This window comes from Camarhynchus parvulus, chromosome 2 (genome assembly GCF_901933205.1).
Source record: "Camarhynchus parvulus chromosome 2, STF_HiC, whole genome shotgun sequence".
Classification (NCBI taxonomy): domain Eukaryota; kingdom Metazoa; phylum Chordata; class Aves; order Passeriformes; family Thraupidae; genus Camarhynchus; species Camarhynchus parvulus.
The window spans coordinates 5,360,372-5,856,779 of record NC_044572.1 but is presented as its reverse complement, the minus strand read 5'-3'; the positions used below and the strand labels follow the sequence as shown (position 1 = coordinate 5,856,779).

At 41.3% G+C, this 496,408-nt stretch overlaps 5 protein-coding genes across 5 annotated transcripts; 1 reads left to right on the top strand and 4 right to left on the bottom strand.

The window, feature by feature from the left end:
• Positions 1-104,350: 104,350 nt before the first annotated feature.
• LOC115917405 (sodium channel protein type 5 subunit alpha-like) lies at positions 104,351-319,845 on the bottom strand. Its single transcript, XM_030971429.1, has 28 exons — positions 319,714-319,845; positions 278,943-279,261; positions 277,146-277,264; positions 271,785-271,874; positions 268,148-268,276; positions 263,253-263,344; positions 254,784-255,014; positions 240,305-240,368; positions 227,259-227,400; positions 225,418-225,615; positions 221,592-221,765; positions 218,765-219,169; positions 209,582-209,714; positions 205,799-206,037; positions 200,748-200,921; positions 198,982-199,338; positions 176,848-177,315; positions 160,639-160,785; positions 153,735-153,855; positions 144,539-144,693; positions 140,483-140,656; positions 123,767-123,889; positions 117,159-117,440; positions 110,942-110,995; positions 109,277-109,418; positions 108,714-108,814; positions 107,973-108,243; positions 104,351-106,286 (listed from the first exon to the last, which is right to left on the bottom strand). Exons 2-28 carry the CDS (start codon positions 279,207-279,209, stop codon positions 105,049-105,051), a joined length of 6,090 nt encoding a protein of 2,029 aa, XP_030827289.1. The 5' UTR covers positions 279,210-279,261; positions 319,714-319,845; the 3' UTR covers positions 104,351-105,048.
• Positions 319,846-337,413: 17,568 nt separating this feature from the next.
• LOC115917272 (sodium channel protein type 5 subunit alpha-like) lies at positions 337,414-379,626 on the bottom strand. The gene is made up of 28 exons (XM_030971094.1): positions 379,545-379,626; positions 371,042-371,325; positions 369,907-370,025; positions 367,737-367,841; positions 366,043-366,171; positions 365,186-365,277; positions 364,255-364,458; positions 361,623-361,680; positions 360,812-360,953; positions 359,545-359,742; positions 358,060-358,242; positions 356,905-357,285; positions 356,035-356,164; positions 354,013-354,251; positions 353,531-353,731; positions 352,419-352,772; positions 350,303-350,713; positions 349,288-349,434; positions 348,056-348,176; positions 346,402-346,556; positions 345,567-345,740; positions 345,235-345,342; positions 343,544-343,822; positions 342,908-342,961; positions 341,879-342,020; positions 341,209-341,309; positions 340,519-340,789; positions 337,414-339,135 (listed from the first exon to the last, which is right to left on the bottom strand). Exons 2-28 carry the CDS (start codon positions 371,294-371,296, stop codon positions 337,937-337,939), a joined length of 5,952 nt encoding a protein of 1,983 aa, XP_030826954.1. The 5' UTR covers positions 371,297-371,325; positions 379,545-379,626; the 3' UTR covers positions 337,414-337,936.
• Positions 379,627-397,562: 17,936 nt separating this feature from the next.
• On the bottom strand, positions 397,563-435,411 carry LOC115917317 (sodium channel protein type 5 subunit alpha-like). The gene is made up of 27 exons (XM_030971225.1): positions 435,278-435,411; positions 429,989-430,308; positions 428,465-428,585; positions 427,861-427,957; positions 426,659-426,787; positions 424,521-424,612; positions 423,473-423,679; positions 422,811-422,835; positions 422,035-422,179; positions 420,646-420,840; positions 419,397-419,588; positions 415,722-415,829; positions 415,136-415,372; positions 414,860-415,012; positions 414,209-414,562; positions 412,975-413,427; positions 411,222-411,341; positions 410,655-410,769; positions 409,827-409,981; positions 407,201-407,374; positions 405,511-405,648; positions 405,117-405,371; positions 404,185-404,238; positions 403,145-403,286; positions 401,106-401,206; positions 400,056-400,320; positions 397,563-398,764 (listed from the first exon to the last, which is right to left on the bottom strand). Exons 2-27 carry the CDS (start codon positions 430,268-430,270, stop codon positions 397,620-397,622), a joined length of 5,454 nt encoding a protein of 1,817 aa, XP_030827085.1. The 5' UTR covers positions 430,271-430,308; positions 435,278-435,411; the 3' UTR covers positions 397,563-397,619.
• Positions 435,412-447,332: 11,921 nt separating this feature from the next.
• On the top strand, positions 447,333-473,618 carry WDR48 (WD repeat domain 48). The gene is made up of 19 exons (XM_030943350.1): positions 447,333-447,416; positions 455,911-456,051; positions 456,375-456,453; positions 456,731-456,813; positions 456,929-457,058; positions 458,811-458,899; positions 459,765-459,866; positions 460,199-460,423; positions 461,792-461,866; positions 462,166-462,268; positions 462,568-462,665; positions 464,264-464,371; positions 464,732-464,828; positions 465,332-465,427; positions 467,501-467,606; positions 468,955-469,042; positions 469,605-469,681; positions 470,388-470,580; positions 471,598-473,618. Exons 1-19 carry the CDS (start codon positions 447,369-447,371, stop codon positions 471,691-471,693), a joined length of 2,034 nt encoding a protein of 677 aa, XP_030799210.1. The 5' UTR covers positions 447,333-447,368; the 3' UTR covers positions 471,694-473,618.
• A 3,068-nt stretch (positions 473,619-476,686) lies between these two features.
• GORASP1 (golgi reassembly stacking protein 1) lies at positions 476,687-485,453 on the bottom strand. Its single transcript, XM_030943750.1, has 9 exons — positions 485,230-485,453; positions 483,269-483,349; positions 482,066-482,269; positions 481,315-481,401; positions 480,854-480,984; positions 480,164-480,305; positions 479,536-479,680; positions 479,086-479,241; positions 476,687-478,811 (listed from the first exon to the last, which is right to left on the bottom strand). The coding sequence occupies exons 1-9, from the start codon at positions 485,290-485,292 to the stop codon at positions 478,528-478,530; spliced, it is 1,293 nt and encodes a 430-aa protein (XP_030799610.1). The 5' UTR covers positions 485,293-485,453; the 3' UTR covers positions 476,687-478,527.
• Positions 485,454-496,408: the final 10,955 nt, after the last annotated feature.

Below are 496,408 nucleotides of genomic sequence, written 5' to 3'. Positions count from 1 at the left end.
ATAAAAGCCTGCTGCTCACATGAATTAGAGAGAAGTTGTGTGAAATCCTGACAAAATGTTTGCTCATTTTTATTTTAGCTCAGAATTGTGGTTGTGAATCCCATCAGATGTAACAAAAGTAGTAAATTGCAAAACAAGAAGCCACATTTCCCTTTGCAGATGTGGGAGGTGTTGCCTGGAATAACAAAATGCCAAATTCTTCATGTGGTCCAGTGAGTGCTTCACTGAAGTCCAGGCAGCCTTTGGGCACTGCCCTTTGCATTCTCTTTTTCCACATTATTTGAATTATTTACATTTTTTAATTCAGCTTTCCACCTTCCTGCTCACCCTTCAGCTGAGAGGTTACAGATCTCAGGTCTCCCCTGTGGTGCTCACTCACCCATGGATGGCTGAAGGAGAACTCAGTGCTACAGATCTGGGTCCATCCATAGCAAAACCTGCCTTGGGACAGTGCCAGGTGTGCACAAGGAGCTCCAAGTGTGTCTCAGGAGCTCCAGGTGTGTCTCAGGAGCTCCAGATGTGCATTGGAGCTCTAGGTGTGTGTGAGGAGCTCCAGGTGTGTGTGAGCTGCTCAGGTGTGTGTGAGGAGCTCCAGATGTGCACGAGGAGCTCCAGGTGTGTGTGAGGAGCTCCAGATATGTGTGAGGAGTTCCAGGTGTGCTTGAAGAGCTTCAGTGTGTGTGAGGAGCTCCAGGTGTATGTGAAGAGTTCCAGATGTGTGTGAGGAGTTCCAGGTGTGTGTGAGGAGCTCCAGGTGTGCACGAGGAGCTCCAGGTGAGTGTGAGGAGCTCCAGGTGTGCATGAGGAGCTCCAGGTGAGTGTGAGGAGCTCTAGGTGTGCATGAGGAGCTCCAGGTGTGCATGAGGTGCTCCAGGTGTGTGTCAGGAGCTCCAGGTGTGTGTGAGGAGCTCCAGGTGTATGTGAGGAGCTCCAGGTGCGTGTCAGGAGCTCCAGATGTGTCTGAAGATCTTCAGGTGCATGTGAGGAGCTCCAGATGTGCATGAGGAGCTCCAGATGTGTGTGAGGAACTGCACGTGAGTCTGACAAACTCCAGGTGTGTGTGAGAAGCTCCAGGTACCATCCTGTGCTGCTGACAGCTCACCACTGTGACAGCAGCAGAAGCACTGAGTGCATTCCTGTGGAGTCCTGCTATGGAGACAGCTGCTCCCTAAGAGAACCTCTTCAGGCCTTACATGCCCCCTTGGATTCCTGGGAGCCCCAGTTACCATAATTTCCATGCCTTGTGGCTTACAGCATGGCCTGGGATCATTTGCAGCCCTGTTTGAGCACGGCTGGTGTTCCTCAGCTCCCCTCAGAGGGCAGCAGCAGGTGGTGAACCATGAAACCACTTCCAGAGCTGCTCTGTGCCAAAGAGAACATTCACCTGCTCCCCTCCTGCTGCTTTCCTGATCCCAATTAACTGTGGAGTCTGGCATGGAGCAGAAAAAATGTGCTTTCTTTACAGTAGGAAACACAAGATGAGTAATAGCAAAGGAGTGAGGCTTTACACACTTGTTTGAGCCACCTCTGTGAGTAATTGATTCAAGGTCCGTGGGAACTGTGCTGGTGTCTGTGTCCATCTGTCATTCCTGTGGCACAATTCATCACCTGCATCTGGAGTGACAGTGGGAAAAAACCTCTGTTCTGCAGCTAAACAGCAGCAGTCCTGGAAGTGGAGAAATTTTATTTTTTATACTTCCACTGTTCTTCTGTGTTTGTTTTAGAAGATAAATCACCAAATCACAGGAGAAGGTTGACAGCTAGGCTGTCCACAGACTGATACAGTGATTTTCTGGTGTTCTCCTGGCTGGCTGCTCTTGATTGTTTCTGCTGGGCTGGAATTGGGGTGAAAGTGGTGGGAGACAAGAGGCAGATGGGAAGGCAATGAGCTGGCCAGGGCGAGCTGCTGCTGAGCTCATGGACTTGGGGCTGTGCTCTGTGCACTTTAGTGTTTGGCCTTTTGAGGGCAGACTCCTTCCACAGTGTCAGCCCCGGCAGACAAAAATGATGGGGGACATGGCTCGAGTGTCTCTGGCCCATAATAACTGTATTTCTCTTTGTGATACTGAAATACCCGTTTAAAATGAGCTGTTTCAAGCATTATATTGAAGCATTATATCAAGTGCAGTATGAAGCTAATGATTTTTCCTAGATAAGGGTTTTGACAGTAATGTCTGGAAGTGCATTCACATTGACCACCCAAGTTGTGTATCTGCTGCAAAGACAATTTTGTCTCCAGCTTCTTCATGAATTTCATTCTAGGTGAGGATTTAACTGAGGATTTAACCCTGCACTGATGTCTTGCAGTGCTGTTGATTTACATCTATAAAGACAATTGGGTGGGGAGAGAGGGGTGGAATTAAAAGTTCTCCTTTTTTTTTTTTTGTGAGGTTGGTTTATTTCAGAGCAATTTTCAATTTGTCCTGTAGTTTTAAAGATGGATCTTTGCTAGTTGTGTCGAGTGCTGCACTAAACTATGGAGAAATAGTTTCCTGCTTGATAAGGTGATGTATATTGGATACACCAGGCAACAACTGGAAGGGCAGAAGATACAAGATAACCAGAAATCTGAGGATTTCTTTCCTCAACAATTCTATGATTCCATGCTTCTTCCAGTACACCCCCTGGTTTAGTGATGTGTCCAAGCAGATGTGCTTTTACAGCTCTGTTTTATTTGGTTCATGGACTGGAATCCCCTGACCTTTCTGGGTGGAAACTCCCAGTTTGTACAATTCCTGCCAAACTGGGTAGCTGGAGCCATGCTGTCCTGTTGCTTTGATTTTTTAAAGATTTTCTAACCTTTCTGATGTTTACATTTTTGTAATGAACTTTCTCACACACTTTCTGTAAATAACATTGTTTTGCACTCCTTTATAGAAGAAGAAAAATTTGATAGACTGTTGGTTTGTCCAGTTTCATTGGAGAGGTGGCACTTTCACCCTCCAATCCACTGTCACTTTTAAAAAACTATAAATGTTAGAGTCAGAAAATTAACTTCCCTTTTTTCACCTTGAGAGCAGCAGTGTGTGTGCATTCGTGTTGTTTCGTGTCCTATATTGACACTGTCCCTGGGGCTGCTCACTGGGGACACAGCCCTGTCAGCCCCAGAGGATTTGAAAGTCTCCTGCCCGCCAGGTGCCTTTGTCACCTGTGCTGGTGGGCGCAGTGGGCTTGTGGAAGCGCAGCAACCTTGCTTTGTCTGGTTTTGGTGGGAGGTCTCCACGGTGAAGCTGCTCTAAAGATGCTTCCCCAGGTAGGGCCAGCCAGGTGGGTAAAGCAGAGGACAGCAGAGGAACAGGTGGAGGGGCTTTTTTTGGGGGGCATTTTGCAGAACAGTGGCACCTCTGGCATCACCTGGGTCTCTTTATGAGTTTAACCTTTGCCAGCCTGGTGAAGGAAACCTCCTGTGCCCATCCTGGCGCCCATGGGTTTGTTTCCCAGCAGTGAGGCTGGGGAGGGATTGCATATAACTCAGCTCAGTGGGGAGGTGAAGAGCAATTTTGCTGTTATTTTTGAATTGTCTTCTGCAGTCACATGGGAAAAGCTTTTCTCGCCATGCGGCAAAGGAGATGTAGGAAATGTTTCAATGTTTCTTTTTTTCTTTTCTTTTTTTTTTTTTTTTTTGTTATTTTTTGATACAGGTCCATCTAATCAGCTCCACCCACACAGTGGTGGTGCAGCCAGATCTCACACACTTCCTAATAACCATCTGCCCGTGCAATTAATGGCTTTTGGAAGAAAAGACTGAACCAGAGCTTTGAGTGCTTGCTTAAAATAACTGAAGTGTGTGTGTGTGGATGCTCTGGGATGGATTTTGGTGCTGAACACCCCCGCACTTGACCATGTTGTAAATTACAATGGAGCAACTGGCCTTTCCCATGGTGCCATTCAAACAGGGCAGGTTCCCCCACCTGCTGTGTGAAAAATGAACAGCTGTGGCAATGTAGTATTCCCAAAATACTCACTCCCAAGAGCAGAACACGAGGCTGATAATGTTGGTTTGAGGAGTACCATGGCTGCCATCCTGGTGTCTCCATCAGTGGGTGGGGAGAGAGGCAGGAAACAGGTCTGGAAGGAAATGCTTCCAACTCTGCTTAAGAAACAGAGCAGAGATATTTAGCAGATCACAAAGTAAATTTCACTTGTGTCAAGAATAAATATTTCCCAAGACAACAAATAAAAGCCCATGCACGTTTTCCCTAGAAGCTCTCTGATGGGGCAGGGGAGGGAATCACATGCAGAGCTGCTGCTGTTCACAGCCCTCAGTCCTGTCCCATCTTGGATACACCCACATGGAGAAAGGCCATCCCATCTCTCTGCCTGCCTCCTTTTTCTACCCCATATTAGGAAAAATAGTATTCCTGTCCACATGACTGTCTGTTCTGCAGTGCCTCCAAAAGCAGGAGGCCATGGCCACCTCCTGGGGAGCCACAGTGGCACACAGGATTAGGCAGCCTGGCTGTAAAACTGGGCTTAAGCTTGGATTTGGTACAGGGTGTTGTAAAGGTGCAAGGTAAGCCCAAACTGGGAGATTTGAAAGTGGTGAAAGAGCTGACCTAACTGATGCCATTGCTAGAAGGGAGGATGCCAAACTGTGCCCCTCAGCAGGTCCCTTGGACTGAACCTGAGCTGCTTCAGTGGGAACTGCAGGACTGCAGAGCATCACCCTGACATCAGGCATCAGCTCACCTCAAGCTCTGGTGTGCTGGAGCTCCAGAGAAAGGTTTATCTGCACCTTGAAGACATCTGTACTGCTACTCCTACTGCTACCTGCCCTGTGCCATTCACATTTTCTGGAAAAATCCCTCTGCCCGGGATTTTTCTCCTGGGAAGCTGAGAAGTCTCAGAGAAAAAGGAAAGCAATAATTATCTCATTTGCTTCTCCTGTGTTGTGCTCCTTTGGAATGTGTTTGGAGATTGTTTACCCACAGGCAATTGTTTCATTGGATTGTGGTGTGAGTTGTTCTCACTCTTTGGCCAACCAGTGCCAAACTGTTGCAGAACTCTGGAAAGAGTCAGGAGTTTTCATTATTATCTTTTTAGCCTTCTGTGAGTATCCTTTCTGTATCTGAGTATAGTTTAGTATAGTATTCTTTAATGTAATATAATATAATATCTTAAAATAATAAATTAGCCTTCTGAGAACCATGGAGTCAGATGCATCATTCCTTCCTGCCACGAGGGACCCCACAAATACAACACTACCCTCGTATTTTTGTTTTATTAATACATCAGACTGACTTTCCAGCTGAGGGAAATCTAGTCACAGAATCCAGTGGTGCTCACTGAGAGTTCAGGACTTCACTGGTAAGAGGCATGCTGGTGACAGGGCTGCCTTTCCCCACTGCCTGTGGGGGTCTTTGGAGCCCTGCAAATTCTGCCAGGGTTAAAGAGCAAATGCAGAGATTGTTTGGTGTGTTTTATCCCAGGAGATAACACCTTACACCTTTCCTTGTCCTGTGTTACAGGCATCCCAGATTGTCAAGCAAGTTTAAAGGGAAAAAGCTGCACAGGAGCAGCAAAAAACTGCATGGAAATTTCCCCATCCTCTCTTGTCTCTGCTCCAGTCTTCAGGTGTTTTAAAGTGCGGGGAGATACCTGTGGGTGGGAATGTAAAATGTGTGTTTGTGTGGAGCTGGGATTGGTGTGTGGCTGTGTGGGAGAGGAGTTTTGGCTCCAGGGTTGTGTTTTTGTTATGTGAGATCTGTACTGTGGCGTGTGGGAGATTTCAGGAAAGAAATTGCTGTTGCTGCCATCAGGGTAAGTCCTATTGGGAGCAGAGCAACATTTTCACTTCTTCTGGGCTTGTCCTGAGCCTTTGCCAGGTGTTTAGTGTCCAGGGCAGACTGGAGGCCAATATTCAACCACCCTTGTGCCTGATTTGCACTGGGGATTTGAACTCCATATTACCAGTTTCAGGGGGTCACATCCTTAGTGAGGGTGTAGGAAAAAGAGGGATGGGAACTCTCCTGCTAAAGTGCATCTACTGTCCCTAAACTGCTCAGAATGTTTGGCTGCCACTGGGCCAACAAGGGAGGATGCAGTATTCTCTGTAGAGCTTATGGGTGCTGCAAGGGATGAGTCTGTGCCCCACAGAGTGATGGGAGGAGGTGGGTGAGGCTGTGCAGGACCATTTTTGGGGTCTCCCTCACAGCAGCACCCCCAGTGCTGCACACATGAACAGGAGAAGCCTGGGAGATCCGGGATTTCCCACGTCCTTAGGAGTCCTAAGTTAGGGACATTCCTGTTACATGTGCTGAGATTTTAGGGACTTGAGGATTAAGCCAGGTGAATATTTTTTAATGCAACATGTGACAAGCGCAGAAGATGTGAACTCCAGGCATTTGCACGCTCTTTTTCATGCTGAACTCTACTGGAGCATGACCTTCCTCACCCCCATGGTCCTCCTCACCCCCTCACCCCCACATCCCCAGGTACAAAGCACAATTTCGCTTTTCTCTCACCCCTTTGTCGTCCTCCTCTGTCGGAAGCTGCCATCACCAAAGCCAGCGTGTTGCTCTTACTAATAGCAAGGTAATCAATTTGAGTCACTGTATACATTAGTAATGGCCGTGTAATTCTAGTGCAAATTAGGTTTGGGCAGGCTGTGAAGCCTGAGATGTCTCGTCTTCCTGAGCAGAGCTTGGATTTACTGTCCTCTGGGGAAGGCCACAGTGAAACACCCCTCTGCCCCCCTCTCAAATCCTCCCTTGATTGGATACAGTATGGTCGTCTGATTAAAATTGTGCAGTGGTTCAGAAAATGATTTTCAGCCAGTGCTTCACAGTAAATTACATTTTTTTTTTCCTTTCTGCCAAGACAACAAATTTTTACCTCAAGTACAGCTGTACTGTAATACTGAAATTACAAGTATCAAGAAAAGCAAGATGCCAGTGAGGCAAAGATGTAGAGGGGCTGGGAAGCACCTGGCAGTGGTGGCACCCTGCCAAGGGACATCCCTTGAGCCCAAAGCTTGGCACCTGCTCCAGGATGATGCTGCCACTCACACCCAGATCCCTCTTCCCACTGAGTCAGGTTTGCCTGTGCCATGGTCAGTGTCCTGTGGGCAAATATCTGATGCCTTAGGATTTTAGCTTTCATATTTTCATTTCTTTGTAGTCCTGTAATTCTTTAGCGTATAACTCTCTCTCCATATCCAGTGTTAGCTGCTGCTTTCCCATTTTGGTCAGACACAACAATTCCTCTCCAGGCCTGGGAATCAAGGACACCTCCCTGTTTCAGGCCCCAAGAGATGTAAAAAAAGTGAATTGGAGGGGAGCAAACTTTGGGTAAATAACTTTATTATCTGAAGCTGTAATTGGAAGATTAACCTCCAATATGCAAATGGACCAAACTTATAAAAATATGAAAACCTGTGACCTGTTGTCCATTTTGGGTGTAGCCCCTGGTGGGGGGGCTTCAAAATGTACCTGAAGGCTCTTCAATAAATATAACCACTTTTCATTCTCTTAATTTTGTCTGGCCTCTGTTTTTAGGTAGCCCAAGTACTGTATGTGCTGGGACACCTGTGGCAGGAAGGAAGGAATGATGAATCTGACTCCATGATCTCAGAAGGCTAATTTATTATTTTATGATACTATATTATATTAAAGAATATTATCTATAATATACTACAGAATACAGAAAGGATACTTACAGAAGGCTAAAAAGATAATAATGAAACCTCCTGACTCTCTCAAGTGCCGACAAATCTTGGCACTGGTTGGCCATTAAGTGAAAACAACTCACCAGAAAATAATGAAACAATCACCCGTTGGATAAATAATCTCCAAACACATTCCACATGAGCACAACACAGGAGAAGCAAATGAGATAAAAATTGTTTTCCTTTTCTCTGAGGCTTCTCAGCTTCCCAGGAGAAAAATCCTGGGCGAAGGGATTTTTCAGAAAATGTGAATGTGATCCCCAAGAAGGCATCATATCCCAGTACTCACCTCTGTGTCCCTGTGTGGGATGCCCCCTATCTTGTCCATACCTGACACCAAACTGCCAGCTGTCACCAAAGTGTCACCAAGTGGGAGGTAGATGGGAGGAGCACAGTGCCTGTCCCTCCTGACACTGTCCCCTCCACCCTGATGGCCATGGCTACCACTGGGGCAAGGAGAGCCCCAGGACAAGGTGCCCACCAGTGCCATGAAACATTTCCCAGCTCTGGGTGTTAAACCATCTACTTCACTCTGAGCTGTCCCTGAAGGAAATGCTCAGTTTTTCCTCAATGCATGGAATGGTGTCTCCTGTTTTCCATGTGAGCATCCCAATGATGCCTGGAGGTCCATCTGTCCCTGATGCCTGATCCTGCACAGCTTGCTCATTGAAAACACTGCTGATGTTTCTCCTGCATGGAGAGAGCCTCCCCAAGGGGATAGTCCTCCTCTCCTTTATGTGATGAGCCAAGGCCTTGGCGAGGAAGGATGAAATTTATGAATCCAAGACGAATCTCACCTTTCTTGCACTGCCCAAAGGAGGGTCAGGAGGTGCACCAGCCCGAAAAACTTTCTAAAAAGCATCTTGTCTGCAGGAAGGTGTCTTTGGTGATGGCAACACTGTCCCAGTTTTGGCACGTTCAAGCCTCAAGGAGTCTGAGTTAAACAAGCAGCAATCAGCTCTTCTTGGTGGCCTCTCATGGACCTTGTGCCCACCTCACCAGTGCTGAGCCTGTGCTGGGTCTCCAGGCACTGGGCACCCTGGCCTGAGCCTTGTTCCCAGCACCTCCCACCCCATGGCAGAGCCTGGGCCTGTGAAAGGAGGCAGAAAAAGGAAGAAAAACAGAAAAAAATAACCCATGCAGCAAATGTGTGCCTGAGAGGGAGGGGTTGATGGTGAGGAAAGGAGAGATGAGATTTTTTTTTAATTAGAGATGGATAATTTATTATCTGTGTGCTCATGTGTCAATGTGTCATTTGAAGTACCTTTCAACTAGTGGTATTCCGCTGCCTTTATGTGGGTTGACACTGAGGTGAAGGTCTGAATCTACCATAATTTTTTGGCTTTCCTGAAGGAGTTGTGACAGCCTGGGGGAGTGGACAGCAACAGGCAGTAAAGCAGCTTTATGTGTGGTGTATTTGAGATATATGTTTGCATTCAAATAAATGTGAAACAGATTTCCTCCCTCTTCAGATAAAAAAGAATTAAATGAGAATTGCAAGTCTGTCAGTGGCAATGAACCACTTGCCTCATTAACAGCCTGGAATCAGGAGATAATCTGCACATGGCACAAACAAGAGGAGCAACTTTCTCACAGCCAGAACCAGCTTCCTGTCGGAACTCAGCACATCCCTCCGGGTGTCCAGAGTTGTCAAGGACCCCACCGGGGGGCTCGGAGACCCTGGCATGCAGCCCAAAACACCTGAGGATTTGATTTTGACCCTTGGAGCAAGTTGCCAGCTTTGTATGAGGACATGAAAGTCACACAGGTTTGAGTAGTGTAATAACAAAATTATCACAGGGCGAAAATGTAGATTTTAGGATTTTTGGTATGGGGGTTACGGGGACAAGATGGAGGAATCTGGGCGTGTCCAGCCTTTCTCCTTCTTCTTCTTGTTCTCCATTTTCTGCAGTGATGTTGGCACTTTGGGATTGGTCTAGAGTAGAAGTGCACTGTCTAACATAGGTGACAGGTATTGGGAATTAAGTGTAAATACGTTATACTTAGTTTGTAGTATAAAAAGACAACACCACTTTGGGAGCGGTCAGAGTACTCGTGGCTGCCCTGCAGAGCAGACCTCCGCTAGGCAGAAAGAAAATTTTTTGGATAAGAATTAATAAACAACCTCAAGACCGAAAAGTGAAGAGTCCAGACTCCTTCTTCAGTTGCGTGAGACAAAGCAGAGACATCTTACATTGCATCTCGAGGCAGCAATTATCAACAGCAACCCGAGAGCTTCCCACCTTTGCTGCAGCACAGGCTCTCCCCACTTTGGATTTGCTTCCTGAGCAGTGGGTAGTGTGAGGGAGGGAAGGCCTGTTAATTAAATTAAGAAAATATGCTCCACAGCACGTTGGCACTGAGCTGGAAAGGAGCAGCTCCATTTCCCACTCCCTCTCCTGATCCCCTCAGGACTATTCCTCACCAGGGATGATTTGTGCCTTCATCCATTCAGTTTGAAATGTCACATTTCCTGCTGCAATTAGAAGCATCTTTTACCCACAGGATATATGTGTGTGCATCTTATGGAGGGGGTGTTTGTGTGCCCTGCAGGTAAATGTTTTATTGAGCAGTGTCCAACACATAGCACAAGTAGAAAAGAGACCTATTGCCAAAGACTGTTATTGCAGCTTTCACGACCTTTCAGAGATCTCTGGGATGTGGAAAGAAAAAGTGGGCTTACAAAAGGAAGTGTGGTATTGCTTTTAAGCTGAGGGACAGGGGACATGTGGTTTCAGAGTGCTCAGACTCCAAAAGGATTTGCTTTCACCCTGGCGGGGCTTGCAACACGAGTCTGCTGGGACGCAGCAGAGGCAGCTGCCCAGTCCCTCCTGAGGCCACCTGTGGGCAGCTGGCAGCAAAAGTCCACTGCATTTTGGTGGAGACAGGAGAAAAAATGCCAGAGTTCACCTGGTGCAGGTGAAATCCCCCATGGTGACACCCCCTGCCCAAGGGTGCCCAGCATCCCTGGAGGGGGTTGTGCCCAGGCAGTGGGGCTGCCTGAGCTGGAGAACCTGATTTTGGGAGCTCCAAGGCAGCAGGGAGCATGCTGGTACCATGCAAAGTGGCAGCACAGTTTCTATCACAAGCTTGGCCCATGCCATCTGCCACTCTTCTGTGGGACACCTGGGCATAGGTGGGGTGGTGGCAAGGGCTGGGGGCTTTGCTTCCTGAGAAATCTGGATAAAAGCAGCCAGTCTGGGGGGAAGGAAGAGACACAGTAATTAATGCAAGCCATTCTGTGTTCACACTATTTACTAGTACAGGCATACCTGACCATGCCTTAAAGCCACCAAAGCACAGGCCTGCTTGAGGAGTTCATCCTAAACATGGGGTCCCTCTGATTCTGACATTGTATCTGCAAAACCAGGGTGAGGTTTTCAGTTCCTGTAGCTGTTGAGTAGATCCACTCATTTTAATGGAGCACAGAACAGATCCAACATGGTCTTGTCTATGACATATAATTCAACAGGAATTATGTGTTTATTTCCTGCACCTGTGTATGCATAAGATGAAGTTCCTACCAAATGGCTTAAAGGTTTCCAGGTGTGGTCCTACAACCCTTATTCACACAAGTATTATCAATTACTTCTAAGGGGGCTCTTCATAAAAAGGGATTTTTCTCTTTGGAGGTAGAGCTGTGCTGCCATTTCATTTTTGGGGTGACTTTGCACAGCTACTGGAAAATGGCCCAAGGTGTTTGTGGCTTGCAGGTAGTCCCTCACTCATTTTTCAATCTATCTTGCTGTTTTCATGTACTTTTTTTCCCTTTTTGTGTGTTTTATTTTTGTTTGTTTGTTGTTTTGTTTTTATTTCACTGGTTCTTCCCTAGTTCCTTGGGGTTCTGGCACTGCCTTCACCATGCAGTTCACAAGGTGTTGCCCACTTCAGACAGGGCTGATCAGCAGGGAAAAAAATTACCAGATTTCAAATATACAAAAGGAAAAGCATGAAGCCAAACCTTAGTATGGGGAAGTTTTAATTACCCAGCCATGATTGCATTACTCCAGCCCAGAGGAAATATGACTAATGCCATGTCTGTGCTTCTGGCATATGACTGCTGTCGCATCCAGTGAGGACTTATTAAATATTACAGAGGTGTGACTAAAGAAAATGGTGAGCAGAAAGTGGAAATGAGCAGAAACAGTGTGCCAGGAATTTCTAATTTGGGATGGTGGGAAATCTCTATGTAGGAAGAGCAGGAATAAATTGCCATATTTTGTCATCAAAGAAAATCAAAGTTAGGCTTCAGGGAAAGCCATCCTAAGTATAAAGTGATGTGTGACACTGGCTCAAGTGATCCTTAGGTGCTGATGAGTCTTCTCTGAGGGTGCTGATCCCTGCTTTAAGCATGGCTTATACCCTTTGGAGGAGACAGACTGACTGAAAACGTCAGTCAATGAGTTTTTCAATGAGAAGACCGGCCAAAGAGCAGCTCTGTCCTCCTGTGTGTGGCCTGCTCCATGGGGTGATGGTCTAATTTTCCATCTCTCTGGCCTGGCAGTGGTCCATCTTGGCCATTCCAACTCCAGAGCTGCATGTGGATAAAGCCTGAGTCTTGGCACAGCCACAGCCTGTGGGAGGAGGGAATTGAGGGGCTGCAGGTTTGACCCTGTCCTTGCTGCTTAGAAACTCAACCTCCCATGTGACAACCCTTCAGGATACACAGAGCTTGCACATCCTGCCCAGGCTGGGTTCTGGCTCCCTCACTGGTGTGTTTTGGAGAGCAGGAGCTCTCATTTGATTTCACAAGGGAGTTCAAAGTGGCTGAAGATATTTGATGGGAGACCCAAGCTCCAGGAAAGGCAGGAATTCAGGAACCTGTCTCTGCCTTGTGCCTCCTACTCTGCTGGTTCAGCTTCTTGGCTTCAACCTTCAGAGATCTCCTCCTGCTGAAGGCAAGAGGGATTTAGGCAGTCAGGATCATCCCAATGTAGCAAGACATGATTTAGGCAATCAGGATCATCCCAATGTAGCAAGACATGATTTAGGCAGGATCATCCCAATGTAGCAAGACATGATTTAGGCAGTCTGGATCATCCCAATGTAGCAAAACAGGACTTAGGCAGTCTGGATCATCCCAATGTGGTATGCACACAGTATTTCTGCTGTCCCTGTGCACACATCAGTCCCCTCAGCAGATCACCCAAATGGTGCTGTCAGCCTCTGGTGTCAAACCCTCCTGAGATGCACTTTTATTTAGGAGTCAGCATCAAGGACTGCTCTGCCTGCCATGAAACGTGCAATTATCTTCTCGGAGAGGTGTAATTGTGGAGCCAGAATTGCTGCTGATGGGAAGGAAAGCTGTGAGGTGACCCTGATGGGTCAATGCCAGCCCCTGCCAGTGCCCGTGTGCCCCTTCCTCCCCAGTGTGTGCCCTCTCAATATGGGCTCTGTCTTTAAAACAAAGACAGAGATGACAACCTCGGCCCATTTTCCTGCATTAAACAATTAGAACAGAGGCTTTCCATCACTTCTCCTCTCAATACCCACCGTCAGTGTCTTCCTCCCAAATGAGTTTTTAACAGCTGTGTTGTTTCCAAACGCGGTGCAGCACCATTAGCAGCTTCCCATAACAAGTGTATTACCTTTGAGCAGAGCATTACAGGGCTGAGCACCATTTCTTTCAGGGATGCAATTAGGCAGCTGATGGGGCGTGATGCCTGCTCAGGTAATTGATCAAGGGCTGCTCGGCTGCTGCCCCCGTACCAGCAGAACAATCAATGGTGATGAGAAAAGTTTACTAAAAGAAATAGAAAGGAGGGAACAGCAAGTGCTTGTGTCGTTTCACAGGCACTGCTCCCCTGTCTCTGGTGACAGGATTTCCCTGCCAGCTGTGCTGCAAACTCAATTTGTGTAGGGCACCGAGGTGCCACTCGTCACCTGCTCCTTGAGGTCTTCCTAGGCAGGACTGGAAGCTTGCAGCACGTCGGTAATGCAGGTTATCATTTTTGTTAGGAAAATTAATCCACAAACACCAGAGGTTTATGTCCAAAAAGGAGACAGAGGAGTCCTTTCTGGCTTTATTCAAATAAAGGGAGAGGCCATGGGGCATTCCCCTGGGATTTCTTGAATTTTTGGAGGATGCAGCCTCCTTTTTATCCCAATTTCCCAGCTGCTTTTCCCTTCTCTCTTTCCCCATTGGCTGAGGTACTTGAGAGGTACAGACTTCCTGATACACCTGATACCGAAGATTTCCCAAAGATTTCCCTCTAATATTTATATAGCCCTCTAATATATATGTATAACCCTCCTTGAGGTCTCCCTAGGCAGGACTGGAAGCTTGCAGCATGTCCGTAATGCAGGTTATCATTTTTGTTAGGAAAATTAATCCACAAACACCAGAGGTTTATGTCCAAAAAGGAGACAGAGGAGTCCTTTCTGGTTTCATTCAAATAAAGGGAGAGGCCATGGGGCATTCCCCTGGGATCTCTCGAATTTTTGGAGGATTTAGCCTCCTTTTTATCCCAATTTCCCAGCTGCTTTTCCCTTCTCTTTCCCCATTGGCTGAGGTACTTGAGAGGTTCAGACTTTCTGATACACCTGATACCGAAGATTTCCCTCTAATATTTATATAGCCCTCTAATATATATGTATAACCCTCCCTTTTAATTCTTAATTCTTACAGAATTTAGAGGTTTTTCTTCCCCATTGTTTCTTTTATCACTCAGAAAAACATCAGCAAACCTAAAGTTTATTTGTAAAAGCAAATATCTTTTTCTATTCATCAATCAGTGGAATCCTTCCCACTGTTTTTTTTTTATCTCCCAGTGCTGGTTTTATCTACCATCAGACCCACAGCTTGTTTGTAAAGACAAATCCACTATTCTTCTCATTTTGAAGATAGACAGGGCTGTCTCAAGGTCAAACCTGGAGTCAGTGAAACCCAGAAGCCCTTGCCCCGTTTTGCAGGCTGAGCCTCTTGATTGAATTACTGCACTGATTTTTTCCCTTCTTTTCCTGTTGTAATGCTATTATCGCCTGCTTAATAAACTGCACGTATTAATGGCCCATTACAACATTCTGGAGAAGTAAAATTAATTGGGAATTTCAATCTCTTGAAACTTTAACTGAAAAACTAAAAGAGAAACATTAAAGACAGTCATTTTGGCATAAGCCAAACTCTAAAAGCCGCAGCTCAGCTGCTCTCTTATTTGTAGGTGCCCCAAGGGCCTAAGTTGCTTTTGGTCTACATTTATTCCCTCATTTTGAGTTTATATTAAACAAGATATATTCCTGTACCCTGGAGAGAAACCCAACCAACCAACAAAAAATACCCAACCAAATAAAACCTCAAAACAAACTATGTATCAGAATATTTTATTTCACAGGGTTTTATGCACAGTAACACAATTGATTTGGAACTGCTCTCATCAACATAAGGATGACTGAGGTGTGAAGAAACCCATCATGTCACACTTTGACTGTATCATCAGTCCTGATCAGTGATCAGTGACAGTTCACATCAAAAGAGCCCAGTGGTGGGCTGTAAAGATATTGAAAACTATCAAATGATCAGAAAAAAAAAGGGCAAAATTTAAATTAAAACTAGGTAATGCATTACACCCTTCTAAAGGATTAAGGGCATTGGTTGAATCATTAACATCACAGTGTCCACTGTGGGATTCTGATGTTAGATATTGAACTTTTCTGCCAACCATAATGTGTAAGCATGTAGGAGAAAGGGAGAACAAGAACAAAAACCTCAGCTCTGGAAAGTATTTCCTTGCTTGGCAGCAACAGGGTTTCTGTGACATTGCATGTATTTAGCTGAATTTTATTTTATTGGGCTTGATCTTGGAAGTCTTTTCCAACCTTAATGATTCTATGATTCTGTTAAAAGAGGTGAATCAGGCACACGTAGCAGGAGGAAAAAGAGGCCTGTATTAAACCATGCCTGGAATTTGTGGCTGAGTCATGGGAACAGTTTTACAGATCAGCAAGGCAAATTTCAGAGGTACAGGAAGCATTCATCCAAATCCTGTGCTTCCCTCTTGAAGTGTCTTGCTCACAACCATTATAAATTGAATTATTCCTGGTCAGGAAAAAAATGGGATGACCTCTTCCCATCTTATCAATCCTGTCCAATTTGTGAGACATTTGAGCCTAACTCCTGTTCGTGATTGTCTTGTGCTTCTTGTGTGGAACCAACCACAGCTTCCCACCCTGAAATGTTGTGGTCTCTGGGGGATTTTGGCAACGCTTTTGCAGGAACATTCCCACAACAGAGCAAAGGACAAAGATGTGCTGGGCTCTGCCAGCTTGGGCCTGGCTCAGTGCTCGAGTATGGGTGTCACTGTCATATTTTCAGGAAAAATCCCTTTGCCAGGATTTCTTCTCCTGGGAAGCTGAGACGCCTCAGAGAAAAAGGAAAACAATACTATCTCATTTGCTTCTCCTGTGTTTTGTTGCTTTGGAATGTGGTTGGAGATTGTTTATCCAACACGTGAATTGTTTTGACTTAATGACCAATCATGGTCCAGCTGTTTTGGGATTCTGGAAGAAGTCGTGAGTTTTTCATTAGTATCTTGTTAAGCCTTCTACAAGTATCCTTTCTCTATTCTTTAGTATAGTTTTAGTATAGCATAATATAATATAATATGATATAACATAACATAACATAACATAACATAACATAACATAGCATATAACATAACATAACATAACATAACATAACATAACATAACATAACATAACATAACATAACATAACATAACGTAACATATAACATAACATAACATAATAATAATAAATTAGCCTTCTAAGAACCTGGAGTCAGATTCATCATTTCCTTCCTGCCACAGGGAACCCCAAAAATACCACATATGGGGGCAGCCTTTTTCTTTCTACTTTTCTTTCTCTTGCTTTTTGCCTCTGTTTTCCAGAGTTTTTTATGCTTATCTACATGTTTGTGAGCACAGTCACTTGCCAAGCAAAGGGACTCTTGCTGTGTAGTTTTTAGGGACTTTTTTTTGGTGTCCCCTTGGATGATGCTTGGGAAAACTACCAGTCCAAACCCCTCCCAGTGAAATGTGAGGTGAAAGGGTCAGAACCCTGCATTTTTCCAGCTCACAAATACCCCCTGCAAAGCCACTTTCTGGGCTGACTCCCCCCCTTCAGACATCAGTTGATTGTCCTCCTCCTGCCTTGAGGAGCAGCCTGAGAAGGGAAGAGAGATTTCTGAAGTGAAAAGTGCCCTGTGATGAGATAGGGGAGCCAAAGAGACACAAACTGCTCCTGGACTCCCAGCCTGTGGATAAGAAACTCTGGCTGACACTTATGAGTGAGAGGGGAAAAAATGCCTTAAACCCATGTGACACTTATGTAACTTCAGGCCTGGGATGTTTTTCTCACAAAGGAAGGACGAGTGTTGCCAGGGGCAGCTTTCATGATAAGAGCAAGCCAGTAACCTCTGAAAACAGAGAGTTCCCAAAAACAGGCCTTCAGGAGAAGACAGAATGTTCAACATCAGGCTTGTGCCCCTCTTGACTGCAGCAGGGTACAGAGGCTGCTGGTGGCTCCCAAAACTGGTGTAAGTCACACAACTGACACAAATGAGTTCTTGAGTGGAGCAAGGAGGATTTTTGATGTGGAGGATGCTGAAGAGTGGGAACATATAAGAAGAGGAGGGAAGTGTTGGGAATGGGGTCACTTAAGAGCCCAGGAGATCTGACTTTGCTTGGTGAGGTGGGCCCAAGGAAGTCTTTTTTCTGGGAACTTCCTAAACCCAACAGCTCCTCCTTATCCCTTAAAAGCCTTTAATTTTCCTCCAAGAAACAGAGTGAGAGAGCACAGGAGGACTGAAGCAGGTCCTGTCCAACCTGAGTTTCCCTCTGAACCATTTGGGATGGTGTAGAGATGTAGGTGCTTAAGAGAAACCATTTAATACTGCAGCTTTGTAGACACAAAATATGTGACACAGGCAGGGAAGGGAGGTGTGAAGGGTGGTCACCATGGGTTAAATGTAGACCTGGACTATACAAGTCTTTGCCCAGGGCATCCTCAAAAATCTGCTGTTTAGTGGCCCATTGGCTGGTGATGGTGAGAGTGACATGCTGCACTCAGGAGGGGACTGCCAGGCTGAGCCCAACCTTGTGCAACCACATTTTGGCAATTTTGGACAAATATTGACAACAGAGAGGGTTCAGACTGACTGACCACCTACGTTAGATGTTTGCTCCCTTGCTGGTTTTGTGAGAGCAGGAGATGCCTCCAGAGGGTGGATTGGCAAATCTTACCCAGGTGTCAGCGGGTTCCTGCTCTGGTGCTTGTCTCCCCTCAGAGCTTTGCCTTCCCCCTCTCTCAAAGCACAAAAATCACCCCCACATTGGATTTCTGCATCCTTCAAACCGTGTTCTGCAGCTCCTTCTGCTTCCCCAGCAGTGATGGGTTCACAGCCCCTCTGCAAGTATCCTGCACATGGACTGGTCTTCAAAATCCCCTCCCCTGAGTGCTAAATCACTATTTCTGTGCACTAGAGAGGTGTCTGGAGGCAACACAGGTAGCTGGCAGGAGGTATCAGAGAAGTTGAAAAGGGGTGGACCTTTGTCCTTCCAGAGAATTTGGTGTGTCCCCCATAAATACTTCTCCATGCTCCCTTCTACTGATATTTAATCTTAGTGTGTCCCAGCTTGTCCCAAGCAAAACAGACACCCCAGGGCAAGGAGGCTCACCAGGGTAAATCTCATACAAGGGGTAGGTCTCACCTCACAGACGCATTTCAGTCTCAGTGCTCTTGTTCTGCCTTGCAGTGCCCTATCCCTGTCCATGCTAGTGGATCCAAGGCAGCAGGAAATCAGGAACTGGGGGTATCTGTGCAGTGACAGCCCTTCCTCTGTGAGCTGCACCTTGTCAAGCCAAAGTCTCCTGACCCTGGTGTGTGTGCTTGAATCACTCTCCTGTTCCTCCTCTACATCTCTCTCCTGTTCCTCCACCTGAGGTCAAGCTTTGAAAGAAAGGTCACATCCATTTGAAGGCTGTCCAGAGAGGGCAATCACTCAATCATGAGTCACTGAAAATTAAATTGATGCAAATGTTCATCTGACAACCTGTAAGTCTGGGGAGAGTTCCAGCCTGACCACAGGCTTTGTGCCAATGCAGCTGGGCTTCCCCTGGCTTGGAGGAGGTTTTTGCAGCAGGTAAACAAGGGGTGGGAGAGTCCTCAGAACACCAGAATTATCTTTTCTTCCCAAAGCCTGACTCATGGCAGGAGGGGAATCTCTGCAGAGAGCCTGTGTCATCGCTGTGTCACTGCCTGGCAGCACTCCTGATTAGTGACCCTGATTCTGGGCTGTTGGATTTTCTGTTATCAGCATCAGAGGTGCTGGGCACAGCGAGGCTGGCTGACTTGAAGAGCAGCTGGACATTCCCAGCTCTCCTAATAAATCATTAACTGCTCCAGAACCATCACTGAAGTGTGCAAGGAAATAAGCAATTACCTCGTGCCCTAGAGGAGCAGATCCTGTCCAGAACTAGAAAGTGTCTGGGGATAACAATGTAACCAAAATAATTAGATGCTCTTTTGTGTTTGTTAAATTCAGGATTATATTCATAATTTTGTTCCTCCTTCCCAAAAGTAGGGGATAATTAACTTTGAGGCAGCATTACTGGCTTTGACTGACCTTCCACGAGCACAGTTGTGACATTTTGCACTGACCTTTGCATGGCCAGAGCAAAAATAAGGAAAAGAAGAAATAGGATCTGTATTTCACAGAATTACAGAATCATTAAGTTGGAAAAGATCATCAAGCCCAACCTTTGACTGATCACCACTGTGTCAACAGGACCAAAACCCAAAGTGCTGAGTCAAATCATTCCCTGGACACCTCAAGGGATGGGGACTCCATCACCTCCCTCCCCATTCAGTGCCTGACCACCCCTTCTGTGAAGAAATTTTTTTGTGGTGTCCAACCTGAATCTCCCCTGGCTCAGTTTGAGGCTCTGTCATCTCATCCTGTCACTGTTTCCCAGGAGAAGAGCCTGACCCTCACCTGGCTGCACCCTCCTGGCAGGAGCTGTAGGGAGTGAGAAGGTCTCCCCTGAGCCTCATTTTCTCCACGCTGAGCCCCCCTGAGCTCCTGTGGGAACCCAGAACATCCCTCTGGCTGTCCAGGATGGCCAAGACCCCTGCCAGGCGGCTCAGAGACCCTGGCACAGAGCCCAAAACACCTGTGGATTTGATTATGATCTGTGGAGCAAATTATCAACCTTAGATGAAGATCAGCAAGCCACAACAGTTTAGGTAGAATGATAGTGAAGTTATCACGGAGTGGAAAAGTAGATTTTTGGGGTTTTTGGTATGGGGGTTCAGGGGGCAAGATGGAGGGAACTGGGCATGTCCAGCCTTTCTCCTTCTTCTTCTTGGCCTCCATCTTCTGCTGTGATGTTGGCACTTTTGGATTGGTTTAGAGTAGAAGCTCACTGTCTAACATAGGTGATAGGTATTGGGAAGTAATTGTAAACATTGTACACGTAGTTTTTAGTATAAAGACATAACACCACCCTGGGGGCAGGCAGTGTGCCTCTGTCTGTCCTGCTGAACAGACCTCAGCAGGGCAGGAGAAAATTTTTTATAGATAAGATACAATAAACAACCTTGAGACCAAGAAATGAAGAACTCTGACTCCTTCTTCGAGCACCAGGCTGGGAAAAGAGACTTTCAAACTTTTCTTGGGGTCACTGTGACAAGCTAGAGATCCCAACAAGCTCCCTCAGCTGCTGCTCACAGAATTCACTCTCCAGACCTTTCTCCAGCTCTGTTGCCCTTCTCTGGACGTGCTCCAGCCCCTCAATGTCCTTCTTGGAGTGAATATTGCCACATACAGACAATGGGTTTAAGGCTGGGCAGCCCAGCCCAGACAAATGGAAAAAGGCCAGAATTGAGGTTATCTCTGTGGTGCTGCAGCAGAACATCAAAAGGATGCTGAGTCCTGTACAAACTTTAAAGAGAAATCTAGCTGAAGATAAGTTTCTTAGCAAAATACAGCCATGTCAGAGAGCTACATCACTGTGACATTTGAAATGCCCTTTATTTTCAGGTTATGATTTAATGCAGACATAGGATGACTTGTTTTGTCAAAGGTAGAGCCCACTCAGAAAGCCTGAACTTCTCCTTTCTTTAGGAGTGACCACTAAGCCTTGGGACATTTATTTGCCCTTTATCTAAAGAACAATTCTGGCCTGATGCATTTTGAGTTGCATTTTTCATTGCTTTTTAATTTTTAATTGCCTCCCAGCTCAGGAGGCAGTCAGAACATACTTTCAAATGAGATTTATTGTATTACTTGTATACCTAATCAGACAATTGCTATGTTTATCTTAATCATGTATATTACTTCATTTATTTCAATACAGGTTCCCTTTGAATATCATTTCAAAGCATCATGACAGGCCTCCAGTTAGTAAACAAGAGCTTAAAAGAACTTTTATGGGTGATATTTGTAATTAAATATTAAATGAAACACAGACCTCTCTTCTTTAAAGATGGTAAACCCATACCTTCTTTATATTTGTAAAATTTGTCTTTTTACATATAAATAAATAAATAAATAAATAAATGTAGAGGCTTCATAAAAGCTCTGTGGGTTTCTTATTCCCATGTTTTCCACATTTTCTGTCAGCTTTGGACTGTATCTGACTGTGTGGTTATTTCATTTGGGAACTGATAAATTACTGCAAGTCAAACAGAAGCAATTCTAAACTTTGGCCCAAGAGGTGAATGATATTTTAGAGGGAAGACTTTCCTGCCACTTTTCCTTGTGCAAGCTGATTTATATGCTTTGGAACAGGCTGCACTCACAGCATTTCCTGGCTGGAGTGGAAGTCCTGGGATTCCCATAGGGGAGACTGAACTCAACAAGTTTTCAAGACAAAAATTGTTCAAGACAAATAATTTGGACAAAGCTGGGAAGAAGTACTAAATAGAACTGAAATCTCTGATAATCAGCCAAGAGTAGGGGAAGTGTAAAATACCAAGGGATGAGTTGTGCTCTTTTATTCAGCATCATTTCTCTGCAAATAGCACAAGTAACATTCCTGCAGGGCAGGCATGCTGGAGATGACTAAAATTTAAAGTGTTTAGTTTGCTTAGGCAGGAAAACAGGAAAGAACAAAGTTTCTCAGTGTAAACAGAAATTTCATGTCTGTCACACTGATTTTGTCCCAGAGGAAAAAACTCGATCAGACAAACAGAACCTATGGGATAAAATGTGAAAGCCAGAGAAGTAAAAATTTCCAGGCTCAGCCAGTTTATTGATTTTCTTTCAGCAACACAGAGATAATTTGCCACATTACCAGCTACTGCAGATTTACCTTACATTGCAAAATAACTTGATGATTGACTTGGGGCTCCGAGCACCAGCAGCAAGGCAGAGCTGAGTCTGACTTTCCTTGCAAGGTCTCACCCCAGATAAAGCAGAAGTGAAATATGCACGAGTCCAGCTCTCCTGAAACCTAAATTCTCATCAACAAAAGAACAAAAAAACCCAAAAAAACCAAAAAAAAAAAAACCAAAACAAAAAACAACCCAAAAAACTAAAGAGAAATTCCAAAAGGAAAAATAAATGCAGTGCACACAGGCTCAGCCATGAGATCTTGGTTCTTCAGGGTGCTCCTCAGTGAGGATGGGGTGGACATTGGGAGCATCAGGCCTTGGAAGGGGATTGAGGGAATGTATGAGTGCTAAGAGCAGCCTGCATCACCCCAAATTTACCTGGCAGTGAGCTGACATCCCCTTGGGTCTCTGATTTGTTCATACAGGTGAAGGCTTGGCTGGCTTGTGCAGGCTGAGGATGAGGATGAAGGAAAGGTCAGTGGCAGTGGGCAGCACTGCCACCCTCCCAAGACTCCTGTGGTCCTTGGAGTGGCTTGGGAGGAATCACAGCCCCACAGGGATGCAGCACAGTCAGAGCCATGCAAAGCATCCAGCATCCAGCTCTGCCCTCACTTGTTTGTTTGTTATTGTCATTGCCATTTCCCTCTTTTTAAAAAGGAGGGGAGGTTTTTATTTTATTTTATTTTATTTTATTTTATTTTATTTTATTTTATTTTATTTTATTTTATTTTATTTTATTTTTATTTTATATTTTATATTTTATATTTTATATTTTATATTTTATTTTATTTTATTTTATTTTTAGATCTCGCTGAGCCTTTGGAAGGGAAGGGAAATGTCTTTTGGAGGAGAGAGGGGGAGGTCCTGGCATGGCTGTTACTAGAGCCAGGGCTAATGGCTGGGACATTTGATAAATAATTCTGTTTAATTTAAGCCTCAGGAGCTTCTAATCAAATTGCATCACCTGTGGCTCTGCTGCTTTTCCCCAGGCTGGAGAGAGGGAAGGAAAAAAAGCTGACAGAAAACCCTGACCTTTGCTACAGCCAGCTGTGAATGGAGAATTTCCAAGCCTGAGTGAGCCAGGGGAAGTTGAAGGGAAGCATGTTCTCTCTAAAAGCCCTTTTCCTGGAGAGCCCAGGGGATGGATGCTGAGCCAAGGCACTGTCTGAAGGAGCCTGGGCAGCTGCTGGGGTTATCAGGGGTACCAAGCCAGCCAAGCACCAGAGGGGACGTGGACAGACAGCTTTGCCTTGCTCAGTGGCAAGGCAAGAGGCACACGGTCCCCCAAAACCTCACCCCAAAGTCAAACCCCAGCTTTTGCATTTCCCTCCATCAGCTCATGGGTAGCACAAGCCTGGAGGTGAAAGGGAAAAAAATTGCCTTGGTGGTGCTGAGGTTGGTGTGCTGTAACATGGGGAGGGCAATAATAGCCCATCCTAGAGCTGTGAGGACTACAGAATATCTGATTTTAATAGTTGCTGCTCTCTTAAAGAGAAAAGCAGAGTTTTCAACTGGAAAATAAAAGAAAATAATTTTCTTTTATTAAAAATAGAGAAATAAAGAAAATATTTTCTTTTATTTAAAAATTAAGTGATTTTTTAAAGGTTTTCTTCATTATATTGGTTAAACTAGCATCAATGTCCCAGAAACTGCAACTGCCTTACTGCAATATTTTGAAAATATCTGAAAACTCAGGTTGGGAAAAAAAAAAACTTGGAAAGCATTCTTGGAGATGACCTGGAAAGTGACTGATGTCCATCCTCGCTGAATTGGCAGTAAATCTGAAAGGGATAACTGCATTTTGACCTTGGTATGAATTCCTTAGTTTCCAGCTCCACAAGCACAGGGTTTGATTTCTGCTGTGCAGACAGAACTGGGCACAGGCCTTTGTTAGCTCTGAGTCATCCCTGCAAGCTCTGCTCAGGTGAGAAGGGGCAGGGGAGATGTGGAGTGGCCCCAGAAGCAGATGCTGCTGCACAGCAGCCCTTGTCTCTCCTGCTCACACTGCATAGAATTCTTCTCTCTCTGTTACTACTGGGAAGTGGCTGGGATGTAGCTGGGAGCAAAGAGGGATGCAGACATTATGAGTTAACCAGAAAAAGACATCCTTATTTTGGGTAAAAAGGAAAAAAAAAATAAAAGGGAAGTCTGGAGAGGGATTTAACTCTAGAGTGCTCACACAGCTTAAAAATGTCCCTGTTTGAGGCAGAGCTTCAAAATTTGGTAAGTCTGGACACAGTGAAGGGAATGATGTGGGGAAAGCAAAGGGGATGAAGGAAAAGGGGAAAGATTTGCAGAGGTGCATCAGAGGGGCCAGAAAATCCAGCAAAGGGCCAAGAGCATGCATGGCAAAGCAAATTCAGTTTTGGCTGGGGGAACAATGTGATGTGTCCCTTTTGGGGCACAGGAAAGAAAATCAGCAGGAATTACAGCACACAGTGCACGCTCAGAATCAAACCTGAGGCCCAAGGCAGCGCACAGGGAATTACTGAGAAGGGGCAGATAGAAGGGTCATGGGTTGTGAGCATGGGAAAGGGCAGAAAGATGCAGGAACAGAGCCCTGTAGCTGCAAATGCCGCTATGAACCACCTGCAGAAGCTGATCTGGGAATACCCATCCCATCCATGGAGGGGAGATGGAGCAGAAGCATTTCTGGTGGGTCATCCAAGTTATGCTGGGACCCCACAACCATGAACCTACTGCTCAGGCCACCCGTCCTGCTAGGGAGGGCTGAGACTGGGAGACAAAGGGTGCCTGGAGCCGAGTCTGAGGCACAGCTCTGTTTGTGGATGGGTGAAGCTTGCTCCGAACCAGCCGAGGGCTCACATCGAGTCCCAGCCCTTCAAACTCATTTTGAGGGATATTTTTTCCTCTGTTTAGACCAAAGACCAGGCCAGCCCTTAAAGACAGCCCCATCCCAAGCAGATCCACAGCCAGCTGTCTCCTGCAATCAGATCAGGGCAGGCAAAAGCCCATCCAAAATGCAGTACATGGATTTTTGGAGGAGCCATGTGAGAGCCAGCCCTTGCCTTTGGGAACCAACCACGGGGTGAGGAACAGGGTGACTTTTATTTTAGCAAGGACACAAACAAGAAGACACCACAGTGATCATCTGATTTGCCTTTCTGCATGGTGAGGGGAGGTCATGAGGACGTGCCCAGCGATTCCTGCAGCATTCCCAGGCTTTTTGGGTGAGGTGATGGGCAACATTTCTAATTCCCTGCCTGCTCTCCAAGTGTGTGCCTACCCATAGCCCAAAAAAGAGAGCTGAATGCAGATTTCAGAAGAATGTTATGATAAGGATAATTACACTAGATGCTCACATGGATGTGTTTGGGGGGTGCATGCCATAATATGGGAGGATGGAGCACTGACCCTGTCATTTCCATGCCATTGATTTTTTAAAGGAAACATTCAATAATAAGCCCATTTAGTCTGCCTAAGCAGAGGCCTGTATTATTCAACTGATAAACAGAAGATAAGGCTTCAGGAGCTTCACACTTGTTACAGGACAAACTGCTGAAGTTTGGGCTAGGACATAAATCCTCCTGGAAACCTGGGTTAAACGCTGCAATATTCATCCTGAATTTTTATTTCCCTGACATCTGCAGCCTTGAGCTGGGCACGAGGGATCTGCACACAGAATCTGGAGAGGTTTGGTGCCTTAGTGTAGGACCAGGAAGGCTGAATGGCAGAAAGCTCCCTAGGCTGTCTTACAGGAGCATGAAAAAAGTGCCAACGTCTTCAATTCTGCCCTTTGCCAAAAAATTACAGGTCTTCCAGTGGGAGTTCCTGCACACTCAGGCTTTGTAAACTGTAATTAAGGAACTGCTGAATAGCAATTTTAAATAGGCACATTTTCAATGTAGCTCTTGGAAGTTGGAATTAGTGATAATTCCTGTGTAGATTTAAGCATTTATAAAAATGCCATGACTTCTGTGTAAGGAAGCCCTGGATCTGAGTTTTTTCAAGTGCTTGGGCCTACATTTTTAGAGGATCTTCAAGATGGACTACCACAAGCACTGACCATTTATTTTGGTGTCTGTACACAATCTCTTTAAAATGCAATCCCAGTCATACCTGCATAAATTTTCCCCAAAATAATCTGCTGATAAATATCCCCTGAAGTCAAAAATGCCAAATTTACATAGCCTTCAATTTGAAGCTGAATTTACTTTCTTTTCTTGTATGTCAGACTACTTGAATTACTGAAACCATAGTGGAGCCGGATTCTTGCAATATTTACATTCGTATTTTAGCTGCAATTAAACTTTCCAAAGCAAAGCCCCCAGTTTATTTAATGAAACCAAACACTTTGTTTCCAAAAGAAAAAAAAAAAAAGACTGAGCAAATACAATCATTATAATCCAATTCCAGAAGAACCAAGAAAAAGATCAATCCAGAATTCATTAAATACCTTATGTGTCAAGATGACCTTTAAGGTTTGCTGGTAATCTACATTTTCAAATTTTTAGGCCTTTTTTTTTTGCAGACTCTCTGAGTGAACAAAGCAGCACTGATTATATTTATTGCTTAGCAAATGGGGGATTTTCTGATCATTTTACATCTACAAATTATTTTATGCATCAACATAACAGTTCTGGGCTTCAGACTACAAGAGACATAAGGTGCCCTGGAAATGCAGGTTTTGCGAGCTCTTTTTCCACCAGAGTGGAGGAGAAAGAGTTGCTTCAAAGAAAGTATCAGGGATGCATCTGCCACCCAACCCCTTGAAGGAACACACACCACATCTTTCTCATCCTTACACCCAGAGAGAAAGAATTTTTCTGACCAGAGAACTAACTTGTCACAAATCTGGAATCATCCTCAGGGGTTTTCCAAAATCTGGCATCATCCTCAGGGCTGCTCCTGGATGGAGTTTGGTCCCATGTCCTCTTTCACCTGAAAGCTAAATAATTTTGAAAACAGTTTGTGTTTTACTGAGGAGAATTCTGCACCAATCTGTTACATTCTGGTGTCTCCCAGGATAGAAAATCATTGTAAAATTGGATATTTCAGGTAACTGAATTCTAGATTAAATACAGAACCCAAATTAGGGAAGCAAACCAAGTACAGGATTGGCAGAAACAAGGCTGTTTCATGGGAAGTCAGCCATCCAGAGAGAGAAAATGGCCTTGCTCCTGCCTTGGTTTGGATGAAAGCTCTGAAACTCCTGATACTGGTGACTGTCACAGACACATTTTATGAAAAATCCTTTCCTTAGGATTTTTTCTCCTGAGAAGCTGAGAGGCCTCAGGAACAAAATGTAAACAATGGTTATCTGCTGCTGTGGAATGCAACAGGTGCATCTGGGATTGGTCTCATGTGGTTGTTTCTAATTAATGGCCAATCACAATCCAGCTTCCGGACTGTCTCAGTCAGTCACAAGCTTTTGTTATCATTCTTTTCCTATTCCTTTCAAGCCTTCTGATGCAATCCTTTCTTCTATTCTTTTAGTATAGTTTTAATATAATATATACCATAAAATAATAAATCAAGCCTTCTGAAACATGGAGTCAGATCCTCATCTCTTCCCTCATCCTAAGACCCTTGCAAATACCTCTGCAGGTGACCAGAATGCTGGTTTGTGACCTGGTGTCTCCTGTGATGTGTGACACCCGGCCCAAAGCAGAAGCAGCTGCTGGATTTCATGCCTGCTGGAAGAAGTGAAAGTCCTGTTCTTCAGGGAAGATCCTCTTGACCCCAAGGCATCTCCCATACGTGCATTTTTAGGGGTAAGAAAATAAGATTTTGCCCATACAGCTGAGAAGTCGTGAGGCAGGGCATTGAGCACGACCCAAGGCTCCAGGGCTTCTTTGAAAACCATCTCTCTCAGGATTCCCATGTGCCTCATCAGTCCAATGCTTGGCCACAAGAGAAAGAGAGAAAATAATCAATAATCATTTATGGAATTTGTAGTCAACCCCCTACGAGGGGAGAGGATGATGAGGAGAACTCCATTGATATCAGAAGGCTAACTAATTACTTTATTATATATATATTACTCTATACTATATTACATTACATCTAAACAGAACCTGCCAAGCACTCAGCTCTGCACACCCTGCACAGAATTGCCTGACTGTCAGTGACAGTCCCTGACTCACACACACACACCTGGCCCTGACAGGCCAAGGAAACAAAACACCATCACTGTGGGTAAACAATCTCCATGTTGCATTCTACTTTGGCACAAACACAGGCACAGCAAATGAGATAAGAGTTGTGCTTTCTTTTCTCTGAGGTTCAGAGAACGTGAAACCCAGAAATATTCTTGGGAAGAATTGTGCCTTGCTTTTCTCTGTGAAGAGAAATGTGGCAACAATAATTTGCTTATGTGGGATGGGAAATGGGGTGGCATGGGGAGGCTTTGCCCATGGTTTCACATAAAGCCTGGGGCAGAGCAGGACACACATCCAACCACTACCATTGTGTTTTTCCTGCAGCAGAGACCTTTCCTGCCAGAGAGAAAGGGCCTGATTGACAGCACCAAGGGGCAAGACCTCTCTTTCCCCTGCAAACAGGTACATCCCTCTTGTGAAAAACCACCTGCCAAGTCCTCAGCTCTCTGCTATGCCTATTAATAATCACTTCCTGTGGTTTCCACAGCTTTCTGATGCAGATACTTGACCTCTTGTGATTGTGTCCGGATGCCCCACTCATGTTACAGGGGATATCCAGCCCCGTGGTGCTGGGGCTGGGCTGGTGCTCTCTGCTCCTCGCTGTCCCTCCCCGGGGCCCGTGTGCCGCTGGCCCCGCTTTCATCTCGGCTGCCACCCGACGCCGTTCCTCTCCTCGCTGCCCTGGCAGCTCTCCACGGGCCCTGAGCAGATTTAAACACCAGGCTGCACCTGTTGGTTGAGCTGTTGATTGGGAGGAACCCCAGCGGAAAGTGAGCCCGCGTGTCCGGCTGAGCCGTCGCTCCGCGCTAATGGAAAAGCGCTAAAGCCACCAGCGTGCTCCTCCAGGCTATTTGTATCCCGTGTTCCTGCCTTATTGACTGCCTCCTTGGAGAGGAATTCTGCTGCTTAGCTGATTGTAATCCTTCTTTCTTTCTTTTTTTTTTTCCCCTTCCCTTTTCTGCCAGTCCAGCAGCCTCAGGACTTGATTTCTCACATTTATTTGGTCACTGCTGTGCAGCAGGAGGTGATTTTAGGACAGTAGGCTGCACATCCTCGTTCCTCCACACCATGTGTTGATGTTGTCCCAGCAGTGTTTTTCTTCAATGAAAAATAAGTGGGGTTTATTCAACTCTGGCTTTCCAGGACCACTCTATTCACCTCCATACTCTGTTTTGCACAGAGACTTGCATTTTACCAAGTAGCGTCCTAATTTTTTAGTTTCATATATGTTTATGGGTGGGCCCCAGGAATGGGGGCTTCACAAGGGAAGGATGTGAAAGAAACATTGGCTGGGGACCTTCACTCAAGGAGCAGAATCACAGAATAAGCTGAACTGAAAGGGACCCACAAGGATCATTGAGTCCAACTCCTGGCCCTGACTGGGCACCCCAAGATTCACACCCTGTGCCTTGAGAGCATTTTTCAAATGCTTCTTGAGCTCTGTCAGGTTTTGTGCTGTGACCACTGTCCTGGGGAGCCTGTTCAGTGCCCAACCATCCTCTGAATGAAGAACCTTTTCCTAATATCCAACCTAAACTCCCCCTGACACAACTTTGTGCTGTTCCCTTGGGTCCCCTCACTGGTCATAGAGAGCAGAGATCTGTGCCTGGCCCTCTGCTTCCCCACATGAGGAAGCTGCATATAACAGACCATGACGAGATCTCCCCTCAGTTTCTCCTTCTCCAGGCTGAGCAAACCTGCCTGCAGGAGTCCCTAAAAACTCCATATCCACACAGCAAGCTGAGTTCTCCCTGGTGAGAATATCCATCAACCAGGAGAACCACACATCTGGGACCTTATGGCAGCCCAGAAGTCACTCTGGGGAGAAGAAGGGACCATGCATTTTCCTTTCTGCTGTTAAAAACTCACATATTAAACACAGTCTCAGTCACCCTGTGGCAGCCTGTATCTAGATACCTCACAACAGGTCATAAGGAGCTTTCAGAAGTCCCTCAAACAAGCCTCTTCCTATCTCTCATCAGCCAGCACCTTCTCAGGGTGGCTCAGCTCTGATAAGAGATGTCCTCATTCTCTTCAGGTTCACAGTGTGACAAACGTGTTCGTCCCAGTGCTGCTGAGGAGGGATGATACCATGGGTATTAGGCAACAAGGAGGGCGGAGAGGGAGGGCAAAACAGCCTGACAGCTCCTTCTCAAGTAGACCATCAACATCTATCTGCTAGGAAATTTAAAATAAATCAAGGACTAGTTCTTTTCAACAACTTTCCTTCATTTTTCCACTGGCTAGCAGGCAGGCTTTTGCATCCAGCAAAAATAACAGGCATTTCCATGAGCTGTTTATTTGACAGGGTATTAGAGGAAGGTGAATGATTAGGTCTTGTGGGGTGTTAATGGGGCCATTTCATGCTGTGGTGATTGGTGGACTGATAGAATGGATTATGTGCCTGTAATGATCATTTTTTGCTGCTGGGTGGTCACAATTTCCCACTGAAAATCTGCTTGTCAGGGCACCAAGACATTTTTCCGTGGGCGTTCCTTATTGTTATTTAAAGGTAAAAAAATACTTTCAAAAGCACAAATTAAGCTTGGTTGCCAACAGGAAACAGATAAAGTTGGGGGGGGGGGGAACCCAACAAAAAAAGAAAAGCCATTGGGAATCTGACAGCCCTCCCCACATGCAGCCACACTCCTGCGGGATGGGGGGATGCGTGGGCTGTCACCGGCCCCCACACTCTGCTTTGACGTGGAGAGCTGGGAATCAATCACTTTGATGTCTTATCTTATCCCTGAAGAGAGATAGCAGGGCTTGCTCGGTGGCGGCAGCAGTGCCTCTCCAAGAGCCCCTTTTGAAGTGCTGGAGCAGCACTCGAGCGACTGCTGCGGGAGCAGAGGAGCTGACACCAGCACTGAGCAAACTGCCTGCAAGAGTCCCTAAAAACACCACACCAACACAGGCCACCGGGGAGCTGGGGGGGGGGATATCTTTGTGCTGGGGAGGCACCTCTCCTTGTTACCCGTGGGTGTCACAGTGAGTGCTGGCAGTGGGTGGTGTTGGGTGAACATCTCCCACCCACGGGTGCCTCTGCCCCGGGCATGTTGGCGGCTCTGCTGGGTTTGGTTCCACAGAGATGCACTTGCTGAGTGTGGAGATGGCAGAAAAAGGCAGGGAGGTGTTCAAATGTGTTCCTCTGAGTCCCAGGGCTGAGCTATCTCACTGGCATTTGGGCATCCAAACTCAGCTGCTGACTCCATCCCTGGCAAATCTCAGTGGATGGCATGAACTGGGCTCCTATCAATGCTCTTAATAAGAATCTTATTCTACCCCTCCAATCTCTCCCTACACAGGTTGTTTCTTGTTCTTTCTGGTTTGTTCTTCCTACCATCCAGCAGACACAACCTCTCCTATGCTCCCACAGACCTAAAAGGCTAAAGTTTTTCTCCAAATTTACATTATGCAAATTTGCAGCAGTATTTTCCTGGCCTTTGGCAAGCAGAGTCCTACTCTGTATTTCACCATCCCTTTGTGTTGGCTGGCACACCTCTCTGCTTCTGTCTTCCTTTTCCTTCAGGTAGAGCAACCAGACTGTGTTTTCAAGACCTCTCTCTGTTTCTTTCTGCCTCTAATTCCCAGCTCTAACCCGCCCCACACCTTCTCCTTGTCACTCATGGAATTTTTGAACAAGCAATTTTGTGTTTTTCTATAGGCACCTAGAAATATCTGTGAAGTGCCCTCATTGCCCTCCTTTGAACTTGCCTTGCTGCAAGAGAGCCCTGGGTAGTAATTAAGTCTTTGATGGACGAGTATCATGGCCACGATGCTGACAGATACCACTTCATCATTTCCCAGTAATCCATTGCACCTGTTATTAAATGTTTTCTTTCCTTCAGCCTGGAAACCCTTGCGAGGGTTTTTTATTTGACATTTTTAGACCCTGGAACAAAGATATCCCAGACTTTCTCAAGTGCTATAGGAACTTAAGCGCCAAATAAAAGAATAGTCATTTAGAGCTGACCTCTTCTATGTAGTTCAGAGCTGAGGATAAAAATTGGTTGAGCTGCTTTCAAAATTTTCTCCTTTATGCGTCATTTGAATGGAATCCAAAGGCTCTTTGTCAGTTTGGCTAGTTTGTTTGCAGTGCCACTGTGAAAATTCCTTCCTTCTGGTGGGTTTTTTGGTTGTTTTTGTTTGTTTCTTTGTTTCTTTGCTTTGTTGTCATTGTTTTTGCTTGATTGCTTTTGTTGGTTTTGTTTCCTTTTTTTTTCAAAGAATTGAAGCCTTGAGGTTTTAACAAAAATCTTTTCCCTGCCTGCCCCCCACATCACTGCTGTAGTACATCTCAGTCCCTGTGTTACCATGCAGATCCTGAAAACAGCATATTGATACATGACCAGCCTGATTCACAAAGTATAAACTGCTGCCATCCATCACCAGAAACCTCCTGAGTAACATTTTTTCCCTTGCTTTAAATAATCATTCCAAATGGAAAGCACAAAGCAATGGAAAGCAGACCCTCCTTGGTTTAAAGAGAATGAAGTGCTGGGTCAAACCCCTGACAGACAATTGCTGAATGAATTTCACAGAATGAATTTCACAGAATGAATTTCACAAAGAATTTCCCCCATCAGCCTGACACCCAGATGAGATTCCAGCTGCTTTTTGCAGAGCTGATCCGTGGGTGTGTCTTGGTGCTGACGCAAAATCCTTGCACCAGGAGGAGCCATTCCTAGGTCTTGTCCTATTTCATAGAATAATAAAGTTGGAAAAGACCTCTGAGATCATCAAGTCCAACCATTAAACCAGCCCAGCTGGGTTCACCACTAAACCATGTCCCCAGGCATCACACCTGCACATTTTCTGAACATTTCCAGGGATGATGATTCCACCATTTCCTGGCAGCCTGTTCCAATGCCTGGACACCCTTTCAGTGAAGCAAGACTTCAACATCCTCCTTCCTCGTCCACAAACCCCAACATTTCTTGCACACCCTGATGGATCACATTGCCCATTTATCCAGCCCAGGCCTCCTTTATGAGCTTCATCTCTGGTGACCAGCAGAAATAACTGTCCAAGTGACATGAGGAATTAAATGTCTGCCTCCAGAAGTATGGCAGTATGAAGTCCAAATTATAAATCTGAAGGCAATATCAGGGTAGTGTCTCCTCAAAGCATTCTCTGTTGGCCCGGCTACACCTCATTTTCTCTTCATCAGTCTGAGTCGTTTTAAAATGTCACATTTTCCTGGCCTTAAATGAGAACATTCATGGCATTTTATTCTGTATTTTTTCAATTTTGAATCCTATGGATTCTGAAAGTGAAATTGTTTAATTAAAGGAGTCCAGTTCTGCTTCAATTTATATAGCCAAATATTAGAATATAATGCTGTGAGATGAAGTCACCCAGATCCCAATTTTCGCCTGGCAAGAGTATTTGCTAGTAAATCATGGCTGAAAGTTGTTGTTTTATTTATTATTACACTGTGGAGAAAAAGTGACTTGGTGGCAGGATTCCTTCAGGGGCCTGGGCAAAACTGATTGTATTTTTTACTAAATTACTGTTTAGCAATCCAAAGATGTTCTTTGCTATTTCCTGGCATGTGAAAAGACACACTAAATGGCACTTGGGGGTTAATTTTCATGACCCTGACTCTACCTCTCAACAAGATAGATTACATTTTCAATTCTATTCCTTGGTGTATAAGAGAGAATCATTTTGTAGAAAATGAGAATTGATCCAAATCTTCACCCTAAAGTCAAAATGCAGTTTTATTGACCAGAAAGGAGGGGGGAAAAAAAAAAAAAAAAAAAAAAAAAAAAAAGAAAAAAAAGAAAAAAAAATGATGCATTCTTTAGAGGAGAGTTGCCTGTGATATCCTCCATGACAAAACATAATAAAATGGAAGCAGAGCTGCCCCCTCAGTGGAGAAACCAAAGGCTGGGGAAGGACAGGCCGTGCCTGGGACATCCAGCTCCTCTTATGGGCTGGTTTGGGAGTTGTTTGTGTGCAACCTCCAGGCATTTTCTTCTCTTCACGGGATCTGCTTTGCTGCCCCTCTGCCCTCTGTGCCTCCTCTCCCAGCCTGACACTATCAGGGGCCATACATGGTGCAGATAAAAAGCCAACCAAAAGGAAACCCCAAAATGTGAAACTTCCCTTCTGCTGGAAGCCCCTGGGAGGTTCTGTGTGTGCTGCCCTTCCTGGGGTGAAGGGAAGAGATGACTTTTGGGTGATTTGTGGGCACTCCACAAGAGGTCCAGGGGCATCAACAATGGGACATAGCTCATGTACCGTCCTGGGGCCAGAGAGAACAGCCTGCAAGCCAAGCAGGCTTGGGGGCTTCCTCTGTGCTCCAGACAGAAGCACAGATTTGACTCCTGGACATGCCCTGGGCCAGCTGTCACTTTGGGAAACATCATTTCATTGCTCTGCTCCCACATCCCCCTGCTCAACTTTGGCTTTGCTGTGCTTATCTACACTGCTGGTCCTCCAGGAATGCTCTGGGAACCAGAGCCAGGTGTCTCTGGTTGAGTATTTAGCTCTGATGGTATTTTATTTTCCCCTTCCCTTGAGAGATTCAACTTAGTTAAAACTACCAAAAACATTCCTAACCTTTCCCCTAGGAGAAAAATGCTGGAAAATATAAGGCTAAAGGGTGAGACAAGCCCAAATTTCTCCCTTTCACAAGACACATAAGAAAACCTCCAGGTTTTCCTTATTGTAGGGCTGAAGAATTGTACAGCCCACTCACCACATGGCTCTGAGTATTTGGGCTGGCACTCCCAGTGCCAGGCTGGGCACGCCAGCATTTTGCTCTCAACATTTTGTGTGCTGGCGTGCAGCCAGGCTGGAGGAATCTCTGTAATCATAGGAGATGAAAATTAAAAACCCATCCAATCCCCAGCCCAACAACAAAGCCTCTCTGCAGGAGGCAGAGGGCAGTGTTTGCACACACATAGTCATTAGCAGCACCAGCAGGTCAAGTTCATCCCTGGTGTTCTCCCCAGGATTCTCTTTGGGATGATGGTGATGGGGTTCTCTTGGGGGTGAGGGTCGTTGGGTTCTCTTTATGGTGATGGTGGTGGGGTTCTCTTTGGGGTGATGGGGATCTCTTTGGGGTGATGGTGGTGGGGTTCCTTTGGGATGATGGTGGTGGGGTTCTCTTTAGGGCCAGGGTGGTGAGGTTCTCTTTGGGGTGAGGGTTTTGGGGTTCTCTTTGGGGTGAGGGTTTTGGGGTTCTCTTTGGGGTGATGGTGATGGGATTCTCTTTAGGGTGAGGGTGGTGGGATTCTCTTTGGGGTGAGGGTGGTGGGGTTCTCTTTGGTGTGAAGGTGGTGAGGTTCTCTTTGGGATGATGGTGGTGGTCCCACTGTGGATTCAGTGAGATAAAGGTCAGTTTGGACGTGTCTGGGGAATGCTGTGGGGGTGGCTGTAGTGCTCACCTGGTCTGAAAAACTGCCACAAGTCCCCATGGAGCCCCTTGGGACTGACAGTCACAGCTCCTCCCGTGGGACACCGGCATCAGGGAGACCCAGCGGGTTTTTTCCCCAGCTGGGGGAATTGCCCTGCCCTGAGCAGTCAGAAGCTGAGTCAGAAATGTTGCAGGCTTCACAGGAGGCAGCTGCTCACAGGTTCAGCTCTTTGGTGCTGTCCCTGGGGCACTCCTGGGTCTGGAGAGGGGAAAAGCGCCCACTGCGTTCTCCCGCTGGTCGCATTTACTGAGGCTGTCTTAATGTGAGCCCAATGCAGGCAGCTGGTCCTGGAGAGGCAGGAGGGGGGCAATGTGCCTGTGTGCATGCCTAGGAAGGATAATTTGATCTCCTCCCTGACTCCCCCCTGCCCGCCACCTCAAAACAAACCTACAGCGTGGCAATGTGCCTTGCGGATTAGCGAGGGGAGCCCACGGCACGGCCTCGCTTCTGGGAAATGACAGCGGCTCATGGCATGGCAGGGCACTCCCAGCTCCCTTTGGCAGGAGTCTGCAAGTCTGAAATCAATACCCCTGTGCTTCCTGTGCCCCCTGCTCCTGCTGGTCCCCTCCTGAGCTGAGCTTTGCCAGGGTCAGATCCGCCTCATCCGGATGCTCCCTCTGACAAAACGCTCTCCAAGGCTAAACGTGCTGCCAAATGCAAGGAGAGCTTTTCCCAGGGTAAAACTCTGTGTTTACAAACAGGGCTGCTTTAGGAAACCAGTGAACGTCACACTTTCCTGCTGGTAGCCTCAGGGGAAAAATATCACAGCTCTGAAGCGCTGTTCCTACAAAAGGAGTTGGTGTGTGCCTACAGAGGCCACTGCAGTTTGTGCCCATCTGAACAGGGAGTACATAAATGTTTCCCAGGCATCTTTTTGGAGTTACCTGCAAGAGGCAGCTTCCCCTCTCCAGCACATTTCACATTATGGCAAAGACAGCAAAGGGAGATCCTTCTGCCACTCCATACTATCCATCCTGTGATTAAATCCATCCTTGCTTTAGCCTCACTGTGCCACTGGGGCTGAGTCAAGGTTTAATTTATCCCACAAAGTTTAGGGGGTCCTCTTGAGCTTTCAGCAGAGGAGAAATGCCCTCCCTGCCCTTGGTGTGCTCAAAGAGCTGATTGAACATCCCAGCTCTGAGCTGAGCAGGATCTGGGAGGAGAACCCTGCAGCAGGTGGTGTGTAAAGGGATCTGTGACACAGCCACAGGCCTGAGAAATGCAAAATTATCTCTGAGACAGCCTTTCTGCCCATCAGAGTCATGGCACTGCTCTCACTGAAGGATAGGCATTGCTGTTCCCCAGTTTGAGCCAAGAAGTTACTGAATGCTGAGGGTCCATAGGCTGCTTCCAGGAGGGATGCACATGTTTGGTGCCTCAGTGCTTCAGGAACCAAATAAGATCACACGTCTCCTCTTCCAGGTTCTCTCCTCCAGTCGGTGCCTCAACATTTCTCCATGATTTTTCCTAAGTTTTTTCTAAATATTTTAATAAATAAATAAATAAATAAATATTACAACACATACTTGCATATTATATACCAATATGCAAGTCTAATTAACCATATATTATAATCATGATAGATTATAATTAATATTTAATTCTATATAATATACAATAAATAATAAATTTCATAATAATTCTTTCCCTCCTGATTTTCCCTAAACACACAGCACTCTTTCAGCACCAGTGCACAGGTTTCTGCTCTGGATCCAGTCCTAAAGCCAGATTCTTCTTGCCTGGTATCATTCTCATCACCCTCACATGTTCCTCTGATCAGTCTTGCAACTCAGCTCTTTTCATTGTAAAAAGCTTATTTTCCACCTCCATCTCCCCTGAATAAAGAATGACCATCCCACCTTCATGGAGCACAGCTGGGATGAGGTCCCAAACTTCTTAAACACTCAGGTGTCCCCACAGGGAGAGAACGATGCACTCTTATGTTCACTCCACATAGGATGTGTTGTGTTAGAGATTGAAAGAGTTAGAGGAAAGCAATTATTTTTATAGAGCATCTCTCTTGGAACATTTTGCCACTGATTTTGGTCCTATCCAAATGTCATCAGCCACTCCATGTCCCTGCACAGGCCCACTGCTGCCCTAGTGCTGGATGATGGATTCCTGGAGCTCCAGCCTTGTTCAAGAGGAACCTTGCCCTTGTATGGAAAAGCCCACTTTGAAAAGTCACTGTTCACAAAGGAGACAGAGGACTCCTGCTACTTTATTTGAATAAAGAGAGACATTGTTCACCGAGTTTTCTCTCTCAGAGGTTTTCTCACCCTCTTTCAGAAGGTGCAGCCTCCTTTCATCCCAAACTCCTGGCCACACATTGCCCTTTTCCTTTCCCCATTGCTGAGGCACCAGGAAGGTACAGCCTACCACATATTCCCCCCTTTAAACATATTCTTTTCCCCCAGAGTTCAGGAACTTAGGCTTATACAGACCTTTTGTCAAACTGTCTGGGTTCTGTAACAACCCCGTGGCTTGAAGTTGGTGGAGACCAAAGATTAGGACCCATTTCAAAGTCAACACCCATCCCCTCACCCATGGAATTGTTTGTAAAGACATCAGCACACATCTTCCCCATCACCTCACACCCACCCCAGCCTTTCCCATCCTAATTACCTTCATAGTTTTGGAGGTTTCCACATGAAATCCTGTCCAAATCCTTGCCCCCTTCAAGCCTCTTTGGGTTTTCTTTGCAGGGAAAACTTCAAAGGCAGATCTGAGCCCAGCGGCCTCCATACAGAAATTATCTTTTCAGTGAATCCATCTCAGGATTTCTAGTTTGCCTTCCTTCAGTGTTGTGGAAGTAAAAGCAGTCTCGGGTTTTAAGCATTTCACAATTTAAACTCATTCCCTCTAGAAAATGAACTAAACCCTTTTGCCTATGGAGTTATTTTAGCAAAACTTCTATTTTTCAAAATCCCTGGAGTAGTAAGAATGAATTTTAGACAGTGATGATGGTTGGGAGAGATTTGTGGGCTTGGATGCAGGGTAGGGAGGGGGTCAGTGGTACTTTCATGGGGCAAATTGTTTTCCCTTCCATGGGGAAAACACAGGGACAGTGGGAACATGGAGGCCAGAGGGAAGTGAAGATGGTGAACGACTGCACAGGCAGGGCCCAAGCAAAGAACAAGTCCCAGACTCCTCTGACAAGCCCAGGGACAAAGCCACTTGCCAGTGAAGTGCTTACTTTAATTAGGCCACCATTTGTGGTCAGCCAAGCTTCCACTTCAGGTGTTCTTCAAAAATTCAGCAAAGCTGCAGGCAGGAGAACTCTGACATTTGTAGCACAACCTCTGTGGTGCTGGGGCTGCCATGGTTGCTTACAGCAGCTCACAGTGCTGGACACTGCTGGTTACACCTGTGGGGAGTGCTCCAGGGGTGCTCAAATCACCTCAGGACAGCACCTTGGAAAACACAGCATTTTCAAGGATAAGATGTTTCTTGCTTCTATGTGTTGGTGAAAAAAAAAAGAAAATATCTCCACTGGAATGACTTTACCCAATCTGATATTCAGAGCTGGAGATAAACTCAGGGGAGTGGTGGGGCCCATGGCTGAGGAGGTGTGGGAGCTCACAAGAGCTGCCTGCCCAGAAATGCCTCAGCAGCACTTTGGGCACCAGCCTGGCAAGAGAGATGCTTCACTGTCACCATGATATCTTCTGAAAAATCCTCTTTTCCCAGTGTTTTCTCCTGGGAAGCTGAGAAGCCTCAGAGAGGAATGAAAACAATAATTATCTCATTGCTGCTCCTGTGTTTGCTGCTTTGGGATGTGGCTTGGACATTGTTTACCAACAGGTGAATGTTTGATTGGTTCCATGTGAATTGTTTTTAATTAATGACCAATCACCTTCAGCTGTGTTGGACTCTCTGAGTCAGTCATGGGTTTTTATGATTCATTCTTGTTAAGCCTTCTGATGTATCCTTTCTCTTTCTTTAGTATAGTTTTAGTATAGCAAATTAAATTAATATAATATAATATAATATAATATAATATAATATAATATAATATAATATAATATAATATAATATAATATAATATAATATAATATAATATAATATAATATAATATAATATAATATAATATAATATATCAGCCTTCTGAGAACATGGAGTCAAATTCTCATCTCTCACCTCATCCTGGGGACCTCACAAGCACCACACTTCACCAATGTGTGGGTTTCAGAAAAGCTGGATCCCCTTCAGTTCAAGGAGGAGAATACCATCAGAGCTCCCAAATCCACTTTTTAAAAATTTATTTTTCTTTTTCTTTTCCCTCCAAGAGAGGCTCCTGCTCTGCTGTCAGCACTCCAACCCTAGCTCGGCGTGGATCTCCTTCATGGGACACTGGGAAAGGAGGGCTCTGCAGCCCTGGGATGTGACAGCCTGGTGGCAGAGCCTGGGGACAGGACCAGGCTAAACGTCCTATGTGGCAGGAGACACCTCTGCCTATGTGCTCTGGGACTCCAGGCAGCGTGCTGCCCTCGGGCACTGAGCAGCAGGAGCAGCAAGAGTGGTTATGGCATGTTGCTGCTGTGGAGATTGAAGTTTACACTGCATTTATCTCCTCACAGCAAAAGCCTCTGTTAGTGCACACTCAGAGCTTGTATACAGAGGTTTGTTTCTTAGGGGAAAAAAAAACCCCAAAAAACTAAAAAGCAACTGGTAAGAATCTGTTTGTTCCCAAAAGTTCCAAAGGAGAACCCTTGTTTGTTTAGGAGGTGTCTCTCTGTCTAAGAGCGCTCTTCAGCTAGCAGGAGTGGCGCTGGAGTTATCACAAAAAAGCTTTGTGGGAAGTCAGATCTGGGAAGAACACAATCCCCTATTCTTGCCCAAGTTCTCAACATCTGTCTCTGTTCAAACCAGGCCACATCCCCTTTGAATTGCTCTGCCTCCAAAGATGGTGCTGCAGTACCCTGGCACGCCTGACCCCTGAGCCTCCAGGGATGCTCCACGCCAACCTACGCATTGCATAGATTGGGATATTCTCAACCAGGACAATGGATTTAATCCTTGGTGACAGTGTGTAAATAAAACAGATTTTAACATCTGCTCTTCTGTTTTTAAAGCACAATGGCACTTCGTAAATAATACAACACTGTAACTCCCAGAAGGCTCTTACAAGTATTTTATTAGGTGTCACGTCAGTGCCCCATTTTGCAGCAACTGCCCAGAGCTAGACGTGCTATAATTCAGTTACACTCTAAGTAGCTACTAATGAGGCACATTATTATAAAGAGCCAATGCCGTGCAGCTAGACCACAGTAAATCTGGAGTAATTCCAGTGAAATCAGTGCTAAAGCATGGATATGCCCTTATGACATGAAAAACAAAGGCTTGCTCAAAAAAAAAAAAAAAAAAGGAGGAAAGTTCTGAAGAACTGTGACATTTTGAGGAGGGGTTTGTGGAAAGCTCCTAATTCTTATTTTTTTGCCCTTCCCTGTTTTCCACTCCGTTCTCATCTGTCACTCATGTATTGAGTATCCTGACAAGTCTGCCTGATGATTAATGCTCCTGTTTTGTGGGTTTGCATAGTGCCTCCTGAGTACTTAGCAGGTCTTAGTGAGTTCAGTTCACTAAGCTCTCAGCTTGTCTGGCAGTCCCAACGGCTTAATAATGCAAAATCATAAACCAGTCTGCAACTGATTCAACTTTTCCTGTCTATTCTTTTATCGGGAGCTGCTTTGTGGGATCTGGAAGACAGCAGCATAATTAGATGTGTGCTGACTGGGATTTCCCTCCAGCAAGCACAATTCCGACCTCCAGCTCCTCATATAAGCAGGGATTTTGGGGAGGTGGATTTTCTGGGGATAATAATGCTTTCTTTGCTGTAGATTGGAGAAGTTCATAAAGCAGCTTTTTGGGCATAGAAAGATTTCTGTCCTCTTTCCTGAGATTGCTCACTCAAATATGGTCTCAGAGCAGAGCTGAAATTGCTATATGCTCTCGTAGTATATCAAATGGGATGCAACACAGCTGCATGATGTAACCCAAAAAATTACCTCACCCTCCTTAAAACCAGTCCTATTCATCCAGTTTCCAGCTGATAGATTTATTTTTAGCCCCTGAATGGCATTACCTCCCATAGCAGACGAAGAGGCTCGTTTCTGATCTCTGCCTAATGAACAGGGAGTGTGTTTGCAGAGCCCAGCCCTGGAGTGTGTGTGAGGACAGGTCACCCCGTGTGCGTGTGCTGGCTGACAGCACACCCATCACACCCGTCCTGCCAGGGGGTCACAATCCAATTTGCTGCTTCCTCTCCATCCCAACAGCGTCATTACCTCCGGCTAATGTGGTTAGGAGGGAGCAGGAGATGCTCTGGGATGCTGGCTGGAGGTGGTGAAGCAGCACCAGAGCACGTGTGCAAACCCTGGGCTGTGGGGGCAGTTGCAGCTTGCAGGGCACAGGGATGCTGGCCATAAATTCAGGGATCCTGACCATAAAATTGGAGCTGGGACACTGAAGCACATCTTGGGATGAGATTGCTCTGAGCAGCATTAGGCAGCAGTGTGACACCTGTGTAAAATTACTTTTCTGTTGTGATTTCTGCTGTTTAAGACAAATCAACTCTGATTCAGCAAAAAATAAAGCTGTGTGAAGCTTGAGCTGGGCTTCCCTAGGACTGTCCATGAGCTCCTGATGGGCAGATGCTCCACAGACCCTCCAGAGACAGGAGTGGTAAGCATCCATTGGTCTTGTAATTCTTCTGTTCTCCCATGCTGGGACACCAAACTCACAGCAAACCTGGACAAAACAAAACTTTTTCTTTATTAAGCCCTAAATATTAGGTGGACTGGAAGTCTGCTACTCTTCTTCCTAGGGGAGCACCCTAATCATAAAGCTGTAGGATCACACTTCTCCTTTCCTGCCAGCCCAGCCCAGCTGTAATGTAATTATTTCAAAGACCAGCACTGCATCATCACCAGGGAATGTAGCACACATCAGCCCTCAGCATCCTCTACTATTCTGTGGCCATGGAGCCCAGGAAATTGGTTCTTACGTAATGGTTTGGGTTAGGAAGGACCTTAAAGATCATTTAGTTCTGACCCCTTTCACTGTTGGAGGTTCCTCTCCTATTGTTGGAGGGAGAACCATTATTTAGTCTTCCATAAAGTAATCAACTTCCTCAGCTGTGGACCTTCAGGAGGAGCATGAGGAGCTGTTGAATTTTGGGGAAAGCAAAGCATGATCTTACAAGCATCTTCAAAGCACATCTGCAGCCCAAACTGCACCTGGCAGCTCCTAATTCTGCTGTATGATCAGCTTGAGGAATGAGCAAGGTTTAATAAACCTTTTTAAATCTTCAAAGCGAGCAGTTGTTTCTCACAGTGCTGGGATATTTGGTTCTCCCAAGATGGGTGCATTGGGAAGTGTTATTGTCAGACCCTGCAGTAGCTGGAAATGCTAATTTAAAAAGACATTAGCAGCTTTGAGCTTGAGAGCCTCCTGCAGAACAAGGGGTTTGCACCTTGCAGCCCCAAGCAGCTGTGGAGGCCATGGGGACCTCAGTGCAGAGGATGAGCACTTTTATCTGCAAAAGGGGTGTGAGCAGGTGAAAAACCCTGTGAGTGTGAAGGGCTTGGCTCTTTTCACAGTAGGAGCAAGCAAATAATGCAGACAAGCAGAAATACAAAAAGTCTTTGCACTGTGCTCCAGCCACAGAGTAAGAATAAGAAACCAAATATCTCCTGTCCCAGTCCCTGAGTCTGGGTATAAAATCATCATGGATAATCATGGATATATAAATCTTTGCACCCTTTGGTGCAAAGGTGGACTCAATTTCCACTTGCTCTACATAAGGGTTTGCTACACTTGTGTTTTAAAAGCCCCACCATATTTTCTCATGTATCTTTGTTACACAGCTGATTTTTACTCTTTTTTTTTTTTTTATAGCTTTTTTTTTTCTCAGCTATCTCATGCAAGGTCTATTTTTTACCCATTTCCTCTGGCTTGGCACAGTAGTGAATCACTGTTCACACAATGCTGAATGAAGCCACTAATTAAAGATGTGATTTTTATTAGACTGTAGACAGGCTATACTTACAAGATGGTGAGGTAAATGACTTGTTTGTACTATTCTTTAGCTTATCTCCTGCCCCTACCCAACTGCTTTGAGTGCAAACATGTCTACACTCACAAGGTATGATGGCAAATTCTCTCTGGATTCATGTTTTTGTACACAGATCCACATCCTTAAGTTAGGAAGCCTGGAAGAGTAATTACATGGCTGCTTGCGACTCATTTGGTTACCCTGAAGTAGCTCTGAGGCTTGAAAGGGCTCCCTGTGCTCATGCTGAGCTGTTTGCTGACTTTGCAAAGAGTTCATTGAAGGGAATTCCTGCTCTGGCACTCACATGGGTCAGTCAGAAAAAAATCAGGGTGGAAATGTGCCCAGGGGCACAGTCTTATGCAGGTCTGAACCACAGAAACCCAGAATGGGTTGGGTTGGAAGGGGCTTTACAGATTATCTGATTCCAACTCCCCTTCCATGGGCAGGGCACCTTCCACTATCCCAGGTTGCTTCAAGCCCCTTCCAACCTGGCTTTGGACACTTTCAGGGATGGGACAGTCACAGCTTCCCTGGATAACCTGTTCCAGTGCCTCACCACCCTCACTTTAAGCATTTCTTCCTAATTTTTCATCTAAATGTTCCCTCTTTCCATTTAAAGCCATTCCCCTAGTCCCATCACTCTGTGCCCTCATCCAAACTCCCTCCCCAGCTCTCCTGGGGCCCCTTCAGGCATTGGAAAGGGCTCCAAGGTCTCCCTGGAGCCTTCTCTTCTCCAGGGTGAACAACTCCTGCTCTCTCAAGCCTTTCCTCATAGGAGAGTGCCCCAGTCCTCTTTCCTGCTTCATGCCCCTCCTCTGGACACACAGATGAGGTTCTCAGCATCACTTTTGCTTAAGCAGGAGCAAGGTGGCAGATTTCTGGCAAAGCTCTGGTTAATAATAAATCACATTTCTCTGCTGGCCCTGCTCACATCTGAGACAGCCCAGCTGCCTCCCCTTTGTGCTCTGCACTGCCAATGTCTCACTTCAGACATGGAGCTGGGCAGTAGCTCGGGGCACCCAGTGTTTTATCTACTGTGGTAAAAATTCATTTATCATGACACCTCAAGGGGTCTGTGCAGCAGGTGAAAAATGGGGGGAAGTAGGCAAAGAAATACATCACTTCACAGTCAATCTTTCTGTGATGGAGCAGATTAAAAGCAGCTATGCAAGAAAATAGCATCCCAAATCCCAGCAAAAAACAAAAAATAGAGCCTTAAAAAGATAAGAAATATGATGTTTGGGGGAAAAAAAGAAGCTTCCCTTCTGTTTCTCAGACAAACAATCTTTTGTAGTGAGGATGTGTGCTATTTTCTTATGGCTTTTAAATTGGTTTCTTGATTTGTTTCTTTATCTGTTCCCCGAGACTTTCCTGATTAGCCTGAGATTTCTGCACTCACTAGTTGATTAAATAATGAATACATTTGTTTGATTTGCAGTTGCTTACTTAATTAAAATTTCTTTTCAGTGCCCCAATTTCCATTATGATTTCAATTTTGCATTTAATCACTCTGCTGTTCTTTGCTGCCACCTCTCTTAATAGAGGTCTACTCTCCTCTCAGCCTTATTGCAAAGCCTGTCTCAGCTGCTCGTGGGCAGAGAGAAAACTCCATTTCTGCAGTTGATTTAGACAGGAACTTGAAGCCTGGAGGGAGAAGGGCGGAGGTTGAATTTGCAGGAATTTCCAAAGAGTATAGATGTGGTTTAGTCTAGGAAATTATTGAAAACTATTTCTATCATTGTCTGGTCAAGGAGCATCATGTTTGCCTGTGGAAAAAGATCAGATTTTACATTTAACATCCTGGCTAAAGGCTAAAGGAAAGTGTCTCCATCTCATATTGCAGACAGAGTAATCACCACTGTTGGCCAGTGGTTAGTAGCAGTGGGAGAATGTGTCCTTCACCAGAAAATGTGTGGTAAGACATGAGCTCAAGGTTTTTGCGTCAATCCATTTTGAGGATACTGCATTTTCTTGCCTTCTTTATTCTCCTTTCTCTTTATTCTCGCTTTCCCCCTCACCTGGATCTGCTCCTTCTTCTATATTTGCTTTCTTGCAGCAGACACAAAATTTCTGCCCTGAGCTTGCTTCTCAGTCTGAACCTTTTTCTATTCACTGTTGGGATCACACATGAACTGGTTAATGCTGTGCCATCACCAAAGTTTAATGCCAATATCACAACCTGACTATTAAGAGGGGAATCCCACTTTTGATGGTGGTGGGGGCTACAGACATGGGCACATTCCTCTGCATCAGTTCACAGCCCAAGGGGAGCCTGAGTCAGGAATGTAATATTGGTATTTCAGAAGAAAAGGCATCTGTCATCCCATGCTCAGCAAGCTCAGCATTTTTTTTAACAGCCAGGCAAGGCAGAAACACTGCATGGCAAAGCCCTCCCTGGGCACATGATAATGCTCTTATGATGGGGCTCTTGGAGAATAAAATATTTATTCTATATTTTGCCATCTGCACAAGTATTGCAGTAAGAGCCATCAAAATGTGTAGCTGGAAAAGCTGATCAGAGATGAAGAGGGGGAAAACAACACAGAGGGGTTCAAGGAGACAGGCACTGAGGACAACTGATACTTTGGGAAGCTGGGAGGAGGGAATGACCAGGGTTAATGGCTTAAATCCTTATCCAGCCAGGAAATCCCTTTAACTCCACTGAAGTGAATATATGTCAGCTTAGAAATCACAAGAACATCTGGTTTATGTATTTGCAGAAGTAGGATTGGTTAAGGACTCAAATTTTTCTGTGCTTCCACATCTGCAGCTATTAATTCAACAAGAAATACAAACGTATCCTTTAAAGCCGCCCACAAATAACTGACTCTTCTGGAGCCAGGAATTATTTTTGCCAACACACACCAAAAGCAGTAGGAATGGACCTTGTAATCTTGACAACTGTGTGTGATAAGTCTATGACAAATGTGCTTTTTCATAGAAAGTAGAAGTCAGCTATTCATAAAAAAAAAAAAAAAAACCAAAACAAACAAACAAAAAAACCCCAGAGCTGAAAGAAACCTTGAAAATTTATCTTTCCTGAGCATAAGACTTCTGGGAGCCAGAATCAGAGCAAAAGCTTTCCTTCCCCTAAAAGCTGACTTGTTTTTAGAGACACAGACCCAGAATAAATGAGTGAAAGAAAATATCCATCACCTGTTTGAGGAGGGACTAAAGTGTACTGAGGGAAGCAACCCCATGAAGATGTTTTCAGAAGGGATGTAGTGGACCTTAAAAATAAATATGTGGCATTAAGTGCATTAATCTAATTCAAACACTTATCCTGGACATTTCATCAGCTCTCTTGCTCAAGGAGCAGCCACCCAAACCTTTCCTGCTCTGGTCTGGGATTTAGATCCATCCCAGTCACCAGTGGTAATGAAAGTGGGTCACATGTGATTAAACATCTGACACTGCTGGAAACACCCATTTATGAATTATTTATATGCTTTTCTTATATACAGTGGAGATTGGGAGTTAGAAGAGTGCATGGGTTTGGAAGCACAATCCACCTTGTCCTCTGAAGCTGGTCAGGTGAATCATGTCCACTGCCTGATGACATGCAGGAGCCTGGATGGCAAATGCCTGAAGTTGAAGTGAATTAATCTTACATGTCGTGTGCCTCTGTAGTTTTTCTGTTCTCTGCATTGATGGACCAGACAATATACACCCAGGTGTTATCACTGGGAGGAGAATACACACATGTGCAGCAGGGAAAACAGGAGCAAGGGCTGGTCACACAAACTGAACAAGAGGTTTTCCCCTCTTCCATTCCAAGCAACATTTCCTTTAACATAATTTCTCCCAAGGTTAGGTACGAAAAGGTCCATTTGAAGTCTCTGATGAGACACAGGTGCCTCACAAAGGACAATTATGCCTCTCTTAAATTAGATATCTCAGGTAAGAGGGATGAATCAGACTCTGGAGGAATTTATCCCTCTCCACCAACTATTTATTACATTCAATTAATAATGTAGAGTTTGGCATTTGCTGAGCAGTAGCAATAACAGCAAACTTGTTCTTGCTATTTAAATCTTCAAGCTAAGTTGCATGTAGGCACCTCGTTAAAACTGCCTCCATAAATTTGAGAGCAAAAATGTAAAGAAAGAAAATCAGCCTGATGCAGGATTTTATTGTTTTTCTTAATTCTCTCACAATTCAACAACTTTCCTATTGTAACCTTTTGCAGGTCATACTGGTTTAACTTGTGGATTAACCACCTCTAAAAAGATAAATCCCATTTTGCCAATGAAAGGTTTGTCCCACTATAAAACATGTCTGTGGATCTGTTGAACATCTCTTGATGCCAACATCCCTGGGGAAGGCTTTTGACTTGGTCTTAATCACAGTCTGAAGCACCATCAGCCTTAACATTTCAAATTCAATTAGCTCTTCCTCACACAGTTCATAATTCAGAGGGTTTTGTTGTAAATCAACCACAACATAATAACCTGAGTCACTTTTAAGCACTCAGTGGACAAGTGTGTGTTCAGTTCTTCAATAAGTATTGATAGCAGGTTCAAGTCACAGAACAAAGATTCAATTATACCCAGGACTAGCAACGTCTCGAGTATTTCTGATCAAGGAATTCATTACAGAGCGAGCGCTGGAGAAGTTCATAATTGAATCATTTAAATGAAAAGGGGATGCTGTCATCCTCTAGGCTGATGAGTGAAAATAAAAAGGGGGATTTTGGCATGGAAGCACCCCTGGATCACATGGAAGGGCCATGGCCCAAACCTCCCTAAGGCACAACCTATTCACACAACTGTTTGGGTTAACCTGGAATTAGGGGAAATACTGGGGAATGTGGTGATGATGTTGAACTGATGTAATTTGGACCCTTGACTGTACAGACTGTCTTGAAACTCTTAGGAAAATTAATCCACAAACACCAGAGGTTTATGTCCAAAAAGGAGACAGAGGAGTCCTTTTACTTTATTGGAATAAGGGGAGAGGCCATGGGGCATTCCCCTGGGATCTCTTGAATTTTTGGAGGATGCAGCCTCCCTTTTTATCCCAATTTCCCAGTCACATTTCCCTTCTCTCTTTCCCTATGGCTGAGGAACTTGAGAGGTACAGACCTCCCAAAATGACTGATACCAAAGATTCCCCTCTAAGGTATAACCCTCCCTTTTAATTTTTAATTCTTATGGAATTTTGGCATTTTTCCTCCCCATTGTTTCTTCTGTCTTTCAATGTCTAATTTTGTTTATCAGCAGACCTAAAGTTTGTTTGTAAAAGCAAATATCTTTTTCCTTTCATCAATCAGTGGAATCCTTCCCTTTGCTTCTTTTATGTCCCATGCTAGTTTTATCTACCACAGCTTGTTTGTAAAGACAAATTCACTATTCCTCTCAAAACCCTCTTGTTTCAGCCTGTTCCTTGTATGGAGAGCATCCTCTGGGAGGAAGCTGATGGCTTCTGGTGGTGGTTAGTGAGGGGGTGGGCTGAAAAATGAAGTATTTTCAGAGAAAGGCTGTTAAGGAGTTCCACAGTCTGAGATGTGGAGCAATATGGAGGGAAAGCCCAAACGCTGGGAAGGAGAGAAAAAAACAGCTCGTGGCAAGAACAGACATCTAGGAAGTGCTTGAAAATTACGTGTGGCTGAGCATTAAAATCCTTTAAATGAACATTTGGGCTTGTGTTTACCCACGAAGGTTAACAATAAAGGAAACAGAGACAAGCACTCTAATGAGCTCTCATTCCCTGAGGCATGTGCTGCCTTTTTTTTCAGGTAACAGCACCCTTTCCCCTTTCCAGTGCTAATGATTTTCTTCTGTGTTGCAAGGCAGATTTTCTTTTGCCATTTGCCCTCCACCTATTCACGACAGATGGTGTGATGTGCAGTTTTGGGAGCTAGTCTAGGGTGCATGAACTGATATGCATTAGGCTCACAAATTCAATTGTGTCTTACCTGTCTGACCGAGGAATCCATCTACTAGAATAAGTAAAGAGCCAGAGAAAGGCAGCAGCTTATGTTTGTTTATTGTGGTTTTCTAGGAGGGAAAAAAAAGAAAAGAAAAAAAGAAGTAGTTTTGCCTTTCTGCCAGAACTTTAAATCACATTTCAACAGAATATGTCGGGGGCTTAAGGTCATCCTCTTATGAAAGCACAGGCAGAGGGTCTGGGGAGTCTCAAGCTGAAATAAAGGTTTCTGGTCTAGATAAATTCAAGGCATGCAGCAAGATGCTTTGCTGTCATGGATTTAGGCCCAACGCCTGCAAACTCTGAACTATTTAACTCACATGAGTAGATCAGCTGAAGCCTTTGTATCCATTTCCGGGAGACAGCATAAGCATGTGCATAAATAGCAATAAATCAGGTAAAAATCAATGTTTTCCACCCTCTTAGGAGGGCTGTGCCTGCTCATTCAGTCATGATAATGACAATTCTAGTGGGTGCTCATCCTCCCCGGTCTTACCTCTGTTGTAAGAGGCATGGCTGAGGCTCAGGACAATTTGTGTTCACCCACATATGACCTAGAGACTGATTAAAGACCCACAACTGACCTAGAGACTGATTAAAGTAGCATTGTGGGTCTCAGTATAATGTGATCATTAAAAGGCACAAATATGGTAAAATAAGGGTATTCATCACCAGAAGAGGATTTGACACATGAAAAAGGTTTTTCCCTCAGATCACACATGGCTGTATGGACAAGAAGTTCACATTGGACAGACCTGAGCTACAGAGCTGTGCTCCTGGGGGATTTTTCCTTCCCTCTTGCTGGACTGGAAGAAGAGTGTGTAGGGGCAGTGTTGGGATGAGGTGGGTCCCTAAAGAGCAGACTGTAACAACCTGAGCCATCACCCAGGACTAAGCCAGACCATTTTGCCAAAGCAGGGAGCCAGGTGAGGACAGTCTGACCTCTCAGGCCAGCAAAATATTGCACAATTATTTGCACTGGGTTAAGAGAAATTGCATTATTGCTGTTTACACCCTCAGTAATACTGCCACAAATTTATGGGGGGGTCAGACCTAGAGCATCTGTTGAGCAGCTCACAAATTCCCTTTTAGGACAGATTTCCCCTGTAAGCAAAAGATTGAAAAACATCTCTGGCACAGCAGCCTGGGTGGAGGAAGGCTCATAAATTGATGTATGTATTGTAAATACTCAACATTAGTGACTGTTTTCAATGAGCAATGAGATCTGGCAAGGAAAAACAGGTTAGCAGTGTTGTTATATTTATTTATCTATTTAAATTATCTGTTTATATATATATATATGTTATATTTATTTATCTGTTCAAACTATAAACTGTTTTTTGACCCTATTCACCTCTTCCTAGCTGTCAAAATCTGTGGTCTGTGTTAAGACTTAAGCTCTAACTCAGATACTCACATGTTCCCCCCTTCCTTCTCTGTTCACAGAATATGCTGGGATGGAAGGGATCCATCAGCATCGTGGAGCCCAACCCCTGGCCCTGCACAGGACACCCCAAAAATCCCACCATGTCCCTGAGAGTGTTGCCCAAATGTTTCTTGAGCTCTGTCAGGCTTGGTGCTGTGAGCACTGCCCTGGGTTCCAGTTCACAATCATTATCAAGAAAAACATTTTCTTGATCATTACCAAGAAAAACTTTTTCTTGATAATTAACCTAAACCTCCCCAACTCTGCTTTGTGCGATTTCCTCGAGTCCTGTCACTGGTCACAAGACTGAAGAATTCATCTGGATCTTTGCAGTGTGTCACCTACACCAGCTTTGGCAGTTCTTGGTAGGTGTTTGACATCAGCAAATACTGGGTCAGAAGTGTGCATGGAAGGTTCACCTGCAGAAGGAGGAGTGTTAAGTGGGAATGCAATGGAAATACAAAAGGTAAAAAGCCCTGAACTGAGGCTTTGCAATCTCAAGCTGCACTGTTTGTAAGGTATCCTTTTCACTTTGACCCAATGAAAGTCTGGGATGTTCTTTTCTGCAGTATAAAATACAGAGCAAAAAAATAAAGTCACCTTGTTCCTCCTGCTACCTCTCCCCTCTACCTTGCAACAAGTTTCTCAACATGTTCTACCCAGAGACTCCGTCCTCAATGAGTGATAGGACAACGAAGGAAAAATTCTAACAAATATTTTCTTAAGGAAAAAATGGCAAAAGTTGTTAAAGTAGCATAATTTTAGATGGAATTTTCAAATTAAGCTGTCCGGTTAATTTTCCTTGATAGCAATACAAGAAAGATTTCTCTTTCTCCTAATCTCCTTCAGCTCAGGGAAGCACAGGCACCATTCCAAAGGCACCATTTTTTCCTTGTTTTTAAAATTATGTTGCCAACATAAAGAAAGGAAAAAAAAAAAAGGAAGAAGAAAAAAGAAAAAAGAAAAAAGAAAAAAGAAACAGGAAAAAAATAAAAAAGAAACAGGAAAAAAAAAAAAAAAAAAAAAAAAAAAAAAAAGAAAAAAAAAAAGAAAAAGAAAAAAGAAAAAAGAAAAAAGAAAAAAGAAGAAGAAAAAAGTTAGCTGAATAAAAATTTCTTATGGAGAGTTTTGGCCAAAAGCCAGAGGGGAATTACCAGTTATCCATTCAAATGCTTCTGTGCCAGACCAATCAGCATAAGAGATGAGGACCAAGCCCTGGCTTTTGAAGACATTAAACAATCTGAAGCTATTGAAGTGTGACTTCATTTAAAGCTTTCTACTGGGCCACCATTTTCCCTGGTGATTAATGGTGTTCCTGTGACTCAAACCCTTGGTGATGCCAAGACTTGCCCATGTCCATCCCAGTTACCAGAAGTGTAATGCAAAAGGAGGGTTAAGCCCAGAATTTAATGGAAAAGGGCTGAGTACAAAGTTTAATGTATTAATCACAACAGTGTAAAGGATTCAGGTTGTGTGGAACAGAAATTTGTCTTAAGAAAGGGGCACCACAGTGATGTCCAGATGATTTCTCCTCCTTGATCTTTTGAAGGAATCTCATGCCCTAATCTAGAGACCAGAACACACAAATTAATACTTTCCTGATCAACACTTGCATTGGGGTCATTCTGCATACAGCCTTTTTTCAATTTCCTTCTCAAATCTGTGCCAAAATGAATGGAAAGGTTTGGTACCCCGTGAAGGTGTCCCTTTGAACGTGGCTGAGCTTGCACTTGGACCATGCCTTCCTCAGTGCTAGTGCGGGACTCAGCACCCCCCCAATCCTTTTATCTTATCACAGTGGAGAGGGTGGCACTACCAAGAGTTCACCAGAGGGAATGCACTGTTGAAATAATAAATATTCTGACTTTTTCTGCCTTCCTTGATCTGATATGACAGCAGAGGTCTAAGATGGACAACCTTTTACATTTTCCCCCCATCCTTCAGTATTTTGATATTCTTTTTCTTTGGGAACATGAAGCTCTTTATTTGCTTTCACCCACATAAAAAGCACCACAATGGAATTAGGTGCCGGAATTTGGGCTGGGGAGGTGAAATTTGGCCTTTTAGCAGATGTGGCTCCCCACTGCAGGATGACGGGGACCAGGCGCTGGATGGAGGTGCAGCTCTTTTCATCCCCTTTGCATGGAATGGTGATGGAGAGACCCTGGCTCAGAGGGAGAGGGATGAGCACAAGAAAACCAGGCCAATGCCAATTCTGGGAAAGTGGATTCTCTACAACATCTACTTTTCCTTGTTGCACATCTTAACTCGTTTACTTATCACATGGTCTTGTGGGAACAGGCCTGTAATTCAAGCCATATTTGTTTTAATTGCCTCTGGCTTTCCTTGCCACTTGGCACATGTACAAAATGAGGAAAGAAAAGCTTTCATGGGAGTAAAATTCTATAAAGAATCACTCATATACAAAACACACCACATACTCATGGGGGGGATGTGAAAGTTGCTTTGACCATGGGTTGTTTTGTGCCATTAACTTATTATTATGTATCCCAGGAATGGGTGGAAAACCTTTTTGTTTCTTATTTGCTGTTCTACATCAATCTTACCTAAAGCTACTGCATCTTAGTACTTACAAAGGAGATTAGACGATGCATTTGCCACAAATAAAATGGATCTTAGCAGTTTCATGGCAACAAAACTGACCACACTTTCCCGGATGTTGACTTCTCCCATGGATGACACGTTCCAGAGCTGATTTCACACCCTGCACCAGCATTTGGGCATCACCTACCCAGCACTAAAGACCATTATCTAACCAAACTACCCAATTTCTGAAGAGCTTTCACAGGGAAGGTCTGGAGGGTGGCAAACCACAGGGAGAGCAAGCTCCCATCCCATGCCAACTGCTCCAGGCCTGTCAGCATGGGGGGGTCTGGGGCTGGAGCCAAGCCCTTGCAGGCACACAGTCCTTTCACCACTCCAAGGCACGAGCAGATGGAGGAGCACAGCCCTTTCCCAGCCCCTTATATGGAACAGATTTCAGTAAAGGAGATAATCCAGCCCGAAGGGGTTATACAGATAATACCCAACAGGCATGATGGAGACACGCTCTGGGAAATCCCTTATATGGCAGAGCTGGATGGGCTCAGATCTCCCAAATATCTGGTGCATAAGGCAGCTCTGTAAGGGCTCAGAGAGCAGGCAGAAAGCCCCAGTGCAGAGACAGAGCTCATCTTCCAACCACTCCCTGTAAAAGCTGATCCCAGAGCAGTGCAGCCTCTCTGCCTTCTGTAACCACCTTTGGGAGGGGATAAATCTCATTTCAGTTAAGGTGTCTGCCATGCAGACACGTGCAGAAATGCTGCAAACTCCCACTGAGGTCACTGTAGAGACAGGAGCACTTCTAGCACTGTTTTTCTGCCCTGGTTGGAGCCACACCATGGAGATCATGAAGTGTTTTACTCCTCTCTGGCTGTACTAGTTTATGCCCCCACCAGACCCAGACATTGTCCCTTAGACAAACAAACCCATCAGTTGCATGTGAAACCCGGCATATCTTTAGATATTTTTTTCCCACCCCCACTTCAAAAACAATTACCCAGCCTTATTTTTTTTGTTTGTCTTAATAAATGCGTTCTTTCATCTTCAAATAGATGAAAAGCACTTCATGTAAGTACTCCAGAACAAAATGACATGTTGTTAAGGCAGTTCATGATTATTGTTTGTATCTAGAAAACTAAGCTTCTTGAAAGATTTTTTAATAAATATGAACTATTCTTTCCAAGTCAAGAACTTGTAAATTTGTGACAAAATTCCAGCCTTGTCAGACTCAACTCAAAACAGCTATTTTGCATTTGAAAGCAAAAAAAAAAAAAAAAAAGTGACTGGTTGCTACATTTTTTGACATACATCTCCTTTTGAACTTTATTGTAGTCACTGTGCAGCTGAAGAACAGCTCTGGATATATCCAGCTTCATAAAGCCCATGGTGCTCCACCAAAGGATGCAGACTCAGAGGGCTCAGTGTGAATTTCCCAGTGGGGAAATTCTCCTCTTCCCAGGAGAGGAATGCACCTGGGATTTCTCCGTGATCCCTGTTCCTTCATGACTATAACCTCTACCTGGTTGCTCATGTACCAACATGAAATATGTCAGAGGGTGCTGAAGAAGGATATCTTAGCCACTAGTAATTTTTGGAGTGGAATCAGGATTTATATGGTCAGTTTTGCAAAAAAGAAGGTGTCAGAATATTAGGCTGGGATATTGATAAATCAAAGTTTCTTCTGACAGTGTTCTCTTGAGCCTCTGGAAAGATTATGCCAGTATGAAATATTTTACTTTTTTTCCCCCTCTTTAATTGATAATTACAACTATGGTGCTCTTTGTAAAATGAAAAACCTGAACTGCTCTGAAGTTTCTGAAATTCCCAGGCTGAATTTTTCTCCTGGAGAGTATCCTATAATAGAAAAGGAGCCAGTCCCTTGTGTCTCTGCTCCATAGGGGAGAGTAGGAGGGAATCTAGATACTGACTTGCTCCTGCCTGAAATTTCTGAAAGGGAAAAAATTCTGACAAGTTTCAGAGCAGCTTCACAAGCAGTTTGTCTTATTCCTCTCCTAATTACATAATTTTCTGCTCACAAAATGTGTAGTTTGCACACTCTTGCAGGGGTAGGGTCTACCCTGCTGCTGCTCGTGTTCCTTGAGCTGTTTGTTTGTCCTTGCTCACCGCTCTGCCATGGCTGCCTAGCAACTCCGTGGGATGAACCAGCTCCCTTTCATTTAGGTGTTAAATAATCTGAAGTGCAGTGATTTTTTTTTCCTTGCACAAACATCAGAGGACTTAATAACAACAGCAGCCAAACACAGCGCTGGAGTAATGATGATGATGTTCTAATATAATGGAACAAACTGATACTTGGTGTTTTTGAAACTCCTGTTTCAGTGATTTCTTAAAAAGCGCATATCCACAAAAATGAGAAAATTGTTTTATGAGCCTTGCATTGGTAAGTGTGGGTGGGTAAAGTAGTGATCTGTTCACTGCACACAATCCAGGTGTGTTCATCTAGGGCTTCATGAACTACCCAAATAAATGTAAACATTCAAGTTTGGCAGATCTGAAGTTTCCCCTTACTGTTGTGTCCCCACCCCTGTGTGGAAGGGAAAACCCGAGAATGGCAGATGTTTGTGGCTGAAAAAGAATGGCAAAGCCAAAATGGTCCCAAAACAAAGCTCACAGAGTTTTATCAGCAAACTGCAAACTCAGCATGGAAAGTAGTAAATTTTGCCCCTATCCTCTAATAATAAGAGGAATAAAAGTATAAAAGAAAAGAGGGAAGAAAAAGTGAAAGGGAGATCAGGTAGGAGAGGGAAGGAGATCACAAGTCCTGGCTCCAGCACTGATCCAGCCAACAGGATGTCCAGGGTCCTGTGAGCACTGCCCAGGTTTCATGGGGGCACCTTTTCACAGGTAAGGTTTCCCTGCTCAGGGATTAGTTTCTCACTTCTCATGAAAATACAAATGAAAATGCAAATGCAAATGCAAATTCAGTCCATTTCCCTGGATCCTTCTGGAAATGGGTCAGACAGTTTTGAGGGTCTTTGAAAGCTTTAATGCCCCTCTACTTGTCTTTCCCCCTCCTCAATCCCATTCCTGTGCTCGTGCAGTTCTGTGCTGGGTGGCCTCCATGGATCAGCAAAAGGAAGTTGGTCCCAAGGGCAATGCTGTCCTATCTCCTCACAGGCCCCTTCTCCAGCTCCTAGAGTTTCAGACATGGCTGTGCATTCACTCCTTGTTCCCCAGGTTTCTACACTTAAACCAGAAATTCTTGCTGCAAAGTATTTGGCTTTAACTTGTGAAAATTTGCTTTGAGATTGTTAATCTTAATTTGCTATCAGAATAAAAACAGACTTTGGGGAAGAAACAATAAAGAAAATACCCAACATTGTTCCTGCAGGGAAGGTGTTTGTGCTGCAGAGTCCTACCTGGGATGGACAGAGTCTGTCAGGTAGAGATGAGGGACAGGAATGAATGAAAATGGAATAGAAAGACCAAATCCACTGTGGTGCACGAGCATTTCACACTCCTGAATAGTGCAGTAATGCTGATGGTTCAGGGGGTGCAGGGAAGCAATCAAGACTGAACTCTTCTGTAATATATTGTGATGAAGACAGGGAACTCTCATCTTGTGAGGCTCGTGGGTGGCTGCTTCTGCTCACACTGAGAAGAGCAACAATTTGCTTAAAGGTCACGGCTGTGCCAGGCAGTGGGAATGCAGGCTAAGGTGGATGCTATCCTGGGACCTAATCAGCTCAATTCAGCTTGAAATTAATGAAGTTGCTACAGCAACCTGAGATGGAGAGTGTGTTCAGGTGGATTGTAATGGGCAAGTTATTCCAGAGGTGTGGAGAACCAGGAGTGCTGTGGGAGAAATGGCAGTTCCCAGTGTCTCAGTTCAACCCCACACAGTTCATCCTTCATCCACTGTTTGGTTACAGGTATAGTGCATCCAAGTGACTCCTCCCCAAGAAATGCACAATTATTAACAGAGCTGTTCACTTTTCCAATGAATTTGCAGTGGACTAACACTGATGAGATAATAGAACTAAAAGCACATCATGGCTTTGAGTTGGAAGAAGCATGAAAAATAGTTTTTATTTAATATTCTGCTTCCCCCTCTAAGTTTTCTCCTCTGTCAGCACAGAGCAAAACCATTGTTGGAAATCAATAGTAAAGTCAAGCACATCTGTATCATTTAATAATGAGGCATTTAAACAGTTCTTCCAGAGGCAGAATTTACCTTAGAGTAGCAGTGCAGATCTCAGACTCTGCTCATCATGGAAAGAAAAAAGCAAACATTTTACAGGTCAGCATCTGTATGAGAGATGGATTTTTCCACAGTAGTTTTAGACTACTCACATAAATGTTTTCTTCTCAAAGAGCGGTCCTCCTGAAAAACTGCTCTGTAGATGGAGGTCTGTGTGCCAAACTCCTTGTTAATCCTTTTTCCTTGTAAATATGTTGGCAGAGAATGCAAGTCCATTAAGACTCAATTTAATATTTACAAATCCCTATTTATCTATAAATGCCCTTCCATCCCTTTATCCATTGTTCTGTCATTGCCTGCTTTTCTGCTCCTTGCATAACATGTCGTGGTGGAATATGGTTTGATTTGGGAGAACCTGCTGCTCTGGCTTTTTGCAGAGCTTCTACAACAGCTTTTATTACTTGAAAAGCGTGTTAAAAGAGTTGTCTCAGTTAAGCTTCTGCTTTTCCAAAGGAAATCCATTTATCTTTAACATATTTCCTGCCAAATAGAAACCCGAATTGTGCAGCCTGAGCAGGGCTTCCCTTTCCTTCCCACTTGCTACTGAAATGACAGCAAAATCTGCTGGCCAGCCCCCCTCCCTTTTATCAGAGGCAAAATTAACTTGTCCCTCATGTGTTTTGGATTCCAGTCTAAATCTGGACACGGGGAGTGTTGTAGTTGGTGCTGACCTTGAAGCAGGACATGTGGGCGTCCCTGAGCACACCTGGGTCCCAGCAGCTGAAAGGTCTCCAGGAGCAGAAGGGTTAACTACAGCCACCCCCAGCCTGCTTTACTTCCATTTGTCTCACCCAGCAGGTCCTTGTTCCTTTTGGCTGAGATGTCTTTCTGTTCTGGTTTGTAATTAAATTACAAATAAAATAAAATTCTGTTTTTAAAATTCTCTGAGCACACCTGGCTGCAGGGTCTGAGCAGCTGAAAGGCCTCTAGGAGCAGAAGGGTTAACTACAGCCACCCCCAGCCTGCTTTACTTCCATTTGTCTCACCCAGCAGGTCCCTGCTCCTTTTTGCTGAAAGATCTTTCTGTTCTGGTTCCTATCCCAATAAAATCCAAATCAGAGGTTTGGGACCCCATCAGGGCTGTTTTGGGGGGAATTCAGTTCAAGGTGACTTCAGGTTGACTTCACCCCTGCCCTGGGCACCTGTTGTAGGTACAGATCCTCCACTGAGCATTTTGCAGGCTGTATTTATAAGGCCTGGTACAAGGGCACCCTGCTGTTGGGTAGGCAGGAGACTGGTTGCCACTCAGGTGATGGTTTTTTTTTAATAATATCACTCACAAGTGGTGAGATAGGCAGCAAATCCATACAGGGAGCAAGGGAGAGGTGAGGACCACGTCTGTGTGCAGCCATAAATTCTGGTTGGCAATGTCTGTCCTGCCTGGCTCCAACTAAAATTTTTTCCCCTTCCTTTTACCTCTTTTTCTGTCCTCTCTAACAGCCCATAAATTATCTTCTGGAAAAAAAAAGAAAAAAAGAATTTTTTTTTTTCCTGCAGTGCTTTGTCTCCTCCTCAAATTCCTGCCACATGTTGGGACTCTTACCCTTTCTGCAGTGCTGGTGATATCAGAGGCAGAGGACTGTGACCTTTAAGTGTGAAAAAGTCAGAGGAGGAGATAAGTTATAAGAAGGTTCCTGCATGAAATAATTCAGTGACAAGGTGTTTTGAGGGACAAAATAACTACTTATGTAATGTACAGGCTGTAATTCCACAGCTGAGGGGAAACCCTAGGTTATCTCCAAATAAAATGATAAACTAAAAAAATGGCTTTAAGACCCAAAGATTTATTTTGTTATCTGAGCCCTGTGTACACAGGGATGTAAGGGCCTGGAATCATCCTGAATTAGAAGCAGTGATGATACTGTAATATTTGAAAGGCCTGTTCTATGGGGAAGTGAAAATACAGCCAGTGAAGGAGAGAGGATCGATGGTATACAGCAATAAAATATCGTAAATAAGACTGAAATAATTTGTTGAGTTGTTGCATTTTGCCTAGGCTAAAAGCAGTGCATTGTATCTCTCCAAATTTCACTACCACCGAAGAAACACGTGGAGCTGCACATGACCAGGTCTCCAGCGAGCCAGAAGACAAAGACAGTCCTGTGGATAACTTTGGGGTTGGAATTCTATCAGCTCTTCTGGCTACATCCTCTGTCCAGACCTCAGAGCCAGATTCTTCAGGCTGGCAACCTGGATCAAAGGCAGAGGGAATGTTTCAGATTTACATGGGCTTAGGTGGGAGGAAGATCAGAGCAGACTCGTGACATGGCCACTGATAGGATGTGAGGGAATGGAATGAAGCTGTGCCAGGATGAGTTCAGCTTGGACATTAGGACAAGGTTCTTCACTGAGAACATGGTCGGGGCAGTGGTCACAGCACCAAACCTGCCAGAGTTCACAGAATGGTGCCCTTAGACATGGGGTTAATTTTAGGTGGTCCTGCAGGGAGCAGGGAGTTGGGATTAGTGATCCTTATGGATCCCTTCCAGCTTGAGGTGTTCCATGATTCTACATTTTAGAAGTCCATCAAAATGGGAATTGTAGCTGAACAAGGAGAGAAGGTAGTGCTGTCTGATCACCACAAAGGGGAGTGGTGTCCTCTGGTGTCACACATATTCTCTGAAAAATCCTTTCGCTAGGATTTTTCTCCTGAGAAGCTGAGAGGCCTCAGAAATGAATTGTAAACAATAATTATCTGATTGCTTGGAATGTGGTCTGGAGGTTGCTTACCAACAGGTGCATCTTTGATTGGTCTCATGTGGATTGTTTGATTTGACAACCAATCACAGGTCCAGCTGTGTTGGGACTCTGCTCAGTCATGAGTTTTTTATTATCATTCTTTTCTAGCCTTCTGATGTCTCCTTTCTCTCTATTCTTTCAGTAGAGTTTCAGTATACCATTTTCTTTTAATATAATATGTATCATAAAATAATGAATCAACCTTCTGAAACATGGAGTCAAGATTCTCATCTCTTCCCTTGTTGGGGTTGCCTGCAAATTCCACACTCTGGTTTTGGGGGTTATTTCAGAAGGTGCAGAGTCAGGAAGCACCTGATCAGTAAGGATTTTGTAATGTCCCCATAATGATGAAGGATGAGCATTGATTTAATCACAGAATCAAAAGGAGGAAGAACCTTTTTTGTTTAGGAGGAAATAGGAAGGGAAAAGAAATCAGTGTTGAGCTCCTGTATTTGCTCAGGTTTTGTAGCTAAACCTCTTTTCAGGAACCCTTGAGGAGAAAATATGGAAATTACATTGGCTGGTCATGCGCTGGAGGCCCCTGACATGTCTGGGTGAGAACCATCACAGAGAAGGTTCTCCAGAGCAGGCAGATCTCACCCTCAATTCTGTGTCTTGGGCTCAGTCCTGGTGTGTTAAAACAGAGCTGTTGTCTGCAGATGCTAACAGGAAACTGCTCATTTTTGACAAATTAATGTCACATAAGAGAAAACCAGAAATACCTGTGCTGTGCCAAGCCAGAGCTCAGTCCTGCTCAGTGTCCCACTGTCACTGTGAGCAAGGGCAGGGTGGGCACACAGGAGCAGTGCCCTGTGACATCCCAGCACAACCTCCGTGCTTGGCAATCCCTGGGGGATCTTTCATTCATTGCTTTGCACTGTCACACTTTGAAACCACCAAAAAACCCCAGAATATCCAGAGCATCCCTTGGTCCAAGCTCCAAAGCTGCAGTGCACAGACACTGCAGAATATCTTATTTTATTTCTATCCCACATGCCAATTTGCTGGTTTATTTGACACCTCCCTAGTCCTTGGATCAGAGGAGCCAGAGTCTCCTTCTCTATCCATGTTTTTCCAGGCCAGTCATGATTTTATACCCCTCTATCACATCCTCCTTCACTTTATCTGCCCTCTATTAAATCCATCTCCACACAAGAGCTGTTCCATGCCTTTGATCCTGCCTGTCACCCTTCTCTGCACCAACTCAGCAGCATCTTTTGGGCAAGGAGGAGATGGAAAACTGGTGAAGACTCACCCCACATTTATGGAGCAGCATGCTGGTATCTCTCCCTAAAAGTTTTTTTTTTGCTGCTCAAGACCACCCATTCAGCTGACATTTGCTTAGAAAACCTGTTTCACCTCCCAGATTTCTTTCCTGCAATGCAGCTATTTCTCCAAAGTAGAGGGGGTTTGCCCACCTCTGTGTGGAATTGGCTGTGTGGTGGTGGCACAAGCCAGATTCCCAGCTCAGCTGGGGAGAAGATTAGAGACTTCAAAACTTGAAGTCACACAAACAAAGCAGCACACATGGGGGGAAATCAATGTCTCTGTGTTTGCTCTGGATACAAAAAGCACGTAAATCACTGATTAAAACCACTCTGCTGGCAGACATCAGCGGTGTGGATGAGAAGAAAGCAAATAACTCCATGTAGACCTTAACTCCAGAGCTGTGTAGGTGGGAACTGGGCATGATGGGCCCTGGTTGCTGTCCCCCTGCCAAAAATCTTGGGGCATTTATTGTTATTTTTAGCTTTTCTGATGAGGAGGACTCCCAGAAATAGTGCCTAACTCCTCCAGAGTTTTCACAGGGTTTCTCTAGTGCAACTACTGCCTGGAATTCAAATTGTGGGGGGAACCCCCAGTGCCAAACATGTTTCACCAACCTGCAGATATGCAGGATTGGAAAAAACCCCAACTTCTCAGAGAAAATGCTTTCCCTTCCCACAGGACACAGGTTACCAGAAACCTCCAGGACTGTCAGCAGTTGGGAGCTAGAGCAGCTGAAGCCTTCTCTGAGCTTTTTGCAAGCTCTGTAAGAATTATAAAATTCTTAAGTTATGTAAATAAATCCCTTCCCTATATGTTGCTTGAACTTAATTGGGTGATGAAAATATTGTAAGTTTGTGCTTCTACAGCATCTTTCATGCAAAGATATCAGAAGTGCTTCATAAACATTCCCTAATTAAGCCATTAAACCATACAACACCCCACTGAGTCTGGAAGGATTTATAGGGATGTGTACAGTAAGAAGATTAAGTTTTACTCCTAGTAGTTTGGGAGGGGTTTTGGCTGAAAAATGGAAAAATAAATCCAGAAACTATTTTTCTATAGAAATGACTTAAACATCTAATATATTGGGATAACATCAGCAAATCAGAGACAGGCAGGTTGTGGGTGGGTAGTCTTGGGACCACATCAGTGAGCACCACACTGGGAGGTTTCCCCACATTTCCCCTACCCTGCACATCCAAGGAAAGTAGGCACAGCTTGATGTCAATCCCCTCAAGTTTAAAACAGCCCCTGCCCACTGGCACTGCAAAGAAGAAAAACACAGGTGCCCACACACAGGGCCTCTGGCACCTTTCCCACATCCCTCACATTAAACACATCTGTGCTGGAGGAATATATATAGATTTATATATTTATATGTGCTCATAAGCTGCTGGTGATGCACATATTCACCCCTAACTTGGGTCTGACAGCCTGGAGGGGAGCAGAAGGGAGGATGGGGCTGTCACCTCCTGACTACCAGCTCTGGCAGGATGAGGAGTGCACCAGGTCTGAGGAGGGGACAGATCCCACACTTTCCCACAGGATGCCACAAGAGCAGCAGTGCTGGGTATCAGCAGCCACCAGGGTGTCAGCAGACCCCACTCAACAGCTCAGGCTGAGCTTTTGGGTTCTCAGCCACTTCTGTATCACCCCGTGGCACAAAAGCTGCTGGGTATCGCCTCTGCCTGTCATCTGCTCTGAGCCAGGGTGTCGGGGCTGATGGCTGGGGGACTTTGGAAAGTTTTTCAGCTCACAGATAAACAGCAGCAAATGTTCTCAGGACAACACATTCTGGAGCCCCAATCTTATCAGGGCACTTAGGACGCAGCCTGTACACACGTTTCAGGCCAGACAGAGCGCACAAACAGCCGTGAGGAACACATTGGAGGCTGCAGGATTTTCTTGCTGCTTCTTTCTTTGTCTTGCTATCCTGCTCTAACAGGGAGTGCTCTGCAGGGCTGTCAGAAGAGTGCTGAATAAAGCTTTGCAACCTCGTGCAAAGCCAAACCTCGTATTGCTGAGTGCTTTTACAGCAAAAAAGCTCAGCCAGTTGTCCTACGGGGGTGGTGGCAGAGAAAAGCAACTCAGGTCATCCACTCAAATTGTGAGGGGGGAATGTGAGACAGTTTTGAGTCCTGTGCTTCCTGCACACAGCTTAAAGGGTGCATGGCATGGCATTTGGGGAAGTTTGAGTTTGTTGTGCAGCCCCCATTCACTTTGCATTGCACAGAAGAGGCTAAACCAGGCTGGCAGTGCAAGTGTGGGCTGTCAAAGCCAGCTCAAACCTGCCTGCACTGAGTGTTATAAACTTAGCCCAAGTCCTTGCTGTACATTCATGAGTGCTTCCGTAGTTTGCAAAAAATCATCCCACTGCTGTGACTTGGAGAGCTCAAAAACACCAGAGACAGAAATAAGCTCTTATATTTCAACAAGTCTCTTATAGCTTTTGTTTGAGTACAGTCAGGGAGCTCAAACTGAAATACAAGGCATTGCAATTTGGGTTTGGGAGAACCAATATGTTTCACACCTACGTGTATGGTGTTACCTAAAACTCCTCCTCCTCCTCCTTCCTGTCTCTGCCTGGAGTCTTTGCTGCTGCTCAGTTCCTGCTGGCAGATCCCTGTGATCTTCCTCCACCAAAACAAGCTCCCCCACTGAAATCCCCCCAGCCAGGGGATGTGATGGATATGAGCCCACGCATCAGCTCCAGCTCCAGGGTGAAGTCAGATGTGAACTCCAGGTGAACTCCCACATATGGTGAGAGATTCTGCCTGACTGTCAGAGCCCAGGACATTCCTCTGACTGCCATGGATGGCTCCAGACCCTGGCAGGGGGCTCAGAGACCTTGGCACGGAGTCAAAAACACCTGTGCCTTTGATTTTAACCCATGGAAACAATTACCATCTTTGTGTGAGGATTTACAAGCTGCGAGGGTTTGAGTGGAATGATAGCGAATTTGTCACAGGGTGAAAAAGTAGAAGTTTAGGGATTTAGAATGGAGGTTCAAGAGGCAAGATACAGGAAACTGGGTGTGTCCTGTCCTTCTTCTTGTTCTTCTTCCCCTCCATCTTCTGCTGTGATGGTGACACCTCTGGGTTGGTTTAGTATAGAGACAGACTGTCTAACATAGGTGATGGGTATTGGAAAATTATTGTAAATAAAGTACATGTAGTTTTTAGTATAAAAAGCCAACACTGCCCCAAGGGCAGTCAGTGTGCCACAACCCGACCTGCTGGAGAGATCTCAGCAGGTCAGAGAAAGAATGGAATGGATAAGAGAAAATAAACAGCCTTGAAAAGCGGAACCAACGAATCTCGACTTCTTCGGCCACAGGGCGGGGAAAAAAGACTCTTTATTACCTTGGATTACCTTGGATACCTTTAATACCATTTCAGCCACACAAAACCCAAGACCTGACATCATATTCCTGTTTTCTACACTCTCTTCTGCAGCTTGGACAAGTCAGGTCTGTTCAATTATGTCCCCACCTCCTCTGCTGGTTCAAGACAGAGCTGTGGTCAAGATCAGACTGAGCAAGGAACATTGCTGGCCTTTGACAGCAACCAACCTTTAAAATAGGCTAAGAATACTTGTTTGCAAGCAGAAGGGACAAGATTGTGAGGGATAAAGGGTTCATCTTCCCATTGCTTCTCAAACCTTCTTCCCAGCATTGTTTCCTCTAAAGGCAGATGTAATTTTTGGTGAATATTTGTAATTTTGGTGCTGCAAACATTTTGTCTGAGCCTGCTTTGCTGCTCCTTGCAACCAAGCTCCTCTTGGGGCCCCTGTGTGATATGGTAAAGGACCCAGTGGCTGAATGAAAGCTGAAAAATGAATGGTCTGAAGAGTCATCTGAGCTAAAATATTGCACTTTGGGCTGATTTTTCTGTTATTCTGCTTGATTTGGAGTTGGACATGATGGCACAGTCCCTCCAGCAGTGCTGTGATGTTCCTGGGTATCAAAGGTTTTGCTGGGGATGTGTGTCTGTAACCAGAAAACCAAGCATAAAGCACCATTAATTTTGTCATCAGTTTAGTTTAGCTATGATTTTCTCGTTCCTTTCCTTCATCACTTATGGTATCTTAAAATTTCCAAGGTCCTTTTATCCTAGCTGAAGCAATCTCCATTCCTACCAGCCACTACAAGCTAAGAATCACATTCTGCCAAAAAATGTTCCTCAGTACCTAACAGGAGGTTAGATATGGGTACAAAAGAACATAACATAACATAACACAACATAACAAAACATAACATAACATAACTCACTTTTCCTTACACTTGCCTCTTCACAGCACACCTGTATAAACCTATATTGTTATCTTACATAAATCAATTTAATTTTATCTTACATAATCAATTTCAATCCTAGTGTATTTTTAGCCCTTCTGTCTCCTACTTTTTCATACTTCCCGGTCCATCACCTACTCTCTCTCCTGCCTGTTGAATGTTTGCAGAAATTCATACGTACCAGGGAATCTCCAAAGTCACAAGGGCTCTCTTTTGTCATGGCCAAGGACGCTTCTGGGGCTCTTGTGGCCAACAGGCTCCTCTGATTGGGGGTGGAAGGGCAACCTGAGGCTTATCTGGGCTCAGGTTTTGTTCACAGACAGAAAGAGAAGAATACAGGGATTTAAAACTTTTCCTTCTGTTCAAAATTTGTTTAAACAAGCAGTTGCTGAGGGAGATGGGGTTACTTGGCCTGGAGAAAAAGGGGCTCAGGGGTTTAGGGCTCATGCCCTAAACCTCCCTGAAAGGAGCTGTAGTGAGATGGTTATGTGTCTCTTCCCTCAACCAGTTAATGAGTGGCAGGATGAGAGGAAACAACTTCAAATTGCACCAGGGGAGGATTAGATTAGACATTAGGAATTTTTTTTTTCACAGAAAGAATTGTAAAGTATTGGAACAGATTCTCAGGGGAGTGCTGGAGTCACCATCCCTGGAAGTGCTCAAAAATGTGTAGATACATCATTTGAGGACATGGTTTAATGGTGAACTTGATGGTTGGACTTGATGGCCTCAAAGGTAGTTTCCAACATTAACAATTCTAATATTCTATGGTTCTAAGAAGTCACAATTTCCTTTCATCACCAGAGAGATGGATATGCTCTTGCAGTGGGTTTTCACATCATTTTGTATTACTTATTTTTGATTTTTATCTTACCAAAGATCTTGCACCAGGATCAGAGAGCTGAACACCCACACTGAGGCTTTTTTTAGAAGGTCACTTGACATCTTCATTCCAAGCCTCTGGTATTATCTTGTATGAGAATGCACTTAAGATAAACATCTGTCTGAGGCTTATCTGGACTCAGATTATGTTCACAGACAGCAAGAGAAGAATACAGGGGATTTAAAACTTTTCCTTCTGTTCAAAATTTGTTTAAACTTTACATAATCTGAAAAAGCAGAATGACAAACTTAATTCAACATCCAATGAAGTTGTTTAAAAAATTTCTTCCTAGGGTATGAGGCGACCTTTTCCCAAATAACAGAATGCCAGTGGCTTCTGTCACAGGCCCTCTTGAAAATGCCAGGTAGGTGTTCTTCTGCCATCTCTCCCCACAAATCCTATAGGAGCTGTTTTCTCGAGGCCTGACTCTGCTTGTCCTTGCAAAAACCCTGAAGGGAGCAGAGATTAAATCATTCCTACTTTACTGCTGGGACCTGAGACCTGGAAGAATAAATCTGGAATTTTGAAGCCCCAATGGAGCAATTTAGCTGGGCAGATAACAAACTCTGGGCATGAAGCACACAGGTGTAGACCCTCCTGTGTTTGGACATGACCACATGGACAGGCTGCTCTCGTGGTGACTGTGGTGAATTGTCACTTTGAGGACAAAGAGCAGACACTGGGTCTGTGTCTGTGGCCTCTCTAAGAGCACAACAGGGTGGGCAGAGCCAGGGTGAGGCTCTGCTGCCAAGGGACCTCGCCTGAACTATTGCTCCAGGCTGTCTTTAAGTTAATGGAGAGAAATGGGTGTCTCAGGAGAGTGATCCATCTTCTCCTGATGTGGCTGTCCATGGGGAATTGCTCTCTGAAATTGCCTGTTTCTACTGAGTTCCAGTGGAGCTGAGAGATTCTGTCTCTGAGTGAAACCTCATTTTAGGTGAGAAAGTCAGAGAGAGGAACTGACCTGGATTCTGCCAGTGACAGCCACACCCTGGAGCAGCCTTTCCCATGGCTTTGCAACACCCAGGGCACATCACCCCATACCTCAAAGCAGCTGGTTGAAATTGAGTATTCTACAAAGCAACTCTATGGCTAAACCAAATTATGTTCCACAGGGGAGACGCTGAGCAGATCTACAAAAGGTTTACCTGCCTTCCAGAGGGTTTCCTCCTACCATTACTCCTTGTTGCCAAGCAAACTGGCAGAGTTAGAGGCAAAGCTGTCCCATATCAAATATTCTGGGTTTACATTCACATGAATCTCAATCACAAATAAACCACCAAAGGAGAAGAGGCTACATTGCAGTGACATAACCCATGAGCCATGAGCATCCCTGAAGGCAAACACTCATCTATTCAGCCTTAAAAAGAGCAGTAAAGAGAAACAAGACCCATGTGTGAATTCTCTAATTCCTTTAAAATTTTCCACAACTTAATTTCATGAAGGCAGTTAAGGGCTTTCCAGCAGGCATTGTAACAAGAGGGTAAAAAAAATTCCAGATTACAAATACTGGCACAAAGTTTAATAGTAGGATTAAATGAAAAAAATGTCCCATACTCAATGAGCACAGCTTCACTCCCTGTTCTGCATCCAGGATCCAGCATTATTACATTGGCAGAACTTATTTCACCCTGTACCTGTTCAGTAGCCCTGTACATCACAAACACAACCAAAGCAAGAGCTGGCCTCACTCAGGTGGCTCCACTTGCATAGTTGACACTTCCCTCAGGAAACCCCAGCTGGAGAATGGACAGCTGTGTGCAGCTGCTGCACAGAGCACCAGCTCTTGCCTGGCTGCATCTGCAAGAGAGATGTCACAGATGAGCTGCTGGGTCAGCCTGTGCCACCTCTCCCTGCTGAGAGCAGCCTGTCCTGGCACCAAGAGCATCTCTGGGCTGGAAAGGCTCAATTTCCCTGGCTCAGGGGTGAGAGGGGCAGTGCCCCTGGGAGCTGGGACCACATCCCTGGGTGTTGCAGTGTGATGTAATAGCCTGTTTCAGCTATCCCAGTCCTTTCTCAGGTGTGCCAGTACCTTCTCCCTTCCCCTCCCCTTGCCTTCTGCTGAGAGCTGTCCGTCACCCTCGGTGTGCCAGTGAGGGCTTAGTGTGATTGGTGAAGTTCAAGATGCCTCTCAGCCCTGGGGGACATTGGGCCCTACAGGTGTCATTTGTCCCCTGAGACTTCCCCCCTCCCACCCGGTTGGTGGGATCCCTACCCCTTCCCTCCCCCTCTCCCCGGGCTTAAAAGACACGGCGACCACGTGGTTTGAGGTTCTGTTGGAGCTGTTGCGGCATTCAGAGGTCTGTGTGCTAGGAATAAAGCTCTGGATCAAACCCTCCAGCAGGACCCGTCTCCTTTTCCTCTTCACCTGGCCTAAAGCCTTTCCACCAGAGGTAAACCTGGCTTGCCTGGACTTGTCCCAAGTGCCAGCTGCAACATCCAGCTAGCCAAAGGTGTCTCTGAGGTGAAACCACCACAGCTGCCACCCTTGGTCAAGCAGCAAGGGCCAGACGAGCCCAGGCACGTTCCATCCGGCAATACTGGGACATAACTCCAATACCTGGGGCTGGGGAAGGGAGGATGGGAAGTTCTGGCAACCCACACAGGAATGAGCCCTGCCTTGGCAGCTGTCATCTAGCCAGGCTCCTCCAGAACAAACGGCACTCAGAGATACCGTGCCCCCTTCTCCTCAGCAGCCAGTGGGTGTTTGTGATGCTTGCTCATGCTAATTAGGATCTATATCACTGTTCCCATAATTATGGGTTCTGCAAGAGGCAATTTTCGTGTCTTGTGAGGTGGTCTGAATTCCAGACGCCCTGTTTCATCCACATGAATTTAAATGGTTCTCTGAAGACAGGATATGGAGAGGGCACCCAAGAGGTTTTTACCTGTGTCTATTTTTCTATTACCAACATAGAAAAGATATATATATAGCAATATATATAACAATATATATATATATTGTTATAACAGTCCCAAATAGCAGCTTTTTGAGTACACATAACTGTCCAAGTAATATTACTCTGAAGTACCTTTTTTATGCTATCACCTCTGTTCTCTTAATTATTCTTAGCTGTAAAAATAGACATGCATTTGAAATGGGCCAGAGCACCCTGTCTGTGTGACAGCCCAAATACTAGAACAAGCAGGCAGTGGTCATGAGAGGGGTGACATGAATGGGATGGGAAATCTTTCACCTCTTTTGATTGAAAAGATATATATACCAATATATATATTGTTATAATAGTCCCAAATAGCAGGTCGTTTGAGTACACATAGCTGTCCAAGTAATATTACTCTGAAGTACCTTTTTCTTGTGCTATCACCTCTGTTCTCTTAATTATTCTTAGAATTCTTAGAATTCTTAGAATAGAATTATTTCTATTCTGTAAAAATAGGCGTGCATTTGAAGTGAGCCAGCCAGAACAGCCTGTCTGTGTGACAGCCCAAATACTAGAACAAGAAGCCAGTGGTCACGAGAGAGATGACATGAATGGGATGGGAAATCTTTCACCTTTTTGATTGGAGTACAAGGAATGTTTCCAGATGGAGAAAGCCTGCCTTGCAGCCATGCAGTGAAGTTTGTCCCACTGAGTGGCTAACAGCTTCCTCATGTCTGCTGGGCAGGACACCTTCCCTCACCCCACGACCTTTCATCCTGCCAAACACAACAAATATGGGTCAATGGCTTTTGGAGAGGGAAAAACTCCAGAGCAATCCTCTCCTGACGCTGAAATAATTCCAGTGCTTGAAAAGTGAGAGCAGCTGTGGCTGCTTCCACATCCACAAGCAATGCAGCTTGCTCATTGCCAGCAATCCTTAATCCTCTTTGAACTCCTGACTTTACATATCAGATGGTTGCTCCATGGAGTAATATCTGTGTATTACTGCCCATTCACTGTAAGTATTTTACAGGGTGATACAGAGATGAGAAATGTATTCTCAGGAGGCTCAGGCACAAAGGTTACTGGATGCAAATCATATTTGTGTCGGCCCTGGCACATGTTTGCAAAACCAGGAGCAGGGTATCGAGTGTTAAAATGGGAAAAATTCCCTCTGCATCCTGTGAAAATGCTGGCAGCCCAAGGGCAGAGAGTGCCTGAGGGTGTGGTCATGCTGTACTGGCACTGCATGCTAAAAGTAATCATTTCAGGCACCAAATAAAGGGATAAAACTATTTCAGTGAGCAAAAAGAGGTTTGTCCTAGTTTGGGGAGAGGTGATAAAAACCTTTAGGTCTGTGTGAGAGCCACAGATGGAGAACACCCTATTAGGGCTTGCTCCTAAATTTACTTATTTTGCTGTAGCCTGTGTTTTCCTTAAACTCCTGGCTTTGGGAATGTAGTGATGAGCCGTTTAAAACAATTTCCTCTGGAAGGATTTTGAAAAAGAAAGTATTTTGTCTTACAGGGGAGAAAAACGCCATTCATCTTGTAGCCTTAAAATGTGACCTGCAAATGCTGAAATGTCAGAAACAAAAAAAAAAAACCAGAATTTGAACTTTTTCTCTCTCTCTTTTTTTTTTTTTTTTTTTTCCATTTAAGACTGTTTCCTTCTCCCACCCTGCTGCTGGGGGCAGGAAAGAAGAGAAAAACGGAAGCCAGTCATGATTTAGGAGCATTTGTGTTTGAAATTCCAGCAGCCAAGGGGAATGGGATCCCATGGAGATGGATGCTCCCCCAGACTGGAGTCACTCATGGCTGGGCAGAAGGGCATTCCCAAACATATGGATTATACACAAGTTAAGAATAATTATGAATTTTCCCCAAAAGATATTTACTAGTTTTTTTTTTTTTCCTTTTCAAAAAGTTGGTTTGATTTCTGGTGTTTGGTTTGTTTTGTTTGGTTTTGTTTTAATAAAATGATTTGGTTTCCTCACAAGACTGAAACTTGTTAATCGCAAGCAAGCGCTTCTCAGAACAGATGGCTTCATTGCAGAGTCAATTTCTCAGTGAAAGGAGATTTTGATGGACAGACAGTGCTTAAAAGGAAAGTGTTTCCTTTTCCCCAAATTCTCCCTTTTGTACAGGGCCACTGGCATGAGGGTTACATGATCAGAAATGTTTCAGCTGTGTGAGCTGCATCCCGAGGCAAACCAGCCCTGGGGTGGACACTAGGCTGAGTGCAAGCTGATTTTAGTCCTTTGAATGTATCTATAGCAAAATTCATGCTCATCCTTTAGGCTGCGAGTGCTTCCAGGAGTGCTGAGCTGTAGGGTCCTTGCCAGGCTCAGGTCTCTGAGCCTTCCTTCACACCTGCCTGCAGTGCTCTGCAGCTTTGGCTGCACAAGGAAGGTCATTGAGCAACAGCTTTTTGTGGAAAGACATTTACCCAGTTATTAATATTTCATAGAATCATCACAGACTCACAGAATGGTTTGGGCTTGGAAGGGACCTTAAAGATCACCTATTTCCAACCCCCACCTTCCGCTAGACCAGGTTGCTCCAAGCCTCATCCAAACTATCCTTGACCACTTCCAGGGATGGGGAATCCACAGCTTCCTTGTCTGTGTTTGGGTCAGCCTGAAGAGCAACATCAAGGTTGAGTCTTACATACCTATCCTGTCATGCCTGTCCTAGGGAAAAGACTGGAAAGAAAGAAGAAAAACTGTCATATTTCCTGAAAAATCCCTTTACCAGGATTTCTTCTCCTGGGAAGCTGAGAAGCCTCAGAGAAAAATGAAAACAATAATTATCTGATCTGCTTCTCCTGTGTTTGCTGCTTTGGAATGTGGTTTGGACATTGTTTACCAACAGGTGAACGTTTGATTGGTTTCATGTGAATTGTTTTTACTTAATGACCAATCATCATCAACTGTGTCGAGGCTCTGAGGAGTCACAAGTTTTTATTATTCATTCTTGTTAAGCCTTCTGTGTGTATCCTTCTCTTTCTTTAGTATAGTTTTAGTATAGCATATATAATATAATATAATATAATATAATATAATATAATATAATATAATATAATATAATATAATATAATATAATATAATATAATATAATATAATATAATATAATATAATATAATATAATATAATATAATATAATATAATATAATATAATATAATATAATATAATATAATATAATATATCAGCCTTCTGAGAACATGGAGTCAGATTCTCAATTCCTCCTTCGTCCTGGGGACCTCACAAACTCAACAAGTCTGTTGCTGCCCAAATCTGCTGCAGAAAGCAAAACCTGAAACAAGTATGAAGAAGGGCCAGGAGATCTGAGACCCTCTCCTGCCATCTGAGCAATTTCTCACTGTCAAATTCTTCCCACAGCCCTGCTGCTAATGGCTCTTGGATGAGGTGCATGCACCCTTAGCATCCAAAAGTCTTCTCTGGGCTGAGCCCATTTTTGGGAGGCCTGGCCACAGATCAGACCAAGGAGCAGCTCCACATCCCCATCCCACAGAGGGATTGTCTCTAACAAGCCTAAAGGGGCATGTGGGGACAGGGCTGTGTCCTGCAGCCCTCCCACTGCAGCTGGGTTTTCACTGGAATGGAGATCACCCCAGGACCAAGAGGCAGAACAAGCTTTGCCCTCAGCTGCATGTGTAGAAATCCAAAATAGGACATTCTCTTGAGTTTCTGCCCAGAAATCTGAGTCCTTTACATAAAATACTGGCAGTGCTGTGGAGCAGGCAACCTGAAGGACTTGGACAAATTTTACTGATGGATGGCAAATGACAGGGATTTCACTAGCTTGGTACCAAGAATATGCCAGAAGAACGTAATCCTTGTACTGCAACACAGATTTAGAAATACTGTTTTGCTCTGAACTTCACTGCCTCACATTTTTCCTGAATAATATGAAAATGTAAGGTTTACAAAGGAATAAGGCAGTTTTCCAGAATACATCAGCCCCTGTCCTCATTTTCTATGCAGCCATGGTGTCAGTCACTGAACATAATCTGAAGGCAGGTGTGATCACAACAGCAAGAAAAATTATAATTTTTTTCAAAGTTCATTTCTGAAGCTTACAATCCATACTGAGGTAAAAGGCAAAATAACATCTGAATTTACTATTCAGATCTAGGGATATTCCTTCAGCTCAACACAAGTTAAATATTGAGGGGGCGCAATAAAGGGATCCAAAACCAGAAGCAGTGAAACTGTAACTCATTACCATCATTATTCACTAACAGCTTATCTGATATCCTTGCAGAGTAGGTCACACACACAGTAGAAGGATTTCTTTGATTAATGAAACGTGCTAAAAAGTGAAAAGATGCAGGAACTGTCAGGGCAAAGGTAAATTGAGGCTGCCTCACGCTGTGATACACCCCAGGGATACTCATGATTGTGAAACAGGATGTTCCTTTCTGTCCTTGTAAGAGCTTGTGCATGTCTTACCACAGGACAGTGGCAGGAAAAAGCATTAATATTAACATATATGGAGAAGGAACTCACTTGGAAGACATAGAAACACAGAATCATCAAATGGTTTGGGTTGGAAGGGACTTCAAGATCATCTTGTTCCAACCCCTCTGCCATGGGCTGGGACACCTTTCCCTAGTCAGGATGCTTGGCACCCCATCCAGCCTGGCCTTGGGCACTTCCAGGGATGGGGCAGCCACAGCTGCTCTGGGCAACCTGTTCCAATGCCTCACTTCCCTCAAAGTTAAAAAAAGGAAAATATTCTTCCTTATATGTAACATAAACCATATGTTTATGGTTAAAGGTTCAGGTTAAAGGATAAATAATGGGTTTGGGCATCTCCTTCTATGTGGCTTCTCTGACAGGGCTGATATTTAATTATGGCCTGTGCTGTGGGGTAGCTCTTCCCAGTCATTCCTAATGTGCTGGGCTGGAAGGGTAGGGAGAAGCTGTCAGTGGTGATGTGCAGCAGCATAACCCAGATCCCTGGCTGCCAGCCAGTGTGGATAATGGACATTCACTCAGGGTGTTCCTCTGACAGACCCCAGAGAACCTTCCCACAGCCTTTGTGGCCCTGGAGTTTGCACTGCGTCCACTGTACACAGGTACTGCCAATCTCTCTTGCAACCCTGCTGCCACCTCACTCTGGAGGACAAAATTCCAGGTGTCTTACAGAGTGCAGTGAAGTTCTCCTCTCCTCCAGCATCCACTGGCTTATGTGGCCTTTGTTTGAAGGTGTGGATCCAGCCAGAGCACAGATGAGTTTCCCTGGAACTGTGGATTTACTGCTTGAACTCCTTGTATGCCAAACCCTGTTCCTGTTGCAGTTCAGAGACATTGTGCAAAAGGATTAAATTTGTCTTTTTGGTGAGTTTCACCTGGAAAATTTAGCAGGTAGTAGGTTATAGCACATTTCTCCTGCACAGGGGAAAATCCCTCTTGCCCAGCATCCCTAGGGAGCAACAAATCACACCAAGCTCTCAGTCCTTATCTCCAAGACACCAGCAGGTCCCTCCTCTCCTCAGAAGTCCAAGGGCTGGTATTGTATTTTTGGGGTCCCCTGTGGCAGGAAGGAAGGATGAATCTGACTCCATGCTCTCAGAAGGCTAATTTATTATTTTATGATACTATATTATATTAAAGAATGCTATACTAAACTATACTAAAGAATACAGAAAGAATATTTACAGAAGGCTAAAAAGATAATAATGAAAAATCGTGACCCTTTCTAGAGCCTTGACACAGCTTGGCCCTGATTGGCCAAAGAGTGAAAACAACTCACAGCAGAATCCAATGAAACAATCACCTGTGGGTAAACAATCTCCAAACACATTCCACATGAGCACAACACGGGAGAAGCAAATGAGATAAGAATTTGTTTTCCTTTTTTTCTGAGGCTTCTCAGCTTCCCAGGAGAAGAATCCTGGGTGAAGGGACTTTTCAGAAAATTTGAATGCCACAGGCTGGATGTTGACAGCCTGTGCTCTGGAGACATTGCAGAGCTGTCTGTGATAAGGGTGATGCTCACAAGAGCACAAGGAAAAGCTGCAGCAGAGGCCAAGCCCAAGTTCAGCAGGGATGTAACACAGGAGCTGATCCAACCTCAAATCTCAATGCCTTCTGCTCAGAGCAGAACATGCTCCCTTCTCCTTGCTCATCCACGGCAGCAGGTGCCCAAACCTGTCACTGACACATTTTATGAAAAATCCTTTCGTTAAGATCTTTTTCTCCTGAGAAGCTGAGAGGCCTCAGAAATGAAATGTAAACAATAATTATCTGCTGCTGTGGAATGCAACAGGTGGATCTGTGATTGGTCTCATGTGGTTGTTTTTAATTAATGGCCAATCACAGTCAGCTGGCTTGGACTCTCTGGTCAGTCACAAGATTTTATTATTCCATTCCTTTCTATTCCTTTCAAGCCTTCTGGTGAAATCTTTTCTTCTATTCTTTTAGTATAGTTTTATTATATCATTTTCTTTTAATATAATATATATAATAAAATAATAAATCAGCCTTCTGAAACATGGAGTCAAGATTCTCATCTCTTCCCTCGTCCTGGGACCCCTGCGAACACCAGCACACAAACCCACATTTGGTGTCCTCAAAACACAGCTGAGAAAACCCGGTGCCGGTGTTGTTGTGGTGCTGCTGTGCTGATAGGGGACCATGAGTTTGCAGAGCATCCTCAGTGTGACAGCAGCGTGTGCAGTCCATCCCAGAGACATTCCTCAGCCACCAGAGTTGGCAGAATTGTTAATCCTGAGCCATGAGTGATCTGAGAAGGAAACTGGAAGAGACACAGGTTGATGCTTGGACAGAATTGTGAGGGGTGTCTCCCATTCCCACCCTCAACATAAAACTCAAAAAGAGGAGCCATGGAGGCTCTACGTGCAGCAAACTTGAGTGGAGTGACTACAAACACTGTACTTGCTGCATAGGCAGGTCTAAGAGAAGGTTTCATGAAGCAAAGGACTGGTCCAGGGAGGAGGTCTTAGCTTTTATATTTTTCAGATTCTGTGCTGCTTTAGTGTGTGGGTCTGGGCTTCATATCAGGGGATGGTGAGCTCTGTGCACAGAGCAGGGAGACAAAACAATTCCTGCTCCAGCTGGGCACCAAGGACAAATGATCCAAATCTCAGCCCCAAGAGCACAAACACCGTGGGCTGGAGAGAGAAAAACAAGCAGGATGGGACTGCATGGGCTAAAGCTGGAATTGGACAATGAACGGCAAGATGCAAATGGACCAGAATTTATAAAAGTGGGAGACCCTGTGACCAGTTGTCCATTTTTTGTGGCCATTTTGGGTTGTGCTGCCAAAGGTGGATCCATTGAGGCCTCTTAATAAATCCCTACTTTATTCTTTAGCTCCATCTAGTCTCTGTTCTAGGTCAGCCTTCACAAGCATCAGGATGTCCAGGGAATGCCCAGACATGCCCAGACCCAAAGGTTAGGGAAGGCAGATTTGGATGTTGATCATGTTCGGCATCTTGACCACAGGTCTTGATACCTTCTGCTGCTGCCAGCCACTGCCTGCAGTTCCAAAAGCAGCTGAAATGCCAACATTAAAATGCCCAACCTCTCCTCCAACACCCACAGCTCTGTTTCTACATATTGGTGATTGCACTAGACACCACCAACAAGTTTTGAATTCTTCTTCAACTCTTTCCTTTCAGGGAGCTCTACATGTGGAGATGTCAGATGTGCGTTCCCACAGGTCATTCCACTGAAACATGGAAACATGTTGCTGAAACAGCCTCATCCTGAGCCAGTCCAGCTGGTGCCCTATTGAGTAGTGTCATGTTCCAGAGCTGAGACAGATGAGGGCCCAGCCAGCACCTAATATTCAAACTAATGGATTTGATCTTCAAGACACCTTTAGTAGCCCATGGTGCAAAGCTCTGTGATGCTGTAGCCTTTGCTGAAATCCAAAATATCCTCAGGGTACTCCTTAGGTAAAGCCTAACACTTTAGGGGATGCCTGCATGGTGTGGCTCTACCACAGCTTTCACTTTCCCCAGGTGTGACACCTCTTTGACAATTTATTTTCTGAAAAGCCTCAATCATTTCGAAATAACTAGGCTTTTTATTTCTCTTTTTCTTTTCTATGGATAATTAAACTTTGCCCTATTGAAAGGCTTTCAAAGAACAGCTGGCAGAAAATAAACCCTCAAACTCCAAGAAAAGAAGGAAGGGTTGCTTTTACTGAGTAATCTAAATTACCCACACTTCAAAAGCAGAGCACAAAGGAGGTATTTAAATAAAAGTCCTTTGTTCTGTAGTTGCTGTTGCTGGACAGTGCTGCAAAGCACTTTTTTAACTCAATATAAACAGCCTTTTAAAATCCAAAGAAGTCTTTAAAAGGCCATCAGATTAGGGTTGAAGAAAAATTGTTGCCAGATTACATTGAAACTTGCTCTACAAGCCAGGGGGGGTGTTCCATGGGTTTGAGTCTGTTTGCTTTTATGATCCTCACTCTTCATTTCTGCTTTGCAGTCAGTCACAGAGGGTTTGCTGTTCCTTCCAGGCTTCTTTCTGCAAAGAAACAAATGGGAAGATCTTCCCCTCCAGCACAGTGCCTTGGGGATACCTTGCCATCCTGCTCTGTAAAAGGCAGCATCACCATTTTCATCCTATTCCTACATTTTTTAAAACCCTGCCTGTGTTCACATCAAGCTGGAGGAACAGGAGGAGGATTACACACAGGTTTTTGTTTGTAGAAAGGATTCCCCAACCTCTGACCCTTTCAATAGTTGTGTCCCCCACAGGACTCATTGCAGCAGGTGAGGAGCAGGGAATGCATGTACAGCCACACAGCCCAGCTTGATTGAATTAGAGAGGCTTTTAATTAAATTTTATCATTGAAGCTGTAGCAGGAGCATGCTTAGATAAAAATATAATGAAGATTTCCTTGGCATCAAAGAAGAAAGGTGTGACTCCAGCTTAATTACTTAGGCCAGCAGAGGTAGAACTTGGTTGTATCTGAGAATTGGTACCAAATGAAGGCTGCAAACAAAGGCATTTGCTGTACATCCTGCAGCTGTCCTGCAGCCTTTACTGGCATGGTGCCTGTGCAGTTTCATGACAGCTGAGGTACAGCCCTTGTTTAGGTGGAACAATTGATCAGACCTACAATTACACTGTGATAATTGCTAAGAAAAGAGGCCTCTGCTGTAGGCAGGCAGGTAATAAATAGGATGTACTTTAGTATTAGGTTCCCTTGAAATTCTCAGACCAAGAGGCAGATTTAGGAGATCCCTGAATCTTGCTCAAATGGAGCTGGGAAATTTGAATCTCATGGATCCTGGATGGCTGAAGTCCTTAATCTCTATTGGACACTGTTGCAGGAAAGGAGGTGTTGATAAATTTCTCCCCTTCCTGTCTTTCCTTCCAGAAAGGGAACACTTCTCTGATTTGTGAGTCATTGAATGCTTGGGAGAAATGTCTAATTTGCCTCCTCATTGCCAGACACATCCCAAGCTCATCATCTTCTACCAGGAGGCAGAGAGAACGGCCATTAAACCCAGCAGTGAAAGAAGAAAATCACATGCACAATTTGCTGCCTGTGCCTCTCCCCTGGTACTCCAGGGTTTTAATGCAATTTGGTGTATCCCAGCCAGTGGTGCTTGGTTGCTTTTAATTAAAAAAAAAATTAAAGGATTTATGTTGGGATTAAATGGGATAATTATTGATTGATCTCTGCCTTCTAAATTGAAAAGCATTTGGATTAATCAGCTTTTAAATAGGAAATCACTCGGCTCTGGACAGGAAGCCAACCTCAGGCCCTGCACTCTAGCAGGGCTTTATTTTGCCCTCTTCCTTCAAACCTGCTGGGAAATATTTTCCTTTCTTTTCTTCTTGCTTCATACCCAGAAGAAAAATGCTTTCATTGAGACAGGCTCTGGGTCACAAGTGCTAAGATCACCCTGCCTTGCACTACCTGCAGAGAACACCTGCCAGGCTCTGCAGCATCCTGATGGAGCCGACCAGGAGTTCTGACTCCTTCTGAGAGCCTTGTGCTCCCTGACAGGTCCATTCTGGAATGAGATATTCCGCGGAAGAAGGAGCAGCTTTGTACCAGCAGAGATGTGGGGAGCTCCATCCTGCAGGCCAAGCAAAGCAGACACCCAAAGAGCCAGCTCAGCAGCCAGGAGAGGCTGGTAAATAAAGCAGTGTAGAGCTGGCTTTTTCTCACTTCTGGGACTGTGTGCATCACCCCATTTGTAAAAGCAGCTGGAAATCAGATTAAGCAGGTGAGGAAGGTGGCCAGGCAATGTGAACTAAAAATAATAATGGCACACTCAAAATAATAATATCCTCCATCCCCAGCTGCAGAAGTAGGCTGCTGACCTAAGCACTGTGAGTTCAGGTTTCTACATTTATCCTGGGGTAGAGATTGTGTAGCTCTGTGACTCTCATCTATACTTGGAGTATTCCACCTGCATGGAAACAAAAATCTTCTTAACTCTCATGAAACCCCAAATGGAGAATTTGGAAGAGAAGATTTGCTATTTTAGGGACTTCCAACAGATTTTTCAGCCTCTGAATTAAAGAGTTAGGATTAAAATTAAATAAAATCTTCAGTTCCAATTAGTCATATTTCCAGCATTAGAACTTGAAAGCAGATTTTAACTTCACCCTTTGTGAATGAGGAGAACAATGTGAAAGCAATGTCTACATCACAACCTTGGTCTTGTACCAAAATTTCCCCATTTTGTTTTTAAAATTTCTCCCTTCAAGACATGTTTTTAAGGATTCCCCACATGGAGAGAGCAGAATACCCATCCAGAGAGCCTGCATTTTCCGGGAAGCTTTTCTGCTGAAGTACTTCAATCAGTGGGATGCTGGTCCGGCAGTGACTCATGCAGACCTCCCCCACAGTTTCACCCACCAGAGGGAGGTGACCTGGCAGCAGAATACACCCCTCTGCAGATGGAAGGTAATTCACACTTGAAAGGATGATTTGAGTTTTTCAGCTCCTTAATAATTGGAACAAAAGACCTTTCTCCAGCTGAGTGAAAGCCTCTCTTCCACAAACAACCAAACCTGGAGAGAAAAGCACACACATTGTGTCAGTCCCACTCTCCCTGAAATTCTCACCACCTGGCCACAACTCCTGAATGTTCCCTCCTGTAAATCTTCCTTAGGAAGAGCATACTCAGAGCTCAGCCTCTCTCACAAGTGTGTCAAGAGCTGCTGATGTGATTGTGGGAGACTCTTACTCCCTACAAATCCCTGAAAGGAGTTGGTAGCCAGGTGGGGGTTGGTGTCTTTTTCCAGGTAAAAAGGGAGAGGGCAAGAAGAAAAAGGATAATGTTGCACCAGGGGAGGTTTAGATTGGATATAGGAAAAATTTCTTCATTGAAAAGGTTGTCAAGCACTGGAATAGGCTTACCAGTGTAGTGGTGGAGTCACCATCTCTGGAGGAATTTCAGAGCTCTGTAGATGTGGTCCTGAGGGATGTGGATCAGTGATGGACTTGGCAGTGTTGGGTTAATGATTGGGGTCTGTGTTCTTAGAGATCCAGCGTAAGTGATTCTGTGGTTAGATAATGATGATATAAAAATGGATGAAGCATTATTTAAACTGCAAAGTCACTTTTCCCATCTCAGGGTGACCATCTGGTGCATTTTCTAGAGTGGCCTGGTCCTCAGACTGACTTCACATGCCTTGGGTAGAGGACTTCTAATGGACATCAGGAAAAGAATGAGTTCCACCAAATGCTGGCCAACCCGGTTGAGCCATTCAAGCTTTCCTGCATCACACTCTGGGTCTGCTTTTGGAGATGAGCACAAGGAAGATGAGTTATTTCCTACCTGTGTATGCAAACATGTATGTACAAGCTATTTTCTGCTTACCCCAGCCCTACAAGATGGTGTAAAACAAATGGAGTTTTGTCATCCTTTTAAGAAGAGACTAAGCAAAAAAATTGAGGCACAATAAAATGAATCAATTAGAGAAGATAACAGACAGTGCTTTTATGCCTAAGATTCATTACATTCAGAATATGTAAGAGACAGTGATATAAAAACCCAAAGGGTAGATTTCCTGCTTTGAATGCAAGCAGGGAGGAGTACAATTCACTCCTGTTGCTCCCTTTTCCAAAGTAAACAAGCTGAGCAAGACTAAGGAAAGGGAAATATTCAGAGTACAGAACAAACATCACCATCTTCTTAAGCTTAATCTTGCTAAGACCTTTTCAGCAAACTGATCTGTGCCATTGCCCATGGTGACAGCTAGACCCACCTCAGGTCTGTCAGTCAAAACCAGCAGTCCTGACTGAGCACCTGCTAACACCACACTGCTGTTTTCACCTGCCTGATGCGGGATTAATGGCAATATAGAGCCATATTTTTCCCAAGGATCACAGCAAAACATTAAGAGGCAATGGCACAATTTGTGGCAAAATTACATGTAAAAAGAGAAAAAATCCCCAGAAGGGTGATGCAGCCTGGAACAGGGTCTAAGGGAGCCTGTGCCATCCCTGTCCTTGCTGAAATTTGAAATTGAGTAGACAGGACTCTGACCCACCTGATTTAACATCAAATGCTTGGAGTGAACCCTGCTTGAGCAGGGCATTGGACCTCCCAAGGTCCTGAATGGTTTTATGATCTCATGGCACATTACTGACCAGCAGCGATCAAAGTTATAAACCAGGAATTTTACTTTTGCCAGAGGCAATTTTTCAGATAATTTTGGTCCATAATCCATATGCTTTGCAAGGTAGGGACTAAGGACTGTGAATTTGATCTGATAGTCCCTGGGCAGCCCAGGAAGCACAGGAGTCCTAATGCCTGAGCAGGAGCTGATACCACCAGGGATGGCCTCAGCTCGCTGCTGTCTGGGGTTTCCCATGCCAGGCATGTTACACTGTGCTACCTGAAAGGTAACAAGAAGGATTAACAGTTTCTCTGGTCAGCAGAAAAGGATATTTAGGCAGGAGAGAATAGAAAGACTGAATTTCTGGGTGATGCTCATGCCTTTATCAGGTGTTACTCATGATAGGACACTGCCTCATGCCTGAGGAACCTCTAAGGCACCAACACATTTGTCCCTCCAAGAGGCTGAAGCATTGAAAACCTCTCACCAGCTCTTTGCAGGCAGAAATTGGGGCAGGCAGCAGCTACTAACAGCTCTCCTGCCCACATCACTGTGACCTGCTTGAGCAGCTACCTCTGCATTCTAGGACAGCCCTGGTACAGGATGACTACACAAAGGTAACCTTCACCCATCTCCTACGAGCCTCAGCGTGCAGCTCTTTCTTCTCCTACCCTATCACTTTGCCACGACCTCAAACTCCCCCAGCAGGCTGTCAGAGTTTTGAATGCTTTATTCCAGTAATGGCAAAAGCCCCGCAGAGTCCAACCTCTTCTCCTCAGTAGCTGCTGCTGTCTGGGACAGCTCAGGTCACCAGAGGGTGCTGCTGGTGCCCTCCAAGAGCCAACGTGGCAGCTGGAAGCCAGAGGTGCTCTTTTCCCCTGGCTCCTTTTTCCTGAGCAGCGGCCTGTGTGTTTTCAGGCAGATTGGCCTTTTCTCCTGTGCACTCCCCCTTCCTGTGGTGGTAGCCTGTGTAAAACCATCTTTCTTTGCAGTCTCAGGCTTGAAGCATCCTGGAGAGAGATGATGTGTGAAATCCTGAGATTTTGTTCACTCTCCTTCGCAAAGCGCTGGGTGCAGGAGCAGGAGGTGGGTAAGGCTGAGGGGCTGACCATGGTTACACACTGAGAGGGTTTTCCACCACCCCAAGGAGGAAAGGAGAGGTTGTGTGCATATCTGTGCATGCGTGCTGTGCACAGGCACACAGAGAACCACTTAAAACCAGTGCATCAGTTCCATAGCACAGCAGAAAATTCCATCTGGACCTTTTGGCGTCTCGTGCCTAAAGCTGTTGTTGTGGTGGATTATCCCCACAGTTTCTGAGGCACCCTTGAATTTAGTCTTACATGTTTCTGTGCTATGTTTGCTTTCAGCCAAGATAATCTTGGCTGCCACTTGGGTACAGTTAATGATGTTCTACTCAGAGATTTGTGCATAATGGGGCTGGAGTCCCTCCCTGGGCTTTTCACTCTGCTTTCAGAGACCTTCCTTCGGGTGCACAGGAGTCACTGAGCATTTTGCAAAGGAGTGCATGAAAATGAATGCTGCAGTCCTAAATGAGCTGCTGTATAATCCCTCTATCTGCCTCAGAGTGTCTCAGATTAATTCTACTTGCCAGTCACTTTCCCCTCTCTCTAAAAAAGGAACACATTTTTAGCCTCTCAACAAATCTGACGCAGTGGAGTTTCCCTCGTGTGTGTCCTCACTGTCACCATGTCTAAGTGTTTTTTTAAAACTCTTCTTAATTTCTTGTAGCCCAGACTGGGAATTTAGGATTTATAACACTTGCAAGAGACACAGCCCCCAAATTCCACCAGGATAAAAAACCATCAGTGTGAATTTGTAGAGTCACAGAGATGCTCTTACTAAAGACAAGCTCTGTGGTGGAGCCAGTGGCTCTCTCTTGCCCGTGGCTTTAACATGCCCTGGACAGGCCAATTGTGGTTATATAATCCTGTCTCTGGAGCAGATGCTGCTGTGTTCAGGCTGGGAGATTACAGCTGGCATGCAGGACTAATGGGAGCTTTCTGACAAATGCAGCCGCCTCTGCCGGGCAGGGATTGCAGCGAGGCAGCTCCGGGTGCCCCTTCCCTGCAATCCCGTGCACCTGGGATGGACACAGGGACTGGAGGCTGTAGCAGGAGCAAACAGCCTTGAAAACAACAATAACAACAAAAAAACACCCCAGCAAATTCAGCAAATCTTGCTAAACCCACACGTGGCTAGAGGAGCACTGCAGGCTGTGACTGAAGGCTGTCAGACATGGGTGTCTGGGAGAGATGATCTTCTACTGCACCCAGGATGGTTGAGGTGTTCCTGTGGCTGAGTGTCTGATTGAGCATTTCTTCATGCTCTGCTGTGATTCACTGTAAGAGCCTGAATGAGAGATGTGGGACTCCAGGCAGCTCTTCCAAATGCAGTTTATTACATCCAAGATGTTACAGAAGTCCAGGGTCATGGGTGACAGAGCTGTCCCTACAGCTGTCAGCTCCAGCTGCAGGCAGGCCTGGAGACCCTTTGGTTTTGGTTACAATGCATTCTAGACTTTCCTTTGCTGAGCATCAATACAGAAGAACCAATCTATACCTTAACTTTTACCTGTAGCCTGTCATAACTACTATAATTACCATATTCATGTTACTATTCTCCAGTCACTAAAAGTTAGTACACTACAGTTTAAGCTACAAGTTGTTTTTCAGTTTTCTTGCAGTGGAAAATTCTGAGACCTTTTTTCTACTTGCAATGTCTGCTGACTCCTTTGCCTGTGCTTTCTGCTTGGTAAAAACATCTTCTTGTTTGAGGTGGGTTTATCCTTTGCTCTAAACCATAAAAACCCCTTCTAACTAACACACCCTTTGCCTCCTTGGTTAGCCAGTGAGACTGGCTCAGCAATTCTTTTCTTCTATATCAAAACTTGCTTCCATCTCTATTCCTTCTTCAGGTTGTACATTTAAAAATCTTTCTGCCAAGCACACATATCTGTGAGACTTTCTTGTCAAACTTTCATCCTTCCCAACAATTCACCACATGTTTGGCCTATCGAGTGTCCCATCACCTTTTCCAGGGCTGTGACTCGGTGCTGTGGCATGTGCAGCAGGATGCCACCAAGGGGATGGGACAGCGGGCCCTTATCAGCCGGCTGGGGACAGCACTGAGAGAGGCTCTCACACCTCTCACTATCAAAAGGCTACCTAAACAACCCCAATCTGCTCTGATTCCCATCCAGGAAATCTCATGAGCCATCTCTGGGCGAGCTTTTACCAGGCAGGTAGATGGGAGGGAAGCAGAAGGAGAATCTCCAGCTGCTGCCCACAACAGCGCAGCTCCCCGTCCCCACCCTCGAGAGCCTTTCTATGTCTGACTGATCAATGCCAGTCCCTGCCATCCCCAGGGGGCTACAAACACATCCTCCCAAGTGTTCTGCAGTTTGACAGACACAGCTATTGCTGGCTGCTGACTCCCAGCACTTCCCTCCAAAATCCTGGGCTGCTACATCGTGTTAAAGTGATGGATGAGGAAGAGCTGTACCCAGCGGATTCAAACCTCTCCTTGTTAGTGCTTAAAGGTGGCTTCACATCTGGATCCCATTAGAAAAAAACCTATCCAGTTTGGTTGCTAAATAAAGCTCATCCAGGTGTAAGACTAAATGAACAAACATTTCTAGTAACACTGGTATTGTCTGGTTTATGTGCCATCAGTGGTGACCTTGTGCTACCTTTACAGAAAAGGCTAAGCCATACCAGGGATAGGATCAAACTGGATCCTTTTCCTCATTAAATAAAATAATCATCAGACCACCTCCTACTCATCCCCATTTGGCCATTTCCAGCTTCACACCTTCTATTTTTTATTGACATCTAGCAAAACCAGCCTTTTGCTATTTCCACCTGCCCTTGGGACAGGCAGGGAGATGAGAGGGAGAGCTGCACTCTCATGTTTTACACCATGGGACATCCCATCTCTCTGTGTGGAGATGTGGGAGAATTCCCAATTTACCTCATTCATTTCCTAAACCTGCTCTGAGATGAGGCATTTCTGAGAAAGGAGCTAAAAGGAGATCTGAAAGGTGTTCAAGTGCCTTAGACTTCACAGGATTGATACATAGAGTCCTTCAGGTTGGAAGGGACCTTAAAGATTATCTCATTCCTACTCCCCTGCCATGGGCAGGGAACCCTCCACTCCACCAGGCTGATCAAAGCCCCACATAACCCAGCTTGAACACCTCCAGGGGTAGGGTATCCACCACTTCTCTGGGAAAAATTTGTGTCATAATGTCCTTTGGGAAGGTCTACCCAGGAGATTCTTCCTACTTTCCAGTCTCATCTGAGTAACAACCTCTCCTGTCACAGTCCTGAACAGTGACAGGTCAGATGGACCCTCAACCAAAGGAGGATTGGACCTTGCTGGGCTGCAAATGTGTTATTTTCTAATTAACACTGTAATTATTCCTTTTTTTGCCCTTCCACCTCATGTACACACACTCCATCCATTCACCCACATCACAAAGGGCAGAGGATGCTGACAGATCCTTCAAAGGTCTATTCTGCATTGTCACCCTGTGGATGCATTTGGGGCTGGGTACAACCTGAGTTCATTTTAAACCTGTTAGAACAGCATGGGGGTCAGCATGGGCTGAAACATGTCCCCAAGCCAGCAGATGAATCAGTGCTCAGAGGGCTCTGCCTCGTGCCTGTGGTGACACTGCCATCAGTACCTGAGCTGTGCAATACCCATTTCCCAAGGCATGTCTGCACAGTGCTGCAGCTCCCAGCAGGGTTGTCACCAGAATAAAATCTTGGGCTCCAGCCACTGTCCAAACCACAAAGCCTCCCTTCTCCTGGTAAACAGCAGCTGCTTCGCTTCCCAGAAGTGAACACACTTCAACAATGGCTGTCGCAATGTAAATATTTTCTAACCCACCAGAGACACGTGGGCAGGCCATCCTTAGGGTTTTATGTCCTTAAAGTGAGACATGCAAGTGTGGAGCTGGGTGGTCACACAGGGTTTGTTCCTTCATACAGAGTGCAAGAGCAGGTGATCATGGATGTGCTGTTTAAGAGCAGCTGCCAGCTGGATCCCACCACAAATGGTTCAGTAGTTCTTGGTGGTCTCTGTGGTCAGGATGACCCCGAGATGTCCCAGAGAGTCTCTTTTCCCAGCCTGGCAACAGAAGGAGGAGACAGGATTCTTCTGTTCTGGTTTTCAAGGTTGTTTATTTGCTGTTGTCTGTAACACTCTGTCCCTGACCTGCTAAGGTCCATTCAGCAGGTCTGTCAGTGGCATACTGCCCACCCCAGATGTGGTGTTATCTTTTTATACTAAAAACTACGTGTACATTATTTACAATAATTTCCCAATACCTATCACTTATGTTAGACAGTGTGTTCCTACCTTAAACCAATCCAAAAGTGCCACCATCACCCAGAAGATGGAGGCTAGGAAGAAGGAGAAAGAAGGACAAAACATGCCCAAATTCCTCCATCTTGAGACTCCAAGCCTCCATTCTAAAAACCCCAAAATTCTACTTTTCACCCTGTGACAAACTAACTATCATTTTACTTAAACTTTTGTGGCTTGTAAATCCTCATATAAGGGTTGGTAATTTTTTCCATGGGTTAAAATCAAAGGCACAGGGGTCCTGGGCTCTGTGCCAAGGTCTCTCAACCCCCTGGCAGGGGCTGGAGCCATCCAGAGCAGCCAGAGGGATGTCCTGGGTTCCAACAAGTAGTCATCTAATCAAGGATATTAGAGGTGCTGAACCACAGAAGGAGGAACAGTGACCTTTTAATGAGCCTGATTGTAGCAGAAGAGTGGCAGCCCCATGGTGCCATGGCATTGCTGGCACTGGGCAGTCCATACCATGTGTCTTCAGCCCAGCTCCTGTAGGAAAGCAACAAGAGATGGGATTGCAAGTCATCATGACTCCTCAGGCTGAGTCCCACATACCCAGCAATACCCAGAGAGGCAATATTTCACTGTGTGGGTGAAAGGATGCTGTGCAAGTCATTATAGAGATTATTGACATCACCATTGCCACCAAAATCCTCTAGGACAGTGATAATTTCCTTAGGCTGTTTCAGGGAAAGATAACATGGCAGAGGAGCCAAAAAAAGTTACAGCAGATCAAGCAGGCTTCAGGTAACAGCTTTTAGTTGCTGATGCACAGCAGGATACTTCTCAACCCCTTTTTCAAATATGCATGAGGCTGGACATCGTTCAGTTTTCAATAGCATATTAAGAATATATACCTTGAAGAGATATTAGGTGACCTTGGTTCTTTGCAGCATCAGCCACCTGAGACAAAGGCTGGTTTTGCTGAAGGCTTGGGCTGGGCTTGACATGGTTTTTTAGGGAAGCAGGCTGGATCTGGGCAGATCTGGGGCAGCTTTCCTGCCTCTGCAATCACAGTGCTGTGCTGCAGCAGCTCCCAGCTCTGCTCACTGCTGCATTAACCATGGAGAGGCATTTCCAGGTGCTGCAAAAACCCCGGTGGGAAATGGAGACTCCCACTTCCAGGACATGCTATAGCTATTAGAGAGGAACTAAATTCTGTCAGCAGTGCCAGAGACATCTGGTGTGAGCCGGATGGCCAAGCTTGACCAAAGCTTGAAGTTGTAGCCTGAATCTTAATGGAACAAAAGGCAGATAAAGGAGCAGCACATTCAGAAAGAAAACTGAGGAGCCAAATGCTTGAGCACGATATTTCAATGTAGTGTCTTCAGCCAAAACTGCCCTTAATGAATATAAACATAGTTTTGGTTCAGTCAAAATGTTTAACATAAAGTTGCCCAAACGATCTGAATTTGGGACTTTGTTCAGCTATTGAAAGTAAACCATCTGCTGGCTTCACTACTCTCACTGAAAGTTAGGAAAAATCCTGGCCAAGAATTAACCAGTGAGGAGCTGCATTTGGAACCCAGGACATTCCTCTGACAGCCCTGGGTGATTGGAGACCCTGGTAGGGGGATCAGAGACCTTGGCACAGAGTCAAAAACACCTGTGCCTTTGATTTTAACCCATGGAAACAATTACCAACTTTGTGTGAAGATTTACAAGCCACAAGGATTTGAATAGAATGTTAGTGAATTTATCACAGGGTGAAAATATAGAATTTTGGGGATTTGGAATGGGGGTTCAAGAGGCAAGATGGAGGGATTTGGACATGTCCTGTCTTCCTCCTCCTCCTTCTTCTTGCCCTCCATCTTCTGCTGTGATGGTGACACTTCTGGATTGGTTTAGAGACAGATTGTCTAACATAGGTGATAGGTATTGGAAAATTATTGTAAATAAAGTACATGTAGTTTTTAGTATAAAAAGATAACACTGCCCCAAGGGCAGTCAGTGTGCTACAACCTGACCTGCTGGAGAGATCTCAGCGGGTCAGAGAAATAATGTATTAGATAACAGAAAATAAACAACCTTGAGAACAAGACCCAAAGAATTCTGTCTTCTTCTTCGGTCGCAGGGCGGGGAAAAAGAGACTTTCCAACACCTCGGGGTCATCTTGACACCAGAGACCTCGTCAGCTGCAGTCCTCCATGCCTGAGGGAGGGAAAGGGGTGAGGAGCTGTGGTGTTTCTGGAGAGTTCCTTGGCATGCCTGATACTCCCATGAAGCATCCCATGGCCTCTGAGCTTCAAACACAGCCATGGACAGACTGAGTCTGCCCCAAGGCTGGAGGACATTCTTCAGAAAGCATCTCGAGAGCAAAAGGGGAATCCTTGACTTGTTTTCCCCTCTCAGAGGTCTGAGCATGAAATCTTTATAAAGATTCCGAGTGTCAGCAGAAAGCTCACTCCTGGAACTTGCCCACTGCTTCTCTGTGGCAGAAACTACATTTTCTCTGCATAAAAGCCTCTGCTTGCTCACAGCTGAGTGATCACCAGCTTTTAATGCGCTATGACAAGGACGGCTGGGTGTTGAACCTCTTGGCTCTGCTGCAAGATCACTTTTAGCCTGCAGTGCAGTTTGAGCCTTCCTGCTGAGCGTGGCAGGAGACATACCAAGATTTCTTAGATGCCTCTTTGCTGGGCACAGAGGGACAGCTGCTGTTGGGAGAGCTGCCCAGAGCACCCTTTGTGGCTCAGCAGCATTCATGCTGCACACAGGGAGAGGAGGAAAGTGGATTTACTGCTGAGTCAGGTGCATTTGTCCCGCTCTGGCCTTGGGTCCTGGGGTGATGTTGCTGTCACAGCAAAGTGAGCTGTCTCTGGCACAAGAAATATCACTGATAAACATAAAGTAAAGAGATTTAACAAGGAGGAATTAACAGGAGCACCAAACTACACTCACACCTTACGTCATTGTCTGCTTGGGATGGCATTTTGGCCCAGCAGGTTTTCTCCCCAGGAGTGGAGACAGCACTACCCAGCTCATGCTTTGCATTCTCTGTGGTCATCTTCTTGCAAGCCAGCAGATATTTGAACCCCACCACCATTAGATTTTGTGGTTACTTTGTAATGCAAGTGTAATTGAGCCCTTCTGTGGGTTTGGCTTCATTAATGTAGCACTCATTTTTAGAGTATGAAATAGCCTACCTTTTCCATCCTCAGAAAATGCAGAACAGGCTTTGGCCCAGCAAAATGTCCTCAAAAGCCCAGGATGGAGATGAGGAGTCCTCTCCAGGTGACTTGCTTTCAGAAATTCCTACAGAAACCATGTATTTCATGTATACTGTATATTTTCCATGTATACACACGCACGAATGCAGAGCTCTGCTTTTCTGGTTTTATTTTTTAAAATATTTTGAGACTGGTTAGACTTAGGGAGAAAAAAAAATCAGCATACATCCTTTCCCCAAAGCCCCCAGTTTCTAGGAGCCTACCAAGGAGAGCTCTCAAACCAGCATCTATCACACTTTTTGGTGGCTTGATTAGCCGGCCAGGTTTCTCACTGGGACTGAACAGATGGAGAAGCAGCCTGTCCTAGGGAACTTCCCAGGCTTCTCCCTGGCTGGAAGAGCCCTTTGTCAAAATGATTATTCCTATGCCACTGAACACGACCAGACACAGAATTCAGCGCTGCCACACCAAAGCTGCTCTGAGCACTGCAGCACTTTGTGTGCTTCCTGGTCATGTTAACAGCTTTGTGCTGTCCCCATGTCATCCCATGCCACCCCTATTTCATCCTTCTGCACCCTCATACCCTTCCCAATTTCTGATTGTCTCCCATTTCCAGCTGCTTGTTCTACCAACATTGCTGTTTCCAGCAGCCATTTCCCCTCCAGGAAGGTTTGGAGGTTTTGGGAGGCGCTGGTCTAGCAGCATGCACTGACAGGAAAACAGGGAAAGAGCCCTGGGACAGCTCTGATTTGGATCTGTTGCAGTGTGTTGCACTATCCTCTTTCAGCATCAGTCTCCCAGACCTGATTTTCAGGGTTCAGACTGACTAAGGACTGCTATCAGCTAAGCAGGTTGGAAGGTGAGACCCCACTCAGAAGGACTGAATTTAGTCCTGCCACCCTATTAAGCTTCTGAGCACGAAAATCAACTGTGGCATTCACATTTTCTGGAAAAATCCCTTCACCCAGGATTTTTCTCCTGGGAAGCTGAAAGGCCTCAGAGAAAAAGGAAAACAATAATTATCTGATTTGCTTCTCCTTTGTTCTACCCCTTTGGAATGTGATCGGAGATTGTTTACCCACAGGTGATTGTTTCATTGGATTCTGGTGTGAGTTGTTTTCACTCTTTGGCCAATCAGGGCCAAGCTGTGTCGAGACTCTGGAAAGAGTCAGGAGTTTTCATTATTATCTTTTTAGCATTCAGTAAGTATCCCTTCTGTATGCTTTAGTATAGTTTAGCATAGCATTCTTTAATATAATATAGTATCATAAAATAATAAATCAGCCTTCTGAGAACACAGAGTCAGATTCATCATTCCTTCCTTCCTACGTCTGGAGCAACCCAGATACAATAATCAACCTGTGATTGATTTTGGTATCCAGCAGGAATGTAACCTATATGAGCTGGAAACACAGCCCAAGATGTGGTCCATGCAGGTTAACAAGCCTGACTGTCTCACCGCCCCAAAACTACTGATGACCGAGTTTACGCAGGGCAGGCTTTTATTTGGCTCACCTAAAAGCTAAAGACAGAGTAAAAAAAACCCAAACTCAATAGTTGGAAGTTCATGCATATCCTTACAAAGAGGAAAATTAGCAGAAAACTAGTGTTTGGAACCAGCATAGGGCATCTCAAGCACTTTGGATGTGGGAGGGAATGCAGCATGTCTCGTGCTGGATGTGAGGTGTGCCTTGTGCCCAGGTTTATAGACAGACCTGAAGCCAGGGAATATTTTATTCACATTGAAGGAACCACCTTCTCTTCCCTTTTGTCAGCAACATGATGCCCTTAAGGAAATCTGAGCCTTGCAGACAGACCTGTCTGGCCCCATTAGCTTGGGAGGGAGATGAGTGTTTGGAATGGAAACTCTCATCATGGATCTTTCATAGACCAATGAGACAGAGCACCAAGGTGCAAACATGGGAGTGAGTCACAGCAAGCTGAGATGATATCAAAGCATTAATAACAGCATCTTCACAGTGCTAGGAAAACCAGTTTTGGTGATCCCAAGGCAGGGGGGAAAACAGACTTACAGAGTAAAGAAGCTGTTTGTGGCCTGATGGAGAGCAGGAATTCTCCCTCCTTCAATAAAGGGATTTATTTGCTGAGTAGGTGATAACATCAAGCTGACACTCCTGGAGGGAGAGCATCCCAATTTAGGGCAGCATCACGAGTATGTTTTGCCAGTCACTATGAAGGTATTTACATGCATTTAATCCACACAGTCAGCTGGTGTGAGAGTCAAAGCTCTCAAATTAGAGCTGGGTAAGGACCTTAAGCTTCAGGCTTCAGGGATTTGGACACAGCTCTGAGACCAGAACTGTGATACTTGCAAGCATCAACTGCCTACACCAAGAATGGAGAGGATTAAAAAAGCTCAGATTGATAATTGCAGACATCATCAGATAAAAAGATTGCTGCAGGATCATGTTTCATCTCATTCTTTGCTCTGGGAAGGTTCTTTTAACTTCATTTGGAGTTTACTTCAGGACAGAACACTGAGATGACATGTCCTGCTTGCCTACATGGGGGTGACAACATAATTTTGCTGAAAATCCCCCACCTCCCCACCAGTTCTGAGCACTTGAACTAAATTCCTTTCGGAGGGAACTAAGGAGGGGAGTCCAGTGTGAGCATGAAGGAGTGTGCTTTGTCCACTCTTCTCAATACAGGTTGCAATACTGAACTGACATGACAGGGGTAAAACTCTCGGGTTTCTGTGGTTGAAATGGCTCCCAGGGTATTAAAGTCTTTTTTCCCAGCCCTGCGACCAAAGAAGAACTTGAGATTCGTCACTTTTGCTTTTCAAGGTTGTTTATTTTCTCTTATCTAATACATTCTTTCTCTGACCTGCTGAGATCTCTCCAGCAGGTTGGGTTGTGGCACAGTGACTGCCCTTGGGGCAGTGTTGGCTTTTTATACTAAGAACTATGTGTACTTTATTTACAATAATTTTCCAATACCTATCACCTACGTTAGACAGTCTGTCTCTACTCTAAACCAATCCAGAGGTGTCGCCATCACAGCAGAAGATGGAGGGCAAGAAGAAGAAGAAAGACAGGACATGCACAGATCCCTCTATCTTGCCTCTTGAACCCCCATTCTAAATCCCCTAAAATTCTACTTTTCCACCCTGTGACAAATTCACTATCATTCTACTCAAACCCTTGTGGTTTGTAAATCCTCACACAAAGTTGGTAATTGTTTCCATGGGCTAAAATCAAAGGTACAGGTGTTTTTGACTGTGTGCCAAGGTCTCTGAGCCCCCTACCAGGGTCTTGAGCCATCCATGGCAGTCAGAGGAATGTCCTGGGTTCCAACATAAAGCAGCAAGTCATCCCTTCCTGTGTCTCTGCATCCTTATAAAGCAACAGCCTTACCAGCCCTGTTAGGTTTGGACTGGGGCCACATTTACCACCTTCTGGGGCCTGGGTAGCTCTCCACCTTCCCCCTGTCAGTGTCCAGGAGTGTTTCTATGCCAAACACTCCAAGAATGTGAAGGCTGACTAATCTTCAGGCTGATCTCCCCATCCTTCCCGGAGAGGCTGAGGTGAGAGGGGATCACAGCTGCTGGGTGGCAGGCTCACACTCTGCCTCCTGAAGCTGTTAAGTCCTCAAGACCCTGCCTAAAAGTGATCTTTGCAGCCTCTGTGGGTTTAAGGCTCCTGGTATATGCATACCACATGTGAAAGGCAAGATTTTCTTATGGTGCAATAGGATAGGACAAGAGTGGGTTGAAAAACTGGGGTTTTATCCTTGGTGGTCACACCTGACCTGTGCACCCCTGACCTCGAGGGGGACAATGTATCTTTGGCTGCACTAAGGCAGTCCAATGTCTCAGAACAGGGTCAAAAACATTATTTCAGATGATTTCCCTTACTGGAAGGGAAGATATCCTCCCTGAAGCCTAGAAAGCCTCTGTGGGTGAGAAGTTAGGTTTTTTCTGGCCTCTGCTGTTTTCTCAGTGGACAGTAGGATAATTCATTCAGCTCAGCTCTACTGCAAATGCCATTGCAAGGAGACACTTTATTCCCAGGCAGCCACTCCTGGCAAAAATATTCCACCATGGCTTGAATGGCAAAAATCTTTGGCCTTAAACCAGGACATTTTAGTTGTGGTTTGGGGTTTGGTTTTTTTTTTTTTTGGTATCCTATACTAACATCCAGCTCTGCAGTGTGCCTTCCTGTAAGGAAAGGAGGGAAACAGCTTGGCTAATAATTGCTCATAGGAGCAGCATCACTGGGGTTGAATATTACAGAGTTCCATAGGGGCTTTCCTCTGACAGTGAGGAGAAAGAGGATTTGAGTCCAAGTTCCCAACACAGCCATGAGTTTTAAAAAGCAAATAACGAAATTTTATTTCCAGTGGATGTATTTTTTAGCCCACCACATCTTTTGTTTTGACTTACTGTATCACAGTGCTTTGTGATGAACTTTCTGGGAGGTGAATCCAAGCACTGGAGCCCCACTGACAGGAGCACATGGAAATTGCTGCCCCCTGCACCTTCTCACTGCCTGCAGAGGATTGTGCAGTGAAACCCTGGTGCTGCAGAGTTTGCCCAGCTCAGCCCTGCAGCATTTCTGTGGAGATAAATTATTCCTGGAGCAGCAGGCCTGCAGATAAGCAGTTATCAGCGCTGTGCACACACAGAGGTGTCTGTCATGGCAGTGCACACAAGCTGCATCACTGCTGATGCTACCCAGGTGACTGTCACCTACTGTGAGAGTTTTATGCCAGCGTCATCACCACTGAGCTTCCCCCCTTCACCTGCCCACCACACTATTCAGCAGCTGCTCCTACCAAAGCAGATCAAGGTACTTGCAAACTTCTAATCCCCACCTTGTCACTGTCATATTTTCTGAAAAATTCCTTCGCCAGGATTTTCTCCTGGGAAGCTGAGAAGCCTCAGAGAAAAAGGAAAACAAATTCTTATCTCATTTGCTTCTCCTGTGTTTTGCTGCTTTGGGATGTGTTTCAACGTCGTTTACCATCAAGTGATTGTTTCATTGGTTTCATGTGAATTGTTTTGACTTACTGGCTAATTACGGCCAAGCTGTGTCAAGGCTCTGAAGAAAGTCACGAGTTTTTCATTATTATCTTTTAGCCTTCTGTTTGTATCCTTTCTGTATTCTTTAGTATGGTTTTAGTATAGCATTCCTTAATATAATATAAATAATAAAATAATAAATTAGCCTTCTAAGAACATGGAGTCAGATTCATCATTTCCTTCCTTCATCTGGGAACCCCACAAATACAAGACCACCTTGCTTTTTCCATTTTTTTCTCCAAACTTTTCTGAGAAGCTCTTCACATCTGTACAACTGTGGAGAGAGGTACAGGGAGGATCTTAGCTCTAAGGTGCATAACTGTCCTCCCAGCTCCTCCTGGAAAACACAAAGTAAAATGCTTCTGTGGTGGTTGTGAGGTCCCCAGGACAAAGTGAGAGATGAGAATCTGACTCCATGTTCTCAGAAGGCTGATATATTATATTATATTATATTATATCATATTATATTATATTATATTATATTATATTATATTATATTATATTATATTATATTATATTATATTATATTATATTATATTATATTATATTATATTATATTATATTATATTATATTATATTATATTATATTATATTATATTATATTATATTATATTATATTATATTATATTATATTATATCATATTATATCATATTATATCATATTATATCATATATATATTATATTATATTATATATATTATATTATATTATATTATATTATATTATATTATATTATATTATATTATATTATATTATATTTATATTATATTATATTATATTATATTATATTATATTATATTATATTATATTATATTTATATATATTATATTAATATTATATTATATTATTATATTATTATATAATATCTAATATTATTATAATATAATATTATATATGTATATATGTATCATATCGTATCATATCTAATATTATATTATATTATATCATATCATATCATATCATATCATATCATATCATATCATATCATATTATTATGGTATACTAGAACTATACTAAAGAAAGAGAAAGGATACATCAGAAGGTTTAACAAGAATTATAATAAAAACCCCTGACTCCTCAGAGCCTCGACACAGCTGGACTGTGATTGGTCATTAAATTAAAACAATTCACATGGAACAAATCAAACATTCACCTGTTGGTAAACAATGTCCAGGCTACATTCCAAAGCAGCAAACACAGGAGCTGCAATGAGATAATTATTGTTTTCATTCCTCTCTGAGGCTTCTCAGCTTCCCAGGAGAAAATATTGGGCAAAGAGGATTTTTCAGAAAATATCACGGTGACAACTTTCCATCTTAAGTACCTTCCCATTGGATAATGGAGGCAATCCAAACAAAGCTCAGAACTAGAACCATCTGTTTTCCTATGTTTTGTGCCATGGAGTTGCTGGTCCTTGGTGGCAAAGCAAATGCAAATTAATTGTTCCCCCTACCACACAAGTCATTTATGTGACCTGCCTCTGTGAAGCATATATATGGCCCACCTGTGCCTCTGTGTGAAAATGTTTTATCTTTCCTTAGGACTTGACCTCTTTTTACAACCTTTCCTGCTTGCCAGATTTTCACATCCTCCTCAGTTGATTATTTTTGAAAAACTCATAGGAATTCATTTATCTCTGAGACTTCCATCCCTCAACCAAACCAGACTGAAATAGGCCAAGGGAGAGACACAGGCAGAGATGCATGGACCCTGTGACTATTATTGTTACAGCAGTAGCCAGGTAGGTCCTGAGAGGCACCTGCCCTCCTTTGAGGGCTGGCATCTTCCCTGCCTGGGTAAGAAGCTCCTTCTCCTACTGCACAGGAGAAACAGCTCTCTCTACCCCTTTTAAATTATCTTTACCCCATTTCAACTATCTTTACCCCATTTCAATTATCTTTTCCCCACTGTAACCACAGGCTTTAGAGAAGACCCTGCGCGTGTGCAGCACAGTTCTGCTGGCACAGCCACAAAGCTACTCCTGCAACATCCAGAGCAACCCATCTCAAACCACAGCATCCCACTTCCTCACAAGGAGGATCTTCTCTTCTGCCTCCCTCTAAGGTTTTCCAGCAAACCTGCCAGAAAATCCAGATTCCAACAGACCCAGCCAAGTCCTAGAGGATCCCTTCAATCCCCACTCCTGTAGTAAAGAAAGGAATTTGGTTGAAGCTCCCTCTGGCTCTTTCTCTGCCTTGTCTGACCTGTGGGGTAAGGCAAGGACAGGGAGAGGTAATGTCCTCTCCTATTTAAGGTTTAGCATGGCTGAGGCTGCAAGTGATGGTTTTTTTTATGACTTAAAGGGAACCTATAAGGAAGATGGGGATAAATGTTTTAGGGGAGTTCTGTTGCGATAGGACAAGGAATAATGCTTCTAAACTAAAAGATAGGAGATTCAGACTAGTATAGGGAAAAGTATTTTACAATGAATGTGGTGAGGCACTGGAACAAGAGGAGCTGGAGCTGCCCAATCCTTGGAAGTGTTCAAAGCCAGGTTGAAAGGGGCTCTGAACAACCTGGTCTAGTGGAAGGTGTCCCTGCTCACTGCAGGGCAGTGGGATTGGGTGGCTTTTAAAGGTCCTTTCAAACCCAACCCAAAGATGCAAGAGTAAATGAGTCTGTGTCATCAAGACTGCCACCAAGAGCTGAACTGTTCCATATTGCATTGAGCCCTGTCACTCCAGGTTTGTATCCTCTGTAGCAATTCTTATAATGAACACAGCATGTCCCTGAGCTAAAAATGAAAATTATTTCATTTTTGCTTGGTCTGCAAGTTTTGCAAGAGAATTAAGACAAACTTGTGAAATCATGACTGTCTATCTAGATGAAAAAAAAAAGTGATAAAAACCTGATTTCCCTATGGGAATTCCTAAATTCCCTTTAGCTTTAGAGAAACTGAGATTCCACAGAAGCCACAGGGGTCCTAAAGCAGAGGTAGGTTCAGGTCACCTTTAAACTTCTTTTAGAACCATGCATGGTTTTATCATAATTGTCTGTGTCCTTTGTTTTTTTTCTCTTGAAGCCCCATTTTTTTGACTAAAATAAAAACCAGAAAGTTTGAAAATATGACCAGATCATATAAACTTGAAGTTTTGGTGTATTAAAAATAAAGTAGTGGCACTAGTAATAATAATAATAATAATGAGAAGTAGAAGAAAATGAGACAATTTTTGAATTAAAATCTCATTATTAAAGCCACTCTGCTGATGTTTGAACACTGCTTAGAGGTTTCTAGGACTGCAGTTATTTTCTAGAGAAAAAACCTCTAATGCTCTGACCTGTCTGGGACAATCCAACACAAAGCAATGAAATTCCAGGGACAAAACAACAGCAGCAGCAGTCTCAGAAACTTTGCCATGGCAAAGGCACGTGGGCCAGGAGCTGCCCAAAGCCCTGTTTGTCAGCTGGCTAAAATAGCTCAGGCGGAGGTGCTGACAAACCCATGCCTGTGCTGCAGCCCAACACCTCCAGCCCTCGCGGGGTTATCGGTGACGTTTGACCGCGAAGCATTTTTTTGCTGGCTGCCAATAGCTATTCCCCCAGGACTATTTGCTTTCACATGCTTTCCCTTTGACACGGCTGCTATTTCTTTGCAATATGTAAACACTCAGAAGGATTTCCATGTTTGTTCTTCACCCAGCCTGGACGGTGTTTCGCGGCTCGACGGGAGAATTGACACGGAGGAGCAGCCGCTCCGCGGGCGTCCGACACTTTCTCTCCTTGTGCCCTGCTCCCGTTTTCTCCAGTTATAAACCCAGCTCTGCTCCAGTCTCCACACCCCTGGCACACAGCAGGAAAAAGCATTCCTGGTGTCAGAAACACAACACTGCCATCCTACATGGGCGTCCTTTAGAACCCAGTGTAGGCTTTGCACTGCAGAGCATTTATTCTATACTTCTCCCCTTCCTACAGCAATGTTTTCTGTCTTTAAAAAAAAAGCCTCTTTCAATCTCAAGCAAATTACTAATATGTGATTTTTCCTGAGAAAACTTACTGGGTTGCCTGTGCTGCTGTTAGCTCTCTCTCTCTTAATGCTGACTTTTTTCCAAAGGGATCTTGATGTATAATAAGACAATTTGCATCAAAAGTAAAAAGGAACAGAAACCACTAAAGAAAAAAAATCTCAAAATGAATCCAGAAATTGCAGGCCCTGACTCCAACCTCATGGATTGCACCTAGGCTTGATTTAATAGATCTGCTGCTTTGTAAAATCAACTTTATTTTACTTACTAATGTAGTTAAGCTACAAGAGAGTAGCTACAAGAGATCTAAATTGGATATTAGGAAGAAATTATTCACTGTGAGGGTGATGAGACACCAGAACAGGTTTTCCAGAGAAGTTACTACTGCCCTATCCTGGAAGAGTTCAAGACCAGATTGCACTGGGCTTGGAGCAACCTGGTCCAATGGAAGGTGTCCCTGCCCATTTCAGGGGGGATTTGAAACTAGGTGATGTTTTAGGCTCAATCCAACCCAAATAATTCCATGTTTAAAAAAAACAAGTATAAAAATCCAGATTTTCAGAGGAGACAGTCCTCCAAGTTCCTTGCTAGGGCTGGAAAACAAGAAATCCAGTTGGCAAATTTTGTGGTTTTTTAAGTTTCATCCTGAAAATTAAAAACATCTGAAATCCTTCAGAAACTTTCTCAAGACCTGCATGGAAACAAGGAGAGTTCTGTAACCCAAAGCAGCCCCAAGCATAGTGATGGGACTAGATCTATAGAAGTTAGGCAATTATAGTAAAAATCTAGATGTCAAAATCTTCCTAGTGGGGATCATGACACTGAATTTCCTCTACATGGGAATTTTGACCACAAATTCTAACCAAGAATTTCCTTAACTAATCTGACATGTCTCCATGGAGAATTCTAATGTCAGCAAACTGCTCCTTCCAAACCAAAAAGATCTTCCTGAATTTCAGACAGATTCATTCTATGCACATTGACTCAGAAGTCAAATTATTGTATGACATATTTTAGCAAATGCTTATTAAAAAAACCTCTTCTCCACAAGTCAGACTGCCCCAGGTTAATTTAAAACATAATTTTAAACTGATTTTTACTAAACTAATTCAAAGGTCTGACTGAATTTTTTCATTGCAGCTCAAACTAGTTTTCCTCCTCCAGCTAATTCTACTGGGCAGGATGGGTTGAAATATCAATGATAGGTTCATCCTCTAAATGATTCTGTTTGAAGAGAGACTTTTGAATCTGCTTTGAATTAATCTGATGTAGCCAGAAATTCTCCACTGATTTCAAGAAGATTTTAATTCTCTGTAGGTTCCCTTCCAATGTAAGTTGAACAGGAGGGCTTTTCATCAACAAGCCTCCTAGCAAAAGTCACTATGCATTCCACAAACTAATATGTAGAAAAGAGTCAGAGAAATAATAACATAAATGTTGACAACATAACAAAAAAAAAGCAGAGGAAATATTTGTTATCCTTATTTATTTAATAAAGAAACATAATAAACTTGAATTTTTTCCAGGTACAAACAGCTTAATATGTCCTATGATATTGGCTGATATTTTCCTTGCTCTTTTTGTAGCTTGAGTGATTCATGTGGTAGCCTTTATTGAACAAATCAACAGAAAAAAATGGTAGCACTCACCATGCTTATAGACAGTGTGGGCCAACTATTGAGTTTGTGCCTTAAACTAAGTCACTGCACTGGGAGGTTGTATCATGGCTCGATTCGGATTGGCATCTCCAGTAACAAAGATCTACAAGTGAGGTTATTTGACATTTTTGAGGGGGGTTCTGCATACCATACAAAGATACCATTCCCTCTTCATCCCTAAAGAAACACACCACAGAACAATAGAAAACCCAATAGAAAACTGACCTTCCAGTTACAAAGGTTTTTGAAAGCAATTTACAATTCAGTTTTAGAAAGTTGCACTGTAAACATCTGGAGTTAAGACCCTCTTTCAGATTTTTTTGCATCACTTTTTTTTTTTTTTTTTTAATAGAGGTTTTGGGTAAAAGAACCATTTGTAATTGCATCAGTACTATAGGGTCTCACAGCAATGATACTCAAATGTTCAACTCAAGGGTGAAATGACCAAAGGAAGGGCTCTTCTCTAATAAAATCAGTGACCAGCTAATTGTCTCTTTACATTCCGTTCATTACTGGGCCTGACTCTTAATAAAAACAGCTGTTGAATATTTTCTAATATAAGTTGCAAATAACTAAAATATTTTTAAAGCAGTGTAACCAACAACTCACTTCTGAGTGCAGGCTGGCGTTTTCCTTGGGTTTCAGACAGTTTACATCATACATGAAAGAAAATCACATGAGAAATGCTCCTTTTTCCTTAGCATTTTTCCCTCTTTTTTTTTTTAATTCTAAAGCTTTGAAAGGAAAATAATTTTGCTACTTGTCAGCCAATAAATGCTTGTTCAGCAAGTAATGAATGTACTATTCTCTAATTAAACAGTTTCATTATAGGCAGCAGCTTGTTGCTAATGATCGATAAATCCCATTGAGAAGAAAACATTTTAATCAGTAAGTCGTGTCCTCCGAGTGTCAGCCACTCTATAAACTCACAAGATACATATATATGTATAGATATACGTATGTGTGTGTGTGTATGTGTATATATATATATATGCATATAAATATAAAAATCGCATACTCTTTCTGGGTGATATGTACAGTCAGAATAACATTACAGCATAAATACACAGGGAATATAAAGTTTCTCTAATTTGAGAAGCCTTGAGCAATTCTGAGTTTTTGGGGGAGGTGAGGAGTGGGGAAGGGGGAAGGAATAAAGAATGTTTTTACTTCAAGGAACGACGAGTAGTCCCCTTAAGTTAGAATCTAATTACATACAAGATTTAAAGGCAACAAAACGCCCAGAGGAACAGCCCTATGTTATACACCATAGACATGGGGTTAAAAGGGCAAGAGAGCATGATTATAATAATACTTATATAGTATGGTTCATTCCCTTATAGCACTTTGCAATCAGAAAGTCTTACAACACCCCTGTGAGGTAGGTAAGTATTATTATTCCCATTTTACAGATGGGTAAACTGAGGCACAGATAGGTTAAATTATTTGCCTAAAAATCATGTAGTAAGAATCAGGAATAGACCCCAGGAATCCTGATGGCAAATCCTCTGAATTAACCGATAGACCACTCTCAAGTGAATGCCTGAGACACCTCTCAATGAATGGAGAGAATATATTAGCCCATATTTACACAGACACATTGTCATCCTTTTGACATGTTGTCGTACGTATTCTGACTTGTTTAGAGGACAGATAACGATGGCCATAGATAAACTTGACTGTAACGTGTTGCTTTAATTCTTGTTGCCAACCCCATGTGGTTTTTTGACTCCTTCACAACCTGGGATGTAACTAAATGTTAATGACAATACACCTTAAATACATTCTTGATATCTTTGCTTCTCCAAGGTGAAAAAGCACAATTACTCTTCCTTTAAAGTGCAATGGCTCATTACAGAAATCTCAAGATTTTCCATGAAGTCCAACCAAACCCAAGTACAATCAGTCTGAAGGTGAAAAAGAAAGAACTTGTCTGTAATGACTGACATGTCTCTATATTCCATAAATAATTTCTCACATTCTATCAAGGCTGAAAGATAATAAATAATAACCTATGTTAGCATGTAAAACCTCTAATACTTTTCTACAGCCACACATCCACCTTTCACCACATTGTCATTTCTTTGGCCTGAAGCTGAAGGACACATCAACTGTAAATATTATTTTGCCTACAGGAATGAGGATATAGCTATTATCTAGTAGATTTTTTTTATCAGTTCCTGTATTTCTTGTCCTTCCCCAGAAATCTAACCGTACTATCTGATAAAATGAAAGATGGACCTTGAGTAAAAAGGATTCAAACCCTCAAAATTTGTGTACAGATCCAGAGGTAATTCCCCTCCCACCTTCTTGATCACACTGTCACAGCCGTTCTGCACGGCCCAGTTGGCATTGATTTATTACTACTAGTAGTATTTGCAATTTATTTTTTTTAGAGTAATATTGATGCACAGAGTTCCAAATAAGGCTGCTTAGCTCAGTGTTCCTGGGGAAAATGTAACCTATCCCACTACCTTAACAGAAACTTTGCCAGCCTAGATGGTGCTTTGGATCACTACACACAAACGTGATGCGCTACTTCTATGGCGAGTTTGATTGCAGATTTCAAAGCAGATTCTTGAAACATACTAAAAAATTAGTGCTTTTATTAACAGTTTTACAAACAGAATCCATTATTGTCTAGTTTCCTGAAGGATAGAACAAGCCATTTCTCTCATTATTTTGACATCATTTGCTTCTCTGTTTTTTTTTTTTTTTGTGTGTGTGTTTCTGCTGATGTGCAGTTGCAAGTCCCAAGAGGGAGGGCTTAGTGTAATCAACAGTTTAAATGTTGCTAATTTGATACTTCAATTATCAACAACTTTCCTCTTCAAGTGATGGGGATCCCACAAGTTTCTACCTTGACTCAGAGTTCATCATGAAGAGTGTAAGGATCATTAATCTCCATGGAAAAAGAGACTTCATTTTTTTTTTAAGTAAAAAAATATCAAATATAATAAATTTATGAAAGACCATTCACAACATATACAGTAAGTGTTACATTTTGCTACAGCAGCTGTGATTTTTTTTTTCTTTTTAGAATGCAAGGTCATACATCGCCATAAGTAAACACACTAATATGAGTAAGACCTTAAATGAATGTATACAGCCAGGCTTTATCTGTGGATAGATATACACTGTGTTTACTGTTTTACAGTCTAGCCTATTCCTATTCACACCATTGATATAACAGCTATGACCCTGCAGAGAATCTTCCTGTGCATATATAAATATAAATATTGAGCCAAGTCAAAAAGAGCAGGGTCAAATGTTATACGACTTATTAGGCTCCTGTAGTTAAGGGTAAAAACTCCACTTTGTTTCTTTTGCAACTAATTTTTAATAAGAAGGCTGCTTCAATCGTTGTGTAGTTACAGCATTACATTCTGTAAACAATGTTTTAAAGCATTCTAAACAAACACTTAAACAATTGATTCTTTATCCTTGTCGGGTGAGAGAAGACAATCTATAGCCTCATCGCTTTTGCTCACGTCCGTTATCTTCAGCTGGAGGTTTTCACTCGTGCCTCGGGTGACGCTGTCGTAGGACGGAGGGAAGGAGGTGGAGGACAGAGTTTCTGATTTGTCTATGGGCCTGCCGTAGTTTTCATTCATCATGAACGCAATGAGACCCTCCTTCTCGGGCGCATCGTCCTCCAGGATGCTGCTGCTCTCCAAAGTTCTGTGCCGGTACAGGTAGGATGCCTGCTTCATGGAGCGCCGGAACAAATGTCTCCTGTAGGCCCTCTGGATGACGATGGCGGATACTTCTTCTTGTTTCCGCCTGAGCGTCGTTGTTATCGGCTCATAGGAGATCTTGGAGGGGTTGGCTGCCATGAACTTCTCTTCCATCTGTATTTTAAGGGCATCCATCTCCCCAGATTCTCCTAGCACCCTTTTTGTAAAAGCAAACAAAATATCCAAGCAATGGATCCTGTCTCCGCTGACCATGGGCAGGTCCATCGCTATGAGTTTGATTTTGTTTGGTTTCGCTATGCGCAAAGGTTCTGACAGCGCGTCTGCAAAGTCTGAAAGTGCAGAATACTCAATAAACTGAGTGGCTTCGGGGTCAAACTTCTCCCAGATTTCATAGAACATATCAAAATCATCCTCGCTTAGAGGCTCTGTACTTTCCTCAGTGGCTACACTGAAGTTCTCTAAAATAATGGCTATATACATGTTTACAACAATGAGAAATGATATAATGATATATGTGACAAAGAATAAAATCCCTACAGCAGGGCTCCCGCAGTCTCCCTTTGAACCATTTGCATTGGGAAGGTTTGGGTCACAATATGGTGGTCCAGTGTTTAAAATGGGGTTGAGAAGACCATCCCAGCCAGCTGATGTGGTGATTTGGAAGAGACAGAGCATGCTGTTAGCAAAGGTTTGGAAGTTGAACATGTCATCAATCCCATACTCCTTCTTCACATAGGCAAAGTTAGCCATGCCAAAAATGGCATAAATGAACATGACCAGAAACAGCAAGAGGCCAATGTTGAACAGAGCAGGAAGGGACATCATTAAGGCAAACAGGAGAGTTCGAATTCCTTTGGCTCCCCGGATGAGTCTCAGGATCCGGCCAATCCGAGCCAAACGAATGACTCTGAAGAGTGTGGGAGAGAAGAAATATTTCTGGATGATGTCAGAAAGTACGGTGCCTTGAAAAGAAAAGAGATAGACAGCAAGTTAGTACATGGGAAATAATCCTAGGCTTTCCTTTTAAAGCAATCAGTCAGGATTATTGAGAAAATAAATGGAAAGTTGCCCAGAGTGGAAGGCTCACAATGAAGGGAAAGGCATTGTTGGTTTTTCATGCCCACTTAATCCATAAGAACTTTTGAGGCTGTAACCAAAGAATGGTAGTGGCAGTTTTATTAAGAGAAAGCTTTTCTGTTGATAATGAGAAACCAAGATCAAGTCAAGACACAGATAACTCCAGCTTTTTGACCATGACCCACCCGAGAAATTTGTCTTGAGTGCAGATGTCAGAATTTTTCTGATAGGACAACATTTTTGTCTGTAAAATAATGAGTCAGAAATGCTGGTGTGCTTGGCCTAGTTTTTTGAGTTACACCAGAACAGCGCAGGTTTTTACTGTGTATCCACTTAGTTGGTTGTTTGCTTGTAAATTTTTCCAGTTTCCCTGATAGGCTGGGAGGGAACTAAGGGCTAAGGCTGTGCTAGCAAGGAAATGAGCTTGCACCCCTGCATTAAACATCCTGCAGGAGCAGAGCACTTGTTCCAGAATGTCTAATGCCAAGTCCCTGGCTGCACTGAGCCCTGCTGAGCTCCTGTCTCCCACAGGAAATGGGCTCACTGGCATGGCCCAAGGCCTCTGACACTGACACAACCTGGCTGGTCATGGCACAGCACTGTGAGCAGCATGACAGCTCTGGCTCACTGTGTGCTATGGGCATATCCAGAGCTTCTGACATCAAGGTTCTGGTGACAGCTGTGTGGCAGTAACATTCCCTGGGTAACCCAAACCTGTGAAATCCAAGCTGTTCAATGTCCCCAAAGTACAAGTGAGTGTCTGAGCACCAGAGATCTGCACTGGGATCTTGCAGCTTCCCCAGTCCACTACAGGGTGTTCAGAGCAGCAGGAGCATCAGCTGATGTTTTCCTAACACAACACTTTTTCATTCACCCATTCTATTCCCTCCCTCAAAATGGAAACTTTTTTCCAGAAAAGTTGAATTTCTGAGCTCCTTCTGCTCACTGGATCAGTTGATCACCTTCCAGTTGCTGGTACTGCCAACTTCAGTAAAAACTCTTGGTAGGATTTTGGATTCATATGACCTGCACCTCTTTAGCATCTAAATACATCTCCAGAACAGCAAATGGCACAAGTTAACAATAAAACTGTGTCTTTTCTGTTTCATCTCCTGAATGTATCAGGGTGTGAAGCTCGAGTAACAAGGCTGAGAAAAGTCAGATTCACTGCACTGCCCAAACCTGCCCTGAAGGACTATTTCAAACTTTTGTAATAAAAAGCAAATAGCAAAGCAATAGCAATCCACGTGTGCCACTTTCATGTAGCTTTTTTATTTCTCTGTCATTGGTTATGCAGAACTGGTGTTAAGTGTATGTAGCAGCCAGTTCATGTTTTATCACCATGAATCATAAGTGTAGAGTTTGATAAACCTCCTAATTTTGTTCATCAAGCCAGTCTTTGTTAGGCAGTGGTATGCTAGTTATAATTACATATTAAAACTGTGTTTAGGATTCAATTCTCTGAAAGAGAAGTTGAAAGCATATATTATTGCGCAAAATTAATTTTGCCAATTAATTTTACGTCTGCCTTTCTAACCTTGGAGTCTGGGTGAAAATCCAGGGTCACCTACCTACAATGGACAGAATCACAACCACAAAGTCAAAAATGTTCCAGCCGTTGGTGAAGTAGTAGTGTCGCAGAGCCAGCATTTTGAAGATGCACTCCCCAGTGAAGATGGCAACAAAAAGCATGTTGATTTTGTGGAGGATGTTCACTTTTTCTTGACTTTGGTCATCTGTTTCCACCATCATGGTAACCATGTTAAGGCAGATGAGAATCATGATGGAGACATCGAAGGCTTGTTTTGAGACGACATCGAAAATAAAACCTTGGTATTTGTTCTGGGGGAAAGGAAAAAGGTTTAGTTGGGAAATTTGAGCCATACAAAAATTGTCTCCTGATTGATCAGAAAGTAGAGGAAAACAGAGATTATATTGCATCTGATTGGAACTTCATAAACTTAGAAGTGATGATGGAGTTTTCAAACCCATTTGCTCCTAAAGCTTTTTGAAACTGCTGTAAACAAGACACTGGACTGTGGCCATGAATTTATTCAGCGCAGGCAGGTGGCCACTGGCATATGTAAATGGCACATGTAAATTGCAATGTTAGTCAATGCTGCAGAAGAGGGAATTTTGTACCACAGGCCACTGGACTTGTAAATACCATCCAAAATCAAAACATATAATTATTAAGTGCCTTTCATCTGGGAGCAATAAATCTTCCTATGCTGGAGAGTGGAATGGTGCTTATTCTAGTAAATAAACATTCAACTATTACACAAAGTTCAACTGAATTATGCTTTTCTTACCAGTGGCCTTGGGATTGGCTTTTGAGGTTTCTTAGATCCCAGCTTTTTCATTGCATTATAATATTTTTTCTGTTCTTCTGTCATGAAGATGTCCTGGCCACCTAAGTATAGGGTGAGAACATCACTATTACTTTTGATGAAGAGAGCTTGCCTCTGCCCCCTTCCAAAGTTCAGGGATGAATCCTCTCCTATTTAATTTCCTTTTTAATGTAGCTTCCATCAGGTTGGACTGCTCAGAGGGACAGTAGCGTTGGTGCACAGAGGACACCAGGCCAGTCTGTGCTCCTGTGTCAAATTTTGGGCCAGAGATCCCCTCTGCCTGAGCTGTTTTGCTGCATTCTGTGAGGAATAGAGTCCCCCACCCCATATTTTCAGGATGCTCATGCTCTAGGGACACCAGGGACTGCTACATCTGTGCCTTTGTAGAAGTCCTGATGGTGCTTTCTGCAGATGCTCTGCCACTGCTGATCTCAAGGCTGCTGTGGCAAAGCCATTGCTGATAAATCTGCTCCTGGCCTCGGTCCCTGCAGCAGTCACAGGATGATGTGTAGCATATGCACTACTTATCTTTTTCTTTTGTTGGTTAAAATTGTCAATGATGACACCAATGAAGAGGTTCAGTGTGAAGAAAGAGCCGAAGATGATGAAAATCACAAAGTAAAGGTACATGTATAAATTACATTCCCATTCAGGCTGCTCCTCGCACTGCAAAGGGAAAAGGGAGAGTGTGAAAATGACACCACCTCTGCACACATCAAAATATTGATGCAGTCAAAACAAAGCTGTCCATTGGAAATAAAAGTTATGAAACATGAGAAAAGTACTGTAACTCCTGTGAGCAGTCAGCTCTCCTCTGAAGTTTACCACTGGTACCTGCAATGCCACAGTCATTTCAGCAACACTTCACAACAATGTCACAGCAATCACACTGCTCCAGAAAGTGCAACTCCAGAATAAATCCTACCTAATGCTCTCAATCTGAGCCTAGAAGGGGAAAATAATCCATTTTTTGATTATCCTAATGCCTGCATGAACTGATGGTACTTACAATAAAACAGAAGTATGATTGCAGTATAATTGAATCCTAATGAAAAACACTGCATTTTTAAATGCAATTATTTTTTTTTTTTTTTAGTGAGGGGTGGAATGGAATAAGGTCTATTGCTGAAGAAGTGAGAAAGAGGTGACTTGAGTCTGATAACCCCAAGCCACCTCTGCCATGTTTGGTGACAATGCTCAGATTTGCCCCATCAGCTCCTGGTATCTAGACAAGGATCATTCCCTAAATGCCATATTTTCTTGTGGGTAATCCATGAGTTTCATTCAGCAGCAGGGAGGACATGTGCACATGTCCACCATGAGCTATGTTATGTAAAGGTACTTCTCTGCTCCTGTGGTGCCATGAAGTTTTTCCACCCATTATTCCTCCCTTTAGGCCTCGACTTTTGCCCTAAATGCAGCTTTTTAAATTCCTAGTACCAGATAGCTGCCTCAAAAATTAACAGTAACTGTAAACTTGTTCCTCTAATACAATTAAAAGAAGGAGAGAAAACTGTAGATCCTTCAATAAAAAGAAAAACAAACCACACATGGTGTAGCAAGGGAAATGCTTTTTTTGTTCGTTCGCTTTTATGGAAACCTGAAAGCTGAACAGGATGCAGGTGAGAACTGAGCTGTCACCAGTGACCAGCACATCCCAGTCAGAGCTGGAAGTTCACACCACCCTCTCTGTCTGCCAGGAACTTCTCCACACTCCTCCAGTGGAGCTGCTGGCTGCAGAAAAGACACTTGCTCAAAGTGAAGGTGTAGATAGGGTTAAACACTTGTCTCACAGGGCAATTCAACCTAAACCCAGCACTTTTAAAGACATGTTATCAACAGAAGTTGGAAAATAAGGCAATAAACAGGCAGAGGGGAAGAGATATAGAGAGCAATTTAGGTCTTTGATGGACTCAGACTAATTCTTGAGGTGCCTCTGTGTGCTGGGAGTTCTGCAGCAGGAATAGATAAATCAGTTTTGTAGGAGTAAGGGCCACATTTACTTTAATTTCAGGGTCATCATGCTCCAGTACAGCTACCAACAATGAGGGTCTGCAGTGTCCCAGCCAGAGTAAGGCAGGGACTGGCACCCTGCATGTATTTAATTTTGTTGTGTTTGCTGTTAAGCACCATCAGTGCCGCAAAAGGCAATGGAACAGGAAATTACTAATTTCCTTGCAGAGACTTACCTCTCTTGAATCCACTGCTGCATACATAATATCCATCCAGCCTTTAAATGTGGCCTGAAAAAAAATCCCACATAAGACATAAGCATATTAAACAAGTACACCCTGAAATGATATAATCTCCATGATGAACTTTCAAAATGCAATGTTGAGCATGTACTTCACAATTAATACATTGCCTGCCTTGCAATCTAACATGTGTCCTTGACTTTATGCTCATTTAGGTATTCAAATTAATTCCAGCATGGTTTTCTCCTGGATTTTCTCATTTCTGTTTTTTGACTTTCTGCACTTGCAGGGATAAAGGAGAGGTTTTTAGTAGAGATTTTAAGAAGGAAAGAAAACAAAACAATTAAATCTTTGGAAGTTCTGACCTGAAAAATTTCAAGTAATGAAGAGATATGGCTACACATAACATTAAAGAATGTTGTCTTGCACAAGCCTTGCACAAGTGAGATGGATCCCATCCATATCCTGCTTGGATTCTGCCCTCTTCTAAACCAGGGCAAATCACAACAATATTAAACCCCAGGGAGTTGCATAAATCACAGCTGACTTGAAAGAAGCAAAGGCAATCAACACCTGCTGTGAGCCTAGCCCTGGAAAATCAATCTGCTTTACTGTTCAGATTTTCTTTTTATTAAGCTTTATGAAGTCGGTAGTTTTAATTTTTTTTTTTAATAATTGTTTAAAGAAGAAATGATTCCTCAGAAGTCAGTGTCTCTTATTGGAATGTTCAGTGCAGTGACAGCACTCCTAGGAGGAACACAGGGAAGTGATTTTTTACTACTCTGTAGCAAACCCACGACTCTTTGATCCCAATATTTGCCTCTTATTAGGCACATCCTGATGCCAAGCACACCTGGCATTAGTTCTGACTCTGGCCTAAGCCCCACTGCCTTTATTTGGGTTCTCCAGAGTTGTTTCTCATTTCACTTCTGACCTATTTAGACCTACCCTGACCTAAGTCAGAGTGAGAAGGTGATGAGGCATTTTTAGATTTATTCATTTCATCAGATTTACATGTCATACATGTAAGATCCACACCCAGTATTTCTTTACATCCTACTGACACTTAAGTTGAATTTTGTCCTGTTGGGTAGGCATACAATTCCAGAAAATTCCAGTAGGAATTTGGCCAGAGGTTACCAAGAGAAACTCAGGCAGTTGGGCTGAGGTGGGTACAGTCAGTGGCTTTAGAACTCTCTAGTATTATATTAAATCCTGCCTTCGCAATTCCTTCTGAATGCTGCTTAGCCAAAGGAAAATGTACAAGAGAGCAATGATATTTCTCAAAAAGTATACATAAAATAGTGTTTGAAAGGTTGCACATATTCTTATCTACTGCCTGAAAGAGATTAACCCAGTCACCCAAATCAGAACCCTTTGGAAAATCTCTTCCATGGTGCTGTGTGTTAAAAATCACTTTAGATGAAATATCTACAGGAACAATCAGCATTTTTATCAAAACAAATAATTATTTGAACCTGTCATGCTGATACTCCTTAAATACCCTAATATTTTCCTTTTTTTGCCATTCTCTCTCTAATCTGATGAAAGATTTTCTGCTGCCATTAGAGCTTTCAGCTCCAAGTGCTGCTCAGGAAGGGTGGCTGGGATGAAACATGAAATCCTTTCCCTGTGGCACAAAATGATTGGATCTTAGCCTGTACTTTTCTCCCACTTGGGAGGAAATCTTTTCTCTTGAGCAGCTATTTTACCCCTCAGTGTGTACCAGAGACTCCAGCAGCTCTCCTGCAAGGCACAGGGGTTTGTAGTGATAAAGGATGATGAAGTGATCTGACAAAAATAAATATTAAGAGAATGAAGTGCTGTGATTTTCTGTTTCCCCCAGCTGTCAAGAAGCAAGAGATTTAAAAATCTGTGGGACATCTGGAAAGCTTCCCTGGACACTTCACCTGCAGAGGGTGAAAGATACTGAGAATGAAAGAAATATAACACTGAGAAAAGAAATTATTTATCTGGAATTAGTAACCACTTACACTCTGCATAAGGAAGTGACAAAATCTGTGTTTGAGTGTTTGTGATATTATCCTGCCTGGAAGCTATCCAGAGAAGCACCATTTTCTACTGAAACTGTCATGTGATGAGATTATCTACTGATAAACTCATCCTGGGATGGGATTACATTTCGTTATTTCACTGCTGGTTAGAGCTGCAATGCAGCAAATTAGTGGGGAGGAGGAAAGGTGGGATGGCACTGGCTGCCCTCAAACCAAATGGTGCCTTGAAGGAAAGCAAGTCTTGAAATCTGTAAACTTCTGGAATTTACTTTTTTCTTTTTCCTTTTCCTTTTCCTTTTCTTTTTTTTTCTTTTTCTTTTTCTTTTTCTTTTTCTTTTTCTTTTTCTTTTTCTTTTTCTTTTTCTTTTTCTTTTTCTTTTTCTTTTTCTTTTTCTTTTTCTTTTTCTTTTCTTTTTCTTTTCTTTCTTTCTCATTTTTTTCCCCCAGGAAAGGAAATTGTTCAATAAAAATGTCTGCTTTTCATGGCTGAAACACTGATCTTCACACTGCTGAAATGTTTCCTTGGGCATTACTGTTGATGAGAGAAATTTCTGAAAGCTACACCAGAGATTTTTTTTTGCACATTCTGCATCCACAGTGACAGTAAAATCAGGCATTGCAGTCCACAGAAGTGCAAGAGATGGTGTAATGCAGTAACTTTAGACACACAACTCTGCCTCATGACCATTTTGTGTCTGATTTATGGGCTCAGTCAGGACTTCAAACCTGGCATGAGGGATTGCTTTAACTCTGCAGCTCCTGCTTGCTGTGCTGGACTAGAAGTGCTTCTTTTATCTCCCCACTCCTCATCTGGAGTCCCAAAGTGACAGAGTTAATGGGACAAATTCAAATATTAGTAGGATATAGTCAATCTAACTCAATTCTAAGAAGAACTTTTCCAAACAAGCCAGATGCTGCATGAAAGACCACTTATTTCCTGGATATTCTGCAACAGATTGCTGAAATTTCAAAATACATTGCAAAAAGTATGCAGAGGTGATCACAGTGTGGAACCATGGGATTATGCAAGGGAAGTGCAAAACTGCTACTGGAAATTTAAGATATTTCTTTGATCAGTTCAAATACGATCTATAGAACACAGGTGCTGTGATACTTTAAGGAAATTTGGAATACAGAAAAACTATTCCTGAAGCACTGGGTTGCAGCAAGACCTTTTTCCTGTTAGATTAGAGTTTTAGGAGTGTTAAATGACCAGGAAAGTGAATCATCCTTCTTGCAAGTCAAAAAGTTGTGATGACAAAGATCTTTCCCTCCCCATGAATGAGGCATTCCTCTTGCTTGCAGGCCTAGCAGAGCAGTTACCTCTGTTATTTTATTAACCTGGTTTGGGACAGCCTGCTTTTAGTTGGAGGAGCTTGATACTTTGCATGAATTTTCTCAGACTCATTAACCCAAAGTGGCAACTTCAGGATAGCACAGTGGATCCCAGTCAAGGCAGGGAAAGAGCAGAAGATATTTGGGGCAATTTCAGGCAGAAAACTTTCCTCTGGGTAGACTCATGTCCTAAAATTTCCACATTAGCAACTTTCATTTCTTTCGAATACACTGCTGAAGAAGACAGAACACCAAGCAGATTTGTTTTACCCATTTCCATTTGGATTTGCAGGCATTCCAAAGGAACTTCAGAGCCACTCAGATCCGTGCTGTGGCAGCTGAAAATGTCACCAGCCAAAAGCCAAGTCGCACTTGAACGCTCATGTTTGGGATCCTGGCAGGCTGTAACCCAAATGCTGATCTCCTCCTTGCCCTGCTGTGCACAGGGATGCACAGAGGTGTCTGACTGTCCAGGAGAGCTGGGCTGTCAGCTGAGCCCCTGCATTCCCCACAGGGGTTTGCCCATGAAATGTGACCCCTTATGGGGAATATTTGGCAAGGGGCACCGGTAACCGACACTCCTGGCAAAGGAGATCCAGATGTTTGGGCCCCTTCTCTGTGTGTGTCACCTTTTCACTTTATTGCCTGTGGTCAGCAGCAGACATAAAAGCTCCAGGTGCAGGATTAAAGCCAAAATCAATCCCCTAATGGAAACTGGCTCCTGCTCTTCCTCTGTGAAGAAGGAGCTGCCACCTGTCATAGAAATCCTACCTGACTTCCTGCTAAAACCAGTTTGTTCAGCCTGACCAGGCCTAGGTTTATAAGACTTCTTTTGCAACTAAAAGATCTATTTCTCTCCTACCCAATATAGATTCACAGGTTTGAAAGAAACCATTTTCCCATTTTCAACTGGAAAAGAGCAGTATTAGCCCATTCTCTTCAAATGTGTGCTGAGATCCACCTTACAACCAGTTCTGTTTCTTCTACCACCACTGATCCCAACAGGAGCAACTACTTCAGGATATTCCTTAGGAAATGCCAACTTATGAACAGCTAAAGATTTTCAGAAAACTGGAGCTTGATTTTTATAAAAGAAATAGGAAGGAATAACTACCTCTCTGATGGAGCTTTTCCCCCAAAAAGTAGGCAATTGTTATGTAATCAGAGGAATTAAGAAACTTCTGGTAAGGCACAATATTTTAAACCTGGAAATTCTTGCTCATCGACATTGGGTGTTTAAATGAAAGACAAAGAAAACACTACTTAGAACAGAAAATCTAATTAAAGGCTTTCAAAGTGAAATAATCTACCTTGCATGGCTGAGCTGAATATCATAATTATGTGCAACAGATAAAAGCTCTCACTCTCAGCAAGTTTATGTCATGGAAAGAATCAAAAGTGGTAGTGCCCATTCCAAAGTTTCTGCTTTTCAGAGGGTGTGAAAGAAAAACTCAATGGACACTGATCAGAAGATCTCAAATTCAAGTGTTTGTGTACCAAGAACTACACACATAAGAACAGGGATTTCTACCAGAAAGGAAAATTGCTTCATGGAGCTGTTCCATGCATCTGTGACAGAGAAAACCAGATCTGGGAAAAACAAACTTGCTTCCTTGGAAGGAGAAGGGCTGGCAGACCTGATGGGGACCTGTGCCCCTTTGGAAGGGCAGGAGGGGGCTGAAGGCAGTGCCCTGCTGCATTGCAAAGGATGGGTTCTATAGGTGACAAATTAATTGATCTCCCAGAACACATTTTTTTATCCCAGAATTGAGGGATGCCATCACAGGTGTTTCAAGAAATAAACCTCCCTGCCCAAAGATGTGGCAAGGAGCTTATTTAACTCTGCGTGCAAAAATTGCAACGAGCAAACACTCCAAGTGCACATCCAGCCCCTGCCATCATTTGGCTCCAGAACAGGAACAATGGAAATAAGCATCATAACCACTACTTTATGTGAGGGCCCTGTGGAATTGAAACACAAAACAATTTGTCTGAAATCACCCAGCAGTCCAGCAGCAGGGCCTGGACAAAGTGGAGTCTCCTGTGGTTCTTTCTCTTAGGTTGTCCTGTGTCAAAACACAGTGAATCTCAGTGCATACAACCCATTTATCTATATTTTACATTTGATGGTGGGAAAGGTTGTAGAAGTGGCTTCCTTCTGCCCTTTCAGCTCAAACATTGCCATCATCTTTGAACCTCAGGAGTCTCTTTTCTGCTATGCTCCTGCCACCTTCCCAGCGAGGCTGGGCTGGGGGTGGTGTCAGCAGCCTGATCCCCACCATGACGCAGAGTTAGATTCAATCTGAATCATTACTTTAGCAGGTGGACACAAGGTGAGGAACCAGAATGAGAGGCACCAGTGTCCTTCTCAAAAATGGAAAGTCAGCAGAGGGACATAAATTAAGACTTCAGATTCATGCAGTAACTTCAGCTGGGAAACTGAAGGCACTAGAACTTCATTTTTTCCCCAGCAGGATACAGTGAAATGCCAGGCTGTTGAAGAGGGCCAGTGCACTCTGTCTGCATGGACAGTCCTTCCTCTATCACAGGTTCCTTTACTGGAAGTGAAATTTGCTCTGGATTACAATATTGACAAAATGGTCTTTAATTTACCTCAATAGCCCAATCACCTCCCAGAGAGCTGTATTAGTGACACAGCAGCAGAAACCCAAATTAAAACCATAAACTGCCATAATATCTCTAGGCCAAGTTAATATGCAAAATGTGATTTATTTACACTTGAGAAAAGTTATTGTCCTGAGAAACCCAGAAAAGCCCAGAGGTGAACCTGAGCTTTTGAAGTGATGGTTTCAGTGAGAACCAGCAACATCTGCCCATGAGTTTCTGGGGGTCACACTTACCACTTGCAGCAGAGCCAGGTACCCAGCACCAACATTATCAAAGTTAACTTTAACTTTTGTCCAGTAAAACGTGCCCGACACGTTGTAAAGGATGCAGTCACTCATGTTGTTAATAATTTTAGAGTCCAAAGGCATATCTCCTTCTGTCTTATTAATGCACTTCCCAAACTTCCCAGCAAAGAGGTTCACTCCCATGATGCTGAAGATGAGCCAGAAGATGAGGCAGACGAGCAGAACATTCATGATGGAGGGGATGGCTCCCACAAGGGCATTGACCACCACCTAAGGGGAAACAGGAAAGGGAAAACAGAATTAATGTCAGCACTTGTATGGACACTTCATTACCAAGCTGCTGTGCACCCTTGATTAATGAGTCTGAACCCTCAGATGGTGACAGGTGGATAAGCACTGACACTACCTAAGGAGCCAGACCACCTCCAAAGGCTTCAAACATCACTATTTTTTTCCTTTTGGTAATCAAAGAAGGAATCTGTTGGCATCCCACCCAAGGGTTGATGCTTTTTCAAGAGGAATCTCTGAATTCAGAAGTCATCTTGACCTCTCAAATCTTTCTGGATAGTACACTTCAGTCAAACTAAAATAATAATGTGATTAATTGGAAATGGCTGGGGTGCACTACAGTGACTCAAAATAGAGAAAAAAAGATTTCTGAAATCTTTGAATCCACTCAGGCCTCTGTAGCCAGTGGGTTGTGAACTATAGCTGTGATAAATTTTGATTAATTAAATAATAACAGATTGAGACATACTGTTCTAAGCCAGCTTCCTCTATCTGATCAGTATGCATGATTAAATGAGCAAAATCATTCTAATTTAACAAAATTTTTTTTCCTGTATCATGCTGTAAAATTCCTACACATTAACCCAGGCAGGGCTGTAAACCCCTGCATAAAATCATACACTAAAACAAAAAGCAGAAGGAGCTTTTAAGGTGTGTGAATGATGGAAATGGACACTATGCTGAAGTCAAGCAAAAAAAAAAAAAAACAACCCAAATTTCAGAGCATCTACAGACCCTCCACAGCTGCCAGGTTTGAATACAGTGCTGTGATACCACCACATCACCCAGGCAAGGTGCACATCATTTGCTGCTTTGAGCACTGCTGGGGTTTAAGGTGGTTTAGGCATCTGTGCACATGAAACCTTACACTGGAGAATCAGAGAAGATCACTAAAGAATCAATCTCAATCACAGAATATCCTGAGCTGGAAGGGTCCCAATTCCCAGTCCTGAGCAGGACATTCCAACAGTCACAACATGCAAGACATTTTCTGAGGGAAGGACTCGGTCACAAAATGCAGTTGTCCCTTTCCTATGCCACCCAGGTCTCTCCATGCTCACAGCCTTTGGAGATGCTGCCTTTGCATGGTCCAGGCAATGCTGCCTCCCGGATGGCTGGAGGCACCAGCCCCACATCATGAATTCCTCTCCATCCCTGTCTCATGCTTTGGAGATTAAAATCTGATAGGAGGGCCACTCAGCTCTTCCTCATCTCCATCTACATTTCTGAAACTGAGACAAGGTGATATTGATCCATAAAAATTAAACTTTATTCAATTGGTGGATGTGATCATGGGAAATGTCAGTTCTTCTTTTCTCTTGTGTTAGTGTCCAATTTTCTGACAAGCTAATAACATAACATTCCCTTCTCCATCATTTTTGCATTGCTGTGGAAGAAAAATACCCAGAGGAGTGAAATGGTTTTCATGCATGTATAGCAGCAGCTTCCTCTACAGCACACAATACAAAATTATGTAGATCTTCCAAAACTCAGATTTATATTTTGTGCATTTATGAATGAAGCTGATTTTCACACAGGAAAAGCTGTTTGACCAATTGTTTTGTTTTGTTTTTCTGTATAGGCCCATTCCTGATGACTTTTCTTGGTTTTTTTTGTTTTGTTTGTTTGCTAATTTTATCTTTTAGTTTTGGATGTCAATCAATTTCTACCCTCATCATTTTTAGACCAAATTTACCGTGTTAACCAAAATGCCAAATAATTTCCAAATCAAGCGCTTGTTTGGATATAGCCTTGGCTCTTGTCAAAGCAGTTTTCATTTGCTTCTCTGCACACCAATATTTTTCTTCAGTTTTAACCCACGCCAGCAAAAACCACATGCATTTGTGTTGCATTGCTGCTGAACCCAGGTTTCAGCAGAACAAGTGATGGCCATGCCCACATCCTGCTTTTTCCCTTCTGCTGAGTTATGTTCAATGGCCTGTAGATAACAAAACAAGGCACGATGCTGGAGCAAATCCTGCAGCACATCTCTGAATGAATTATTAACAGGGGGGTTCATTCTTCCCTCACTTCTTCTGCTCTAACACCATTGTGATGCCATTTGTTCTGGTGGAAGCATTCTTGCTTTGCCCTGAGACAAGTGAGAGGAAGACCTGGATGCATAAAGGCCGGTCATTATCATAAATTCATATTAAAACTTCAGCTGCACCATCTTGCCATGGAAAGGGAGGAATTTCTGCTGCACTTTGAAATAGCAGCACATATATCCATGTGTAAGAAAAGGTTTCATATTTGTTGGTTTCCATCAGTATCTTTTACAGGTGAAACCACCTTCCAGGTGACTTCTTTAGGGACAGCTAGAAACAGAGCCACCCTCTGCCCTAACTCAGAGTGGTGAAACCTATAACCTGAGCTTGGTCCCCAGATCCCCTGATCTCACAGGCCACCTCCTCAACCAAAGCGGATTCAGATTTTAAATCCAGAAATAGACTTGCATGATAAGTTAATCCTCCCTTTGCTCTGATAGATTCCCCACAGTGATTTCAGGCCCAGACTATAACTCCCAGTGAAGCTCAGGCACAGCTTTTGCAAAGACATCTAATTTTCAGTGTCATGATGTCAAATAATAGAGGAAAAAAATGTATTATTAGATAATCTGTTCCTGGTGCCCTTTGTCCTCAGTTTTAGAAACAGTTGCTGCATTTTTACGTGGAATTTCTTGAATTTGAAGGATCTGCTCTTAGATGTCTTCTCCTATCATTCCTATCTTCACTGGGGGGGAGTTACCACTGCACATTGCTCTGGGTAATTAAAAAAAATCAGAGCTTCCTTGTAGCTATCATGTTTCTTTCAGATTTTTAATCACACTCATATTTCCCTGCAGAGACTTTCCCATTTTTAATTCCCCTTTCCAGCACTTTCATGGAATTCCAGTGTTGAAGCACTGCACTCTCCCTCTGTTTCCTGAAGGGTTATTCCCTGGGTTATTCCCCTGCATATTCAGGGATTCTAACAGTCACCTCATTTGCCAGACTGGCCCCAAAGCCTGTGTCCTGCTGAACAGTCAGATCCCTGTGTCATTCTCAGCTGCTGTTTTCCAAGAAACATCCCCCAGAGTGACCTACATTCCTCCTCCTGAGGTAGCCAATGTATGTGGGTTTATTAAAATGTGTTTTGTACAACAGATCCATTTTTCACTGTGATCCAGATCAGCCAGCATAATTCCCTTATCTGTAATTTCACTTACATTGATTTGGAGTGCTGTCAGCAAATATTTTATATTTTCTTCCGAATGCTGTTAAAGTACAGATTAAAGACAGTTCTCATTCTGAACAATCCCTCACCCTGAGATGCTCATGACCAAATTTACAGTGTGGTCACTGCTTACAATTACTTTTTGAGATCCATCACCCATTTTAAAATGTGTTTACTTGTCTTGGTACAAAGCTTATGTTTGCATCACAATATCTCATGGATCAGATTCCTGTCTGAAATCCAAGGATTCTGTATCAGCACACTTACTGTCATCAGCATAATTTGTAATCAAATCAAAGGCCCATATCAGTTTTACAAGAACTATTCCCATGAAATCATGCTAACTAGCATTAATTATGCTGTTTCTTTCCTGCATACATCTTGTAACAGTCTCACCATGACTTCGCCCAGTATCATTTTCACATTAAATGGTTTCTCATCATCCCCTTCATCCTTCTAAAATACTGCCTTAAATACTGTAAATACATCCTTCTAAAATAACCTCCCTTGCAGGGAAGTGCCACCTCTGAAACAATTCCCTGATGGACAGCAAATGGGGTGACATGAGAGATGTCATTATTTGGGACAGGCAGATCTAAGGTATTTTATTCTTGGGCTCATGAGTGTAAAGCCTCTGGGTCAACAGTCCTGTCAGGTGGGATCTTGGTCTCTCTGGAGTCTTTTTCTGAGGACTGAGGGGCAGGATGGCACCAGTTCATCCTTATTTTGCAGACCTCTCATGGCACAAGAGCTGCTGAGGCTTGTGTCAAACTTGCAGAGCTCCCAGACTGTTTGAAGACAGGGAGAGAACTGAGGTCTGATGGCAGCAGGTCCTCTTGGCCACCCAAGTGCTCCTCTGTGCCTCTGCCTCAGGGAAAATTCCATCCAAAATTTAGGCACAACATGGATGAAATAAGTCTCTTACTGCAGTAAATGAAAACTTTCTTGCTCCTGTTCTAGCCCTTCAGAGATGTTTCAGTTATTCAAGAAAGAGGCATTATAATAGAACAAACTATTATTATTTTCTCACTGCCAGTGTTTGCTTCTCAACATTATCATTATTTAATCCATCCCTGCGCTGGCAATTTTCCTGTGCATTTTGGAGCATATGAACTCCTAATAACGAAAGGTCTAACTGTCCCTAGTCTTGTTAAGTGTGGTTAGACAAACTAAAACTAAAATGATTTGCTTTTCCAATAGCACGTATTCTCAATTATACTTTATCATGGTTTACAAGCTAATTCACCACCTCTGATAGCTCAGAATGACTGAATATATTTCAGCTGCAGCCATGGTACAGGAAAGAAAAGGGGATATTGAGTCAGGGAAGGAAATTTGCTGGGCTGATCCACGTTAAGATCTTCACCAAGCCAGCCTCTTGCTATTCTCAGGGAAAAATGAGGAGCTTTTCATGTTAGTTTTTCTCTATTCTACTAATGCTTTTCTGATGTTTTTGGCTCATTTCCCCACTGCTACTCAGGTTTGAATCCAATTTAGTTAAACTGATGTGAAATCATGAGCAAAAAATTGTATGTCAGCTTAGAACACACTGAGTTTTGCTTGGGCTTGTAAATCCACCAGTGAAAGCGAAGCCTTCATAAGCCAAGTCTAAACTGGTTTGAGAGAATCTGTGCACAAATAATTCTGGTAGTTACACTACTGCTTTTGCTAATACTGAATGCTGAAATAGTTCCATCTGTGAATGTTTAATAAAGACTTAGAGTAAGGTCATCAAATGACAGGAGTGAGAGCTTTAATTATTATCAGTAGTGCAACCTCACTTTGAGCCTTTGCACTTTGGTTTTGTGCAATTTGGTCAATCACCTGCAAAATATTGCCTGACTGCTGGAAAAACTGTGGTGACCAAAGCAATTCAGGTTTGGGCACCTGGATAAACAGAGCCTTTTGAATCTTTTTGTCTTAGTACCAACACAGGGGTGGTCTGCAACAATACTTGCCTCACCTTCATCCACAAAAATAATACAATATAGCTAATCACAAAATCTTCGGAGCAAAGCGTTTTATTGCCAGATCTGGTCATCCACAGAAAAGGAAAAGAATGGATGTGGGGTTTTCCTGCACTGCTGTATGGTGATATTTCCTGGCTCATCTCATTTGTTAGGTCCTCCAGCCTTCAGTCTCTTGCTGTGAGAGCATTGCAATGCAAATAATTCATTGCTGGGAGATCAGTGCATGAAATACACATTTAGTCACTGATGATTCAGACCAAAATTTTGTCTGCAGGAAAGCCTTACCCTGAATATACACCACTTTGAAATATGTAGCATTTTCCTTGGCCTAGCAGAGGGATTTGGGATCATTGATATAATTTGACACAGAATTTTGTCACAGATTTGCTTTACCTTGCTGTGCAATCTGCAAGGTTAGCAGTAAGAACACAGCTGTCACCACCTGCATGTCATGCATGGGGTAAGGAATTAAATAAAGTGCTTATCTAAACAATAATTGATTCTTGTTAGCAGGTAGGCTTAACAAATTAACAGGTATGCTGTGGGAATATAGGCACCGTGGCAAAGGAATGTAGAAAAGAAAGAGATGGATGCACAAGATGGAGCAACAAGCACAAGCTGCATGATTTTAATGTTAATCCCAACATTCCTCATTAAAACTGCAATCTGTTCAAAGGCAAAAAAAAAATCATTCATTCATTTGCTTCCCCTATCTTTAGCATTTCTAATTTTTGCTTTAATTATTAGTGAAAACATCCTTAAGAACTTTCTGATCGCTCTCATTTTAACACGTGTCAAAACAGGGAGCAAACTTTAGCTTGGCTGCTCCCCTGATACACCTTATAATGGAGAGGTAGTTGATAACCAGATGCTTCCTCATCCAAAAACCTGTTTTTTTTAAGGTGTAGTGTGACAAGTTAGGCACCAGGATTAGTTTATCACTAAATCCACCCAAGGATAAAGATGCAATGATACAACCAAGACCCAGGAGGGATTTCTTTGTTGCCATGACAAAGCACTATCATCCATTTGCTTTGGCGGACAAAGCCATGTGCAGCAATCCCCTGTTGCACTTTGATCCACACCAAGGTGAGCTCTGAGGGATGCTCTGTGTCCTCTTACCCTCATCCCCTCAAAGCGTGACAGGGCTCTCAGTGGCCGCAGGGCACGCAGGGTCCGCAGGGATTTGATGGGACCCATCTCAGAGTATCCAAGAGTGCTGGCAACCAGACTGATTAAAGAGACCTGGATGGAGACAAAAAAGGGAAAATTCAACCTGTTAGAACGCTCCTGACATTTTTCTGTCGCCACATTTCTCTTCGCAGAGAAAAGCAAGGCACAATTCTTCCCAAGAATATTTCTGGGTTTTGCATTCTCTGAACCTCAGAGAAAGGAAAAACACAATTATTATTTGCTGTGCCTGTGTTTGTGCCAAAGTAGAATGCAATATGGAGATTGTTTACTCACAGTGATGGTGTTTTGTTCCTTGGCCTATCAGGGCCAGGTGTGTGTGTGAGTCAGGACTGTCACTGACAGTCACGAGATTCTGTGCAGGGTGTGCAGAGCTGAGTGCTTGGCAGGTTCAGTTTAGATGTAATGTAATATAGAAAAATATAGTATAATAAAGTAATTAATTAGCCTTCTGATAAGATGGAGTCAGATGCATCATTCTCTCCCCCACATCAGGGGCAAAAATATCCACTATATTTTCCTTCTCTTCTGGCTTTCCTCCCTGGGAAGAAACAGCTGGTTAGAGGGACAGTGGGGAAAAAATCTTAAATGGGAGCCATTACATTGAATCCACACAGAAGGATGATCCTTCACAAAGCGAATGAGAAGAAGATCACCATAACAGACCCAGCACTCTGTGCTATTTTCTGTCCACTCCCTGAGGTGTGTGTAAGTTCCACTACCCAAAAACGAGTCAGGTAAGTGCTACAATTGAGAGCTTTTTGGAAGAAAGCACATCTAACCCTTTCCAGCACAGAAAAAAGATTTTGATATTTACATTTAATCCCTAGTCTTCAACTAAGTGATTAGAAACAAGTCTTCTGCATTGCTGGCAGACATGACTATACCACAGACCTTAAAAGAATGATGAGCAGGGCTCCTCCATTTTGCTCCTATTCACTTTTTCTGGTTTCTGTACAGTCTCTAAAGGAGATGGAAATTTGACAGGTGCTCAGTGTTGAGGTTCACACCTTTCAAAGACTCTTTCTTTGAAATGAACTTCCTGAATCTGGGAGTAGCATGGCAGGGTTCCCATGCTCTTCATGTTCTCGGAGCTTTTGTAGTGCCCTAGCTGGTCCAAAATGTGGGTGGTATCGGGCACAGGACTGTATTCTGGATAAACTGAGTGGCAGTGGAGATTGTGAACATATGGAGCAATAGGGTTCTGCATGCTCAAATCAGTGTTCACAGCCTGAAATCTTACTGAGCAAAGAGTGAAAACAAACAAAGCTCTCCAACACTCTAGGTATCATGCCAATTTGCATGTATCAAAAAACCCAAAACAACCAAAAAACCCAACCAGAATCAATCACCACATACTATAAAACACTATCTTTCTAGAAGGATAAACCTGTGTATATTACTTATCTTCCTTTTAATTTGTTTGGGTTTTTTTCTTTCTCTTACCATTCTCACAGCCCCAATTATCACAGTATTGGATATCTCATGGTCACCAATGGGAGTGTGCAAAGCTCATCTGTGAGGAGTGGGTGCTGTTGCCATTTTCAAGATAGTAGCTAAGCCTAAAAGCAGGGATTCCTCTGCATTATAAAAAATTGCTGCTAGGAAACTCCAGCACCTCCTTAAACACTGACAGCTCTGGAGGGAAACCTTCCTTTTAATTTTAGGGTGGGATGATTTTAACTCTGAAGCCCACTGCTGGCTGACCAGCCCAGCATCACGCATGAGGTCTGGGATAAATCAGGGCAAGGTCAGCCTGGTCCCTAAATCCCAAGACAGTGTCCCCTGTGGAGCAGCCTTTGTCCTGAATATGCATTTATTTACATACCAGTGCTGTCTGCACAGCTAGGCACTTTGTAAAAACTCGCTCGATTTGTTAAATTATTTACCTGCTGATGGCTTTTTTGTGCCATGTGGGGGACTAAGGGCAGGAGGTCCCAGAGCAACCCAAGCCTGAGCTGGGGTTTCTGCCAGGAGAAGTCAGCCCCCCGTCCTGCAGATGGCTAAGTGGCACAGAGGCTGGCTGTCACCCTGTCACTTGTCACTCTTTAACAAGGTGTGACACAGACTCACCTCCTGTGCACAGACCCAGCAGCTGGGGCAGAACAAAGGGCTCAATAAACACTGCTGCCTGTTGGTGCTGAGTGCCCTGTAAGAACATCACACTAGACGGGCAGACTGGGTTCAAGGTCTGATGTCTTGGGCCTCATAGACACTGAGGAGGTAAAAATCACCAGCAATCCTTGGCTTCCATCTCTGGGACAGCAGGTCTGAACCTGTGACTTGAGCATGATGCTTCCATCATTTTAGAGTAAGCAATGCCACAGGTTTGACATGCTCCTTCCACCTGGAGGAGTGATGGGATTTCAGTCCTGCTCACCCAAAGCTCACAGTTGAAGAAGAAAATCTGGGTTTAACTTAAAACCATCTTCAGCTCACCAATCTACCCATTTTCTGCCTTCCCTGTTTCTCACCAACCTGGTTTACATCCTGTACTCTGAAGCTGCATTGACACAGAGTTCAAATCCTCCTTTTATTCACTCTTCCCACTAATTTAATGTTGCCTAAATAATGGTAAAGGGCTGAGGATTTGTCTAACAGCACTAAGCAAGAGTGCACCACAGTTATATACTAAAGCCATTCGATTAAGTTATCTTAAAAGTCTAAAAAATAACTGGCATGAAGGAGAATACATGACAGGAGTAGCACTGTGGCACATATTTTTGTCTTTGCTGTAAAGTTTAGTGCAGAAAATATTCTCAACCTCACAAAGCCTTGGTGGTTCCTATCCAGAAAGGCTGAAGGTATGAGATGAACAGCTCAATGATTGTATGCTCAGAGACAGAAACCAAGATCTATACACTCACACATCAAGGGAAGCTCACTAATTTGTAAAATTGATCTGTAAAATGAATGTAGATATTTAAATGAAAATTAATCAAGTACAGGGTACCCAACACCCTTCTTTGCTAGTTTCACCCATGATGACTGAAAGTCAGATCTTATCAAGGATTTCAAACTGCTTTGGTTGGAGCATCTGCACAATTCCTCCCTCATCCTGGATTTGTGTCCCATAGCTGCCCTTTCTGCAAAGGCAGAAGGTTTTTGGTTCAAATCCTTCATCAAATCCTTTGGATCTGAGTGGGTTCTCATTTCCTTTGGAGTGGATCTGAGAGGGTTCCCATTTTCTTTTGAGAGCCACCAATGTCACCCTGAAACACATCACAGGTGGTGTTGCCCTCCTGACACAGATTTACACAGCATTAGATATCTCTGCAGAGGATTAGGTCATGAAGCTGTGTGATATTTGGCAATGATTTACAAGGCTGGAGTCAGAACAGAGTTGGAGACAACTTGTTTAAATGCTTGGATATTGGTTTTGAAGGTATCCCTGTCAAATTTTATTTATAGGAGAATTACCAACGCAGGGACTTGGATATTTGGACTTGATTAAAAGTGACCCAGAAGGTTATTTTTAGGAAAAAAATCAAGCAGTTTTCAAAATTGGTGCTGACTGCCCCACATAATCCCAACAAAGGGTGAAGTCAGCTATTTCTGGGGTTTTTTGGGGTTTTTTTTTTTTTTTACTGTTGCAAGGCTGTGCAGCCCAGAGCTGCTCTAAAGTTCTGCTTTGTGCTATGCTCAGAATCAAAAATGTGCTGGCACCCAGAAAACACCTCTGGGGTCAATGTAACCTCCAGATTCAGAATAAGTCACATACACATTTCTAATCTTTTCAGTACCTGTTTGCAAAGGGTTTTGTAGATTTTTTTGTAAAAACCTACCCCTGAAGCAGCCCTGTAATGTGGTGGAGACAAAGTGAATCCTAAGGATTCACTATTGCTTGGAACCATTTCCCATAAAACACCAAATTTGTTGACCTTGAGTTTTTCACCTCAACTTCACCTTTTTCACAGCAGGTTAGGTAAGCTGTGGAATCCCTCATCCTCATGTGCACTTCTGAGCCAAGCAGATTTATCACAGCTCCCATTTCCCTCCAGCATTTCCTGGAGGTCTTTCCAGAGCTTTTCATTTAACTTAATCAGGGAAGAGTTTCCCTGTGATGGGTCTAGACTGTTCCTGATCCCCTCGGCTTGCTGCTCATTTGGTGTCCCTGAAGTCTCCAGCAGAGTTCTGTCACTGGAATTTTCTGCCTAACTTGAAGTCCAGTGCACAACCTGGCCATCACTGAGGGTCCCTGAAGGGCAGAGATGTCCTCATAAATCAGTGTGGGCAATCCTGCCTCCAGAGACTTCAGCCTGTGGCACACAGGTCTCACTAACCCCATGGACTAGGATGTCATTCAGTTCATTTCCAACATTAACTCTTCCCTTCTGCATTCCCTGGATCATCTCAGCACAGCCAAGAGCCCAGCCTCAGCACTGTCAGACACTTCCCAAAATTTATTCCAACCCAAAAGAGTGCAAACCTTGAAAGAGTCAGCATTTACTGCCCAGCTCAATGGCAAAGCTCAGGCTCCTGGCAAAGCCTTGTGGATTCTACCTAAAAAATTCATCTTCTTGCTATCACAGACAGGCAGAGAGGGTGGAGCTCTTTCTGATCCTGGAATTCAGGGAAGATTTTTGCCCCTATTCCCAACTTTCTTTGCCCAGAGATAGTTTTATCTTTATCTGGTGATTTTTAACTTTTATCTGGTGATCTTTAAAGATCTGGTGATCTTTATCTTTTATCTTTATCTGTTTATAAGAATATTGTGTCAATAAATATCGACCTGTATTTCTATATTCTCACATATTTCTACTTTCCCACATTATTTCTATATTCTCACATATTTCTATATCCCCACATATATCTACACACAAGTTTATCTACATAAATTTTACAATAATTTGCATGACAGATGCCTAGAGCTGGGTGAAGGGAGAGATAAATGAACCCCCACAGCTTTTATGGTTGCCATTTTCAGTCTCGTGATCAAGGGAAAAATGAGACCTTTTAATTCTGGTGCACTGGGCACTGGAAACACCAGCCCTGGGGGTCAACAAACCTGTGGCTGGTGTTTTGAAAGCCAAACTCCTGGTATCTTTGTGCCTTGGTGGCACAAATTTGAGGTCTGGAGTGTCCCATTGTATGACATCAATATGTGTTTCCAGGCAAAATCAAGAAGAATCAATGAATTTAGAGGGCTAGAACACAGGGAAGGATCTCTGATGAAAGGTTAGCCTCACTGGTAGCTGTATAAATTGTATAAATACATACATAATATAACTCTAATGAGAGTAATTTCTGAATACCTTAATAATTTTGACAATCCACTTCAAAGTCTTGTCTAGAAAGCAGGACATTTTTTCAGTAATTTCCAATTTCTTGTCATAATTTCACTATTTTGCAGAATTTCTGTCATTCTTAAGGTAAGAAATATGACTTGTGTGTGTGTCCAGGTGGTACCTGGAGTAGTGTTAAATTCCCAGTGTGCTCATGCTGGTCTCAAGAGTCATTCACCAGTTGCAGATGTGCAGCATTGTCTCACAATTTAAATTATTCACCATGAACACACAGAGATAAAATTCTACAATAATTTTATGTGCCTTCATTATCTGACAATGGCCTAAGCAATCAGAGTTGTAAACCAATGTAAACCCGGTAAAGCCACCAGAACACAATTTTAAGGTGGCAGAAAAACAATTACAAAGTAGGGAGTGTGATAATGCAGCACAAGGAGGGAAAAAAGCCTTTAATTAGAAGATCACAGAGGGTTTTTTTTTCCCAAGGATTGATTGCATTTAGAACAGCAGTGGGCTCCTCCCTACATGAACCCATTTTAATATCATATTCGCAGCCTCCACAGACTCCCATCCACGGGGGGTGACGGAGTCAAGGGCACAGAGTTTGGGAGCAGTGCTTCACCCAGGGCTGGTGAGGTGCCTACAGCAAAGGAGAAACTGGAATAAACTCTCTGAGCTGGAATAAAGGCTGCTTCTCTCCTTTATTTTATTTTATTTTTTTTTCCCATTACTAAAAGCACATGATTTCAGATAACCTGGGAGCATCCACTGGACCAGGCTGGAAGCAGGCAGACCTGAGCAGCACCATTCCAAGGCAGGCATGTTTTAATTAACTCCTGATCACCCCTGAGGTGAATTAATAGCAGAGCCCTGAAAACAAGGAATTCTGCCTAAACAACAGCAAAAATCATCCTTGGATAATCACATAAATCCTAAAACCGACCAGAATCTCCAGCCTTCTGCACACATCTGAGACCCTGTGATTCTCTGTCTCAGGGAAAAGAGGAGACCTCCTTCCTGGTATGGGCAACAGCATATGCTTTATGCAGCCAGGGATTTCATCAAATTAACCTGCTTGTTCAAATTAGAGGGGAGGGAACAGCAGGAAAAAAAAAAAAGACATCTGAATGGAAGCACAGCAGCTGAGCTGAAAGCTCTGGCCACTTATTTAAATAAGCAGTTCCAGCTAATGTAGGCCCCTGGTGCTTTCAAATAGCTTTTTGTGTGCCCCAGAAACACCTGTCTCTCCCTCTCTAATTGTGCCTTTTATAAAAAATAAAAATAGAAGAAATAGTGCTTGGATTGCTGTGGGTGCCTCTTTTCTTTTCAATCCAGCCTGGCCTCTCCTGTCTTTTTCTGCCAAGGATAGGATCACTTAAGGACCTCTTCACTGTCCAGCATCTTTCACAGCCAGGACTGAAGTTACAAGTTTCTCCCCTTGATTTGAAAAGGAACAAAATTCAGTCTTTACCCCAGATACAAGCTGGAAAAGCTACAGGGAAACAGGATTTAGCAAATAAACTGAAATACATGGAAATACTTTTTTTGGCTCTCTGAAATATGGTTGGGGAAAGGGAGCTTGTAATGAGGCTGGTATTCCTTTCAGCACCCACCCTTTCTGAGCAGACTTTTATTGTCATTTTATTTTTTCAAAATATCCCTCTGTCCTTTCATTCTGACACTGCATTTTCTGCCATACAGATGCCAAACTCTATGATTGCACCTGCCAATCCAGAAATTGCACATTATGAAAGAAAGGCAGAAAGTTAAAGGAAAGTCTTTAAAAATAGGACACTAGAGAGACACTAAGGTGACCTGAATTCCCATCTCTGCTCCCTGTTTCCTTGAATCACAGCCCTCATGTTCAGGTAAAGACTAAAAACTCCTTAAGGCTGCTCTGGGGTTGCTCCATGGCCTGGAGGTGAAAAATGTGTCTGGAAATGAGCTATCAAAGGGCTTCCCTCACTGCAGCAGTTCATTACTGCTCCTGGAGTGCTCTCATGTATTATAACATGATGGGCTACACGAGTGCCTAGATTAGTTATAAACAAAAATTATCTCCTGGAAAGCCCAGTGCTAATTCCTGTTACTCAGGTTTAAAAACTCATTTACTTCATCCACTTTTTTTTGTTTTGTTTTGTTTTTTGGGGGGTTTTTGAGTTTTTTTTTTTTTTATTTCTCCAGGACTTTTCCACCTTTTAAATTTTTTTTTCCCTCCATCTACTACTCAGACTAAGGCTATAAAATTCTGTTAATATTCCATGCTCTCAGCTTGTCTCCAGGTCCTCATGTCCAAGCTTTTCAAGGCAATGTTTCCTTTTCAGAGGGCAGCCTTGTTGCAAACAGCATGTGCCACTCTTGTTGGGTTAAATGCTTTTAAATAAATCATTCCTGCATCCTAATTGCTTCCTGGCGGTTTCCTGAAGAACCTCTTTATGTCTTGCTGTTCTCTTAATCTGTCACCTCCCCTACACCTGCTCAGGCTTTTCTAACAGCTCCAGTCAATTCCCAGGGCAGATGGCTGAGAATCAAGAATTAAACCTCAGCTAATTTCCGAGGGCGAGTCGACTGTGAGCTTTCATCCAGCAAGGCAGAAAACTGACTTATTGATCTGCACTTTTCTCCCCCATCGCCATTTACAAATGGATTTTCAGCTTGTCTCAATTCACCTTTTTACTGCAAACAGGCACCTTTGCTACACCTTGACATCCAGATTATTAGCACTGGCTAGGGATCACAGGGTGACAGGATCTGCTGAGCTGGAAGGGATGCACAAAGATCATGGAGTCCAACTCCTGGACCTGCACAGAACAGCCAAAAAGTCACACCTTGCACCTCAGAGCATTGTCTAAACTCTGTCAAGCTTGGTGCCACTTCCCTAGGCAGGCTGCTAGGGATTCCTGTGAATTTTGGGGATCACATGGTGTAACTTGATCAGACAAAGCTTGGCCAAGTCCCAGGGGCTCCCTCTGCAGTGGCTGTGCAGGTGCAGATGTCCTGAAAAGTCTGGTGTTTCTGTTATGATTTAGAGCAAAACAATTTCTTCATCAGCAACTGTGTTCTCCTTCTCATCCAGAAGCTGTGTGGAGACAGCCTGGATTTAGGGCAGCTGGAGAGAAAAGACTTTCTCCACTAAAAAAGATCTCCAAAGCCAGCTCCTGTTCCATCCCAGGGAGCCTTCCTGATGCTGGATGCTGCAGTCAGGAGTGGACTTGGTTATTATTTCTTAGGTGAAGGCAGTGTTACCAAGCCAGGGGTGGACACAGTGATTCCTGACAGAACATTTCCCTGGGGCTCAGCCCCATAGACTCTGCAGCATTTCCATCCCAGCTGGAGGGAGTTGAGGTGCTAAAGTGAAGGCAAGTTTCTTTCTGGACAGGATTAGGATCAACCCTACTTTAATCTGACACAATGACAACAACAACAAAAGCAAACAAAAAATGCCAACAAAAGCCCCAAACCTAAAGAAAACCAAAACCCCAAAACCAACCAAACCAAACCAGCAAGCCAAACCAAAAGAGAAAAATCTGTTTGTGTTGCCTCCTCAAGGTGCTGTTCTGGATTTGCTTGTTTCCCTAAAGCATTTATTTAATCAGATGTTTCAAATCAATATGAAAAAATACCAAATTGTTGTGGGAAACAGGAAAGTCTTGGCTTGAAAATCAGCTCAATTTAGTTGGGTTCTTGAACCTGATTGATCCTGAATTGTACTGAAAAATGTCCACACTGTATTAAATATGCCAGAATGGAGAGGGACTCTGAAGATTGTAGGATCCCTGCCTTTTGCTAGGAGGGATAATGGTTCAAGTAGGAGTACATATCAAAAATAGGAATGTTACTCTTCATTTGCCTTAGCACAAACGTCCCAAAGTCAGCCATACCAGGGTAGGAGGTCTGCACAAATCCTCTACTCCACCAAGTCGCAGCTTTCAAGTTTCATCCCAATTCCTCTCATCTCTCCCTCACTAATAAAGAATCCCTGTCCCTCTGCAGGCTGCTTCTACCCCTTCATTTCTCCCTTTTCCCTCCTCCTCAGGAGGAGTCTCTTGAGCTCCTGACCACCCTGGATGGTGGGAAGATGTTTTTTTGGTCTGCAAGTTGGGGTTTCAAAGGTGCTGGTCATCAGGCAGAGGAACTGTGGGACAATTCCCCATCCTCCTCTGTCCCTGGAGAGTTTGTGAGACTCTGGACTGGTAAACACAGCCAATGAGTCTCTCCCAGCTCAGCTCTTCCATGCAAGGGAGAACAACCCTGTGTATGGGATTTGGCAGCTCAACTCCCAGTGATGGAAAGGGCCAAGCAAGCTGCATGCAAGAACTTCAGAATTTAATTAATTATTTTGTTTTAAGCATAGTCTTCTAAAAAAGGACATTGAAAAGTGCTCCATCTTTAAATAACTTTGAGAAATTAAAATGTTTGGTAAATCTAGCTCAGCAAGATCTGAGTGGAGATGGGTTTTTTACAGCACTTTTGAAAGTTGAAAATCTGCTTCAGTAATTGAAATTCTTCAGCATTTGCAGTAATTATTCATCTCCCAGCCACTTTGCAAGGTGCAGGCAGATGGTGAACTAGGCTTACAGTGGACTTTTCCCCTCACCTCTGTTTTCCAGCCCTTTTCCTGCAGCTGCAGCATGTTTTGTCCTGCTGTGCCTTGTCTGAAACTCAGCTTGTGCTTCCTCTTGGCAAAGCTTGGGTTCTCCCCTTTTAGCATCCATGTGGTAATGAACATGAGGTGCGGACCAAGATAAGACCAGACATTTGGATGTTTTTGCATGTACTGTGTTGAGATAAAGTGTGGGGTGGCAGAAGGGAGATTTACAGTCTCGACTGACTTGCTAACACACATTAAAACCACATTTCTTCATGCAGATTTTTTTTCTTGTCATTTATCCTCAATTAGCCAATACGAGCTAAAAGAGCATCTTTCTTTCTTTTCTTTCTTTCTTTCTTTCTTTCTTTCTTTCTTTCTTTCTTTCTTTCTTTCTTTCTTTCTTTCTTTCTTTCTTTCTTTCTTTCTTTCTTTCTTTCTTTCTTTCTTTCTTTCTTTCTTTCTTTCTTTCTTTCCTTCTTTCCTTCTTCCTTCTTTCCTTCTTTCCTTCTTTCTTTCCTTTCTTTCTTTCTTTCTTTCTTTCTTTCTTCTTTTCTTTCTTTTCTTTCTTTCTTTCTTTCTTTCTTTCTTTCTTTCTTTCTTTCTTTCTTTCTTTCTTTCTTTCTTTCTCTCTCTCTCTCTCTCTCTTCCTTCCTTCCTTCCTTCCTTCCTTCCTTCCTTTTCTTTCTTTTCTTTTCTTTCTTTCTTTTCTTTCTTTTTCTTTTTTTATTTTTCTCTTCAAAACTGAGCTCCCTGGCTTCTGGAGAGGGAATCTCACTCCTACTGGTTATCTGGGAGGTTTATGCCATCAGGGAGGCTCAGAAGAATGCGCACTGAGACAACTTCAAAAGTCCCACATAAGCATTTGCTGTGAGTAACTGGGGAGAAGCTAGTAAAAAACTCAACTCTGAAGTTATAATACCCTGCTGTACCCATGGACTTTTGACAACTCACAGAGAACACTAATAAGTTCTCTCTTAAGATGCTGCTCCAAGTGACAAGACATATTATCTTTAATTTGCCTTGGCTGTGCTTTTGTCATTCTGCTCCTCTGTGCTTTTCTGAACAGAAACTAGACAAAATTCACATGCTCTTAGGGTAATGTCCCAAGAATACAAATTGGATTTCAGTGCTGTTTGGGAACGACTCATTACAGCAGATTGTGTAATTACTGGTACAGCAAACAGAAATCACCTTGTTAATCAACAGGGAATACAGATGGAAAAAAACAATTAAAGCAATCATAAGCCATCAATATTTACTTCACACAGCAAGTTTTTAATTGTCACTTAAAGACAATCCGACACAAGGGCATAATTTAATTCAATTCAATTTTAACTAGGGAGAGAAAGACTGTTTCAAAATGTTCATCTCAGATTCAAGGATTGTTAGCTGCTTTTTAACTTGTCTGACAGTGAAGTATTTAAAGCAGAAATCTTAGAGCAAGTGCTTTCCAGGAACTATCTTGGAAAACATAATACCTTTATTTTTGTTTAAGTGTTCAGGGAAAGTGATGGTGCATATAATGCCTGAACACCCATGAGTAGATCTCAAACAAGCAAAAAGGAAATTTGGCAGCAAACAGGAAATTTGGAAAGCTGCTCAGTGGGGAACACAAATCTCCAGTTACCAACTGAGCAGCTCCAGGCAAACACCAGAAACATGCTGTGTTAGAACCACTCACAAAAGTTATTGAGGAGAGTGAAAAATACATATAATTTCATTTCCATAAAAGCATCTACAAAATCCTGCCTAGTGGACTTTTTGAGATGCCTGACCTTCAAATCCATTGCTGAGCCATGCTTGAGCTATTTTGCAGACAGATTCACTACCCAAAACTCTTGTCAGCCCCTCCCTCTAAGGCAGAGGAGCTGGAAAAGGGATGGAAAGAGCAATCTTCATCCCTGGTGAAGAGAAACTAGTGGGGCATCAGGGCAAAAACTGAGAATTAGAGATGTTCTTCCCTCCTTGCTGCAGGACAGTGCAAGGATCACCCATTGCTGGGGATGGTTGGAGGGGAAAGACGCTGCCAGCATCCCTAACAAAGCAATTGTTTAAGAAAATAGCTTTCTCTGCATGTGAAGACTTGAAAGACAGGATAATCTTAGAAAGAATTGGTGGAGAAACCCTCATCTCTGAAATCAGAACGGGACAATCAGGCTGGCTTTTTGTAAGCCTGGATTGAGACTAATTTGGTCAATTAAACTGAATACAAAAGCTGCAATGGAGATGATGGATTTGTGATAATGGACTTTTGTGGAGTGATGACATTAGTCCAGGTTTAAGAGGATTTCTCTGTGAATGCCACAGGCAATGAAACTTGGCTGTGACTTTTTTTCCTGAGAGCTCTCATTAATGAGTTGGGAGTTCACACCTCTTTCCCATGTGACAGCTTCTCTGGGGTTCCAGCCTCTCACCTCTGCCTTCAGTGCATGAGCAGTGAGTGAAGAAGCTGTTGACTGCAACACCTCCTGACTCTGAATGATGCTAAGCCCAGACTGATGTCTTTCCCAAACTGACCATGCAATGGAATAATCCGCCCGCTGTCGGCAGAGACTGGGACATAGCTCAGAATTAATTGGCTGAAGCTCAAGCTAGATAAGCTCAAGATAATATTTATAGGTCAGAGGAAACAATTGAAAGGAACATCAAGCATGACACCAGCCTGCACAGCTGGTGGAATCACTCTGCTCCTTGTTTCAAAGCCCAGCTCTGTCTGCTTTTGCAGGATAGGTTTGGTGGAGAGCAGTTCTCACAAACACTTTGGAAGGCACTTGCCTCCAGCCCTGGCCAAGTTCAGGCTCCTCACTTAATCTGCTTTGTTCAAAGAGGTTTCGATTGCATGGATGCTTGGAAAATATCTGTTCTTTGTAGAAATACTTGCCCATGCATCCAAGGAAAGAGGATTGTGCATAAATGCCATTCCTGATGGTGATGTTGATGTCTGTCTACACTTCTATCTGTCTGCACAGATATACTTCAATCTGCCTTTCCCTCATGTGGAAAGAGCTGTGGATTGAGGGCTCGCCACTGCAGTTCATGAGCACAGAGAGCAGATATTTGTAGTGTAGAAGGGTGTTACTTTCAGCAGAACACCTCTTTTTCACAGGGTAACTTGTATGGACGTGCATTGATGTTTGTTCAGCATGCCCAACTTCCAGCAGACATCTAAAGCATCTTCCCCAGCTGCCTGAGCTGAAATGAGCCTGCATTTTGTGGTTTGATTAACCCTTTGTCTTCCCTCCCAAAGAAATCTGTAGCAGGGCTGTTGATAGGGCATTATTGTATTGCAATGTATGTGAAACCCTCTCTGCTACCCTAGCACACTTCTTTGAGATGCTGAGAAGCCCATTACCAGAGATCATCCTTTAGGGATTCTACATCCAGCAAGAATAGCTCAGTTTGTGGATTACTCTGTATTTTGATGTTTAGGCACTGCAAAACAGAATTCTCTTTAGTAATCCACAACTGGCAGATTCTGCTGTTCCATTGGCCCAAATCAGTGTCAAAGGTCTTTCACAATTCAGGATATATAGAAAAAAAAATAAAATTCAGCAGCAATATGCTTATAACCCCTCTGGGTTCAAATCCTATTTAGAAATAGTGAATACATGCAAATTTTGAGCCGGTTTTATGAATTATTCAAAACAGAAAATAGATTCAGAGTTGCATTTGTACAATGAGAAAACGCAGATGAGAGATGGTTTCACATGTCCAATCAAAAATCGACCACTGCAGCTTGAATTTTGAATACTGATACCAAACCACTAATGAATAATTTGCAGATCAGGAATTTTTAAGTGAATAATTTTAAACAAATAAATTTGAGAAAATCAGACAAGTGGTTCATCTGCTTCTTTTGGAGCAGCTAATTCACCCATTCACTGCCTTCTGCAGCTCAGTTGCAGTGATTTGGTTCTCAAAGCACCAAAAAGAAAATGTAAATTGAAATAAAAAGTGTGCTGGAAAAATTATAGGATATTACTGTGCCAATTCAGAGTGGCAGGGTTAGCAACCGGGTAGGAGAAAAGCATCTGTTAAACCTGCTAAAAATATAACATCAGGTTCTCATAATCTGCGCTGGGAAAACATTTTTAAGTAAAGAATAGTGCAGGGGCAAAAGATTTATTCACTGAGAACCTTAAAGAGGAAGTGATGGCCTAGAGTCAATCAACAACCAAAACAACTCAAGGGTGGGACAACTTTTTGGTTGGACTGGGAGCTTGCAAAATGAACATTTAAATGTGGGTGGAACATTTAAATGTGGGTTGAGAAAGTAAAACATTCTGAGCCACTAAGAAGGCTCTGGGGTTTATTTTCTGGGGACAAGGGGAGTCCCAGGGCTGGTGCCCCCTCTATTTTATGCCACAGGATGTGTGAGAGGGGATGGTGAAGCCCCTTTCCCAGGCCAACTGTGGCTGCTTCTCCAATCTGTCTTTATAAACTCCACCATTAAAAGACAAACGTGCACCTAATTTATATTTGGACTTTGTGTTCTTGTGTGGCTCCTGTTCCAAGGGGGGTTTGCCCACAGAGGACAGAATTTAGCTTAGTTTGTGGTTTATTCTCTTGGTTGTTAATGAGATGTTATTCTACAGGTGTGTAACTAATTTCAAACTGCAACAGATTTCCAAACTGCCTCAGTGAATTGATCCTGCACAGGGTTGCTCCCATCAGGAAGACCTCTGCTTATGGTTGTGCCAATATTCATCCCTCATCCAGCCCTTCTAGTCTTCATAAGCTCACTGAACAAAAAATTCCTGGAAGCCCATCCAGTACTTTAGGTGAGTCCTATTAGTCCCGTTTTGGAGATGGAGGAACAAGAAAAGAAAAGCTATGTCACCTAAATTGCAGTAAAAACAGTTTTCAGAGCTGGGCTATAACTTAGGAACAGGTAGATTCCAATTTTGTGGTTAAATAATTAAACCAGGCCTTCCTCTTCTGGTGGAGCTAATCTGAGAAAAATGAGTGCATTCCCTTTAAAAGGTTTCTAAGCATATATGCAAAGAAGAATTTATGACCTACAATTTATGTAAAGAATTTCCTTTTCATAAATTAATTTATTAAAGCTTTGGAGAAGCTTCCAAAGGCTCTGATCCAGCAGTGCACTTAAATATGACCATAACTTCAAACAAGCAAATTGTCCCATTGAAGTGCTCTCCTGGGCTGGGGCCAAAGAAAGTGCAGTTCTTCCCTGGAATCAAGGTTCAGATGTAAAATGGGGAAAAATAATTTCTCTGAAGTTTAATAAATTACATAATCATGGCAAAGCTCTGCCAGCCTCCCACATTAATACCTGAAGCTAATAAGAGGTGGCCTCAGGGAGATTATTGCCTCCTCATTGATACACTGAGATGAAATGTTAGACTTCATCTAGAGAACGTGGTGTTGCTCACTTTTCCCAGATTGGACAGATCCCACATCACTTCAGAGTGAATCTTTGAAGGAGCCAAATCTGGTACTAGCAACACTCCTGGGGCATGAGCTCCCTTTTGTTCAGACTTCTGAGGATTACCCTTAAATCAGTAGAAGTAAGCGTGGCGGTATTTCACGGATTTGGAGTATTTTGCAACGTTTTGTAGTAGTGAAGACACTTTGCCAAAAGGACTTTTCACACCTTCTCCTGGACTCCTGCACTGGTAAATATTTGGGAGCCAGAACTGAACATGCTGTGACACACTGCTGGCAGCCTGGCCAGGAGCTGCGCCAAGGACAGCTCCTCTAATCTGCTCAAAACTGCTGTGCCCAGGTCACGTGCAGAGCAGGCTGAGGTAGCTGGGAATGTGGAATGTGGGAATCCTTAAATGTCATTTAATGTGGCAAAAAGTGGTCCAGTTAATCCTTAAAAGCAAGCTCACCTCTCCACAGCAAAAAAGATCCTTTGAGCAAGTAATAAACAGATATACTATAGTAAAGCTATGAAACTCAAGGTAGCTCATAAATGACACAGTTATGAAAGTTTCTCGTTAGTTGTACCAAGAGAGAGAATCCTTAAAATCAGAGGGTTTGGGGAAAGCTGCAAAAGGCAGGCCTCAGAAACAGCAGAACTGCAATTAGAGCTATAAAAGTTGTATGAGAAGTAGAAAGTATGGACAAATAGAACAATGGTCTGTGTATTAACACTTGGCTAGAATAACTCCCTAAACTACCGAAAAGCATATCTAGTAAGATATTAGGAAGTTCTAAGCTTGATAATGGAGCTCTGTGCATTGTGTTTTAAGGCTTACAAGCAGGTATTGTATTCTAAATAAGCAAGCATTGTTTTAACTAAAGGTATGTGTGCTTATAGTGGTTGGATAAATCTACTGTCAATGTGCTTCTGCTTTGTGTGATTGGTCAAAAACCTTTTAAAGTAAGTTATAACATTAGTTCTTTGTCTGCTGCCAGAGGCATGAGCTGCTGGCATCTTCCCATTGTCATAAGCATGTAATGAGACTGATGGAAAATAAACAGCAGCTCCTCAGCAGTCCCATCCTGTTTGTGATTTTTACATAAACCCATGGTCAGCAATAGAATGAGATGTTAAATGCTGAAGGAAAGGGAGAATTCCTGGGGATGGGAAGGAGATGGATGTGCCTCAGATTAGCAGGGTGACACATCCACGTCACCAATGACGGCATTCCTGTTTGCTTTGGGTCCTGGGGATGCTCAGTTACACATCCAAACCTCCTTTGAGCTCTGCCTAGGGTTGATGCTCAGAATCAGAGTGACAGCTGTCATTTCACAGATGCAAAGCTGCCAAGCTTAACAGCCCTTTCCCACCCACTGCAAAACCCAACACGAGAAACGTTGTAGTTCCAAAATGATACTCACATCTACAATGAGGAAGTCCAGCCAGCACCAGGCATTGGTGAAATACTTCTTGAAGCCATAAGCCACCCACTTCAGGAGCATCTCCAGGACAAAGATGTAAGTGAATACTTTGTCAGCATATTCCAGCATGGTTTTTATGTTTTTTCGATCTTCAAGGTAAATATCTTCAAAGGCCTGGAAGTACAAAGGATTGCTTAATAACTGCTCCTGAGCCCTGTTGGAAAGCATGGGTGTTGCACTACAGGTCTGTATTTGATAAATTATCACGTACAATCTGTGATTTCTGATGTATTTTAACATTGCAATTAAAAAGAGTGTTCAGGCACAAACAGGACTGGCCCTGACCTCAGAGATCTGTTCAGCTTTCCCCTACAATGGACACAGGCTTGGCTGTCTCTCTCCAGGCTCTCCTGGCTGTACTGGCTGGACATCCTTTGAGTGTAGGAAAAGCTTCTGCACCCTGAGTTTGGGATGTGAACCCATGAGCAGAGTGCCACCCCAAAATGCCCAGATTTCTCCTGCCTCATCTCCTGTTGGCCGTGCCAATGCTACCCAGGTACCTCAGATGTCCCAGGGCACAGGATGTCTATATTTAGGAGGCAGAATATGACCCTCACATTTAGCCAAATAGATCTTATTGCTAATGATGACAAATTGGGTTATTAACCTGCCTGTGCTATGGAGTACTGGAGTTCCCTGGCTTCTGTTCAGCCATCACATTTCGGGTGGCTGCAGCTCTCTGCCTCAAGAAATGCTCATTATTATTCACTTAGCAGAACAATAATGTTTTAAAGGTCAAGGTATCTATCTCCCCATCTCATCTGTCTCTCCAACTAATCTCATGCAGAGCATTATGAAAAGAGTTTCAGTGTCTGTATCAAATACGAGCAACTGAATAACCCCTTAAAATATTTAAGATCTAAACCAATATGTTTCCCAAAAGAAAGAAAATAAAGATGTCTCATAATTTAGCCTTCACTTTATAACATAAGTCAAATAAAAGGCAGGATCCTGGTGTCAGGTTTGCCAATATGCAGCCTGTTTTGGGGATTCTAAGTCAAATTATGCTCTGCTTCCCCAGCTACTTTTGCTGTTATACAAGCTGCTCCCCAGTCCCTGTAACCTGGATAACCCAAGCTGTGACATATTACTCTCATCCCATCGTGTGACCCAGAGCACTTGGCAGCAAGAAACACAATTTGAGATGGTCTGTGCTAATCATCTGAATTATCTGCATTTACATATTTCCAGATCTGTAGCTACTTTCTGAGAAGCTTCAAAAAGTTAGCAAACACCCAGCGCCTGGAGATACAAGAAGTGTGGTACTTGTCACTCAGGCAGTCACACTGCTCTTCTGCCTGCCAGGGAACAGTAATTAAACTGACAAGAAAGCTTTGGCAGCCCATGCCAAGCTTGTCCATTTGTCCCCACACTTTGGGGTGACGTTTTCACTGCAACCCTGTCTCCTATCTTGCCTTCAAAAATGATATTTCAAGGGTGTGAAAGAGCTGTTGGAGAAAGCCTGAAAACAATGCACAGATTGGAGTTTATCACTTCTCGTAGGGGCTCACTCACTTTGTCAGATGACTTGCTGTACTTTGCAATTACTGCAAAAATAACAACAAACCATTTAAAGTGATTTCCTCCTCTCCCTCTTTTGCTCTCCCTACTTTCTACTAACTTGTCCAAAAGTACATTGTGTTTTGTCTACTAAAAGCACACTGTCAGTCAGGAAGCAGCTTATTAAGGGATGAAAAATGTGCTACCTGGACACTTCTGTACTTCTGGACAAGCTATGGATATTAGCCAAATGACAAAATTCTGGTGCTTTGCATTTTTTCACTGTGACAATGGATGAAACCTCTGCCATATAAAATATCAAGAAGTTTTTTTTTTTTTTCTTTCTGCTTTGCTTTGTGTGTTAAAAAAGATTTAAGCAGGATACCTGCAGTGTTATCCAAAATTACTATTAGAAAGTAGGCTTCCAGTTTGGGTGTTTATGGCTTAAAAATCTTAAGAAAGGTTTTTGGATCTTCTGCAGTAAGTTAACGATATATTTTGATGGTTTAACCACATACATATTGGCTTAAAGGTATATATAGTTCTTCTCCCTTAAGAACGTAGGGTGTCCCAGAGATGCAGCCAGATGAATTCAGTTTTTTGGAAGAGAGCAACCCAGAACACCAGGAAAAAAATTTTGTGTGTTGCCTCCAACATCTCCAGTCCAAATACTGAAGCACGGTGCTGATATGTGAGAAAATGCAGGATAGTTTGCCCTGATACAGAACTGCACTGGCTAAATTGAAAGCTGCAAAAACTAAACGAATGCATGCAATTTAAATTAAATGAGCTTTATATTGCAGTCTTCAGTTATCTAAGGCACTTTTAATTACATATGTAAGGAAGTGTTTTCATCTAAAGCATATTATAGCAAGCGACATTCCCCCTCTAAAATGTATTCAAAAATTAACATTCTGATGCTCAAGCTGGTGCAAAAACTGTCAGAGTCCATTCATTTCAGCAAAGCTGTGACAATTTTCAGAAGCCTACTATTTACCCAAGGTTTTCAGCCTCTTATTTTTCATAATAAAAGAAAACCCCCTGGGTGACACTTCAGCCCATCTCTGGTGAACCAGGAGAACAGTAAATCCATTTCTTTTCTTTTTTGCATCAACATTTATGTATTTCCACCTTTCCCTCTCCCTTCAGAGACTTTGAGCTGCATAAACTCAGTACTTCTGTGGTTTTTCCTCTTTTTTTAGGCCACTGATAATTTGTGTTGCTCTTCTCTGGAGTTTCTTCATTTAGCCCATGTCTTTCCCAAAGTGCAGTGCCCAGAGCTGAAGCCAGTGCTCCAGCTGAGGCCTCCTTGATGCCAACTGGAGTGGAAGAACAGCATAATTTATACAGCCCAGTGGGGTGGTGGGCTTTTGTGCAGGGTTGTGATGGAGTTTATTCTGGTTTTTTCCTGCTCTCTCTCCAGTTCTTTTTAGTAAATCTGCTTCCTTACAGCCATCCTTCATCACACCTTCCCATTGTGGTTATTCCAGGTGAGGGGAAGCAGGCAGATTTCTAAGATGATGTTTGCCTTACTGCTTAAGGCAGATTCACCCACTTGGTGACTTGGCTGGAGTCAATCCTGACCTCTGGAAATGCATGGATAACCCGTCCAAACATGGAACTGCCTGCAAATTTAATGAGTGTGTGTCTTACTCCATGACAAAGGAGATGACTGGTGACCACCAGACTAAAGCCTGGAGAACTCTGGATACACATCTCTGCTCTAGGTCAGGATAAAAACCTGGGAGAAATCCCACAAATTCCAGGGATATTCCTGAGAAATGCAAAAGAGAAATATAAATGCATCCCTGTGAAGAGCCCAGGGCTGAAAATGCACAGAGGATAATTGCAGAATGCAGTGGGATCTCAGGAGGAGAGGATCCCCTATCAGAGTCCTGGGCAATTACAAACCAGTGCCCATAGACACATTCACCTGTGCACAAACAGGACCTGTGCAGAGAAGGTACTGAGTGTTAACCTAAAGTGCTTTCAAAACAGGAATACAGGCACTCACTAGCTCCATGGATAGCACTGATTCACTGCCCTCTGTGTCTTTTATAATTTTAATTTGCTGGTTACAGAATGTACTAATAAAAAAAAAAAAAAAAAAAGAAGGGAGAGAAGAAAAGGAAAAAAACAAAGCCACCCCTGGAGCAAAATAAATGCAAGCCTCCAGATGGGAACTCTCATGGAGAAGCAGCTATGGGATGTTGAAGCAGCAGTGCTGGCAAACTTCCTCACACAGACTTCCTCAAGGATTTTCTTTTCAAAACATGTGCAAGTCAGAATTTTATGTCACAGCAGAAGAAATTTCCCCACCATATGGTAATGGCAGGTGAAATCAGAAAAGCTGTCAACCTGTTTTAGCCCCAGACTAAATGCTTTGCTTTGAGAAATGACCACTAAGGGTTCATAAGACCTTAGAGACAGCTAAACTGGAGAGCACTGGAGACCCATGTCCACTTTTAAACAGTTAGGAAATGCTGTCACATTTACCAGGGCTCCACTGCTCAGCAGGATCATGAAGATGATGAATGTTTCAAACCAGTTGTGCTCCACGATTCTGTAGCAGGTCTTTCGCAGCCTCCACCAAATTTTGCCCGGAAATTTTGTGATGTCCACTGAACAGCATGGGAAGAATCGCACACAGACTGTAAGAAATCAAACAAAAACAAAGGAATTGTTAAAAAAAAAAGCCCATTTAGTTCTTAAAGCTTCTAAGGAAAGTAAAATAAATAAGAAGCTGCTAAGGAAAATTTCTTTTAGCAATAGACTGCTGCACAGTGTCTTTCCTTCCTCTTGCTTCTCACAAAACCTCTCTGCTCTGCCTTCCATTTTTCCCTCTCTCACTCCTCTATTAAAAAACATTCAAAATCACTTAAAATGTGTCCCAGGGAGTTCTCCCAATGATTTTTGTGATTCTGAATATATTGGCCATGAGTCACCAGTGCCCTAGGTCATTCAAAAAGTGTTAACTGAGCTCAGGCAGCACTTCTGATCAGGACTAATAACTCTGGGAGGTTATTAGTGATAGCTTCCACATCCTTTTGAATGGAGGAAGGTTATTTTCTTGCTAGTACAATGCCACTGGAATTACTGATTAAAAGTGGCAATCTGATGAAAGAGAGATGATGAGAGGAGGTGCTACAGTGCAGATGGGACCAGTGTGCTGAAGAGACTCAGGCAGCAAAAGCAGGAGCAGATTTTGATCTCTTGGACTTTCATTAGCTTAAATAAGGCATTAGAACAATCTTGGAATTATACTGAGGCAGTTAAATCCCCTTTGATGTCACAGAAATTTAGCTATCTGCTCCATAGCAGGATCCCCAGTGATGCTTCGTAGCACTTTCTGACCTCAGTGACAAATAGTGTGTGATAGCTAAGTGCTGTGCTGGTAATGGGGCCACACAAGGATTTCTGATAGGCAAGACCATGGCCATTTTTAGTTTCCTTAGCAACCCTCATTTGTTGTAGCAAAAAGATATTGTCATTGGTAACAGACAGATCCATCTCTCCCACTTCAAAAACATCAATGTGCATTTCCTTGTGCTGGGCAAAAACTTAAAATGGTGTGAGAGGACCCTGGGAGCCAGGAATTGTCCGGGCCAGTCAGTCTTACATCAGGTAATCTGACTCAAATGTCACATTTGCTGATGATAATGACCATCAAAAACTATTTTATTTTCAAAAAGCATGCTTCTTACCCTACATTTATTCCATGTGTTGTATAGAAGAGACTTAACTATGCAGGTTTATTGGCCTATCAGAAAAAAAAGCCACAAGCCAACTGCTTCTATAGCTGCAATGTGGCCAAAGTCACCAACGTGTCTTGAAACACACAGCCAGTGGTGAGAAGTGACAAGGGAGGATGTCTTACCATGGTGATGCAATGCAGTGTTTCTGTGAGTAGGAATAATATTTAGGGGAGGCAGTTTGGGGAGGAAAGAGGGTGAGTGCCAAGGTTACAGAGAGAGCAGATGCTGCTAATTCGAGGTGGCCCAGCTGAGGCACCTGAGCTGCTGTGATATGGGAGGAGATCAAGTGCAGCTCCTGGGATTTTGGGATTCCCAAGCAGCTGGAAGTGGGGCTGTGCTGCCACAGGGCTCTGCCAGGAGGAAGAGAGCTGCTAAGTCTGCTGTGGTGCTCCTGGCATTTTCTGTGAGTTTTTATTGTCCCAGATCCCTCCTATACAGTAGCAGAAATGTAGGAGGACTGAGTTCATAGAGGAACTACCCCCAGAACTTTTCCCCTCACATTTCTGAGATGTTGGTTAAGTGTGGGCTCTTGGCTGTGCTAGGTTTTGGTGTGGGACTAAAAGGACAGTAAAGCATTCATGTAAAGGTAATCATAGCACATAACTACTTGTTCTCTAAATGCCTGCATCACACAGACCCACAGCATCGCCCAGTTTACCTCTGTATTCTGGAACTCAGAGAAATTCTGGGCTCAGTTGAAATACACTAAATTTTTAAAATTTTTTTAGAAAGGCGTAATACTGGGAGAAGATGGAAATGTAAGAAGCAGCTCTCCATCCCTTTGTAGGTCAGGTACCACTTCAGCAAAGGCAAGAATTATCCTTCTAAGCACTTCAATCCCAAACACTAAAGAATCAAGGCAAGCGATAAAAGGACATCATATTAGTCACTACTTTTTGTTAAAACCAGTACAATGCTCACAGCTGGCGGTGCATGTGGGTTTGGGTGTATTTTAGGAAGTAGGTACACAGAAGAGACTTCACAAAGCAGATTCTCCACTGAGAGAGGCCCACCAGGAGAATCCCACCAGCACAACATGACTGAGGGCACCATCAGCTGCACCTCAGCAGTGCTGCCAGAAAACTCTTGCACTGCTTCTCACCCCACAGCCCACATGGTCATCACCACCCTTCAGGTGTCTGGTTCACTCTCTGGGTTTATAATTCAGGGAGATTGCCCACCTTATTGTCACCCCAGCTTTGAATCAGGAAGATCAAAGGCTTGGGCTGAAATCCCTCACCTATCAAATGAACGGTTTAATGAGCAGGTTGCTCACTCTGTAAGCGTGGATTTTTTGTGCTAAGCAAAAATCCCCCCTTGTACTGGAAGTAGCCACTGCTTGCATCTATTCTTGCATCTATCTCCTTCTTAAAACTAATTTCAATTTGGAAAAAAAATCAGCTTTTTTTCTTACTTGAAACATTTACACAGAAACATTTTGCTCTTTTCTCATAAGTTTCTCCCTAGATGGTTACTTGGCTTTTTCATCTCATAGACAAATGCTTAAGCCCAGCCAATAACAGGCATGACATGCTCTGCCATGCTCCTACAGCATATAAATGCTCAGGAAATACTGTTGGAAAAGGTTAGAATCTCCCAGGAAGTGGTTTTCCCCACTGTAAGAAAATTGGATGAATCATTCCCTGGAGGAGTTCCACTACACAGGGAGCTCACATGATTACCTGAGCCCAGGCACAGCTAAAATTAGGGATCACCTTCATATTAGACACTAATGAGCAGGGCACTGTGGGTTCCAGAGTCCCTTCATTTGTGATGGGAAATACTTACAACACAGTTAAACCAGGTTATTACTGATTCAGTTGGCTTCCATCTGATAGTCTACAAGTACAAAGAGGTATTTTTAAAGACAGAAAGCCAGGTAGCACCACTAATTTTTTTTTAATGCTCTTTGATTGCTTTCATGCAATTTCAATCTGAAAAAAGAGTCCTAGTTACTGACAGTAATACCTTGAAAAATCCAAAATAGCTTATCAGATGAGTCAGCCTAAAATCACAGTGCTATTAAATCCCATGCTTTTGATTGGGCCCAATTCAGAAATGTTTAGACCAGATTCTGCTACAATTGTTAATGTCAGGCAGTACTTCCGTGAATAATTGTGCTGTCTGCAATTCAGATGAAATGCTGCTTTTAACTATTCACAAAGAGAAAAAGGAAAGAAGAAAAAAAATCCTGACCCCAAACAGGTCTTTTAATGAATTAACAGAAACCTGTTTCTATTTAAATTTCGTGATTTTCCTTTCTGGCTGTTCTTTCATGCCTTCTGGACTCTTTCTAACGCTGGTAGCCTACTGCTCTGGTCATCTTGACCTAAGCTTACTGTTGAGTTGGAAACTTCACTTAACCAAACAGAAAAAGTTTACTTGACCTTGGTCTGTAGCCTAATGCTTTGTTGGTTTATTTTTTCTCCAATTTCTGTGAAATCAAAATATCAAAATAATTTTGATGCATCTAAGGCATGACCTGGAGAGGATCTGAGCAATCCTAACTCCAGCTGTTCCTATAATAAGGCAGCTGGTCAGCAAAGCCCAGCTTTGGTGCACTTAATCCACATGAAGGAGAACATTCATTAACACCTTTTATCACAGCAAGTGTCAAGGCAGGAATAAAACCTCTGGCATTTCTTATGACAGTTACTCATCTTGCCTGGTCCAGCAGATTTGTGCTATCCCACTGAAATTGGTGCTGGGAGGGCATTGGTTGTGCAGAAGACTCTGACCACCTTGTGATGTTGCCAGGGCTTGGTTTGCCACTGAAATTCATGTTGGGCTGCATCGTTTTTGAGAGCAAACTGACTCATTTCCACCATGGTCTTTTGGTTGGTAGATCACTGCTCATCAGAACACAGAACAGGGGAAGAAGTCCTCCCAAAGGGTTGAATTATTTACTGGTAAATCTGTGAAGTTGTTCTGAGCTGCATCTGTGGCCAAGTTGTCCAAGAACAATGTCTGTTTTCAATTGACATTTGGATATTTCATCCCATTTCTCATAAAACAGAGGCCTATTTACCAAGAAACCTTTCCAAATGCATTAATACACCATGATATTGTTTACATTTCAGTCATATTTCATAACAAGGGAAATAGTCCCTTAAGTCATTAGGGTGTCCTATAGCACAAACTGAAGATTAAACTATATCTTAAAAAAAAAAAAAGGAGAAGGAATTTAATTTGCAATGCATTTGTGTAAATATTCCTTTTGTTCCATATTCACATTTTCTAGCCTGGTGCACTTTAATCATGGAGCTCTTGGATTTGATTGCATTACCTTGCTGCATTGGGAAAAAAAATCTCTTTGTAAATGTGGGAGTTATACTGCAAAACCTTCCTCCTCAATGCCTGACAGCCAAGCCTACTGATTTTAGGCTCATGGGCAAAGAATTTACAAATCCACTGCTTGTTCACACCAATATATATACTTAAATTTTCATAAAATCATTATTTTTGCCTTGGATGGATTGGGCTGCTGGTTCTCTCAATAAACCAGGAACACCAATTCATTTTTCCCATTCTGTTGTCCAGCAAATGTGGTACCTTGTGTTCAAACCACAGCAATTTTGTGAGTGCCTTTACACAAGGGTTCTCAATTACTGGGACATTCATTTTTAGAACAAAACAGTATTTTTCTTAGCTTTGAGTGCTGGTTACAGCATTGCTTGGTTTGACACAAATACAGCTTCCTAAGCATGAACTCAAGCAGGCAGTTATTCATACCACGGGTTTTATTTATATATATATATATATAGTGTATACATATATATATGCCAAGCTGGCTTTCTAATGACCAGTCTGGCTACCTGGATATGCACAAATAAGACAGCAAACCCAACTGTACCCCCTTTGAAAGACCCCAACACTCTCCCCATGCTGGAGGGAACATGATCTCAGCAGACTCTTCTCATTTAACCCTTTCCTCACCTTCTGGCCGCACTACTAACTCACTCAGGGGGGTCAGAATGGGATGACTTTAAGGTCCCTTGCAACCTGAAGCATTGCATGATTTTGTGACTGCACAGCTGGGTTTTATAGTATGAAAGAGAGATTAACAGTCACTGTCTCCAGTATTTGAGTACCTGAGACACATCAGGAGAGCTGAGACTTTACTTGTGTGCTACAACTGGGGGCTGCCAAGGGGGCATCTGACAAAACCACAGCTTGGTGTTATTACCCTTCCAAGGGCTTAACAAAGGCTCATTTCTTGTTTATCTTCTGCTACTCTCCTCAAAACACATCATCAAGGAGTGTGATGTCTTGGAGCAAAGGCAGTGGGCAGCCTGGCCTACCACTGATGTCATCTGTGCCTTGAGTGAGGGGGTGGATGAGTTTTAAATCTAGAGGTCCTGTCCAACCTGTATTAATTTAATTCTGAAAGCGTAATAGGGCTCTAAGAGTCTCATGATGCCTGAAAATTGTGTACAACACAATGCCAGCACGCTGTTCCTGGTGGAAAAACACAGAGTATCTCAGGTATTATAGCCAGAGGGAAGCAATACTTTAAAACTTGGGTTTGTTCCGTGATTTTTTCCTAGGATGCCAATAAGCACATTTTGTTGAGTTTGGCTTGGTTTCACTCAGCCTTTAAAACTCATCTAGTGGCAGTCCCTGTAACTCTGTTCAGAATTATTCCGTTTAATGGTCTATATTTTTCTTCTCTTCCTTTTTTTGCTTCTAAACAGCCGCTATCCGCGGTTGGGAAGGGCAGGACACAGATCCCACCACTTCAGCTTGGGCACACGGCATTTTCCAGCTGACATTTGGGCGTTTTAGGAGCGATAATGGCTCCTACCCCGTGGTCACATGGAAATATGTGACCACGGAAAGGTTCTGGGCGTCCTGGGTGTCACGAGCTGCGACCAACCACGCGTTGAGCGAGGTTGCTCATTCCCTCATGACCCTCTGGAGATATTCCCTTGAAACCTCTGCCAACGGGGAATTACGCTTGAGGACTTGGTGGAATCTTTCTCCTATTAGGGTCTGGGAGAGAGGAGCGCCCTGTGGGCTGAGGGCTCTCTTTGGATGACCTTCTGTGAGACACAGAAGATAATGTCCAAAGAGGGAATAAATTTTGCTGCAGAGAACACATACCGATGGAGGTAAGAGGACTGGAGTGTTGCAAGGCATCTGGAGGAAAAAGTACCCAAATAGCTGGCATTGAATAAATGTTCCTTTCCCATCAACCAGAAATGGTCTCTCCATTTCTGTCAGGTTCTTCCCAGCAATACTTGCTCGCTGCCAGGGCTGTGACCCTACCTTGCCTTCACATTTCCTGACCCAAGAATGTTCCCTGTTGACCCTAATCAAAGCTATTTTGAGATGATAACATATTAACAAGTCTCCCCAAGAAAAATGACCTATGGCTTATCTGGGTCACCCAACTCCCGGAAAACTGTGACCTCAGCAAACTTTCAGCAACTATTTCAAGAACATGCATTATCTTTGTTGCCTTTGTTATCTGAAAAAAAGGGGCCTGAATCTGGAACATATTTGTCCAGGACATAACCTATGCTGGATGCGTTGAGAAATGTCATAGTTTGAATTTAGACATCTAAAGAAGTTAAGAAATTAACCCTTCCCCTCTCCCTCTTCTTTTTCACATAATCTCCTTCTTTCACAAATATTAACTTTCATACTCCCAAATGTACCAAATATTGTTGTATCTCTTTATAAAAAGTCAGTAAAGGCAGCACTAGATGAACCTGCCCAGTGCATGTCCTTCAATATTTTCACTTTTGTAGTTTAAAGTCTTGTCATCTCAGCTAATTAGACTTCTGTTAGTCGGCTTACTTGGTTTTTAACTAGACTGAAGTGACAGCTGCATGAGGTGTAATTGCAATAGTAAGTTTGGGCAAAAATATTGGAAATATTTAACAGCAGTTGATTACAGGAAAACACTTTGTTTCCCTGCATAAATTAAACCCAATGTTAATGTCATTGCTGTAAGAATCATTTGGACTTCCAGTTTATGCAATTTCACTGGAAATTTTATGAGCAAATAATCACACAGTGTTTGTGCACTTTTGCCAAATTCATAAGCAATGTGATCACATTTAGCCAAAACAGTAAAGTCTGAAAAATGTGCATAGCTAAGCTGCGCTGCACAGGAAAGGAGAGAAGATGTCTTGAGGAGGATGTCACCTGCACCTCCAGGTGCCACTGGATAGGAGAGCAGGCTCTCCTTCAATCCCCATTTAGAGCTCAAGGCTCAGCTGGCTGCATCCTGGGACAAGAGAAAAACACCTTGACTTGCACAGGCACTGGTGAGGAACTAAGAAAGATTAGGAGCAAAAACAAAATGCAGGAGCAGGGGCGCTCAGGAGGAAGGGTGCAGGAGCCAGAACCTGGGTGGAAGTAACGCAACAGTGCCTTTGCTTCTGCATTTCTCTGCTGCCAGGTTGATCAGCAGGCTTCAAAGCTGGTTAAAAACTTCCTGTGATCTATCTAGAAGAGCCCTGCTTGCTACCCTGCATCCCACAGACAGCACTGGGGGAGATCTGACAAACTGGGTTGGTTCCATTGTGGTCTTGCACTGTGGAATTTCAGGTAGGTCTCATTATTTTAAGAGAGATCAAATTACAGAGTGTTGTGTCCTTGTTTCTTTTAAAAAACTGGATGGTGGTCATGGCCAAACACAGTTTCAGAATTTGTAAATTGGCATCTGAACAGCACTGATCTCACAGCACTGGCTTATTTAAGCGCCTATAACATAATCATTTTGCAGGGCACAAACAGAGATTGCTGCTCACTAGCCCCATTAAGAAATGTATTGTGAAAGAATGAAAACACCAGATCTAATTTCGAAATGTTATTGCATGGGTCTGAATAGTTACACCATGCTCTCTTCCGTCAACTGCATTAATTTTTGGCTACTGCTTTTAAGCACAGCTGCCAAAAAAATGTTTCGATCCAAGGGGCATTTGTAAACCCTGCAGGGCTCCCTTACCTCATTCAATCATCTTTCTCACAGATATAGAGATGCACATTTTTGCTGACTTCAGGGGCATTCATATACCCAGCAAATCATCTCTGTCTGATCCCATCTGAGCTGCTCTGTTTTTGTTTATAATAATGCTTGAATTTTCAAGGGACTATTCTTACATTCAGCTAACTCTGTTTTTTCCAACCCAGATTTATAGGAAAACAAAAAATTTGACGGAGATAATATTTGGAATAGAACTCACTCTGAGAAGAAATAACTTAGGAAGCTGTTTACTTTATATATTTATTTTAACATAGATCTTCTGATGTAGCTGGGTTTTACATCTGTGTTTTGGAGCAGGCTGGTGTTAAAATATTAATAAAATGATGGTGAATTTCAGTATTAAAAGAGATATGTAAATGTGGTCTGTTGTTATCTAAGATAATTATGTTAAATCCCCTTTACACAGCAGTTCTCTGACTAGATGAAAGTTACTGGATCTTGACACCCTTTAAAATAAATGGAAGAGTCCCTGAGACTCGTGAACCCTGCAGACAGGATCTAAGAACTGCCTGGATACATTTAAGCAATGGAAACATTCTGATATGGTCAGTTCTTTACCAAATTTGATCATGCACACATATTGGAAGGCAAAAATCTTCACTGGCCAAATAACAAAAATCAGCATTTAAAAAACAACAAAGAAACAAACAAACCACTCTTTATGGTACAAATTGAGATTTTAAAAGCCTAAGACTTTAGAAGCTGCAGAGCATTTTAGAGCATGTTCTTGGTTTATCTCAGCTTGGAAATCCAAAGATTAATGGTAACAAGGGAGTTTGAGTGTGTGTTTGGAGCATTATAGTGCCTAAGAAACGAAGTGCATCCAGTGAAATACTACTGCAAGCAGCCAGAGCAACATGGTGAGAAGGCTGGGAGATGTTCAGTAAGAGAAAAGAAGGTTTCTTGCCCCAGCATTGCAGTGAAACATGCAGGCTCTTACCTTCAGGGAAGCAATCCTCAGGCTCCATCAGCTCCTCAGCAAACTCGGGGATCTGCTCCAGCAGTTCTGCAGGATTTGTCAAATCCACTGTGCTGCCTTCAGAAAGACTGATTTCATCAAGCTTGTTGTCAACAAGAGCAAAGATGTGGAAAACAAATTGATCAGTTGCCCTGAAGGAAGTAGCTGAGTTGTCATTCCACCAACCAGCACCCCAGCTGAAGCCACCACAACAGAGACATTGCCATGCACTTCCTAAGGTGCCACTCCTTGGTGACAGCTCTGCCTACCCTGAGACCGGGGACTGACCCATCAACAACAAGAACTTAACACACAGAACTTACTTTTTGAAACAACAGAGAAGCAAAGCACAGAAAGAGAGTGAACAGCCATTGAACATTAATCACAGAATCTTAAAATTATTTGGGCTGGAAGGGATCTTCAAGATCATCCAGTTCCAGTCCCCCTGCCATGGGCAGGGACACCTTCCACCAGACCAGGTTGCTCTGGTTTATGGTAGATGGAACCTTGGAATGATGGACTTCATCTGCTTGACATCCTGAAGGCTCCTACCTTTGGGTGGGGGGGTACCAGAAGTGGGATCTATCTCCCGAAATGCTGAAGGATTAATTGGATGACCTGCCTTGGGTTCCTGTCTTTTGGGCCTCATTCCTGAGGTTCCTCACCCACAGCTGGTGGGTGAAATCTGCACCTGCTCACTCAGGACCATGCTCTGCTCCTGCTGACAGCCTCTCCTCCAGCATCCAGCCACAGGAAGCTAAAGTACAAATATGTTGAGAGGGCTCTTCCTCCTGTCTCATCCCAAGCCTAACTTGTTCTCAGCACATGACATGGCCCCTTGCCTTTCTGTCACACCATTCTGATCTCCAGATGATGTAGGAGGAGGAGCACATGGCTTTTGGAAGTGTCTCAAGGGCTCTACTACTTGCCTGAAATATTTGACACCATCATCTTACGTGCATTGTTTAAATTCAGCGTTTCTCAGATCCTCCTCTGCAAAATGGGGCAGGAATTTCCCACTCCCTGAAGCATTGGTTGTCTCATCTATTTAGAGCAGGAACTCTCAAGCAAATGTGGGTAAAAAAAATTCCGGGGAATATATTATTTTCAAAATCTGTTTTGAAGGCTGAACTCATGATTAAAAGACATATGATACAAGATTCAGTAAGTCACCAAAATATGAAATAGAAATTTCATTTCAGGTTAAACTTTCCTTTAACAGAATCAAGACACTGTTTTTAGAATAAAAGAGGAAATGTCTTCCCCCTATTTTATTTTGCTATCTAAAATAAAGGGTTTCTATTTTGTGTTAATCCAAAATTAAATTTTACTTGATTTACCTTTAAATTTTACAAGCTAAATAGCTTGGCCATTAAAGTGAAAGACCTGATATTTGCCCAGTCCGGCTCACAGTTTGTTTCTGGATATAATCTGATGTAAATGGGTAATACCAAAGCTGGTATCTTCTATGGATCATGGCAATGACAAATAGCTCCAAGCAGGAGAGGCGTGTCATTTGTGAATTGGTTTGCTCTGGTCTCTGAGTTCCCACTTAAAAGTTTTTGTGCTTTATCTTGCAATACTATTGCCTTCATTTTAAAAAATGAGGGCAATAATACTTACCCATGCTTTTAAACAGCCTGTGAGATAGTTATATGAGAGATGGCACGTACAGATAAAGTATTATTTTCATAAGCATGATGGTGATGGAGTAAGAGACTAGGCACAGCTTTATATATTTATTATTAATGTGAAAATGGGTCCTCGGTTTTCCAGCATACACAGTCAATGCAAAATTTATAGCTGAATTCAGAGAAATGCTGAACCTGGGGTAAAATGGGCAAGACTGAACATTCCAGCAGCGTTTGCAAGCCGGGGTGGAAGCTACTTGTTTGCAATTAGCTGCAGCATCCAGAAGGTCATAGTCTTGGCTAGGGTTTATAATGCTGCACGCAAAAGATCTGCAAACAATTGAGAAGAGACCTTTTAAAAAGAGAGAACAGAAAGAACAGAACAGGTCCAAGATACGGATAAAGCTTCTGAAAAGCCATATTCAGAATGCAGCTGTCGTATAGAGCCCATTTCCTCACAGCAGTGTATGATGGTGGGAAAAAATGTCATAGCAAGTTCTAGCACAGTCAGAACTTTATGATGCTGTTCATTAGGGAATGCATTTAGTCATTATGTGTTCTGTTATGTGGATGTCAAAACAGAGATCACTGAAATAGTCCTAAATCATATGCAGCTGTAGGATGTAGAAAATAGGGGTTCCAAAGAGAAGAGAAGCTTTGTTGGGTATAATTCTTACCAATAGCCAGAAATCAAAGAAAATTGTGAGAGCAATGTCAGCTTGATAACATTTTCAACTAGAAAGCTGGATTTAGCAGAGACAGGTTAGGAAATTCACAGAACAAAATACAATGAAATTATCATAGACTATTTAGTTATTTATCAGGAGGATTTTCCAGGAAATATTAGAATCCACCAGTGTAAAAGGGAAGTGGGGAACATGCACGGCAAACAGACAGGTTTTCTTCTGAAAAGCCTCCAAAAAGAAGAGGCAACGAACATGGATTCAGAAAACAGTAGATTAAGGTTTGAGGGTCTAAACAGGGACCAGAAAAAGGAACCAGACATATGAGAGAGAAGGAAAAGATTAGGGATGATTCTGGGAAGGAAGCAAAGGTTACTCTTTGCCAGAAAGGTTAAAGGATTAAGGTTTTCATGAACTCAGGGAAGAGTCAGGGACACAAGAGCAATTGATGAGGGGAATCAAATAGCTAATCAAAATTCAGTTGTCTAAGAAAATAAACACTTCTTAAAATCATCCAACAAGGGGATCAATAACAAGAAAGGGGAGAGCCTGTTAGAATTAATATAAATGTAAGTAGAGAAATAGCCAGAAAGCCTAAATATACACATATACAAACCAGCAGATCCAGGCAAGGCACGCTGCAGAGAATAAAGGGATCCAATACACCCAGTTAACACATCATTAGCAATCAATAGTGAATGCTCATGGAAAACTGGAAACGGCCCAGGAGAGCAGCAATAAGTAAACACAACACTGAGCTGAGAGAGGAGGAAAAGGGAATAATCATGGGAATCACAGATCACTAAACACTTGCTGCAGCCTGTGATTAAAGTAAATTAAATAAAGACAGAGAAAAGGAGGCAGCTTAATCAGAGTGAAAAGTCATAGACATAAAGGCAGTGAGGTGGTTCTCCTGTGTGCTAAAAGAACTCTGCACAAACAGGGTGAAAAGAGCTCAAAAGAAGGCAAAAAGGACAAATACAGAATCTCCTCCTTCTTTCTTGGAATAGATGAGTAGAGAAAGTGTGCCAGGCAGAGGCAAGGGATCTGTCAGAGACCCCTTTGGAAGATCTTCCCCTGGTGCATAAATTCGTGCTGCAGAAGGCAGTTTTTAAAGTGTTTGTTGATGGAGTGACTGTTTTAAGTCCCTGGACAGGGCTTCCACACCCACTGCTTGTGCCTGTAATAGCAGCAAATTGATCTGAAAGTGTTTTTCAAAAAGCCTTTAGCAGTGAGACGCTGAAATCTCATCGAAAGTTGAAGTTTGCTCAAGGCTTAGCCCTCTTACCTCCCTTCTTCTCTGCCTCACCTCTGAAAATCAGACCCTTAATCTATCAAATTGACATATGATATATAAACCTTAAGAAAACAGTTGGATGTCTGTTACAGAAAAGCCTACTTTTAAAATAAATTGGAATTGGCTCGGGTTCACCCATTGCTGTGTGGAGAAAAGCCATTCTAAGGACCCAAATACAGCACAAACTTTCTCTTCAGAGGAGGAAATCTGCAGGGATTAGGGTCAGCATTATCTTCACTAAAGATACAGAAGAGGTCCTGACCGATATAATCCTCATGTTAGCTGATAATATTAAATTGGAGAGAGTATTGAAATCGAGGAAGCAGAAGGGAAAAGAGAAGGGAAACGTGGAGAGAATACAGCAAAATGGGACATGATTTAAAAAAGTACAAATGGGCAAGTTACAGGAAAATTTCAATGGACATTTTGGAAACCTGGAGTAATATTAAAAAGAAATATATATGTGATTTTGCAGTGGGATATAATGATGTAGAAAACCATATGAAAGCATCATGTCTAGATAATGGGATATTATTTCTTCTTTTAGAGTTCTGTAGAAATTGTATTTGGAATATTGCACTTCCTCCTTGGCAAAAGAACTAGGAAAATGAGCAGTTGAGGGAGTTGCAAAGAAAGAGGCAAAAAACGTCAGATAAGTGGCTCAGAGATATTAATTTACAAAAATAATGAAATTAAAGAACAATGGTGCATGACTTCAGGGGGTAAACCCCAGACAATAGGAAGCAAGCAACAGTCTATTAAAGTGAGTGATATTAATTCATACAAAGAGACTGATGGGTAAAACTGGTAAAAGACTGTAATGAAATGGCATTTTAAAAGGGGAAAAAATGGTGAGAAAAGGCTGGTATTTAAGGAAATATACCCAGGCATGAGTTATTTCTTTTTAGCAAGTGAATTATTCCTTTTGGTAAATGAAGAAATCTCAGTTGAAAGCCAGAAATCCATTTAAAGCCAGACTCCACAAAGTTGTGTGAATATTTTATGGGTCAGCATTTTGGCAGAGAAAGCAACCAGTCTGTACTCCGAAGTCTTCTCCACCCGTGACACCAATGATTTTACTTCTACAGTGCCTTTCTGATGATTGATACAGAATGAATTTTTAATCATATAATGGACCCTTTACTGACACCAACAGGGTTTTACTCGGAACACATCCAGTGTTTCCTGTTACTGACAATCACTGGAAGCCCTGCCTCTTGGCCATACCAAATCTGTTACTCCCTTGCAGTTGCTGGCTTTATTTGGCCACTTGCAACTTCTTGGGACATTCATCAAAAAATATGACGAGCGTGTCCTGGCGTGCTGGCACCAAGATTGCTTCTGCACAGGGGGACCGTGGGTATGTCATGTCCACACGAGACCTTCCAAAATAGCATCCTTTGGGCTTTGCTCTTTTGTGTTGGCATTCATGGCCTCGCGTGAACTTCCGCTCGATTTCAAGTCATCCCTGGATTATTGCCATGTTCCTCCACCTCTTTCTAAGCAGCTGCAAATAGAATCAATTATACTCTGCTATAGAGAGGTGGCATTTGTGTCTCAGGACCCTTTGAAAGCTGAGGGAGGAAATGGGGATTATTTCTTTATCACGATGTTGCTGAATATATCGAGGCTAGAATGTTCCTGACTTATCATGACATTTTGTTATAGCACTAAAAAAGGACATAGTTTTCTGGCCTCCCTGTCTAGGATCACAGGGTCCATTTGTCTTGAAAAAATATTTTAACATGAAGGATACCTAATCCCCTGAGAGAAAAATGCCTGATGTGGTCTTCTAATTCCTCCTAGTTATAACGCTTCTTTACATTGTTTGTATTTCTTTGCTAAATATACATACTTTTATTTTTTTTTCCCTGAGACCAGGATATCAAATATTTGAGTCTTCTTCCTCTAAATTCAGGATGTTTTCTTTCTGAATATGAATATGCCAAGATGTACTCTGGCAAGGATTGCCCTTTAAAGAAAGGCTTCACGGCTGGAGGATTTCTGGATCCTGTGAGTGGAATTTATCTCACCTAAATGTGCAACCTAAGTGCTCCCTTTATAGTTAATGGAGAGAAATGGGCACTTTTATGAGATCTGACCTAATGTAAATGCTGATTTCAGCTGGAGACACATTTACCTGCCTACATTGTCTAAACAGAGGCCTCAGATGACAAGTTCAGATGCAGATTGTCTACATTTAATTCCACCCATATGACAACATGAATCAGCAGGCTTGGAGAAGGGGAGCCCTGGCTCTGGGATGGGTCTGTTTCCTGTTGTCCTGTCAAAATTTCTTCATGGGATTGATCCTGCTGGGCACAAACTTGCCAGCAGTTTTACAGTAGAACTGGGAAAGGTGTGATGTGTGTGAGTGCTGTGCCATCCTTTCCCTCTCATCAATTTTCATCCCACACAACAATCCCTGGTTCCAGTCTCAAGCACCTGTGGAGTTCTCCAAATTCCCAGGACATTCCAAACCTCTATTTCCTGATTTCAAAGGGAGGAATCCATCACTCTCTAATAATAAAGGCAATGTTACATCAATAAAATACTAAATCTGAAGGGGAAGAACCCCCAACAAGTCAGCAAGGAGAATACAGGCAATTACACAGCCTGGAGTCACTCAGTGTACAGTACAAACACATTATTTTTGATATTTATGGTTATAAGGACAACATCATCCTACAACTTGAAAACAAATGTCAATGTGTACACATCAAGAAACAATTAATGAGTTGCATTTTGGCCAAATCAACTAAATAATACCAAGGTTTGCTCTTTAGTTAGTACCTTCACATCAGCTACTTAAATTGCAGCACCTTTCTTGGGTGTGTGTTAACAGGCAAAGAAATGTTAATCTGTGACAGAGAGCAGATGCCCTCCAGTGAACTCAACATTCAGGTCTGCCAAGTCAGCAGATGCCATTCCTAGAGATGCTTTTCAGTGGGAAATCACACACATATTTTCTCCTAAAATGAGACAGTAACATTATAGATGATTTTGTGGTTTGATTTTTTTTCCCCAAAAGCCTCTTACAATTCCATCTTAATTTATAATGCATGTTCTCCAAGCTTTCCAATTATTTTTATAATGACAAAATCCTCTCTCCTCTTCACTAAGACTGTAATACCTATTACACACTATTGCTTTCCTACCCCTTGACAAACATGTATTTTTACAAGCCACAAACCCCACACAAACCAGTGGCATGCACTACAGAGCTGGTGCAATGAATTTCATGCAGTATCAGGTAGGAAAGTTGTTTGTGTTACCTCTTTTTGCCCTACTGGAGGTGGTGGCTCAGCCTTCAACTGCTTATCCACGTGCAACTCACTTAACTCTTCATAAATCTCAGAGTTCTGACTCCGGACTCCTGGGCTTTGGCATCGCTGCCCCCTCAGCTGCAGCTGCTTTTCCTGCTGGAAATAATCCTAGATGGGTTTATTTTCTTTCTCTTTGATAGCATGCTTATTTCTTAAGGAAAACTCTCCAGCTAAAAGAGAAAACATCCTGGACTATTCTTGTCAGGGGACGACATCTTAAAGAAAATGGCAAGAAATGAGATAACACAAGCCTATGTTGCAAATTTTGAGCTTTAGCAACTTGGATATGCCAAGATATCTGGCTGCAGAAAATGGACATACAAATAGACAACTTTCTTTCTGAGCTTTTGTTGCTGAGGTGGGATGAAATTCCCTTGCCATCTCCATTCTGAGCCTGGTTTTGAGACACAAACTTCCTCCAGGGACCTGAGGTGCAGAGCGAGGCGGCTGCCAAATAACCAAGGAGTGTACTCTGAAAATTCACAATCAGGTGGTGACACTCAATGTTTTGAGTAAAAGCTGGAGAAAGGCGCGAGGGCAAAACCCAATATTGTTCTATGAGTCTGCTTGGAACAGTGTGAAAAATCCCCGCACCCAGAGAAGAAAAGACGCGCATTGCAGGGGAAGAAAATGCAAAGTTCACTGGAAAAGATAAAAGATATCTGAAAATAGATATGGAAAAGCTGCAGGTAAACACACAAATGTATGAGACTCCTATTCAGCAAAACACTTAAGGCCACTTTGCACCCACTGAAGCACAGGGGGCTCAACCACAAGCTGAAAGGAAAGCACACTCTGAAGCACTTCCCTGAAAGGGGATGGACTCTGGAAGCACAGCAATAATTTTTTTCTCTCAGTAAACACATTTGACTAGACCTTGCGCTCGCTCGTATGCGTGGTGCCATTAAACCCAGCCACTTCTTCCTGGGGTGGTGATTATTGCTGCTGAGCTCTCAAGAACTTCTCCAGGACTAATGGCAGAGGAAAGGATGTTTGCAGGGTTGGTCCCTCACTCTGGAGGCCCAGGTGCTCTGTTTGTGTGGCTTTATTGACCACCTAAGGCAGGGATTTCACTGAAAACTCCACAGCTCATCACAGCACTTCCACTGTTCGTGCCATTACTAACGCAGCTACTGAAATATTAATAAAACTCCAGCAGGATTCAAAGGGCTGTGCTGAATTGCTTACAGAGGGACTTCCATGCTGAGAACAAAATTACAAGCATAACCAGATTTCAATAGTAATTATTTAAACCTATTTATCTTTCACTTGTCCAGCTTTTTTTTTTTTTCCTTTCCCTTGGCTTGACTGACATTCAGTGTTATTCAGGTATTAAGCAAATTTCCCTTCCCCAGGGAGCCCCAGACTACCTGCCTCAGTTTTAAAGCCACATCACTGCAGGAAGTCCCTCAAGAGGTACCCAGAGCAGAAAAACACTTTATTTCAAATGTAACTATCTGAAACACCAAATGACACCAAGGAGGCAGTTGGTTAAGCAAATTGCTCTCTGTATAAATACTTTTGGACTGTCAGGTTTGTAGCAGTCTTTTCAAATGTTGTTGTGTGTTTCTGGGAAATTAATTTAAAATCAAATTACTTGTTTCCTGCTTCGGAGGGCATGTGGTCTAAAATATATTCTAACTTTAATAAATCAAATTATGCATGTCCAAACCTATACCCTCTGCATAGGAAGGTACTACACACAATTTCTAGTCACACATTAGCACTGATCTTCATAGGCCAATAACCACAGAGCTACAGGTATGTCTCTGACAAAAAGTAACACTTTTTGAGGCTTTTCTGCAGTCTTTATCTTTGGAAATAGTTTAATATGCAGGAGAGAAGTTGATGTGGAAGGCACAGTACACACAACTAAGGCACTCAGCCATAAAATGTCTTTTTTTTTTAATGCAATGTGCATACAACTTAGTACCAAGTAATCTTAATGGCATGATATTGGTTATAGCAGTGGAACAACAGAAACAATTGTTTCATGCTGAAAGTGCAACACAATCTGAGGTGACATCTCAAGTTCATTTATGCAGAAAGGTTGTGCACTCAGATTCACCAGAAACTGTGTGCTGTAAGAGGACAGACCCTGTAACTCAGCTGGTCTGATGAATATTCTAATTGTTAAGCAAATTATTGCATTAAGCTAGAGTCAAATGTCAAACTTACACCAATTCTCTATTTACTAATCCCTCTGTGTGGTACCAGGATTTAGCAACTCTTTCATAGTGATTCAACTCCAGGAAATGTGGTCCTGGCTTCTTCCCAGAAATCACACTTGCACCAAGTATCCAATGAGTTAATGTTAATTAAAACTGATTAATATATCCTGGCAAAATATTCAATGGGGGCATCACACACATGTGTTCAGACAACGATTTGGTTCATCAACGTGGGTTTTCAGGCTTGTCCTCTAAATTTATAAGCTGGGGGGAAATGAGTAAGAGAAACAGACTGTTCCAAAGAACCTGGTTGTGCAGGCTGATCCCAAAAGGAGTGTTAGGGAATCAACTGAGTTTTTGCAAGCAACCAATGACAGCGCTGGTGAACCATTCTCTTGAGATGTGACAGTTTCACTTCCAGCACACAGCACCTGAAAATCAGCAGAGACCTGTCTGGGGAAAGGTGCCTTTGGTTTATGTTGTTTAACTTCAGGCTGTTTGCTTTTGTCCTTATTCCAGATGATTTGTTCTTCTGGTGGCAACGGCAGCAGGTCTATCTCCTGTACAGCTTCCCACTGTGGGTGGTTTACATAATTTATGTTTAATTTTTGTATCAAGTGCCACGTTGCCAAGGCAATACACATTATGTTAATATTTATCAATTCAGTCGCTTTCTTCATTTGTAAAGTAAAAACATTGAATGGTACTAAAACTTTGTGCATGCAAAGGGAGGGCTGGAGAGCCCAGGACTGACCTGAGCATGAACCAAAAGTTTGCTCACCTCTGCTCTGACATGGGGCCTAAAAAGAGGTGATGTGCCAACACCATACCAATGATTAGCACATGGAGGGGGGTGGACAGTGCTGTGTCCCCTCTCACACTCAGCCAAGTTGCAGCACCAGGAAAACAGCTACCAGATTGGAAACGGCATAATCTGGGTGACATCTCAAGAGTGCTGGTGCGCAGACCCACATAGTTGTTTGCTGACACAAATAAATGCAAAGGCTCCACACTGTGTCGTGTCTCTGAAAAGCACAGATTGGCTAATTGTTCCAGGCTCAAAGGGGGATTAGTGCAAATGCCACTCCTCTGGAAAGAGGACTTGCTGCTGGCAAAACAAGGCAAATACCTGTCATCGGCGTGGATTCACTTTATTCCTTCCCCATGGAAATATCATTTTTTCCATTCTGTGCAAACAAATTTAGAAAGAGGATCCTAGGACTTGTCTTTCGGGTGGTGATTGGTTCAAATGGGTTCTCCTGATGCTACTCTCACTCCCTAGATCATGACCCTATCTTGTGACATTTGTTCCCTGATTCTCTGGCTGTGGCTGTTGTGAGAAAGATGTGCAAATCCTTTGATAGCAGGAAGCTTCCTGTCCCAAGCAGGTGGGGAGGAAAGAAATGGGAATTGGCTCTGGGGCCCTCCTCCCTTGCCGTTATTACTACAGAGCCAGTGAGCAAAAAATGATGTGGATGGATGAAGTTAATTGTTTTACTATTTTATGAAAAGGTTTCCCCTTTCTCTGGTGAGACAGTGCAAACGCAAACTGCCTTTTACTCAGTCACAATGCATTGGGAAGCTTTGATGCCATGTATCCACTCCCCACCATACTCATGCATCCAGCTGCCTCTTTGAAGCCCACTTTTGAGACACTAATAGGAATTCAGGGGTGTCTGAGTTCTGCAGTCACATTCCAGGAATGGGCTGGTCAGGACATTTCCAGGTACAGACTCAGGAGTGGAGGCTTGCCCTGGTCCCTCACATACATGCCTGCACACACTGGGCCATGCCAGGGGGATCCTCCTTCACCTTGGGATGGTGCCCGTCAGAGGAGCAGCAGGATTCTGACAGCAGAAGAATCTTCTTTAGCCATTCATTAATGAGTGACACTATGACATTGACTCTCCTCAAGAAATCCAGCTCCTTTAGCAGACAACAACACATTTTAACCTGCAAAATTTCCCATACCCAAATTTTGGATGCCATAAGGGGAGTCTGCAGAGCTTTTCATGTGTAGTAAACCCTGTTCAGCAGTGTGACAGGGATTGTTACAAGAGGGCTGTTTACTCTGCAAAGTGGTTGTTGATGTTTGTGGTTCTCCTTGCAGACAACTATGGATTTCACAAAATTGCCGTGCCTGGTAGCAATTGGCAGCCTTTCTCAGCAACAGTTTGCATCTAGTAACTGGCACCCTTCCTCTGCAAAGGAGCCAACAAGTAAATGATGGTGAAAACTGAACTGTTTATATGCTACCTCCACATAAGTGGAGAAGCAAGCAGATTGCAGAGCTGCTGAAAGACGGTGAGCTTGCATTGCTGCCTTGGTGGCACTTGTTCTGTGTGTAAAGTAAACAGGAGACTGCAGTCTGCAGAGCTGACAACTCTCAGATATGCTGAATTCAGTCTTTCTGAAAAGCCTTGAAAAATCTGAGCTGAAATGGGAGAGAAGTAAATAACCACAAAGCTGAGAAACTAATCATTGGTTCTTATTACCAGAACAGATCATTTATGATCCTGGTTCTTCTCTTTCACAAATAAATGTAAATCCTTGTGGCACCAACAAAATCAGTGCATTTATCTTTCTGCATGAAGAAAGATCACCAAATATATCAGGAAAATTCCCTTACTTCCATAATATGAGAAGGGGAAGATTTGTATCACTTATTCTGCTAGGAATAAAAAGAAGGCTGGAGAGCAGCTGTCACTTTTAAATGTGCACATTTAAGAGTCTCTCTAACCTGCTTTGAAGATTTGCTTCTGTAATGCAGAGTTGCCACTACTCAGTTTAGTGGGCTATCACAGGAAAACCTGGAGCAATACCACACCACAGCACAAGGATTATAGCTGAGACACAAAAAGGACTTGTGCTACACTGTGTTCATTTCTAAGAGCATTTTGTTGGCAGACTACAACATCTGCAATACCAATGCAAAGTGTGTCAAGCCCTACCTTAAGGCTGACACACACATGTATCATTTAAGACTGGCAAATTTCTCATAGAGGGGACAAAGCCAAGTCTAAACCTGATTATTAGAGACTGGTGATGTCCCCTCTCCATCCAATGCCACTTGGTCCATCGTTCCACTTCAGCAGGAACAGCCAGACACCACAGCTTAGTACACTGATTTTGTTCCATTTTGCAGCATTTATCCACCCCTCCCTGTCATTTCTCTTGTCATTCATCTGTGCAAAAGCCAGAAACAAAATGGTGCAAGGGAGTAGTAAAACATCAAAATTAGAAGGTGCCGCTTACATTTGCTCTGTGAATTCATATGCAATTTTTTTCACTTTCTTGATGACTCAGCCTTTATAGGAACCATGCTTATAAAAATCCAAATCACTAACACATGCATAGGAGCCACGTGGGCCAAACAGATTAAACACAATAGTCTCTGAGTTCAGAAAGAGAAGAGTTTGTTGCCCAGCCCCTGGGCAGATGATGCCCCCAACCTGGATGTCTGTAGGTGCCAGGTGATTTTTGTGTGTGCTGTCACCTGTCAGAGTTAAGGGCATGGAAGTCTGAAGTTAAACTTATGTAAGAAAAACACTGATCTTATCCTCCTGCTTGACCTAAGAAAACATATTTTTTCCCAAAAAAAGTCACAGGGCATTTGTAAGAAAACTCCAGCAGCTGCTCTAGAAAAATAACGCACCTGTGAGTACTTAGCTGGATAAAATTATCTGGCCATTTCAATTCAGGATGTCCAAGGCTAGGGCTGGCCAGAAACCACAGCTGCTCAGCAGAAGATGTTAACAGCAAAACCTCCCTGGAACCAGCCTGACCTGGTATTTTCTTCTATTTTGAATAAAGGTGAACTAAAACTTTGCCAGACAAACCTCATCACAGCCACTAACTGCTGGTCTCTGCCTGCGTGTTGGATGCTTTGCAAAATGTCATCCCTCAGAAGCAGCAGTTCAGAAGCGTTCCTTCTTGGATTAATCCAGAATATTTTAAGCCTTTGATTTCTGGCTGCAGAGTAAGGCACGTTTTTTCTAATGGCTTCTGTCTTCCTGGCCCTAGATCTTTTACCACACTGAGCAACACACAGCCCATAATAAAACAGAAATTCATTATTCCAAGGGTGCACTCTTAAAAGTTGTCTGAGAGGAAGAACTTGGCAAAAAGATGGACTGCCAAAGTTAATTTATACTGTTATCAATTCAATAGGCTTAAATAGGCAGTGAAAGCGTTTCATAAGTGTTCATTGTTCAGAGTTCAAGCTAATACCTTCTGCTAAATTGCATTTTGAAGTTTAATCACAATCTACTTTATGTTTCTTTCGGTAATTGGGATTTCTCCACAGTATAATATGAAAAACTCAAACTAATGGGCTTCTCTGATGGAAGTTTAAATTTTGGAAATTTGCCTTGGAGTGCAGTCAGTGCGAGTGCCTGAAATAACCCAGAACCTTTCACCCAATTAAGATGTTAATATTTTGATCATTAAGACAGTTTCATATTATTACAGGCAACAGCAACAAAATAATAATTATTTGAAATGTTATTTTGGAGTGTAATTAATGGGAGCCCTTTTACCCACCAACACACACACTGCCTCACATGGCACGGGAGCTGTTGGGGAACTGGCTGCTGCTCTTTTTGTCCAAAATGCTAAATGTCAGCGTTTTCTTTATCAAAGGGAGGAACAGTGAGAAATGCTCATTTCTGGTCAGCCTTTTGCTCCAGGGAGGGACATGGATCCTGGGAAATGGCATCCAGCAAGCTGTGACTGACTGACGCGCAGTCCCGGGGCCGGGCACTTGTCCAAACGCATGTTGTCAACTCTGCTGCTCCTGATATCAGCTCTTTCAATGCCAGCCTGGCTTTTTTCCCCCTCCTTTCTTTCTCTCCTCCATCAGCTCCCTGTATTTCCTGCACCTTAGGCGTTATGCTGTGGAAAAATATGTTTGCCTGGCACTGAGAACTGAATGGGCACCCTAAAACCTCTGTTTGTGGTGTGAGTGCTCCACTCATGTCAGCAGAGATCTGACACAGGCGTTTCTGCCCCACTCTACTGCCACAAAATAAACAGAACCACCTTTCTACATGTAGAAGGACATAGGTGCTTTAAATCTGCTGCTGGGATTTACAGTCCTGTTTTCTTTTTTTTTTAATGCCCTTGTTGCTATTCTTCTGAAGACAATAAAACCAGAAATGTTCTCTTTTATTGCCAAAAATAATTAGCCAATAATTGAGTTCTACACAGTTTTCAAGAAACATGGAGCAAAAGATACGGCTTAAAAAGTGATAAATCCAGGCAAACCATGTACAGAATAATAATGACACCCCCCTGTTATCTTACTTAATGATCAGAAAAAATATTGGCCCAAATAAAGCTGACAAGAAGGATGCTGTAAGATTTATTGTGTGCAGCAAGCATGTACACACGTGGGCTCACTCTCCTCCCAGTGAGAACTGGGGAGTCATCAGCAGGACTTAATGGTATTTTATTTAGTTATACTCAGAGAGAACATGTCCCACAGACTGGAACTGCAAACAGACAGAAAATAAATACTATTTGAAAAGGGCATTAGGGTTCCTGACAGCAAAGTATATTTCCTGCAGTAAAAGGCTGAAATTAATGTACCCTGTCAAATAAACACATGGCTTCATGGTATCTCTGATTTATAGGTGTTAGAATTACTAGGAGCATAAGATATTGTCACAAACAATTCTATACCAAAATCTTTGTGCACTGGCATTTTTATAGCAATTTTCAATAATTTCAGCTGCACTTGCATCAACCTGGAATAATTCCACTGACTTTTGCAGAAGCCCTTCAGGTTTAGAAGCAGGTTTGTAATGAACAGGAATTGTACAATAAAATTTCCACTGTGTACAAAGGAAACAGATGTGGGTCCACATGCAGATGGTGAACTTTCTGTTACCTGAGAATTTTTTTTTTTCCCATATTACAAATGATGCATCATAGCTAAAATAAACTTACAGGCTCCCTGCAGAAATTAGCTGTAGTCCTTGACTCAGTGCTATAAGAAAGCAAAATTATCATACTTTATTGGTCCTTTCTGACCTCAAAATTATGAATCTCTTACTGGTAGAAACTTGTAAGAAAAGCCATCAGAAACAGTTTTACCTTGTCAAATGAAATGAGTTAGGAATTCTGAAATATATAAGGGGAAGAAGAGAATAAAAGTTTGGGGTTTTGATCTATTTCAGGGCAGTAGAGAGGCTGAACCAATAGAATAGGGACCAAGGGCAGCCAGCTCTATCTTTGATGTGTACAGAGGCAGTTACTCATCTACAGCTGTGTTCCAGATTGCAAGGCAAAATGTGTTCTATTACCATCTGTATGGCAGTTGTCTTTTGTCAAGTGGGCAGTTTTCCTTATCTCTGAGTGATCACAATTACTCCTCCCTTGGGAGGGGACATCTGCTGATAACAGCTATTGAATGTCACTGCATGGCTGATAAGAACTACAGCATCCCATTGGGAGATGTGAGCCCAGAGGGAGGAGCCAAGCATTCCTACCCGGATATAATCTGGAGGTTTTGGAATAACAGCACGGCTTCTTCACTGGATTTCCCAGAGGAACAGCAGCTGCCTCTTCTTCCACTGGATCTTCAGAGGAAGAATGCACCCTTTTCTACAGGATCCCTGCTCCAGCAGAACCACCCCTGACACTCCAGGAGGGCTGCAGCCACAATTCCAATTGGACTGCTGCCAGCACCCTGACCCACAGGGTGTCAGGTTGTGTTCTGACTCTGTCAGTGTTGTTTTAGTTTACTGCATTGTTTATTTTATCCTTTTATTTTCTTCCCTATTAAAGAACTGTTATTTCCTACTCACTTTTTTCAAAAAATTTAAAATTTATAGAGAACACTCATAAACTGCCTTCTTAGAAATTAAATTTTGAGAATCAACCCATCAGAAAAAAAACCCATATACTAAAGAAAGTGTGTTATAGCAAAAATACCCAATGAAAAGTTCTGGGCCTCTGCACCAAACATCCCAAAAATGGCAGTAGAGCGCTGCTGCTCGCCCAGAGTGGTCTGGGAAAACCCCACTGCAAAGTGGAGCTGGAAAGCCTGAGAGGCAGTGAAAAACACAGTCCTGCAGGCAATATTCCCTGCCAGGTCAGGAAAAGGTGAGGCCCAGGAGACACAGCAGCAACTCTCTGTAGTTTCTGCAGTTCCTGGAGCCAGAGGTGATCCTGAGGCAGAAGAATGGGCCATTCCTCCTCAGGATGGCACAAAGTGGCTCTGGGGGAACTGGGAGCACAGCAAGACCAGCCAGGGCTCGGGGGGTGTGCGTGCCTGGAGCCCAGGCTGGGCTGGGCAGTGCTGGGTCCCGGCAGCAGGCAGGCAGCACTTTGTGTGTGACCCAATTAGCCACTGCCTCGGAACAAATCAATAATGGCATCTCCTGGAGACAAGCAGGCCAGTGCTGCTGGCTCGGCAGGGAAGGCACAAAGGTGTGATCTCTGTGGAAAATTGGCATCCAGGCGGGTTCTGTCACTGCAGAGGGGCTCAGTGTGAGATGTGGCCACGAGCCACAGAGCCACTGCAGCGTGGTGTTTTGTGGCACTCACATTTTCTGGAAAATCCCTTCACTCAGGATTTTTCTCTCTCGGGGGTCTCTGTGGTCAGGATGACCCTGAGATGTGTCAGAGAGTCTCTTTTCCCAGCCCAGTAACTAAAGAAGGAGTCAGGATTCTTCTGTTCTCGTTCTCAAGGTTGTTTATTTGCTGTTATCTATAACATTCTTTCCCTGACCCACTGAGGTCTGTCTGGCAGGTCAGGTTGAGGCACACTGCCCACCTCAGAGGCGGTGTCATCTTTTTACACTAAAAACTACATGTACATTATTTACAATAACTTCCCAATACCTATCACCTATGTTAGACAGTCTGTCTCTACCCTAAACCAATCCAAAATTGCCACCATCACCCAGAAGACAGAGGCTAGGAAGAAGGAGAAAGAAGGACAAGGCACGCCCAAATCCCTCCATCTTGGGACATTGAGCCCCCATTCTAAAAACTCAAAATTCTACTTTTCTATCTTGTAACAAACTAATTATCATTCTACTTAAACTTTCATGGCTTGTAAATCCTCATATAAGGTTGGTAATTTTTTCCATGGGTCACAATCAAAGGCACAGGGGTCTTGGGCTCTGTGCCAGGGTCTCTGAGCCCCCTGGCAGGGGCTGGAGCCATCCAGGGCAGACAGAGGAATTTCTTGGGTTCTGACATTTCTCCTGGGAAGCAGAGAGGCCTCAGAGAAAAAGGAAAACAATTCTGATCTTGTTTGTTTCTCCTGTGTTGTGCTCACATGAGGAATATGTTTGGAGATTGGTTACCCACAGGTGATTGTTTCATTGGATTCTGCTGTGAGTTTTTTTGACTCATTGGCCAATCAGGGCCAAGCTGTGTTGGGACTCTGGAAAGAGTCCCAAGTTTTCATTATTATCCTTTTAGCCTTCTGTAAGTATCCTTTCTGTATTCTTTAATATAGTTTAGTTTAGTATTCTTTAATATAATATAGTATCATAAAATAATAAATTAGCCTTCTGAGAACATGGAGTCAGATTCATAATTCCTTCCTTTGTCTGGGGACCCAGCAAAAACAATAGGTTTTCTCCTCAGTGGTATTCTGAGGAGATTTGAGTAAGGCAACATGTGTAGTAACTCAATTTAAAGAAGGGCAGAAAGATGTAACAACCCTGCTGGACTGACTCAAACGCGAAGGAAAGAGTAGAACCTTTTCTTTAGGTGGTACTACTAAAATTTCCTGGCTGTAGGAACTCATGGATGAACAGAAGAATCCAGACAGTGAGCCCAAAAACCTGAATCTCACTGGGACTGTGGCAATAGGTACAAGATAGAGTTAATTGTAAGTGCAGGATGTCATGTTTTGGGGGCTGATTTAGGACACCCAGCATTACTCATCTGGAACCTCCTTTAGGTCCATTTATCACAGGATTCCTCTGAACCAAAAAACGATGTCACTGTGAAAAAAGCACAGACTGTTCTGGGCTACAGCTCTGGGCCACTTGAAAGGGAAGCACAACTAAAGCAGAAGTTTTTGAAGATAAAAGCTTTGCACTTAGATAGCTAATGTAAATGGTACAAACCCCTCTGATGTCTGAAACCTTCAATGTAGCTAAATTGCAGGTAAGTTGTTGTAGAATCCATTGCATTAGTTGGACTGGACTGTATCCACTTAATTATCTCATCACCTTGCTGTCCCCATAATCTATTTATTTCTTTTTCAGGGCATTGAAAAGTGGTGCCATGTATGAAAAATGGTCATAAAGCAATTACAAGACACTCTGTGGAGGCTCAAGATGGTAACTTCCACATTTTAATCATCTAGGAAGCCAAAATGGGAAACCAAAAGAACCTCAAGAAGATGCAGCCTGTACATTACTCTGGTTGCTGCTGAGCTCTTAGGAGCTGTTTTCCTGCTGGGAAAACCCATATTTTACATGTCAAAGACAGGGAAAGAATTGAAAGAGAGTTATTCTTTTTTCTCATTATGAGGCTAAAAACCATTAAATTATTAAGAAATCTTGTGGACTGAGAGGGAGAGACTTCCCCAGCACTATGAACAGGTCAAAGAGAAGGGGTTAGATAAAGACACAAACTAAAATGCTGCAGTGACCAGCAGCAACACACATATCACACAGCAGTGACAAATTAATTTAGCCCAAGGCAGCTCTTTCTCAGCCTCACTCCCCATTTCTTGTGCCTGTGCTGACTTTCATTGCTCTGTTTTCCTTTTGGATCCTTTCACTGTAGGATGTGTGGGCTACAGGTACAGGTACATGTCCCCTAGCTCTCTGAGCTGGCAGAGCATCTCACTTGCATCTCAGTAATCAAAGGAGATTTGGGAGCCATCAGATGGGCTCACTCCTTCAAAACCCTCTCAAAGACAGTGCCACAAATTGGCAGCTTTCAGGAGCATGGCTGCTGCCAGTGCAAGCTTTGATAATAGAAATGGCAGCTGAAATTTAAACTTAGACATTTCCATTACTCAGGAATGGAAAATGTGCAGTCACAGAAGGTTTTCTCATCATCTGAAATTTCAGGCTGCTGTGTGCAATGCTCTGGGACCCATTTTTCATAGCCACAATGGCTTATTTTAGAGTAGTTTTGTGACTTTCTGGGAAGAACCTGGGAAGTACTCTTTTTGGTACAGGAGCTGTAAGCTGAGATGATCCTCACCCTAAAACACCCCACTGAGATCAATAACTTTGTGGTTCTGCCTAAGACCAGCATCCCTTTAGCCTCTCTCTTTTAGATTGGACAAGTCTTTTAGACTGGACAAGTCAGACTGATGGAAGCACAGGATATCTGGGCTGGGATCTTCAACTGACAGAGAATGTGTAAAGAGTGTGTAAGGGTTGTGTAGGTTTACTAACTGTGCACCGGAGAGGCATTCATCCACATTATCCCTTTTTATGCATCTTCTGTCACCTTCTTTTCCATCCTCTTGCACCAAAATCCACTTGCAGGAGGAGGAAAACACATTCTGGCAACGCTGCCACAGGGCTGCTCAATTCCAGGTCAGCCAACAACTTTAAAGGGAAGCAGGGTACTTTGTCTTCTCCTCAGAAGTGAATGTACATACACAATCCCTTTGTACATACTAAAATATTGAAATATGTAAAAATATGGATTGTAATTAGGGGAAAGTTGGAATAGATTTGAATGTTTAGCATACCCTTGGTATTTCTTGTTTGGTTTCTGTGTGATGCCCTCTGCACAAAGTGATACTTCACCCTAATTGTGCCCTCTCAGTGCAATCATGTAAATTTTGCTCTTGTTCATGTTGTTCTTCCTTTGGGAGCTCTAATCTGGTTATCCTGGACATCCTGGAGGGGAGGAGGTAAGGACACCCATGGAGTTGGGGCTTGCAGGATTAAAGTTTCTGGCTGTGAGTGAGGAAATTTATTCCCCACAGTCCCACAGGGATGTCCTTGGTAAAAGGGTCAGCCCACTGCAAGGTCCCACAACTCAATATCCAGGGAATTGGGATTTCATATCAGCCTTCAGATACAATAATTTCTCCTGCAGTAACCCACATGTTGATCAAGAGAATTTTCTTCTGAGTCCAGAGATCATACATCTTTGGAATGGGCATCAGTAAAAATGACAGATCTTTCAATTTGTCGGCATCTGCTTTCTCATGGCTCTGCTCCTTTTAGGGATATTTACAGCTGTGCAAAATTTATTAGGGTTTTGCAGAAAAGCAAATGCAAAGCTCATCACCCAATTATAATTTCTGCTTCTAAGCTTCTTCCTATTTTTGTTTATTTATTATGCCAATGTATTTTGAGTTTTTGAGTTGGAACAGCCTTGTACACACACAGTTTCCCCTCTAGAAATTTGTTTAAATTGCTTTCTGGATATATGAATTCTCTGCTCATTTGGACCTTTTCTGCAGTGGACCTCTCAGACCTGCAGATAAAAACTGCAAACCATTGATCAGGTCTCTGCACAGGGGAACAGCAGTGACCTGCAGCAGCTGTTTGTCCAAGCCTGGAAAGCACCAGTGACAAAGCTAATTAATTCATTTCTCAACTCCATGCCTTCTGTTTAATGCACATGCCAGCAGTGAACCACATTATTTCACTGCAATCCAAATATCTCGTGGTAAGGTGACAATGTTCCTCTAATGTTTGTTGAGAATTTCATTAAAAGATACAGTGGGAAAGCAGAATCTTGGTTTGCTTCTCCTACTGGGTTTTGCTTCCCCCTATTTTGTTTCACTCTGAATCCCCAATGTTTCTATTACAAGTGATGACGTTTCAATATTATTGAAACTATTAGGAGTTTTCTTAATATTTCCAAATCAACTTTTATCCATAATATTGGTTCAGTGAAATGCCTCTTTTTCCACATCAGCTCTTTCTCTCATGACTCTAATAGATCTTACTAAAACTCTAATTCTACATTTATGGTATAAAATAATAATAACCTGTTTCTTCCACTAATTTACACACATAGTGCAGCAAAAGAGAAATCTGCATTTCCACACTTTTAAAGCACATTAAGACATAAAAATCCCAAGCCCTCCATGCCCTATTATTGGATTTATCTTGCAATTGTGAATGTTACTATTTATCTTGAGAGAGGAATGATACAGTGGTGCAACACCCACCCCTGAGCATGCACAGGCACACACTTCCAGAGTTCAAAATTTCATCAAGCTCTTGCTTTCAGTGTGAAGGAAAAAAAATCTGAGTGCTTGAGATTGTTACCACCTGCCAGACACAGCAGAAAGGTGTGGGCATCTTTAAAGACCAAAAAGAAAAAAAAATCACCAAACCCAGAATTCCATAATTAAACATATTTATACACTACTATCCACATACACACTAGGAAATATTTACAGATCACTTGATACTAAGGAACAGTCCTGGTTTAAGCTGAGATAAGGTTAATTTCTTCCCAGTAGCTGGTACAGGGCCATGTTTTGGATTGAGAATGAGAATAAATGCTCAGTGTATAAACTGGGGGGGAAAGCTGGCCAGGGGCCACTGCTTGGGAACTGCCTGGGCATTGATCAACAAGTGGTGAGCAAATGCCTTGAGCATCACTTGTTTTGCATATTGTAGTTCCACTATTATTATTATTATTATTATATCTTTATTTTAAGAAAGAAATATCTTTTCTATTAAACTCTCTTTATCTCAATTCATTAAGTTTACTTCTTTTTTTACCAATTCTCTTCTTCATCTACTGCATTCCTATTTTACTTTTCAAATGCTCTCTGCTTGTTGGTTCAAATACAGCCAGGGAATAGAGAAGGACTTCAAAGAGAAAAGCTAGATATTATTCATACTACCACACTGATCCACAGATCATTTCAATAAAATAGACACAAAAAACCCACACTAAATGTGTTTACCAAAAATTGCAGACTTGTCTTTTTGTTACCTAGGTTTCTATTTGGACAGTGGAGCTTGTGATTAAGTTTTCTGACCTCTTGCTGTTCCACTCCCCAGTGAGACGATCACTGTGAAAGACTTTTTGGTGATGCACTGACACTGAAGACATTTCCACAACACAGCAGCAGAAATTAACCTTAAGCAGCTGATTTGTGCCCAGCTCCTGACACAGAATCCTTCCTTGGAGCTTTTTTACGCCAGTCCTTCCTTCTCTAACAACTATTTTGTTTTCAAACTTTCTTCCCCTTGACCATGAGATGGAGGATCCCTCCTGACTGCTGGATGTGAAGCAGGAGCTTTGATCCAGTACCTGCTGAACTCCATTGGTTTCAGACAGTGTCAGAAGGTGCTGGATCAAGGCTGGAGGTTCTTGAAAACATTAACTAGATATGGTGTGTGGAGCTGAGAGATAAAGCTGGTAAAAAATGGAGAGGGGGAGAAGGAGACAAAGAAAAGCATTACCCTGAAGATGTTTCTTCATTTCATACAACACTTCAGACTGCACAGACTTTTTCAGACTTTACTACTGAGTGCTCTGGGAAAAAAAATGGAAATCTGCCATGTCGCACCAAAGAGGAGGCGAGTAACTTTCTCTTGTCAGAATACAAATGATAACACATCTTCTCTTTTTCTCTGGTGCCTTGTCATATCATCCTCTGTCTTATTGTGTTTTAAAGAGAACTACCTGGCCTTCCATTCTTGTTGCACAAATCAAACCAAGACAGAGCCCATTTTGAGAAAAATCCCCCACTAACCTAAGATTTATTCTGCAGCATTCCCATGATTCAGCTGAAAGGCAAAAGAACCAGTCTGCTGTGTGAGAAAGGATTTAATTGCTCTGGTTAGAAGAATTAATCTAGACAAGTGCAAAGAATACAAAGAAAGGAAATTTCTCTTGTTGGAAACTGAATTTTGCTCTTGGATATGCATCTGTAGCTTCTTCTGAAGTTAGCAGCATATCAAAGGCAGGATTAGGCCATAGGACATTTGCATCACTAGCCATGGATCCAGACCAAGGGTGGGAACAAAGGGCATTTAATAAGCCAAAATTAACAAATACTTTAATTGCCTACCTGCTCCATTTCCGTAAAGGTGCTCTGCTCCTCATCCTCCTCCTCGATATCCGACTCACCCACAGCAATGGGAACACAAATGGACAGGTCAGGATTGGTCATAAAATCATCATCTGTAATTGCTGGGTGTTTCTCTCCATTTTTATTGACCCCATCCTCAGCACGGTTCTCCTTGTGGTTCTCCATGTCTTTGCCGAGCTCGGCGGTGGCGTGGCTGTTCACGCAGTTGTTGAGGGCTCCGGGGTTCTGGGCAGCGAGTTTCATCATGGCCTTCTTCTCAGCTGTGGTCTTGGGGTGCCTGAGGACGTGGCAGCAGAAGTTCCAGGCGGCTTTTTTGGCGTACTGCAGGCCCCTGTTGATGCGGGCAAAAGCGAGCTGCAGGTTGTTCATCTCGCCGTCCTCGTCCGGGGCCGAGAGGTTGTCGGCGCTGAAGGAGCTCAGCAGCAAGGCAAGGAACAGGTTGAGCACCTGGAAGGAGTGAAGTTGAAAGGAAGTTGATGAATTTTAAATGTGGGGGGGGGGATGTGTGTGTGTGTAAGAGGTTTTACAGTTGTTAGAACCCAGGAAATTCCTCTGGCTGCCCTGGAGGACTCAAGACCCTGTCCAGGGGGCTCGGAGACCTTGGCACAGAGCCCAAGACCCCTGTGCCTTTGATTTAGCCCTTGGAAAAAACAATTACCAACCTTAGATGAAGAATTACAAACCACAAAGGTTTAAGTAGAATGATAGTGAATTTATCAGGATGAAAAGTAGATTTTTGGGGGTTTTTAGAATGGGGGTTCAGGGGCCAAGATGGAGGAATCTGGGCATGTCCAGCCTTTCTCCTTCTTCTTCTTGGCCTCCATCTTCTGGGTGATGCTGGCACTTTTAGATTGGTTTAGAGTAGAAGCTCACTGTCTAACATAAGTGATAGGTATTGGAAATGATTGTAAACATTGTATATGCAGTTTTTAGTATAAAGACATAACACTGCCCAGGGGGCAGGCAGAGTGCCTCAGACTGTCTTGCTGAGCAGACCTCAGCAGGCCAGGAGAAAGAATTTTATAGATAAGGAACAATAAACAACCTTGAGACCAAGAACTGAAGAGCTCTGACTCCTTCTTTGACCGCTGGGCTGGGTAAAGAGACTTTCTAACATTTCTTGGGGTCACTCTGACCAGCTAGAGATTCCGATATACAGTGACTTCTGTGAGCCAGAGAGAAGTATGGTAAGAAGATCCATGTTTAGCCCTGAAAGAATTTTCTACCAAGGTCATTGACATAGAAAACATGAAAGAAAGGAGGATAAATAAGAGAAACCTGCAACTGCCTATTCCAATGAGCACTTTGTCTTTTGTGACCAATGAGTAAAGTGCAAACTTGTGAGTTTTGTAAGAATGTATAAAAAGCATGCATGCTGTAATAAAAACAGGTTTGAAGCCTCCTGAAAATGGAGTGTACTGCTTTGTGCTGTGACCATCTCAACTATGACATGTTTGGTCCTGGAAACAGGAGGGTCTGAGTTTCATCTCATCTGTGGCACTATAGCCCCATCATGGAAATCCCTCTAATTACTAAAGGTTTCTAATTTCTAAGGTGGTTTCAGCAGGAAAAGGAGTCTGCAGGCATTTTCAAACACATTGACCTCAGGTGCAAAAGTTTAGCATGGACAATAACACACACTGACATTCCCTTCCTCCCTCTCCACCTCCAACACCCCAAAACATGGAAAATCAAATGTAAAGCTCAGAAATAGAATACAAAAAAAGCCCCCAGAAAAGCTCTGGGAAGACCTCACTGTGGCCTTTCAGTGCTGAAACAGGGTCTATAGGAAAATGGGGACAAACCTTCTTGTAGGATTATTGTAATAGAACGAAGGGAAACGGCTTAAACTAAAAGAGGGGAGTCTCAGATTAGATTTAGGGAAGAAATTTTTGAAGATGAGGATGGTGAGGTTCCCATCACTGGAAGCACTCAAAGTCAGGTTGGATGGGGCTCTGAACAATCAGATCTAGTTAAAAATGTCCCTGCCCACTGCACTAAGTGCCCTTTAAAGGTCCCTTCCAACCCAAATTCTTCTATGATTCTGTGACAATGATGTACATAGGCAAGGCACTTCAACCACACTGTACATTTGGAAACATTTCTAAACATTTGTATGCATTTTCACAGACAGTCTTGTTTTAAATATCCTCTGGGTCATGAAGGAAATCTATTGTGACTGTGAATAAACTCCTCTGAGGTCATATAGCTTCAAAAACTTCCTCCTCCAGGCTAAAACAAGCCATCACAACCAGATTACTGTGGCCAAATCTGAGCAAGACTCATTCCCAAAGCAGGCTTCGTCCTGAAAATGCTGTTACTAGTCAGAAAAAAAACCCAACTATTTGAAGATTTTCACAGGTCTATGAGAAGATCCAAACTGAACTTGAGATTGTGTGTTACCTTCCTCTTGTTCTTGCCACTTCAGAACTCTCTGCTTTTGCTGGCAGTGTGTGGCAAGATTAGACACAACTAGGCATTTAAGGGATATTTTTGATGGTTTAAACCTCTTTTTACACCCCTGCCCCGAATAAATACCATTATATCCAATAAATAAAACCAACTTCTTCTCAAAGGCCATCCCCAGTAATATATCTCACAGGCTGGTCACCAGTTGCTGTATATTGAACATTACATCTGCTCACGGTCTGAGAAGAAATAAATTACAGCTTTTGTGCTGGATTTATCAGGGCAAAAAGTTCACACTGGAGGTGGATGCTTGGGATGACAGGAACAGGGCAAAGGTGACTCAAACCAATATCTGCTAAAATATATTTACCCCAAAACAAACCAATCCCAGATTGCCTGGTATCAACTCAACTGCTGCCTATACCAAGTGGGTGGGTGACAGCTCTGGGTGCTGGCAAGGAGAGGTCAGTGCTGCAGCACTCCTGCCATTTACAGCAATAAAATGGACTTTGTGCAGGTATTTTCTCTGTGATCTCTTAATACTACCAGAAATACCCGTAAGCCTCCTAACTTCTCTCTTTCTGATAGTACTTTAAGTTGATAACACCTTCTAGACCAACACAAACAGCATAAAAAGTACTTGTCTTTAACTGGGCCTTACCAAAGAGCCACAATCTTTTTGCTATCATTCCCTTACCCTGTTCCCTCTTATTCCAAATATTCAGAATATATGGGACAGAATTTTGAAAACCTGGTCCTAATCACTCTGATGGCACAGTGTTTGGAGTGCCCTGTCAGTGCTGTTTAGTAAAGGACCCTTTGCAATCACTGTGACTGAAAACAAAAGCAGTTGGTGGCACAGCAGATGCTCTTGTCCACCGTGAACCAGTGAATAAACCATTGCTGCCCCAGCACTGCCCTGCTCTGAAGTAAATTGAGATTAAAGCTAATTGTTTCTTAGCTGGCCCACCATACTGAGAGCTCGTGTGGGTCTCCTCATCACTGTGGTGGCGTGGTGGGAATCAACTTTTCCTTTCCCACCCCACTCACAAGTGATGCTGTGTGAAACCAGAGCAGTGGATGTGCAGCCAAGCAGGTGGGAGCCCATCAGGGAAGGAGGCACTGACAGATCCCCTTTAGCCACTTTCAACCCAGTTTGACAGCAGGGTGAGGGCTCAGAGATAACCACACTGCTACAAGTGGCCTGAAAATAATCATGTGTGTATGTGAGAGGGAGCAGCTGGAGGAAGGGAGGGGATAAAGGAATCCAGAATAAAAATCTTCTGGACTCTACAGGTACAATTCAATTACCTTAACAGAGGTGTCTGCTGATGCTGGAGGGTGTCTGAGATACCTCACAGGAGGTCTGTGACCTCCCAAAGCTCCAACTGCCATCCAACCAGGGCATCCCATGTGTTGCAGGAAGAGACAGACTGGCCAAATTTAGGGGACTGAATTGATCATCAAGGATGGTAGCTGCCTCCAGCCTCAAACACCAAACCCTGAGAGTCCAATGGTGCACCTAAGCCTCATTTCAATCAGAAATTCATCTTGTGGACAACAGAGACTGACCAAGCACAGGTGACCATGCCAGGGCTATGTGCATCTACCAGTATGTCTTGTGCCAACTGACCCTTCCATGCCCAAGTCACCCTCAGGCAATTCCCCAGAAGGACAAAAAAATAGCAAAAAGCTGTTCTGGGAGATCTGTGTCCAGCTGGAGGCCAGGATGGATAGCTTGCAGTATCCCCAGAGGTCCTCAGGCAAAACTGAGTCAAGCCCTAGACCTCTGCAGAGTAGTGGTAGCCCAGGCATCTCCATACATGAAAATCTCCTTGTACACACAGGAATTTCATTGTCTGAAGCTGAATTTCATCCTGTACTTCATTAACTCTGCTGTTCACTAAAGGTTTGAAACACCTTGATTCACTTTTCTGTATTCTTTTCAGACATCAAGCTACATATATACTTTAGATATGCTTGTCTAATACACCTGCAGGTACATGTAGTATCCTCAGTGTTGTTATTTACCATGGATTATTAAAGCAATCTTATTTTCTTCCCAGAAATGCAGCTGACATTTTGCACAAAGAACCATTTGCACTTCATGCTTTTAGCCAAAAATAAATCTCAAATATCATTCCCTGCTTCCTTCATGAGCAGGTAACCTCAGAGTTGCATGGCTGGGCATTCAAACAGAATGAACTGCTGAATAAGCACTTTATGTTTACTTGTTCCCACATTTCACTGCACACTGCATCTTCCAAAAAAAAAAAATATATGCCTAACCCATGACACACCACATTTCCTGTAAAAGGTTACTAATAATACCCAGTCCTCCTGGCTGCTAACACAATGCTTTCAGTTTAAGTAAAAGCAAACTAAAGATTACCAGAGTTTCCAAAAGCAATGGCAGATTTCTATGTCCATATGGATCCCCTTGAAAAGAAATCTGCTTTCCAGTGACACTGAGCAGCCAGACTGCGAAAGCAGGTCACTTTTTTGGTCTTTGAGGTTGGGAATCAAATGACAGATGCACTCAAAAGAACCCCAAATTCTTTTAGTATAATTATATTAAGCTTTTAGCCTAATGACAATCCAGTGTGCTTTTGTTGACCTTCTTACTTCCAATGCCTTTTCCAAAGCTCATGACTCTGGTTGTGCCAGTATAAGGCACAAATGATCAGATTAATGGCAGGTGCCTCCCTGAGGTGCTTAGGCTGCAGTTTTCCCAGGATGTCTGCAGACAATGGAGACAATCTGGCATCCCAGGGGATGTTGAGGAGCTCAGCAGTGCCCACCGAAGACTAAGCAAGCTTGGATTTTGTATCTCAGAGCTGGATTAAAGGCAGATGCAGGTCAAATAAACCACACAGAATCAGAGAATATCTCAAGCTGGAAGGACCCATAGAATCATCAAGTCCAGCTCCCTGCAGGTCTATCTAAAATGAAATCATATGAGAAACAACACTGTCCATTGTCATACCCAGCAGCCCATCCTGGTGACAACCACACTCCAGGACAGTGGTGACAGCCTTCCCCAGGGCAGAGGGGAGCTCAGGGTGTTCCAGCCCCACCCTGAGCATCAGCACAGGGTAACAAGCCAGACACTGTGCTAAGTGCTGCACCAATTCTGTGCTGGCAGAAAGTGAAAAGCACAGGGGCCTGGAGCTGTGAGGCTGATTCCAAGCTCCCCATCCATGGGGGAAACCCATCCTCCCCAAAAAGCTCCAGGCAGGGAGACACATATGCTGCTGTGGTAGGCTGCAGTTTGAATATCTCGGCTCCATCCTCTCCTTTTGTGTCAACACAGGGCAAAATCAGACAATTTCTATTCAGATGACACCTTCTCATCAAATCCTGTTTGAAGATATATCTGCAAGCTCTGCTGCTGAAGTTAGAACACTTTTGGAACAAAAGCATGAGACTGCTTTTTCCTTTCACTTCCACCTTTTTGTTTGCCTTGATTTGGCAAAATGGAGCAATATAAATTTTCATGTATTTACCCTTCCATCTGTCATTCAGTCAGACAGTGTGCAGCCTCCTGAGCTCCTGTGAATTAACTCAGCACTGCATTCACTGCCCTGGACCCTCACTGGTGTCACCCAGGAGGAGGGAAAGGGGTTTTACACCTTGCTTCCCTGGGGAGAGAAATCTCCTAGGAGCCAGCCAAGCAGGTTTTGCTGTAACAACAGGAAAATACCCCTATCAGTGAAATCTACCGTGCAAAAAGGAAGCCATTAATCCAAATTGTAACCCTGTGGCAGCTCATTGTCACTTCTGCCACTCAGCTGCCCAGGAAAGGCCAGACAGTGCATGTGAAGTACCTGCCAGGATCACCAGCTACTCATTGAATACTTTTTTCTGCTACTCATTTAGTAGTTTTTTGTTGTGGATAAAACAGGGCCCATCTACCTGCAGTGCCTGGCAGATACAGACCAGCAAGAAGCTCTTCAGGCACTCTCTGACCAGTGAAAATATCTGATTTTCTTCCTTCCTGTTCATGGATGGCATTGGATATCTGCACTGTTCTTTGGCTAGCACAGATGGGAGAGATGCAGTTTGTTCTTTGGAGACCTTCTAGCAAGCCGAACAAAATAGGTGCCAATTATTATATTTTGTTTACTGCAGCAGAATCCACTAAGCTGCAAAGAAAAACCGCTCAGAGAGGGGATTTCATTGCACTAAGTGTGAGATCTAAGTTCAAGATCTGCAGTAATAGGTCAGTAATGTAGTCAGTCTCTCTGGAGGATTATTTCCTTCCTTGGAAGGGTATTTTCCAATCCTCTGTACATTTTCATCACAGGGCAAAGTCTACTAAGAGAGTGTATTCCTGCAAAAAGCAATTTACATGATCACTTATTTTCTATATTCCCTTCCTTATTCTTTCAGCTATTTGTGCTTGGATAAGAAGCTTATATCCTCCCAGCCCAGTTTCCCTTTATCCTGCAGTCAATCTCATAATCCCATTCTTCTGATATCTTAGTTTCTTGCTGTCAAAATGATCATGGTAACACGAGATTGGCAAGAGGTCCCTGTGGCCTGGGGCGAGTGAGGGAGAGCACAGGTTGGACACCATCAATCTCCTTCATTTTTCTTGCCCAGGACCAGCTAGGAAAGTACATGGAAATGGGGATATGAATTTCTTGCTTTGGAAAGTGTTTGAACCCACAAGCAGCTGCAGGTGGGAGGGTTGTGAGGCACTGTAGTACCACTGTAATACCAATTCTTCCAACAGGAACTTTTTCTCATCAACTCTGTATTAGCCTCTTAGGTGAAATAACTGGTTTATCTGTTTAAATAGAAGAAAATGAATTTTAATAAGAACTACACAGCAAATACAGTCTATTTCCTAAGTAAAATCTCTGAACTATTTCATGATGGTAATGAGAGTGGATGTTCTCCTTAGGAAAGAAAAAAAATGTAAGTAATATGGTAAGAATAATTATTTCATATGCAAAAAGTGGCTGTAATTTCAGAGATTTTATGTGAATGATTTCTATTTACCCAGAAAAAGGAGAGAACAATGCTTAATTTTAACACTGGCCTATGAAGAACAAACAGGGAGGCTGATGCAGCTTCAGCTATCTTCAGGAATGGGGTGAGTTTAGGGTGTTCCCCCTACCCTGAATGTTTTAGTGGTATTTACAATAAGCTGGGGGTTTTACTGACCATTCTTCTCTACAGGTATAGAATTTTATGTTTCCCTGCAGTTTTGGTGTGCCTGGTGCAGCTGTTTGAGCAGTGCAGGGCAGAGAAGTGATGCTGGGGGGCAGCTGCGCTCACCTGTGTTTGATGGGGTGGGGAACAATCACTCAATTTCTCACTTCAGGGTTTAAAGGGGTATCTGTAATTAAGGGGGCAGATTCCTCAGTCCTGTTCTCCTCACTTTGCACAGGAGGGACCAACCTCTGCCTCTCCTCATCCCCAGGTCCTGCAGCACCCCACAGGCTGGAAGAGCAAGGTGCCTGTGTCCTTGTCACTTGAAACACAGTCCTGGGAACATCAATCTGAGGCAACCTGTGACACTTCTTACCACAACCTGGTGGCTGCCTCATGTTTCCAAGACTTTTTCATTTGTTATTCACCTACGTGCACACAACTGTGCAGACAAATTGTACCACTCCAAATCTGGTCAAGAACTATTGAATTTGGATTTCTTTTGTAGCTGATGACTTTCAGTGTTTTTTTTTTTTCCCTAAGTATGTTCCTTAGAAGTATTAGATGATGAGTCTTTGGAAACCAAGTGTTTTCTCGAAATTTCTGAAATTCCAAGTCTCCAAATGTTATATGTGAGGAGGAAGAGAGGGTGAGTGGAGTCAGATAAATTCTTCCCACTACTGGAGCCACGGCATAAAAACAAACATGTTCCTGCAGGTTTTTCATCAGATATCAAAACAACATTAATTCACCAGAGTAGCAAGGGCTCCATCAGAGCTGCTGTGGACTTCTCAAGCCACTGTCTAGACAGAAAAAATGTGCTGTGAGACAAGTCCAGCTGAAAATTTCTCCCAGCAAAACCAGCTGTGTTTGTGATGCTAAAGGCTCAAGGTACCCCAAAAACATCAGGGAAACCATGGAAAGTTTATTGTTTGCAAACCAAGAGACAATTACCCTTCTGCTAAGTCAACAAAAGTGTTTGGCTGTCCTGCTGAGGGGAGTGTCAGGACAATCAGAGAGCAAGACAGTCTGGGGAGTCTTTGCTGTTGCTGCTCCCTGCAAGGAGTGATGATCAATGAGAAACACCTGCCTTACCCTGGAATATTTTCACTGGCTGCATGCAAACAACAGCTGCTCTACCAATTATACAACGAAAAAAACCCTCTAATTTTGGATGCTTAAGCTCTGCAAATTCTACCTGAACACCAAACCTAACCCTAGGGGGCTCATGTGGAGGACACTGCCCAGTCCAGGCAGGGTGGGATCCCTGGAATCATCTTTTCACAATTTAGATCCTACACCTCCACAGATCCTCATCCTCTTACAATTCAGATCCTACACCTCCACTCAGCTGTGACCAAGGACTGTGATAGGTTTTGCCCTCAGTCATCTCAAGGCCATTGTGTCCCTTGGGCAGTCAGGACTGGAGATCAAGAGAAAGAGGTAATTCTCATTCACACATGGCAGAAATCAGCTAGGGAAAGGTAAGCCACAAAGAACCAAAAGGAGAAAAAATCCCACAGGGAAACAGAGTAAAATCGAAAGAAAACCAATGATAATGGGCACAGTAATGGCTCCCTGTGGCCAAATATATTACAACAAAGAAAAATCAGCATGAAGGTAGGCCCAGAGACTCAAAAATTAAATCAGAGAGTCAAGAAATAATTAATATTATCTTCCCCCCACTCCCCCTTTTTTTTATTTCAGGGAGAACATGGTTTCCTTTAAAAATCTTACTTTCTAAACAATTTCCCAGATTTAATATTATAATTTGGATTCCCTCACAAAATCACACTTTCCTATTAAAAAATAGGAAATGTGAAAAGGATATTGAAATGTGGAAAGGATACCTCTACAGTGAATTTGGGAGGTGTAAGGAGGTTCTGATTTTGTGCTTTTTCCAAGTGCAGATTCCTGGAAGGGCAGAACAAAGTGACAGAGCTGCCTGCCAGCCAGGAGGCCTTCTTTCAGAAGAGCTCCAAAATTTCAAAAAAGCTCCAAAAAGATTTCTACCAGTAATTTTGCACAGTGTGAAATCTACTGCCTTCACAGCACATGGCTGGGCTTGTGGCTTTCACAGATTTCTCTTGGAGAAGCCCCATGACTCAGAAGTGGGACAAACCCCCACATTTCATTAAAGAAATGGGAGGATTTAGCAGCAGTGGGGCCAGTTACATCTCCAAAATGAAAGCCATGCCCTGCAAGGTGGGAGGTGCTGACACACACTGCTGTCCTAAAAAGTGACCCATTTCATTTGCCAGGACCTGCTCCTGGGTCCCAGAGTGTCCTCAAAGGACAGCCCATCCCCTTGGCTCTCTGGCTCAGCTGTGGCTAATTCTGCACATTTCTTAATGTTTCCTAAATTCCCATGGAGATATCCATGAGCAAGAAGGGAAAGAGGTGAGTGCCCTTATCCACAGGAGAAAGCTGGCTCTGAGCTGTGCTTTTCAGAGAAAACTTACTAGAAATCCAAGGAGGACTGGCTACCAGCATCCTTCAATCCAAATCTGTGCTCCACCACATGATCAAAGCAAACTCATCTTTCCAGGCAAGATGGCCTCATCTCTGATTCCCTTTTTATATCAGAAAACACAAAGGCATTTTGCTGCTGTGGAAATTTGAAATTTGTTTCATTTATTAATTGTATCTTGGGTGCCTGGCAGAAATCCTAGCAACTGGGGTTACTAAAAACTTTTAGTGCAAGATGGGTAAGCAAAGGAGAAATTTGATGGTGTCATTTGTCCTTAAGAACATTTCTATGGGTTTATTCTCACTGACAGTCTGTTAGAGAGAAAGCAGGAACTGAGAGACAGGCAGATGGGCCATGTTATGACCTAAAAATTGCATCTCAGTAGCAAACAAAGACCAGCCAAGGTTGTTCCCCATCCCTGAGGGCAAGAAGGTGACTTCTCTTCCCCCAGGCAGGATGGATTTGTGGCTGCTCTCCCCAGCCAGGGCTGTTCCCTGAATGCCCAGGCACCAGCTGGGTGGGGTGGCCAGGGAATGTGCTAACCAAGACAGGGGAAGGATGCTCATAATATTTGTTTTCATGCCTCAATTTCTAGAGGAAGCCACCTGCCCGTGTTTTCAAACAGAGATCCCTCAGCAGGGGCTTTGCACTTGCTGAATCTCCTAGAAATGGGATGGAACAACATCCAAATGCGGGGACAAGAGAACTACCGGAGGGGAGAAGGGACATGGAAGATATGAAGAAATCTTCCTGGAAGAAACATCTGTACAAAAGAGTTTGTAACACAAGGAGTGCTCTTAGCTGTGCATTTTCAATGAATGAGTCTGTGTGAGGGGGGCTAGAAAAAGAGGGGAACTTGTGGTGGGGAGGAAGCGACAAACAGAGGAAAAAAGGCATAAATTGCAAGTAGACCTGCCTGAAAACCTTCCATCCTCAAAGATTTTGCAACTTTCCATGAGCATTCAGCACGGAAAACATCAGCTATATTTCAATCCAAATGCTAAGGTCAGTTGGCATGTACCTTTTCCAAGAAAAAAAGTGACTATGACCTGCAGATGGCAAAGTTTGGTCAGAACATAAAACCCTTTTTGCATTGAATTGATGACAAGAATTTCAAATGGCTTCAGGACAGCATCTTGGAACTTGCTTGTGTATTGGGAAGGGTGAAGTCAAGACACACAGTGAGATGGAGCTCGGAGAAGATGTCATGGAAAGCAGAACCCCAAAGCAACGTGGAAACAGGAGGAGGTTTGTTCTAAGGGTAAGATGAGGAAGATTACAGCAGAGATGTGAGGCAATATGAAAAAGGGAATTATAACCACCTCTGCTGTGGAGATAGGCTGAGAGAGTTGAGGGACTTCAGCCTTGAGAAGGCTCTGGGAAGACTTTAGAGCACCTTCCAGTGCCTAAAGGGGTCACAAGAGAGCTGGAAAGGGACTTGGGACAAGGGCATGGAGTGATAGGACAAGGGATAATGGCTTCAAACTGAAAAAGGAGAGATTTAGATTGGATACAAGAAAGAAATTTTACACTGTGAGGGTGGTGAGACACTGGAAGAGGTTTCCCAGAGAAGTTGTGACTGTTCCATCGCTGGAAGAATTCAAGGCCAGGTTGGAAGGGCCTTGGAGCAACCTGGGATAGTGAAGGTGTCCCTGCCATGGCAGGGAGGTTGGAATGACATGAGCTTTAAGGTCCCTTCCAACATAAACCACTCTTTGATTCTAGGACAACGAAGGCCAGAACTGACCAAAATGGAAGAAAATACATTTTAGGTAGATGATAGTTAAAGGAATGGAAAATTTGGTTCATATTCAATTAGAATTAATTTAAACAAAATTCTGGCTAAGAATGACCCAAAAAAAAACAGGAAAAAAAATTAACACATTAATCTGGAGTTAAGGAAATAGAACAAAAGGGACTTAAACAGTAGCAAAGACACAAATATTATAAGAGAGACAAAAAATCAATAGCTTTGGTTCTCCTTTCCCTTGTATTGTTTGCAATAACATAAAATTGATGGAATAGATCTATGTCTGTTGGAGACTCTCCTCAGTAAGTGTGGGTCAGTCAGTTGACTGAATTTAAAGAAGTTTAACACAGTAAGACACAGATGAGTGGAATTTCAGAAAGATGGAGAAATGTGGAATGGTAGCAGGAGACCAAAGGCAGGACCCCTTTGCAGGAATTTCTTACTGTTCAATAAGACCCCAAAAGGCAGGAAATTGGCATCTGATCCTGTGTACTAAATTTATTTTCCAAATGTGTTATTGAGCATTTTTCCTTGGGAAGCCACAGACTGTGTTGCCACACATGTGCTGGGTGGAGAACTCCAGATATGAATGTGCACTGTACATGAAAAGATAAATTCCAGTGTCTCTTAAATATCATACACCTGCTAAGAAGGTTAAGTCTGTCATGACTCACTGGTTGTTTCACATATTCTTTTTAACAAGATATTTCTAGAGGCAACTGTAAGAATGAACAGCTCACTGCTTATTTTTGGTGAAGGAAAAAAATATTTGTAACAGGTTTTTTTTTTTTTTTAAGTGTAAGATGTTTAGGAGTAGTGAATAATGTATTAATTTTGTACCACCTGGTCTATTTTAACGTTAAAACCTTGCCTTTCCCTCAGCACATGTTAGGAATAATTCTGTTGTCATTACCCTTTCAGTGACATCCAGACAACTCGCACTGTGACATTAATAAAAAGAGACACATTTAGTTGTACCTACCTTTGCACACTCTTGCCCAATTAAATTTGACTCAGTGCCTTCTGGATTTTAATAACTACCCAGTTATTAGCAAAAACTTAACCACTGACAAACCCCTACTTACACTATTAATCAAGGACACATGTAGTACAAAAAGTGGGCAGGGTTTACCCTACTGATGCCTGCTATACCAACAGGGCTGCACTTTTCCAAATAATAACTTAGCTCCCCTTTGACCCCCTGGAATAAAACCAAATCTCAGCAAGGACTCCACTATAGAATCTTCCAAGTAAAATATCTATGAGAACATAAAACATACATATGGTGTATCTTATTAAAAATATTTCATCTTGTCAGTAGTTCATATAATGGAGTCAATGCTTAAACAATGTTTTTAGAGAAATATCTTTGATTTGAAAACACAATTAGAACAAAAGTCATGAAGATGGCTTCCAAGGGGTTGGGTCAATTGAATTAATGTATTCTCATATTTCCAAGACACCTCACACCCATAAATGTTAATGGAAGATAGTTTTGTGTTCCCTTATAGACAAGACTACAGAAGAGCACTAGCATTGTTAAGAGATTTTATTTCTCTCTGATATATCCCAGTGACTCATTTATAGATCAAGAAGCAATATTTATAATTCTACTGATGAAAATCTGCACCAAATGCCAAAATCTGTCACAGTCCACTAATGAATCTGCTTTGGATTATTGCTTTGGGAATTCCTTATGTCACCAATAAATTAAAAAAAAAAAAAAGCTTTAGTGCACTTTTTGTTTTCAGCCTCCTTTGAGCTTCATCAGAAGCAAAAGCTCCCTCCTCTTCTGTGTGCCAACTCCTACTGGGATTTGAGCTAGCTGTGTTTTCAAATATCTACCTTTCTGTGGATGAATATTGCAGGGAAAAATTGGCAGATTTTAGTATATATTCAACACAAACACCATGTAATACCTTCAAAACACACTTGTCCCCCTAAGATGCTAGATCAGATTTAGTCACCAAGTGCCAAGACTCAACTCTTCAGAAGAAACAACTGAGCCTGTAGCAGATACAGACTCTCATAAATCTGAAGTGACAGAAAGAAGCAGATTACTTTTTAGAAGAAGGTTTTGAAAGTAGTCACTCCTCCTATTTATTTTCAGGTGCATTTCCCTCACATATCTGGGGGGAAGCAGCCCTAAACCTCCCAGATTTGAATAGACTCCACTCAATCTACCATAGAACGGCATTTTTGAAACCCATCAGTCTTTGATGGCTCACCATAAATACAGTGAGATTAATTTCCCCAGACTTTTTAGCACCAGCATCTGGTGTTACACATGGGGGTGGGATATATCCGCCCAATAAAATAAATTATAGTTATTTATGTGGGTACTGATAAACCATACAGCTTTTAAGGGCTGGAGGGTCAGGCAAAAGCTTTGTATTTCAAGTAACCCACAAGAGGATGGAGGCTTTCCATCTCAACTAGGAGCCATCAGAGGCAACTGGACTGATTGATGGTTGGTGTCAGGATTTATTTTTTTGAAGCATCAGATGATGCCATCTGTTTCTGGTGGACATTTCTTTAACCCTGAGGATGTTTAATACTTAAGCAGACATAGCCAGATGCTTGCCCAAAAGCATCGACTACCTGAGTGCTCTGCTTCCCAGGCACTTCTCAAGAAAGGCTGGATCATGGGGAATACAAATAGCTAAAATTGCTTTGGGACACACAGAGTGTTCAGGTAGCTGGCAAGGAAATGATGGAGGGAGTAGCTGGGAATGTGCTGGGGTTTATCTGCCTCCCTCGGAGGTTTGAGCTCTGCAGCATCACACCAAATATTCCCACTGCCAGATGAGTAGGAGCAAGAAGGACAGCAGTGACATGCTGACAGTTGTTCTGACACCACTTTCTCTGTATCCCCAGCTGAGCTTATTGATGGATTCTGGGCTGCTCTCCTGCAGAGCCACATGTGACTCGGGAAAGGAGACTCGCCTCCCTTACATAAGTGCCCGAGCTGATGAGACAGACTCAAACGACACTTCCACTTCTCACTAATGATCCCTTGGGCTCCCTGGCTTCTTCTGGACCCTCAAACTCTCCAGCCCTTGTTGCCAGTATTTCCCAGCTCTCATTATGGCTCCTGCAGCTTTCTGATCAATCCTCCTCCTCCCTGGTGCCCCATGTGCCCTTCGCTCGCTGCTTTGCAGATTTTGTCTGTCCTGACGATGACTGCTCCTGACGTGCCTATTCCTGCCCTGTTTATCTGCTGGCACTCTCAGCTGATGCAACCAAAACACAAATACATATTTCCAGAATGTTGGGAGCTGCTGAAAGAGCAGCTAAGGTGAACAGCAGCATCCAGGACGTGAGCAATGGGGTACAGATAGAGGGGAGGGAAGGGAGTGTTCCTGTGAGACTTGGGACAACCTGACCTCTCTTCAAATCTCCTGTGGCTTCCCTGCTCCTTGCAAAAAGCTGTTTTTCCACAGGTTTCACATAGTTGCACCGTATCCTCTCTTCCTTCCATTGTGCAAGAAGTGGAACCTATGAACCCCAAGGAGAGTATGTGCCTAGAGGCAGAAGTACAACATGTAAAGCTTGAGGACTCTGCCAACCTCTACTGTGATTCAAAAATTAAAAATCTAAACCATAAATGTTGTAATTTGGGCTGTCATACCTTCTTCCCAAACCTGCTTTAATTTCCAGCAAGCAGATCTAACCTAGTTAGATTTGCAATTAGAAGGCACACAATATTTTAAAATTCCACTTCATTTATATTAATAATTAGATGCAATACAAATACTACATATTCCTCCAAGGAGATTAACCTTTATTCACACAGTGGATGTCTTCAGTGGCCCCCATGAGTAAGTCATGTTTGTCATTAAATGCAAAAATAATTACTTGATTCAGGGCAGCAAGTCTTGCTGGAACCCTTGAGTTAAACATTTCTCTACGGATAGACAGTGAAACCCACAAAAATGGGGCTTTGGTACTCTATATTTGTATATAATTTGAAAAGAAAAGAAGGATATAGCTGGAAAAGTGCTATCATATGTCATCAGAGTTCCATTTGCATTCATTTCTTGACAAAGGTTGTCTGAATTAAAGAGGCCTTGTTCTTTTTGGGGTAAAACAACCCTTCATCACCCTTTAAAAAGTTTTATAGTCTTTAAATTCCCTGGTTTAATGCTTCCTGTCTTTTAAAAGTGTTGGGGTTTTGATGTATCTTCCCTCAGTGACAGCCCTATCATGCCAGGCAGAAATACAAATCTCCATCTGAAGACCACCTTTGACCATCCTAATATGCTTTGGTTGTCTGAGCTCTTGAAATGTAAAATTGTAATCCACTTTTACCTAGGCCTGTAAGATGCTATTTTGCTATTACTTCTGGTTTTACCACAAGGGATAATGATAGTTCTCTGTGCCCATTTCATTTAAACAAAGAGAAAATCTGACATTACCATAAGCCTCTTTCAAGCCCAGACGTGATCTGCTGAGAAATTTGCAGTGATGGAGAAGCATCAGCATTGAGTGAGACAGGACTTTATGGATACCCCTACACTAATCAATTAAATGTGTTCAGGGATATTTTCTGGCGCTGAGGGCAAATGCAAAAGAACATCTCAATCTGTGTTATTAAACTTCTTCATACTCTGCACTGATCACAATATTCCAGCTGGGATAGACCTGTGCAGCTCCCAGCCAGCTGATGGAGTCCCATGGGGTGGGCTACCAGTTCTCCTTCACAGGTGGCCACACAGACTCAATTATGTTCCTCAATTAGAGATTGTGGTGCTCAATTAGTGAAACTCAGTAATTAATTATAGAAAAGAGTTTATACAGAAGCAAAGCCCCTGTGTTGATGACCATGCAATCCAAATATCAGCCCTGTCTCACACATTTAAGCACTACACATTACAGCTGCCTCTTTTGTGGATTTTTATCTGTTTTCTTCACTCTAAACATTGAACTAAAGGCAACTTTAGCAAACAAAACAAAACAAAACAAAAGTATTAGATAGACACATGAGACCCAGTGACACCTTATATTGCTTAGGGTCTCTTATTTAGGAAAGTGACTCAGGGCAGGGAATTGCTGTGAATTTCTTCTCATAGATTAAGCTTCACATAAAGCTGTAGACATTTCTCTTCTCCACCCAAACAATCCTCACAATCCCAAATCTCTCTCTTGCACATCTGTCAGGCCAGGATCTGTGCTAAATGATCCTTCATCTTTCCTGCCTTTCTCCTCCTTCTAGGCCATTATTCCCATCCAGGTTGCATTGGTGGTGGACAATGTTCTCATGGTCACAAGGGAGACATCCTCTTCTTGTAAAAGAACAGGATGAAGTGGAAGCACCCAGAAGTTCTGCATTGCTCCCATTCATAGAATCATCTTCTGCTTTGGATTTGAAGGGACCTTAAAAATCACTTATTTTCAACCCCTCTGCCATGGGCACAGAACCTTCCACTAGACCAGGCTGCTCAAAACCCTGTAACTTGATTTTTCTTTCTTGCCCAGCTGCAGAACTGTGTGTCTGTCAGAACAGCTCTGGTAACACATTTTATCAACAGATTTTGTCTGTTCAAGGGGGAAATGGTGGTGAATGACTGATAATGAGGTTCTGTTGGTGTCTGACCAGTTTGAAAATCCACTGATTTTAACCTGATGGAGATTTAGTGGGACTTTCCCAGAACACTTCTTCAAGGATCTGTCCTACATGGAATTGTAGGAAAGGCATGTAGGCAGGCACAAACCTCTTCCACCCAAGAATGTGACTTTTCCATATTTCTGTCTGTCTCAGGGGCCAAATTATAACAGAAAAAAACATCCATAAATGCTTCCTGAGATGCGGAAGCCGAATAGAAAGACAGGTTTCAGGCCCATTTGACAGAGAAAAGTTTCCACTGAGTTTAACCAAAGTGATCACTTCAAATCTCATCCAAACCCTGCTGAGCAGCTCTGCTGCCAGGCACTGAAATTACCATAGGAAAAAACAGGACCAGAAGGTCCTCTTGGGTCAACATATCAAGCCACACAGGGGTTTCTACAGCTGTTTGCCTCCTAGGATGGCAGGGACAGAAATAGGTAGTTTTAGGGGCTATTTAGCCCATTATATTTAGATTTTTTTGGGTGGTAAGATATTTTATGACTTCACAGACTCCATTAACCAGATCTGACTATAAAGGCACCTCCATGTAATTATTTCAGATGTAGATGTTCAGAGTGACTGATACATATACTCTCAAACATTTTCTGTTGGTAAGCTACTGGATCAAAACATAAATATTTAAACAGGGCTGAGTGCATGACCTTACACTTTGTATTTCATAATTCCATGCATCATGCATTAATTCAATAATGGTTATGCAATCCTGCCTACAGGATAGTGTGATACCCTAGAAATTGGTGGTGCTTTCTACCTTAGTGTTCTCAGAAAATGTCATCAATATTTTCCTGAGTGAATGGACAGCAGGGGAAAAAAAAAAAAGCTAGGACTGATCCTAAAGGAAGAATTCCATTCTTATATTCTGCTTTTAAGGAAAATTCTTAAGGTATCACTTTCCTGGTTACAGACCCTACATGTTCACATGCTTGTGACTCCAGCAATGCAAGATCCACCACAGAAATGCAGCAGTGATTTGCCAGCTTGTGGTGGGTTAGGGAACAGGGCTGGATGTGCCATGGATGAATTGAGACATGTGAATGGGACAGAGGTGAGACAACGGCAGCCTAGAACTCAGCCCTGAGGGCCAGTTAATGCACTGCAGCTCTGTGGATTGAACACTAAGAGATGCTTTTTGGCTCATGCAGCCCAGCTGGAGCAGGAGCAGAGACAGCGAGTGCATTTCAGGCTGTCCCTCCCTTAGCGGCACCTCAGGAGAGGCTGGCAGGATCCATCCTTCATCCTGGTGGCCACCAGAGGGTAAAAGTGTGGCTTGGCCAGCGTGTGCCACACACACCCAGTGAGCCTGGGAGGTTGTCCTGCCTGTGATGGAAGCGTCACTTTTATTCATGCACATTGTTAGCATCCTGTCACAGACATATTTTCTGAAAAATCCTTTTGCTAGGATTTTTCTCCTGAGAAGCTGAGAGGCCTCAGAAATGAAGTGTAAACAATAATTATCTGATGGCTGTGGAATGTGGTCTGGATGTTCCTTGCCAACAAGTGCATCCTTGATTGGTTCCATGTGGTTGTTTCCACTTAATGACCAATCACAGGTCCAGCTGTGTCAGGCTCTGTTCAGTCACAAGATTTTTTTATTCATTCCTTTGCTAGCCTTCTGATGTCTCCTTTCTCTTTTCCTTAGTATAGTTCTAATATAGCATTCTCTTTTAATAAAACATATCTCATAAAATAATAAATCAGCCTTCAGAAACATGGAGTCAAGATTCTCATCTCTTCCCTCATCCTGGGGACCCACAAACTCCACCACAGCACCCAGTACACACAGTTGTCCCCTGAGAAGTGGTTGGTGTCACATTGACTCTGGCCAGAGCAGGGGGCACCAGGACCTGCCTCCTGACCCTAATTCTCCTACATCATCTCAATAATTCCTGTCTTGGTGATTTTCCTTGTTCACCTCAGTAGCATAAATATACATTAAAATCACATTAAGCCCTTTTGAAAACTTAACAAAAAGTGTAATTATTCACTTAGTTATTTCAGAAGCTCTCTCTTACAAATGAGGAAGAAATTCTTATGATCTGTCTGGTTTGGCTTTACCTTCTAAAGCAGCTTCAGTGACTCTAAAATGCCATCTGGCAGTAGCAGCACAGCTTTATTGTGCAAAAGGCAGTTACACTGCACATAGTTTTCCAACTATATTGTAAAGTTTACCTCCTTGAAGATGATTCACTCACCAGCTGACCACCCTTAAATATAGTTTTGTGTGGCATTGCACACAAATTGTCCCAGACATTTTCAGGATATATGAATACAACCCAAAGACTAAGGATATACTAAAATTCCTTTCAACAACTGGACTGCTCTATAACACAATGTTGCCCAGGGCACTTACTAAGTTCCCTGGCTCTTCACCATTCCTTTGAATTTTCATGTTAGTGAGGCTGGGTAAGACCTGCAAACCAATCACTGAACACACCACAGAATTGCAGTGGTTGCAACAATTTCAGCACCAGCTTGCAGACTTTACAGGAGTTCAGGTGCAAGTTTGCTCCATAATCCTCAGCCTTGTAGTTGGGAAAGCAACCCCAGACATCACCATAAGGCAGATGTGACAGACAAAAGTATTTAATTTAGATGCATGTACAGATATACTACACCAAGGTTTTCTCCAAGCCTCCAGATACCATGGAAGAATTTAGAGTCCAAATGAGACACAGCCTCAGGATAATATTCTTTATCAGGACTGACTCTTGAAACTCAGAGAAGGAAAAAGGATCTCAGCAAGTTAAAAGAGAGACTTTGTTGGCGCAGATGGCAATGGAGTTGCAGGTTAAAGTTTTTGCACATGAGTATTTCTATTTGAAAGGGCTCATGGTGCTTTTAAGCTACCAGAACTTTTGTGTCTGATGATGTTATGAGAGAGAGTTGGTGAGTTCAATCCACTCATACTGAAGAAAGCAACAATTTTGCTGGTGCCAGAGGTTAAGATGACTTCCTCTCTGCCTGCTAATCAACATGGTTGGTACTGGATGAGTCTGCAACATGAAATCTCCTTGTTGGCACTGGATGAGTCTCATGATTCACAATCTGCTGTTCTTTCACCTATAAATAATTTCCTTCTTTTTTTTTTTCTATGAGAGACCCAAACACAAGAATTATTCCTCTTTATCAGTCTTTGCCACATCCTTACAGAACTGTTGGCTGGAAAGACCAAAGCTAGCAATTTTCTCTTTCAGCTGACCAATAACTTCAGCTTCTCCATGCAGACAGAATTTTTCAATATCTGGCTTTACATCTGGGACAGTCTTTCTTTTTTTTGAGCACTGAAGGTTAAATATAGGTAGATAATGTTAATGCAGTCTCTGCTGAGACAGATTTCATACTTAGCAGAATTTGGGCACACTAATGAGTGTTAATATCTAAGGGTATCAGATGTTGCTAATTCACATCTTTTAATAATCCATGAATATTTCAAATGTTAACATTTTCCCCAGAATTTAACACATATTATTTCCAGCTTTCATCATCATACACAGAACACATTGCTTAATGGCAGGGGGAAATTAACTTTCTAGATCTCAGGCTAAACTCTCTTAAAAGATGTAATAAATCATGTTTTTTTCATAAATAAAGTAATATTCTGCCCCTGTTCTTCTAATCAAATTTCATTAAAAAAAATTATAGAAATGGTAAGTCATAGAAAAAAACATAAATAATTTCTCACTTGCTGAGTAATTACAGTTTAGTCTTTTGACCTTTATTTTAAAAAACCCTCAAAAATGTACTTTGCTCTTGCAATCAACACTTTCATGTGAAAATAACTGTTAAAATTTAAGTTAATGTAAACAAAGCAACACACTTTGTTTTTCTACAAGCTCTTTCAAAAACTTTTCTACCCCACCAGCCGAGAACCAAAACATTGGGTGCTTTAAAGCAAAACAACCACTAAAAGCAATTGGTAGCAAAAAAACCATTTTTTTTTTTTACAGCAGCATCTACTATTAAATAACTCACTACATAAACAGTAAGGCCATTAGAGCCACAATGTCAAAGATGCTCTGCAAGCTGAACAGGCAAAACATTTCCACAATGACTGAAAGCCAGCAAAGCGCTCCTTAAGATGTCAACAGGGAAATATAATTCAGTCTTAATAGGTTCAGAGCTTATGTAAGCCATGCTTATGGGATAGTCTATTAAAAAACCAGCAAGTGAGCCAGTGACATTACTGTAAACAAAACCTGCAGCTTCCTAAAACATGCAGGCTAAAGATGTTCAAATCTCCCCTCAAAGACACTGTGCTGTGGTAAGGTTTGTGTGTTCTGGGCCAGAAGTGAAGGGAAATATAAATATGGATATATAAAAGTGAAAGGAAAAATAAATATTCCAAAACAGGAATAAGTGAGGTGATACTCACACCTGTACAGAAAAGAGATGAGGAAAGCCTTCACGCCCATGAACGGCATAAAATATAAAATCACTGTGATCAACCCATGTGCCTTTCTTCTAGAGTAAAACATCTGCTCTTCTGAAAAAACCCATCAAGTCCTCATTTCCAACCAGCCAACTAGCAAAGCAACTTTGGGATAGAAGCAAATTTGTCTCGGTGACAACCAGGTTCATTGAATTAAAATTGTAGAGCAACATGAGATTTTCCATTTCTGGATTAAAAAATGGTACGTTTGCATGTGCCCACCAGGAAAGGAAGAAAAAAATAACCAAAACATCTTGAGAACTCACCACCAGGTTTCCTATCACCATGACCAACAAGAAGACGAGAAGGCACAGTGGCTGCCCAGCTACTTCCATGCAGTCCCACATGGTCTCGATCCACTCTCCACACAAAATTCGGAAGATGATGAGGAACGAGTGGAAGAAGTCATTCATGTGCCACCGTGGCAGGTTGCCAGTGGTGCTTATCTTCTTCACATTGTCCAGGTAGCTTTTCCCAAAAAGCTGCATTCCTACCACGGCAAAGATGAAGACAATGATGGCCAGCACGAGAGTGAGGTTACCGAGGGCACCCACTGAGTTTCCAATTATTTTAATGAGCGTGTTTAAGGTCGGCCAGGACTTTGCCAACTTGAAGACTCTCAGCTGTGAACAGAACATAAACAACAGTGTCAGCTCACAGGAGCATCAGCCATTTCAGCCAATGAATTATTCAAGTGAGTAAAACGTGAAAGATGTTAAATGCCGCAGTGTGTGCGGTACAAGGCGATTTTAGCCATACTTCCTGTTAACCTCATTACTTCTATTAATAAAACATCACTTGGGCTTCTCAGATGAGAATTAAGTTTTCCTGAGCTATGCTCTGCCTGGTTAGATAGACATGGTTTTAATGGCACATTCCCCCACTGGTGGGGAAAGGATGGAAGAATGACATCTATTTCTTAGTATTTTCTTTTGTGCTGCTTTTCCTCCTCAAAATAAACATCCTGGCAGGCATCTGGAGGGAGGGATTTCAGGTTTGGTCCCACAATGAGAGAAGGAATTCCTCTGTGCTTCAGAGCAAGTCTCAGTCAGATGTTATTAGCTGTTAGCTCCCAGGGTGAAAATCAGCTCTGTGCCGAGGATCCCGCAGTCTGTGCACAGCCCACGGCCCACTTAAGACCTATTTTAAGGATGTAAATGGTGCCTAGCCCTTGTGCTGTGTTTTCAGCTGAAGGTCTAAATTAAGCCCTATTCAAGCAGGATTGCTCCAAAAACTGGAGGGAGACACTTAGGACAGTGATGGAAAATTTACGCTTTTGAGCAATACAGAGAATTTTGGGGGGAAAAAAATAAATTTCTTCTGATAAATGTAACCATAAGGGCTTATTTTCCTGATCTTAAAAATGTTGAAACCATATCATGGCCAGAATAATTAGCATGGACATCCTGGTACATGAAGTGCAACACAAATGTCAAGCTGGCAAGGAAAGTACTTTTCTGTTCCAGAATGTTGCCAGTCTCTCACTAATAGAACACCACTGTCCCCTGCTTAACAAAGGAGCTGACAGCTAAGGAGTTCCCGTGAAAGACAGATGCTATGTTATGCTGATCAGTTCTAGAAAAAAAAAAAATCTCTCTCTGAATAATTCAAAGACATTTTCTTTTGACAACATCTAAAAGAACAGTGGCATGTTTATAACATAATTTAGGAATAACAGCTCCTAAAACAACAAGTTATCAGCTCTTGCATTTCTTGGGATATCAATTTTCTACTGTCTGTGCTAACAGGTGCACAGGTATAAAATGGCAGATCTTTATTACAAATTGGAATTCAAATATTTTAAGTGTGCTACAAGTACCTGGCACAGCTAGAAGGAATCAAATTATGTTCTCATTTACCCTGATGTAAATCTGGAACAATTCCATTTATCCCACAGTAATTAGTGTCACATACTGTTCACCAGCTTGCAGCAATTATAGGCAGATGCATTTTTAAGAAAATACGCTGCATTCATGTCAGAGTTTATATGTAATTAAAAAAAAGATGATTAAGAACAGAATAAGATCATTACCAGTCGAAAGGAGCGTAAAACAGAGAGGTTTCCCATGCTGGACAAACCCAGTTCCATCAGGCTTAGAATAACAATTATGCTGTCAAAAATATTCCAGCCCTGTTGGAAATAGTAGTAGGGGTCAAGGGCAATTACTTTGAAGATCATTTCTGCTGTAAAAATCCCAGTGAAGACCTGCAGAAAGAAAATATGAAGTCAAACTAACCTTTTAAGCACAACTCCTTGGTTGTGGAGTTTCCATTCTCACAGGCGAACCCAGCAGAAAGTCACACAAATTCAAACAAATATTTGGTTTTTTTTGTGTCTGACTCTTTATCTCTATTATAAATTTGTCTAGTCTTTTCACAATAATACCTGATACTGCTGTAAATATATAATGACATCTGACTTCAGGATCTGGATTGGAACATACATTTCTATCTGCTTCTATCATCTGAATAATCACAGTGGCAAAAAGAAAAAGGGGGAAAAAGGTGTAAAGGTGTCTTTTATAAAGGTTAAATCTATATATTTCAGTGGAGAAAGCTAAGTGAATGGAGAGTGTTAAGGGCTATTTGTGTTGCAGTGTATCTGGTGTATAATCCCTTTTTATTTTGTTCTTATTATCAATAGAAGGGCAATGAATGCCTCCAGTTATTCTGAGGTTATTGCTGGCAGCAAAGACTATTAGAAACTCTAATTTGAGTCTTGGTGGGTTTGTTTTTTTTTTATTTTTACAAATAGTCACAGCAATTTTCTTCTCATTGCATCTTGGGAACACATTGGTTATTTATGACCCAGTTCAAATGTCATATGTTGGAGCGTCTAATTGGAACATTTTTCTTTAAAACAACATATAAATATTACCTATGAGGCAGAGGGAGCAGAGAAAGGAAGGCTGCTGACAGCAAATTCACTTTTAATAGATTCCTGTAAAGCATCCTAGAGAATCAGATTTTGTACTTTTGCATGTCCTGCTTAAGTAATGTTTTAAATGCATAGTGCAATGCTACAATCAACTTAAAATGACAAAATGTGGGCACCAAGTTTGCCATATAATGTTTTATTTTAATGTCACATCCTAGTACAAGCTGCCCAGAGCTTTGTGTTTCTGGAAAATTCTGGAATTTCTGAAATAGAGATGGATACAATTGCAGAAATAGAAACATATACATTTGCAGAAATGGATATCTGTAAAATGAAAATGCATGGTTTTCTGTGAAACAATCAACATTAATGCACTTTGTTGGTCAAAATAGAGGAGGAAATCCAGAGGTCATGTATCACTAATATACAGCCAAGGAGAAATGTTTTTCTTCCAAGAAGTTGAATATTTGCAACATTAACCCAGCTAAACTGGTCAACTCTGAGCAACAGAGATGAGACACCCACTAAGACATGAAAGGGAAGGAGTAAAATCATACAATTATGATATTAAAAATTAAAACCAAATTATCATAGCCTGAATTTGAGGAGTGCTTGGCTTTGCTTTGTAATGCTTCAGGAATTAATTGTTCCAAGTGGCCATTTTACACAATTCCTTATAGAAAATACCTTCTGTTTCCCCTCAGGAAAATGATATCTTGGATTGCAGCACCTTGGGATGGAGCAACTTCCCATCACCACCTCATACCAAGAACACAACAAACAACCTGTCTCATATTTCTAATTAGCAAAGAACTTCTGAGTCACGGGGGTTAGAGGTACCAAAGATTCCCACCATAATGCTCAAATTTTTCCTGGGACGGAGAGCAAGACAAAACTGGATGTCTGTGAAATTCTATCCAGGGGACTGCCTTAAAAAAAAAACTATGAGACCACGCTGCACACATTATGCAACCCTCTTGCTGAGAAAATGACTCAGGAGGATCACTTTCTTTGCCTGAATCATTTTAATCAATAGCCTTCTGAGAAGGAAATGTCACAGCAAGGCAGCAAAATGTCTGAGCCTTCCTGAAGGCATCAGGAATTGTGTGTGTTATGTACCAGCCACAAATTCCACACAGCACCTGCTCCACTGCACCTGCACAAGGGGCTGGGTGTTTCTTGTGATAAAGGCTGGAAGGAAAACAAGTAGCTTAACATCCCTCTGCTGCTAAATATGACACTGCTGATGTGGAGCACTTTGTCTTAAAAAAAAACCCAACAAACCCAAACCCTTTTATCTGTCGTTTCAGCCATTTAGGCTTTAATGTTGCATAATGGTAGCTCAGCTTCTAAAGGAAAACAGAAATTGAGGGAGTTCTTGCTCTCTCCACTCATTTTTTAAGTGGTGGCACTGCGTGGGCAGATGAACTCTGTACGCGTGCTCGGCTGGCCTTCTGATCACGTTTGAAAATGTTCATTCCTGTAAGGGATGAGCTAAAGGGGCCTGAAAGCAGCAGATGCTGAATGAAGTAGATGGACAATCACAGCAGGAGAGCCCCAATGACTGGCAGATCCAGAGGAAGAAAATCCATATTCCATTTTTATTCTTTCATTTCTCTCAGAAACATTTGCTCAGAGTAAAAAAAAAAAAAAAAAAAAAAAGCCAAAGACCTGCCCTGTTTAATATTTCCCCTGTTTAATGCTAGCATAATCACTCAAAGAGGGTTAGATGTAACGGGAAGACAGCCAGCCAGCCAGTGTGGGGGCAGAGGGGGGGCTGCCAGTCTGCAGCTCAGGGGATGCAGTCACCTGGCAGCCTGCCCTGGAGCTGGGACTCCCTTCCCTTTCACAGGGAATTGCAAAAAATGTCAATTTTCATTACAAATGACTTTGCAAAATCTTCCACGAAATGGAGTTACCTTTCTCTGACCTGCTCTGCTCACAATTAATCCAGTTCTGCGGGGGTTTAGTAAAGCTGGTGAGGGTGAGCTGAGGCAGGCTGGGCTCTCACAGACCCAGACTCCTGGGATCTCAGGAGAGGGGGAGCCCTGAGCCATCAGCCTGCTACAAAAACATGCAGGCAGGCTGTTTTGCTTACTTTACACTTTAGCACATGGAAGAGAAATAGCTCTAGGCAGAGCTAAGAAACACACAGTGAGATTTTTCTTCTCTTTTTTTTTCTGTCAAAACTTTGCAAAATTTGCTTTGTAAAATTTCCCTCTCTGGAAAAGGAAAAAAAAAAAAAAAAAGCATCTCTCTGCAAAATATCCCTGTTTGCAAAAATTCCTGTCTCTACTGAGTGTCTAATTTCCTGATGGCACCTGGCACAGCCCTGCTCAGCCCTGGCAGGTCTACAGGAGCTGTGTTGGCAGGAGGGGAGCCAAGGGCTAAAGTTTCACTGCCTGTGGTCTGCAAAGGGGGAAGCTGATCTGCCAAAAGCAGAGTGAGGAGCAGACACCTTGACTATCCCAAGTGCCAGAGAGGGAAGTGGAGGCTTTGCCACCTGCTTTGATGGACGCAGAGGAATTTTTTCAAGTCATCTTAGAAGGCCACAAATTGTTGAGCAACAAGAAGGAATGTTGGCTGCAAAGTGAAGCTGGGTACAGTCCTGTAAGATGATTTCCAAGCTATCCTTATCTACTGCTTTCTGCAGAGGGCAAGAGCACGGCTTTGGAGCAAGAGAGACCCAAACGGATTTCTGCTTAGCACAACAACAGAGGGAGATTTGCCAAGGCACATCAGCTGAAAAGCTGGAGGCAGGTCCCACAGCCTAGAGGTGTAACCTCAAACTCAACCCATGGAAGGCCAGAGCTGGAAATAACAAGGACCAGGGTAAAGAAAAAAAAATCTATATGTTATATCCCATATTCTAGGACTGATAAAAAATGCCTGGTTATTGCTGCTACCCACTCAAACCTGCTAGCATGAGAAGCTTCTCAGTAAAGTCAGGTCCCACACCTGCAGTGTCTCTCTGTGATCCCACTGTGGTCACTGGCTACTGCAGTCACAGCCCTACAGGCCACTGCTCACCTCATCCAAAAGTAAATGTCACTACAACATCACATTAATGGGGCTTGAAACTCTCCATTACTTTCCACTGACTTTAAAAGGAGACAAAGACAACTGGCACAGACTCCTACACTGTAAATACCTAAAATTAGGTGACATTAATCCAGCTTTGAGATACTGCAGCCTCTGTTTTCACACAAAAAAGGGCTTTTTGACCTCTGCTGTGAGCTCCTCAAATGCAAACTTAGCTGCATCCACTTTCCAGATTCTCCAGAGCACTTATGTTCCTATAGGATATCTCTGCTGCTGCCACTACATTTTAGGGGCAATCCCACCATGCCAGAGCTAGATGGCCTGTCCCGTCTCTAATTCAGACTCTTCTACAATTAAAAGGATTCTAAACATTAAGTTTGAAAGCAGTAACACATGGCAACTTTTAAATATAACTCAGAGAAAGATGATTAAAGAGAAAGACTCCATTTTGTTGTAACTGCAGAATTTTAGTGGCCCTCTGGGTCACAAATTGTATCACATTGCCCTTGGAAAGGCTTTTCTGCTGTCCCTGCAGCTTGACTGTGGACTGTCCCTCTGCTTTTCTTTGGACAAGTGTGGTCTCTGCTTGCTTTGCATCCCTACACCCACCTGCTCTGGTTTGCACATTAAATTTCCCTTCAAAGCATTGGCCATGCTTTGCTCCCTGTCCCCTCTGCCCTGGGGTTTTCATAGGACTCAGCACATGTAGAAGATGCACTACAGGCATCTTCCAGCATAGATATCAACCCATGATCAAACACAACTCCACTTCCCTCCAAGATCTTGCCTTGCTTTTTTTTCTGTATTTTTGTGTTTTAACATAAAAGTCACTATTAGTCACCAAGAACTTCTGCCTTATGGGTGCTTTACCAGAAAACCTGAATAGAGCTCATTAACCTTTCTCTTATCTCATTTCCTTAAACAGATATCTATCAGGAACAGCCCAAAACCATGGCTTTAATGGTTACTAATAACACCAGAATATGTTAGCTTGATTAAAAATAGACACTTGTTCCTCATTCAGTTCTCTTCAGAAGGAGAGACTTGCTTCACAAAGGCAAAACAACGCTGGCAGTTATCAAAGTGGGACATTCCCATGGCCAAAACTTTAAAAAGCAGGAAATTCACCCCTCAGGTGGTACTTCAAGTTCAGGCTGACTTACCAAATTGCCTATGTAGAGCATGTGCTCAAACTCCTTGGTCATCTTGTAGTGCTCCAGGGCCATGAAGAGCGTGTTCAGCACAATGCACAGGGTGATGGTGAGGTCAGTAAACGGGTCCATGACCACAAACTTGACAAATTTCTTGATTAAAAGCCAAAGTGGGCAGCAATCCCAAATGAGGAATTTAACAGCAAAGTGGTTCCAGCAGGGAGGACATTTCTGGTGTGATTCCTCAAGCTCTAAGTCACAAGCAGCAAAGTCACAGTCAATTCACACTGAGTTATACGACAAGAGAACACTTAAAATTACTCATTACACAAACGAAGGCCCACAAATTACCCCAAACTTTTTTCAAAGATAAAAATATTCCTGTCCTAACAGGCTGGCAAATTACACACTTTGGGGTTTTAGCCAGTTGACCTGCACTTAGCAGACAGTGACCTGTTCTGAAAGCAAAAACCTTTTAGAAGTGTCACAGGCAAAAAGTGAGAATCACACTAAAAATGTGAAGTCTAGTATTATATGTAGGCTTGGATTCTTGCTCTATTTTCCATTTTGCCAATTTCGAATGGATAAAAACACACTATCTTCATTTAACTTCGATTGGAATATCTAATTTTCATTCCCTGCTCACATTTTCAAAGTATCTTAAGTAATACCTTTTAAAGCAGATAAGAGATGAAAGAGCTTAAATCCAATATTTAAAGCTGATTTAAGTAGTTGAGGACCAGAGTATCACTGGTTGTCAACAGAGTTTCTGTCCTTGATGTGCAATCCAAAAAAGCATTAAATATCTGATTTTTCTGAAAAGTCCAAAACAAAATCAGGGAGCACATAAGCCAGTTTCAAAACACTACTAAAAATGTGCTTTTTAAAGGTGCTCTTAAAATATTGCCTGTAATACCACTTTTACATGCTCATTTTACCTATGCACAAAAGAACTGAAATAGCTTCATAAGTATAATTTGTGTTAAATGGTGAAAAAAAGAAAAGTCCAAAAAGAGACAGTTAATGGCTAAATGACAATGATCAGCAGAATTGCTTAATGCCTTCCTTTTCTGATTCCTTTATGGCCATGGAATGCTGTATTATGGTTTTAGTCTATATAATTAGAAGCTGCACTGATAACAGGAAAACTTCAGCCAAGGCTGTTATTTCAATCAGTTCATAAACAGCCTCCTCTCCCAAGGCAGGAAGCATTTGGGACAAGGGGAAATGGCCCCAATCTGTGCCAGGGGAGCTTCAGATTGGATATTGGGAAAAAAATCTCTTCACTGAAACAGTGGTTAAGCACAGATGGAGTCACCATCCCTGGAAGTGTTCAAAACCTGAGTGGACATGGCACTTTGCAATATGGTTTGGTGGCATGGGGGTATTCAGTCAAAGGTTGGACCTGCTGATCTTGGAGAATTTTCCCTCAGATTCTCTGATCCACTTTTTTTCAAAGGACAACAGAACTGTGGTATTAGGTGTCTTCCATCAAGCTTTCAAAATACTCTATGGTGTCCTATCTGCACAGGTTTTGCACACACATCTACACTGCTCTGAGATCTTTGGGAAATCAAATTTCTCCCAAGAAATTTCTCTTTCCAGCCTCCAAAGAGAGGGTTTACAGGCAAACCCTAAAATTATTTGAGAACCATGCATTTCAATGCATTTTTTCCTTTTTTTTTTTTTTTTTGAAACTTGCATTTGAAAACAATAAAGTGTTTAGGGCAGTCAATAAGGAGCTAATTTTCCAGGTGAATCTAGACCGTATTCTTCACAACATAAGCCCCTTTAAGTCCAGGTTGCTGCTAAAAGGTTTGGTTTCACCCTCTTCAGCCTCAGCCACATGTTATTTCTCTCTCCTTTTGCCAGCTTTTGTGCTCCTGGACCTTCTGGGTGAGCTGGTTCTGCTTGTTGCTCCAGCTGAAAACCAATCACACAAAGTGCAGGAACACAGGGAAGGAGGAGGGAATGACTGTTGCCTTTTGGCAGTGATGTGGCATTAAAATGGTTTAAATCAATTAATAATCCACATCCTTTCCCAGTAAATATGATATTTGGAAAACACAAGATATTTAAATTTTTTTCTAATATCTGCAAAAGGAAAAGTAAAATTAGCCTCTGTTTTTTCTGCTACTGTTAAAAATGATCAGAAAAAATACAACCAGCATTGTGATGCCTTTCCTCTTATTTTTAAATTTAAACAGAAATAGGTTCTTTCTTGTCTGCAAGGCTTTGTAATGTCTGGAAAAACAGACAGTTGTTGACTGCCCAAGAGCTAAGAGCAAAAACCAAATAAGTAAAGGGGAAGGGATTTCTGGTCTGGCTGTTTCAAGGTTTTGCACAAATCTTACAGCCATGAATATGGTTAAATGCTGTGATATATTTTATTCTGATCTGATATTCCCTGTTAATAAGTATTCAACTTCAATGATAATCAAAGTCTGGGAGTTAGGAAATCTTTAATAGGGATTCTTCTACATAGAATCATAGAATCATTTAGGTTGGAAGAGACATTTAAGATCGCTGATTCCAGTTGTTATCCCTTGACTGCCAAGTTCACCACAAAACCATATTCCTGAGTGCCATGTCCTCTGAGTTATCCTAGCCTGGATGGCCCCTATCTCTGTGGTATAAAGGAATAGAAGAATACCGTTAAATAAACAAGAACTCCACAAGTCCAGGCCTTTTAGGCATTCTTAATACATTACAAGAGAGCAAATCAGTCACAAAACTAATTGCTAAAAACCCCACAGAAAACAAATAAAACCTTTGCAGAGTACATTAAACACTGGAATACACCAAAGCAATTATTGCCCTATTAAGAACACAGCTCTTTATTCATTCAAACACAAATATATCTTCTGGCCACAATGCTGCTGAATATAACCATGGGGAGGGTAAAAAGCTGAGGAAGAGGAAGGGCTTTGTGGTTTCACACTGGCAATGTCCAGGTCCTGTTTTTAAGGTGAGTCCCTGTCCATCAGTCACACAGAGAATTAGACTGCAGGAGAATCCACAATTTCCCTTGCTACTGTGCTCCTGACTGACATTTGCTGTGCTCTTTGGTGCTACCTCCTCTCTCATCCCTGTTTGAAGCATAGGACACACAAGAAATTGTAGGAAGCCCTTTCATGCTACAAGTCAAAAGATTGGGAATGTGGGGGTCTTGCTCTGAGTTGTCCTGCTGTCAATAAATTTGCAAGAGGAACATGCAAAGTTCCTGCCTATGAAAACCCAGAGGAGGAAAATCCTCCTGCAGTTCATGAGAAGAACAGTGGAAAAAGTCGTTGAGAAATATTTGTGTGGTTAAAGCATCCTTCGAGCATCCTCAAATTTCGTGGTGGGACTCAAACACAGACCACACTGCAGTGTCCCTGTTGTGAGAGACTTAGAGACTTTGAGAGTTTCCTCTCCTCTAATTTGGAGGTTCTGCACATGCCAGGTTTCCCATCAGCCCCAGAGAGATGAGGCAGCAGCACACGTACAGTCAGTCGCCCAAAACCAGGCTGGTGCTCTGCTACCCCGCACTCCAGCGAGCCCTTGCACATCTAACACCACGACAGCACAAAATCTTAAATCTTACAGCTCCAATTCTGATTATATGGCATTTTTCTCTGGATTTTTACAAGTCCTTGGGTAAGATAAGGATTGTGCTGCCTCTGTTATATAGGGGTTGCAATAACTACCCTTAGTGCCTTCTTTCAAAACGATATTAGGGCATTTTGTGTCACTTTTTCCCTGCCTTTTAACACAGATGTGACTTTGAGCTGGGAAACTGAGGATGTCTCTTACCTTCCAGGGCACTGGTGATGATGCTGACAGCACTCACTGCCCTCTGCCTCTGAAAGGGCTCCTCTGAGTGGTCCACTGAGGGCCGGTGGGGCATTAAAAGCTGTTTCTTGCTTGCCTCGTCCGAGGGGGAAGTCTGTTCAAAGGAACACAATGGATCAGCACAGTAAATCCAAGGCAGATACTGGGTAGAAATTTCAAAACTGCCTAAGCATTAATTTTGTCATCTGAAGAGTCTAAAGCTCACTGACTTCTGAGTTAAAGGCATGCTGGTGGGGCACAGCTTTTGAAAATGGCACTTTGAGCAATTTTGGAGAATTTGTTCTGCCCTTCACCTTCATGTAAGCTGTGGGTGAAAATAAAGGAAGATTTACAATGCCAGAGGAACAGCAGTGCTGCTTTCCCATGCTCTTTGCTTGTGAAAGAAGGCCTGCTTAATTACATCAATTAATCCATTATTTCTGAAATGTGTTAAGTATTTAATTATACAGCTAGAAAAGGAAAAGGGCGTGGGTAACAGCTCCATTGCAGACCTCTGATATCATACCAAGCAAACTGACTCCCCAACACATGCTTTTCCTTGTTCTGAAACACTGCCAAATCTCAGGAACATATTGTCATTGTGGTGATCTTTGGTGTTATGGATTCTGAAGCTCCATAATTAGGGGAGAGACTTAGCTTTCTTTTTCTCAGGAAAAAATAACCTAACCCTTGTTCTCATGTTTCTCAAGAAAAAAAAAATCCCAAAGAAATCAAATACCAGAAAAACAGAACTCCCAAACTGTCTTTGTTTAATGTCTCATTTTAAATTGGTTTTCTGCTTTTTGTAGGCTTGGGTTTCTGAAGTCAGACAGAAATACAGTATAGCTGAAGACACACACTGCATGAAACACTTTATATTGTCAGCTCACAAGAGCAAGATGTTAAGGCTTTTATTATTACAAGCTCTCAATTCATATAGAGAACAAATCCCACTTGGTTTACTCCTCCAGATCCCACACAAGTAGAAAGAAAAGTGGTTGAGGTGCAAGAATCTGGGAAAGCCAGGTTTAACATCATTCTCTGTCAAAGACCTCCTGGTTGAGACCCTCAGTTTCCCAAAATAAATGTTTAAGAGCCCCTGCCCTGGTCCTCAATCATCCAGACACTGTGTAACAAGACAGGTGTAGAAGGATGGATCCTGATGGCTCTTGTGTTACAGCTCAAGGAAACAGGAAATGAGAAGAAATCCCTACAAAGATGAGAACCTCTGGTTTATTCAGATATCAGAGTAGCTGCTTTAGTTTCTCCATAGACAAATGAGCTACAGGAATAAAATTCAGTCTTCTGGATCTTCTCATCACTTGGGTCTGAAATGGCCCTGACCCCCCTGATCAGCACCTGGAATGCCAACTGAGATGTGCCAAAAGTAGAAGCTCTGCTGTTCGTGCCCAGGGACCCAGGATCTCTCATTTTCACCATTTCTCTACCAAAAATGCTCTTCAAGAAAGGCAATTCCATGAGAAAAGCAAGAAAGAAAGGTGCTGAAGCTCTATGAGCTGACTTTCTGGACTGTGACCTCTTCAGGGCAGGAGATATCCCCAGCAAAGGGCAAAGATGTTTGGCCACTGGTTGACCATGACAATGATAACCAGGATGCTGGTCCCAGGTCACTTCAAGTACAACAGTAAAAACACCAACCACTGCAAGGCCAGAGAAGAGTAAGAACTTTGAAAGAATGAATTTAAAACATTAGCTGGGTCAGAAACAGTGATGCTCCAAAATGGCCTTTATTTCCCCTCTAAAATGTCCTTTTAAAGAAAAACTCAACTGAATCTGCTCATTGCCCATTGAGTTACAGACTAAGTCATCTCAAAGGGAAAGTTATAACCAGAAACTCTTCAAAGAGAGTCATGCACAACTAGAAAACTCTCTCCTTGGCTTAGGAGCCAGGGAATACCAGGAATGGTGTTTCAGATGCATTAGTTTGCTTGATTTCCTTCACCTCAAAAACATCCAATAAAAACCAATGAAACAACAAATGTTTTATTAATGAAGAAAGCATCTACAAAATTGCATAATCATTCACAGCAGTTTGGAATACATAACAAATACATGGTACCAAAAAGAAATAGCTAGACAGAAAAACAGGAGGGAGGCAATTTTTTAAGTAGAATAAATTTAAACAAAAAAGAAAGGAAAAGCAAAAAAAAAAAAAAGAACCCCAAAGCACAAGTTTGCCTCTGCAAAATGAACCATAAGAAAACCTCACATTTCAAACCTCTGTGGATTATTTCAGTCTTTTTAAGCTCTAATATCTCGCCATCCTATCTGACCTAAAGCATAGGATGTACCAGTAACATGTCATCAGACAACCTCATTCCCAAGAGTCCTTTATCTGAGAGCCACCTTTTATTCACAAGTGCAAAGCGGTAGAAACCCAAAAGAAAAACAGTCACAGGTTCATTATTCCTATTTTTAAAAAAATTATTTAACTGAACCAAGCCCCTGTTCCCTGCCAGCCCCCTGGCACCAGCACACAGCAGAGACACAGCAGTGTGTGGCAGCCTCTGCCACTGGGCAAAGATTTGCCAACAGAGCAGTAAATCCAGCACGTAGCCACTCTGTCACTTACTAGGAAGAATTTTTCCAGGAAAGAAAGTTTCCATCCAGGTGAATTGCTTAAAATTACTAAAGCTGCTTAAGGAAGGTCATAAGCTTTTACCATATGTAAGGAATATGTGTGGGTTTGGGTTTATACTATTTTTATTTATTTTAGAACAGAGATGGTTGATAGTCACACAAGGAACTGGCAGCTTTTGCGCTGTGAGACAGAAACAATTCCAGGAACTGGACAAGCAGGCAGCATAAAGGCTATTATCATCTCTGAGAGAACACACACAGGCACAGTTTCTCATTGTACTTATATTGCTATAGAAATTAAGCATAAAATAACAGCAGTCCCCACAGTTATGCAAGGAGGGTCCCTAGGATCCAGATGAGAAATCACAATAGAGTTAAACATAGGCACCTCCAGCAGGAAAAGATTATTTCTGTTGCCCCCTGATGAACTGAAACAGTTCCTCCTTTGGATTAGCTAAATTCTATAGAGACAAATATACTTTCCAGTAATTTAGATGTAAATGAGGATGCATAACAGAGAATTTTCTTCTCACTGCCTACAGTTTTGAACTATGTCAAAACAATTATGTGAAGATGGGCTTAAGCATAGCAGCATTTTTAAAGACCATTTTTGGGAACCAGGAGAGGTTTAATTTTCCTTGTACACTTCAAAATTTTTCAAGCAGAAAAAGGTGGGCAAGCCATACCATGAGCAATGGACCCAGAAAGGCACCAGCACAAATATTTAATGAAATTGGAGGTGGCCATAATAGAGCACAGCATTAAAAACAACCACCTAATTTTGGGGATGCCTGACTATTTAAAGACATGCACCTTAAACTAAATCAGTTTGAAATATTTGTACCAAACCAGAGTGATTTACACTTAGAATGTACAAAAGCAAAGTTTGAAATGAGCAGAAACAGAGCTGTGGTGACAACTCTGTGTGACAGCATCAGAGGGAGCTTTTATCCACATAACTTATTGGAGGATTTTTGGATGACTTATTCTGTTGACCTTTATTTCTGAACATGGAAACTGCTAACACTTTCCCTTTTCACCAGTCCTGTGCCAAAGCAAAAAGTGAAAGAGAGAAATTTTACCCCAGGGTGATTTTAGGATGAACATGAAAACCTCAAACCAATGTGGTCAGCAAAAGCCTTTTATGCTTAGCTGAAACAAAAAGCAAGGTCTTTTTTTGTTTGTTTGTTTGTTTTTCTTTTTGAAATAATATCATCTAAAGATAAATTCCTAAATCTTTATTTCAGTCCCTTGATAAACAGCTTGGTCCCTCTCCAGGTGTTTTCCCTCCTGCCAATCTAGCAATGCTCAGCAATTCAAGTTTCCTAGAAAAGAAAGCATTAGGGCGACCAAGAAGAAATTCGGGAAAGGCTGTGTGTGCAAGAGGGTGTCCCCAGGTTACTCCAGCCTTGTTGTCCACCCCAAAACCATGTCACAGGCTGCCCTGCCCTACTCCTGGACTGATGGGAAGCTCTGGTTAGGAGGTGCCCCAGGACAGCAAAGCAGTGGGGATGACTCTCGGAATCTCTAGCTGGTCAGAGTGACTCCAAGATATGTTAGAAAGTCTCTTTTTCCAGCCCAGCAGTCAAAGAAGGAGTCAGAGCTCTTCAGTTCTCATTCTCAAGGTTGTTTATTGTTTCTTATCTATAAAATTCTTTCTCCTGGCCTGCTGAGGTCCATTCAGCAGGACAGACAGAGGCACTCTGCCTGCCCTGGGGCATTGTTATCTTTTTATACTAAAACTACATGTACAATATTTACAATTACTTTCCAATACCTATCACCTATGTTAGACAGTGAGCTTCTACTCTAAACCAATCTAAAAGTGCCAACATCACCCAGAAGATGAAAGCCAAGAAGAAGAAGGAGAAAGGCTGGACATGCCCAGATTCCTCCATCTTGCCCCCTGAACCCCCATTCTAAAAATTCAAAAAATCTATTTTTCACCCCATGATAAATTCACTATCATTCCACTTAAACTTTCGTGGCTTGTAATTCTTCATATAAGGTTGGCAATTGTTTTTTCCAAGGGTTAAATCAAAGGCACAGAAGTCTTGGGCTCTGTGCCAAAGTCTCTGAGCCCCCTGGACAGGGTCTTGAGTCCTCCAGGGCAGCCAGAGGAATTTCCTGGGCTCCCACAGATCACCACCTAACAGCCAGTGCCCACTTGGAAACCACCACTCTTTCAGTCCTGCATCCATTCCTCTTCCACTCCCAACCTCTGGAACAGTTGTAAAGTCAGGTTAAATTAAAAATCTTGTGATTTCCCTGGATTGTCACAGGAATGGCTCCAGTTGGATTTAGGAGGCAAGAAGGGATGGTGTTTTGTGTGTTCCTTAACCCTCTAGAAGTTCTTGACAGCCACAGGTGAGATCTCACTCAGCCTCATCAGAATCCATGGATAAATTGAGCTCCAGGTAAGAGCTCATTAACTAAATCAAATTCTGCCCAAGCATATCAATACCTTGTGAAGGGAGGTGTTATTCTCACCTCTTAACTAAGAAACACCAAGACACAACAGAGCAGTGCAAAGCCACAAATAAATACTGCAGGAAGGTGCAGAACCTTTAGGTTGTTGTGTGCCCTGAAGTTACATAATATATAGAATTTCTCTAAATAAGGCAAAACCCAAAATGTCACCCAGGCATCAGCAGGAGCATAAGAATGTGTAATTTTTCAAAACTCTCACTTTCAGGTCAAGACAAAAACAATTAGGACTTCTAGCATAATCACCAGGTCCTGCTTATGTCTTATTTACACTGGGGTAAGTTTGATAAAATCAGCAGCTGCACCACTTGAAGAAAGCTGGTGGGAGAACAGGACAGCCCTGACTGAATCCCCTGCATTTCCAGAAGAGTGACCAGGACTTGCCATGGGTTTACTGGGACAAGCTCCCTGCACCCCTCAGACTTGACCACCTGTTGCTCTTCCCCTTCAGATGATGACTGCCAGACCCAGACCTGATTTTGTGAAGGGTTTTTGCAGACCACACTTTCACATTGCACTACTTTGCTCTCCCTATCGCCTCTGCATGGTCTCTGGGTGGAACCCTCACAGCTCTGAACCCTCCATGCTCCCCATGAGCTCCCCAGGCTCTTTCTAACTAAAAACAACTCCTTGGGGGAACTCTCTTGTGGCATGGGGACACCCAAAGTGTGCAGAGATTCCTGGGCTCCCTGTAGAGGGTAGGATGTCCTCCTCTTGTGACCCCCTGGTGACTTTCAGGACTGCTTTGATGCAGATGAGCTCATGGGCAGGTGGCTGCTCAGCACGGACCATGCTGACCATGGTCAGCACACCTGATGGCCATCAAAATTGCCCCAGCTGATGAGACTGATGGGCTCTAGCACCATCCATTGAGATAACCTAAAATCCTCCCTTCTTCCTCAGCTGGATTTAGGAATTAGGGAGAGGAGATGGACAGTGCAAACACACTTGTTTTCTCATGGACACTCACTCATCCATCCGTGCCAAGCAGCCAAGGCCATCTGAAGAGCATTTGAAACTGGGCTTTTTTATCTTACATGCTTTCCTGCAGCCAAGTGCCAGGATGTCACTCCTCTGAGTCACCAGCCTGAACAGTGGGATAAACTGCTGCAGCCACTTCTCTCTTGGGAGAGAGGGCAGCTGAACCGCACAGATGTTTTCATGTCAGCTCAGCTGCCACCTGCAGCCATTCCTGTGGGGAAATGGTCCCTGGCTGGGACAGGGAGTAGCAGTTACAATGGCACAAAGGCATAGAAGTCGTTCATTGTGGTCCCAACCCAACCATTTTGCTGTTCAGAGTGAATATTGCTGAAGTTGATCAGGCTAAAATGCTCAGAAGTGGTTAGTGACGGTTTGTGCTTTCCTGGAGAAACCTGAGGGGGACCCACTTTGGGATAATTTGTGACAGCTATAGCCTAAGTCAGTGTTTGTGACTGAAGGCCTACAGGTTGAAAATGCAAAACCAGAGATGGTCAGATCTTGTTTGATGTTTGCTCTGTCTTTTAAATCAGAAGTGCTCCTTCAAGCTTTCCCCAAATCAGAATTCAGTGAACCCCCCCTTAGTAGCAGTCTGATGGGTGTGTGTTGTGTTCATCTGATATTACTCAGCATCACAGAGTGACTTAAAAAGGTGCATCTTCAAAAATCTAATGCTCTAAATTGTGGTTTTTTTCCACCTCCATCTACCCAGGAGTTCCATTTGCATGAGCAAAGCCAGAGTTACACCTCAGGAAGCTGCAAGTCAGGCCTTAAGCCATGTTACAGTGATGCATTTTCATGGACCGGCCCTTCATTTCTTGCTCATGAAAGATACAACAGATAGCCCAAGTGGGTCCTTTTCTATGGGCTCACACTTGCTCAAAATAAATAACAGCAGAAGGGTCAGTGAGGTTAATGAGGTAACTGCAACATCTTTCTTTCTACCTTCCCCAAACATATCAAGAGATCGTAAAAAGAAGCCAGAGCTGCTAACAAAGAATAAATTCACCTATGAATTTTAACATGAAAAAGGTGAAAATCATGAAATGCAAAGCCAAGAAACATGCTGATTTATCTCCAAGCAGGCTGAGGGGTCAGATTTGCTATTTCCTCATGCCTGAGCCACAGCTGAGGCTGCAGGTTTGTGCCCAGTGCTTGTGACTCCTGCAGTGAATACATCTGTACAGCAACAGGCCCCTTGCCAATTAGCCCTTAACTCCAGCTCACATCTTCTGGATAGATTAGATACCAAACCTGTTTTGCAAAAGACACAACATTCTTCACATTGCATCACTGGATGAGCATCTGTTACTGTAGAGCCTGGGTGTTGTTTCCTAGATGGGCAGGGAAGTGCCAAGTGAGCTCCCCCACCCCGGCCATTCCATTTCCAACATCTATTTATCCAAAAGGCAGGAAGCCGACAAATGAAAATAAATGCCAGCAGAGCTCAGAGCCTCCTTGTCACCTCAGGACCCAATCCTGTAAAATACTGATATTCCCTGTGAAGGGTTGAGTGCTCTTGTGCTTTGCTAAGCTTTTTCTGACAGCTGGGACAGCCTCAGCAGCCTGCAGAGCTGCTTTCCTTACAGAGAAAAGGGGACATCCTCTACTCACATACTGAGATCTTATAACTTTGGTTCTGAATTTTTTCTAAACAGATGAACAAATTTTCTTCCCCAGCTCCTTTAATACACACTTTTCTTTTTTTTTTCTTTTTTTTTTTCCCCACAAAGCTAAATCCAGTAAAACTTCTCTATCTACAGCATTTCTGTTGGGTACAGAATTGTCTCAGGACTGGTCATCCTTGTCCACAGAGAGTAAAAGTGGAATTACCAAAGTCCTAAATGAAGGAAGATGTGAACATCAGAAAAAGCAGCAACAGTCTCAAAACTGTCAACAAAACAGATAATTCTCACACCAACCAGTTTCCCACACGTAGCCTGGCCCCTTCTCTCATGGGTGGTGTGAGAGTCTATTTGCAGAACTACAGGGAATGCCCAGATAGGTGAGGAAAAAAATTCAGTCCAAACCTTGAAAGGAATAAAGCTGCTTGGCTCCAGAGACAAAAACTGCTTCTCAATTTACTGATAATCTGACACCACAGCTGGGATCCATCACACTCACCTTTCTCTTTAGGAGATACCTTGGCTAATACATGTTAAAATCACATTTGCTTTTTTTTCCCCCCACCAACATAACCCAGTTTTGGCACATTGTTACTCTGAGTGGGCTTTATCTCACCTAATGTAAGACTTGTGGTTAAAGTGAACGGAAAAAGGCACTTCCAAGGAGAGAGATTATTCTGGTCTGGTTTTGATCCCTAAAATGAAATTAATCCTGCCCACACTAAGTGTAGTAGTGACCTCCATCATTTTAAAGACTGTTGAAAGTGATGAGCTTCAATGCAGATTATCTACATGAGAAAAGATAAATTCCCACTATCTCAAACTAGCAACCTGTCCAGATTGCTCTGCCTGTGTAGCAGCTAAAACACCATCTCATGGTGTTTCTCTGCAACAAAGATGCTGGCAATCTGCAAAAGGGCTGAAATCTGTTGATCATCTGGTCATATTTCCTGGGTGTTATTTGAACTGGATGCTAAACCCTTCTGGGAACTACCTTTGGACTGAAGGAACAGCCCTCCTCAAGTAACCCAAGAGAAGAGCAGAGGTCAGATGAAAATAAGGACCAACCAGCAAGAGAAAACACAGTTTCAAGATGGCAAGATTCATGGAATAATTTCAAAACCATAATTTTCTATCCACCAGACAATGTCAGGTATTCAAAAGTCAAAAGAAATCAAGTTTAAAACTGTCCTTTCAAGAAAAGAAAGTCTCTGTCAAACTCAAGATTTAGGTATTTGGCTCCTGACAGCTCTGAAGAGAAAATCTCACCAGAAGGCACAAACCTCCCTGATGAGGCACTAGGCACACATTTCTCAGTGAATTTTAAGTTGTTGTCTTCCCACCCTGTCTGGAATGGTGGGTCTGGGTTTCTCACCATAGACTCCACGTGGTGTAAATAAATTACAGCAATCTCCAACAACATTTAGAAGGAAACGAGAGCGCGAATCACATACAAAAGTTATAAAGTACTCACCAGGTCGCCTGTCCCAGGTTTTTCCATAATAACTGGGGGGAGCAGTAACCCTGCAGGAGAAGTAGGGTCTGGGTGGAGTGCCCCGGTGCCTCCTCCTCCTATCAGGGAAACCACACCATTGCAATCCACTGAGCTGTTCCTTTTGCCCGTCTGGGTGTAGTTGGGAGTAGTAGGGTGAGAACTATGGCTCACTTGACTTTGCACGCTTGGACGCCTCCCAGATCTTGGAATTAAGAGGGAGCCCCGGTGGCTTTCATTTTCCCCAGCGATGCTGATCTCATCATCGGCAAAATCTGTCTCGGAGCAAGTGTCTCTGCCACGGAGTCGGAAACTGAAAACGCTTCCGTGGCTCGTTCTGCGCTTCACCAAGTTTGCACTGGGACCATAACTAATGCCAAGGAGAGTCTGGAAACCCCCAGAAAGGAAAAAGGGGAAAGAGAAACAACATTTTGCAACACGTTTTTCAGGAGCGAGGAAGTTCTGGGGGAGAGCAGTGAGTTCCATTTTAAACCAAGCGCTTCAGAGAAAGAGAGACTTAATTACAGGTACTCAGGCTCCTCAAAGTTAAGAGGTTGGACAGCCATTCCTAGCCTTTAGGTATTTGTCTGACACTTGGCAATTAAAGATGTACTGAAATAGGAAGGGTCAAGGTGGCATTCAGCTCACAGCGTGATACTTCCTTTGCTTCTACTCCCCCCCATGGGACAAGTGCCAGAGGACCTGGGAAGGCAGCACAAGGAGTGGAACACAGGAGCAGGGAAGGGGGATCCAGCTCCAATCTACTCCATTATCACACATCTTCATAACAGCCAGGGAAGGAACAGTGCAGTGGGAGAAGAATAGATAAAGAAATAGGGCAGGAAATGAACTGCAGGGAAAATGAGAAGAAGAGGGAAGAAGAAGAAGCAGAATACGACGGAAGAAGGTGATAAAAGAAAAAGAAAAAAAAAACAAACAAAAAAACAAACCAAGAGCAAGAAGAGGGATATGGTTTATTAGTTTGTAAAATGATTATCTCAGTGCACATGGCTGCTTAAGGGCTAGGTAACCTCAGTACACAGCAATCTCCCTCACTTAAATATCAGCCTTGACGATCCACTCTGACGTCAGTTAGTGAGACTGCAACTCTGCCAGAGCATCAGCAAGATGTAGCCAAGGACTAAACACACCTAAAATCCGGCAGAGCAAAAAGGATCTTCAGAAAACGTGTGAGGAATTCAAGTCTATCCCTTTCTCTTCTCTCTAAAGAGGAAATTACTGGAGTAAGAGCATTTAGGCAGAACATATTTTTGAATTTATGCCTGCACAGAATTTCCAGCTTCTTCAGAACTTTCCCATGAGCCAAGTATCTTTGAAGAGAGGTCAGATTGCCACAGCACCCACAAACCAGACAAATCAAATGAAGCCTGATTTCATTCTGTGCTGTAGCTTATACCACTGAGTTATGTAATGATGCTATTTAGTGACACTGGTACATGGAGGAGTACAAAACCCAGGCTCTTTCTCACTAAAAACAACCCTTTTGGATTGCTACCAAATTTCAGCTGGTCAGAAATCCATGCCTGGGTTTCCATGGCACGGTCATTGAGACTGATTTCTGATGGCAACACACTTCCAGTTGCTAAGATAGCATCTGAATGATGACTCAGCCTTATTCCCTCCAACCATGCCAGACACAGCCTTGCAGAGAAGATTTACTATAAGCTTTGAAATGTGTCTCCCATGCTTCTCATGCATATATGACATCCAGGGGCGAAAAGTGAAAACAAGGAATATTAATCTGAGAAATAAACTGAAAATGCACAGCTCCAATCCACGGTGCTTCTGGCACGTGGTGTCCTGAAACCCATCCAGAATGAAGCTAAAGAGCAATTCTGGGTTTAGAAAAGGTGCAATTTGTTACACAACCCTCTTGACCAATGAGACACCAACACAAACAATTGGATTAAAAATGCATATCATCTACAGAAATCCAGCTCTGGGTAAATTTTTTGAGCTGGGGAGTCATTAATTGGTCACATTTACTTACACCACTTACATGTTTTTTATGAGCTTTTTATGGCTGCCAAGTATCCCTAAATTCACTGACAACAAAATAGAAAAGGACTTAGCCCATTACATGGCTATTCAAAACAACAAAACAAACTGATTTAAACTTTGCCCTCAGTTAAACAAAGACAAATTATCTGGAGCTATTTATGATCCCTTGATACATACAGCATGGGCAGATTCATATTCATGCATGTCAGGAACATTTACATAAAACCTTATTTAATAACACTGTCACTCTGTTTTTCTTCCCTGCAATAGAAAGTAGAAACAAGTGCCACAAAGTTTTGACTTGGAGGCAACTAGCAAAAGAATATAAAAATGTTAATAATATCTTTGTATAATATTTAAAAAGCCCTCAGAGACAAGTTTCCTCCTTTTCTCCTCCTCTCTTTTATTTTTAAGCCTTGTAGGTTTCCACTAAGATATTTTTTTATCTCTAGTAGGCATAGGAGAGATATAATCAGATGAATGAAAGAAAATAAACCAGATTGAGGGTAATCTTGAGGCAAAAAAAAAAAAAAGGAAACAAATTGAAAAAAACAGGTTTATAAAAATGTTTAATGGGCATTTTAAATTCATTTAAAAAATAAAGTGGTAATACGTTTCCTTCCACCGTTCTAGCACAGACTGTATGCTGTATCTGCTATGTTAATATCAGTTAAGATATTAAATACCTGCTTCTTCTAAAAGTTTCAGTTTAAATTGCCTTGCTCAGAGCCTGGCCTGTCCAGGAAAGTACAGTGTGGAACAAGTGATGTTTCAGACCATGGCTTACCATCCTCCTTTGACCATCATCATAGTCACACTTGGGATTCCTTTGGTCTTCCCCATATTCATCTCCCCCCAAAGATTTCTTTTTCTTCCTCTTATTTCTTCTCTCTTTTGTACTTTTAGGTGACATTTCCAATGAACTGAGTGACATTGAATCAATTCCTTTAGCTGCTAGTGCCTAAAACAGAAGATTGTAGAAGGTATAAATATTGTTATTTCAGGATTTCAGTGAAAACTACTACAGCTCAGAAATTACTTTTCATTTTAAATTTTAAGGTTGTATAGGAGAGATATTAAAAATTTTGGGAGATAAGTAATCAAAAAACTTAGCAATGGCTGCATAAAAGGATGGTTTTTATGTGGAGCTCCCACACAAGACTGTTTGACATATCATGAAGGAACAGCCTGTGTGCACACACCACGCACACATCTCTGGACTAACACTTCTGGTGCCCGGCAAAGAAAAATCTCAAGCTGGGGAAGCTCAGATTAAAGCCCCCCTGGACCTCAGCCCCTTGAAGGGCTGGACAGGGGGGCAGCCCAGCTGGCTGCTGGGATTTTCCCTCCCTGCACAGAGGGATGCCAGGAGCAGCAGGCAGCTCAGCTGGCACGTTTCTGTAAACACTTATCCCCATCACAGCGCAGGCAGCTGCGACCAGAGATGCAAAGAAAGAGCCATGGGCTTAACTGGAGATAAGGTGGCCTTCGCTGTGCCATGCACTTGCATGCTGTGCTGGCTATCAGCTGGGATCTCTGCAGGAACAGGCTGATAACACACCAGCTGCTGAGAGCCCTGCAGAAGCCCAATTTTGAAGCCTGAGCACCAAAACCACAGCCCTGGGAGCAAATGAGCAGCCAGGAGGGAGGATCAATAGGAGCTGGGGAGCTGGAGCCCTGTCCCCAGCACAGGCAGGAGGAGTGAGGGGACTCTGGGAACAAGGATCAGGTTTGGAAGTGTTGGACGACCAGTGGTGCTCACATCAGTGGCCTGGAGACCAGCCCAATGCAGAGCCCCCAGCTGAAACACCTGAAGAGAGAGAAATGTTAAGAAAAAGCCTCTCCCGGTTCCCCAGAACAGGAGAAACAGATGAATCCTCAGTGCTATTGTCTGTAAGCCACTAGAATCAAACAGGCAATCATCTCTCCACTGCAAAATACTCCCTTCCTCCCACAGGCATCAGTCCAAGGAAAGTGAAGGCACTTAACAGCCGTGTAAAGAATCAATCATGTATTTCAAGGAGTAGCGGTGGCTCTATCAAGCTGAGAGCACAACAAAACTTAATTCCTGTGGGAAATATCTTTCATAAGCAAGCTGCTTAGAGCAGAGAGGAGGAGGGCTCAGACACTGGTCTAGGTTGTTTTGGTTGGTTTGTTGTTTGGTTTTTTTTTGAGTCAATTGATTTAATTGCTATGCTGAAGTGCTTTCTCTTCATAAAGATTTGGCAAGTCTTTTGGTGTTAAGCTCAGATTTAGGAATGTGTTAGACCAATTGTATAAATTGACTGATAGTCCCCAAGCAGGTCTATCAATTATATTTCTTCTCCCTTTACACTGCACATTATAAAAGCTGGCCTGAACAGTTTTGGTTTTCCTTTTTGATTGCTGTCATATTTTGTTGATATAGAAAATATTGCAGGTTTTGCTACTAAGCATGCTGCACTCATACTGCAAAATAAGCTAATTTTTAGTTTCTTATAATTTTCTTACCTATTGCTTGAATTGTTTCTGTGCTCAATACCTCCCTCAGATATTGAAAAAGGATTTGGACTGAATTGTTCCTCATGGCATGGAGGGCCATAAAATCACAGTACAGCTTGTGTTGGAAGGGACCTTAGAGTCCATCCAACCTCCCTGCCATGGGCAGGGACACTTTACCAGTTTCCTCAGTCCAGCCTGGGCTTGAGGATGTCCCCATGTCCTGCCTATCTACCTGTTCTGTTGGGGTTCCTGTGGCTGGACCATGTCTCTTGAGGCAAGAACTTACCGGTACAGTGAGAAAGTCAAAACTGAAATCTTGATTGAGGTTTGGAGAACCAGATTAAAATCGAGTAGCTCTGAGGTGAGATATCTCAGCAGGACATCTGAAAGCTCCATGGTGCAGCCACCCAATTCATTTTCCTGAGCCTCTCCTTCCAAATGTCTACTTTGAGATGCCAAGTGTTGATTTGCAGAATTACTGGACTTCATTAGTGAACATCATGGACTGAAATCACTCCACTCCTGAACTTCCTTCCCATAAAACTAGGATAATACTCCAGGAATATTGCAAATACAAAGGAACATTTTTGAAGCACATGGAGTCTGAGCAGTGGCAAGAGGCCCTGAAAAACCTTGGAGGATATTAGTCACATCCTCTTCCAAGCAGGCTTTGACTGCCTGAGCTGGGAAGTCTGCTCAAGCTGCCTTAAGGCAACACAACAAATGATGAGAAAGCAAAGAGCTGCTCTCGAGTCATGTGCTGTCCACCCTTTGCACTGAACAGGGCACAGGGAAGATGAAAAATGGTTGGCTGAAGAAAGGACTCTATTATAAAGCATATAAACAAATGGGAAAAATTCAGATTTTCAGGGGCAACTTTGTTTTTTAACACACTATGCTTTCTGGGCTTAATGTTCCTTTTCTTTGTGTACACACAGGCTTAATTGAAATCAAAGCCTTCAAAATGAAATTCTTAAATATCTTTAATTATAGTTGGGGCTACCAAAGTTGACTGTTATTAGGAAGAGCTCAGCTGGAGTCAATACACATGAAAATTTGTACAAAATAGGTACGAGCTGGAGCTCAGCTTGTTCCCTTAGGTTATGGCAGAGTTACTCTGTTCAAAGTGGCTGTATATGGACTAAATTGCATTTACCTATTACTTAAACTATCAAAGAGGATCTTTAAAAGGACTTAAATGATTCATAAGCCACTACTAGCACTTTGTCAAGAGTGAATTGCATTTTCTATTTTCTTTCCAAGGATTTAAATGGGCTTTGGATTAGGCCCTGAAGCCATATGTACCCAAAAGAAAATTATGTATATTAGTTTATATTGTGTTTCAAGGATTTATTTCTCTGAACTACAGTGCTACGTGTTATTTCAGACTAATTTTCTTATTGTCTTCTTGTTCACAGCACCCAAAATGTTCTTTTCTGCTGTTTAATAAAAGCTTTCTACCCCACACAAACCACATGCAAATTAAATACTGTTATTAAGGCTATAAGGCTGCATCCACCATTTGGCCTCCCTGGTTTGTTTAAATTTATGACATAACATTAAATCCATACCTTTTGCGTAATTTGGAGATCTTAACCTCAAGATCTGCCTGTTTTCTTTTCCAGGAATGAAGCTGTATGTGCTTCAAAGAGGTTTATCTACACCTTTACCTTCCTGATCAAAAAATTGGATATTTACAGCAGGTGGAGCAAGACAGTGAGGCAAACAATGTGTGCTAAAGGGCTGGTGGAAGGACGTCCAGCTGGGGCTCTGGCTGAGCTACCAACACAGCTGGGTTGTGCTCAAATGCAGATGTAGTTTTGCCATCATTAAAACATCTCACATGCCAAACTATATTAATGTTCTCTGCTAGCATATGTGGCAGGGTTAAACCAGTACAGTTCTGGATATGTAAACCCCAAATGGTCCCACTCCTAACAGGGAGAACTATAATTTTTCTTTCACAAAAAAAAAAAATTGCAATAACTTCGTCCAGTACAATAAACATTAAGTTGCTTTCATGAAAACTCTTACTTTGGTTATCACACAAACGTAAAATAAAGAGGATATGAATCCCAAGGTAACATTTGTTCAAGTCACCACAGGCTAATCATGTCACATAGTTCACTGACCTCCTGCTCTTTCTTCAACATCTCCATGGCTTCCCGAAACTTTCTTTCCTTCTCCTCTGTTTCAGCAATAGTGGCTTGGTTCTGCTCCTCATATGCCATGGCCACAACAGCCAGAATCAGGTTGATCAGGTAAAACGAGCCCAGGAAGATGACCAGCATGAAAAAAAGCATGTAGATCTTCCCAGCAGATCTGAGAGTCTGTACATGCAAAAGTAAAATTAACTCTGCTTTATCATGTTTTTAAAAAGAAAAAAAAAACAAATAAAGAAAAGAAGGGGTTTCTTTCAAAATTAGATTTATATTATAATTGAGTTCAGCCTTTGTTAATAGTTCAAACAGAAAGCCTTTGATGAGAAATGACAACCACATACAAGGAAATAATCTCCTCACCAATAAATTTTTATACCTTAATCAAAAATTGTGTGCTTTGCAGTGAATTAATTTCTAAAAGAATAATGTTTTCAATGCTTTCCTCCTGTATCAAATATCTCTGCTGGTTTTCTTTTAGAATAGATATTAGAGTCAGTTGCAGTGAAAAATTCCCCCACAGTTCAATCTGGTTTTACCTAGTGTGTAGAAAGAAACCATCCAAGTGGGATTCATGTTGGATCCCTACAGATGTCTACAACCCAGGTCCTTTTTCAGGGGAAAAAATACATGTTTAGGGTGCAACTCAACCAAATATCATTGAGACATCTGTGTCAAGATGAGAAAAACCAAACCTTGGGCTTGGTTGAATGTATCCCCTGGTTCTTCACCAGATTTATTGGCATAACTGGAATTTAGGGGGACAGTTTATGTGTAACAGATATGTAACAGATATGTCCCATGCTCAGAGAGATGATACTACTGACAGAAAACACTGTGTGATAGTATAAGGTCAAATAATGAAATGGAGTGATGTTCATCCTTATTTGCCATGACAGTTTCTGTCCTCCAGAGTTGTACACGTAGCTCTTTGCCAAGCAAGTGAATACAGCTGTTTAAAGAATCTTCAGTTTCGTTGTTTTACATTTTCCTGAAGTGAAATTGCATAACTGGCTGTATGTGAAGCTGAAATCCCCCAAATCTTCAGTGATATTTACCTCAGTACCTTCAGAGTGGTTCTGTTAAAGTTAGCCCCTATTTCCATATCATCACCTTCCAGTTTTGGCAGGTTTGAGATGCAGCAGCAAATCGTCAGTGGCTTCATGGACAGAGAATGTAATTCAGTACCAAACTGGCATGTGTAGTTCTTTGGGGTTTGCACACATTTCAGGAAGTGCATGCTGAAATGAGCGTTCACTCAGAGACCACCCTGCATGTGACTGTGAGCTGAGTGTCCATAATGAAGAGCTTGCAGCAGAGAGAACTGAAATGCATCATGTAGTTTTGCCATTTTCAATGAAATTTTGAATTTGTGCTCGTCACCACGCCTTGCAAAACCAGAGATCACAAGAACACAAGTGCTTCTCTGGCCTTTTCTTGAGCTGGACTCAAAATATTAACTTCTGTTACACCATCCACCGAAAAATCACCAAGTGGTGATGTGGTGATCTTCCTTAAGTGATGAACTTCATTTAGACCCAGGTGAATTAGGGTCTTTCTCTCAGTACTACTTTTTCTCAATTTCCTTAAACACCTGGCCTAATGTCATTGGACAACATCACCCTTCAGAAAATAAATTAATTATTAGAACTGATTGTCCTTCTCCAGAACATCTGATTATCCTTCTCTAGAACATACACAAAGCACAGCTTACCTAACAACCAGCAACTCTTTCTTTCTTTAACTATTGTATATGCCACTGTAAGATGATGTCTTTATTTTTATTTTTTAACAGTAATAAAATGACCTCATACCTGTTGGTAAAGACGTTCCCAGTAATCTTGAGTCATAAGACGGAACAAGGAGAGAAAGGCCCAGCCAAAAGTATCAAAGCTTGTGTAACCATGGTCAGGATTTTCCCCAGCCTTCAGACATATATATCCCTCAGGGCACGTGCTGCAAAACATCAAATACAATCTGTGAGATGCATCTTAGATGGCTCCAACATGGAGAAACTGATTTCCAGGGAAACACATCCAGTGCCCTTGGTTAAGAGCACAGGTCATCCATGGTAAACTCCTTCACTGTGTAAAACCAGGTGATGCTACTTCACAATATCCAAGGTCTTGGCAACCTTATTTTTTCTTTGAAAGGATAAACAGGAAAATAAAAACCATAGCACGAGCTGCAATGGCAAATAATCACCTAGCATTTCACAAATTTTGAATAGACTGGAATTAGGTGCTTATAAATGATTTCTCCCAGCACTTATTCCTAATTAAGATTCAAAAACCTGGTGTCTCCTGTTACAGTAGCAGGTAACACTGTGATGGTGAACCTGCTCTTTTCGTTACACAGTCTGACACTGGCTGGGCATCACAGCCTGTGCTATTGGAGCACCTTCCTGATTGCTTCCTCTGCCTGACCTCACTCACCCCCAAAAGGATTAAATGTTTAATCTAAGAAACCCAGCCCTTTGTTCCACTCACCGCCACAGTCTGGGGTCATGACATTTTTTCTATTTCTGCCAGGAAATGCTTTCCTTGTGTGTCTTGTGGATTACTGTATTAAATGGCATGCAGATAGCATGAATTTCACTGGCTCTCATTAACCTTTGAGGCTCCTTACAAGTAATTTTCAAGCCCCATATGCCAGAAGAGATAAAAAGTGCTCTCAGTGGTACTGTGTAAGCACTGAACTGCATCATCAAGTGAAACACAAGGTGGAAGAGATCCTGGGTTGTTCCAGCCTCTCTCTCAGAACAGATTAATCAAAAATCCCCACAGCTCTTGCACATCAGAAGCCACTTTCCCAAAAAAATAAGGTATGACCCATTAGAAACTGAAGACATAGAAATATGCAAAAGCTTTATTCTGCATGTATCCTAGGAAGAGAATATGAGATCAAGTGCCCTGGAGCCTTATGGTATTTGGGAATTTTTTAGGTGAGAACTATATAATATCTGGAGAAGCAGATCTCAGCAGAATGTGCTCTCCCTGTTCTCCTAATCCTTCAGATAGAGATGAACAATTCCCTGCAAATTCCAGCTGCCACAAGTGGGGACGGCTGGAACATCAGGGATTTTGGACATGTCACCAGTCATGTAGATTGTATAGCTTTAAGCTCCATTTTCTCCCAGAAAAATATCTTAGAGTTTCTCAATCACTGCTACTTTCTTACAAAAGCAGAATATTGCCAGAAATTGAAATGCAAAGCAGAAATACAAATAAAGTAAACAAATTTTTAGGATTCCAGAAAAAAAAAAAGATCCCCAAGAAAGCAGAGTGTGTGTCAGTGTGAAAACCAATGTTCTTTTTCTTTAAAAACTATAATTTTTTTACAGATAGAAAATAAATTTTACAGTACAGGAAAACAACCTCTATTGCATGTCAAAATGAGAATATGTTTTTACAAATCTATGTTGTCTGCCACCACCATTAGACATTCAACAGCACTTTTAGAATCTTAATTTAATATCAGTAGTGAATCACAAATTTTAAAGTAAGTCTGCTTTGAATGCTGATAAAAGGAGTGCTGAAGCATTGCAAAATTGTGCAGATCCTTGTTTACAGTAGTTTTCAGAAAAAGCAATAAAAAATGAACAGCTGATGTTTAGTGAATTAAATGTTACACAAAAGTGGGGGTATAATAAGTGATTCTGTCACCTTAGGTAGAGCCAAGTTAGCTTATACCAGTTGAGAATGCAGATAATAACAATTATATCTCACAAAGAAAGAAAAATAGTCACTCCTAATTTTTTCCCTTCTAGTCTAGAAATGCCTCCTTCTAGATCTGTCCTATTTTGACTACCTATTTTTCTCCTAATAAGAGCCACATTCCAATAAAAAATCCAGTAACATTACTGAGTTAGGACATAATAAAATGCAGAAGTCTTGTATTTTTCCCCTAAAATATGTAGATGCACAATGAATGTCTCTTGTATACCCATGTCCTTTTTTGAGGCAGAATTTTCACTAAACCTCCTCTCTCCCAAAGGCAGCATCTGCTGTCACTCTGCTGCAGAGATGTGAGATTTCTGCCTCTGATCTGCTGCAGCAAAGAGCCTTCACTGCCTGTGATGTGACACTCAGCTGCTCAGGAGCTCTGAGAAATGGATTCTCCAGGCTCCTGAGAAGGAAATTCCCTCTGCTGGCTGCAAGACATCCTGTCTACACAAGACACGAACATTTCTGTAAGGCTGATTGTTTCTGCAAGGCTGATTATTTCTGCCACGGGAAAATGACTTCTCTCACACACTGGGTGTGGTTGGAAACTTTGGGATCATGTCCAGAGGTGCAGAGTCCTTTCCTTCATCTTTCCCTAAAGAGACATTCTGAGTGGCTCCATTGATCTGGTCTCCTTGTTCTTATTTTAACATTATTGCTGATGGCTAAACAACCCAATGCAGCTGAGAGAAACTTTGCTGGTGGTTACTTTAAAGGTGGACTTCAGCCTAGGCAGGGCAGTCATTTGGAAATCAGGCTTCTTCTAGAATAAGTTGCCTAAAATCTTAGGCAAAATGGAAATTTTGCCATTAATATAAATTTTTGAGAAGGGTGAGATTTTCCTCTGAATCGCAATTAGTAGGGAGAATTTCCTCTTAATCTCTTCACCCTTTTGAGCAAGAATCTGGGAGAAAGGGGACATTAGGAGGGTTGGGATGCATTTTCATAGGAATTTCTTAGCATGTATTAGAGGATAAAAAGTCACTCAGGTTCACTGCCAATGCTGCTCTCTAGGGAAATTTGTGATGAAGAAGAATTTTTGAGCAAGTGCTCAAAGCACTTTACTTTGCTTGGGAATCTGTAGGACATAGAGATGTAACCCCTCTGACTGTGAAAGTGAGCAGTAGTACCTCAGAGGAACATTTTATATATTTATATTTATATATTTTTACACTAACAATACAGTTAGTATTATACACATATAATACAATTTTTAAATTTTTCATTCTGTTCTTATGGGTCATTTTCCACTGTCTGACCCCACAGTGAAGGGTTTAACCCCAGCTGGCAGCCAAACCCCACAGAGCTGCTCACTCAGCCCAGCCCCAGTGGGATGGGAGACAAAACTGGATGAGTAACAACGAGAAATCTCATATGCTGAGATAAAGACAGCTTAATAGGACAGAAAAGAAAGAAAATAATCACAATATGAATAATTACAATAATAAAAGAATTGAACTACACAAGTGATGCTCAGTGCAACTGTTCACCCCTTGCTGACCACTGCCCAGCCAGTTCCCAAGCAGTGTCCCCCAGCCAGCTTTCCCCCACTGTTTATATACTGAATGTATGGTCTGGAATGTCCCTCTGGCCAGCTGGGCTCAGCTGTCCTGGCTGTGTCCCCTCCCAGCTCCTTGTGCCCCCCAGCCTCCTCACTGGCAGAGCACGAGGAGCTGAGAAGTCTTTCACTTAGTGGAAGCACTTCTTAGCAACAAGTGAAAACATCAGTGTGTTACCAACATCATTCTGATCCTAAACCCAAAACACAGCACTGTAGCAGCCATGAGAAAGAAAATTAACTCCATCCCAGCTGAAACCTGGAAAACACACTTCTCTAATATTTTTTTTCAGCTTTAAGAGCATTCAAACAAGGTGCTGCAGCATGAAAAGCACGAACCCCAGCCCAAAAATGTTGTTAATGTTAGCTTACACCCTTATTATGGCAACCAGACCCTTGAGACAGAATTTCCTACTTGTCAACTCCTTATTCCTACTCACCCTCTTTCGTGGCCAACAGAGAGATAACCCACAGGGTATGGGAACGTGTTAAAAACACTGAGAGGAAAACAAAAAGCTGCTTCCCAGAAAAACACTACAGAAATTTAGGTGTAAGGCTCTCACATGAGAATATTACTCTGCAACTGACACCATTTCCTCTGAGGATTTTTTTAAGGAGCCTCAAGATTTTACTGAACCGTCCTCCATGTATGACATTAAGCTTACCCCCTCTGAATTTTTTAGCAAACTCTTCAGCTTCTTTTACCTCAGGGAAGCATTTGAGAGGATTGTACTCTCCTCTGATGTGCAACAAAAACAACCTCCATAAATATACCATCCTCCACAGGAGTGTCACAGGATGCTGTTCAATTGATCACAATAAAATTAGTGTCATTGATTCAGAAAAGTTAAAAGCAGCAGCCTACCTACCTATCCATCAGGCTGTAATCACCACTGCAAGCTGGCATTGGTACAGGAAATTAAAGGACATAAGAAACAGCTTTGGTTTAAATAACACAGGCTGGGAATGCCAGAGAGCTGTAGCTGAGGGGCATAATTACAAAATGCTCTGTCTCAAGAGTTTAATCTAGGCAAGCCAAGCAACCTGCTGATCCAGGATACAGTGGCCAATAGGGTTGGGCAATAAAGGAAGATTTGTAAAACATCCGTGCACTGGATTGTAACATCCAGATCCTGAAAATACAGGGAGGGTTTTCTACGTGCTACCAGGAGGCAACATCAGTGACATCTGTGAGGTGGGGGCTGCACTTTCCTTGGGTTCAGGTTGCAAAGGGACACTCTGGGACACTACAGAAGCAGTGAAGCACATACCACAGACACAGCAAAAATTAAATAAACAAACCCCTATTTTGGTAAGAGTCCCTTAGTGTCCCTGCTTAGGTCACACCTTAAGCCTAAGAATGCAGAAATCAAGCTGAAAAGTTTATAGCTGATGTCTTTGACATGTGGATAGCTCCTGGGGAGTGGGAATCACCCTGGTGGATGAAAATGGAACCCCCAAGGTGGGGTTTGAAAGCCTGGCAGCCTTTGAAGGACAGACAATGTCCATGGCCTCCATGGCTGGTTGAGGTGCACAGTAGAGTCTTCCTCAACCTGCCTCATCCTGCTGAAGTCCAGAGACCACAAAAGAGAGGCTTAGATTTCCTTTAGACCACAGGCCTGAGTATTTTCCCTGCACTTTCCAAATTTTCTCCTTTCCCTGGACTCTAAGGGAGGAGACAGCAGTCAAAGTAGAAGATCATACTGTGGCTTAGAGATCCTTAGAATAACATTTGCTCTTACCCCAAAAAAATTAAACTACCCATTCTAAAACAGGAAAATATTTTAAAAAATGAATGTTGTAAGGGTAACTGGGCATGTAGGACAAAGGGGCCAAAAGCCAGCAGCACTTCAGCCAAAGCCATTGATGTCAGTGGGTGCTTGATGTGCTTGAAAGTCACAGATTTTTCTCCTTCCCCTGCTCTTTCTTGTCTTGTAATATTAAAGACTAATCACAGTTAGAGTGTCTGACTTACAATTCCTCACTAATTACCATCTAAAAGCCAAAATCTGACTTGAAGTGCCATGGTTTGTCTTGGATAGATCTGACCAGGAGCTCCCAGCAGCTCTCGCTCCAAGCATCCAAATGGACAGAGAGAATTTGAATGACATTTTTAAAAGCAAGGGAAGGGGTGCCAATTGTCTGAAACGATGGAAGTGCAAGCAAATTGAACCATATGCTGCACGGAAATGGAGAAAAAAAAAAGTGATGATGACAAAGACGAGAAGAAATGCTCAGAGTAAAGAGCAGTATCAACCAAGAGTTGAAACTGCAGCAGAAAAGAGAAGGAGGTGCCCATGAGCAGGCTTGCTCACAGGCTCAGAGCTGACCTGTGCATGCTGCTGACTGGAATCCAGGAAAGGTTTCAGCCTCCCCCACTGGCTGCTGGCTCAGGCAGATGGAGAAGCCCTGGGTTCAGCCTGCAACATGTGAGCGCAGAGGGACACAACTCCCTCTCCTGCCTTCCTCAGGCTCCACGCTGCTGCCAGGCAAGCAAGATCTTATTTCTTCTGACTCAATCCAGTGGCCAGACAGTGGAGCTTCTGTCTAACCCACCAAACAAAATGTAGGGCAATAATTTATCATCATAAACATAACAGTGGATTAGTGCCTAATGAAGGCTGTAGCCTCTAGTAAGTCTGCTCCTCTCATGTGGCTGATGAGCTTATTACAGCTTGGACTAAGAGGTAATATTACCCCTCCTTAAGAATTGAATGGATTTGGGTTTAATCCCTACTGGTGCTGTTTGACCAGAGACATGATCTTCCAAACACACCACTGATCCCTAGGAATGGGGACTGTTATTGTTCCTGAACCTGTATCATTCTCAAGTCATGCCCATGGCCCCTGTAGCACTTTTCAGATGTCACACTTGCTTTCTGTTTGTTGAGGTTTTCTCACCATGAGCAGACCATCCTCACTCTCCTGTCACTGTAACCAGCTCAGAGTAAATGGAAAAGCTTATGAGATTTACATCAGTATCTAGGTAAATACATTTAAGGTGTGCTGCATAGCCTGAAGGTTTGAAACAAATTCACTAATATTGCTCGATAATCTGGGATGTAATTACCTTTTTAGCTCTAGTAGTTTAAGCAACACAGTTCTTGCCAAAATACCCTTGCTTTGGTGACATTTGAAGAGGACACACTCGGAAATTGTGTTCCCTTCTTCACTTTACAGGTTCTTCCACCTGTGAGCCCAGCTGTACCACATCAGGCTGCATTTGGTGAGGGTAGTGCACACACCAATCCCATAAAGCACATGACAAAGCTCCCAGTATCCCATTTCCTGGAATGGACCCATCCTGCAGCAAGTTAAACACTGGCAGACCATCACCTGCCTGATGAAGCTGGGTAGTCCTGACAGGACTTGCAACCAGGACTTTCTCCTGAGCTGAAGATTTTCTCTCTTCTCCAAAAGTTACTTCTTATTTCTATTGTACTGTGTTCCTTGTAAGCACAAAACAAATTCTTGCAGTACATCAACGGGGAAAATGCAGTCAAATAAACAAAATGAAAAGCAACAAAAAAGTTCTGTCTGATTAAATGAAGAAAATTCAAACTTCAGGTATTGCTGTTGCTCCCCAGGGGTGTCTATGTGCAACACCTCTGCCCCACTCATCCATGGACTGCACCTCTGAAATGCCAAACCTCCAAGTCAAGAGAGTTCTTCTCAACCTATTTGTCCAGCATCCAGCACAATATGGCCTGAACCTAGGACTTTCTTGTAGAAAACAATAACAACAACAACAGCAATAATAATAATAACACAGATATGAGTTAAGGCAACTTAGAGCTGCAATGGTCCTAATTGCCAGCGGCAGAAAAACAGTCAGCTGTGTGCACCTTGCCCTGGTGCAGCTCCCCAGTTTCTGGTGCAGCTGGGGCTGTGTTGCTGGATGCTGTTTGACCTGTTCTGGCTCTTTGACATTTTTCCAGGCTCTCCCCTGCCAAGTTCTGGGTGAGAGCTGCAGTAGCACTGGTGGAAGCAGCCGATAGCAGCTCTCCTCCTCAGCACGGAGCATGTTTCTTCTCTACCCTTCAGGGCTGTGATAAGCCTTTACAAGGGACTTTAAATCACTGCCTGGAGGATGCATAAAGGCAAAGGAATGTTATACTACAGCTCAGAGAGATCAAAGTGCTGCATGGCTGTACGCGTAGTGAGCGTGCTGACGGGAGGGTGATGGGGAGAAACTGCCACAAAAACTCTGCTTTTGGTGTTCATGGAAACTATGCAAACAGGCATCTGATGCAATTTTACATGAGGGTATTAATTACCTTAGTAAAAGGCCACAACACAGAAGAAAACAAATGTTTGTTTTGTTGGGTTTTTTTTTTTTTTTTTTCTGATAATGCCTTAGAAAGAGTTAGGACTGACACAAAGACTTTGAGGAGCACTACAACACATGGCCATTCCTTCATCCCTGATATGCAATGAGCTCAGTGACAGAATTCACCAAACCACAGAGAATCTTGCCCCACAGTGTACATGATTTTAATGTATCCTGTTAAGAAAAATCAAGGTCATAGTAAGAATAAAGGTAGCTAAAGTTTCTATAGCAACAATTACTAGGATGCAGTTGCCAAAGGTGCTTTCTTGTTGTTCCTGAAGTAGATTTACTGGCTGCTTTTTCCTTTTTGTTCACTAGTTTATTTGGTAATATCAGTACAGACATGATGCAAATGTGCTTTCATTGTCAGGATGATTTTGTAGACTATTCCTGCCCATGAGCTGAATACACAGGACATATCATGTGTAAGGGAAAAAAAAATTAGGCAGTCTGATCCAAAGGGGGTACAACTAACTTAAAATATCCACACTTTTCTGAAAAGCTAGCTCCTTGTTGTAATTGCAAATGAAAAAGTGAAAAGAAAGAATGTAAGTTTCTCTTTTGTGCCTGTTTGTTTACTTTGTACATTGACAGCATCTTGTCTCTTTCTCCTAATGGACAAATTTCCTTGCTGTTTCTATTGCTCAACCAAACCTTCAGGCAGGAGGGGAAATAAAAACAGCAGCCAAAGTACAGCAGACAAATATCCCTGTGAAATTCCAGCAGGATGAAAGTGAAAATGCTTTAGAGCTGAAATGCATCTTCCTTTCTCACAGACAGATAATTCCACACTGCTGCAGCCCCATAAAAAGTCTTTACTCTGTGGAAAAGCAGAGGACTCTGCAGTGCTGTCACTCACCAGAGTGAGTGGGTAAATGCCACCAGGAAGCTGGAATTGCATGGGAGGGTTGGTGGGGCCTGACAGGGATGTGTTCCACACTGGGAACCTGCTCTGGTAGTGGTGTGCTTCAGCAGGATGCCTCCTTGGATCTGGAGGTGGGACCAGGAGGGCAGACATATAGGATGTGTGTGTGTGTGTATATATATATATACACACATATATGTGTATGTATGTATATATATGTATAGATATATAGATATAGATGTGTATATATATAGATATAGATAGATTTTTTTTAAATAGGAATGATGTGGTGGTGCCTACTGTTACCTGCTGCTCTGCAGCCCTCACAAATCATGCTCCACTTGATGCCAGGACTTGATTTCACTAAGGAAATGGCATTTTCCACCTTCTGCTTCCATCTAAGATCTCCCAGTTATTTGACCATTGTACTGGATCTTTACTGTACCTTCCTTGAGGCTGAAACAAGGTGTTCAACATTGGATAAGATATGCACTGAGGATTAAATTGAAAAGCAAATTTATAGAATTTGTAATCCCTTTTCTTAAAATCAGACCATCTGAGCTTTCTCCATCTATTTCAAACAAATAAAATAGAAGATGCTGAAATTGCAAAGAGAAACAATTGATGTATATCCCAGTGCAGCAACATCCAAAAGTACTACTAAATTTAACCTCCAAATGTATCTAAAACCATCAACAACTGCAAATGCACTGCTTTTTTGTTATTGTTGTTTTTTTTTCTTAAGAGAGTCTTACTGTTAGCACTGCTTCCAGTCTGACCAATCTGTCACACAGAGCAAATAATTTTTCTATCAGTGTAGTTTTCTGAATGTGCTTGTTGTGAAACACCAAGCAAGGTGTCATTTTGAGCCAAAGAATATCTTTGATCACAATCATTTGATTTTCTCTCTCCTCCAAAAGTTACTTCTTGTTTCTATTGTACTCTGTTCCTTGTAAGCACAAAACAAATTCTTGCAGTACATCAAGGGGGGAAATGCAGTTGGATAAACAAAACGAAAAGTAACAAAAAAGTTCTGTTTGATTAAAGGAAGAAAAGTCAGATTTCAAGAAGGTTTCTGAGGCATCACATGGGAAAAAACCCCACAGACAGATTAGTCCTTGTGCACCTAAGAAATTTGCCATCTTCCTGACATTCCTACCATGTCTCTGCAGCATGGTTTTTAAAGTAGATTCTTGAGGTTGCTTGAGCATAGCTAGAAATGCAAATAAATGGGGTTTTTTCCTGCCTCCCCGCCAGGTCAAGTACTAGAGACATGTTTGCTGCAGCTGAGTGACATACATCTATTCAAATCCCTTCTGAACTGGAATCAACATTACCTAGATCCATTACCTCCTGCTCTATTGGCAGCTTGGGTGCTTGTTCAGAAAACAGTCCCTCCTAGTAATGTAATAAAGCCCCCACCTTGGAGATAATTAGATTGCCTGTGATATAGAATCCACTGATGATCATTTCCCTGCTGATTTTGGCTTGCTACTCCAGCTCAGGTTGCAGTCTCCATCACTACATGTTCTTGCATTAGACCACTTGAGTCTCATCACCTAACAATTGCCAGAGCAGATTTATTTGGATTTTTTTTTAACTCTTCCATAATAACAGCAACCAGACAAACCTCAGAGTGTCATTAACATGCTTTTAAAAATGCGCTGAAATGGCTTCTTCAATTACCTCAAGATTTAATATCCTGGCCACAACACAGATATCCCTCACTCTAACAACAAATCCTTCCAGGAGAGAACACATGACACCACCTTTCCCTGAATTTCCTTTGGGTCCTCAGTGTGTCCCAGAGGCTGATGAACTCAAACCGTGAGCAAAAGCACATTCCACAAATGCTGAGAACACTCAGACATGGCCTTGCCAGCTCTCTTTCCTTACCACACCTTCCTGATGCCTTGATGGGTTCCCAACCCAAGAGTCATGAATTTCATTACTAATAAATGAGGGAACCACAACCTCATGCATCTACTTCCTCTGAAGTCCCCTCCCTTGCTCCTGAGGTGCAGAAGGTCCCAAGCATGCAGATTTTGGTTTACTGTTGACCACTCTTGCTCTTGGCTTCAATTGTTGAAGGGTGAGAGAAAACAAATCCAGATAGGTACGTCAGCCTGTAAATGATGCTCTCCCTGTCCCAACAGGTGGGAATACATGACTTTGCACATCCCCTGGGGCCTGAGGATCATCTTTCTAATTATCTTCATGCCTTTAAACAACAGCAGTGGATGACTGGCAGCAACTCTGTGCAATGTGTAGCAGATGAGACAACACTTGGTAATTCTGAGCTAAAAAAACCCAGTGTAAGTAGGAATATTTATTACCTATTTTTAGGCATTTAAACCTTACCCAGTGGTATTAAATACTTAACTAAAACAGCAAAAGGCTGAAGAAGAAGGAAACGAGGCATAAAGGGAGAGTTGGTTTCCCTTGATGTCACAAACATTGACAGTTTTGATGCATTTATCAAAAGAAGTACAAGACTCAGTTTGAAGGTGTCATTTTGTTCTCTTATACTCAGGAACTGCAAGTTCTCCCCTGGCTGTTTCAGGCTGTAGCTCTCTTGTGGGCGCAGTGCCTCCACCAGAGGTTTTCTCCAATCATGGCTTTTTGCTGACACCCAAATTTATTAACTTTAACAGGAAGGAAAGAGGGTGGGTTTGCTCATTTGCCTTGCTACAAACTAACCCTTAAATCCACACAGGCTGCCAATACAGAAATACTCCACGGATATTGGATTGGTATTTAACTTCCCACCAGCTGAACAATTCCAAAGCAGTAGCAAACAACCCTTTCAGCACTGCCCATGAGCAGCAGCTTTCCACCACCACAGCTCAGGTCACCAGTGAGAACAATGAATATTCCGTGACACACAAAATATTGTTGCTGTGCAGAGCACCTGTTTCTCCCAATATTGGTTTGCAAAGGCTGAGGTTCACCAGCACAATGGAGATTGCCAGATCCTGGGATTCCCGGGAAACATCCCAATAGCCTTGGAGTTCTGCCTGAGCCTGGATAAACACAATGTATTACAATCAACAAAGGCCCTAATTAATGGATGCTGACATTGTACCTCCCGAGGAACAAACAAAGGGGAAAGCATGGCCCTCTGCCCAAGCATCTTGGAGTCTAACTCAGGCTGGCAATACTCATCAGACACACCAGGCCTGCAGAGGGAAGGCTAACACTGAGCTTTCCCTTTGTCTCATGTCAATACAGATACAGGCAGTGGCAGCAGAAAGCAAAACATCTCTCCCCAGGACTTGAGGGCTTTTCTTGCCTTTTTGTCCACATGCAAGTTCAGATTTCATCTTCCCTTCATCTCCCTGCACACACGTGCCTTTTTTTTTTCCTCATTAAATTCCTCCTAAATGAAACTTTTTTGCATTTTTCCACATTTGGTTCTACCAGCTCAGATTTTCCTCCAGAAGTAGATCATCTCACCTCCTCCCCTCTCTTGGCTTAAGACACCCACCTTGCTGGTTCAAATGCTCTCACATATTTGGCTCAAAAGCTCCTCTGTCTTACTACTCCAAGGTATTTTCCACCTCTTTATACAACTCCTAACAGCCTGCAATCTTTGCATGGCTCATAATTTCCTCTGACCACAGAAGATCTCATCTCCTTCCATTCCGTCTGAACTCTTCCACTTCCATCAAGATCATGAGAAGCTGTCAAATAAAATCACCAGATCTGACAGTGCACTTGGACTCTGGGGATGGGATGCAGGAGGAACCACGGGCATCTAAAGATGGCAGGGATATGAATAAAGCCCTTTATGTAGAGGTTGTTAGTACACCCCTGGATCTCTTCATTCTCTATACAATGAGAAAATGAAATACATGTAGTCCATAAGCAAATCAAGTGCAAATGTAGAACACAATTCAACCCCGAGTACCTTCCCACTTCCAAAACATGATATTTTTTGGACATTTGTTGATTTGTTCATCTTCCTTTGCCAAAAGCCAGAAAGTCATCATCAGTTTCAATCCCTCCAGGTGTTCTGTTTCATTTCCATTAAATACTCTCCACTCAGCCAAAATTTTACTTAGTTTTCACTATTTTTTACTGAGAAGTTCAAATGTATTGGAAAAGAACTGTAATAAGGCCCCTAAAGATTTTAAATCTGAGTAAGTGACACATAGAAACTTCTCCTCCCTGCAGTTGAGAAAATTGTATTACTATGCACAATATTGCCATTATCCTCTCTACTATTATGCCTAGACCTAAGGAAGTTGAAATAGCTACTTCATGCTGGTGAAAAGTGGACAGAACTAGAGGAAAATGTAGTAATAATAATAATAATAATAATAATAATAATGAAGGCAACAAAACCAGACCAGAATTGAAGATATTTTTAAAGTACTTACCCAGCATCACTGCTGTTGCCACACAGTAACACATCTTCTGTACCATTTTTTATGAAATAGTTCACTGCAACAGAAATAGAAAATGGCTTTTTAATAAACACATTCTGGGAATGATAACATTCAAAAATATCATCCACCAACCAGCATATTCAATTGGGACAGCAACTGAGAGATGAATGGCATGCTTTTGCTTTGTTTTGCTACTTTTAACTTCTATGAATTGAAAAAATAAATATATGTTTTCAAATCTCTGCAAGCACTTGCTGTTTGTGTTCCAAATCAGACCTGTTGAATAAGGTGATGATGGGCTGTGGGCAATGTTTTTAGGAAATTCTATTCAGCCATGTCTCTCTGCTCAAACCAAGAACATTGTTACTAAATTCTGTAAATGTAATGAAACCAAACCATATGCTAGCCTGTAACTTTTAGTCTCTACACTGATGAGACACATATTAATCGAAGTTTGTGGCAGAAATTACTGACTCATAGGTTAAAAACATAACCAGCTATAACTCAGAATGTAACAATATTAACAAAGCAGCCCACTCCCTCAGTCTGGAGGATTCTGCTCAGCATAGGAAACACACAGTATAAAGCAAAAGAAACAAAAATGCACCCTGTAAAAGATCAAACAAATAAGGAAGCATTCACAAAGACAAATATTTATCACTGTAGTCATCTGTAATGGCAATAAAGAGAGACAGAAACTTCTCAAGGGAGCCTCAGAAGAGCAAGCTAAATTTAAGTGCTGTGGATCATTCCCAGGTTGACTCTCAATAAGGCTTAAGGAAATTAGCATCTCCAGGCTAATGAGAGACTTTGCATATACACTTCTTCTCTCCCCAGCCAACCAAGTCTAACAAGCAGACTAACAGAACAGGAGGCCAATTTCTTCTCAAAAGGATAAGCAAAGTCAGTGCTCCAGACGGAGTGTGAAGAAAAGGTGTTCCAAGGAGTATTTCTAAAGCCTGGCTGGTGGCAGGGAAGAACAGATAAAAGCATTGCTCTAGAAACATAAAAAATGCAAAACAGAGGTGTGCAGCTCACTGAGGAGGGGTAAATAATCTGGTGTGCTTTGCTGCAGCAGAGAGGACGTGATTCCCTCTTGGCCAAGGGATGATGGTGGCAGCCTTGCCTGGTGAGGCTCTGTGAGCAGAGGGGCCTCTGCAGATGCTGCTCACAAGAGGTTCCCCAGTCCAGGCTAACCCTCTGCTGTGAAATGTTTTAAAAATCAAGAGTGACAGCTTATCCAGGCAGGCTATGCAGAGAATGCTCAGTGGCTCAAGCGCTGAACAGATGTGCTGTGGCTTTCTCAGTAAGCTGCGAGCAGTGGAAAAGCCCAGCTCTGCTGCATGCCAAGAGGGAATTACTGCCCAGGAGCTTGTGGTTACAGGGGCATGTGATGGTGTTCACAAGTTATCAGAGCACAGATCCTGCTCACACTGGATGCTTTTCCACTTTGTCTGGTCATGTGGGATTTTTACAGAAACACCTTGTGTGACAGCAGCACTTGGGACTGGGTATGGTTGAGGATTGGTGATCAATCACCACAAAACAGAGAAAGATGCCACATCTGCATCACCTTTCACCCTCCAGTTCTGCTGGGCAAGGACTTGTGCTTTTCTCAGGACAGGTGGCATTTTATTTGGGACACACAGAGTCAGTGACACAAATACACCAGACTACTTTCTCTCTAAGTTAGATGGTCATCAAGGTTCTATCCAACACAAACCATTCTATGATTCCAGGTTTGATTGAAATCCTGGAGCACAGCGTTGGTTGAAACCAAAATAACACCTCCTGGTCAGTCAAATCAGAAGATGAGAAAAGAGTGTGGGCACAGAATTAAGGAGGACAAGGATTCTCTGTGTGCAAACAAGAAATCTGAAATCTCAAATACTGTTGTCTGCTGTTGACTTGAGCATTTACACTCCTAAAACAAGCAGCAAGGCAGGTGCCAAAGAGCCCCATGAGATGCAGGCTGAGGAACTGGTGAGTAGGTGCTGCTGGGAGGGCACACCTTCACCATGGGGTCTGCGCAGGGAGTGCCACAGCCACTGCGACAAACCTCGGGCTGAGGAAGAGGAGAGCTCCCGATTCCCCACTGATAAATGAAAGGGGGATTAGAGCTCTACACCCAAGGAGACAAATTGCTGTATTATCAAAAATGTGCACAACAATCAATCTTTGCTTCAAAGCCCGTTGGTTTGGGTTTCAATCAAGCCTGCTGGGCAATCAGAGAGCTGCAAGAAGCAAACAGGCATCACTCTTGCTTTAAAGAATGAACACCCTTGGTACCACATTAAACCATGCCTCAGCTTCCCATCAGTTCCCAACTCTAACCTGGGCAGAGAACTAGGAACTCCTTTTTCATGCAGAGCAGGATTTTCTCTCTGAAAACTGCTCAAACTGAGCAACACCACATGAAAACACGATGATTTTTCATTGCCTTGGAAGATTGCAATTAATTTTTGGTTTGTTTTTCACTGAAAAATATCAGCTTGTGACTGGGAGAAAAAATAGGAAAACAAATATGGAAAGTAAAGCTGAAAACCTCTATTTTAGGTGCTTCCTTTTGGGTTTTTTTCTTAATTTTTGAAGTAAAATTAAGCCAAAACCATTATATTTGTAGTACCTTTGTGTGTGTACATAAACTTTATGCAACACGCCATTCTTTCCAAAGGTAATGCTAATTATTTATTTTTTTTTTTACCAGCGTTAATAAAATGTTGGTGCCACAGTCATAGGGTACATGTTGCTTTTTAGGAATTTTTCTACAGGAATTTCCAGAGTAAGGTAACTACCTGGTCATATTAAAAGAAGTAAAAATGGTCTGAATAACAAAGTTTCCTTCAAGTCCATGCTCTGCCTCCTACATTTCTCAAAGTAAAAAACAATGGCCATAAATTTAAAGTCACTAAATGCAAGTGGGTAAAACCACAAATTTTCCATGTCTATTCTTGCAATATCTTCCTCCCAAAGTCAGTTCCTCATCATTTTGTCTGTTTCTTTCTACACTTTTTCAGATTTCTCAATATCTTCCAGATTTCTGCATTGCTCCCTCCCACACTAGGTGATTCTAACAGAGTAAATATTCACAGTGTCTCCACATGTCAAATCAAAATGAAGGGAAAAAAAGCAAACTTCCTCAAAAAAAAAATCCAATTAAAAATATGCTCCAGCTTGTGCTTTCCACACCTTTATCACACAACTGAGCAGAAAGCCAGTAGGGTACATAGACTGCAGGGTAGAATGAAGAGTAGAAACCTTCCTCATTTCTGTGTGAAGGAAAGGAAATTCTTCTCATTCAGAAAACTGAAATAGGTTTGGAGTCGGCTTAGAAAATATATGTTCTGCCTCCAATTTCTGCTCCCCCTTGGAGGCCCTCCTGAAACATTATTTTGACTCATCTTACAGCAAATTAATTCCAATTAAAAATAAAACCACCACAACAAGCCTATATATTATCACACTTGCATAAAGAGCAACATTCAAATATCATTAGTCACTGCCCAGAGAAGAGTCCTCTGGCTGACTTTCTAACAAAAACTTCAGAGAGGTGTTTGTTATCTCAGACTATTTATTGCAGCCACACGGGCACTCGCTGGTTGGAGACCTTCTCCCAGCGCTGGGGCTGGCAGAGAGCACTGCCAGCCACCCAACGTGCCCATTCCAAATTTAAAATGCATTTCAGAAAGCTCCATCTCCTTACAGCTGTGATATGTGGCATGGAGAGGAAATAGACAACACCCCCTCCTCGCCCTTTCGCCCACCGGCGCAAACGCGCTCTGCCTCCTGGTAATTCGCGATAATTAAAACGAATCCTTGCTGCACTTGCTGTGTGCACACTGTGTCACACACGGAGAAGCCTCTAATAAATGAAATTGAGTTTGAAGATGAAAAACATGCCTCACAAAAGCCATGGACCAGGCTGTATTAAGGGTGTTATTAGGGGAGAATGCTTGGGGAAAAAATTGAACTGCCGGTTAGTTCTTCCCGGCTAAAAGGGTTTGTAAATAATTATAATAATCAGTTGCTCTCCTGTTGCTCAGCCCCTGACAGGACATCTGGGTGTTCTTTGCTGTCCCCTGGTATTTGCTGCTGCTGACCCTTCTGCTGAGTTTCAGAGGCTCTTAGGTGCTCTCTTCTCCTTGCTTGCCATCCTCCCTCTTTCCCTGGGAAATCACTTCTAGCCCAGCTCTCTGATGCCTCCATACCCTGTAACCACATGGAAGGACATTTCCTAAACTACAGTTCAAAGAAGAACAGGAGGACTTATGGCCAAGAAGGTTGCGTGGGTAGAGGGAGCAGAGATCAAGGGGACAATTTTATGTACAGCACAGGCAACTGCATGACTTTGTGGTAAACACAGCCGGGAATTCTGGGCATGAGTTGTCCTGCAGGAGATATGGAGGGGCTTGGAAGAGGTTGTAGAAAATCATACAACCAGGTGGTGAGAGGAAAGTGGTCTCCTTCAGTTTGAGTCTCTCTGGTAGGCTCCTCTTAGTGCTTCTCCCCACTCTCCAGACAAGTCAGAGAAACAATTTCCCTGCCAGGCTCAGCAGTCGCCACAGCACAGAAAATGTCTCCAATTTTGACAGTACAGCTTTTTCCCCCTTTGTGAAAAAGCCACTAAAAATATCAATCAAGCCCTCTTGAGCTAGATGGCTCCCGTGCACTAGGAAGAGGCTCTGAAAGCCTCAGAGATCCACAGTACCTGGTTTGTGCTGTTCACATGACCTGAGGGAACAAAAAGCACATCAGGAAGGGAGGAAAAGCACATCAGGAGCTTTTGGAGGTGTGCGCTAGAGGAGATCAGAGAATTTAGATGCTCTCAAATTGGCTTGGAGATCTTGCCAAGCCCAGGAGCATCCCCAGGAAGACAAGACAAGAGAATGACTAGCAATAAATGCACATGCTGGCTTTTAAACATCTTCAGACAACCTCCTTCTATGCTTCTGTTCCTCACCAGTCACTCAGACCCCCACTCTTAGGGCTTTAGGGTGCATAGTAACTAAAAGCACATTTAGTACCACTTGTTTAGACATATGGTCCATATGAATAGGCAGCAAAGTGCTGAAGTGTGCTCTCTGGAAGTTTTGTAGAGGTTTTTCTGTTTTGTGGAATTTTTTTCATATGTTTCACACAAAAGAATTAAAATCAAAAGCTGCCACAATGGTCAAATGCATTTGTGATTACAGGCAGATGATGGAAAAATTGAAAAAAACCAAAAAAACAACTTCTGCACTTACTGTGATAAAGAAAACAAACGAATTGGATCAAAAATGGCTGGGAGACAGAAAACATGGGTTAAGATGAAAAGTCAGTGTGCAGGATCTCTGTAGGCTTGCAGAGGGCTGCACCTGCACTTCTTTGTTACATTTATAAGAACAAGGGAAAGAGAAGGTGAGCAGAGAGGCAACAACATCTCCTATACATAGTATTTTCTCCTATACATAGTATTTTCCAGGTAAATAAAGTCTGAGGCATGGACTGAATGAGGAGCACTAGAGACACCTACTCCACTTAAAAAAAATAGAGCAGAGAAATGCAAAATGGAATATTAAGCTGTCAGAAAGTGAAGTAAAGCAGAGAAGGAGAAAATCTCACCTATTCATAACCTTGTCAGCCCTTAAATTTCCTGTAAAAGTTCAGATAAGAGAGATGGATTCTTTTTTTTTGGTAGGGTTTCTTAGTCAACACTTTTATGTAATACGAAGCTGTGATCAGAGGAAAGTGTAATATTGATATACGGGAGGGCAAGGATGGAGCAATATGGACAAGAGGATCAAGTGCAGCCTCAGCCAGTTTGCAGATGACACCAAGCTGGGTGGGAATGTTGATCTCCTGGAGGGCAGGAAAGGCTTCTCACTCTCTACAACTCCCTGACAAGAGAGTGCAGCCAGGTCAGGGTCACTCTTCTCCCAGGGAACCAGTGATGACAGGACTGGGAGAAATGACCTCAGGTTGCACATGAGAAGGTTTGGATTGGATATTATGAAATATTTCCTCATGGGAAGGGTTATCAGGCATTGGAATAGGCTGCCCAGGCAGGTGGTGGAGTCACCACCCCTGCAGGTGTTTAAAAGATGTGTGGACGTGACACTTGGGGACAGGGTTTATTGGTGACCTTGGCAGTGATGGAAGAATGGTTGGTCTTGATGATCTTAAGAAAGACCACTTTCAATGCTTTCAATAGGGTACCTGCCAGACTGGAAAGTATTGAGAAGTAATGAGAATGACTGGTAAAATTTAGGAAGAGCAGCAATTGAAAAAATGGGCATCTTTTATCCTAGGAAAAAAAGTGACTATCATAGTAAAAAAATAGCATGTATTCTGGAAAAAGAGAACAGGGAGCTTTGTGTGCTCCTAGTGACAAGAACATGATAACAATGTTTTTTGCCTTAAGAAAATGGAAGGGGGAAAAGAAAAGAAGAATTTTCAAAACTAAAGATAAAGGAAATATTTTTCACTGTATTTCCCATTTGAACTGCTGAAGTTGCTGCTGCAGGCTGCCCCTGTGGACAAAACATTCAAAGAAAGATTTGTTGCCTGTGTAGATAAGGATATCCTGAGTTACAACAGTTATTGTTAATAGAAAATGAGAAAAATATCTATACTTTGAGCTCTACTAATCATTTGCTGGAGCAAATGGGACTGTTCAGTTGCACAGAGAGATGCTGCTCTAGGTATGCCAAGGCCAGGTTGAGCCTGGGAATTCCCATATTTTATCTCTACCACACTTGGGGAGTTCAGCCCTGATGGAAATTATCAGTAGAAAATATATCTTAACTTACTCCTTAAAACCAGTGCAAAAGGAGCAAGCAGCAATGCAAGTTATTCTGTGCTCAGGGTGCACCTGGGTGTTGTGCTCAGAGGTAAAAGCAGAAGATGCTCTTGCCTTAGCAATGCACTTTATTGTTAAACCTGGAGCATGGAGCAGTCCATGGACAGGCCTTAACAGGCACATAGAAATTCCTTTTAAATGCACATCACTGTTCAAGCCAGGTGGTGTTTTAACTCTGTAGTTTATTAACAATTTGAAGGTGCAGGAAAACTGAAAATATTTAGTCTGAATTTTCCATGACAGATCTTTCCTCAAGTAGATATCTCCTTTCTATTAGCAGTGATGAGAACAAAAGGTGTAACTGAGGTAGAAATGCTCCTGTTTCACAAAACATTTGAAATATTTGTAATATAAGAACATCATCTGTCACCACAAGGCTGAAAAACGTCTTACTGGATGGTCAGGAAAAGACTGTATTGGGTTCAGCATTATCAATTCCTATGTTTTTCTGATCCTTGCACTTCTGTTGGGGGTTTTCTTTTTCTATTTAGCTAAAAAAATCAAAGTGCACAGGTACAATACCCATGTTAATAACACACCAGAGCATTAAGTTTTGAACATTGATGAAGCTATTTATCAAAAGACCCACAGTACTTGAACAAAGCCACAGTATTTACAGTTAGAGTAACGTCAATAGATTCCATGCGGACAAGCACCATCTGAAAGCCCAGAGAGGTTCCTTGTTTTAATCACTGGTTCATTCACAATCATACATAAAAAAACACCTATTCCAGTCCCAACTTGATTTATTGCTTCTCTCTTTCCTCCCACCTCCATAATTATTCATCAAACACTCACTGTCTTCTATTACCACCTCAGACAACTCCTCAAACACTTCAGCTCTCCCAAAATTGGCCATATTTATTATCTGACTTGGACAAAATTTTTTTCTCTACAGTTCCCATACAGATTCAGAGTATCTGTTCATAGAGCTCCATTTCAGTGGTTCTGGAAACTAAAATGATTCCATCAGGCAGAGATAAGAATCAGGCACAGAGCTTAGAGAAGATACCCACAGCCTTATCTACATGCAGATGTACATTTCTATATATTCACACCTCTATGCCTCAGCATCTCTTCCCCACAAGCCTTTGATCCCTTCTCAAGTGCCCAATACCATGATTTGGAAGGGTATCCCCAAAACTTCACATACCCTGTACATCTTTCTAAATACAGAACCTGAAGCAACCCTAAGTCTTCCTGGTCTAAATGGTGTTGACAAAAAATATTATATTAATCTTGATCTGGATTTTTTCTTTTAAAAGTTGTTTTGTTTTTTTCCCCCAGATCACTGTTACCCACACAATTTGACTCCAGAAGAGAAAAATAACTGCCATGAAATGAATGCCAGAAACTACTCTAGAAGAAAAAAATAACAACCCTGAAATACCTGTTTTAATCTATAAAAATAGTAGTTGATTCCTCCCATTTAAAGGCTCATAAAGCTTGAACGTTCATTTATTTTACTTGTTAATTTTTTTTAATGTCAATTGCTTGGACAAGACTAACAGAAATTACAGGGTTGCTCTTTTTTACCTTAAAAGATTCTGATTTTGAGAGCAAAAAGTATATAGAACAATTTGAAAACAAGAGTCTTTCAGAGTGTCTTAAACAAGGTATTTAGTCTAAAGAAAAAGAAAATGCTGGGGTTTAAGACTATCATTCCATAAGTGACTTTATATAATTTAATTATAGTTTTAAGGTTCTACTCTAAAGCTTTTTTTCTTATGCTTTCAGCCCTTACATTAAACCCTGCTCAACAAAAGGACTCAGATTTCTACTTACTGACTAGTCAATAATCCATTTTCATAATGGAATACATAAATGACATTAAAGATTCTAAAATCACCAGCTTCATGAACCAACTACACCCAGTCCATTGGTACTTCTTTAAGCCAGTGACACATCTGACATCCCATAGCTTTTAATCCATTCTAACTCGCATGTTCATGAAGCTTCACTTCATCAAAAATGTCTTTAATTTAAACACCACAACCCAAGACAGGCTTTCCAGGTGTTATTTGGAGCTGCTTTCCTAGAAATCTTTACAAGTATTGAAATTAGGCTTTATAGGTTTTTTAGTCAGCTGGTGTTTCTAAACTATTAACTCTCTTAATGATAACCAACAGCACAATGACTTCGACATTGATCTATTGATCTCATAATTTTCATAATGCTGTGGATGTAAACTATCATTATTTTCAACCTTTTTCCCCCTTTATTTCATTTTTTATGTACAATCACTGCTGCATCTAAAACTCCAATCTTCCAGGTTTGTTATTATTAATATCTAAAAATAATCCTCCTTGGGCTTATTGATCGCAATCTCTCACCAAATCTAGAACAGCAGGTAGGAAAATAATTACCTATCAGTAGTCACCATTTCCCCAGATGAATGATTGTAATTTTACCACTGGCACTTGACATGAAGAATTTTTTAGCCTGATTTTATCTGATGCTCAGCTGTCTCTCATCCCACAATCCATTCATTCAAAGAGTAGTCGCACAGAGGGAACTGGGAGACCTGATGAGGCTACTTCTCCCTTAATCTTCACTTTTCCCCCTCTCTAGGTTTGCAGTGGTAAGCATTACTCATTGGAGACAAAGCCAGAATGGAATAATTTTTCTGATAAGCCTTCCTCTAAGAAGTTCTGTGGTGGTGTTCACAGGGGTCCCAGGACGAGGGAAGAGATGAGAATCTTGACTCCATGTTTCAGAAGGCTGATTTATTATGATATATATTATATTAAAAGAAAATTATAGATTAAAACTATACTAAAAGAATAGAAGAAAGGATTTCATCAGAAGGCTAGCAAGGAATGGAAAGGAATGATAATAAAATCTTGTGACTGACCAGAGAGTCTGAGCCAGCTGACTGTGATTGGCCATTAATTAAAAACAACCACATGAGACCAATCAAAGATGTACCTATTGCATTCCACAGCAGCAGATAATTATTATTTACATTTTGTTTCTGAGGCCTCTCAGCTTCTCAGGAGAAAAGATCCTAACAAAAGGATTTTTCATAAAATATGTCCGTGACAGAAGTGCCTGTTTAAATTTTGAGCCATTTAAATGGGTAGAAAGAGTATAAAAGTTCTCTTGTTCATCCTGAAGAGGGGTGCCCAGCAAAAGGCAGATTTTAGACCTGAATCTCCACTGTGAGTGGAGGAAAGACTAAAAATTTGTCTCATCTTACCATGACTGCTGTGCCCAGTAATTAAGCTGAGACACCAGAAGCACCCACAGTAATTTAGCAGAAGTTTCTTCCACAGAGTTAAGCTTTTAATGACAGTGCCTGGACACTTCCCTTCTTGGTAGCCTAATCAGGAATATTTGCTCACACTTTTATATTCTAGGACTTTGTAGTCTAGTGTTTAGTGAACCTAAATAGGAGCCAGTTTGAATCTTCCCACTGGGTCTCCATGCTTACAATTTTGCCTCTTTCTTCCCAAGTTACCTGGCACTTCCTCCAGCTGCAGAAGCCACTGAAATGATGCCAAGAGCAAGCAAAATGTTGGTTGGACAGGTAGGAATTCCTTATGGGATTTAGTGTGTGATCATCTCATGGGAGATGAAAATCCAATTCTCAACAACATTAGCAACCTTGCAATGCAGGATTGACAAGATTTATAGAAAAAAGACTTTTCTTGAACACACTGGTAGAACAGGAATGTACCCATGGGTCTTGAGTATGGAGTTAAGGAAAGGAGCTCCAGAAATCTGGGGTTGTGGTGGTTATTGCCTCAGGGATAAACCAAAAAGCAAGAGCTACCACATAACTGTGGTTAAGCCAGTGCTGACACAAAGTTTATAAACTGACTTTTTTCCCCGTATATAAAACCAAAATGAGAGGATCTAGAAGACAGATGAGAAAAAGAATTTCCTGCCTGGAGGTTGAAAGCAGATAAGGAAAGATTACAGAACTTTGTCCAGATATGAAGTTTCGAATAAAAAAGCAGACCTGGAGCTATCCTGGGCCATCCCAGAGACACAACCAAAATGTCCCCTGTAGCAAATGCCCACAGTACACAATTATCTCAAACTAAAAAGGGCTTTGAAAGACTCAAACGCAAGTTCTTATCTTCCTTCACACCTCATGACTAAATCTCTCAACTATTTCCTCTGCAGCACCAAACAATCCTTTCCTCAATTACCCTTTCAAGGGGTTTTACTGATTTCTGTTTTTTCATTCACGCAAAAAATGGTTATAAGGCACAGGAGGAGGCTGATGCCATTTCAGAGGATCCCTGCTGCCCTTTAAAATATTAAAATGTTCTTAAAGAATCCAAAGCAAATTTTTGTTCTTCAAGAAAAGCAGAACTGTCACATCACCCCATTTTAATTCTCTATTTTGGTGTCCTGATGAACAGAATTAAGAATTTCTCCAATTTAATTTTCAGTGGTTTGGACTCCTTTATATCTTTACATTCCTCTTTTTCTATAAAGTATTAATATGGATCCCTGACAGTACTTCAGGTTTCTGTTTTCTGCATTTTTTAGATTAGTATCCCTGCTCCAAACTAAATGACTCAGCCACATTGGTTTTGAAATCTCCAAAGAGCTCTTGTAATTTTCTGTGCTCCCTTCGAGTGAACTCTACTATCTCAACATGCTGGCCAATTTTCTTCTCTAGTTCTTCTTCAGAACAAACACTGACATGATTCTGTTTCTTAATAGATTCCTCTTTTTATCTAATTTGGTCTGCCTACACTTTAATCTAACTGTATGTATTGCTTAATTCCCTGCAGTACTTGAAATTCGGACTGTTATTAAATTGTGGTCAGTGCCTCTCCCTTAAACGGTCACTTCATTTCACCATAATACTTATGCAAAATGAAATACAAAGCACTATCCCATGTAGTCACAAAATGAGCCAGTCCTTCCATTTCTGAATCACTTTAGTGCAACAGGAGATATTTAAATGAAAATCCTGCTTAATATTGTTCTCTCTTGCCTGATAGCTAAGCCTCCTTCTTCAGTGTTTTGAGGAAGGCTTCATTGTTCTTATTCAGAGGTCACTACTTTTTTCTTATAAAGCTGCTATTCTTCTAGGTCTTCAGGGGCCTGCTGTATTGCCTCAACACTTTCACAATTTTAGTGATTTCTGTCTATCCAAAGTAAGTGACAACTGTTTGTCATAATGCACCATGTCTTTATTTTCAGACATTATGAAAATACTAATTAATATTATTATTGTTACTTCCTAGTAATAAAAAGTGGTCAAAATTTAATTCACTTTAATCTATTATCTCATCAAGCTGGTTATCTTTCTAATAAGCAAATCTCCTCTAGTGATAGCAAGTGTATTTTCATGACCCTATTAACTATTGCAGGATTTCCTATATGGATTTCTGGGAGTGTCTGCCCTCCTCCCCATAACAGGACTACATAAATAAACTTGCTCATGCTATGCTGGAGCAGCTGTACAATTCCCCACTTTTAAAGCAATGCTGCAGCTGGCCCTGACATTATCTGTATTTTAACAGACTATCCTGTATCACATTTACCCTATTTCCATTTCCAGAGAGCCAGACTATCTTCACAGGCCCATTTCTCCCTTTCACCTTTCTTGCAGGGCTTTATGCTTCCAGCCATCACTGTTTTATCCCTCAATGCCTTTTTGAGACAGGGAAAGCAGCTCCTCACACAGGTCTCATTTATCTGTGGGTAGAGGAGCCCTGAAGTGCCTTAATCCAGCACAGGTGCACAAATATCTTTACAGGTTCCTCACTGGAAGCAGGGATGGGATAACACTTCAGCAGGTTCCACACCATCCAGCAGAATTAAAAGAGCTCTTTCCCCTTTCAGCTGATAAGGCTCTGATAGAAGGGCATGGAGAGGACACATAAGCTGGTGGTCAGGGCCAGTTCCAAAAACAACCCTCACTCAGGCAGAGCATTGTGACCTGTCCCTCCTTAACGCTGCATCCACCACATCATGCCCTAAGGACTCCCATGGTGAGCTTTCTATTCCTTGAAGGAATCTGCTGGGGTTCCTGTTGCTGATTCCCCAACTTCTGGGACTCTGGCTGGGCCCTCCCAGGGCGCTCTCCTGTTGGGGGAGAACCTCCTGGGGTGGTCTTGTGTCAGGAAAGAGAGACACACTGGATGTTTTTGGTCTCCAGGTTCTTGTTTATTGTGATCTTATCTAGAGTTTTGCACACTATCCACACAAGGCTCAGCACACTGGAAAAGCACTGCAAAAATGGCCAACAATCTCTTGGTACAAGGTCTTTTAAAGCTAAACTATCCAATTAAGAACTGACATCTAGATTTTTTCCCTTTTTAACCCAATAACTGCTCCCCAAAAGCCTGCAATGTAGACTTTTCCACCCAATCACAAATACCACCCAAACCCATGAAGAAGGAGGAAGAAGCAGCATGAAGAAGAAACCCAGGATGACACCCTGTGACCTCCATCTTGCTTCCATCCACAACATCCTAAAAATTCCAAACCCAAAGTTTCTCACAATGTGATACACCTACACTACTCTCTATAATCTATTCCACACCTTAGTGGATTCTGGTCTATTCTGGAGTTTAGGGAACTTTCTCCATGAATGAAGGTCAAAGTCAGTGCTCCCCTGGGGGTCAGGGCACCCCAGAGCAGACAGGGAAATATTCCCAGTACCCTGGGTTTCCACAGGAAACCTTCTTAATACCACTCCTTCCAGGATTCTCAGACCAGAGGGAGAGGAACTGAGCAGAAATGCCAGAAGTCACCCATGGGGAATGGAGGGACTGCCCTTGGACAAACCCCTGGCTCAACAGAGCCCTGGGTCAAGCCAGCCAACTCCCACGAGTCAGATTTGGGGGTTTTATAGTGCAGGTGGCTGGAGATGTAGGACTGCAGGGTCCACAGAGTCAGAGCAGAGTTACCCTACAACAGAATGACACTGCCTCTCAACCAAAACTCCAGTTAATGGATTGATTATGTGGTTCATTTTTCTCCTTAAAATAAATAAAATACAAAAGGTCATGAGTTTGTACAGGATGGCCCAACCCAAACAATGACTTGGGTCCAAACAGCAAAAGATTTCCTTAAAAAAAAAATCTCTTGGGATTTTTCAGATTAATAATTGAATTGATTTGTTTTACTTTTTGAAATTTTTTAAGGCCATTAACTCAAATGTTGAAGTTTTCCTAGGAAATGCAAGAGCTACAAATTGTCTTCAGAGAAACAACATGCAAACCAGATCCCCACAGAAAGAGCTGAAATTTTCATGTTATTGCTCAATTCCAGAAAACAGAGCTTTAAAAATATACAAGGCCCCCTAAAACTGTGAAAATCATCTGTGAGGACTTCACAGGAAAGCAGCAAAAGTATTTTCAGCATGAACTGTGAAGGCACCATAGAGATTCAGAGAAAGGTAGCCAGGTCTTTCAAAACCACATTGACATCATGATGAGGCAGTAGTCACATTTTGCTGATTCACGTACAGATCTTCACCAAAATAATTTAAAAAAACCAAAAAAACAAAAAACAAAACCACACAAAAAACACCAAAAAAAATCCCACAAACCAAAAAACCCAACCAAACCAAAAACACCACCCCAGAATGCACAAACAAACAAAAATCCCCAAACCTCAAATGATCAGAAACCAGTTACAGGGTAAAGAGGAGCTTACCTGGATCACTAAGAAATTCCTCTGAGTTGTTCCACGTCCTACCATCCAAGTACAAGGAGCCATTGGTGAAGTTAAACATGGTGTAATCCCTGACACATTTGTGTCTCAGGTTGCCCATGAAGAGCTGGAGGCCTATGAGGGCAAAGACACTCAAGCAGAAAACGGTCAGGATCATCACATCAGCAAGTTTCTTAACAGACTGGATAAGTGCCCCTACAATGGTCTTCAGCCCTAGGGAGATAAAAGCCAAGAGTTTATAGACTGAGAGACTGAAATGTGTCCGCAGAGAGCTGCTTGTCATGATGAAAATCTCCATGGAAAGGGAAATCTCGAGGGCTTTGAGTACGTGTTTGCAACTGGACGTCAGAAATGAGAGACAAGTGATCGCTATGAATGTCTGGTTTGGCCTGCTTTTGGACAAAAGTCCTGGAATTGCACAAACACTGGTTTAAAAATGGAGGGGAAGAACTGGATGGAGGGACAGTGAGATGTGAAACTGTCCATGGATAAAGAAAATATGGAATGTTTTACATTTTCATGAAGCTGCAGTAATGGCGGTAAAGCCTAAATCCCATTGAATTTTGAGAACGTGAATTGCTTTTAAATCTCTCAGGTGATTCTGATAACTTTATCCCTAATATAAACAGATGAAGAGGTATGGAAATGCTGTTTATTCCCTGATTATTTTACATATTTTAGTGCCAAATCCAACATGCTGTCCTCATATGAATAATTCCTCTGCCTTCAATTCATTTGCTTAAGACAACAAGAATTTGGGATTAGAAAAAAAGCCAAATACAGGCAATCAAATAAATACAGTGGAAATTATTTGAGTAAAACAACCTGAGGCTCCAAAACTACCTGGGCAAAGTTAATCATTTTATAGTATGCTGCCAAAGTAGATAAATAATCCCATTGCATAACACCAAAGGCTTGGGTCACACAAATTAGCTTCTCTTTTATTATTTCACCCTTTAACACTAGCTTCACTTTATTCTTCCATAAATATTCAGATAAAAATAATTATACAGTTTTCTCAAGTGATAGTTATTGCTTTTGAAGTGTTCTTGGAGATAAGCACTGTTTGAGCTGATTGAATATTACATGACTACAACAGAAAATCCCATTCCTTTTTTTAAAAAAGACCCTTCTCCTCTAAACTGGTGTGTTGCAGCTGGACATTAATATCAGCTGCACATTGGTGGCAATTTTGTTGTTTCTTTCCTATTTATATTTAATTAATACTGGCAAGCAGTAATAAGTGCTTCTGATAATCTGTGTCACCAGTATGGCAGCAATAAGAAAAATTGATTTAAATAGAAAAAAAAAGAAAATGCAAAGAGGAAACAGGAGGGATTCTCCTGGGCAATATTCAGAAGCACATTGATTTGCTCACTGAATATGAACACACACATTAAATCTCAGTTCCTTGGAATTCCACCCCAAGAGTTTGGCAGCCACAAAGGCTGAGCTAGTGCTGCATAATTGGAAATAATACGAAAATGTACTTCAGGACTCATAGGAAAGCAAAATTAGCTTTTGGCTTTGCTTAAAAATCTCTGGTTAAAGTGAGTGGAAACCAAGGTTTCTCAGATGAGGATGAGCTGCTGGAATGGCCAACAGGTGCAGCAGTCCCTGCATCCAGCAGCCTAAAATACTCCACTCCTGCATGGGATATTGCTAATCTGCGAATGATATTAACATCTGTAAAATGGCCCATGTAACCAAAACGCACTGATCCACCAGGTGTGGGGAGCTCACAGAATTCCCAGAATGTCTGGATTGGAAGAGACCTTAAAGATCATCCAGTCCAACCCAGCCCCAACCCCTCAACTCAACCCTGGCACCCAGAGCCACATCCAGGCTTTGTTAAACACACCCAGGGGTGGTGACTCCACCACCTCCCCGGGCAGAACATTCCAGAACTTTATCACTCTTTCTGTGAAAAACCTTTTCCTGATATCCAACCCATATTTCCCTTGGTGCAGCTTGAGGCTGTGTGCTCTGGTTCTGTCAGTTGCTGCTCTTCCCACTAAATTCTCTGTTTGCCTCCCCAAAATTAGTTTGCGGCATGGTAAAGAGGGTGAGGTTAGACAGCTCCCTGCTCTGCTCAAAACTAAGGTATAAATTGTTGCAGGGCAAACATCAGGCAAAACCTGGATTTTCATGCTACTTCTCCTCCTCACCAGAAAAAGGTTTTACAAATGAGGTCAGTTCTACTCAGATACTTAGAAAAAGGCTGATTTGAATTTTTGAACCCATCTGTAGGCTTGGCTGCCTATTTTCATGCCAAAATAAAATAAAACCTTTTCTGCTAATCTAGACTTGAGTAAATTTTTTACTTGAACAGAAAGTAATTTTAGATGTAGCCCAACTCTGAAAGGACTCCTGGGCGTCACCCTTGTCCAGAATTATAAAACATTTAAGACAGTCATGTCTTATACAAGTAGTGAGGCAAGGAAAAAATTTGCAAATAAACTAGAATTCTAAATTTTTTTAATCTAATATTCTGAAACATTTTCAGTGATTCTTATTGTTGGTTGTCCTTTGAATGCACAGATGTTGCTTTACTGAAGTTGGTTAAACTTGGGAAATCCAAATGTAAATTGAGTCTTAAGGAAAAAATACTACAAATCCTTTTACTGCCACACTTGCTGTGAAATCCCTGCAGAACATTTTTTTGTTTGTAATACAAATACAAACTTGGAGTCTGTATTTGTACCATCTAAGTGCACTAATTATTCTTACTCATAAGGGCAAGGACAATGGGAATCCTAATATGAATAGGGATAATATTAGAGAAAAACCCTACAAAATTCTAGTCACCAATAAAGACACTCTGTTTTCAAAATCAGGCCTCAGTATTGCCAATTTCAAGGTCATTTCATGAAACATGTTTTTCCCAGATTACTTACTGGAGTTTTAAATAGAATAGCAATTCTATACTCTTCATTTTACAAGTTCATTCCTTGCAGGTATCAAATAATTTCTTTATGAGAGGGTTTTCTGCTTTACTTCCTTTTTAACTTTTTTTTGTTTTGTTTTCATAGCTTACAAGCTTGTGAACAATTTAAGATGATTCTTCAGTACTACAATTTCTGTAAATAAAGACCATTTAAAAATAACTTGTACTCTGCCTCCTGGACCTTTGTTAAAACTTTCCAGGAAAACCATTTGGAGAGTGTTATACTTACAGCTGAATTGTTTTTTCTCACCCTTTAAAACCAAAATTTTCTTGGAAAATTAAGTAGCATCCATCAAGGTGGTTGACACAACTAAGTGCCAAGGCTATGGAAAATATTTAATTCATTGCTCATTTAAACTATCTGTGCCTCTAAAACAGAAGGGCTGAGGGGAATTAAGGACACTCAGGACTTCTTGCAGGTGCTCTGCATCTCTCTGAATCAATCCCATGTTTTGTAAAAGCAATGCTAGATGTATTCAAATTTAGAGCACAGTTAAATCTTCTGGAGAAATAATCCTCCTTTGAAATAGTGCCAATGAGAGCACTGCAATATAGCTTAATAGAAGATATTATTTATGGGGCATTAAAGGCATTTACTTAATTCTTGCAAGTCAAACATCAAACCAGGCAGCATGCAGGAAAAAACTGAGGATCTGATCCAAAGCTGAGTAACATCTACAGCTGTTAGTAACAATGGGTCTATAGATTACTCCCTGTGGAGTAAATCAATAACAGGCTTTTTCTGAATCACTGACTTCTTTCCACACCTCTGGGCCAAATCCTGCTTGCATGACATGAAAAAAACACGAGATCCAAAATCAGTGGAATGAGGGCTGTGTAGGCAGCCTGACATCCGCAGAGAGCAAAAAGAATTTGGCCCAAATGTTCCTGTTAAGGCAGGTAGAAATTATCACATTCAGAGGTTAATCAAATAATCATTTTTCAAATGCAAATCAGAAACCATAGAAAATGCAAGCAACACCAAACAATGAGAAATGGCAGGATCCCAAAACACCATCCATTCCTTATGTGAGATGTGAGGAAGTATTAGCATAATTCAGTATGACATCCATACCAGATGTTGGCAATCACCTACAGAACATCAGACACGTTCGTGCACAGTCTGGAAACAAGCGGGAAGGAGAAGAAAAATAAAAAAACACCAAAAAAAAGAAAAAAAGAGTGTGACTTGCAGCAGGGTTGTCCTCATCGAGCCCATTCCTTTCCCTGAGGATACACCTGTGTCCTGTAAATGTCTGCATGAGTCACAGGCATGTAGGGACACAGAGCTCACCCTTGATGAGTGTATTTTGTCATTACTTACTGAGACATGGGGCAGCAGAGAGTTTAACAACGTGCTGGCAAACTTGAATTGGTGTCAGCATTCCTGCAGGCTGGCTTAGCGTGGAAAAGTGACTGACAGGCCAGTCTCCAAGGAAAACACAAATATGCCATATGTTTCTCACCTCTGGGGTAGTTACTTCTTGAGTTAAGTGATTTACCCACCAAAAGGGTGACATTTATCTCCCTGCAGCAGGATTTCAGTGCAGTGAACGAGGGTCAGTCTCCTCCACACAGTCTTATTTCTTGTTCTCCGAGCTCTGTTCTGGCTATCACAGAGGCACTGGATAACATTCACAGCACTATTTATAGCCTTTAGTCTCACACTAACTTAAAGGGGAGCTGGATCAGGCCCCAAAGTGCCTTGGCCCAATTTTCTATGAGGTCACCTTTCCCCGGTACCCTGTCGTTTCGTGTGAGATGTCCGTGGTGTACACGCCTGCTCCAGAAAGAGCAGGGGAGCTTCTCTGGATACAGCTGCACACAGGTAGTTTTCAAAATCCTGGGGATGATGATGATGATGATGATGATGGCCTGCTTTTTTGGCCTTTTGATGGAGAGGGTGTACCTCAGGGTTTATATTATCTCAATTAGTACTTATCAAAAACATCGGTGATTTCCATGAGGGTAAAATATGATTCAAGACCCTCTGTTGTTGTTCCTATTGAGCCCACTGGGATTTGGATGCTCTGGTAATGGGATGCTAATGGGAGACAAATGAATGGCTTCAGTGGGTTGTTCTGCTGCTGACCATGGTTCCTCTCTGGCTAGAAAAACAAATGAATCCAGTTGTCATGGGAACACGCAAGACGCCAATTAGTAAATCAAATCACTGAGAGTTAAAGGTTTTAAAATGCTTCCATAGAGAAAATGTTACCTATTTCTAAGCACCTGAACTTGTACAAAGCTTGTTTTCCTCTCAATATCATGGGCAACTGGAAAACAGGAAGAAATGGGTGTGTTCAGGGCAGAAAATGGAGAATTGAGGGGTTCCATGGAGATCTTCTGCCACAGGAGATTAGGCACTGACATGATGTCTTACACAGCTCCAGGGGAAACAAGAAAGATCTGATGAAGCAAAAGAGGGAGAGGCTGCATCCAGAGACAGGACCTGCAGGTCCATGGACATTTGGAGCAGGAAATATTAGCATTCCGGCACCCAAACTTAGCCCCAGCTCTCCAGTGAGAGAGAAACTGGCTGGCTGGTAGATGCCAATATTTGTGTTGTTGGGTCTGGATCTGAACCATCCACCTGGGACAAATCGTCTAATAACAAAAACAATGAGTCACCGGAACAGTTCCTGGACTTCCCAGGACCTGGGACCTCCTGGGACCTCCAGGTCCTGGGACCTCCACCTTTGAAGGGCTTCTCAAAGAAATCAGGCAATAAATACCATGCCATGCTCGAGCTGTGCTAAATGCAGCCTTAGGCCAGGAGAATGGACTCTGAATTTGGGAGATCTTTTTCAGCCCTGAGAACCCGTGTCCCTCTAAAGATCCCTGTGCCTGCTTGAGCACTTAGAGCCAGACATTAAAGGTAGGTGAGATTTTTAAAAGCACCAATTGTCAGCTTTACTGACTCCCCCTGGAGTCAATAGAGAAACTCATTGATTCCAAGTGAAGCAGAATGCCTTTGAAAAGCAGCCTCTAAGTGCTTTGCTGGACAGAAGCCTCACACCACTGAGGGCTTGGCCTGTGGCTTTCTGTAAACAATTTCACTGAGCACGAGAAGCCCGTGCATGTTTGTGCAAATAGAAGTACCTGATGGAAAAGTGATCAATTTTATTGAGGGAAAGCTCAGATATTTCCAAAGGAAAATACAACTTGGTGTTTTTCACCTGAGACGTGAAAGAGGAAGCAAAAATAACAACCACCTTCTTCTCTCTATGGCAATTAACCCCAAAAATCTCATGAAAGATGTTAATGCTCATCATCTTTTCATTTTTAAGGCTGCTGGGGGAAAATACTTCACCTCAGCATAAGCCTATGTTATCATTAAAAACTCAGACTGATCTCCAGAGAAACCACAGCATCATGTCCAATATGTCTTTTAAAATATATATGCCTAACTGTAAGATGAACTGACCCCTCTGAAATTATCTGCTAATATTAGAAAAAAACCCACCTTGTCTGTTTTTCACTGGCAGCTATGGCAATTTGTAGCTCTCCACATTTGTAATTTAATACTCAGGACACAGGTAATCTTGATGATAAAATCAAAGGCCAGACATTCTATTAGCATGTTACATGCAGTTATGTCACCAAATAATTCAGGAACTTGTACATAAAAATGCAGTTATCAAAAAAACTAATCAAATATTCAGTCAGAATGAAAAAGGAGAATGTGAGTTATTATACATTACCTTAATAAATAACACTCCTTTTTTTTTTCCTATTAACTAACAAATGGAACAACTCAGTGTTTAATATCACTGAAGGGTTTTGGTGTATTTGAATCTGGATATTTTGAATCTCAGCACTCAATTTTTCCCCCACTAAGTCATATCTTATCATCTGATGTAAAACAAGCTTCAGCTCCTCCTCTGATATAGGACAGCAGAAAATTGTTATATATATAACTCAGAAAAATGGACATGCTCTGCTCTGAAGGGGCTCAAGCCTGAGACAAGATCTAAGGTGAAAGGTGTCCCCTGGAGATGGATGTCCCTCCAAGTTAAGTCTTCAAATTGCTATCAGAGGAAGCTAGGAAACAAACTCTGCCTTTCTCTCTGAGTAGCCACTGTCATCTCACAGGATCTGTAAAGCTATGCTCAGCTCTATTTCCACAGGAAAATAAAAATCCTTTCTCAATGGAAATCCTGTTAGAGAAAACTTAAAAATCCCCACAAATCTCTCTGCTAATAGATTGTTCTTTAAAACTTAAAGACAAAAATTAAGACAGGTACTATCAAGGACCTAATGAATCTTTAAAACCTGTATTTGGACACACACTTCCAATGAAAAGTACCTTGCTTTCCCAGTAATTTCCCTGATTTCCATTACTGTGGTATTGGAACGAGGAACCAAACTTTTAGACCCAGATATATATTTTTTTCTTAACACTTCCATTCCTGAATTATCATTTCTAGCTCCATGTGGTGATGAGTTTTAATACATATCCCTGCAAGTTTACTACACAATTTGTTTAGATTGATACTATAGTGTATAAGAGAGTGGGTGGAAAAGCCTTTCTAACCTTAAAGATCTGTGAGTGAGAATCTGAGCAGTTCTCTCAAAGTTCTGAATATTTTTAACATGTAATTGCCAACATCTGTTCAGGATTATCACAGATAGGATCTACCATGCATGGTTTTTGCTATCTTCTCTACCTTGTCATGCAGGTTGGAGATGTTAAACACTGAGGCTGAATGAGACCTGTCCATAGATAATGCTCAGCAAGAAAGTTTCGTTGCATGGTTAGTCCTCAGTGGACTCAACTGTGCATAAATTATTTAATAATATTCTTGTTTTAATAATAAGAGATTATCTAAAGAGCTTATATCACTAGCAGATGTGTAGTAAAAGTGATTTTTCTTCTTTTTTTTGAGGGGGTGAGGAGGGGAGAAATCATATGTTGAAAATACGAAAAAATATGAGTTGAGGAAATGCCAAACCTACCGAAATAAACACTGAAATGTTTTCTAATCTCTTCAAGGCCCAAAATTTCAGCAGTGTTTCTATCACATGCAAATGGATAAACACCATGACAAATTAGGCTATCTGTGCCTGCAGTCTTGAAACCTCAGCTCATAGCACAGATTTAGATTCCTCTATCGATGTGCTCTTAAACATGAATATGCATTTTGAGGTCATTAACCTTCCATTTCTAAAAATCAATATATGAAGGTTTTAAAAGGTTTTCATTGCCATCTTCTTGGGGTTCACAGATGAGCACTTTATGTGTGTGATTCACGAGCCACTGTTCTTACTGCAGCACTTGTGAGCTCTGCAATTTTGGAGGCACTCTCATTCCTTCTGCCCACAAAAACCATTTTGGAAAAAAACATGTGAAAAATAGTGTATTCTATTGACAGGTCACATTCCCTACATTCCTCCATTTCCTGATCAGTATCTATGGTTCAGTCTTTGGTAATTACAGTGTTTACTACTGGAAATGGCATGTAGGCTTTAACTGCAGCCCGAGTGTTTAACCTGATTTTCACCTGAAATGACTGAGATTGTTTTCAGCGCCCGCAGCACTCTGAACGTTCGTAAGGCTGAGACATTGCCCAGGTCCACAAATTCAGTTATGTATCTGTAACAAGGGAAAGTCACACACAGACAATGACAAAACACCAGCCAAAAAAACAACAATCAAAGGGACAAAGAGAGACAGAGAAAGAATCACTTGTAGCTGAGAGCCAAAACGTAAGGATCAGGGCGTCTTACCTGGGATTACTGAAATAGTTTTTAAAGCTCTCAATACCCTGAAAGTCCGAAGAGGTGAAACACTGCCTACATTCACAAATTCTCCTACATACCTGTAGAATTAAGTCACAGTTATTTGGAATTACACAATAGAGTATGAGACTTGTCTGAATGTAGAAAGCATTCATACACAGTGGGAGTGAACGCAGCCAAATGAGAGGTGCATCCACTTTTCAGGCTGCTCTTTGATGCCATTTGCCCCAGGTTTTTATTAGTGCGCATCATTTCAAATGCCACTTGAACTATTAAACCTTTTTATTAGGCATCCATCCTTTAAAACTACTGGGTGAACTCTGTTATTGTGCTGTTCAGCCATAAATACTTTAAAGATTTTACCATCATGTAGTTGAACAAAAAAATAAAATTCTTTACATTATTGGAAATACTAAGAGTTATTTTGCTGCTTCAAATACTCAAGCAATTTTCACATAATAGCTTCTGAAAACTACATATAGGACAACATAGCAAAATAGTTCAAACATTTCAACTGGGTTATTTAGTTTAAGATGCTGTAGTTCTGTGGTAAAGCAAATTTTGGTTTCAAGAGATGCTTTAAATTGTATTTTGTTTTATATTTCAATTTCATGCCCTTTGGCTGTGGGAAGATGGAGTCTAAATGAATATAACTGCCATCCTACGAAAAATTCTTTATTTTTAAAATACCAGTCCCAGCTGTTCCCTGCCATGCCTCTCTTGGTCATCCTGGAGACTCATCACATCCGAGCTAAATGCTCCCAGGAGGGAGCATTCCAGTCATGGAATGAGCTTCATTTAATCAGTGGGGTACAAAATTATTTCCTCCCAGTCAGTATGCAGAAAAACCATAGTCACCACTGCATCTTCAGAACAAAAGAGATATCGGACCCTTGAATTTCACTTCTAAAATTCTACCAAATTTCATTCAACTGCCCTACTTCTTTGGGGCCTCTGTTTCTGAACGTTAGGGAAAAAAACTCACCTGGTTATTCCAAAAAGCCTGCTTAAGTGGCCTTTGTCCAAAGGCCCCTGGGGAGGACAAAGCATCCTCTCCATATCTACTAATCCAGATTATAGCCTGGAAGAACAACATTGCTTCTCTTCATAATCTCACAGGGGAGCCTGGGCAATGATTTACCTGTTTCCTCCCTGGTTTTACCCTGTGCTTCTCTCCCAAATTCTTCTTCAGCATGAAAGGTGGAGGAAAAAAATAATTTGGGGAGAAGCACTAGGACAGGAATATGGTTTTGCTGACCAGAGATTTTTAAAGACACATTATTAATATGTGAACAAGCATATGAAGCAGATAATACTGCTGCTTGTAATAGTCAATTAGGATTTATTTCAGTCTTTTTTTGATTAAAATGCTGCGGACCGGTTCTTGTGTACCAGGGAGTGAGAAGTAGCTGGAATTCCTATCCTGAATTTTCCCATTGGCCAGGGAATTGCTTATTGTCTTTAAGATTTTGACAGGGCACTTCCCAACCCAGAGCTATGGCTGCCTCTCCTTCATCTGCCCTGGAAAGAGGAACTCACTAGTCTGGGAGAGAGGGATCTAAACAAGGGCAGTTTCATAATTTCCTTTGAACCCATCCCTGACCCCAGAGAGGGTCACAAGCCATGGCTGTGTCTGCTGGCACAGGACAGGAGAAAAGCCCTGGAGACCTGCAGCATGTCTTATTCTCCAGTGTGCTATTTAAAACAACTCTCTGTGGCCCAATCTGTGCTGTTTCAGCCCAAAGAGAAGACAAGAAGCTATTTTGCAACAACTCTAAAGCAAGTGATGCTCTTCCCACTGCAGCACCCATCAGTGAAAAAATTGCATTTCCTGTTAGCTCAAAACCCTCGGTCCATCTGAATCTCATGGCCCCTTATCAGGCTCCTCCATTTTTGAATTCCCAGCCCATCTTTGTTTGCAGATACAGAAATACCTCTGGCAGCACACAGGCCACAAGCAAAGACAACACCAGAGTTACCTGTGTGATCCATCTTACTTTAAATTACTTGCAAATTGGATTTGTATGAAGGCTAAATCGTATCAGAATAGATTCCATTATCCAAGTCCCTGTACTATCTGCTGCTTGCATACTTGGGAAGGAGGTTTCATTGTACATATGAAGATCATATTGCAGCCACTTTTAACTCTCTCACTGCTGCCCGTGAGCTCAAGGAAACACTTTTCCATTTCTTTTTTTATTCCAGAATTCCATTTATTTTTTTCATTCTTAAAAGCTTGGTATAATATGCCTTAAAGTAAGAAACAATAGGAATGGATTCTGGTTCTGAAAAGATAGTTTGGTATTAAGAAAATAGTTTGATATTAAGAAGTTTGATAGTTCACAGTTGTAGATCCCCCTGTTTTAAGGATGTTCTAACTAAGATGTGAAATATCATTTGGAAAGAAAATCAAAAGGTAGTTAGGAGAGAAAGCCCAGAATCCCAAGCCTCTCATAAGAAAAGGATTTAAGGATTTTTCATGATCCTTGGGCTGGAGCACTGAGTGGCCACTGAAGTCTAGAATTAGAAAATAAAAAAGAGGGGTAAACCCACAACCTGTGGGCATCAAATCCTGGTTCCTACCAAGAGGAAGTGAATAATTCCCCTGTGGGTTACTGTCCACCTCAAGGTCTGTGCAAACCTTCTCATCTTTCCTGCTCCCTACATCCCAAACATCCAGAGATGATGTAGAGACAATTTAAGGGGTATTCAGACCGTGTCCCCCACTGAGTGTTCAGATCTGAATTTCAGCCTGAGATGCCCCCAGAGCTGGGAGAGATGCCTCAACCTGTGCCCAAGCTGACAAGAAAAGAACGAGCAGATTCATGATGAAAACTGGGAGCTGTGGCTCCTCTTGTCCTTTTCTCTGCTCCTTTCTACCCTACTGTCAGAAACCTCCTTCCTTCTAGAAAAGTGAGAACCCATGCACTGAAATTCTCCACGTTGTGCTGAATTCTGACACCTACAAATAAACTCACATCCTAACTCACAAACAGATGGATGATTATACCCTGCTTTTACCACCTGCCTGCTGGACAGGAGACAGGAGAGCAGGATGGGGACTCTGTGGTGTTGTCCTGCCACTAAAAGTTGCAGGAGAATTGCACTTAGCAGTGCTTGAGGAAAAGTTTAGCTGTGAAAAATACTACACTGTGTGCTGACCTCCAAAAGATTCTCCCCATCTGCACTGATTTGTTTTTTTAAAGGCTTATCACAGTGGCCAGATGTCAGTTCAGCCAAATCCATAGGAATGCAGCAATAGATACCAGGACCTGGCCTAGGGCTGGCTTAGATCCAAAGCCTACTGAAATAACCGGGAGTGCTCCTGAGCAAGTTCACTTAGGTTTTACACACCTTCATGCTGTTCTGCTGCTAAGAACCACAGAATTATAAAATATCTCAAGCTATGGGAAGGGACCCATAAGGATCAAGAGGGCAATTCCCTGCTCCTCACTGGACTTCCAAAAACTAAACCATAAGACCAAGAGCATCACCCAGTCTCCTTGAATACTGGTCTTGATCCTTGTGCCCTAACAGAGTTATGCTTTCCACTTCAGTGGCCCTCACTGGTGTTTTAGCAAACTTTGGTTGAATATTCTTTCCTGATTTTGGTTCCATTCAAATTTCACAGCCTCTGGAGTTCAGCTCAGATGTTGGTGTTAACACACTTGAATCTCACTTAATGCTGTGAATTATGGGGGTTAAAGATGGCAGAAAGAACTAACCTAAACCCAGAAGTGAATACAGGTATCATTAAACAGAAAAAAGCCAGGGAGATCAGATCAGATCCTTTTGTGTTTAGGAAGTGGAGCCTTTCAGGCATCCCTACCAGCTCTCAGTTCAAGATGGCACTCATTCTTTCCACAAATTTCTCTTTTGTGTCTATGAAGAAATCTGGATTTCTCTCATAGCTGGAGTACTGATAGTGTCAGACCTCTGCCTTTGGCTGGAACTTGGGCTGACCCTGAGTCCCCTGTGAGTGCTGGCTGACTGCTTCTCTACCCCTGTGTATTTTTAGCTGTCGGGATGTTGCAAATCCACCTTCTTCACAGCACCAGAACCCCACATGTCCTCAATGAACTCTAACAATCTAGGCAGAAGCATACAGCTGAAGGGGAATATAATGGTGGGGTCCAAATTTCTATTTCCAAGGTATATAACAAGTTTCAGAGGACTACAAATTAATTCTCTGTAGTAAAATAGTAATTACTTTCCAGGTGAAAAGGGTTTGTGTAAACAGGGACGTGAAAACAGCTCTGATGATGTGATGGATAGATAGAGTATAAATAGGGATTGAAATACGTGGGTATTCAGTCACACTTACAACGCTTTCTATTCAGGGGTCTGGAGCTTCCCAAAACTACATTAGATAGGCAGATATTATTACAGATATTTTACAAACAGTTCTCTCTGTGGAGCATAGGGAGAGTAAATAATTTCTCCAAAATTGTGTAGTGAATTCAGAGAACAGAACTGAGAATTCCTCTGACTTCTTCCTCTGAAACCACTCAGGATAAAAATCTTTCTTCCTAATACACTTCAGCCTTTTCTCATTTTCAGTAAAATTTGAGTGAAGGAAAAAAAAAACATCCAGGCAACCATTTAAAAAGTTCTACTGCAAATAACTCTCTTGAAAATATAAAGGAGTGCTACTTACGCCATAACAATAACACTGAAATCCAGCCAGTTCCATGGATCCCGAAGGAAGGTGAATTCTGTCATGCAAAATCCTCTTGCCAATATTTTTATCAATGACTCAAAAGTGTAAATGCCAGTGAAAGTGTACCTGGGGAACAGAGTGGCCAAAGAAGAAAGAGAATTAGCAAGCAGCAGACAGCTGAAACTGCAGAGGCACAACTCTGGGGTTGCTCGTGTGAGTCACAGCTGCAGCACTGGGCTGTGCATGAACAGCCTTGTGTGTGGACCAAGGAGCAGGTAAGGAATAGCAAAATACTCAGGACAGTCTCAGAATAAAGATAATTTCCAGCATGGGGTGTCCCTTGATGAATCCTCGCTCATTAAGTCAAGCATGGACATCACACTGCTGAGCTGGGCTGTGGGACTTCTGAAACTCTGCCATCTCCAGTGGACCAAGAGTGGATTAGGGAATCATGGAATGGTTTGGGTGGGAAGAGATCTTAAAAATCATCTCCTTCCAACCCCCTTGCCATGAGCAGGAAACCTTCCACTAGACCAGGCTGATCAGAGACCCAGCCAACCTGGTCTTGAGCACTCCCAGGGATGGGAAATCCACAACCTCTCTGGGCAGCATTATGCCACACCTTGTTTCTCCAATTGGAAGGAGGGTGGTTGTTCATTCATACCTCTCATCTCTTCCTGCCCAAGACATTTTGGAGATTAAAAAAATGCTACCACTTGTTTTTATCAGCTAGAAAGGGTAATTCTCCTTCAACTTCCCTTGTGTTTCACTATCTCTGGCAAATCCCATCAGCCTTGAGAATTAAACAACAAAATGCCCTCACTGAAAAAGAATTGAAAAACTCCCACCTGACTATCGTATGTAGTAATTTTTACCTGCCTGACAGTAAAGGAGACACAAGGCTAGTTTTTTTCCCCTGGTAAATTAAGTTATTACCAAAAGTCTCTTGACTGTGATGATCTGGGCTAGAACATAGATCTTACCTTTCATAATAAAGATGACACTTGTAATAAAATTTAGCCAAATCTCTGTGGAGGACGGTAATGCCTCTGATCTATAGTTCTCAGATCTGTACTCACCCAGGGCTCTACCTGCCATCAGAGACAGAGTTCAGGGCATACAACAGCTCTTTTTCAATGTTGCTGCCTGAGACACCTAGCCCAATGGACTGGGTATTCTGGGCCATATCTTAACAAAATAAATAAATGTTTGGTGTCTACCATGGGCATTCCCTACCCCTTTTCTTCTAATGAAGATGCAGATGATACCAAAGCCTATTAAAAACCTCAAACACCTCAAATCCACTAAAACACAAATCTCATCAGTCATGCTGTGAAGGGCTGTCACTGGAAACACTCGTTTGTGTTTTCTGTTCAGTGCCTAAACATCAATTGGTGCCATCACACATTAAAAAAATTGTAACAGTTCAGATTCCTGTTTGGTAGAAAAAAGGTGTGAACAATTGAAGGTGGCAATATAAGGAAGAACATTATGTATAAAATATATTTAGCTGTATTACACTGAACTGCAACTGGTCAAACACACAGATACCATGCCCTCTGCCATCGTGTCACACTGTAGTGCTACTCACATGTTATAAAATCTCAGTGTGTTTCATCTTAAAATGGGGATTAGCCTGACAGTTTGGGTGCAGCAGTGGGCATTAAATGTGTCTCACAGCTCCTCTTTGACCATATACCTGAGCATTATCTTGTGCCCAATTTTTTCACAGCTCCTACTTAGCTTTGCTCTGGTATTTCAAATATAGGTCACCCATGTGACAGTCTCTTTAAGCATGTGTATTCAGTAATACACACAGAAAACACATGCAAAGAACTAAAAAAAAATACTTAACAGTACATAAGCTCATTAAAATGATAAAGCACTTGTATTTATTCAGCATGTCAGATGGGTTTAATTGATTGTATAATCATTGTCTAATTCTAAATGGATCGGGGAAAGTCCTCCAGCAACTGAACAGCTTCTTTAACAGCAGAAGTCAGGGTTCTTAAAAAAATTTTTAGTGGGGGAAAGATGCATTGATTCTTTTTTTTTCAAAATGGTAAGAAAAATGCTTTAAAAGAAGATCTAGGACAAATATTTGCACAAGGTTATTCTTCTATCCCCTGTGAGTCTCTGAAACAGCAGAACAAAATGGATTAAATGTATCTCTTCCAAATCCAATATTAATCAATTTGAATTACAGTTCATTGGGTTATTTTGCTCCTCCAAAGTACTTGACTTGATTTCATTCCATGCACTTGAGGAGGAAAAGCTGAGAGATATGAGGGGACAAGGGAGAAGAGGAAACATGGAAGGATTCACCCCATGCTGCATGAGTCCATCTGCATTTCTGCTCTATGTTTTCTGCATGCTCTGCTTGATGCACTGATAAATCATCCAAATTCTCCTGCTTGCAGAAGGCACAATATTATCATTTATGGTATTTCCCTCCAGAATGTTTGAATTTCCAGCTGTACACCAACTGGCCAAATTTTGATGAGATCATCTCGTGGATGAGATTCAGCAGAAAACATCATGGCAATGGTTATGAAAGTTTCCAATAGGAGAAGGACAACATCAGGGAAAAGGACAGCCACAGACATACTTGAGGGTACTACACTACACAAGAGACATCCTGGGATTAGGATGTTATTGTGATGGGATGAAATATTTGGTTCAGTGCTGCCTATAATTAGTAATTTATGGCCTAGAAGATGTGTCCTGCATGATTTTATGGAACCTAAATAAGGGCATTTTACTGTCTTTTCTTACAGCCCTGAGTAGACCAACCACCAGGCTATGAAACAGCAGATGGCATTTATCATATGTCAGTCAAAAATAAAAAGTGTGTTCTGATTGGTTCAATGAGCCAAAATAATTGTTTAATGCACTGTAGGTTGATTACCTTGTGCATCTGGTATCTGTTTCTGAAAGGAATATTTTAAGCAACTTAAAGAAATGAAATGGGTTTTCATTCCACTGAAGTCCCTTAACCTCTTTAAAAATTAATTTTAAAACCCACGACAACAAAAAATAACCCCCTTTAAGCAGCACCTCTGCTATTTTTCCTGAAGGCTTGTCAAGCTAAAAAGACAGGAATTCTCATAGAGGTGTTCCCAGATAATTTGATGCTTATAAAGTATTCTTGCCAGTGATTACAGGGGAACACTTCTCATGCTGTGCTCAGTCCAAAAGAAACTTTTGCTTCCATTAAGTTTCAGATCAATGATAGAAGTAAGTCAGTTCAGGAACTATTCGCTGAAATAATTCAACTTAAGCTCCATCAGCCTATTCTGATGTGTCCAGCCATCAAATCTGTTGCATGGGAACTGTGGAAGGCTGACAAGTTTCGAACAGGTTTGTCCTCAACATTTGATTTCATCCAGATGTGGCATAAAAGGTGCCTTTGGCAATAAGAATGAGATTCATGGACTAAAAATGTTTACTTTGCTTACTAAGGGAGTTTTCACAGGCTGAAACAACTACCTGGAAAAACATTTTGTGAGGGCAGACACCACAGTCAGTACTGCTGGAAAGAAATTAGACAATAGCAAACAAGATGCAAACAAGAACACAACAAGAGGAAGAGGAAGGCAGAGGTGAGGATGGGGCAGCTGTAAAGGATACTTACTCAACATATTTATTCCATGACGGAGTCTCTGATTGTGCCATGAACACACAATTAGTTAAAATAGTGCACATAATAAACATACTGAACAATGTAAAGAGGCAAATTAAGGAAAACAACGCATTTGATACAAGACTTCATAAATTTTTGTCTTTTCACACAATTTGTGACAGCTCAATCACAATTTGCAAGTTGCTTCAAGAACTATAAGCATTTGTTTGCAAGTACATTGGGAGACAAATCATTATATAAACATAGAAAAATAAGGGAACATTCCCTGCTTTTCTTTTTCTTTTCCTATATCTTCTAAACATACCTTTTACAGTAAACAAATGTACTGACTCTGTAGTCCTTTGAAAGTACAATTCCCCAAATTTACAGCTGTGTTGGTCAGATGACAATGTGCATAGGTGCACAACTTTGTATGAAAAGAGGGATTAGTCTCATTTAAGTATCCACAGAAAAACCTGTGTCTGCAAATTCTCACTTCATTTTTTATCCTGAAACATTTCTCAGGCAGTAGGGGAAAGTTACAAATCTGGTCTTTCTAATCTCTTTAAAGGGCTTGAGGTCTCGCTTTCAGTATAAAGTTTCACCAAAAGCAAGTATGAGTTTCAGAGCACTAATTTTAAGGCTTGGTCTGCAAATCCGCTGGGCAAATAGGCAGCCTTGGTCTGCAGGGCTCTCTGCCTCTGCTGAGGGATCAGATTCCCTACTTGGAGGCTCAAACAAACCTCCCAGTGCACAGTTCACACACTTTGCTGCTAAGCTGAAACCATAAACATAAAAAGCACCCTAAATCAAATTCCTGAAATTGAAAACACAATTCACTGGATGGCTCTCCTAAAAGCACGTGCCACTTTCTGTAAAAAAATTACAAAATACGATGGGATTCTCCTGCATCAATAACTGGTCTCATGCAACCAGGAAAATCTAACTACAGAAGATAAGGCAAAGGAAAACAGCCTGCAACCCAATCAGCAGGCAGGGACCCTTCCCTGGGAATAGAAGTAAAACCCAAAAATAAATTTCTTTTGCCTTTTTGTGAAAAAGATTTTTTAAAAAAGAAATTTGGTTTTGTTTGGGTTGGGTTTTTTTAATCTCTGTAGTCGATTCTGCTTGTGTTATTTTTTGTTTGAGAATAGTGATTGAAGGATTTGGTTTCAAACCTACCTCCTGAAATATTTGCATTAAATTTATCCTCTTGCAGAGCCAAAATCTCTGCTGAATACAAAGTGGAACGTTTTCCAATGGGCCACATAAGCAACTGCAAGGTTAAATTGGTAGTAACCAACCTGAGGATTCCCCAGGGCCACCACAGAAGGCAGTAATTGAACTCACAGGGACTGCTCATCTCACAAACATCTTCCACTTCTGGCCCAACACCTCCTGCTGAAAGACTGGCAAGGATGTCTGATATCCACTCACATTTGCTCATATCAGCTTCAGATATATTTCTGTAAGTTTTTTCATTCGTGTTAATATAATTATTAAGTTCCAGCTAGCCTAGAAAACACTGGATTACTTTTTCAACTCCAGTGAACTGCTGTGGATGAAGCATAGGAAACCAGAGTGCTATCTTCAGACCACGTCAGACAAATAGCATGTTTCAATTCCAAGAAAATAAACTCCTCTATTGGAATTTAGGGTCACTGGTTTGATCTCTATATGCCTGTTTCCTTGTGATACAAACTGAATCTAACAGCTTTCCCAAATGCTCACTTGCAGGCAGGTGTCATCATCTCCTTATTCAAGCACCAAAGAGAACAAACCAGAAAACACAGGTTGAAAATGTAAGGGTCAGCTCTGGGACAAGAAACACACTACAAATTCAATCTGGATTTCATCACCAAACTGAAAACTACAAAGAACAGGAGAGAATGAAACATTTCAGTTGGTTATGCACCAAAATTAGTCGCTGGTGTTAAATTAGAAAGAGAAAACAGAAATCCCCACAGAATGAAAATTAGCATTCCTACCTGAAATCAAATGCAATTGTTTGAATTAGAAAAAGTCCATGATGATGATCTACTCAGAAAGGACAAAGCAAAGAAGATAAAAACTGAGATAAGCTGTATTAGCAGCATTGTCCATTCCCTATCTTAGAACTGCTATTAAATCAAATTTTCCAAAGCCTACAAACTAAATATACTAAGCTACTCATCAGGATCCTTTCTGCAATAAATTAAGCCTATTATTTCCAATTTGAAGTTACAGAATAGCCTTTGCACAAACCCATTCTAAAAGTTATAAATTTTATCTCCTAGCACAAAGATATCGAGTCAAATGCAGCACACTTCTATTCTAGACTTCATTATGATGGATAATTGTTAATTAGCAGACTGAATACTAGAGGCTCTTTAGGTGATCATTGCCAAATTACATATAATATGTGCAAGCAAAGGTTAGTCCCAATGAACAGAATGTATAATTGGTGCTTCACAAGATCTCATTTTGCCTTATGGAAAGTGTGCAAAATAGGATGGGAGGAAAGCTGCAAGCAGAAAATATGGACAAAGATTGGAAATTCTGTAAAAAGATTATTTTTCTTTTTCTGATGCACCAGAATCCATAATTCTAGCACCAAGGAAGGTCATTTTTACCAAAACTCCAGCCTGGATCAGTGGTAAAGTGAGAAAAACTAGCTATAAAATCTAGAAAAACTAGAAATTAGAATTGCTACAGATTTTGTACAGGCTACCAAACTGCTAGGAGAAACTAAGGACGCCACAAAATGATCCTTGGCTTGCAGGCAAGAAGAGGAGTCTTTTAAACACAAGGCATCAAGGAAATGTTACCAGCAATTTAATCTCATTAAAAGGTGGAGATAATTGATAAAGATGTTAATAACAGCTAATAATGATGCAGAAGACAAAAAGTGTTCATCCCATTGGAGATTCAACCCTGTACTCCCCATGTCCTCTGGGACAGGAATGGAGCAGGGACACCTTCTGGGCAGCCATGTGGGCCCTGGACCACCCATGAGACCTCACAGACCCTGAATTAGAGGAGAAATACCTAGAAGGGGTTTAAAGACACATTATTAGTTGTAATAAACATTAATAGGAGGCTGTGGGAGCTTTTCCCCTTGGAAGGGTGTATTTTTGAAAGACTGTATCTCTCCGTTTTGGCTGGATGAGCAGTGAACACATAGCATCCATCCTGCCAGACATCTCAGAGGAAGAACTCCACATACAGCCACTTAAAACCAGGAAATGTGACCCCCACAGCTTCTTTGTGGGGTGATTTTATTCTGTCCTCTCTATTCTGTTCCACTGTTGGCCTTCATGGTGCACTCAATGGCTGGAAATTGAAATATGGCATCCACTAAAGAAGCTGCTACGGATATTTACGTGACAGGGCAGCATTTGCTAATGCTCCTTTTAGGCTTTTGCCCTGGGGAAAATAAAGATTGCTTGATTACAGTCACGCAAGAGGATAGCTCTGGGTCCCAGGTCCATGTCTGGGATATTATCTGCTTCAGTACCTGCGGGTTCGGGCTCCTTTCTGCCTGGGATATTGACTGCCTGCTCAGCCACTTGGCCTTGGTATTTCAGGTTGATACAAAAGGTCTTTATTGACAGAAAACAAATCAGTGCCTAATGCAGGATCTTACTTGTCTCACTGGGACTGGAATTTTTGTCTCCTGCCTGTGCCTGCCAAAGACTGGGCTATTGGATCTCTCAAAATTATCAACACAGGTGATAATTTCTGTCTTTCTGAAGCTAAACTTATGTTTGCATTGAGACCTGCCATTCCCAAAATCTCACACACCTTATCTGACCATATTACTTTCCTGACAGATATCTTAAATGCTCTCCTCTGTGGTCTTTATCCTTGGAAGTGATGTGGTAAGGATTTCTTGCTTATTTATCTTCTATTCAGCTGCTACCAAGGGCATGTAGCTCCTATGCTACACATTCCTGTGACCTCTTGGCTTCACCAAACAAGAAAACTTGTTTGGTGAAGCCTCCAAGAAAAAAAGGGAGGAGAAGACAGAACAAACTTCCAAAGCTGGAGGCAATACTCTCAACTTCCTGAGAAGCTCAGTTATCAGATTCTTACTTTATGCATACCTGGGCAAATGCATTGACCTTGATTAACTTCAGCAAGGCTGTGCTGAGGTGACTGTGCCTAAAAAACTTGGTTGGGCTCTGGGTATGCAGCAGCATGTGCTGCATTGTGTGCACACATAATCTGATCCACCAGCTCATCTCTCTGCAGAATTCTACAGTGTATTCTTAGTAACCATAATAATATCTTGGCTGATAACACATATTCATTTTTGCATAGAATTATTGCAATCAGAAGCTTCACCTGTTTTTCCTTTTGATAGAATATCTATAGTATCGCCTTTTTTTTCTCCTCCCTGTAAGGAGTGGGAATCTAATTTATTTCCCTATTTGTTTTCCCTGAAATTTGATAATTAACCAGTCTTTTTAAGATGCTAACTACTTAGTATTCATTTATTCTCTGTGGTGGACATGAGCATTGCAGATGAGGGACTTCCATCACTAAAACATCACAGAATGATCAGAGCAGCATGTGAAGTCTTTGAATTATCACTGCCTGGTCTCCCATGTGCACCCCAGAGAAAGCAGCCAAGTCATGAAAAAAGGTGTGTTTTTAGTAATGTTCACACAAAGCTGAACATTTGGGTCAGTTTGGCCTTCCAGAGAGATGTGACTATGTGAGAATATAATGTTTCTGGGGTTGTGTGTAAAAAACAAGCCAAAACCAACCACTGCAGCCTGTCTTGCACGACTTCAGAACCAGAGCTACAGGAAATCAGGCATTGCCCTTCAATTGAAAAGTCCAGCAGGACAGCCTGTGCCTTTTTTTTGGACAACATATCCAAATAAACAAATTAGAAAAGAATCAACAGAACAATTTTTGAAATATTCCGTTTCAGGAGAAAAAAAAATTCTGAACTGAAGCAGTTCAAAATTAAATTGTGTCTGCAGATTTTGTGGACAACATATCCTGTGGGAGAATAAACAAACTTGGTAAAAGAATCCATCAGAACAATTTCCTGGTTGACATCATTCTGAGGTACTACACCCACTTTCCCTTCAGTAAAGATGATCAGTCCCTTCCCATCTTTTAATCCTGAGTAAAGTCACCAGAGTCTCCAGTGCAGTTCACATTATCTGATGCCAGCAGTATGATACAGTCATTTTTATAGCTCACATAACAATATAAAATGAAACAAACCGAAAATCCAAGTGCATTTCTGCTTGTGCAGGCAAATTCAGCCAGAAGATTTAAAACAGCTTAATGAAATAAAATGGTTTCTGACTTCCATCCATCTGTGTTTAAAACCCATATAAAATACATGAGGAGGAAAATCAACAGAAAGGATATGAATGTACCAAAATTTTAATTGCTGCTCTTCTGATTGGATGGAAAGGACTAAGTATGTACAAGGCAGGAGTGGCACTAAATCGAAAGATTGTCTTCCCTTTGTTCAGTACTATAAATGTCTGGAAAACAAAACAGAAAATGAGAACATTCATCATTTTCATTTATGCTCAGCTTTTCCAGCTCACATCCCACTAGGAAATTCCTGCCAGCATCCCATACTTTTCCCCCCTTCCAAGACCCCCAAAATTCTTCTCACTTGGTGAAAAGTTTTGTCCAAGGCCTTCCCTACAGAACTGACTGTCCTGTTGTAATATCCCAAGTATTTTTTCTTTCTTCAACCCTTAGTGGGTCCTGTGTCATCACCTCCACCACGGGGCTGGGAAGAGAGCAGAATCACCTTCAAAAATAAAAAATTACCTGGAGACTGAAATGTGGTGGAAGATATTATGTGATGCTCTTCTTCCCAGGTGCTCCAGATCTCACTATGTTGTTGACCCAACTTCTCTACTTTGAACACTTTATTGCTCTCAATTTTGTCTCACCAAGCAAAAAGTTGTAGGAGGCACAGTTCCACACTAGGATCTGACCTGGGCACTGAAGCACTCTCATTGTGCTCAGATGAATATGGCCAGAGAAAAACAATTCTCTGAGTTATCTTAAACCAAAAACAAAAGTGAATTGATGCTGACCCAATTTGCAGAGCTCTGAAGATGCCCCACCAGGCATAGATAAACTAATATTCATTCAGAGACAGAATTGAGACACCCAATATATAAAATCTAAGCAATTCACACACCTTGAGTCTAAAAACTTCATGGCACTAAAATTGCAAATCTATATCCTGTTGCTTATGCCCAGGGATAGCAGGCAAATTAAAAGGTAAATTAATTCTGCCCCTTCCAGGTAAGTAATCTGTTTGTCTTTATCCATTTAACTTTTGTTCTGTAGCTCTAGCACCTACCTCTACACTGTTTAAATAGAAGTACCATTATGGTCACATTAATTCATTGTTTACAGGAAATAGCACAGCCCAAAACCAGGAACAGCAGGACCTGAAAAAACTGGAAGCTGCCTAAAAAAACAAAGGGCTTCCAAGCTTTATTTTGTCCTCTGTTTTGTGAAATGCTTGGAAAGGGGAATGAACTGTAGTAAGCAACCAACCCAGCTCTGCTGTCAACAGCCTTTTGACAGAAGCTGTTTGCACTGCTGTGGCTTTGGTCCAGCCTGCACGTGATCCCTCATCAGGTGATGCTCGCTTTGGGACAAAGTTCACCATTCTGCAAAGTGCCAGCACTGCACATGCTGCTCACACCTCCCTCCTGCTCTGGTTTGGTCATCTCACATGGAGTTTTGCTCTTCCTGAGCAGGAGCAGAGCTGCTGCTCTCCAGGAACGGTTGTGAAGGTGCCTCCTGCTCTTGTGCAGAGTGCTCGCACAAGGCTCAAGTCACCCAGAAGCCCTTAACATTAAGGGGCTTAAGTGATAAACAACCGACCTGTGAAGCTACAGCTCATGCAGAAGGCAAGATAGGGCAGATATCTGGCTTAAATTAACTCAGCTACTGCTCTGCTCATTACAGATATTGTATATTCATTCTCAGGGTTATCTGAAAACACACAAGTTTAAATTATGCTTTTTATCCCTCTTTGCCCTCCTGCTTAGATGTTTTCTGGGAGCCCTGCTCATGACAACATTCTGATCCTTAATCTGGGAAAGAATAATTTTTACTTTTTGTAGAAAGATAACAAGCAGAGCACCCAAAGCAGAGGTCATGCTTTAGCTTTAGGTTGGTGCTCACCTTGCGATCATTGTAGAAAGGGTCGATGTCCTCCAAGGGCTCCCCAATGAGCTCTGGAGAAACAGTCCCATAGATATCAGGCAGCTTCTTGCAAGCTTGCAAGTCAAACTGAGGCTGAGGCTTCTCTTCCTCGCCCAGCTGCTCTCTGTATTCCTGCTTGGCATTCCTGGCCAGCTTCTCTGCAATTCGCTTCTCAATGGCAGCCAAGGACTCGGGCGTGAACCGGTGGAAGCTGTTAGTACCCGGTGGTAACAAGAAGTCAGCCATCTTTTCATCCTGCTTTGTCTTTACTGGTCTTTACTCCTAGTAGTGGAAACAGCTGGAATTAAAAAAGTTATCAAAAGTTAGCGGCGTGAGGAAAGAGAGAACAAAGCCAGCAGAATTAAAAAAAATCCCACCAAACTCAACCCCCAGGGAACTCGTTATATATTATCAGGAAGTTCTTCATCTGTTTTTATGTGGTTAATAGAACATCAAGGAAAACAAAAATGACTGAAATTGTAATTTCAATAAGAAATCACACATGATCAAATCTAAACAGACTTTATAGATAGACTGTGGAATATTCTTCAGTTCTTCAGTCATTTGGGATCCTAAATCCAAAGAAGTAACTTAGATTCGCACAAGCTTAAGTTTCATTGAAAGCCACAGAGATTTAGATTCTTAACTCATTTTTGAAAATGCAGCTCTGGGAGTGGATGAACAATGTTCCTAAGATGACTGCAAGGCAGATCTAAATCAGCCAATGTCTGGCCACATGATGCAAAATCTAAAAATGCCCCAGCTGTTCTATTCCAAATTTAAAGAGTGAAGGGTCAAGTTTAGATTTTTAAATCCCATAAAAAAAAAATCTTCATAATCTCTGTCTTAGGCTTCTGTAACATAATTTTAATTCTCCTTTGGGATAGGAAATACCATCTTCAAGATATCTCCTCAGGACTTTTGAGCATTTTCTTTTCCTCCACACCCTGAAATCTGAAGGATGATGGAAGCTCAAATGTGCCTGGAAAAGCTCTGGGACCTTCATGAAAGCACACCAAGCTTCCAAGATGCTGAACAGCCACTGCTGCCAGCTTGTCATATCTGAACACCAGGCTCCTTTAATCCAAGACCAATTTGAATATCCTGGAGTTGGACTCAATGATCCTTGTGCTTTCCAGCTCAGGATATTCTTTTATTCTATGATTCTAACCCAAACCTGTAAAGTCTGATCATCCTGTCCTGATGGTACTTCAATGTTAACACTTCCAGTCTCTGCCTGAATGAAAACAAGTACGAATTTTCCCATCTCTTCAACTTACATGAATAAAACCAAGCGTGAAAAGCACAGCCGAACAAAAAGCCTTCTTGTATCTGCCCTAAACAACATGGATAGCTGTGAAAATTAATGTAAAACTACTGTTTGAAAAAGGATGAAGCTTATCCCTGTTCTAGCAGCCTGCACAAATCCATCCAAGTTCACTGAAGCCGCATTTTGCAATTTAAAGTCACTTTAGAGGCATGTTTTTCCAGCGAGAGAAGCCCTCACTCCGCAACAATTAAAACTCATTTCACAGAAGAAACACAGACCTTGTATTTTTGCCACCACCAGGCCATTCATACTCCATCAGAATACACTCTGGTGACAAACAAACTAGTAGATTTTGAGGTGGGCTACCCTCTTTCATTCAGCAACGTGGGCAGGATCCCACTCTTTTTCGGGCACAACGTTTGTTTTCTGCTTTCAGATGGAATTTGTCTATTTACAATGGATAGTTCCAGATAGTTTGCGTCTATTAGGCTCTGTGATGACAGCATTTTTGTTAGCAAACAAGACTCTAACTGGACTCTGCATGACAAATAGCATATTTATTGACTCAATTTCTCTGAGTAAAGGACGCTTTCAAATAACTACTGTCTCTCCTATTCTGACTTCATTTTAAAATGAATTCATTAAATTGTCATTGATCACAGTCTATCACACAGGAATGATTTACTGAAGCTTGTACATTATGCTCTGAATTATAGCTGGTTTGAACAAGCAGGGCTAAAATGAATTATCCTTCCTCGAGTTTGGGGTATTCTGAGATTCTTCTTTTGTTAAATTTATTCTCCTTTGTCCTTTCCCCTCTCCCCTCCATGTAATTTGTTTTATCCCCTTCCTCTTGAAAAACAGGAAATTAGAAGCTTTCCCACAAATTGTGTTTCCTACACCCAACACTATGTGACTCAGCAAATAGAATTTCACTTTCCATAAATGACATCAATACAGGTGGCCAGAGAATTCTCTGAGATTTTTTTGTCCTTTCCATTTTTGTTTCTCCAGAATGAAACCTGTCTCAGTGCTGAAGGGGGACAACAAAAGCCAGTGGTTGATCAGGGCTGCTGGAAGGGCAGAGAGGAGGTCTCTAAACTGGAGATGAGAACGTTGTGGGCTTTAGCTGAGGTCCAGATGATCATGAGCTCTGTCAAGGCAGTGAATGGGGAATGATTGTTTGCTTTTTCTAATAATATGAGACTGGAAAAAACTTCTAATGAAATCACAGAGCAGTGGCAAAAGGTCCATAAATGATTTTAAACAGAAGTTGCTGCCTCTGACTCAGGAACCTCGGTGCAAGCAGGAAAAGCTACTTATGCTGGTCCTACCTTAACACTCTTCCCAGTCTAAGGAAACCTAAATGTGTGCTTTGTCCACACAGTCTCAGACTTCCCTAAAGACTTCCAGGAGAAGCCATTCTGGCAACAGAACCACTCAATTTTTTTCCTCAAAAGAGAAACAAACAGATAGGGGATGGTGAGGGAGATAAAATAGCCCAAAAAACCTAATCAGCATCAGAAGTTTTAATTATATTTTTCTAAACTGAATTATTTTTGCTTAAAGCTCTCTCTCATTAGAAAACTGAATCAAATTCAAACTGGTCAAATCCAGATCTTTTCAGTTTTATCTACAATTTCCAGAAAGGTAGCTGCCTAGAAAGAACTGGAAAATCCTACACAAACTTCATTAGCATTTTTGCTAGTCGTCTATTTAATTTTTCTTTTTTAAAAAGTACGTTTCAGCACCCTTACAATTGAAAATTTGTGACACGTCTTGTCTTCATATTGTATATAAGCTAAAGTTCCACATTTTAATATATATATATTTAGCACAATTCTTTTTCAATTTCACATGCTTTCAGGAAATGGACAAGATAATTTCATGGGTCCTCTCTATGTCTAATTTCTTTTAATCTGTGAATTGCAAACATTTCTACAAATAGCCAGGGTTAGGCCAGATGTTTCTTAAAAGGGTAAGAAAGCACCACAAGTTAAAAAGGGAAATCATCAATGACTGAACCAAAGGGCTGGAATGCCATTTCTTAAGAGATAATAGCTGTTGTGACTCACGTGTTTACAATATGAGCCTGGATTTTTCCATTCCTCACAGGCATATTTTTGAAGTACAAGGCTTCAAACACATTGTTTCTGTGATATCACCAGGCACAGAATGAAAATTTCCCTCTTGCTTGGTCAGTTAGCATCGGTTGTTGCTGATAAAATGCACTGGTTATGTAAACAAAACATGCATATGAAAATAAAGCCCCAAGAAGAATTCTTTCTTTGGTGTGGCCAGAAGTGAGAGCAAACAACTTAGGTATTTATTCAGAAAGATAAATGCTGTTTTGCATTGCAGTTTTAACCTTAGTGTCACAGGCTTCAGCCACTCCAGTTCAAAATATCTTTCAGGATCTCAGAACATCACCTGCGTGCCCTTCTGCAACTCCTTCTGTTGTATCAAGGACTCATGAGATTATATTTCAGGCCCTTGGCAATGGTAATAAAGGAACCAAACTGGAAGATCAAGGTCGTGAAAGTGTCTTTTACAGACAGGATCATTTTGAGTAGGATTGTCCTCATTTCTGATTTCCACGATGCCACTCAGGAGGCTACTGCAGACCACGGGCTGGGGAGAGAGATGTTTGCACTGCAGTTCTGCTAATCCAAACTCTTACAAAATACTAATCTCAGCCCTAAATTCTCCTTTTGTTGAAGAAATGTTTGTGATTAAATAATGATTTTGCATTGCTAACTGCTGTGGTAATAAGAATAGTCATGTGGATGGGTTTTCTTTCTGTCTGAGACTACAAGGAGTACAGTCATCTTTTCCCCCCACACACTCCTTTTCCATATAATCTCTTCGGCATTTTTCTTTGACCTGCAGAGCACAGCAAAACATGAGAATAGTAGGCTAGGGAAATAAAGAACAGAGCAATGACACATCTAATTTAATGTCACTGGTCTAGATTAATAAATTCATATGCATAAATTTACACATAAACACAAACACCTAATCAGATTTAAAAAGACTACAAGTTGATATGGGATCACATGGAAGTTTTATTCCAGCCATTAAGTAATGGCTTCATGGAGAACTGTTTTTAATTCAGATCAAATAAAGAAGTTTTGCAAAAAGATCAGGAAGCTAAAGGAGTCTAGGTGACTGAGACACACTTCATAATTTTACTGACAACAAAAAAACAAACAAACAACCTTTTGAGACTTAATTCACTTATATTTATACCACGGTTCACATTCCACAGTGAGGAGGTGTCATGGGAAATTCTCTTTTAAGTGAAAAATTTCACTTGCTGTTAGCACACACTTTGAGGGCTTGTGTGCTCACATCAAGGCAGTCCTCAAAAATTTACACAGCACACTCGTTACTTCTGCTTAAGCTGATATTTGGTTTGTTTCTTTTTCCTCCAACAGGCATAATTTTTTTCAAGACCACAAACAATGCTTGTTTTTGCAGCACATGTTCTTAACACACATAATCAGCCACATCTCCAGCTGGCATAAATCAGCACAGCTCTGCCCAGGGAAGCCACACCTGGGAAATTGATCTCTTAGGACCCAGAATATTTGGCTAGAAATGTTTCCTTTAAAAAGAGCACCTTCACACCAGAGCATGAACACCAGATAGAGTGTAATTGAGGTATTAAACTAATGGCCTAGAAGGTAACCAGGCTTGCAGGGAGCTGCAAAACCCTGAGCTTTTTGCACCCTGTGAAGGCAATCTGCAAATGCTTGTCCAACCAGAAACATCCTGTTGGGTGAGGTCCAAGGTGGAGGTGCAAAAAGGGCAGCTGGAGAATCCAGTGCCTGGTGGCGACCAGGCAGGCTCCCATGGCTGATCCATAGGGGAAAACAATGGTATTCCACAAAAATCTGATGGAAATGGCTGAAATGTTCAGCTCCTGGAGCTCTCCTAGGCAAAGCACAGTGTTGAAACCTGCCCAAGCTGACACAGCAGGAGATCTGAGCCAGAGTTCCTCTTGCTGCCCGTGTCACAAGGCCAACCTGCAGGTTGATATGACATTGCATAACACATTTCCCAAAACAAGCCCTCTTGCTCACCACGAATGCTGACCAGGGGAAGAAATAAATATGTAAGAGAACTCATTGCATTCGAATTGTTGGGGAAAACAAAACCAAAACAGCACAAAATGTCCAAAACAAAACTTCAGATTCACAGACCCACAGGCCTTTTGTCACGACCAGCTCTGCCTAGGCAGTATCTTCTTTTAAATCCAGTTTAATGGGTTTTGCTGGCTGCTCACTCATCAGAATCATGGCATTCTGACATTGCCAATGACTTACTGAAAAAATAAAGTCTGCAGAAAGCCACCATGTGCTAAAGGAAATGAATTCAGAATATTTCATCCTGATATTGGAAGGGTATTTGGGAATGATAAAATTTTTGCCAAGAATTAAATGCTGGCACTAAGTCTTCTCTTATGATAAAATAAATATTTTTAGTGAGCTAAAAATATTCTGCTTTCTTTGCAGGTGTCTTTATTTCAAATTACTCTGCAACCAAATGACATAAATAAGCAAGAGGGAAACAGCACATTATAGTTACCAATGCAGATCTCTATATTTTGCTGAGAATTATAATTCATTGCACCCAATAGGTTTTCATGTCTATTGTAATTAACTAGAAATTGGCCTCAGAGTTATTTTACTATAAACTACACAGAAAGATTTCTCCTTTGCTACTCTGAACCAACAGAGCTTGGAAAGAGCTACCAAGAAAGAGGGATGTTTTCAGCTCAGGATGCAGTCACTAGCTTTTGAACAAGAAATAAGAAATCTACAGGAGAACTCCATGTTGCGCCAAACATAATACACAATGCTCACACCACTAGGTGCTTTGAATGCTCACATGAATAAAATATATCAAATCTGGTCCATTTTATTCACAGAGTGTTTTGTAAAGACATAAAGACGGATAAAGGAAGCTGTAAAACAGCTATTAAAATATATTCTGGTGCCATTATGGGATGGTTATGCCAGAGAAAGAAGGCAGCTTTAGGCTAGACAGCAAAATCTTGGCTGCATGCTTCTAGGGAAGAAGGAGCCTTGTCTGGAGAGCTGTCTGATGTATTACCACAGTTATAGGTAAGGCTTTCCTGATCCCTCCCATCTAAGTTATGGAGACACATTTCATCAGCAGAAAACAAACAGACTCATAAAAGCCAATCATCAGAACTGACATGTTTACATTAAGAGAGATGGATGAAACTCTGTAAGCAAAGCCAGGGCCTCTTTCACAATGGTAGCACTGAATTAAGAGACAAACATGACATAACAACTAAACTTCATTTTTAATAGTGAATAGAGCAATTTAGGTTTTCCTTCATTCAAGTGACAGCAACAAAAAGGGACTGAGGTGAAGGGTCAAGAAAAAATTGGATGTGAAAGGCTGGCGGAGACAGACCCAAATATATATAACATATATATATAAAGTTAAGCTGTTGGAGGGTGGTCCCCCTCCTGCATCTGGCTGATATGAGGTGAAACAGCAGGTCCTGCAAGTCTGCAACAGCACTTTGCTCCAAAACCACTTCCTTCACTAAGCTCCACCCTATCCATACACCTCCAACATACCCAGCTTCCCATCCTTCTCTACCTCTATCCTTTTCCTATGCCTTAGCCAAGAAAATTCTCTCCTCCTCCCACCTGCTTTATTCCAGGCAAACATAACCTTTTCACAAACCTGTCCTTGCCCACAGCAATAACTCTCAAGTGACATTCACACCAGTTCTGTGAGATTTTGTCACTACTACTTTATTCTTCTCTTTGTTCCAAGCAAAGCATCTCTGTCTATGATGGTGGGTGACCCTGGACAAGGATACAGAGTCTCTGTGGATTTTGGATAATTTTTGTTGTTAATGGAGCCCCAGCTACTGGCAAATATTTTCACTGCTTTGGCCACAAAATTCAAAAGAGAAAAAAATAAAAAGGCACAGATTTAGAAGTGCACTGGCAAAATTATCTTTTCAGGTAATGGTGATGGAGACTCAGGAAGGATAACGGAACCTATCAGGGAGGTGATGCTTGCTGGAATATATTGAAGATTTGCTTCATTATTCAGTGCACTGTAAATTTGGCAACACTATTTGGATAAAGCTGGTGGCTCTTCTACTCTGATGGAAGAGATTTCAACCCCCTCCCCCACCGAGAGACAGAGAGGGATTATTGCTGTCCAGAGGGGAGGGATATTCTGCCTGTTTGCGATTGAAAACCGCCTGGGTTTGTTTGCCAAGTTTAGGAATCAGAGTTAAGAGCTTACATAGGTTCTGGGGGTGCAATCCTCAGCTCGTGTCAGTCAAGGGGAATATTTTGTGTGACTGCAATAGGCAGTGGGTCAGACCCCTGGCGCTGGAGAGACTGAGTTATTTGTCTTCTGCTGTTCCTTTCAAAGAAGTTTGCTTCAGCCACTGAGCGTAGCTCCATGGAAAAGATGCAATGGATGCTGGTGCTGACTGACAGTGATTTGATTTGAATTACATAATGTTCTAAATCATTATGTAAATTAGTCTGACAGAAACATGGAGGCAGAGCAGCCAGGGATTTTTTATTGTTTTTTTTTTAAATATCTAGTAGCCTTTTAATGTTATCACCAAGATTGCCGCCTTCCATCTACTACATTTTGCTGGTAGGTTAGCTGAATTAAACTTTATTTCTCCTGACACTAACTAAAACCCAAAGTGCATCTGAGCAAATGATGAGGAGCATTTAAAGAGTGGTAAATGTGGATGATTTTAGAGGTAGATGAGTGAGTCACATTACCAGGAGTGGTTTTGGCTATGTCCCACTGATGCCAATGAGACTCACGCTTCCGAGAACCCCGTGGCAATCCCAAGCATCCCTCCCATTCTCCCCTGTACAATTTCTTCATCTTTTCACATGGGAGGATTTTTCAGAGTGAATAACTCATTGCACAAGCAATTCTATTCCAAAAGTCATGACATTTTCTGTTAATTAGCAATAATACAATCATCCAAACAAAACTGCTGGGGACATTGCATTTACTAACAGGCTACATCCAAACATGCATTTATGTGTCACCGGTGCATGCTCGAGTGGTTGGTAATTCTCAGCTGGGCCTGAGGCACAATGCACTGGAAGGATACAATAGAGGCCCAGCATTGCAAACCCTGCTGTGGCTCCTTGCTTAATTTAGCTTATGGGACCAAACAGTCAATGAGCAAACCAGAAAATAATACATCAAGTGGCCTGTGAAAGGGAAATATCTAATGATGGTATCAATGCTCAGTGTTTTCTAAATGGAAAATGCACTAGCTCCATATTTTGGGAACTTGCTTGCACTTCCTGTAAGAAAAAAAAAATCGAAATAACCCAAAGAACATTATTCCTAAAAATAACTTTTTCATTACTTGGTTGGCCCAGAAAGCCAACCATGTCCTGGGTTGCATCACAAGAAGTGTGACCAGCAAGTGGAAAAAGGTTCTCAGGTCTGAGACCACACCTGGAGTGCTGCAGCCACATATGGGACCCCCAACCCAGGAAAAGCTTGGACCTGTTGGAGCAGGTCCAAAGGAGGCCACAAAGATGGTCAGAGAACTGAAGCACTTCTCTTATGAAGACAGGCTGCAATAGCTGGCTAAAAGAAGAGAAGGCTCCAGGGAGAACTGACAGAATTTCCCAGTGCCTAAAGCTGCTCCAAGAGAGCTGGAGAGTGGCTTTAGACAAGCACATGTAGAGTTAGAACAGGGAGGATTTGATTTAAAGTGAAAATGAGTAGGTTTAGATTTGGTATTAGGAAGAAATCCTTCCCTGTGAGGGTGGGGAGGCCCTGGCACAGGTTGCCCAGAGAAGCTGTGGACACCCCATCCCTGGAAGTGTCCAAAGCCAGGTTGGGATTTGAACAACCTGATCTAGTGGAAGATGTCATGGCCATGGCAGGGGGCTGGAAAAAATCATCGATAAGGTCCCTTCCAAATCAAGCCATTCTGTGGTGTGATTGTGTGGTTACTAATAGCAGTGATAAACAGCAATTCCAGAGAGAGATCATCCAATATTTTGACCTAATCTCTTCCTATATACATACAAATACTGGGGTTAAGAGTCCCCAGATGAAATTTTGTCTATGAGTTATCACCTACCCTAACAGGGTCCTAAAATGATGCAGAATGTACTGCTTGAACATTCAGATTTTCTTTTTGTTTTTTCAATATAATTCCAACTAAAAATACAAACTTGACAAGGCAATGGAAGATTTTGATCAGATTTGTTAATTTTTAATCTGCCATGTACAAGTCTCATGATTCAAGTACTGCCTGCCCCTCTCTACATCCACCTGCTTCTTTATCCATCCCAAAGTGTAGTTCCTAAGCTTAGACAGGGCAAATGTATTCTAGATAATTTTGACTAAAAATATATATATTGGACATGCAATTCTTGTGAAATAGCCTCATATTCTCAGAATAGAATGAATCCACTAAAATGTAGCTTCTCTGATGGATTGGAATAGATTAGCCAAACCAAAGAAGCGCAGGATGTTACACATTCAGGGATAAATAGGCACTGCTAGGGCATGAGTCATCTCTCCTGTTTTCAATGTCTACTTCAGAGAGCTAAACTATGCTTTAGACCCTTGCAAAGCTTCTGATGATTCAATTTGTTTATTGTGACGCCAAAATTCTGGTATTGATATGTGCCTGTAGGTACCTGGGGACTCTGTGTCTACATTTGCCTGTTTGCTTCTCTCTGGCAGGGCAGGGGCATCTGGACTGAGAGATGTCCCTCCCCAAAATTCAGACCACCGTGGAATATGATGCAAAGTGTGTGAGGTGTGGTAGTTGTAATTCTGCCTTGACTCTTTTCAAAAATAGAGATCAGCCACCTCCAACCCTATGATGGCAAAGGAATGGACCAAGGGGCTGTTCCATTCCAGTGTGTGGCAAACCCCAGCACTTCTATAACAACTTTCCAGGGCACACAATTACTTTAGAACACAATATAGATCTTCAATTTTAACAAATGAGATACATTTAATTAGTCAATGACAACCATGTTGTTCCCAGAAACGAGGTCACACAGGTTATCCTGATACTCTCAGACTCACAAATCTAGAAAATATTTAATGCTTTACATTGTGTTTCTACAAATTAAAGGGGTATTTGAGGTCTGGATTGTGCAGTTACATGGGCAGAAGTGGTTTTGAGGTAATATTTTTAAAAGTAGAGTGAAATGTGGCCTAGTGGCATCCATGACTCTTGGAGATCATGACAAAACAATCCAAAACAGAGTTGAAAGTGCACATCTGTCCTAGCGCACAGCCACTTTCCTATTCCTGTCTTGGGCTTGTCTTGCAGATTGTAACAAAGCAAATGTTTTAAAGGCAGAAAAAGCAGGATCACACTGTTCCTCTTTTCCCACATAAATGTTTAGCCTGGCTCCAAAATACTCTTCCCTGTCTCTACTTTCCTTCCAAAATTATTCCCAAAACTTCTAACTCCAGAACAGCTGTCTTAGATGCCAGCTCTCTCCAGCCTATCTCTGCTGTCAGACAAAGAGAGAAATGAAGTGGAGGAAAGAAAAAAAGAAATTTGGATGGCATTTCACAGATTCCCCTTGTCCCTGTCCCCAGGATATATTTCACACCCTCCAAAGGCCTATTAACCATCTTTTGTTTATTAGATTGCTTAATAGCCATCCATGGTGGGTTAATCCAGTCTGAGGAGGATGGAGTTAGAGAGCAGCTTGGTGGGCACCTGGCAGCCAGACAAGGTTAATCCACACCATCCTTTATGGAAATTGTGCCTCTCCCTTTTCTCCAAGCCACTGAGCTGCAAAGAAGTTGAAGGATGTCCTGGAAGACACAGTCACAGCAGAGCAGATTGGAGCTTTGCACTGCAGCCTTGGCCTTCAGCATGGCTTAGAATCACAGAATCATTTAGGCTGGAAAAGACCCCTAAGGTCCTTGAGTTCTGACTTCTGCCTCACCTTTTTGTCCCCTGAAGGGATGTTGCTGGCAAAGGGAGCTGTGCAAAACACCATCACAAAACCCCCAGGAGAGCCTGCAAGCCAGCCCTGAGGCCCAAGCAAGAAGAACATCAAGCCTGAAAGATCAGACCATTAAAAGCATTACTGATCCTCTCAATTCTTACCATTTATGATTCTCCCAGATGAACTGAAATTAAATTGAATACTCACATTAACAAAGTAATGGGGAATCCCAGTCCACATGCTTCACATTTAGCCTCACAGTGGCTAAAAAATAGAGTTCTGCTGATTTATCTTAACGCCTTTCTCCTTACATACCCAAAGCACATCTCAGTGCCTGGCCTACTTGTATCTGTTATTTAGGTATTGCCTGCATAGGGCAGACATCACTGCCTCTGTTTTACCCAATGCCCACAGAATGATCCCAGATCTGATGGTTTCAGTGTGCTCTGCTTCTGGTGGCTCAGATGGAGAGCAGAGACACAGGCCCTGCTCTCCCAGACTTTCTGACATGACTGGAGCACCAACCAGCTCAAATCTCACATTTAATCTCACACAATCTGGGTTCATCTTCACACAACTCCCTCCAAACCCAGGGCCAGGGCTGTTCACCCCACCAGCCCTGCTTGTTCTCACATCCCCATCTTTATTTGGAGGTCCTGGCTTAAACTGGCTTTGCTACAAACAAAATAGAAAAGTTTTACTGTGCATGTCTGAAAATAGAATTGCAATCATCTATGCTTCCGTTACTTTAAAACTAAATTTATCAAGAGATTATTCTTCCATGAGGTTTAGCACATAAGATGCCTTATGTTTTAAAGTTCAGTCATTTCACAGTTATTTATGAGCAGAAAATCTTATGGATTAATATTATAAAGAAGCACAATGAGTTTGGGGATCAGAACTCCTTTTGGTGTAAAGAATCCCAATAACTCTGCAGTCCATCAAGACAGTTTTCAGCTATTTTTGTAATATTGTTTGTTGTGTTCACAGATAATGTGCAGCTGAGCACCAATAAGGTGAAATATAAAAGGTTATAGTTTAGTGACAGAAAAATCTTACAAGTAACAAGTAAGAGCCTGATGACTGAATAAGGAGAGAGAAAAAAGCCATATAATCCTCTGGGGGTTTTTATTTGTTTAGTTTCTGCATTAGACAGTTCTTTGAGTGCAATTGATTTTGTAGTTTCCTCTGTAGTTTCCAATTAATCATCCTCCCTCTTTGTGAGGATGTTTTACACAAAAACAGGAGACAGGAAAACATTTCAAAATAGGGAAATGTGTTTATAAAACCACAGCACTGGTATGGATCTGCAGAAGTGCAGGTTCTGTATGAAACCACCCTTTGGAGGGGAAGGGGGAGCAGCATTGCCTGTCATGGGGAACAGCTGACAGCAAATTTCCTATTGAAACTCTATTTCTATGGAAAAATGCTTTTCCAATAGAGAAGCATTTAAGTAAAGAGCATCTACTTTGAGTTACAAATTTCCTTCTGCAACAAAGAAGCCTCCAAACTGAAAAGAGAACAGAGTTATCAGAGAAAATCACCATTTTTCATAGGGGGAAAAAATATTTTCTCTCCAAGAATGATGGGAAACAGGCCAGAAATCACCCTAATCACATCCCATTGCTGCTTCTCCCACTGGCTTGACATTCCTGTGTTTGTGTTTTTAAAATAAATAAAAAAAATTGGAATTTTATATGGTCTTCTTAATCCAAATATAAAAGCCAATTTTAAAATTACTTGCTTTTGACCAAACACATTGTATCTCTTTAAATCACAAAGCAAAGAAAATGACAGTACCTATTCAAAGCCAGGAAAGCATGCTTTTCTTCTAGAAGTCATCATTACAGCCTCATCCAAACACGAAACTTTTGATTGAGGACAAGGATCTTTTGGAGCTTTGAATGAGTAACAACGGGATTATTACAAAAATAAATAAAAGATGAGCAAGCTGCCACTTAAGCTATGGATTTCCCACTGCAACAGCTTCAAAACTTTCTTGAAACACAACAAATTAATAAAAAAAAAAAGGGAGGCAGACGATATGGCTCTGTCTAACTGATAGCATGAAAACATCAAGCACTTTGATTCAGATGAATAAATAATGACGGCGTGTTATCCAGGAAACAGCGCAATGCCAAGTCTGTTTGATCTCAGACCAACTGTTGGGTAAAAGTATTCTGAAATGCTCTCCTGGGCACATGGGCCAGCTGCATCTCAGCTCTGGGACTTTGGTTATTTCAATGGGGGTCTTATTAAGAGAAGGAATTTTGTCCTAGAAGAAATTTTATACCATGTCACCTTCCTGAGGGGAAACTCCAGCGTTACTCTGCTTATTCAGGAGGCTGGGGCTGTGAGAGTGGGGATTCCAAGCATCCTCTCTCATTGCTGTCCTGCATCCTAAATTGAGATGGAAGGAATGGGAAAAGAAGAAATGAGGGAGGCTTGTGTATATTGTCTCTTGCATTTCAGGGCTGCCCCAGAAAAGCCTGGAAATCATCCTCCCTGCAGGTTCCAAAGCCCACTCCAAGGGCTGTGAAGCCCCAGGAGCATCTCCTCCCCCTCATCACTGCACAGCAAGGAGCACTGTCCTCATTTCATGGCTGGGAGCACATGCCAGCCTGACTTAGGTGAACAGGAGTGCTGAACACTCAGTGCACAGGGGATGGAGAACAGGACTGGAGAGGGATATACTTCCTTCAGAACTTCTGGAGCCTTCTCCTAAAGTATCCATGTGGCTGAGATAGCATGTGGTACAAGGAAATGTTGTGGATGAACCAGCTAGATTCTCTCCCCTGACTGCAGCTGCCCTATGATTTGCTCTGTTTCAAATTGTGCTTCCAAGCCTCAATGCAACCCCTAAATGTCTGAGAGATTATTTAATTGCAGTCCACTTCAGACAGCAGAAAGTGCTGCCTTCTCCCAGGTCAGTCTGACACAACTCGCCTTCTCTCTAAGTGAAAGTCCAACATCTCTCAGATTATCCCCAAAACTCCATACCCAGCTCTTCTGCAGGAAAAGTTATCTCCCTGCCCTTTTCAAAACATCTAAAAACCCTCTAAATTTACAAGCATGCACTGCTCAGGCAGGTGCTCCTGGATTTGCTCACCTTTTTTCAGTATAGTCACTCCTTCCATGAAAAACTCCACTGGACACATGGTTCCTTCCCTAATAAACAGAGCTTTGGGACCCTGAGAGCTCAGCTGAGGAAAAAAAAAATCCCAAGCACTGAAACAGGAAGTGTAAAGACATCTGAAAAATGCTCCAAAGCTTCAGCTTCCAATAAACATATGAACTATAGCAACTGCCAAGAATTATGACTGCATGACATTACAACCAGCTCCTTGCTCTTATTAAAAAGTGAGCCCGGGCATCCGATGGGCAGATGGGCAGCACCACACAATCTGCTCTCATCCACCATCTGAGCTTTTATGGATGCTCAAAGGTTGCCACAAAGCAAAAGTTTTCATCTTCAGGAAACACATGAGCTCTACAAACAGCTGGATGCTAGGGTTTGGTGGTGTGTGTAGACTGAAGTGAGGAAATTTGGAATTTCAGACGGTTTTCTGTATGGTCTGGAATGTGGTGCCTTTCAGTCTTTCTGCTACAGGGAATATAATGGGTCCCGATTGCTGGTTTTAAATAGAGGAAGGTATTTTGCACATTTTTTCTAAGTGAAAGTTAATAGTCTTGGAAAATGTTAAACTGATGAACTTCTTTTTTCCTGATGAGTATGAGAAGTGACAAAGTGAGATCCTTGTAAGCATAGCAATATCACAAGGATACTCCATGCAAATCTTGAGAGATCACCTCTAGCAAGATGAGGATTATTTTATATTCACAGTCCCTGATTTTACAAAATGCCAGCTATCTCAGTTGGGATTGGGTGCTGAGATCTTTGTGTGACCACACCAATAGCCCTTGCTGTCAGTGCTCATAGATAATAACAAAAAGTTGATGTTTTGGAGACTGTGAACATTAAGCTGATGCTAGTCAATCAAAAACTCTTTGCACTATTAGCTGCAGCCCTGAGCCATAAGAATAATATCCTGTGTCTTTTCAACACTATTTCTGAGCTATATATCCTCAAATTCCCAAAGCTATATCTGACCTAAGGTGGGATAGATGGGCAGAAGAATGTGGACAGGAAGAAACGCCATGAGCCTTGCTGTGCTGTGGGGTCTAAAATAAAGATGCAGCACTGGCATCCAATTTGCATTTCCCAAATTTCCCCTCTGGAAATGCACTTCAATCATGTTGGCTCTTACCCTGAGTAGTGCTTCTATGAGTCTTTGTTGGGACTGCTCAGATTTTCCCCCTGCTTTTATAGATGTTGTTCCTTGCTGTGCTTCTTAGCAGAAAGAGAGAAGCATAATTTATTAGAAGTGATGGTATTTTGATCTGTGACCATCAATAAGTCTGTGGCCTTCAGATCAAACACCATTATCAAGACATCCATTGAACTGGAAACAGCATTAGAGGGAAGACAGCTAACTCAGCATTAATCAAGATTTTTTTTTTCTTGCAGTATCTGAATATTTCTGATAGCACCAAACCTCTGGCAATTCCAGGCAAACCCATACTGATTTATTAAGGGGGGCACACAGGCAAGTGAGTTGTGACACTGCACTACAAGCATTACACACCAGACTGATAGAATAATCATTTCTAGGGTCCAGTATTTTCTTGCCAAGATCCAGAAACCTGTGAAAAAATCATCAAGTCACAAAAGTGTCTTGCGCTACCAGGATCAGAATTTAGACAAGGTTACAATATACATTTAGAGACTGGACAAACCCAGTAGAAGTCTAGTAAAACTTTCCAGTATAACTTGCTTCTCTGCCTGACCACAAGCTGGTTAACCCCAGTTAAATCTTTTAAATTTTTAAATTTTAAATTTTAACCAGCATCTAAAGCCTTCTAAACCTGGAGCTCAGACTGCAGTTGTGCTGGTCAGCTGTAAGAAGAGCATCCTCACCACTGCTCTGCACAAAGAAATTGCAGGTCTGGCTCTTTCCGCTTTCTTAATATTTATGCATCTGGTCTGGCAGCATCCATCATCAGGGTAGCCTTAGCTGGTGCCCCAGAGGGATGAAATAATGGCAATTTCCAAATGAGCCACAAGACGAACAGGAATGAGGAGGGTGGGAGAGAGCTGCTATCAGGAGTCTGTCAGGGTTAGGTTATGTCAGGCAGTACCTCTTGCGGCACAGGAAGAAAAATAAACCACCACAAATGAGCAGCAAAGGAAAACAACGGGTGTGAGCTTGTTCCAGCAGGGGGTTGGGGTGGGAGAAGCACTTGGCAGAACCTTGAAAAGGATAAACATTGCCAAGGGATCAGGGCCTGGGTAGAAGCATGCTTTGTAAGGAACTGTGCAATCCTCAGGCGTGGGGAGTGAGCCACTCCTGGAGCATGGAGCATGCACCCAAATCTCTCATAACCAGCACAGGCAGGGGCAGAAAGTCTCTCTCCTCAGCCTCTGGAGAGCAAGTCACCAAAAGGCAGCAGCTCTGCAGTCCCCAGGAGCAGAGGGAATGCCAGATTTTAGCTGGGAAGCTGCTCTTTGTCACAGAGCTGCTTTTCCTGGCTGCGCGGGGGACAGGGGGTTCCCCCCAGCTGCACACCGGATGGAGCAGGGTAAGGGCAGCTTGGTGACAGAAAATGGCCCTTTTTAACACAAAGCTTTGTTTCACACACCACATAAATTCCCTCCTCCCAAACTCCTCCAAGGAGGAACTTGGCTGAAGTTCTGCTGCATCGTCAGAGGCTTTAGATTAACAGAGACAACAAAGTAAATTACTAATCCCAAGGACTAGGCAGGGTATCACGCATTCCTTCACCATGTTAAGTGCCCAGCTGAGGGGGAAGGGCAAGGCAGGATTTCCAACTCTGCACAAACATTTTGAGCCTCTAAATTGAAGCCCAGCCCCAAAAATTCCTGTTGCTATTTTTTGTTCTTTGACAGTACCACCAGATGAAATTATTTTGCACTGGACAAACACCCTGTGGATTGACAAAAGGCAGAAAAGTGTGAGGTTATTTACCTCTTCCACCAGCAAGATGAAGGCATCCCATCTTTCCAAAGCCTTTTCCCTGCAGCCCATCATCCTCTGCCTCCCCATATATAAAGTGCAGCTGCACCATGAGCTGGGGTGGGACACTCTCAGAAGGTCTGAAAGCCCAAACAGCACCAGGTGAAATCTTTTCCTTGGCAGGTGTGAACTTTAATCTGCTGTCCATCACCTCAGGCAACCCCTTCATCCACCACCTCATCCAGATTCCTCTAAATAAGAGTTCACAGCACTGATTCTGAGCCATCAAACCTCCTGTCCTTGAGAATGCTCAGAAAATACCAGAACCCCAGCCCTGCTGGTGCAGGGGGACAGGACAGTCTCTCCAGGCTGTCAGCTGGAGGTCATTCCCAATCCTGCTCTTCAAAGCCACCTCGTGGGCCCCAGCAATGCTTTGAAGGATGTCCCAGGACAACAGGGATGTCACAGGAGCAGGAAAGGGGGGAGGAACATTACAGCCCAGCTGCCTCATTGGACCTGTCTATGGGGGTGGCAGGTTCACTGACAGCTATTCCTTTTATTTCTGGATTTCTGTGTCTGTTTGAAGAGCTGTACCAGCTATGCTACATAATCAGGAACATAGAAGATAGGGCTAGAAATGCCAAAATAACCAGGACCCCAAATTCTAACTTCATACCAACCATCCTAACTTCATTCAACCATTTTCTTCACATTTTAAGATCCATCTCCAGGAACATACCTATCTCTAGCTTGAAATTAAATTCCAAGTCTTAATACCTGCACAGGCTTTAACTCCATCTGATGCTAAATATTTTCCCAGCCCTCTTCTCTCAGATTAAAGCCTCCATCAAATCCAACCCCTTCCCAGCACTCTGGGATCATGGGATCACGATCAACTGACTTTGCTCTGAGATGTGCACAGGAATCAAAGGTGATCATATTTGCTGTGCATGCAGAGTGGCATCCTCTTCCCCAGAGCCCAAGCACCTCATGGGCTTTCCCACCTCCCAAGGTCTGCAACCACTGGCAGATTCTAGACTGAGAAATGTTGTCCATTGTGAAAGGTGCCAGTCAAGGGTGTATTTGAGGCTGAGATAGGCACAGCCTACTTTACCCACTCAACTGAAATATTTCCACGTTCACACCTTGACCGAGAAGAAGCAGCAGAGTCTTCGTCACCTGCTCAAGGTTAAAAAATTACTTGGCTTATCTCACAGCCCCTCAACAAACAGGGACAAATCCATGGGGCTTGTCTCCTGGAAGGTCAATCCTGTTATGGGCAGGGAGGGTTCAGATGTGGGTAACTCCAAGCCACTCCTCATACACACCAGATTTCAGCTGCTGAGACAGGGGACTTGGTGGGAGGGTTCATATCAGTGGGCTGATGGCATTCAGTATTGCAGGTGTAATGTAAATAAACAGTCAGAGGAAAGGGGAGCACCATTTCTTTTTATGCCGCACCAATCCTCTGTAAATACTCAGAGCTTTTAATATTAACTACCCCAGACAGTGAAAAAAACAGGATGAAGAGAGGACATCACAGGAGTCCTTGCACTAGTTGGTTTTTTTTTTCCCTTTTTAGCCTAGTTTCCTGAGGAAAAAAGGCTTATCTGGTCATGCTGTCTGTCTTTTAATCCCCTCTAATAACTTTTGAATCCATTGGCCAATTTCAACCACACTTGAGACAGATGTAGGTATTTCAGACATACTAAACTCATGTATAGAAATGGAGAGCTAAGTAATATAAGTCAGTGGGAGTCTGTGCCTCCTCTGTGGTGTGCCTCCAACCCCTTATCCATTTTGAGAGCTGGAAGTCAGCATGTCCATAGTTTAGGGATGCAAAGGAATCTTCAAAAGCCATTGCACACATTGCCATTTAGCCCCACAAGTGGTCAGGAAGAAACCATGGGTTTGGAAGGGTGAGTTGAAGGTAAATGAACCAGACCCATAGGAAATCACATTGAATTTGTTTCGCCACTCTCAAAGCAATGGGAGCTTTATTTTTCCTATTTAAGGATAATAACCTCAGAAAAGCAGAATCAGTGTGTCTGTGCAGGTATTAATATTGTGGCTTCCTCTCTCATCCTTTTCTGCCTTGAAAGAGTAAAGTCTAAAACTTAACTCCTGAAGGAAGAGGAGGAAACCAACACTGATAATATGAATCAATCCCTTAAAGCAGGGCCACGTAGAATAAGGAGACCATTAAAGCCACTCAGCTCTGCTTTTGGTTCAGGGGCAATAACTTCCAGCAAAACTTCTGTCCAGGGCAGCAAAGCAGCACTGAAACACTCCCACAGGAGCCTGATGGTCGGGCTGAAATCCTGCTCTCCTGAGAGCAGCATATGGTGCACGAGAGCTGCAGAAGCAGCCTCTGAATTTACACACACTTTTAGTTTTATTTCCCTGCCTACACACTGAGGATCTGCAGCTAGAAACAGGACCTTGGTGTCTCACCAGGAGGTTTTGTGCATGCAGGCACGATGTGATGAGAGCAAGCTTTAAGCCAGGAGCAGAACTATGCTCCCAAACTCTTGTACCCTTGCCTCAATTGGTGCACGAGAGCTGCAGGAGCAGCCTCTGAATTTACACACACTTTTAAAGTTTTATTTCCCTGCCTACACACTGAGGATCTGCAGCTACAAACAGGACCTTGGTGTCTCACCAGGAGGTTTTGTGCGTGCAGGCACGATGTGATGAGAGCAAGTTTTAAGACAGGAGCAGAAATATGGTCCCAAACTCTTGTGCCCTTGCCACAATTGGCTGCAGGCAAGCACGGGACTAACAGAACTTTTTCCCACATGGCAAGCTCAACGTGCTTCAAAGCTTACACACACACACCAAAAAAAAAAAAAAAATCTAGCTCAGCTGCTCTATATCATGAGAAATGGCTGATGTGCCCAGCACACTGGCAGACTGCCTGGCTACCAGCTGTGGTCTGACTCCTAACCCTGCTAAAAACAGAGGTCTGCCAGTGGACACAGTGCCACAGGAGCTGCAGAAAACAATGCCTGCCTTTGGATGAGCCTGAGAAACCACAATCAGGGCCAAGGAGACAAACACAGAGCTGGGGGTGAGACTTTAGGCAGCTGGGCTCTCTCCACTGGGCATAGCAATGACCTGACATCCTGGAATTAGTAGGAAAACTCAACCCTGGGTTTTGCCTGGAGGGCAAGAAGTTCAAAGGACTCTAACCTGGCCTGTGGCCAGACTGAGAGGAGTGTTTAACTGGGTGCCTGTAAGATGCATTTCAAACATTCCCCTAAAAATGCCATTTCCATGTAAGTCCCACCGAGGCAGGCTTGCTCCACTCCTCTCCCAGTGAAGGAATGCAGCAATTATGCCCACAATGGGAGATCATCTCCCTGCTCCACAGCCAAGCTGCTTTCCCATCAGTCAGCTCTGACTCTGGAGGCAGCTCTCACCTCAAAATCCCCACCTGACAGGCAAACTCAAGCTGCTGGCTTTGCAAATTGGAAGGACAAGGCTTCATGTGTCAGGAAGGCCAAATCACACTTGGAATTGCGTTTTCTGGGCTGGTCAGTGCAGATCTGAAAGGTCTCCGTGATCCCTAGGAACCTTGTGCTCTATTTCTCTCTCCTGCCCTCATGAGCACTTCCCATGCAGCCTGTATACACAACAAACTAAAACTCCATAATTATTAACCAGCTGTGATTTTCAGCACCACATATGCTCACCCATCTCTAGAATTCAGGATTTACTGTCTGCATCTCCTGCAAGTCTTGTCTTGAAGGCAGCCCCAGGGCTGCTGTCAGGAGGCAAGTTAATACAAACTTTTTCCCCACAGGAGAGTTCATCTATTTGCTCTTCCCTCATTACTGTCACTTCTGTATTCCTTCATCCTGTGAACAGATCTGTTCAGGTCAAGATGCTGAGAAAAATCTGGATTGCAAAGTCCAGTGTGGTTGCTTATATAGTTCCACCATGAAAGCCAATGACTCTACTTTGCAATCCTTTTCCAGAAGGTGCAGCTTGCTTGTCTCTCCTGGAACTGACAGGAACCTTGAGGAAAGTCAGATGATTTTACCTCCAATAAGATAAAACAGACTGAAGTCCAGCACAGAGCTACCTCCATGTGATTTAAACAAAATTTTGAGGGCTTTTTTCTTTGTCACCTTATCTGGCATGTGTCCTGAGGGTCAGCTGTGACCTGGAGGATTATTTCTTCCTGTAGAGGATTTTCTTTCAGGTATACAGAAGATATGAAATGGAGATCACACCAAGTTCATTCAGGCCCCTGGCACTGCAAGGCTGCATTATTGCAACACACTCAACAGAGCTCCAACTTTCAAGACTCTTTTGTCAAGAATGTAGTGAGGCAATCTGCCCTCTGAACAAATCACACCACTTGAGCATATTACACATGAAATACACATCTCACTGCTGATTCACTCCTGTGCATCATTCAGCAGGAAAGGCTTTAGCAACCAACTTCAAGAAAGATTTTAGCCTCAGCTCTACCAGTACTGATGCAGCTCTCTGTGATGGAGCTGAGCTGTGCCCATAAGACAGACCCTGCCTCTGGAATTCACACATACTGTGAAAAATATCTCCCCTCAATCTTGGCTGAATTCAGAGCAGGATAATTGATGTCTCTCTATTCAGTTACAGCTGGATGCAGATTTCTCCTTAGCTCAACTTTTGAGCTGCCATTTGGGATCTGGAGACAGCTGCTCCTGTGTCCTCCCCTGCCAAAGAACAAAAACTGGTCCTGTCTTAGCCACAGCAAAACAAACCTCAGCTGTAGGGTGATAGGTGCCTTTTAAGTCCTCCTCACAAAACAGCAGATAACACTTGAGGCTTGACTTTGCACTTGGGCTTGATCAACACCCAGTTCGGAGGATGTGGAAAACACAGCACGACCCCAATGGCATCTTCACCTTCTCCTCTCCTGTCCAAGCAGCAGCAGCAGCACCTGCACAGGCAGGAGCTGGCGCCTGGCCTATGTGCCAAGAGGAGCTGCAGCTCCCTGCACGCTCTGGTTCATTGCTAATGCAACAAACAGCCCTGGGTGTGCAGGACTGGTTGTGACAAGCTGGAAGAGTTCCATGCGTCGGATGATGAAGTTGTTCTTGCTACCAGCAGGTACAATTGTCTTTTCTGCTGAACTAGCAGCACGCTTTCTTCTCCATTTACTCTTCACTTTTCCCCCTCTTTGACTACTTTTTAAATATTTCAGATGCACTCTGGTGGCTAAGTTCTCCAGCACATTTTCAGTCGTTTTGCTGAGCGTGCATTTTCAGAGCCTGTAGGGGGGTAGGACCACGGTCAGAACCACTCATGCCAACATGCTTTGAATGCTCTCCTGTTCCTGCTGCACAGTCTTGACATGCACAGCAAACTCCATGAAGAGAAAATGCTGGGCAGACCCCAGGAGAGGTACATTCTGAGGGCTGGAGGGCAGCACAGACCTTGGAAGACAAAAGCTTTTCTGTATTTTATCACCTAAGCAGCACATTTTAGCCATCCTGCCTCAGCAAAGCACATGGAGAGAGCACAGATGCTCCAAGTTCACACAGCACCAATGCAGAGGCACCTCCTGGCAATGTCTGGGGTCACACAAGGCCACACACACACTGTGCTCGGTCTCTACACCTGATTAACCATGTAAGGAATGCTCACACTGCTCCTGACCATGAAAACACTGAATCCAGTAGTGTCCCTTGGGGTGGGAGGTGCTTCTGCTTGGAAGGAAGCAAAAGCAAGGCAATGGGAATGGGGAATGTTCACCTAAGCAGAATCGAGGCAGGAGTGGGAAGGATTTGGGGAAAATAAATGACTGGTGGTGGAGAGAGAAGTTCTGGAAAGACATGTGAAAAAGATCCTTCATTGGGTGGAAAGATCCTTCATTGGGTCCCTGGGGCTGGAAGGAGCTCTCCATGGAGGTTTGAAGAAATGGACAAAAAATTTATTTACCAGGATATGGCGCAGGGGCAACCCTCAGGCTGTGTCATTCCAACAACACTTTGGGCATACAATTTGCCCTCAGTTTTACCTCTGTAAAGTAAGAAAAACTGTGCTCTGTGTGGTGAAAGGATGCTTAAATTATTTCTTTCCAATTAAGTACCTTTTGGTGAAGGTTTTTTGTTGGTTTGTTTGTTTTGTTTTGCTTGATTGGTTTGGATTTTCTCTTTCCAGCTATCTCATTTTCTCTTCTTTGAAATCCAGTGCCCGTTTTTCCAGCCCAGTTTGGCAGTGTCATCAAACTCACTCAGACAACTCAAGAGTACCCAAGGCAAACACAACTCTCAGGGTGATCTCCCATTCTCAGGAAGACACAGGCTCTCCTCCCTGGATTGCTATTCCTCTCCTCCAAAATTATAATTCCCTTTGCCTCAGCTGCTGCAGCCCTTCCTTTGGAGGTTATCTCAGGCCAGCCCAAGCTTCCTCAAGGCTGGTTGAACTGGGAGCAACTGCAGTGTGATCAGTCCAAGTGGATCAGTCTCCAAGGGGCTCTGTCTGACCCTCACTCCAGCCCTGTGATCACTCTGCTGTGACTTCACCCATTCTTTTCTCCTAGAGAAACAAGTGAAGTCTTATGAACAATAAAACCCAGGAGCAGTGTCTGGACAATCAATGCCCTGCCCCTAAAAATAACACTTAAAAATCATGGCAAATACCACAAGGTGTGACCCTCTCCTTTATCCTAAATCTAAGGACATGTGCTGTTGGTCACAGCACCCAACAGTAAAATCACATTGTCATCCAAAGATTTCACCTCTGTGATACAATTTTTTTTTGTATAAAAATATAAAATACTTATATATTCCAATATAAAATTGCTACTTCGGTAACAAAGGAGAGACATTCAGATTTTCAAAATACAGACTAGGTCCCTACAAGTTATTCAGGCATAGAAGTCACTGCTCATCAAAATAAGGTTTTCTCAGTCTGTATTTAAGCATTTCAGAAAGAAACTGGCCTTGCAGCCAAGATGTTATTGCCTGGATCAGCATTATATACATGGAGGGGGAAAAAAAGTAGAAAGCTGTACCAAATGTAAAATGCTGATAGCTGTCAAGAAACCTTGTAAAGCACAACAAACAGCACACAATCACTTCAGCAATTTGAGGCTGTGGAGTGGGAAGGAAGGCCAAAACTAGGAGCACCAAACACACACAAAACATAATTTATGTTGCTAAATATACCACTGAGGGAAATGCCTATAGGGCTAAGGGGATAATGTTAAGACTCATTATTTTGGCTGCAAGACTCCCAGGCTCAGCAGCGCAGGGAAAGGTGAATCCCAAAAGCCATTTTTTGTCCATTTCTAACTTGGAATCTGTTGAGTTTCTCATTAGGAGCAGTGGGGGATGATTCACAGCTCACCACATCCCCACATCCCAGTGCTTGGACTGAAGTGCTCTGTGTGCACAAAGCAAATCCACAACAGAGCATTAAGAAACCCATGGCCTGAGTGGTGATGGGGACAACAGGGGTGTCCCTGCTTCCATCTCCCAGCACTCCACAGGATCCAAACTCCAGCACAAGGCAGAGCATGCTGCTGGCCCAATTTCCCAGTCCTCCCAGTCCTCAGCAGTGTGATAAACCAGCTCTCCCAGTGCAGGGGATGGTGTCATGCTGAGTACACCTAGGTCATGCAGTGCACAGCCCCATTAGAGATCCCTGGACCAGCTCCAAATGAGTAAAAGCATCCACAGCAGCACATAACGATAGTAGGTCAGGTCCTAGAAGCAATAAAACCACATTAGCAGCATGTAAAACTATGCTAAGTAGCCTCTCTGGTTTTGCCCTGAAAAAAAAATAGCCTCCTCCAGTAGCTCTTTGCTGCAACCATTTACAGGAGCACCCAGGATTCTTTTTCAGGTGCACAGCAAAAGCTTTCAGGGTTTGGGCTGCCCCTTGGGAAGGATGATGTGGACCCTCAACAGGTCATGAAATCAGCCAGAGAGAGATACTGCTGCTCTGGAGTGGAGTTTCCTCATGCTTGGGTTGTGTTGCCTGCAAGGTGCATGGGGCAAGAGGATTTGGGCTGCTGGAAGAAGTGATGCCTCCCTGGGGTTAAGGGCACTCCTGTGTCTGAGAGCCCTGAACTGTTGTTGAACTGAAGAACAGACACTTGAATGCAAGAGTAAAAGCTAGAAAATCTCCAAACTATAAACACTCAACTTCCCCAAAAAAAGACAGTGAAGCCCAGCTTCCCCACCAAGCCACGTTTATCACTATTATTAATATTTATCACTGCTGTGATAAATGAGATAAATAAGCACACAAGAAAGGTAGATGGTCTCTGCAACAGGACTGTTACAAAGAGTCTAAATTATTTTGCACACAATCCCTATTTCTTCCAAGGGACATAACCCTACAGCTGATACTGGGATGAAAGGGAACCCAGCAGAGATTGCACTTTTATTACATATTTCTCCATCAAGCAACTGATTAAAGTTTGCATTCCAAGTACAGCTATGCTCTAGGCTTAAGAAAAATCTTCTCATTTGAAAGTCATTTCCCTCCTCTGCATCTGGGACAATCAGCAGCACGAAATAGAAAATATTAATAAATAAATATGCATCAGCCCAGAGTTCATGTTCAGTCACAGCCAAGACTTGTGTGCCTTGCTAATGGACCCCAGCATCAGGAGGTCTGAAAGGCTGCATTCTGATACTTCCAGCAAATTAAAGAAAACCTCACTGCTCTGCAGGGATGCAAATGTGATTTGGGAAGTTATCCTTCCTCGTCACAGACCTTGGTGGTCAGCTCAGTGGTCCAGGGCTGTAACTCACTTCCAAGCCTAGGTTTTCCCACAGAGCAGAGAACTTCTCCTAAAGTCCTGAGTGTTTCAGCCCAGCAAGAGTGTGCTGAGGACAGACTGTCCCAGTGGTGCTGTTTTGTTGCAGTCTCCAGCTAAGGATGAAGTCAAACAGGAGCACTTCACTGCTCAGCTGCAGGACAGTGGCTGTGGGATGATGATTCTGGTTTTAACCCTGGCATCACTTTTCTAAGCCCCAGTTATGTGTGGGCTGCCAGCAGAAACACAGAAGAAGGTGGCATGATATCACAACCATATTTTGTGGGAGAAAAAGAGGGTTTTTGTAGTTGCCATCATATGACGTGATGTGGGAACTTGTACCAGACTGCCACATATCAATATCTGGAGGCTTATAACCCCCTTAGTCTGTCCCTTAATATGCTGTGATGCTTTGGTGATGTGAAGCAGATCTGTTTTGCTGAGGCTTTCTGCAAAGAAAGAATTTCACCCTTAATGAGATGTAGGAGAATTTTCCCTTTCCTATTTCCCCAGCTCTCTTCAAATATCAGCTTCATCCTTCCAATCCAGTGTTGGCCATGTCGTGCACAGCCTGTGTAGTCCCTTTTCTTGGACCCTGAAAGAGCTCAAAAAAGTTTTTACCTCCTATCCTATGACAACCAAAATGCTGCACACACTCCAGAGTGCAAAATGCTTTCTTAAAAAAAGAAAAAAGAAAGGAAGTCAAGAATAACATGATGACATGTTATACAGGTGCTTGTGTTAGAATAGAAAGAATCACTGACAAAACTGTAGCTAGGGAAATTGCTGGCCTTTTTAAGGGCAAAAAGGAACTTTTCACACCCATAAGGAACAAAACGTATCCTTTAAGTACCGTCAGACACAACAGCACAGAAAGGGCAGAAATGTTCAATAACTATTTCTGTTCTGTACTGGGGAAAAATCCATGCAATGGAGCAATAATATGCTGAGAATGACATTTCACATTTAAGAGTGATAAAGATGTACCAAATGAGTCTAAAATACCCTGGTTTCTTTAGCTAGACTTTCTATATCAACAAGTTATGATAATTGAACCCAGGAGTTCCAGCAGATTTGGCCAACATGTACTCTGAATGTCAGTGCTGCTTTCCAGAGTACTGGGACACTGTGGTGAAGCACCAGAAGAAAACCACAATTGTGGCAGTGTTTTATGTGGATAAACAGAAAGATGTGAGGGACTGAAAACGCTTCTGCTTTCTGGGGGAAAGAGCAGAAAAGCTGATGCAGGGTTTGGTTAATCAGGGCTCAGGAGGCAGTGATAGAAACTGATGGGAACATTACCCCATTTTGGTTCTGATGTCCAAAGCACAAGGGTTGTGCTGATAAATTAGAAAGGTTTAGGGAAGTATCATTAAAGACAATTATGGGCTGGAAATCAGGCTTATAGTAAACGCTGCAAAGAGCTCGGTCACACCAAAGGAAATGGAAAGGGATTAATTAATCACAGTACCAGCACCCTTGGACAAACACAGCTAAAACATTACTACTCCTTATTACAGTGTACTTTGCACTCTGTCAGAATAATATAGGAGAAATCCAGTGGTCAAGAACTGGAACAAAAGAAATATTAATTAGTCATAATGTGCACACTTTAAAGAAAATCATTTAACCATGCTTTACCAGAGACTAATAACCTACCAAAGACTGAAGGATGAAAAAGCCATCCTGCTCAATTCCTCTTTTCTTGACAGTACATGCTGTAGCTGAAAAAATACTAATTATGAGAAGCCCTCTGCTATTCTGGAGACAGAGTAGATGATCACAGTTTTATTTCATGGCTTTATAATCTCTAAATTATGGAGTTGAGCCTAAATTTTCCAGTCTTTTCTTTCTTATCCCACTGCAAAAGGAACAGAAAGGCACAAGCCAAAGTCATTTACTTGGGCTTCACGACACGGTGTGCACGGAGCTCTGTTATAAACTGTGATGGGAGGGAGGAGGAAGCTATCCAGATAAAAATGAGCAGATGCAACAGCACAAAATAAACATTACTACAAAAAACTAGACAGGCTCGGGGTCCCTTGGTACAGGAAGATGTCTCCAAGGCCTGCTCCCTTTCTGCCAGAGGGCTGCATTACAGACAGGCGAGTGTCACCCTGCCACACCACCTAACTGGCACCCGGCCTTCCAGGGAGTGGGAGATAGGCAGCCTAAAAATAGGCTGTCCTCTGTTTTGGCTCCCCCCTCCCTCCATCCCCCCTCCAAGGCACAAGGCTGGCAGTCCAGGGAAAACCATCCAGAAGAGCATCAGCCCCAATAGAGCAAGCTGGGAGGTGCCTGTGGAGAAGGAGGTGAGGATGGGGAGCTGTGGGGTGATGCCAAGCACAGCACAGGGGGCTGGTCCCTGCCTGCCCTCCTGCTTCTGGGAAAGAGTGATTTCAGCACCTCTAGCACTGGAGATGCAACCCAAGCCCCTGGTCCCACTGGAGGTGTGGGGACAGAGCCACACAGACTGTCCCTGCCCTCCAGGATGGTGTCCCCAGCTGAGTCACTGCAGGAGCAAAGCAGCTGAGCTTGGCTCTTGTGGCAGATCCCACAGCAGCTCCTTCATTGTTCCCGGCTCAGAAACTCTCTTCAGCCACCCCTTTACCCTGTGAAGGCCTTTTCTTCAACAATCCATGCAACTTTTGTTTCAAGAAATCAGCATTTGCAGGCAGCAAAGCCTCACAGGACAGTTTTTAATAGGAATTTCATTGACATTGGAGATCCTCACAGGACTTTGATGAACCCTTGAACTTTAGTCTGACATTTACGTGCCTAAAACTCTGTATGAAGCCCAAATTAAGAGATCTTACACTCTGCTATTGATGTATTCTCTCATATGCAGCTTTACAAAGCTCCAGAACATCAGTAACATTTCAGAAAGCATTGGTTCTGCTTTTAACTGGATATGACAGGTCAAAATCAATTAGCGATTGATCTCAATACTGGTTTGGTTTTTTTAAAATTTATTTTTAGCCTGCCATTCAGTAACCAAAGTGAAGAAATGCAATCAATGAAGCAAACTTGCTTTGCAGGAAAGCTTTTTCCTGAATTATAAGACATTTTGGGAAGTTTCTCAAGCTCCTAAAGACAACAGAGTAAATAACATTGTTTATTGAATTCTGCAGAGTGCTCTAACAGCAAGACTGATGGGCAGCCTAATACATTGTGTAGTTGCTATAAGCAATGATCTCCCATGCAAATCACAACTTTCACATTCATTAAAGTTGTAGGAGCCTCCTGGAAGAAATCATGTACCAGGGAACCACTGCAACATTTGCAATGCTAGCTGTGACTATAAAACTAGCTCTCAAACTGGCATTGGGAAGAAAATATTCAACATATTTGACATCCCACAGACCCAAATGTGTGAGATGTTGCTTTTTGAGTCCTGTCACATGGTCCTGCAAACCAACATGCATGTTCAGCTGGCACAATTTAAAATGAGCATGGAGTGATCATGCTCTGCGTTCAGGGTGGGACTCTGGACCACTGAAGCAAGAGGAGAAAATTCCCTTGCAAAGCCATTCCTCCAGGTGTTGCTCAGGTTGTTTCCTGCCTGAGCAGACTTTGGGTTACTGTTGGGAAGGGGTAACACAACAGGTGCACAGAAGTTAAGGCAGGGTTGATCCCCGGCCACCGCCAGGGACCATCACACCATAAAAACAGAGCAGCTGGCACCAGCCCCACCTTGGAAAACAAACCTCTCAAGCCAGGGCTGGTTGTTGGCAGCTGTGTGGCTGTGCAGTGCTGCTCGGCACAGAGCTGCTATCAGCCCAGGGATGAGAAGCTGAAAATCAAGGTGTCCAAAGGGAGTGCATGGGATGAGGGACCTCCCTGAAAGGGCTCTGTGTTTTGGGGCATGAGGGCTGCTGCAACTGATGGGGACAACACTGATAATTCCCCCAAAATATGTTTTTAACCACCTTCCTCCTGATCTTGGCAAACAATCAACCCTCAAAAATAACCTCTCTAACAGAAATAAAGCTTCTTTCTTAGACCACCCACTGCAAACCAAATCAAGACACCAGCTTGCCACTCAAATACCCCATTTTCAGTGCTGTGATGCCAATTTCTGTGCTTTCCCTGGTTCCTTGTGACCTTTGAAACTCTAAAATAATATTGCAAAAGTTCTCTCCTGCTCCCTTCCTCCTAGAGGCAGCTGAGCTGGCAGGGACGCTGCAGAGAACTGGGCAGAGCTCATTATGTGCTTCTGCACTGGGTCTGCCTGTGATATCCTCATGATGGTTCCAAGCCTCTGCATTGGGCCTGCCTGTGACATCCTCATGATGGATGAACCCAAGAAATCCCTCTGGCTGCCCTGGAAGACTTGAGCCCCTGCCCAGGGGGCTCAGAGACCTTGGCACAGAGCCCAAGACCCCTGTGCCTTTGATTTAGCCCTTGGAAAAAACAATTACCAACCTTATATGAAGATCTGCAAGCCACAGAAGTTTAAGTAGAATAATAATTAGTTTGTCACAAGGTAAAAAAATAGATTTTTTGAGGTTTTTAGAGTGAGAGTTCAAGAAGCAAGATAGAAGAATCTAGGCATGTCGAGCCTTTCTCCTTCTTCTTCTTAGCCTCCATCTTCTGCTGTGATGTTGGCACTTTTAGATTGGTTTAGAGTAGAAGCTCACTGTCTAACATAGGTGATAGGTATTAGAAAATTATTGTAAATAATGTATATGTGGTTTTAAGTACAGAAAGATAACACCATCTCTGAGGCAGCCAGTGTGCCTCTACCCAACCTGCCAGACAGACTTTGGCAAGTCAGAGAAAGAATTTTAGAACTAAGAAACAATAAACAACCTTGAGAACAAGAACAGAAAAGTCCTAACTCCTTCTTCGACTGCCAGGTTGGGAAAAAGAAGCTTGTATGCGTCTCAGAGTCACTCTGAGCAGCAGAGATTCTGAGAGATGGTTCCCAGCCTCTGCACTGGCTCTGCCTGTGACATCCTCACGATGGTTCCCAGCTTTGCGCCACCATCCTTTATCCTTTGGGGTCACAACACCCTGTTTCTGCCCATCAACAAAAAAGGGCAGCCAGCACATATCCATGCCACTCCCCAAGCAAGATGCTGAAGACTTTATCCAATTGTGAGCTCTGGAAGCACACCTTGGACACCAACACCCTGCGCAGGGCACAGGGAAAGAAGCACTTTGATCTGAGAGGGTGGGTTTGATTTAGCAGGGAAGGCAAAGGCTGCAGCAGAGCGAGGCGAGGAGGAGGGGCCCCAAGGTGGCTCTCAGCCACCTCCATGCTCCTTTGATCCCAGGGCCATGCTGGCTGCAGGCCAGTCCCTGCTGTGGGCTGTGTTAATCTGTGTTGGCCACGGGTGCCTCCCGGGAGGCTCGGTGGCAGCTGGAGATTACCGGGGTCAGGGACACCCTCCATTTTCCCTTCCTCGCAGCGATGGGCAGGGCAAGGCCTGGGGGAGAAACAGCCACAGCCTCGCTGCATGGGTGCACACGAGGCAGGGGATCCTCAGAGAGATCCCTGCTGCCTCTCAGCCTGGTTTGCACCAGCTTCTTGCAATAGCTGGGCACACATGTCCCATCTGACACCACAACAGACAGGCCAGTTCCCACCAAAATGGACCTGTAAATTGCATTTTCAATATCCTTGCTTTATTCCTGTTTTTTTTAATAAATATACAATTTTATATTATATTTTTATAATATAAAAGACAAATAAAAGTTGTCTTTTACATATAGCCATTAATCCCTATCTGATGCACATAAATGGGCAGCAGTGCCAATACAGTCAAACATCCCCCTTGCACAGAGGGAGACAGCTGCAAAGTCGTGGGGCAGGATTAAAGAAGGAGGGGACATCATCTTTGTCCCTCTGTCACCTCCTCCAGTCTTTCAACACGACCAGGCTCTCTCACAGCTCAAGGCACCCTTGGTACCCGACCCCTGACACCCACTCCTCCTCAGACACAAAGACCTATCCACAACCTCCTGAAGCCAATGAGGGTCTTCAGCAGGCTTGGGTCCAGTGCTGAATCCACATGAGGGAGCCTTTTCAGATTATTTCAAAATGCACTGAGACCCTGGGGCTTTGTTTGCAAGCTCCCTTTAAAACAATGCAATTACAACCTGCACCTGGCATTACCTGATCTCACGGACCTGGGTGGTGGAGGTGAAGCAGTCACTGGCCTAACAATGGGACACTAAACATAAAATAGACTATAATATGGAATAACACAATAAAAATTCTGTAATTTATGTGGCTGGGTCACCACACAGTCACTTTCTTGCATATGATGCTCTTTTGAGCCTCTCTGCTCTCAATCCAGCAACATCCTTCAACAGCACTTGCAAAAGCCAAACCTCCCTTAGTCCTGAACCTCTGAATCAAGTTGTCCAGGGGGTTCAAAAGCTACAGAATAAGACAGATGCACACTGGTAAACCAATGGACAAGGCAAGCAACAAAAGATGAGTTTCAATGCCTTGTGCAACTAATGACTACACAGAAAATCAGAATTTCCTGTGCAACAAAGGCATTATACCATTATTTCTTATACTTAACAAATCCAAGTACTAAAGGGATACAAAAGACATTACATCTGGCATAATAGTTAATTAAAAACCACCTAGGAGACAGCCTTAGAGTATTCCAGAGAGGGAATAATGTTTTGAAATATAACATCAGATCTGAAGAAGTCAAAAAGAGCTTTACCTTTGGCTTCATCAGGCTCTGGATCAGGCCCTTAAAATAGTTCTGGAAATGCTCCAGAAGACTTATTTCAGCTACATTTAAGCTCTGTGCTTTGCAGCTATTCAGTAATTTTCTCTGTTAGTGTTTAACTGTCCAGGGGACTTTTCTGCTCGTAAACAAATCCTCCATCTCCCTTCTGTCGCTTTTACATCGACACTGCATCACTGACTTCAATAAACAGTCTCCTGATTCACCCTGTTATGAGACACTGAGCAGAATTAGGCACCAGAGATGTGTCTAAAAGCCTTGGTTTCAGTTCTGAACATCACTTAGACTAATTAATAAAAGAAAACCACAGCCCAGAATGTTTCAATGTTTTTGGATCACAGCCTCAAAGGCAGCCACTTGCTTTGTTCTCAGGAGTCTACAACCATCATTTTGGGGTGTCTTTTTAGTATTGTTATTATTATTTTAGAGGGTCTTTTATGCCATTCTTCATACCTGAGTAAAAAAAGGCAATGTGTGACCAAGTGCAGTGTTCCCAGGTTTATTCTGGCCTGTCCTAAACAGCTAAAAAGCTTTACTGGGTCCTGACTATTGAGCACACAATGCTCAGAGCAAGACCCATCAGCCCAGCACCGCTCAGGTTTCACAAGACAAGCAAAACCCCAAGAAAGTTTTAAGCAAAAGAACAATTTTTCCAGATGTAAAAGCACTTGGGGAGCAGAACTGTGTTTCACAACTGCCAGAAAAAGCAAGGTGTTCACGCCAGGACATCTGTACACCTTGCAGGTGCTTGCTCAGGCGTCGTGCGGGTGCAACAAAACTTTTGGAGGTTGTCAAGTTGAGCAAATTCATAGAAAAGGAAACTTTGTAATAACTCAAGCAAAATTTCCACCAAGGGCAAGGGAGCTCAAGAACCCAGGGATTTTCCTAGGAAAGTTTCTACCCCAATTTCATCTTCCCATGAAGGATCCAGAGCCTCAGTTCAAAACTGCCTGAATCCAGCAGGAACAGGAACATGATGGACCTACAGGAAATTTGTTCTAGAAGCACTTAAGTACTTCTTTAGCTAAAATACTACTACAGAGGTGTCATAAAATGATGGGGCAAGGGGATGAAGCACAGAAAGGATTTGTTTAGTCTTTATCTTCCCTTATAATTATGATAATTCCTTTTTCTTAATTATTCCTTGTAGCTATGACGTATGGTTTCATAACAACTATTTACTTTTCTCCCTTTATCTAACAGCTGTCTGCTGAGAAAGATGGAAAAAGAAACCAAACATGTTAAAACCAAGAGAAACTATTCATATGACATGTATAATTGCAGGCTATATTTAAGTCTTTGTACATTATCTTTCAAATTATATTTAGTTTCAACAGGAGGGGGAAAAATCCCCCTTACTTTCTAAAATTAGCCACAGAATTTGTATATTGTTTTCAAATCCAACTGCTCTTCCTCAGAAACTTTTGCCAGGGAATAAGTAATATCTGTAGACAGGGAATCTGCCTAGATCAGATGTATTTTGACATTGGCCCACTGACGGTCACCCAGAGCGAAAAACGGGGAAAGTCCTCGGGGAAAGGGCTGTGTAAATCTGGATTAGCTCTGCTGAAGTCGAACAAATCGATCTGGATTTACGCCGGCAGAGCCGAGGAGAGGACTCATCCCTCCGTTTGACGGACGAGGGGAAGGGAAGAGCTGCGGGAAACCTCGGCAAACCCAGGGAACTTGGGGCGATCTCCCAAGGGACCCCGAGCTCACCACGGAGCGGCTGAATGGGAACTACACGCGCGCATCGAGCCGGACCAGCCCTCCCGACGTGAGACGCTGTTGAAAAGAGATAAAGAGAGGGGGAGGAAAAAAAAATAAATGTAAAAAGTCGTTGAGATACTTGCAGTGCTTTGCAGACCCTCTCGCTGCAGACACGGCTGGGCAGCACGGGAGCTGCGGGGCACAGCGCGGTGCCGGAGCCTGGGGACGCGGCTGGGGACGCGCCGGAGGCGATGCGCGGTGCCGGAGCCTGGGGACAGGGCTGGGGACCGGGCTGGGGACGCAGCGGAGGCGATGTGCCGTGTCGGAGGCTGGGGACAGGGCTAGGCAATGCACCGGAGGCGATGTGCTCGGCCCCGGGGAGGGAGAGAGGGCGGCCGCGTCACGCCGCGCTGGCTGGACTAATATGGGGAGCAGCGACAGCCAGAAATGCGTCCGGAAGGAAAGGACGAGCCCTGTAACACGAGAGCGAAACGGGGCACAGGCACACACCCGAGGGGCTTTGGGAGGGTCTGGGGCTGCCAAGGGGATGGCACCGGGGTGGAAGGCACAGGAGCAAGTTCGGTGCAGGGGGGTCCCTTCCCCGCAGCACTCAGCTCTATTAAACGCGGCATAATTACCCTGTTATAATCAGGCAGGTATTTTAAAGAGGCTTTAGTGTGATTTTATAATTGTGCATTATGTAACGTGCTAGCAGCGTGTCAGGCCTCAGACAACACTAAGTGCCTGTCTACAGGTCAGGCTGTAACACTTCAATGATGCTCCTTTCTCCTCTGCCCAAAAGCCTTCCGCTAACATCGCTCTCCCTAAACCTCTGCCCACTTCTGGTGGCTGCATGACAGGTGAAAACAAAAACTTCTTGACAGAGTTGCTCCACTTTATGAGCCTTACACCATGGGGAGGGGGGCTTTTTTTTTTATTTTCCTTATCATCACTTTCTTTAAAGTTTGTTTCCCAGGGCAGTGTCTGACCTTGCAGCAGGGGTGCTCCTTGGAGGGCTGGAATGAGCTGGCAGTGGGGCACAAAATCTGAGCTGGCTCCTACAGGGGGGGAATTTTTCTCTGGAAATTACCAGAAATGATCCCTCTGTGCTGTCCTGTTCTGGTGTCCCAAGACAAAGTTCCATTAAACCTGAAGCACAGCTTGTTAGACCCAACTTGCTGCAAGCCAGCCAGGAGCACCAGTGGCGTATTTAGCCTCTAACAAAACTGTCCATTTTAGGGGGTAAAAGTTTCCATTTCATTATGATAAGGGAAAGAAACACAGACAAACCACTTTAGAACTAATACAGTCTTTAAGAATGGATTTTGGCTTAAAAAGTTAGTCTCTAATCTATCTTTAGCTAATGGGTCTTAAAAAAAATTGCTCATGGACAAGTTTTTCTATAACTTTGTATGACACAGATTATTTTGTTTACTCTTAAGATTTAAAATCAGCAGGGAAAAAAACCTCAGGCACAACTCCCACCTCCCAAGACCCCTTGAAAACCCTAAAACCTGGCCTAGTGTTCACAGTCAGCCTTCAAGTACCACGGATATTGAAAACGACTCATTTCTTCCAACACACCTTAATTATGCCCATGGTCTGCATTCAGCCACCTAACTTTTATACACTTGAAAATAAAATCAGTAAAACTTTTTTAGACATTTAATACCAGAGTTGGATTAAAAACTAATAAAGTGCAAGTTGCAGATGTCTTTCAAACAATAACTTGGATGCAGAGAAGTTTTAGTGCCTTAGAGATCCAAAAAGCTTTAAAAAGAATCTACAACCTGTTGGTAGGGCTCTCAGCACTGCAGTAAAAAGCAAAAGTTTAGCAAACTGGGAAAACTCAATTCAAGATGAGAGATGAAATAAATAGTCCAATAAAGTATGGACTTATTTTTTCCACAACATAAAAGTAAACTTCTACTTTTATAATTAAACAAAAAAGGTTAAAGGGAAAACTTGGAGCTTAGCAGAATTTTTATTTTTTTTCTGCATGTTTTGGTACAACAGTATTATTTGATGTGTCAAATCTCTACATACAAAAAGCTCTTGCAATATGATGATAAAAATAAAACTCAGGCCATTCTTGTTATGCAGAACAGTGATTAACAAAGGCTTTGTTCCATACAAAGAGCAGTGAGGCATGTTTTTGCCATGAAAGATAAGGGATCTTTTGACAAAATTTTGCACTTTAATGACTCACAAGGTGACCTCCTGGTGGGAGCCCAAGCTACACCTCCTCAAAAGTGGGAGTGTGAAAAGAGAGGGAATTTTTGTGGTCTTTTTGCCATCTTTCCTGGGAAGTTGCCTCTGTGAACTCAGACTGATTAGAAACCAGAAAAGAAGGGATACAAACAATGGTCGTGACAGCAGGTACTGCATGAATTTAACAAAATCACTCTGTCCTGAGCCTGCTGAGGGATTGGGACAGGGGATAACTATAATAAATGTGTTCTTTTTCTTCTCCCAAGCTGAAATCTCGGATCTCACTCACTACAAATGGACAGCCCGGAGCTAGTACCACCAGCTCCAGAATTATTGGGAAATAAATAAGGAAACACAATTCTAAGGGAAAGAAGATACATTTATAAAGGTGAGCAGATCACCTGCAGCTGCATTGAAAGGAAGACACCGTGTATGTAACAGAGCAGAAGGATCCTACACAACAAAGTTTCTGAACTACCTGGGTCTCTTCAGTGACACAAAAACTGCCAGAAGGAGAGAGGAGTTAGGGACATTCCAGTTCTGCAAAAGTTTTCTTTTCCTCATTATTAGCAACTCTAATTACTTTGAAAGAAGAGCAAGGAGATAAATCCTGTAGAGCCAGAAATGTGACCTGATTTCCTTCCTGATTTAGAAACTGTCACTTTGCAAGAGAAACCCAAAGAGACGGAGCCAGGTCAAAGTGGGCTCCTCAGTTTGTCTGCAGAGTAAATAAGAAACCAAGATCAATAGAAACATAACCAGGGTTTCCTTTTGGTAGGTGTTCATAAGGATGATCCTTTTTAAAGGATAAGTAAACACATGTTTATCTGAACTGATTGCAATCATCCATGACACCATGGAAGAGATATTCACTACAAGCAAACAGAAATATACCCAACAGACTTCGTGTGTTTTGCTCTAGGTTAGATGGTGAAAGGAGGGAAAAGCAATGACAGAACTCCAACTATAAATTGCTTTATACCATGATTAAGGCCCTACCTCGAGACAATGTGTAAACACAAAGCAGAAATTCAAGTGGATATTTAAGAGTGATACTGCTTCTGAGTTACCAAGGTTCTATTTAAGAGAACTGAGAAATTAGTTGTTGTCACCTTTTAACAATCAGGGCTATAATTTTCCAGAGTAAATCATCAGAGGCAAGTTATGAGGCAGCAGTTTTCAGGAAGAATTGAGCATCCACCCTCTGAAAACAACAAGTCCCTTCTATGTTTTTCAAGTTGAGCTTTCAAAAACTAAGACACTAAAGGTGATAACAGATGACAACAAGTTCCTTCTGAAAAGCAGGACTAGGATTTCCAAATGACCACCAGCATGGTTTAATATGCAACCCAAAATGTTCTTTACTCTCATACACCTTCAAGATACTAAACAGAAAAAGGTAATGACAAGTTAAACCAATCCCTATCCAACATAAATAGGATATTTAAAGAAATTAAAAGTAGCTATATTTCATTAATCTCCCAGTCAGGAGGACATTTCCCATCAGCAAATTTTTAAACATAATTTTGACAACGTGTTTAGATCAAGAACACTGCAACTACTCAACCTTTTCCTGTCACATGTAAAGGTCCTGGGAGGCAGTAGCTGGTGCCACAGGTGTTAGTCCATCACAGCGAGAACCGAGGCCACTTTCTGGTTCAAGCCAGGAATAAAATGCTCTCAACTCTGTTGCAGTTTTAAAGTCTGTACCCATGAGCTGTCATTCAGAGTCACTAAGTCTCGTGGTCTACATACCCCCTTCATGGTCAAGGTATTTGGGCTACATACCCAGTGATGCAACTGAATACCTTTATGACCTCTGACGAATGATTGAGGGCATGAAACAGGATCCATTCTGCCACACTGTACAGAGCCCTGGCATGCTTTAAATCTGCAGGGCTCCTTGCAGCACAAACCACTTCTGTGTGAGAACTCAGGCTTTAGAAGCTGACCCTTCATGCTTGTAAAACCCTCAGAGCCTCAGACAGAAGAGCAAAGCTGCTCTATGGATGATTCAGAGTGAGCAGCAAGAGCTGAGAAAAACCATGTTACAACATCCAACTCCAATCATGAGCAAGTTCAGTAAAATATTAATCTGTGATTATTTCTGGCAATATTGTGATCTGCCCCCCTACCAAAGTTACATAAACTCCCCTACTCAAAGCTGAGAGCTTTTGGCACATTAATCTAAAAATACCACAACTTCCATTGCTTACATGTTGAGACATCTACCCCAAAAAAGACATGGTATTTTTTATTAAGGACCCTCTCTCTCTGAAGCTTTTTATCAACCACATTTGCCGCTTGAAAAGGCTACACAAGATTAAAAAAATATTTAAAAAAACAGTGGACATCACTCCAAATCCAGCTGTATCATTCGCATCCCATCCTGACACTGGGCTCCCCTCAACTTTTTTGGAACAGCATCTCATCAAGGCAATGCACCCAAACCAGCAGAAGCAACACATTCAAAATCGCCACTTTCTTGGTCCATTCAAATAAGAGGGTTTCACTCCTCACTGCCTCACAGCTCTGACCTTTCCAATTCTCTGCCACCACAAGCTTATGGGATCGGCCGGATCCATCTGCGTCTCCACCTGGTCTGCTTCCCCACGCCAAAAGCACGGATCAAATATACGTGTCTGAAAACACATCCCTGCTTTTTCTTCATGCCACCCGGGGGGGAACCCCCTCGCCGGTTTAAGACAACAGGAAGCCTCCAAGACCGCTTCTGCCAAACCCCGAAATCCTGGGAAATTGCAGCAAAATGAACTTCAGCACCTTGGACAGGACACACAGACGGAAAATCGCCTAAATCGGCTCATTGGCCCCGAAAATGCCGTGCCTGGACATGACCCTCTAGGACACATCTGCGGGCCTGTTTATTTTTAGTATTGACAAATCCTCTTTGAATCACCGTGTTTATTCCACCATCCACCCTGTGTTTTGGGGAGAGCTGCTCACCAGCCCGGCAGGGGCAGAAATCGGGGCCACCAACCCCGGATCCAAGGCTCGTCTGCAGGAGCAGCCACTGCCCCGGCTGAGACTGGAAAAGCTCGGCTCAAGCACTCACAAGGCTCAGCTCACCCTTTGCATGGCAAAACGGGACCTGTTGCCATAGATGTGCCCGGCTCGTGTGCTTAGTCACTTTTTAGAAGCTCATCCCCACCTCCTCTCCAAGAAAAATAGAATTGAAAGGTCTGATTTATTCCCATTGCAGCCACACTTCGGTTGCATAAGTTTTGCTTTAATTTAGCTTTTGTTCTCCCTCACGGTGCTCCCAGTATGTCACTGGTCCCCTCAGGGGTGCCTTGATAAAATCATGATCACCTTGCTGGAGTGCAGCAGAACTCTCCCCGATTTGCTTTTATTTACATGAGCCAAGTCAAGTTTTTAATTTGTGCCAGGTAAAGCTCCAAATTTTTTAAGCCAAGGTGTTCTACAAACAGCTTTGAGGCGCTTGGTGCCATCAAGAAATACATTTAAAACATGTCAGTTCTTACAACAAGTAATACCAGTAACACCCTTGCCATACGGAAGAACGATACATTTCCCCTGCCGCCACAGAAATGACCATTCCAGCTCATTTCTTCCCTTCAACACCTGCCGCTGCCTTTCCACTCACACACATCTGACTCCAGACAACATCAACTGAACAATTGCAGAGTATTTTCTGCCTTGCTTGTTCTTCCCGGCACTTCTGGGTGCGGAAGCAAGATGGAAACTAAACAGAATCTCTGTCAGAATTACCTTTAAATAGCAGTATGCATTTCCATCTATATGATTCTATATCCTCTGCTTCCACAGCCCAGCTCAGCTTCCCTCCGCTCCAGCCCCCGGTCCCTCTCTCTGCCCTGCTCGGACGGGACGGTGCGGTGCCGCTCCTCCCGCCTCCAGGGAAACTTTGGGGAAGGGAAAACCCCGGCACTGCTCATTCCTCCTCCGCAACACGCTCGGAACCGGACATCCTTTCCGTTTCTTTCTTTTTCTTTTTATTATCATTTTATTACCAAGCAAACCAACAAACGGAACAAAATAAAAAGAGAGAAACTTACATTGGTTTATTTAATTTTTCCTGCTAAACCAAGAGTCCCAGAGCCACTTCATTGTATCCACAGAGTTTTAGTCCGCGAGCGGTCCCGTCCCGCGGCGAGGAAGGGCCCGGCTGCCGTGCGCGGAGCGCGCTGCCCGCCCGCCGCCGAACGCGCATGGCTCGGAGCCGCCGCGCCGTCTGTGCGGCTGCCGCGGGAGCGGAGCGGAGCCAGCGCAGCCCCGGCCGGGCGGGCGGGCGGCGGGGGGGAGTGGGGAGGGATGGAGGGAGGGATAGAGGGAAGGAAGGAGGGAGGGATGGAGGGACGGAGGGAAGGGAGGCGCCGCCCGCCCCGCCGAGCGCGGCCGGGGCGGGCCCGCAGCGCCCCCTGCCGCCGGTGGGGCACGGCGTGAGGGGAAATGGCGGGGAGGCGGCGGGAGCGGGCCGGGAGCGGGGCAAGGCGGAGGGACAGGCTGGGCTGAGCGGCGGGCAAGGAGAAATTATGACAAAGAAGTGGTGGGGAGGAAGGAAGGAAGGATGAGAAGGGCTGAGAAGAAGGGGATGAAAAACGGCCCCGTGAAACGGGATGATGGACTGCTAGCGTCATAGGCTTGTTTAGTTTGGCAGCGGGAAGCGAGGTGAGGGAGCGATACTGACATAGAATCGAAAATACCTCCAAAAGCATCAAGTCCAACTCTTAAACCAGCATGGCCAAGCCCACCACTAAGCCCTGTCCCCAGGTGTCACATCTGGTGCCATGGTCTAGGGAATGAGGTGGAATGAACACAACTGGGGAGAAGAAAGGTGGGGAAGCCGCAGTGGAAGCTGCGGTGCCATGGGGACCTTGGAGACAGAAGGTTTAATCAGGGCTGAGGGGATGGAGGAGAGGCACTGGCAGCAGGACACAGCAAGGGGTCCCTCAGGAGACACAGATAGGTGTGAACAGTGCCAAAGCTGGACACTCTGATCAACCCCAACCAAACCCTGATCCTCCCAAAACCTAATAAATGTGCTTGTCAGGTGGGAGTGAGCACCTGCAGCTGCCTGACCCAGAGTTCCCCACCTCAAGGAGCAGCTCCCTGGATCATGCTTACAGCACAGCAATTCTGGTGAGTGAGAACAGCAGCTTTCACCCAAAATAAGCTGCCCAGCAGTGACTGGGAAGATCATAGATGGATGGATGTAGGTGAAGAGAGCAGTAGGATTTCCCAGCCATGTGAAGTACTCAAGGTAGTAAAACTGAAAGAAACTTCTGAAAAATTGAAAAGGTAAAACAAAAGAGAGGCTGGTATTGCTTTACTGCCTCAGTGATGTGTTGGAAAGTGTCTGCTGCCACTCTGGAGAGAGTGTGGAGCTGTAACAAATTCTCAGGTGACAGCAGCTCAGGGTGGGGAAAGGTGCTGGGAAAAGAGGAGATAATTGAGGGGAAAAAACTGAGGGGCTGCAGTGGCTCTGGGAAGGCAGCTGTTCACTCAAGAAGAGTGGACAGCTGAGGAAGAGCAGGTGTCCACTCAAGGACAAGCTCATGCTCAAGGGAGTTATTGACTGAGGGATTCAAAATGTGCAAAGATTCTGGAAATGCAGGAAATGATGGAGTGTATCATAGAGAAGAGCTGGGTGAGGAAGAAGAGAGAAGGAGCTGAGAAGAGGGAGTGGAGGTCAGAGACTGGAAAAAGATGACAAACAATGGGAGATGGAGGGGAATGAAGACCAAAAAAGGCAGAAAAAGATGGACCTGAGGAACAGAGCCTGTGAAAGCTTAGAGCAGCACAGAAAGATGTGAGAGGCAGAAGACAAAGGAAGACAGATCCTCAAATGTGAACCTCTCAACATGAGGCTGAAGGGTGGCTGCTCAAAGGGAAGCAGGTTCTCATGAGGACACAAAGAGATTATGGGGTGGGCGCATCTTCAACCCCATAAAGGCAAATGGTGAGTCCTTGGCATCTCAGCCACTGTGCCAACACATGTCTGCAGGACACCTCTAAATTACAAGAGCAACAACATCTTTTCAGTGATACTTAGTGGATTTCCAACATCTTTAAGTTCAACCAAAAAAAAGAATTCACACCAGAGAGAGAAAGCTGTGCAAGGATGGCTGCTGGGTTCCCACTGCTCATCCCAGCTGCAGAGCTCTGCTGGAAATCCTCCGCACTGGGATGGTCGCAGTGTGGTCCCACCCTAACAGTGCTCTCTGCACCCAGAAACACTCCCAGTTCTTGGGCAGCAGAGCCAGCATCCCTGGTGGGCAGTATTCAGACCTTCAGAAACTCCTGTCATGGAGCCACAACATCAAAAAATGGCATTTCTTGCCCCACACATCTAAAAAATATTATTGTGAGGTAGTTAGGCTTATACAGAGAGAAGACACATGAACCTACTGCTGCTTCCTATGAAGGAGGAGTAAATTTAATGGTTGGACTCAATGATTTTGGAAGTCTTTTCCAGCCTCAGTGATTCTGTGATTCACAGACTGCAGCACAGTGCTCTGTGCTGGTGACACAACAGGTGTTGGTGTGTGTTTTGGGGCTGAATAGCAAGTTTGAGGGAATTTTTATTTTATATTGAAATATATAAAATATATATTAAAAATATACATTTATGTAAACATTGATATCTTTACATTAAATACATTTTATATGAAATAAAAATCGTATACTTTTATATATGAAGTTACTTTTATATTCTCTTCCATTCCATTCTTACTCCTCTCACAAATGATGAATGTAAATCCTCTTTCCTCCCTTCTTCCTTCAGAGCTGCAATAGCAGTGATCTCAAGGTGAAGAGCAAGCAGCATCCCAATGTCACAGATTTAGTAACACAGCCAGGAAAAGGAGGGAAAAGCCACAAAATTTCACCTAATGTCCCATACACCCATCCTGAATAATTTCTTGTCTTTCTTTTGCAGTCCATAAGAGGATTCTTCTGAAAATTTTTAACCCTACTTCTTTTTTTACGGAGGGAGGAAACGCCGTTAAACCCTCATTGAAGCACCAGGATGACCCATCTGTTTCATGTGTCTTTACAAATACAGAAATTACTCATAATACTAGAAAATCCTCAATCCTGTGATAATGAAATCAGCTCAGTCTGAACTCAGCTTATAGGAAAAAAAAACCCAGCAATATTTACAAAGGGAATAAATCAGATTAATAAAAGGTAGGAAGAAGTACAAGAGAAGGAAAGCCACCTCTGAAATCTCTTCCATGCCAGGAGGAGGACTCCTATGGTTCCCCCATTTTCCACCCCCTTAAAAAAGAATCCTTTCCCCCACTTTTCAAGCATTTACGTGCTCTGTGGGTTCCTTTTTTTAAAATTGCCTCCCTTCAGAAGACACAGAAATGTAAGCCAGGAGCACACAATGAAGGCAGCATCTCCAAATCCCCCAGCAAGTGGGGAATACCCTTGGCACAGGAGACCTCCTAGTGCAAACATTACTTATCAAGTAGCAATGCTAATTGGAGCCCCATAGACAGGCTGATCAGAGAGAAAAAAAATTATTAAACCTGTGCTGCCCTGCCAAAATCTTCCTCTCTGCAAGAAGCAGTCAGGTAATGCTGGCTTACTGAATGTCTGAAAAAGTTCAGGCAAGTCAGCAGAAACCTAATAAAGGTGCATGTCAGGTGGGAGTAAGTACCAGCAGAAAAAAAAAATATTATGGGAGATCAGTTGGTGTCATCTTTCTCTTCTCTCCAAAAAAAAAATGCCTCTTTTCCCCACAAAGTGAGCACTGCTTTCTTAAAGGGGTTATAGACAGCAGTGCTGGTTGCAAAAATCCAGTTGTTCTCACAAAGATGCTCATAGAAACTTTCTTTTATCCCAGTGACATTTGTCACTGCCTTTTTAAGGAAATAAAGAGTCTGAAAAACATGCAGTTCATGAAAGCCTGAGCTTGGAAAAAATTTTTAGTTTAAAATGTATTGTGTAATTTTTTTAATTGAAACAAGTAAAAAAAGGGGTTTTTTCTTGCAAAATTCAATTTGGAAAAAAAAAAGTAGTGCTTTCCTTTACAATTTGAAAGGTTTCTCCATGCCCTCCCACCTTGCTAGCACTCAGTGAAGTGCTTTTGCTTTCCACAGACCTCGACTTTTTATAAACCCTTTTACTACCTGGGATAAGTGCTGTGAGAAGCTCCTTTAGCACGAGGTGCCATGAGGCTGTAGTGCATCAAATTCAGTTTAGCCAACACTTCCCTCTACTGGGAAAAAAAATACTGTCATTTGTTTTAATTCCCTTTGAAATAAAGGGAGAGGCCAGCGTGTCAAGGGGGCTTCCTGCCCAAAGATGGGAGATTTGGGGGCATGTGGGATGAAAAAAGGGCAATCGCCAATACCTTGCTCTTTTATTACCCGAGCAAAAGAGATTTGGGCACCCCATATTGATTTCCTTTCAAGGAGCACACCCACAAATTCCCTTCACTGATGGTTTCCCAGCCCCACTGAGAGGGAATAACCAAACCAGCAGGGCTGGGACCCCGCCACACCATTCTAAGGAATAAATAAGGTCAACCCACTGTGCCAAACACCCTGTTTGGATCCCACACTGAGTCACAGCAGGGAATGATGTTGAAACTTCATTGTATAACACGCTGCGGGATCTGGGCTTATTCCTCCCTCTAATGAGAGCCCTGATTCCTCCTCATCCCCCCCACTTCACTTCCAATAAGCAAAGAGACCCTGACACAAACCCAGCTGCTGTGTCAGGATACATCTGTATCAGTCTTCAGCTTCTGCCTTTTAATTAAGTGTATCATCCTCATGGAGCAGCTCTCATCAAGCATCCACGGGGAAATCCTGTAACGCCTGGATAAATTGCTACATTTGCTCAATCAGACTCAAAGATAAAACCCTAAAGTGAGCTTATCTAATTTAATGGGGGAGAAAAAAAATTTACAGGCTGGCAGTGCCTCTGTCAACGACTGTGTCCAAGTGTAAAGAAAGCATTCAATGCTCTGATAGACATAACAGCTCACATCATTAAAGTAAAATTAATTTTCGTCTCACTGAAATGGCTCACCTCTCAATCCCTCCAAAATTAGGCCACTTTATGTCTAACCAGAAGACAGCTGCATTTTAATTTATAGGGGAAAGAAGGTTATGTTGGGCTGGGCTGAATTATGACCCATTACCATGCTTTTGCCACCTGTGGCCAGTACAAATATTTGGTTATTAGGCAGTTCAGAGAGCAGAGGAACACAGCTTCATTAATAGGGGAAAAGCATTTACATAGGGTTTCCTGATTAGCTTGAGTTTCCAGAAGAGCTTTCTGTGCTTTTTGGAGGAAGCAAAGATATCCAAGCAACCCCTTTTCCTACATCAGATAAAGCCTCCTAAAAGGGGATGTCACGCTCTGAGCCTTTGCAAAGTGTAAAGTCAAAATTTATTCCTTCCTTTTTGTGCCAAAAGCATGACTTCAAGACACAAAAATCTTTTTACCCCTTCCACCTCTCTAAGACAACATCAGAACTAAAAACATCTGACAGAGTCAGAATAAACTGGTTGATTGATTGGTTTCAAACACCTGCAACCTGTAGTTAGAAACAAGCCTTGAGAAGCATCTTTGAGGCACAGCTAACAAGAGAATCCCCACAAGGATTGCAGGGAAATTCCAAGTGATAATTTTCTGTATTTAATGCCCTGAACCCTCTTTTTTTCACTGCAGTCTATCATGCCCTCCCTGCTCCATTTTAACACTAATTAAAGGCAAACTTCCTTCCACTACATTTACTTAATATTTTACATGAGTCATGAACTATTTCCTTTTTATTCCTTAATTTGAATCTCCTTATTAATTTCAATGCCTATTAGTTTGTATTCGGACTCCACCATTTCAGCTTCTGGGAAGTGCTTAGGGTACAAAGACCTAAGCAATAATGACCACAATGTTTTTCAGCACAGAAACAGGCCTGGGGACTTCCTTGGCACTGCTCTAGGCTGTTGATGCTCACATAGGTCAGATCTCGGGCAAATTTTGGTCACAAATGGTTAAGTGACTCAGAATTTCTGAAGAAACCTGACCAATCTGAGGCAAATTAAACTGTGCTCTTCTGTTCCTTTTCTTGTAGTTTCCTGTAAGGGCACTGAAGGACGAATATGATGTAGAAACCTTTGTCTGGTGCTTCTCATTGATCCCTTCATCCTTAAATTAAGTTTTAAATCCAGGGTTTGTAGTCTACTCAGCTCTCGCTATCCATGTTATTTTATTTGCAAAAGTGCCCACAGAGCATAAAGATGTGACAATATTTTCTTCTGAAAAGAAGACAGCGTGAGGACAGCCAGGGAAATGACCATGGGTCAGTTGGACTCCATGATCTTGGAAGGCTTTTCCAACATCAATGATTCTGTAATTCTGTGACTGAATTCAGGGATTATCATTATTATTTTTTCAGCTTCTTCAAGCTGATCAGCCTAAGGAGCCCCAGGTGGACACGACACCTGCCCTCAAGCTCCTTTTAGCTCTGAAACTCTTACCCTGATACTGCAAAGAATCATTTAGGTAGGAAAAGACCTCCAGGATCATCAAGCCCCTTAGCCATTAACCTGGTACTGTCAGGTCCACCACTAAATCCTGTCCCTACATGCCATATCCACGTATTTTTCAAATCCTTCCAAATGATGGTGACTTCACCCCTTCTCTGGGCAATGTGTTCCAACCTCTGAATGCCTCTTTTGTGAAGGAATTTCTCCAAATATCCAATCTAACCCTACCCTGATGAAAGTTGAGGCCATTTGCTCTTGTCCTTATGCTTGTTATCAGGGAGAGGAGAGGGAGGGAGCAAGTAAGCATCACACGGCCACTTGTTCACTCCCCTACCACTGGCATCAGGGAGAGAATCGGAAGAACAAAAGCGAGAAAGTTCATGGGTTGAGATAAAGACCGTTTAAGAGAAAAAACAAGAGCCACGCACACAAGCACAGCAAAACAAGGAATTAATTCTGCACTCCCCATGGGCAGGCAGGTGTTCAGTGATCCCCAGGAAAGCAGGGCTCCATCACACACAATTCACTTGGGAAGACAAAAGCCATCCCACTCACTATCCCCCTCTCCCCCCATTATTCTTTATTCCCTCCCACTTTATACACTGAGCATGATGTCTTATGGTCTGGAACCCCTTGGTTAGTTAGGGTCAACTGTCCTGGCTGTGTCACCTCCCAGTTTTCCCACTCCCCTCACCAGTAAGGCACTGTGAGAAGCAGAAAAGGCCTTGGGTCTGTGCAAGCCCTGCTCAGCAATAACAAAAACACCTCCATATTACAAAACCAGTTACCAGCACAAATCCAAATAGTCCCACAGTAGTTATCATGAAGAAAATGTACCCTGGGCAAACGCAGCACATTCCATCCCTTGTTCCATATCATTGGCATCATGTTCAGGTGATAAAATATCCAGCACAACTTAATTAACCATGACTTCCCACCCTTTAAAGCAATAAACAGATGAAGTATCTGAATGACCAGAGCCCAAGAAAAGAGGCCGTGAATGTCCAATCCTTCACACAAAGGGCATGAAATCTGATCTGAATACATGTGAGAAGGGTGTGTAGGGAGCCAAGCAAAGTCCCCATTATATCACTGGAACCCTCTGCTGTGAAGAGGCCTCAGTCCCAGCAGTAAAAGCCTCTGGTGGTGGGAATGTGGACCAGAGAGTCTCCGAAATGGTCAGAGTAGTTTCCTTAACAAGGTCTGCACCAAAAGGTGTTTTGTGTTCATTTTGTCCATGACTTTGGGCTCCATCAGTCGCAGTGGCCACTCAGGACAGGAGGAATGGTGTATTGTGCTGAGTTACTGGGCACCAAACACATCTCAGGCCAGGTCACTCTGCTCTTCCACTGCTTGTTTTAATGCTTTTCCTCCACTGGTCCTTGTGGCTCCGGGGAAACAGCTCCCCTCAAACTCCTCCAGCAGAGATCCTTCCCACAGGCTGAGGTTCTTCACAGGTGTGATGATCTCCACAGGATCACAGCCTCCTCCAGTCATTAACCTACTCCAGCAAGGACTCATCCACAGTTCACAGTCCCTTTGGTTGGAGTTCACACTTGGAGTCCCAGCCTGTGCAGCTCAGCAGCACCGATACACCAGAGATGCCCTGGCCATCTGCCAGCCCAGGCAGGGCTGTTATCATCACCAGGGCTCTTATCAATATGTGCCCAGGCCCAGCAGAGTACCTTGACCAGCAATTGTAAAAAGGAGCCACTAATGAGGCTCTAATGCACAGCCAGACAAGTGAGCCCCACGGCAAGCACAGGAGCCTGCCAATTAATAGCTAAATGGCAATAACAGCTATTAAATCAATCTAGCATATTTCAATCAAATCTCTCATTGTCTCTAACCATTCAAGCTGCACACTGAGCATGACAAAAAGTCTGTTGTGGTTTAATCCCAGGCAGCCACTCAGTCACTCCCCTGCCCGCAGGATCAGAGAGAGACTCAGAAGAGAAAAAGTGAGAAAACTCAGGGGTGGAGATAAAGACAGTTTAAAAGATAAAGCCACACACATAAACAGAGCAAAACAAGGAATTCATTCAACACTTCCACAGGCAGGCAGGTGTTCAGCCATCTTCAGGAGAGCAGGGCCCAATCACACATAGTGGTGACTCGGGAAGACAAATGCCATCACCCCAAACATCCCCCCATTTTATTTAGTGAGCATAATATCACGTGGTGTGGAATATCTCTTTGGTCAGTGGGGGTCAGATGCCCCAGCTGTGTCTCCTCCCAGCTTGTCATGCACCCCCAGGCCCCTCAGTAGTGTGGCAGTACAAGAAGCAGAGAAGGCCTTGGTGCTGTGCAGGTGCTGCTCAGCAATATCCAAAACATCTCTAGATAGCCAACACTGTGCTCAGCACATCTAAAACTAAATCTAAAACTTAGTCCCATACTAGTTACTGTGAAGAAAATTAACTCTCCCCAAGCAAAAATCAGCACAATTCACCAGGTACATCTTCTGTCTGAGAGTTGAAGAGTCAAGAATTAACCATCACATCTTTGGGCTTTCTGCTTCTCTTTTTGGTCTGTTTGCCAGCAGCCTGCAAACTCCTCACCCTCTCCTACTTACTCCCAAACTCTTATTTTTATATTTCCACCACATCCCACCACCAATTTCCTCCTCATCTCTATTTAGGCAGAAAGTAGTTTTAGACCAGGCTAATGCAGCAGGCAGGCCCAGTTACCTCCTGAGAAAAATTACATTGAAGTCACCAGGTTCTCCAATCAACCAGAAATTCAACCTGTTAAAAATGGGGGAGTCTTTCAAATATTTGTTTTAGCTCTTTGGAGAAGATTTTATACAAGCCTATAACCACTCAAGGCTATCAGCTCTTTGTATTTCATCTTTAATGCCATATCCTTCCTCTGACAAACAGAGCCCTTAAGAACCAAATGCCCTTGACTGGAAATGTCCCATCAAAGCTCATCAATGCCACACTGAGCCACCACATCTTGCTTTTCCAAGCTGATCCTTCTGAGCGCAGGGTCAGACCCTGACTGAGTATTGAATATGCTCCTCAGCATCAAGCAAAGTCCAATTTTTTTCCTCCTCTGCAATATTTGAGTGCTCTCTCAGAGAGCGAGATTATTTTATTTACTCTTTTGTCTATTTTCAAGCATTGATTTGGGAGTGGCTGCAAATGGGATAGGACTGCGGCTTCTGCCAGATTTTTGGGGGGGACTGCTCTACTCAGCACAAACACAGCCATGCACAGAAAATAGCACAAAATGCTAACATTTGACTCTGGTTTCCAAAAGAGTTGGGACACTGCAGCAGCCCCCTCTTTTCAGAGCATTGTGAAGTCCAACAGCAAGAATGGAAGCCAGAAAAGGACTTCCCACCACCTTTTAGTTCTCACATACTGCTTTTCCTACCTGATTTTCACTCCTTAGCCCTTTCTATACTCATGTTCATATAGAAAAAAACAAAGAGGACAAACAGAAGCTAATTTCCAGATTGTTTAAAGTAAAAGAAAAGTTGAAAAGCAAACATAGGTGAGACAAGAACTTCTGAATGCAGTGACAATGGGCCCCATTTTCTTTTACACATAGGATAACTATTTAACTCCTTTTCTAGTAAAAATGGAAAGAGGTAAATCACTCCTGTCAATCCCACCCCAAAAGCATATCACAACTCCAAATGTAGTCTCCTTTCACATCTCCAACAGAATACTAAAGACAAAAGTACAACAAAACCCATCCCATAAAACAGACAGGCAAACAAATGCAGTCATTTCTTTAGAAAAAAAAAAAAAAAGGATAAACTCTCTGAGTCCACAGACACAGAAAGCCTGGCTGGAACAACAGTCACAGCAAAAACTTCTCTAAAAATAAATAAATATTCCTATATCTGCACTGCTACCTTGTTAGATATGAATGCCACTACTGGTTTAGAGGACAGGTACCAACAAACTCTAATCCCTTCTCCAACAACAAGAACCAACCAAACAAACAAAATACACCAACCTTTTCTCCCCAAAAAATTTAAAAACAAGCAAACATCAAGAAAAAAACCCCAAAAAACAAACCAAACAACCAGCCCAATAACAAAACATCAAAAACCCCTAAAACACCCCACAAAAGCACTCTAAAAATCCCACCAACCCCTCAAAAACAAAAACCCAACATACCCCTCCTGCCCCCCAAAAAAACCCAACTGAAAGATAAAACAAATCACCACTCAAATACACCCAACCTACTGCCTCCTCTCCTGCCTTATAAATAGTTTGTTTCCTGATTGTTTATCCCTTTCAACTGTTGCCTGATGGGGTGAGCATGTTAACCCTTTCCTTGGCACATCCAATTAAGCTCCCAGCTGTTGGATCCTGTTCTTCAGCTCCACCCAAGGAGGTGAATATTGGCTGCATACTATCCTGGCTATAACAACCATGCCAAACTCAGTTGTGTTATTAGTTTGTCAGATTAGGAAGATGTTGACAAGAGCCAAAATGTTGCTTGATTGTTGAGGAAAATGCCTGTGTGAGTGGTTTTACGAGCTCCTTCCATTCACTTGAAAATAATGAATACAGAGGTGATAGTGAGTAACATTTTCATTGAAGGTATTAAATAAAATTTTATTGTAGCATTAAAGGTGTATCAAGAACCAGTGACTAAAGTCAAGCTAATTCAAATGAAGAGGTAAGTTTTAACTGTGAGGCTGATTAACTGAGAAACAAATTATCAGGTGGAAAACATTCTCCTTGATGTCCTCAGGTCAAGAGCTGGAACCCTAGCAGAACAAATGTCTTCAGTAAAATAAAGCCAGACTCACCTTTAAGATATTTGTCAGCACTGACCTGTCTTTCCAGTTCCTTTCTGTGATAACATGGAAAATAACCTTTCCACTTTCTGGTGTTACTCTCCCAAAACATATATATATTTAAAATCTCAGGGACCATCTCAATCAACTTGACGGGATAAGAAAACACATATTGGAGTATTGGATCTTGCTGTTGTGGGGAAACTTGTGCTTTACAACCAGCAGGGTACAAATGACAAATTTTCCATGTGCATCTTCCTGTGTGCAAGAGGCCTGGTCCATAGCCATGGGACCATGGCAAGCTTCCACAGGGAAAACTCACCACAGGAAAACTGCAAACTGCACCCTCTTATAGACTTTGGAGGGAGGGTGGTTGATGCAGACTGTTCAAAATTAATCTTGCTCAATACTCTGCTTTAACCCTCACATTTTTTCCTCTTACAGGAACAATCACATTTCTCGACTTTCGTTTTGCAGGATTGAAGAAACCAGGATTCCAATTTTCTTTCCACAGGCTCTCTAATTTCCTGTCTGTTGTAGAAACCCTTTAAATCTTGTTTGGTTCATATGAATCTTCCTTGAGCATCTTATACCAGCGTGTGCAGAGGCGCAGCCTCACCAGTGCCTCCTCTTTGCTTCAGCACCACCTGCCCCCCATGTGTCTGAGCTGACAGAGCTTCACTTCATTTCTGTATTTCAGAATTGCACCACATTACACATCCCAGCCCTTCTGTCACAGTAGCTGACCCAGGTCTCCACCGGTGTGGAAACCAGGAGTATTTCTCTGTCTGTTCTGTGGTTCCCTGGCCCCCAGGGGAGCACTGACTTTGACCCTCATTCATGGAGAAAGTTTTCCAGACTTCAAGATAGACTGGAATCCACAAAAGTGTGAAATAGATTATAGATAGTAGTGTAGGTGCATCACTTGGTGAGAAATTGAGGTTTTGGAATTTTGCGTTGTGGATGGAAGCAAGATGGAGGGCACAGGGTGTCATCCTGGGTTTCTTCTTCATGCTTCTTCTTCCTCCTTCTTCTCCATGGGTTTGGGTGGCATTTTGTAATTGGGCAGAAAAGCCTGCATTATGGGCTCTTTGGGATCAGTTATTGGGTTAAAAGGGAAAATAATCCAGTTGTCAGTTCTTAATTGGATAGTTTAGTCTTAAAAGACCTTGGAACAAGAGGTTGTTGGCCATTTTGTGCCTTCTAATGAAAAGCTGCTGAACTCCCAGCAGTGAGACTGTTTTACTGATAAGAAATAATAAACACCTGAGTCCAAACATGAATTACTGTCTCAAGTGCCTTCAGTCCTGACCCAGAGAAACCCACAACTGGAACCCCCACACACAGGGATCTGCTGTTCCCTTCCCCTGAAAGCAAATGTCCCCCATTTGGCCCCCAGTAGAGCCCTTCATGTTCTGCTCCCTTACATTCTCTCAGGATATCAGGGGATAAGATTTGCTACATTCCTATTTCTTAGAAAATACATTTCAAACCTTTTTTAATTCAATTTTCCACTTTCCTTCAAATCTTTGATTGTTTCCTCTCCAAAATGTGCCCCACAGCCCTGCAATATACATAGTTCACATCAGCAAGTCTCTGCTTGAGGTGTATGTTACCTCCTTTTCTAATGCAAGTTGTTACATTTAGGTTGGATTTTGTGGATTTTTTTCTCTCCTGCAACCTTTCCTGATTTGACAGATTCTCACAAATCCTTAGAGAAAGACCTGCAGGTTTATGTGGCAGTTCTCAACAGGATTTTTGCCAAGGGGTTGTTCTGGACTCCAGCTCCATTGTTTTAATTCCCTTCTGTGTCCATCCATGGATTTACTCACATTTCCATTCAAACACTTCTTGTTTGCCAAGGAAAATATAATCCCATATTGACAACAGTCTTCACCAAAATTTAAGGAGTTTATGTACCTGATATTTATAGTATATATAGATAGACAAACTTTAAAGCTATCCAAACCCTCACCCCTGACCCATTTTAAACCAAACTCACATCATCTTTACTTTTTCTTCTTTCTTATCTAGCCAATGATTTACTTATTACTGTTTCAGCTTCCTATTCATGGTCTCATTCTCTTTTACACTGGAAAGTCTCACTCATTTTGTTTTCTGACCTTTAAACTGCAGCTTTCTTTAAGCAAACCTCTCCTCCCCCTCCCTCTAAGCTCTCTGTTTCCTGCTAATACCTTTTCAGTATTAACAGTTATTTATCTGTTCAGGTTTCACTCTCTATACTTGAGACAGAGGTCCCACTTTCTTTTTTTTTTTTTTTTACATTGAAAATGTCATTTTGATCGAAAACCACTAGGAGGAAGCATTCAACAAGTTTCCCTGTCCAGATGTAGATCCCAGTCTTAATTTTATTAAATTCAGATCATTTTGAGCAGGAACTAAGGGACCTGCTGGATTACAGATCCCCTTGAAAGTGCTGTGGCACATAACACTTTGAAAACACCTTGTAACTATTTACTTTCCAGTCAAACTGGCTTCTCTGCTTCTGCTAAAATCAGTTTTTTGCTAAAATCATCAATCCTCCAAAGAACAGAAACCACCTCAAATTTACCAGTTAATTTTCCCCTGACTATTCTGTCTTTTAAACATTTTTCTCCCTTCCTCATATTTTCCCACCTGCTTTATTTACTGACAGTTACAATGCATCCTCTCAGCTGTTATTTCTAGGCTGAAAACACTAAACTTTTCATATCACACATTATTATTCATCCTAGCATTGCTTCCCAGCACATGATATAGTTTTAATTCACAACTGTTGAATTGCAAAGATCTCTGGTAAACAGGAGGAAAATATGTTGCTTTTCTTTCAAGCACAAATGGAGTTTCATGCAGCTCCATCAATTTGCCCAAGAGCTGAGAAACCCTGAACTGTATCATTCACGTGGTTCAATTAATGAGAGTCTCAATGCTAAAGTCAGTTTAGCCTTTGCTACAGGTCCTGAAGAAAATAATGCTGAAGAAAATAGCTTTTTATTAATTAGTTTCTTTTTTTCCCCACCCTTTTAACACTGTTGACTGGTTTGCAATTATTCAAGGATTTTCCATTACTTTGATTTCTTATGAAAAATATGTGTGATTTAGGTAGTAAAATGAAGCCCACTACAGAGAGGTACAGATGTTCTTGAGTTCTCAGGTCGTTCATTCATATATTTCTTGTTCCACATCACTATCAAAGGAACAAACTGATACATCATGTTGTTGAGCTTGTGTTTCTCGTGGGCTGTCAAAGGGAAAAGTTCTCAGGCCTCAATTTTTTTTTGTCTCTATTAATAACCTCCTTAAAAATGTAATAATTTGGAGTAAAATTTTAAGTGATTTATAGTTTATGGAAGATGTAACTGTGTAAGAGACCAGGCTGTTAATGTAGCCTGGATTAAATGACTAAAATCACATGAAATATTGCTATGAATGACCAAAAAAGGAAAGCAATTCATCTAGAAATAAGGCTGTATATCACACTAGGAACACAATAGGAAAGCATGATGTTTGTAAGAATATTGCAGAAACCAAAATTAAGAGGCTCAGAGGTGAACCAGAAGGATTTGGAAGATTATTTATTTCTAAGGGCACATTTTCGAACTGCCATGTTTATATTCAGAATTTTATCTCCCAAATGATTGGGGCCTCCTTGTGGCTTAGAAGATTTTCTTGTGGCCTTTCATTACATAAAGAGGGTTTATAAGAAAGATTGAGGGAGACTTTTTATCGGGGATTTTAGACTGAAAGAGGGTAGGTTAATCTTTGACATACGATATTTTTCTAAAAGGATGGTGAGGCCCTGGCACAGGGTGCCCAGAGCAGCTGTGGCTGCCCCTGGATCCCTGGAAATATCCAAGGCCAGGGTGGAAGGGGCATGGAGCACCCTGGGATAGTGGAAGGTGTCCCTGCCATGGCAGGGGGTAGAACTGGATGGTCTTTAATATCCCTTGCAACCCAAACCATTCTTTGATTCTGTGACTAAAGAACATGGCAAGCAAACAGTCTTCCCTAAAATAGTATCACCTTTACTCAGAGTTTCTGCAGAAGGTAAAATTCACCCTAGATGGTATTTATCATTTCTTACACCAACAAACAATTCACTTAGGGTACCAAATGAACTTTGGCATCTGCTCTCCTACGTTGGTGGAGCTCTGGCTTGGTTTCAGGGTGGCCTTTCCTGAGAGTACATCGGTGATGCTTGTATATATTCTGACCAACAATTAACTGCTCTTACAATAAAAAAATACTTCTTCCTGGCACACAAACTGGCAAAGATGAGTCACACCACATTTAGGTATGGATATGTTTAATGCAATCTCCTGGGAGGATGTGATACCAGGGCTGTTCAGTGTCACAGACATCTTTTATGAAAAATCCTTTCCTTAGGATTTTTCCTCCTGAGAAGCTGAGAGGCCTCAGGAACAAAATGTAAACAATGGTTATCTGCTGCTGTGGAATGCAACAGGTGCATCTTTGATTGGTCTCATGCAGTTGTTTCTAATTAATGGCCAATCACAGAGAGCTGGTTCGGACTCTCTGTCCGAGACACAAGCCTTTGTTATCATTCTTTCTTTTTCTATTCTTAGCTAGCCTTCTGATGAAATCCTTTCTGTTCTTTTCGTATAGTTTTAATATAATATATATCATAAAATAATAAATCAAGCCTTCTAAAACACAGAGTCAGATTGTCTCTTCCCTCATCCTAAGACCCTTGTGAACACAGTCACAGTTCAGTGCACCCCCAAATCCATGAGAATGACGCATGTGGCTCATTACTGCTCCTCAATGCATCCTGCACATCTTGGGAAGCTCACACTGAACAGGCTGGAGCTGGGAAACACCATCCCACCAGTGCCATGTAGTCAGCTCCTCAGCTGGGGTTGTTCATATGCTGTGAAAGTGGTTAAAAATAATTTTAGCCAAATGAATCCATTTATTTTCATTAATTCTTTTACATTTCTTAGATTTATTTTTTTATTTGAAAGAATAGAGCCTCTAGGTTCTAAAGGCACAGAGCTGTTGACTTTTCTGGTATAACACAGATTCACTGTGCCTCTACATTAAAATCTGAGGGAGTGTTAGTCAAAACTAATTAAAGGTGCTACCATTTCAGGAATGGCTAGGGAGAAGTTAAGGGAATACCACAGATGAAACTAAAAGGTACTATAAATATTATTTATTTGCATCAGTCTTCAGACAATATTAACTGAAAACAAAGTCTCGTTATCAGGTGTAATTTATCATCCATAGTAAAAGAGAATTTCTGTCCAAAAAGCTCACAATCTGAAGAGGTGGAAAAGACAGGAGAAGAAAGCAACATAAGACATAAGAATATAACTGCTACCAGGGAGAAGGGGCATTCAAGAGACAAGAAAACTTGCTGCAGGTTGCAAACAAGTGCACAGCAGGTCCCGCTCAATCACTGGGTTCTTTTCTGGCTGAAATCACTGTGGAGGGAAAAGCTCACCTGAGCCTTGCCAGAGCCTGCCAAACCCAACAGTGATCACAGATCTGCAACCTTGCAACTAAAAAAATTAAAAGCATCTTAAAGATGTTAGTGTACATAAGAAATTAAAATATCTGGGGTAATTTGTGACTACACCTAGTACGGGACAAAGGGGAACACAACAGTCCTTAGACAGCAAAGTGCATCAGCTGGATGCATCTCCAAAGTAAATGTACACAGGACAAAAAAGTAGTGTTTGGGCATGTGTTTTTCTGAGAAGTATAAGGACATGAAGATAAAGGACTTCATAAGTAAAATGTGGTGACGTGAGAAACCACGACAGCCCATCTGCACATGTAGCTCTATGAGAAGTAGAATTTTAGAATTTGTATTTCATCCTCAGGTTTATGTTAACCCCAAACCCAAGTATTTCAACACAGATTTCCTAATTGCCTACATTACCCATAATTTGGTTTCTTCTAACCTTTGCAGGAGAGAGAAGGCTGGTTCTCCCATCAGAGAAACACAGCGAGGTGGGAGAAAGGCTCCTACCTCCAAAGAGATACATCCATGGCCATGGATGATGTTCATCACCACAACCAAGCATACCTCTGATGAGTCCCATGTGGAGCTCCCTGGCCTTGGTTTCTGCTGTCTAAGGGAGTGGCTGAAGTGATATTACCAATTTCCAGCCAGTGTTATTTGTGTTTCTCTTCTCTGCCACATTGTCAAGAATGAACTTGAACACAAAACTCAACTGTTAGAAGTTTGAGGAAAGTATGCAATAAACACAAAATTTTATGGAGTGATTGATGGTACAGCTGCCTTCACCTCACTGCCAGAGGAAACAGGGTAAAAAAATAATCCTCACAGGCAAAACATAAACAAGGTTTTTCTCTGCTCAGTATGACTTCTGTAAGATTAAGAGTTGTATTTATTATTTCATTAAACTTCAGTAACACAACTATGATAACGTACATGCCATGGTTTATTCTGTAAATTGATCATATGGGAAGAAGTCCACTACACTGTGGAATACCTGTGGATCATGCAGGGTCTATGTTTGTGGCACATCTGTCCCCAAACATTAAAAAAAAAAATTCAAAAAATCATCAGTGATTTGCTAAACAGGTTTATAATGATAGTAGCAATTAGGAATGGAATAAATTTTAGCTCCTTTCCATTCCTCAATTTATACTCATATTGACATTCATTTTCTGTTCTCCAGTAGATCCACTAGTGCTTGGACTTTTCTCTGCTTCCTGTACAGGGCAAATATCAGCTGAGGTTGCCTGTCACTGCTGTGAACATGTCACAGCACCCAGGTACTGTGGGACCCGCTTTGCAGTGAGATGCCATCGATCAAACAGATCCAAAACTTTTCTCTGAACAGGAAAATATTGAAGAAAACTGAACACAACAGAGCCAGAGGCCACGATTCTCAGCTGCCATAACCAACAGACCTGGTTTCATAGGGAGGCTGCCTCTGCTGACAAGTATTTACAATATCATCTTCTGTGAAAATTTAAAAATATCCTTACAGCTTTGTCACCAATTAACTACTTAAAGTCTGGAGATTGTTGATTGCCCATTATTTCTCCATCCTCAACCACGAGATTGCCACTACTCTCTCTTGTGACACTGTCATACGACGGAGGGATGGACACTGAGGACGACGTTTCAGACCTGTTAGGACTCCTACCATAATTTGCACGCAGCATACATGCAACGAGTCCTTCTTTTTCTGGAGCAGCATCTCCCAGAGTGTCAGAGCTGCCAGTTCTGTGCTGGTACAGGTAGGAAGCCTGTTTGAGGGAGCGCTGGAGCAGGTGGCTCCTGTAGGCACGCTGGATGACCGTGGCCGACGCTTCCTCTTGCCTGTGGCTGAGTGTAGTGGATATTGGCTCATAGGATTGTTTTGATGGATTGGCAGCCATGAATTTCTCCTCCATATGTACTTTCAGAGTATCCAGCTCTCCAGAATCTCCCAACACCCTCTTGGTGAAAGCAAACAAGATATCCAAGCAGTGTATCTTGTCCCCACTGACCACAGGCAGGTCCATTGCTGTGAGCTCAACTTTGTTTGGTTTTGGTACACACAAGGGCTTGGGCAGAGCATCTGCAAAGTCTGAAAGTGCCGAGAAAGTTATGAACTGAGTTGCCTCAGGATCAAACTTCTCCCAGATTTCATAAAAGATATCAAAGTCATCTTCCCCTAAAGGCTCTGCACTTTCCTCAGTGGCAGCATTGAAGTTCTCCATAATAACAGCTATGTACATGTTTACAACAATGAGAAATGATATAATGATGTAACTCACAAAATAAATAATACCTATGGCAGGTTTACCACATTCACCCACTTCACCATTTATGGTTGGATCACAGTATGGTGGCCCAGTGTTTAAAATGGGGTTGAGAAGACCATCCCAGCCAGCTGACGTGGTGATTTGGAAGAGACAGAGCATGCTGTTAGCAAAGGTTTGGAAGTTGAACATATCATCAATGCCACCTTCCATCTTCACATAGGCAAAGTTAGCCATGCCAAAAATGGCATAAATGAACATGACCAGGAACAGCAAGAGGCCGATGTTGAACAGAGCAGGAAGGGACATCATTAAGGCAAAGAGCAGAGTTCGAATTCCTTTGGCTCCCCGGATGAGTCTCAGGATCCGGCCAATCCGGACCAAGCGAATGACTCTGAAGAGTGTGGGTGGTAAGAAATGTTCAAAGGCTTTGCCAATGTTGGAAAGCAGTAAGGCTGAAAAGGAGAAGATAACAACTCATTAGAATATAATATTTTCCCTTAACTTGTAAAGAGGCTGGAATGATAATATATTCACAGCTCAAAAATATCTGATGTGTGGTTGCTAAGCTCCACCAGAATAACTTTTAGGAGAAGCTGAATTGAAATAATAGATGTTGAAATCAGCAATTATGAGCTACATTCTTCAGCCATCAGAGAACAGTCTCTGTTGCACAGAAGATGACAAGAAACTTTCTGTGCACAACTTCAAATATCTCTATCAGTTGACACTTGACGAGTGATGGTTTTCTTTGACTCTGGTTGCATGAATATTTCAGCAGATTCAAGTTACCTTCTCCATTTGTCTTCAAATACTGACACCACAAAGCTAAACTAAGAAAACAAGATATAATGCAATGTCAAAATCATTTAGATAATATAGGCATGATATGTGGAAGCAAACAGAGCGATGAACACAGAAGATGTGCATGCCACTCTACAACGGCTTTTGGTTTATTCAGGGACAGAGCTACACATGGATGTTATTTTTTCTTTGTTTGAATGAAATAAATGACACCTGGTAGCATTAGAAGAGGCTTGTCTCTTCTAAGTGCAGCTGTTTGGGATAATTTTTTCTGTATTTACAATCCAGAAACTTAATTTCTCAAGGAAGAGCCATAGTCTTACTGGAATCTTACTTACCCTAGACACAAGTGATAGTAAAGAACTGAAATATCCTTCTTGCCCTAAATGTCTCTTGCTAGGGCAGTACTAGCCCTGGGAATAGTTAAATTGGCAAGAAGCAAAAATTTGCAACAGAGCTCTTTACCCCAGTTCTTCCATTGCAATCCCTTCAAGTAAAAACTAATACATTTTTGGTGATCTTTTCTATTGTGTTACAAAGTGAGAACCCTTATTGTCAGTCAGCAATGCCTGAATTCTACAGGCTATAATCTAATTCCAGTCTTCCCACTCTATACATATTCCAGTATTCCTATTTTTCTATATATTTCAGTCACCTGTCAAAAAATACAGATGACAAACCCCAATAATTGATCTCATTGAATATTTCTTAGTTGGTACTAAATCTGTGACAATGGAAATTATCATGTAATGTGATACTGCTATGATGAGTTATTAATTCTGTACTTCAGATAAGAAAAAAACAAACCTGACGAACTATTATAAATATATACACACTTTTACTAAAGGAATTGTTTTGAATCTCATTTCATATAATCTTGAGGGGGCTTGTTTATTTTTTCCTTAAGACCTTGTAGTATTATGACTTACATTTCAATGATTATTTGCAGTTAATAAATTTTAACTAATTTTCTTTTCTTTCTAAAAAGAATAATAATTTATATAGTAAAGAATTTTCAAGACAGCTTTACTTACCAACAAGTGACATAATAACAACAACTAAATCAAATATGTTCCAGGCATTTGAGAAATAGTACTGCCTCAGAGCCAGCAATTTCAGCACACATTCTGCAGTGAAGATGGTAACAAAGAGTATATTGATTTTGCTGAGGATGGTTGTCTTTGTTTCACTTTGCTCATACGTTTCCACCATCATTGTGACCATATTGAGGCAGATGAGACCCATGATGACAACATCAAACATCTGGGATGTTACAATGTTGAAAAGGAAACCTTGGTATCTGTTCTAGAAGGGAAAAAGAATACTTCTGACATCAGTTATGAAAATAAGGAGTACCCATCTTATACACGTTTTCAACATTTCCAATTTTTATGTCACAAAGTCACTCAGCTGCAACGAAGTTGGAGAAATTGGAGAAAGGCAGAGCACAACAATGACATTAAAAATCCCTTCCCATCCTGAAGTTTTATCAGTTCCAAGAAGAATGTAAAACCCAATAATATTTATGCAGAGAACTTAATAAATATTTAACCTGTAAAATAATTCAGTCCACTTTTTAGTGTGGAACTGACTTTAGAGAACTGTGCGAGTATCAATGTAAAGACAATAAGAATATTTTATATGCAATATATCAATTTATGCACTTTCCAGAGAATTAAATTGCATTTTTGCAATGCATTTTCCCAGTGAAGAATTCTGTTTACCAAGGGCCTTGGAATGGGTTTTTGAGGTTTCTTAGATCCCAGTTTTTTCATTGCATTGTAGTATTTTTTCTGTTCTTCTGTCATAAAGATATCTTCCCCACCTAAGTATACAAAGAAATGTCACTGTTATCTGGTGAAGAGCAAAACTACTGTACTTAAAATGTCTAAAATTCTGGAAACTGACATTCATTCCTTTTTTACATCTTGCTGTTACTGGCTCTTATTTCATGTCATGTAACTGTGTCCAAAAAATCAGCAGCACAAACCAGCCATTCCCAGAGTAGAAGTCTTGGTGTGAAACTCAGCTCACCCAAAAGGCATGCAAACAAAAAACATGGACAGGATCAAATCTTTCCCTGGGCTTGCTGAATATCCAAATTTTTCCCTGGGCTTTCATGCTGGGCTTGCTGAATATCCAAATCACTCCTCAGAGTATCTGTAGCAGACCACTTTCTAAATAATGAGTCTCTGGTCATGTAGAGTTCCCCAAAAGGAGTGAAATTTTAAGAGGCTTTGAAATGTTTGGGGAAGATCTAGGTGTTCAGGTTACAGGGAAAAAGAAAGGAGAAAGTTATTTCTTGTACTTTAATTATTAATGCTCTGATAAATGCCAATAGAAGTTTTAGATTCCATGTATAGGACCTTGTTCTGTAAAGCACAACCAAAACACTTATCTTTTTCTTTTGCTGGTTGAAGTTGTCAATGATTACACCAACAAAGAGGTTCAGGGTGAAAAAAGACCCAAAGATGATGAAGTTCACAAAGTAGAGATACATATAGAGACTGTACTCCATTTCTGGCTGATCATCTTTCTGCAAGAATGAGAAATAACAATACAGCAACATGGGCCCAATTGAGAATAATCTTCATATTGAAGCTCCTCTCAAAAATTGATTCCAGGAGAAACTAAGATTTACAGACTTTCTGCTAATTGTGACAAAAGTGGTATAATTTAAAAATACCAATAATGCATAACACAAAATTTTGTTTGAATATTCTTGACATGATTTTCACAGGCATTGCAGAAGCACCATTTCAGTTCCTTCCAATAAGAACAGGAGCTGTAAATTTTTCAGTACATGAAAAATCAAACAAACTATTTAGAAGTCAAATTCCAAGCTCTTGCCATTAAAATTCTTGGCCTAGATATGTTGTTGCTCTTTTTTATCTTCTTAGCAAAAAAACTTCTGTGATGGCTATTATTAATAAAAACAAAATTGGGAGAAGAAAAAATAACTTTTCAAATTGAAGAACAAAGAAGAAAAACATTTAAACACATAAAAACTTATCAATATATGAAAATATTTATAGTAGTAATTTCATATTTTATATATTACTTTATATTTTCATATATAATATTGCTAATATTATAATATGAAAATGCTTTAAAAATTCTTTCATTCCTTTGAACTCCTGATGAAATTAAGGCATCCTCTACATTTCAATTTCTTTCCTTACTAAGTCATACCACTTTGTGGTATGGGTGGATCTAGAGCTGAAACCCTTTCCCCGTTGCAACAGAGGAGCTTTAGGATATGATGAGTCATTTGCTGATTAAATGTTTACATCACCTGACAAAAAATAATTACTGGTAGTATTTAGCACTGACAAACAGCAGATGTGGAAGTGCAAAATGAATATTGCATTTGCAGAGAGCAGCAACATTCTCAAAAAACATGGTTTGAGTGAAATGACTGACCTCTCGTGAATCTACTGCTGCATACATGATCTCCATCCAACCCTTAAATGTTGCCTGGAATGAGAGATTATGGAAAATGTGTTGAACTTTGACCTTGAAACTCTTCACATAATTTGCAATATCAGAATGACACTGACTGGAGCAAGAGCCTTTGCTATGTTCACAGGCACAAAACACCCAGCTCTGGCTGCTGCTGTGAGTGGCATTCTCAGCCTCACAGGATATGAAAGCTCTCAGTGGGGAGACAGAACACTTTATCCTAGGATTCTGACAGAGGAAACCTTCATCAGCATGGCACTAAAGGCCATGCAACCCTCATGGCTGAATAAATACACATTTTGACAGAAAAGATCACTATTTCCCCCAGAATTCCTTCTGAGATGGACTCCAGGATCATGAAACTGCTGGAGGCTGCAACAGCACTTGCCCACCAGATGTTCCTTTATCACCTGGAAAGTCAGGGCAGGGTCTTATCTGTCCCCCTTTTCCCATTTGTGTGCATGAACTGCCAGCTACAAGGGGGAGCAAGCTGCAGGATATTCCACTCCCTGCATCACCATCAGAGATAAATTAGGAATTAACAAAAGGTCAAGCCCATCTGACAAGGGCTGGCTACTGAGGACAAGCAGCACTTACCACCTGAAGAAGAGCCAGGTAGCCAGAGCCAACATTATCAAAATTGACTTTAACATTGACCCAGAATATTTTCCCAGTGTTGTTATACATCTCACAGTCTGTTTTGTTCGCGATGTTGCCCTCTAATGTGGAATTTTCATCTGTCATATTGACACATTTCCCAAACTTCCCAGCAAAGAGGTTCACTCCCATGATGCTGAAGATGAGCCAGAAGATGAGGCAGACAAGCAGAACATTCATGATGGAAGGGATGGCTCCCAGGAGGGCATTGACCACAACCTTGGATGAAAAGGGAGAGGAAAAATACGCTTCAGTAGAAAGGATGAGCCCAGGTATCAATAAGCAGTCACTTAGTCATCTCTGCAAACAGAAACCTGAATGTTTTCTATGTAAATAGTCACAGTCACACTGGTCACAGCTGTCAGGGGGACCTTGAACAATATCTTTAGTATCTATTAGGTTTTCAAAGCAATAGTTGATATTTCTTGGTTTGCTGTGAGGTCTTACCACTACTAAAATGTAAGTCCATCCTTTTTTTTCCCCCTTATTTTTGGAATAGGCGGAAAACTTAGGGGAAAATAGGGGAAAACTTCTGAAGTATTCATCCATGAGCACTTGTGCAGAGGACTACATTTAAGACTGTCCAAAGTAGTTCCTAAAAGGGCCAGTAATAATTCTCCACTAGTAATTTGCTTCATTTATTTTTAGTGGATTACGCTTGTTTTTGGGGTTTATAAGCATAAGCCAGGTACATTTCCTGTGCTAGGTGCTGTACAGCCACAGAAAAGTGTCCATGCAGATTTTAAATGTATGCTAAGACATAATAGATTGCTTTGAAAAAATTGGGTAAGGGAATGGTGGGAACATTTCTTTGAGTTTCACAGTGACGGCAGTTAACTCATCTGTGAGGTAGCAAAGAAAGACTTGATGGACCAGCAGAAAAATTCAAAGGCTTTGTGAAGGTTTTTTGGAGACTGTGCCACACACATTCTTCATGGCAAGACATAAAGTATGACGCTACCTGTTTCAATACCAAAATTTACTCCAGGCATGGAAATTTGGATACATTCTGCTAATTAATTTAATGACATTTCTCTCTGTCTTCACAGTGTCAAGATTGCAACCACAGAGTTTTCCGTTTTATTCTTCCCATATAAAAAAAAAAAATAAATGTGCTCTTTTGATGGGAAAAGAAAATCTAATGTTCTACAGGAAAACACTTTTGTTTTCTGAAAGAACTATATTTGAAACAATAATTTGAGCAAAGTACTTTTTAATAGGCTACAGTTTTTGTAAATCAATCCAGTAAAATCTTTCAAAATTGAAGTGACTCCTCTGAGTTAGCTTGCTATCAGATTTCAAAAATTATAATTGTGCTCACAGTTCTTATTCTCTATTTTATTTTTGCCTATCTCAGTAAGACAGAACACAATAATGTCTGAGCAGCAATGGAACAAAGTTCCACCTAGGCCAGTTTTAATTTCAACAGCACTTGGATCAATCACTCCAGGAAAGTCTATAAGGAATGCCCAAGTACAGAACACAACCAAGGGTCTCTTAAAAAATGTATTTTATAGCTCCTAAGCTGAGCTCAGGGTGAGCATGTGAACTTGACAAAGACACAGTGATGAGTCACAAACCTGTTATGTGCTCATCAGTTCTGACAAGCTTTGGTTTGCAATCAGTCTTACCCTCATTCCCTCAAACCGGGACAGTGCTCTCAGGGGTCTCAGAGCTCGCAGAGTCCTGAGAGATTTCATGGGCCCAAAGGTACTGCCAAAGAGGTTTATCAAAGAGACCTGAGTGGGAAGACAAAGGAAATGCATTAACAACATCCTGTCATCTGTTTCCTTTATTTCTGTTAAAAAAAAACCCAACCAACAAACAAAACCATGCTTTCGGTGCCCGGAGTACAATATCCTGACACCATTGCTACAGGGCTTAAGGTCTGAAATTTACATCCAGAAAATAATCAGGGATTCTGCTGCTAATGCCGTGTAGGAACAGTAAGGGCAGAACTCACATCTACAATAAGGAAATCCAGCCAGCACCAGGCATTGGTGAAATATTTCTTGAAGCCGTAAGCCACCCACTTCAGGAGCATCTCCAGAATGAAGATGAAAGTGAACATTTTGTCAAGAAATCCCAGTATCTCTTGAATTCTTTCTCTCTTATGTATATGGATGTCTTCAAATGCCTGAAATCATAATATATATAGATAAATGGCAAAAATCAGAAAGTAACCTTGTACATTTAAAGCCAAGCAACACTGAGACACTTTCATCATTCGGTTTGTTTTAATACAGATCTGAACACCATTTGTTACTCAAATCCCTGCCAGCTGATAAAAGTGTAATTGTGCCCGTGTCTTCTCTTTCTTTTTCTCTATATAAAACAGCCCTGTGGATGCATCCCTCCTGCACAATGAAATCCTGGCAGGACAGGATAAAAATATATACATATTTTTAGAAATTTATATAATAAAATTTATATATTGAAGAGAACTAAGCCTTTTTTTCCCCAAGTATTAAAAGTCACTTGTTTGTTTTAATGGTATAAAATCTCCTTAATATTTCACAAATATGACATAACTTCCTGAAAAAAATCCAGTATACAGCCAGAAGAGAAACAGCTTTTGAGATTCATGTATTCTTAGCTTAGCTCATGCTCTCTTATAATTTTTAATAACATCAATAATAGATTTGCAATAATTAAAATGATGAATAAATGACTTTGAAGACTCTTCCCTCTTTATGAGTTCAAAGAAATTCAGTTTGTTTGTTGGTAAAAACAACTTCTCTGGGTGCAAATTAAAGCAAAGAACCCTTCATGAATACATGAGACTGTGCTACACCAACCAGGGCTCCACTGCTTAGAAGAATCATGAACACGATAAAGGACTCAAACCAAGAATGTTCCACAATCTGGTAGCAAGTTTTTCTCAGATTCCACCAGGTTTCTCCTCCAAATTTTGCAGCACTACCCAGGCAACAATGGAAGTACCGAGCACAACCTGAAAGTGAGAGACAGCAATGAGTGCATGGAAGGAGGGCACGTGAATGTGAAGGCATGGCCAGGAAACTTCTGGGGATAGGACAAATGCAATGGTCACAGTTACTGCATCCTTGTTGTTGGTTTTCCCTGTTTTACCAAGAGAAAAAAAATTGGGATACGTCTAGTTTAATTTGCCTTGTAGCTCCTATATAGTAGGTAGAGTCCCTTTGGACAACTTTTCATTATTTCAATATTGTATTTGCAGGGAATGCCCCGACAAAGGCAGGAATTATGCATCTGACTCCATGTTCTCAGAAGGCTAATTTATTACTTTTTGACACTATATTATATTAAAGAATGCTATACTAAATTATACTAAAGGATACAGAAAAGATACTAAATGCTAAAAAGATAATAATGAAAACTTGTGACTCTTTCCAGAGTCCCGACACAGCTTGGCCCTGATTGGCCAATGAGTGAAAACAATTCACACCAGAATCCAATGAAACAATCACCTGTGGATAAACAATCTCCAAACACGTTCCAGATGAGCACAACACAGGAGAAGCAAATGAGATAAGAATTGTTTTCCTTTTCTCTGAGGCTTCTCAGCTCCCCAGGAGAAAAATCCTGGGTGAAGGAATTTTTTCAGAGAATGTGAATGCCACGTTTCAAGACATTTCTGAGACACTGGACAGGCTCTCACTGACCTGCTGTTGGGGCACACAAAATTTCAAGGCCATGGGAAAAGTCTTGATGTTACAAAAGTCCTTCTCAGTTTCTGCACACTCTTTGGAAAGCAGAGATGAGATGCTGCAACCCCAGCACAGAAAGCCACCAAATTTGTAAGGATTGATGTGAAAGCCAGCATTGTTACATATTAGGGTAGAAAAAAATCATAAAAGCACTGAACACATCCTAGAACAACTTGCAAAGCTAGGTATTGTCTGATGATTTGAAAAGAATCCTCTGATTATTGGATCATATTTAAGGTCCTTTCCAACCCAAGCCATTCTATGATTCTATAATCATCACCCCACAGAAATTCAATTCATCTTAGCAGCTTCTTTTGCTTATTTCACTCCTTTGTTTGAGATTGCTCATGAAATGTTATTCAAGGAATACTTTTACTGCTGCAATGCATTAATAAACCTGATGTGCTGGGTGACCATTGCCACGTGAGACCCAACCCCCCACACTTCTCTTATGTTAAACCCCCAGAGTGACTTGGTTGTGTCGAACTGAGTGAAATGCATCTCACCTCACAATCCTTTTTTTCAAAATGGGGTCTATGCCATTCCCCATGTCCCACTTGGAAGCAATTGGCTTTTAGAGGAAAGGGTTTTGCTTTTCAGGTGTCTCAGTCTCTGTGTTGACTAGATAGGGACACCTATTTAGCTTTTTTCCAGATAACTAAAATTAACTGAAAATAATCCGACCCTATTGGCTCAGCAATAGAGAAACAAGTTGAATTTTCACTCTTCTCACTTCCCAGCAGTGAAACCATGAGAGTCTTACCTTCTGGAAAGCATTGTTCTGGAGTCTTGAAGTCTTCAGAAAATTCTGGAATCTGTTTTAAAAGATCTTCAGGATTTGTCAAATCCACTGTGCTGACCTCAGAAGAGCTGACACTGTCCAACTACCAAGCACAGTAATATCAGTTATTAATTCTTTCTAATTTGGGTCCAAATGAGTAAATTAATTCATGAACAAATAAAACTCAAAATAAAAGTTTGGTATGTACTAATATTACAAGTATTGTTGGTAATGGAAAAAACTTTTTCATTTTAAAAGATATAAGCTTAGAAGTACCAACAGGTGCATTCAAATAGAAGCCCAAGCTCTATAATTACAATATCTATCTGTATGAATCAGATGTAATTGCCTAATCAGCTGGGAAACTGAAGAGCTTTTAAATTGCATATTAGTGAACGTAGTTCTCAAAAGAGGAGAAATTACCTGGTTTAAAAACCATGAAATCATGGAAAGATGCATTCACACAGGAGACCCAGATAAATCAGTTATCATGCCAGGAACTGAGCACTCATGATAATATTTAGAAAGCAGAAATTGGAATCACACCCTGTATTCTTCAGTAGGCTTTTTACCATCCCATTAAACCAAAGACAACATTATGAGTCAGCAGTTTGTTAGCAATTGTTTACTTTATGTTTTTGTTCTTTCATGTTTCCATAATGCTGGTTTTTACTTCTTTGAATGTATTCTACATTCAAAATTATTTTAAAATCACTGGAAACTGGTAACAGTGGTCTTTAATGACACAGAGAGAAACTCATTTCAAGCATTATGTTTCTTGAATCCAAGATACTTAGGACATAGGCAGATTTGATGGAATTTCCCACATGAAAACTTCTCTCTCTTTAATTCTCCTTTTTTTTTAATCCTCCTTTTTTGTGGAGTCAGAATTTAATGAATGGAAGGTATCAGAGAGTATTTTATAAATTATTCATAATTACTACCAAAGTTACACTATAGTTTTCCCATTTCTACACGCTCTCTTTCCTATACTATATATATTTTTTTCCTTTAAAATAAAGACCTAGAAAACCTTTGATTTTGCTCACAGAATTCCAGCTCCAGTATTGGTTCTTGTCCTGCCAGACCAGGTACTGCAAGTTCAGAGGTGCTTCTGGCACTAAACTTCTCTCTGGTAAATCCCTGAACTGAAATATGCCTGTGTTTGGCCAATATTGGAAAATTAACATCACTGAAAAAAAAAAAATTGTTACCTCTTTTTCTTCTGGTGATGAGAGTTCACTCTTCCGGTCCTTTTCTAGATAAAGCACACTGAATTCTTCAGAGGAAAATCCTGATCCTTTACTTGAGCTGCCTGAATTTTTTGCTCTGTCTCCCCTTTGCCTCAGGTGATTTTCATCCTGAAATTAATCTGTGGATTAGAGGGGCTTTCTTTTGCCTTTTTAGGGAGTGTACAAGTCAGAGGGGAAAAACCAATAAGCTATAAATTTCATTTAAAGTGGGAATCTCCAGACAAGAGTTATAAGAAAAGATCCTTTTGATTCTCTGATTTTACCTAAGGATAGAACTTTCCCCCAGCAGAGCAAATGAAGGCATTTTAGTGATCTATTCAAAACTTAAATGAGCATTCTTACATAGAAATTAAGAGGGAAATTTAATATAGGAAATTGTGATACCAGAATGGCAACTGTGATTGAAACAGGACTGAAAAATTCATAGACCACAAAGAAATAGGGTAAATATAGGATGCAGTATCAGAAATATGTCCTTGGTAGAGCCACTCCATACTTAATCCCATCCACTTCTAATAATTACTACATATTACACACAGGAAGGAAAAATACAAAGGAAGGATCAGAGCTATCAATTCATATTCTGAATCCACGTTCTGTACACAGAACATGTATTTTTGCTCTTTTGTGCAAATAATACCAAAACAGTTGACATCATGCATAAATATTTACATTAAAAAATACAAGTTCACCAAGGACTGCCATAATTATCTGTGTGCACCACAGCACGTCAGCTAGAATTCCTGCAAAAAGTTTATTGAAAACCATGAAAGAATCTTGATTTTTAAAGGCTCCAAGTGATGATTTACCCTTGTTGTAAATATTTTAACTTTTGGCTCTAGTTCAGAACTTTCTGTAATTCTCTGGAAATGGATCAACATCTCCCACCCTGTTCTGCTAGAGACTCTTCTCCCGCCCATCCCTGCCTTCATCTCTGTCATTCTACTGCTCCAACCGAAATGAAGACATCCATTACCTGCTTGCTGCATTCTGTGTCAGTAAATGTGCTCAGTTTATCATCATCTTCAAAACCCTCACTTGTATTCTCTGCCTCAGCAATAGGGACACAGACAAATACGTTGGGGTTTCTGTCTCCGTTTTTCTCAATCCATTCATTATTGTAATTCTCTTGACAACTCTTTGGCTCTTTCCTCTTGAACCCAAGTGAGTTCTGTGCAGTCAATTTGATTTTCTTCTTGTGCACTTTCTTTATGTGCCTGAGCTTCCTGCAGCAGGCATCCCACGTCACGCTCTTGAAAAAGTGGAATGTCTTGCGGATCCGAGCGAAGGCAATCCGAAGGTTGTTCATCTCTCCATCATCCTCTGTTGTCTGGAGACTGTCAGCACTGAAAGAGCTCAGCAGCAGTGCAATGAAAAGGTTGAGAACCTGAAAGAAATTGAAATAATAACAATAATAATAAAAAAATTAAAGTCTGGAGATTAGCATTGGAAAATCTGAATTTTAACTTTGAAGAACACAGACGCTACCAAAGTTCTGTCTCTCCTGAGCAAACCAAAACAAGGTGATAAGGAAATGGCAGCAAATGATCACATTGTGATTGATGAAATCAACTTCTCTATCGGAAATTTGAATGTTCCCATTCCTCTGTTCTCAAAAAAATGTAATTTAAACTACAAGAGAAAACAGATCTGTGTGCCAAATGCATTATTTGGTGAAAGCAACTTTTCAAAGGTTAAAGCAGTAACATTGACTCATGTCCTGTCAGTTTAATAATTGTCTCTTCATTCTTCAAATTAGAATTAAATCAGGCCTCGTTGGAGTTACTTCCAAAATTCTGTAAGATCAGATTCAGGCCCAGAAATTTCCTCAAATCTGCCACATCATCACAAAAATCAAAACCAAGAGAAGCTCGAATTTTTAAGTACCTTCATATAAAGGAATTTTTAAACCTCCATTTGTTTTGGTTTTTTTGTTTTTGTTTTTGTTGTTGTTGTTGTTTTCTTTTAAGGGAATGTGAGAATTTCATTTTTTCACTAGTATTTTGGTTACTAATGGGATCTTTGTATCTTAATTTTTGTCATGGCAGAACTGGGCAGATAACACCCCCGAGCCATCCAAGGACCACAGGCAGTGGAGAATATCAGCTCTCCAGAGATCAGTTTGTCTCATCTGTCTTACTTATTGACTTTAGGCTGGAATAAATCTCAGTCCCAGATACCTCTCTCTGCTTCCTTGGACCATAAGAAAGCCTGGACAAAAAGTGGGGGCTAAACACTTCATTGCTTGACAGTTAACATTAAATTGTGATATAAATCTCACTCACAGCATTTCATCACTGGCATCAATCCTTGCAGTGTGGAACGGACAGGACATTAAATACATATTTAGGATTCAGCCACAGAGCAGAGATTTTCCACAAAGGTCTGCCTAGAGTTAAATATGTTCAGAATTCTTTTTACAATTAAGAGAGGCTTGGCATATGAATGAAGGATATGAGGAACAAAGTTACTAAAAGAAGATATTTATGATTTGGGCATCAAGAAAGGACAGCTCAGGACCGAGGAAGGCAGGCTGTCCCTTGTGTCCCAGCATAGTGTGTTGAGGCTGTGTAGGTTATGCCATTGAAAGATCTAGCTCTTGGATATAAATGTATCTTGAGATGCCTAAAAATGATCCTGATTTCTGTGGTAGCACTGTAGATTCTGCCATTTGCTGATAAAGAATTCAGTACTTGCATGAGGTCTTAATAAAATAAATAAAATTGATTTAGAGAGGGACTTAAGCACTTGGCCTAATTAATTCAAGCAGGTGAATTCAAGCCTCACTGATTATTTACATCCAAATCCCAAGACAGAGAGGAACTTAGCTGCCTGTGGTGTATTTACTGCAAAGGTGTTTCTTGTCAATTGCCACATGGAAAGGTCAAGTGGTGCTGTGAGCAAAGCTCACAAAATGGAAAAATACAGACAATGGCCCAAAGGTAAAAGGAAAAAGAGGATTTCACAGACTATAACATACATAAGTAACTTTTCCACCTGTTTTTAGGGAAGCTACCTTTTGCTGTCAGAACAGGCATTAACTGGAGTCCACCACAGACAGGATGAAGAGAGGAACACATTGCGAAACTTACCACTAAATTTCCTATCACCATGACCAGCAGAAAGACAACAAGACACATTGATGGTTCAGCAACCACCATGCAGTCCCACATGGTCTCAATCCATTCTCCACACAGAATTCGGAAAACGACGAGGAATGAATGGAAAAAGTCCATCATGTGCCAGCGTGGCTTGCCGTCTTTGCTGATTTTGTTGCAGTTGAGCGCATAACTTCTCCCAAAAAGTTGCACCCCTACTACAGCAAAAATGAAAATGATGATTCCCAGGACGAGGGTCAGATTACTCAGTGCTCCCAGGGAGTTACAAATTATTTTAATTAGAGTGTTTAAAGTTGGCCAGGACTTTGCCAGTTTGAAGACCCTCAGCTGCGTAGCAACATAAAACATAGAGTTAGACATTGGTAGAGATAAATCATCTTTGCACCATGCAAATCCTACAACAACCAAATTACTGATATTCTGAACTATTCCAGCAATGCAACATTTGTGGTACATTAATACTTTTAAAAAAGTATTTATAGATATTTTTTTCTCGCTTGGCTGGGCAACACTGCAAACATAAACTAATCGCCTCATAAAGGACCAAACTAACTTGAGACCCTGATAAATGCAGGCAGGTGTCCATGCAATTCTCTTGATGTAGATTATGGTGCTTAATTTACATTTAAAGCAAAGGACCAAAAGCTCAGGGACTGCTGCTGTAGCACTTTGAAAAGAGTCTATATTTTGATAAAGCAATTTAAATCAGTCCCAGGTATATGAAGTGGATACCTTAACATAATTTCACATCTCTCTTTAAATATTATTTATTTTTGTTTGTACTCGGACACTTTTTTTCCTAATATCCTGTGCTAGTTTTTAATTATTTGTTTCATTTTTATAACATGTCCATTCTGGAATATTTTTCCCTTTGAATATTTCTCAGTGAACACAAAAGAAATATACTTTTTAAACTCTGACTCTAACGTCACAAGGAGTTTGAGTGTGTTTCCTAAAGCCAAGTTAAGGAAGTAAAAATAATTGAGATTAAAAAAAAATAATTTCTTGCCTCCTAACTGCAGAAGTATTCTGTATTAAATTCACAAGATAAAGTTTCATACAACTGAGCATGCATGAAGCATTACCAGTCTGAAGGATCGTAAAACTGACAGGGTTCCTCCTTTTCCCCTTTCTTTCTTGCTTTTGTGTCTGGGGAAACTCAGTTCAATTAAACTTAGTGTGACAATGACACTGTCAAAAATATTCCAGGGCTGCTGAAAATAGTAATAGGGATCTAGAGCGATGATTTTTAAGATCATTTCTGCAGTGAAGATTCCTGTAAAAACCTGCGACAAGGAAACAGTAGCATCAGCCTGAAAGTAGCCATGAATTACCTCATCTCTAGGTCACCTTCCCTCAAATAACATTCATGGACAGGTTAATAAAACCCATGTTTATGAAGTCTAATGCACTTTTAATTAAAATGGGAGGATTGTTTTCTGCCTTCTCAGGAGCACAACAAACTGTATAAAAAATCTGGGAATTGTCTGTATTAGAAACAAGTGAAAACACACATCAGCCAATTAATTAATTCTATAAAAAGCCACATAGCTGAGAATTTGCTTACCAAGTTTCCTATTTTAAGCATGTATTTAAAAGTAGGTGACATGTTATTGTGCTCCAGTGCCATGAACAAAGTGTTCATCACAATGCAAACTGTGATGGTGAGATCAAAAAAAGGATCCTTTATGAAAGCAGACACTTTTTCCTTGATTCTCAACCAAAGTGGGCAACAGTCCCAAATTAGATACTTTAAAGCAAAGTTCTTCAGGCGTGGTGGGCATTTCTGCTGAGCTTCTTCATGTTCTAAACAAAAAAGAAAATCCTTCTATCATTATTTATCACTGAGCAAGATGATGAAATAACAACTTCAAGCATTCAAAAGACCAGAGAAGGAAATCTCTCATCTCTCACAGAGCCTCCTTGCACTTTTTACCATTCATGTGGTTCTTACATCAGCCGATAAACGGGAAAATGAAAATTTAGAGAAAATGCCAAATTCTTTTGTGAGCACTTCCTTCAAAAGCCTTTGGAAAGGGTTTTATTTGTTTCAGACTGGTACTAAAACCATCTGGCAATGCAGATATTTGTAATGCAGGCCCCTCACCACAGCTTCTCATGCTCTGGCAGGACAACAGAGCAGCTACAGCACTTCCCACCTTGTCCTCACATGGGTGTCTCGGAATACATCTCTGTCACACCCAACAACTTTCTGTCTCCCTAGACCCTCAAGGCTGTTTAAAGAATCAATGATAGACATGGGAATTCTGACTCTGGCAAATCCAAATTGCCTGAAATTTGGCCTTTGGCCTTTTCTATGGGAAAGATCACACCCACCATTTTCCAGCAAGCAGAACACATCTCAATTTTCCTCAAGTAGAACTTGGGACAGAAGCTGTTTTGTCATTTTCATCTTTTTAATCAAATCTGAATCTCATAGCTTTTTTTTTTCTTATCCATTAATATTAATTAGCCCTTCAAAATACTTTTGACCCAGCTTAAGTCCTGTGCAAATTCATTGACTGACTGGAACTAGCTTTAAATACAAGCACAGTAGGAATTACTCATCTGGTTTTCAGGGACCTGGAAGCTTTTCAGAAATAGATGAGCTGGGTCTGACTCATATCCTTTTCTTAATTGGCTCTGTCCTTATTTCTTCTCTCTGTTTAATTTTCATTTCTTCTCCCCCAGGCTCAATACCTACATCTGCACCCTACACCACTTATTCCAGAGTGATCACTTTGACTCAATCCTCACTCCAGGTCTAGCTCTTGTCTTCCACTAGAGCTACAAGTCCTGTCCCACCCCAGCTCACAGCTGAAACTGTGCAACACAACCCAGATCTTTGATGAATTACACTGCAAGGCAAAGCTCGACAGATGTGTTGCAACCGTGATTCTCCCAGGAAAAAAAAATCTTTTAAAAAATTTAGGAAAGGGACCTTCCTGTCACAGGTTCAATCCCATACTTGTGGTCCAAGAACTGGTGGTAGAGCTCCTCAAATGGGCCAAAAGAAAACAAAAGTTCCTCATCCTGAATAACTTGGACTGAAATTTTTTCAGCAAGATCTGCAACAAAACTATCAATCATCAAAATTACTGTCACTGATTAACTCCCACCAAAAATTCCTTGGGAAGGTAAATTAAAGGAATAAAATTGTGACGCTAAGTATTCAATATCCAAGAATTGTCACAACTAATTTTACTTGCATAATCTTGTTAATTGTTGAATTGTGCATGCCTGTGAATCCTCTGAATTCTGCCACTGACACAACAGAAATCAGAGGATCAGAAGAAGAAAAGTGTCCCACTCCTGCAGGTCAGGTGATCAGAAATATCTTCCACCCATTCTCACTCCAACCCCCTTCACTCTCTGCCCTACAAAACAAGCTTTTACAATAGGCAAAGAATGTGTTCCAGTACACAGAGACTGTGTGACACCTTATTTTTCTAAAAAAAAAAATCCAAATTAACAATGAAATTCCTAACTACATGCCTACAAATCCCTGCTAACCTTTAAGAACTATGTTGTGTTCTTTCATGGCAGCATTACTTTAGGGTTGAAATAAACTTAATGAGGAACCACTTACCCTCCAAGACACTGGTAATTATGCTGACTACACTTGCTGCCCTTTGTCTCTGAAGAGCCTCATTAAAGTACTCCACTGACAGATGAGGAGGTAAATTCATCATGCTGCTCTCATCATGCACAGCTGGCTGCTCAGAGAAGGAAACACGATTAGGGAGATACCACGGGAGTGAAATGAGCCAGGATGTGATGATGGGTAACTGTGAGAGTTAATAGGAACAATGACAGGCAGCCAAATAAATGTACATTTTTACAAGATGTAATAGATGGTGAGATTGAAGGTCCTACTCTCTTATGGGGTTGCAGTGAATGGATCCTGCAAGCACGTAACATGGAGCAAACACAGCCCTGGAAATGAGTGTATGAGGGGAAATGGACCTAGGAATTATTCAAGAGACTAATGGAATAGGAGAGAGGTGAGGGATAAATAGGGGAAATTTGGGAACTTACAGGCAAAGCTGCTGCATGATGCTAAAGGGGCTATGAACAAAAAAAAAAAAATTAAAAAATCACTGGTATTATTCAAAATCACACCCCTGAGCAGCATTTGGGATGAAAAGGGTGCCTTGTAATTTCAGCACTAGGAATCTTTCAAGCTACGTTAGTACAATTAATGAATAGCAGAAACATAAGGTTTAGCAAAATCTAATTTTCAGGAAGCATCAGACTTGTTAAAAACCAGTTTCTACAGACAACTGAAAAATTCCCACATCAGCAAGCCTGACCTCACATCACTGTTTGCCATTAAGGTGAAACTCTTAAAACAACAACAACAACAAAACAAACAAACAAACAAAAAACCAACAACCCAACCCTGCCACTGACCGATAACCCACAATATAAAGCATATATATAAAATATTTTTCCTCACCAAATCCCCCTTTCCTGAGTCTTCCATGACCGGTGGAAGCACGGCTCCTTCAGAGGACACGGGATCTTGGCTGCGCACCCTGCTGCTCCCCAAACCCAGCCCAGGGTGCTCATCCAGGCTGCCCCCCTTGCTGCTCCGCGCGCAGTTCGGGGTGGCGGGGTGGGAGCTGTGGCCCCGCTGGCTCTGCAGGCTGGGGCGCCGTCCCATCCACGGCCCCGACAGGGACCGGCAGCGGGGTTTGTGTCCCCCAGCACCCGCGGTGTCCTCGTCACCCAGATCCGCTCCCGAGTCCCCCTCCACGGCGGGGCTTTGGAAGTTGAAGATGCTCCCATGGCTCAGCCGGCGCTTGGAGCTGGGGCCGTACACCAGGCCCACTAGAGACTGGAAGGCCAGGAAAAGCACAACAGAGAGAGCAGCGAAACATCACAGAGAAAATCTGGGGAAGCTCTAAATTATTGGAGCTTCGTAATGTTTACTGTCAACCACTGCAAGTCCAAAGCTCTTATCTGATTTAGATTTTTTTGGAAGGATTATGTTTAGATTCTCAATGGCAGATAATAAAACTGGTCCAGGAGAGACTGGAAGCCCAGGAAAAGCAAAACAGAGAGAACAGTGTAACATCACGGAGAAAATCTAGGGAAGCTGTAAATTGTTCAAGCTTCATAACGTTTACTGTCAACAAATGCAAATCCAAAACTCTTATCTGATTTAGATTTTTTGGGAAGGATTGTGTTTAGATTCTCAATGGCAGGTAATAAAACTTTATGAGCTGTGCCAGCTATTTTTGAGATAATACTTACATTTTATACTTACATTTTAAGTATGAAATTTTATACTTATATTTTAAGTATGAAATTTTTCCACAGAGAATGACAATATAAAAGCTAAGTTCTGGTAGTCATTCACTTTTTTTTATTTCTCTTTGTTATAGAAAATCTATTTAACTATTTTAACTTTGCTTTCATGCTCCATTTATAATACTTCCTTTTCAAATTAATTTTTTAATCTAATTCTTCTTTATCCCAACATTTGTTCATTTTAAAGACTTAAGAGTGATCTGTGTTTGTAATGGGGTTTTGTTTATGCTTTCAAGCCATTAATTTTAAATTAAAATTAGAAAAGCTGTAAGGATCTCAGATGCAGATAATAGATTACCAACTTTCGTTGACTATCTGCGAGTTGTGATTTGGGAAGTTCTTCTTCTTCTTCATTTTCTTCTCTCCCCAGTGACTTATTTCTCTTTTGCCTATTGCTCCTTTCCTTGATTTCTTTGGATGACAGAGAGGAGGCTTCAAAGGAGCTAAGTGACAGGATATCAATCCCTTTAATACCCAGTGACTGAAATTAAAAAAACCAAACATGGATGATATTTTTGCTAGGTACTTTGAGTAAAAGCAGAAAGAAAACACTTCTGTGCTCTATATTATTATTTCCTAATAACAATTTGTGTTTCACAAAACTTGTTAAAAATCTTCAAATATGTGATAATGCTAAAGGAAAGAGGAGAGAATTTCCCCAACATATGGAGCACTGAACAATTTGCTATTTGCAGTGTGTTATATGATTACAAGTACTGGGCCTGCCAGAGGCAAAATAATCACATTATAGCTCCTACTCCTCGATATGGCAAACTTGCTTACAATAAAAATGCTCAGTTTGAAAATAATGCAGTAGAATACATCCTTTCCCCAAAATAAATGTTCAATCTGTAATAAAAGTCTTTTTTTTCATTGGGGATCCTTGGGACTATATTCACAGTGGGGATGATTTTCCTTCCAATGCTGAATTTAGGTGATATTTTAAAAACACGGGAGTATCTTGTTCCAGAAACTTCTATGCTATTTAAGTTACCAAGAGACTTTTCATTCAACTACAATGGGTTTTGGCTCAGATGTTAATGCAGCAGAATTACTGTGTATTTTTTTGCTCAGCAGCCGAAACGACAAAATTGAATAAAAAAGAATTTTAAAAAAAGCTAAATTTTCTTTTGGAAGCTGCTGGTTGATGGAATTAAATACTTAAAGTAACATCAACCTTTAATGCATTTTATCCAGAATAACAGTCACTGATTCAGAGGAAACATACACAGCTGAAGGAGGAGTTGTTCTGCAGCTCCAGGAATCACAAATTTCAATAAGTTATCACTTGCTCCTGTTTCCATGAGTGGTTTTTATATACAGCTGTACACAGGGAGTGATGCTTTTTCTTCTGTCTGGGTGGGGCTCTGAGCAACCCGGTCTAGTGGAAGGTGTCCCTGTCCATGGCAGGGGCTTGGAGTGAGATGATCTTTAAGGTCTCTTCCACAGAATTCAGAGAATTCCCAGAATGTCTGGGTTGGAAGGCACCTTCAAGATCATTGAATCCAACCCAGCCCCAACAGCTCAACTCAACCCTGGCACCCAGTGCCACATCCAGGCTTTGTTAAACACACCCAGGGATGGGCACTCCACCACCTCCCCGGGCAGCCATTCCAGAACTTTATCACCCTTTCTGTAAAGAACTTTTTCCTAATATCCAACCTATATTTCCCTTAATGGAGATTTAGAATGTGTCCTCCAAACCTAAACCTGCCCTTCCAACCTAAACCTGACCAAAAACAGAACAATGAGACAAACACTTGCAAGTGAATAATTTACATACCTCTTGCTCCTTCTGCAGTAATTCCATAGCTTCCCGAAATTTCCTTTCCTTTGCCTCAGTTTCAGCAATGGTGGCCTTGTTCTGGTCCTCGTATGCCATTGTTACTACAGCCAGAATCAAGTTGACTAGATAAAATGAGCCCAGAAAGATGACCATCATGAAGAAGACTACATACACCTTCCCAGAAGCTCTGAGGGTCTGCAAGCAACACACCCCAGAGATAAACATTACCACAAAAAGCACCAGGTAGGCTTTCAATGTGTCTCTGAAACACAATGTGTCTCTTTTTCTTCAAAAGCACTGAGCTTCCTAGACACAATGCTTCAGGAAGCTTAAATGGAATTATAAATTTCTTTGCTGTTCTTCCCTGTCTTCCTCCCTCCTCCGATACCCTCACATTGTAAATCCCATTAAAACAATGGAGAAGGCATTTTTACATTTTTGAAGGACAGTACAGAATCCTTTTAAGACTTTTTTCCAAGAGCAGGGTGAAAGAGCTGGGAAGCACTTCAGCATTGCTTTTCCAGGAGTCACAGGGAGAGGGAAGGCCCATGGAAGACTACACCACCGGCTCTGGACATTCCCCACAAGTTAGGGTGAGAAGAAAGGAATGATGGGAGCAGTTATGCAGATTAAGTTATTCCATATAAGGTGATGTTATGCACCCTGCTTTCTGATTGGTTAGTCTTGTGTTCTATACAAGGTATGGTTTCTGTCTCTCTTTGTTCTTTGGTTCCCGGCCCTCTATATCTAAAGTTTGTGTTTGCCTCATTTCATAGTTTTCTGGAGTAGCTCCCTACAGTGTACTGTTATGTTTTTGTTGTGCATTTATTGCTAGCACCCCTTTTATTTTCCTTTATTAAACTTTGATTTTTTGACCACTCCTGTTGTACCTGTCCCTATTTTAGTCACTGCCATGCTCCCAGCCAACCCTGTCCTGGGGTTGCACCTGCCATTGGTAACAAGGGTTCATCCAGCAACACCCTCACAGATGAATCATTGATTGTACATCCCATTGAGACAATCAAGGAGGCATTTTTACATTTTTGAAGGACAGTACAGAACTCTTTTAGGACTTTTTTCCAAGAGCAAGGTGAAAGAGCTGGGAAGCACTTCAGCATTCTTTTTCCAGGAGTCACAGGCAGAAGGGAAGATGTGGGCTTGATGACTTGCAGCTATTGCTTTTATTTGAGGTTTCTTGTCCTCTCTACACATTTTCTGCTTCAACTAATGAAGATCAGTTCTGAGCCATGCACAAAACTGGTACCTGTTGGTACAGACGCTCCCAGTAGTCTTGGGTCATCAGGCGGAATAAGGAGAGAAAAGCCCAGCCAAATGTATCAAAACTGGTGAAACCATAATCAGGATTTGGGCCAATTCTACAGCATTTATAGCCAGGAGGACAGTCCCTAGAATTAATAACAAAAAGTGGAGCTCTTAAAAATGTGCAGATTTCAAGGAAAACTTCAGCTTTATGTAAGAGCTCTGATTATGTTTCAGCTCTGCAGTTCATTAGACTGCAAAACAATTTTCTACTTCAGGTAGTATTAGCTGGAAGGAGGGATGGAAAAAGCAGCACCCACAATCCAGAAACACAGGAAGAAGACAGGCTGGAGTAGACCACCAACCCAGGACAGCCCCCTCATCACCAGTCCTCATCCCCTGCCCCTTGCTGCAAAGCAGCCACATCTCCCTCTCTGCCCAAACCTGCTCTCCAAAATTCTTTTTTTGTTTTTCCAGTTTAATGCTCATGAGCCTTCACAGAGAGGAGTGTCTGTCCTGTGCTATACCTCAGATCTTTCACATTTTCAGTTCTCTCACATATGCATGGGAAAAAGGAAAACAACACTTCAGGAAAGTCTAAAAGACCAATTAGATCTGAATAAGCCAACTGCAAGTTCATATTTCATTCCCTACAAGAATTAAATTATCTGACTGCTATACTTTATTTTCTGTGTTCCTGTTTCTGCATTCAAGGAAAGCTTAGAATTTCTGCTTTTGTCTCACATGACTGAGCAAATATAGGAGCACTGAGGCAGAGAAAACTTCCAAGGAAGAAATAATCTTAAGTCACTCACCCAGCACCATGACCACACAGCAAAATATCCACAGTACCATTTTTCCTAGCAAAGTCATCTATTTAAAAAAAAGGGGAAAAAAATTAAACCCAGAGCACTTTCTAGCCTGAATCCTCTATCATTTAATATTAGTAGTGATGAGTAACCAGTGACCTGTAAGAGTGAGAGCACAGGTTTCCCATGCTCACATTAACTGCACCAGATTGCAGGATGCCCTGGCCTCATTTATAAGCATGAATATGTGTATGCACGAATTTCAGACTGAAGGCACTCCTTTAATGCAGAATTTTTACAGTTATTATCTCTTCGGCTATGTCTGTATAAAGGAAATGAAGAATTGGAAGACATAGGCTCAAATGCAGTCACAGAATCCAGGAGTGGTTCAGGTTGGAAGGGACTGTAAAACTCATCTCGTTCCACCCCCTGCCATGGGCAGAGACACCTTCCACTATCCCAGGTTCCTCCAAGCCCTGTCCAACCTGGCCTGGGACACTTCCAGGGATCCAGGGGCAGCCACAGCTTCTCTGGGCACCCTGTGCCAGGACGTCACCACTCTCTGAATAAAGAATTTCTCCCTAACATCTAACAGAAATGTTTAACCAACCCAATATTTGCTAAAATATTTTCCAATATTTTTAAATGTTGGCACAAACTGGCAGAGTTCTGGCCTGTAGCAATTACCCCTCTCCAAGAATGTGTGCAAACATTGCTAGGAGTAGAACAGACCACTTCTGTTCCCAATGAACAGCAAAAAGTCCAGTTCTGAGGGGGAAGAAAGAATATTTGGTTGTGTGAATATCCACCACTGCAGAGCCAAAAGGCAGCTCCTAGCCCTGCTTAGCTGAGAAATGCAGATTTATCCATTAGGATGCTGGAGCTGTGCCCTTTTTGAACTCTTCCCCTCTTTCTCTTAGCATTAGTTACTCTGTTATCAGCAGAATGAAAGTAAAAGCTTTAGCTAATAGCCAATTATCTCCATTAAGGTGGGGATTTATTATCCCAGATGTAAGGGAGGTCTCACATGTCCCTGGTGCTTCTCAAGCCTCTCCTGTGCTCATCAGATAAGTCAGCATGATTCAGAGCCACCAGGAACCTTTGATATCAGCTCTGCCATACCATGTAAATGCCCCATAAAGGAATTAATCCCTATCTGAGCTACTTTCCACTGGAATTTTGCTCAGCTCCCCTCCTGCAAACTGAAAAAAAAAGTTTAAAAAAAAATTCAGCAATTGAACTTCAGAGAATCACAATAACATATAGTTCTCCATGTGGGAGATGGGAATTTCCCACAAAATCAGGAAAAAAACTGTCCATAAAAGTATATAAAAATAGTTTTATAGAAGACTGGGCTTATAGGGCTGTATATCCTAAATCCTATAAAAAAGTCATCTGCCAAGCATTAAACCTGTCTGGGCTCTCCAATTCCTTTTGGCATAGGGTTTGAACAACACAAAGGTTGTGAAGCAACCCAGATTTTATATTTCTCGAGCTGTTTTCTCCATCTCATTGTGTTTATACAGCTTCAATGTTCTGCATATACTAAAAAATAGATATTTTTGCTTCTTGTTCTTCAGCACAGAAAATCAGCATTTTCAGCCCAATTTTGTCTCGTCCATGGTCTCTGCTATGGTGTTCTAGTCACTGATTGATTCCTGCTCAAGTTTGCTTTCAATTATGATTTTTACAGCATTCTGTACATGTAAATGACTTGGTTTTTATGTGTGGTCTTTTGGTAGGAACAAGGAAAAAAAAAGGTTTTCCTCAAAAATCTTTTCTACACTTTCTTCCCCTGGACTGTGAAGTTATTGAAGAAATCCTGTCTGAACAAATCTCCCACAGAGAGTGTGGACAAACAGCAATTCTGGGTGACTTTTCATGCATTTCCAGAGTTCTCCTATGAAAATTCTTCTCTCCCTGTACAACTGCTACTGTGTCTGAACTCACTGGGATAGATTTTTTTCAGTGATCAAGCTTTCATATTTCTGGCACAGACATGGATTATTTTGAGTCTGGTTTTTTTCACATGTATTGAGTCTTCTCCTTTAACACAAGGCTTTGCTTTGCTATTCTGAATTGCATCTTACAGGTGTTCCTCTGAGAATGCTTTGATGCATTTTCAGATCTCTGCTCCATGGTTCCATCGCCAGCCTCAGCCGAGGTGTAAACATGAAACATATGTATTGTAGATATCTTATATAAGACATAAAATAAGATATATTTGATGTCAAGAAGTAAGCAATTTGACTTTTCAACAAATCCCTCTGTTTTAAGCTGAGGAGCAGTTCTCACTGAGCAGGAAAATGAAGATACAGGGGCTCTTCAGCCTGTAGTAAAAGGTGAACTTTGGGGAATTACAACAGAGAACGAGCTAATGCATGTTTCAGTTATTGTCATGTCATTCAGGGAAACAGATCTGGATGTTACTGGAAAATTTGGGAGTGCTTTTTCTTATAATGAAGGGAAGGGGTGCATTCCTGGATGCCTGCAAGCTGCTCTGGCAATCAGAATGCCATTATCAGGTAGTTACTCATCAAAACATCAATCAAAACATCCCAATTCACAGCAGTGATTATACGTGTGTGCATAGGTGTCTATAGCATCATCTAAAGAAGAATTAGGGAGAAAAAATTACCTGAATCATTAATAAACTCTTCATAACTTTCCCATGTTTTATTACAAAACTCTGTAGTGTTCCTGATACACTTTTGCCTGAGATTGCCCTTAAAAAGTTGGAGGCCTATGAGGGCAAAAACACTCAGGCAGAAAACAGTCAGGATCATCACATCAGCAAGCTTCTTAACAGACTGGATAAGGGCCCCTACAATGATCTTGAGCCCTAAAAAGACAATGTAAAAAGGAAAAAACAGGATGAAAAACTGAGATTCAAATATCTTACTTGATTAGAGTTAAAACAATGCATAAAAGCCAAAGTATAAGAATTACTGGATAGTATGTGGCAAATATATTTGAAATACAAGCATATCTAGGGTGAGAGCAACTAATATGAGAGAAATATTTTTTTCCTCCTTTCTTTGACCCTACAATTTTAAGATGTTCCTCTAATCCCTGAAAAATATGCATGCAAAGATGGCAAACCAGAGATTGTCTAGTTTTCTTTATCCACGAAAAGTAATATGCATAATTCAAATTATACTTCCAACACTGGTAATTTCTGAAGATTATATCCAATCTGAACCTCTCCTGGCATGGACTGATGATGTAAAATAATTAGTGGTAAAGAGTTTTCAATATGCAGAATTATTTCTGTGGAACAACAACACACACATCAGCGAAAAGCACATTCTGTAAAACTGACATTATAAACTCTGAACAGTATCTATAAAAGCATAATGAAAACAAACTATATTTGATATTCTTTCTAACACTTGATTCATTCTGGCTGGGACAGATGAACTGAGACACTTTTTGTGTGCACAAATTCAGCTGTGTCTTCAACTCATGAAAGACACAGGAAAAAAAATAAAGGCAAAAGCCAAAATTTTGAACGAAGCAATGAATGAGTTGTAAGTAGAAGAAAGCACTCAGCAAGTAAGATTTCTTACCTGGGACTACAGAAATGGTTTTTAAAGCCCTGAGAACCCTGAAAGTCCGGAGGACTGACACACTCCCCAGGTCACTGAATGCTCCCACATACCTGTAGAGAGCAGATGTGAAATACCAAGTGCTTGAACAGAGTTAACAGGGCAGTTATTTACAGTGGTCATTCTTGGATGTCAACCTTTCCAAGCATAATTTAAGCATTAAAATCTACATATCAAGGATTTGTCTGAAGACTTATAAAATAGAAATGTATTTCTTCATTATTAGATTTTCCTTCTGAGGGGGCTCATGGCTTCTGCGCAGCTGCTTTTGTGTGAGCATCTTTAGACATCATTCATTTAAAATACAAAGATACCACTCAATATTATGAATTTACAAATGCTGGCTGAGCTGTTTTGATCTCCCTTCTGTAGCTGCATTTAACCAGGATATAGAAGCTTGCTAATTACCAGAAAATCAGGCTTTAACTATGATTTTTTGAGATGGAGCTGTAATTTAATCCACTATCCCGATGTCTATACCCATCACCCTAACTGCAAAATTATACTTTCATTCATTCAGCAAGTCTGTATTTATACCCAGCTCTTACATTTCACCAGTCTCAACACATCCATTCACAGATACCACTGGGAATATCTTGCTCTGCACAGCTCTGTTCCCTTCTTGAAAGACTAAAACATTATTGTAATACAGGGAGTGCTAAACGAGGGGAAAAGTCAATGTTTTAGACAGTTTCAGGTGCAATTAGGAGCCATGGGCTGGTTTTTAGACCACAGACAGCCTTTTGCACCACAGCAATGAGAATTTCTAGCACAGAGAGAGGAGGCAGGTAATCCATATTTTATTTGTTGCCACTTACGCCATGACGATAACGGTGAAATCCAACCAGTTCCAGGGATCCCGGAGGAAAGTGAATTCATTTAGACAGAATCCTGTTGCCAATATTTTTATCAATGATTCAAAAGTGTAAATGCCAGTGAAAGTAAATCTAAGGAGGGGAGAAAAGAGCCAAATGGAAAGAGCGGTGTTAGCACTCAACAGAAGAGGCACAGTCAGATTATTTAATGTTTGGGCCAGCAAACTGAGACAATGCTGGAGAGAACAAATAGATTTCTGCTGGATTTCAGTGTATTCCATCAGTATCTGGGTCACATGGAGCTGGAGACAACAGCTGACTGCAACCTGGACATGGCTATTGATGTGCAACCCACGACACACTTTTTGGCATTTGACAATTTTTTCCAAATTCTTTCATGTGAGGCCCCATAATTTCAGAAACACCAGACTCCCAGTTACTAGGTAAAATAAAGATCCAAATTTCTATCTTCCTCCAGTTTCAAGTGGCCAAGTGAACATGTGATGTGTTGTGTTATTTCCTTTGGGCACACAACAACCATTTCTGTGTAGAAAATTGAAAACACTTAGAGGAATACAAGAGTAGAGGGTTTTCAATTTAAGATGGCAATTATTCTTATTAACGGAAAATTATCAGTAAAAGCTCTTCTGGACTTAACTGAGTGCACTTATAATTTCAAGGAGGCAGTGATATCCCTACAGAATTCAAAAGGCTTTCATTTGGTAGTCAGCAAATGCACTAAGAAATTATATGGATGTAATGCTTTCCTTTTTATTTGGAAAGAAGTATTCTGAAATTATTCTTGAAATGCATTTGAATGGTAGCTGATGTCAACAGCAGATACAACTCTGATCCAACCTTTAACTCTCTCATAGGTAGAGAAGCACCTCAGCATCTTCTGGTGTTTTAATACCATGCAGAGTCTTGTTTCTGCTTGCATGACAGTTTGCCATTCCAAGCTGTTCAGTCATTTAATATTATGTAGTAAAAAAATACTTTTAAACATGTTTTTAATACTAAGTATTTGGGAATCTTCTCCTTCATGTTAGGTGTTAGAATCATCAGTATTTATATTCTAGAATTTTTGCCAAAGTGAAAAAGTGACAGCTGAAATAGTCTCTAAAAAAGCCCCAAAAACCAACAAATCCAGGGCATTATACATTTCAAGACTGACTGCAAAACATGGATTTATTGTAATTTAACATTGTAGGTGTTGGCAGCACCAAAGGTAAAAGCTTTCCATTCTAACAGCACTCTGCAGGCCAAGTGCTTCTGACAGAACATTTTTTTAGAGCAAAACTCAGCATTTCAATATAATTATCCAGAATTTTGAAAGACAGCAACTCCCGTGTGCTCAATCAGCATCAGTAACAACAGGAAATACATCTTGATAGAGAGAAAATAATTACTGAATAACTTCAGAAAGTGGGAAAACTGGAGCAGCAGAACAGACATGAAGCCAGTTCAACAGTGGAATTTAATCTGTACTTACTCTCTCCTATAACATCAAAATTATTGTATATATTGGGCTTAAAGACAAAACTACTTCCTCAAATAAAATCTAAATTTCAAAACCCCCTTAAGACAAGTAACTTTCCTTTTAAATCTCCCACAAATTATCTCGAGTGAAAGTGTCAAGTCTCAATAGCTCAGTACAACTACATAAATAAAAAATATACATACCCACAGATACTTACTCAACATATGTGTTCCATGAAGGTGATGAAGACTTAGATGACTCAGACAGAGCCATGAATACACAATTAGTTATGATGGTGCACATGATAAACCAGGTGAACAATGTAAGTCATGGGAGTGAAGGCAAAGAATATGACATGGATTCAGAAATGTAACTAAACATTGCATCAGTCACTGGCTGATATTATCTGGCTTTTTGTTTAAAGCACTTGTAAGAACAGCATGCACAGGTACTCAGTGATTTTGAGCCATGCTAGATGACAACACACTACTGCTGTTATTCAGGGATTTCTGTATTGATTACAGATCTGCTGCTCTAAGCATTTCCAGCCTGGAAAAAGGACCCTCAACCACTTTAGGACTGGATGGAAGGATGCAATTTTAGTTTCATTTTTGGCATACAGGTTAAACACTTGCCCAAATCACACAGGTGGAGCCCAAACCTACCTCTGACCTGACAAAGCTCTTCTCTTCCAAAGGACTGCATGAAGTCTGACAAGGTGATTGCAGGAGTCTCAAACAACTCTAGATCATAGAATCACAGGATATGCTGAGTTTGAAGGGACCCATCAGGATCATCAAGGCCGAGTCCTGGGCCTTTTCAGGACATCCCAAGAGTCACATCATGTGCTTGAGAGCATTGCTTCAGACTGGTGCTCTGACCACTCTCTTGGGGAGCCTGTTCAGTGCTCAGCCACCCCTGGGTGAAGAACCTTTTCCTGATATCCAACCTAAACATCCTCTGGCTTGGCTCCAGCTGTTTCCTCAAGTCCTGTCACTGTTCACCAAAGCAACGACATCAGGGTGTGCCCCTCCACTGCCCCTCACAATGAGGCTGAAGACCACAGTGAGTCTGCCCTCAGTCTCCTCCAGGCCGAACAGACCAAGTTCAGCCCCTCCTCATGTGGCTTCCCCTCCAAACCATTCACCATCTTCACTGCCCTCCTTTGGATGCTCTCTAATAGATGAATGGGGGTTTTATATTGAGATACCCATGCTTAGCCAACTCTAGGGGGTCCCCAGGTGCTGCCTGGGGCCTGCTGGCCCAGAGAACAGCAGCTTGGGCAGCGACCTCATATGTGGACACCAAAGCTCAAGCACATGACTCTGGAGCTGGATCTCATGCCTTGTTATACCACACATGTGGGCAATCCATAGGGTAGATGAGTATGGAAAAGACATCCATCTTTGCCATTATCCGTCCTCTCCATCCCCACCAAAAAAAATATCCTGGCTTTAGCTCTAGGCATGGTCCAGCTGTTAGAAGGTGCTGAGCCACTCATGGAAATGCCAATGTCAGCCAAAATCCACCCAGAGAAAGCCTCACATGAGGGGCACTGCTGTTCCAGGGATGTCTGCACACTGCTGTGATGACAACCTCGAGTCGTTGAGGTTACGTCACACCACAGATGGCTGGAAAACTGAAATCCACACAGGGACATCACAGACTCCACTCTGGGTCTGGTTCAGTCTGAAGCCACAGCTCAGGTGTCCTTCCTCAGTGCTAAACTGGAGCAATGCACTTGTGATTCCCACCCCTAAATTTGATATATGTGCTGGGATCTATATTACCTTTATATTCCCAAGGCATTCCCTGCAACAGAATTTGGGAAATATTTACTTTCATATACCACATGTACACTTCTTAAATCTTATTTCCCAGAGAAAGTAAGTTTACATGGGTTTTTCTATGTGTTTTCCTGTGTGTGTTTGACTAACTCAACCTTTTCTCTCAAAACTGGCCAATGGTTGATCAGCTTTGGCACATAAGTGGAATTTAATTCCCACATTTGGGAAAGCAGAAGATGAAAAAGAGGAGAGAGATCTTAGCAATCTTATCAATCTTCTCACTGGGAAAGGCTTCAGAATGAGATACTTGTTTATGACACATCAAGAAATCAATATCCGAGCTGAAAACACAATTCTGTAGAAAATCTTGCTTAATAAGCCAAATACTCACAAAACTTATTTCTAAGTATCACAAAAGCACCAGAATCACCTAATAATAGCTAATAGTAATCACCTAATAATATCTAAGGCGATTCATAATTAGAATGTATCGAAATAGTGAGGAAAAGACCAGATTAACTCAATCTATAAAATTCAAAAGTACAGGATTATGTAGGGTTTTATAATCAAAAAGAGTGAATAAAGCCAGTAAAAGGATATGAATGTACTAAAATTTTAATTGCTCTTCTTCGTATTGGGTGGAAGGGACTGAAAATCCACAGGGCACGTGTAGCGGTAAATCTGTAGATTGTTTTCTGCTTGTTTAGCACTATGAAAACCTTTTAAAAATAAACAAACAAGAATTTGTCAGGAAGTTGAACACAAAACTCATTTTTGTCCTGTTGTGTCAGTCATGAGCAAGAGCTTGAATTTCACTTTAGCCTGGTTAACTGGACAGGCTGAATAAATTTGCTATCCTTTCATCAGAAACTTCAACTCTCAGGCTGCAAATTATTCCTTAGCACAAATTTCTTTTTTCAGCTTTGTGATTTGCCAAGAGCTGTGCACAGAACTAATCTTGCTTATGATTATTCTCTCAAAATAGAACGAACCCCTCATTGACTCAAGATATACAAGAGGTGCAAGGAAGAACTGCAGCCTCTTTCATTATTTTCTATTGTTGACAGTGATCCTCTAGCTCTTAGACTGTAGAAATTAGCTCAATGTCTAACCTCCTCTCAAGCAAAAAGCATAATTCCCAATGGATTAATTTCCATTTCTCTGTTTGTTATTGAAAATCATATTCTTCAGTATGTCCCAACTGGAATATGGGGCTTGAATCAGGAGGTTGTAAAGATTCATCAGCAATCATTTTAAAATAATCTTTATGCTTAAGTATCATTTGTTGTATGTGTAAGTGGAACAAAAGCATTGAGATGGAGTGAAACACATTGTTCAAAATTATGGAATTTATGAAAAGGTGCAAAATTATGTACAAAATGTATAAAATTTCTATAACTTCTAATTATTATAATTTCTTTCTAAACTCCCCTTTTCTTCCTTTATCCAGTTTATTTTTTCTGCTTCTATCCTGATTAAAATCTTAAATTATTTCATATTATTTCATTCTTAAAGTTTAAAGTTAAGCTTTTTTAAAAAAAGATTACAGCACAACACTCAGCTGTGCCAACTGCATGCATTGTTTAACCTAGAAAGGGATGAGAATTTGTATAAAGGAATGCAAGCAGAACTCTTTGACTGATTGCCCACAGAAACTTTTGGCAATGCAATAAATTAATTTAATTTAAATTTAATTAATTAAAAATAAAACCCAAGTATCTTGGTTGGCTCTAACCTTATGATCTTTGTAGTACGGGTCGAGATCCTCCAGTGGTTCCCCAATGAGCTCTGGAGGAGGATTTCCATAGAGAGCTGGCAACTTCTGGAAAGCTTTGAGGTCAAGCTGAGGACGATCCTTCTCCTCAGGTTTCTGCTCTGTGGTATTTTTTGGACATTTCTTTTTGGCAGCAATTCTCTTTTTGATGGCTGCCAAGGATTCCTGAGTGAACCTGCGGAAGTTGTTGGTACCAGGCACCAAGAATTCAGCCATTTTTCATGCTTCTCTTCCTGTCACTAATTCTGTCCAAGCAATAGAAACAAGTAGAAAGGAAGTCAAGGAACTCCAAAACAGGCAAGTTATGGAAATGAAACAACTGTTTGCCCATGCATGGCTAAGGAACACCAACTTTCTAAGCCATCAGCTTTTACAAAGGAAAAAAAAAAGAAGAAAATATATGATAAACACCTTTTTCAGTGAGATGTCTGATGAGTATTTTTTTGGATTATATGCACAAATAGGATAGGAGCAAACCTCTATAAACTTAAGAGTGTATTTGGAGCACTTCATATAAGATACACATTATCCTAAATGCTCTTCAGCTGCTCAGGAAAAAACTCTACTCTTCTGGTTCAGCCCAGTATTTGGAAATGGGACAGTAAAACTCATCCAACTGCAACATCAAACACGTGGAAGATGTCAGCAACAGGAGGATCAAGTATTGAATTAACTAATGCAGATAGGAAGACTCAGATGGAAAGTCCATTCTAGTGGAGCCAGCACAGGAATGAGCAGCATCCAAGAGGATTTAATTTGTGATCCACAGAGCACAGAAATACTTGATCTGACAAGGTTTATATTTTATGCCTTCCTCTCAGAACAAAAATATTGAGAACAAGCTAGTAAAACGCTTTGCATTTTGATTAAGAAATCTGGCCAGGTTTTGGATAGAATCCATCCGCTAAACACAACCCAAGTGTATGCTCTGCCAGGAGATTTCTCCAAAATATTTTCTTTGATTATGACCTCTGGGTGGACACTGTTAATTCAGTAAGGGGTCAGGGAACTCCTGAGCCAGTGCAGCCCCACTGTGCAATGAACCCACCTGGCTGAGGGCTCTCCCTGTGCTGAGCAGGCACAGAAGATCACCTTAGAGGCACACAGCCAGGATTTTTCATTCAGAAGCTGCCACCACCCCCTCAAGCATGCTTCAAATTTGACTCCACAACAGCAGTGACAGCTTAATCTTGAAATTTAAGTCCTCCTGCCAGACAACCTATTCTTCCACCTTTCCTTTCCAGACACTACATGGAACACCCCAGGAAAGCACAGCCTGAACCAAGAGGCTTTGCTTTTCTTTGTAAACAATTTTTCTGTATGTCCTGACTGCCTGTACCTTCCCCGTCATGCAATGCCTTTTCCTTTCTCCCCAGATACAACATGATTTCAGTTGACCTCACATTGCTGAGCTGTAGGAAACCATTGCTGTGAGAACAACAGCTGGAGGCCAGTGCCAAACTAACTGCAGTGAAATTGCTCCATTTTTGCAGTCTGCCTGCCTCTCCCATTAAAGCAGCACACAAAATTATGAATATGAGAAGTAACCCTTGCTCCCAGCACAAATTAACATCATTTCTGGAAGAGAAATAGGACAGTCAGGCAAGAATACTCATTATTCCATGCTTTTCAATATCAGGTTAACAGTCTGGAAGCTGTGTGTAGTATTACAGCAAAAACAAAAACTACAACATCCACTCACAAGATTTCAAGCCTTCATCTGGACAAAGTGGTGTTTGTTTTGTTGATGCTCAGAGTAATTCAGATGTTGTGGTATCAGTAATGGGAGCTGTGAATGATGCATGAAAAGATGCAATTTCTGTGCAATGCACAGAGGGAATACAGTAATTACTTTTATTAGGCTTTGTGCCAAATTTTCCAAACATACCCATCCCTCCACTTCCATAAAAGTTTACCTGATTCCAAAAGTTCACCATTAAAATTCTGTGTTTGTTGCAGATTTCATTGCGGTTTTATGCCTTCCCTTCCAAGAAACCATCTTGTAACCTTCCAGAAAATAAACTTTGATTCTCACACCATTTTCCCTCAAGACTATTCCAGGGCAGAGGAGATTCTAGGAAAACAAGAGTTTGCTGGCTAAAGCCAAGGATGGGGAACCAGAAGGAAGCAGGAGGGCACACAGAGCCTGGAGTTCTTTGCCAGAGCTGGAGAGCAGGCAGGGAGATCTTTCCTGGTGGTTTTATAAATTGCTTCAAACGCTTATGGAAAAATTAATTTTTCAAACATTAGGGGAAGGAAATCAAGCCTTGAGCTTGTTGTCTCACATGTCAGCAGCAAAATTTCCATGAGAACAGCTGCAAGCCATGGAGGAAAAGGCTAAAACTGCATTTTTCATCCATGGGAAATTCTGAGCAAATCACCCTAATGCTGAATAAAATCTAACAATTGTTAGAAACTGAGTAACTGGGGACAAAATGTCCCTGATTTATTCAAGCATCTTTAAAAATATCCCCAAAATAATTTCTGTTACTCATAGTCTCAGGGAGGGTGGCACATAAAAGACAGTTGAGATGTATTTAGTTTTTATGTGAGCAGATATCAATGGAGCAATTTGACCTAAAGTAGAAAAAAATGTTAATTCAAAACCATTTTTCCCCTTCATGTCACAGAAGAAACAAAGTACCAATGGGGCCTTTTCTCAAGACTTTAAATACCTACAAAACAATGTGATATTGAATATATCTTGAAAATTAAAATTTTTCTTATCCTTAGAATTCCTGAAGACCAAACACTGATAATGAAAGAATACCATGATCAAAGAATAATTATTTAAATTAAAAAAAACACAGAGAAACAAACAAAAAGCATTTATGTTTTTTTCTATCAGCTGTCAAACATACTTATTATGAATTATTTCTCAAATACCAAAATGTGTAGCTAGATATATTTTCAAAGTAAGTAAGGATGCCTTCTTCCAAATTTGTTTTCCTCTTTAGGAATACCCTTTGTGAATAGACCAGGAAAAAAGGTTATTGTCAAAGATTTTTCTCTCCTTTAATTGTGATAACAATCACTCCAATTCAATTCCAGTTAATGAATAAAATTGTTCTCAATTATTTGCTTTTATGGCTTTGTCACCTGTTATAAAAAGAGGAGGAAATGTTGATTATTCTTGTGTTCAGCATGACCAAAATAATTAGTATGATCAGAATGGCCAGGATTACCCTATTTCTTTTTGTTTGGTTGGCTTTTTAACTTGGCAGATTGTTACTATGCTTCACTTGGGCTGTGTTGCATCTTCCTACACCTGAATTCCCAGAGAAGTCAAATTTTTCTAGAACTAATTAAAAAAAAAAAAAGTAGAGTGATAGCAGATCAAAGTTTCTGTAGAACTGTTCTACTCTTTCCCCAAAATAATTTCTGTGTTTTGAGGCAGATGATTTAATCAAACCAAACTGACATTTTCTTAATGGCTCTTAAGATATTTAACATATTAAAATAACGCTTGCATCTTAACATGTGTAACTTTTTAATCACAGAATAATTTGTGTTGAAAGGGAATTTAGGAGGTTCCTCAAAATGAGTAAATCACAAGGTCAGGGCTTTATCCAGACAAATCTCCAGGAACAGAGTTGGCACAACCTCTTTGAGTGACCTGTTCCAATATTTGACTGTCCCAACCCATTTGGATCCCCCTTGTTTTAATTTATACCTCTTGTCTTCCCATTATACAAAACTGTCACCATAAAAAAGAAAGAAAATACTCTATTCATAGAATAATAGAATGGTTTGGGTTGGAAGGGATCCTTAAGATCATCCAATTCCAATCCCCTGTCCAGAGCAGGGACACCTTCTACTGTCCCAGGTTGCTCCAAGCCCTGTCCAACCTGGCCTTGGACACCCCCAGGGATGGGGCAGCCGCAGCTTCTCTGGGCACGCTGTGCCAGGGCCTCACCACCCCTCACAGAAAATAATTTCTCCCTAATATCCAGTTTAAATCTGTCAGTTTAAATCCATTGTCCTGTCACTCCATTCTCTTGTCCCCAGTCCCTCTCCAGCTCTCCTCGAGCCCCTTTAGGCACTGAAAGGAGCTCTATGGTCTCCCTGGAGCCTCCTCTTCTCCAGGCTGAACAGCCTCAGCTCTCTCAGTGTGTCTCTTATTTGAAAGGCAAAAGGCAGCCCCCAAAATGCCTCTCCATGAGGAGAGCACACATTACCCCTTTTTCAGCCCATTTAGTTACTCCTCCATTGTAACCTGCAAGGAACTTCCAGGTCTGAGCTCCACCATCCTATGCAGCTCCACTGAGATTGCCAAGGGAGGCAGACCCTACACCCTCCTTGCAATCAGCAAAACTGTGAATTCAGAGCAGCTAATGATGACTAAACACAGAGATTAACACAGACACATGAAGAGAACAAAAAAAAAATTGCAGATTTTAAAAAAATTGAAACAGATTTTTCTCATTAGTGTGGGATAAATCCCCACTCTTCAAACTGGGATTTACAGTTTACTGTTCTGGGCTGGGGAATGAAGGTAGCAAACACTGTGGAGCTTCACAAAATAATTCACCTGATAAAGCCAGTTAGCATTCATGCAGAAAGCCCCTCTGGGTGGGATTCATTTCACCTCAGTGCAGACACCTTGGAGTTACACAGCTACACCTCCATGAGCTCCCACACTGCCTGCTGAGACCCCTTTTCACATTTACTTCAGGAAAGAAGTGCCAGTTTGTGGGAACCCAGAACATCCCTCTGGCTGTCCAGGATGGCCAAGACCCCTGCCAGGGGGCTCAGAGACCCTGGCACAGAGCCCAAAACACCTGTGGGTTTGATTATGACCTGTGGAGTAAATTACCAACCTTAGATGAAGATCTGCAAGCCACAACAGTTTAGGTAGAATAACAGTGAAATTATCACGGAGTGAAAAAAGTCAATTTTGGGGTTTTTGGTATGGGGGTTCAGGAGGCAAGATGGAGGGAACTGGGTGTGTCCAGCCTTTCTCCTTCTTCTTCTTGGCCTCCATCTTCTGCTGTGATGTTGGCACTTTTGGATTGGTTTAGAGTAGAAGCTCACTGTCTAACATAGGTGACAGGTATTGGGAAGTAATTGTAAATATCATACATGTAGTTTTTAGTATAAAGACATAACACCACCCTGGGGGCAGGCAGAGCGCCTTGGACTGTCCTGCTGAGTGGACCTCGGTTGGACAGGAGGAAGAATTTTATAGATAAGGAACAATAAACAACCTTGAGACCGAGAAATGAAGAGCTCTGACTCCTTCTTCGAGCACCGGGCTGGGAAAAGAGACTTTCCAACTCTTCTCGGGGTCACTCTGAGCAGCAGAGATCCCGACATCAGTTGACTACAATTGATGACCTGAGATGTCTCAAGCGAGACAAGATAAATTCAACTCTTCGCACCCATTACACCTGCTCTTCTCCCTGCCCCTACTAATGGACACCTGCTAAACTTCCAAAGATTGGTGATTCTACAGTCAGTGGTGGGACTGGGCAAATGTCATTAGTCACCAGCAGACTGTGAACACATAAAAATTCCATGATTGCCTAATACTGAATTGTCTCGTTAATGACTACTTCCAGCACAAGCCTTCTTAGCAATTAGTGAAGCGTTAAGTCACATTTTCTTTTGCCTGGTAAGGGGGCACTAATTTTCAGCTACTTTGCCATCATAAATAATTTAAATCTGTGCAGAGATCACTTTCTGTAAGTGCTTGAGCAGTCAATTGACAAGTTGTCAAATGGCCAGTTGCAAGCACTGAGGAAGCACAGAAACTCTGTGGCAGCACAGGAGTGAACCTGGGAGAAAAGAGATGAAAAGCTGTTCATGACCATTGCTGCTGGAGTTAGGATGAGTTAGGTGTAATCACCTGGCCATTAACATCAGCCCATGGACTTTAACTAGTAGCTTTGGTGTCCCCAAGGAAACAGCCAAAGCATGGAGACAACCTGTTGGTCATCAAGAAGCACAAAAGCCTCCAAAAGTGGCCAGAGCAAGATTGTAAAAGCCAACAGCAAATGTGGCAGTGTGGTTTGCACTGAGTCATCATCATCCAGGCATTCCCTGCCCATCCCTGTCCCTAAGGAGAGTGGTGTAACCAGAAGACAAGGAAAGGTTGGTTGGAAAGTCCATGAGCCAACAACAGGATTTGGAATTATCTCTCCAACCTCTGAGGAGCCCAGGGAGTAGAGAAGACCCCAAGGAGCCCCCACAGCTCAGGACTATGGTTGGAGCTGTTTTACAGGAAAGTTAACTCATAAAATTGCATGTATTTGTGGTTAAAGTGTGATGATATCTAAATCCACTGATCCTCCACACTGTGGCTTTATATGGTGGCAACTGCACAAAGAATTGAGATAATCTCTTATTGAGATTAATTGAGATCAAGGAACCTGGTTAGGTGCTGGTCAGATAGCAGGGAAATAAACCTCAGGTGTGAGGTTTTACAGAACAAAGAGAAGAAACAGGTCAGGACCCAGCCCTCTCCTAACTTGAATAAGAAATGGAATATATTTTGATTTAGAAGTGCCATACCAAGAAATATCAGCTGGTCTGGGGATAGATTTAAGAAGTGACCAGACAGTGTGAATCACTCATTTTCATCACTCTGAAGTGGGGAAGAGGAGGAGGAAAAGGAGAAGGAGAAAGGGAAATTCATTCATTTCACCAAGCTTGAAAGGCTCCTGCCCAAGGAGGACAGTGGAAGGAAGGAGAACGTGCTGCAGGTTACACTGGGCTGCCAGGAGGGGGGCAAGCTGTGCTTTTTAACCATATATTTTCTACAGTGCTGTACTAAACCAGCTGCAGATTTTATGGATACTCAAGCTTTGATGCAAACAGGGGGAATCTGAGTTGTCTTCACCACTAAGGAATGAGAGCTATGCTCTCACTGCCTCCAATATCCAAGAATTTAAGGACATCCATGTGAGAATTGCAGTTGTTAACTGAAGTTTTTTTGCATTTGAGATTTAGGTTTTTACAGGTCACATTAATAATAAACCACGTGTTTCCACATGTAAGCAGTGTTTCAAAAGTAGTTAATGTGATTAATATTTCTATAAACTTGTATTAACATGACTTGATTACAACAAACAAAAGCTGTAGATAGTCATGGTTTGGATTTTGGACTGTTGCCATTAACAGAAATTAGTAAATGCACCAAAAGTATCACAGACTTGTCATTTTGTCATTCTGAAGATTCCTTTAATTGTGTACATTTTGATACAAAAGGGTCTCTCAGCAGCTCAATATATGGAGGAAAAATCTTAGGACAAAATGCAAGAGAAATATTTCTTCAAAGACCATTACAAAATTTAGCTGGTCCATGAAAGAAAACCCCTCATCTGTCACCAAAACACAGTGAAAAATACTTTTAACTATAAGTTTTGAAAAAAAATTATTTTGAATCAACAATCCTAATTTTAACTTGGGTTGCCAAAGGTTTAGTAGTTCCATAATTTAATGAAACATTCAAATTACATGGTCTTTTGTCTGACAGTTTTCTAAATATAATAAATATATCTAATCAGAAGTCATCTCTGAACAAACCATTTGCATTAGGTTATGCCATTTAATAGTGTCACTTAATAAGGACATGCATAATGTCATTAGGTTCCTCACCTTCTTTATTAAATTCACTATTAGCCCTTTTCAAATTTTGAAAACCCAAATTTCAAAAAGCTTTTTTTGTAGATATGAAAAATAATCTCAGATCAAGCAAAAAAGTTACAAAGAAACCCAAAATGTAATACAAAAAATTTGAGACATGGAAAAGGAGCAGCACCTGTACCACAGGAGGAACCTCCAGAACATCTAGTTTTCCCAGGTCTCACTTATTAGTTTATTTTGCCGCACAGTTTATCATGATCAAAGCATTCACCAGGCACAGTACAGCATATTCTACAAATAAAACAGATGCAATTCTGCCTTATTCACACACACACACACAAAAATATCTATTTAAAATAAGTCTCAAAAAGTCTTAAAATAACTTTCTCATTCTTAAGTCTCAAAAACCAAATGTTAGTCTGTATCAGAAGAATATTACCAAGCATAAACCTATATAAGAGAGAGTAAAGTTACAAAACTTAAGGTTATTGAAATTTTTCTGTCTTTGCTTTGACTAGAAAATCTGAAGTTTGTAGGTAAGATATATATATATCTATCTACAATTTTCATGCTCAGAAAAAAACTTCCTTATATGCCTATTCACCTTTCTAGGATTCTATTTTTGATCCTAGTTAACTTATTTCAGCCAAATAACAAGTCAAACACACTGGGGAAACTTCTGTGCAAAGGAATAAATAAATATGCACTCCTCCCCAATTCCACTTTTTTTCATGCCACTCAGGAAGAAAAATTTGCTGCTCAGGTTTTTAATGATTTTTAGGCAAATAAGAGGTGACTGAATCCTATAGAAGAGTCTACCACAAACCACCTTTTTTTTTTCCTAAGAAGAGAAAGTGCAGTAAACCACAGGACTTACATTATTCTCCATCCCTCTAAGTGAAGGTTCAGGGAGTCACTTCTTTCTGTGCAAGAGGAGCATTATCTCAGCCCAGTTGAATCCCCAGAAATAGTTGGGAAAACCTCCCCACTGCCTTTACCATCCCTGTGTCCCCCTTGCAGCGATCCCTCAGCACTCTGGAGATGCTGTTCCTCCAGGAACTGTGCTATTTGTACATGGGGGTGTTGAGGGAGGTGTCTGCGAGAGCCATGGAAGGAGCTGAAGTGATTACACAGGATCTCCTGGGAGAGGCAGGAGCCTCAGCTGGGGAGGCTCCAAGCTGAGCATTTCTCCGTGATCCTGTTTCATCCCTGGGTTTCTGAGAGGCTTTCACAGAAAATCAGGAGTGGGGCTGGAAAAAGTGGGTGGGAAACACGGAGGAAAATGTGTTTGTCAGCCTCGCAGTGGGGGATGCCTGCACTCTAACAGTTGTCTGAAAAAGGTGTTGGCCTTTATGTTTTCCTTCATTATCTGTTTCGATTCTCTGCTTTGGTACAGTGCAAAAAATACAAGGGTGGATCTATAAAGTTGTGGGGGTACCCTGTGTCAGTTTTTCTGGGACTGGATTGAAGGCACTTTGAGATGTTAGTTCATGTTTGGACTCAGGTGTTTATTATTTCTTATCAGTAAAACAGTCACATTACTGTGAGTTTGGCAGCTTTTGATTAGAAGGCACAAAATGGCCAACAATCTCTTGTTCAAAGGTCTTCTAAGACTAAATTATCCAATTAAGAGCTGACACCTTCACTATTTTCCCTTTTAACCCAATAACTGACCCCAAAGAGCTGCAATGTGGAATTTTCTGCCCAATTACAAAATGCCACCCAAAGCCATGAAGAAGAAGGAAGAAGAAACACGAAGAAGAAACCCAGGATGACACCTGTGCCCCCCATCTTGCTTCCATCCACAACATACTAAAAATCCTAAAACCTCAATTTCTCACCCAGTGACACACCTACACTGCTCTCTATAATCTATTTCACACTTTTGTGGATTCCAGTCTGTCTTGAAGTCTGGGAAACTTTCTCCATGGATGAGGGTCAAAGTCAGTGCTGCCCTGGGGGTCAGGGCACCCCAGAGCAGACAGGGAAATATTCCCAGTGCCCTGGGTTTCCACAAAAAGTGAACTAAAAAACTATGACTGAAGCTGAGTGGAACACTGGGAAAACTGGTTGCTATTACCTTTCTGTCTGTGTGTATGTAAATTTATGTGTGTGTGCATGAACATTTACACATATATAACCAAAATGTCAGTGTACATGTAAGATTCATATATATGGGTTGTTCAGGGTATATATGGTTGTTCTGGGGTTGCTCAGCCGGGAGAAGAGAAGACTCCAGGGAGATTTAGAGCCTCTCCCAGTGCCTGAAGAGAGCTGGAGAGGGACTTGGGACAAGGGCATGGAGAGATGGAACAAGGGGAAATGGCTTCACACTGAGAAGGGGCAGGTTTAGGTGAGATATTAGGATGAAATTCTTTACTGTGAGGGTGATAAGGAACTGGAACAGATTATCCAGAGAAGCTGTGGCTGCCCCATCCCTGGAAGTGTTCAAGGCCAGCTGGATGGGACTCATAGCAACCTGAGATAGTGGAAGGTGTCCCTGCCCATGGCAGGGGCTTGGAATCGAGTGATCTCTAAGGATCCCTTCCAACCCAAACCATTCTAGGATTCTGAGATTCATATTAATTTTATACAGATGGTGATATTAACAAGAAGTAGGTCAGAAGCCTGGAAAAATTCACTGACTCCTGAGACCTGCAACTCCTCCTTGGCTGAAGCCCCTGTTGAGTAGGATGGGAGAGATCTTTGTCTTTACAGCTGTGTCTGCTCTCCTAGAAAAATGGGATGAGGCTCATTCCCTGGCCCTGAAGTTAATAGCATAGCAAACTTCTGCCCATAAAATTTTTTCTTATCCTTCAAAAACAGGAAGGGAAAGCAAGAGCCCACCTCTCTAAGGAGGAACTCCAGTAATTATAGAGGGTCCTCCCTCTCCTGCAGGGGAACCAGAGTTTCTCTTATCATTTCTCCATGTGGTTTGCTTAGGGACAGAGAGTGTGATCTCATGATTAGTCTGGTCCAAAGGACCAGTATTTCTGAATTACCCTGGCTGATGAACTTTTAATACAGAAAGAAGATGTCATCTCTGCATTAAGCATTGGCTGCACAAGAAAAGGATGAATGTGGCATTCACATTCTCCGGAAAAATCCCTTCGCCCAGGATTTTTCTCCTGGAAAGCTGAAAAGCCTAAAAAAAAAAAAAAAAAAGAAAAACAATTCTTATCTCATTTGCTTCTCCTGTGTTGTGCTCATGTGGAATGTGTTTGGAGATTTTTTACCCACAGGTGATTGTTTCATTGGATTCTGCTCTTTGGTCAATCAGGGCCAAGCTGTGTCTGGACTCTGGAAAGAGTCAGGAGTTTTCATTATTATCTTTTAGCATTCTGTAAGTATCATTTCTGTATTCTTTAGTATAGTTTAGTATATTATTCTCTAATATAATATAGTATCATAAAATAATATATTAGCATTCTGAGAACATGGAGTCAGATTCATCATTCCTCCCTGCCACAGAGATCCTTGCAAATACAATAGAATGATTATTAGACACTAAAGAGAAAAACTAAGAATGATAAAATCATTACAGGTACTACTTCACTTTCAGGATGTCAGCATTTGTTAAAATGAGGTGAATCCAAGGAAAGCCAACTGACCTCTGGGTGGAATTTGAGATGATGCCTCTCCAGCAAGAGAATGCATTAAAAATGTGAGCACAGTTCTGACAAAGGAGATCATGGTGCTGGATCCTTCCTATAACAAATACTCTCAGGATCAATAAAATAATTTGTTAATTCTTTCTTATTTAATCCTTGGCAGCTTTGAAGCAGAGGTTGAGGTAGAAGAGCAACTTTCAAGGGAAGAAGTAGCCCTGCAATATCCTGAGAAGAATTCTATTTTTTTTTTCTGTTGAATTTCAGTTTCTTGCCGAATCTTTAAAGTTACCTTTCTTTCAAAACTCACAGGGATGTGAGGAAGGGGGCAAAGAATTCATGGTGGAACATCAGATCTCTACTTTTGATGTACTGGTGGAAAATTGCTGTCTTTTGTCGGGAGCTTTGCTTCATTAGGTTCAACATGTAATGAGTGTTGCTGTAGAAAGTTCAACTCTGTCTTGGAGGCTTTGGGCACAGAAAGTTTGAGTTCCCTGGAAGATGCACATGTGGGACGGTGAGGAAGATCATCCACAAATGAACTTAGGAAATTTCGTGACAGGTTAAAGAGATAAAACTCTTATTAATCCTTCTGACATCTGAATTGTCACCACTATCCCACTTCAAAAGGGATATCAGGTACAGAACAAATTAAATTCATATCATCTCTTGTTCCCTCCAAGCTATCTGTCTGTCATAGCTCCAGTATAGCTTTTAAACCATCCGAAATTAATTTTGTGAAGTGTGAGTTGTTTGAAGCTTAGGTATCCATGAAGGTGGGTAAAGTTCACCTCCTTTGTACAAATATTTGCACCTTCCGTTCATAGGAAAGAATAGACAAATAATAAGGGTAGATTTTAAAATATATTTTTGCCCCCTAAAGAAATACATAAATGCCAAATAGGATTTTCAGTGAGAATGACATTGCAATCAATGTGACTTAAGCTCCTGAACACTCTTGAGAATGAAACCATAAAGGGTCTCTAGCACCAGTTACACAGACAGCTTTCCTATCCATCTCCAGTGCTAACTTCAAATTACATTTAACATAAATTTAGAGATTTCACCTGAAGTTCCTTACATTTCATCCAAAGTTAGAGAAGAATAGCAGATTTGAAGCAGCAGCTGGACTTGGCCTCCTCTGTCACTGTCATATTTTCTGGAAAAATCCCTTTGCCAGGATTTCTTCTCCTGGGAAGCTGAGAAGCCTCAGAGAAAAAGAAAAACAATAATATCTCATTTGCTTCTCCTGTGTTTTGCTGCTTTGGAATGTGGTTGGAGATTGTTTATCCAACATGTGAATTGTTTTTACTTAATGACCAATCACAGTCCAGCTGTGTCAGGACTCTCGAGAGATTCACAGGTTTTTCATCAGTATCTTGTTAAGCCTTCTGTCTTTATCCTTTCTCTATTCTTTAGTATAGTTTTAGTATAGTATTCTTTAATATAATAAAATATCATAAAATAATAAATAAGCCTTCTAAGAACATGGAGTCAGATTCTCAATTCCTCCTCCCTCTGAGGACCCCAAAAACACCACACTCGTCCCTATGAGTAAATCTCCTGTACCTGACGGGGAAATAGAACCTGCACTTTCAAGAGACAATAAATAATTTTTGTCACCCATCGATGAAGAAAGCAGAAAGGCATCTCATGTTTATCTCTGGTTTTCCCAGGCCCTTGTGCTAACCTGGAGATGGCCCAGACTGAATCAGAGATAAGATCAGCTCTCAGGAATTAAAACCATCCCAGGGTGTTTCCTAACCAAACTTTCTTTTACAGGTTCCTTTCCAGGCACATCTTGTGTGCACTGAGCTATCCAAGCCCACTGGCTGCTCGTGGTGAGGAGGTCACTAAATCCTCCCTGGCAGGCAGCCTGGTTCATCCCAGTGGCTGCTTGGAAAAGCAGGTATTTCCTGTTCTCTGCCAGGCAAAGTAGCTTTGGGTCACAGCTCCTTGCAAAAGGCAGCACATGCATGAAAAATGCAGAGTTGTTGAATTTCAGGAGCTGAAAAAAATTTAGTTGAAGGTGAGAGAAGCAGAATTCTGGGCTCCCCTGGCTGTGCTGATGAAATGTGCCTTGGGAATAAACTGGAATTTAGATGTGCCCCATCTCCTCTTAAATGTATGGGGAGAAAATTGACAATCCCTGCTGGACAGGGGAGGGTGAGGAACCTTTGGCGCTGACTTTTCCTTCTCTGTCCAAAATTAAATCCTTATATTTTCCTACTGGACTCAGGGCAAAGCTGTTTGAGTCCCCTCTACTCCATTAATAGGAAAAGTGAAGAATCTCCTCCACCCCCAGCAAATTCAAGTCCAGAGAGCAGCTAGAGGGAAATAAACCTCAAGCTAAAAGAAATTTTAAGAAGTAGAAATGTGGATGCTGCCATCACAAAATCTAAACCTTGCTAAATGAAGAAGAAAACCAAAATGCATTCTTCATTTGTGAAGAATAAATATGGAAATAGTATTAAAAATTAAGGTGTTTAGAGGGGAAGTATGGAGAGGTATTTAAAGAGCTGAGAGATATCTGCATTCACAAATGATACAGAAATGGCTTAATGGAAGTGGGCAAATATCTGATAGTAATGAATATTTCAACTTAAGAAAAATAATACTTAAAGACAAGTGAAACATTCATGTGGTGTGTGCTTGCTATTAGAAAAGAATATTCATTAAGTATAAAGCAGTTAAATCTAAATTAAAGCTGCTCAGCTTCAAGTGAGAGTCAAATTGCCCTTCAGTTTTAGCTTATCAATAACTTTGAGGTAGGGAATGGTTACTTAAAACCAATACAAAATAATTTCATTTCTTGGTTCTTTTAAAAATAACTACCAACTTATTTCTGTGTGATTCCTGATGATGCTGTGGTTGATATGTGTGTACACACCCATCTGTTATGATAAATGGTGCTATTTTATGGCCATTTAGGAAGTAAGGAATGGAAGGTAAATTGTGAAAAATTATATATGAAATGCAGCAATCAGTATCTCTCCAGGTTTCTACAGAGATTTCATCACTATAGTAACAGAAACACAATGGTGAATACAATGGTAGCTTTAGCTGGGAGAAAGAGAGTAAGTTTCATGAGTGAAATATATTTAATATATTTCTGAACTCTTACAACACCACCAGATTTGGTAAAGATTAATTTCTGGCTTTTCCTGAGAAGTTAGATATGATTTGGAAATCTCAGTTGTAAAATTCATCAATCAGAAACATTTCAACTGCGTGGTGTGGGAGAAAGGAGATGAAAACCAAATAGGAAGTGTTAATGTCTAATTTGTAATAACAGATATGAATTCTTCATCTGGAAAAGGAAAAATATCAGTGTTGTGATGCCTTTCCTTCACTGTTGCCTATTTGGGATATGCAATGTAGAATTACAGAGTCTTTAATCAAAAGGAAGCTTTCACATTCTGAAGAGCATCCCTCTAACTAAAATAATAAATTATAGCTTTTGAATTGAAAGCGTTGTAATATCCAATGCCAACCAGCACAGCCTGGAATGAATTATTTTGCAACTTCAATGCAAGTAATATTTCAGTATAAAAATTATGGTAAATCTAGAATTGCTTAACTGACACAGTTTTACACAGATAAGATGAAGAACCTTATGCTTTTTTCCCTCATGAGGTTTATATAATAAATTTCCATTTTTATGAGATATATTGTTGATTTTTTGTGGTTAATGAAATCGTGGTATGAAAACTCACCTCCCACATGCTGCCTGTCAGCTCAGGAGTTATGTTCATCTGTGCATGCTGAAGCTTTTCAGTGTTTTGAGATTTTTTTATAACACAAGAGAAACTGAGACCTCCTGGCCAAGAGGGGAAATCCCCATAAATTGCTGTTTATGGGATGAGTATTAACATATGTGGGATTTGTGGCCCAGTGTGAAACTGAGGGAATGCTGCTGCAGAGAGCTCCCAGTGATTTATGAAGGCTGTTTACTGCACAGGGATTAGAATAGCTTTTATCATACATTACATTGGTACTTTGCTTTAAAAGAATAGCTGAACCCATTTTCTGACCCACATAATAGTGAAGTCTTAAATGGTATAAAGTAGCTAATTGACATTTTTGTCAAAATAAAAGACCTAGGATAAAGGAATCTCATTTCCTTTTGTCAGAGGATGAAATTATATTTAAAAAAAATCATGATGATGTAAAATTCAGACTCTTTTGTATGGATAATTGTTATTACAGAGTAACAGGAAATTGCTTTCCCTGTAAGTATGTATTAAAATCATTCTGTTGCACACAGTAATCTCCAGCTTGCTAAATGGTCCGATGCACGTTTCCATCAGGAAAATTTGCTTATCACCTACTCAGATGGAAAAATATGGATTGCTCTTCTCTCTCTCCTCAGTGGCCTATCAGAATAATTCTAAGAGAATTAGACTAGTGAAGGTAATAAAGTTGTAATATTAATATTCCTAATATTGCTTCATCAAGGGGCATTAGGTGTATCTGGAAATTTCCCTCACTGTCCCGGACACTGGATATTTACATGTTGAAAAACCTTCTTTATTTTATATCAAATATATCTTATTTTTTTTTTTATTAATGAAGAAGCAAAACACAAAAATTTGATTATCTGGGGTAAACCACAGGCAGCTTTAGGTACTTGAAGATATCACACCCTGGAATTAAGGTCCAGATGGGTCAGAATAAACCACAGCCTTCAGGAGAGGCAGATTTTAAGGACCTAAACACAGAGTACAGTGGATGAGCTATTTAATACATAATAAGATGATTGACTAAAGCATCTGTTTGGCAGGGTGTGGTTTTTTAGAGACTGTATTATTTATCAGACAGGAAGAGCTGAAAAAAAAACCCCTGAGTGTCAGGCACTGTCTAGAAAATGAGGCGTCCTCTTTTACAACACAAAACAATTGTAAAGGAAGATCTAAAGTGCACAGCCCCCAACAGATCAGTGTGCCAGGTGATGCCCTGGGAACCACACCCTTTATTCTTTCCACCTTACCTGGAACACAGGAGTTCCTCCCTGCCTGCTCTTTTCAACAGTTTTCTGCAGGAGTTTTCACTTTTTCCGTAGTAATCTTGATATTGTAATTCTGCACCTATGACATGTTTCTGTGAGGTCTTTTTATTTTCAGCATCTCTACCTCTGGTTTGGTGGTTGTGACCTTGCTGGCTCTTGTAGTCTGTGGTACAACAGAAGTGAGTGTATATATTTTTTAAAGATTTTTTTTCCCAATTTTTGTACATTTTCAGTCTGTCTTTAAACTTCTTGTGCAACAAGAGTGTGAAAAGAGGCCAAATTCATGGCCAAGGCATCAATTCATTACCACAAATCTTTCCAACCCAGTGTCTCAAAACAGCTGAAGAGCTCCAGCCAGTGCTGCTGGTTTGAGTTCAGCAGGTTCATTCCAGGTGGGATGTGTAAATCCTCTAAATGAAAGCCCAAATTCCTGTTGTGCATAATCTACCATTAAATCTGGGAACAGCAGCACAAATGGTTTGGGAAAGGAGAAAAGTTTTGTGTACAAGAAGCCACCCTAATCAAAGGATAATTCTCTGGGTATCTGCAAATTGTTATGTCCTTTGAGCCACAAAGTTTAATTTATGATATTAAAAATAATTAATTGCCTTTTAAAATATATGAGAATGTTTCCCATCTTTTTTTCTTTTAAGTTATGCTTATGTGGAAATTAAGACCTTTTAAACATCAGTGATCAAGAACTTTCTTTAAAGAACAGCAGGAAATGACTAATACAAATATACAGTGAAACCATCCAGTCATTTACACGAAGGAATCTTCCTCCAGCTCTTTAATGGACTAATGCAGGCTGGATTGTAATGGGGCTAATTTGCTCAACACCTACTTAAGGAGAAGATGCTGGGGTGCCTGATTTTTTCCCCTCTCTTGGGTCTGAAAAAGCAATATATTGCCTACATGAAAGCATCCGTGACACTTTGATAGATGCAGTGAGCTGCAGCCAATGCATAATTGGATGATGCTAAGAGAAGTGTCTGAAATTGCCTCTCAGAAGCCAGGCTTTAAAAGTCTGTCAAATTCAGCAAACAGAATGGGGAAAAAAAAAGTCTAGAATTTGTTTCATCACTCATCTCACTGTCAGCTTTTCAAGCTAAAACTGGAGCTTTCAGTCTGTGGCAACAGGAACACACAGCTTGAGGGTCAAAGGGATTTTCTCCTGCTATGAAATATGTAATGTTCAGATCACCTGCCACAAGTGTTTTTGTGTCAAAATAATATAAAAGCAGGAGGAAGCAATGATCTGAAATAACATCAGTGTCTCAGCTGTGTAAGTCAGCCTAATATTTCTTGCAAGATTTGAACTTCACTGTCCTACAGAGGAGAAAGTTCAAGGCTCCTGTTGTCAATACCTGGTGTAACATACTATGGACACACAAGCCTATTTACTCCTATAAATGCCAAAACTGGGTGTTTTCTTCCCAAATAAATCAAAGGCTGTGTAGTTGTGAGCACACTTTTATGTTATGAATATTTTTATTCTTATATGCTTGCATTTGCTGGGTACCAGACATGACACACATTCAAGAAAAGCTTTGTAGAGGTTGGTTTGATTTTCAAATCTTGTCCATCAGGTTTTCACCATGCAATTTCTTGCAACACATACAATATAAAGAAATTAAGGTTGGAAAGGGAAAAAGATGGAAAAAAGTCAGAGGGAAAGGGAAAGAAAAGCTTGTATTTATCTACAAGCTTCATACAACATCCCACTCAGTTACTGAGCCTATTCAGTTCTGCTGAAACTAAATTCAGTTTCTTTTTCTCTGGGTGTGAGGTTGACTTTTGACATAAAGGATCTTCTCCTTTCCATAAAAAATCATCAGTTCACAATAGCAGAGCTGGTGCATCAGGGATTACTCTTTAAGGTAGTAAAATCTGGTGGTTTTCATGCACACACACATACACACATACACTCAAAAAAAAAAAGGTCCATAGGAATCCTTGGAATCCTTACAGCAATGTTAGTTGTTAGTTTGTTAGTACATAAAAACTTTTTGTTAGTACATAAAAAACTTTTATTTGTGAGATGTTGAAGCCATTAATAGTCTTTGGTTTAAAATTCAAGCAAAAGCTAAAGGTATGGTCTTAATAGCTGGGCTTGATTACATTCAAAAATCTCAAAATTATTGGGATTTATGGGAACATGCAAGCATGTTCCCACCTTTCACTTACAGTCCTGGGCAACTTTAGGACTCTTCATTCATTTTTTGGGGTACATTATATATAATCATGTGATTCCTAAGTGTTTGGGAAGGGCAGACTTTGCAAGATTCCAGGGGATTTACTTTTCTGCCTGGAGTCTGAGGCCAGTCAAAGCCTTTCCTCTCTGCCGGGGTAAAAGACTTGAAAATTCAACTTTGAATTTAGCAGAACTGGCATCAGGAAAAGGCCACCAGCCTTATAAACCCAGGAAATTCCTCTGTGCTTTTCCACATCATAGAAAGATGGAATTAGACAAAAGCCTTGTAAGCAGGATGGAATAACATTTGGTTATGCACAGAAGCAGGTTTTCTAAATCACCTTCAGAAAACCAGAAAGTGTTTTGTGAGAAAATGGTTTTTACTCCTCACTTATGATTTACAGAGATCCTCTGCTTTAATCCATGAGGGATGGGCACTGTGGCCACAAAGCCAGGTTTGAAAATGTGCATTTTCCAGTGAGGAATGGCCCACTGGGCACTGAGATGAGTGGGGCAATGAGGTGGCACCTAGAAATGAAAGCCTCTGCCAACCCAGCCCATTGTTTTCCCTTTACTACAGCTTACTACAGCTGAGTGTGACATTCAAATCCATTAATTCTCATCACCAAACCTGGAAGTATGGAGACAGATTTCAATTTGCTTCTTATATATTATTCATAGCATGCTATGAAACATTATGGAGTTAATTTAATTGCACTGCAATTAAAATACCTGTTTCTGTGTACATAGGTAAACATGCAAAATTTAAAATCTTAAATGAAGATGGTTGTTTTTCACTGTTTCTATAAGCATTGAGATGAGGAAATAGGTTCTAAAATAATAATTTTTGCTATTACCATTGCCCTGTCTTTAACAAATAGAAAAGCTTTTCTCTAAATGTTTGCTCATTTGCACTCTTGACCCTGGATAATTTCAGAAAGAAGAACAGCCATGCCTGGTTCTCAGAGTCCAATAATCCAAACAGATTCTTTCAGATATTCCAAGCATGGAGCATGAGATGTTTAATGTCAAATTGATTTATTTCAATATATTTGATTTTACTTGGGATTTTGATTCAGCTGAATGATACATAATATGCTGAAATCTGTTCCCCTCCCACTCCCTCAGGCTGCACTGAGATCTCAGAAATGCTTGTTAGGGCTCAGCCTCGATTAAGAGCTCCTGGAACACTGCTGGGCTCCTAGGAACTTGGGCTGTCTAATGAGCTCCTGCTTTTTAACCAATAGCCTTGGAAACTTATTTATCTTGCCTGGATAACAGCCCAAGTGGAACAACATATTTGCTGTTGAACTTTCCAAGAAAGTTACCAACCCAAATTTTGTCCAGGGCAGAAAATCATTATAACTGAGGGCAAAACTCTTGCAACTCTATAAGCAGTGTGGGATTTTCAGGGTCCCCCGTGGCAGGAAGGAAATGGTGAATCTGACTCCATGTTCTTAGAAGATTAATTTATTATTTTATGTTACTATACTAAACTATACTAAAGAATAGAGAAAGGATACAGACAGAAGGCTTCACAAGATACTAATGAAAAACCTGTGACTCTCTCCAGAGTCCTGACACAGCCAGACTGTGATTGGTCATTAAGTAAAAACAATTCACATGTTGGATAAACAATCTCCAAACCACATTCCAAAAGCAGCAAAACACAGGAGAAGCAAATGAGATAATTATTGTTTTCCTTTTTCTCTGAGGCTTCTCAGCTTCCCAGGAGAGAAATCCTGGTGAAGGGATTTTTCAGAAAATATGATGGTGACATAAGCAGCATCCAAAGTGAGACCCTTTGAGCTCTCCTGGTCACAGAGGGCTGTGATCAGAATCTTCCCTTGGAGCTTGTGGACTCCCAAGGTTGCTGTGCTCAGAGGATCACTGCTGAAAGCTGATGATGGAGCCTGGGCTGACACTCCCACTCCTCAAGGCTCAGCATTTCATCCTCTGAGAAGATGCAAAGGCATCTGCCCTGAGCACTTCACTGAACCAGAGTGGGAATTTTCAGCCTGTACAGACTCCTTTAGGTTTGTGTGTGTGTGAGTGTGAATCTGATGCAGAAATGTACCAGAAATGGTGCATGAGTGAGTTACTGTTGTGCTTAGAGCAAATCCTATAGAATCTTCTGTTAAATTGTTTAAATTAGGTTATCAATTAAACCCTGCTAAATTCAAATATTGTTGAAACCTTTAGGCCTAAACTGTTGGTCAAGTCCTGGGCTAAATTTGGCAGGATGAGCCACTGTGAACCTTGTGACTCAACAGGAGGATTTCCCTTAATGCTTTTTATCCTTATGTTTTCCCAGCCTTACTCTTTTCCATCCCCAGCCTTCACACAGGTCCTTTTAGGTTGATTTTAGTTTTAGACTGATTGATTTTGGGTTTTAGCCTGATTTTTCTCTATGTGCTTTAACCGCCTAATAAATAGAAGAGAGAACCTTGCTAATGAACTTCATCACTCTCACTTTCATACTGAACCTGCTTTTGCCAGTGATTCTTTGAAGAGCCTAAAACACTCATTTATAGCAAAATTACAATACAAAAATAAGGTTACACTTAGCAAAATACAGCAACATAAGATTTCAATCACAATACCTTTGTGAGCTCCATTGCCCTCCTGTTGGTGGATTCCCAGGTGTATTAGAAAGTGCAGCTTGCACTGATTTTACTCAATCTTGTGCATTAATTCTCTCTTTGCTATCTGGATTTTTGGGGGTCTGTATTATTGGCTGTTTGTTAAGGGGTGAGCCCCCCATTTAAGAAAGGAAGGGACATTAACTACTACCCATCTTATTTGATGTTCTGGCAGCCATGGGATTTGTTCTTGTGCAGAGCTGGTAGACAAAACAATTCATAGGAGGAAGCTGAAGGTAAGTGCAATGGACATAATGGACATAAGCACAAGTGTTTTATTGAATGGGATGTCAGAGCCTGATAAATGAGTGATGGGCACCATGTTTAGGAAGGAAATGTCATTCTCTAAAGATGCTGTGGTGGAATCTTGTTCCTGTTTTTATTGAAGCTTACTGTTATCTCATTTGAAAGGGGGAGAAATTTTCTGTTCTCTCTGTTCAGGATGAGGTGGGGGGGGAAATATTTTGGTGAATTTCTGTGCACAGATGTTGGAGAATCCATCTTCTCATGCAAACACAGATTTCTGGCTGCAGCATTTACAGGCTTCACTGGTAGCAGCAGCAAAAATATACCAAGAGAAGAACACAAGGATGGCTTTTTATTTGCCTCATCATGTCTGTGTTGTTACTGCAGCCACAAGCACAAAAACAGATAATTGGAGTTAGGGTATGAAATCTTTGCTGATGAATTCTGCAGAGACTGCTAAGACTGGTAGCATTACTAAAATACTACCTCCAGTTCTACCCTTTTAATTTCAAGAAAGTTATGAATATATAAAAGAAAACCTAGAAAAGAGCTGCTCTTTCTAGTGACCACTTTAAATTGTCCCTAAGGATAAATTTACCCAATGTTTGGGCAGCAAGGCAGGGTGGCTGTCATCTGAAATCTAACCTATGGCTATCTAACTTTGGAATGCTCCCGCACAAATCCAACTTCCCTGGAAACTGGAGAGAAAACTTCAACTGCTCTCAGTCTGCCCAGAACTAGAACTTACAGCATTAAGGTAAGGACTCTCATTAAAATCAGCTTGGCCTCTCTTACCTTAACTCCATGGAACCACAACACAGAAACCTGCAACAGATTTGCCCAAACAGCTATTTTTTCCTGAGGAGTTGCCAAAACATCTCTATTGCTCTTTCAAAAGTCTCTGAAGATCAATAAAACCACTTACTAAGTTGATGCCTTCACACATTTTCCCTGGAACTGGCAGAGCAGAGAGTCACAACTTGTGCTACCACATTCAGCTCTGACGCTGCTCAGTGCCTTCATCCAAATATATTTAATGGATGAGGGTGCTGAAGAAACTTGCAGAAAGAAATCTGAAATGATGTTGTAGATGTCACAGAGGACTCATCATTTAGTTTCCAGAGGTGGGCAGGTGAGAAATCTCTTGGTAATTTGCCCTAGACTAGAGAATACAAGTGTATGTCCAAATAGTATCAGTTGATAGACCCCCAGGTTGTTGATTAAAGTGCCTATTTAGCCATAATATTTAAGTTTGAAAAGCATCTGGCTGCTGTCAGGCTTGCTTTTAGCTGGTGGTAGCTAATGAAAGTATTTAAACACAGTTCCTGCATATTTGAAACTTTTACCATAAACATTGAATAATTTGGTTCCAACACAATAAATCTCTTCCCCATCACTTCTAGCCATGACCCTGACCTCTACCTAAAGCTGCTCAGGTTGTTTGGTGTGCTCTTCTTATGGGAATATTCACTCTAAACATGAATTATAAGAGCATATTTTGGGATGTCTTCCTGCACCACCAACGTTGTGAGGATTTCTCATGTTGGGAGAGAATGTTTAGCTCACTGATGGCTTTGGAGAGTGATATTGCAGATGACTCACTTGTCAAGCACAACAACCTCTGGTAGGTTCAGGGATAAGATGAAATGATGAGATTCTCTTTCTGGTACCTTTCATAGAATTACAGAATGATTTGGGTTGAAAGGGACTTTAAAGATCATGCAGTTCCCACCTCCCTGCCGTGGGCAGGGAACCTTCCACTAGAGGATATTTCTTTTCAAATAATTTATTTTTTTACATCTGGGGTTTCTTTTGAATCCTGAGGAAATAGTGGATTGTGCAAACATTGCAAGGTGAACAGTAACTGAGGAACTCCAGAAAGTAAAAGGACAATTTCCACAAAACATTTGGGGAATCTGCTCCAAGGAAAAACCTCTTATTTCCCAGGGGTCTGTTTCATTCTATTTCTGCACAGGAACAGTGACACATGGAAATGTAAAACAGAGAACAGCACCAGCACTAAGGAGGCAATGCTGGTTTGTACTGCACTGCTGACACTCAGAAATTCCCTGGAGCTCCACATTCCCAGTATTTCCTCACTGGAGGGATCCAATATTCCTTTGTTTCTGCTGTTCTCTGATTTAAGTATCAAACTTCACAAACAGAAAGGAATATTCTTCCTCTGCGTTCCAAGCATTTCTGAATTTCTCATGGAGTTCACAGAAATCCAGGCAGTTTTACCTGGAGGAACTCGCAATTCCAGATTAACAGAATTGTCAAAAGCTCCCGCCTGGTCACTGCTTTAACTCATCACCATTTACAGACTTATTAAAGAAACTCTACATTCCTTCAGGAGCTGAACTGTCTTTTGGACAAATCCAGCAGGAAGAAGCTGCAGCAGCTGGATATCACCATTCCCCTTCTAACTTCCATTCTCCTAAGGCAATTTTAATGCTTAAGCAATACAAAAGAATTAGTCAGACTTTTAAATTAGCCCAGTGGTGAATTCAGGTGGTTTTGTATGTTGCTGAGGTGACATTATCACTAAGGATGTGTTAAGGCCAGGTGGGATTTTGCCAAAAGTTCTGCCCCTGCAACAGAAATGTTCATCTTTGAAGTATTTCTAGGTATGGACAGAGACCCCGGTGTTGCAGTCAAAGAAATATTTTTTAATTGCAAAGATCAGAATGATTAATGTTTAAAATTCTCTTACATGGCTTTTCCAATCTTCTCTTTTTTTCCAATATGCAAGAACAAAGCAGTCTTACCTCGTCTCTAAGAAACATTTCCTTTTACAGTGCTATGGAGAAATGCTTGAACTACCCCTCTGGAAAGTCCAAGCACAGAAGAACAATTTTTTTTTTTTTCACAACAATTAAGGTCTATCAGACACCAGAACAGTCAGCAAACAAGCCCTTACTGAGAGACCTGTGGCTAACTTGAAAGCCCAGGACAGGAAAAAAAGAGACTTGTGACACTTTTCTTCTGAACAATTTAGAATTAATTTAGTACCTCTGCTGCAGTGGGTGAGTTTCACCTGTTTCACTGAAGACTGGCCACATCCTAAACCACAGCAAATGCTGCCATCTAACGGAGCCTGATCGTTAAAAAAAAGCTGTTGGCTCATTCCAGAGCTCATTCCAGCTCACATTGAATAAAATGTATAGTTTCACCTGACCAGCATCACTGTGCATGAAACAATCCAGGCTGGACAGGAGACAGACCCACCTTATATCTCTGCATCTCCTGAGATCTCTGCAGATCTTTTTTTTATGAACAGAAGCTGGTTCTGAAAGCAATCATGGAATCATTAAGGTTGGAGAAGACCCCCAAGATCATCAAGTCCGCCTGTTAGCATTCAGGGACACATAATCACAGAATGATTATATGCAGGTGCTTTTATTGAAGAGCTCTGGGTGTCAGGGGTACAGACCCAAATCTGACTCTGACATGGGTTTGGGATGAACATGTTTTTATACCCTTATCATCATATAACTACATATTAATTATTAAACTTGCATTGTTCTATTGTATACATTGATTTCATCCAAGCATGGATTTTGTAATTTCCATGAAAGCCTCCCAACATTCTTGTTGGGATTAAACAATAATTATATCTCATTACCAAACAATCATCGCATCTAACAATCATATCAGTTATCATAAATGATTATACAGGTGCATTATCAGTCATTAAATCATTATACAGGAGTAGCCTAACATTTTCCCAGGGTCTACCTTAACATTTCCCAGGGCCTACCAGGCCCAGCCTTCCTTTCTAACTCCCCTGAAAATTCCATGATTTTAGGAACATTTTATCCCTATACTATCACACCCTTTGATTGAACACCTCCATGCCCACCAAGCCACAGCACCAAGTGCCACATCCACTCATTTTTAGAATTCTTCCAGGGACAGGGACTCCACCACTTCCCTGGGGAGGCTGTTCCAATGCTTGACCATAATAAATCTAGTTCAGACTACACTGTATCTGAACTCTTTAACTCTTACCTTGCCTGTGCCTTTATTTGTCCTGAAAATAGCTGGTTTTGACTAAATCTTTCCTATTTTAATAGTTTTAAACAAGGTTAAATGACAGTAAAATTCATTACCTCATTATTCTTTATATTCTTGGCCTGGAAATGCTAAACCTTTTCTGACTCCCTGTGAATAGAAAATTATTTTCAGTTTTCTTGTGCTAATAGATAGCTACTTTGGGAAAATTCTATTACTGTTGTTCTACCCTCAGTAATAGATGGTCTTGTAATAAATGAAATGGAAGATACTTCTTAGAAAATAGACAAAAACATGTTAAGCTTCTGAAGTCTTTATTGAAGAATCTAAACCAGTCATATTCCAAACTGCAAAATAAAAAAAAATCAGTAAAATATTATTACACATCGTTCATATACTTTTTTCAGAATCAGTGAAAGAAATGCTTTCTCTAAATTTAATAAATTTTACCTCACAAGATACACCAGGAACTTCATTTCAGATTACTGAGTAGTGCTCTCTAGGGATAAAGTACAATGATGGAATTTAATGTACAATTATTCCTTTCTGGAAACAATATCTCCTGCACAGCATTCTTTGATTCTAATTATGATTACAACAATTTTCATACACTGAAAGATACAAAGAACAAATTATGTACAACTTTCAGGCACAGGCAACTGAGGATAATCTGTTAAATCCCTTTAGGTGTTTGTGTAAAGGCACATCAAAAATTCTTAGACATAAATCCATTCAAAGATATTAGGAGGAGGATTGTCCCAAAAACATCAAAATTAGAGGCTGATTATACTCAAATGTCTTGAGTGAGTCTTTTGCAGAAGTGCTGTTATTACTTAATTTTGCTACAATAAAGCATTTTTGAAAAATTGCTTCTCCCTAAAGACATATACCTTATCCTATATCCTTGTGTATTTATAAAATAAGTGCTTACAACCGATCTTTTACAGACTTCTTCTGTAAACACATGGACTAATATAAAAATGACAGCTGAAAAAATTAACTCACCAACTCCAGTAGCTGAGGAAAAAAATTCCATGTTTAGAGATTTTCCTCTAATATTTATAACATAGTTGTTCAAATCTTAAGTGCTTTAAGGAGCGTTTGCAAATCTGAACAATTACAATACCTGAAGGCTGCCAGTATTATTCTAAATTTAGAGTATTTGTGGGATCAAAATATGGTCTCCATCTGAAAATAAGTGACATTGGTTTAATTGGAAATGCTGCAGCCGGGCGTGACCTCATGTGTCAAGCTTATTGCTGTCTGTCTCAGCAAAGCCATCATAAAATAAAGGGAGGGATATGGAAGAAGCGGGACGTAATTTATCTGCCTTCCTACCATGGTTTTCATTAAGCAGTGATTCAAGAAGATTTTGCTTGTCCTGTATTTCTCGTCCAAAGACAGCACTGTTATGTTTACAATGGTACAAGGAGGTATTTTCAAGAGAACGTTGTCTCAAATACCTCCTGAAGGCCCTTTGAATAACAAGAGCTGACACTTCCTCATGTTTTCTTTTAAGGGTAGAAGAAATTGGGCTGTAAGAACTTTTAGATGGATTGCCAGCTGTAATCTTTTCTTCCATATTTAATTCAAGACTCTCCAGGTCTCCAGCTTCTCCCAAGACCCTTTTAGTGAAAGCCAGCAAGATATCCAAGCAGTGGATCTTGTCTCCACTAACTATGGGGATGTCCATGGCTATGAGCTGGATTTTGTTGGGCTTTGGGATGCGCAAGGGTTCTGCCAGAGCATCTGCAAAGTCTGAGAGAGCAGAATAATCTATAAACTGTGTTGCCAGAGGGTCAAACTTTGCCCATGTCTCATAAAACATATCAAAGTCATCCTCACAAAGAGGATCTGTGCTCTCCTCAGTGGCAACATTGAAGTTCTCTAAAATGACAGCTATGTACATATTTACAACAATGAGGAATGATATAATGACATAGCTTACAAAATATAAAATACCAAAGCCCTTATTTACACAATTATTTTTCTCTGTCCCTTTTACATTTACTTGGAGAGCACATTTATCAGATTCCTTTAGCACAGGGGCCAGAAGACTATCCCAGCCAGCTGATGTGGTAATTTGGAAGAGGCAGAGAATGCTACCACAAAATGTTTTGAAGTTGAAAATGTCATCAATCCCACCATCCTGGGGGAGACAGGCAAAGTTTGCCATGCCCACAATGGCATAAATGAACATAATCAGGAAAAGCAAAAGGCCAATGTTGACCAGGGCAGGAAGAGACATCAGCAGTGCAAAAAGAAGAGTTCGAATCCCTCTGGCTTTGCGAACTATTCTGAGGATTCGGCCGACCCGCGCCAAACGAAGAGTTCTCAAAACCGTCGGGGAGAAGAAAGATCGAAACACTTCAGAGACTCCAAGACCTTTGAAAGGAAAACGAAAACAAAATGTTGCCAGGTCAAGTTAGTCAAATTAATGTCTGTTTTGTTATATTCTGTGCTTTACGTGTTGGCAGTAACACTCATCACTTTACACTGGTCTCAATATAAACATCTTCAATTCTGAAACTGCTCAGATAAAAGCTTCGGTAAAAAAAGAAAAATTGTAATAGCTTTCAATATAAAAGAGGCATCAAGATTTCCACATAGTTTGGAAGTTCTTCCCAGTTTCTCTAATTTGGGGAGTGAATTTATGCATTCATTGCTCAAGTACCTGAAAAAATCCTTTAACATCTATTCAGGTCTTGTGCCAGAAGCTCTGAGATTGTCTCTGAGCGGCTGTCTGAGTGCTGCTTCTTCTTTAGGTCAAAGCCTAAATGTGAGACTTTGACTAATGCTTGGCGCTCAAATGAGATCAGAGAAGAGCAAGAAGAAAATAAAGGAAAATTGTCTCTCAGTGTTTATCCTCCAAAACACCTCATTCTATGACACAGTAGCAATGCAAATGATTACAAACAGAAGAGTTAAGAAGTCATAATTTTTCTGGGTTGTACAGGATGGCAAAAGGCTACCATGCTAGGGCAAGAAGCAGAGAACTCAGAGCAGTTTTTCTTTTCCATCCTTTATTATATGATATGATCTAAGCCTGAGTAGGAAGGACAAAATAAATTGTACAAGAAATTAGAGCTGTATATGACCCTTTGCAGAGTCAATTATCAGCATCTAGTCTTATTTAAAGAGCCAAAAAAATACAAGCCAGTTTTAATAACTTTTTCAGTCACAAATATTGGCCTAGGTTTAGTATGGTGTTGAGCAACCAAATTTTCCTAAGCTTTCCAAATCTGCAAATGGACTCTGCCTTCTTAAAGGAATGTCCAGGAAAATTAAATTATACCCCATTTTTGATGCAAATGTATTTTTAACCTGAATTTTCTTTTCCTGTGACAACGTGTAAATTGAAAGCATAAAACGTTAGACAACAGTTTAAGTGCAATAACTTTAAAAAGATGTTACTGAATTAAATTAATATTCTGTTAATGCCTTAATAAAAATCATACTTAAAGATATTCAAAAACTATGCTTACCTTTTAGTACTCTGCAAAAATATAAGGGAAAACAAAAATGCATCCTTTTAGAACAAATCACTTAGCAGATAGTTTGAAATAGTACAATGGATCTGGAATTTGTTAATTAAACATATGTAGGTGGTTACTTCAAACTGGATTTGGCTTAATATTGGTAAGACACTTTACCTGACCTAGTGGTTGATACTTACTCACTATTGAAAGGATCACAACACTGAAATCAAACACGTTCCAGCCACTCCCAAAGTAGTAGTGCCTAAAGGCCAGTATTTTTAAGACACATTCTGCAGTGAATACAGCCACAAAAAAATAGTTGATTTTATTAAGAACATCCTTGGTGCGTTTGTCGTTGTTTTCTGCCATCATAACTATCATATTTAGACAGATGAAAATCACAATGGTGATGTCAAAAGCTTTGTGATTTACGATGTCAAACAGCAATCCTAGGAATGCATTCTGTGGAGAGAAGGAGAACTACTAAATGCCAGTTCTGAGACCCAGCCTGCATTCAAATATTAATCAGTAATTTGTGCTTAGAAAAGGAATTTAAGATGACATAAATTAACAACAAGCTGCTAGAAGCACTTTTTGGTGATTTCTTTAGACCCTCAAAGAAAACTCACCACATTTTCAGTATTTTCAGGCATTGTGCAAACACATTGGCTTAGGAAAAAATATGCAGCAGGAAAACATTCAGAGTACATTGTGATGGCTCTTTTAATAGAAATACTTATTGAAGTAGATATTTTAGGATAAGCAATTCTAATTAAAATGTCATAAGCAGGAAAAACTCTGAGTAGTTACTGTGCAAACACAGACCTGGAATTCAATTTAAGAAAATGTAAGAAATAAAGCGTAAGATTATTTAAAAGCAAATAACAGCCATGGGGCATGTGCTGCTCTCTATTCATTCTAACCTGCAACAATCCAATCTAGTTGCAGAAGCAACATCATGCAAATTAAATAACCAAGATCATGTTATGAATATCAAATACTTAATAAGAACTGGTTTTAAAAGTTTGTACATTTGAGTAGGTGATAAATAGGTTGTAAATTTCCTTAATTAATACCCTCAAAGACAACTGTGTTGGATAGAATTTTTAAATAAAAGAGAGTAAAATCTAAATACTATATTGACTGAGGAAGGTGAGGGGGAAGGTTTATTTCCCAATTCCTGGCTACTGAGTTTAAATATCATCCTCTTTATATCCTCTGTCATATTCTTCTTAAGGTGGCCTCACCGCTGGTCTTGGGATGGGTTTTTGGGGTTTCTTGGATCCAAGTTTTTTTAGGGCACTATAGTACTTTTTCTGTTCCTCAGTCAAAAATAGATCTTTCCCACCTAAGTAAAGAGAAAAAACGTTGTTTACATGAAGTAAAATTAATACTGACAAATTTATGTTAAAGACAGTAAGTTACAGTTGTCATGAGTGGGACCTAAGACAGCATAGAGACCAAATGTGTCTTCACCATTTCTCCTTTTCCCCTTGATCTTTGATCTGATCTGGGTTGATCATGAAAGTCAAGTCCAGACAGTGATCCCAAGCCAGTTACCTCAAGTGTGAGAGCCTTTCTAAGTTTTGCAAATCTATTTCCTATTTTTAAAATCACATAAAATTCATCAAGAAGTAGAATATTTTATATTTTTGGGAAAGGCAGAAGCAGAAGAAGATTGCTGGACTAGCAAGTAAATAGAGGATGATGAATAAGAATTTTGGGACCAAGTTCTATGGGAAGTTCCTGGCAATGAATTTCTTATTAGCATCCACACCACCTGTATTACTGAGCAATCACTTGGACCCCAGTAATCAGAACTCACTTGTCATAAAAGCACTGAGTGATCTGCATTTTGTACACCAAACACATAACAATGTTCAGCAGGGCACCTGCAATTGGAATCACTCCAGCAAAACCTCTGAAAATTCTGCTTAACTTCACTACATGGACTATCAGTGAAAAGCCCAAAGAAGCAGAAAAGAAATGACAGAGAAAAATGAAAAATAAAAAATGCCAGTTACAGCATGTACTAAGAAAAGAAAAAAAATGTTACATCCACATACATTTCTAGCAAATGTTCGAGCTTATCAACTACTTAACCTTTTTATCTATTGGGATTGTTGTAACTGGGACTTTGTTATAAAAGGAAATTCTTACAGTGAAGTTACACTGCTGTTCCTCAATCCCTACACATCTTTTCTCTGTCCAAATTCAGAGAACAGAAGAAGAATTTCTTGTGTATTCTATTTCTATTTTTCTCTACAAAAGGCAGTAATGCTTTGACACTTGGTGTATAAGTCAGTCTGTGGAAAGAATAGATGATTCCAGTAGAAATTCTGCCTTCCAAATGGGAACCTTGAAATTGTAAACCTCCTGTTGGGGTCTGCTTTTCTGTTATTTTTTCAATGAGCAAGATGCTTATTTGTTGTAAGACTTCCAAGTGGATTAATTGACCCAAATTCCCCTGATATTCTGGACACTTTAAACCCTTAAATGAGTCAGGACTCAACTGAGAAGTAAGCTTGGCACAAGGAAGGTGAAGTATTCCAGGCAGAGATGACTATTGCTTTTCTTTGCTGCATTTTCCATTCTAAGATTTTGCTTTCCAGTTCTTACAGAATATCAAGAACAGGGAATATAACAACAAGGAGGAGAAAAGTGGAAGCAGTCATTGTTTCATAGGCTTTAAGCATCATTTAAATTTCTACATAGCCTCCTCCTGGGGTCATGGCTTGGATCCCAATGCTGAATTTTTTTAGAATCCCACTAAATTAATCTGTAGGTTTATTTTCTAGATGAATGACTTTTAAAAGTGTAGCTAGTTTTAGAAGAAGTTCTATCGACAAGACCTTTTCAAGGTTCTTTACCAGGAAAGCAGAGGTTACTCCTTTCATGACTGCTTCTTCCATGAGTGATTACCCTGCTCACATTTGTGAGGTGTTCAGTCTCAGCAAAAAGGGTTTTTCTGTTCTCCAAAGCAAATCCTCAAAGCAGAAGAAAAGAATTCCACTCTCCTATAGCAAAGTCTAGGTAATTATTTTGATTCACTCCTCTCTCGTCCTCTACTTAAATCAAATCCAGGACTTGGCAGGAAAATAGAATTCACAGGTAAAAACCTTGAGGAAGAGGGGATTCCTGTTTTCAAAATTTGGTTTGAAATGTTATTATTTTAAATTTACCTAGTCAAACACTTATTTCAAAATGTTAAACCTCTAGATGTCAAGCAAGCATTCACTTAATCAAACTGGGATTACAGGAGACCATGGGTTAGACCATGTAGTACTTATCTTATTCCTTTGCTGGTTAAAATTGCTGATAACCACTCCAATGAAAAGGTTCAGCATGAAGAAAGATCCAAAAATAATGAAAACCACAAAGAACGCATACATGCGTAAGCGTGCTTCAAACTGTGGCTGTTGATCAATCTGTTAAAAAAAAAATCAAACCAGAAAAATAATATTAGTAAAAATTAGATAATCTCAGCTTTAGCATTTCCAATTTATTATAGCAAATGTTTTATTGTCATGAAGGATAAATTGTTTCTGCACATTTATACTTTTATCTAGATGTACAAGTAGAACTGGCTTGCTCTATCTTGTTACTGTTTGTACAGATAACGAAAAACAAAGACAAATCCTGCTCTTGCTTTTTTTCTTAGTAATAAATAAACAGTTCCAATCAGAAGGGATCCTGTGAATGCCCTGATTAGAAAAACAGGTTTAAACCTAATGGCAAATTCCCTCCTTTGGGATGCCATCCTAGGCAAGAAGCAATTTAAACCAGCCTACAAAGAACAATATTGTTATTTAGCAGCTATTTAACTACAGTCAAGAGTACTGTGATGGAATGAGCAAGAAAAAAGGCAAAGTCAACTAAATATAGAAAAGTTAAAACTCACTGCTAGTATGAGAGTGAGAAACAGGACATCCAAATGGGGAAGAAACAGTGAGGGTGTCAAATGTAGGGAAGAAAACCTCAAATAACTGATAAAGCTGCAGGCTGTTTCAGTTCTACTGCACATGTTTGAAAAGGAAGAGAATTTGCTTTAGAGGCACACCCATATTCTGTTTCCAAATCAGACTTCTAAAACATTATTTATTATCTTGCCCTCTTTTTGTGTGGTATCACCCTATAGTGACCAGTTTCTTTTACCCAAGTTTCAGATATTTGGTACTCCAAGAAATATTGTTTCACTGTGTAGCTGGATGCACTCATCCACTTGTATTTTTGACCTGGTGTTGCAAACAGCTGAAAAATTGACTGTATAGCTAGAAAAGGGAAGAAGGAAAGGGAAAAAACTAAAATTTCATTTCAGTGACATACCTCACGTGAATCCACTGCTGCATACATAATATCCATCCAACCTTTAAAAGTTGCCTGAAAGAAAATGCATTGTTTGTTACAATTAAGAAAAAAAAAAGCTATTGCTAATATAAATGTGTTAATAGTGGTGGAAAAAAAAAGAAGTGCTGCAAAAAATATGCATCAATTCTAAGATATGTTTGGAAGTGTGATTCACTGGAGTTTATTACAGAGAAAAAAACTATCCTGAAAAGAAAGCAAAAGAAAAGTCATGATTCATGTCAAATGCTTTAATGCTAACTCCTGTTAAATTGAAATTTTTGTAAAAAGTTTCAGCTTAACTAGCAAATATAACTTAAAAGGAAAAAAACGATTTCTAACAAAACAACAGATTGTTCCATCCTGCAATTTTTATCAATCATAGAATATTTTGGAGGATCCAGAGCAAAGAACTCAATCTAGAAAAGATACAGGGATAATGGAAACTTTTTAACAATGCCTTTCTCTCCTTTGTTGTGGTATTAGGGAGCTCAGTGAATTAGCACCCCAACAGTTCAGGATTTCTACAACAAAAGAAGACACAGAATTCTAAATAAATTGGTCCATGGGTTTTCTTTCTTATCCACTCTGAATTAGAGAAAACAAGAATAACTTTAAATACAGCAACAGGCAGACTATTTCAGGCTTAGTTTGTTAATCAAAATGTAAACAGAAGAGAAATTTACAACAAAATTTAAAGGCCGTGAAAGAGTTCTTGGTTTTAACATAAGGCTGCATGTGCCCATGTGTTCTTTAGGAGGAGGTGAGCAGCTCATAAATGAGGAAAATATTTATGGGAGCTAAAAAATCCCCAGTTTCAGTGAGATAAACAGAACCATAATGGTGTGCCTTGACTGGCTGCTCAAACCATTCCTTCAGAAAAACAAAAATGAACATGTTTTTATAGAACTTACCACTTGGAGAAGAGCCAAGTAACCCATGCCAACATTGTCAAAATTTACAACACTATTTGTCCAGGTCCCATTGAAGGAAAGACAATCATTTCTGCCATGAATGTGATCAGTACTTTCTTCTTTGTGTGTGCATTTCCAAAATCTGCTTCCTAGCCATTTGACTCCTAGAACATTAAAGAGGAGCCAAAAGACAACGCAAACGAGCAGAACGTTGAAGATGGAGGGGATGGCTCCAAAGAGTGCATTCACAACAACCTGAATGAAATTAATGAAAATAATTCATTAATTGAATTCAATAGATCCATTTTCCCAGAAAGCCACTGATTTTTTCTTCTTCTGTATCTATTGAAAATTCTCATCCATATAAAAACCCAGAACTTTCCCATATCTTTACCTTTATCCCTTCAAATCTTGACAAAGCTCGTAGAGGCCGCAGTGCTCTGAAAGTCCTGAGAGATTTCAGGCTGGTCCCAGAAGAACAAGGTGAGGAATCTTCAGAAACAGAATTTCGTCCCCAGGAAACAAAGGACAGCTGTGTTCATTGAATTGGAACTGGCATCATTAAATGGCATACAAAATTTTATTTTATCTATATTAGTAGACAGTCTTGAGATGAAAGTTACAGTATATTTCACCACTAAGTCAAATGAAGAAAATACACATTTAAAGTAAATATATATATAACAATATAATTTATGATATAATATAATATAATATAATATAATAAATAAAAATATAATATATAATATATAATATAATATAATATAAATAATAATATAATATAATATAAATAAAAATAATATATAATATAATAATGAAGAATAATATAACCTAATTATTTTATAAATAAAATTATTTAATATTTTTTTAAAAAAGTTATATTTTTTTTTCCATCACAAAAAATTTTTTTTTGGTAACTATGATATTGCCATACACTACCAGACCAGAAAGGTTGATTCAGATAAAATACTCTCATTTTCTACATAGTTATTCTTAAAAGTGTATACAGGAATTTATTATTATAACGGAGGATGGGGATGTGGAAACAATTTTTTTCTAAAAATATATATCTGGTTCATTTTTGTTATTTCTAAGAGAGAAATGAAGACATTAAAATAATTTCAATAATTAGGTTTTTTCATTGTTCATGATTTGTCCCTTCTTATTTGAATTTGCAGCCTCAGTGTTCAGCCATTGGATATTTCCATGCTTATCCTCTGTTTTGGACTGCTATTTACATTAGAAAACTGTAACTGCTCAAGTATTCTTTACAAATAGTCATAATATTAGATCTTTCTGTTGAAATTTCCTAGTACTTCACAACTTTCAATGCTGACTATCAAAAGCTACTCTGATGTCACAAGTTAGCAGTTTAGACATTCTTATTCTAAAATATTTAACTTCAGAACAGTCCCACTGTGATGTTAACAAGAAAAATGTTAATTTTTATACAGCAAGATTATAATATTTAACATTTTCTACATTCAGAGCAAATGTATTGAACACTGCACTTACCTCACTCTTGGTGATTCCAGCATTTGTCTTTAGGGCTATGCAAAGCAAAAGATACTTCCCTATCTTTAATTCCCTGGTAAATTATTTTTCCAACCATGTTTTTCAACTGTCTTTGCCATCTAAATTTCTTCTCCTTCAAGGAAGGAACTCTTTCTTTTTTTTCTCTTTCTAAATGCCAACATCCCAGATCTGGTTTGGGTTGGAAGGAACCTTTAAAATCATCTAGTCCCAAACTGTCAATAGCTTCACATTTTCTGTTGTCTTAATCAATTTATTTTAATTTTATTTCTGATCCCTGATTGAACTTTCTCTCTACAATTGAAAAGGTTTTTAGAACCATCATGGTCCTCAATGGTGGTGATACCAAATAACATTTCCTTCAGCAACTTCTTGATTATTGATGACAATTTCCATTTCAAGTCCTAAAACCTCTTTTGGATTGAAGGTTTTTTATGTTTTGGAAACTGTCTTTAAGATTTTTATTAATTCATAATCACAATTTACAGGTAGTTCTCTATATAGAAAATATCAAAAATTAAAATGTATGACAAGCTGAGTATAATACTTACACACACAATGATGAAGTCAAGCAAACACCAAGAATTTGTGAAATAACTGTGCAGACCAAAAGCTACCCATTTCAGAAGGATCTCCATAAAAAAGGTGTAGGTAAATATGATATCAGCATAATCTAGGATAATTTTCACTTTTTTCTTTTCCTGCAGGTGAACATCTTCAAATGCCTGGAATTTCAAAATTCAGTTTTAAAACAGGTCAATAGTTTTATGAATGGAAGATTATTTTTGAATTGCACAAGAATAAATAATTTGGATTCTTATAACCATTTCATATTAAATTATGGACAACCACCACTTATTTTTATACTTAAAAGTAAAAAGGTAAATTTTTAAATTACTACAATCTCATTTTTCACACTAATTGAAAAATCTCATACTTTCAAGTTTTTATGTTCAACACTTCAAAAAATGTCTAACAAGGGTCAGTTGTGGCTAAAAAATTTTGACTTCCTAATGTAGTTGATAATTTTGAAGTGGTTGACCTAAAATTCTTCACAAAAAACCTGAATTGATTACATTAACCAGTGAATTAAGAATTAACCAGCGTCTGTCAGACTCTGACCTTCCAAATTAGTCATCCTGAGTCATCTTGCAATGTTTTATTACAGAAATGGAAAAATGTGATGAACACCTCATCTGGAACTGCTCATTTCTGAAGTTACAGGTTTTTTCACCTAAATCTTGACCTTGAGGTTTTAGGAAAATAATTCACTGATTGCTGTCATTCACATCAGTGTTTGCTCAAGTTTAAAGTATTTGCTGTCTTGCTAATTTATTTTAGATTTTTTTATGTTGCCAATCTATTCCCAATTGCTTTTAACACCTTGCATTATTTCCTCACCAAGACTTTGGCAATGTCTGTAATTTTCCTTTCATCCACATCTCCCCTGCTTTTCTGAGCATTCTCCCATGATCACCATCTCATTTTAGTTTACAAACCATGGACATGTGTGGCGGTCTGGTGCTCATTCATACTCATTCTGAAAATTTCATACCAGTAAACTTTATAAAGCAGCAAAAAATTGACATGTCCCTTTCTGAAAGAGGACAAGTGTATCTTAGAAATGGGAAAGTTCTCAAGACTGCAAATCATCTTTGATGACAAGAAATTGTTATTGTTTTGTTATTTTGCAGCTGGGTATCAACTAATTTTTTGTTCAAAAATATCTCAGGTTCCTTCCTTACTTCAGTTTGGTTCCCCATGAACACAGAGGAGCCGTCGCTGGAATTCCTGGTGTCTTCGGTTAGAAGATGTGGCTGGGGCTGTGTATTCTATTGCCATCTGTCAGAACTGGGGCAGTTCTCTCCAGTTCATGGGGCAGTTTTTTCTTTATCTCTCCCACAGCCAACCCTCCCTCCAGGAGATCTCTGCTGTCCATGGCCACTGAGTGTCCCTGCAGGGCTGATCCAATTCCAGCATCCCATGGGGAGATGCTGCGCCCAGGGGAGGAGCCAAGCATTCCTACCTGGATCCAATCTGAGCCTGGAGCAGCACAGCAGCCTTTGCCCACTGCATTGCCAGAGGAGCAGCTTTCTGCTGCCCTGCATTGCCAGAGGGAGCCCAGGCCCATCTGCAGCAGCCCTGGAGCTGCAGAGGAAAACTCCCCCCTTGTGCAGGATCCCTGCTGCAGCAGCAGCACAGCTGGCACTGCAGGAGGGCTGAGCCCCCATGGGATGGGGCTGTGCCACCCCTGACACACAGGGGGGCAGGGCATGGTCTGACTCTGGCAGTGGTTTGTACCATTGCATTTTTATTTTAATTTTCCTATTAAAGAACTGTTATTCCTACTCCTATATCTTTGCCTGAAAGCCCCTTAATTTCAAAATTATAATAATTCAGAGGAAGTGGGTTTACACTTTCCATTTCAAGGGAGGCTCCTGCCTTCCTTACCAAACACCTGACTTTTCAAACCAAGACACCACAGAGTTCCCCTGGAGGTTTTGTCAGGAGAATTTTAAAGCAGACTGTTCAAATCTACAGTTCAGGGAACAACCTCAATGTAATGTACACAGAACTGACTTTAATTGGAAATTTTGACATCTGCCACATAGGTCACCTTCAGACTATTTGGTTATGTTTTTTCTGCATTATATAATATTTTATTTTAAAAGTTAGTCTCAGTAGACACTGAATATAATTTCAAATATAATAATTCTTCCCTTATTTTTCAGTAAAAATGGATATGATCAGAGTAGCAATAAAACATTACCTCACCTGCCAATTTACAGTCCCCTTCACTTCTGGCTTCTGATCATAAAGTTTGGATGATTTTCAATCTACATTTTTTCTGAGTAGTTAGTCTGCTTTACAAATTTAGAAGTGCTATTATTTTTGTCAAGCTTTCCCAAGTAATATCAGACTCTGGTTTAGCTTTGTAATTAACACAAAAGTGTGAAGAACTATGTTCAATGAAGAACTATGATTCCATATATTTAAATCCATCTATTTAAATATCTTATCCAGGTGGAGGAAAGCATTATAACTTCTAAAGGTTATATTTATTACAATCTTGTCTCTCCCTGGGGAAAGGAATGTCAGAGAAGGAGAAATCAACTGAATACTATTCCTTTACTGACAAAAATTAATTCCAAAGTGGAAAAATTAAATTAAATTTACCAGTGCTGCGCTGCTCAATACAATCATAAAAACCATAAAATATTCAAAGCCGCTATGGTTCACGATTCTGTAGCAGGTTTTTCTAAAGTTCCACCAAGTTCTGCCTGGAAACTTCGTGGTATCCACTACACAACATGGGAAACACTCAACACAACCTGAAAAAAAAGAGAGAACAGCATATTGGTTCAATGGAAAATGTTGAGATATGGATTAAAAAAGTATAAAACATCTAAAAAAGGCCTTTTACATATTCTAGGAAGAATGTGCTCTTTTATCTATGAGGTGATGCTGTTATTGAAATGATCTGAAGCTAAAGACAAGACAAATTTTTATGCCAAAATAATCTCTTTTAATAAAGAACACATACATGGAGTAACAGACATCTTTTTGTGTCCTTCTGCAGAAAGGTTTGTGGGCACAAAAGAAGCCATTACTTCTACCTAAAAATGTGTTTATTTTCTGAATTTTTTCTCCCTTTTTTTATTTTGAAAAGAGATAGTACCTTCCTAGCAGGTCAGTAAATTATCATTTTTACTCATTATTTTACTTTATTGCCCTGCAGGGACATTACATCTGGACCCTGTTCACTGCCCTGTGGCAGAAACACTCTTCAAACACTCTTCATTAATCTGTAAAGGCAGCAGGATTAAACCAACAGTCTAAGGAGAAGTTCAGGTGATCAAAGGCAGATATTCACCCTGGGATGAGCAGACAAACAGTTCCTGCTAATCTGGACATGGTCCAAATGGATATTTGGATATTTTTGAACACTGGCTCATTTGGCATTAGTGCAATACCAAAAAAAAAAAAAAAAAAAAGTATTCCTACTCTTCACAAAGCAGTCCTTAGGCAGCTGGGAGTCTTTAGTCTGGGAAAACATCTCCAGAAGAACAACTGGATCCACAGTGCTGGCTTCAGAAAAGCTACGAACAGAATGATATTTCTGCAAAGGAGAAGAATTTAAGAATTAAAGAATTTAGGAATTAAAGAAAAGAATTTATTTGCTTTTCATTAATAAGGTTAACAAACCTAAAATAAATTAAAATTACCATCTCCTCTCCCTCTCCAAAAGAAATTTGCAGTGTATAAATTATCTTTCTGTTGCTGAACTGCCAAAATAAATTATAAATAATAGGACAGAAATAGCCAATCCCTACTTTTTGTTTCTATCACTTTATTATAACAAGTCTCTTAGTTTCTTTTAGTTGTCTACAGTGGACTTGAAGGAAGGGAAATGTTTAGAAAATATTGAAAATATTCTATTATGCTACAGTTGTAGAGAAAATTCTGATTTCTTCAGGCCGGTCCATCTTTACAGATACAAATCATGTCTCAAAAGACTTGAAGAGGAGAAGGCCTAACATATTAATACAAAATGATAAAATTTATAATTACCTCTTTTTGATCTTTCTTTGGGTGCGTTACTGTGGAAGCATTTGCCGTTTCAGAAGTCCCAGAACCCTGATTGAAGTTGTTTGAATTCCTCCACTGTTCTCTTTTTCTTAATACGTCTCCCTGCATGAAATGATGCAAATGATGCAAATCAGTTGAATTTCCACTTATTTTTTTCCTGACAGTCATTCTTGAAAGGCACAATTATTTCACAGAATGTAAAACATCCATGAAGTTTCGACTCATACAATCAAAGAATGATTTGGGTGTTTGGTTTGGAAGGGGCCTTAGAGATCATGTAGGTTCAATGAGAAGAGGATCTTTCACTAGCAAGTTTTTCTTTTTACAAATAATTAAATAGCTTTCCTAAAATGCTTGTAAAAGATTTATGCTTTCAGTTACAGGCAGAAGATCTAAGCGATCAGAATCAGTCCTCAGTCCTTCTGACACTACAAATTCCAAGAAATACCAGATTCCACTGCAGCAGGGAATGAATTTCTGACATCAAATGCTTATGGGCAAGACATTTGAAACAGCCACAGATGATTCTAAGGCGATCAGTGATTTTTGCTTCTTTGAGAATTTTTCCAAAGAGACTGATAATGCTTCCTAATATGACCAAAACCATACAAATACATACAAAAAACCATCCTTCTAACCCTTACAATTCTTTGATTCTGTGAAAAGAGTTCCTGTATCTTCTGTTCCATATTGGACAATCCTGTGTGGATGTGACAGACACCTGAAATGTCTCCAATATTCCTAACTGCCTCTGCACGGCTGTCATGGGAGTAAAAATGTCTCACTCACATGCAGAAAGACTTGAGCTTTATCCTGCCCAACACAACAAAATCCAGAGATATAAAGGGGAGTCAAAAGTTCCATGGAGGTGAACAGGTTTAAAAAAAAAAACCAAACAATGCTAAGAATTTATTTTTTAAGGTATATATATATGTATATTGTTTACATTCCCTTTGGATTCCATGCAACTGAAAAGCAACATATAGTCAACACAAGAGGCCTGCCTTCCAAAAAATCCAGGTGTAAGGCAAAGGAGACAAAAAGAAAGAATGTCTTGATCGAGCTTTGTTTATCAATTGACAGAAATAAATGGAAATAAAATAGTCAGAAGCAGAATTTTGGCTGTCATTGAGGAGAACGATGAAAAAGTGAATATTCAACATATCACTGAATACCCAAGCCCTTTTACTAGAAGAAGAAAGTAAAATTGCAGAGATGACAGAAAGGATAATATTTACTGTTGAGTCTTTGAGATTGTATTTACAGATGCAAGTTGTGGCATTCACATCCTCTGAAAAAATCCCTTCACCCAGGATTTTTCTCCTGGAAAGCTGAGAAGCCTCAGAGAAAAGGAAAACAATTCTTATCTCATTTGCTTCTCCTCTGTTTTGCTCATCTGGAATGTGTTTGGAGATTGTTTACCCACAGGTGATTGTCTCATTGGATTCTGCTATGAGTTGTTTTCACTCATTGGCCAATCAGGGCCAATCTGTGTGAGGACTCTGGAAAGAGTCACAAGTTTTCATTATTATCTTTTTAGCATTCTATAAGTATCCTTTCTGTATTCTTTAGTGTAGTTTAGTATAGTATTCCTTAATATAACATAGTATTATAAAGTAATAAATTATCCTTCTGAGAACATGGAGTCAGATTCATCATTCCTGCCTTTGTCGGGACATTCCCTGCACAAACAATAGCAAGTCACAATAATTTTTCAAATATCAACATTCCTTACCTGTTTCCTGTGTTCTACAGCTGTGTGCAAAATGTGCCTATCATCACCTTCCTTGGGATAAGCCTCTGCTGCTGTAATGGCAACACAGGTACTGGGGCTGGTCAAAATTTCTTCATATTTCCTTGCTAGTGAGGAACTCTCTTCCATATGGCCACACTCTATATCAAAGGAGCTGTTGTCTATGTATTTCCTGACATCTGTCATGGGACAGTTAGTAACCTCTATGCCCTTCCCAGAAACTTCTGCCAAAGTCTTCTTTTTGTCCGCTCTTCTGAGGCTTCCCCTCATTCTTTTGCAGCAGTGATCCCAAATTCTGTCTTTCACAGCCTTCAGGCTCTTGTGAATCTGTGCAATGGCAATCTGGTATTTAGTGCCTTCTCCAGGCTCCTCTTGTCCCTCTGGGCCATCAATGTTGAATGAACTCAGCAGCAAAGCAATGAACAGGTTGAGCACCTGAAAAGAAAGTAAATTGGAGACACAATTGCTAACAGAAGAGACACTTCAGATTTGCTTTCATTAACCACTAATAAATAATGAAATTATTTACTATTATTAGTAAATATTGTTATATAACAATATTGTGGGAATATTGTTATAGCATGATATGGCTCCTTCTGGAAGGACTGGCAGCAGAAAAAAGGAGGGAAGTGAGAGTTTAGGTATATCAAATATATTTTCACATGCTTTGATGTCCATAGTGTATGAGGAGGCAGTCGTACAAAAACAGCATGCAAAGATGAATCTTAATTACATCACCATCAAAAAGGATCTGATATAGACCAACAAACCAAGCAGATGAAAAAGATTTTGTCTGCCAGTAAATTTACATTAAATCTAGTAAAAACCCAAAAATCTGGGTCCTGTAAACTTTTGATAACATAGGGGCACTGTGTTAAGCATTAAAAGAACTCAAAGAACTCAGAACTCATCAAAAGAACTCAGTTTGGTGATTTGGTCCTATCAACACAAAAGATGAAGACCTGACACCAAATTATGATAAGTTCTGCACTTCTATACTCTGGCTAGAAGGAATAATTTTATTTTGCTTCTATGTCTTGTATGAGAAAGAGAAAGAAAGAGGAAAAGGGAAAAAAGGAGACAGAACAAAACCATATGTCAAGTGACACCCAGAAAAGAGAATAAAGTGAATCATTTTCAAACAGTTAAGTTTTCCTCCAAAGAAAAAAGTAATTGGATGCATTCAGTAGGGACTGAAAATTGACTTGAAACTTACCACCAGGTTTCCTAGCACCAGGACGAGCAAGAAAATGGTGACACATTTCCTTTTTCCAGCCACTTCCATGCATTCCCACATAGTTTCAATCCATTCTCCACATAATATTCGGAATATAATGAGGATTGAATGGCTAAAATCTATCATATGCCAGCGTAATTTGCCACTGGAGCTTATTTTACAGGCATTTTTGCCATAATCACTGCCCAAAATCTGCATTCCTACTACAGCAAAAATAAATATAGTGATTGCCAAAACCAGAGTGAGGTTACTCAGTGCACCAAATGAGTGTAGAATTATTTTCATAAGAGTGTTCAAGGCTGGCCAGGACTTTGCCAATTTGAAGATCCTGAGCTGTAAATAAAACACAGGGAAAAAAAAAGTTAAAGCAGCCCAGATAGCACAGCACACAAGAAAGCCAGACCCCACATTTACCATGATGTCTTTACTGCAGTAATATCACTATTTTTTCCCCAAAGAAAGCCTTCTAATTGTTTTGATGCAATTAAAATCACTCCAGTTAAAAGCTCATGTTGTTTTACCAATAAAGAAAACCAATTTAATATATTCATCAGTAAAATAATATGAGGGTATTTCACTATACAGCACATGTACTTTCAAAAAAATAATTTTTTAAAAATAAATAATTACCAGCCTGAAAGGTGACAGATTTGTTCCAAAGCTTGCTAGGCCAATCAAAACAACCAAGCTATCAAAAACATTCCACTTGTCCTGGAAATAGTAGTAAGGATCTAGAGCAATGATTTTCAAGATCATTTCTGCAGTAAAAATCAGGGTGAAGACCTGGAAAGACAAAAATGAAATTCAGAAAAAAAGTCACTGAAAAAGTCTGTCTCCTCATGGGAGTGTCCCAGTATGAATACAGGGTTATAACTCAATTTTTAATCTAATATAGACTTAACTTACCTTGTCACTCAGAGAAATCAGTCGTTGGTATTTCCTTTCCATGCCAGGGTGCTCCATAGCCAGGAACAAGGTATTCAAGATAATGCAAACCACGATTAAGAGATCAACAAATGGATTCAAAATTAGCAATTTCATCTTCTCTTTGACTGCTCTCCAGAATGGACAACAATTCCAAATCAGATACTTTTGAGGGAAATTTTTCCAAAATGTAGGACAGTTCAGTTTTGACTCTGTCAGACAAAGAGGGAAAGTGACATATGAATAATCCTTTGTAGAATATCACAGAATGAAGAAAAAGACAATAGTTCATTAAAAGGATTGAAAAGTCAATCTCACATGAGCAGAATGGCATCATTGAAAAAAATTGTTTAGCTCTTTCTGCACAAACTAATCACAGACTAATAAAGGTCAGGCAAAATTTACCCTTGGTAATTGCAAGTTACAGGAGATATGAGAATATTTATTTTACTGAAATTTACATTTGGCAGCATAATTTCCCCTAGTGGCTTTGAAAAGATTGGTGTTTGTGACAGTTTGATATCTCAGGTCACCACACCATCACCACAGGAAAAAGAGGAAAGAATGACTTACTTGAATTATCTGTAAGAACTGTGGCTGCACTCATTAACCTCTGTCTTCGCACAGGATCATTGATAGCATCCATTGAGACCTCATAGTCCAGCAGGATCTGCCTCTTTGGTCAGAAAGACAGCAGAAGATAATATAACAGGGGAACATGAAGACATAATAATTACAACACAAATATTACAATACTTGCAATACAAAAATTACATCCAGCATAAGTATGCCTTTTCAAATACACATTATAGCAAAGCTTTTACTTGCTGAAAGAACATAAAACAAAAAAAAAAAAAAAAAAAAAAACAAAAAAAAAAAAAAAAAAAAAAAAATCAGATGTTTGAAGACAAAGAACATGTCAAGAAAATCAGTACAATATTTCAAGATTTTTTTTCTTTCCGAAGATATTTAATTAGCAGTTATAATTCCATTATAAAAGAAGTATAGAAACAGTAACAGGGGGCAAGTGAAAAGAATCAATCTGTCTTTCCAGTGAATGATAAAAACAACAGACATAAAGAAGACTGACCATCAGTTTGAATAAACTATTGGCTATTTAACTATGAATTACTGATTATTAATAAATAATCATGTATTAATATGAAAAATAGTCACATAGTTAATACAAATTATTGGGGGTTTTAGCCCTATTAAGCCTAACAAGATCTAACTAATATTGAACTGCCTAAAACCAGGAATGGGACTACTTTTGTTTTCATTAGAACTACCAGATGACAAGGAACCTGACAGCCTGGGAGTGGACAGACTGACCATGTCACAGTGCACTGTATTTTAGTATTCCCTCTCAGCAAAACTGGATTTGCATAATTTTCTTTTTTGGGAAAGATAAATGAATAAAAACATATCATAATGTTACCTCAAGCTCCTATGATATTATGATTTGTATAAACTTATTCTGTAAAACTGTTATTCAGAGAATGAAACTGATATCCTTGTCCTTAAAAGTTTAATAACAATTATTTCTTTTTGTCACTCTGATATTTTAATGAAAATCTAAGCAAAACTTAGCTGATAGAGCTGTCAGAGAACAAACCTATAAAATGAATTTATAGTACAGTGCTAAAATGCTCATTTTCCCCTCTGGTTTTTTTTCTGAATCCAAAAGGCTCCAAAGACTCTTGTAATCATGGCCAGTGTAAGTCACCCTTCATCCTTTTCTCTAAGATTTGGTGTCTCAGAAAACAGAAACTCAGAATAATTTGTGTGCCAGCCTGACTAGAATTCTCAGTCTTCTTGTTGAAATTCACAGCTGTTAAGGAACCTCAGAGTTGTGTTTTTGGAAAGGACAAGGACATTCACCCACACTGAACTGGTGGCTGCTGCTCATTGATCTTTAGCTGAAGGAAATAACTGGGCATGAGAAGTTCTCTGCCAAATTGGGATTTAAAATAGGGACACGCACTAGAGAAATAATGTTTATAAACTCATTCTGTCCTACCAAAAAGCTCCTACCCAATATGCTTTTCTCATTGACTTAGCACCTTTAGCCTCTTTTTGTGATGGAAGTAGAGAGGACATTGTTTGGGGAGTCCTCAAACAGCAGAACTTGTACTAGCAGTAGTTGTCATAACATGGAATAAACTGCCATGTTTGTTGCAGATTATTATTATTTGATTAAAGGTAAAAATCTGCATTGGAGAAGCTCACACTGCTTGGACCATGCTTTAGGTCTTCCTAGAGATCTTCAGAACTTTGTCATTCCCCGGACACAGAGAGGGGAAGGGACCTTGGAAAGGTATGAAGATGTTATTTCTGAGATATAAAAATCCTAATTACATTTGGAATCCATCTGTGCAGAATTTGTAGCCTTGCAGAAGTAAGGTCTAGCAAATAATCCAAATTTATCTCCTGTCTCATACATCTCCTGCAGCACAGTCACAGACTTAGAAGAATAAATAGGAATAAACAGCCATAAAAAATGATTTTTATACTTAGAGAAGATATGACACAGATTTTCTGAATAGGTATGATAAAACAATACCATGGGCTGTGACACAGCATTTCCTTTAAGTGCAGCAGAACCAAACTAGGTCACAAAATTGAATTATATCCTTAGCACAGCAGGGCAGACATTATTGACACTACAAGAAGCAAATGCTTTACTAAAGGAGATGACAGGTGGCTGCCAAGTGGGTGATTTGGATTCCTTCAGCTCAAATATAGAATTTATTATAGCTGGGATTGTGGAATTTAGTAGAAATTCTGACCATGATGACTGTCAGAATGAGAATTTAATCAATTTTAGCTAGGATTATATGTCTGAGAAAGACTCCCCTTCAAGGATACTTTTCAAACAAACCAAAGCTGGAACATTATTTCTGTTAGCTTTGCTATGGGAAAATTTTTATTTTCAGTGAGATGGGTGGAACAATTCTGATGTTCTTTCAGAAGCAAAAGAGAATCTGTCACAGGATGAAACCAGTATAAGGGCATTAGAAGCTTTCTTTTTAGATATTGTTGAAAAGAATTAAGTAATATGGATAATTACCTGAGAATTATTTTGAAAGATTCAGCTCAAGATTAAAATATCTAAATATAGGTATCTAAATGAAGATGTTGACAAAGAGACAGAGAAAGAATAAAGTTGTGATGGTCTTCTAGAAGATACAGTATTTTGCCAGTGGAAAGGTACTGTGGAAAAAAATCTCCAAAATTAAGCAAAGAAAGAATAATGAGTCTTAATAGAAGTTTCTTAATGGGCTTAAAAATGAGTGGTCAGCAGAGGAGCCAGGGATCACTGCTGTAAACAAGATGTGAAACAATATGTGTGAGACTCAGCCTAATGTTTTAGATATCCATGCTTAATTTCTCTATGTGTGCAACGCATTTAAAATCCCAGTATATGGGACACATAGGTTTCTGATAAGTTTGATTCACATAAATAAATGTTTCTGAAGCCATTTGAGATGGACTATTGAGACATTTGGTAGTTGAGCCATCCACAGCAGCAGACATGGCACATAACATCTGTGCCCTTCCACAGAGGAGGTGAAAGCCAAGTAAGACACTAGAAAAGCTCTAATGTCACTAGGTATCAATTTGTGACCTGAAAAATTAAATCTCTACTTGACTCTGGGAGTTTAGAACCTAAAACACACATAGAAACCTTAAAAACCTCAAAAATTCAAACCCTGGACACAATCTAGTTGCCTAAATGTAGGAATTTAGCAGCATTTGAGATGCTGGAAGGTTTATGAGATATCCACAAAGTGCTGGAAGATGTGCCACAGATATTAAAGATATCTAGAACATCCACCATATGCAAAAGAATCTAAACTGACACCAGATGCTTAAAGTCAGCAAGTGAATCACACCCCAAAGATCAGAAATCTTCATACTGAACTAAACCCTACCCTAAATATTTAGATCAGAGAATAAGCTGTCTGTAGAAAAGAATAATAATTTAAAAAATAAAATTAAAAAAAATTAGTTAGGTCTTTATGAAAACTCTTACATTTAAGAATTGTGTACATTTATTTCTGCAGCACAAACAGAGATGTTGACAGGGCACAGGTCTATGATGTGCCATAAGTGACAGCCACTTCCAACTTCCCTTGCAGGTGCAGGTAATGCTGGCTCCCTGTGCTCCCAAAATCTCATCCCTGAATTGTCATATCACATGCAAATCTAATGAATTGTATTTTCTATTTCAAATACTTACGAGCTTCTTGTGGCAGCGATCAGGCTGTGAACGAAAAATTTGCTCCTCATTTTCCTGGTCATCTGAAATTAAGTTTTGCCTCGAAGTAGGTGTTTCTTTATTACTCTCTTTTCCTTCTGAATTTTTCAAGTCAGCAACTGACATTTCAGATGGAGCATGCAGGGCCTTACTGCTTTCTTCCACAGCCAACATCTGTAACAGGAAAAGCAGAACATCTGTCTGTTAATTCAAGGCAAACACTAATGCATGGACTAGAATCATACACAGGTAATTATTATCACATCTAAATTATTTGCACTGACAATTCCTAGGCTTCAAATGTTAAACTGCCATCAAAAGACAGGAGTACAAAATGCTATTCACAATTCTGAAAGACAAAGCAGGGTTACCTGTGAGGTGCTCTAATTAAAGTCTGCCCTTGTCACTTTAAATATTGTATTTTGTATCTGATTTACAAAGTATGAGGGCTTATCCTTTCACTTTCCTTTTCTTGCTTTGAAAAGGACCTTGAGTCCAAGACAGCAGAAGACCAAGGGCTCAAACTAAATCCCAAAATGTTAAATTTTCCTAAATCCTAATCCTGTTGAAAGAAAAATAGAAAGAAGCAAAAGGAAAAACAGAAGGAAGAAAAGCCTAAGCAAAGCCCGGCAAGGTGGAATGTCAAGCACAGAAACATTACAGAGCTGTCAACAACTGTAGAGAAGGAACTTGGTAAAATGGAGATGCCTAACATTTTAATGATGAAATTTGATAGTTGTTAGAGAATATTTGTTTGTCTTCTTACAAGTCTGACTTTTCTGACTGCTAGCAGTAAATCAAAGATATCTTTTATTTAAGGTAGAAGATAAAATGTATCCATTCATGCTTCCTTCCTGCAGTAATATCAGGAAGGGATACACAGAGAAAGGAATTTTTTGGGCACAGCAATAATGGTACTATACAAGAACAGGACAAACTATGGAGTGCAGCATTCATGGAATATCAAAAAATTACTTTCCTGCCAGAAAGCCATTCCTGTACAATGTCAGGTCTGCAAATCCTAAAACTTAGTATATTTTAACTTGGATTTATGATGGGTTTTTGTATAACATATATATACAAGCATACATGCATTTGTAAAGACATAAAGAGAAATGAAGTGTCAGAAAGTATTGTGAGAAGCCCATGTTTAATTCAAAACATTATTTCCCTAATTCACAAACAGAAGAAAACAAAAGGAACTACAGATCATATATGAGCATTTACAAACCTGTTCCTTCTCTATAATTTGTCTGGCATCCTGAAGCAGTTTTTCTTTTGCCTCTGTTTCAGCACGGGTAGCTCTGTTTTCCTCTTCATATGCCATAGTTACCACAGCCAAGATCAGGTTGAAGAGATAAAATGAGCAGAAGAAGATGACTGCCATAAAAAAAAAGATGCAGGACACTCCAGAGGTACGGATGGTCTGTGAGCAAAAGGTAAAGGTGGTAATAAATTCCAAATAAACTAATGTTTACAAAGCAATTTCAAAATAACTTTAAATAATTTATTTTTCTATGCAATACAAAAGGTTAATGTACTAGAGTGTTTTCAATGAAAAACATTAGGATCTGTTTCTGGTCTAAGTTATACATAAAAATGTCACATACAGCAGAAGAGAATTAACAAATTAAAATGAAATCAAATATCTTCCAGCAAATCAGGCAAATGATCATCAGAGTTTAAGCTGTGAGAAGACAAATTCATCTGTAAAGACATAAACAGGTGACTGTGGAAGACATTAATGAATCTCAGTAATAAAGATGAAAGCTAGGATTATCTCTACAATCATGAAAGATGTTTTAATTACAGAATCAGAGGCAACATTTAGACTGATTATCTTATTCTTATTTTTTTAATGGTAGCAGAGGAGAGGATTCAAAATTAAGCTCTGAAACATTAAAAACTAAAAGTAACATGACCTTCAAATGGCAAAAGACATTGTATGCATTTAAAAAGTCCCAGTTAATAAAGGCTGATGGAAAAAAGAGCTAAAATGGACCAATATGAAAGGTACAGAACAAGGCAGACAATATTGCTCCTGTCTGGAAAAGGCACTGTATAGATGTAGGGGATCCAGGAAGTTCTCTGCAGGTATTTTTACATCATTTTTTCAAAAAAACACAGAATTGAAAAGTTACATTCAATTCTCAGAATCAAAATATAAAATTCCCAATTTTTTTAGTACCATGTTGTCAAAAATGAAAGTGTGTACGTTGAGCCAAAAGGTTTGGTGAGGAGTCAGCACTTAAAAGGAAGACGAACAGAGAATGTGACAAATCCTTACATTCCCTGCAGTAGCAGGGAGCTCCCTGGCTGGATCTGCTCCCTATCTCAGTCCCTGGGTAGTTACACACAAATATTTAACTCTTATTCAGCTCTTAACCACCTGAGCGTGTTCTCCAACAAAACTATGAGCATTCCCAGCAGGGCTGCTCCCACCCAACATCCCTTGCAGAAGGTGCTACAGCTCAGTCACTTGATTCTACTTCCTTAATACCTAATTGATTAATTGATTTTAGAAGAAAATTGGTGTCAGCAATGTTAAAACCAATACAGACTTTTCTAGGGGACATAAAGCTCTGAATTGCACATCTAAAGTCATTCCAGCAGTACCCACTTGTCTGTAGAGACGCTCCCAGAAGTCCTGGGTCATCAGCCGGAACACAGAGAGGAAGGCCCAGCCAAAGTGGTCAAAACTTGTATAACCAAAGTCAGGATTTTTCCCAATCTTCTCACAGGTGTAGTTCTCTGGACATCCACTTCTAACCACAAAAGAAATGTTAAACAATGCTTAGGTGGAGATTCAATTGAATCTGAAAGCATCTAATACACAGCAACAAATAAAGATTTGTTCAGTTTGTCTGAAAAGAGGTTTCATTATTCCCCAAAATATTCCTGCCAGAAGGGCTGATTCATATCTGGCCATCCCAGAAAACTATTTGTCTAGTAAAGAAAACTAGAGAGAAACCTTAGTTTGGGACTACACAAAAACTCTCATTGATGTAGGATATGTCCTAACAAATACAGAGAGTGGGGAAAAATGGAAAATACCTTTATTTTTAAATAATTCACCAAGACGAGGAGAGGAGAATTAATTAATATCTAAGAAGTCTTTAGTGATCTGTTCCCCTTCTCATTTTTATCATTCTACCTTATCATTATACTCCCAGTAGTTAGCAACAAAGTACATATAAAATTGGCTGCACTCTTGTACTTCATTCCTTTTCTGGTTGAAATATGCGGTTTTTAATTTAATAACACATCCATTGATCTTCCTCCTGGAAAATCATCACCATTCCTTTAGATCAAAAATAAAACCATAGTTCATCTGGGGGAAAAAATGAAGGAAGTACTAAAACTGCTGTGCTCACTTACTTGTGATCTTCACTGTACTCACACAGCAATATTTCATAAGTGTCTTTCAATCTGAAGCATTGCTCTAATAATAAAAAAAAAAACAATCAAAGAATCATAAAATTAAAATTTTTCAGTTTCTACAGCTTTGTGACAGTAAACCAAACCTTACTACACTTTATAAACACTCTGATGGATAAAACCTCTGGGAAAGATCTTTCCCACCAAAGGGCATACAGGACTGATTCTCAGCAGATCTGTCTCTCTGGCAATTTAAAATAAACAGTAACAATTTGCTGCACAACTAACAACGTAAAATTCTATTTGATCTTTGGTAAAAAAAAGAATCTCTATGAGAAGTAGATAAAATCCATCAATCACAGAGTAAGTGATGGAAAAAATCATTCTCTGCACAGTAACCCTAAAATTAATATCTCTGTGCAATGCACAGATAAAGAAGAAAATGCTTATAGAAAACTCAGTCCCTCTATCCCACAGACTGCTGATCTTTCTCCAAATCCAAGATTCACTAATCTCATATTCAGTTGTCCTAGAGACATCATACTACTACTTGTGCAAATGGAAGGACAAACTTTCTTGTCAGAAATACATTCAACTATACATTAACATGTTTGTGAAAAATCAATACATACATAGGAAGATACACAGATTATGTAAAGGGAGAGAAGAAAAACATTTACCTTCATCATTTGGTACATATATCTTGGCATCCTTACATAATGAGTCATTGTACAGAGTTTTATTGAGGATACATTTGGATTTTAAATTGCCCATAAAGAGCTGAAGGCCTATTAGTGCAAATATACTCAAGCAAAATACAGTCAGGATCAGCACATCCAAGAGCTTCTTAACAGACTCAACAAGTGAATTTACAATGACTTTCAGACCTAGGAAAACAAGATCCAATAACACAGAAAGTGAGAAAAGGAATGTAATGATGTTCCTATATGACAAGTCATGACAGCTGCAGGTTTGTTAAAGACAAAGGAAAAGTATTGATGTGTGGCTTTTGCACTAAAATTAAACACCTTCAATGCTATAAATTCATCAAAAATCAAAATATATTTGCAATTACATGGAAATTATAAACTTCATATATATTATGACCATGAGATATATTGTAATTTATAGATTTTTCAAGCCTAATTTTGCAGTTGGACTCTGAAATCATTCTTGGTACCCTAATTAAGGACACAACTTACAAAAATATTGAATATCTGGATGGCATATGCAACATACTGTTGAAAGTATTACACACAATCCAGACAGTGGCTGTGGTCAGTAAGGAAACAAATGAAAGTCTCTCAAATTGTGAAAACAGCATTCTGGGAAATAAACCAGACAAGCATTAGCTAATGAGGTAGAACATGAAACCAGAAATATTGTGGTTTAGATATATTATGTTAAGAAAACATATTATATACAGTGGGCTGCTCCGGGAAGACAAATTAAAGAAACAAAGGCACTGGGCTAAATAAAAATGTACATCAGTGATGGGATAAAAAAATAATAAAATAATAATGCAGAATATAAATTTGCCTTTGTCAAAACCATTTGAAGGAAAGATGATTTAAAAAATTATGTTAGGGTGCTGCTGAGGGTGCAAAACAGTCACACCTTGGGGTCACAAAAAGTGACCAGAGAACTGGAAGACAAGAACAGGAGTGGAATTAGAATTTGCATTCTGGTGAAGCAGAGAGAAAATCAGTAAGGTATGTTGTTCCCTACCTGGTATTACTGAAATAGCTTTCAAAGTCCTCAGTACTCTGAAAGTTCGAAGAATTGAAACATTGCCAACACTATGAAATGCAGCCAGGTACCTGCAAAATTAACCCACACTCAACTGAATGATGAAGATGGAGCTTTTCAAAGCATTTTCTTATGGAGCAGGCAGTAACGAATTCACTGCATAAAATACATCCTAAGATACATGCCTAAAATTAGGAATCTAAGTCCATTTCTAGGCATGGATATAAAGTAATGGGGCTTTGGAGCAGTGCCTCTGAAAAGAAATACAGTAAGTTCCTACTTAGGGTGGATTTGGATGCTTTAACTTTGGAAGAGTTTATCCATCAAAATTTCAAATAAATATAAAACTGCCAATATATAACCACACTCCTACACTGAGACTTCTCTCATGAAAGTACATGTTGCTGCTATCTCAAAACAAAATACACACTTCAGGAGAAGGAAGCTGAGCAACAGTAGATTTAAAATGTGTTTATTCTGTACCACATGGGGCTCTCTAACCTTAAACAGTCAGTGAGAACTTGAGTATTTGCAACTTGTTTCAATTTTAACATTTCAACAATTAGAAAATTTCATCAAATCAGTATTTTAAAGCATTGCATAGTCTATACAGCACTTTAACAGGTTACCCCAATTTTTCTAAGACTTCTTTATGTCAGATAGGACATGAATTGTGACTCATCTCATGACAAGCTCATAACTGGTAACAGAATTCCTTAAAAAATAAAGTCTCAAGAAAAAAATCCGAGACAACAATGGTTGAAAAGGCAACCTCCCCCTCAAAGCATGACTTTGTCAGCAGCAGATCAGAGCACATTGGCTTTGCCTAGTCTGTAAGATGGAATAATTATCAAGTACCCTAAGCAATAATTACACTTGAGTTAGCAGTTGAGCTAATTTCTAAATAGTTTTCTTTGTTGTACTATACGACATGGAAAAAAACAGGTGGAGGTACTAGATTGTAGATGTGAACACTAATTAATTAGGGGTGCAGATAGGGAAAAAGGACCATAAATTAAATTCTCCATGCAGCTCTTAGACTGTCTTGTGATAGTTGTAGCTATCAGTAACTATCTAGTGATAGATGCTGATGATCAACAAAATTCAAGCTCCTTAGCAGTTCATTATTACCCATAAGAGTAATTGTTCATATACATATTGATGTGTGTGATGACACCTGTGTACATATCATCTATTACTTACAAATGAGGAAAAACCTACTTGTAATGCTACAAACTACTCCCTTCTTTTTTATTCTGCCACCTGACAACTTCATTTGGTGCCTTTAGCTCTCATTGTGGAAGAAAAACATTATTTATTCTCTTTTTGTCTCTGTCCTGTATACTTCAACTGTGTTCCTGCTCTTCAATTGTCTTTTCATGCTTTTCAGTTTTACTCTATGTAGTTTTTGGTACGTGGAATTGCAGACATACATATTCACTGCAGCTTTTTTAATTCTGACATCTTTTGACATGTGAGGAGCAAAACTACACAAAGTCCTGGATGAAAACACAGGCTACACAGAGAAATAATGTGTGCTTAGCTTCTTTACTTCTTACCCACGATGTCTTCATTTTCTACCTCCTTCTCTGACCATGACTGCATGCTGGAGTGGTGCTTTTACAAAGCTGTCTATTTAAACCCCAACATCATCTTCCTAACAAGTGGAGGCTATTCCAGAGCCCATGAATTTGTATGGAAAACAAGGTGTGCTCTTCCTTGAGCATCATTTGACACTGGGATTTCATTAGTTATTTACCACCAAGTCATTCAACACCTTGTGATCCATTTTGGACCCTTCTCAAATGAGTTTCATCTGATCCAGAGTACAGCTAAGACAACATAAAGGGACAGGCTTGGTTTGGGCTGTTTATGTAATTACCTCTTGACAAAATTCAAATATAGACTAAATTGAGAACAATCACACAGTTCTAAGATGAGCTTTTCATTTAGGTCTTACTTTAAAGTCTGTTTTTCTCATTGCAGACATGCAAAATGTTATTCAAGCACAGTTTAGCAGGGAGGATGGCAACAACTGTAAGGAATTTCAGCAACACCAAATGTTATTTTCTCTTATTTGTCCCCTGAATGTAAAAGGAAAACTGAGTTTTACTTACATTACAATAATTATAGAAAAATCCAAGCAGTTCCATGGATCTCGAAGAAAAGTAAATTCGTTCCAAACAAATCCTCTTGCTACTACTTTAATCAATATTTCAGTAGTATAGACAGCAGTGAAAACGTGTCTGAGGAGGAAAGTGTATATTAAAGTTACAGAAATAAAAATATCAATGAGACTGATACACATTCAGGCACACTTCTATGTTTTCTCTGATTTAGTCCCTGCATGGAGATAAAGGTAGAAAATGTGAAGCCAAATAGGACAGGTTGCATTACTTTCAGAAGCATCATGGGGACAGGATGTCCTCCTGAATTTTAGTAAATTTTCCATATAACTCTACAAACACAAACATTCACACAAACATATGATGCTGTTTCTGGATGAAATATAGCTCACATTTCCTTAGCAAACATTTTCAAGACTGTGTTTATGTTCTAAAGCAGGCTGGAAAATTTCAAAACCTCACCATTCTGGCAGAACAATAACAACAAAAATTAATTTCAGACTGTTAAGTTTTCACATTTTATATATTTTTTTCTGACAAATACACTATAGCTGAAAGAAATCCTACAGAAAATTAAGTTCTCACCATGCTTACCCCAAAATAAAAGGAATTAAAATTACAGAACTTCTGAGGCTCCAGGCACACTTTCCAGATTTAATTCTGGAATATGAACTCAAGTTACACTGGATACAGGGCACAAGTACGAAAGGAAGCAAGACATTACAAATAAGTGGCTCCCTAGTGGGAACAACTGACTTAGGAGAGTCACCAGGAAACAGAGGAAAGCACAGAGGAAAGAATGAATATTTATTCCTTTATACCTTTTGCAAAAGGCAACTACAACAGGCATTCAGGTTATTGCTGTAGAATGAGAGATATTAAGTTAAAATCCTGCTGCAGTTTCTCAAAAAGATTTAATCCTCAAAAGGAAAAATGGGCCAACCTCCTCTGTTACTCTAGATGGCAAAATTAGGCAAGACAGAAAAAAGGGCATATGGGTGAGAGCCTCTAAGAAAAGGCACTGAGTCTCCACAAAAGACTGGGTGATATAATAACAATCCTCAGCCTTCCTCAGGGGTCTATCCAAGAATTTTCAAGCCGCAGAATTAGACCACCACATTATTTAAATTCTTCAGTCCTGCTTGTTAGTATCCTTGGAAAAATAGTGAGCACATGGCCATTGAGGTACTTACTCAGTCCAGTAGGCTTCTACAAGAAGGTGAGGGATAGTCATAGCCATACAATTGAGTAACACAGTAAATGTAATAATGCCAAGAAAAACTGTGAATAGTAGGTCAAGGAAAAAACCTCTGTATTATACAAAATGTGGTTCATGCAAGTTGCTGATTTCTGCACACAAACACCACACAAGCATTCAAAAAATAGCTTTTCATTTGAATATGCTCAGAACTTATCATGTGTTTTCCAAAGAAACTTATAACAGAATCACAAATTATCCTGAGTTGGAAGAGATCACAAGGATCACCAAAATCCAATTCCTATCCTCACATAGGACCATCCCAAGAACCTCCCACCAAGATCAAATCTTCTCAGCTGGGTAAAATTCATGTTTTAAATATAAAAATGAATTCTTTGCATGTGCAGATGGTTTTAGAAGTTAGGACACTAGTGGGACATAACATGTATGACATGTTCAGACATGTTCACCTAAAAAGACCAATTTCCACTAATTAATAATTCCAAATAAAAGCAGAAAAAGCAGAAACAGAGGAACAGAATGACAGAAAATGGCACAGAATATTTTCATATTCAAATCATGGAAACCAATGAAAGGATATGAATGGATCAGAATTTTAATTGCCTTTTTTCTGACTGGATTAAAAGGACCAAATATAAACAAGGCAGGGGTGGCACTAAACCGGAAAATAGTCCTCCTTTTATTTAACACCATAAAGGTCTATAAAAAAAAAGGATTCATAGTACATGAAATATTTGAATGAATTACAAATTTGTGCAAAAATTACACGTTCAGTTTTTCAAGTCTGCATCTAGAGCTATATCTAAGTGCAGTTAGGAGCACAGCTTTCCTTTATTCTAACTTGGAGCTGTGACCTGATAATTCACACTTTGAAGGAAAGCAGCTCTATTGAAGTTCATTATTGCCTGAGAGAAAGAAGCCATAATGGGAATGAATGTGAAGAGCAAGTAATCATATTCATTTGGTCAAAGTAATTAAATTACTACTTTGGGACTGTAACAATGGTCTTAATACCTTACTCTTAGTGTTACAGGTTACAAGAGATTATTTACAAGATGCAGATTGTGTAGCACTGCCAAAATCCTGAATAGTCAAAGCAAATTTTTAATTTTGAAATATCTCTAGATTGTCACATAACTGTAAATTTACACTGTAAATTCCTTCTAAGCTACCTTGAGGCCCATGCAGTCAGCACATTTGCCATATAGTAAAAATGAAATCTCTTGAATGAAAAACACAGTTTCCTAACTTTAATATAAATTTCTTCAACTCAATCAACCTTAGTTCTTCTTCATCAATAGTATCACTTTGATTACTTTAAGAAAAAAGTATCTCGAAGATCAAAGTCTAAAACATGTTCTCTGATAAAATTATTAAATTCCAATACCTCAGTGGCACACATTGAAACAGCAACAAGGACTGGATGGAACCTTCTGCTCTTCAGATCAAGTCTTCTTTGACAGTAGTAATAATTTAACTTAAGTATTTAATTTAGAAGGGATTCCTAGATTATCTAATTTATACACTGCTATAGTCAGCATCACCAACCACTTTGGAATAGCATGGAGTATGTACAATATAAATATGGAACAATAAACAAAGCCAGTGAGACATAAAGTTACAGAAAATTAATTTAAGACAATGAAAGTACATAGGCTTGCTACACAGAGTAATGGAAAAATGTGCCTCCCTTAATTTGTATAGTATTTGTAATTCAGTGAAAGCATCTGCATTCCAGTGTGACTGACTGTTGGGCAGGCACTGTTTACACAACAGGGAACTCAGCCCCACAGGCATCAGAGAAACTGCTCTGGAAAACAAAGCATCACTAAGCCCAGAATATATTTACTAATAAAGTGCACCAAACACATATTATGTTTTCATAATTAACTTTGATTCTTGACTGGAATTTAAAATACCTCTTCATTCCATGATGCACAGCGTATCTTAGAACTCCCCCCCAAAAGCTGTCAGTAATGTTCAAAGCTCTGTATACAGAGCAATCAAACCCCAGCACCTCCTGAACAGAGCTTTTACTATCCCTTAAGAGCTCAGCAGGCAAAAATAAAAATAAAAAAAAAAAAGCTTTGGGAAGTTTTAACCTTGTGATCACTGTAGTATGGATCAAAATCCTCCAGGGGTTCCCCAACCAGCTCTGCAGGAATGTCCCCGTACAGAGATGGCAATGTTTTGCAGATTTTCAGGTCAAGCTGAGGAGTAAGTTTATCTTCTTCAACTCCTTGTACTTTAGTCTCCTTAGTCTTCTCTTTAACTTTGACTTGCTCCTTTTTTTTGTTCGCAATCCTTTCCTCGATTGCTGCCAAGGACTCGGGGGTGAATCGTCGAAACCTGTTAGCTTCTGATGGCCAAAACAAGGGATCCATTTTTCCTTCTGACTGTTTGTCTCCAGTACTAGAGGTAACTTAAGAAAGAAAGCTCTTGACAATTACAGAATACCAGAAATTACACACAGCTTTAATATATATTAGATATATGATTTTTTACTTCTCTGAAACTCCGTGTCAAAATATAATAAAATAGAGTAGAATATGAACAGACTATTTCAATTGAAAAGAATCTACAATGACCATCCAGCCCAACTGCCTGACAAGTTCAGGGCTGACCATTGTAAGGCCTTGGGCATGCCCAAGTGCCTCTTAAACACTGACAAGCCTGGGGCATAAACCATCCACCTAGGAAGCCTGTTCCAGTGTTTGACCACCCTCTTGGCAAAGAAATGTTTTCTCATGTCTCATGTAAACTCCCTGCAGTGTGGCTTTGGACCATTCCCACATGTCCTATCACTGGATCTCAGGAAGAAGACCTCAGCACCTTATTCTCCACTTCCCCTCCTCAGGAAGCTGCAGATGAAGTCGCTGACAGCCATGAGGTCACCCCTCAGCCTCCTTTTCCCAAAAGTAGACAAGCCCAAAGCCCTCAGCAGCTCCTTGCAGGGCATTCCTTCCAGCCCTTCCACCAGCTTTGGTGCCCTCCTCTGAACACACTCAAGAACCTTCTCATCCTCCTTAAATTGCAGAGCCCAGAAGTGCCCACAGTGCTCCAGATGAGGCCACACCAACACCGGACACACTCAAGGACCTTCTCATCCTTCTTAAATAGGGCTCAGAAGTGCCCACAGTGCTCCAGATGAGGCCACACCAACAATGGACACAGTAGGACAATCACCTTTTCTGACCAGCTGGTCCTGCTGTGTTTGAGGCACCCAGGATATAAGGCAAATCAGGATATACATGAGGCACCCATGATATAAGGCAAAACCAACTAGAAGTACATGGATTTAGAAGAATGAGTAATGAAAACCAGACCCAAAAAAGATCAACTACTTAATCTGGATCCACCCTGTGTGATTCAGGTTACAGAAGAGATATTTTTTTCCTTTGCCTTTCCAGCTTGGAAGCATTGAAATCACACCTCTATCACAAGTCTGACAATCATCTAATTGTTTCTCATGGTACATTAAAGTATCAGCAGCCTTGCACCTCAGCTACTGGTCCTCTGTACTTCCTGAAAACAGAATTTAACTCCACATGTCCCATCTCTAAGGCTCATCAGATCCATCCCTTCCACAGCAAGGCCAACACCAAATTCAGCTCAAGGCTTTGTCCAGTTGCATTTTCAATTACTCTGCTTGAGGTTTAAATCCTTGACAAACGGGTAAGGGTGGCAATGAGAAGCACTGAGGTGGCAAGGCAAATACTGTAAGTATTCAGTTACTAATGCCCAAATTTACCACACAACTGTAGATGACAGCAATTTACACGACACCAGTTCTCATCCACAGAAGATGAAGAAAATTTTGACCCATTACAGAATGATTTGTCCTTTGTGACTCACATCAAAACCAATTACTTCCATTTAATAACCAATTTTGGTCACTGCCAAGTCTTTAAAACACTCTGCATTTTTGAGTGCTGAGGTCCAGCTGTGCTGCTACTCCTTGTGAGCTCACATGTGGACCATGTTAGAGAATCAATACCCTCTTGCAATTACAGCTCTCATCTTTAGATGCAGATATATTTATTTTGAAAGAATAGGCAAGCAATAATGATTGTGTAATGATTTTGTTGGGGTTTATGGGACTTGGGAGGGTTTTTTTTTTCTCCTCTGAGACTTTCCAAGCATGTTCAGATCTGATCAGGAACCGCAGTAAGAGATCAGAATTTACCATGGTAACAAAATGGAAGTATATTACCAAAGAACTGTTACTTTGCCAAACCACACAGACCCATTTCCAATCGAAAGCTCAAAAGATAAATTGAAAATCAATATGTTTTTTTTTTTTTAATTTGCAATAACTTTAAAAAGATCAATTTTATCTTCAAAGCAGTTTTAAGGACAATAGAGAAACTCGGCTTTTAGGGAACTACGTCAACAATAAATTAAGCAAAGAAAATGGTTTTAGCAAATGCAACTATCATTTTTGTATTAAGGACTTCAGAGCTGAATTAAAAAAAATTAAAAAAGAGTGAGACAGAAGTATTGATCAAGAGCAAAAAATGCAACACATTCCCTTCAGTAACTGTGACCAGAAGTCATAATTGGATAAACTTCCATGGACATCCATGAGAGGATTTCTTCAGCAGACCTGTACCAGAAATGCACTGTGCTCACATGGAACAGACTTCCTGGCCTTTGATCAACTGCCAAGTATTTATGGATTGTGACTTGGTTTAGGAAAAAGGAAGCTAAGAAGATGTGACTGAAAAATACTTCTAATACAAAGGACTAAAATGATATTAAAAAGACAGAGTGACTACTTGGAATTCCTGAAGCTCAGCTAAACTCAGCCACCTCACCATATACTGCTGAATTAGTTGAATTTTTAAGGCAAGACACTGAAAACTGTTACTCTGAGAAATAATTTCAATTTTTGCATGGGACACAAAAGCTTCCCCAAAAACTGATTCTGGGAGGGAAGATACAGAACAAGTTTTCTTAGCAGTACCCTAAGCACCAGATTTATTCTAGAAACTGAGAGAAGAAACTTGGGTGTGTGACTACAAGCTAGTGCAAAGAAATTGTAGGTCAGTTTGTACTATGTCAATATGCTGCTGAGGCAGATACAAGATTACAGCTCAGATCTGTTAATTTCCAGTATAGCAAATGAAAGAAATTTGCATTGAAATTAAATTAAGAGTTGGAAATCCTACAATAGGTTTTGATATCTCTGGTCCTGTAGTAGAGACCAGTCCATCAGTAACAGATACAAATGCACTGGTACCTTCAGTTACTAAAGTACCACTTTCTACAGGATCAGGGATGCATTAACACATTTTTCTTTTTAATTTAAAGTGGAAATGACTTGGTTTTCTCATCTTGAGAGGAATTGCATTCGGTGTACAAAGCTAGGCATTGTTTGAGGTTAACCTAGTTGGCTTAAGGATGCTGTGAAAATGACACAGAATATTTTTATGTCAAAACCCAAGGAATTCCAGATATATTGATGAAATTTACTGAACAAATAACCTGCAAGGTACTAGAAAGGGATGAAAAAAGAGTCACTAAGGGAAACAGACACCAGGCACTACTAAAGTACAATTTGTTACTAAAATTTCTTAAGATAAAGGGTATTTCTAGAAGAGCAAAGCAACGCCAAAAAATAAATCTATTAATACAATGTTTCAGAGACTTGAATTACAAAATGCTTGCTGGGGTACTGACTAACCAGTAGAGAGGAAAACGAACAAATTTAGACTTTTGGATTGAAAAACAAAATACAAATTCAAGCCTTATATACAACTCCTTGATTTGGCTCCATTTGTATGAATTTCAGAACTCTTTTTAGCTCCCTAAAAGCACAGAGTTCCTTTTAGATGCAGCCATCAAACTATTGACTGTAAGATATCAACAATCCCCAAAAGTAGAATTGAAACTGATAAAACTGCTCAGTAAAATACAATAAAAGTCAGTAAGGGGCATTTATGAGATGTTTCTCAAAATAGGAAAATTAGTAGGAATGTAAATATAAAAATGTCCCTATTTGTGTTTCAATCTAGTTTTAGCATAGATTGTAACCAATTCTGTCAAATTACTCAAATCAACTCCCTTGTCAAGGGCCACCAATTGAATATTTCCTGTGAGCACCTGGATCTGGAAAAAAAATAAAGAGTAAGCCAACTGTAGTTTGGTTTTAGTGTGCATTTAGTATAGTCTTTCACAGAGGAATAAAGAATAAAATGTGTTCACCTCTTCACCTGAAATAAGAAAAAAAAAGGAGAAAGCAGCTCACAGCAACACCTTATGAAACAGGACAGGAATTCCCTGTTTTCTGTTCTGTACCTTGCCAAAAGCTTCTGCTATAACCTACTCAGTTTCAACAAGCAGAAAAAGAATTCTGTTTCTGATCACCATTTTCTTCTATTTAACTGCCAGTGATGGTGAACAGATCTAACAGATTTTAGTCCTTAGTAAAATCCAACTTGGACATTTAGAGGACTACTGCTGTTTCTAAAATACACAGCCATTTCTTCCACCCAGCACTTTGTCCCCCATTCTCCACTTCTCACCCATCACCCCATCTCAAGGAAAAGTTTGTGTCTGGATGGGTTGGATAAATATCTACCAATGCAGATTTTTGGGGATTTTTTTCCTACCAGTGCAGTTTTTCAGTGGTTTGATTTTTTAACATGTGTAATAGACAAAGACTAATATAATATAATATAATATAATATAATATAATATAATATAATATAATATAATATAATATAATATAATATAATATAATATAATATAATATAATATAATATAATATAATATAATATAATATAATATAATATAATATACTCACTCATTACTTCCAAATTCAGAAATCAATGCAATGGGCTAGACTGTGCATTACTTAAACATCCTGGAAAAAAATCACTCACCAGTATTTTTGTGAGAAAAACATTCCAGACTTGTGTAGGTAAAGAAATTTTAGTATGTCAGGTTCAGTGTAAATAAGATTAGACAATACTAAAGCAAATTTGAGGAATACTCTGCATGAGGTGATATAACAAAACAGAGTAGTCAGTAATTAATATGATAATTAATGTGACAATAATTAATAGTAATTAATATGACAAATATATCAATGTTCAGTAAAATGTTTCACTGACACAGGTAAATTATAGGAAGAGCTACATGTTTACAGCAATGTAGTGGTTTTACATTAATGACAGATTTTCTTACATAGATGCTCCCTGTACCTAAAATAAAACCACATCTAATACTTGGAAAGATGTCTGCACATATTTTATTTATATACAGACACACACATGTATACATATATCCCCAAATATTTTGATCAACTAGACATAGAATCAAATTAAGATAATTAGCAATTGAGTTTTCTCTAGCATACAAATACTTAGTAAAAACAAAATACTCACAATATCCCCTTCAAATTAGACAAGCCTTCACACAGATTTCTGAAGGTAATGTTGGCTGGCTGTTTTCTCCAAGGAGACAAAAAGTCTTGGTTTTCTCACCTTCACCTTTCCATTCCCAACAACATCATTTCTCCTGAGCCAGCTCCCATGCAGAAAGTTTTCTTTGTAGTGGGATGCCTGTGGGAGGGATGGAGGGAGGAGCTTGGTCGCATTTCTGAAAACAGTAAATGAAATTTTGTGCTCTCACTGACAACACTGTAAGAAAGGGAAAAGTGCTTGGGTGATACTTTTGAAGAATAATCACCCAAATATTAATTATTATTTTCTTTCTGCTGAAATCATAGTTACATTTATTAAAAGCAAAAGATGGATTTTTGTTCAATTGGAAATATATGCGTAAAATGGTAAGAAAGCAAAAGGTTTCCTATCTCACATTTCATTCTAAGCTTTTAACCATGAAGTCATGCATTAAATATTGGCACAAAATTTGCCTTTCATTAAAAGTTTTGTTTAGAAATTAGAGTATATATTAATATTTTTTGTTCATTAATTTCCACTTTTTATTATTCCCAGTCTCTGATATATGTTCATTATATCTTATACAGACAAAATCTGAAATTCAAATATACTCTCTGTTATACCCAAGTCCAGAGCCCAAAATACATTCAATATCATGCCATAACCTCCAATAAAACATACAAACCTTGTTTGAGCAAAATGAAAATCACAGCATTTATCCTCATATGTGAAATAACTTATTTTTTCAAAAGGGATGTATAAAGCCTGCTAGCAACAGGTACTGGAGAGTAACACACATCCACATTCATGGTAAGCCCTAATGGTAAGCACAGTTATTTCTCTTAATTACATCAACAGAACCCATTACTGTCTGAAATTTCTTTTCTTCTTTATTAAGTAGAACATAAATCTTTCCTATCATCTTTCCCGATGATAAGAGAGCTACTCTGGGTTTTGCAGAAAGAATTCTGCTGAAGGAACTACGCTGTCCTTAAAAGCCAGGCAGCACTAATGCACACAAAGAAACAAACAGTGATTAAACATTTTTCTGGATAGGTACAACTGCAGATGGATTTAAAAGAAATAAAACTCTAAGTGTTCTGTGGTGCAAGAAGCAACAGGACATTTAAGTACCAGTGTAAGTTATTTTTCTAGAAAGCAAGATTATGTTCTCAAGACAAGTTCAATTAAGAGAGCAGAATTTTCAAGATCACTCAGGCATCACTCTATAAAAGAACTACATTTACAATGCTGTACCACTAAATGCAATAAAGATCCCTACCTGCACGTATTTATTCTGCTGTATCTTCTCCATCCATCTGGCCCTGTGAAAAATGGGGCACAGGGGATTAACACAGACCTCAACACAGCAAAAAGGATTGCACTCCTTCTGGACACTGTAAGGTTTAAAATCCAAAAAGCGAGAGCTCAGAGAAGATTTTTTATCTGCAGCAGCTTAGGACTTGCAGCTAACCACAAAACACTCAGACAAGTTACTTCTCTTGTGCTACAGTGGAAAATTTCCTTTCTCCCATTAGGAAGACAGTTTCTTACAGTGGGAGAGGGCAGAAAACCAGCCTCAGAGTAACACTATCTTCTTCCCTTTTTCATTCATTATTCCTGTATAAATAGGAGGAGGAAAATTGAGGAAATAAAAAAAACTGACGTTTAACAATAAAAAGATAATGTTTGTTATATAAGTTACTAAAATTAAATTCATTACAGAAATTACTGTTAATTTATTCACCATGCTCTTGACGTGGATCTGTTTCCTCCATTAACTGCAAAGTACAGCACTTTTCTTTTTCCTTTTTATTGCCAGAGCACAAGACAAATATTTCTTGTTGGTAGCATTAGCACACCACCATTAGCTTAATGACTAGGAGTGTACAGATGTCAAGAGCTGAATAAACCAGATTTTTGCATAATTAAATGTATCTTGTAACTGTGCCATAACTCTAAACATTAGTTGCTGCTTTAAATTATGGATCAGAAATGCAGTCATGAAAGATTTCAAGGCATCTGACAGCTCATGCACACTGCATGACCCTCTCATCCTCAGGGTCCATCCAGCCACCTCCACCCTTGTCCTGTGTGACTGAGACTTCCCCCCAATAATTTGCTGACCATGGAACCCCTGCTGTGGGACAGCTGAAATTAAGATCATCAAAAATCTCTTTCTCACTACATTATCCTCCAAGATACATCTGTATTATTAAGATACTCTGTCTCAAATTGGTCAAAATCACAAGCTGGACACAAGATCCCAGATGGATGCAAGAGGGAATGGAGTAAGAATTTCAAATAAACAAATCATTGCCATCAGTTGATGTATCTGTAAACCTAATCCCAAAATCTGTGCACTGACCTCTCCAACAGTGTCTTTGTATGATTCATACAAGCACAGAAAGTTTGAGTAAAGAAATGTTTTACAGAGACAAAATAAATACATTTACCAAAGATTTAATGGAGAAATCAACATTCCTTTACTTGCAAGTTAAAAACATCCAGTAACTTTGACCATAACAGTTGGAAGGAAAACTACCAAAGCCTGAGAAAGATGTCTCATATATTGAAGAAATGGTTCCTGCAAAACAAAATCATACAATCCATAACTAGATCATGTCATCCATTGACAAAGAATGCTATTAAATTTAATATAAAGTATCATTTTGAGTGTTTTAATTTAGGTCAAGATTCTCACAGAGGCAAATCACAACTGTTAATTACAGTTTATGGTTATGAGTTTATGGTTATGGTTCACTGTCCATTAGCCAGCACCAACCACAAGTGAGCCTGAGACAAACACAACGATGCCAATGATCTCCATTAGAATCAGCAAATGCAAATCACTCTTCACACAGAAAACCCCACAGAACACAGAAAATTCAGCTGTACACATAAAAGCAAAGAGGTGTGAACACAGACACCAAAATAGTCTCCTGAAAGCAAATCTCAGACTCTGGAGAGCAGGGAATGGAAATCATGTCAGAGGGAGCACAGATTTTGAGTTTTGTTAAAGAGATGCACCACAGGAATAGAGCTTGTCTTTTTTGGGCACAATGAAAATAAACAAAAATCATACTCATAGTAAAAAGCTTTTATTAACAAAAATCAGTTGTTATTTTTGTCTCCTTACTATATGCAAAGAAAAAATGTTTCCAAGTAACTTTAGAGGTAAAAATCAGAAAGTTGCATTAGAGAGGAGGAACTGTTTAAATGTTGTAAACCTGAACAAGTGATTTTGTGACAGACAGAATTTCTCAACAGAAAATCATAACGTCTTGCAGATGCATGAGAGCTTTAATATTGGATGGCTTTTCAAGCTGAAGTTAAAACTAGTCAAATGCAGACCAGTAAAATGGCACCAGTATTTAACAGGATGGATCATTTTCTATTGAAACAGCTTGTGAGCACCTGTGGCCTTCTCAAATACTCAAAATCATTGGTGTCTGATAGTGCCAGTACACCTTTGTTTTTGCATCCCCACCTTGCTTTATGTTGACAAGGAATTCACAGCAGATTTTCAGAGGGCAATAATTCATTATAACCCAGATCTTGAGCAGTATGATACCTTGAGATTTAACTTTCATATTTTCCAGATTCTGTACTGCATTGGTATATTACTCTGAACTTCATATAAAGTGTTAGCAAGTTCTCCTCACAGTTCAGTCACACAAAATAATCCTTTTCCAGCTTGAGAACGAAGGACACCGTTGCAGCTTCAGGCCCAAAAAGTACAAACAACAGGGAATTGAGGAGAGCAATCTGGGAGGATGGGACTGCATAACCTGAAGTTGGAATTGGACAATCAACCCCAATATGTAAAAGGACCAAAACTTATAAAAGTGTAAAAACTCGTGCCTCAGAGTCCATCTTGGGTCCATCCCGGGTAGAGCCATGGCCAGGCTCTTCTACTGCCCGAGGTGCATCCTTTGAAGGCCTCTTAATAAATCCCTACTTTATTCCTTTAACTCTGTCTAGCTTCTGTTCTAGGTAGCCTCTTTAGGCATCAAGCGTAGAAGCTGCTAACTCTGATGCTAACAACTCATAAATTATATTTCTTACAAATTTATGTTTAAAAGGTCCTTTACTGGTCAGCAATAAAACTTCATACCCCTTGGTAATTCAAGGATTTGCATTGGAGACGCTTGCAATGAAAATTACCTGCAGAGATTTCTGTTTACTCTGGCTGTAGCTTCGGAGAATTTGCAATCCTCCTTCCTATCTGTAACCGAAACTGGCACACAGGGAGTGCAGCGCCCACAATTTGGGAAGCACTATAACCTCTGGAATATCACATTAAGAGTGATCTCCAAGTAATGCACACACATTTGTTACAACGCAAACTCAAATGTATCCTTTATGGGCTGAACTAATTCAGCTGCTGGCCAGAAGCTTCAGGATTCCCCTTAATTTCAAGAGTGACTAATTTCAAGATGTAGAGGAGATTCCTGGAATGTCTTATAAAATATCATAACCCTGGAACAAGAACAAAAGTAATAGGGGACATCAGGAAAAGAAAAAAAAAAGGGGTGGGAAAATACAGAAATACATCTGCTTTGTTACACTTGAACACAGAATGACTAAATATTACATACACAGTAAAACCAAAACAATACACAGAGAAAGTAATATACAAAATCTCCAAAGGCACAAGTCCAGAAAAAAAGAGAGGCTTTGGCAAATTATTTGTGAGATAAACAAAATGTGCTACTCAATCTTTCTTAGAAAAGAATCTAAGAGTGTAAAGGACATGCTGTATTTATCAAGACAGTAATTTGCATGATTGCCATTTCCCTTTTTTCATGCTGCACAACGAAATAAGAAATTGACAGACATGAAATTTGGTATTTGGTAAATAGCTAATTGACTTTACAGAACAACAGGAAATAGCTTTTATGGTAAGTACACATTAAAGGCATTGTCACACAAAATAGCTTTCTGCCTAATGACCTAATGTACACTGAAGAAGTCTGAAAATGATCTCAGTGCCTGAAGTTCGAGTTATTCCATCTGTTTCTTCTTAGTGTTCTGAAAAACAGTCTTAGTATTTCTGAAGCATTTTACATTTCTCCAGAGTCAGATGCTAAGAGCAAAATCCTGCTCTTACAACCTCTGAAAGGTTTCCAGCATTTCTGATGCAGTCTCATTAACACAGTTTATGAATTCTCCCCTTCCATGGCATGGGCCTCCAAACACAACTATGAAATGAGAAACACCAAGAGGCCAGCAAAGGTTGAGATATTTGGTTTCACACCTGTTTCTTACTGTACCTCTCTATATGATTAAAGTCTAAACTGCAACATGTCAAGAATGCAACTAATAAAAAAAATAATGTGGAGGTGTTTTTGTTATTGCTGTGCAAGGCTTACACAGAACCTGCTTTTCCCACTGCCACACTGGCAAAAGAGCCTGGGGAGGCATGGGAGGCTGGGAGGAGACATGGCCAGGACAAGTGACCCAAACTGACCAAAGGGATGTGGGAATCCTTAAAAATCAGAAGGCTTTGGGAAAGCTGCAAAAGGCAGGCCTCAGAGACAGCAGGACTGTGATTGGAGCTAAGCAGCAGCCATGAGATTGGTCAGCAGAAAAATTATGTAAGAAGTAGAAAAGCAAGGACAAATAGAACAATGGTCGGTGTATTAACGCTTGTCTACAATAACTCCCTATGCTACAGAAAAGTTTATCTAGTGAGATATTAGGAAGCTCTAAGCTTGATAATGGAGCTCTATGCATTGTGTTTTAAGGTTACCAGCAGGTATTGTATTTGAAATAAGCAAGCATTGTTTAACCAAATGTACATGTGCTTATAGTGGTTGATAGAACTACTGTCAATGTGCTTTTGATTTGTGTGATTGGTCAAAAAACTTTTAAAGTGAGTTGTAACATTAAGTTCTTCTTCTGCTGCTTGGGATGTGAGCTGCTGGCATCTTCCCATTGGCATAACCATGTAATGGGACTGGAAAATAATGGAAAATAAAACACCTCAAGGCACATTCCTAGCAGTCTCATCCCATTCATGATTTGTACCCAGCCCCCAGCCAGCAAGAAGGGATACTCCAGCCCATGACATCATGCTCAGGAAAAAGTGCAGGGAAGAAGGAGGAAGGGGGCAACATTCAGAGTGTTGGCATTTGTCTTTCCAAGTCACTGTTCCACATGATGGGGCCCCTATTTCTTGGAGATGGCTGAACATCTGCCCAACCACGGGAAGCACGGAATTAATGCTTTCGTTTTGCTTGCTTGTGTGCATGGCTTTTGCTTTCCCTGTTAGACTGTCTTTAACTCAACCCACGAGTTTTCCAGCTTCTACCCTTCTGATTCTCTCCCTGATCCTGCTGGTGGGGAGTGAATAAGTGGCTCTGAGGGGCTTTGGCTGCTGGCTGGCGTGAAACCACAATTCCTTATTCACCAAACACTCCACCCACTGAATCCATCTCTCTCCAGTTCAGATGATGCCTTGTGCAGGCTGATCTAGAACAGAGACCAGACAGAGTTAAAGAATAAAGTAGGGATTTATTAGGAGGCCTCAATGGACCCACCTTGGGCAGCCCAGCCAGGGCTACACCCAAGATGAACAAAAATGGTTACAAAATGGACCACCTGTCACAGGGTTTCTCACTTTGATCAGTTCTGCTCCATTTGCATCTTGGAGTTCATTGTCCAATTCCAGCTTTAGCCCATGCAGTCCCACCCTACTTGTTTTTCTCTCTTCAGTCCATATTATTTATGCTCTTGGGCCTGAGATTTGGATCATTTGTCCTTGGTCCCAACTAGAGAAGGAATTGTTTTGTCTCCCTACTCTGTGAAGAGAGCTCACCATCCCCTAATATGAAGCTCAGAACTGCACACTAAAGCAGTACAGAATCTGAAAAATATAAAAGCTAAAACCTGAGGCATAACAGAGAGAAGGATGTTGTGGGGATCATGTCAATGGCTTTACAGAAATGACATCCAGAGCCCTTCCCTTGTCCACTAATGTGCTCACTCCATCACAGAAAGCCACAGGGGTGGTCAGGCAGTATTGTATTTGCAGGGTGCCCCAATGAAGGAAGGAATGATGAATCTGACTCCATGTTTTCAGAAGGATAATTTATTATTTTATGATATATATTATATTATACTATATTAAAGAATACTATATTAAACCATACTAAAGAATACAGAAAGGATACTTACAGAAGGCTAAAAAGATAATAATGAAAACTCATGACCCTTTCTAGAGTCTTGACACAGCTTGGCCCTGATTGGCCAATGAGTAAAAACAACTCGCTTAGAATCTAATGAAACAATCACCTGTAAGTAAACAATCTCTAAACACATTCTACATGAGCAAAACAGAAGAGAAGCAAATGAAATGAGAATGGTTTCTTTTTTCTCTGAAGTTTCTCAGCTTCCCAGGAGAAAAATCCAGAGCGAAGGGATTTTTCCAGAGAATATGAGAATATGAATGCCACAAGGCAGGACTTGCCCTTGGTGAAGCCATGCTGGCTGTCCTGAGTCACCTCCCTGTCCTCTGTGTGCCTCACTGCAGCTTCCAGGAGGATCTGTCTGTGATCTCCCCAGGCACAGAGGGAAGGCTGACAGGGTGGGAGTTCCAGCAGCCTCCTTTCCACCCTCTTTAAGGATGGGCAAAAATGTTTCCCTTTTCCCAATTACCTGGGACTTCACCTGACTGCCAGGACTTTTCAAATACTTAGGGAGAGGCTTGGCAACTACATCAGACAAATCCCTCAGGCTTTGGGCTGTATCCCATCAGGTCCCATAGACTTATGTACATTCAGGTGTTGTAAACCTGATTGTTACTCACATTGAGAAGCATTGTTGTTACAGCAGTGGGAAGATTATGATTTAAGGTATCTCCTAAGACAAATTTGAAATGTGTTTATTGTTTTTTGGGTTTTTTTTTTAATATAAAATGAAGGCTTGTTTTTTTTCAGTTTAGATGTGTGCTGGCTTCAGGCTAATGGTAATTGTTGAAGTGTTTCAGATGCTGTCATGCACAAAGCATGGAGATTTATTGGATTCTGGGATGGAAAAGAATCAGGCAAAGTGAAATTTTCCCTGTAAGTAAATACTGAGCAAAGTGCCTGACTACATTTCACTATACATTAGTCCATTAAGAAGCAGATTACTTCTTCTCATAACAAAGTCATTTCCATGCATACGCTTAAGTGATTTCTTGTCTTGTCTTAGAGGTAGTGAAATTCTGATGTTAATTTTGTGTTATTCTTTGATAAATGAAGTACTAATTTCATTCATAAACCCCAACCATAACTTCATTATCCATAATCACCAATGGATTATTCATTTTAAAAAAATAAACAGTGTCTTTAAGAGCAGTCAGCATCTTTTGTACATTTGATTTGAAATTGATTTTGTTTGTAGACAGAGAAGTTTGCTTTTTACATTTCTATGCAATTTAAAAATGGGATTTCCTCTTTTTTTTTTTTTGTGCATCAAGGAACTTTAAGTATATTGTGGCTGCTATTAGGGTATATAATGCAGTGCTTGTTCAGCTTGTCAGGTCATTAAATTTAAGGAGGAAAAAAAATGTACAGTGATGCCTTTGTATCACAGAACCATTGTGGTCAGAAGAGATCTCTGGAGATTGCCTGCTCCAACAAAGATCACATTTACTGAGGGCAGCTAAAAATGTGAGTATCATAATAGTGATAATTTTCTGGTTTCTGTGTGTATGTTTACCAAACCCCAACTAAAGGCAATATTACATAAAAAAACATGGTAGGTAATGATTTCTTTGTTATGCAGGAAACCTTCCAGCCTTTCATCATGTTTGTGTCATTTCCTAGTAGGAAAGTGGTAAGATGAGCTGGTCTATAACATTAGCTGTTTGCTTTAGGTTTTGGAAGAGAAAGAATATGATGTTTATATGAGTCTAGGGATTATTTTTCAATTTCCATGAAAATCTGATCTTCTTAAGCTAGATTGTGAATTTCTGAGAACACTGCAGTGAGTAAACTGCTGCTGAGTCAAAAAGGAAGTGGTGGAGAGCCAAACAGGTCTCAGGAGTGAAGCCAGGATGTTGAGATAGGGAGAGAAGGAAGAATGGAAATGCTCAGAATGTCAGCATTGAATGAATAAACATTGCAATGAACAGCAAATAATGTAAGAGTATAGAGATTATATTTCCTTAATAACAGTGACTTCTAGAATGCTGTGAAATTTCCCAGCTTCCTCTGTGTGCTGCTGCATTCTCTCTCATAAGGCTTGACAGTCAGAGAATTAAAATGTTACAAGATTTTAGAAATACACTGCAAGAATGATTTGTAGCCTGAGAAGTATCATTTTGTCCAGGGGAGAGAAAATGGAAGGAGACACAACAGCATGACAAATAGTTAAGAAGAAATGTGGAACAAACTCATCTTCATGTCCACAAGGAGCGAACCAAGCAGTAACAGGCTGAGACTGCAGCTCAGGAAATTCAGATGAAGCACAAGGAAACCCTTTTTTGGCAGTGAGAACAGTGAAGGAATAGAATATATTGCAGATGAAAGTATTGGAATCACCATCTGTTGCAACCAGGGACTAAATAGATAACTTCAGGAATTACATCAGTGGAGTTGATGCTGTTTTGGGATAAAAGAACTAATTGGTTTTAGGATATCACTCCCAAACCCATTTTTAAAAGATATAATTATACAACTACAAGTAGAAAATGTTTTGCATTAAAAAAAGGCCTCTCTAATCCTCCAGGAAAAGCTGTAATAAGTTCTCTACTTGGGATAAGAGCTACACAAATTCAAGATATAAAGACATGAATTTTAAGATCAGATAATCACAGAAAAAATACCCAAAGGACATGGTAGATTCTACATAGCTTGAAACCAAAAGTGTTGTAGGCTATATATAATTTATGGGCATGACTCAGATGCAACTGTTTGAAAATACTGTATTTAGGCTGTGTTTTATGGGATGTGAAACTTGGTGATCTAAAATACTATTTAAATGTTTTGTGTGACTAAAATCTCCTGAGATATCATATTCTAGTCTGCATAAGCAAGGCTTTCCAGTAAAACAACCCACAGTTTTAGACTCCATCATGTCCAAAATCTGCTGTAAAAGCCACAAAAATACATTCACATAACAATGTACAATGAGCCCAGTGTTTGCAGTGGTTCTCTGGAAGTGCTGTGTCTGTAAGTGCAACTCTTGCTGCTGGATTAAAGGAGAGAAATTACTATTGCAGCGTTAACTTTGTGTTAAATTTGCTTAATCTCACCAGTAAATACTGGATTCTAGTTCAGTTATTGGGAATAAATTCTTTACTGTGAGGATGGTGAGGCACTGGCACAGGGTGCCCAGAGAAGCTGTGGCTGCCCCTGGATCACTGGAATTGTCCAAGGTCAGGCTGGATGGGGCTTGGAGCAACCTGGGATGGCATGGATAAGCTTTAAGGTGTTTTCCAATCCAAATCCATGATTCTGTGAAGCACTGCAGTGAAGGAAGGACTTTGGCCAAGGCAGATCTCATTTCACAAACCACACACTTCACCTGCAACTGCGAGGACACTGCGTTCTGCACTGCTAGAAAAAGTGATCTGTATCAAAACAAGCAAAGTTTAAATCAGCAAAAATAATAAATATCCTTCTCTTCTACTTAGCCTTGCAGCCAGCATTGAATAGGAATACCTGAATGCATAATTTCCTCCCTTATCCCTTACATTTCATCTCTCACAGTATTTTTTCACTGATTAACTACTAGCACCTTTACTGCTCTACCACGAAGAAGTAGCTGGTCTAACAAATGCTGTGCTGTGAACAGTCTTGCACACAACTTCATACAGCTCCTCACCCAGAAGATACAGAAGGAGATAGAAAATATTCTGAGCTGGCAGAGACCCACAAGGATGATCGAGTCCAACTCTTAAGAGAGTCACCCATATGGGGATCAAACCCATGGCGAGTTATCAGCACCATGCTCTAACCAACAACCCTGCTTCTTAATTGATAAGAATATCCCACACAGAAAAACCTCTGGCTATTATTAATCAAGTACAAAACTACTGCTAAAAGACCGTCTGATTATTACTGTGAAAAATGCGTATTTTATGATTGGCTTTTGGCAAATATTAAAATGAATACTATATGTGTTATGTTAGAAAGTTATGCTGTATTGATTTTCTTAAGTAGTGTGTTAAATATAGTTTTAGGTTATAACATAATTAGAAAGTATTTAAATTAAAGTAGAAACTATGCTCTGTAGGATACTTTTTTTAAAGAAAGGACTCACAGCGAGATAGCAGCTACAGGACACCTAAATCTTTCAGAGAAAGAGAATTTATTGCTCCATTATCAGAAGAAATGAACTTCTGCCTGCCTGCTCAGCCATGAAGATGCCGTTAGGATTCAGAGGAAGAAGCTGACACTGACCAGACAGAATCCTGTGTTTGACTGGAATTTATGCATCATGTATGAGATGTACGAATATGCAACAGGTTATTGTTTTTAAGGGTTAATCCTCTGTTAATGTGGGTCCTTTTTCCAGCTTATGATGCCCAGAAAAAGGTACCCGGACGTCTGTAACTCTGTTTCTATTGTCTCATATTGTCCTAATCCAAACTGTCCAAATTATTATTACTCTAATTATATTGCTATTTTTACAACTATTTTATTATCATCAAACTTTTAAAATTTTTAAAAACAAGTGATTGGCGTTTTTCGCTATTACCAACAGCCAAAAATGCTGATTTAGTTTATTCAAGTGGGCCCTTCTTATTTCAACACAGGCCTTTGGCTACCACTCGAGACGAGGCAAAGCGGGACGAACACACTTCAGCAGCACCAGGAGGTGAATAGGGACGAAGAAAGACCAGCAGGATGCGGAAAGAGACAGACCTGACCCGCCCTGGGGCCGGGCTGAGGCGGCGCCTCATGAGGCGGCAACATGGCGGGCACGGCGTGAGGGCGGGAACGACGGACACGCCCCCATTGGCCGCGCCCCCTTGGCCACGCCCACTCCTGCCGCTCGCATATAAAAGCCTCGCGCGGGCCGGGTGAGGGGGCCGGCACTTCCGGTCGGACATGACGCCACAGTGTCAACATGCAAGATGGCGGCGCATCACCGGCAGAACACGGCGGGGCGGCGGAAAGTGCAGGTGAGGGCGCGGCGGGGCCGGCACGGCTCAAAGGGAGCCCGGAGCCTCGCGGGCCGCGCCAGCGGCCGCAGGGTGTCAGCCCTTGGGGGTTTCTGTGGCAGCGCACTCGCCTCCTCTCGCACAGCCGCGCTGCGCTGAGGGGAGGCAGCGCCGCACGCCCCCGGGGTCTCTCCCCCGCCTCCGCCGGCCGAGGGGGAGAGCGGCCGCCTGAGGCAGCGCGAGGAGGGAGCTGCTGCTCGCTGCCCAACCCGGCCGGGCTCTGCAGCCCGCGGGAGGCAGAGCTGAAGCAGCTCGGATCAGAAGCGGCGGAGCACGGGGGGAGAGCAAGAGAACGATGCCCCCAGATCTGCTTTGGTGGAATGGGAGTTCCCAGCAGCGACAGAGCTGCGGGTTCCTGTCTCGGCCGTGTCCGGTGCCAGAGTAGGTTTAAGTTAGATATTGGGAAGAAATTATTCGCTGCGAGCATGGTGAGACACTGAAATGGTTTTCCTAGTGAAGCTCTGGATGCTCCATCCCTGGAATTTTTCAAGGCCGGGTTGGACGGGGCTCTGAGCAGCCTGGCCTAGAGGAAGCTGTCTCTGCCCAGGGCAGGGGGTTGGAACTGGGTGACCATCAAGGTCCCTTCCAAGCCAAACCATTCCATGATTCTGTGATCTGCTTTGCATCATATTTCTGCTTAGTTTCTGTAAAATACTCTGTCCCTTTTCACACGTGAGCAAGGAGCAGGGTTTTTTCTTCTCAAGTTTCATAAGTATTCCTTTCCAGCTCCAGGCAGCATTTGTTGAAGGGAGCCCATGGCACAGACAGTCAGGTGGGTGTAGACTTTCCCAGCACACTTGAGGAAGAATTAAACCCTGTGGTGTGGGCCCAAGTGTAGCTACAATTGGATTGTTGTAGCCTTGGTGGAGACTGGAATAACTAAAGTGTGTATAAAAAGTCAAGACTTTAACAGTTAAAGTCATTAAAATTGGTTTATTTTATGGTTCTCAATGCTTTTCTTCTTGTTTGTGATACTGCCTGCCCTTTAGATGTTTTTATAGCTTTCACTGTGGAAAAGATTTAATGCTTTATCAATGTGCAAAGCTGCCTAGTGGCAAGTGCCAGTTTCAGCTGTACCTATCCAGTGGGATCAAATGAAATATTGATTAGGCTTGAAATAGCATTAGGAGCTTTCAAAACAGAGATGGGCTTGATTTTTGACATTTCATTTATCACACAGAGGAAATGGGCATCTTTTAGAGCATTTAGTGATTTCTGTGGTTAAGGGAAGCACTCTTTCAGTTCTATATAAAGAATTGCCTTGCCTTGACAGAAAAAAGTTGGATATGCTTTAAAATATAAAGAATGCCTGTACTGTGAACAAGGTTTTTGCAGGTTACACCCCTAAGGAGGGGGATTTTATTGTACCTTGATATTTGTTTGATGCACTCCTATTTATGAAGTAGTATTTCCCTGACAGCAGCATGCATCAAAGAGCTCACTGTTTCCTTTTGTCATTACTACTTCTTGTTCTCCAAGCATTGCTTAGCTCAAAAGTTTGTTTTTACAGGTGGTTTTGTGCTGGTTTATGATGTTTTGTCTGTTCTCATTGTGCTGTGTGGTGTTTTTTTCACCTCGTGTACTAATGACACTTGATGTACATGACACTGGTCTGTGTCTCAGCAGTGCACTGTGAGTTTACATCCAGATTGGTTGTGTTTCCCAGAGAAGCTTCCCAGCCCTGGAAGTGCTCAAGACCAGCTTGGACAGGGCTTGAAGCAACCTGGCATAATGGAAAGTGTCCCTGCCCATTGCAGGGGGTGAAATGAGAGCATCTGTAAAGTCCCTTCCAACCCAAACCATTCCATGATAAACATTTATAAAGCTTAACTAGAAGCTGCATTTTTTTCTTGACTCTTATTATTTCACCTGCTTGGTTAGTGACAGGACTTTGTTCAAGTAAAGGAGTTTTAAGTGGCTGTTTTATCCATCAGCTGCAAATGAAAAAATAAAACCCCTCATGATTTATTTTAATTCCCAATAGCTGAGCATTTAGGGTGCTTCTACAGAGAGTTTTTGAAAGTGAGACAGAGTTGGAGAAATTTGTTCCAAACCTATGAGGATGGAAGAAGAGGCTTTTACAAAAGACACCTCTTAGGCATGAAGGAACATTGATTTCTTACATGGCAGGAGAGCTGGTTGAAGTTTATGGAAATCAGAACTATTATTAGCTTAGATGCACCTGTTCTACTGGTAAGCAAAGCCATCCAAAATAGTCAGTTTAGGGTGCTTCTGCATATAATTTTAGTTTCTGATGGTTTAATCAGAGTGGATATTTTAGGCCTCAAAATAAATTCCATGCAGAGAAAAAGAAAAGTAGTTAAACTCTTTAAATGGGAGTCAGGCATTTGAAGTGTCCAGTGGAAGGTGTTTGTGAAGCTTAGCCCTGCCTTTCTGAAGGCTGCAGGAGTGAGCTTGGGTGATTTGAGTGATTTGGGAAGGCAGTGAGGGTGCAGGGGTGTGTCAGACACTGATTTGGGAAGGCAGTGAGGGTGCAGGGGTGTGTCAGACACTGATTTGGGAAGGAGTGAGGGTGCAGGGGTGTGTCAGACCCTGATTTGGGAAGGCAGTGAGGGTGCAGGGGTGTGTCAGACCCTGATTTGGGAAGGCAGTGAGGGTGCAGGGGTGTGTCAGACACTGATTTGGGAAGGAGTGAGGGTGCAGGGGTGTGTCAGACACTGATTTGGGAAGGAGTGAGGGTGCAGGGGTGTGTCAGACATTGATTTAGGAAGGCAGTGAGGGTGCAGGGGTGTGTCAGACATTGATTTAGGAAGTCAGTGAGGATGCAGGGGTGTGTCAGACACTGATTTGGGAAGTCAGTGAGGATGCAGGGCTGTGTCAGACACTGATTTGGGAAGGAGGAGGATGCAGGGCTGTGTCAGACACTGATTTGGGAAGGAGGAGGATGCAGGGCTGTGTCAGATGCTGCTGTTGGCCATGTGCTGCAGCTTTCAGATGTTGTCCTGGCAGTCAAATCAAGGTGAAGCTTTCCCTGCAGATGCCTTGAAGGAGCTGCCCTGGAGGAGTTGCACTGTAACTGCTCTCCCAAACTTGCTCCCTGGCCAGAATAAATTTCCCCCCAAACTCAAAACAACACATGAGAATTGTGCCATATAAGGATCAGCATCCTTACAATATGATTGCATGAATTTTAAGTACTTTTTAACTTTAAGTCTTGTACAGAGTAAGAAATCTCATTCTCCATCCCTGGGAGTGCCCAAGGCCAGGTTGGATGGGCCTTTGAGCAACTTGGTCTACTGGAAGGTGTCCCTGCCTGTGGCAGTGCTTGGAATAAAATGATCTTTAAGGTTCCTTCCAACCCAAACCATTGTGATCTTTTTGAACTGATTTTGTCATATTTGTGCACTAATACTGCAGCTTACTAGATGTGATATGTTATTTTTACATTTCATACATAATAAATGTAAAATTATAATTCTGAATATTTATTTATTTCATATATAATACTTAAGCAAACACACAGCCAGTATGTTGATTCCATCGTAAAAAGACAAAATGAGCTTCTTAATGACTTTCATTACTTTTATTCTGGAGCCTAGGTAAAAATTCAAATAGTCTCCTTAATTAAAAGCCATGTGTTTAGGAATACATATGCTCCACCAAGATATTAAAGCAATATTCTTTTTTTTTTCCTTGGTATTTCACTGCTGCTTATCTCATTCTTGATGCAATTCAGATCTCATAGAACCCTCCCATGATTTGGAGAAATACCTTTTTATTTTTTGTTTATAATTGTTCACTTAGAAACAAGGAATGAGTGTCCTCAGAGTTCAGCTGGTTACTGTTTCCTCCATGTGGTTTGGTGGGATGTTTTAAAAGCAGATTTTACCCATCTGGGAAGATAAAATCTGTTATAATGCATGTAATGTAATAAGGTAACATGACCCCACATCAGTTGATACAAGTGTTTCCTGCACGGATAAGTGGAAGTCCTGCAAGGAATTCATTTGGCTTTGTTTGCCAAAATGTATCTGTGGGCAGTAGCTTTATGTCTGGAGCTCTTAGGTAGTCATTAAAATGATTACTCCTGATCCATTTAGGCTCCTGAATCCCATAAACTCTTTCTAATGAGTGGATGTTTGTGCACTGCTGCTGTGAAATATTCTTACTCATTCTGGGAGCTTATAAGAGCTGCAGCAGTGTCAATGGCAAAGCTTTGGTTGTTAGTAAAATATTTCCCATGACACAAGCCCTGCTCCTCCCAGCCAGTGTGGCAGGAAAGCCCTGCTGATCTGTAGCCCAATTTTTGTGTCTGTGGTTTGCTCTGTGCTCTGCTGGAAAAGGCACAGGAGGGATGTGCCTGGTCCAAGGAGCAAATGCCACTGAGGTCTCAGAGCCCTCACTTCTGGGGTCTCTACACCCCTTTCCAGGCAGAACCCAGTGCTTTGTCTTCAGTGATAAGATCTGTGTGCTTCAGGAACAGAGGTTTTATCACAGCAGTTTCTCCTCAGCCAGAACTTCACTGCATTTATATTGTTTAAATATGTTTGTGTACACACAGGCTTGAAAATATACTTTGGTTTTGTATTTGTTTTGTATACTTACTAAATCTTCTAATATTTAAGTCTATGCTGAGTGTCACTCAAAAACCCAACCAAACAAAAAAGCACTTTTCTCACCTTTTTCTCCTCAAATAAGAACATAATGGACAAACACATGTGGGTTTTCAGCAATCTTCCTCTGTTCTTTGTGAATGTTTTGGTTTTGTGGACTTGGCTGTGTGTCCACCACTCTTACACAAGTTTCAGCTCTTCTAGTCAACTTGCTGTTGCTTTTATTGATACATTTTACGTTCCCCATGCATTTCAACCGCTTCCAACAGATTTTATGGAGCCCCTAATTTTTCCTTCTATGTTAGTATGGAGTTAATGCATTTAAGTACAAGCCTGGATGCTTCTGGTGTGATACCTCCCTTTCCAAAGGGTTCCATGTGGTGTGCAACAAATGTCTCATGGGGTTGTTTTTAGTTCACCCACATGTGCTGTGTGTCTTGTTCTAGTTTTGTTAATACGTAAGATGTTGATTTCAGCCCCAGTGCCTGGTTACCAGGAATGGACCGGTCAATATTTATTATTTTGGATGAGCAAGTACTTAATGAATTTATTTTCAGTGTAAACAGCTCACAGTTACTTGGATATCATTAGGTCTCCAAAATGAGTTGGAGAGTGCATTTTTTGCTGTAGTCCTTTTCAGCTCATACTGTTTTCAGGATAAATAGTTTGCCTTGTCCATAGCCAGCTGCTCAAATTGCAGTCTTCATTTGAAGTGTTGGTGATGTGTCCCATCAAGTTGCTGACCACAGAAGAATTTTCTTTGTTTGTCCTTGTAGTATCAGAAATTTAAAAAAAATTAAGAAGTCCTTATTTAATTTGGATTAGAATTACTTTTATGATTGAAAACTATCTGCCATGGTTTCTCCCCACGACATGGAGGAAGTTATCATTACCTAATAAAATAGGAATTTCTTTTACTTACTGTTAGTCCTTCAATTTTTAAGACAGTTTATCAGGACAAGTATGCTATTCCTTCTGTGGACAGTAAATAACACTTTGTAAAAATCTGAGGAGAGACAAAAATAACTGGTTGAATTCTGTGCACAGTAGCAGTCACTGATGGGAAATTTTGTATCAAGATCTTTTTGTTGTTTTGCCGTATTTTTTTACATCAAAGATCTCTTGTATTTACACCAAAAAACAGAACACAAGATTTGAATCTTGTTTAATTCTGTTACAGCAGAGTTATTTACTCCAGTTTGTCACAGGGAGAAAGAAAGATGATGTTGGGTTTCCTGGTCAATTTCTGCTGAGATCCAGTTCAGATCTACCAGGGAACAATAACATTGAAACAATATAACCCCTCTCTTTATCCCAGTTCTTTTAAAATGAAAACAATACTTGCCAAGAGATGTTTGACTGAATTAATATGTGGAAGTCATTAAAGGCAATAGAGGGCAAATTAACTTTTGACTATTTCAGTTCTGTTGCTAATGAGAAATGGTTGTCAGTCTCCTCTGATCATGTCTTTTTGTGAGGGTAAAACAGCATTTGGTTGAGCTGACTTTAATTTCATCAAGATTAATGTAAAAGTATGACTCAATTTCCAAAATCCTGTGAAAGTTTTAATCATGCATGAAAAGTACCTTGTTTACTAAAGTAAGCCATCATTTGGGGATTTTTTTTCATTTTTAAATATTTATGGCTGTGTTTTCCTTGACTTCTTTTAAACTGAAAAGAAGTAGTATCATTATGTGCAAAAAGCATCACTGTTATCATGCTTAGGTGACTAACATAGTTTGACAATCTAACTTATGAGTGGAATGAAGAGCTCTTAAATTGTACCTGAAAATATAACAAATATGGGAGGTGACTGACAGGGGAGGAACAAATCTGAAAATTGAGGATTTCTCCAAGAATATCCTGATAGCATTTGGGAAAACAAGGGGTGGAGGGCCCTGCTGATCTTGAGCCTGATACTGTGTTAGGAAAATATTGTTCTCTCTAATGAATAACATTAAATTTGATCTACTGACCTCTAGGTTTTTCTCTTAGCTGGTCACATGTAGTATTTTTAATTAAGTGTTTTCGTTGGTTTTATTCAAAGAATTTGGCAGCAACATGAAGTTGATGGGCATCCCTTTGCCTTGTGTTGGAATAATGTTAAACCCTGACTTTTGTACACATAATCTGTGTGGGTCTTTCAGCAATAGAGCCATGATGTGATTAAGCCCAGATAAGGAGTGGCACATAGATCTTGCTCTCTGCATCTCACAAAGAAATAATACCTCAAGTGCTTGAAGTGCTTTAACAGAACACTTCTGTGTGGTTGGTGGCGTCTCCTTGCAGCAGCATCTCTGGAGCTGTGTATAGGTGGAAACTTGAGCATGGAGACTGATAATGTTATGGATGAGTCTGGAATGGGTGGGAGAAGCTGAAAGTATTGGAAATGAGGACACACTTTAAAACTGGAAGAGCTGTGATAGTAAAAGGGCTGAGAGTGGTCTCTAAGAGCATTGGGGGTATAATAATACACTTATGTATGTGTACTGTACATATGCAATTATGTATTATGTACATCACATCATTGTGTGATGAAGGACTTGTGGAATGCTAATGGAGAGTGCAGAGGCAGGAGGATTCAGGAGGCTCTTAATTTTGGTCCTTCAGTGTTGGTCTGTAGAGCTGCTGCAGTTGTTTCTCAACCAGGGAAGAGCACTGGACATGTGTCTTCTGGAAGCATCAGTGCTCTGGCTGTGCTGCCTGAGGATGGGATAATTTGATGGAAGTATTTCCCATATTCACCAAATGGACCTGTCAACTCTCATGGTACAGAATCTGAGCTGCTGTAAAATACTTCTGTGATAAGGACCAGTGAACATCTTAATATGTTGGATTTATTTTGTGTCACTGAGATCTGAACTGGAAAACATTTTCTTTATACTACTTTAACACAGTTACTGGAGTGAAAAATTGATTTCAGATCTCTAGCCCATGACTACTCCTTGTAAGCATTTTCAAAACACTGGTGCTTGTGTATCCAGAGGATTCCTGTTTTCAGCAGGTTTGATTACACCAAGCATGAAATTTTACCTTGTTCTGATTATATTTTATAGAATCTGGCAGGATGCATAACTGGCATCTTCCCCTCCTTTTCCCTCAGTGTGAGGGCTTTCCTCAGAGTGGTGTGTAAATGCAGGGATCAGGAAAGTGAGTGCAGTTGCTCTGAAGAAACTGCGGTGTCTTAGAATTGTGTTTACTGAACACTAATAATGGAGATTGCTGTGGCCTTTCAGGGTCTCCTGAAATTTCCTTTTAGTTTTTCTGAACAAATCCATGAAATAACCTTTACACACAGTACTGTCAAACACGGAAGGAAAGAAACTAGTGGAATAATTTGTCTAAAAGAGCACTAAGAGTTTGAGTTTCTTACTATATTGGCAGGTAGGCAGTTCTTAAAGAATGGGTTTAAAATTAGTAGTGACACCTATTGAATTTGTATCTGCAGTCTTTCAGTGCTTTGTAAGCCATGGTGACCATATCCTCTCCTTTGTGAGACTGGGAAATACTGGCATTGCAGCTATGGAAACTGTGGAACCCACTTGGGAAGTGACACACAGACTCAGTGTGTTGTGTAAGATCATCCAGAATGTGCACACACAGCAGGGAATTGAACTGAGGATTCTCTGGGTCTAACTGAGCTTAAGTTGCAATGATTAAAATAATCTACTGGGCTCCAGCTGAATCTTCTCTGACTGTTCCCCATTTTTGGGGGCAAATGACTTTGGTGGTGCTGGTAACTCTCAAACTGACAGACAATGCTTGTAAAACTCTTTGTGTTTTCTGCTCAAGAACCTTACAAAGATGAAATTAGATGCTCAGATTTTATGGCCATGTCAGTATCTTAATACCATAATTGGATTTGTGCAAATGTGTTTTAGGTTTCCTATGTGATTAGAGATGAAGTGGAGAAGTACAACCGGAACGGGGTAAATGCGCTTCAGCTGGACCCAGCATTAAACAGACTCTTCACGGCAGGGCGGGACTCCATCATAAGGATATGGAGTGTCAATCAGCACAAGGTCAGTCAGGACAGCCTTCCTGGGTCTAAACCTACTTTTTTTCCAAGTTATCCTGCTGGTAAGCTGCCTACAGGGCTGTACGTGATGCTTTTTTTTAACAGCTGCCAATTATTGTGATCACAGAATCCATTTGATATTGTTCATACTGTGGTATCTTACATAACTGTGTAGTTCTCACAAAAAGGGTTCTGGGAGAGCGATTTCAAACAACTCTGCACTAGGAAACTTTGAATCCATATGCAGGTTGAAGAAGGTACCACAACAGGATGTGATAGTCACAATCTTCTCCATTGGTGATGAGCTTATTTTTTATTAATTTGCAGCAAGACCCTTATATAGCATCTATGGAACATCACACAGACTGGGTAAATGACATTGTGCTCTGCTGCAATGGCAAAACATGTAAGTACTTAAAAGTTTCAGAACTGCAGTATTCAGAAACTGTATACAAGTAAATTATCTGCTGCTTTAATTATTTTGCATCTTTTCTTAGTGCGTAAAATTAATTTGTGATGTATATTTTAATTTTGGTAAATAGTGTAAGCAGCTGTTCTAATGAAAATTGAAATGTTATATGAATTGTTTTAATCTCTTTTGAAAAACAAATTAGAGTAGTACGAATATGCTTTAAAGTAATATATAAGCCATTAAAATTTAGTCTTTATTCTTTCCAATTTAGTGATATCTGCTTCTTCAGATACTACTGTTAAAGTGTGGAATGCACATAAGGGATTTTGCATGTCAACACTAAGGACGCATAAGGTGAAAAACATTATCTGTAAATACTGTGTGTGATCAGTGCCATTCTTACAATTAGTAAGATGTAGACTTCAAAAGGATAACATTGATTCATATTGTTACATTTATTTTATTGTAGGACTATGTGAAAGCCTTAGCATATGCAAAAGATAAGGAGCTGGTAGCATCTGCTGGGCTGGACAGACAGATATTCCTCTGGGATGTAAATACTCTCACAGCACTGACTGCCTCAAATAATACTGTCACAAGTAGGTACCTGGGGAGGGGAGGCAAATGCAATCCATTTTATTGTGTAGCATAATCTGTGAGGTCATTTTAAAACTATGGATGCCTTTTTCTGTCTGAACATAAAAAATGGACAAGAAATTTGAACAGGGGGTTTGTATGCATTCAGTCCATTTGTGTGTTATGTAATAGCTGGAAATCTAGAGCAGCCAACTGTCCTGGCATTTAGAATAGAGGACAAGTCTCTTTGAACTGTTTCTCCTGAACTGTGACATGCTGGTTTCTCTGAAACTTCAACTTGTGAAGATTTTAGCCTCTCAACCAGCCTTTTATAGAAATGTTCTGTTAGCTTGTTTGTTCCTACATTTTTGGTGTTCTGTGATTTGGGGTTGGTTTTTTGTTTGTATAGATGCTGAAAAAACAGGAAGTACAGCTCCTAAAGTAGGATTTGATTCATTTGTCAAATCTGTCAGAAGAATAGTTACTAGATAAACTAGACTAAAAAGCACACAGAGTAACAGAAAGCACTGATTACATATAAGGATAACAGACTGGTGAGATCTAACTCACTGCAGATTGGAAGGCAAGGAGAAACTGTAGGTTCTACTCATCAGGGTTTATTCTCAATGTCACCCTCATCTTTTAGGAAGTCACCTGTCCTGCTTCTCTCTCCCAGAAAGGCATTATAGAATATAGGGTTATAGAATATCTTGAATTGCAAGGGACCCTCAAGGATCATTGCGTCCAGTTCCTGTCCCTACATGGGACAATCCCAAAAATGTCACCCTGTGCCTGAGACTGTTGTCCAAATGCTCCTGGGGTCTGGCAGCCTTGGGGCTGTGACAGTGCCCTGGGGAGCCTGTTCAGTGTCTCACCATCCTCTGGGGGAAGAACCTCTTCATGATTTCCAGCCTAAACCCCCCTGACACAAGTTTCTCCACTGTGACAAAATGTGATATCAAATTGATATTAGGTTACAAATCCTGTGTTGGAAAGTTAGCTCCATCATATAAATAAATCACTGTGTGAAGTTTCACATTTTTACTGGCCATGCAGTTTGTTGCTATTCTCAGCCTTCTTGGCAGAGTGATGGTATGGATTTGAGGCTTGATGAAATGCCTGATTGTGCTCTCTAAATAGATGATTTTCATTTGCTGTGTCTGTGCTTTTCTGAGTTGAGGGACTGGTACTTTAATCTCCAAAAGGGAGTTAGGCTGGTTGGTATGGAATTCCTCAGCTCCCATGGTAGGTGTGATGCTAAGGAGCTGCCATATGGTTTTCACAAGTGCAGAGGTAGCATCCCTGCTCAAATAACACATTTCAGTGCTGCAGTGTAACTTCTCTGCATTTCTGCTGAGCTAGAAGGGCCTCTAATACAAAATGTAGTATTTTACTGTTACTTGGCTTAGAAAAAAAATCAGTGCACTTAAATCCAAATGCTGTGTGTTACAGGATCACAAAGAAGTGTCATATTCCAATGACATAGTTGAGCAAGGGTAGCTTGATGGCTCTGGCACCGAACTGTGGTGCCAAAATTGTAATGGCCATAAATCTGAGGGGTTACTTTGTTTTTATGCAGCAGTAGATTAAGAATTGGAATGGGGTTTTCCCAGCACTATGCTGACTATAGTCTTTCTGAAAGCAACTCTATATATGGGGCAGAGTGGCACTATTTTCACAATTCAAGGAGTATTAAAATACCAGGTTTGAGTAAATAAGTATCTTTTTTGAATAACAGCATTAAAATTGAAAATGTGCATTTTATTTTGAAATAGCTTCTTCCCTGAGTGGGAACAAAGACTCAATCTACAGCCTTGCAATGAATCAAATGGGAACAGTTATTGTATCAGGGTCCACTGAAAAGGTAAGCAAAATTTGGTGGGGTTCATTTCTCTTCAGTTCAATTTCAGTATAAAGAGACAATTTTATTCATTTTCCATGTCATGTCTGTAACAGCTTTTGTGTTTTCAATAGTGAGGGCAGACACTTCTCTTAAGTGGGAGTGCAAGTGTAGGATACAAATCCTGCCTCAGTCTGAAGATGTGATGTATCTATAGAGCTTTAATACATAGGGGAGACAATCAGATCATCTTGTGTAACCCTCTTTGTCAGGGATCATTACATTTCCCCACAAGAGCTCTGATTTTGAGGACACATGACTCAGATGATTATCAAAACTGAAGCAGTTGCTGCAGGTAGGAGAAAAGGTGCCAGCAATTTGCAAGATCCCTGCAGGAGGTGGGAAATGAAGTGAGCTAGTGAAGCTCAAGTGTTCCCAAGAGACAGCCCTTGCTCTTTGTTAAGGAAGGTAAAACAGGCTTAAATCTTTGAGTTGGTTTTTTTACCTAATCTAACCTTGAGAGAATTTTATTTCCAAGACAATATAAAACAGAAAATAGGATACACCAGTGAAGCATCTGAGAGGATTCTCAGAAGCACATTTTATGCCCACATCACACTGTCCTGTTTCCAGTCACTTCCTTTCTTTATTTCTTTATGACAGAAGAAGCCAGAACAAATTAAATTAAAATCAAGGGAAGATCACATCTGATTATTAGAGCTGCATGAGATATAGTTATGTCTGTCTTGTTAAAACATATTTTCAGTGATGAATGTCCACATGTTTGAAATAAGGGTTGATTCATTTGGGAAGGCCTAATTTCTGCAGAGGTAGCACGTTGGTGGGAAGAATGGTGTTAACATCATTTATCCAATGTCTGTTCCCATAGGTTCTAAGGGTGTGGGATCCAAGGACTTGTGCAAAACTGATGAAACTCAAAGGGCACACAGACAATGTCAAAGCTTTGTTGTTGAACAGAGATGGCACCCAGGTATGTGCTTTAACCTGAGACAAAGGCATTTTACAGAGAGCAGAAAAAAGCCATTAGTCCATTTCAATGTACTTATTTAGTGTCATAGATTACAAATATTTAGTGGCTGAGGGGGGGAGGTTGATGGGTGAAAGATGTTTTAATTATATATTAATCTAGGTGTGCAGTGGGTTTACATAAAATACTGGAAATCATGACTAGAGCTGCTACCTGTTTAGCAACATTTTAGAGGAAAAATATAACTGTATAAATGATGAAACCTTTTTATGGGGGAAAAATATTTTGAAATCCTTAACTAGCTGTTTGATTGAAATGTGCTGGTTGTTGCTCAGTGTCTTTCAGGCAGCTCTGACGGGACGATCCGCCTGTGGTCCCTTGGGCAGCAGAGGTGCATAGCCACGTACAGAGTCCATGATGAGGGTGTTTGGGCTCTGCAGGTCAATGAAGCCTTCACTCATATTTATTCAGGAGGAAGAGACAGAAAGATTTATTGTACAGATCTAAGAAATCCTGATATCAGGGTGCTGATCTGTGAAGAAAAGGCACCAGTTCTTAAGGTAATTGACTTTAATTCAGTGAATCATAGAATGTCTGAGGTTAGGAGTGATGGCTGAAGATCATCTGGTCCATTTCTCTGCCCTGCCCAAGAGCACTGGATGGGTTTTCAACCGGTTTTCAACCAGTTTTTGATCCCCATCAAGGTGGGGTTTGAGTATCTCCAAGAATGGAGAATTCACAACTTGTGCCAGTGTTCTGTCACTCTCACAATATAAAAGGATAATTGCATGTTTTCTCATGAAACAGTGGCTTGAGGTATAAATTGATTAAAGAATTCACATTGGCCAACAAGTGTTTACTATACCACATCTTCAGCAGATTGGCTTTGTCTCCTAAATTGCATCTGAAGTTTAATTGCCTAAAGAAGATGGATGCCGGCAGCTCCTGAAAATGTGCAAATTTGAATATTACTGGAATTGAATATGCTTCACACATGAGAAGTTGAGTTTATCAGACTCTAGTACAGTTTTAAGAAACGGAGCTGGCATTGCCAGGGTTTTGTAAAAAAGTGGATTTTTCTTAGCAGCAGCAGCATATGTGCACAGGACTGTTTTAGAATCTGTTACATACTCATGGCAACCAGGAGTAAAGTTGTCTGTGGGTTTTTTTGAATACCTAAACATGATATTTGCATGCACAAGTCTGAATCTTTCAAAGAGGCTGTGTTTTGAATTTTTTTGCTGTCTCTAACTTCAGTGACATGACTTTGGAACCTGCAGGTATATAAGGAGTGGGCCATTGAAGCATATGCTAATAGATATGAGCAGCCTGGCTTTCCTTGGGAGTGAATTCTAGCTTAGAGTGTTAAGATAAAATCCTGGATATGTTAATTTAGTTCTGGAAAAGTCAGAATGTGAGATTTCAGTTCAAAATGGAAAATGAAAGTGCTGGTCAGCTGTACAAAGGTCAGAAGGGGCCTCTAATCTTGGCTGCAGTGATCTAAGAAATGTAATGTCAGAGCCAAATATATAAAATTCTGCTTTTTCTGTAAGAACTTCTTACATTCTCATTTTAACAGTTTGAAGTGTCTAAATACAAAGTAATTGAGAAAATACTGTACAATGAAACTGTCCATTAGGCAAAATTTCATCATGCTGGAAGTAACTCTAACTACTGTGTTAATACTTATTGCATCTATTATTGCCTATGTCTAGAATTCATTTGTTGAATACTTGTAATAATTCCTCTGGATTTTCAGAAGTTTCATCTTTGCTACTTTTCATTTCAACGTTGGATTTCTACAGTAAACTGAAAGTAGTGCTGTTTCTGAGATGCTCTCACTTATAGGAGTGGTTCTATACAAGACAATACTAATTATCAAAGGGAAGCTAAGTGAAGCATGACTGAAAGTTTGTTTTATTATTTAGATGGAACTGGATAGATCAGCTGATCCTCCTCCAGCACTTTGGGTAGCAACAACTAAATCCTCTGTGAATAAGTGGGTAAGTGATACATTTTACAGTCTGTGAGTACTTGAGTAGGCATGGGATTTGGATGTACTGTGATGTGTAAGTTTTCTTTAAAATAAATCATAAAATACTAACATTGAAATTGCTCAAAAGGTATGAAGCTTTGAATTACTTTCTTTGCTCTGTGTTTATGATGCTTTTAGAAATAAATTCTATTTCTTGGAACCGGGTAGGTAACATCTACATAGCAGCATGAACTATCAGTTGTTACTCACAGATAAAAGCAGAGTTTTTAGATGATTATGAATGTCTCATTTTCTTTCTTTTTTCAGACTTTGAAGGGAATCCATAATTTTAGAGCTTCAGGAGATTATGATAATGATTGTACCAATCCCATACCACCCCTGTGTACACAGCCTGACCAAGTTATAAAAGGTAAACAGCTGTTTTGCAGAGGACCTTGTAAAACCTGTTATCTTTAGCACAAGTGATAGAGCGTTAAGATGGACTAAGTTTTTTAAAAACTTGATACTATGATTTCAACCAGAACAATGTGGTTATTGTCTATCCACTGTTGGTTACAGTTAAAATTATGTTTAAACCTTGGTGGTGTCCAAGATTTACACAAAAAGTGAAAGCAAAGAACGGGATATGTCATGTCATGCAATTTAATTTAATGTGATATTAGAAAAAAATGACAGTAGTAGTAACCTTAATTCTTGTTTGTTTTCCAGGGGGTGCTAGTATTATTCAGTGCCACATTCTTAATGACAAGAGGCACATATTAACCAAAGACACAAATAATAATGTGGCATACTGGGATGTCTTGAAGGTAAGGATTAATTTCAGATTTTTTATTGTTGGATGAGTAATTATTTTGTGCCAATTTTATATATACATTTTTAGTGTTTGAGATTTTTGTTGTAGAAAGTAAATCATTTTTCTGTCTCAGGATTTCATGCAAGGTTTGTCTTTTGAAAAAGGAGGGGGCATTTCTGAGCTTTTTTGTGGCTTTCCCTGATGTGAGGCTGATACCTGCACACATCTAAGTTCAATCCAGTATTGCCATCTGCATTCTCCTGAAGTTCAGACCCTTGAATTTTTCCCAGGAAATAGTAATGTGTGTTTTGATGGGGTTTTCTTTCAAAGAGGGCTTGTGCTTACTGGTAACTCAGGAAGGCAGGAAAATGAACAGAAGGAAGCCTGGCTCCTGCCCGGTGTTGCCTGGGGAGACTTGGTGTGACATTTCTTGATGTTGCTTTACCCAGTGATTGCTCAGAGGAGAGGGGAAAGAGTGCAGAGAGAAAGGACTCAAATCTCACATCAGTGAGTTGGTCATCAATTTATTCTCTGGCAAAAGCCTGTTTAAATTCTAAATATTTTCTTCTTCTTGAGCTATGCAGTGCAGCAGCCAAGATCAGTAATGAGGTAAAGCATGCTCAGCCAACTTACTGAGTTGTTGAATGAAGCAAAAAAGAGATTAGGTTGGAGGATATAGGTTTATGCTAAAAATTATCTAGATTCTTTTTGGAAAAGTTTTCTTTATTTCAGTCTGTATTTAAGTGTGCAATGTTAGATCTCAGGACCAAAGTTAAATGCTAATGTTAATTTTTACTTTCATTCAGATATTTTTTTCTTAGTAAGGCTGTGGGAAGTGTCACTTGACATGTGTTTAAATACACATTCACTGTAGAGGTGAGATGATTTGCCAGATCAGAGTATTGCTCCCTGCACTTGAAAACTGAGACTTTATTGAGGATGCTGGAGAAAGAGAGGGAGGTTTTCCTACCTGAAGCTGCACCCTTCAGTCTTTGCTTCCTGTAACTTTTCCTGGATTTTGTGGGAATAAATTCCAAGGTTGCAGTCCTTAGTGTTTGCCTAAAACAAGTATTTCAGGTTGACTTTGCAAGTGGATTATAATAATTTGGATTTTAACAGAATTACTTAAAGGACTTCTAAAGTAAAAGTATGAAAAAACTAGAAATAAAGCATCTGCAGAGAAATTCATTCACTGCTGTTCCCATTACAGTAGTTGAGCTGAATTTGTTGCTTGATGTGCTGGAAATACTGGTGTTTGATGGAGTACTGAAATATTGGTACTGATGGGGAAAAAATGACAGGGGGTATTAGAAGACAGCAATCTACTCTGTGTAGGGAAAATATTTTGTAATAATCTGAAGTAATATTTCCAGACTCCTCTACTGGCTTGATGCCACTACCTCAGAGATAAATGAAGAATAAAAATTACTTACAATATAAATGACTGCTTGACTTTTTAAAAAAGATTTAACTTTTAACTTGGATGTTTTTGGACTGCAGTGCTCAGGGAGAGATCATAAGTCACAATCATTCCAAGTGTGTATGAAAATCAAGGAAAAGTCTTGAGGTGTTGCTATGACTCACTACTTGTACATTTCCTTTGGTGAGCAGGCTTGTAAAGTTGAAGACCTTGGGAAAGTAGATTTTGAAGAAGAAATTAAGAAGAGATTTAAAATGGTTTATGTGCCAAACTGGTTCTCAGTGGACTTGAAAACCGGGGTGAGATACAGCACCTTCATCTGTTGTTTTAATGTCATGTTTCACTGCTTTTCATATATTGTTTGCTCAAAAAGGTTTTAGTTTGTTAACTTTCGAAGAACATTCATTGCTTTTCTGATGGATTAAATTTATTTTCAAGTAAAACAGCAGATTTTGCTTTTTAATAATTGGAATAACAGATTTGTTTTAATTAATTTGTGGTATAGTCCACCAGTATAATTATGAATTAATACCGTTTGGTAAACAAAGTGTGCTGTCATGCTTTCAGAAATTCTTTGGTTTGTAGGAGCAAAGTTAAAAATTTATAGACTTAGTTAATCCCAAACAACTATTATATCCCTCATGGTCTTTTGCCAACAGATGTTGACAATTACTTTGGATGAAAGTGACTGCTTTGCTGCCTGGGTTTCAGCAAAGGATGCTGGATTTAGCAGTCCCGATGGTTCTGATCCAAAATGTAAGTCTTAACTAATAGTAGTGGTTTGTTTCAACAAAGAAATCAGAATAAATTCCAGTATTATATGTTTTGAAGTATTCCAGTGCCACCTATGTCAGTATCTGGTTGGGATTTTGAGGTTTTCTTAATACTAAATTCTGTAACATATTCTCCAAAGAAAGTATTTCCTTTTTTTCTGAAACAGTCTTCTTCAGGGTTTATGTTTAATTTTGTTTTAAACTTTTAAGATGCAAAAGGGAAAAAGTAATTATAACCTAATGTAGAGAATGTTAAAGCACAAGAGTGATCCAACAGCAGGGATTCTAAAATCAGCTTTTCCTGAAAGATTGTAACATGCAGCTCTCAGATTGTGACAAGCAGATTTCTGTGCCCATAAATAGTTTGCTTTGGGAACAGGCCTGCTCAAACTCATGGGGAATTTTCAGCTGTGGATCAAATGGACATTATTGTATTGCCCATGGTTTTTTGTGTGATTGAAGTTCTGCCTCACTGTGTGTTGACAGTAAACCTTGGAGGGCTTCTGCTGCAAGCACTTCTGGAATATTGGCCTAGAACACATATCAATCCAATGGATGAAGAAGAAAATGAGATAAACCATGGTCAGTATTTTAATATTTTCTTTTTTTATTACTTTTTCCATGTTTCTTAAACAGATACATTTGTTGTCTTACACCTATCTCTCTGTGCATTATAGACTTCATGTTTTTTAGCACTTCTGAATTTGCTTTACACTAGAAAGTGTGTTGTACGTCTGAAAGTATCAGCAAAAATCTTCAGTCGGTCTGTGAAAAAAAGTAGGTGAAAAAATGATTCTGAAGTTACAGAAACATGATGAAAAACATTGATGAAAAACAATTACTGGCAAACTGAGGCTTGACTTGGAAAAGAAACACTAGATAATGACAGTAAATAGCAATAATTCAGTTATCCAACATTAGCAAGTATTCTCTTGACATAATTCCAGTTTTCTTCTAGGTATTGTGAACAAAATAAAAGCTTGATTGGAAAAAATACGTTCAGTGTAATAATACATGAAGTAGCTCCATAGAAAACTCCTTAAAGTGGTGTTTAAGGCAATAATGCTAAATATAATCAGGCCTTAGATGAAAGCCACGTGAAATGTAAGGTAGAGGCTGAATTTGGCAAAATAAGACTCTTGTAACTCCTGAGTTGGAACTCAATTCAACCCAGGTCAGAGTTAACTGAAGTCTCATTTTTGGTGATTAAGAAACTACTTTCTGTAGATAGATGATGAAATTAAGAAAACTGTACATTCAGCATATCTCACTGCTTTGTGACAAGACTGTGCCAAGAATTAGTTGCTCTCTTCTTTCAAAACTGGCCTCCAAGGAGGTTTAGAACTCTTGGCAGACTCTTCTGGATCCAGCTGCTGATTCTCAGACTGTTGTGTATTGACAGTTTGCAGCTTAGAGCCAGACAAGATTTGAGAAGTGTCACTCACAGGCTTTTGTGGTGTTGGATTATTGATGCTACACTGCTTATTCTTGTGTAGAGGTATGGATTAGTGCAATGTTTGGAGCACTCCCAACAGAATATTTTCATTGCCTTTCCAAAAGAAAAAAAATAGGAGACTGGCACTGAGCAGTGACTTGAGAAGGTGAAGTGTACCTGTTGGACACTGGCATTTTTGTAGAGATACAAATTTAAATAAACACAAATTATTTTGTCTTTATTTGCAGTGTTATTCCTCTCAATTGTTCAGAGAAGTGTTATGAAAAAATCTTTCAAACTATAGAATTTTTCACTTGCTGTAACTTCAGTATCATGTTTACCCCTTCCAATACAGATTTTCTTTTTTTGTTTCTTTGCATGTTACAATTTCTGACTATTCTTTGCCTGCATATGTTTCTCTTTAGAAAGCTGAGGAATCATTCATCTCATCAGTCTATGCCATTTAAATTTCTTAATATTGCTTGAATTCAACATCTCTTCAAATACAGTAATGAGGTGTTACAGTGTAATGGAGATGATTTTTCCCAAGTGCAAGTCAGGCATCCAGATTCTTCTACATTGTTTCAAGATACCCACTGATTAGAAGCTGCTCTGCTCAAGAGGTGTATAAATAATGCTGATTTTTCTTTAATCTTGTCCTATCCACCTGATATGGAATCAGTTTCTTCAGTCTTTGAAGAACCATACTGCTGTAATTAGCTATAATAAATTGAATTTATAACACAGGAAGTTCAAGGCGCTGTGAGTCTGAGCTTTCCTAGTAGGTTGTTTTGACATCTGGCAAATCCAGGTAGAAGAGCAGTGCAAACAACCTTTCAGAGTTCTGTACTGTCACTCTAGAGGGAAGAACAGTCTTGTCTCAGCAGAGTCTCTTTACTTGATTCCTAATTTTACTATTGTTCAGTTTGACAGAAAAAAGTGGGGAAAAAACCTCATGATTGGGTTTTGACTCTTGAACGTTTTCCTTTTTTCACAGGCTTTTGAAATAGGCCTGCCACAAACCTGTATTGATCTTGTTACTCTCCAGGGGTTTTTTTAATATACTTGTTATATCTTGGAAATGGGGATTTTCTTGGTTTTCATGAAGCTTATGATCTTAGTAATTTACAAAATGCATCTGCTGTAAGTGGAATGTGTGCCCAGTTTTAAGGCCTAGTGCAGTCTCACTGCTGTTTTATGTGTTGTTTTTTTCCCAACAGTGAATGGGGAGCAGGAGAACAGAGTCCAGAAGGGAAATGGATACTTCCAAGTGCCACCACATACACCAGTTATTTTTGGTGAGGCTGGAGGACGCACTTTGTTCAGGTATAAAAACTTACAAATATAAATTCAGTGACTGAGCAATCCCTTTCTTAGTGCAAGCAGGAATGTTATCAGAAATGTTCTTTGGCTCTGTTTGTACATTTAAGACATGTCATTGTCCAGCTGAGCATGTGAGTTTGAGCATCAGCAAGGTGGGGGGTTTTGAAGCAGTAAGAGTTGTGTATAGTCCTTAGTTGTGTGTGATATTTTTGGGTGCCCTCTTTCTGCAAACTGATAAATTAAACTGTGTTTTAGAATGAAATTGTGCTACTTTAGATTGTGTGTTGTGCTGATCTGAGGATGAATTATTCAGGAGCTGCTGCTCACTAGAGAATTGGCTTCTGCTCCCAAAATTAGTTGATAAATCCAGTAGAAGGTTCTAATCTCTGGCAGGGAGAAACACAGGTTCTGTATTGCAATATGTGTACTGGTTACCCTTCTATTTCTTCTCATGCTACATTGAAAAGGCCAACTGTGATATGTGATACATCTGAGACAGTTTAATAGTGCTGCAAAACAAGTGCTGAGCTTGCAAACATTGTGAATTGTTTGACATTTACTGGCATAGAGGATTTTAAATTTAAGGGGTAGGGCATGTTTGATTTGTTAGTTTTGTCTCCCAGGCTGAACAGGCCCCAAATGATGTAACTTTAGTCAGTGAAACAGGGAAACCATTTTCAGCTTGGAAAACTGACTTTTTTTCCTACAGTGTCAATGTATTTATGTTGTACCTGGGGCTTAGTATTTGCCTGCATTGTGATCTTCCCTCTTACATAGCTGCTCCTGCTCCTCAAGAGAACACTGGAAAGACCCCACTGGAGGGAGCAAGCCATGTTTATGGGACCTAAAAGGTGGTTTGCAGGACTCTGACAAAATACCTAAATGCAATTTATAAAATGAAATGTGGCTTTTTTGCATCACTGCATGTGCACATTTCCTAAAGCTGGTTTTATTCTTTCCTTCAAGTGAGGGCTTAGCAGATGCTTTACATGCAAAGCTCATTTTTTCTCAAGGAGGAGAGAATTGCTTTATGCCAGGTGCCTTTCCCATTCTCCTGACAGTTCTGTACTTCAACACACAAACATAACTCAATCCAGAGCAAAGTGCTTTTATATATTTTCTGTGTCATAGCTGTAGTCTCCTGAGATCCTACTCTCTGTTGCTGGGATCTGTCTTCCTACAGCTCCTTCTGCTCTTCACAGAAAATAAATAATCTCTTCCCCAGTAAGTTCATGATCCTAACAGAGTTCAGGCTCTCTGCCCATTAAAAGGGCAGAACCTCTCCTGAAAGCTTTTTAATGCAAATGGCAATAATTGTTGTTACAATAAAGGTTATTTCTTTGTGTCTCAGGTTGCTGTGTCGGGATTCGGGTGGTGAAACTGAATCCATGCTTCTTAATGAAACAGTGCCACAATGGGTAATTGACATCACTGTGGATGTAAGTATTGGGTGTATAAGTTTGGCTTCTTTTAGTTTTTTTTAAGATGTAGTACAATTACCTTTGCAGTATCTGAAATGACATTTTAAATTTTTGCTGTGTTTGTATTTAAAATAAGCGCTTTCAACATCTGTAATCAAGATCCTTTGAGATGTATCATTTTTGATGTTTCTAGTTAAAGTACTTCTTGCTCAATTTCTTTTGACAGACTGTCTTAGATAAAGAATTCAAAGTCCTGTGCATAATTGGTATCCTTTCCTAGTGAGGAACTCAGGAATAGAGAATATACTTCATATTGCTGCTGTCTTTTGATACTATCTAATTGCCTTTGAAATAAATGATAATTTGTATTCAAAAGCTAGATGATCTGTGCATCATCTAAATTGAAGTGTCTCAGGAGTATGAGTAATTTGAAAGTTAACTGTGGTGGGGATGTTGATTAGGAACCTCTCATGAGTTTTGATAATTAGAAGCTGAATATACTTCACATAACAGCTGCTGCAAATAGGAGCTGATAATGGTTCATCCTAAATTAACTCTTCTGAAACTTGTTTTTTTCTAGAAAAATATGCCCAAGTTCAATAAGATTCCCTTCTACCTCCAGCCTCATTCATCATCAGGGGCAAAAACTCTAAAAAAGTAAGTAATGCAAATATAACTATCAACATTGAATATCCAAATTGCAGAAAAAAACCCCTGCAAGCTCAGGGGAAAAAAAAAAAACACCAAACACCAAAAAAACCCACCAAATCAATTCTCTGATTTTTCCAGAGAATTGTTTTGTGCTTGATGGATTTGTAGAAGTTCTTAGTCACTTAGCAGCATTGCTCTAAAGCACTAAGTTATATCAGAATATTTAAAAGCACTGTGGATTTGGGTTCAACAGGCAGTTGTGCAAGTTTATGCTAAGAAATGTCTAAGAACTACCTACTGAAATGGGACTTTGTCTTTTGTGGTATTTAATCAGAAAACAGATGAATTTATAGATTGTTACTCTGTTCAGAACCACAGCTTTGTTTCCTGTTGCTAACAGAGATGAATAATTGCTTTTTGAAAAGGGATGAGTAGGGAATGCAAGCTAGTTTGCCAGTCACATGAGCTGTAACTGGCAGCTGGTCTTTTGAATATCTCAACTACTTTTGAGTTTTTTGCTGTGTGACTCTTTGGCTAAGTTGCTGTTATGATCATGGCATTCTGGATGATCCTGATAATTTACTACTAGACAATATAAAGATGATCTCTGTGTAGTTGCATAGTTTGCTACAGCTAAGGAAGGAGATGTGAAGATAAGAAATACAGTTTGTTTCTCAAGTTTTATCCTGACAAAGTTCTCTAACTCCTATAGAGACCGGCTGTCAGCCAGTGACATGCTTCAGGTGAGAAAGGTGATGGAACATGTGTATGAGAAAATCATCAACTTGGACAATGAGTCTCAGACAACGAGCTCCTCCAACAATGAGAAAGCAGGAGAACAAGAAAAGGAGGAGGACATTGCTGTGCTAGCAGAGGAGAAGATTGAACTTCTGTGCCAGGACCAGGTAAGTTCCCTGTGATCAAAACCAGGCTCTAGCAGTGAAATGGTTGTGAATTTTTGAGTTCTGAGCTTGAAATACTCTGCAGATTACCTCTTAACTTTAAAACTAAGTAAATGTTTTGACAGTGTTAACTTAGTGCTGACATGAGTTTCTGACAGTTGCAGATAGGCAAATGAAGGAATTTTCATAATAAACCTGTTTAATTTGGTGTGGCATGGGGCCCTTACAGAGTTACTTGCTCATAGTCAACAAATGGCCTTAATACAATTCCATAGAGTTGTATTTTTAGCATTTCTGGAATTTTTGAGTTCTGCTTTTTTGTCAGTTTTCAAAATTGGTCCGAAACCACTAATTGCCTAATAAGTGTAATGGAGATTAGGCACTGAGGACGTGGTTGTAATCTGAAGTTACATGTTATTCTGCTAAAATCTTTCAGTAATGCATCGGGCTCAGTTGCTAATTGAAAAATCTGAGCTTTTGCATCGTGTGGTATTTTCTGGGATCCCCCGTGGCAGGAAGGAAATGATGAATCTGACTCCATGTTCTTAGAAGGCTAATTTATTATTTTATGGTATTATATTATTTTAAAGAATGCTATACTAAAACTATACTAAAGAATAGAGAAAGGATACCGACAGAAGGCTTCACAAGATACTAATGAAAAACCTGTGACTCTCTCCTGAGTTCTGACACAGCTGGACTGTGATTGGTCATTAGGTAAAAACAATTCCTATGAAACCAATCAAACAATGACCAGTTGGTAAACAATGTCCAAACCACATTCCAAAGCAGCAAAACGCAGGAAAAGCGGATCAGATAATTATTGTTTTCATTTTTCTCTGAGGCTTCTCAGCTTCCCAGGAGAAGAAATCCTGGTGAAGGGATTTTTCAGAAAATATGATGGTAACAGCATGGCTCACCTTGGTATCAGTTTTCAGTTTGGTTTGCTTTGTTTTTTTTTTTTTAATTTCTGCCAGCCTAGCAGAATTGTTGAGTAAAAGCTGCCTTTTTGCTGTGTAGGTTTTGGACCCCAACATGGACCTTCGAACTGTCAAGCACTTCATCTGGAAGAGTGGCGGGGACCTGACGCTTCACTACCGCCAGAAATCGACGTGAGGGCAGCGCGGATCCAGAGCAGCCATCTCTGACTTGACCTTGCTGTGCTGGTTCCAAGAGTAGTTCTAGAGCAGCCCTGAACCCCTAAGGTAGATGAGACTTCTAATGCCTCAGTATGGATGGGAAGTAAACATTTAATTGAAGTGACTAATAGACCTGTAATATAGAGGAAAAAAAAAATCTATATGACTTAAACTAAAGTCTGTCCTAGTCTCAGTCAGTGAGATGGGAGGTCCCTGAGTGGTTTGTGTTGTGTGAGGTGTACAGAGAGTGGATGATAACCCAGTGCAGACTTTTGCTTCCTCCTTTTTGCTTTTGGTTTTTTTTCAGAACATAATCCCCTCATCTGCTCGTGCTCGGTATCAAACAGGTTTGGCCGTATTAGTCACTGTTCACAATGTAATTAAGAACTGCACACGAGGTATTTTTAGTACATTCCATTCATAAAGTTCCAGCAATGATTTCTCACAGGTTACTTAAGCATTTCTACCACTAAAAGAAATTTGGAAAAAAAAACCACCAGAAAATAGGTATTGCATACTTGAATGAATGGGCCCATTTAATTGCAAACCAAGGGTTATTAACATGAGAATTGTTTTAATTGCTTTAGAGAGCTGTTGACATGCAAGATAAGAACACTAGAAAAATATCAGAGCAATGTGAGTCCAGTGATGCTGTGCATCATAATAGAGTGAACATGCTTTGCAGCAACTTAGAGATTTTTTTTTCTAAATATATATAACTTCTTCCTGCACTGTGTCCTAGGTGTTCTAAAGACACACTAGTCTAATTTTTGGTAACTGTGCTCCAAAAGTGTGTGACATTTTGTTAAAACTTCAAACCATTCTGATTATAACTTCATATGTTCAATGTTAAACTTTAAAAACTTCTCAGCAGATTTCATATTCATGAGATAAAAATATTGATTCTTCTTTTCTGAGGTTTTATATGCAATTGTTCTTTTGTTAGAGATTTATGCAGATCTTGTTTTCACTGCTATTTCTAAAAATCTGTGACTGTCATAGGCTTACGGTAATCTTTTATAGAAGTTTAACTTATTGGGGGGAGGGAGGGTAAGGGCCTTTCAGCTTTTTGTGAGGAAAATGTGGGGATATCCCAGAAAACCGTTTGTAGCCAGATTTGAGCAAATTACAAACCCTCATAGAGAAATGGTTTAAAAATTACTCTTGTCTGAAGCAGAAGCACAAGTGCCTTCAAGGGGCAGTATAATATTGGAGTTTCTTCAGGAGACACATGCTCTAACCCTTCCTGTATCTTGTGATCAAGATTTAGGTTGAGGCCTAAGGAAAGTCCCAATAAATTGTATTACTGGGATTGTATTGGTCAGACAAAAAGTAAAGTATTTTTCATCATGTTTTATTTGAAAAAATAGTCAAAATATAGTCAAAATAGTCATTGCCTTCTGCACTTTAAACCCAGCAAAGCAAATTCATTGCTTAGACAAAACCATGGTTCAGAATTAAGCTAGCATGTCTTTTCCCATCTTTTGAGATTCAGGTTCAGTTTTCTATCCCCATTTCTGTGTATGCTTAGTTTGACACAACTGTGCTTTAACTGCACATTTTTAGTGCTGTTTGTGAATTAAATGGTTAAACAGAACTGTAACTTTTATTGGTAATCTGTCCTGACTTGTATTTATTACTAGCAAGGGTCTTTGTCTGTTCCAATAGGCACTGTTTGGGTTATGTTTTGTTTCCTGGTTGTCTTCCTGTCCTATTGTATACATTGGAGTTGCTCACAGTAATTTTTTGTTTGAAATCAGCCCAAGGTTGTAACTTCCCTTCTGTTTTTTCTTTCTAACCATCCCAAAACACAGTAACAGGAAAGATTAATGGAAGAGTCTGCAATGCCAGAAGGGTAAATGATGTTTCACAGTTGTATAGAATAAAAGGCTTTAGTTAAAATATTTTCAAGTTGTTTTGTGTACTAGATAAATTGTGCCATTTTGGAGCTTGAATTTAACAAAGGGCTTCAGAGTGCTTCAAAGGCTCAAATAATGCAATGGCTGAAGAAATGGCAATGCCTTAGCAGAATCCTGTGAAGATAACCTTGTAATGTGGTTGGATGTAAGAATTTCTGAGGTGAGCAGACCTTCAGATGTGAGCTCTGAGTCCTGTTGAGGGGAGAATGTCACATGGGCAGTGCTGCTTTTGTACCGTGGAAGTATTTTTGTGCTGACAAGTGACCCATGCCAGTTGCTGCTGAGCTGTCTGGGTGTGGAAAGGTTGTAAGAGGCACATGGGAAATCAAACTGGGTTTCCTGATGTTGAAAATGCCAGGACAGAATGCTCAGAGCTTTTGCTGTGGGGATGGTCAGCTGAGCTGCTCTCTCAGAGCACACAGTAATTCAGTGCCCTAATGTGCTCCCAGATTCCCAGCTCTGACTTACATGGTGTATAAAGTGAGAGAAGGGGTTTTTTGCTATTACCTTTAAAATTCTGCCACCTTTTTTGGACTTGTACTGTCTGTAAGAGTCCTGAAGGCAGAAGGAGGAGAGCATTGAGTTTGCAAAAATTAATTAATTTCCAAGTTCATAATAGGAAGGAGTTGTAAATCTGGTGTTTAGTAGTGCAGCCTGTCTCCCAGAAAAGCATTTAAATTTTGTGTGACAGGTAATTTTTTATTCTCTTTAGATGGGCTGGGGCTGAGAACAGGAAAGCTTGGCTCAAAACTTGTAGGTGGAGTGTAAGTATCATTTTAGGATGAGAAGAACTGCTTGAAGGATTTACCATAACTTTAAGGAACACAAAAAAAATATTCAAAATAAGGTCTAGGCAGAAAGGTGGTGGACTCCCCTTCCGTGGAAGTGTTCTAGGCCAGGCTGGATGGGGCTCTGAGCATCCTGTTCTAGTGGAAGGTGTCCCTGCCCATGGCAGGGGGTTGGAACTGGATGAGTTTATTACAGAATCATAAATGGTTTGGGTTGGAAGGGACCTTAGTGTAGTTCTACCTCTTGGTCTTGGGATTTATTAGTTGGATTGTCCATGTATTCCCCAGGAGAGGGGCAGCTAGGGACTGGCAGGGCAGTTACTGGTATAGAGACATTACACCAAGGTATGATTTTTCCTTTCACAGAGGTCCTGTTTCATTCAAACTTTATCCCTAGAAATTTATTGCATTTGACATTTAGAATCAATCTTTAAGCACATGCTCTTACACTGTGAATGTGGTGCTGGCTCCTGAACAGAGCCAGGAAAAGTCACTTCCCAGCTGGATGACAGAGCTGCTGGGAGCACACACACACTTAACAGGAAAGTGATTGATTGAAGGAGCTCCCTGTACTACAGTGGAGGTTTTTCTGTCCAGAGCTGTGCAAACACCATGCAGAGCAGAGGTGCTGACTAGAGCCTGGGTGAGACATGTCTGCTCTCTCTCTGAGGATATTGTGACATTATTCTAAATGTCTTTTTCGGGGGACTCTGAATGCTTAATTACATATTAATTACATGTGTAATAATTACATATTGTAGCTTAGAAATGTAACTTTGAGCAAACAGTTGAAATTCTGCTACAGCAAAAGCAATGCCAGTTGTGTTTGCTTTAGGCAAAAGCCAAGAAGGAGGTTGTGTGGCAGTGCCCAGGAAATGGAACATGCTAATCAATGCAATGAGTAACCTGTAGCTATTTTCTCTTAAGAGCCTGTTCTTGTGTTACTGCTTGGAGGGGAAAATCCTTGCTCAGTTTTGGGGGAAGATGGAGAATGCATGTGGAAGTGCATGAGTCCCACCAGTATGTGTGAGTGGTGTGATCTGTGCTCAGCATTGCACAGATCCATTTTCCTGCAGCATTTCTGAGTTACAGCTCAGGGAAGTGCAGCCAAGTGTGGCTGAGCAGCCTCTGCACAGAGCCTAGAGAGTACAGCAGGAGCTTCAGTAGATTGTCAGACCTGCTTTGAAAGTTTAAGAGGGAAAATTAAATCATCAATGCCTGAATTTGGTGTTAAAATAGTTCTAGTAGGTGCTCAACCCAAAGACAATAAACACATCCACATACATTCATTCAGGTTCAGCATCCATATTGCTGTTAAGAATGGGATTTGCATGTTTATCTCTATTTCCTTATCGTGATCTTGGGGGTTTACAGTCAATCCTAGTATGGAGTTATGCTGTATGCAAAGTTCCCATGGATCAGGTTAGCCTCAGCTGGGGCAGGGCTTGGCCGGCTTTTTGTGGCCTTTGTTGAGCAGAGGTTTGAGCACCTGGGTGGGAGGAAATCCTGTGGCTCAGAGGGCTGCTCCTGGCTCAGCCTCATCATCCCCGGGTGCTGTGGCATTGGCAGGAGCAGGGCTCAGGGGAGATGGGCTTTGCCTAATCCTCACTCTAATGCTTCAGCTGCTGGGAGCCTCTGTGGATTTAATGTCTGCCAGGCCTGTGTCCTCAGGCTCAACTGGTAATTCTAGGGAGCAGCTCAGGTCTGGCAGATCATCCTGTTGTGTCTAGCCATACAAACCACCCTGCTGCTGTAACATCTGAGGTGACCTCCTTCTCCTCCTGCCTTTGTTCTACCCTTCTCCTGATGCTGCCCAGATAATCCTTCTTGTGTCTGCAGAAGAGCTCTCAAAGTTCACAGAGTGGGAGAAAGGTCACATCCAGCTCCTGCTTACCTGGAAACAGATCTTTGGGAGCAGCAGCCTGAGTGGCTGTTTGGTATTGGCTCTAAATCCAGCCACCCTCAGGTGCTTCTCCCATTCTTTTTATTTTATTTTGAAACTAAAATTCCAGTCACTTTTCTCACTTTGCTCCCACAAACAGGAGTACTCTCCACTTGCTGGGCTGCAGCTGTGAGGGAGTGTCCAAGAGGAAAGAAATTTGATGAGGAGGTCCAACTCTTCACCTCATTTAGCATTTGAATGATCAGGTTTCAGGTTTGGAGAACACAACATTCTCTGGCTCAAGGTTTAACTACTTGGTTTTCCAAACCCCTTCCCAGAGCCAGTTAACATAACAGACAGAGGCTGGACACAGACTAAAGGAAGTTTAACCCATTTATTATGGTGGCATTTGAAATCTAGCATGAGCTTTGACATTCCCTGCTCTTAGATCTCTAAAAGGTGTTCATGGTAGAGTCATTTAAATAAGCTATTACCATCTCATGGCCGTTTTTGAGAAAGGTAAAGGACTAGAAACAGTCCTAAATAAACAACATGAATAAAACACCACCTAGGTATCTTCAGGCATCAGGCTCCAAGATCAAACAAACCTTAGAATAGTTTAAATTACATTTATTTTTAGTGTTTGGCTGTTCACCCTTGTAACAGTCAGCTGGGGGAACAAAATAGGAAATTTATTTTAGCAACATAGGAAATAAAACTGGCCCATAATTAACAGACCCGTTAGCAGGCTAGAATCCACTGTCAATTCTACTGCCTTTAGTTAGAGCTCAATACATTCTTTAAAGCAACAGGTACTTTGACAATCCTGTTCAGAACTATTGTGCTTGCAGTATTTCAGACTAACAACAGATCAGGGAGAGATTTTTTTGTCAGGGTGGACTCATCTGAAGCCCTCATGTGCTGTGACTTTGCCTGCACTCTTTGGCTGAAGCTGAGCTGTCACAGGCAAACCTGTGGGACCCTGAGTCCCCCCTACATCAGCACCAGCGTCACTTACTGACAGAGCAGAAACAGAGCAGGAGCCAGGGCAAAGGAAGTCAGGCAATATTGTGCTAAATAAGTGTACTTTAGTTTCTAGCCTAAACACACACCAGCCTTGTACCCCTTTCTCTTCATTTACAAAGGGTTTTCACTGCAGAAGCTCTATTATTGCCTATCAGAAGCTTTGAAATTCCATGATAAATCACTGCCCTGAGGATTATAAAACCATCCATGTCTTCCATTGTCTATGTCATGCTTGCCCTTACATTCAGAAGTGGAGACAAATGCAAACAAAAAAATGCTACAAAAACCAATTGCTGGTGCTGCACAACAGCCCTGTTTTAAACTTAAAATAATTTGTATAAAAATAGTAATGAGTAAATAGAAAAGCACAAAGGAAAGCTATTTCTTGGTCACTACAGGAGCCAAGACATTCAATCTTCACCAAAAAGATTCATCATCCCTATTTTAAAATCATCATCAATTTATTTCAAGTAAGCACCATCATTCCCCCCTCACTGTTTATTTAACTGCATGGCCCCCACCTGGTCCACTCAAGAGCAGAAGTGAATGACAGGAGCCACCACCATGGCTTTGTCCCATTTGAGGCTGCAATTTCAAATCCCATTGTATTTCTTCCTGCCCAGGTAGGGATAAATGTACACAAAGGACTGTTGCAGAGAAGGGAATTAAACCAAGAAAAAGAAGGGTCTAGTAAGAGTACTAGAGCAGTAAGTAAAAGTATCTTAGTGTAAGAAATGCCTTGCAAGTCACAAGAACAGTCTAACCAAAATGTACCATTAGAAAAGCTTTCTAACAAATCAAAACTATAAATATTTTTTTTAATGCCATCAAACATACTGATAAAAGTCATCACTAAGTGTCACTCTTCAGGCACAGTGCCTTTGTAAATACATTCAGGAGCACTTTTAGGCAAATGTGAATTCATGAACTTGACATTCTGCCAGTGTCCAACTTGCTTCTGCATCAATTTTCCTATTGATTTGGGTGATTTTGGACAGCATTCAAATTCTGAACATAGATCAGTCCACTAAACAGTGATTGGAAAAGACAACAGGCTATGTACTTCATGTGATTTCTTGTCTAGTATTGTCTACACTAACAAAATAGAGCAACTGTAATTCTTTCAAAATCAGAAAAATATTCCAGGCTGTAGCAGTGCAGCATTCAGCAGTCTGTAAACAGCAGCAGGATCCATTTCACTCAGGATCTTGTGCAGCTGCTTCTCCTTTCTGCTCACTTGCTGCTTCACGCTCTGGTGTCTCTGGAGCAGTGGGTAACGAGCTCTCCATGCTGTTCACAAGCACCTTGGACTCCTGGTTATCAGCATCAGTTCCCAGTGTTGTTTTTGAAGAAATGTCATGAGGAAGATCAAGAGAAGGTAGGGATGGAATTGAAGGCAGGAGGTCATCCAGTGTGGGCTGCTTGCCTGATCCTTCAGGATATGGGGTTAAACCTTCAGGGTCCAAAGCTGAGGCATTTTCTGGGAAATCGAGAGAGTTGGTAAAAACACAAAACATAGCAGGCTAACAGACAGTGCCTCAGCATTTTCATTTAAAGAAAGAGACCCACATGCTATAAACTTAAGGAAAAGCACATTCAATTTTTCCATTTCTAAACCTGATTTCTTTTTCCATCCCATTTTTGCTGATTTTTATTAAAATCTGCCTGTTTCCAAAAACTGTGATGATGTTAAGTGAGCATGAGTTGGTGCCGTTCCAGAAATAAGACCCAAAGGAAATTTTGACTGCACTTACCAAAATAAGCAGAGGCTTCACTCTTTGGCATTAATGTTTCAGAGCCAACAGGAGCCCCTGCTGCTGGCATGTTGAAGGAGGCAGATGAGGACAGGTTGGACACTTCTGTTAAGCTTGTGAACTCAGAAACTGATATTCCAGACATATCTAGAAATCCTGAAGGAGAAAGCAATTATTAGTTAGATGCAACACAAAATTCTAGATTCAAAAGGACATGTTCAATCCAGACTGAAGTCAGTGAAGTCCCCTTCCTACTAAATGCAAATAAATTTAACTTACATGGTACTTAAATTCTACAGCTCTGAAATCCAGGGAAGTCAAAAACCTCAAGGAAAACCACCACCAGTGCTCACAGTTCTGAATTTAAATCTCTAGCTAGTTTAAGACCGTATTAATTTATTTAGATGTACTCTAAAGAATTGGTGAAAAAAAGCACGCAAGAAAACATACCTGGATCCATAACTCTCTGGAGAGGGGGAGGAGGAGAAAGGGAGCTTTCTGGTGAGTAACCACTCATTGCCTGCTCTGTGGAATGATCCAAGTTCATAACTGCTTCAGAGCTGTCATTCTGAGAGGTAGGTGCCAACAATGGAGTCTGGAATGAGACAGCAAGCAGTAAAAACATTGTTTTACATCAGAAGCTTCAGCAACCCTCCCATGAAAGCATCCTGCCTGTCTCCACATGCACCACTTCAGAGAGAAGCTGTGATGCTGAAACTGAAAGACAAACACCACTCAGGACATGTTCCAGCTCAGCCTTTTAAAGCCAGTCTGTTCTCAGAACTTGGTTCCTGGAGGTGTATCTTTCTCCTAGTGAAGTAGGTGTTTTAACATGATCCTCAGTGACTGGCACAGTATAGGATGCAAGACTTGAAAATAGGGAGAAAATATCTGGCAAGAATTTATATCAGCTGCCACTGGTGATCTGGGACCTGCTCTCCCTTTCCTTCAGCCAACCATCCATTCAAGCAAAATTGAATGCTACTCTCAAACATTCTGTATTACCACTGTCCCACACAGCAGAAAATTTTGAAACTCCAGAGAATGTGGCAGGGATTGGAATTTATTTTTTTCCTACCTCTGTGTAACCATTAGTGGATGGCAGAGGAGTTCCAGCTTCTGGTGAGGGTGAAGCTGATTTGCTTTCTGGCTTTTTCTTTGATGTTGTGGACTGTGTTGGAATTCTGTGCAAATAGCCATATCCAATACCACATCCTAAACTGTACAAGAGAAAAAATCAATACACAAAAAGGTGCTCTTAACAAAGCTAATATTTTAAACTTTGACTTTTTTAAACAAGAATAGTTTGTGTCTTATCTATAGTAGGAAATACCTACCTGCAAGAATTTCCACTTAAGAGTACTCAAGGAGCAGTCTGCAATCAGCTTTGAGACATGCACAGCTTAGCTTTCACTGAACTATTTTATATCTTTACAAAAAATTTAATCTGACCTGATGTGGGTTTTGTTCTTGCTTTAGCTGAATGTTTTGACTATGAGATTGCAGATAATGAATCTGCTAATGAGGAACTCAAGACAGGAGTTCTGCCATTTGATTCAACTTGAGCAGGATTAGATCCTGAATGTGCCCAATTCCTAGCTCTAAGCTGTTTTTGGTTTTTTTTTTAATGTAAAGATTAACAGTTTTGGGTGACAAGTGTGAGGAAACAAGGCTTAACTTGGAAACACCAATAACTGATAGCAGTAATACTCCTAACAGGAGCTCATTTAAAGCAAGTGTAAAACCAGTTATCAAGAGAGATCAGTACCTTCCTTCTCCACCCCAAGCTCCATTGGGAGTCACAACTACCTCTCGGATGGAATCTGCCTCAGTGTTATAAACCATCAGCTTCAGAGGCTTCCCCTCGTGGGATTCAATCAGGGAAAAGAAATCCTCTGACTAGGAAAAAATAAAAGATAAAAAATAGTAGTTAACAAACCCATATGTGCAAGTCAACATTTTCTATAGTTATTTACTTAATGTGAGATATTAAACACCCAGAGATAGAAAAACTACCAATGTAGTTTGATCTTTAGTGGCAAATTCTTTTTATTGTCAGATTAAAAGAAAGATAATGTTTACCTTAATAATAAAGCTTCTGTCATAAACATCCACCTTCCAAAATCCCTCATTGCCACCCCGATGTGTTTGATGAGATTTATACAAAACAATCAACACTTGGCAGGCACAAAGACAACCAGTGCCTGCTGGAAGGAACGTGCACCTTACCTCCTGCAGAATCTGATCAGATCCAACAACGTAGTCAGTGTAAGGCTGGAGACCAGCCAGAGCTGCAGGAGACGAAGGCTCCACGTCCTGTGAAAGAATGACACGAGTCATCTGCACCCCAGCAGGATCAACTAGCAAGATCAAAAACAACTAACTCCCAGAGCAAGGAAGGAAAGAACAATTTGTTAACTGGCTAAAAAAGTTCTCAGATAATCTACATCTACCTGCAACATCCTATAAAACATGCTAAGAAAAATGTACAACACAATGAGTAAGAAAATCTTAACAATTTAAAATTACATCCTCTGAAGATGCTGAGAAATTGCATTTGCTTAAACAACCAGAAACATAAACATTCTTTCCTATTCAGTTCTACTCTTTCAGCTCTTCCTCCTAATTTTAAAATAAAATTTGTGGTGCTTTTTGTAACATTAATATGACTTCAGTGAATTAGGCAACACAGAGACTCCAGTCAGGCCAGAATCCTTTTACTTTTGCCATTGATTCTTCAACATAAAAGGAAAAAAACTTCCCACCTATACAGTTTGGTCTGCTTGGGATGGAGTTATTTTTGTCACTGGGAGCCCTGACAGCCACCCACTCCTTGTCCCTACTCAAACAGCTCAGACAAACCTTCAAGACTGTGTTCCCTTCCTCTGGCTGTACCACTGTACTTCACATTACTGCTAAAATCACACAGTACAACAAGGCTGCACAGACAGTAAGGAGCCAGGCAAGCACTGCTGCTCACCAGAACGTGCCAGACGTGCTCGTTGGCTCCCTGGAAGCTGCAGAACCTCACGCTGGCTCCAAGGAGGCCTTGGCCTCCCCACATGTTACTGGGGATCACCTCCACCTCTCGGATTTTCATCGTTTTGATGTTGTACACCTCCAGCTTCACTGCTTTCTCAGCATTTGCCTTCAGCAGGTCTTTCAACATATTGTTCTCCTTGTTCTGTAAAGCAGATGCAGGATTAACATTATTTCCAGTTGCACCTGTAACATCTTTGGCATAATTTGAATACAAAGAGCCAAAACTATAAAAGTTTAGGCTCTGTGGTTCACAAACAATCCCAGCAATTTCCAGTTCAATTTTCTTTTACTAGAAGGCAGTCAGTAATGTCAACACACATCCTTTTACAGAAGTACTTCCTGTTATTCCATTTCATCACTGGCATTCCTGTCCTTCACAACTGCTATTAAATAATACCAGCAGTCTCAGATGCCAGCTGTAGTCTAACAATGAGCAGCAACATTTCACTTCATGTCTCTGAGCCCCAGCCCTCTTCAACAGCCCTCCAAAGTCACTGCAAACTGACTGTGAAAAAATAGCTTCATTTCTGTCATGTTAGAAGGTTAAATGATCTTCCTCAAAATCTACCCTTATAATGATCACTTCCAAAAAAGACATCTCCTCTCATAAAACCAAGACAAACTTAATGAATTCAGCTTGAATGTGGTTATGGTGGAGCATACAAGGCACAGCTCTGACAAAACCCCAACCAAACCCAAGAAAACCCCATCAAACCAAAACTCAACTCTTCTCTCATAACTCAACACACAGGAACTGTGCTCTTGGTCTCAGAAGTATAAGTAGACACACTGATTCTTTTCCATGTTTTATCAAGTGCTGAAACAAGTTTGTTTAAACAAATGTTGAGCTCTGACTGTTGACTCACCAGTTCAGTATTCACCTTGTGGTAGAAAATATGTACAAATGAGCAATAACAAAAACATTGTGTTAAGCTGCTAAGAAGTAAAGGTGAGTAAAGGCATGAACAGAACCTTTCCTTCAAACTTGGGGCTAGCCAAAGAGACTTTGAACCTCTGCAAGTTTTCCTTTACTTTTAATGTCCAATGTGAAAAGTTTCTCTGCTTGTGACAGTTCTGGCTTTTACCTTTCATCATCACTACAGTGCATGTGAGGTGGAAAACAAAATCATCTGAGACTTACAAGCCTCGTGTGTCCTATGGCAATGATGAAATCAAAGAAAGGTTCCAGTCCTCCTTGTTGGGCTGGGGAGTTCTCCTGAACCTGCAGAACACAGATTTTATTGTTATTCTACACTGACCTCCAGTTACATAAGGGAAAGTGTTAATCTTTACACTTGATTCAATATTTACTTTTGAGCTGAGCCAGAGATAAGGCACCAAATGATCACCCTCAAGCAGCAGTGCATAATTAGGCTCTTACTTTTATATAACTATGAACAGATATCCAAATCAAGCTGTAAAAAGCAGGTTTTGTACCCCATATAAGACATAAATATTGTAATTCAGAGTTCACAACCTAGAATTATTAAATACTGAATACTTTGGAGAAAGGCTTGGTTTTCAAGTGTGCTGCTGCAGGGTTTTCTCCTGTGGCTCTAACAACCTGAGCACTGTGAGAGTCCCCACTTACATCAGAGCCATTTTTCCATGAACACAAGTGACAGCTGGGTTCCCACATTTCCAGCCCACTGGAACAGGAATATTTACATAAGCACACACCTGCCCACGAGTTCTGGTCCAGAAAACTGCCACCACTTACAAAAGATTCCTAATAAGATTTGGGACATCTTGGTTTCATTAGAACCAAAGCTGTCATAGAAGAGATGCCATCACTAGAGAGAAAACTCATAAAACACATTCATACCAGGAAAAACCCCACAAAAAGTTTGCAGTTACATTAAATCCACCCACTTCAAGGTGCACTGACAAAGCAAGATGGGGTTCAGGAATCACTGCAAACCTACTGACAGTTTGCTCTTGACTTCACTTTTTGTTAACTCAGCAGCTCTTAACCTGACATATATTTGACTCCTGAGGGCCACCTCACAATTTAAGCACAAAATTAAAACCCAGGCATGATCTAAACTGGGAAGTTCATTGCTAGGAAAGTTACATCTTCTATTTGGTCTGATGTTACCAAAATGCAATATATATGTATTTACTTTTTTTAATAGATAAAGTTGTATTGGTATTGGGGCTTTTGCTGGCAAAACTGTCTATAAAAGTTATAAAAATTTATTTAATAGCATAGTTACTTCAGTAAAAGCTTCTAAAGCAAAAATAAGAATAAAAATCATGCTTTATTTTTAAACAGTTAAGACTGAGCACTGTAACCACAGCTGTAGTAGATATATTAACTTTTATCACAGCCCTGGACTGCATCAAAAGCAAGCAGGCAGCTTTATACAGATGCTGAGAAACACAGAATGCAGATGAAGTGGAAAGAGCACGTGGCAACAACGCTCCCATTCTTATTCCAGGGAAGGAAAATACCCACTAAAAGAAACGATAACTCATGCAAACAGCTGCTATCTGCCCATCCTTAAACTTCCAGATATGCACTTATACCTCTGTACATGCAGACATCTGCTAAAGAGAGGAGTTACAACAAACTTGCATCTGGGAGAGGCAGCCACGGGGGAAAACACCCTGGAGGGGGAATTGACTCCCTAACGTGATGCTGTAGAGATCCACAGAGAAGAGAGCAGGGAAAGGAGGGAAGAAGGGGAATAGGGAGAGAGAAGGAGAGCAGAGAGACCAGGGAGAGATAAAGGGGAGCAGAAAGAGAAGGGGAACGGGGAGGGGAGCCAGGAGAAAAGGAGGGGAACAGGGAGGGAAGAAACGCTGTTCTACTCCTGAGCTACTCCAAGTTCCCCGAGAGCAGCCCCACAGGCTCCTCCGGGCTGCTCGGCACCCAAGTCCCGCCAGGTCGCGGCCCCGAGCTCGCTGCAGCCCCCGCAGGCACCGGCAGCGGCGCGGCCGCCCCGCCCCTGCCGCCGTGGCAGCTCCGGGACGGAGCCAACAGCGGGAGCCGGGGCGGCCCGGGTGTGGCAGCGCGACCCGGCCGGAGCCGCCCCAGCGCCCGCCGCCCCTCGCGGCCCCCCTCCCTCCCTCCCCTCCGTCTCCCCACGGCTGCCTCACCCCGTGCACGTGGAATCCCTCGGCGCCGCCGCCGGGGCCCTCGGAGCTGGAGCCCAGCCCCATGGCGGCTGCCCCGGCACCGCTCCGCCGGACCCGAGCGGAGCCGGCCCTCAGGCGGCCGCGGCCCCCAGCATCGCCCTCACGCCGCTCCCGCAGGCCCGAGCAACAGAGCGCCGAGCGCAGCGCCGGGACACGGCGGAGCGATGCGGGAACGCGGCTCGACTCCGCGCCCTGGCGCGTGATCGGCGGGGAACGCCCCCTAGCGACGGGGCCGGGGCGGGAGAAGCGAGGCGTTGCTGCGGGGGGCGGGGAAGGGGGCGTGGCTATCCACGGAGGGCGTGGTCTGTGCCTAGAGGCGTGGCCTATGTTGAGGGGCGTGGCCTGTATCGAAGGGCGTGGCCTGTGCTGGAGTCCCAGAATGACAAAATCGCGGAATTACGGAATTTTTTAGGTTGGGGAAAAACTCTGAGATCACTGAATCCAACCTATCAATGAACACCACTGTGGGGACAGCCCGTGGCACATCAATGTTCCCTCAAGCATCTCCAGGCACGGTGTCTCCACCACCTCCCTGGGCAGCCCCTTCCAATGTCTCATCAACCCTCTCTGTGAAGAAATTCCTCCTGTGAAAAATGTGTATTTTATGATTGGCTTTTCACAAATATTAAAATGAATATTATATGTGTTGTGTTAGAAAGTAATGCTGTGTTAATTCTTTTAAGTAAGTGTGTTAAATATAGTTTTAGGTTATAAAAAATGTTAAAATAGAAACTATGCTATATAGGATAGGTTTTTTTAAAGGACTTGCACTGAGATAGCAGCCACAGGACACCTGAATCTTTCAGAGAAAAAGAATTTATTGCTCCATTATCGGAAGAAAGGAACTTCTTTCCACCTCGAAGGCGCTGTTAGGATGCAGAGGAAGAAGCTGACACTGACCAGACAGAATCCTGTGTTTGAATGGAATTTATGCATCATGTATGAGATGTATGAATATGCAATCGGTTAGTGTTTTTAAGGCTTAATTCTTTGTTAACATGGGTCCTTTTTTGGGCTTGTGCTGCCCATTAAAAGGTACCTGGATGTCCATAACTCTCTGTCTCTATTGTCTCATATTGTCCTAATTCAAATTGTCCAAATTATTATTACTCTAACTGTATTACTATTTTTATAACCATTTTATTACTATTAAACTTTTAAAATTGTAAAAAACCAAGTGATTGGCATTTTTCACACTCCTGATGTCCAACCTAAACCTCCCCGGCACAGCTTAAAACTGTGAAAAAATCCCCAAATTTGCCCACTACTGTTCTCATTCTAAAAGCCTTTAAAAATCATCCCCCCGTTAGTATAATCCAAAAAGATATTATTGCTAATTTTTTGCCAATATTGTGTTTCTGTTCGTCTCCATTGGCAGAGAATTGTGCTCAAAAACAGTGTTTCTACCAGCTGAGACAACTTTTAGTATTAATTAATACTATTAAATCAATAGTCCAATGTTGCTGTTTTACAAATGGTAGTTTGTGGTATTTTTAAGTAGATAGGTATTTCTATTTAAGAGGTTTTTTAGGTAGTATTTGCACACCCCTGACATTTCATGTCTACCCCACTGTGTTCTACTTAGGATGGATCCTTCTGATTCTGCCTTTAACTCATGAATAGAAAAGTTCTGAAAATTTTCAAAGTAGCAAAGTTAACTGGAAGTGTTATTATATTAATCTCGTTAAAATGTTAGTTATATTTCTTGCATTAACATTTTCATTTCAGTATAAAAGTACTGATTTCATTAAAACTCCTGGGTAATGCTGCTGTCACCTTCAAGATCTCATTTTTCAAAGGATCCATCCACATAATCTCTGTGGTTCAAGTGTGATGCATAAAAACAGGAAAAAAAAAAAGCTGTTTTTTCCATTCTGTGCCTTTTACATTCCCTTCACTTCAGGAGCTATTTATGCTTGAAAATCCACACACTTTGGTTCATATTTATCCAAAGAAAGCACAGGATATTCTCAGGAGCTTTTTAAGTAACTTTTCCCTGGAGTCATCTCTAAGCTGTGACTGCAGACCTGTGCATCACATTCATTGAGCAGATAGGAAATAAAAGTATTCAGAAAAAAAAATATGCCTAACATTTATCTGTGGGGTTTTTATGGTGTGTATATTTGGGAACCTTATCTCATAGCTGTGTTTTGTATTAAACTGCTTTTTGTGTCTTTGTAACAGGTGAGCCAATGAGGAGCTGCAGTGTCAGCCGTGTAATTCTATTTTTACAAACAACAGAAATGAGAAACATTTCTTCAGACTTACCAAAAGTAGATGCCAGAGGAAGGAGTCTGATTCCAGTACTAAATTAGTACTTAGGAAATAAAAGACCACAACAGAAAAAAATATTAAAATTTCTTTGCATTTGTGTTTATCACAGAAGCCAGTGAGGAGATTCCCACCCTCAAAACTTTCTTTGCATTGTCTTGTGTTAAGATGGAGGTGAAAGAGCCCATGAAGAGAGAAAATAACCAGTAAATCTGCAGGAATAGGTGGCACTTACCCCATCTTTCTGGAGGAGAAGGGGAATAAGCTGGCACACCACAGGCAGAGGTTTTGTACTGCTTGCTTCAAGCACTTGGGCTGCTAGGGACTGGGAAGTTCTAAACATCAAAATGTTTAACAAGGTGTCTTGGTTTGAAAAGACAGGTGCCTGCTAAGGAAGGAAGGAGCCTCCCCTGAAATGGAAAATGTAAACCCCCTCCCTCTGAATTATTATAATTTTGAAATTAAGGGGCTCTCAGGTAAATATATGGGAGCAGGGATAACAGTTCTTTAACAAGAAAATTAAAATAAACAATGCAGTGATATAAAACACCACTGCCAGAGTCAGACCCTGCCCTGCCCCCTGTGTGTCAGGGGGTGGCACAGCCCCATCCCATGGGGGCTCAGCCCTCCTGCAGTGCCAGCTGTGCTGCTGCTGGAGCAGGGATCCTGCACAAGGGGGGAGTTTTCCTCTGCAGCTCCAGGGCTGCTGCAGATGGGCCTGGGCTCCCTCTGGCAATGCAGGGCAGCAGAAAGCTGCTCCTCTGGCAATGCAGTGGGCAAAGGCTGCTGTGCTGCTCCAGGCTCAGATTGGATCCAGGTAGGAATGCTTGGCTCCTCCCCTGGGCGCAGCATCTCCCCATGGGCTGCTGGAATTGGATCAGCCCTGCAGGGACACTCAGTGGCCATGGACAGCAGAGATCTCCTGGAGGGAGGGTTGGCTGTGGGAGAGATAAAGAAAACTGCCCAATGAACAGAGATAACTGCTCCATCGGATAGAAACAGAATACACACACCCATTTCCAATCTAAGACACAAGGAATTCTAGCAGAGATCTGAAGGGGAGGTCTGCAAGCCTTAATAAAGTAAGATAAATTCCAATGAGTAATATTTTTAGTTGGTAGCTGCATATTATATTCTTGGCAAGATATTGTATTTGCAGGGAATGCCCTGACAAAGGCAGGAATGATGCATCTGATTCCATGTTCTCAGAAGGCTAATTTATTACTTTTTAATACTATATTATATTAAAGAATACCATACTAAGGAATACAGAAAGGATACTTACACAATGCGAAAAAGATAATAATGAAAACTCATTGACTTTCTCCAGAGTCCTTGACACAGCTTGGCCCTGATTGGCCAAAGGGTCAAAACAACTCACACCAGAATCCAATGAAACAATCCCCTGTGGGTAAACAATCTCCAAACACATTCCACATGTGAGCACAACACAGGAGAAGCAAATGAGAGAAGAATTGTTTTCCTTTTCTCTGAGACCTCTCAGCTTCCCAGGAGAAAAACCCTGGGCGAAGGGATTTTTTCAGAGAATGTGAATGCCACAGGGAGAACCCACATGGCTCTGATAAAGGAATACCCTGTCTCACACATCTGGAAATACAAAGAAAGGAGCAATCTGCTGGCTTCGATTTCAAAAACTCTCTCATCAAAGCTTCATCAAAGCTTTTTTAAGGAAACTAAGCAGCAATGCTTTGAGTTATATTTATAACAATGAGTGGCTAAAAGATAAATAGATGATGAGAGTGAATGATCACAGTAAGATCATTCAAAGTGTTATCAAAAAACCCAAACACTGCTTTTCCTCCTAATCTAAAAGCCTGGAAAGAAGATACACACTGAGATACACACTTTTATACAAAAGGTATAAAAATGTGGATAAGGTGGTCCTTTTTTTTTTTAACTTCTGCTTTTACATTTTGCTTGTCACAAGTTCCAGCAGTCTGAAATTTGAAGATCCATTAGCCCAGTGTTTCATCCACCTCTGCAGGTTCAATGAGGAGCTGTAGAACCAAAGAAATCAAGGTGTAATTTGGTAAATGTTAGCATGTCTTAAGTAGTATTTTATCTAATTTACTAAAGAAACTAGCACCAAAAATAGTGCTGCTCTCAACAAATTACTGGAAAAAACCTAATCTGCCCTGTGCCACTCTTTTGAAGCAGTTTTGTTTGTTTGGAAAAATACTTTAGCTCATGTTTATTCAACACTTGAGCAGCACTTCCATATTAAATTTTGTCAGCTTAGCCAGGGCAAAGAGACTCCAATAAATTATTAAAGAGCAGCATTGCATAGCAGGATTTGTAGTGACACATTGTGTCTTCTCACAGGGAGAAATCAAGTTTTATTTTCATGTGGCTCCCTCGAGGATGATTCTGTGCTGCACTAAAGATTTATTTTAAATGGTTGCCTGGGTGTTTCTGGAGCATCAGCACAAGAGTGTTTCAGACACTAGAGAAAAAAGTTATTTATTCCATTAGAGGTAATAAATTTTAGGAAAACAAAGATCTGTCAGTGGAGAATTATAAACATATAATGTGTATGTGAATATATATGTGTTGTATATTCAGTGTGATTTTTTTACAAAAATTTTTTTTTTAAAATATACTTTCTAAAGGAGAAAACTTACTGCTTTACTTACATCATTTACAATCCAGTAAATGATGAACAATTTTGCTTTCAGCACCACAATCTGAGAAGCCTTGCATGTGTGTTTCAAGCATTAGGAGGATTTTCTTTTGTTTGAGTCTTGTTGCTGTTACATCACTTTTCAAAATTGTACACGTTGAGCACATTTTTGGTTCAGTCTTTAGAATCTGAATATTTCAGTTTTTAGATTTTGAGGATGGTTTAGAGCTGGAAAATCAAAGAAACAGGAAGAATGTGGGGACTAATTGATTATATTATGCAAGAATGTTTTTATAGCTAATGGATAAAAACGATTAAGGACTTGACAGAAGGCTGAAAATGTCTCCTGGATCTTGAGAGGGAGTGTATCAATGATATTTCACCCATAGCAAGGCAGAAGGCCTCACTATTTAAAAAGTAAAATGAGATCATTAGACTTTTAGCCAAATATGAATAAGTATAAATATGCAAAATCTAATGTATACTATACTTTAGTTTATAATTATCTAGATTACATTTCTTGTTTACTATAAAATCTGGGAATCTGGGATAATTAATTTTTTAAGTAAATATTTTTATATTATTCCAAAACTTTTTTAGACAGCGAAGAAAGTTTATTTGTTTCCACAGGGGGAAAATAAAATAATGGTTGGGGGCAACACTGTTTCACCATGTCTACTTACATTTGGCTGCAACTTTGGAATTACTTTGATTTAATTATATGCCAGAAGCAAGCTGGAATTAAAGAGCTTTCTGAACAGGTTTTACTGAGTGATCCACCAAGAGGCAAATGCTGACCTAGTGATAAAAAGGTAGAAGGACTTTAAGATTTTCAGCCTCTTCTCCCTGTGGATTTTTGTTTGGGTTTTTTGTTGCTTTTTTTTTGTTTGTTTGTTTGTTTGTTGTTTTGTTGTTTTGTTTTTGTTTTGTCTCTTTTTTTGTGTGTTATTATTCTTTCCTCATTGGTTGTCTTGTACAGGAAGCAGTCTGCATTTAAAAGCTCAAGTTTTAGCATCTAAAAGAGTTTCTGAAAACAGTCAAAGGAGACTTTTAGGTCCCACGTGACACTGAACAAAGGTGGCACATTCATGTCATAAAAACTGGTAAATCCTTAACAGGTTGCTGAAAATTTTTGCCAAATTTCTTAGCAAACATTTTTTGAAATTTAACTTTTTAACATTTTATTCTGTTAATTGTGCATTAGACAGTGAAAATGGGATTGTATTATTGGTAACAAATAGCTAAGATTAATATTTTAGGCATTCTCCAAAACAGTTTGCCCATGGAAGATTTTCCTTTTATAATAAAATCAGTCCATGATAAAAACCAGGTAATTTGTAATGCAAGGTTAAAGCCATAACAACTGGCAGGAAATCAGAAATATATTGTGGTTGTTACAGGGCTTTAAGCCACTACAAATACTTCAGTGTTGTGTCATTTCCACACAATGATATCTACATCAGGCCTTTGCTTTTGCAGGTATTGAATTTTGAAAGAAATGTCATTTATCATTCATGGCAATGGAACTAAAACAATGTCACACAGAGCTGGCAGATCCTGCAGAGAACTGCACACTTTAAATGCTTATTTTTCAAAGCTCTTTGTGTGCTTAGCACTTACAGCTTGCCTGCAATATCAGTCTTTTCTAAAGGTTCCTCTGTAAATGTGAAATGTGTGCTGGCTGCTCTACATTTAGATCTGTAGATGCAGTATAAAAAGCTGCAGTGAGCTCGTTGTAGGATTCTTTTTTCAGTCAGTGAAGAAAAACAAGCAATTCTTGGCTGTAGCTGTTATTAAAGATTTCTCAAGCCCGTTGTACAAGTAATTTTTCAGTATGGCAGAAGGATTGTGTAGTGGAAAGATTTTGGCTTCTTTCAAACAGTTTTACTGTAGAACTCATCAGAAATTATAAAGGAATAACATTCAAAATCTCAAAGGATTATTGTTTTCAAATATTGATTGTCTAAAATCAGTAAACTTAAGTAAGTTTGCAATACAGAGGAAATTCTGTGAACAAGTTTCATTAGTTAAGAATTATGAAAAATATTAATAGAATATTAGTTCTTCATTATCAATGCAAAATATTTATGCAGTAATACACCTATGATAAATTTTAGGATTATGAAATAACTTGACCCTAAACAATGCTATGGTAAAAATAACTAGGAGTAAGAACTCAACATTACAGAGGACAATAATGTTTACAGAAAGTCATTGTTCAAAATTAAAAGGAAGAGCACCTCCTAGATCAAACCTGTTTGAACTGCATTTTCTTAAGGAGATTCATTTCATCTTCCACTTGTGCAGATGATTTGCAGGAGCTTTACCTTGTGAACAAGCGAATTTAGTCCTGAACAATTATGTATCTGATGGAATTATCCACTTCACTGGTAAATATTAATAAATCTGTCACAATCCTCAGTCAGATTTATTTATACCTCTTGGAGGGCATGCACAGAATGCTCATAAATGGGAATTCTAGCAGTGATTAGACAACATTTTCATATATGCATCATACATAAAGAATTTAAATTATCATCACCTTGTTAACAATATCACCTCGTTAACAGTATCACCTCTTCAGAACTTGTAAAGCATTGAATCTTTTAACCTTGGAGAAGCATAAAGAAAGATAATTCTACATTTAAGAGCTTCCAGGCAGAGGCAAGGGCTCAGCCATGTCCAGTTTTGTGGATTTTGTTGTACTGGTGTGTTTCAAGCTCCCTCTTGTATTTACAAAAGAGAACTTCCATTTCACAGAAATAAGATGGTGGTGGTAAAGGAAGTTGTGGTGCTTCCAAATGCAGTGCAGCTCTATTTATTACAGTTGTGTAGAGCATGATATGAGTTTAACATCTGATTTTTCCTAGGGCAAAGCCATGCAGAGACTCCCCAGCTTATTCTTTTGTCTCCTTTACTCTGCCACTGTCCTGGTGCTATCAGAGCTGCTTGGGTTGGTAGGCAAAGATATTTCCTGTGCAAACAGAGCCCTTGGAAACGTTCCAGCATTTAGGATGGACAGCAGTCAGCGATGCAGCCATCAGCACACTGGGATAACTGGGATTTTGGGATAAGTCACCTCAGAGCTTTGGGAGTGCAGGTGAAATTTCCAGCCAGTTGTTGAATTGAGTGCTCTGGTTTGGACCAGGAAAAGGAGATATCAATGTGCCCTCCCCTTCACACAGACACAAATGAAACTGCTCTGAAAAACTTTCAGGAATTGTTGTGGTTGTTACTTTATTTTTTTGCACTTTTCATCATTGCTGCAGGTTTTTGAGACACAGCAAAGGACACAGAGCCCTGACCCTTCAAAGTAGCCAGGACCAATTTCTTCCCAGCAGAATTTGGCAGCACTGATTAATGTCCAGCACCATCAGCACCAGGACTATGTACAAGCTGCTAAAAGCTATAAAGATGCATCAATCTTTACTCCAACAGATAGTAAAGAAAGTACTTTTAAAAATCTCAATCAGGATCTCACTATACAAGGTGAGAGAAATTGTTCTTTTGGTGAGACAGAGTCAAAAATATAAAAAAGGAAATATTGATTAATTTTTCAAAATCATGGAATTACCATAGAGGCATTCTTTAATGGTATTTCTGGCATTGAAATGGAATAACAACCAAAAAGGAACACGAACTTTAAAAGGAAATCCAGCCACGTTAGCAATATTTGTACTTGTTTTTCCATTAAACAAAATGTATCAAATTGAAAAATATTTTAATCTGCACATGTAATACAGTAAATCATCAGAAGAGAGCATCATATTACAAATATAAAAATCAGGTCACACTCAAGAAAAGGGAAAATTGCTCAGGTATAGTTTTCTACTCACAGTAAAAGCCAGTTCTTAAAGCCCATAAAGTATTGGTATGGAAAAACTCCCATTTACATTTGTGAATGTTTGATTCTCAGGGCCATTAACTGGCAGAAAATTGCATTGAATTAAGTATGAATTCCATCTACACTTTTACTGAGAATTAATGATATGCAACATATCACAAGCTTTAATGTCTTGCAGCTTCATTTAAATAGAACAGCCATTAACATTTTGCAGGATTGCTCTGATTTTCAAAGAGAGGCCATCTCCTTGTTATTTGTACTTGACTTCCTCTGTGTTTCCTCTACTTGTTTATTCATGATAGAAATTATGTTAGGCCTGTCACTTCAGATAATTAATGATGCACAAGGAAAATCAGTAAAAAATACCCTCGGCTGATTATTCATAATTACTCAGATACTGCAATAGTTGTGCTAATGGGGAAATCTATCTTTGATTTAATTATAAAACTAGATTGAAATTGTTTTGGAAAAAAAATCGATCTGCTCTGTTTCTGTCTTTTGTGATAGAACTCAGCAGAGAGAAAGTAAGAGGCTCTTGATACTTATTACAATTGTTATCTAAATACTTAATTTTTAATTACTTCTTATTTTCTCAGACAATAATGAAGTTGGCTTATTTTTAATTTGGGTGATTGATTGTCAAGATGCAATAACTGTTTCTCCAGTCTACACACCAGCAAACTGTTTTTACATAAAAGCACCAAGCAGGAAATTGCTCCATGAGATAGGTTGGTGTCACTAATTTTTTTCCAGAGAAAGTCATAGAAGAGGAGTAAAGAAATAAAATTATGAAAATGAGAGATCTGTATCCCCTAAAAACTGTCTCTGTGGGAGAGAAAAGATATTCACTCAATGCCCACATCTAAAAAGAGAAGAAATGTTTGTGTTTTGCAGGTCCTTGTCACCAAAGTGATGACACTGCTCCATGCATCCATTACAGTGTGGCCTCTAAGGATGGGTTTGGAATTCTTCCTAAAAAGGGAAATGTCCTACACAATTTTTGGGATGGTAATATTAGTTCATTTATTATTTATTCTGAAAGAATTTAAAGTAAAAAAATTTGGAATATTGTGTAATGCCTATTAATGTGTAGGGCTTTTTATTTGTTGATTTCCTTCTATTTTCACAAGTTTTTGTACTCTAGATGAGGAGAGATCTCACATTTAAGAAACAGAAATATGAACAGGCAAAAATCCTTTACCAGAATATTGTCTAGAAATTATAAATATATAACATTAAATAAGCTTAAAGATTGTGATTTTAGTCAGATTTCCGCTCCAAGTTTAAAAAAAACAGCTTATGAAAAGATGAAAACTCTATTTTCTTAATTTCACCTACAAAATTTTCCCCTTCTGGGTAAAATCCAGGATTTCACAGGCATTTCTGTAGTGTGATATGGAGAATTAATAGATTTGACAGTTTTGGAAGAGCTTTCTACTTCTAGAAGCTGGAGATGTCAGCAGCATCTGAATTCCTCTTGGCTCTGTGGCTCTGCGGCTCTGCCATTATTTCTTTTAAAAACCTTACTCTTTTCCCAAGAGAAAAGCAGTATTGCTCTATGTGATTCACTTCAGACACAAAACAAAATGAAGTCTGCATTATTTAAGTCAATATTTAAGTTTTTCCAGATCTTGTATAATCTGAGTTATTGTAAGGTAGCGACAAAATGTACTTTAATGCTTATAAATTTTAGGTAACTTTTCAGCCCTGGAAATATTAAATTTTCTGAGAAGTAGCAACCTTAATAAAACTAAAAAATATTTTTTTTTATTCTTTGGAATGTTGAAAAAAAAATAAATGTTGGAATCTGACTATAACTACTTCAAAGGACTCTGCTAAGGCGTGTGAGGGAATGTTTGTGGATTTGGGATTTTCAGAGCAACACCTCTGTGCAGTTTGTGTGATGGCTCTAAGGCTCAGTTTGTAACCCAGATTGTAGCTGGAATCTGTTCCCATCTTTAGTGATTTCCTTGTGTTTGCCCAGGGTAGCTCCCTGCAGGCTGGGATTTGTGTGAGAGTGGATGGCACAGATCTTTTATCCTGCATGGCACTGGCAGCACTGGATGAAAAGCACAGCAAAATGTTCTTTATTTAGATGTACATATTTTTTACTTCTGTAATCGTTGATGTCCAACTAAAAAGCCCCTCAAAAACTTGCTGTACTGAAACGGGGAGGTCCTGCTCCTCCTCCAGCCCTAATTCTCTCACAGGGTCTCTAATTCTGCACCTGATTCAGCTTTCAAAAGCAACCAGCAAAAATAGGAATACATTTTCCCTGGCTTAGTGAATCAAATCCTTTCACCCCGTGAGATGAAAGGTTCCAGAGCTCAAGGCAAGTGAGAAGGATCTGTTGCCAGGAATGGAGTGATAACAAGTCACTTCTT

Coding starts and splice junctions, on each gene's coding strand:
- WDR48 (XM_030943350.1), top strand. CDS start 447,369: ATGGCGGCGCATCACCGGCAGAACACGGCGGGGCGGCGGAAAGTGCAG. Junction 456,454..456,730: donor CTGCTGCAATGGCAAAACAT/GTAAGTACTTAA, acceptor TTTCCAATTTAG/TGATATCTGCTTCTTCAGAT. Junction 457,059..458,810: donor CTCAAATAATACTGTCACAA/GTAGGTACCTGG, acceptor ATTTTGAAATAG/CTTCTTCCCTGAGTGGGAAC.
- LOC115917272 (XM_030971094.1), bottom strand. CDS start 371,296: ATGGCTGAATTCTTGGTGCCTGGTACCAACAACTTCCGCAGGTTCACT. Junction 370,026..371,041: donor CGTACTACAAAGATCATAAG/GTTAGAGCCAAC, acceptor TATTTTTAAAAG/GTTTTCATAGTGCTAAACAA. Junction 345,343..345,566: donor TGGATTTCCTTATTGTAGAT/GTGAGTTCTGCC, acceptor CTTCCCACTCAG/GTCTCTTTGATAAACCTCTT.
- LOC115917405 (XM_030971429.1), bottom strand. CDS start 279,209: ATGGCTGACTTCTTGTTACCACCGGGTACTAACAGCTTCCACCGGTTC. Junction 160,786..176,847: donor CCTTTACGGAAATGGAGCAG/GTAGGCAATTAA, acceptor GATTATTTCCAG/CAGGAAAAGCAGCTGCAGCT. Junction 109,419..110,941: donor CAGCAGTGGATTCAAGAGAG/GTAAGTCTCTGC, acceptor TTCCCTTTGCAG/TGCGAGGAGCAGCCTGAATG.
- GORASP1 (XM_030943750.1), bottom strand. CDS start 485,292: ATGGGGCTGGGCTCCAGCTCCGAGGGCCCCGGCGGCGGCGCCGAGGGA. Junction 483,350..485,229: donor AGGGATTCCACGTGCACGGG/GTGAGGCAGCCG, acceptor TGTGTTCTGCAG/GTTCAGGAGAACTCCCCAGC. Junction 481,402..482,065: donor AGCACGTCTGGCACGTTCTG/GTGAGCAGCAGT, acceptor ATTCTTTCACAG/GACGTGGAGCCTTCGTCTCC.
- LOC115917317 (XM_030971225.1), bottom strand. CDS start 430,270: ATGGATCCCTTGTTTTGGCCATCAGAAGCTAACAGGTTTCGACGATTC. Junction 413,428..414,208: donor TGGTGCTAGGAAACCTGGTG/GTAAGTTTCAAG, acceptor CTTTCTTTTCAG/GTGCTCAACCTGTTCATTGC. Junction 403,287..404,184: donor CAGCAGTGGATTCACGTGAG/GTATGTCACTGA, acceptor TTTTTTTAACAG/ATTGATCAACAGCCACAGTT.